The 551,586-nt window shown below is 41.8% G+C and overlaps 4 protein-coding genes, 1 long non-coding RNA gene and 1 pseudogene across 18 annotated transcripts; 4 read left to right on the plus strand and 2 right to left on the minus strand.

Annotated features, from left to right (window-relative positions):
- Window positions 1–20,328: 20,328 nt before the first annotated feature.
- On the minus strand, window positions 20,329–87,599 carry LOC142840394 (uncharacterized). The gene is made up of 10 exons (XM_075956935.1): window positions 87,368–87,599; window positions 87,047–87,258; window positions 51,478–51,887; window positions 24,893–25,050; window positions 24,423–24,481; window positions 24,249–24,273; window positions 23,977–24,154; window positions 22,610–22,670; window positions 22,250–22,427; window positions 20,329–21,303 (listed from the first exon to the last, which is right to left on the minus strand). The coding sequence occupies exons 1-10, from the start codon at window positions 87,597–87,599 to the stop codon at window positions 21,215–21,217; spliced, it is 1,602 nt and encodes a 533-aa protein (XP_075813050.1). The 3' UTR covers window positions 20,329–21,214.
- On the plus strand, window positions 87,467–220,755 carry Phka1 (phosphorylase kinase regulatory subunit alpha 1). Of its 6 annotated transcripts, XM_075956757.1 has the most exons (34): window positions 87,474–87,888; window positions 89,313–89,471; window positions 92,443–92,490; window positions 94,489–94,657; window positions 99,161–99,243; window positions 108,408–108,488; window positions 113,175–113,273; window positions 116,732–116,878; window positions 119,541–119,594; window positions 121,552–121,674; window positions 127,068–127,163; window positions 127,873–127,980; window positions 149,603–149,681; window positions 155,695–155,829; window positions 168,127–168,236; window positions 169,882–170,026; window positions 173,018–173,096; window positions 174,948–175,117; window positions 177,177–177,353; window positions 178,793–178,884; window positions 181,150–181,289; window positions 190,168–190,324; window positions 190,616–190,695; window positions 191,423–191,501; window positions 191,627–191,756; window positions 198,115–198,216; window positions 201,024–201,139; window positions 201,408–201,446; window positions 201,570–201,608; window positions 204,898–204,948; window positions 210,442–210,612; window positions 213,559–213,612; window positions 217,120–217,320; window positions 218,353–220,755. In XM_075956757.1, the coding sequence occupies exons 1-34, from the start codon at window positions 87,811–87,813 to the stop codon at window positions 218,524–218,526; spliced, it is 3,765 nt and encodes a 1,254-aa protein (XP_075812872.1). In that variant the 5' UTR covers window positions 87,474–87,810; the 3' UTR covers window positions 218,527–220,755. The 6 variants fall into 6 exon arrangements, with proteins under 6 accessions (XP_075812875.1, XP_075812872.1, XP_075812873.1 ...); XM_075956758.1 differs by lacking the exon at window positions 201,570–201,608; XM_075956759.1 differs by lacking the exon at window positions 201,408–201,446.
- On the plus strand, window positions 135,757–136,693 carry LOC142840600 (large ribosomal subunit protein eL6 pseudogene; annotated as a pseudogene).
- An 8,718-nt stretch (window positions 220,756–229,473) lies between the features above and the next one.
- On the minus strand, window positions 229,474–481,207 carry LOC142840195 (uncharacterized). Of its 2 annotated transcripts, none has more exons than XR_012908907.1 (9): window positions 480,970–481,207; window positions 255,906–256,008; window positions 254,587–254,690; window positions 252,096–252,151; window positions 251,108–251,240; window positions 239,659–239,764; window positions 234,436–234,594; window positions 231,754–231,802; window positions 229,474–230,028 (listed from the first exon to the last, which is right to left on the minus strand). It is a non-coding gene; the product is annotated as an uncharacterized LOC142840195 (long non-coding RNA). The 2 variants fall into 2 exon arrangements; XR_012908908.1 differs by having other exon boundaries at window positions 239,644–239,764.
- Hdac8 (histone deacetylase 8) lies at window positions 231,116–451,203 on the plus strand. 5 transcript variants are annotated; one of them, XM_075956770.1, is made up of 11 exons: window positions 231,116–231,578; window positions 232,110–232,162; window positions 236,388–236,518; window positions 238,312–238,453; window positions 300,894–301,006; window positions 304,768–304,845; window positions 305,394–305,502; window positions 328,159–328,331; window positions 331,392–331,486; window positions 428,241–428,346; window positions 450,690–451,203. In XM_075956770.1, the coding sequence occupies exons 1-11, from the start codon at window positions 231,354–231,356 to the stop codon at window positions 450,710–450,712; spliced, it is 1,248 nt and encodes a 415-aa protein (XP_075812885.1). In that variant the 5' UTR covers window positions 231,116–231,353; the 3' UTR covers window positions 450,713–451,203. The 5 variants fall into 5 exon arrangements, with proteins under 5 accessions (XP_075812885.1, XP_075812886.1, XP_075812887.1 ...); XM_075956771.1 differs by lacking the exons at window positions 328,159–328,331; window positions 331,392–331,486 and having other exon boundaries at window positions 231,117–231,578; XM_075956772.1 differs by lacking the exons at window positions 300,894–301,006; window positions 304,768–304,845; window positions 305,394–305,502; ... (2 more) ...; window positions 428,241–428,346; window positions 450,690–451,203 and adding an exon at window positions 376,426–376,962 and having other exon boundaries at window positions 231,119–231,578.
- A 1,178-nt stretch (window positions 481,208–482,385) lies between the features above and the next one.
- Cited1 (Cbp/p300 interacting transactivator with Glu/Asp rich carboxy-terminal domain 1) lies at window positions 482,386–487,228 on the plus strand. Of its 4 annotated transcripts, none has more exons than XM_075956778.1 (3): window positions 482,386–482,515; window positions 485,943–486,067; window positions 486,587–487,228. In XM_075956778.1, exons 2-3 carry the CDS (start codon window positions 486,008–486,010, stop codon window positions 487,160–487,162), a joined length of 636 nt encoding a protein of 211 aa, XP_075812893.1. In that variant the 5' UTR covers window positions 482,386–482,515; window positions 485,943–486,007; the 3' UTR covers window positions 487,163–487,228. The 4 variants fall into 4 exon arrangements, with proteins under 4 accessions (XP_075812893.1, XP_075812892.1, XP_075812890.1 ...); XM_075956777.1 differs by lacking the exon at window positions 482,386–482,515 and adding an exon at window positions 482,671–483,057; XM_075956775.1 differs by lacking the exon at window positions 482,386–482,515 and adding an exon at window positions 483,789–484,034.
- Window positions 487,229–551,586: the final 64,358 nt, after the last annotated feature.

Below are 551,586 nucleotides of genomic sequence, written 5' to 3' on the forward strand. Positions count from 1 at the left end.
GAAGTAGGGATTGAAAGAGTCAAGTTAGTCACACATACAGCAGGAGGCCTGACCTCACCCCTAGAGGTAGTACACGCCTGAGACAGTGTATGTACACAACTGGAAGAGGCACAAACCTGTTACACCCTCAGTTTCTTCTGATCCTATGGCAAGACACGGTCAGAGCAAACTACAGGTCCTCTGGGACCAAGTTTTACCCCCTCTTTGGTGATCTGGTCCAGCGTTAAGTTACTCGGGAGTCCAGTAGGAAACAGAACATTCGTCAAGTTCCATGTTCCATGGCTCTACAGTTAGGGCAGGTCACCAAAATGGCTGCCGGAATTCCTACCCTCCAGTGCACTTACACTGCTAACAGGTAACTCTGTCTCTGGTGCCTAGACTCTTCCTGTCCTCCATCCTGCTCATGACTGGGACCAATTTTCTCTCCCTTCTTTTTATCATGGTCTTTGTCTTACCCTTCATTTTACCTGGTCACTCAGACTCTCCATCATACAGGTCTCTCTCACACTTCACCTTCTGCTAACCACCTGTTCACTCAAGCACCATGGAAGCCTAATCATGACTTTCCCTGCTCATCACCACTCATGGCTCCTAACACAGTCACACACACACTGAGAAGCACACAAATACACACACATGCACACACGCAGAGACACATACACAGACACACGCATACACACAGAGAGAGAGACACAAATGAGCACGCACATGCACACACATATACAAACATGCACACACATGCATATATACAGACATGCATGCACACACGCAGAGACACATACACAGACACACGCTTACACACAGAGAGACAGACACAAATGAACATGTACATGCACACACATGTACAAACACGCACACACATGCATACACACAGGCACGCATGCACACAAAGACCCACACATCAACACACAGATACACACACATGCACACAGAGACACACATGAACACACAGAGACACTATACACACAACACACACACATGAACACACATAGACACACACATGCAGAGAAACACAGACACATATGCAGACACACACATTCACACAAAACAGACATATGCACCCATTCACACAAGTATACATACACATGGACACACACATGCACACACACATGCAAACACACAGACACACTCACAGACAGACACATATCACACACAGACACACACACATACACTTTGAGGCACAGGCAGGTGCTCCTACATCTTCATCAGCAATCACAACTCTCTGTTCTGTTACTTCGTCCTCTGCCCTGCCAAAGACAACTGGCATCCCTGGTTTAATTGTCTCCCTAAAGCCCTGATTTAACTTGACCTCTGACCACCAGCATGGAAGTGATTGGATGTAGTCATTAGCTCAAGGGATACCATATATTCCCTCATCCCTGGGTTATGGTTCACACTCAAACCAAACTTTAATTTTAATAATTCCTTTGATCCCCTTGGAAGTGACTGAACACTTGCTCCTCATGAAATCATGTTCTTCCCAAGCCAACGTGGCCGACTCCTGCCTGAAATCCCACTACACAGGAAGCTGAGGCAGGAGAATGGTGAGTCTGATGACAACTCATAACACCACAACAACTTGTCTCCAATAATAACCACAGTAAAGACAATAATAATAATAACAATAATAAATACCATTGTCCTCTAGAATCTTGGAAATCTTCCATTGAAACTCCTCCATCCTTTCCCCCTATATTCTTCTGCTACTGAAACAAATCTTTTGTAATTTTTTTGATGCAGGTCCAAATGTTATACCATGTTCAATCCAAGAGATAGTTCCATACCAGGCTGTTTATCTCAGGACGGCATGCTCCCTCTGCAGTCCAGAAAACCCATGCCTTCTGCCATAGCCTCTGGCCAGACTTCTAGATGCTTCTCCATATTTCACAGTGGTACATGGGCACACATTTCTTCTCCTCCTTGGCAAATGCTCCCTGTGTCTGTCTGGATCCTCCAGTAGTTCAAAGATACAGGTTCCCCTCAGGAAACCCAGCCATCCATTTCTGCCCCACCTGCATCAAAAGGAGCAGGAGCCTCCTTCAGGTTCCTGAAGCTGGGAACCCTTGCAACCTGTGCTCATGAGTGGGCAGGGTAAGTGATGTCTTCAGCGTTTCCCCTTTAGTTGTGTAAGGAGGCAAAGAGCTAAAGAGCCTGGGTTCCCAGAGATGGTGGAGGGAGGAGAACAGGCAAGGAATGGGCAGATCTTATTTTTGATGCCACCATGTGGGTACCTCAGTGTCCAGCGGATCAGAAGCAAGGAGCTCGGTTCTGAGGAAGATGCATGTCCTTCCTCAAGCAACTCAGTTTCCAACCAATGAGCTGCCATCCCTCCTTTTTCTCTCCTCAGGCCATGATGGTTCTGGACCAATGAGCTTTCATATGTACTCCCCTCATCCTGACTTTGTCCAGACCTTATGGTTGCTCTGTGACCCACATTGACTTCTAGTGATTCATGTTAGCACCCAGCATCTCTGGGGAGAGAAATGAGACTTGCCCTTCCTAGTGGTCTTTACCCAGGTTTCCTCTTTTTTCACAGGAAATGCGAGGTGTCAGCACTTTCAGCATACCTCCTTGCAAAGCTCTTGTTAACTTTTCAAAGTCAGGTACGTGGGGGCTAAACCTGGGTGTCTGTCTTGCCACGTGTCTTTAATCCCAGCAGTAGAGAGGCAGTGCTTGGCAGATCTCTCTGAGTTCATGGCCAAGGTGGCCTACAGAGTGAATTCTAGGACAGCCAAGGCTGCACAGAGAAACCCTGTCTTGAAAAACCAAACGAAATTAGTCATCATGTGTGGGCTGGAGAAATAGCTCAGTCTGTACATAGCAACCATGAGGACCCGAGTTTAAACCCCAGAACACATATAAAAATGCCAACTGTGGAGAAAGGATCTTACAGACCCTACATTGGAGAGGCAGAGACTAGAGGAACCCTGGAACTTGCTTACATGTTCAAGCAAATCGGTGAGATCCAGGTTCAGTGAAATACTGTGTCTCAAGAAAGAAGGTGAAGAGGGATTGAACAAGACACCCAAAGTCCACCTCTGGCGCCAGTATGCACACATCAAGAGGGGAGTGTGCAGCCACGCACACATAACCCACATTCAAACTGTGTTTTGGTTAATTTCAGGTAAATAGAAATAATTTGTACTCAGGCCCTATTTAGAACCGGAAGCTTCGTTACTTTAGAGTAGCTACCCTGAATATTACCAAACTTCATGATGCTTCTTGCTTCTTAGGCTTTTTTTATTTTACTCTGTTTTAAAATTTAAAGATTTGCTGTCTTATTCTATGTGTATGACTTGCATGCATTCATGTCTGTGCACCACATGGGTACAGTGCTCTCAGAAGCTGGAAGACCTTGTGGACCCTCGGGGACCAAATTTTGTTGTAGATGGTTGTGAGCTTCCAGTATGGGTACTGGGAATCAAACCTGGGTCTCTAGAACTGCCCACCCATCTCTCCAGCTCCTAAATTCCATTGAAAAATGATCTTGTTATGTAGCTCAGGATGGCCTTTTACTTCCTGTGTAGCCCAGGCTGTCCTCTCACACGACTCAGACTTGAGTGCTGGGATTATAGGCAGGAGCCCCATGGCGTGCTCACAATGGTTCTTGAACACACTGTGTAGAGCACCGTATTTGTAGGGTCAGAATAGAGCACGACGTGTGGAAAGCGGGATTTGAACTTGGGCAACTCCTGTTCTTCCTGTTGATGGTGGTGGTGTTTTGGGGTGGGGACAACCTTCGAGGATTTGCAGGAAGAAGACAGCAGTTCCCCTTCTTCACTGACACCCCTTGTATCTCAATGCAAATCTCCTTTTATGCATGCCTTCTGTTCTCCCTATTTCCCAGATGAACTCCAAGTGAATTTCATCAAAAATGTTCACGTGCACCTCTACAATTGGGGGAATGATCCATTTCCCTCACCTTCTTTAGCTTGAGAAGACCCAGCTGGAGACCAATACACTGAACACTGTTTTATCTAAACCATACACTCTGATAGCTTCTTCAACCAGGTTTTTGCAGAGATTGAGGCTTCACATTGCCATTTCAGGCTTTCAAACCTTCCAATAATCTACTTTGGCATGCTTCTTCAAAGAACTGTGCTGGGTTAACAGTTGTTTGTTCAGTATTAGCAATTGATAAGTACATCTTCCCATGATCTATTGCTTCATCTATCCACTGCCCAGTCAGATCCTTTGTAGCGTCTCAATAAACAATGCCACTGCTATACCAGATGTGTGACAACCACAGGTGAAAGAGAACCTGTAGAGTGTGTGTGCTTCTATGGGCACACACGAACACATTTATTAAGTGTGTTCAGGTGCCCATGGAGGCTAAAAGAAAGTATTAGTCCTGGAGCCAGAGTTAGAGGAACTTATATACCTCCTGATGTGAGTGGAATAACCAAACTTGCCTGCTTTGGAAGAACAGTAAACACTTGTACCTGCTAAGCCATCTCTCCAGCCCATGGTTTTATTTCTTACACAAGACACTGTGGAATGTATCTTCTATGAGTGCTTTATTATCACTTCCCTCCTCATTACCCAATGGATGGCACCTCAGAACATAGTTCTGCACAAGCTACATACAACATCTTGCTATTTGAACTCCCCATTCTATAAACACTCAAATATTCCAAACCTGGAATTCTCTGTCCATAAGTCATTAAACACATCTGAACATCATATTCTGGCCAGTAGATTTAACATGAGCTGTTCAAGCTTGAAATACACCAGAACTGAAATTCATCCAGAACACAGGAACGCACAGCTCTTCCCAGACAAAATTCTCAGAGATACCCTATGATAAAGGAGATTTATGAGCAGTGTGCTACTTGATGATTTTTAGCAGCATGGACTTAGAAACTTGCCAAAGTTGGGGAGGTAAGCATAACTCTTGCTGGTATCCTGCCACATTAGAAAGCCAAGTGGAGTGGAGTCAACAGCCAAAGCTGTGGTGGTGTTCCTACCCATGCCTGCTAAACATTTTAAAAAGCTCTCCTAGTCAAAAAATGATTACAGATATACAATAGAGAGATTTAGATAAAAAGGCCTCGAAATTGGTCACAATGGATTTGATAAATATATATAAGCTTGAGCGAAGGAGGATAAAGGGTGGTGTCATAGATTAAAATTTAACTTAAAATATTAAACAGATTCATTTCTTGAGTTTGGGTATAGAGTTTATTTATTGGGTTATGGAGGGGAAAGAGAAAAGCGGGAAAGAAGAAGAGGGAAGAAGAGAGAGTCAGAGAGAGAGAAAAGGAGAGACAGAAAAAGGGAGAAAAGAGAGAGATGGGTTAACAGAGAGAGGCAGGAGCCACCTCTTTAGAAGAGGTACAAGTAAGAGAGATTCATAAAAAGAAATAGAGTAATAAAAATTATAATAAGCCACATAAAAATGAAAAATATACAGAGTCTAGATTATGTGTCAATAGTACACATAATCTATTAACATTCCAGACTCTTTGGATATAGGGGTGACAGAAAATTGGAATGGTAATTATGACAAACACTTAGGCTCTCTTTGGGAAAAAAGGGCATAGACTCAAATCTGGCTACTTCCTGTGGACAAGGAGCTGTGTTGGGAAGGGGTGAGCCAGGTGTCCACGTTTAGGAGGAGATGTGGCTGGAAAGGCATCCCTTGAACTGGCATCCCGGAGGAGGCAGGCTACTGTTCCTTGGGGGAGATGAGAAGACAGGTGTCTAGGAAAAAAATTGTTATCACTAAAGATGAGTGTGCCAGAATGAGGAGCAGGTACGCCCTGCATTGTGGCATCCTGGAAAACTGAAGTGTGGGAGGTCCTGTCTTTTGGACAGACCAAGTATCCTGAGTAGGTGCCTGCTTGAGCCTGGAGAGATGGTACCAGCATGGGTCTCCCAAGAGCTTGGTAGTCGAGGGGTTGGTGAGCATTATGGTGTGAGGTCCTGTCCATCGAGGTTCAAGAGACCTAGGAGTTAAATGTTTGAGGAGTACTCTGTCCTCTGGGGAGAGTAGGGCAGGTGTAGGGGCATTAGGGTCCACTGGTGTGGTGGCAGGAAGACAACTGTCAGCGTGTAAATGGAGAAGGGAACTTAAAAGGGAGAGGTAAGATAGGTAAACTGCCAGTGGAGGGTTTGAACTGGGAGGTGATGGTTAAAAAGAAAGGGCCTGCCATAAAGCAACTCAAAAGTGCTGAGGCCCATAGGGGAACTTGGGGTGGCTGGCCCTTAGACGAGTCAGGGCAATGGGAAGAAGGGAGGAACAACATAACCTGAGTTCAATGGAGAGCTTGGTTAGTTATTGTTTGATGTGTCCCATTGACCAGGATATGTTGAGAGCTTCTGACATGAGCTCCATGACCCTGAGCCATCGTACCTGCTGTTTCCCTGGAGACCGAAATGCTTCTATCCATCCTGTAAAAGTGTCCACAAGTGTTAAGAGATAACAGCATTTTTTATGAGTAGGCATATGGGTAAAATTAATCTGTCAATCTTTGCCCGCCTTGTGTATGTGGAGAGCTCCTTGTGGGTTGGCCTGGGCAGACGTCTGGCATGAGAAGCTGCAAAATAGAATCTTTGACATAAGTGGGATTAAAAGGGGCTCCAAGAAGTGGAACAAAGCTTTGGGTAAGCAGTTATGAATATCTCCACCCAGTAAATGTGCTGGGCAAGCTGGCATCGCTAAGAACGAATGAGGAAAAAAAAATGTCCTGCAAGATGGTAGGCAGTGGCAAAGTTTTAAGGGAGGAGGAATGGGTCCCATCTACCCCCATAGCTGAAATTGGTGAGGGAAACTTAAGGCCTGAGTGAGAATAAAAGTAATGGACTTACCCGCCACTTGTAGCATGACCCTAGGCTCAGAGAGGGTTATAGGATATGTCCAGTCTGGGCAGCGTCAATCCTCTGTAAGGCTGAGACTTTTGAAGATTGGCAGTTTCACTTGCAGATGGTGATTAGGCTGGACCTCCGTGGCTTGGCATAGAGGACAAGCCCACACTGGGGCATTGTGATTTCCAGTGTCCAGGTTGCTAGCAGATAGGGTACAACCTCAGAGCAGGTGTTGTGCCATATCGTGCCACGTGACCATTTAGGCTACACTTGATAGAGCCCTGTGCTTGGCTTCCCTTGTTCCCCTTCCTGTGACCTTAGGGCAGCTGCTAGGGCCTGTAGATTGTTGTAGATTTGTCTTTTGTTATGACTCAGCTGATTCCTCTCGGGCATTAAAAACTTTAAAGGCCATTTTCATCAATTCCTATATAGGAGTTTGGGGACCATCATCAGCCTTTTTTTAAAACTCTTTCCCAATATCTGGTACTGACCCAGTAGAAAAGGAACCTAGCTGCTTTTCTACCTGAGAGAGATTGCATGGGAGGGGCTAGCCCAGTGCACAGAAGGGGTCCAGGAGTGGAGCAGTGAGGTAGGAGGGGGAGGGGAAGGTGGAAGTTGACCTTTGACCTCCAAATTGGGAAGAGAGGGGAAAGAATGTTGCTACACAGGAGGGGGTAGGGAAGTGTGGGCTTGAGGGAGTGGAGAAGGGGCCAGTGCCTCTGGTGCTGTGAGACACTGGCTACTAAGTGGGGGGCAAGAGCACAGAGCCCAAAAACCATGGACATATATATGTAAGCTCTGTTCATTTGTATCAGACAGGATCAATTTAAAAAGATTTTTTAAGAGGCTTACAGGGGCAAGAGAGGAACTGGCTTTAAACTGTAAGTGCCCACTTTAGAGTCTATGCCCAACTACATGGCCTAGGTCCATTTTAGCATGTCCAACAAGATGGCTCTTAGGTCCAAAAGGGGGTGCAGAGATTGGATGCCCGGAGTCCCAAACAAACAGATCTCAGCCTGGAGTCCCGATACAAACAGATCTCCTCAGGAAAACACAATCAAGCAGAATTGACCACAACCTGGGACTCGAATTCCTTGCATAAGCTCACAACTTCAGCAGGAATCCAAAACCGCCAAAAATAAGTACAAATGGGTCCCCCAAAGACCTTTAGCATAGACAAGAAAAGGGACTCACCAGGACGCAGCCACTGTAGCCCAGAAGCCGGTTTTAAGCATAGCATAGAGAGCTCAAAATGTAGACTAGGGGCCTTTCAACACGTGGCCTGCCACATGGAAAGGGCCAGCCCTAGTTCGGCAGAACTTCCAAAATATTAGGAATATTTCCTAATGCGAGCTCCCAAAAGATGCAAAATTCCCAATCAAGCCGAATCAAAAGAAGCCAAATTAAGAAACATCCAGGTTTAATGGGAGTTCTCCACTTTCAGGTGGCCCCAAGGGGAAACTGGGCAGCCATGGGAATGTGGCCCCCAGGAGGAAGAAAGGGAGACCACGTGTTCCTCTTTTGGGGATCACTTAGACACCCTGGGGAGTGGTCCTAACCCCTCCCTGGAATTTGGAGTCCAGACCAGGCCTTGGGGCTGGGATAGATGAGAAGGGCAGGGGCCTATGCTCCCAACTTGACACTTGGATCCCCCAAATCTGCCTGCTCCATGGCTGAGATGGTGGGAATCCAGTGGGAGTGTCCCTGCCATTGAGGCTTATTTGTAGCACCCCACCCTGCCCCCCAAGTCTGCCTTTTTGTCTGTGAGGTCCTGGGAGCCTGGGAAAAGGCCCTGCTCCTGTACAGAGAGGATCCAGAGAGGTGAGTGAGTGGCAGCTCAGTCACATGATCCAATGAAACTGCTTACAGGCCCCCTCCAACTCCCTAAGCTTTTCTGTCCATCCAGCAGGGTGTTTCCTAGCTGCTGGCTTTCTTTATCACATTCCAGCCTGCCCCAAGCACCCCTTTTCATCCGTGGCTTCCTTGGATCCCACAACTCAGCCTGCTTCAGGGCAGAGGGAATCTGAGAGCCAGCTCCAGTGCTGAGGAGACCTAAGAGAGGGCAGATCAGGAAATAAACCTCAAGTACACAGTCAGACACAGCAAAGATTGGACCAAGACTCTGCTGGCCTAATTTGAAGGAAGAGGTGGGCAGGCGCCAATGCAAGAAATCCTCCACCAACCTGAGAAGCAACATGATAACACCAGAATCCAATGAACACACAACAGGAACACTTGAACAGCCTAACCCAGAAGAAGTAGAAGAAATCAACTTTAAACCTTATGAAAATGATGGAGACCCTGAAACAGGAAGTGAAAAACTCCCTTAAAGAAATGAAAGAGAAGAAATAAAGTAAGAAGAAATTAATAAATACCTCAAAGATACCCAATAAAACCAAGAAAAAAAAATCAAACAGGTAAAGGAAACAGTTCAAGACTTGAAAACCAAAATGGAGGTAACGGAGAAAACACAAACTGAAAGATAGATATGGAAAATCTGGGTAAACGAATGGGAACTACAGAGACAAGTATAACCAACAGAAGATAGAAGAAAGAATATCAGGATACAATAGAGGAAATAGACTTATTGATCAAAGAATACAGCAAAAACAACAAAATCTTAACGCAAAACATCCAGAAAATCTGGGAAACCATGAAAAAACCAAGCCTAAGAATAATAGAGGTAGAAGAAGGAGAAGAATATCAGCTCAAAGGCCCTGAAAATATATTCAACAAAGTAAAGAAGAAAACTTTCCCAACCTAAAGAAGGATATTTCTATGAAGGTACAAGAAGCTTACAGAACACCAAAAAGACTGGATCAGAAAAATACCCTCGCCATACAATAATCAAAGCACAAAACCTGCAGAAGAAAGAAAGAATATTGAGAGCTGAAAAGGAAAAAGTTCAAGTAACTTATAAAGGGAAACCTATCAGAATTACACCTGACTTCTCAATGAAAACCATGAAAGCCAGAAGGTCTTGGCTAGATTGCTGCAGACACTAAGAGACTGTTATACACAGCAAAGCTTTATTTCACCATCAATGGAGAAAACAAGATATTCCAGGACAAAACAGATTTAAACAATACCACAAACCCGGCCTTACAGAACATACTAGAAGGAAAACCTCAACCCCAAGAAGCCAACAACACCCACAATAGCACAGACATCTGACAACTTTCCACCAACACAACTCTAAGAAGAGAAACACACAAACACTACCAACAAAAAAATAACCAGAGTTAACAACCACTGGTCATTAATATCGCTTAATATCAATGGACTCAATTCACCTATAAAAAGGCACAGGTTAAGAGAATGGATACAAAAACAGGATCCAACATTCTGCTGTTTACAAGAAGCACACCTCAACCTCAAAGACAGACACTACCCCAGAGTAAAAGATTGGGAAAACATTTTCCAAGCAAATGGACCTAAGAAACTAGTGGGTGTGGCTATCCTAATATCTAACAAAATGGATTTCAAACTAAAATCAGTCAGAAGAGATGGGGAAGGACACTTTAAAATCTTAACAGGAACACTTCATCAGGATGAAGTCTCAATCCTGAATATCTATGCCCCTGATATAAAAGCACCCCCATATGTAAAAGAAACTTTACTAGAACTCAAATCACACATCAAACCCTACACACTAATAGTAGGAGATTTCAACACTACTTTCTCACCAATGGACAGGTCAACCAGATAGAAACTTAACAGAGAAATAAGAGAACTAACAGATGTAATGAATCAAATGGACTTAAGAGACATCTATAGAACATTCCACTCAAAAAGGGAAAAATATACCTTCTTCTCAGCATCTCATGGAACCTACCCAAAAATTGATCACATACTCGTTAACAAAGCAAACATCCACAGATACAAAAGAATTGGAGTTACCATCTGTGTCTTATCAGATCACCATGGAGGAAAGCTAGAATTTAACAATTCCACCCCCAGAAAGCCTACAGACTCATGGAAACTGAACAGTCAACTCCTGAACCACCCCTGGGTCAAGGAAGAAAGAAAGAAAGAAATTAAAGCCTTCCTTGAATTCAACGAAAATGAAGACACAACATACCCAAACCTATGGGACACTCTGAAAGTGCTAAGAGGAAAGTTCGTAGCACTAAGTGCCCACATAAAGAAAGTGAAGAAAGCTCACATTAGAAACTTAACAGCACGCCTGAAAGTTCTTGAAAAAAAAAGGCGAAGGCTAACCGAGGAGGAATAGAAGATTGGAAATAATCAAACTGAGGGCTGAAACCAACAAAATAGAAACACAGAAAACAATCCAAAGAATCAATGAAACAAAGAGCTAGCTCTCTGAGAGAATCAACAAGATTGACAAACCCTTACGCAAACTAATCAAAAGGTGGAGAGAGAACACTGAAATGAACAAGATCACAAATGAAAAGCAGACATAACAAAAGACACTGAGGGGCTGGAGAGATAGATGGCTCAGAGGTTAAGAGCACTGGGCTGCTCTTCCAGAGGTCCTGAGATCAATTCCCAGCAACCACTTGGTGGCTCACAACCATCTGTAATGAGATCTGGCGCCCTCCTCTGGCATGCAGGGATACATCGAGGCAGAATTTTGTATACATAATAAATAAATAAATCTTTAAAAAAAAAGACATTGAGGAGATTCAGAAAATCATTAGGTCTTACTACAAAAGACTGTATTTCACAAAATTGGAAAATGTAAATAAAAGGACAATTTTAAGGTAAATACCATATACCAAAATTATATCAAGATCAGGAGAACAATTTAAAGAGACCTATAAGTCACGAGGAAATAGAAGCTGTCATCTAAACCCTTACTGATACAATTTTAAGATCAATTTTGGTATACCACATGCATAATTTTACTCTTGTTTAAGGTTTCATGTTTATGCAGCTCATTTAAAATGTAATGCATAGTGAAAATACAAATCAACTGCTATCTATAATAGTGAAACTCACTCAAAATAACCACACAGATACTGTATTCATTAAAACATTCCTTGGCCCTATAGCTCTAGTTTCTTAGTGGCTAATTCTTACATATTAATTTAACTCATTTCTATTAATCTGTGTATCGCCATGTGACAGTGGCTTACCAGGTAAAATTCCCAGTGGCTGTCTCCTGCAGATTCATGGCGTCTCTCCTCACACTGCTTTCTCCCTCCCAGAATTCAGTTCTGTCTTCTCTGCCTACCCAAGTTCTGCCCTATCAACAGGCCCAAAGCAGTTTCTCTATTAACCTATAAAAGCAACAGAAAGACAGAAGGACCTCCTACAAGAGTTGTTGTTAACTGAAGTATGTCAACCAAGAACATGGTTTTTGTGGCTTAAAAAAATCACCCTGAGAAAGGCTCAGTGCTACACTGCGAACCCACACACCCAATGTAGTCGATGGCCAGCTAAATAAACTTACTGTTGGCTTAAACTCAAGTCTGAGCAGTCTTCTCTGATGAACACCCCACAGCAAAGGAAATAACCAACAGTCATCTCATTATGATTCCTAATTATGGATGTGGTGTGGCCAACTGTCTTAAGCTCCTGCTGTTTTGACTTTCTGCTGTGATGGACTGTGTTTAGCTCTGGGCTGATATAAATCTTTTTTCTCCCTTGAATTCATTTGATCAGGTTATTTTATCACAGCAACAGGAGAAAAGAAACTAAGGCAACACTTCGATGGTCTATTGAGAGGTAGAGAAAGGGTTAAGGTCTAGTTGGGGGAAGTGGGCTATTAAAAGCTATCCTTGGCAGCTTTAGTTGTCTTTGTACCCACGCCCTTTCTACCTACATTAAAGGGTCCAGCTTGCTTCACTATGTGCTCTTCACCGTAACATTCAACTGTAGATTAGAAAACCTCTTTTGAAAATTACTTATAGATCAGTACCAGGGGCACAGAGCAGACTCCTGAGATCCCTGGGCACCTTTACCAACACTATTTGCTTATCTTACCAAAGCATAAGAAGCTCCAGTTACCGCAACCAGTTTCAAGAATCTTGATCTCATATATGAATAACAAGGTTTCGATAAGAAATGCCCAGGCTCCTCCATCCCTCTTTGCTGCCTATACTCTTTGTGCCATGGTCAGCATTACAGGAAGAGGTGTCCAGATGGCATTCCATAAGCAACACAGAAGAGGATCACGGGAGGCACTGGATAGATTGGTCAGAGATTTAGAGCACTTGCTGCTCTTGAAGAAGACCCAGTTTAGTTCCCAGCACCAACAGGGTACCTCTCAACCATCTGTGACTCAAATTTCAAGGGTTTTGTCTCCATCTTCTGGCTTTTACAGCTACCAGGCAAGCATGTGGTGCACGTACATGCGTGCGCATGCATACGCACACACACATATGCACACATGTGCACACAGGGACAAATAGTCATACATATAAAATAAAAATAAATCTGGACATATTCCCAGCTGAAGCTTCAGTAAGGAAGATTACCATTTTTACGCTCATCTAGTCCATATCACTTTCTGACATAATTCTTTCTTTAAAAGAAAACAGCAGAAAAAAAAAACTTTAAGAGAAATAAAATAGTTCCACCCACAAAATATGTTTTTCTATAATCTGAATGTAAAGGACCAGTTTTCCGTGTGGCCTTCCCATACACATTTAGTTATTTTTAATCTTTCCACACAACCACTTGTCTTGCCCCATCTCCTTGCCCCCCTCCCCACTTGTTCATTGCTAGCCCCAGTATTCCGCTTTAGACCTTCATATCACATGTGGCCTAGTTCTGTTACCTTCTTTTTTTTTTTTTTTTTTGGTTTTTCGAGACAGGGTTTCTCTGTGGCTTTGGAGCCTGTCCTGGAACTAGCTCTGTAGACCAGGCTGGTCTCGAACTCACAGAGATCCGCCTACCTCTGCCTCCCGAGTGCTGGGATTAAAGGCATGCGCCACCATCGCCCGGCTCTGTTACCTTCTTTATCCACCTCCTTGGTGCTTCTTTCCCCCTTTTGTGGGCCCCTTTACAGTTTCCTGTTCTCTACCTACACTTAAGCCAAAATATACACATATAAAAGTTAAAAATCAGGATCCACATGAATATGAGGTACTGTATTTCTGATCTGGATTTCCTCACCGAGTATAATATTTTCCAATTCGACCCACTTTCCTGTAAATTTTAATTATTTTTATAGATGAATAAAATCCAACTGCGTATATGTATCATATTTTCATTATCCATTTATCTGTTGGTGGCCATCTACACTGATTCTATTTCCTCAATAGCAGGGATGTGCAAATGTCTGCTAGGAGATGGTGGGTACACACCCAGAAGTGATACAGGTGGGGTATACGAACCTCTGTTTTAGCTTTTTGAGAAATCTCCACACTGATTCCCATAGTGACTGCACCAGTCTTATACTTCCACTAACAGAAGGATTTCCCTTTACCCACAACCTCACAGGAATTTGTCATTATATTTTCTTCATGATGGCCATTCTCACTGTCATGAAATGGAAATTCAAAGTAGTTTTAATTTGCCTTTCTCTGATGGCTATGTATGTTGAACACTCATAAGATACTTACTCACTACGTTTTTTTGAGAACTGTTTGTTCAGCTTATTGGCCCATTATATTGATTGTCAATGTTGAAAATTAGATGTTTTGAAGAATGGGAACAACATATTTGTACGCCACATCGCCCTAACCTAGATCAGGGCAGATGGCTCAGAGGATGGAGGTTGCTGGGAGTTCAGATTCTCAGTACAGATGAAAAATCCAAAAACCATGACATAAGTCTGTAACACCAGAGCTGCTGGGGGTACAGGTGAATACTGGGGGCTTACTGGCCAACTAACTTGACCTAGCTGGCAGGCTTCAGGTTTAGTGAGAGTCTGTCTCCAAAAAGTGGAAGAGCTGGAGAGATGGCTCAGCAGTGAAGAGCACTGCCTGCTTCTGCAGAAGCCTCAGGTTATGTTCCCAGCACTCTCACAACCGTCCAAAACTCCAGTTCCAGAGATCCTACCCCCTCTCCTGACTTCCATGGGAGCAGGCACCCATGTGGTGTATACATACATGTAGGCAAAACGATTATACATATAAAATGTTTGTTTCAAGACAGGGTTTCTCTATGTAGCCATGGCTGTCCTGGAACTCACTCTGTAGACCACGCTGGCCTCGAGCACAGAGATCTACCTGCCTCTGTCTCCCAGTGCTGGTAATAAAGGTGTGCACCACCACTGCCCAGCAGAATATTTTTTTAAAGCTGGAGAATGATAGAAGAAAACATTCAACATTGCTCTCTGGACTCCATATGCACATACGCGCACACTCACGCAAACATAGTAAGGTGAGAACACCCACACATATCCACACAACACATAAAGGGGCAAGAAACTCACACACATGCATGTACCACACAAACAGACCCACAAAAACACCAAATACACGAAACACACAAACACACACATATACACCAAATACATACACAACACACACACACATACACACACAAGCACAGAAGCAAACCAAAGCAGCACCTTCTTGGTGCAGAGTTGAAAAGAGTATGAAGTCTTACACCACGGAAAGAACAGGATTTGGAAACATCAGGTATTTAAGGCTTTTGTGGAAGTTCATTTTAAGGCATTCATGTGCATCAGACATTTAACATCTTGAATGTTCTCTGCATGATAGAGATACTCCACACCATCACCTGCAGAATTACTGGATAAGCAAGTGAAGAAAATAACCAAAAAAACAGGCCCAACGTCATCCCCACCTTAGACAAAGGCTCACATTTCCTGTGTGTGTTGACCTTATGAGTATCAACCATGAGATTCCGGCCCTTTGGTGAGTGAAAGATGCTGACCAAAAGGGTTCAAGACAATGAGAAAGATCAGTGGGACAGGTTATACATCGGGGTTCCAGACCAGGACTGGACAATCACAAAGAGTCTGGAAATGACAATAATGGAGAGGAAAAGGAAGCTGAAGAAATTCTGGGTTAGCCTCTCCACCTTGGTGTAGCTAGGTAATTCACCTAGACATGAGTATGAAAGGAAATGAACTACAGAACAGACCTGAAGAACTGATGGACTTGCTTTTTACCAATTTAGCAGATACTTTGAACTATGTGCATCATCTATTCATCATGAGCATCTCATGCTTTTGACCTAAAGGCATATCTTTTAGGTAATGAAAAACACAGCTGTTATTAAGTCTAGTTTTTCTCAACACATCTTTATGTTTGCAAGACTGTTTAAATCCTGGGTACGTTAAAATTTTAACAAATCGTATTTTTAATTTGCAGTGAGAATGTATTTTATAGATTTTTCAAAAGTGTCAAATGCATGAATGAGTAGTAGCAGAAGAAATTGGAACTCACTTGTAAAGGGTATTAAAGTTTTTGTTGGCTTTTTCAGTCCTCCAGAAGAGCTACTCAGCTGCTGCCTATTGCAGAATTAGGAAAGCTTTCCTCCCCACAATCATCTTAATGTCTCAGAGGGTAAATTTTTAAGATCCACTGAGAGCCCAGTGCTGCTCCAGTGACTGGGCCATGCCCCTCCCTGCTCCTGGCTGTACAGTACATCATAGGCCATCATTCTTGGCAGGCTTGGGAACATTGCTTTGTTTGGTTTCCTCAAAAGAGCACAAGAAACTCTACCAGACATTCAGCTTTATGTTTCCTACTAGGAAAACATCCAATACCTAATATGAGATTGGTATCTGACTTTGCCTCTGCAAGATCTTAGACTTGGGGTTCTCGTCATCTGTCTGGCAATTCAAGGAATGTCAGTGTCTTCTTGTATGGGTTACGTCACTGGGATAGATGATCTGAATTGCCTGATCTACCGATTCTGGATGAAGAAGTCCAATTCAGAATTTTACTGTTGCCTTTTTTCTTAGACCCTGTGGCTTGAGAATTGAACTGAAGCCAATACTTGATTTGCTGCAGTGGTTTCTGCATCTCCGCAAGGGTTCTCCCTCTAGCTACTCATTGATCTCCTTTGATTCACATTGTCATTCTCCACTCAGGGCTGTGCAAGTGTCTCAGGGATTTCATGTCTGTGATACCATTTATGTTTTGTGAACTGTGCACTGTTGTGTGTGATGTACTTTTAATCCACATAATTTGCTGCTACATATCTCGGTCTGTTTATGCTCCTCGCTTTCACTAAATACACACTTTCAAGTCTTTGTCTATTTAGAAACCATGTGAAATTGATCTTGTCAGTTGGAGGACAGGCAGGAATTATTAGCAGATTTACAGATACTACAAAATATAGCAATATCACCGTGTGACACAAGAACAGTAGCATCTCGTCTCACAAAGACAGTAGGAAGGTTTGGGGAGTTACTGTGCCCTTTATCCTTCAATCCTGATGTAGTTCTAAACCAGTCTAAAATAAGGACGTCTATTTTGATTGTAACTAATCACATAGCAACATTTGGCTCTGTACACTAATGTGCATTTCAACATACATGACTTTGACGTTGCACTCTGCTAAACATTTCCAAAACCCTTTTGTTAATAAAATACTACTTTTTAAAGGCTCAGATCTGTCCTTCACCTTTATGGCAATACAATGTTAACTGGCTCTACTTTGAATAGTCTTCTTGGAAAAGATGGAAAGAGGTGGGCTGCTGGGGTGGCTCTCTTGGATCATAACAGCTAACTGCTAAATTTTCAGGCACTTGAGACCCATTCCTAAATACTGGCAATTGCTAAAATAAAAACTGTATAAGCTCACCACATTCATTGTACTGTAAATGAAGAAATACTATGTGCATCCAAATTCTCTAATCTCTAATTATTGTTAATATCTCACTACTGACCATGTTCAAGCAGGAACTTAAAGTACTAGTGTGAAAAAAGTATCTCCAACTTGGGAGTTCACTGACATATTGGAACTGTGTAATCAGCAAATGAGACAACCTAGAGAATTCCCCTTAAACACCCCTCCCCCTAGAAAGCCTATGCTTGGCTTGCATAACAGCATATATTCTTTTACTTTAACACTTCTTGTTCAAATTGACCCACTCTAGAGATGCTCTGCAATGATGGGTATGTTCAGACCTAACCAATAACGTCATATAACATACGAGAGTCAAAATATAGCAGAGGTGAGGATTTTTAGACTCTGAACTGTGACAGTACATGACAAAGGGAGACATACCAAAAAGCTTAACACTGAACATTTGCACCGATATCCAAAGAGAACTAAAATATGCCAGATAGAGACCCTTTCATTATAAAACACTGGAGGGCAGAGTGTCAGGTCTGAAAACCCTGAAAGAAAGGCAATAGGCCTCACAAAAATGAAAGGGCCCAAATACTGAGTTTCTTTCCTTCCTCAAATGTGTATTGTATTTTTTTCTGTTGTCTTCCCTCTCCTTGTGCCACATCCTTCAACAAAAACATATCCTCCCCTTCCCCCAGCTCAACTGTGGAACCAAGGCAAGGCTTGGACCAAACCCTACTGCAGGACCATGGGAACACAGTCATCTGTCACTGGAGGATAATGAACTGGGGGATCATGGGAAGAAAGGGGGTACGAGATGGGCTTCAGTCCAGATTAATTCTCTGAATCCTCATTGATTTTACGTGTTTGTTCCTCTGCCATCAGATGGAGAATATAAGAATCCTGACTCTTCAGAGCCTCTGAAGACAAAGGAATTGTGGTGATTGGATAGCATCATCATCACACAGGTGTCATTGGAAACAGAAGCAGGAAGCCAGGCAAGGAGAAGTGTACTAGAATATTAACATGTGAGTGGCTGAGGCAGGAAAATCGCCACAAGGTCTTTATAGGCAAATCTCAGGTACGCAGTGAATTCAAGGCCAGTCTGCACTGCCTACTGAAACCCTGATTTTTTTAAATGAGGCAAGGAAGGAAGGAAGGAACAATAAAAAGTCCAGATCAAGTTATGTTCACTTATCTAGTTGTCTGCCTGGTAAGGCCTGCAGTGCATGTGTTTGGAACATCAATCGAAGATTCAGAATATTCAGGCTTTAAATGTGTTCCTAGAAAGTGAGAAGTACTCTACAACACATGGGCACAGGAGACCACTTCCTATGTATAACCCCAGCAGCACAGACATTAAGGGCATCATTGAATAAATGGGACCTCCTGAGACTTAGAAGCTTCTGTAAAGCAAAGGACACTGTCACTAAGACAAAAAGGAAACCCACTGACTGGGAGAAGATCTTCACCAACCCCGCAACTGACAAAGGTCTGATCTCCAAAATATATAAAGAACTCAAGAAACTAGACTGTAAAATGCTAATCAACCCAATTATAAAATGGGGCACTGAGCTGAACAGAGAATTCTCAAAGAAGAAGTTCAAATGGCCAAAGGACACTTAAGGTCATGCTCAACTTCCTTAGTGATCAGGGAAATGCAAATCAAGACAACTATAAGATACCATCTTACACCTGTCAGAATGGCTAAAATCAAAAACACCAATGATAGCCTTTGCTGGAGAAGTTGTGGAGAAAGGGGTACACTCATCCATTGCTAGTGGGAATGCAAACTTGTGCAACCACTTTGGAAAGCAGTGTGGTGGTTTCTCAGGAAATTCGGGATCAACCTACCCCTGGACCCAGGAATGCCACTCTTGGGAATATACCCAAGAAATGCCCTATCATACAACAAAAGTATATGCTCAACTATGTTCATAGCAGCATTGTTTGTAATAGCCAGAACCTGGAAACAACCTAGATGCCCTTCAATGGAAGAATGGATGAAGAAAGTATCGAATATATACATATTAGAGTACTACTCAGCAGTAAAAAACAATGACTTCTTAAATTTTGCATGCAAATGGACAGAAGTAGAAAACACTATTCTGAGTGAGGTAAGCCAGACCCAAAAAGAAAAACATGGGATGTACTCACTCATAATTGGTTTCTAGCCATAAATAAAGGACATAGAGCCTATAATTCATGATCCTAGAGAAGCTAAATCAGAAGGTGAACCCAAAGAAAGACATGTACTCATCCTCCTGGATATTAACCTTCATCAGGTGATGAAAGGAGACAGAGACAGAGACCCACAGTGGAGCACCGGACTGAAACGCCAAGGTCCAAATCAGGATCAGAAGGGGAGAGAGCACGAGCAAGGAACTCAGGACCGTGAGGGGTGCACCCACACACTGAGACAATGGGGGATGTTCTATCGGGACCTCACCAAGGCCAGCTGGCCTGGGTCTGAAAAAGCATGGGATAAAACCAGACTCGCTGAACATAGTGGACAATGAGGACTGCTGAGAAGTCCAGAACAATGGCAATGGGTTTTTGATCCTACTGCATGTACTGGCTTTGTGGGAGCCTAGGCTGTTTGGATGATCACCTTACTAGACCTGGAAGGAAGTGGGAGGTCCTTGGACTCCCCACAGGGCAGGGAACCCTGACTGCTCTCCAGGCTGACGAAAGAGGGGGAGTTGATTGGGGGAAGGGGAGGGAAATGGGAGGCGGTGGCGGGGAGGAGACAGAAATCTTTAATAAATAACAATAATAATAATAAGAAGAAGAAGAAGAAGAAGAAGAAGAAGAAGAAGAAGAAGAAGAAGAAGAAGAAAATAAAATAAACAAAATAAAATGGAAATGTTTTATAAATTAAAAGATTATTCGGCTTCTAAAAAAAGTGTTCCTATAATTCCTATCAATTACCTGATGTATTACTCTGGATAACAAATTATTATGGCCATTTTTGGGAAGGCCATGTGACTGATGTCTGCTGCATGAAGTTTTGAACTTTTCACCCAATAATTAATTTAAAAAACTAAAGTATTTGTTCACTTGGGGCTTGGTGAAGGTAAACAATCCTCTGTGGTATTTTCTGACACTGTTTAAAAAGAGCTCGTGTTGTTCAGTGCCTACATCATGTTTATTATTATTTTTTCACACACACATATGCCTAGACACAGAGACAAATCTTCAGGATTCCACATGGATGATTACAAACAGGCATGTGCCAGTACATATACAATCACAGGACAAATGAAAACACTGAGATGCAAACCCACTCAGAATCCCATTGATCGATCACATTGGATCACAAAATACTGGTTTTCTAAGAATCATAAAAAACAATTATTCCAAAGAAATAATGGATATAGTTCAACATCAATCTTCAGTCAAGTAGACTCCCTATATCATAAAAAGGCCTGAATGTTTATAAAATTCTTTAACACTTAAAATAATAATTTTTAAAAGGCAGGCATGGTGGTACATGCCTGTAGTCCCAGCACTTGGGAGGTGGAGGCAGAAGGATTGGGAGTTCAAAGTCATTGTCAACTATATACTGAATCCAAGGCCAGGCTGGCTACATGAGAACTTGTTTCAAAAATAAACAATTTACAAATGTTAGTCATTTTAGACATGAAACAGGATACCACACAGGCAGTGCTCTAGAGAGGCCTCCTACTCAGGGCTCTCAGGTCAAGTAGGACATGCACTACAGATGTCCAGAAAGTGAGACAGAGCTGGCAGGCTTTGGTGGCAGGCGGGAACTAGGAGTCTCTGGTCCTCTCTCTCCATCACTACCTGAAAAGCCAGAGTCAGGTTACATACATGTCTCCACGCAGTAAGCCTTCACACTTTGGTGCCCCAGCGAATCTATGATTTCTCACTGAAACCAGAAACAAACACCCCCCATATCTCTGATCCTGGCTCTACCGTTTCTCAGTCAGGGTCACCATTATGTTTGTCAATCCTGAGGTCTTCAGAGAGGATTCTCCCCTTATCAGAGATGTACTGTCTCTTCACACCCCTCCCCCATATTTTCTGACCCAGCCTGCATCACCCACTCTGCCAGACCTCTGTGAGAAGCTAGGTCTCCAGCTTCCTTCACTGTCCTTTGTTCTTTGATGTCCACCACCCAAAGTGGCTTCCCACTAACACACTTCATCAGGGTTTTTGTTTAGGCTTCTCATTGGGGCTCAGCCTTCCCATCCAGCCTCCCAACTATGCCATTTTCCTCTGAGCAGTGACCACATGGAGCAGTGAGCATGTCGGGAAACATTCCAACTGGAAAGCATCCAAGCTACAAGGGAAATGCCTTGAAGACGTCAGCATGATCTCGTTCCATTGCAGACCCTTATCCTCCATGCATGTCTTCCCAGTCTTCCTCGGTCTCTAGTGGACTGAAGATATTGCCATGGGCTGTGAGTTATTACACCTAGTTCTATTCCTTCCCTTGACACGCCCTTGGACTCCAATAAGACTTGGCCACCTTGGACAGGGGCTCAGTCTACAGGGACCTTTTGTTGTCGCCTTGGTGCTGGTGGTTTTGTTTTTACTTCAGGTCCTGGCCATTTGCTGTTGAGCGAAATACTACAGAACTGGGGATTCACCGAGAAGCCCCTGATTTCCATCTCTCACATTGGACTGAGCATCTGAAATGTCTGATCCAGAAGGTCTAAATTCCAGGTTTCCACATATTACCACAACCAGTTCACCACAACCCTTCCAATTTCCCAACAACCCTTACCCCATGCTCCATCTTGAAGAAGACAGCTACCTGGCATGCTGCCACGATGTTGCAGAGAGGCAGAATCACAAGGATCCTGAGAAGAGTTTTTCAGGGCCAACAGGGCCTCTGCAGCCTCCAGTTTCCTCTGCCACTCTAAGAGAGCAACAACAGAATCCTGCTTGGTGGCATTAGGGACCTGCAAAGGAAATGACATCAGATAATGGCATCTGGGAAACCACACCTCCTCCCACTAACACAGGTGCCCCTTTAAGTACCCAGTTCCCTCCAGCACCCACCTCCACCCTAGGCTTTTTTGCTCTTCCCATTCACTAAGCTCATTCCCTCCCAGGGACCTGGACCCCACTACTTTGCCAGGACCTGTGGCTGCAGAAGAAGAGGGCCAGGGGTAGCACTGGGTTGCAGGGTCACACTTGACAATCTAGAAACAAGGAGAGGAGAGGCCAGGGGATGAAACCCTTTGGTGGAAACGTACTACTGGAACACTTGGCAGACCAGGGGTTTTCAAACCAGGCTGGGGAAATCTGAACGACTCCAAGATGTTTGTCCTTTTCAACCAGCCACCTTCTTGGCCTGTTTCCTTTTAAAACTTCTATATTTTTCTTGACATGCTAACTTCTACCAAATCTTTCTTCCCTGTGCTGCAATGAAGATGACAAAGAACCCAAAGAGACTATGCTCTAATCTGCAAAGCAGCCAGAAAGATGGGAGCCCCTCCTTTTTCAGGTACTGGCTCTTGCTTCCTTTTTTTCCCAGTCCACAGTGGTTATGAATTGATGAGTCACTCTCTGTTCAAATGGTGTCACTAAAAGACAGAAACCGTGACAAATGCTAATGCCCCCCCCCTTAACTGTATGAACAGATCTGTGTCTCTGTAATGCTAGATGACTCATAATGGAGTCCCAGCTAACTGCAGACTCTCTAATTTGGCATCAAAGTCCAGGAAGATGCCTGGTTCCTGCTCTTTGTCTGCAGACACAATGCCAGGACATACTGCCCCTATATACCCACACATGACGTGGGGTGCATGGCATTTGAACTCATTGGACAGTAACTCAATGTGACCTTAGCTGATTGGGTAATGTATGCATATATGCCAGTGAACATACACATTGAACCAGATCTGCACCTCGATGCTGGTCTGTGGAGGAGGTCTGTTTCCCAGGAAGCTCTGTGACTCTGTCTTTCTCCCCTCTCCCATACTGAGATGCTAATGAGAGGGGGAACCCACAAAGAAGGACAAGCCAGGCCTTTCTCTAGGAAGTCTTCTCTATTGCTTTTAGCATTCCTTTAGGCCTCTATAGCATTCCCCATCATGACCCCAAATTCCAACCGAATCTTCTCTCACGTCCATCTGTTGTGATATGGAGCAACAGCCCAGGCTCATTCAGGGCTTCCTATGTGGTACACCTTCTTCTACTTCTCTTGCCAATGTCATAAACGTAGCCTGTTGTCCCGGAGTTGCTACCAGAAAACATAGACTTGGAAAGATGAAATCACTTATTGGATCCCTCAAGATTAGGAATTCTCAAGGCCAAGTGCCCTCTCTTCACTCCTCCTGCTGAGGTGATGCCTCCTCCTCCTCCACACCTCCTCTTCTCCTATTACATTTCTTCTTCCTTCTCCTCCTTCTCCTTTCTCATTTGCCAATCTCCCATGGCACCAACCACAGTGCTTGTCATGGAGTAATACAGATACAGCTGGCTTTAGTGCCATATTCAACTCACCTGTTGGGCCTGACAGATGGATCACGAGGTGCCCAGGAAAAAGAAATCGTTGGTTGCTGCTCCAATTTCACTGGAACATGGGGCAGAATTGCCCATTCTCTCTGCTGGCTAGGCATATGAGTTCCCTGAGAACTTCCCTGCCGGAGTAGAGACAATAGTAGGAATTTGGGTACCCGGCCTACCATGAAAGGAGGAGAGATGAACATGTTGTCGGATGACTACAGCAACCACAATGTCAGAACTTGAAGCCCTTGAAGATCATCGAGGCTTACCTTTAATTTTAATTTTCAGTTCACACTAAAATCCAGGAAGATGCAGTTAAACCTGAGCTCACATGGTAAATCACGGCCGATGTGGGGATGGAACCCAAGACTTTAGGACACAGTACAAGGGGTCAGGGGAGGAGCTTCTGGAATCACCTCCCATAAGCACCAGAGTCTCCTTACCTCCTGTGGAACTTTGTAGGACCTGGCCTCCCTCTTGTGCACAGTGCTCTCCGGCCCATCTGTAAAACACCAGGCACAGCTTACATAAACCTCACTGACACCATCCTCCCAAATATTCTGGCCCCATTTGGAGGGTTTGCCACACTATGCCTCTTTCCTAACTCTGGGGTTCCTTTCTTTTTCTAGTAATGGCCACTGTGGAGCTTGATGCAGGAGGGGCAGGAGAACACTTGGGGCTAAGTAGCAAGACAGTGATAAAAGTAACAAACTTACCACTCGGCAACAAATGTCTACCTACAGAAAATATAAGCAAGGGATGTGGACATTTCTCCAAAGCATTTAATTCCTAACATTGGTTTGATGAGTGATTACCAACTGTCCCACTGCAATCTCAAGACAGGGATGCTGACAGAATTATTCATGTTCCCTCCACCTAAATTCAGGTTCCGTCCCTAAGCAAAGACACTCACTGCGGCTTTCTGCTACACCAGCCAGCTTCTTGCCATGCTTGTAGAATTTAGGGGCAACAGCCATATTCTTTATCAGTCCCTGATCCAGGTGCCTCTTCAGCCTTGTCCTCTCCTCTTTCTTTGAGGCGATCACAGCAGGCAAGAGCCCATGCTGTTCCCTAAAGTGAAGGATGGGAGGACCAAGGTCAGCAATGTGAAATAGGCCCATAACTACTGAGCCATCACTCCAGTCCCTAGTTTGACACTTAAATACCACAAATAAAGCTAGCCTGGAGGTGCATTCCTATAATATTATTAGCACACAGGAAGCTCTAGCAAGTGGAACACCATAGGTTGGAGGCCAGACTGGGCTACACTGTGAATTCCAGCACTTTGTCTCCTACAGAGTAAGACTGTATATAAAAAGAAAGGGCAGGAAAAGAAATCCATGAATGAATTTTACTGTATTAGTGGGATAACACAAGAGTGGTCACTAAGATGCGTGCCAGAAAGGGGATGTGATAATCTGAAAACTCCAGTGATAAAAACATCAAAAAAGAAGGTATGCTAATTTAGGAACATAGGGGAATATTCTCAATCCCATAATATCTATCTGTAAAGAAACAAACAGCAAAAAACAAACCATACAGGAAATGTTTCATGGTGAAATGCTAAATACACTTATATTAATTTTTATGATTTCACACAAAATAATGGGCCTTATGACATTTTCACAATGGTGTATTATACTTTGCTCACATTGACCCCCATTACCCTCTGCTGTTCCCTGTCCATTGAGTCCCCTTCATCCACACAGAAAGGATCCCTTGTACTTCCAGGTCCTGCATACACACCCTTATCACATTTACAGTGGAAGGTTGATTCCTCACATCCAACAACATATGACACCTATCTTTTTTTCTCTATTACCTTCTTTTCACACCCTTGGCTTTCCCTTCTTCCCTCAAATGTTCTCACTTTTACCTTGATGTATGGTCTAGGTTGTATTGTGACAGAAAACACGTGATAAGGGAAAGACAGATATTTCCTGTCAATATCTAAGAAATGTGGCAGAATGTTGCTCCAGATGCTCACCACATGCACCCAGCATCATTCTTTAAGCCATAGCTGGTTCAGTCAGGCACGAAATGTAGACAGAGGCACGTAGATTCAAAATGAAAAGGGGGAATCTTAAGGGAGGGGCAATCTGGGAGAAGTGGAGGATGGGAATGAACGTGATAACTGTGTGAAATTTTCAACGAATATTTTTAAAAATATTTCCAAACCCCATGAAAAGTCATCACCTGGTTGTTAGAAACGGTTTTGGCAAAGCTAGAAGATAAATTAGTATGAAAACAACAATAAACTACAAACAAATACACCAAAAGAGAATTTTTTAAAATGGCAATAACATTAAAATAAACGAAATATCTGTGAAGAATATGGGCACAAGCACTGGAACATTTGTTTAGAGAAAACTATTAAAATCTTGCTAATAGATACTAAAATAAAGTATGCTATGCTCACTGTTTGAAGCACTCAAAAGGTTTCCACTCTCTGTAATCATGAAGAGAAGGAAAAGTTATCGCGCAAAGATCTATAGCAGTGCTTATGACATAAAAGGGCCAACGACATGTGGAAGAGGACAAAGATGGAGAATTATGAACCCCAGCATTTCACTATCATGCTCCAACACGGAGGTAAGCACCACAGCACGGAGTCACCTTAGGACAGGACACACACTCCAGTGAGATCAGAGGCAGGTCACAGACAGCACTACAAAGGCTCCACGATAATTCTATTAGGAAATGGGACAGAAAAGGTGGATGGCCTGAGGGGAAAAAGCAAACAAAGATCGATGGCTCCAACAGATTCCAAGATGTAACCCAAAGTGAATCTCGATTCTAAGAGTAAACTGCTAACCTTTAATACCTACGACCTGAGGACTGTCCTGCACATTGTACACGCTCTGCAGTCCCCAAATACTTTCCATCATTCACCAGAAGCAGATGCTCAGATAGGCGGGTAACCTGCACAGAGCAAACGCCTCAGAGAGAAGAAGTAGGGTCCAGGCCTTCCAGCCTCACAGCGCCATGACCAGACCTTGTTCTGGAATTTTATGAACGGTTTGGACCAAGCACCAAGAGAGCGCCATGAGAATCCTCACAGTCCTAACTTAACGGAGCAACCACAGACAGGCATCATGAGCACGTTTGTCAGTGGAGACCCCACACACAGGGAACTCACTGTGTACCCGAAGTCCTCGGCATTTTCAGTTCAGCCTGCAGAACTTCATTCAGGCTGCTGAGCTAGCCAGAGTGAAGGTGAAATGCAGAGGAAGAAACAGAAAGTTCTGGGGGCGGGAGTTAGGACGAAGGTCATGCTCCAGAAATGTATCTACTGGTTGAGCACAATGTACTGAACTGAAGCAGGGAGGATCCATGGGCAGGAACAATGGGGCTTAGGGCCATGGAGGAGTGGAGATTAGGGCTATGCAGGGGGCAGGTCTCGGTTCCACAGCCAGCACAGTGGGGACCTCAGCAGAACTGTGGATAAATGTCCTGAGTGGGGCGTCACACTCTAGGAAGATGATATCCTTTCCCTTCTTTCCACCCCCTGGGCAGGTGAGCTTCATGTTCATGTGCTCTGGAACACCCTCCAGGGGTACTGGGGTTCTTCAGGCCAGGGCTCCCAACTTCTCCATCCTCACTACCTCAACTTTAGTGGAGATACACATCACAGTACCCACATGAGGTAATGGACAGCAGTCATGAGGGACCACAAACATGAGGTCTCAACTCTCTTTTTCAGACTCTGAGAAACCCACAACAATACTTCCAGGAAGGTAATGTCTTTGCTCACAACATGGAGAACTCATCCAATGGTCCAAGAGGAACCGGGAAGGCTGCTCCTCCAAGAAGGCCCTGGAAGAGTCGGTTCCAGAGAGTCCTGGCACGTGTGTCCAAGTTCTTCAGGTGGGGCTCTGAGTCAGCCTGCCTCTTACCACTCACAGCAAGCTGCAATGAGTCTCTACCTCTCCCCTAGAGAACACCCCAGCCCTCCTCTCCATTCCCACAGGGCTTCTGAGGGTCCACTAGTCTCTCTGTTTCCTTCTCAGGAGAGGCCGCTGGACAGAAAAAGGCCGAGAACAGGGCCATGGCGTTCTGCTGCCCAGGCCCTTACCCTCCTGAGAATCTTGTTCAGTGTGGTTGAAATAAAGGCTGTCATGCTTTACAATGTTTTGGCTTCATTATATTTTATTTATATTTCCTACTTAAGATGTGCTGGGGATGATGTCTTGGTGATGGGGGTGGGATATCTCGGAGGGGAGAGCAAGTGTCTTTCTGAGTTCTCCTAGAACATCAGGTTCCCCCTCTGAGGCAAAGACACTTTCTCTTGTCTTTGTAGCAAAGCAGTCTCACTCAGAACTGTTTCTTTCCCACAGCTGGCACCTCTGACCCCCACTTCCATACATCCAGGAGGAGCAGCTTGCAGGCCTCTCCCCTTGTAGTCTATGCAGACTTCATAGCTGAGAAGTCTTGAGCAGAGATTATGGGAGAGGGACGCATACACAAGGAATACGTGGAGCCTTTAAAAGGGCTTTAGACTTTTTGCTCACAACACCACCCAAGCACCCAAGTTCCTCGGTACAAGACAGGTTCCAAAAAACAGCCTTGTTTGTCTCTACTACACAAGGTCACTCTCCACTTTATGAGGGTTTCTTGTCTTCCTAGGGCGACCCTGAAAGGTTGTGAAACATTTATCCCAGGGCAAGGCTGCACTGAGGATAAAACACAACTCATCTTTACCCTTAGGCAGTTTTACTGACCTATAAAATATATTTTCGCTACAGGAGGACATAAATAGGACACAGAACAACACAAATACCCCTCCACTTTCAAATGACAGTCTCCTGTATGCTTCAAAATAATGGAGTAAAAAAATGCTTGACCAGGACCAGCTGTAAGAAACCAATGTCCTTCCTTGCTGAGAGAAGGAGGGGCTTCTCAGAGGCCAGAAAGTGTACAGGGAAACAAAAGAATTTCAAGCCTCAAGACCTTCTCTACTTCTGTAAGACAGCCAGGGTGGGACCGACAGATAGAGAATAGTTGGAGTTTTTATTGGTTATGTTTTTCATTGCTTTCAAAAATAGCTCACAGAAAGAATATATTTTAGCTCACAGATTAAAAGGGTCTAATCCAGGCTGGAGGGGAAAGTGGCAGAATTCACAGTGGCAGGAGCAGGCAGCCGAGACTCCACAACTGGGAAAAAATAGAATGCATGGAGGAGGGGACACTGGCAATTGCTTTTTCATTTTTATTCAACCCTGGAACCCAGTCCATGTAACGATGCAGTCCACACTCCTGGGCAGTCATTCTCTCCACAGATAAATGTTTATGGGAACATCCTCCCAGACATCCTTGGAGATGTGTCTCCCAGCTGATTCCAAATCCAGTCTGATTGACATCACTGACTAACCATCACCAATTAGCTAATCCCAGTGTGATCAATGACTTAGAAGTGATCTTTCTGTGGCAGTTCTGATGTGCTGAGCATCATCTCCCCCCACAAGTCCTCTGTCTACTGACTTTGGTCCTGTGATTTTGGATTCTATTAACCCCATATGCTTAAAGCGAGCAGGGGAGAAGTGGCCTGTTTCAATCCATGTCTTAGGGTCCTAGAATTGATTGAAGACAGTCAGGAACTCAAGGCAGGAACTGAAGCAGAGGCCATAGAAAAGGCTGCTTGCTGCCGTGCTTTTGTGGTTTTCTCGGGCTACTTTCTTTACTTTGCTTACATAGCACAGGATCACTTGCCGATGGATGGCACAGCCCCAGCTGGCTGGTTCCTCTGCCAGCAAGTGTTCATCAAGGAGACCTGCACACCAGTCTGATGGAAGGATTTCCTCCACTGCTGTTCCCTCTTCTCAGTGACCCTCGTTTGTGTCGAGTAGATCCAAACTCAGCTGAGAATGTGAGCTCTGTGTCACAACTTCTCCAGTCCTAGCTGAACCTCAGATACATGGCTCGGCACTACCAACCCAAAAGAGAATTAGAAATTTCATCTCCTAAGAGAAAGGCCCAGAGGTTATGCCTTCTGAGTTTATCAAACCCCATGTCTATGTGTGTGAGAGAGGGGGTGGGGTAACAGAGTGGAGAAGAAAGGGAGAAGAGACAGAAATGAAACAACGAATGTCTACTGGAATAATTGGTGATATTTGGTTCCTCTCAGTAGCTGATCTAGAATGCAGAAGCAGAGGTGGGATAAAGGCAGCTGGACAGATGCATAAGAAGCCTTCTCATCTGTCCCTCTGACCAGACACATCCTGCCCAACACCTCCCAAACTGACTAATCGTGACCACAGAACTAGCTGTCCACTGCCCACACAGGGCTCACTGGGATATTCAGCACTACATTTTGTTTTCCAAATGACGTACCTCTGCTGCTGATCTCAGCTCTTGCCACAATCACCTAGCATGGTCCTTTTAGGTCAGCAGTCCTCAACCTGTGCGTCTCGATCCCTTGGAGGTTGCATAGCAAACATTCTACATACCACATGTTTACATTATGACTCATAACAGCAGCAAACTTGGAGTTATGAAGTAGAAAATAATTTTATGGTTGGGGTCACCACCAGGTGAGGAACTGTACTAAGGGATTCCAACATGAGGAAGGTTGAGACACACAGTTCTAGGCTTTGGTGGCCCTGTGTTCTGCCTCCCACTCTACAGAACTACAGAGTCCCGACTTCCTGGGAGAAGATACTTGCCACTGCCCACCCCAGTCACAAGTGACTCTCTGTACTCTCTCCAAGAGCACTCTCTTCTCCTAGCCTGTGAACTAGGGCATGACCAGTTTAAGTGTTGCCACTTCTAAGGGCTCAGCGCTTGTTGGTTTTGAGCCCTGGGTTCTCACAGCTGTGTCGATGTGTCTCCCCCAGCCCCAGCTTTCTCAAAAATAAAAAATCTCAAAATTAAAATTGTATGCTTTTGGGTTTCCAGGTGTGTAAACCATTGTGACACAACTACTACCATCAAGGTAAATCCCATCAGTCACCCTCCAGAGTCACCATTATTCTTCTGTGGAGAAAGCATTTACGATCTTCCACCATGCACATTTCCTGTACACAGTGACGTCGTAAACCCATAGATGTTGAACATACATGTTTGATATGTACCTAAATTTATAATTTGGTATCGTATAGGAACAAAAAGTAGAACGTGTTGAAATGGTTAAATAAATTTTAAAGAGCTAGCCCAGACTCTTTATTATGCACTCAGTGATCACATTTACAACCTGTACATACTTCAAAGCAGGATACCAAGGTATAGTACACATTATATACTTAAAATAAAAAATAAGTTTGTGCACTTAAGCTGTCATTTACACCTCTATGTTCACATTGTCATCTCTATGCCACCTTCAGGTCACTGGCAACCACTATTGTATGCTTTCCTTCTCTTGTGTCCTAATGAAATGGGCCCAACCCAATGCCATGCTTGAGCCAACAGCATTTGGAAACTATAGTAGTAAGTCATTGCTGCCCAAGGGCAGGCTGTCACAAGACTAAGCCTCCCCTAACAGGCAAACTTCCTCCCTCCAGTACTAACTGCACATGTCCCTGTGGAGATGAACAGCTTACAATGAGTTGGTGGCAATCATACATCTATCAGACAGAAACAGGCTAAGGCCCACATGCTGCAGCCCATTAGGATCTGGATCCTGTCAACACCTGGCTCACCTTCAGTCCACCTATGAGATCACAGTCCGTGGGCATCTGACACCTTGATTACAAGTAGGTGTCAGAAAGGGTGAAAAGTGGAGGACCTAGAGAAGTCATGCAGATTCCCCAACCAAAGAAAAGCTGGGAGAATAACTATTCTGTAATGCTGGTATATTTGGTTAGATGTACTACTACATGTCAGTCACTAATGCTGAAGATAACAGGACTACCAGAGGGCTGGGACTGTGGACAAGTGACAGAAGGCCTGCGTCAGACTTGGAGAGTTTCTTGAGGCTCAGTGGACACAGGATGTGCACACCTCTCAGTCAGACTCAGGGTCAAGTCCCAGGTTTGGTATGAGTCATCTCTGTGACTTTGAACAGGTCATGTGATGCTCTGGACTGGGTCAGTTCTTCCATGAACTTGACTAACACCACCTGGCAAGACCGGTTGAAATCCACACAACTGAACTATCTAAGGATGTATTTGGCATCTTCTTGACCTGAACCCAAAAGTCTGCGTCTTGTCGTGGTTTCCATATTAGCTGGGAACTCTGTCCTTTTCTGAGGCCAGGCTGGTGAATGGATTAAGTACTATCAATGTCATGACTATATGCACCAGGTCACAGAGGATATGATCTGTGCACTGCCACTTGGGCAGCCACTCAGGTGTGCATTGATTTAGCCTTTCTGTCATGACCCTTAGATGGTTCATTAAGAAAGCCCAACATCTACATGGCTGGATACATTTCTCACCAGCCTGTGGAGGCTTCTCTTCCATTAGGCATTTCCAAATGAAAAGATTCTATAAGAGACTTTAATTCTCACTCCACACACCAACAATCTACCCTTGGGAATCTACACAAGGGTCTCTAGTTTGCCTTCAGTGGACACAGAGATCTTCCAATTATCCTCCCCCTAGGGCCCTTGGACTTATAGTTCCCTCTAGACCCACCCATTCCCTACAAGGACTTTCATTTGCTTTCTGGGTCTGCAATGCTCACAAGTAGCTGCAGGCTAATCTTCCCAGCACATAGCACAAAAGCAATTGTTCTCTGGACAGGGTGCTGATTAGAGTGGATACATTTGCAAGCAGTTCTGGGTGGTTGGAAGTGTCTTATCAAAAGCAGAATGAGGCCATGATGCTGATGCAGAGAGCAAATGTTTCTCTATCTCCCCCTGGAAGCCTGTCTTCTGCCCTCCCTTTCCATTCCTGTCTGTTTTCCTAGTCCTTCCCAATTCCCCTCCCACCCCCTTCTTTCTTCCCACCTCACTCCAGATATGCGGACGTTTACTGCTTCTGCTCTGCTTGTGAGTGCATGCAGGAGTGCACATGCCCAATCACACATAACATACTCTTTGTATAGCCGTAGCTGTTGCCCACTGATGTGTGGCTTCTGTTAGGGACACTGCCATAATTGCCATAGTCAGACTCCACTCTAGGGAAGAGCTTTGTCTTGCTGATTTGGGAACAAGCAGTCCCTGTCTTAGGGCACCTTGTACTGACCAAATGAGATGGTAATTATGTATCCACTAAATTGTGCGGCTCCTAGATTCTGCTCTGGAACATTAACGCATACTCTCCCATTTGCTGCCCCCAACTCTAAGCCCAGACACCCACAGAGTAGATGTTGGACAGTGTGTGCATGTGAAGAGCCAATTTCTATGCGGATTTTGGGCATTCGAGAAATGAATCTTAGATAACCAAATTAACACAGACCCAAGAGTTGAGGTTCTGAAGCTTCCTGCTCCTTTCAGCCTTGAGGACACTGCAGGAAAGAGGACCTTTAAAGGAAGGGGACCACACCTTACCCATACATGGCTAAGGAGGAGGTGTCACTGGACTAAGCAAAATCCCAGTAGGCAGCTCCGGTCTTAATGGAGTAGAGCTTCATAATAAGCAGTCCTCATCACTTTATCCCTGCCCAGCTCACAGAAAGAGTTCCAGAATCCCCATTCCCCACTCCCCAGAGCCAGATGTCCCACCTATACCAGCGCAGTCCTGGCTGACTTGACAGAAAGCCACTGATTTTGGTGCCATAGCTAGCTATAAACACCCTCCTGCACTCTCCTTTTCATGAGGGACCTTTCACAGTCCCTTGGTTTCTGGACCCTGTGAGTTGCTAGGAGGCATGATTCATGTGTCACCACTATTCACACTCATGGTGTTCTCATTTGACTCTCTTGCCTGTGATACCACATCTCTCTGTGACCTTCAACAAGGTGGTACAGTTTCCAGAGCTGACATTCAGTATCACATCTACAGTGAAACCTTTCATTGAGAGCTCTCTGAAATCCTGAACACCTGCACATCCTCTGATCCCAAAGCCCAGGGGACTCGGACACTGCAGCCCAGCTGCAAGGTTCCTAAGGTTATTGCTCTCATGGAGGTCTGTCTCTGATGATCCCTCCTGCATGGGTCCATAGGCTAAGATGCTATTTATTTTCCGACCCGCTCCCCCATCATAACCATGATGGTCAATTTTCAAAGCTCAGAGCTACAGTGTGGGTGGACTGAGTAGTATCTGACAGACCAGGTCCTTAGAAATCATCACCCCTGAAGTAACAAGACAGACCCCACAGACTCCAAACCATTCCTGATATGCCCTGCAAGTATCTCAAGGGCTGAACAATGGGTCAGTCCAATTGTTGATCAAGCACTATCATTTTGAGCATCCATCATCCCAGAGTCTATATGAGACATGAAGATGTACCCTGCTGCCTCCTGGTAGCCCTGTTTTAATCCTGCAAACATACCATGGAGGAAAAGGCAGCTGCCTGTCTTCAGGGTCAAACTCACTGCAGCTGCCTGGTCTTGTCCCTCCAGAGCTGTTCTTCCTCCTCCCTCCCCACTGAAGCCAAGTCCTCACACATACCAGGGAGCTACTCCTCTAGAAAACATCCCAGACTCAATGACAAACACCAAGCCTGAGGAGTTTCCTGACAGCCAGCAACCCCATGGTCCCTGATCTTCCTCCGTTCCTGTCTGCTGTCCTTGTGACTTTCCTGATCTGACCCCGGCACAGGTCCTGGAGGCCACCTCTTAGTACTGCCTGCCTGGGATGACCCACCCACCCTGAGACCTCAATTTCTATCTAAAAGACATTTCTCAATACCTCTCAATATGTCACCCACCAAAGTAGCAAAGTTTAAGGCTGAAGACAGTGAACACCACCCTGGGCTTACAGATCCACAACTCCTTCTTGGAGATACACTCACCCGAGGTTCTTTAAATATATGTTTAGTGTGGCCTTCATTTTCTGTGTCCCTGTTCTCCTCCAGAGAAACAGACTCTGGAACAAGTGTACTTAAGAATCACTTGAAAAGCTGAAATCTGTAAAGAGCCAGGTCAAGATCCTTACATCTGGACATAAACAAGGCAGTACATTGCATATTATTAACACCATGTGATGGTGTTCCATGAGACGACAGGTAAATTTACCTAGTCCTGAAAAAAATGATAAAAACCAAATGTTTGACACTCTGAAGTATGAGCCTACTTTATGCCAAGAAAAACAGAACTGTGTGTATGCATGGGGACACATGCATGTGTGTAATGCATGCTTGCAGAATTCTTGAAGATACATACCTGCTCGTTGTAAGAGGGCTGGTGACAGTGGAAGGTACATGGCAGGACTATTCTTTGATCTGACACTGTTCCTAGTCCTGGTGTACGTAAGCAAGCAAGATTTAAAGCATTGCAATGTGTCCTAGGAACTGGATGTGCTACCCTGGAGATAAGCAAAGGGCTTCCAACCTTTAAGAGGCTCAGGGAATTTACTTGTGAGGCACAAGGCTGTAGTGGGATCCACCATTGCATGTAGTACTTTCCACAAATAATTACCTATAATTTATCCAGGTGTGATTTGGGGCTGACAGGATCCTACTGACCTCTCTTCTGTGTAACAGCACTCCAACTGAAAAGTTCAACATTCTCTCTCATCCCTATTCCTTCCCTTGGTTATCTCTGCACCTGATAAAGCTGAGGCTGCCATGAAAACCACTCTCTTCTCATATGTCATGTTTCACATAAGTAAAATTTCAGACAGACTGTAATCACTCATTGATGAGAATCAATCCCACAATGGGAGACTCCTTTTATCATGATCCACCACCTCCCACCCGCTCCCACTCTCTGAAGACCTACGGTACCCTTCAATGCAGGTACATGAAGACAGCTTTTGTTTTCCAAGCGGTGTCAAAGGGAAAACTTAATGCCTGTGCGGCACCAGTTTTTCAAGGAGTAAGCTGCCTTGTTATCCAAATGAACACCACACTCATTTTTCAGAGAAACCCAAAGATGGGCATACCATTCTGCTTCATAAACTGCCATAAGAAATTATCAGAGACAAGATGATTAGAGCAAGGGAAATTTATTTTCTCTTGGTCCTCCAGACTGTCCAGTCCAAGATCAAAGTGCTTCCCAGCTTGGTTTCTGTCGGGTTTCATGCTTAGCCTTCTTCTCAGCAAGTCACCCCATGGCATCTCCATGAGGGTTCCTACACACATAGAGCAAGTCCTCTGCTGTCTCCTCAGATGAGGACGTCAATCCCCTTAAGATAGCTTCCCACCGAGGGATAACTTCTTCCTTAATTCCACACTAAAGGATCCAAATCCAGTCAGCTCTGGGGCAGGACTTCAACAACAAAATTGTGAGGGGGCATAGTTCAGTCCAGACTGACACTGATCCATGCTGTCAAATGATGGACACATATATTATTGCCTTGAGACAGGGCCAGATGCTATGACCCTCGTCCTGCCTAAGCAGGTAACTGCCACATTCCAGTACTGGTAAGGAAGCAAACCCACAGCACTACCCACATGTGTCAGCCCCTCGAACATCACTGCAGATTTCAGAATCTCCCAACCAGACTCTCGGCATGTCCTAAAGTGGGACAAAATCTTGGCATGGGCCCTTAGCTTAGGACTGAGCCCTGAGTCCTGGGAAACCTCACTCAGAGGCTGCATCATAATGGGCTCAGGGGTTCTGCCTGAGACAGTTCTCATGTCTCGTTCTGCCCCAAGGTGGAGGCTGAGGATGGCACCCAGTGCAGGCAAGGAAACCAGGAGTTCTACTATGGATGCAGGACCAAAAGGTGGTTCTTCTCCTTATCAGCACAGGACTCTTTGCAGGAGTTTGGAAGAAGCCCCTGCTTGCCACTTCACTTTCCTTACATGAATATGGACGTTGGGAAAATGACGCATAGTTATGAGGCCTTCGTTTCTAGTCCTCACCATTGAGGTCAGAGAATTAAACGCAGATTCTTATTTACATCTAATCATGACATACGAACCCCATTTTGTATTCACACAGATGGGCATGAATAGAAATGACAAGCATCGCTTCAGTCCTTCATTGATTCACATGCCAGTAATTCCAAGTTCCCATGGAGCACTGTGAGAGAAAACCCATTTGAGTGCATGGACGGGGAAAGGAGAGAGGACCAAGAAACCTATTCGTTTCTTGGGGGAGGGGGATGATGATCTGAGATTTGGTCAAAAATGTACCTGGAAATTCCTAAGCTTCTATTGGGGTGCTTGGGAAAATTCTGAAAAGGCACAGATGAAAACTGTGGGCTCTTTACCTCCGATGTGCACAGTGACTCTACTCTTCAGGGCATAACAGAGGAGCGGCAGGCACACCTGCTTGCACATCTCCAGGGCTGCTAATCATCTCCTCAGGGACCAGAGGTGGCTTGTCTGGAAAAAGACTTGGTCTGGCAATTTCACCTACAGTGTCTGCTCCACGGCAACCCCACCCCCAGTTCCTTCTCATGATGTCTCTCCCACCTGGAGTCCACCTAGAACTCTGGAGTGATGCCCATAAAGACGGCAGAACAGAGGTGATGGCTGAAGGCCAGCAGCAGCTTTACACAGCGCATGTATTCAAAGGCCTAAGGGACCATTCTCCTCCTCTAGTTGGAACTGAAAGGCACTGGAGTAGCCATCCGTTCCTCACAAATGTCACATCTTCATCATAAGCATCAGTCATGATTTCCCCTACAAGCTTCACAACTCAATGTGGGAAAACCGGTCAAGAGGGGAGAAAGATGATACTGCCTGCTTGAAGCCGGGTACGAAACACCCGGATTGAGTGGCACTAAAGCATTTCCAAGGACTTAGGAAAGACAAGAAACCAGAGCAGTGCACACCATGACCCGGAGAGTCCACTAAATGATAAGGATCAAATGCTGTCATCCCAAATGAGGTATGGCTAAAATATCAGTGTGCTTTCTTCTCAGAGTGAGGCCCCTTAGTGCATCTCTGCTCAGGAAGCTGCATGTGGCTTGAGCCTGTTGCAGGGGAGGGGGGCAGAGAGAAAACAGAGAAAGACACAGAGAGGGCAAGAGCACCTGAGGAGGAAGAGAAGGGAGGGAGGAGTAAGGAGCAGAGAAGGAGACAATGGGAGCGGAAGGGAGGTAGGAACATTGGAGAGGTGGGAGTGGGAGAACAGGAACAGGACAGGTCACATGTCAGCAATGTATCCACTGGATGTGCTGGATGTCCAGAACCGAAACAGGGAGGAACCATGGGGAGGAGCAGAGTGGGCAGGCACTGTGAAGGGGCGTGCTTAGCATTTACACTCGGCCAAGCAGGCAGTTCAGCAGGTCTCTCCAAGTCAGTCCTGGAGAAGAGGATCACTGCTGCCATCACACACTCTCGTGCAAGGAAGTCCTAGGAGTCGCTGTGGCTGGAACACACACTCCTGGAAGATGATCTTCATTCCCTTCTTTCCATGGCCTGGGCAGGTCAGTTTCGTGTCCATGGGCTCTGGAACATCCTCCAGGGGGGCTGGTCTGGAACATCCTCTGGGGATACTGGGGTTTGGTCAGGCCATGGCTCCCACTTCTCCATCCCCAACCAGTAGCCGAATGGGGTAATGGACAGCAGTCATGAGGGACCGCAAACATGAGGTCTCAACTCTCTTTTTCAGACTGTGAGAAACCCACAGCAATACTTCCAGGAAGGTAATGTCTTTGCTCACAACATGGAGGACTCATCCAATGGTCCAAGAGGAACCGGGAAGACTGCTCCTCCGAGAAGGCCCTGGAAGGGTCGGTTCCAGAGAGCCCTGGCACGTGTGTCCAAGTTCTTCAGGTGAGGGCTCTGAGCCAGCCTGCCTCTTACCACTCACAGCAAGCTGCAATGACTCCCTTCCTTTCCCTCAGAGAACACCCCAGCCCTCCTCTCCATTCCCACAGGGCTTCTGAGGGTCCACTTGTCTCTCTGTTTCCTCCTCAGGAGAGGCCGCCGGACAATCTGAGGCTGAGTCCACTGAGGTCCGAGAACGGGGCCATGGCCTTCTACTGCCCAGGCCTTTGCCCTCCTGAGAATCTTGTTCAGTGCAGTTGAAATAAAGGCCGTCATGCTTTACAATGTTTTGCCTCCATGACATTTCCTTCACTTTCAAACTGACACCCACCTCAGATGAGATGGTTTGGGTATCAGACTGGGTGTCCCGGGAGTGTTGGTACGAATGGCAGGAACTAGTGTCTTTCTTACTCCGGCTGAGCCATCCACTCACCTTCTTGAGGCAATGATGCTTGCTGCTTGGAGGTGGTGGTGGAGTCCTTGTTCAATGTGCACTGAATTTCCCACAGCTCTCAGCTCTGACCCCAAGGGGTACTTGCATGCACTGAAAATCCTTGAGGAGTGATGGAGGTGGGTCTTGTATCTTATCTGTTGCTTTCATTTATTTTCAATAAAGAAAACTGCTTGGCCTGATAGGACAGAAAATTAGGTAGGCAGAGTAAACAGAACAGAAGGCTGGGAGGAAGAAGCCTAGTCAGGCAGTTGCCATGATTCTCCCACTCCAGACAGACGCAGGTTAAGTTCTTTCCTGGTAAGCCAGCTCGTGGTGCTACACAGAATATTAGAAATGGGTTAGATCAATATGTAAGAGCTAGCCAGTAAGAGGCTGGAACTAATGGGCCAGGCAGTGTTTAAAAGAATACAGTTTCCGTGTAATTATTTTGGGTATAAAGCTAGCCGTGCGGGCGGTCGGGTGCCAGGAACATAGCCTGCCGCTCCCCACTACAGAGTGGCACCCAACATGATGGACTAAATACACTTAAAAATCTGAGAGGACTTTAAAAAAGAGAGAGAGTTTAACACAGCTTTTGGCTGTTTGTGGGTGGCTTGCCACAAAGAAATTGCCCTGACTCAGCAGCAGGAAAAACTGGCTGTTTTAAAATGCCGGCTTTCTAGGCTGTGCCACCATTGCAATCTCTGTCTGGCTCCTAGGGGAGACAGAGTCTTTGAATGGAGCATTTGGAATTAAGTGCTATGGCTTGCTTGATGGCAATGTGGACTGCTGTGTGCCTGGAACTATATGTGGCTCAGGGGCACCAAATGGCTCTAAGGCAGGAGCAGCTCAGCTCTGCCATGCTGAACTGTGCTGGTCTCCGGCAGGAACTGCCGTAATTACCATAATAACAGCGCAGTTAAGGTTTAGACTGGGCAGGAAACAGGCTCTACCTATTACCGTATTACATCTACATGGCGCAACTTAAGTTTTTAAGAAGTACTTAACATTTTAAGAACTGTTCCTGGATAGTAAAAAAAAAAATACAGATTCACAATAGGACAGATTCAGACCACTAAATGGATCACAATGTTGGATGAGTGTACGTAGGCTTGAGAGAGAGAAAAAAAATAGAGAGAGAGAATAAAGTTAATGCCCTTAAAAAAAGGGGGTAAAGTCTTGAAAGAGACAGAGTACAGATAGTTATAGATTAAAAGAAATAAATAAAAATAAGCCACGTAAAAATGGAAAATTCACAGAGAGTCTGGATTATGTACATTGTGTTTTCTTTAAAATTTTTGACTGTGAAGGAGCTAAGTACAGAGAGACATTTCATTATATGGGCTGCCAAGTGGAACCAGAACGGATATCATGAGGGTATGACTTCAGAATTTGGGTCTAAGGATATGATGCTTTGAAAAGGGTCTTCTTTTGTTTTCACAGAGGATGAGGCCCTGTGGATTGCGTCTATCCCAATATGGTATGATAGACCACACCCTCCTGAAAGGTTGCTGTGAAGACCCTCAAAAAATTACTTTGCTCAACTGCAGACTGAGATGAACCTTAGCAGACAGGTTATACTGTGAAAGACCTAAATAACAGCGCCCCCATTCAGCAGGAATCAGTTTGGAGAGAAAATAACTACGTCCATATTCCCAAATATTGTTTATAAATGTTTTTTTACATTTAAAGGATGGTATGATATAGATATGAATAATTTGCGTTGGTATGGATTTTAAGGTCAATTTTGTTATATGTATATGTATTTCTGATCTTGATTAAGGTATTGTGATTGTATAGTTCATTTAAAATGTAATGTATAATTATGAAATATAGGTTTTTGATGGATAATCATCAATAATAGTCAAGCTTGTAGTCATGTTAGTTAGATTTTCTAGATATATAGAGATATATTTCAGTTAGATAGGCATTCTTCATATCTTTCAAAGACTGCAGAATATGGCATTTAAATGTTTTAATAACTTAGGGCTTTTCATGACAATGAGACATCTCTGCTTCTGGCAGCACAAATCTACTTCAAGAGGAAGATGGGCATTGAAGAGGCTCCTTATGGAGTTTGTTTAGGCATTTGGGCAAGAAACTGCTCTTGCCTGGACTGATGCATGAACTGGACACAAAGAACCTGCAGAGAGACGACTGCTGAACTTGCCTAAAGGTGAGATGATCCTTTGGGGTTCCTGACTCATGAAAGAGTCTGCAAGACATTCTGCAGGACACAGCAGATAGTGACTGAACTGCCTTTGAAATTTCCTGCTTCATGGAAATGTCTGCTGGATACTATGGGCCTGAAGGCTGAAGATGGATGCCCCAACAGTAGAGAGGAACTTTGGATGACTGTTCAGGTAGCGAGATGTCTCTGTCGTTTCTAGAGTTTGGATTTCTTGTTTGCTTAGGTAATATTATATTTTTCTGGAGTCTTTGATGGAGTTGAAGAATAAACAGATAGTTATAGTTTTCCTTAGTTATGATAAAAGATAAAGTAGATATAAATATTGTAACTGTAATTCTTACTTGATAACTGTTTTGTTATATGTAATTTTACTATGTTAAAGTTAAAGCCTTTCTTTTTTGTTTAAACAGAAAAGGGGGAAATGATGGAGGTGGGTCTTGTATCTTATCTGTTGCTTTCATTTATTTTCAATAAAGAAAACTGCTTGGCCTGATAGGACAGAAAATTAGGTAGGCAGAGTAAACAGAACAGAAGGCTGGGAGAAAGAAGCCTAGTCAGGCAGTTGCCATGATTCTCCCACTCCAGACAGACGCAGGTTAAGTTCTTTCCTGGTAAGCCAGCTCGTGGTGCTACACAGAATATTAGAAATGGGTTAGATCGATATGTAAGAGCTAGCCAATAAGAGGCTGGAACTAATGGGCCAGGCAGTGTTTAAAAGAATACAGTTTCCGTGTAATTATTTTGGGTATAAAGCTAGCCGTGCGGGCAGTCGGGTGCCAGGAACATAGCCCGCCGCTCCCCACTACAGAGTAGGGAATAGCATGTCTCTGCCCCCCTTTCACTGCAAAAAATCCTCATATGGAGAAATACTTTGCCTCATTTATGAATGAGTAGTGGAGGAGTCAGTTTGGGGAAAGCTACATGGCGGAGGTTGCATAATGGGGAGCAAGTAACTTGTAGAAACACTCCCTGGATCCTGCAAAAGGGCTTTAGACTTCCATGCTCACAAACAGTTCCCAGACAAACCCCTGCCTATCAAAACAGTCGCCCTTCAAGGAACAGCCTTTTCTCTAACTACACATGGTTTGTCCTATGTGGGCCTTTCTTGCATTTCCTTGGTGATCTTGAAAGATAACAAAACATAGTTTCCTCAGGACAAGACGTCAGTGGAAGATGGAGCATAGCTGAACCATTGATCCAACATGGAGGAGACCATGTTAGAAATGGCAACAGCTGAGCTGGAGATATGGCTCAGTAGTTGAGGCCCTGCTGCTGTTGTAGAGGACCTGGGTTCGATTCCCACCACCCACATCATGGCTCACACCTGAGTATAACTCTAGTTCCAAGAGATATAACTGACCCACTCTTTGACCTCTCTGGGCACCAGGCACCCACATGGTGCACAGATGTGTGAAAAACAACCCTGCACATGAAATAAAAATAATTAAAAACAAATTGCAACACCAGTTATCAGAGACTAGGGAAACAATGTTGTGGACTTCAGAAACAACAGGGAATTGGACATCATGGGGGATCCTCAAAATACTTTATTTTCTGTGTAAATGGAGACCAGGACTCACAGTTCCTCCTGGAGTGGGCTCAGCCTTGTAGAAATGGGGAAATTATTGTCTCCACTTGTTCAAGGGAGAGCAGCACACTGGGGTTGCTTGTTCTTCTGTAGGCTCACCCTTTTCCATTCTGCCACATCAGGCTTTCTCATGTTCTTTTGCATCTAGGTGGAAATAAGTCTTGATATATCTGTTGAGCTCTGTACCAATATTGTTCATACACCTCTTCCAAAAAAGAGAAAAGTTAATTTAGGTGGGATGACCTTGGTATTTGGAGATTAGGGGAGGGGAAGAGGTCATTTACAATGTAGGCATGGAAATGGACCACATCCTTGGGACTTTTCATGGGACAGCCGAGCTTGCTGAGGTGCCTATTAGGACTGTGGGCTATAGACAATGAATCCTCCATGGCTATATTTGAGAAAAACTGACTGTAAGAAGTACAAAATGTACACCATCCACTATGCCGCCTTCACCACTGACAACGAGCTGTGAGGCTGCAGATGCAAAGGAAACCTTTTGGCATCCCAAAGACAGGGTTTAGATTGACATCCTCATATCCACACCCAAAAGCCCTATTCTAGAGAAAAACAGACCATTCCCACAACACCCACCCCACTTCAACCTCAGATTCCCATAGCACCATCACCCCCAGTCCCCCAGGAAATACCTCTCCTTGTTTCCTTCACAGGAATGAACCAATGAGGGGCTTTAGATCCAGTGCTCTCTGGACCCCACATATCTCATTGGAGGCCCCAAGATTGCTGCTACTAGATTCCATGGGGTTTGTGTCTAGAGGACAAGACGTTTCTAAAGGGGCACCAGCACATAAATGAAATGTTACCAGCAGCCTGCAAGGGTCAAAGTACTCACAGGGCAGCTACTGGGCTCCTGATATCCACTAGAAGCTATCCTAAGAAAGCACAGGAAATGTGGGTCCTTCAAAAGCCATGTTGTATATACAGGCCATCAACTTTGGGTGATGTGGGATTCCTCTCTGTATAATGTGAATACCACTGGTGAATAAAAAAAACTGCCTTGGTCTGTTGATAGGGCAGAACTTAGGTAGGTGGGAAAAACTAAACTGAACTCTGGGAGAAAGGAGGCAGAGTCAGGGAGAAGTCATGGGACTGCTGCCAGAGAAAACATTCTGGAACCTTGCCAGTAGGCCACAAGCCTCATGGTAAAATAAAAAATAATGGAGATGGGTTATTTCTAGACGTAAGAGCTACCTAGCAATACACTTAAGTAACTGGTCAAGCAGTGATTTAATTAATACAGTTTTGTGTGATTATTTCGGGCTGAGCTACCAGGAAACAAACTAGCAACCTCCCAACAACAAATTGGCATGCCAATGTGGTGGACTAAATCCATGTAAAACCTAAAAAGCTTAAAAAGGAATCCTAGACACAAAACAGAGTTAACCATGGTTTAGTAGCAGCATTTTCTTGGGTGGGTTCTGTTTGCTAGAAGCAAGCAGAGGCATGGCTCCTTCAAGAGAGATTTCCTGATTCAGTGATAGCAGGAAAAAAAAGCCATGCTTTTGAATTGCTGGTTTTCTGGACTGTGCTGCCAACATGACCTCTGGTGTTTTCAGGAGGTCCGAGCATTTAAATGGTGTTTTGTGAGCAGATTGCTACAACTTGCTTAATGGCAATAGAGATAGGCTGTGTGCTTAAAAATGAGGCTGTGAGCATGACTCTCAAAGGTAGCCAACAGCTCCACCATGCTGGACTGGACAGAGCAAACAGAAAGTACCATATTTCCTCGAGCAATGGTGCCGCTTAAATTCATAACAAGTGCTTAGCATTTTAAGAAGCACTTTTGGTCAGAAAGTAATTATAAATACACAAGAAAGACAAATTCAGATGGAAAAGACCTCTAATTGGGTCAAAGTGTTGGATAAATGTACGTAGGCTTGGAAGAGATAGTAAAATGAATATAGACAGTTATAAAAACAAGTAAATGGTTTAAAAAAAACACAGTCTTTAGAGAGACAGAGTATAGATAGTCATAGATTAAAGGAGTAAAGATAATAAAATAAATATTAAAAAGTAATAGATTTAAAACAAATAAGCCACGTAAAGATGGAGAACACACACAGAGACTGGATTATGTATATTATTGTATTTCCTTTGAATTTTTTGACTGTGAAGGAGCTAAGTAACCAACATATACACTTTAAAGTATCTTGACTTCAGAATTTGAGTCTAAGGATATGTTGCTTTGGTTTCTTGTTTCCTCAAAGGATGAGAACCTGTGGATTGCTTCCAGACTGGTTTGATGGACCAAGACTTCCCGAAAGGTCACCTTAAACACCCCTCAAAAATTACTTTGCACGGTAAACAGAATGAAGCAGCTTGGAAAGAACTATGCCCATATTCCCAAATATTGTTTATAAATGTTTATTTACATTTAAAGGGGGATATGCTATAGAGATTTGCATTTGGTATGGATCTTGGTTTATTGATAAAAATTTAAGGATAATTTTGTTATTCTGTGTATATGCATTTTTGTTCTTGATTAAGATATTGTGTTTGTCCAGCTCATTTAAAAATTTAATATATAATTAAGAAATATAATAGAGAATCATCTATAATAGTCAAACTTGTAGTCATATTAGTTAGGTTTTCTAGATATACAGAGATATATTTCAGATAGATAAGCATTCTTCAAACATTTCAAAGACTACAGAATATGGCATTTAAAATGTTTTAAGAGCTTAGGACTTTTCATGACAATGAGACACATATGCTCCTGGTAGCACTAATATACTTCAAGAGGATGATGGGTATCAAAGAGGCTCCTTTTGGAGTTGGCTAGACATTTGGGAAAGAAACTGCTCTTGCCTGGACTGCTTGATGAACTGGACATGTACGTGCCGCAAAGATATATCTGCTGAACTTGCCCATAGGTGAGATGATCCTTCAGGGTTCCTGCGTCATGAAAGAGTCTGCCAAACATTCTGCAGAAATACAGAAGAAAGTAACTGAAAAACTGCTAATATAGGCAGAACTATCTTTGAAATTTCTTGCTGAATGGAAAAGTCTGCAGGATACTATGGACTTGTAGGCTGAAGATAGATGCCCCAACAGTACAGAAGAACTTTGGGTGACTGTCCAGGCAGTGAGATTTCTGTCAATTCTAGAGTTCTGGAAGTTTTTTTTACAATGTATTCCCTGTTTACTTAGGTAATATTACATCCTTCCTGAAGTCTTTGATGGAGTTGAAGAGTAGATAGTAATAAAATAGTTTTCCTTAGTTATGAAAAAAGATAAAGTAGATATAAATATTATAACTGTAATTCGTGCTTGATACCTGTTTTGTTATATGTAATTTTACTATGTTAAAATTAAAACCTTCCAAGGTCCAAATGAGGAGCAGAAGGAGGGAGAATATGAGCAAGGAAGTCAGGACCAAGAGGGGTGCACCCACCCACGGAGACAGTGGGGCTGATCTATTGGGAGCTCACCAAGGCCAGCTGGACTGAGACTGAAAAAGCATGGGATAAAACCAGACTCTCTGAACATGATGGACAATGAGGGCTAATGAGAAGCCAAAGACAATGGCACTGGGTTTTGATTCTACTGCATAAACTGGCTTTGTGGGAACCTATCCTGTTTGGATGCTCACCTTCCTAGACCTGGATGGAGGGGGGAGACCCTAGACTTCCCACAGGGCAGGGAACCCTGACTGCTCTTTGGACTGGAGAGGTAGGGGGAAAGGAATGGGGGGGAGGGGGAGAGGAGTGGGCGGAGGGGGGAGGAGGGGGCGAGGGGGAGGAAAATGGGAGGAGGGGAGGAGGCGGAAATTTTTTCAATAAAATAAAAAAAATTAAAACCTTCCTTTTACTTAAACAAAAAGGGGGAGGGGATGTGGGATTCCCCTCTGTATACTGTGAATACCATTGGTGAATAAAGAAACTGTCTTGACCTGTTGATAGGACAGAACTTAGATAGGCAGGGAAAACTAAACTGAATGCTAGGAGAAAGGAGGCAGAGTCAGAGAGAAGTCATGGAGCTGCCAGAGACAGATACACTGGAACCTTGCCAGTAGGTTACAAGCATCGTGGTAAAATATAAAATAATAGAGATGGGCTAATTCTAAGAGCTAGCTAGCAATATGCTTAAGTAATTGGCCAAGCAGTGATTTAATTAATACAGTTTCTATGTGATTATTTCAGGACTCAGCAGGCGGGAATGAAACAAGTGGCCTCCCCCAACATTTGGGTAGAGCTACACTTTCATCAGATCCCTCTCTATTCATGAAAACCTCTGTAGCCCAACCAGATTGGATTGGTGCTGTGGTCTGGCCACCAAGGCTTATGCTAACTCTGCTAAGACATAGTTCTCTCTCATTTCTGTCAACAGTGGTCCACAACACCAACAGAAAGCTTTACAGCTGCCCACACACAAGTCTTTTTCCTTTCCAACTTATGGAACCTCACTGTAATCCTATCACTGCCCTCATAACACACTGGCTCTCCCAGGCCTCAGGAGACAACCTCTGCTTTGTGCCCTTGCCTCAGGGGACACTCTCTGTTCTGGTGAAGGAGCACTTGCTCCTTGATGTAGGTGTTGCTTTCTATGTGTTGCATTCATTGGTTAATTAATAAAGAAACTGCCTTGGCCCTGGTAGGACAGAAATTAGGTAGGCGGAGTAGACAGAATAGAATGCTGGGAGAAAGAAGCTGAGTCAAGCAGTCGCCATGATTCTCCCACTCCAGATAGACGCAGGTTAAGATCTTTCCTGGTAAGCCAGCTTGTGGTGCTACACAGAATATTAGAAATGGGTTAGATCAATATGTAAGAGCTAGCCAATAAGAGGTTAAAACTAATGGGCCAAGCAGTGTTTAAAAGAATACAGTTTCTGTGTAATTATTTCGGGTAAAGCTAGCTGGGTGGTGGGAAGCAGCCCCGCAGCTCCCACTACTACAGGCTCCCACTACTACAGAGTGGCGCTCCAACGTGCTAAACTGGATCCATGTAAAACCTGAGAGAGCTTAATTTTAAACACACACACACACAAAAAAAAACAGAGTTCAACGCAGCTTTTTGCTGTGGCATTTAATATTTTAATAATTTAGGGATTTTCATGACAGTGAGACATGTCTGCTACTGACAGCACCAATCTACTTCAAGAGGAAGATGGGCATTGAAGAGGCTCCTTATGGAGTTGGTTAGACATTTGGGTAAGAAACTGCTCTTGCCTGGACTGTTGCCTGGACTGTTGCATAAACTGGACACAGAGAACCCTCAGAGAGAGGACTGCTGAACTTGCCTAAAGGTGAGATGGTCTTTCGGGGTTCCTGCTTCATAAAAGAATTCGTGAGACATTCTGCAAGACACAGCAGATAGTGACTGAACTGTCTTTGAAATTTCCTGCTTCATGGAAGAGTCTGCTGGATACTATGGGCCTATAGGCTGAAAATGGATGCCCCAACGGTACAAAAGAACTTTGGGTGACTGTCCAGGCAGCGAGATGTCTCTGTCATTTCTAGAGTTTGGAATTGCTTATTTCTTGTTTACTTAGATAATATTATATCCTTCTGGAGTCTTTGATGGAGTTAAAGAATGGATAGTCATAGTTATAGTTTTCCTTAGTTATAATAAAAGATAAAATAGATATATATATTATAACTGCAATTCTTGCTTTAAAACTGTTTTGTTATATGTAATTTTACTATGTTAAAGTTAAAGCCTTTCTTTTTTTGTTTAAACAGAAAAAGGGGAAATGATGTAGGTGTTGCTTTCTAAGTGTTGCTTTCATTGGTTAACTAATAAAGAAACTGCCTTGGCCCTAATAGGACAAAAAATTAGGTAGGCGGAGTAGACAGAACAGAATGCTGGGAGAAAGAAGCTGAGTCAAGCAGTCACCGTGATTCTCCCACTCCAGACAGACGCAGGTTAAGATCTTTCCTGGTAAGCCAGCTTGTGGTGCTACACAGAATATTAGAAATGGGTTAGATCAATATGTAAGAGTTAGCCAATTAGAGGTTAAAACTAATGGGCCAAGCAGTGTTTAAAAGAATACAGTTTCTGTGTAATTATTTCGGGTAAAGCTAGCCGGGTGGCGGGAAGCAGCCCCTCCGCTCCCACTACTACAGCTCCTTTCCTGCCACTCGTTAGAAAGGAGGGGTCAAGGACCCAGAGTGTGCAGGGAATGAGCTGCACATGAGCCAGAGTCCAGAGCACGGACCACAGCTGCTGCTGGTGGGCCTTCCCTCTGGCAAACCCCAAGTCAAGAGTGTCTAGTCCCAGTTGATCCTCATTTATCTCCTCTCTCGGCCACAACTCGAGAGTGTGTCTCCTGCACACGTGTTCTTGCCCTCTCACCACCCCTCCAGTATCCTCTAATTCTAGCCTTCCAGTTCCACGGAAGCAGGGAGTCCACCAGGTGTCCACAACATCCCGACAGGGGGTCACTGGCAGTTTTTACATCTCTAGTGCTGCCTCTCTTGGGGGCCGCTACCTAATGCCAATGAAGCCTGCTGCCTCCCAGATGCTCCCTTCCCACGGACCCATGCCTGTCCTCTGGGATCCCTGACCACCCCGGGTCAAGCCTGCCTGCCGCATCTACCTCAGTTATTTACACTGAGAGCCCCAACTAGACTCTCAGATGGGGGGCAGAGCCTGAGTCTGCTGCCTTGCTCTTCCAGTGCCCAACACAGTGCCTCACATAACCGTCACTAGACACGGGTTAAATAAATGAGTCCATGAGCAAGGTGTCTAATTCAATTTTATTTTCCCCTACATTCCAGAGCTCTAGGTGAATACAAGTAAACATTAGCTGGTTCTGCTGTGCCAGGTGTTGGCCACATTTGTGTTTTACCTCTGAATATCTGGAGGGGGAATCACCGCGCTACGACTTCCGTCAGCATCTCAAGGAGCTACTGACTTGACCCCAGGATGTTTCAGACATAAAATGACAGTGTCACAATTGTTTTGTATAAACAAAGAAATCTCCCGTAAATAAGGAACAAAGAAACCCTGGATGTATGCCAAGCATAACCGTGGACGCTCATACTTAATCATACGTCTAGAAAAGCAAGGCTTTGGGAAATGTTTTACTATGCCTTTGCTTCCACTCTGATCTGACATGTACATATCGAGGCACTTTTGACTTATCTTATGGCTGCGGGGATGGAACCCACAGCCTTGCCCATTTGAGGAAAGTCTTCTACCACTCAGCCACATCCTCAGCCTTCATCACTCAGTTCTCATGTCTTGAGGCCTCGCAACTGTTTCTCAATGAGAAAGAGGGTAGCTACAGAGAAAGCACAACCTTGCCATGTGCAGACTCGGCGCTAAGTCACCAGGAAGCACAGCCCTGGAGCAGAATGCTATGTGTCCTTCCTCACCCTGCTCTAGCCCTGCACTTCCTAATCAGAGCCACAGGGCCTACTGCTCCAGCACCCCTTTGACTACTCACAACAAAAGCAAGGAAGCCTCAGCCATCCCTGGTGGCGGCAGAATCCCAGACTCCGGCCTGAGATCGTGACTGGCCCCTGCACTGTCCATCACTCCGGCATGGCTCTAGCCCTGGCCCTGGCACTGGTGCTGATGCTTGCTTGCTTCAGCCACGGCAGGGGCCCTGGAACTGGAACTCGCACTAACTCTCGCACCTGTCACATCATCTCCAGCAGCTGCTTCTCGGGCACCGCACTGTGAACACTGGGCACTTCCTCCTCTTCTTTCAAGGCCTCATTTACTGCCACAGCCAAGGCTCTGGGCTGGGTGTCATTCACTTGGGCCACAAACTCCTGGCCTTCCATCTGTCTTGTTTCCTTGGAGGGACCCACAAGAATACTGAGAGACAGCACTGGACTGCTGGAGGGCACCTACTCGTGCACCACAAACTTGTGCTACACACAAGCTCTGGCCATTCCCTTTGGTGACGGCTCCCCAAGGACTGGATGCTTTTTAGGCGAGCATACCTCCAGCACCCTCCACACCTCCCCGAACGCCTCCTCTGGGACACAGCTGGCCTGCACGAAGATCAAGTCCGGGATACTCAGCAGAAAGCCCAGTCTTTGGCGTGCTTGCCCTGGTCTGGTCGCCTGTCAGGCCCCCAAGGCAGGGCAGGCTGGTTTTTTTTTCCTGTTAGGAACATAGGCGTGCTCTGGAGGGCCAAGTTCCTTCACCTAGACCCAAAGACTAACTCGGGGAGGTCAGAGGTTCTCTTGAAAATCTCAGGGAAGAAGCTCCTGCACCTTTAGGATGACACACTTCAGCATGTCTGCCCTTTTGATCCACACAGTCTTCCCGTTCTTAGCCAGCAGGTACTGCGCCAGCAGCTCAGCTACTTTCTAGCTCCCAGGGCTCTGGGCATGCGCGCCAGGGGTGGTGGGGCCCGCGGGGTGCTCGGCGGGGGATCCCCTAGGGGCTTGGGGGGTCCACAAAGGAGCTCGCAGAAGCACCTGGGCGGGGGAGGGGGGCTACGTGCCTCAGAAGAAATGCTCTTGGGGCTCCGGGCAGCACTTAGCGTCCCCGCTGCCGGCGCCCCCGCGGGGTTTCCTGGGCAAGGAGGAGAGAAGGAGGCCAGGGGCCCTCTGAGACCCGCAGGCCCTGGGTGCCACCTCTACCGCGGACGTTCTCACCTGCGGCTTTGGCTGGCCCGGGAAGCAGGAACTCGGGGAGGAGATGCGCGTCCACGGGCATTCGGCGGCCGGCCCGAGCGCTGGCTGCGAGGCCGCGAGGACCGTGACGTCGCCGCGGACGCTGCGGCGGCCGCCGAGGACACCCGCAGCCCCTGGGTCTGGAGTCCCAGGCTGCGGCCCTCACACCCCGAGGACCTGGAAGCGGGCAGGGGAGGGGGCGCAGCCTCCGCCGCGACCTGTGGGAACGCGCTGGCGCCGCCCCGCAGCGCCTCTGCCGGCCGGGGACGGTACTGCAGCCCCGGGCCGGAAGGGTGCGGGGGCGCTGCTCCCAGAGGTGGGGGCCGCTGAGGCCAGCCTTTCAAGAGACCAGAAGCCTCGGGACCACACTCAAAGCAAGCCTGCCTTCCTCCCTATTGGCTGTTACTGGGAAGAATCGGTCCTTTGGGATCACCTGTGTCTCCCTCCCCCTGCTCCTCGAGGAGCCAGCTCCCTAGGAGACAGATGGCTCTGCCCCTGAGTGGAGGGAGGCCTTTCTCCAGCAACAGGCCCTCCTGCTTCCTCTAGGCGTGCTCCACTTGGGAGGGCTGCAGTGGTCGCATGCCCTTTCGGTATGTGGCCTCTCCACTACACAGTCCAGAGAGACATTAAGTATAATCTAACTTTCCAGAGCCCGTGGCATCTTTGTTTACTTAGTCCTCTGCCTCCCACCTCACTGGACCTCTTTGTTCCCCCACACAGTACTTCCTTTCCTCAGGCCTGTCGTCATCTGACATTCAGGAACCTTCAATAAACCCTGAGCACAGAGGTCAGCTCCCAGGCAGCCCACAAGGAACCAGAAGATTTCTCCACCCCAGCAGTTACCTCTTTTTGTTGCAGCGTGTCCTACAGGTCAGAATTCCGTTTTCAGCCTGCCCTTTCTAGACAGTAAGCTATCAGCCTCTTTTTCTTAATGTCTGCGACTGGCTCTGTATCCCGATGAAATGGTCCCTGAATTTCCACATGATGCCGACGCTTCTGTTTTTCAAATTTCTCCCGCTGCTGGCATTTTATTGCTGCTCCTCCTGTTATGGAGACTTGAGCATGTTTTATCGTCTGAATAAAATAATTTCCCCTCATTATTCTGTTTTCAAATCTTTTGAAAAATCTTGTCCTCTATATGAATATCATGGTCAAAATTTGCTAATATCAAGATGTCCATGGCTTGATTTGCACTAGGATAGCCGGGTATGTAGAGCTCAGCACCAAGGACAGTTAGCATCTGGAAAATGTGGAGATTATCAACCACAAAAACGTACGTCCTGCCATTGATTCTGGCTTCTATTCAGGGTACTTCAGTTTTCTTTATAAGTTGCCTTGAGTACCTATTGCATTTTTCTGATGTTTGTCAATGCCCTCTTTTGTTTTACTGTTGCTCTGAGCTGGATATTTCCCCACTATGTGTTCTAATTATTTTTGACATGTCAGAAGCCCGGTTGTCTCCTATCTTTAACTGATCTGCTATAAAGCCATATGAACAACAACTGCCCTTAACTGGAATTCGCTCTCAGTGGGTGTTCATTGCATGCTGCAGTTCCTTTACCGCTTTCTTCTTTCTAGTCACTCTGACTAGGACTGTGATACTTTGTTGTCTAATGTTCCTCCTATGAAATTTCTGCTGTTGTCTTTAACCAGAGGGAGTCTAGTGCCTTTGAACTAAATGCAGTAGGTTGTGGGTTCCTGATGTCCCTAGAGTTCATTTCCTATCTATTGTTTGTCCTGGTCCAAATCAGTTTTCCTTTGTCCGGCCTGGTGGCAGAGGAGCTGGTAACGGTTACCCTTTCTCCTGTGCCAGCTAAGCAAGCGCTAGGTGCTGTAGGTGTCAAACACTGGAGTGGTCAGGCAAGTCCCAGCAGGGACGTGCTTCCCTTCCATTCCAGCATCCAGGTTAGGGTGTTCACTGTGGGGAGGTCAGAGGTCAGCACAGATAAACTCCAGCTGCCCCTCAGGGCTTGCTCGCCTTCCCATGGTTGCCTGTCTTAGGGTTTCTATTGCCGTGAAAGACACCATGACCAAGGCAACTCTTCTAAGGAAAACATTTGATTGGGGCTGGCTTACAGTTTCAGAGGTTTAGTTCATAATCATCATGGCAGGACATGGTGGGGCATGCAGGTGGACATGGTGCTCTGAGAAGGCGCTGAGAATTCTACATCTTGATCTACAGCAGCAGAAGGAGGCTGCATCACTGGGTGTAGCTTCAGCATATGAGACCTCAAAGCCCACCCCCACAGTGACACACTTCCTCCAACAAGGCCACTCCTGCTCCAACAAGGCAACACCTCCTAATAGTGCCATTTCCTATAGGCCAAACATTCAAACACACGAGTCTATGGGGGCCATGCCTAATCAAACCACCACACTGCCCCTGGGGGACTCACCCCTCCATGGACCACCATGCTCCCCAACTCTGCAATGGAGGTCTCTTCTATAGAGTCACACAGACCCTTATTCTCTGGCAAGTTTCTCCATCCCGGGACAAAAAGATCTTTTCACATCCATGCTGTCTCCAAGAGGTCTGATTGCAGCCAGGGAGGGAGGGAGTGCCTTCTCTTACTCCCTAGACCTCTGTCCTTTCTCATCCTACAGGTAGGAACTGCTCTTTTGTACCCATAACTTTTGAACTCTTAAAGGTGCTTTTTCACTCTCTTGACTGCTCAGGCAATCTTATACTCCACATAACAGCATTGTCTCTGCCTCCAGATTGGACCCTCACCCGCAAGATAATCATCAACAGAAAAATTTTCCACTAAACAAAACCCTGTGGAGTTTTATTTGGACATGCATTTTAAATCCCACTCAAAGGTGTTTCATTATCAATGATTCACATCGTTTCTCTTTGGGTGGCTTTTAACTGTTAAAAACAAGAAAGAAAAGAAGAAGAAAGCAAGCCAAGGGAACATGCTGGAACCTCTGACTGTGCACTCATTAAAATTCTGCCAGCAGTACACAGTCTTCTCTGCCTTGGTCACTAAGCACAGGCAGTTGGACACTTGACAGGTTTCACCTATGTTCTGGACTGGAGCCCAGGTACCTCCACTGAGAAACTGTGCCTTCTCGTTACTTCACCCCTGATAAAATCAACCATCAGCCCAGTGAGATGTCTGCCACTTACCTCTGTCTACAACCAGATGAGACTGTGTTCTGCAGTCCAAGAACAGGCAAAAAGCCAAGGCCAATGCACTTGCAATTGCAGAAGAGCCACCATACAACAACCCACACTGCCAGCAGCCTGCTGCTAGCCATGTTCATAGGGAAGGGATGGAGTCCCAGGTCTGTCTTGCTCTGTGCATCACTCTATATGCTGTTGCTGAGACTTAGGCACTCCAAACCACACCATTGCCACATACAGCTCATGTTAGCATGCTCTAGAAATTCAAGAGGCAAAAATAACAACAACCAAAACAAAAACATGTCACCAATCTGTCCTCAGTCAGGAATTGAAGTAGTGACAACTATTTTTTAAGTGGTTAAACCCAGGGAAACATTCAGGTGGAAACAGAGACAGGTGTGACCCAACATATTGGCCATCAAATGTGATAGAAGACTGGAAATGAGTTCATGACATTTACTGATGTTTTCAGGGAATAAGCACTCAACCAGAGGTGTTCACATGCAGATGCGCATCCTGGCTCTGGTTGCCAGAAAAAAATACAGGGTGTCCAGGCAGGTTTGAATCTCAGAGCAGATGCAAAGACTGTTTAGTGTGTGCTTTTTCTGTGTGGAGAGGAAGACTTGTAGGAGGCAATTTCAAAATCCAGAATAAGTATTATTTAGGTGAAAATCAGTGAGCTAGATGATCTGTACTGTGTTTGCCCAGTCTACAACAGTAATCCCAGAGAAACAGTCCCATAATTGGTGCTGTGAAGGAGAATTGCTATTGCCGTGTTATGTGGAATAACTGGGAAAGTGAAAATAACTAGTAAAATAAAATATTCATGAGAAGAATGTTTTAACCATATCCATTGTGCTTAAATACCACATGCCAATTAAAAGATCTAGGCATATATATTGAGAGAGATGAATATATATAAAAATACATTGACATGAAAAATATATTATTTGGTTACAAATGTGGAGTGTTGATCATGGTGGCAGACATCTGTACTCAACAAATGAGAGGGACTTGCAAGAGAATCAGAAGTAGTACAAAGCCAGAATCTTTACCATAGTGATTTCCAGGCTAGCCTGGGCTAGTTGTGATCCTGTCTCGAAGACAATTTCCTGGAGCAATTTTATATCGCTTAGTAACAAAAAAGAGCAAGCATTACATGACAAACTGTTGTACATTAGTTAGTGTAAGTGCATAAAGGTCAGGCTAAAGGGATTTCTTCGGTGAGCATTGAAGTATGCACTGATATTTTTGAGTCTTAGTATAAATATTATCTAAACTTACCAAATTACATGTCTACATTGCTTTAGGTCTGGGATCTGGGATTTGTGAAGATTGTTGATATATTTATCTTGATGCAACACAATCAATCCTAGTCTAGGTATTCTACCTTTGGGGAATGGGACTAGGTCTGGCATGGGGAACTCACTGTGTAGACCAGGCTGGCCTCTATTTACTGTGATTGTCTACCACTGCCTACCATGCTGGCGTTGCAGGCATGTACACAAACACCTCGCTTCAATTAGTGTATCTCTAGACAATTTGTATTCATGCATGTTTCCCTCGTTTCTTTTCTCTTCCACCATGACATAACAACAGGTTTACGCACATTGCTCTCCCATCTGCTAGAAAATCTTCCATTGATATGTTATCCTCCTTTTCTTCAGGGAAGCTTGAAATATTGAGGATTGTTAACCAATGCATTGCCCAGAGGTGATGGCATAGTACGGGTCTAATAAGCCCTAACATAAAATGATCATGATGAATAGAATTCTAAATCTCTTAAATTCAACAATTAAAAGGGAGTCTTTGCATTTTAGGAACACATGATTTCCAGGTGCAAAATCTTAAATTCAACTAACACCATCAAAACAGAAACAAAATCAAGAAAGAGGGAGAGATTGAGGATTTGAGTGGAAATATAAAGTCAGAAATAAAGCTTGCAGACAGACCTGTGTGAGGTTAGTTTTGGGCTGAGGTAATTCAAATTGAAGCATCAGTTACATACAGTAAAACAAACAATTACAGGTGGGAAGTCTACAGGTAGCTGATTATTGCAAAATGCACTGGACCTTGTAGCTAAAGCACAGATCAGAATAGAGATAACTTAAATCACTCCCAGAATTCCCCCATGTTCCTTTCTAATCAGTACCCACTGCCTTCCCCAGGCATAGCTACCTTTCTTCTTTGTATCAGCATAGATTAATTTTGCCCATTCTGTACCCGTTTACTTATTGAACCATTAGATGTTCTTTTACCTGACTTTCTTTTTCTCAGTATAATGATTTTAAGATTCGTCAGCATCATGCAGATCCATAATACTTCCCTGTTTCTAACGCTATCCAACTTGCAGATGAATATATCCCACCCCTACTGCAGAGGGGATATTCTGGCCAGCTGCCAGCTCTGTGATTCCCTGTCCTTAGAAGATGTGTATGAAAATCAAGATAATTCACACACTTCATCTAGCACTAGGTTACATGATGTGAATATTTACTGCTCACCCAGGCACACTCAACATGAGGTTAGCCCCTGAAGGAGACAAGAGTATGGCAAATGTTGGGAAACATTCGAGACAGGAAAAGCCCGGGAGGTTTTTGAATAGTGCTGAAGGAGCTATCTGTCTCTTGCAGCACATTACAGTCATGGAGAAAGGAGCAGGGAAATCTGGGTTGGCAGATTGTGGGTGAAGCTGCTAAGAGAGAGTTTAGCAAGGTGGGATATGGGACATGAGTTGTCAGAGGCAGGGCAAATGAGTCAGTTACTATTCAGATATTGTATTGCTCAGATTCCTTACACATGTGGGGAAGAGGAGTATGTTACAGCATGTAAGCATGAGAAACCAAACAGCCATGTGCAATTATGTGGTTCCTGATCCATATTCACGGCAAAGAAGGTGGCATGATCACCAGAGCAGATAAGAGGTCTGACATTAGGAGATGTAGCTACAGTGATGTGTATGTGTTGGTTAGCACAGGCTATCCCTAAGCAGTAGTTTCTCCACTGGAGGTCCAAGGGACAAGATAGAGCCCTAATGTTAATGGGGTTTGTATTCCTAAGGTGGGAGTATGCATGTAAACCATGTGAGGAGTGCTTTACTACTTGTGATGTGGAGAACAAGGGAGAAGACAACTGTGGCCCAGGAGCCTGGAATATGGGTGTTGTCTGAGCCATAGTCATCCTTTGGGATTTTAGGGTTGGCTGGCTGTGCCAATGGGCTTTGAAGATTAGTCCAGCTCTTGGGCCAGATCCAGGAGTCAGTCATGAAAACTAATATGAAGATGGGTCAGAGGAGGACTACAAACACAGGACCACATTATGACTTGTCCTGATAGTACAACGCGCCTTGCGTGTGATAGTGTAGAGGAATAGCTGTACACTGAAGATAAAGATACTGTGGTATTGTATAGGTGGGCTAGCAATTAGCCACAAAAACCAGACCCTAGATATTTATGTGCCCATAAGTCAGTGGGTAACACCAGGCCAGTGCTAGCTACAAGCCCCACAAGAATGTTTTCAAGATTTTAGAGAGTTCTCTGCGTGTTCAGTGTCTACCTGTAGTAATAGGTGCCTTCTATGTTCTTGGGCTCACAGGCAGCCCAGATTTAGGATTGAGGGTGGTAAATAAGTAGCATCAGTTATGCTATTATAAAATATTAACATCAGGGCCACCTTGGGGTCTTTCTACCTTTCTGCAAGGTGTGCATGATGCTAGACATTGGCCTATATACAATATACAGTATATATACAAACTATATACTTCCTGGCAGAAAGGATTTGACAGCAGATAACCTTTAAGCCCATCATAACTGGTGAAAGTTTTAGAATAGTAACACCTGCTTCTGGAAAAATACTGCCAGATGAGATGTTCTCTGTTCCAAGTAGGGTCAGGTAGTTCCAGTCCCCTATGTGTACTGGGTACAGGTGTTATTCCTTTGTGGATCAGGCTAGCTAGCACTGAAACAGAATACAAACTGGAGTAGTCAGATTCGAGGCTGGTGGGGCACCAGTGAGACTCCATGGCATGGAGCCCCTAAATGTCTCCACTGGAGGTTCAAATTTTGGGAATCTAAGGAATCCCACTGAGGTTTATTTGGCTTTCCCAGTATTTAGCAGGGTCTCCTTTATTTACCAAGACTTACTTTGTGGGTCAGGACATGGGTGCCAGATGTTATGAATGCCACTTTCAGGGGCCTCTGATCATCGCAAAGCTCCACAGAGTCATGGTGATGATGGTGTACACTAGAGTGATCTGTTACTTCTGTGTTTCAGTTTACAACTACCTTAGAGTAGCGTATTACCCAAGGAAGGATTTCCTCTGACTCACAGTTTCAAAAGGGTCAGTTGATCATGGACGGCTGTGTTTCCAGGTCCATGATAAAGCACAGGATTGTGACAGCAGGATTAGGAGGCAGAGGAAACAATACCTAGTGGCAGACAGGAAGTAGTGACAATATGAAAGAAAGGGGACCAAGGATCATGTGGTGTAGGAGGTTCTTCTGTTCATGTGTTGCTTTTATTGGCTAATGAATAAAGGAACTGCTTTGGCCTAGTTGATAGAGTGGAACTTAGGTTGGCAGAGAAAACACAACTGAATGCTAGGAGGAAGAAAAGCAGAGTCAGGAGAAGCCATGGATCCTCCATCTCAGACAGACACCGGTTAGAATCTTGCCAGTAAGCCACAGCCACGTGGCAATACATAGATTAATAGAAATGGGCTATATCAAGATGTAAGAGTTAGCCAATAAGAAGTTAGAGCTAATGGGCAAGGCAGTGTTTAAATGAATATAGTTTCTGTGTGGTTATTTCGGGTGTAAGTTAGCCAGGCAGAAGGAACAAACAAGGGGCTGTTGCGGGAGGTCCTTCTGCTCCTCCAGCCAATAGCCACTGAGATACCAGCCCATTGGGGCGTGGTCTCTCTCCCTTTAAAAAAGCGGCCACTTCCCTTCTCACTCTCTCTTACTTCCTGCTCCGCTTCCAGCGACTAGACTCCCTTCCTGATTGTGCAGAGGGCTGTTGTCTGGGAGGTGATCTGTAAGTTTTTTCCCCTTTAAATAAATAACCATTCTATTAATCATAATTCTAAACTGGTGTGGGATTGTTTGTGACTTACACCTTCGCCTTCAAGGGGCCCTCTCTATACAACAGTTGGTGCTTTAACATGGTCAACTAACTCCATGTAAAACCAGAGAGGGCTTAAAAAGGAATTTTAGAAGAAAAAATAGAGAAAGTTTGAAGGCATCATGCCTTAGCTCCTTTAAGAAAGATTTTCCTTACTCAGCAGCCATAGCAGGAAAAAAAGCCGCGCGGTTTTAAAACGCAGCTTCCTGGGCTGTGCCACCAGCATGAACTCCAGCTATGAAGCACTTCAATGGAATTTGTGGGCCTGGATGTTTCTGTGCCTACTAGTTTTGGGAGGAAAGTGGCTGAGACAATGCCTGTGGCTCAACACGCCCTGCCTAGGCAGGTAGTGGAATCAGGTCTACAAGGCATGCACAAGCAGGAGAACATGATGGATTTCTGCTGCCATACACAGAGATGTTTCCAGGCTGTGCAGTGCTCGGCATGGAAGATTTGGCTGTAACTCAGATAAAAAGGGTTGATGTGCTGCATGCTCATTCTCAGGGTTGGACTGCTGAGCCCGGCTCCTGCCTGGCAGCCCCAGAGCTAGCACTGGTGGGGCTCCCACTATTTTAAATTTGGAGAGAGACAGAGCCAACATCCAGAGCAGCTACAACCAAGCTGCTTAGCATTTTAAAAGCTCTTCAAGAAAGTAGAGAATTACAGACAATGCAATAAGGACAGATTCAGACATAAAAGACCTAAAAATGGGTCATGGTGTTATATAAATATATCTGGCTTGAGAGAGAAAAGAAAAAAGAGTATACAGAGTCATAAAATAAAGTTAATGCTTTTAAAAAAGGGTAAAGTCTTTAAAGAGACAGACTACAGATAGTGATAGATTAAAAGGAGTAAAGAAAAATAAGCCATGTAAAAAGGGACAATTTACAGAGAGTCTGGATTCTGTATATTATTGTGTTTCTGTATATTACTGAATTTTTTACTGTGAAGGAGCTAAGTACAGAGGAACATTTCATGGAATGGGCTGCTAAGCTAAACCAGCATGTATATTATAAAGGAATCATGACTTCCAAATTTGAGTCTAAGGATAAGTTGCTTTGGAAAAGAGGTTCTCCTTTTGTTTTCACAGAAGGTGAGTTAGCCAATAAGAAGTGAAAGCTAATGGGCCAGGCAGTGTTCAAATTAATACAGTTTCTGTGTGGTTATTTCAGGTATAAGCTTGCCGGACAGCAGGGACAAACAGGGGCCCTCTCCATACAACAATCATGTCTCTCCAATGACCCAGCCCAGTAACCTGGTTTCTTCAGCTAGGTCTCTCCCAAAACTTTTAAAACCTCTTCACATAGCAACACCACTGGGCATTAGCCTCAATACAAGAGCTTATGGGGAGGAAGGCGGGCATTGTGTCCAATCCGTAACAAGTATTGTTATATACTCTTACTGACATGGCTTTTAATCACATGGTACAAAAATCATCTCTTGTTTCAATTTGGATGGTTCCGTAGAAATACATGTAACTTGAGGCTCTTTAAAAATTGGGGTTAAAATTCATTTTGGGCATTATGAAGGAACCAATGGACTACCAAGGTAGCAAATTCCAAGTGACCCTGGGTAGCAACTGAATTGCCACAACCCTGTTCATTATGTAGAGATGGTATCCTTGAGAAAGTCTGGGGAGGCTAGATCATTGTGTGATTGGAAGACTATTTTGGTTGCAAGACTATTTTGGAATTAATGTCCCCATGTTAGTCCCAGAAATAGGACTTGTGGATTGTGGAATAGCTCAATTATGGATGTACTCCAGTTCTGAAACAGGTTTTCCTGGATTAAAGAGGCTGAAACAACCTAAAAGCAGAATATGCTAGTGTCAGAGGACTTGTTTGGATCTATTAATATCTGAGCTCCGAGAGTCTTTGTACTTAACCTTTTCAGAAACCCTTTTGGTTAAAAGGGTTTCTTTGTGTTTGAGATCAGCATGCAGTGGAGTCCAGGATGGCCTCGTGGCTGCCCAGCTAATACAGTCCGTCCAGGCATTTCCTCCTTTGTTGTAGTAGGCTGCTTGTTTGTTCCCAGGTGCCCAGAACCAAAATAATCACTCAGAAACTATATCATTTAAATCACTGCTTGACCTGTTACCTCCAGCTTCTTATGGGCTAGCTCATAAATCTTAATTTAACCCATTTCCATTATTTTATATTTTACCACGAGACTCATGGCCTACTGGCAAGGTTCCACCTGACAGCTCGCATCTTTCTTTGAGTCCTGCTCTTAAGAAATAGGTGCTGTATCTCTGTAGCTTATCAGGCTTGCCTAAGGTTAAAAGGACATTTACTCCAGATGTTGGCCAAAGTAGCAGATTTCTTGGAACTACTGGAGTTTAACACAACTGCAGTCTGTGTTCATCAAACCATGTTCAGGTGCCATGAACCCAAACATGGCATGGCAAAGTCATCTGCTCACAAGCCCATAAAACGTAAATGTAAGAAAGGAAATTGGGTACTTGTCTGGGGAATATAGTGTTCTAGAAGAACCATTGCAGGAGATCAGAAGGGACAGTCAAGAGGTCATTAACCAAGAGATCACATGAAATACAACCTGATCGAGTTTAGAATAGGACAACCGCCATGCAAAATTAGTGCTGAAAGGAATAGTAACCTATCAGACCCTTACAATTCACTGACTGAATGGGCTATTTCATCAGCATTCCAAGTTTGAATTGAAACAATCATCGATTCCATCTCTTTCCATTAAAAAAAAATAAACCGTTACTATAAAAATACTTCCAAATACAAAACAACACATACCAAAATAAACCAACCTCAAGGTCTATACAACTTAATGAGGGAAGCTGTGAAGCATGATATTAAATCTTACACTTTCAGTAGCAAATATATATTGTCCACTTACACACATACACACACACACACACACACACACACACACACACACACAAATGCATGTGCACTGGCTAGTTTTATGTTAACTTGACACAATCGAAAGTCATTTTTTAACAGGGAACCTCAATGGAGAATATCCCAATTGGTTTTGTCTGTGATGCAGTTCCTTGATTGGTGGTTAATGTGGGAGGGCCCAGCTTATTGTGGACAGTGCCATCCATTGGCTGATGGTCCTGGGCAGTATAAGAAGGCAGGCTGAGAAAACCATAGGAAGTAAGCCAGTAAACAGCACTCCTCAGTGAACTCTGTATCAGCTCCTGTCTCCAATTTCCTTCCCTGTTTATGTTCTTGCCCTAATTTTGACTGAAGATGGACTGAAGATGTAGAAATGGAAGTGAATAAACCATTTCCTCCCTGAGTTGCTTATCATGGTGCTTTATCACAGCAATATAAACCCTAGCTAAGACACTATGACAGAATTGGGACTAGAAAAATAATTATCTTTATATCCCCTTTCCTATCTTGTGTCCATTCCCTGAATCCACTCCTTCTTCATCCCTTTATATTAAGCTTTCTTGTTCTCGTTTCTTCACGGTTTGCAGTACCATACATGTACACTTTGCTATAACAGGCTTCATGGTCTTTCCAGTTTTTTATGCCTTTTGAAATGGATTTATAATAACAATGTGTTCTTATGCCATACAATGTAATAATTTGTCACATGTATGTACTTTATGATGATCAAATCACAGAAAAACTAAAATTTCTATGTTCTGTACACTTAACATTTTTTTAGTGGGACCCTATAAACTTTGCTCTTGCAGTTGTTTGTAAGGGATGAACTGCATTCACACTAGTGTGTGGTTGAGAAGCAAAGCCTTTCCTAAGCAACTGTATTTAAGTACCAGGTGTCTAGCCTCCTCCATCCCCCTCCTCTCTTGCTCTTGGATCATAGCTCTGTGGGTAAGCGTGGTATTAATCGGTCAGTGTCACACATCCAATGGACAAACCAAAACGGAAAATCAAATGGACAGTGTCAGATACCAGTATGTGCATCTGCCGAAGTTCACACACACAAGTAACACTGTATAGCCTGTGCAGGGTATATTTAGGAGTGTGTGTGTGTATGTGTGTGTAAAAATAATTAATAAAACAAATGTCATGGTTTTGAAAGTAGGCAAGGAGGGGTATATTGGTGGCAGGAAAGGAAAAGGGAAGAACTCAACATGTGTATACAAATCAAGCATTCAGTATCGCTAGAGTAGCAGCTCAGTAGTTAAGACTACTGGCTGCTGTTAACAGGACCCAGGTTCAATTTTCAGCACCCACACGGTTGCTTACAACCAGTCCCAGTGGATCTAGTTCCAGTGGATCAGCTCCTTCTTCTGGCCTCCACAGACACTGCATATAAGTGATACACAGACACACAATTGGGCACAAAACTCATGCACATAAAAAATGAATAAAAATCTCAAAACTACCCACTGTGCAACTGAAGCACTTCTCTCATCCTACTAAAGGGTGACTCCAAAAAAGCCAGAGGAAATATCTCACATAAAAAGGCAAAAATTAAAAAATGATAAACCAAAAACATTATATCATATTAGAATACCATATTTCTTATAATTTCTTATCACTCGGTAATAAAACGACTATAAGTTTAGTGGTTCAATATAGATGTTTAAATAAAAATTTCATAAAGGATTGAAAAAAAGTCAAAAATTATACCTTGTTAAAGTTAAAAATGCCTTTTAGAGATCTTGTTAAGGCAATGAAAAGTAAAGCACATAAACGATTTTTGGTTCATATATTTCATAAAGGAATTACAGTTAGAATATGTTCAGAATTCTCATGGCTCAATCATATGAAAGCTAGTAATCCATTAAAAAAAAAGAGAGGGCAATTTATTTGAAGAGACATGTCACTAAAGAAGATACATGGGCTTTTAGGTATGTGTATGGCAAAGTGCACCTTATGTAAGTGTCCATTAAAGCAGCAATAACATTCCAGGTTGAGCATGACTCAAAATTCCCTTACGAGGTTGGTGGGATGTCAAATGGTTCAACCACAGAAAATGTTTGGTAGTGTCTTTAAAATTAACCACACACCTACCACATGAACCAACCATTCTCCTCCTAGGTATTTACCTAAGAGAAATGAAGCCATGCATCTTTATTGTCACTTCAACACAATTGTTCATAGCTGTTCCACTTATGAAAGCTAAAAAAAAGCTAAACCAGTCTCCCACAGTTTCCTTTGTTTTGAAGTTATTCAAAACTACAATGGCCTTCTACTCACATTGTGTAAAAGCAATTCACACAAAGGGAGTTCCCCAAGAGCCAGCGGAAGCTCTCATCATGTTGGCCTCAATCACAGGGTGCACATCTGAGACCTCTTGGGTGTCTCTACATATTAGTGATGCATCTGACTCACGGCTTGTGCAAATACATGTAGAATTAAGCTGCAGTCTTGTTGAATCTCTTCAACATTGCTTTCACTTTGTTTTCCAAGGATTAAGGTTCCTTGGGATTTATTTGACTTAGAAACCAGAATTGCATTGTTCCTTGTCAAATCCTTATCTGACCTTCTAATAGCTACCTTTAGATACTAATATCTTGAGTGGCAGTTGTCCACAAGATGAAGTAGTTGGTCCATTGAAAGAAGCAAACACCAGGTCAGTTCTGTCCTCAAGGAGGCACTGGGGCTGAGGTTCTTGAAGGACTCCTGAGGCAGTGTCCCTTTGACTTTTGTTGCTCAACTAGCAACCAAAAAACCTGTCCAAAACTCCCACAGCCTTGCATTTTTGTTCCAAAAACTAACCTATTTTCTTTCCCTTATCCAGAATCCACTGGTTCTATGCCTCACACCAACTCCTCCACCAGTGACAATTGGCCTTCCACCAAACTTCATAGGTACCAAGTTACACAGGCACCATCCTGGTACTGGATTGGTCTCAAGGGGACATATAATCTAAAACTGCATTTCTTCCTGTTGACTGAGTTTTCTGTCCTGCCCAGTTCCCACAGTTGTTGAGTCCCAAAGAAATCACACAGAGATCTACATTAGTTATAAACTGATCGTTCCATTCGCTCAGGCTTCTTATTAACTCTTATAACCTATATTAGCCCATTATTCTCGCCTATGTTAGCCACATGGCTCGGTATCTTATTCAGCGAGGCAGTCACATCTTGCTTCTTCTGTGACTGAGTCAGAACTGCAGACTAGGACTTCCTTCTTCTGAGAATTCTCCTGACCTGCCTCTACTTTCTGTCTGGTTGTCCCGCCTATACTTCCTGCCTGGCTACTGGCCAATCAGCGTTTATTTAAAATATAATTGACAGAATACAGACCATTGTCCCACACCACCCCTGAAAGGTTGTCATAAACACCCTCAAAAAATTTCTTTGCCCAGCTGCAGACTGAGATGAACCTAGTCTACAGGATATACCAAGAAAGACCTGATTAACAGCGCCCCCAAACAGCAGGAAGAAGTATGGACAAAACTACAATCATATTCCCAAATATTCTTTATAAATGTTCTTTTACATTTAAAGGGGGACATAATATGAATATGAATAATTTATATTGGTATAGATCTTCTTTTATTAACACGAATTTAAGGTCAATTCTGTTATATGTATATGTATTTCTGATCTTGATTAAGGTATTGTGTTTGAGTAGCTTATTTAAAAATGCAATGTATAATTAAGAAATACAGGTTAATAGATGATCATCTATAATAGTCAAGCTTGTAGTCATGTTGGTTAGATTTTCTAGATGTATAGAAATATATTTCAGTTAGATAGGTATTCTTCAGATCTTTCAGAGACCTTCAGAATATGGCATTTAAAATGTTTTAAGAAATTAGGACTTTTCATGACAATGAGACACATCTGCTCCTGGCAGCACCAATCTACTTCAAGAGGAAGATGGGCATCAAAGAGGCTCCTTAGCCATTTGGTCAAGAACCTGCTTTTGCCTGGACTGCTTCCCTGGGCATTCTGTACCCACAGAGAGATGACTACTGAACTTGCCTAAAGGTGAGATAGTCCTTCGGGGTTCCTGCTTCATGAAAGAGTCTATGAGACATTCTGCAGGACACAGAAGAAAATGACTGAAAGCTGCCAACATACGTGGAACTGTCTTTGAAATTTCCTGCTTCATGGAAAAGTCTTATGGATACTATGGGCCTGAAGGCCAAAGATGGGTGACCCAACAGTATAGAAAAACTTTGGGTGACTGTCCAGGCAATGAGATGTCTCTGTCAATTCTAGAGTTTTGGAAGTTGCTTACAATGTACTTCCCGTTTAGTTAGGTAATATCATATCCTTCTGGAGTCATTGATGGAGGACAGGCTCCAAAGCTACAGAGAAACCCTGTCTTGAAAAACCAAAAAAAAAATATATATATATATAGTTATAGTTTTTCTTAGCTATGATAAAAGATAGTGTAGATATAAATATTATAACTCTAATTCTTGCTTGATAACTATTTTGTTATATGTAATTTTACTATGTTAAAGTTAAAGCCTGCCTTTTTGTTTAAACAGAAAAGGGGAAATGGTGTAGGAAGTCCTTCTGCTTGTGTGTTGCTTTCATTGGTTAATGAATAAATAAACTGTCTGACCTAGTTGATAGGGCAGAACTTAGGTAGGCAGGGAAGACATAACTGAATGCTGCAAGGAATACAGGCGGAGGAGGAGAGAGCCATTATGAAGCCACCAGAGACAGACCAGACATGCCAAATTTTCCCCAGTAAGCCACTGCCATGTGGCAATATACAGATTAATAGAAATTGGTTAAATCAATATGTAAGAGTTAGCCAATAAGAAGTTAGAGCTAATGGGCCAAGCAGTAATTTAATACAGTTTTTGTGTGGTTATTTCAGGGCTAAGCAAGCCAGGTGGCCGGGACAAACAAGCAGGCCTTCGTCTTACAGCTTCCAGGACAAATACTTCTTTAGCTCCTGTCTTCTCATTATAATGCGAACGTGCACTTATTCCTAATTTGTATGCTCTCACTAGAGAAGATTTTAAATGGCTTTGGTCTTTCTAAGTGTGCTTCAATATGACACAAAATTTTTATTTCAAAGACACCTTAAAACAAGAACTAAGTTTCCCTATGGAGGTATCTTTACTGTTTTTTATAAAGAGAGTTGATTTAATTCAATATAGGAAGCAGTACCTTCTTCATTTCAATTCTCTTGGATTTTACAAACATTGGCTATTCTTCTGTCATAATTGTCAGAGTCTACATTTCTGTTAAGGATCCATGCTTTCACTCTCTACTGTGTTTGTGTATCTGAATGTTTCTGTATTTAGAGATTTTTTTTTCTGGCTCTATGGGAACCTCTGTAAAATTGTTGTGCAACTGTAAACTTCTGTAATGCTTGGCTCTTATGCAAGGGCACAGCTATAATAAAATTAGTGTCCAGTGCCTAGTAGACAGCCCTGGAGACCTATATACAAGTAATAGGTTCCATTTAGCAGAATGTGTGTGTAAAGGTATACATATATGCATACAATAACAATTACTGGGGGAAACAAAAGAGGCCATAGATTTGTAGGAGAGAAGGGAGGGGTATATGAGAGGGTTTAGTGGAAGAAAAGGGAAGGGAGTAATGTTTGTGATTATATTATAATCTCAAAAATAATAGCTGAGTGGTGGTGGCACGTGCCTTTAATCCAAACACTCTGGAAGCAGAGGCAAGTGGATCTCTGTGAGTTTGAGGCCCCCTGGTCTACAGAGTGAGACCAGGGCATCTGGGGCTACACAGAGAAACCCTGTTTTGAGAAAACAAATTAAATTAAATTAAAAATTGAAGTGCAGTACCAAAATTCCTGGTGATATTACAGTGTAACCTAGTGTGGTGGTTTGACTAAGAATACCCCCATAGGCACATTTAATTGGATGTTGAGCCATCAGGGAGTGGCACTATTTGAGAAGGATTAGGTCGTGTGACGATGTTAGAGGCCACCAGTGTGGTCTTGTTGGAGGAAGTGTGTCACTGGGGATGGGCTTGCCGCCAAGTAAATACTTTCCTCTATAAAGGTTTCCTTGGCTATAAGAGTTTCCTTGCTCTTGGTGTTTCTTCACGGCAGTTGAACAGTGACTAAGACACTGAGCCAACACCGACTGACTGGTTTAGATGCTAGTTCCAAGAATATTTTCAATACACATCTTATGTACTACTGAAGGAAGGCATTGACAGTAAGGAAACCCTCAAGGTTTTGTGCAAGTCTTTCCACCAATGACCTATGAACATGTTCACAGTATTTTCCAGTTTTAGAACAAGTACACACTCTTTTTAAGCTAATTTTTATTTCTTTGTGTATGCTTCTGTGTGCGTATGTGTGTAAAAGATGAAAGTCAGAAGACAATATTTGAGATTCAGCTCCCTCCTTTTACCATATGGATTCCAGATCAAAGTCAGGTCCTCAGGTTCAGTTGCAGGTGCCTTTACCCACTGAACCATCTTTTTGCATCTGATTCTGTGTTCTTGATTAGAAAATTCTCAGCAATTATAAATATTTGGATGTCCTGGCTTACTGTCCTGTATCTTAATTTTATCTTTCCAACAGGGGCCAAAGAATGAGGAATGTAGCCTTTGCAACTGGCCTGGCTTAGGTCATTGCTTCTAGCTTAGGCCATGATGTTTTCCTGCTGAAACTAAGTAACCGCACAGAGTATTTACCTCAAAAACAAGGCCTCTATAAAACCACGAAAAACCACTCCCTTCTCTTAGCCAGCATTAGTAACTACTGCATTTTCTCACTGACAGCTCTAGCCTGTGGCTCTTCCTTCCTCATAGATTAAATTAACCATGAAGGGCAGGAGAGATGGTTCAGTGATTAAAAGCATCTGCTATTCTTGTAGAGGACCCAGATTTGGTTCCCAGCACTCGCATGACAGCTCACAACTGCCTGTATCACTAGTTCCAAAGAATCTGATACCCTCCCCTAGCCTCCATGAGTACCAGACTTTTAAGTGGTACTCATGTACATGCAGGCGGAGCACATATCACATACCTATGTTATAGAGTGTGTACCCGCCCAGAAAAAGACCATAGATGAAATTCAACTATAATTACAAGATTTAATGATTAGTTGCTAGCTGGAAGACAAAAACTCAGCCCAATTTTAGATTATCATGAAGGAACAGTATACAGAAGGTTTTTTGTTTTTCGTTTTTTTTTCTTTTGATGAAAACTACAAGACCTTCGATATCTACACGAGTAAGTATAAAACATGGTCTGTTCTTCAAAGTATAAGTGTTTGAGGACTCAAAACAATATTTGGCTGTTTGTGCAAGTTACAGAAGTCAAAAAACTAACTAGGCATGTCATAACAAGCAGATAGTCAAGGATGGACACTTTTGGGACGGGGGTCACTGAGTCAGGGTTACTGGGAACTTACCAAGATGGATACCTAGAATAAAATGGGGTTTCTTTAGAAATCACATCCCTCACTAGGCCTAAATAATATTAATCAAATCATTCATTCACATTTATGTAGGGCTATTGGTTAATAACTTAAATGTGTTGATATGCATATATATATATATAAATGTGTTGATATGCATATATATACACATAAAGGATATGGTGTGTGTGTATATATATGTGTGTGTGTGTGTGTGTGTGTGTGTGTGTGTGTGTGTGTGTGTGTGTGTATTATGATTCAAGGGCCATGGGTAACATCCAGAAGTAACAAAAAGAGAGGATTTTAATCAGTTGTTTTCACCATTGGCTCTGGGAGAATGAGTTGGGCGGTTTGAATTTAGGGCCCCTGATATCTATAGTGTTTGACATAGACATTTACAAATGAGCATTAGTATACATAAAGCTGTGAAGCAGAGAAAATAAGCACAGCTTTACCCATGTAAAATGCAGTAACCATTAAGTAAGCCATACAGATAACAGCCTCCAATTTTGAGTAACCCTTTTAGTGAATGTTTGTAACTATGATTTCAATGGGCATTTGTAATATTGAAGGAGCCTAGAGGCAAGCATAAGCTTTAGGATATTAAAGCATCACAGATAGCTGTTTGTCCATTCTGCCAGAGAGAAAGAAAGTGATTCCTTTTGGTAGAGAGGAACTTGTTTCCTTTGGCTTTAACATACTAACCTTTTGTTAATGGTAAGGGACAACATAGTCTCTTCTGTAACTGTTCTCAGCTAAAATTAGCATGTCATTGTCAGGGCCCAGGGATGCAGGAATGCTGGTCAAAGGCAGGGAGGGGGCAGGGGACATCTGGTTTGCTGTCTAGGTTCCCTTGGACCACCTGGGGCTAGCAAAGGGCAGGTAGATTTGGAGTAGTTTGGAATAGTAAGCTGAAGCAGAGGATCACACTGGTGGACATTCCAGCAGAAGCCTCTGGTTTCCCTCTTGCTTTTCAGCAAGGTCAGGGATCGCTGGTCCTGCAGGACACCTGAGGTTGGGGTTTGGAACAGTTTGCAGTCTTTAGTTGACTGGAAATCTGCTAGGACAGATATAGATGAAGGAAAGAAGGGAAAGTTAAGCAGTTTAGGGGAAACTCTTTATTTTGTGTGTATATTTGAAACTTCCAGGCCTATGGTCCTGGTAATTGGAGCCATGGAAGAAATCTCAAGACCATCAGAAGAAAAAACTTACCTTGAGGAATAGGCAGTAAGTGGGGAAGCTTAGGTTGTTGATGGACATGAAAACTTAGGCTGTTGATGGACATGATTTATTTGGAGTACACTTTACCTACATTTGGATTCACATTATGACTTCCTGAAGTTTACATGTTTTCTTTTTCAGTTTACAAAAAAGATGTCTTAATATGAAAATAGAAGCTAGGATTGTTACACAGGGAAACCCTGTCTCAAAAAAAATGACAATAGAATAGGAAGAGGGAAAGAATTTGTTACATGTTATACTTCTATACCTAAATTATTGTTTTAGACTTTTGTAACTTGCATTTATGTACATTAAATTACGTTTGTAGACTCATAATTTATTAAAGCTTTTATGTCCATAAACCTTTATAACTCACACCCTAAATAAGTTTCCTAGATTCTCATAATGTTTATAAATTTTTTAAATTTATTTATTAAAGATTTCTGTCTCTTCCCCACAACCACCTCCCATTTCCCTCCCCCTCCCCCAATCAAGTCCCCCTCCCTCGTCAGCCCAAAGAGCAATCAGGGTTCCCTGCCCTGTGGAAACTTTTTGTTTAATTAGTTTTGATGACACATAGGTGGTTGATTATTGAGAGCAGTCTTTGCAAAGCAAGTTTTTAAAAAACAATGAATATTAAAAGTTACATTGAAACTGTGTCATGAGTTTCTCTCTTTTAGTGTGAAGCAGGGTGAACTATGTGGCCCTGCGTTTTTCAGCAGGATACCTAGTAGCTCCCAAAAAAGTAAGGCCTGACTTTTACACAAGAAATGGACTGACAACTCAGCTGCAGCCATTGGGAGAGGACCCGGCTGCTTGCTGTTATTAAAACAATAAAGCTCCAGTAACCATCAAGAATATCATAGATGTGAGAAGGATGAATCTGAGAAGGAAGTATAATCCAAATGCTCTCTGAGTCAGGTGAAATGACAGAGATTTTCCTAGATGGCCACCCTAGGTTCCTACTTGGTGATGTTGGAGGTCAGTGGTCTTCAGCAGGCACATATGACAGAATTAAGCCTCCCATTGCCACACAAGCCGTGAGCCTTCAGCTGCCAGACCCAGATGATCCGGGAGACGTTTTTGTAGATGAGGGACTGCAGAGACTGGCATACCTTATCAAGGCAAAGAGGGGCAGTCAATTCTCTAGTACTCTGCTTGTCCACGGTTTGGGTAGGATCCTGGTGAGGAATGAGGCATTTCTTATCCAAGTGGTTAGTGTAACCACAATCCAAGTGGAGTTGTTTGTGTCTTGCCATTTTCTTGGGAGGGAACCTTAGGGCTGCCACTAGGGTCTAGCAGTTTTGTCTATCATAGGGAGTTTTCTGTTTGTTTTCAATACACCCTGACTGCAGATTCTCCTCCTTCCGTTCCTCCCATTACCCCACCACTTCAACACCCCTCTCCCCTAGATCCATTTCTCCTTCAGAAATGAAAAGACCTCCTAGGAATATCCACCAAATACATAGGAAGATTGGCTAAGACTAGGCACAAACTCTCATATCAAGGCTGGGTGAAGCAATCAATGCAGTAGGAAGGAAAGTGTCTCAAGCGTAAGAAAAACGGGCAGAGGCCCCATCACTCCCACTGTTAAGAGTGCTACAAAAACTCCAAGCTAAACAACCACACCAGATACTCAGAAGACCTAGCCCAGACTTATGCAGCCTCTACAGTTGCCAATGCATCTCTATGGACCCCTATGTGCCCTACTTAGTTGAAATCTGTGGACCATGTTCTCGATATCCTCGACTGCTCTGGCTCCTACATTTCTTCCTGTTCCTCTTCCGTGGGGTTCCTCAAGCTCCAAAGGGAGGGGCCCATGGAGATCTTCAATTTGGCTCTCTCTGGGCCTAATGTTTGTGTGTGGGTCTCTGTATCTGCTCCCATCTGCTGCTGAGAAAGCCCTTTGATGACTATTGGACAAGCCACTGATCATGTTTGTCTTTTCAGGTGTTGGTTACCTCTCTCAGGATAATTTTTTTTCCAGTCTCGTCTATTTACCCACAAATTTCACGTCATTTTAAACACCCGAGTAACACTCCATTGTCCAAATGTACTACATCTTCTTTGTCCATTCTTTCTTAAGAGTTTTTATTTACTAAGTATAGTGTTCTACCTACATGCCAGAAGAGGTCATCAGACACCATTATAGATGGCTGTGAGTCACCATGTGGTTTCTGAGAATTGAATTCAGGACCTCTGGAAGAGCAGCAGTGCTCTTAACCCTGAGCCATCTCCCAGCCCCCATTCTTTGTCCGCTCTTCTGTTGAGGGACATCTAGATTGTTTCCAGTTTCTAGATAGTTTGAATAAACCCACTATGAGCATAGTTGAGCAAATGTCTTTGTGGTAGGATGGAGCATCCTTTGGGTGTATGCCCAAGAGTGGTGTAGCTGACTCTTCAGGTAGATTGGTTCCTAGTTTTCTAAGGAACCTCCATATTGATTTCCATAGTGGGTTTAAGGAGTTTGCACTCCCACCAGCAATAGAGGAGTGTTCCCCTTGCTTCACATATGTAGGAAGCTTTTGTAATTAAACATTTAAATACCATAGTCAGTAGAACTCTGAGGAGTTTGAGGGACATCATTTAATGTATAAAGTATACCTGATTTTAAATAAATTTTGCTTTTAGTTACTTGCTTTAGGCTTAACCTTAAAAATATAGGGATAAGTCTTGTCCTGCTGCACTCATATCCAGATGTAGAACTCTCAGCTACCCCTCCAGCCCCATGTCTACCTGTGTGTTACCATGCTTCCCGCCATGATGACAACTGACTCAACCTCTGAACTGTACACCATCCCCAATTAAATGCTTTCCTTTATAAGAGCTGTCAAGGTCATGGTGTCTCTTCACAGCAATAGAAACACTAAGACAGCACCATTACAGAAAATTCCAGCTTTTGTATGACTCAGTTTATCCAAATAGCTAAAGCGTTAGCAAAGACAAAGAGGCCAGATCTACATTTTTAAGTCAGTTGTTAACCTGAGTAGAACTTAGGAATTTATAAACATTATTTATTACATATATTTTATTTATTAAACATATGTTTTTTTCCTAAAATTTTGTTTTAGGACAAAAATCAGCACATAAAAATTTATCTTAATTTAAACTATCTTGGAGAACTGTTGTAGCCTCCTTAGTCTAAACAGGAGATAACAAGAGTTGATTTCAAGTTGCATATAAGTATGCAATAGCAAATTAAGATTACCTATATAGAGGCTTCTTTAAACTATTATCCTTTTTTGTTACAAGTTTTAAGCTAACTTTTTGCTTGGAATTTTACATACACACAATGGTCTTACAGATCCTGAGAGAAAGAAAAGTTTACATTTCAGCAAGAGGTTCGAATATTCATGACCTTGATTGGGAGAACATATTTTGTAAGCAAGAACCAAGAAAGGAGGTAGAGGTCAAGTAGCTAGACATCCTAATTTTTATATAAATCATTTTTATTAAAATATTTAAACAACATGATACATAACAGCAACAAATTTACCATTTGTTAGAAGAGAGTTTTGCTAAGGAGGGTGTTAGACAGTATCTGGAACTTTACCCCGTATATATAATAGCTTTTTCATTTTTGTGTAGTTGAACCCTTCTCATTATTCTTAGTTTTTAACCTGTATGCCTTAGGTGTTTTTTAAGGGGTTTCATGCACTATCAGTTGGGAGACGTAACTGTATATTTCGGTGAAGTTTCACTGACTTTGCTTATCCCTTTTTTATGAAGGGATATTACCTTTTAACAAGTCTGAGTCTGATGGTTTTAAGCAGGCCTATCTGGAAGTGTTACTGAGAAATTTTAGACAGAAGGTTTTATTTTATTTTATAACCAGGTTGTGTTGTCTGCAGATTGGAGGCAGACAACCTGAAAAGATCAATAAGCATTTTTTTCCTGTAAAGTTGCAGAATAATATAAGTATCTATAACATAGAGGACATTATGCAGTAAACTGTAAAAAGCAGGTATTTATGGGAACTCAGAAAATGTTGGAGTCAGGTTATTTTTGTTTCATTAAGTAAGCTTAGTTCAGGAAGAGGGAAGCTATAACTCAACTCCAGAGCCAGCTTTCCAATAAAGTAGAACAACACAAATCAATACTTCAGTATTATCTTTGCATAGAAGAAACCTGAATCCAGCGGTCAGAGAGAAATCCTTGGCATAGGCCACCTCCAGCAGTGCAGCCAGCAGTGGAACAGGGAACTAACTGACGGTGCCTAGAAGGGCTGCCTGATGGGAGCACCCACATTGTCCCATCCCAGCAGCACAGGGATTGGTGGCAGCTAGTGTTGTTGGCCATGCCAGAGGAGCAGCGAATTGCAATTGAAGGCCCAGGTGTCAGCCCACCTGATGGGACAATCTCATTTAGGCAAAGCCACAGGACTGCAGATTCCAGAATGTCTTTTGTTTCTGCTGTGTCTTTACATGCTTGCTGCGGCTCCCTTTCTCTGATGTCTATCATGGTCTGAGTGGATGTGGGGAGATCTCCACTGCCTGTAATGTACTGTGTTTATCTCTTGGAAACATTACATCCTACTGGGCATTTTTACCTGTGGATTGTGAGGAAGATAACCCCTCCCTAAGCTGTACTGTCTAATTTGATAATAACAATGATAGCTTACATGGATTTTTGATGAATAAAGACGAGGACATTTTTCACAGCCAGAATCTGTGAGTCTCACCTAAGGAGCTGCATGGATTGTAGCTCAAGTTAATGACTAACAGTTGAGTCCCAGCTAGTTTAAATTCTTTTAATCTTAATGTCAGGAGATGTGCTCACAGGTCTTGGAGTGCATCACAGCTGAAACAAAGCTTTGAAAATAACAAACTTAGACTAAGATGTTTTGTTAAATAACTTTGAGGTGAAGAATCCAAGAAGACAATCTAAAGTTTTAAAAAGGCACACACTTGAATGCAGAACTCCTTAAGGTCAGGGAACGAGAACAAAGCAGCCCAATTATTACTGGCTGATGTGCTCTCCTTGCTAGGTTTGGTTGATGACCAATTGTGATTATTAATTCCTTAGACTCATTTCTGTCCTCAGTCTTCTGATATAAAAACTACTAATGAAAAGGTATGTACCCTAAGCATTTAAAATAGTGCTGACTGATTCTTTTTCATATATAAAAGTTTAGTTTTGTGATTCCTTTATGATTCTTTATAAGATTATATTACAAGATAAGTAAAAAAGGTTATTGGTCCTTTCTTTGTAACTGGAAAATGCAGCCTGCCAGTAAAATACCCCACAAGAAGACCTTTTTTGCACACACAGTTAATCTATAACAAGTTGCTTGGGTATAAATGTATGTGAGTTCTTGGGATAATTTGGTTTTCAAGTGTAATACATAATATGTGTAATTATGTGAGAGATGAAAACATGTTTATACCTATAATATTTCACTTGAGAAATGGAATGCAACCATTTTGACTCTTATACTGCCTAGAAGATTCTATTGGGGTATAAAAGCTGTGAGCAAACATGAGAGGACAGAGTGAGAAAATAAAGAGATAAAAATAAAGAAAGAGAAAGATAATAAAGAGGGAAACCATCAAGAGAGTTTATGCCTTTTTCCCTAACCCCCCTCAGATAGAAAATTTCAGCCTTGCCGACTCCATGGATTCCCATGAAAGCCCTGTGCTGCTTGCGGCTGCCCCCCCCCAGATAGTGGTAAACCAGAGATTCATGGCCAGAGACAGGAGTCAGCTGTGATATAGAGCAAACAGGACAAAAGCCATCCTTCAGAAGCAGAGTGAGGGAAAAGGACAGCTAACGTAAGTGCTAAGAGGAAAGTTCATAGCACTAAGTGTCCACATAAAGTATTTGGAAAAATCTCACACTACTGACTTAACAGCATGCCCAAAAGCTCTAGAACAAAAAGAAACAAACTCGCCCAGGAGAAACAGATGACAGGAAATAATCAAACTGAGGGCTGAAATCAATGATGTAGAAGCAACAAGAACAATACAAAGAATCAATGAAACAAAGTTGGTTCTTTGAGAAAATCAATAAGATAGACACACCTTTATCCAAACTAACCAAAAGGCAGAGAGAAAACACCCAAATTAACAAAATCAGAAATGAAAAGGGGGACATAACAGGCACTGAGGAAATCTAGAGAATCATCAGGTCATTCTTCAGAAAGCTGTACTCCACAAAATTAGAAAACTTACAGGAAATGGACAATTTTCTGGATAAGTACCACATGCCAAAATTAAATCAAGACCAGATAAGCAAATTAAATAAACATATAACGACTAATGGAACAGAAACAGTCATCAAAAGTCTGCTATCCAAAAAAAAAAAAAAATGCGCAGAGTCAGATGACTTAAGTGCAGAGTTCTATAAGAACTTCAAAGAAGAGCTAATACCAATATTCTTCAAATTGTTCCACAAAAGAGAAACAGAAAGAACATTGCCAAACTCTTTTCACGAGGCTACAGTCACACTGATACCCAAACCACAAAAATACACGACAAAGAAACAGAATTACAGAAGAATATCCCTAAGAACATTGATCCAAAAATACTCCATAAAATACTGGCGAACTAGCTGGACTGGGTCTGAGAAAGCATGGGATAAAACCAGACTCACTGAACATAGTGGACAATGAGGACTGCTGAGAAGTCAAGAAAATGGCACTGGGTTTTGATCCAACTGCACGTACTGGCTTTATGAGAGCCTAGGCAGTTTGGATGCTCACCTTATTAGACCTGGAAGGAGGTGGGAGATCCTTGGACTTCCCACAGGGCAGGGAACCCTGACTGCTCTTCAGGCTGATGAGGGAGGGGGAGCTCATTGGGGGGGAGGGAAATGGGAGGCGGTGGCAGGGAGGAGGCAGAAATCTTTAATAAATAAGTAATAAATAAATAAATAAATAAATAAATAAATAAATAAATAAATAAATAAATAAAAGATCGCTAACAGAAAGCTGTAGAGAAGTGACCGATATACCTTAAACAGCAGGCTCCAGGAAGCCAGTGAGAGGAACAGAGGTGGAGCAGGCTAGATGGAGCAAGCTACATGGGGAAGCTTGCATAGAGACAGCCAGGAGAGGTCTGTCTAGCAGAAATACTGAAAATGTTGGTGCGTGCTGCTCAAGGGCATTTTGGCTGCACACAATCTCACTCCCATCTCCCATCTCTTCAACAAACTGAAAAACACAAGTCTAATAGACAAAAGAAAGCAACATAAAAAGACAATAGTGTTATTAGGAAAAGACCAGAGGACTCAAACATGTAGTGGCCACCTTCATTCATACACTAAGACCAGAAGGACAATAGGGTGTCCCCTCTGCCCCCAAAGAATGGGTCTACAATCATGCCCTGTCTTACTTTTGTCTCTCCAAAGGTACAGATTCTATAACAGAACAGAGTAACTCACCGATCAGTCAGCACTTCAGAAGCACACTGGCCTGCAAGTCTTCCTTTCATTTTTGCTTCCACTTTGTAAATTTGGAAGATTGAAGTTTCGGATCCCATGGGCCTGTCAAGTCCACCTTGAACTTGCTCCTCTGGGGCATACCACAGACCCCTGGCCCTGAGTCTAGGCTCTCCCATGGATCACACCGGGACCTCCAAATGTATAGAGCTCATGACCCCTGGGAAAACATCATAGAATCAATCCAAGTATAATTAAAAAAATTTATTGATAAGTTGTTAGCAAGATGACCAAATTTGAGATTGCCTCGAAGGAGAGGTATAGGGAAGGGTTTTTTAAGACAAAATCCACAAGAAGATCTTCAATATGTACACAAGCAAGTGAAAACTGATGTTTTGCCTGGTTTAGTTGTTAAGGCAATTCAAAACAATTTTGAGGTATTTGCATAAACAAGTTACAGAAACCAAAAGAGTCATATCGTAACAAGTAGATGGTCACAGTTGTACATTTTTGGGTGGGGGGGGGGGGGTCACTGAGTCAGTATTACTAGGAATTTACCAAGATGGATGCCTGACATAAAAGGCAGTTTCTTTAGCCATCACACCTGAATTTTTTTTAAAAAAAAAATGAATAAATATTTAAAACACCATGAAACACAGCAACAGGATATCCCTACTCTTTAATAACATCCCATCCCAAGTGAAACCCAATTTGATGAAATATTTCAGTTTTTTCTGATCTCCTCTTACTCACTTGCTGCTCTGTTCCCCATAGGATGTGTTTGCCTTTGTTACAGATGCAGGCAGGCATGCCCCTGGTACCAGGGTGAGTGAGTGTCTGATGGAAAACTAAATGGATGGATGGATGGATGGTTGGATGGATGGATGGATGGATGGATGGATGGATGGATGGATGGGTGGATGGGTGGATGGATGGATGGATGGATGGATGGATGGATGGATGGATAGATGGATGGATGGGTGGATGGATGAAAAACTACAAATGAGGGAGAAATGAAGGGATAGGGAAAGGAAAAGGAAGAAGCAATTCAGGTCTTCCTGCTCTGTTCCTTGGCCCAAGTTATACTTGTCACTGTTGTACATTGTGTCATTTCCTAAGGGCCCTGCAGTGATCATATGCCTCTTAAGGTGGTGTTTTATTTTGAAGGCAGTCTTGAGTTCTATTATCCAATATTCTGACCTCACACTTTTCCTTTTTCCTCTTCCTCCCTTGTTGATCATCTCGGATTGTGGCTTACAGGCAAGGTTCCGGTGTCTGTCCCCAGCAGAAGCTACATGACTTCCTCTTGACTCTGCCTTCTTTCTCCCAGCATTCAATTTAGTCGTCCCCCTACCTCTATTCTGCTCTGTGCAGACCCACAATAGTCCTTTATTAACCAATGGTATTCACAGTATACAGAGGGGAATCCCACATCACCTCCCCTTTTCTAGATGTCAGCTGGAACCTTGCTGGTAAGCCACGAGAAGTATAAAATAATGGAGATAGGTTAATTCTAGATGTAAGAGCTAGCTAGTAATATGCTTAAGTAATTGGCCAAGCAGTGTTTTAAATAATATAGTTTCTGTGTGATTATTTCAGGGCTGAGCAACCGGGGACAAACCAATAGCCTCCTACAACATCAGATCCCACGGCTTTTCTGATCATAAGGACAGATACACTGAACCTGATAGAAGACAAAGTGGGGAATAGTCTTGAACTCATTGGCACAGGAAAAGAGTTTTTGAACAGAACATCCATAGCTTAAAGAACTAAAAAAAAAAAAAAACTCTGAACATCAAGAAAACCAAAAAGCCAATATTCTTTCCGCTTTTTTTTTTTTTTTGCTAAATGGCCTCCAAGCCTCTTTTCAAAGGTGCTTTCTTACATTCCTCTTTAAGCCACATGGTGGCACTCAAGCAGAGAGACTTTTTTCTAGCTCAGAATATCTGGTTCTGTCTTTTGCATCTCACTGGTTGTACTCTAATGAGGTTCGTGATATCTGTCATGAGTCATGTTCCTCAGGAAAGCAATGGTGGAGGACATAGCAGAGAGCACCCATGACCATAGCTATAACATGCTTGTGGAAGATTTCTAGCTGATAGCACCGGAAACTGATATGTTCTATGTTACCACGTTTAAGTTTGAGCCTCTAAACAGAGAGACAGGTTTATTATCCTTACTAATAATAAAGGCACAAGTTTACCAGGATTAATTTAATGGCCAATATCACACAAATAGTATGGAAACAACACATTTGAAACCAGATATATTACTGTAGCATTATCTCTAAGCTGTAGTATTATAACTGTATTAACTTGAAAAGTTAAAGTAATGTTTCTCTGCCCTCTCATGTCTACATAGGACAAAGGTAGGACCACAAGAAAATCATTTACCGGGAAATGCTGCAGAGCCGGTGTCTCTCTAGGTGAGCGTAACAAACACTAAAAAATGACATTTACCTATTTTCTATTGCTTCAATAAGACAAAGAGCTAGAGCAAATACTATAAAAGTAGCAGAGTACATAAAAAAGATCTTTTAATGCATGAAATGAAAAGGTAGATTTCATTCAAGAATGAGCAGGATATAGAGAAGCCTAGAGGAAAAATGACCAGATAGTTCTACATTTAGGCAATATCTGAGAGGAATGAATACATGAAGCTTGGTAGTATCTGCCGGTCTCAAGTTACCAGGCAGAAGAAACTCTGGTTAAAATTGGTCTGTGCTGGTGCAGCAATGTTCTAGAAGATATTGGCAGCCTAGTGATTGAAATTAGGTGACTATAACAGAGGCCACTGCCCAGGATCCAAAAGTAAGCTTCAGGGAAAAATTGTGATTCTGCCCTCTGTGAAAGAACAACAGGGTCATGGGGGCACAGATTTTGTACTATGTGCTTTGTCATACTGTTGCTATTATGTCTTAGGAGCACAGTACATACATAGATAATTCATATTTGGAGTGTCTTTAGAACAAAACCCACAGTATTTACTAGAGTGCTCCACTCAATGTTGTTAAGAGCCAAATTGTCATCCTATTTAAAAGGGGGGAAGATATTACCCTCCAGGAATTATAGAGGTTTACCATTTTGATGGGGAAAGGGCATAGAATACTTACGAGAAACTACAATACAACAGACAACAGACCTCTGAGGGGAAATTGATGCCTAGATGTAGGAAGGAGGAGTAAAATATGAGCATATTTTCTATGACATACTGTTGCTTAAAAGAGGAACTTTTAGAGATTCTAGTAAGATCAGTCATGATGGCTCCAGACAAAACTGTCCATAACTCCTAGAGGATTATTGTTGTTATTGTTGTTGTTGTTGGAGACAGAGCCCTTCTGTGTAGCACTTGATGTCCTGTAACCTACTTTGTAAACTAGATTGGCCTCAAACTCACAGAGATCTGCCTGCCTCTGCCTCCTACGGGCTGGGATTAAATGTCTATGCCATCATGCCCGGCTTAGGCAGGCTTTTTCTTCTCTGAGGAGAATATTCCTGGGAAGCAACAGGACTGACATGGCAGTGACATTGGCTCCAGGTTCTCATCTGTTAGGAAAAATTGGGAGCCACTTCAAAAATATGGAAGATAAAGAGATTGCAAAGGACCTGGCAAAGGTAGGCAGATCTCTGAAGGTCAGCCTGGTCTACATAGTGAGTCACAAGACAGCCAGACACTGTCTTTTAAAAAAAGGAAAGAAAAGAAAGAAAGAAAAAGGAAAGGATTACAAAGAACAGAGAAGAGAATGACCAGTTGTGAGAACAAGAGGGTTTTCTATTTATTTTCTTTGTATTACAATTAACGTCACAAAACAAAAAGGATTAAGGCTGGGGAGAAAGCTCAGTTTGTGTGTTCAAGCCTCAGAATCAACATAAAATCCAGACATGGTGATATGCTCTGTGATCTCAGCTTTGGAGTGATGGAGACAGATGGATCCCCTAGGGCTCACTGATCAGCCAACCTAGGCTAATCAGAGAGCTCCAGTCTTGTCTCAAAAATCAAGATGTGTGAGCAAGGAACTCAGGACCACGAGGGGTGCACCCACACACTGAGACAATGGGGATGTTCTATCGGGAACTCACCAAGGCCAGCTGGCCTGGGTCTAAAAAAGCATGGGATAAAACCAGACTCTCTGAACATAGCGGACAATGAGGACTGCTGAGAAGTCCAGAACAATGGCACTGGGTTTTGATCCTACTGCACGTACTGGCTTTGTGGGAGCCTAGGCTGTTTGGATGCTCACCCTCCTAAACCTGTAAGGAGGTGGGAGGTCCTTGGACTTCCCACAAGGCAGGGAACCCTGACTGCTCTTCGGGCTGATGAGGGAGGGGGACTTGATTGGGGGAGGGGGAGGGAAATGGGAGGCGGTGGCGGGGAGGAGGCAGAAATCTTAAATAAATAAATAAAAATAAATAAATAAATTAATAAATAAATAAATAAAATCAAGATGTGTAGCACCTGAAAGATGCCTGATGTTGACCTCTGGTCCTCATTCACATGTGCACACCTACTCCAACATACAAAGAAAAAAGTCATAAAAACTATTACATTAGCCAATTGAACTTATATTAGATCTTTTTAAAATTAGTACAACCAAAAATGTTTACTTTTTAATTAGTATACAAAGTAACCCATTTCATTATAGCATTTTCATACATAATTTGGTTTCTGTTGCTTGCCTTAACATGCTGAGCCACTCCTGCACTCTCTTGGACCTTTCCACCCCCAGGAATCCTCTTTTAGCTTTCATGGTATTATTACCCACCCTTTTCTATTTCTGCAATTTAGATTTGTTTTACGTGTTTGAGTATTTAGTCTGAATTTATGTATGTGTACCATGTATATGCCTGGTGCCCAAGGAGGTCAGAAGAAGGTATATGATTCCCTGGATATAGCATTACAGATGGCTATAAACCACAATGTGGGTGCTGGGAATCAAGCCTAGATATGTTGCAAGAACAATACATGCCTTTTGCGGAACTATCTCACCAGCAACACCAATCACCTTTATTTTCCTTTTTTACTGATTTCTTTTATGTTATTGATAATAAATGATACATACATTTATTTTTACGTCAATACTTTTATATTGATATGATTTATCATTTATTTTTATGTTTTTTTCCTTTTATTGAAAATAGACTTTTTTCTCACAATATATCCTGGTTACTGTTTCCCTTCCCCCTACTCACGCTAGTTCTTCCTCTTCTTCCATTCCATACAAATCTACTCCCTTTCTGTTTCTTATTTAAAAACATCAGTCTTCTGAGTCATAATGGTAAAATAAAATATAATAAGATAAAAACTAACACATCAGCATAAAAATAACACATAACAGAACAACAACAACAAAAAAAAACTAGCAGAAGAGCACATGAGAAGGCACAAGAAACAGAGACCAATTCATTTGCACACTCAGAAATCCCATAAAAACACTAAACTGGAAGCTGTGTGTGTGTGTGTGTGTGTGTGTGTGTGTGTGTGTGTGTTTACATACGAAGTTGAAGATTTTCCTTTCAAGATTTGTGAAGGATTGTGTTTGAATATTGATGAAGATTGCATTGAATCTGTAGATCACTTTTGGTATAGTAGTCATTTTTGCTATGTTAATCCTATCCATCAATGAGCATGTGAGATCCTTCCATATTCTGATATCTTCTTCAATGTCTCAAAGTTTTTATCACAGAAGTCTTTCACTCGCTGGGGTAGAGTAACTCCAATATATTTTATATTATTGAGGCTATTGTGAAGTGTGTTGTTTCCCTGATTTCTTTCTCAGTCCATTTTTCATTTGTATTTAGGAAGATGAGTTATGTGAGTTAATTTTATATCTAACTAATTTGCTGAAGGTGTTTATCAGATGCAGGAATTCCCTGGTGGAATTTTTAGGGTCACTTATGTATATCATCATATCATTTGCAAATTAAGATACTTTGACTTCTTCCATTCCAATTTGAATCCTTTTGATATCCCCCAATTGTCTTATTTGCTCTAGCTGAGAGGTCAAGTACTGACTGAGAAAGGAGAATCTCTGTGTAAGTTCGAATCTACCCTGTTATACTTGGTGAGTTCCAGACCAGCCTAGTCTAAATAGTGAGTATAGGCAATCCAAGGCTATAAAGTGAGGCCTTTCTCAAAAAAAGAAAAGAAAAAAAAGAAAAAAGGAAGTTTGGGGAGATGGCTCAGAGATTCAGATGCCCTTCACCCATGAACAAGCTTGAAGTGGTTGTGCTCGATTGTAGCCCTAGCACTTGGGGGAAGGAGACAGGTGAATACTTCTGGACAGCTAAAATAGTGAGCTCAAGCTTTAGTGAGACGTCTCCTCTCAAAAGACAAAGTGGCAAGTGATAAAAAGGACACCTAACTTCAACCTCTGCTGGTTAACACACACTCCCCCCCCACAGATGGATATACACATACATCACATACGTACATACAAAAAATAAATAAATGACAATTTTTAAGACACAGATAAAGTGATAGTACATTTTTTATATGCATATTTCCAAATATAAGTATAAATCCTTCAGAACCAATTTGGAAGGACACAAGTCAATCCAATCATGGCAGCTGCCTTCAGGAAGGGGATGAAGAAGACTCTGGTAGAAGATATTTAACCTTATTTGTAATAGTTCAACTCTATTTATAAAAAGTTTACTTACATACTAATTTAAATATTATACAACATGTGTATGCATCAAAACATCACATGGTACTCCATAAGTATGTACAACTTTTATGTGACAATAATTTTTAAAAGAAACAGTGATTTCAGACTGACAACTCTAATTTGATTTATAATTTTGATAGACTTTTAAAAATGTACCGGTAAGCCCTGGAAGATACATGAAACCAACATAGATCACACTGCCAACTAGGACTTAATTTTCATGTGCCGTCACTTCTCCACCTCTAAGGTTTAATTATGAATGCATTTTAAAGAAACTCACTATTTTGTACATCTAATGTATGCTAATCAGGAGTGCATCTACCTAATAGGACCATGATTTAAGTTATATAATAATGATTGCAACTTACTAAAGGGAGAAAATGTGGTGGTCAGTTAATGTAAGCTATGGTACAGTTCTCATTATCAAGCAGCGTCCAGGTCTTCATGCACCAAGCTCTTGTGAGGTAATCAGCATGAGTCAGCCTCCTGTGTCTTACCAGTTCTGGGACACTGAGCAGATCAGGTTTCTAAGACTACAAGACTGAAAATCTAAATTGGACTGACGATGAAAGCACCCAGGCAATGCCAGCCAACAGGGTCTATTGCTAGCCAGCTAGCTACCGTTCTTAGTGATAGCTCACGTCTGCCATTCCTGATCCACTTATGATATTAGGAGGTGAAGGGAGATCTATGCAGAAGGAATATAAACAGTAGAAAATGCATGTGTCAACAGGTGGTGGTGTGGGGCATGACGGATGGTTTCAAATTTTGATTTACTTTTTTGTATTTTGCAAGTTTTCTTCGGTGATCCTATATTATTTTAATGCTTTGAAAATGTGTTTAGATAATATTGAGATGAAAAAAGTCCAGAGGACAGACACTTGAAGGGGACAAGGGTAGAGAAAAAGGTGGCTGAGGCTACAGTCTGAGTGAAAGCAAGCTATCAGGGAGTTAGGGACCCGAGCAGGGGGATACTCTCCAAATTGAACTCCCCTTTCCTGTGCACTAAGGCCTTGAAGTGGCTTATTTGCCAGTCACTGCATTTGCGTAGGTAGTGACTGCAATGGAAACTATTTGCCTGCCTGCCCGAGAAGTCCGTGTCACTGTATTGAACTGCATCACTGGCTGGCTGTTTAACCAGAAAATCCCAGCTCAGCGTTCTTGAGCACTCAGCCTTCAATCTTCTTCATTAGCAAAGATTCATTAGTCACCTTCCAAGGTGCCTATTTGTTATACTTAGTGAGGACGAGGCCATGGCGGCGGTGGCGGTGGTTCAGAAGCAGCTTGTAAGGAGAGAAGAAACTTAAGAAGAAGAAAAAAAAAAGATGAATGAAAATGCAAAATCACTGTGGCCCGAGGGAGGTGGCCAGGGAAGGCTTAGATTTAGAACTCGAAAGGTCAAGCGACAGTCTCACGCTTACCCCGCAATTCAGAAAGCAGGTGGTACTCCAGCTGAGCCCTGACTGGGGTGCAGGGTTTCGAACAGTAGAGAAAAAAAGATGGGGGGTGGGGACTGTAGAGCAAGGAAGCAAAGGCCCTGGGGACTTCTTGCAGGAGGCAGATTCCCCAAGCCTGTCACAGTGTCCTCTGCAGCCTTCTTCCCTAACCCCTCTCCCGCTTTATTTTCAGCTGAATCTTTGTTGTGGTGGCAACACTAGGGGGAAGCCTGCCAAAGCAGGTACTCCACTGCCAGCTGTCCCACCAAGGCCACCCTCGGTTGCTGCTCGCTCTTTGCCCTGTTCCCTGCCTGCAACACTTACTTCCTCAAAGATCTCTAACTGCTTCTTCCTTCCCACGCCCTGGACTCGCGCGTCTCTAAGGAGCCAATAACCCCAGGGAGCTCTCTTTTGTTTGGTTTCAGAGTTTAATCCGACTTTTTTGTCAAAGATCCGGAAATCGAACCGCTCAGCCCTTGAGCGCAAATGCGCGTCGTCTCTCCTTTCACTTTCCAAGTTCCCGTGGGTTCCTAAAACTAGTCCCTCAGAAGTGAGAGCAACAGCCTGTGCACACAACAGGCGTGCAAAATTAAAATAGTCACTTGGAATGTTTCAAAAATAACCTCAGGAGAGCACATTGCCTACGGCGACACATTCTGGGCGGAGGGCCGCCCCGGGCCGCCCCCCCCCACGCGCCCCAGCGGCCAGCCCGTGGGCGCAGCGCGCAGCTGCAGGACCCACGCCCCGCCCTCGCGTGCTCGCCAGGGGAGGCGGGGCCGCGGCCGCTGACCCGCCGCAGTTGCCAGCCTGGAGGCTCCGGGCTGCTGAGATCTCCCTCAGTCCAACGGAGGATGCCGGTTCGGCTCCCGGGGGTCATGGGAGACTGAGTGGAGACCGGGGACGTTGCGAGTTGAAGCCTAGACCACGGGAAGCTGAGCCGCCACCTAAAGTGGACTCCGAGGCCGCTGGAGTGGGGCGCCGCGCGGGAACCATCGGCCAAGCGAGTGAGCGTGCACTCCGAAGGTTTCCGCAGGCCTGGTGTCCAAGCTTCCCCCGAGTGTGGACTGGGGGATTAGGTACTTGGTGCGATGAGGAGTCGGAGTAACTCAGGGGTCCGCCTGGACGGCTATGCTCGGCTGGTGCATCAGACCATCCTGTGCCATCAGGTAAGAGTAAGCAAGGGTGAAGTGTGAGCAGTTGGACACTGACCCTCGGTGAACCCTCGAAAGCGTTTGTCTGTGGGGAGGCCTTAAAAGATCCTGCAGGAAAGTTACACGTTGAACCTGAGGAAGAACCAAAGTGTGGCATGAATAACCACAACTCCCAGCCCTCTGCAGTAATTCCAGTAACCACCCACTTCCCCCCACCCCCGGCTACAGGTGGGTACCAGGAGCACTTGTTTACTGACACCCTCACCCCGGGTTTCAGCCATCTACTTCTACTCCCCGCAAAGATGTAGGAGAACATTTAGCCATCCTAAGAGACCTTAGACTATTGCCAAGGTCAAGGCACATTGTGTATACTTCTGTTTAAATAGTTTTGCTCCATGGCTTAGGCTGGCCTTGAACTTGGAAGCCACAGTCTCCTGAGTTTGGATAACAGATCATAAACCAGTGGGGTTTTTGTTGTTATTGATGTTGTTGTTTGTTTCCTAAGTTGTTTTTGTTTTGTTTGTTTGCTGGAGACAGGATTTCACCCTGTAACCCAGGCTGACCTCAAACTCTCCATCCTCCTGCTTCAGCCCCTCAGTGCTGGAATTACAGGTATACACCACTGCACCTGGCTAATGTATACTGTTTGGAGTTGTTTGGTTTGTTTTTGAAACCAAGTCTTACTCTGTAGCCCATGATGAACAGAAACCCAGTATGTAGCCAAGGCTGGCCTTGAAGTAGCATCAGTCTCCTGCTCAGTCTCTCCAGCCAAGAAATTATAGGCATAAGACACCACACCTGACTGTATTTATTTCTAAATATATTTTTTACTCCTTTACTTCATTCGTAGTTGAGTTTAACTGAAAAATTACATTTTTAAAAAATACTTTTAGCAATTCTTAGTAATACATTTGATAATAACTTTAATAGTGCCTTTATTTTAATAATACCCACATTTGGATTTGTAAGCCTCCAATCGGCTCTTTCTCAGTCTTAAGATAGCACACGGAAAGAGAACAAGCTTTCTGTTACAAAACAAGTATGTTCTGCAACACTGATTAACATCAGTAGCACACTGACTATTCCATAGTACTTGAATTGTATACCTGAAATTTGCTGAAAGAGTAAATCCCACCACATCAAAGTGAGGTGATGGCTACATTAGCATGATTGCGCTAATCATTTCTCCATAGATTCATGTATGTGTCAAATTAACCTGTTGCATACTGTAAATCTGTATAATTTTTATTGTCAGTTATAACTCAGTAAAGCTGGGGGATAATGTCTGCCTGAAATTGGTAAAAAAAAAAAAAAGTTCTAAAACTCAAGAATGGGGAAGTAGGAGAAAAACTAAGATTTCCAAATAAACTATTCCATAGATTATGTTTCCTTTTACACTCTGAGGTTAGCTGCCTGTCCTCTCTTGGTTGATCTTGCAGAATCCAGTGACAGGACTGCTTCCAGCCAGTTATGATCAGAAAGATGCCTGGGTCCGAGATAATGTGTACAGCATCCTGGCTGTGTGGGGTTTGGGCCTGGCATATCGGAAAAACGCAGACCGTGATGAGGACAAGGCGAAGGCCTATGAGCTGGAGCAGGTAATCCAAACAGAATCACGTAGAGATGTGGAGCTGTGTGCGGTTGTGGTAGGGTGAGTGGGAGCTAAAGGAAATGTCGCTCGTAGGCCATCCTGCTGAAATTGCATTCTATAAAGTTTCCCTGTACTCTGACTGAAGCAGTTTGATTTGGTTATTGCAGTGGAAACTTGAAACTTGTAGATTCAAGGAAAGGGGTGCAGTATATTCACTCCTTTTCAAAATCCTACCCTGATAGTCCTAAAGTTAATAATCCTCTAAGTGTATTTTCAAGTTCCACCATTTTGTTTTCACTGAGAAGACTATTTGGGAGCAGATAAGTACTATTTTACTTATTTTTGAAAAATAATTGTAGTATTTATATACACATAACTGGCACAAATCAACAGGCCTTCCTCATCAGACAGAAGTATGACTCTGTTGATTTTTATAGTTATGACCACTATTTTAGAGAGCTTGTTACCTGCCTCGGGACAAATTGAAGTCAGCATTAGGAGATGATTTTAAGCCAACTTTTAATGCATCTTCCCCTCAGTAAATTAGCATCCTTTAAGGAACTTCTGAGCACAAACGGAACTACATCCTCTCAAGTGTCTAAAAGAGCAATAAGTTGGCATTGTTTGGATTCCATAAACTCTGTAATGATAAAGTACTCTGCTCTTAGTTGTAAGTATACGTGGATCTCTTGCCATTAGAGAAGAGCCTTACCAGACCAGCCATTTTCTCCTGTCGTTTCCCTTGAACTCCATTTGTGATCTGTAAGTCAGGATATTGGGATTTGCTATTTTTAAGAGTAGCAATATAATCAGAAGCTGTAGTTGCCGGCAGTGGGACAAGTCTCACTATGTTGTCAATAGCAATAGCACAATAGCAATAGACACAAAACTTAATGGAGTTTTTGCTCTAGCCTAGGAAGTATACATCTTTTGTAGAAATAATGCCATAATAGAAATTTGGAAAATGTAGGAATGGTTTTTTTAAAACCCCTAGTCCTGTATCCTACTGAATGTTTTGGTATTGTGATACTTTAGTACTTTGGTAGCTTGTTCCTTGTATTGATTGCTATAGATTAATATCAGCAGAACTGTAAATACATGTCTTATATAATTTGATCAAAACATTTCAAGATCATTAGAATAAATCTGTTGTCGCATCATAATGCTGATTTGGTTTCTTTCCTTATTTGACCCAAGTGGAAAAATGAGGAAAAAGCTGAATTGCCAGTTCTAAAATTTTAGTGTTCTGTTATATGACCTTTCACATAGCTGAAAATATTTTTATATCACCTTATTAGTAACTTTATAATGTTTCAGTATATTATGAAAATGGGAAATAGCTTCAGAAAAGCTTTTGTGGGAATTACTAAATTTTATATGGATTTGTTTAAAGGATCAAAATAAATTTGATTATTAGGTCTGATGTTTTAAAAACTTATGTCAGCATTAATTTAGAAACCCACCCATCTTTGTAAAGGGTCAGATGGTCAATATGTTTGGCATATAGTTCACTTGTCTCTAATTACTCTGCTCTGTAGGTATAACAGAAAAGAACCAAAGATGATATGTAAAGAATTAGCATGGCAATATTTCAATAACTGTATAGACAGAAACAGTGATGGGTTGAATTTGTCCCTGGCCCAGATGAGTAATCTAAACTCTGGCCATACGTTGGAATTGCTTGGAAAACTTTTCAGAGATATCCTTACTGGACCTTACTTTAAAACAATTTGAGATTCTAATATAGACAGATCTAATAATGTGCCTAGATAATAACTGACCTGTAACTAGTAAATGAACATAGATTAAATCCAGTATATCCATGGGTTAAATTTCTACCTACTGCCAACTTAACATTAGTGTATAGATTTTCCCCAAAACCGTGTTAATCATTTATATTCTTTGTTTCAACTGTTATTTTAGCTTCTCTCTCATAAAAGTTGAGAATAGACGAGAATTGTGGATGAGAAGAAATAGGTTTAACTAACTTCTATATTCTATATTGGAATTATTCATAGGTATGCTTTTACAAATGTCCCCTTTCTTGGGCATATAGATATAATATCATAGCTATAAAAATAAATACTCAGGTAAATCAAGGTCTCTCTTTGGCTGCTTCCACTTCTGATTATTTTATTCTCTTGTTTCCTCTCTCATCTTTTTTTTCATGGCTTTTCTATTACCTCTATGCAAATCTGTTCCTTTAACTCTGATCTTACTTGTGATCCAAACTCCGGTTTTCATTTGTCTTAATAGTTTTCTCTGTGTATTCTGTGGCTCTTCAAACTCTGTGTGCTTGAAAACCCACCTTTCCAAGTAAAACCAAACCGGTACTAGACCAAACAGTAGTGAATTGTCACTCTTTCTCTTAAAGGTGTCCTCATTTTATGGGCACCCTCACAGTATTACTTTAAAAATTGCTCATAGTATGATCTGTGGGACACAAGGCCAATTTAAGGTCTTCTAGATTGTGAAACAGAAAGCTTTGTAGAGAATTGGAGAAGCTATTCTATGCTGATATGTTCTAAAACATATTCACTACTTATGCCAGGCGTGCATATGATCTGCATATATACAAATAATCAAAACACCCATACATATAAAATGAAAAAAATCTTTAAAAAATAAAATGAAAAAAATTCAAAGATGCTATGGAGACTGTAGGGTATATACCATGTAAGTTGACTTGTTCCTTTTCTCTAGCTGTTTCATCTCCCCTGTTAGATGGTTGCCTTATTTTTAGGTAAAACTTCCAAACTTATATTATTATTTAAATCCAAGGAATCATAGCCTATGGCTTTTGATTTAATTTTTTAGCTGCAATCTGTTCTGTGTACCTATAAAGTAAATGCCACGTAACTAGAACCCAGGATAGGGTTACTTGTTCTCCAAAGGTCATGTACCGACTGAAGTTGCTGAGTCAGTGTTCTTGTAGCTCAGTATGTTTATAACAGCCTTGTTTCCATTTATTTCTGCAGAGTGTAGTGAAGTTAATGAGGGGACTGCTGCACTGCATGATCAGACAGGTATGGCAATGGTAACAATGCATAACAAGACAGTATCCTAACAACTTCCCAAATAATGCCTATAGCCTTTTTTCAGATTCACAAATAGTACACTCTAATTTTAGAAAGTTTGGAACTCTCAGGTGGGTATGTCACAGAGACTTACACCACCCTATTACAATGGGAATATTCCCTTCCAGGATTTTTCCTCCTTTTACAAATAATTTTTTTAGAACTGTTTAAACTCTTAGGTCCAGATCAGTTTTAGTAATAAATTTTTAGATTTTTAAAAGATAGCAAAGTACATGTATCATATAATTTCTCATATATTCAGTGGAAAGAGAAGAATGCTCTACAATATGAAAACATTTCTTGATAGGGAGTCATTCCTTTTACTGTAAATGGAATAAAGCGTATACATAGCCCTATATTGATTTGAATTTAGTGTTTCCACCAGATGAGATTTGATGTAAAATGTAATTAGAAAAAAAATCAAAGTATTTTTAATTTTATGATTGGGGACAAAGGATCTTGAACTTGAAGTAATTGGCATTCCCTGACATTGAGTGTAGCTGAATATTCTTTTGTATGTAAATTGGAAATCTGCAGTCCCTTACTGGTGAATTGCTTGCTAGAGCTTTACCTCCTTTTGTTGACAGCTTATTTGTTTTTCTCCTACTGAGTTCTTGTACATTAAGGATATTAATCATTTGTCACATACATTGCAAATATTTTTACAGTTATGTTTTAAGTTTATGACATTTTCTCCACACAAACATTTTTTAGTAATAAACCTTTATTATAGGATCTTAAAACATGTACATATTTAATCTGACTTAACTTTGTGAAAGTAGAAAGAAATCAATGCTCAACTTCTAAACTTATCTACAAATGACTTTTCAATATATATATAATTAATTGTTGTATATATCTTTTTACTAGTTTGTTCACATATATCATTTTTCTCTCTGTCTTTTCTGCTTCATTTGTATTTCAGATATGTATATTTTCTATCTTATTGAGTATGTATAGTCACAAATTTAATGAACATATTTAAGATGTCCTGGTTATTATACATCAGAGGCATAAATAATAATAACTACATTTCAGGAATTAGGTCAAGAACTATTGCCTTATACCCAAGGTTTCCTGTCTGGACTTTTGCACTCCCCCACCCCACCCCTGCTTGCTCACTCACAAGGCTCCCCCTGCCCCGTGTGTGTGTGTGTGTGTGTGTGTGTGTGTGTGTGTGTGTGTGTGTGTTACAAATTGAACCCAGGGCCTTATGCATCCTCAGAACACATTATCACTAAACTTATACCCCAGCTCCCAATGGTATTCTTCTAATTTGTTATTTCAGCTTTCTATAATACTATTTCTCTGAGACTCTGTATGGTTCTCATTAACTCTTCTCATGGCATCTTCAAAACTCAGAGAGATGGCTCAGTGGTTAAGAGCACATATTGCTCTTGCAGAGGACCTGAACAAAGAGCACCTCTTGCAGAGAACCTGAGTTTGAGTTTGGTTCCCAACATCCATGTTGGGCGACTCACAACTGCCTGTATCTTCAGCTCCAAGGAATCTCATGCCCTCTTCTGGCTTTTGGGGGTATCCATACTTACAAACTACCATGTCATGTACACACATCAAATAAAAATATCCTCTTTCAATGTATCTGTAGATTTCTACTTTAATTTCAGGAACAAATGTATAACACTGGGTTATCTTACTAAAGTGTTAATACATTTGAACTTCCAGTTTCTCTACAATATGACAAAGCAACCATTTGAAAAGCATAGAAGAAAGGCAATGGACAGGAAATAGCTGTTTTGACCATTTGTTGTTTTTTATTAAAAGTAGCACATGGTGTAGCGGAAAACAGATAAGCATGTATCTTAAATATTCACTCAGGGTTATGCTTAGGGAAGGTGGAGTTCAGTGCTATATGCCATAGCACTACAGATACATAGCGTATGGGCTGACTTTCTAACTATCCTTCTTATGCTATTTTCTCTTCAGGTGGATAAAGTAGAGTCCTTCAAGTATAGTCAGAGTACTAAGGATAGCCTCCATGCCAAGTACAACACCAAAACTTGTGCCACAGTAGTGGGTGATGACCAGTGGGGACACCTGCAGTTGGATGCTACTTCTGTGTACCTGCTCTTTCTAGCACAAATGACTGCCTCAGGTCAGTACAAGGAGAGAATTACTGCGTGCCCCTGGGCTTGGAGCATCTGCTCTGGTTCTTTTGGCTTCTCTGTAGGTATTGGCCAGAAAATAAAATATCTCTTTATAGTATTCAAATAAGTACCTTATAAATAATGGAATTTTGTGAGTTTTATACAGCTAGAAAAGTTTTTTGAGGTCTAGGCAATATATTATTTTATTGAGAAACAAATTTGTATTGAGAATCTAATTAATACTCTATGAAAACAGGCACATGAAATTCTTGACTAGATCTTTAGACAGGCATTTTTATTATTTATTAATTCTCAGATGCCAGGATATAGGTGGGAAGGTTGAAGGTTTTTTTCTTATTTTCGTACTGTAGTAATATGCCTGTGATTAGTGTAACTATAGAAACATCTACTTTGTATACTCATTGTGAGTATGATTTGAATCTAAATATATATGTTTTGTTAAACAGTATTCTATGTAAATAATTTGTAATTATATTTTGATGCTTGATATGTAGAAGAAAATTATAAGTAATGTAGTAGCTCACATTTGTATATAATTCTAACACTTAGAAGGTAGATGCCGAAGGATTGTTGTAAGTTCCAGGCCAGCCCTGGTCTGTATAACAACTTCTAGGCCAGTCAAAGCTATATAGTGAGATCCTGTCTCAAAACAAACAAACAATATAGTTTCCTTTATAGATGTAAAACTAAAAGTGGAAGTAATCCTAGTAATCCAGTTCCTAAACTTAATAAGAACATTTCCAGACCATTCTGAATAAGTTAATGTATTCACAGTACTGTGTGTGTGTGTGTGTGTGTGTGTGTGTTTTTAGCTGTGGTGCTGGGGTTTCGACAGAGGGACTCACACATGCTAGGGAAGCACTCTGCCACTAAGCTAAAATCCTAGCTTTTAAAATTTTTTTTGAGAGAAAGAGTTTCACTCAGTTGCCCAGTCTAGACTCAAACTTATAATCTTCCTTTATCAGACTCTCAATTAGATGAGATTATAGGTGTGTTCCATCATATCGAGCTGGTGCCATGCTTGTGTGTGTGTCTGTAGTGTGTGTGTTCATATGTGGCTAGAAGTGCATGTTCATGGGTCTGCTTGTGTGTGTGGAGGTCAGAAGTTGATATCAAGGTGTCTTCTACCATTGCTTTTCATTTTATCTTTTGAAACAGGGTCTCTCACTGAACCCAAAGCTAGTGAATAACCAGTGAGCAGTGGGACTCTGCCTCCCTCTCACCTTCCCCAGAGCTAGAGTTACAGATGTACATGACATTCCCAGCTTTTATGTGGTTGCCGGAGATCACGACTCAAATCTTTATCATTGCAAAGTGGGTACTTTTACAGCTGAGCCTTTTGCTTAGTCCTGAACGCTGTATTTTTGATATTTCAATTTCTTTGTCTTCCTGTTTGGCCAGTTCCTCGGTACTAAAGGCACCCAAAGTGTGAATCCCCTCAGAATAGTCTTCTCTCTTTTCAAATAAGCGTTTGGTGATAAACTCTTTAATTTTTCTTCTAGAACATATGGCCTGGAGTCTGAATAACCTTTCTGTGAAACTATAAATTAACTATCCAATTAGTCTTCTTTTAGATGAAAACTTTCTTCCAGAATAAATATAATTTTGTTCTATTTCTTTAAATAGAATGGTAGTTATAATTTCATTTTGGATAATATTTTAATGCCAACTCTGGAAGCTGTTTATTTTGTTGTTTCAGTATTTTGGGGGTTTGTGGGGTTTTTTGAGACAGAGTTTCTCTGTGTAGCCCTGGCTATACTGGAATTTTCTCTGTAGACCCAGCTGACCTCAAACTCAGAGATCCACTTGCCTCTGCCTCCTGAGTGCTGGTATTAAAGGTGTTCTCTATCACTGCCTAGCTTTAAACAAAAAACAAAGCAGGCACTAAATATGGTTTTAAATGTGATTCCCCCAGATAGAAAGAGAGATACATTAAAAAGCTTCATGAGATATATTCATTAAACAAATGTTTATTGACTCCTAACTTAATTTTCAATTCAATTAGCTGACCTTGATAAGTGCTTGTAATAAAGTAGATATTATTTGATTAAGTCTTTGAGAAAAAAGTTTGAATAAATCAAAATTTACATTTCAGAAGGGGAAGGGACTAATAATAAGTATATAGTACAGAAGTTTGAAAGAAACTTGTCATCAAGGTAAGGGTAGATTTCTAGCTAGAAGGTTAGGGCTAGCTATTTGAGGACTTGTATAGCATGCTAAATAGTTTGAAATTATAGTCTGCAATCCATAGAGAACCATTCAATGTAGATAATCAGGGGACTTTGAGGTGGTTCATTCTACTACCAAGAAGATAGATTGGATGAGGTATATTGGATAAGGAACAAAATTAAGATGGAGGACTAGTAAAAAGGTTAGTGAAATACTTTGACAAGAAATGATACCAATTTTGAGTAATGCATGGAGGGTGTAGGTGGTAGAGCACAGCTGTAATCCCCACACTTGCGAGATGGAGACAAGAGGATTGGGAGTTCAAGGCTAGGCTCAACTGTACAGTGAGTTCAATATGATTATTAGGATATATGAGGATCTTTTCTCAAAAAAAAAAGAGAAGAGAAGGAAGGAAGAAAATAAAATAGGAGGGAAAGTTCTCTTGGATATAATACCAAAAGCATAAACAGCTAAAGAAAAAGTATTAATTGGTATTTACCAAAATTAACATTTATGTTTCCAAGGACCCATTCAAGAAAGTAAAAGATAATCTATGTACAATATGATGTCCATTTGTGATCCTAGCACTTGGGAAGTATATGTAGGAGGATCCAGAGTTGAGGGTCATCCTCAAATATTAGCAAATTCGCTGCTAACCCATGAGACCCCATTAAAATGCTGCTTGCTCTCTCTCTCATATGTATGTATGTATGTATATATGTATTACGCATGTATGTATTTCTGTCGTGTGTGTGTAAAAGCAACCTATAGATATAAAATAAAGTATTTGCTAATCATATATAAACAATTTGTATCTAGTATAAAGAATTACCACAACTCGTTATTTAGAAAAATAACAACATAATAAAGTCAGATGTGGTGGGGTAGTACATGCTTCTAAACCTAGTAGTTGGAAGGTAAAAATATGGGGGCCTCATGTTTGAGGCTATATGAAGACCCTATCTCAAAACAAATGAGAAAGAGAAAAGAAAAAACTAATAGCCTCCTTTAAAATGGCTGGAGTTGACTGGAAAGATGAATCAGTATTTAATAGCTCTTCCTGAGGACCTGAATTCAATTCTTAGCACCCATATGGTAGCTAACAACCATCTCTAACTTTAGTTTCAGCCAATCTGACACCTTCCTCTGGACCCTATGGACACAGCATACATATAGTACACAGACATACATGCAGGCAAAGACGCTCAACACATAAATAAAAGCTCAAAAAAATTTTAAAGTGGCTAGAGGATTTGAATTGATTTTTTTAAATAATATGTATAAATAAACACTAAGTATGTGAACAGATGCTGTGCATCATCAATCAGTAGAGAAATGTGGACCTAAATAACTATAAGAACCACTTCAACCATTCCAGAATAACAGTAATCAAAACAGATAAAAAGTGTTGCTGGAGATACGGAGAAATTGGAACCCTCATCCACTGCTCTGAGAAGTGTAAAATAGGGGCAAAGGAGATGTCTCCGCAGATAAAAGTGCTTGGTACTAAGCCTGACAACCTGAATGCAATCCCTAGACCCATATGGTAGATTTTGAGAAGAAACTTCCCTCAAATTGTCCTCTGACCTCCCTGTGTACTATGGCATGCACACACACAAATGTAATTGAAAATTTTTAATAAAAATTATACAACCACTTTGGAGATGAGTCTAGTAATGCTGCAGAAACTTAAATATAGAGTTGCCATATACTCTAGCAGTTTCTCTCCTAAGTGGGTAGATCTTCAAGAAAAATGGCAACGGGTTCACACATAAAAGGTGTATACATGAATATTTATAGCAGCAGTATTTATGATAGCTAAAATGTAAAAACAACCCAATGTCTATCACCTGATAATTACACAAGTAAGAGGTGGTACATCAACACAATTGAATATTTTTTGCAATAAAGAAAGTACTGATGCATCTTACAACACAAAGGGACCTTCAAAATACTGTTGTCAACAAACACTGACATAAAGCCTGCAGATGATACACTTGCATTTATATGAATGTCTAGTGAGTAAAGAATTACTTTTCTGGTGATGAACATATCCTAAAATTGATTGTAGTGATAGATATATACTGTACACACAATAAAAGACTATTATACTATATACTTGGTATCAATGAGCTGTACGATAGACTATCTCAGTAAAAATGTTTGTAAACATATGGGGAAGAACAATATAAGCCAGTTATGCTGGACAGGTAGGAACAAGTCAATTGAAGTGAAGTTGATTTAAGCTGAGTCCACTAATTCACCTCCACTTCTGAAGCCCTGAAGTGATAACTGACCAACTCTTTATCTTTTTTCCTTAGGATTGCATATCATCCACAGCCTAGATGAAGTCAATTTTATACAGAACCTTGTGTTTTACATTGAAGCTGCATATAAAACTGCTGTAAGTATTTATTTTAGAATGAACTTAAAGAATGGTTTTTATTTTTAATATACTGAATAACCCATTTCTTCTTATAATGGACTCCTTACAAAAGCACTTTCAGTTTCTTTACTAAGATCCACATTCCCCTGATTGCCCTCTTACCAATGTGTTAGAGATGAAGAGGGTCCAGATGCGGTGCTTTCATTTTTTTTCAAATTCCATATTCCATGGTGTGTACTTGGCAATCTAAGACTAAATTGTAGTCATTTTATTATATATTTTATATATAAATATATTATATATTTTAATTTAATATATTTAATCAGAGCATCTCTAGTCCAGGCTGGTCCTGAACTCACTACATGAAGGTGATCTTAAACTTATGATTCTTCTGCCTCTGCTGCCTGAGTGTGTTTGAGCTACTATGACCAGTTTTATGTGGTGCTAGGATTTGAGCCTTAGGTAAGGATTCTTCCAACTGATCTATCTATATCCCCAGACACTTATGGACTTATTTTAATTGAAATATTAAGAAGAAAGCATGATTACTGAGTGATGTTATAGGCACTTGGCTGTATATAAAATTTATTTATGTGTTTATTGTTGGTATATTGATTTAGAATCTATTATACAAAAGTGTTTTCCTTTTAAAATACCATATGAAGTAGGTTCATATTAAGTCATCATCTATAATATTTTCCTGCATAAAATGTTGTGTTAGACACTTCAGAAATATGTTTTTCCTTTAGGCTAATATGAAATTTTTATTCTGTTCATAATCTCCTAAACCTCAAATAATCTGAATGTCCGTAAATAGGTAAATGAGTAAACAAATTATAGTATGTCCATGAAAGGTAATATTGTTCAACAATAGAAAAGAATGAACCCATACAAAAGCATAAATATACCTAAAAAGCATTATACTTAGTAGAAGTTTAATAGATATCAACTGAACTCAGCATAACAAGATGAAATAAGGCATAAGTCATATCAAGACTTGATGAGGCAACCCAGTAGGAGGAAGTAGGTCCCAGAGCAGGCAAAAGAGTCATAGACACCCCCAACTGTAGTAATAGGAGTGGCGGGGCTGCGTCCCCAGCACCCAGCTGCCTGGCTAGCTTATGCCCCGAAATAACAACACACAAATTGTATTCATTTAAACACTGCTTGGCCCTTTAGCTCTAGCCCTTACTGGCTAATTCTGATATCCCGATCAACCCATCTCTAATAATCTGTGAGCACCGGTCTTACCGGGAAGATTCTAGCCTACGTCCATCCTGGGTCGGAGCTTCATCGATCGCGTCTGCCTGGGAGAGAGGAGCATGGCGTCTCTCTGAGACATCTGCTCCCGAGAGGAGAGCTGTCGAGTCTGAGCTCACTTCCTTTTCCTCCCAGCATTCTGTTCTGTTTACTCCTCCCACCTATGTTTTAACCTATGAGGGCCAAGGAGTTTCTTTATTGCTTAACCAATGAAATCAACAGATTGATATATGACACTCCCACATCACCCAACTGCCATTTTTAGGAGTCCAAGATAAACCCCAAGCTAAAGAACCACAGTATATATGCAGATGGCCTGATGCAGATGATTTATTCAGGCTCCACGATGGCTGGTTCAGTCTCTGTGTGTACCTATGATCCCCTGGTTAGTTAACTGATTATGTGGGCTGTGTTCTTGTGGTATCCTTGATTCCTATGGCATAGTTGAACTTTTCTGTCCCATCAACCTGCTCTTCAGTAACCACAAAGAGGCTTAATATTAATTATAAATGCTCAGCCAATAGCTCAAGCTTGTTTCTAGCTAACTCATACATTTTAAATTAACCCATTTATATTAATCTACATACTTCCATGTGACCTTCTCTTTTATCTTACACCTCCTTGTTGTTAGGCAAAACCTGCTCATTAATTTTCTAGACACCTAGACTCCCAAAATAATCACACAGAAATCTGTATTAATTAAAACACTGTTTGGCCCATCACTTAGGTGTATTGCTAGCTAGCTCTTATACCCTAAACTAACCCATCTCCATTAATCTGTGTATCACCATATGGCTATAGCTTATTGGGTAAAGTTCTGTCTGGCTTCTGTCTCCGGTGGGGCTACATGGCTTCTCTTCAACTCTGCCTTATTTCTCCCAGAATTCAGGTTAGTTTTCCCACCTAGCTCTATTCTGTTAAGCCACTGGCCAAAACAACTTTATCCATTAACCAATAAAAGCATCACAGATACAGAAGGACTTTCCACACCATTCCCCCTTTTCTGCCACAGCTACGTGGCAATAAATAGATGAATAGAATGGGTTAATTTCAGATATAAGAGTTGTCCAGAAATACACTTAAGCTATTGGGCAAACAGTATTGCACATAATATAATTTCTGTGTGATTGTTTTGGGAGTCTGGGCAGCTGGAAAACAAACAAGTGGCCTCCCCCAACAATAAATTGGCACCAACGTGGCCAGCTAAATCCACTTAAAAACCTAGCAGAGCTTGAAAAGGAATTCTAGACACAAAAAAACCCCCCAAGAGTTTAATGCAGCTTCTTGCGCAGTTTGCTGGTAGAAAGCAGAGACGTGGCTCCTTTAAGAGGTTTTTTGATTCAGTTTTAGCAGTAAAACCTGCAAGATTTCTTTAAAAAAATGGTGGCTTCCTGGTTCGCCAGTACAAACAGCTCTGACTCTGTTATTTAGACAGAAAAGGGGCAGTGATGTGGGAGGTGATGTATGCTGTCTGTGAATATGTCCCAGTCCCACCGCTGGAAGCCTTTCCTGGTTACAGGCAATGGCTGGTTCAGGCCGAATACCCACCATTACTAGAAGCCTTTGCTAGGGTCACCCTCATAGGTTCCAGGGAGTTTCAAGGGGATACAAATTGGAATTGAAGAAGTTAAAGAATCAGTATTTGCAAATGATATTAGAGTATACATAAGCAATCCCAAAAATTCTACCAGGGAACTCATATAGCTTACAAAGACCTTCAGCAAAATGGCTGGATATAAGATTAACTCAGAAAAAATCAGTAGCCCTCCTACATACAAATGACAAAGAGGCAATGCTTATCTTTTTTAAATAAAATGTCTGTTCTCTTGGTTATTTGTAATGTTTTGTTTCCATTTTATTTCTTCTCCCATCTTTATTATTTTCTTCCATGATTTTTTATTATTCACGTCTATTGAATTTTGATTTTTTTTCTTGTACAAGACTTTGAGATTTCATCATTAACTTATTTATTTGGAATCTCTGATTATTTACTGAAAAGATTCATATAGCCATAAGCCATTGAGACTGTTACATAAAGATTTATTGAAAGATGTAAACAGAGACTTCTCATTTGTTTCAAGCCACCCAGACCTGAATAATCACACAGAAACTATATTAATTACAATACTGCTTAGCCTGTTAGCTCAAGCTCTTTATTAATCAATATATCACACGAGGCTGTGGTCTACTAGTAAGGTTCTGGCATCTGTCTCCTTCAGCAGCTACATGGTGTCTCCTTGACTCCGCCTATCCCCCCCCCTCTCTCTATATATATATAATTATGTTTGGATTTCCTGACGAGCTTTATTCTGCTCTGCCATAGGCCAAAGCAAATTCTTTATTAACCAATGGTAATAAAATATATCCCCCCCAAATAAAAATAAATAAAACATATTCCCAGCATACAGAGGGGAATCCCACATAATCTCCCCTTTTCTGTGTAAATAAAAAGGAAGGTTTTAACTTTAACATAGTAAAATTACATATAACAAAACAGTTATCAAGCAATAATTATAGTTACAATATTTCTTTGTGAGTCTAAAGTTTCATGTCTAATTTTTCTTTTATTATAACTAAGGAAAACTCTATCTTCAACTCCATCAAAGACCCCAGAACAATATAATATCTAAGTAAACAGGAAGTGTACTGTAGCAATTTCCAAAGTTCTAGAAATGACAGAGACATCTTGCTGCCTGGACAGTCACCCAAAGTTCTTTTTTTACAGGCTCATAGTATCTGGCAGATTTTTCCATGAAGCAAGAAATTTGAAAGATTGTTTACCTATATTGGCAGTTTGTCAGACACTTTCTTCTGTGTTCTGCAGAATGTCTGGCAGATTCTTTCATGAAGCAGGAGCCCTGAAGGACTGTCTAACCTTTTTTAGGCCAGTTCAGCAATCATTTTTCTGTGGGTCCTACATGTCCAGTTTATACAGCATACTCTCAAGCAGTTCAGGCAAGAGCAGTTTCTTGCCAGCGTTGTCACATTGAAGGCAAATTCCATGAGTTTCTTCAATGCCCATCAACCTCTCTGAAGAAAATGGTACTGCCAGAAGCAGATATGTCTCACTGTTGAGAAAAGTCTTAAGTTCTTTTTTTTTTTTTGGATTTTTCGAGACAGGGTTTCTCTGTAGCTTTTGGTTCCTGTCCTGGAACTAGCTCTTGTAGACCAGGCTGGCCTCGAACTCACAGAGATCCGCCTGCCTCTGCCTCCTGAGTGCTGGGATTAAAGGCGTGCGCCACCACCGCCCGGCTAAGTCTTAAGTTCTTAAAACATTTTGAATGCCGTATTCTGTAGGTCTTTGAAGTATTGAAGATTATCTAACTGAAATATATCTCTGTATATCTAGAAAATCTAACTAACATGACTAAAAGTTTGATTATTATAGATGACTATTAATCTTTATTTCTTATTTATACATTGCAATTTAAAAAGAGCTGTACAAACACAATACCTTAAACAAGAACAGATATACATATACATAGTATGATAAATTGACCTTAAATTTGTACTAATGCAAAGTATTCATCTTTATATCATATCTCCCCCGCCTTGTTAGAAAGAGATTAACTGTGACCATTTAACCACTTATAGTCAACCCCCTTTAAATGACAACACACATTTATAAACAATCATTTTGAGAATTTGGGCATTGTTTTCTCCAAACTGCTTCCTGCTGTTTGTTGGGTGAAGTATTTTTAGGGTTCATGAAGACTTTTGGGGGCTCTTGTTCCATCAAACCACGATAGCCCAGAAGGAATCCACAGGTTCTCATCTTCTGTGGAAACAAAAGAGAACCTCTTTTCTAAATCAAAGAATCCTTAAACCCAAATTTTGAAGTAAAGATACTTGTAAAATATATATGGTGGTTTAGCTTAGCAGCCCATACAATGAACTTAGCTCCTTCACAGTCAGAAAATTCAAAGAAAGCACAATAATATACATAACCCAGACTCTTTGTGTATTTTCCATCTTTACATGCCTTTTTTTACTCTATTACTTTTAATTGTTAATTTATTAATCTCTGGCTGTCTATACTCATACTACGTTTACTGTTTTATAACTGTCTATACTCTTTTTCCTCCCTCTCAAGTCTGTGTACATTTTTAAACACACTGTGTCTCATTTAGAGGTCTGTCCAATTGTGTATCTGAAATCCTTTTCTGACAAAAAGCACCTTTTTTTAAAATGCTAAGCAGGCATGGCTAAGACCAACTCCATGGCTCTGTCTGTTGGCTCCACCCCATCCATCATGGTGGAGGTATGTTCACTGCCTGCTCTGCTAACCATGCTCACTGCCCCAACTCCAGGAAGACAGCAGGTATTTAAGCAATTTGTAACACACTGCTCACAAACCCCATTTAAGTTCTCCATAGCAGGAACTCTCAAAAGAGCCAGAGCCATGTGCTCCATGTGCTGTCAGCAAAAACCATGCAGTTTTTGCTGCTAATGTATCAGGAAGCCTTTTCTTAAAGGAGCCACACCTCTGCTTGTAGCCAGCCTATCTAAAAAAATGCAGCTACCACGAAGCTCCAATTGACTCCTGTTTTTTGGGGTCTAAAAGCCTTTCTTAAACTTTCTTAGGTTTTATGTGGAACTTTTTGCCCCACATTGGTACCATTTGTAAGTGGAGACTACTTGTTTATTCCAGCTGCCCAGACCCAAATAATCACACAGAAACTATATTAATTACAGTCCTGTTTAGCCTATTAGCTCAGGCTTCTTATTAACTAACTCTTACATCTTAAATTAACCCATTTCTATTAATCAATATATCACCACGAGGCTTTGGCCTACCGGTAAGTTTCCAGTGTCTGTCTCCTTCAGCAGCTACATGGCATCTCCTTGACTCCACCTAGTTTCTCTATATATCTCTGTTCGGATTTCCTTTCTAGCTTTATTCTGCTCTGCCATAGGCCGAAGCAGCTTCTTTTTTAACTAATGTTGAAGGAGCTGCGGGCTGTGTTCCTGCTGCCCGGCTCCTGGCTGCCTGGCTAGCTTATGCCCTGAAATAACAACACACAAATTGTATTCATTTAAACACTGCTTGGCCCATTAGTTCTAGCCTCAACAGATTGATATATGACACTCCCACATCAAACTAATGGTAATAAAACATATTCCCAGCATACAGAGGGGAATCCCACATCAGAAAGATGTGTATTAATTCATGTCTTTTTTGTACTTTCCTAATGCTTATTTGCTTATTCACTCTTCTAGTATATAATCTTTCCTGAGGCCTCATGGTTGTAATCTTTTTCTTCAGTGTATGGGATTCCTTAAGACTTCTGTAATGCTGTTTTAGCAGTTGTAAATTACTTTGTGTTTATCGTGGAAAGTTTTTCTTTATCCTGTAAGTTTAACTTGTGCTAGATATAATACAGATTAGTGATTATTGTCTTTTAGAACTTGAAATGTGTCATTCCATGTCATTGTGACTTTTGCAATTTCTGTGGTAAAATCTATTACTCTAATGGGTTTGTCTTTATATGTGCTTTGGTACTTTACTCTTAGAGCTTTCAGTATTCTTTCTTTGTTCTGTATACTTAATATTTTAACTATAATATAATATAGAAAGTTTTCTTTTCTGGTCTTGTCTGTTTGGCATTCTAAATGCCTCCTGTATCTACATGATCATCTCTTTCTCTAAACTTGTCACATTTTTTGGCTTGATGTATTTAATACATTTTTGGTTCTTTTTTGAAACAGGGTATCACAATGTAGCCCTGACTGTCCTGTAACTCATTTTATAGATTAGGCTGACATCAGGCTCAGAGGTCTGCTTGCCTTTGCCTCCTGAGTGCTGGGATTAAGAGTGTGTACATTTTTGACGATGAGATTGAAGCCAAACACTATAGAAGTGCTCAGTGAGGAATAGGAAATGTCAAAAGTGCACAAGACACATATAAATAAAAGGCCTAGGAACCTACCTGAACAATTTAAAATGTAAGCAACAAAATAGTGATAGTAGTCCGTTATAAACCAGCAAAAGCCTAAATATCCATAAAGATATACTAATATTAATAACTGAATAAAGGGCTGGAAAGATGACAAAGTGCTTGCTATACAAGCCTGATAACTTGTGTTCAATCCCTGTAACACATCTAAAGGTAGAAGAAGAAAACCAATTCCAGAGAGCTGTTCTCTGACTGCCACACATGTGCTGTAAAATGAATGCACACACATGTGCACACACACCAATAAATAAACAAATGAAAAAAAAACAAGGAATAATGAACTGTTTTCTTTGGAGAAGGATTACAATTGATGACCATAAAAGTAATAAGGAAAATAAATCAAAGTTATCATCAAAACAGCACAGCATCATTTCTGGAAGCATTTGGGGGATGCTGAAGAAGTCAGTGGTCATTTAAGGAGAAGCAGGCTATTTGCATGATCTTTAACTTGTTTTTTTTCTGAGACAGGGTCTCATCTTAGGATTGCAACCATTAACAATCCCACCTGGTGATAGTTGTATAGTCTTGAACTGTTTCTCAAAGTATTTATTAATTAAAAAGGGAAAAATAAAATGGAAAGAGCCAGCACTAACCTAACTATATGCTTTACATGACTTTTACTAGTTTTTACAGTGTCAAGGTCACAAGGGACAGATTTAAGAAACCACTATTGATTGGAAGTCATTAAGGAGGCATGGCAGGAATGACAGAATATTGGAAAGTATAAAAGGCTGTTACTAGTAGTCAGACATGGTTGTATGTGCTTGTAATCCCGACTCCTGAGAGATATAGGCATGTGAAGTCCATAGTTAGCTCAATTAGTTGATTGAGTTCTTAACTTTAACAATTGTACTGTGGTTATGTTCAAATGGTAACATTAGGCAAGACTAAATGAAAGGTATTAGGGGACTCTGTGCTATTTTTTGTAATTTCTGTCTAATTCTGAAGTTATTTCAAAATAAAATATTTTAAAATTAATTTTAAATATTTTTAAATTACCAATGGGATGTGTACAGTTATGTCTAGGAGTAGATTTTGGAGTGAAATTCTTTGGAATCATCTCTTGGTTTTGTCACTTATCAACTGTAGGATTTTGGGTGAGTTACTTATCGTCTTTTTGTAATTCAGTTTTATCAATTCTGTAAAATATAAGAATTAAGGAAGATATGCATTTATTGCATATTCTTTTAGTACCAAGAGAGTAAGATTAGAATGTGTGTTTGACATAAAATACCAGCTACTGTTTAGCTTCCATGTGCTAGATTTTATGGTACTCTCCTTTGGGGAAAACTTGAGAAATGTTTCTAGATTATTTGAGTTCTGTTTCTCAGACTTTCTGATTAAGTGTTGAAGAGACCCCCCCCCAACTGCTGTGGGACAATGTTCTGTACCCTGTCACTTTTTATATTTTAAATAAACGCTGATTGAACAGTAGCCAAGCAGGAAGTATTGGCAGGGCGACCAGACAGGAAGTAGAGGCAGGGCAATGAGAATTATGGGAAGAGGGAAGTTTCAATCTGCAGTTGTCACCAAGACACAGAGGAAGCCAGACACAGTAAACAAGATATGACTGCCTCACCGAAAAAGGTATTAAGCCATGTGGCTAACACAGACAAGAATAATGGGCTAATATAAGTTATAATAGTTAATAAGAAGCCTGAGCTACTAGGCCAACCAGTTTATAATTAATGTAGACCTCTGTGTATTTATTTGGGCCTAAACGAATGTTGGATCTGGTGGGACAGAAAACCCAGTCAACACCCAACTTCTCAGAGACCCCAATTTAAGTCACCGTGAATTCCTTAATAGCCAATGTTGAGGTGTGTGTGTGTGTGTGTGTGTGTGTGTGTGTGTGTGTGTGTGTAAAATTTGCTCCTATTGATGGTTTTTTATTTAAGGATTATATATCTAGTAAATGTTTAGTGGTTATGATTTTCAAGTTATATCTTGATTATTTTATGCCAGGACTTTGGGATATGGGAACGTGGAGACAAGACCAACCAAGGCATCTCAGAATTGAATGCGAGTTCAGTTGGAATGGCCAAGGTACATTATATTTCTTATTTTTACCAAGTTTAGTCAGTGGAGTCTGGTTTACCTTTGTCACAGATAAAACTTTAGTGTACATGCAGACCTATCACACTGTTCTTTAAACCGCAGACAAAATTCAAATTCCTCCATGAAACTATGAATAAATAGTATCAAAAGCTTTTTGTGAGTTCCAGATTTGATACCATATGGCTTTTGTGGCACATCTCTGTTTATATATCCTACAAGGACAACAAATTTAAAACGATATTCACTATCTTTGCCATTGAATAAACTAAGAGAAGCTCTTTGTCCCTGCATAGTCCAGTCCACCAAGCTTGGTATCAGATAGCAAACTCTGAATCCTCCATCCCCTTTTACTCTCCTCTGTCTCCCATATCACTATCACCTTTCCACTTGGCTATGTCTTTTCATTCTACTAGCTCTTATTTTCTCTAGAAACAGGAAGAATTTATAAAATAGGATAACAGGAGTAAGTTCAGACATTATTATGATAAATGTGCATTGCTCAATCACTCCTACTAAATGTTTAGGAAAGATGTGGATTGATTTTTAAAAAGAAGTAAATACAATATATGCTGTGTTATTTCATAATGATACTGAAAGTTTAAAACTAAGTTAGGCAAAATAAAGTCTAAAAACCAAAAGAAATGGAAATATAATTCAAAGCAAAAACTATTACATGGAATAAAGAGAACAAATGGGTCATAAGAGACTTTTGACACAAATATAATGAATAAAATGTGGTCTGGAATATATTTCAATTTAAAAAGAACAAATATATTAGAAATACAAGACAAACAGAAACAATTATATAAATAATTTAACAGCAAACAATTGTGAGACAGCAAACCCAAAATAAGGTCCTAGTAAGTTCTAGGCAAGTGTTCTGCTGAGTTCCATCTGTTGCTCCTTCCTTTTTATTTTGAAATCATTTTAAAGTAAAGTTTCAAGAATATCATGGAAAAAATCTATGTATCATTCATGCAAGGTTTACTAATATTCGTTTATCGTTCCCTCTTCCTGGTTATACACACATACATATGTACACTTAAATGCCCACACAGGTACACACACTTTTCTGAGCTAATTGAAAATGCACAAACTACAGGCACAGTGAACTACTGCTACTCAACACTTCATTGTGAACTTTCTCATACTCTTGTAACCATGGTTTGACCAAATCAAGAACTAAGTGATTATACATAACACAGAACACATTCAGGTTTTAAAATTATCCCAGTGTCATTTATAATTTAAAAATCCTTGCAACACAGTATCCAGACCAGGCTAACAAGTTACATTTTGTTGTAACAGTTTTTAGCTCCACCAGTCTAGCACAATACTTAATAGTCTTGACTTTGCTGACCCTGCATTTTTGAAAAATACAGACTAGTTTTTGTTTGGTTGATTGGCTTAGTTTGGTCTTAGGGTTGGAGTCTTTTGCCTATACACTCTACCACCTCTAATACTTCACTTTTTGTTTGTTTGCGGTAATATCTCATAGACCAAGATGGCCATAAAGTCAGTATACTGCTAGAGGTAATCTCGAACTGATCCTCCTGCCTTTGCCTTCCAAGAATTACATGTGTGCAACCCCACTCCATGCTTCCCACACAGCTCCATGCCCCTTGACTCTTTGCTACCCAGCTCTAAACTGGTTATTCTATGTATTCCAAACCAATACTTTTATTTTGTGTGGTACTTCTTCATGATTCAGGTTATGTGTTTTTAGGAAGACCATCACAAAGGCACTGCTATCCATCATCTGTCATCAGAAAATGCATGATATAAATTTGTCCCATTACCATCGATTCTGTCTTTGATCACTAAGGTGTTGCCTAGTAGCTTAATCTACTGTAGTTTTGCTATTCTTTCCTATTCTGTTAATGAGTTTTTGGTGCTTGCTCAACTTCTACTTATCCTTAGGTCTCTCAGTTTAGGTGTTATTTTTCCAGGGAAATCACCCAGAAATACTTCGTGCTCCCAAGACAAGGTCGGGCTGGCCTCATAATTGAAGAAATACAGATAACCAATAAATACTTGAGATAATATCTAACCTTATTGGAAGTTTAAAGCAAGTGAATGCAGAAACATACCTTTAAAATCAAAGTAGAAAATTAAGATATTTTGTATTAAGAAGAGTACTGTCATGTACTGCTAGTATAATTTATATTGGTAAATTATATATACATATATATGTATATATATTTAACATTGCATCTCAAAACTTTCCATACCCTTTGGCATAGTGATTCTACTTCAAGAAATTAATGCTTAAATATTTCAAAATGAAAACAAATAATTATTTGTTAGCTGAACAATAAGCCTGATATTCTGTGTGCTAGATATTGTTCGAAATACCAACCATGACCTCGAAATGTTTGCAATTTGCCAAGAGATATTTATCGAAGTGCTATTTCTACAATAACAAAATGGAAGATAGCCTAGGTTTACAGCAATTAGTAAATAACCAAATTTATTTTATTACAATCATATGAGACAATATTATACCAAAATAGTTTCTATAACAAAGAAAAACTTATATTCTATATTAATTATAAAAAGATACAGCTAAGATCAGTGGTACATGCTAATAATCCTATTACTTCAAATGCAGAGGCAGGAGAATCAGAGTTCATGGTCAGCCTGGACTTTGTGTGTATCTGATACAAGCCTTGGCTACATGAGACTATGTCTCAAAAATATCAAAAAAGTTAAAAATTTTTTCAAGCAAGAAAAAAAACGTTTTAAAAGCAAGATACCAAAGGAGAAAACTAATAGAAAACATCAATAACATTAACAGTAGGCTAATGGATAGCTCCATGGGTAAAGTGCTTGCCATGCAAGCTTAGCCACCTGAGTTTAATATCAGAACCCATGTAAAAATAAAGACAACTCATTCTCCAAGTCATTTTCTGTCCTTCACACATGCACCATGGCACACACAAACCTGAACTCACACATACACATCATACACACATATATGCCCATATAGTATTATTAAAAGAAATATTAATAGGCTGATGGGTTGGCTTAGCAGGTAGAGGTGCTTGCCACCAGTCCTGATGACCTAAGTTCAATTCCCAGAACCCACATGGTAGAATAAGGAATTCTATGAGCATGCCTCACCAGTGTACACAAAATAAATGTTCTTTCAAAAATTAAAGTATGTTTTACTTTTGTCGTCAGAAACACATGTAGAAAAGCAAGAAATTAATAATTTCTAAAAATTCTCTTGAGACTGTAATCAGAGACAGCTTTTGTTTTCCAGCCACCCAGACCCAAATAATCACACAGAAACTATATTAATTACAACAAAGTTTGGTCAATGGTTCAGGCATATTCCTAGCTAGCTTTTACATCTTAAATTGACCCATTTCTGTTAATCTATGTGTTGCCTTTAGGCTGTGGCTTACCAGTAAGGTTCCAACATCTTTCTCCTTCAGCAGCTACATGGCGTCTGCCTGACTCTGCCTTCTTTCTCCCTGCATTCAGTTTAGTTTTCCTGCCTAGCTCTATTCTGCCCTGCCATAGGCCAAAGCAGCTTCTTTATTAACCAGTGGCAATAAGACATATTCATAGCATACAGAGGGGAATCCCACATCATGAGACAGAATCTCACAATATAATTCAGGACAGCCTCAGATTTCCAGCCCTTCTGTCTCAGATATGCACATGCCCCCACACTTGGCAATTTTCTTAAAGCATGATTTTACTTATATTTAAAACTAAAAAATCAACCTCTCAAAGTAGAGCCTAGTGATGATGACTAGGATAAAGGGAAGGGGAAGAATTTAAATGATCAAGGGGTTCAAAGATTTAGGTAGACATGAGGAATAACTTTGCAGATCTGTTACTATGGAGAATCACTACAATCTATGAAACACAGTGTATATTTTTAAAAAAAACATGAAAACTTTTCCTTTGCATTACCAACTAATAGCATTTGTTTAAAAGTTAAATATAGTATCTTTTTAGGACATTTGCCTCTCTATGGAAACTCAGCTATGAGTCAGTGCCTAATAATTCATATATTATCTTGTAGCCATACAACTTTTAACATGTACTCATTTGTTTCTCAATTTTTTGACAGGGTCTGACTATGTCAGTGTTTAGCATTTTTGTTGTTTTTTGTTTTTATTTTTGAGACAGTTTCTCTGTGTAACAGTCCTGACTTTCTGAAACTCACTCTGTAGACCAGACTGGCCTCGAACTCACAGAGATCTTCCTGCCTCTGCTTCTCAAGTACTGGAACTAAAGGCATGCGCCACCACTGCTTGGCTGTTTAGCATTTCTTATGTGCTAGTATCTTAGTTGGAGCTTCCCTGCTGAAATAATGATTCCCTATAAATCCATAGACTATGTTCAAATTACTCTTTTAAAGCACACTACTTGACTGGATAGTGATGCGAACTCAATTTTAATTTTCCCTTGGGCAGTATGTGAGACAAAGTAAAATTCATAAGCTCCTAGGAATAAATAATGTTATTTTATTTTCTGTTCCATTAAATATAATCAAAGGCAACATCATGTAACATTGATAAGATACTAAGAAGAAAATATATGTATCATTCTTGATTTTTCTTTTCTTTTGTTTCTGGGGTTTGAACCCTGGGCATTATACATACTAAATATGTGTTCTGCCACTGACGTTGCCCTTTCTTCCATTGCTTCTTACAGGCAGCCCTGGAAGCACTAGATGAATTAGACTTGTTTGGTGTGAAAGGTGGGCCACAATCAGTTATCCATGTCCTGGCTGATGAAGTACAACACTGCCAGGTAAGGAAATAATGGACCATGGAATCGCAAATTTTATTCTTGCCCAGATTCAGACTTAGCACAGGCTTTATCTTAAAGAGAGCAGTTCATCACGTTATTATTACCATGTGATCAGAAACATCTTTATCAACCATTCTATACTAAGATAAACCTGATACTAGCATGAGCTATAAGATACATAATGTTTGTCTTAGTCAATGTGCTGTTCCTGTGAAGAAACACCATGACTGCAACAGCTCATAAAAAAGTATTTAATTGGGGCTTGCTTAAAGTTTCAAAAGCTTTAGTCTATTATTAACATGGTGGGAAGCATGGCATCATGCAGGCAGTCATGGTGCTGGAAAAGTAGCTGAGAGTTCTTTATCTGGATCTGTAGGCAAGAGAGAGAGAGAGATACAGGGACTGATTTGGGCTTCTGAAACCCCAAAAAATCTACCTCTAATGACACACTTCCTTCAATGGGGCCATACCTCTTAATTCTTTGTAGTAGTACTACTCCCTGCTGACCAAACATTCAAATATATAAGCCTGTGGGAGCCATTCCTATTCAAACCACCACATTCCACTCCCTGACTGCCATAGGCTTGTAGCCATAAGATAATTCAACATTGTGTTCAGTCCATCTTTGAACATTTCCATAGTCTATAATAGTCACAACACTGTTTAAAAGGCATAAGTCCAAAACCCCTTCTGAGACTCCTGGCAATCTCTTAATTGTAAAAGCAAAATAAAAAAAAAAACAGATTGCATGCTTCCAACATACAGTGGCACAGAATATACATTATATTCCAAAAGGGAGAAAGGGAATGCAGTGAGGAAATACTGGATTAAAGCAAGACCAAAAACAAGCTGGGCAAACTCCAAACTACATCTCCATGTCTGATGTCAAAATGTTCTTCTGATCTCCAACTCCTTCCAGCTTTGTTGACTGTAACACACTTCTCTCTCTTGGACTGGCTCCACTCACTGTTAGCAATTCTCTTTGGCAGGTTTCCCATAGCTCTGGCATCTCCAACATTTTGGGATCTCCAACACAATCAAGGCTTCACCTTCACCACTTCATGCAATGGTCTCTCTGGGCCTCCATTCAGGGACACCCCTAAACATGTCTGGCCTCCGTGGCTTTCCTTAGCAGTGAAGAGAAATTCCACAACCCCTTTCTTGTATCCCTGGCTCTTAAGCCAGAACCATATAACTGAAGCTGCCAAGTTCTGCTGCTTGCTGGGGCTGGGACATCTCGTTCAATTATATCTGCATGAGCTTTCTGTTTTCTGTGGTTTTCTTCACTGCTTAAGAATTTTCTTTAATTCCTTTTCACAAGTTGGAAACTTAGCTGGGTGGGATCTTGCCATGAGGTCACCACTCTCTTTATTCTATTTAGCATCGGGCTTTTCTTTTAGTTTTTTATCTCCCTTAACACTGAACTTAGTGCCATTACACTTCCTGGTGCCCCCCTTTTCCCCAAACTGTACATTATGTATTTTTCTTTGCTCAGCTTGCTGATTTTCATTATAGACATGCATAAGAGTGAACACTAATAACCATGAAACAGAATCTATACTAGGCTGTTTTGAAATCTCCTCTGCCAATGCCATTAAACCAGAATTCTTCAATTTATCATCAGGCAAACTTTTGACAAGGGCATAAAGCAGTCACATTCTTTGCCAAAAATATCACAAGAACAGTCTCTAGGCCACTTGCTAATATTTCTCTCTCCTCTGAAACCTCTTGAGCCAGGCTGTCATAATCTACATTGCTCTCAGCACCAATATCTTCCACATTCCTAATGGTATTGTCCATTAAACCCATTTTAAAGCATTCAGCTGCTTTACTAATCTGAAGTCCCAAAGCCCACACATTCCACCAACAATATGATCAGGCCTGTCACAGTAATACTTCAGTCCCTGGTACCAACTTCTGTCTTAATCTGTGTTCTATTGCTGTGAAGAGACAGCATGACCACAGCAACTCTTATAAATGAAAGCATTTAATTGGGGTGGCTGACTTACAGTTTCAGAGGTTTGGTCCATTATCAGCATTGCAGGAAGCATGGGAACACACAGGCAGACATGGTGCTGGAGGAGCTGAGTGTTCTACATCTGGATCCACATGCAGCAGGAAGAAAAAGACACTGCGACTGGCTTGGACATCTGAAACTTCAAACCACCACAGCGGTCTTCTTGTCTCAGTTATAATTATAAAATGAACCCACCATAGTATAACCAGCTATCTATTGCTATTATATCAATGGCCTGTGGTTTCATTTTCCAAGAATCATTTTTTGTAAGCATAAAAAGGAAACAAGATATGACCTAAGTGTTCAGAAGGGTGGATCCGAAACATTGTCCCTTGTTTTCTGCTTAGATTTTTGGACATTAGACTATTAGTCTGGTAAAAGTTCACCCTTAGTTTTGTTTATGATTGTCACCTGTATCAAAAGTTTCTTTTCTCTGGTATGTGAAATTTCTCCTTTTCTTCAGCCCTGATTGTATCCTATAAGGTATGCTAGTGAACATAATTTCAGCTTCTAATTTCGAAAACATTTTCTGTGGATAAAATATGTCATGGAAGAAGAAAAGGATCATTTGTAGATAGGAAAAAGATTAGCAGGAGTAAAATGGGGGTATGGAAATATGGGTGAAAAAATAGCTAAGTGCAATGATATATGTGCCTAAAATATAAAGAAACCCATTATTTTTCACACTTGCTGAAAATTAATTTGAAAATATCTTAGAGGCATAATTGATCCTTCCCCTACTCTTCCCAGAAGCTGTAGTTTGTCTTAGTTTTATTATTTAAAATTTATTTATTATTTTGTGTATATGGGGGTTTGGTCTGAGTATATATTTCCACCATATTCATGCCTTGTGCCCATGTAGGGTCGAAAAGGGTGTTGGAGTTATGGATGGTTGTGAGCTGCCCAGTCCTCTGGAAGAACAACCAGTGTTCTTAACCACTGATTCATCTTTCTAACCTCAGCTTTATTTTTTTTCCTTTTTTTTATTGAGAAAATGAGAAAAAAAAACAAGTTTCCACCTCCTCCCAGCCTCCCATTTCCCTCCCCCTCCTCCCACCCTTCTCCCCCTTCCCCCACTCCTTTCCCCCTCCCTCTCCAGTCCAAAGAGCTGTCAGGGTTCCCTGCCCTGTGGTAAGTCCTAGGTCCTCCCCCCTCCGTCCATATCTAGGAAGGTGAACATCCAAACTGGACCTAAGGAACCAACAGGGTTGTGTGTGTCCCACAGATGCTTTCCAATCACAATGGGGAAGCATTGAGAGCAGGACAAAGAAAAGGGATTCTATACCAAGCAAGCTACTTTTAGGATCTCACTTTTTAATAAAATTTGGGTTTTATTCTGAAAGCTTTTGTTCCACATAAATCTTTTTGAACCAAAGCTCCTGGTCTCACCTCTTAACAAAAGTATCTAATAATAAACTATATTTTGCTACCTTTCTCTTAGTCAATCCTAAATTCACTGCTGCCCCGGGCTTCAACATCCAAAGAAGTTGATGCCAGTCTGCTGTCAGTGATCTCTTTCCCAGCCTTTGCTGTAGAGGACAGCCATTTGGTAGAGCTCACCAAACAGGAGATCATCACCAAGCTTCAGGTATGTACACATGTGCCTTTCTTCTCTTTAGAGCTGGGAGTTTAAAGGAAGATTAGTGCTTTTAGGCCTTTGAGTATAACATATGCCAGGAATTTCAAGAAACCTTTAAGTTACGCTCTTGTCAGTAGTTTCTCTACAAAGCTTCCAAAAGCAGTCATTACTGTTGGGAATAGGACATACACTTTGGAGAACAGTTGGCATACTCTTATATATAACTTTAATATATATACACATATGTAATGTGTGATCCCACAAACATCCTTACTGGTGTGGGAGAATTGTCTGTATTCTGTCAATCATGTTTTAAATAAACGCTTATTGGCCAGGCAGGAAATATAGGCGGGAAAACCAGACAGGAAGTAGAAATAATGTAATGAGAACAGGAGAATTCTGGGAAGGAGGAAGTTGATTCCTCCTACTCCTGCCCAGACCACCGAAGCAGCAGGATGTGATCTGCCCCACTGAAAAAAGGTACTGAGCCACATGGCTAACATAGATCAGAAAAATGGGTTAATCAAGATGTGAGAGTTAGCCAGTGAGAGGCTAGAGCTAATGGGCTAATCAGCTTATAATTTATGGAGACCTATGTGTGATTTTCTTTGGGGATAAACAGTTGTGGGGTACTGGGCGGGACAGAAAACACAAACCACAAGCCAGGCCCCCTTCATGTTACACCTTACTCCTCAGTATCTCCCCTAAAATTGATAGTGTACACTCACACGAAAACTCACCAATGTCTGTAGCAGCTTCAGCCATAATTGCAAGAACCTGGAAACCACCTTCAACTGAGAAACAAATTATACTCTATCCCTATTGAATACTACTCAGTAGTAAAAAGAACAAGTTAATAATCTCTGAGATAGTATGATTCTTTTTTTCACACTAAATCCTGACCACAGCCTCCCCTATCTACCTACTCTACCTCCCCTCTCCCCAGACTCATTATCCCCCAAAGTGGATCAGGAATCCTTGATAAGTGGTTGATTTGAGGATCACATTAGGGAAGATATAAAAGATCTGAAGCATCTTAAGGCTTCAGAAAGTAAAGAACTCAAAAAGGGTTGGGAATGGCTGGTCATGGTGGTATGCACCTTTAATCCAGTTCCTGGGAGGCAGAAGCTGGTAATCCTCTGTGAGTTCACCAGCCTGGTCTACAGAGTGAGTTCCTGGACAGCCAAGGTTTACGTAGAGAGACTCTTCTCAGACCCCCCAAAAGAAGATTGTTAATGTCAAATTTCTTCTTGCAGTAGATGGTAATTAACAGAGAAACCCACAAGTGGACAATGTGCAAAGAGTAAGAAACTTTGGAACACTCAGCCCTAAATGGGTTGTCTTCATCCAAAACCCTGGCCTCAAGGCTCAGGAATCTATGTGGAAGAGGAGTCATAAAGAGTTTAGGAGACAGAGCTGGTGAATGACTCAAAGGAAACAAACAGTGCCATCCAGACATGATAGGACTGATACCATGTTAACTCAGAGACTGTGACAGTACTCACAAGATCTACTCGGGTTCAAACCAGACAAAATCTTAGTATAGAGAAGGGGAAACAAACACAAAATCCCATCCTTAACCAAGAAGTTATTTGCAATTGATGTCTGCCAGGAAGAGAAAATCAGTTTTCTCTAATGGAGTGTCAGTGAGTGTTACCAATCACACTCCAGGGTAGGTTCCATGTCCAAGACAACACAGATTGGATGCTATGTTCTTTATTTTGGTACTTTTGTTTGTTTGGTTTTTGGTTTTTTGAGACAGGGTTTCACTGTAGTTTTAGAGCCTGGCCTGGAACCAGCTCTTGTAGACCAGGCTGGCCTTGAACTCCCAGAGATCCTCCTGCCTCTGCCTCCTGAGAGCTAGAATTAAAGGCGTGCGCCACCACCACCTAGCCTATTTTGGTACTTTTAATCTTCCTGCTTTTCTTTAGTTTAATTTTCTTTTTGTTTGTTTTTCTTTCTTAGAGAAACAGAGAACATGAAAGTTGGGTGGGTAGTGAGGAGATGGGAAGGATCTGGGAGGAGTTGGGGGACAGGAAAGAAAATGATCCAAATACTGAGTCCTTATGATTACACAGGAAATACTTTACCCACTGAGCCATCACCTGAGTCCTGTGGTGTGGGATTTTGAACTGGATCCTGGAATAGAATAAAAAAGGACAGTGATTGAAAACTCAGTGAAATCTAAATAGGTTTTATAATTCAATTAATATTAGCATATCAAAGTTAATTTTTAGTTCTAATGCATGTTCCTGTTACATTAGTTAATATAAGGAGATGAGATTTGATGGGCATAGTGAGAGTATGTAGTGTTCGTAACTTTTATAAGTCTAAGATAATTTCAAAAAATTGAAAATATATTTAAAAAATAAACTATGGTCTCTTGGGAGCTGTGTGTACTGTGGGAAGAACTGCACAGATTGGTAATTAGCTTGTTGTAGGCTTGGCCTAAGGTGGACAGTTGTGGAGAAGATACTGCTAGGCATGCTGTTTGGGGGAAGAACCTGTAACATACTTTTTGCTTGAAAGGACATTGCTGCTGCTGAGCTGATTTTGAGTTCTGTGTCTGTGGTGGTGAGAGATTGGTACATGTAGATGTTTGAGGATGTGCTTCTGCTTGTGGAGTCATACAGATATACAAACTTCAGGGCCTTTTTCTCTGTGTCCTCAGGGTCGTTATGGTTGCTGTCGTTTTCTACGAGATGGATATAAAACTCCTAAAGAGGTAGGTTTCTGGGGCTGGAGAGGTGGCTCGGCTTTTAAGAGCACTAGCTGCCCTTACAGAGGTCAAAAGTTCAATTCCTAGTATCTACATGGTGGTTCACAACCATCTACAATGAGATCTGGTGCCCTCTTCTGGTGGCAAGTGTACATGCAGGAAGAACTCTATACATAATAAATAAGCCTTAAAAAAGAGGTAGGTTTCCTTTCACCACAGGGAAATTGGGCAGAATTGTCCCTTTTCTTTGTAGCCTCATTCAGAGATAAGTTACCTTGCTGATGGAATTTTTGCAGATCATTAAAGGGAATAATAAGTGATGTTTGTTGTATTTATTGGACTTTGCTGCCAAGTTTTGACATTGGTAGTAAATAAATTAATAATAATATGTTCAAAAGTAAATAAAATAAAGGCTGTTTTTCCTTTCTTTTAGTTGATTAGTTTAAGGAAAGAACTACCGATAGATGCTAAAATCTATGGACAGTTTTAAATACAAATAGCATTTACATAATATCCAAATATGCCCCCCAAAATATTTAATCAATCCAAAGGAAAGGCACTTTCCATCAGTACATCTTTTTGTCTGCCTGTCGTAGTCCCTTTTCTGTTGTCTGGGACACAGTACCGCAGACTGAGTTGTAAAATGGGTGCACTTGGGCTCACAGTTCCGTAGGCTCAGAATCAAGAGGTCCACATCTGCTGACAAGAGTCCCAAGGTGTGATCCAGGGAGTACTGGTGTGCCCCAATCCCTTCTGGTCTCTTTCCTTTTGACAAAACCAGAGGTTCAGTCTCCACCCTAATGGCCTTATTGAATCCTGATCTGTCCTGCAGGCTCCACCTCTAAGTTCTGTAGTTTATTTCATTTCTCCCCACTAGAACTTCACAATATGGATGAAATTTCAGCCCATCAAGCCTTAAGGACACCAAACCTAAACTGTTCCAAGATTAGTAGTTTGTATTCGGTTAGTTATAAACAGAACTTGCTTGTGAAAATATAAGTTCCTTTAGTTTTACTAGTCAAAAGTTCTCCTTGAAAAATAAGTATGGCTTGGGCCAGCTTTTCAAGAACTATTATGAGTGCTTGTGTAGCATGCTCAATGCCCTGCGTTCCAGTCCCAGCACCACACAGAAGAAAGGAACTATGTTCTTTTTAAATTAAGTGTAAAATATTGTCTACTTCCTCACTTCTACTTTCTTCTTCAGCCCGGAGTTTGACTTTTGCTCTTTTCTTGAAGTTTTCCCCATTTGGATTTCCACAGTACTGCACTCTCATGGTTCTTGGCTCTCTGTCTTTGGATCCCCTCATTCTGAAGACTTGCCAGGATTCCCTTCCTGTACAGGCCATTCATTCTTTCCCACAAAGGCCATCTGTGCCTAGTGTTGCCTCTCTCAGGTTGCTTACAAAGCAGTCCTACACTGATGGTTAGTTAATATTGTCAGCTTGACGGGATCAAGGAGACGAGCCTTTGCTTATACCTGTGAGGGTATTAGTAGGTTAATTAAAGTAGGAAGATCTACCCTAAAAGCGAGTGGCAGTATTTCCTGGGTTTAAGGCCTGGGCTGCATGGAAAGGAAAAGCTAGCTGCATTCCAGCATTTATTGTACTCTTCCTGACTGTAGAAGCAGTTGTGATCAGCTGCTGAAGCTTCTGCCACCTTCTCTGTCCTTCTTGATGAATTGTACCCTTGAACTGTGAGCCAAAGTAAACTCTTGCTTCACTTGAGTTGATTTTGTCAGATTAGTTTATCATGGAACAAGAAAAGTAACACACGTTTTCGTATATCTCTTGTGATTCCTTATTATTTCAAGACTAGTCATTGGACGTTTTCATAGAGCACTTGCTTCCCTGATGCCATCTTTGAAACAGATGGTCTAGTAAAACTCCTACTACAATACCTCTAAACTAAGGATATAAATCCAATCTCTGAGCGACAGGACAGACTTTATTCTATTTTTGTCTAGGATCCAAATCGTCTATACTATGAACCAGCTGAGCTGAAGTTATTTGAAAACATTGAGTGCGAATGGCCATTGTTCTGGACATACTTTATCCTTGATGGGGTCTTCAGTGGGAACGCAGAACAGGTAATGAGCTGGGAGAAGAGCTCTGAGCAAGCTGCTCTTGTAGTTGATAATAGTGAATTAGGAATTGCGGAACACTGTGGTTGGAATGTAAAACGAAATTTTAAAAAGTAAATTTAAAAAATTAAAAAAGAAAAGTTACTATATAAAAAAAGAATTGAGAAATTCTAACTGGGCAGTGGTGAGACACACCTTTAATCCCAGCACTCAGGAGGCAGAAGCAGGTGGATCTCTGTTGATTCTGAAGCCAGCCTGATCTACAAAATGAGTTCCAGGACAGCCATTGCTGTTACACAGAGAAACCCTGTCTGGAAAAACCAAAAGGAAAACAAAACAACTACAAAAAAAATTGGGGAAACTCAGATTGTTTTTTTTTCTTCAATCCTGACCATCCAAGTGTTGTCAGTGACTTCTTCGATTTCATTGCCTCTGTAGGTGAGATTTTTTTCTTTCATTAAAGAAGATTGTCAAGTTAAGGATGGTAAAATATTAATTACTTCAATTTCATCATTATACACCATATACGTGAGTTGAAGTATAACACTGTAGCCCACAAATTTCTATATTTCTAAAAAGGATTTTTTGCTGCAGTGACACATGTTTGTAATCCCAGGACTCAGGCTAGGACAGGCAGATCAAGAGTTTGAGACCAGTCTACGCTAAATAGCAGGACCATCTCAAATAATATTTTTAGAAAAGGTATTCTTGGGTGATAGAGAGATGGTTCCTTGGTTAACAGCACCTTTTGCTCGTCCACAGGATGCGGGCTCAATTCCCAGCATGCACATGACAGCTCACAAACATCTGTAATTCCAGTTCCAGGGGCTCCAAAGCTACCTTCTAAGCCTTATGGGTAACAGGTACCCATGTTGTTCACATACATATATGCAGGTGAAATACTCAGTATATAAAATAAAAAATAATCTTTTCAAAAAATATTCCAAAATTTCTTTGAAAGTTCACAATAAAGATATGCTGTAAATTCAAAAGCCAGTTAGTTCCATTATAATGAGATAGCATCCCTTTGAAAATATCACCATGAAATGTATAGTCAAGAAATTTAAAATCTATAGAACAGAAAAATGGGGTGAGGAGCACAGTACTAAAACTGTATTATGGCTTAGTATAGTGCTGCACACCTTTAATCCCAGAACTGTGGAGAAAGAAGCAGGAGGATTTCTGTGAGTTGATGTAGCACGACTAATAAAAACCCAGAGACACATGTTGGGGTTCAAGCTGAAGATCAGAAAAGCAAAGTGGCCAGCCATGACTCTTACCTCTACCTCAGACAGAAATGGGTAATCCTGCCTCCACAAATCCTCAGACTATGTCTGAGAGCTGTCTCCTCCCATCTTATATTCCTCTCTAGGGATGGGATTAAAGGTGTGCACCACCACTGCCCGGCCTCTATGGCTAACTAGTGTGGCTTCTGTGATTAAAGGTGTGTGCCATAACCGTCTGGCCTCTGTGGCTAACTAGTGTGACTGCTGAGATTGAAGGTGTGTGCCACCACTCCCTGGCCTGTATGGCAGACTCCTATGGCTGCTTTGCACTCTGATCTTCAGGCAAGCTTTATTTACTAAAACACAAATAATACACCAATAGTTTGAGTAGCCTGCACTACACAGTGAGTTCTAGGCCAGCCAAGACTATATAGTAAGACCATATCTCAATAATAAGTAAATGTATGTTTGTACATAACAAAATGATAGAAAGCTAGTCGGAAAAAAAAACAGTGGCACAGTTTCCAACATGTTAAATGGTCAAATATATAAGTGCTACAATAGGTCTGATAGTTAAACCTTGAAAAGAGCCTGAATTTTGCTTGTAGAAGTGTTTGACCTTCTTCGTGCCAGTTCACCTGGTTGGTACTTCTGCCCACTAGCCTGTATGTAAGAGGAAGAAAATAAAAGAAAAATAAATGATAGAAATCAGAGGAGAAAAACAACAAAATACAGAGGAAACGTTGGAATGGGCTGAGAGGAATGGGGGCAGTTAAAGAAAGAGGAAGGCACCCATTTTGCAACCAGAGCAGCTGTTAGGTGCTCATAGCTTAGAAGTTAGGATGTGCTTAAAGAAAGGTCATATAGGAGAGAGAGCACGAGCAAGGAACTCAGGACCGCGAGGGGTGCACCCACACACTGAGACAATGGGGATGTTCTATCGGGAACTCACCAAGGCCAGCTGGCCTGGGTCTGAAAAAGCCTGGGAGAAAACCGGACTCACTGAACATAGCAGACAATGAGGAATACTGAGAACTCAAGAACAATCGCAGTGGGTTTTTGATCCTACTGCACGTACTGGCTTTGTGGGAGCCTAGCCAGTTTGGATGCTCACCTTACTAGACCTGGATGGAGGTGGGTGGTCCTTGGACTTCCCACAGGGCAGGGAACCCTGATTGCTCTTTGGGCTGATGAGGGAGGGGGACTTGATGGGGGGAGGGGGAGGGAAATGGGAGGCGGTGGCGGGGAAGAGACAGAAATCTTTAATAAATAAATAATAAAGTAAAAAAAAGAAAGGTCATATACACTGTGGAACACTACAACAACAGATGTAGACTCATGTGGTTCCTTGGCCTTGTTCGGTAAGTACATGTCTATGTAGTTTTAAATAGTTTAGTTCAGCACAGTTGTGTTCTCAGGAAGAAATTGCACATAAGCAAACATCAAATTCATGTTATACTCTGTAAACTGCAAAAACAGTCCTGCACACAGATAAGCACTGGAGAAGCCAAGAAAAGTTAAGCACACATCTCATCTCTCCAAAGAGGGAAGATATTTGACTGTTCTCCCAGAATGCTGGGGGAAAATATAGTTTGCAGCCTGGTAATCATTCGCTATCTGTTGAGCCAGCCTCCACCCATATCACCCAGAATATTATGTTTATCCCGGATTCTTTCCCCTGACACCTTGAGCATTACTTCTAAACCATAAAACTCATCATTTGTACCTTATAATAGCCTAAATAACTTCTATGTTTTCTTAGGGCCAGGCATTGTATTTACCTCAGTCATCCTTCTTACGCCCTTATCTTGACCATTGTTTTCTAAGTCAACAAGAACCTATCTTACACGTGAAGCTGTATGTACTTTGTAAAAAGTTTCAATGCAGAGATGTCTTAAACTTTGTTGTGCTCATGGGGCTGAGTTAATTGTTATTGGAATACTTTTTTCCCTAAATTGTGTTATGCTTAAATATAGCAAAAAATAAATGAGCTGATGTCAGACTCTAGAAGTTCTGGCCCAGCATCGGTTACCAAAATCCATCTGATCCAAGTTTCAGTCTTATCTCACCCTGATCATTTTCCCCGACCTGCTGTAAGCCTGCAGGAACCCCTCCACAATACTTAAATTGTACCCTAATTTATTAAACACATTTTAAAACTTTGTGAATTTTAACAATATCCTAATTATACCACAAAGCAGCTGAGATGAAGCTATTATGTTAAAGAACTATGTATTCCCCCATAAATTATGGTTTTGTTGTGTGTGTGTGTGTGTGTGTTTTTTTTTTTTACTTCTTATGATCCCAAGGCCTTGTACACGCTAGGCCCACTGAGCTGCATCCCGACTCTTTCCCTTTTTATAGTTTATGAATTACTGTGTTTCAGCAAATCGTTAAGTAAATAACATAAACCTAACCATAATAGCAGCCAAACCTAGAGAGGAGTGATGACAAGGGTAATTAATGGGAAAGTGTATACGAGCAAAGTACAATGATAGACATGTATGAAAATGTCATAATAAAATCCATTATTTTATATACTAAATAAAAGCAATTAATAAAAACATAGATTTAAAAGCCTATTCAAAGAGCTGGAGAGATTTCTCAGTGGTTAAAAACATTTGCTACTTTTGCAGAAGACCAATGTTAGATCCCAGCATCCATATCAGACAGTTCACAACCACCTGTAACTCCAGTTCCAGGAGGTGCTAATCCCTCTTCTTCAGGCACATGCGTGCATGCGCACGTGCACGCACGCACGCGCACACACACACACACACACACACACCGATGTATACACACATAAATAAAAATAAACTTAAATAAAATAAAAGCCAAGTCAAGGACTAGAGAGATGGTTCAATGATTAAGAGCACATAATGTTCTTCCAGAAAATCCAAGTTTGATTCTTTACATTCTTGTCATGTGGCTCACAAATTCTTGTAGAGTTATAGCTCCAGCTTCAGGAGATCTGACACATCTGGCTTTCAAGGGTACCAGCACACATGACCGTATACCCCCATACTGACACATGTGCATACATATAATTTTGTCAGTCATAGCGGCACACACCTTTAATCCCAACACTTGGGAGGCAGAAGCAGATGGATCTCTGTGAGTTTAAGCCCAGCCTGGCTAACATAGTGAGTTCCAGGGCAGCAAGAGCTACATAGTGACACCCTGTTTTCAAAACAAACAAAACAACAAAAAAATTAATTTTTAAAATATATTTTAATTGAAATAGAATTTCATCATTTCCCTCTTCCTTTCCTTTGTCCAGATCTTCCCAGCTTCCTTCTCTCAAACTTCACCCCCACACACACACACACTCTTAAGTTGATAGCCTCTTAAAAAATAAATGTTAAACAAGAAAGAACTGGGTCAAGAAGGTACACTCAAGGTAATAGAGAGCAGATCACTTAGGCCCTTGAAGACAGACTGAGTCAGAGTAAACTACACTAAATCAGTTATTTGCTTAATAAACTACAAGTTCAGAACCTCTTAGAACTTAATCCCCATGTTAAAGGGCTTCAATTACACATACCTACTAGAATGAAACAAAAATTAAATGTGTTAAAGTATACAAAAATTCATGTGATATTTGATCTTTAAAAAACATGTAATAAACCTGCATTAGTTAGGGTTTCTACTGCTGTGACAAAACACCATGACCAAAAGGCAGTTTGGGGAGAAAAGGGCTTATTTAACTTATGTATCCTGAATCACAATCCATTAAGGGAAGCTAAGGTGGCAGACACTCAAACAGGACAGGAACCAGGAGGCAGGAGCAGAGGCCATGGAGAGGGGCTGCATACTGCCTTGCTCCCCATGGCTTGCTCAGCCTGCTTTCTTATACAACCTGGGACCACCAGCCCATGGTTGGCTTCACCCACAATGGGCTGGGCTTTTTCCTATCAATCACTAGTTAAGAAAACAGTCTCCAGGCTTGCCTGCAGTCAGTTCTTATGGAGGCATTTTCTCAGTCATGGCTCTGTCCTCTCAGAGGATTATAGTTTGTGTCAACTTGACACAGTACCATTGCCCCTTTCCTCTCCCTTATACTTGGTTAAATAAGCTCTTTCGTAGTAGTGCTTTCTTTGGCTTTGTCTTTCTGCTATGTTTCCTCAGAAAGTCTCTAAAAGTTTGGTTTTTTTTCTTTCTTTTATTCTGCAGGTCCAAGAATATAGAGAGGCTCTTGATGCAGTTCTCATCAAGGGCAAAAATGGAGTCCCACTTCTTCCAGAGCTGTACAGTGTTCCCCCTGACAAGGCGAGTTGGATAGCACTGGCCCATTGACAGGAGAGGAACCGTATTTCTGGGATGCTGAGTCAATAGTTGTTTGAGTCAGATAGTTTTGTGATTTTTGTATCCGGTGATCTTAATATTCTAACAATTTGGTTTTCAGATTATGACAACAAATAGGCGATTTAATTCCTTCAGAAATAAATTAAAGCAGTCTCAATTATTTGACTACTTTACAGTAAGATATGAATGAAAGCAAATCTCAGTTCTGAGAATAATGCACAGATCAGTAGATGGAACCAGACTGATGTCCTTTGCCAGCTCTCAGGACTTGGTTTCCTTTGAAGCCAGTAATCAGGGACTGTTGGAGTAGATGAGGCTTGGAAAAATTAAGCAAGTATTGTTTTTGTTTACCATTGTCAAGGAGAATTAGACATGGTAAAGATACAGTTTTTCCTTCTGGTGGGGGTTTGGAGAATAAATTCCTAGTGGCATCAGCAGTGTCACCTGAGAATTAAGAATATGTTTTAGCCACCCCCAACACACCGATACAGTCTGCATTTGCACAAGATCCTTGGGAGATTTGGTCACACATCACAGCTTGAGCACTGCCCTACTTAACTTTTCAATCCATTGCCTATAAACTATAAATCCTAATCCAAACTGTCTTTTATCATCTAGTATCTTAAGCTTTTTATTATTGCCTCTCATTTGACCTCTTTATCACTTCATTTAGGTTGATGAAGAATATCAAAATCCTCACACTGTGGATCGAGTCCCCATGGGAAAATTGCCTCACATGTGGGGTCAGTCTCTATACATTTTAGGAAGCTTGATGGCAGAGGTAAGACTTCAAAGCTATCCCACCTTTTATTTATTTATTTGCCCTAGTCACCATATGATCAGATTTGCAATGAACTCACTAAATTCAAACGCTATCTTCTTCCTTTTGTACTTTGATTTAATTATAACTTTTCTTCCAAGTCTTCAGCATGGGGGTTATGGCCAGCACCTAACAAAAATCTCTTGCTCCCTGGCAGCCATGTCCACCCTGCCGCCCACAATTCCCTATTCTGGCATTGTACTTGGTGTTGTTCAGGAATAAAGTTGTGCATCTTTCCCTTTCAAAACTCCCCTCAGTGCCTTGCCTGGTGACTAATGAATGCACTTATGCTTAATGGTTATTGGTAATGGATTAAATGTCAACCTTTGTAAGCAATGTGAGGCTTCGTTCCTCAACTGAATTAGCTGATTACTTTGGGCACTTTGGCTAGTGCTTGATAATAACAGTGTGCTCTTTCTGTTTTATTAATATTTCTGTTTTTACTTTTTGGTAAGGAGCTCTCTAAATGTTCTTTATACCACATTCTGTTAAGATGGCTCTTAACAGAGTTAATGAGGCACAATTTTGTATTCAGTTTCTTTGGGGGCATTTTGAACCTACATAGAAAAAAAAATTCTTCTAAAAAGTTTTCCAGTACTTCCTGAAAATCCTATTTCCTACATTATAGGTTATTTTTTTTAAAAAAAGGACACAGTCTTGCTATGTAACAGTAGCTGGCATTGAATTTTCCCCATAGATCAAGCTGGCCTTGAACTTGCAAGGAACCTTCTGTGTTTGTTTCCTGAGTTCTGGGATTACAGGTGTGTGTTATCACACCTAGCATGTTTGTTTTGATATTATAGGCCCAGGTTTCTGGAAAACCTTGTTTGGAACTTACCTGGAATTTCTAAGTAAGATTTTCCCCTGCTTATATGGCCGTTCATTTTCTGCAGCTGTATTCTTGGTTTTGTTTTCTGTGCCCGTGGCTGTTTGATAATCTGACCTGCCCAGCAGGTCCTAAATTATTCCAAGGTCTGAAGAGGCACTATCTGAAAGACATGGGGGGGGGGGACGGACGCCAAGCAGTATTCTTTGTCAAGGCATCCGTTTATTGAAGCGAGTTTCATGTCTTAAATACTCCTCAGAAAGGAGCTCGGGCAGGGGGAACTGAGGAAAGGGGGAAGGGAAGGAGGGGCTCCTTAGCTAGGCAACTAAGCGGGGCAGTTTGGCAACTAAGTGGGGCAGTTTGGAAGCTAAGCAGGGCAGTTGCAAGGTCAGTGGCTAGAACACCTGCTGTTAGTGATGAGCAGCAAGCCTTGAAGACACTCTGTGGTGCTTTCCAGAGCTTGAGTCTCCACAGTCAGCATGTAATGTTTTGGCTAACTTTAAGTTTTCTGTCTCAAGATTTTTACTTCAAGGCCCTGTGAGATGTGAGAAAGGAGAAGCCTGAAATGGCTCCTGACAATAATCTTTATTGACATGAGCTTGGAGCTAGCACTAATGAGCATAATGCTTTAAAGCAACCGTCCTAGCAGCATTCTCATCCAACAATAAATTAAATTGAGCAAAATCAGGAAGGATTCGGTATTATTAAAGAAAAATGGGTGAGTTCATCTTATTTCACAACATATGGGAACTAAGTAAAAAGATTTCTGCTAGCCAAAAAGCACAGCAAATACAGGGACAAATAAGCAAACAATGTATATTATAATTCTTAGTTTAATTTATTTTGAGAATTTCATGCATGAGTGTTCTATTTATATTATCTTCACCTATTGCTTCCTTCCACACACACAGCTGCCTGGTCCATTTAGTGTTGTTTGTACATGTATTTATTTAGGACTGACCACTTGGGCCAGTCAGGGTCTCATTCCTGGAGAAAACTGATTCTCCCTGTCTCAGCATCCATTAATTGTCTTTAGCTCTTTGTCTAGGTCTTCTGAGATTTTCCCCCACTTGTGTTAGTATGCCTACTGATAGTATCATTGTGCTGGTCTTGTTTAGGTGACCATGTTTAAAATTTCATGGGTAAAGCTTCCCTGGCTGTATCGGCATAAATAAATGCAATGCAGATATTAAAGAATATTTACCACTTTAATGATAAACTTACAGAACTGAAATTCCAGCGTAGTACAGGAGGTAGGAAGGAAAAAGGGCCGAGCTGCCTCCCCGAGCGCCCATTTATTGGCAGGCATTTGCCCGAGGCAAACCCCGCCCCCTAAAGGGGCTGTCTTAACCCTACATCTCCCCCTTTTGTCTAAATAAGACAGAACTAACCCAAATATAACTATAAACAATAATAACAAATGATAAATATAACAAACAATATTGAGAACAAAAGTTTTGCTAGAGAGTAACTACAATTAAATAATCTTCAACTCCGTAAAAGATCTGAGAAGGGAGTAAATATTACTTAACAAATGAGAGATATCCAAAATGTGCAACAAATGACAGAGACAACTGACTGCCTGGGCAATCACCCAAAGTCTCGTTTGCAATGTTGAGTCAACCAACTTTGGCAAAGGCCTAACATAACTGACATACCATTATCAAATGTAAGGAACTTTCTTAGAATTATCCTACCCTGTCTTGGCAAGATAAGACAATCCTGTTTTATATTTTAGTCAGTAGTTGAGGTATGGGCTTTTCTTAACCCAAAGGCCAGTTCTGCCAAGAAGACAAGCTTCCAGTGGAGTGTCTTTGGTGCTCAACGTACTCTCGGGAGTAGAGTGGTGTTGCCAGGAGTAATTGTGTCTTGTTGGCACAGAATTCTAGGTTAGATTAAAGGCCATTTTCTACAGCTCTTCGAAGAGGCTGAAGATTATACTATCTATACTAAAAAGAATCTCTATGTATCTAAAAGATGTGATTAACCTAAAAATAAATATGACAAACATATAATTCTCAATACCTATCTAATTTGAAACTAAGAGAATAAACAACTGTGCAATATATGAAGACAATGATCTTCACCTGTAAACAATGTCATTACTTATCAAATGTAAACAGTGTTATTACATAAATAGTACCAGAGGTAGAAATGTACATTGTGATAGGATAGATGTATCCATACAATATAAGCATACTCTTATACAAAAATAGAGGTAGGAACACTCACATTCAATATATCAATATACAAGAAACAGTACCAATATAATGTTCTAAAAACAGTAAGTCACAAATACCAATCATCCCATCAAACCAGTTAATTCCCCCCCCTTTTTTTTAATATACCCCTAATTCCATACAATATCTCCTCATCCCCTCAACCCTAAACCAACCACTAAAAGATGTCCCTAACCCTGTGGGCAAACTCTGTTGGGAGAGGGGACGTCGTCCTCTTAGATTGCTTCTAGCTGACATGGGGGCGACGTTCTTCTTAGGGGCCCCTGTGAAAGCAAATGATGGTAAAATTCCCAAATTAACCTTTGACTTAAGAAAATTATAACTAGTCTCTGAGTGTTTTGAGAAGGTCCGGCCAGAGCGTTGTCAAAAATGTGCATCATACGAAATTGTCTCTTGCAGTTGGTACCAAAAAACAGGTCTAAAATTAGCGCTTAAAAAAAAAATTCATGACGTCATAAAAACCAGATTGAGTTGATGTTGTGGGGCCCCATCTTCATCCTGGAAACTTTAAAGATTACTGTAGGAAAATATGTTGCTTGTTATGGGAAATTTAAACATTAACAACAAGGACATATACTGACATATAAAGAAAGACACAGATGTGAGGGAAGGCAAAGAAAGTTTATCAAGTATAAAATTATTTTTATTCTGTCCCATTTCATGGCTCCTGACCTGAGACAGAAACTCTGAAATATCTCTTATCAACAGGCTTGGAATTGAAGAGGGACTGAGCCATAGTCCAACTCCAAAACCAGCTCTACACATTTATAAGGAAGTGTTCAATAAAACATATAAATATATATAAAAAATCAATACTTACAGTATGTATAGATACTTAGTGGGTTGTAACTATTTTCCATCCATCAGTAATTGAATATTCAGGGTCTCTTAAATTCTTTGAAGATGAGTATTTTCCTGTGGAGATAAGAAAAGAACCCTGCCCCCAACCTATCAGTAATCCTTACCATCAGAATGCCGGTTATCCTTGTGAATGAATTGTTATTTATCTTTTTCAAGTGACTTCTCTTCTTCAAACCGAACCTTTATTAATTTTGACGGTATCCATAATTTTTCCACACCTGTGGAGATAAGAGCAAAACCCCTTCCCCAACGCAGTACATCTCCTGGCTTCCATTGTGAGGTCAGCACATCCTTGAAATAAACTGGTTGATTTAGTTCAGCAGACTTTTCCATTACCCAATGTCTTTCTGCAGCCGTCGTTCCCTTCTCATTAGCGTTGAGAAAATTCAATGTTAACAAAGCATTATGTAACCTATTTATAGGGGTGTTTTCCACCCCTTTCTGTTTGTTCAACATATCCTTTATAGTTCGATTTGATCTTTCTATGACTGCTTGACCTGTAGGGTTGTATGGTATACCTGTAACATGCTTGATATTGTAATAATCAAAAAAACGTATCATTTTCCTAGAGACATAAGCAGGACCATTATCTGTCTTTATTTGTGTAGGTATACCCATGATAGCCATGACTTCTAATAAATGAGTGATTACTAAATCAGCTTTTTCTGAACTTAAAGCAGTTGCCCACTGAAAGCCTGAATAAGTGTCGATGGTGTGATGAACATACTTCAATTTGCCAAATTCTGCAAAGTGGAACACATTCATCTGCCAGATTTCATTTCTATGGGTGCCCTTTGGATTAGCCCCTGCTGGCAGTGGCATTTGGTTATAGAAAGAGCAGGTAGGGCATTTTTTCACAATCTCCTTAGCTTGTTGTCATGTAATAGAAAACTCTTTCTTCAAACCTTTGCTATTAACATGATGTTTTTTATGAAATTCAGAGGCTTGTAGCACACTACCAATCAATAATTGATCAATTTCTGCATTACCTTGTGCTAGAGGACCTGGCAGACCCGTATGGGATCGGATGTGTGTTATGTACATAGGGCAAAGCCTGTTCCTGATCAAATCTTGAACCTGGATAAACAATGAGGTTAGTTCTGTATCATCAGGTATAAATTCAGCAGTTTCAATATGTAAAATAACTCTTTCTGCGTATTGTGAATCAGTAACTATATTAATAGGTTCTTTAAAATCCCTTAGTACCATAAGAATGGCATATAATTCTGCCTTCTGGACAGAATCATAAGGACTTTGTTCCACCTTACCCAAGTCTTCTGATTTGTAACCTGCCTTCCCTGATTTATTGGCATCAGTATAGAATGTACGGGCTCCAGTTATTGGAGCATCACGGACGATTCAAGGAAGGATCCAAGAAGTTCTCTTTATGAAGTTAAGCCGCTTGCTTTTTGGATAGTTGTTATTAATGTCTCCCAAAAAATTAGCACAAGCTCTTTGCCATGGTTCATTATCTTCCCATAATTTCTTTAGTTCATCAGCAGTGAAAGGCACTATAATTTCTGCTGGGTCTATGCCTGCTAGTTGACGAAGTCTCAGCTTGCCTTTTATAATTAACTCAGAGACTTTTTCCACATAAGTTTTCAGTTTCTTACTTGGTTTATGTGGTAAAAAGATCCATTCCAAAATAATATCATCTCTCTGCATTAAAATTCCTGTAGGAGAAAATTTTGATGGTAATATGACGAGAATACAATCGAGCTCTGGATTCACCCTGTCCACATGTGCCTGTTGTAATTTCTCCTCAATCATTGTTAGTTCCTTTACTGGTTCAGCTGTTAATTCTCTGGGACTGTTTAAATCTTTATTACCATCCAAGGTTTTGTTCAAATGAATTATTAGAGAAGATTGTTGTCATTCTCAATAGTTTTTAAACATTCAACCTCTGCCTTAAGAGATTTGATCATTTTCCTATTATCAAACCAAATAGTGCTAAGGAAAATTAAGAATCCCAGAAATATCCATAGATGTGGGGTTATAGACACCTCTTGTAAGAAATGGTGCACTCAAAAAAGCTGTTGAAATCTGAAATTGTCACGTTCTCAGTCATTATTTATAAAAGAAAAAATCCTTTTGCCTGTAATGTCCGGTTCCTGCCAGTGGTGGCGAAAGAGTCCAGTTGAGTCCACGTGGCCTAAATCTGAAATAAATGACTCAAAAACAAAATTGAAACAGACACCAGACTGATAAGTAGCAATTGGGCCAGAAAGGGAATAGAGAAAAGCCAGCAAAGTGAACAAATCAAAGGGATGCCAGCGTTTTTGTGCTGGGGCTCGCAGGGCCGCTGTTACGTGACCTGAGCACCGGCGGAGGTGGGAGGGGAACAGAGAGTGATCACGCTGTTACAGAGGCATTGCCAATTTCAAACCCGGGGAGTGCTAGCTCTCCTGTCCTGCTTGATTTCCCTGCAAGCAGCAGGGAAAATCGAGTCGCTCAGAATCTCAGTTGCTTCCGCGCGCCCAGGGAGACCGCCGCAGCGGCCCGGGGTGGGGGGGGCCTCAAGAGACTCCGATTTGGGCCGGGTCTTGGCAAAGCTCCACGTTGGGTGCCAAATGTATCGGCGTAAATAAATGCAATGCAGATATTAAAGAATATTTATCACTTTAATGATAAACTTACAGAACCGAAGTTCCAGCGTAGTACAGGAGGTAGGAAGGAAAAAGGGCCCCGCGCACCCATTTATTGGTAGGCATTCGCCTGAGGCAAACCCCGCCCCTTTCTTAACTCTACACCTGGCACATACAGAAAGTACAATGCATCACAGCAGATGTTCTGGTTCTCTGGCTCTTAAAAACCTTCCATTCGCTTTTCTGTTACATTCCTTGAACGTTAGATGTCGGGGCATTGTAGATGTATTGATAGGGGTTGGGTACCTCAAAGGCATTTGTTCTCTGCATTTTAACCACTTGTGGTATTTTTTATCAATCTCTGCTGCAAAAAGCTTCTTTGATGAGGGGTGATAGCTACACGTACCTGTGAATATAAGGATCGGCATTTAGAATTCAGTTAGGAATTACACTAGTTCAGAAAGTGGTAGTAATAAGTTCTCCTCTAAGTTTCCATACCTCAACAGCCAAGGGTTACCAGTATCAGGCATGAGTTTCTTTTTTTAAAATTTTTATTATTATTGTTATTATTACAAATTTTCACCTCCTCCTATTTCCCTCTCCCTCCCCCTCCCACTCTCCCATCCTCTCCAGTCCAAAGAGCAGTCAGGGTTCCCTGACCTGTGGGAAGTCCAAGGTCCTCCCCCCTCCATCCAGGTCTAGGAAGGTGAGCATGCAAACAGACTAGGTTCCCACAAAGCCAGTACATGCAGTAGAATCAAAACCCAGTGCCATTGTCCTTGGCTTCTCAGTCAGCCCTCCTTGTCAGCCATATTCAGAGAGTACGGTATGATCACATGCTCCATCAGTCCCAGTCCAACTGGCCTTGGTGAGCTCCCATTAGATCAGTCCCACCGTCTCTGTGGGTGGATGCACCCCTCACGGTCCTGACTTCCTTGCTCATGTTCTACTTCCTTCTGCTCCTTATATGGACTTTGGGAGCTCAGTCCAGTGCTCCAATGTGGGTCTCTGTCTCTATTTGTATCCATCGCCCAATGAAGGTTCTATGGTGATATGCAAAATATTCATCAGTGTGGCTATAGGATAGGGCCAGTTCGGGTGCCCTCTCCTCAGCTGCTCAAGGAACAACCTGGGGACATTTCGGACACCTAGGAACTGCTCTAGAGCCCAGTCTCTTGCCAACCCTAAAATGGTTCCCTTAATTAAGATATATACTGCCGTCTCTTTCCCACCTTGCAAGATGGCGGGTGAAAAAGGCGAGAAACCTGATACAAAAGAGAAGAAACCTGCAGCCAAGAAGGCTGGCGGTGATGCCCCTGCCACTGGTGCAGCCAAAAAGGGTAAACCTAAGGCTAAAAAGCTCAAGAAGGGGGAGCCCCATTGCAGCCGAAATCCAGTCCTTGTTAGAGGAATTGGCAGGTATTCCCGATCTGCTATGTATTCCAGAAAGGCCATGTACAAAAGGAAATACACAGCTGCGAAAACCAAGGTTGAAAAGAAGAAAAAGGAAAAGGTCCTTGCCACTGTCACAAAACCAGTTGGTGGTGACAAGAATGGTAGTACCCGGGTGGTTAAGCTTCGAAAAATGCCCAGGTATTATCCTACTGAAGATGTGCCTCGGAAGCAGTTGAGCCATGGCAAAAAGCCCTTCAGTCAGCATCTGAGACGCCTGCGTGCCAGCATCACTCCTGGGTCTGTCCTCATCATCCTTACCGGGCGCCACAGGGGCAAGAGAGTGGTTTTCCTGAAGCAACTGGGCAGTGGTTTACTGCTTGTGACAGGACCTCTTGCCCTCAACAGAGTTCCTTTGAGAAGAACACATCAGAAGTTTGTCATCGCCACCTCTACAAAAGTTGATATCAGCACAGTTAAAATCCCCAAACACCTGACTGATGCTTACTTCAAGAAAAAGCAGCTGTGTAAGCCCAGGCATCAGGAGGGCGAGATCTTTGACACAGAGAAGGAGAAATATGAGATTACAGAGCAGCGCAAGGCTGATCACAAAGTGGTGGACTCGCAGATTCTGCCAAAGATCAAAGCTGTTCCTCAGCTGCAGGGCTACCTGCACTCTCAGTTCTGTCTGACCAACGGGATGTATCCTCACAAACTTGTTTTCTAAATTGCTGACAACCTAATTAAACAACTTTATGTGTCAAAAAAAAGATATATACTGCCCTGTTCCCATATCCACTCTTCCTCCATCCCAACCGTCACATTCCCCCAAGCTCTCTCCATCCTCCCCTTCTCCCTTCTCTCTCCCCATCTCCCCTTACCCCCACACCACACCACCCCCAAGCTCTCAATTTTTGCCTGGCAATCTTGTCTACTTCTAATATCCAGGAGGATAACTACATGTTTTTCTTTGGGTTCAACTTCCTATTTAGCTTCTCTAGGATCATGAATTATAGGCTCAATGTGCTTTATTTATGGCTAGAATCCACTAATGAGTGAGTACATACCATGTTCATCTTTTTGGGTCTGGGTTACCTCACTCAGGATAGTGTTTTCTATTTCCATCCATTTGCATACAAATTCAAGATGTCACTGTTTTTTACCACTGAGTAGTACTATAATGCGTATATATTCCACACTTTCTTTATCCATTCTTCCATTGAGGGGCATCTAGGTTGTTTCCAGGTTCTGGCTATTACAAATAATGCTGCTGTGAACATAGTGAACAATGTTGATGCTTTTGTAGTATGCTAGGGCATCTCTTGGGTATATTCCCAGGAGTGGTATTGCTGGATCCTGGGGTAGGTTGATCCCAAATTTCCTGAGAAACCGCCACGCTGATTTCCAAAGTGGTTGCACAAGTTTGCATTCCCACCAGCAATGGATGAGTGTTCTCCTTACTCCACATCCTCTCCAGCAAAGGCTATCATTGGTGTTTTTGATTTTAGCCATTCTGACAGGTGTAAGATGATATCTCAAAGTTGTTTTGATTTGCATTTCCCTGATTGCTAAGGAGGTTGAGCATGACCTTAAGTGTCTTTTGGCCATTTGAATTTCTTCAGTGGAGAATTTTCTGTTCAGTTCAGTACCCCATTTTTAATTGGGTTAATTAGCATTTTAAAGTCTAGTTTCTTGAGTTCTTTATATATTTTGGAGATCAGACCTTTGTCAGTTGTGGGGTTGGTGAAGATCTTCTCTTAATCAGTAGATTGCCTTTTTGTCTTAGTGACAGTGTCCTTTGCTTTACAGAAGCTTCTCAGTTTTAGTAGGTCCCATTTATTCAATGTTGCCCTTATTGTCTGTGCTACTGGGGTTATACATAGGGAGTAGTCTCCTGTGCCCATATGTTGTAGACTACTTCCCATTTTCTCTTCTATCAGTTTCAGTGTGTTCAGATTGATATTGAGGTCTTTAATCCATTTGGACTTGAGTTTTATGCACGGTGATAGATATGGATCTATTTTCATTCTTCTACAGGTTGACATCCAGTTCTGCCAGCACAATTTGTTGAAGATGCTTTCTTTCTTTCTTTCATTGTATAATTTTAGCTCCATTGTCAAAAATCAGGTGTTCATAGGTTTGTGGGTTAAAATCCGGGTCTCCTACTCGATTCCATTGGTCGACGTCTCCGTTATTATGCCAATACCAAGCTGTTTTCATTACTGTAGCTCTGTAATAGAGTTTGAAGTCAGGGATGGAGGCAATGCCTCCAGAAGTTCCTTTATTGTATAAGATTGTTTTGGCTATCCTGGGTTTTTTTGTTTTTCCATATAAAGTTGATTACTGTTCTCTCAAGGTCTGTGAAGAATTTTGTTGGGATTTTAATGGGGATTGCGTTGAATTTATAGATTGCCTTTGGTAGAATTGCCATTTTTACTATGTTGACCCTACCCATCCAAGAGCATGGGAGGTCTTTCCATTTTCTGGTGTCCTCTTCAATTTCTTTCTTCAATGCCTTAAAGTTCTTGTCAAATTGATCTTTCACTTCCTTGGTTAGTGTTACCCCAAAATACTTTATGCTATTTGTGGCTATCGTAAAAGTTGAAGTTTCTCTGAATTCCCTCTCTGCTTCTCTATCTTTTGTGTATAGGCGGGCTACTGATTTTTTTTTTTAATTTTTTTATTGATAAAAGGAGGATAAAGAAAAGAAAAAAAACAAATTTCCACCTCCTCCCACCCGCCTCCCATTTCCCTCCCCCTCCTCCCACTCTTCTCCCCCTCCTCCCACTCTTCTCCCCCTCCTCCCACCCCTCTCCCCTTCCCCCCACTCCTCTCCCCCTCCCTTTCCAGTCCAAAGAGCTGTCAGGGTTCCCTGCCCTGTGGTACGTCCTAGGTCCTCCCCCCTCCATCCATATCTAGGAAGGTGAGCATCCAGACTGGCTAGGCTCCCACCAAGCCAGCACATTGCATAGGATCAAAACCGCGTGCCATTGTCCTTGGCGTCTCATCAGCCCTCATTGTTCGCCATGTTCCGAGAGTCCAGTTTTATCCCATGCTTTTTTGGTAACAGTCCAGCTGGCCTTGGTGAGCTCCCAGTAGATCATCTCCACTGTCTCAGTGGGTGGGTGCACTCCTCGTGGTCCCGACATCTTTGCTCATGTTCTCACTCCTTCTGCTCCTCATTGGGACCTTGGGAGCTCAGTCCAGTGCTCCAGTGTGGGTCTCTGTCTCTATCTCCATCCATCGCCAGATGCAAGTTCTAGGATGATATGCAATATATTCGTCAGTATTGCTCTAGGGTAGGGTCATTTCAGGTTCCCTATCCTCAGCTGCCCAGGGAACTAACTGGGGACCTCAGCTTGGGCACCTGGGAGCCCCTCTAGGGTCAAGTCTCCTGCCCACCCTAAAGTGGGTCCCTTAACTAAGAATTGTGGTTCCGTGCTCCCCTATCCAACCTTCCTTTATCCCGATCCTCCTGTTTCCCCAAGTCCACTCTCCTTCCCTTCTACCTTTTCTCTCCCCATCTCTCCTAACCCCCATCCCACCCCACCCCCAAGATCCCACTTTTCCCCCCGGCAATTTTGTCTACTTCCCTTATCCAAGAGGATAACTATATGTTTTTCCTTGGGTTCACCTTCTTACTTAGCTTCTTTAGATTCGCCTATTGTAGACTCCGTGAACCCTATTTATGGCTAGAAACCAATTATGAGTGAGTACATCCCATGTTCGTCTTTTTGGGCCTGGGATACCTCACTCAGGATAGTGTTTTCTATTTCCATCCATTTGCATGCAAAATTCGAGAAGTCATTGTTTTTTACCGCAGCGTAGTACTCTAGTGTGTATATATTCCATACTTTCTTCATCCATTCTTCCATTGAAGGGCATCTAGGTTGTTTCCAGGTTCTGGCTATTACAAATAATACTGCTATGAACATAGTTGAACAAATGCTTTTGACATGTGATAGAGCATCTCTTGGGTAAATTCCCAAGAGTGGTATTGCTGGGTCCAGGGGTAGGTTGATCCCGAATTTCCGGAGAAACCGAAACACTGACTTCCACAGTGGTTGCACAAGATTGCATTCCCACCAGCAATGGATGAGGGTACCCCTTCCTCCACAGCCTCTCCAGCAAAGGCTATCATTGGTGTTTTTTGACTTTAGCCAATCTTACAGGTGTAAGATGATATCTCAAAGTTGTTTTGATTTGCATTTCCCTGATCGCTAAGGAGGTTGAGCATGACCTTAAGTGTCTTTTGGTCATTTGAACTTCTTCTGTTGAGAATTCTCTGTTCAGTTCAGCGCCCCATTTTTTAATTGGGTTAATTAGCATTTTAAAGTCTAGTTTCTTGAGTTCTCTATATATTTTGGAGATCAGACCTTTGTCTGTTGCGGGGTTGGTGAAGATCTTCTCCCAGTCAGTAGGTTGCCTTTGTGTCTTAGTGACAGTGTCCTTTGCTTTACAGAAGCTTCTCAGTTTTAGTAGGTCCCATTTATTCAATGTTGCCCTTAATGTCTGTGCTTCTGGGGTTATACCTAAGAAGCGATCGCCTGTGCCCATCTGTTGTAGGGTATTGCCCACTTTCTCTTCTATCAGATTCAGTGTTTTCGGGCTGATATTGAGGTCTTTAATCCATTTGGACTTGAGTTTTGTGCACGGTGATAGATATGGGTCTATTTTAATTCTTCTACAAGTTGACATCCAGTTGTGCCAGCACCATTTGTTGAAGATGCTTTCTTTCTTCCAATGTAAACTTTTAGCTCCTTTATCGAAAATGAGGTGTTCATAGGTTTGTGGGATAAAGTCCGGGTCTTCTATACGATTCCATTGGTCGACTTCTCTGTTTTTATGCCAGTACCACCCTGTTTTCATTACTGTAGCTCTGTAATAGAGTTTGAAGTCAGGGATGGTAATGCCTCCAGAAGATCCTTTATTGTATAGGATTGTTTTGGCTATCCTGGGTTTTTTGTTTTTCCATATAAAGTTGATTATTGTCCTCTCCAGATCTGTGAAGAATTTTGATGGGATCTTGATGGGGATTGCATTGAATCTATAAATTGCCTTTGGTAGAATTGCCATTTTTACTATGTTGATCCTCCCAATCCAAGAGCAAGGGATGTCCATCCATTTTTTGGTATCCTCTTCAATTTCTTTCTTCAATGCCTTAAAGTTCTTGTCAAATAGATCTTTCACTTCCTTGGTTAGATTTACCCCAAGATATTTTATGCTGTTTGTGGCTATCGTGAATGGAGAAGCTTCTCTGATTTCCCTCTCTGCTTCCATATCCTTTGAGTATAGGAGGGCGACTGATTTTTTGGAGTTGATCTTGTATCCTGCCACATTACTAAAGCTGTTTATCAGCTGTAAAAGTTCTTTGGTGGAATTTTGGGGGTCGCTTATGTACACTATCATATCATCTGCGAATAACGAAAGTTTAACTTCTTCATTTCCAATTCGAATCCCCTTGATCCCATTATGCTGTCTTATTGCTATTGCTAGAACTTCCAGCACTATATTGAAGAGGTATGGCGAAAGTGGGCAGCCTTGTCGTGTTCCTGAGTTAAGCGGGACGGCTTTGAGTTTCTCTCCATTTAATTTGATGTTAGCTGTCGGCTTGCTGTATATAGCTTTTATTATATTTAGGTATGACCCTTGTATCCCTAATCTCTCCAAGACTTTTAACATAAATGGATGTTGAATTTTGTCAAATGCTTTTTCAGCATCTAATGAAATGATCATATGGTTTTTTTTCTTTCAGTTTATTTATATGATGGATTACATTGATAGATTTTCGTATGTTGAACCAGCCCTGCATCTCAGGAATGAAGCCTACTTGATCATAATGGATAATTTTTCGGATGTGTTCTTGGATTCGGTTTGCCAGTATTTTGTTGAGGATTTTTGCGTCGATATTCATGAGTGAGATCGGCCTGTAATTCTCTTTCCTGGTTGAGTCTTTGTGTGGTTTTGGTATCAGAGTAACTGTAACTTCATAAAAGGAATTTGGCAATGACTCTTCTGTTTCTATATTGTGAAATACATTAAGGAGTATAGGTATTAGGTCTTCTTGGAAGTTCTGGTAGAATTCCGCATTGAAACCATCTGGCGCTGGGCTTTTTTTGGTAGGGAGGTTTTTGATAACAGCTTCTAGTTCTTCGCGACTGACAGGTCTGTTTAGCTTGTTCACCTGGTCCTGATTTAATTTTGGTAAATCGTATTTATCTAAGAAAGTGTCCATTTCTTTTACATTTTCCAGTTTAGTGGCATACAAGCTTTTGTAGTAAGATCTAATGACTCTCCGAATTTCCTCTGTGTTTGTGGTTATGTCCCCCTTTTCATTTCTGATCTTATTAATTTGCAAATTTTCTCTCTGCCGTTTGATTAGTTTGGATAGGGGTTTGTCAATCTTGTTGATTTTTTCCAGGAACCAGCTTCTTGATTCATTGATTCTTTGGATTGTTTTTTGTGTTTCTATTTTGTTGATTTCAGCCCTCAGTTTGATTATTTCCAGTCTTCTACTCCTCCTAGGTGAGTCTGCTTCTTTTTTTTCTAGAGCTTTCAGGTGGGCTGTTAAGTCTCCAATATGTGCTTTCTCTGTTTTCTTTAAGTGGGCACTTAGTGCTATGAACTTTCCTCTCAGGACTGCTTTCATAGTGTCCCATAAGTTCGAGTATGTTGTTTCTTTATTTTCATTGAATTCAAGGAAGACTTTAATTTCTTTCTTTATTTCCTCCTTAATCCAGGTATGGTTCAGTAGTTGACTGTTCAGTTTCCATGAGTTTGTAGGCTTTCTGGGGGTAGCATTGTTGTTGAATTCTAACTTTAATCCATGGTGGTCTGATAAGACACAGGTGGTTAGTAATATTTTTTTGTAGCTGTGTAAGTTAGCTTTGTTACCAAGTATGTGGTCAATTTTCGAGAAGGTTCCATGAGCTGCAGAGAAAAAGGTATATTCTTTCCTATTTGGGTGGAATATTCTATAGATGTCTGTTAAGTCCATTTGCTTCATTACCTCCATTAATTCTCTAATTTCTCTGTTAGGTTTCTGTCTGATTGACCTGTCCATTGGTGAAAGAGGAGTGTTGAAGTCTCCTACTATTAGTGTGTGCGGTTTGATGGCTGCCTTGAATTTTAGCAATGTTTCTTTTACATACGTGGGTGCTTTTATATTAGGGGCATAGATATTCAGGATTGAGATTTCTTCCTGATGAATTTTTCCTGTTATGAGTATAAAATGTCCCTCTCCATCTCTTTTGATTGATTTACGTTTGAAGTCAACTTTGTTAGAAATTAGTATGGCCACACCTGCTTGTTTCTTAGGTCCATTTGCTTGATAAGCCTTTTCCCAGCCCTTTACTCTGAGTAGGTGCCTGTCTTTGTGGTTGAGGTGTGTTTCTTGTAGACAGCAGAATGTTGGATCCTGTTTTCGTATCCAGTCTCTTAGCCTGTGCCTTTTTATAGGTGAGTTGAGTCCATTGACATTAAGTGATATTAATGACCAGTGGTTGTTAACTCCGGTCACTTTTTAAGTAGTAGGGTTTGTGTGTTTCCCTTCTTTGAGTTGCGCTGGTGAAGGGTCTCTAGATGTCTGAGTTATTGAGGTCTTTGTTGGACTCCTTGGTTAGTGATTTTCCTTCTATTATTTTCTGTAAGGCTGGATTTGTGGCTACGTATTGCTTAAATTTGTTTTTATCCTGGAAAATTTTGTTTTCTCCATTTATGGTGAACGAAAGCTTGGCTGGATATAGTAGTCTGGGCTTGCATCCATGGTCTCTTAGTTTTTGCAGTACATCTATCCAGGACCTTCTGGCTTTCATGGTTTCCATAGAGAAGTCAGGTGTAAGTCTGATAGGTTTACCTTTATAAGTAAGTTGGCCTTTTTCCTTTGCGGCTCTTAATATTCTTTCTTTATTCTGTATATTTTGTGTTTTGATTATTATATGGCGAGGGGGTGTTTTTTTTTGATCCAGCCTATTTGGGGTTCTGTATGCCTCTTGAACCTTCATAGGTACATCCTTCTTCAGGTTGGGAAAGTTTTCTTCTATAATTTTGTTAAGTATATTTTCTGGACCGTTGAGCTGCACTTCTTCTCCTTCTTCTACTCCAATTATTCTTAGGTTTGGTCTTTTTATTGTGTCCCATATTTCCTGAATGTTTTGTGATGAGAGTTTGTTGGACTTGCTGTTTTCTTTGATCAGTGCGTTTATTTTCTCTATGTTATCCTCAGACTCTGAGATTCTTTCTTCTATCTCTTGTATTCTGCTGGTTATGCTTGTTTCTGTAGTCTCTATTCGTTTACCTAGATTTTCCATGTCCAGCCGGCCCTCTGTTTGTGTTTTCTTCTTTGCCTCCATTTCATTTTTCAAATCATGAACTGTTTCCATTATCTGCTTGATTGTTTTTCCTTGCTTTCCTAGGGTATCATTCACTGATTTACTCAATTCCTCGAACTTTCTGTTATACTTCTCATCCATTTCTATAAGGGCGTTTTTTATATGCTGTTTAAGGGTGTCAATCACTGTCATGAAGTCAGTTTTTTCTCCTTCTTCATGATTAAGGTGTTCATGTCCTCCTGTTGTGAGGTCGCTGGCTTCTGGTGGTTTCGTGTTGTTCTTCAGATTGTTGGGTGAATTCTTGCATTGGCGTCTCCCCATCTCTTCCTTCCAATATTCTCCTATGGATCTTCTTTTACAGGATCAGGTCTTCTTGCCAACTGATGTACCTTCCAAGTGATGTCACTCCCCCGTGATGTTTCTCCTGGAGTCCAGTTCCGATCTCCTTGCTGCTTGGTTAGCTTGCAAACAAAGGCCCACCTTGCTTGCTGCAGGCAGGTTATGGAGACAAAGGAGCTACCACCTTCCCCTTTGCACTCACCTTCGGGTTCAGTCCCAGCGCCCAGGCAGGCTGAACAGGGAGGCACTCTGCTCCAAGAAGGGAGGGATGGAGGGAGACAGGGGGTAGGGGGATCTGGATGTAAGCTGGATGGGATAGGAAGAGAGAGGAGGTACCGGGCAGTGTAGCCCTGTAGGTTGATCAGGAAGTGTAGGCGGGCTGTTCCCGGGTGCCGCAGCACTCACTCACCACAATGATGTCTCACTAGGTGCCCTGATCGAAACTCCGTGCTGCTTGGTTCGCTCGCAGACAAAGGGCCCACCCTGCTTGCTGCAGGCGGGCTATGGGGACAAAGAAGCCCCCGAGCTCCCCTTTACCCTACGCTTGGGGTTAGGACCCAGCGCCCAAGCAGGCAGAGCAGGGAGGCTCTCTGCCACCAGGGCAGGGAGGGGGGAGAGAAACAGAGGGTGGGGAGATCTGGATGTAAGCTGGATGGGATAGGTAGAGAGAGGAGGTACCTGGCAGTGTAGCCCTGTAGGTTGATCAGGAAGTGTAGGCGGGCTGTTCCCGGGTGCCGCAGCACTCACTCACCACAATGATGTCTCACTAGGTGCCCTGATCGAAACTCCGTGCTGCTTGGTTCGCTTGCAGACAAAGGGCCCACCCTGCTTGCTGCAGGCGGGCTATGGGGACAAAGAAGCCCCCGAGCTCCCCTTTACCCTACGCTTGGGGTTAGGACCCAGCGCCCAAGCAGGCAGAGCAGGGAGGCTCTCTGCCACCAGGGCAGGGAGGGGGAGAGAAACAGAGGGTGGGGGGATCTGATTTTTTTTTTTGAGTTGATCTTGTAACCTGCCGCTTCAGTGAAGTTATTTATCAGCTGTAAGAGTTCTTTGGTAGAGGTTTGGAGGTCACTAATGTACACTATCATATCATCTGCAAATCACAAAAGTTTGACTTCTTCCTTTCCAATTCGAATCCCCTTGATCTCCTTATTTGTCTTATTGCTATTGCTAGAACTTCAAGAACTATGTTGAAGAGATATGGTGAGAGTGGACAGCTTTGTCTCGTTCCTGATTTTAGTGGAATGGCTTTGAGTTTCTCTCCATTTAATTTTATATTAGCTGTTGGCTTGCTATATATTGCTTTTATTATATTTAGGTATGATCCTTGTATCCCTAACCTTTCCAAAACCTTTATCATAAAGGGGCGTTGAATTTTGTTAAATGCTTTTTCCGCATCTAATGAAATGATCATATGGTTTTTTCTTTCAATTTATTTATATGATGGATTATATTGATAGATTTTTGTATGTTGAACCAGCCCTGTATCTCAGGGATGAAGCCTACTTGATCATAATGGATAATTATTTTAATGTGTTCTTGGATTCTGTTTGCCAGAATTTTATTGGGAATTTTTGCATCGATGTTCATGAGTGAGATTGGTCTGTAATTCTCTTTCTTGGTTGGGTCTTTGTGTGGTTTTGGAATCAGGGTGACTGTAGCTTTGTAAAAAGAGTTTGGTAATGACTCCTCTGATTCTTATGTGAAACTCATTAAGGAGCATAGGTATCAGCTCTTCTTGGAAGTTCTGATAAAATTCTGCATTAAAACCATCAGGTCCTGGGCTTTTTTTTTTTTTTGGTTGGGATTTTTTTTATGACAGCTTCTATTTCCTCACAACTTATAGGTCTATTTAAATTGTTCACCTGGTCTTGATTTAATTTTGGTAAATGGTACTTATCTAAAAAGTCCATTTCTTTTACATTTTCCAATTTTGTGGCATACAGGCTTTTGTAGTAAGAACTAATGATTCTCTGAATTTCCACAGTATCCATTGTTATGTCCCCCTTTTTATTTCTGATCTTGTTAATTTGTATGTTCTCTCTCTGCCATTTGATTAGTTTGGATAAAGGTTTGTCAATCTTGTTGACTTTCTCAAAGAACCAGCTCTTTGATTCATTGATTCTTTGGATTGTTTTCTGTGTTTCTATTTTGTTGATTTCAGCCCTCAGTTTTATTATTTCCAGTCTTCTACTCCTCCTGGGTGAGTCTGCTTCTTTTTTTTCTAGAGCTTTCAGGTGTGCTCTTAATTCTCTAATATGAGCTTTCTCCGTTTTTTTAATGTGGGCACTTAGAGCTATGAACTTTCCTCTTAGCACTGCTTTTATAGTGTCCCATAGATTTGGGTATGTTGTGTCTTTATTTTCGTTGAATTCAAGGAAGACTTTAATTTCTTTCTTTATTTCTTCCCTGACCCAGGGGTGGTTCAGTAGTTGACTGTTCAGCTTCCAAGAATTTGTAGGCTTTCTGGGGGTAGAATTATTGTTAAATTCTACCTTTATTCCATGGTGATCTGATAAGACACAGGTGGTTACTAATATTTTTTTGTATCTGTGGAAGTTTGCTTTGTTACCGAGTATGTGGTCAATTTTCGAGAAGGTTCCATGAGATGTGAGAAGGTATATTCTTTCCTATTTGGGTGGAATGTTCTATAGAAGTCCATTTGATTCATTACCTCCATTAATTCTCTTATCTCTCTGTTAGGTTTCTGACTGATTGATCTGTCCATTGGTGAGAGAGGAGTGTTGAAGTCTCCTACTATTAGTGTGTGTGGATTGATGTCTGCCTTTGAGTTCTAGCAATGCTTCTTTTACATAAGTGGGTGCTTTTATATTAGGGGCATAGATATTCAGGATTGAGACTTCATCCTGATGAATTGTTCTTGTTATGAGTATAAAATGTCCATCTCCATCTCTTCTGATTGATTTTAGTTTGAAGTCAATTTTGTTAGAAATTAGTATGGCCACGCCCGCTTGTTTCTTAGGTCCATTTGCTTGAAAACCCCTTTCCCAACCCTTTACTCTGTGTAGATGTCTGTCTTTGTGGTTGAGGTGTGTTTCTTGTAAACAGCAGAATATTGGATCCTGTTTTCGTATCCAATCTCTTAGCCTGTGCCTTTTTATAGGTGAATTGAGTCCATTGATATTAAGTGATATTAATGACTAGTGGTTGTTAACTCCGGTTTATTAATGTTGTTTTTGGAAGTAGAGTTTGTGTGTCTCCCTTCTTTGAGTTGTGCTCGTGAAGAGTCGCTAGATGTCTGAGTTATTGTGGGCATTGTTAGATTCCTTGGTTTGTGATTTTCCTTCTATTCCTTTCTGTAAGGCTGGATTTGTGGCTATGTATTGTTTAAATTTGTTTTTATCCTGGAATATTTTGTTTTCTCCATTGATAGTGAACAAAAGCTTGGCTGGGTATAGTAGTCTGGGCTTGCATCCATGGTCTCTTAGTTACTGCAGTACATCTATCCAGGACCTTCCGGCTTTCATGGTTTCCATAGAGAAGTCAAGTGTAAGTCTGATAGGTTTACCTTTATAAGTTACTTGACCTTTTTCCTTTGCAGCTCTTAATATTCTTTCTTTATTCTGTATGTTTTGTGTTTCGATTATTTTATGGCGAGGGGATTTTTTTTTTGATCCATTCTATTTGGTGTTCTGTATGCTTCTTGAACCCTCATAGGAATATCTTTCTTTAGGTTGGGAAAGTTTTCTTCTATAATTTTGTTGAATGTATTTTCTGGACCTTTGAGCTGTAATTCTCCTTTTTCTACACCTATTATTCTTAGGTTTGGTCTTTTTATTGTGTCCTAGATTTCCTGAATGTTTTGTGATGAGAATTTGTTGGATTTGCTGTTTTCTTTGATTAATGCGTTTATTTTTTCTATGGTGTCTTCAGAATCTGAGATTCTTTCTTCTATCTCTTGTATTCTGTTGGTTATACTTGTCTATGTAGTCTCTGTTCTTTTACCTAGATTTTCCATATCCAGCCGGCCCTCGGTTTATGTTTTCTTCATTGCCTCCATTTCAGTTTTCAAGTCTTGAACTGTTTCCATTATCTGTTTGTTTTTTTTTCTTGCTTTCCTAGGGTATCTTTTATGGATTTACTCATTTCTTCAAACTTTTTGTTATTCTTCTCATCCATTTCTTTAAGGGAGTTTTTCACCTCCTGTTTAAGGGACTCTTTCACTTTCATAATGTCAATTTTTTCTACTCCTTCTGGATTAGGGTGTTCAAGTCCTCCTGTTGTCAGTTCGCTGGGTTCTGGTGTTTTCATGCTGTTTTTCAGATTGTTGGAGGAATTCTTGAATTGGTGCCTGCCCATCTCTTCCTTCAAATGATCTCCGATGGATCTTCTGATACAGGATCTGGGCCCCTTGCTGGCCAGGGACCTCACAGACAAAAGGAGTTTCTTCATACTGAGTTGGCCTTAAGTCCAGTTAGACATCTGTTGTTTGCTTCCATGAGATATGTACCACTACTGGACCTTGGGGTCATTGTGGTTCATAGGTTTCACAGCTGGTCAGGACTATTGATTGGTTTTCTCCCTTAGCAGCTTGCATGACACTTTTGGTCATTTAGAGATCTAATCATCAGGTAGGAAGCTTTCAGGTCAGTTCCAGCTCAGTTGATTCCTGATTGTATGGTGTCTTCAACTATTGGGTCTTACCTTCAAGTTCTAAGAGGCAACCAAGGGAGATTGCAGTAGTGTGTGTGCGTGTGTGTGTGTGACGTGCGCGCGCGTGTGTATACACACATACATGTGCACGCGCATGCATACACATACACACACATATATCCTTTCTCTAACACACACACACTATATGTATATTTAAGTAAGCATGAAATGTTCCTGTGGCCTTTTCAAACATCCTTAATATTATTTATCCCTTCATCTTTTGTCTCCCTTTGTACTGACCTCCTTTTCCCTTTCCATTTAACTTCTGAGCTATCTCTCCATTGCCTTAGCTTTATTTTTGAGGCTTATTAATTTTGTTTTGTGCATTTTCTTCAGGGATTTTTAGCTCCTGGAGAAATTGATCCCCTGAATCGTAGGTTTTCTACTGTGCCAAAGCCAGATGTGGTGGTTCAAGGTATGTATTACTCCCAGCAATAGAAATGTTATATTAAAGGTCTGATTAGGGGGAAAGATTTGGGGACTTTGTGTTAGGGTTCAAAAAGTATGTAATAAATGTGGTTCAATTTTGTTTCAAAATTATGGTTAATAATAAACAAATAAAAGATGATCTCAGAAGATTATAAAATATTTGATATGCCTTATTTCTGGAAACTTTAAAATTTCTTGATATGTTATTCCCCTGGTTACTGTTACTTTCTTTTTAACCACATTTTCTGTTTTTCATGCTAGTATTCCTTTATTTTCATAACCTCCTATGCATTTATATTTTCTCTGTTTTAGACTGTTAGACCTGCATCCCTCATAGTTCATTTGCTTCTGACCATTGCCTCACTGGGGAGTATATCTACAATTTTTTAAATGTGAAGGTATATACATTATGCAAAACACTGAGCTGAATACTCTAAACATTAAGAAATTCAAGTCTTTGGGTGTGTGTGGTAGTACATGTGTTTAATCATAGCACTTAGGAACCAAAGGCAGGCAAATCACTGTGAGTTCAATAGTAGCTTGTTCCATATCAAGAGTTCTAGGACAGCCAATGATACATTACCAGACTGTCTTAGGGTTTCTATTGCTGTGAAGAGACACCACAACCATAGCAATCCTTCTAAAGGAAAAACATTTAATTGGAACTGGCTTATACTTCAAAGGTTTCATCCATTATCCTGGTGAGAAGCATGGTAACACACAGGCAGACATAGTGCTGGAGAGGTAGCTAAGAGTTCTATATTGGAATCAGCAGGCAGCAAGAAAAGGGAGTGAGCCACTGACTCTGGCTTGGGCTTCTGAAATCTTAAAGCCTACCCCAAGTGACACACTTACTCCAACAGGCAGTCCAACAAAGTCCACACATCCTAATCCTTTCAAATAATGCCTGTGACCTTCTGCTCCTGATTTGGACCTTGAGATTTCTGTCCCGTGCTCCTCTGTCTCTGTCTCCTTTCATCGCCTGATGAAGGTTAATATTCATGAGGATGCCTATGTGTTTCGGAGCACGAGCAAGGAACTCAGGACCGCCAGGGGTGCACCCACACACTGAGACAATGGGGATGTTCTATCGGGAACTCACCAAGGCCAGCTGGCCTGGGTCTGAAAAAGCATGGGATAAATCCGGACTAGCTGAACATAGAGGACAATGAGGAATACTGAGAACTCAAGAACAATCGCAGTGGGTTTTTGATCCTACTGCACGTACTGGCTTTGGGGGAGCCTAGGCAGTTTGGATGCTCACCTTAGGAGACCTGGATAGAGGTGGACGGTCCTTGGGCTTCCCACAGGTCAGGGAACCCTGATTGCTCTTCGAGCAGATGAGGGAGGGTGACTTGATCGGGGGAGGGGGAGGGAAATGGGAGGCGGTTGCGGGGAGGAGGCAGAAATCCTTAATAAATAAATAAATTTAAAAAAATTAAAAAAAACAAATAATGCCTGTGAGCCTGTGGGGGGCATTTTGATTCAAAACCACAGGGACCCTTTCTCAAAGGACAACTATCCTAGTCTAATATCTGTGAATAATCTTTATATGATGGACACAAAGCTAGCCTCTTTTGTCATCCTCCCCTCCTTTTACCTCTCCCAGAAAAGGTCAATATCTTTACCTTCCTTGTTTCTTTTGAAAATATTAACCATCATCCTTGTTTGTGAGAGTAGACATCTTGATGTGAATTTTCACTCTCCAACATCACTCCTGAATATGGTGTGTCCTGCTGTAAAGCTTCTTAAGATATTCCTAGTCATTTGACTTTTCGGTTGATTCTGAATGGAAAATCCAACATGTTTTCTAAAGCATCTTATACTTGACACTCTGTGTGATCATATAGGTAGTCTTTGCTTCTCAGTGTCTCTAGCAAATGTTTTATAAAGTGTAGCATGAATAATAAAAACCCAGAGACAGAAATTGGACTTCAACCATTATTCTTCATCCCCCATGAGAAGGTATGTTTTCCTTTGAGGTTTAAACCTTCTAGCTGTGCTGATATTCTCTTTGTTCTAATTCATAGTTTATGACTTTGAGGTTCAATTCACAGCCTTCTTTCTCTTCCCCAAATTCTGTCATAAAACTAGATTTCAGCATTGGTATAGATTTAATCTACTATTTTTAACCTTAAAATTTTTGAATATCATGACTCTAGAACCCTTTCTCTGTACCTCTATGTTTGGTACCCCATTCTAGTTACTTTTCCTTTTGCTCTTATGACCAAACACCATGACAAAGGCAGCTTATAAAAGAAATCATTTAATTTGGGGCTTAGACTTCCAGAAGGTTAGAGTTCATGAGCATCACAGTAGAGAGCATGACAACAGGCAGTCAGGCATGATGCTGGAGCACTAGCTGAGAGCATACATTCTTATCAACAGATAGATGGCAGAAAGAGAGAGAACTAGCTGAGAATGACGTGGACTTTTGCTACTTCCTCTGACACACTTCCTTCAAAAAGGCCGTACCTCTTAATCCTTCCCAAATGTTTCCACTAATGGAGACTAAGCATTTAAATAAGGCCTCTGGGGCCCTTCTCATTCAAACCATCACACACACCACGGGTCAAATTTTGGACCTTATAGGTATTCTTGTGTTCTGCTAACAATGCATCTCAGCTTTCTTTTTCTTCCTTTTAACGTTGTCTCTAATTTCTGTAAGTCTGCTCTTTGTACCTAAAGATCATCTCAATATTTTGATCATCTAACTACTCCTATTACTGCTGCCTCATACTTCTGCTCTATCTCCCAAAGTGTTATAGTTCTAGAGCAATCATGTGGTCTACACTTTCTTATCCTATACCTACTAAAAGATATTATAAGGGAAAAGCACATGATGAGCAGAGTGGTGGCATTGAACAACCATGGTTCCCAACTCAACTTCTGGTTTGTTAGTCTTTGTTCTTATCTTTAGTCAGTATTTTCTTTATTCACAGCCACTATAACAAAGTACTCGATTTTGTTCAGCTGTGCTCTGTTTTCAACCTAATATTTGGACTGATACTTCATGCCTGATTATTCTAATATTCTGATTTTTTTTCAATTTCCCAACACTTCCCACCCCCAGCATTCTTACCCATCCTTGCTTTCTTTTTTCTAGTCTCAGAAAAAGGTGCTCTCCTATTCAATACAAATTTCCCTGTTGGTGCTTCATCCTATATTCTTTACAAACAATCTTTTTTGAAATATTAAGACTTCCCCCAATCCAGTTTCTTTATCTACTATGTTAATCTCCATTTGTGGCTTCTTTTCACATTGATATTTCTGTCTCTTCATAGTCTATTAATTCTCCAGTCCTTTAGAGCCTGATTTAATACTCTGAAAATATTCTTGCTTAGTTTCCAGAGACCTTGGTATTGTCAGTATTAATAGATATTTTATAATCAGTATATTAGCAGCAGATCTTTTAGATCAACTTGTTATTTATCTTTCTAGAAACTGAATTTCCAGAGTGTCCATGTTATGCTTTTGTATATCTCCTTCAACCTGTTTTAAGTACTTTTCTACCTTATTCTGGACTTTCTTTTCTTCCTTTTCCCTTGAACTATTGGTATTGCTGGGAATTCTGTCCATAGCCTACCACTTGTCTTGCTCCGAATAATTAGTCATATTCCCCACCTTCTTCAGTCTTCCTTCACTTTCACGTGATGACCCTACTTCCTGTGCTAGAAAGAAAATATAAACTATAAGACAATAACTTATCCTTCCCCCCCAGACTTTGCTATCTATCTAGTCCTGAATTTTCTCAAAGTTATATTCTGGGTCCTCTTCTCTTGATAATATATTTTTGTCCCATCTCATCTGTTTCTAATGTCTTCTGACAGTCCCACGTGTTTCCATGCACTGTAGACTAAACATAACTAAATTTGATCAGCTGGTTCCTCCTACTGCATCATCTATGCCTACGATTCCTTCTGCACCTCTATCATTAAATGGCACATGATACTCCCAGCTACACAAATGAACACTTTCAATTCATATTTATTCTTCTCTGATATTCTGTATTTATATAACAAGTTCTAGAATTTTACTTCTCCAGTCATTCTGAAATCCATCCTGTTTTTGACAATTCCAGTAGCTTACTATTAATGTAAGTTATCAACATCTCCTCCTTAAATTAATTTTGAACTGATGTTTGCCTTCCGTCGAGGCCCAGTAATGCCTGTCAGTTCATTCTTTTGATTCTTTTAAAAATTACTGTAGACCACACAAAGAAATGGCCATTCATTCTTTAATTATTGAGTGTATTCTTTTTAAGGTACAACTCTGCAGGGGCTTCCTATCTTAGCTCTCTCGGTATGGCTTACAAGGACTCTGTGTGATCTAACACTGGACCTTGTATTTTACTTCATTTCTCACCACTGTTCCTCCACACTCCATTCCTATTACAAAGGAATTTTCAGAGCTGTGGGTTTAGCTCAGTGGTCCAAGTGGCTGACTGTTCTGTGAAGGCTTGGATTCATTCCCTAGCACAATAGGAAGCAAAACAATAAAAGCTAACTTTTTGTAACTTTGTGCATGCTGTCTCTTTAATCTGAAACAGTTTCTCCCTTATTTTTACCATCACCTCTCTCAGATTAACTCCTTTCTGTTCTCCATCAGGACTCATTATGCCTATGTATATATCCCTAGCATCTGACATTTGACTCTAAATATTTTATAAATATAAACAAGAATTTAGTTGCTTGGGTTGAATGTACTCCTAGTGTCTCAAAAGGTTATTTGCTTGCTTCTCCTTTAACCCCTTCTGTTCCTGTAAACAACTCTATTGCTCCCTATAGAACTCTGTAGTTCTATAGAACGCAGCTTGGGAAACAGTTCCCAACAATAATATACAAAACCTTAAAATAACACCTATTCTTCCATGATTAGCCTAACCCCTATCTACTTTTCCATTTTCATGTCTTTTACTGCTTGGTAAGATCTTTCATACTATAACATTGAAGTCTGTGTAGGTTTGCTACTGTCCCCCCCAACATTCCTATCAACTTTAAAACAATTATGCGTATGGGCATTTTGCCTGGATGTATGTGAGTACCTGGTGCCTGTGGAGTCCCGAAGAGGGAATCAGATCCTTTGGAACTGGAGTTAAAGAAGTTTATGAGCTATCATGTGGGTACTGAGGACTGACCCTGGGCCCTCTGGATGAGATGCCAGTGCTCTTAATTGCTGGTCTGTCTCTTTAGCCCCTAATTCATTTTTTCCTCCTGACCATTTTACTCATTATTTCAAGTCCAGTTAGCCAGCAGCTCTTTCAGGCTACCTTCCTTTATTTATTTATATTTTAATGCATATGGGTGCCTTGTCTTCACGTATGTCTGTGCACCAGTATGTGTACCTGGTGCCCTCAGATGACATCAGATCTCCTGGAACTGAGTTACAGATAGTTGGTTCTAAGCCACCATGTGGGCATTGGGAACAGAACCTGGGTCCTCTGGAAAAGCCAGAGCTCTTAAATACTGAGCCATCTTGTGGTTAAAATTTTCCATTTCAACATGGAGTCTCATAAATACTGAAAATGCCATTCAGTAGGCACAAATAGGTACCTAGTCAAAAATCAAGTCTCTAGTCTTGTTATTACTTTCCCATTTATGTAATATTTTAATCTAGAATAATTACTGATTAGTCAGAATTCCTTAGCAATAATTTCCTCCTCTTTCCTCCTCTAAAAGAAATTATGCACTTGAAAATATTTTTAAGGGTCTGAAGAGATGGCTCAGCTTAACTATTGGAAGCACTTGTTCTTCCAGGGGACCTACCGGGACCAGGTTCACTTCCCAGAATCCACATGGTGGCTTATAACTGTTCATAACTCCAATTTTAGGGGATCCAATACCCTCTTCTGACCTCCATTGGCACCAGGGTAGCATACGATGCATGGACAGACATACATATAGGCAAAATACTCATACACATGAAATAAATCTAAGAAATATTTTTAAAGTTTCTACTGAACAAAAACCTTCTGTTAACTTCATCTTTCTTTCCGATAGTGTCCATTCTAGCTGAAACAGAAGAAATCAAGGCCATTTTGAAGGACAAAGGAATTGATGTGGAGACCATTGCCGAGGTGTACCCTATCAGAGTACAGCCAGCTCGTATTCTTAGCCACATTTATTCCAGTCTAGGTAAGGAGGTTGGCCAGCCTACTAGAATTAAAGTGTTATGTGATGCTGGCTGGTTTCTTTCTATTAACCTGCTACTTTAATTGGATCCAAAAGGGAATTTAGTCTTTGGAATTCAATTTTCTGAACCCATCATTATTGAGGTGATAATTTTAGATGTACTTTATGCATACTTTGTCATGCAGCACATACTTGTTTTCAGATAATATTATATCCTTATTCTAAATGTATATTTGACTACCATGTTCTCCCCTTTCTTAGGACCTATATTTCTATTTTGAATACACGCTAATTTTATGTAGAGTAGTGATCAAGGAACTTGTTTTAGGCCTTTTATACTTTTTCATGTAGTAAACAAATTATTATAATAATTCCTTAATTTACTATATTTTGTAAATAGTTATTATTTTATTAAATTTGATGATGGAATTTTTGCATTAGACAAATTGCAACACTGTTAACTGAAAGTGATTCAAGGGCTGGGAGTAAAAAAAATAAGACAATTCAACATTTCTGAACTTCAGGTACTGGTCTCTAGTACCTATGAACATTACCTTATATGGCAAAAAAAATTGCAGGTGTAGTTAAATTAAGAAACTTGAGTTGAAACTGTTACTCTAGATTATTGAAGTAAACTCCTAATGCAATCATAGGGACATATCGGGTTACAGAATTAGCTTTGATATAACAGAAATAAAGGACTGAGTATATTAGTCAGGGTTCTCTAGAATAACAGAACTTACAGAGTGAATTAATGAATATATATATGAATTAATGAATGAATAGATATGTGGGATTTATTAGACTGATTTACAGGCTGTGGTCCAGCTAGTCTAACAATGGGTGCCTATGAATGGAAGGTCAAGAATCCAGTAGTTTTTTTATTCATAAGGCTGGGCATTTCAACTTGTCTTCAGTATACAACAGAATCTCAAAGAAATAGGTTCTAATGCCAGTGGAGGAATGGACTTGCTAGTGAGGGTGAGAGTAAGCAGGCAAAGAGAGATACATGTATAGAAGCTTCCAGCAGAAGGTATAGTTCAAATTAAAGGTGAGTCTTCCCACCTCAAAAGATCTGGATTAAAGGTTTGTCTTCCCACCTCAAAGATGAAGATTAGAAGTGAATCTTCCTGCTTCAAATGTTTAAGCAAAAATTCCTCACAGGTGTGCCCAGCCATTTTGGGGGTTTTACTTAATTCCAGATGTAGTAGCCATCACAAGTCCACCCCTTGTCCACTTGACAAGCAATCATATCTCCTTATGTAATGATTAATTTCCAAATGAAAAACAGTAACCAGGTTGTAAGTATGATATAACCAGGCCTAGTATGATATAACTATCCTACATACATCCACAAACTTATTATATTTAACCAGGTCATAACAATGCTCAACATAATATGACTACCCTCGTACAACTCCAAATGCAGATTTAACATAGATGACAATGGCACTCAAGGGATATCCTTTTATCTCAAACTTAAATGTGATAATCATTGACATTCTCTTAATTGTTGTTAGACTACCTGATAAAGAAATTGAGGAAAGAAAACACAAATATCTTTACAAATGCATTCCTAATGAACTATGACAGAAATGCCTATTATAATCCTCATTTATGCAACTGTTTGTGTATTCTTAGCTGGTATTTATAGCTACCTTCCTCTCCTACACCTTCTGTATTTCCTCTACCCTCAGCAAGCACCTCAGCAGGTCTTGGCTGTTTTCCTAGAGGAGTGACCCATACCATTATTGCTGAGTGGTCCTGTACCCTTTGTCATCCTACCTAGATTAAGTGGTTGTAGTTTCCCAATAACATCACAGGACATAATAGCACCAAGAGACACCGTAAGGATCTCCTGGACTCCAGGCACAATCTTATTTTATTTTATTTTATTTTATTTATTTATTTGTTATTTCTGCCTCCTCCCCGGCACCGCCTCCCATTTCCCTCTGCCTCCTCCAATCAAGTCCCCCTCCCTCATCAGCCCAAAGAGCAATCAGGGTTCCCTGCCCTGTGGGAAGTCCAAGGACCACCCACCTCCATCCAGGTCTAGTAAGGTGAGCATCCAAACTGCCTAGGCTCCCACAAAGCCAGTACGTGCAGTAGGATCAAAAACCCATTGCCATTGTTCTTGAGTTCTCAGTAGTCCTCATTGTCCTCTATGTTCAGCAAGTCTGGTTTTGTCCCATGCTTTTTCAGACCCAGGCCAGCTGGCCTTGGTGAGTTCCCGATAGAACATCCCCATTGTCTCAGTGTGTGGGTGCACCCCTCGCGGTCCTGAGTTCCTTGCTCGTGCTCTCTCTCCTTCTGCTCCTGATTTGGACCTTGAGATTTCAGTCCGGTGCTCCAATGTGGATCTCTGTCTCTGTCTCCTTTTATCGCCTGATGAAGGTTAATATTCAGGAGGATGCCTATATGTTTTTCTTATTTAGCTTCTCTAGGATCACAAATTATAGGCTCAATGTCCTTTATTTATGGCTAGAAACCAAATATGAGTGAGTACATTCCATCTTACCTCCATTGTGGAGCAGCAATCTAATGTCCCCTTAGTAATCTGGATCAATCACCCCTCCTAACACTTAGCCTGTTGGTTTAAGGTCATCAGAAGTCCAAAGTGTCCAGAGGGGAGTCTGAACTTCCAGTTCAATAATTTTCACTCTTCCCTTTTGTAGAATAAAAACTTCTAGGCCAACAGAACTAAAGGTTATAGGAAATGGAGCAAAAACTTTCCTAGTGGATCAGTGGTGGTAATAGTGAGTAGAACTATTCTGTTTTCTATCCCTTGATTCCTGGACCTATGGATCCTTGTTATGGGAGAAACAATACCATAATTTGGATGCTAATTCAAAGCATATACCACCTTCTGGAAAATCCTGTTCCAACTCTTGATATTTCTGTGACTTAATTGGCACTGTAACTCTGTCTTCAAAAGGCCATTCCATCTTCCTATCAATCCAGCTGCTTCAGGATTGTGGGAACATGGTAAGACCAGTAGTATCTTCCATTATTGTGGGCCCACTTTCACACTTCTCTGGCTGTGAAGCGACTTCCTTGGTCAGAAGTGGCACTGTGTGGAATACCACGGATAAGGCATTCTGTAAATCCATGGATGGTGGTTTTAGCAGAAGCAATACATTCGAGAAAGGCAAATCTATAACCACAATAAGTATTTACTCTAGTAACAACAAAGTGTTGGCATTTCTATGAAAGACATAGTCCAGTGTAGTCAGCCCGCCATATCTGAGGCTCAGTGTTAGTCTCTGTTATTTCTGGATCTGGCATTCAATAACAACTATAGCCAGGGCAGCCTTGGTGAGTGGTAGTTCGTGGTGCCAAGTCCAGGCTGGCCTCAAACTTGTGATCCTTCTGCCTCCACCCGCTTCAGCAAATCCTATACCACAATTGACTATTAATATGGCCCATTAGGCCCTGACTAAAGTGTTCAACTGCTTTCCTAATCTAAAGTATGTTCCACCAGTGAGCAGCATGGTCAAGCCTGTCATGGCAGTATCACACTCCCAGGTACCAACTGCTGTCTCCATCACTGTTCTATTGCTGAAACGAAACAGCATGAGCACAACAAGTCTTATAAAAGAAAACATTTCATTGGGGCTGGTTTACAGTTTCGGAAGTTTAGTCCATTATCATCATTGTGAGAAGCATGGTGGCATGCTTGGCAGACATTGTGCTGGAGAAGGAGCTGAGAGTTCTGCATCAGGATCCACAGGCAGCAGGAAGGCAGAGTCACTGGACCTGGCTTGGGCTTTTTAAACCTCAAAGCCCACTCCCAGTAACGTACTTTCTCTAACAAGGCCACCTCTCTTACTCCTTTCAAAGAGTGCCACTCCCTGGTCACCAAACCTTCAAATCTTTGGGGGCCATTTTCATTCAAACCAACAAATTCGGGTTGTAGTGCTATGAGGATTACCAAGGAATTTCCACAGCCTTTTGAAGTCAGGATTGCCAAGGAATGAATTCTCTCCAGATGGAACCAACCACAGTTATACCTTATTCTGATGTTTGAATTCTAAATTTAGGACTTTGGATTACATTCAGAATTTAAGCCTTTAGGTAAATGATGGCTTGCTGAGCCAGGAAAGTATATATGAGTATTCCCATTTTAAAATGTAAAGCATCTCAGGTTCCAAGCATTTAGAATAAAGAATATTCTACCTGTACCAGCAGAAATACTCCAGCTTAGACTAAAAGAGACAGATGCCAAGCACAGGACAAGCTGAAAGAAGTTTTGGATTTCTAGAATTGTGCAGCGGGGAAGTAGACTGATGCGACTGCTCAGCCGCAAGCTCATGCTGCTTGCCGAGTGAAAAGGCGGTTAACGCAAAGGGAAGACTCTTGGCTTGTGAGGGTGGAGCTTCAGCTCAGACAGGGGACCATCGAGCTACAGAGGACTACTGCTAAACCTTGAAATCTAATGACATGCCTACTTGGATCTCAGAATTTTTTGGTACTGCTAACTCTTTTCTTCCTTCCATTTTCTCTTTTTTATGATGGGAATGCCCATCATTTGTAACCAATCCTGTCCTGCTACTGTATTTGAGGAGCAGAAATTGTATTTTCTAGCTAGAATTGAATGGAATGAAATTGAATAGAAATGGAATGGAAAGGAATCTTGTCCCAGGATGACATATACCCAGATTCATATCTCATTAAACTCTTATTTGGACTTTGGGGGTGATGATGTTGGGAAGAAATTAAATTTGGTCCAGTGATATATGTTAAAGAGTTTGGGAGATCCTGAGGTGAGATAAATGTATTTTCCATGTGGAAGAAATGTGTATACTCAGGGCCCAAGGGGTGGACTGTGGAGCTATGAGTAATGTCTCACCCCAGACATCCATTCATAATCCAGGAAACCTATGAGCATTATATTATGTGTCAATGAAGACTTAGCAAATATAATTAAGAATTTTAAGATATGGAAGAATATTCCTCCAATCTCAATTACTCAAGTGGGCTCTAAATGTAATCACACATATCTTTTAAAAAGGGAATCAAGAGGAAGATCAGAAAATAGAAGTAGGAATTTTGATGACATAAGCAGGAGATGGGAGTGATGAGGCTGTGAGGAAGGGAATATTAATATCTAGATCCTGAAATGTAGAAACTGAAAAAGCCAATAAATGGATTTCTCCCTGGATACTTAGGTTTTATTTTAGCTCTGTAATGCTAATTTTGCACAACTAGTCTCTAGTACTAATAAGGATTTGTGTTGTTTTTTTCTAAACTTTTAAATTACATTTATTTATTCATTTTAGTGTGTGTGTGTGTGTGTGTGTGTATGTGTGTGTGTTCTCGTGCCACGATGCATTTATGAAGGTCAGATGACAACCTGCAAGAACTGATTTTCTCCTTCCACCTAGGGATTCAACTCAGGTTATCAGACTTAGCACCAAATACCTTTACCCACAAAACCATCTCTCTAGCCTAAACTTGTACTGTTTTAAGCTATTATATGTGTGATAGTTCATTTCAGTACCAATAGGAAATTAATATAATCTTAAATCAAGCTACAAGAGGTCAGTTTTGTAAATATTAGATTTTTGATTAAGTATATATAGCTCAATAGTAGAGTGCTTATCTGCCATGTACAAAAAAAAAGCCTTCACTACCTAGTACCTCACTCCAAAATATGTAGATTGCCAGATAAGAATCTTAGCAGTCTCTTTAAAGCATCATGTGACCCAGCCCACAATTATATTAGCACTAAGGAGGCTAAGAAAGGAGGATTGTGTATCTCAGCCTGGACTCTGGTGCAAATTTCAGACCAGCTTATGCTACAAAGGGAGACCTTGTCTACAAACTATAATTGCAACAGTTTCACAATAACAAAATTGCTTTAAATACATATCAGACAGCAGCTGTACTCCTACCAAGGAAAAGGAGATGCTTCCTCACTAAGTATGACAGTTAAGTAATTATCTGCCTTGTTTTAGATACTTAGGAGTTAATGGGCAGCTCCTTTTTTGTTTTGTTTTTCCTCTGTCTATCTGCCTGCCTGCCTGCCTGCCTGCCTGCCTGCCTGCCTGCCTGCCTATCTATCTATCTATCTATCTATCTATCTATCTATCTATCTATCTATCTATAGACAAGGTCTCATTATGTTGCCCAGGCTAGCCTCAAATTCCTAGTCTCAAGTGACCCTCCTGCCACAGTTTCTCAATTGCTGAGTGTAGGTGTCCACCCACCACGTTCAGTTATTTTTAATTATGGGATGATCTGCTTTATGAATTTATTAAACTTACTATTAAACAGAAATATTAATAAAAATTCTTTCCTAATCTGTTAGTGCACCTAAGTACTTTTTATAGTGTACATAATGTGTTCTGTTGTGTTTATCTTACCTTTTCTATATGTATCATCTCATATTGAAATAGACATGTTATTACATAAAATTATAATAATTATTCCTTTATTTTTAATTGTCTGTGTTGTTTCCAAAGCTTTTATCCTTCTATAAATGCCAATGTGTAGATCATTGTTTCCTTGGAGTATATTTCCAGAACAGGGATTCTGGGTAAGGATAAGATTAGTTTCCTAGCATTTACAACATACTGGCAGACTATTCCTCAGAAAACCAACTAATTTTTGATTTTTATATTAATAAGATAAAATATTAAAAACCATTGATTTTTATATTAATAAGATAAAATATACCTTTCTGGTTTTGCTACCCAACCAACATTGGCTTTATCATTTATTTTGTTAGACTAATAATTTTTAAATACAAAATTATTTAAATTTCATTTAATTCCAAGCAATAGCACATTTTCCATTATCCTTTGTTTTTAAACTCCTTTCTACTAGTTCATGATTATATAGGAGGGACTACATACCTTTGTATATATTAGTTCCAAAAAATATATCCCCAGGCATGGTAGCTTGGCAGTAGGATTATTGTAAGTTATAAGCAAGCCTAGGCTACTTAGTGAGTTTCAAGCCAGCCTAAGCTAGAGTCTGAGACCCTGTCTCAAAAAGCCACATGTATACATGCGTACATACATACATAATACATGCATGTATGCATGCATGTATATATATGTAATGGGGAGAGAGAGAGAGCGAGAGAGCGAGAGAGGGCGCAAGCGCGAGCGCGAGCGAGCAAGCACACTCCTGGATGAACCTAAGGGCTAAAATGCCATACCTCTGAAACTCTGACACTGCTTTAAGTTTTGATTTGGTTTGTTTCAGTTTGGTTTGGTTATGAGTTAAGGTCATACTATATAATCCAAACTAGACTCAGACTTATGACCATCTTTTCCAAGCCTCCCAGGTGCCAATTCCAGGTGTGCACCACCAGAATCCTCTCCCCTTATTCTTTAAATTTAGATTAGGGCAAACTTTTATTACTCAGATGTGTAATATGTGTGTTTACATATATGTATTTCATTTGTATAACTTTTTAAATATGAAATTCATTGTATGAAATATTTTTTCACTTAGGAACTGGGAATTGTCTTTAGTTTTACGTGAATGCGTACACTGTTCTGGTTCTCATCAGTTTTTAGAAGTTGTAAGTTATCTGATTACCAACTGACATGTACATACTGACTTCTGGAGATTTAAAAAAAGACACAGAAAAAAAAAACCCAAAAAATACAGAAAAGAACCCAGAAAAAAAAGATTTTAAAACACTCATAATTTAACCACTGAAGAGGCCATTGTTTTTGTTTGCAGGTTTTTGTTTATATTAAGCTTTTATAAAATGACTTGTTTTTAGAAAAATGTTTTCATAGAGTAGACATTTCAGTCTGGCTCTTACAATCTTTCCACCCCCTAACACCATGTTTCTGCTATGATCCCGAGCCTTGTGTGCTGGAATTGTGTTACAGATGGATCAGTCGGGTCTGGGTACCACACAGTCACTTGTGTTCTGCATTTTGAACACTTATAGTTTTGTATAATGATCTTTCGCTATTGATTTTTTATTGATTTTATTAAGCTATACATTTTTCTCGACTTCCCTCCCTTCCTCTCCCCTGCCCTTCTACCCTCTGCAAGGAGATTTTTTTGTTGTTGTTGCTGAGGAATAAGAACTATACTTATATGTGGGTATAAGGATAAATATTTAAAGTATAGTTAGATGCCAGGATCCAGCCTCAGCTCAGGTTCAGGTCCTGACACAGGGAAGGGGTATCAGCACAAGGAAAAACTCTGACCACCAGGTGCATAGGACTCAAGTTGCACTGAATAGCTTGAGAAGGTCCCAGAAGTGAGAGACATGGTTAGTGTTTCAAGTATTGTTTTTTCACCTAACTGTCTCTATTTAGAGTCAGAAAAGTTCCCACGCTTAGGCATTGTAGTTAGTAATTCCAGATAAGAGATTTGAGAAGCATTAGTTTGCCTGCTGAATATTAGGGGAAAATATTTGAGAAAGAACAAAATTTCCAGGGAAAATTACAGCTGTTTCATGTGTGACTGACAAAGAAAAACTAAAAACTGCCTAACAAAGCAACAATATAATGAGAGAGAAAAGTCTACAAGCTGCATGAATTTTGCAAATTCTTGCACTGTCCCATTGTCTCCTGGTCCTTGCCAAGTAAGAATCCATTTCCACGGGTGCCTTGCCCCGAGGAAAGCCACTGAACAGGTAGTCATATGCTGATCTGAGACAAGGCTGCACAGCTCCAACAATAGGAATTATGAGGGTCACTAAAGTGCCATAGCTTCACTAGTCCCAGGTAGCTGGCCAGGTTTCCAGTACCAGGTACAGTTTCACTGTTGTTGAGTAGATCTTAGTTCAGTTAGAGAGCTGTTGGTTACTGCGGTGGTATGTGTGCTACTATTGCACCCTTAGAAATATTATGCCACGCTGGTCATTGCTTTAGTTCACAAACATTATACCTGAGTAGGACTACTGGTTGCTTCTCTCCATTGTGGACTTGCATATTGTCTCCTAGTACTATACTATGAAAGCTAAACCTCAGGAAGGAGGTATTCAGGTCAGACCTTGCTTGGATGTTGCATCCTTCATCTTTTGTTCAAAGTATATTGTGTCTTGCAATAGAGAGTTATCTTCAACTCTGGGAGGCAGCCAAGGGCAACAGCAATTGTTTATGTTGTAGGAGTCTGACCAACAATTCAAAAGGGAGCTTTTCCTGCATGGTATATACAAACTTATATGTATTATATGTAGTTTTAGATAGATCAATTATATTTCTTATGACTTTTCAGGACATTCTAGCTTACTTTACCCTCCTTCTATATTTATCATCTTCCCCCTCCCTAAATAGAGCTCCTCATTTTTAAATTTTTCTCATTCAGATGACTTAAACCCTACTTACACCTCTCTTCCCTTCTCTATTGCTCTCTGCCCCATGTAGTAGTCCCTTTTTACTTTCCTGGTTGCTGCAGTTACTTCAGGCTATATACGCACATTTAAAGACCTGGAGCTAGGAACCACAGATGAGAGAGAACCATGACATTTGTCTTCTGGGTCTGAATTACCTCATTCAATATAGTTCCAAAGACTGATGATAATAAAAGAAAATATTGAAGAAAAAGAATGTTAAACTTTTGATATATTGTACCACAATTAAAAGCATAATTTCAGGGCCAATGAGATGGCTCAGCAAATAAACTTACTAAGCAAGTCTTTAGACTTGAGTTCCATCCCAAGAACCCACATGAAGTTGGAAAGATCCAACACCGCAAAGTTGTACTCTGACCCATGCATGTGTGCCTTTGCACATACATTTACACACATCATGCACATACAATAACAAATAAAAATTTAAAAGCGCAATTTTAGCTTCAGGTATAATGGAATAGCTTGTGGGATTTTTTTTTTTTTAGTCCTTATACTAAGAATAGCCCAAAAAGGAGAAGAAAAATATTAGAAGATACATTAGGAAGCCTAGGAAATGAATAAATGAGCAGAAAGCCAAAGAACAAACAGCTGCTCCTCCTCCTTCTCTTCCTCCTTGTTTTCATGAAATTGCCTCACTGTATATACCAAGCTGGCCTCTAACTTGCAATCCTCCTGCCTACTACTCACAGTCATCTTGCCTCAGCCTTTCATGTGCAGGAATTATAGGTTTATAACATTATGCTTGGTTCAGATACACAAACTTCTGTTAATATAGTAAATAATAAAAAATATAAACAATTATAAATAAAGAATTGAAATAATGAACTGTGTTCTGATGTGGAAAAAATCTAAAGATTTCATATATATTTAAAAAGCCTGCTAGAAGCTGGGCAGTGGTGGTTTATACCTTTAATCCCAGCACTTGGAAGGCAGAGGCAGGTGGATCTCTATGAGTTTGAGGCCAGCCTTGTCTACAGAGTGAGTTTCAGGGTAGTCAGGACTGTTACACAGAAAAACAGAGAGAGAGAGAGAGAGAGAGAGAGAGAGAGAGAGAGAACTTAGAAATAATAAATCGGGCAAAGATATAGGACACAAAATTACATATTTTCATTTCTATAATAAAAATAAATGATCCAAAAAGGAAATCAACAAAAAATGCATTTATAGTTGCATCAAAAAGAAAAAAGACTATAAAAATGAATATAACCAAATAGGTAGAAGATTTGTTCGCTAAATATAACAAATGTTAATGAAAGAAATTAATGAAAATTGAAATTATTTTATTGTCTGAAAAACAGATATAACTGGAGATTATAATGTTAAATGAAATAAGCCAGACTTTGATAAATAATTATATTTTTTTTCTCAATTTTATAAAAAATTTTAAAAGATTTAAAATTAAACATAGACTAGGTATATGATTCAAGAATTCTAAGTACATACTCTGAAGGAAATGCAGTGAAGAGGTAGAATAGGTATTATCTTTGTTACTGTACAGTATTGTTCACAGTAGACAAAATGGGAACACTCCAAATTCCCATCAACAATTGAATAGAAAAACAAAGGTGGTATATACATAGGTAGAATATTTGGCCTTAAAAGAGGAAGGAAATTCTAACATGTGCTATGCCATATATGAACTTCAAAGATATTGTGCTGAGTTAAATAAAGCAGTTAGTTTTCAAAGGAAAGATATTTATGATTCTCGTTGAGTAGTCTAATTCATAGACACAAAGTAGAAATTTATTGTTAGATTGAGAGGAGAAGGGAACTAGCAAGTAGAGTTTCAGTTTGATAAGATGAAGTAGTGATGGCATTTACACGAAGATGTATTTAAAGTCACTAAACTGTACTCTTAAAATGATAAATTTTATGTTACACATATTTTTCTGTGATAAAAAAATACTAACAAAGACCAGCATAATGGCTAAACAGGTAAGAACACTTTCCACAAAAGCCTGATGACTTGAGTTTGATCCCGGAAACTCAAAGTGAAAAGAACCAGCTACAAAGGTTGCCCTCTGACCTCCATGTGTGTCATGTCATGAGAATGTGTCCCTGTACACACACACACACACACACCCTAAGCAATAATAGTTAAAACCTAGTTTTGATATTAATCCCAGAGCAAATGTGTGCTTAATTCAGTGAAACTTGTAATTGAGCATTCTCTGGTCTGCTCCCTTTCAAGTTGAAGCAGCTCTGAAAATGTAGCATGTTTAGGGATTGGGGGAATGGCTCAGTTGGTGAAACACTTGTCTCGCCATCATGAGGACCCAAGTTTGGTTCTATGAATAAACATAAGAATGTCAGGAATGGTATGCATGCTTGTAATCCCAGCACTGGGAAGGAAGAGACATGAGGATCCAGGGGCTCACTAGCCAGAAAATCTAGCCTAGTTGGTGGACTAGGTTGATGAGAGAATGGACCTCACAAGGAGATGAGTGACATTCCTGAGAATGACACCCAAGGCTTTCCACTGGTCTACACGTGTACTCATACACATATGCATGAAAAGGCAGCGTATCAAAGATAAAGATATCAAATCAAGTACTCATGAAAATATGTCATAGCCAAAAACATATAGTAGGGGTTCTATAAGTACTGACAAGAAAAAATATTCAATGTATTTGGGAGGAAAACATTTTTAGAACAATGTGTATTTTCCCCTTTGGTGATAGGAAAAATGCATGTCAGTGAATGAACAATATACTTATTGTATCTAAAAGTCTATTTAATTTACTTTTACATATATAGTAATATATATAATACATTTAACACAGGTATGGATTGCAAGATAGATTCTAATGTTAAGAAAGCTAGACTGTAAAAGGAAGACACCTTAAACAGAAAGAAATGAGGTAGATGTGTATATATGTATATACATACATTGTGAGTGTCTGTGGAGACCAATATTGCTTTAATCTGTACATTAAGAATATCCTGACCAGTTTTCAATTTTGTGTCAGGATGCAACAGTAGAATGAAACTCAGTGGACGACCCTACAGGTTCATGGGTGTGCTTGGAACATCAAAACTCTATGACATTCGCAAAACAGTCTTCACTTTCACTCCACAGGTGAGTGGCAAAAGCTGCACCATGCATTGAGATGAATCGAAATGAGAGGAGAGAGACTGCAGAAATAAAACATTGGCTGGAATTGGATTAGTCACAGTCTTACAGGGCCTTGCATGTATTAAGTGATTCAATAACTGTTCGCTGAATTGAACTTGCTGTGTAGAGCTTTGCCAAGTGACTGCCACTACCAATATTCCTGGGTGTTAAACTGTGATTGGGATTTTCCAAATGTTAAGGTATTTACAGAATTTTCCTTATTTTTCAGAAGTCAAATTAAGACTGTATTTGTCCTTTATGTGTGGAAATACAATCTATTTAACTGCTCAATTAAGTGTTCCCTATTATGAAGGAGCCTTTCATTTGCATAGAAATCTTCAATGTCCTCTTTTAAAGAAAAATAACAGGACTATTAGGCTGTAATCATATATATTGGTGGCCTGACATTTGTTAGCGACATACATAGATCTAAGATGGATGGTAGTAGCAATTATTTTCTGGGAAGGAAGCTAGGTACAGTGTCACATGCTTGTAATTCTAGCACTTAGGAGGATGAGGCAGTGCATTCAGCACCAACAAGGGCCACATGGTTAGCAAGGTTAGTATGAGGTACATAGGAATATTCTGTCTCAACCAAGGGCTGAAGATGAAGCTTAATGGTCAAGTGCTTTCTAAACATGCACAAGTCCTAAGGTTTGATCTCTAGTAGCAAAGTAATTATTTTCTTGAAGGAAAATTTTAATCTTCTATTTGTTATATCTAAAACAGTGCATCTAAGATAGACAAAAGATGAACTTAACCTAGACTCTATTTCTGACTTTTCCATTTGCTAATCAGATGTGTGTGTTAGTTCACATACTGCCCCTGAGTCTTACTCTTCATATTAAAAGAAAAACGGCAGCCGGGCGGTGGTGGCGCACGCCTTTAATCCCAGCACTCGGGAGGCAGAGGCAGGCGGATCTCTGTGAGTTCGAGGCCAGCCTGGTCTACAAGAGCTAGTTCCAGGACAGGAACCGAAAGCTACAGAGAAACCCTGTCCTGAAAAAATCCAAAAAAAAAAAAAAGAAAGAAAGAAAAACATCAAGTTGAGAATAGTGCTGCGTGCCTGTAATCTCATAACTCAGGAATTACAGAGCAAGGGCATTATGAGTTCAAAGTGAGCCTAGGCTACATAATAAGAAATTAGGAAGAAAGGGGAGAGGTAGAGGAGGAGCTACCTATACTAGGTGGTTATAGGATTAAATGAAATTATATACTTGAAAAAATTTGTAAACAGTCACACACTTTAAAAATATCAGAAACTAGCTAGGCAGTGATGGCTGCACACCTTTATCCCAAGCAGTCAGGAGGCAGAGGCAGGCAGATCTCTGAATTCAAGGTCATTCTGGTCTATAGAGTGAGTTCCAGTACAGCCAGGGCTACACAGAGAAATCTTAGCTCAAAAAAATCCAAAAAGAAAAAAAAATATCAGAAATTATTGTTATGCATACCGTTGACCACCACATACTTTGGGAATTATTAGTCATTAAATTTGAGAGTACTGTTTCCTGTGTGACATATATGCTTTATGAATAAGCAGACATTGAAAAATACTATTTGATATTTGTGAGAGAAAATTTTTCTGAATGATTGTTTTCCCTTTTCTCAGTTTATAGATCAGCAACAGTTCTACCTGGCTCTGGACAACCAGATGATAGTAGAAATGCTTAGAACAGATCTGTCCTACCTCTGTAGCCGCTGGAGGATGACAGGCCAGCCCACCATCACTTTCCCCATCTCACACACCATGCTTGGTAAGAGAATGAGTGAAGTCCTTCAGTGTCGCACTGCAGAGCAGTACTTACCAGCTTAGCTTTTGTGCCAGACAATTTTCTAAGCTCTGGACACACAGGGTGATAGACAAGTAAGGTTTCTGTTCTATTTAAGTTTATGTTTTAGGAGGTGAAGACAGATGATAAATATGAAATAAATGGATGCATAAGAATATTTCATATGGTTTGAGAGCCACAGTGTAAAAACAGAGCAAAGACTAGCTTGAGGTAATTGATTTCTGAGTTAATTTTCCAAAAGTTATATTCTACAATTGTTTTTAAAGAGAATGCTACTACATCCTGCATCTGTTTTATCCCACTGGAGCATCACAATTTATAGGAAAGTTTCCAAGCTTCTCCTTCCAAAGCCCATCTTACTGAAGGAGTCACATTTAGGCGGAGAAAGTGCAAAAGCTTTTGGGTTGTATTAGGACCAGGGAGAGCTGCTTCCTCACAAGGAAAGGCTTTGTTGTTCTGAGTTCTGCTGCTTTCTTTCTGTGTCTCTGCTGTTGCTTCCAAAGTTCTGTGTGTACTGCCAAAGTGCATAGAATTCCTTTTCATGAAAAAGAACCTTTTATCATTAGTCATTCAAAATCCAGACAGACTGGTAGGAATTTTGGTCACATCTGAAAAGGGCTACAAAATAACAGGAGCTGAGAAAGTAGGGTAGTCTTTGTTCTTTTTAAGAAGTGCGCATTTAAAACTAATGTATTCGCATAATTGTCTTGAGATAGTTACAGTTTAATTTAGAAGGCAAAGTTAATAGATAATAATAATAGAAAACAAATTCAAGATGGTACATTAAGTACTAAAGCACTGAAAGCTATCATGGTGCCTAAGAAAAAAGTTCAGCTGATGTAGAACTTAGGCTTTCAGATTTTCTTTTCTCGGTTTTTGTTTTTAACAAGATTTTTACACATTGAGCCATCTCACTTACCCTGTTTGGTTTCTGAGACTGGGTCTTATGTATGCAGGAGGAGTTTTTCATCTAAACAACTGATCAGCTCTGACCCACCAGCTGCTCCCCAAATAACCACACAGAGACTTATTATTAATTATAAATGCTTGGTTGATAGCTCAGTTTGTTACTAGCAAACTCTCACATCTTAAATTAACCCATATTTCTTATCAGTGCTCTGCCACATGCTCGGTACCTTTCCTTAGTACGGCAAGTTCACATGCTTCCTCTACCCTCCTTCTTCCCAGCATTCTCTCTGCCCCTAAAATCCTACCTAGCTATCAACCAGTCAGCTTTTTATTAACAATGAGAGCAATGCATCTTCACAGTACACAGAAGGATTATTGAACAGCTTGTATAGCCTAAGCTCTCTTCAAACTTGATATATAGCTAAGGTTGCCTTTGGACTCCTGATCTTCTTGCCTCTGTCTCCCAAGTACTGAGATTACATATGTTTACTACTATGTATGACTTTTATTTGTTTTTGTTATTACTTTGTTTTGTGTTTTTGAAGCAAAGTCTCACAGTATAGCCCAGGCTATTGTGGAATTCATTATGTACATGAGCCTGACTTTAAACTCATGGCTCTCCTGCCTCTGCCTCCAGAGTGTTATTAGAAAGAACAAATTAGAAAAGGCAAATCTCAAGACTATCATCAGTTTAATATAAAAACCAGATTATCATCATCCTTCTAGAGGATTTTACACACACACACACACACGACTCATTATGAGTAATACCATCTGTACTGACTGGTTTTGTGTGTCAAACTGACAAACTAGAATCATCAGAGGAAGGTGCCTCAGTTGAGGAAATGCTTCCATCCTTAAGGCATTTTCTCAATTAGTGATCAATGGGGGAGGGCCAAGCCCATTGTGGGTGGTACTATCCCTGGGATAGTGGTCTTGGGTTCTATAAGAAAGCAGGCTGAACAAGTCATGGAGAGCAAGACTAGTAAGTAGCTGTCCTCCATGGGCTCTGCGTCAGCTCCTGCTTCCAGGATCCTTCCCTGTTTTGAGTTCCTGTCCTGACTTCCTTCAGTGATGAACAGCAATGTTGAAATGTAAGCCAAATAAGCCCTTTCCTCCCCAACTTGCTTTTCACTTATGGTGTTTTGTTGCAGCGATAGAAACCCTAAGACATTGTCTGTGAGATGCTTATCATAATGCTAATCTCAAGGAGAAAAACCACTAACCATAATCATCAATGACCAAATTAATTAAAGCAAGCAATTAATTGAAGCAAGCTTTTTTAACTCATGTACATAGGCTGCCTCCCCCTATGGTAGCGTTCAAGAGGTCAGCCTTGGACATGGGTAAGATAAGAATTTTTATAGTTCAGGGGTTGGTGGTTTCCAGAAGGGGTATTTGGCAGGCTAATAGGTAGGGTTACAGGAGCAGCATTATAAAGCAGTCATAACAACATAGTCATAACAACCCTTTGAAACAAAGGTAAGGTTGCAGGATGGTCATAAAAACTTTTTGAAGCCAGACCGTAGTGAAATACACCTTTAATCCCAGCACTTGGGAGGCAAAGGCAGGCAAATCTCTTGAGTTCAAGGTTCCATGACAGCCAAGACTACACAGAGAAAACCTGTCTCAAAAAAGAAAACAAATAAACAAATAAAACTAACATTTTGAAACAAAGACATGTTAAGTGAGTCATAGCCCAATCCTTGAGAAACAGAGACTTAGTCATAAACAGGAATGAACCTAGTTTCAAGCCTAAGATGGAGGCAGACTGGTTCATCAACATTTGATAAATAGTTGATGTTCTTAAAAGTGCTGGTTATTTGTGATTAACAAGATAATGCCTTTGAAGAACTTAATCTTTACCATTTGCCCAGTCTCCAGTGATGTTGCTCTTCACATTAATCATCGAAGCACAGGACGGTCAGTGAGGAGTATCTCACTTGTGGTACTCCCAGTACAAAGTTGGTTTGAAATGTTTGAAACACTTCCCCTAGTTCTCAGTTAAAACAACAAAATATGTTTTTAAAATCTTTTACTTTTAAGAGGAAGATGGAACCAGCTTGAATCCAAGTATCCTGGCAGCACTCCGAAAAATGCAGGATGGCTATTTTGGTGGGGCAAGGTAAGTGAGCTAGGGGAGATGTAGCACAGGAAACTATAAATAATGCTTGAGCCCTGCTTAGCATATGAGAAAGTCAAATTTAGATTCAAACCAATGCTGAAATAGCACACACAATTATAAGAATTCACTGCACTTTCTCAAGATATCATCTCAGCAGGCACATGAGTGTCCGCTTCCATTGATTCTTGGAAGGAAGACTATTCCTGAGTTGTAAAATAGCCTTCTAGAAATTTGTTTGTCTGTATAAACACATAAACCAAGGCCCATTTTGACAGTGTTTCTATTATTCGGTGTACATCTGTAATTGGAATTCTTATATATAAAAATTAACTTATTGTCTCAGTGTGTGAGTGTACCCCTCGCGGTCCTGAGTTCCTTACTCGTGCTCCGTCTCCTTCTGCTCCTGATTTGGACCTTGAGATTTCTGTCCCGTGCTCCTCTGTCTCTGTCTCCTTTCATCGCCTGATGAAGGTTAATATTCATGAGGATGCCTATGTGTTTGTCTTTGGGTTCACCTTCTTACTTAGCTTCTCTAGGAACATGCATTATAAGCCCAATGTCCTTTATTTATGGCTAGAAACCAAATATGAGTGAGTACATCCCATGTTCCTCTTTTTGGGTCTGGCTTACCTCACTCAATGGGGATGTTCTATCGGGAACTCACCAAGGCCAGCTGGCCTGGGTCTGAAAAAGCATGGGACAAATCCGGACTAGCTGAACATAGAGGACAATGAGGAATACTGAGAACTCAAGAACAATCGCAGTGGGTTTTTGATCCTACTGCACGTACTGGCTTTGGGGGAGCCTAGGCAGTTTGGATGCTCACCTTAGGAGACCTGGATAGAGGTGGGCGGTCCTTGGGCTTCCCACAGGTCAGGGAACCCTGATTGCTCTTTGAGCAGATGAGGGAGGGTGACTTGATCGGGGGAGGGGGAGGGAAATGGGAGGCGTTTGCGGGGAGGAGGCAGAAATCCTTAATAAATAAATAAATTAAAATAAAAAAATATATAATAAAAAAATTAACTTATTTTGTGGTTTATTATTAATATATTCTTTGGGGTCTTATTTTATTCAATATATCATGACCCATTTCTGTCATTATTTCTTTCATTTTTCAAATTATCAAGATCTGGCCATTGGTAGCTCCTTTAAACTGGCTTCTTTAGAAAATTAATACTACTAATTTCATTTGAAGTTTTGTAATTGGCTTATTAAGTAGAGAATGATATAGTTCAACTTAATTTATTACAACATATAAAAATGTCAAATATTGTCTATGTCTAAAATTGTCTTTTGATGGTATTTTTAAATTTTTTGAGATTTCTTTTTATTTTTGTTCTATATATATATATATATGAGAATTTTGCCTGAATGTATTTCTGAATGTATAATGCATGCCTGATTCCCACAGAGGCCAGAAGAGAGTATCAGATCCCCTTGAAATTGAGTTATAGATGATTCTGAGCTGCCATCTGGGTGCTGGAAATTGAGCCCAGGTCCTCTGCAAGAGCAGCCAGAGCTCTAAACCACTTAGCAGTCTTTCTAGCCCCGATGGTATTTTTTAAAAATAATGTGATAGATTTGTGTGATTTATCTTCATTCTCTATCCACTTCTCTCATAGCTAATGCAGTTTTTTACCAGATATTCAACATAGTGTACAGCAATAAAAGAGAATACAACTACTCTGTTGGAGGATTGTGAACTCGAATTAGTGGTCTAAAAAAAAAATCTTGTCCCTAACATGTTGAAACATGTAAAGCATTCTTTTATTGACAATTGTGACTCATTTGTATATCCTTTAAAAAGATATTTCCTGATTTGCTGTTTCATATCTACCCTATAATTATAAGGATCCAGACAGGTAAATTGTCAGAGTTTTTGACAACATCTTGCTGCACACACTTAAGCTTCATGGACCCTGGACCTGAGGGTAAGCTGTACAATGAAGATTATGATGAAGACTATGATGAGCTGGAATCTGGCAACTGGATGATGGATAGCTATGATTCAACAAGTAATGGTAAGGAGGCCTTAAACACCACCGGCTGGCCAGACAAGAATGCGAGTGATTGTTTAGCTTCATCATTAATAACTGATGTTTCCAACAATCTCATGGTGTACCATCCTCAGTCCTCTTTAATACATTTAGATTTCTACTTTTGTTTTGCTTCACTTTTCTTTCCTCTACTGCTCTTTGGTTTCTGGTTTAATATCTCTGTGGTGACTGACTGTAGAGTATGAGGTTAGGCAATGCCTTACCAAGATTAGGGAAGATTTCCTTCTTGAGTTTTTGAGGTAGCTGGTAATTTGAAATAGGAAGAAACAATGATAAGTAAAATATTTAATCAATAGTGCAGTTGAAAACATCATACATATACAAATATATGTATATCTTATGTTTGGCATTAAAATATGAAATTTGGTTAGAGTTACGTTTAAAGTTTCACATAACTCAAGGACTTATATTTTACATAATATTAGAGACATGTCTTGATATCTCTGTACTTTGAAAAAGCCTGTTCAGAATGCCTGTCACTATTATGTGACAAATGCAATGAATAACGTACATAATTCATGCTAACGATACAAACATGGTGCCATGAGAATGCATTCTGATAGCATGGATTTAAAATGACTAGGAAACACTGACTGCAGTGCACAAGTACTGACCTTTGCAAGACAAAAATTACATTGTTTGAGTCTTCAAAAGAGAATGGTCAATAAGAGAATGGTTCTTCTAACTATCTAAATCTTGGTGGACTGTTTTTTGTTGTCTGGGTATTTGACTGTTGTCTACCATAAGATACTAACAAGCATAATCTCATAGAATAAGTACTGTTTTTTGTTAGGGCTCAACATTTGCTCTATATTCTTCTTTATTTGCATAGTATTTCTTTTTGTATAAAGTATTTTGATAATTAAATATAACCGATATCCCTCTATTCAAGTATCTGGATTATATTCATAGTTAAAATATCTGTCACTAGGATACCATTGAATTTGAGTTTGATTCTTAGAGCTCTACTAGTTCCCATTGGTCATACCAGATCACAGAGGGACTTCTAAAGAGGTCACTGAAGATTGTCCAGCACCAAATGATGCATGACAAACAGACAGCTTTGGTTCCAATCCCAGCACTTCCCTAACTGTAAACATAATAAATGTTCATTTTAAAGTGTGACATTTCCATTATCTGTATAACAATATGATTTAAGTGTGTTCAACCTTTGGATATCATGACATGATGTCATCATCTACCAAGTTCATGTTCAAGAACCATGCAATAATAGAGTTTTTTAAAACCTCATGTTTTGAGTAAGTTCATGATTTTGTTTGAGGCCTTATCATAGTTATCCTTGGCTACATGTGACCCACAAGCCATGGGGCTAAATGTACCTAGATGATACACGGGAGAGGGTGAGCCCAAGAGAAGGGAGACAATATGTACTTTCTGCAACAATTCTCAATGTCCAGGACACTGCCTGTTCCATAGTAACAACACATATTTGGTGGATAAATAAATAAACAAGATGTCTAAAAGGCAATTTGTGACCAATAGTCCTTAGCCAACGGCATGCAAATATGCTTTTCTTGTTAGTGATTAGTACTAGTGTTTGTAGACTCTTTTTAGAACTAACTCATTATTTGGTGGAAGATTTTTTTGCCCTTCCATGGCCTTTCTCCAGAAAAGTCTCTTTCTATTAGTTGAAAGGGCCTGTCCTTCCCCTTTTCCAATGTTGTCTCCCTTCTGCTACCCCTGCCATCACACACATAGAAATTATGAAATACTTGCTCTGCTTATTCTAGAACAAACTCATACATTTAGCTTTCAGTAACTTTACCTGTGTCTCAGCAAAATTGAAGAGCAGGTGGATCCTGGTAGATGGCTGTAGACTCTAAATCTTAATCTATGAGGTTATACAATTGTCTCAAGGTTTTTTTTTTCCCCATGAGTCAAGAACAGCCTTCCTCTGAGATGGTGTTTTAGGTATAAGAGCCACTCATTCTGACTACTAGAGTAGATTTTGAAGTAACTATGTTTGTTTTTGTTTCTTCCCTTTCCCCAACTAACCTTGCAGCTCGCTGTGGTGATGAAGTTGCTCGTTACTTAGACCACCTTTTGGCACACACTGTTCCCCATCCTAAACTAGCTCCTACCTCACAGAAGGGAGGGCTAGATCGGTTCCGAGCTGCTGTGCAAACAACTTGCGACTTAATGTCCTTGGTGACCAAGGCCAAGGAGCTGCATGTACAGAGTGAGTAATGCTATTACTCCCTAGTGCCAAACACAGATGCCATGAAGCCCATGATGGAGACAGGATCATGGTTTTGTTCACTGCTTTGTTCCCAGCCTCTTGGGAAGCACCTAGAATATAGTAGGCACTCAAATCCTTATGAAATCAATGAATACTATATAATTATGATATGGATACTGTCATATAGTCTGGTTTGACCAAGAAAACAGCAAGACACAGAACAAGAGAACATATTCAGTTTTAATATAGAAGTAAAATGTGGAAGAGCATTTCTCATTTGGAAAATTACTTCTTTGAGGGTAATTTAGAATTTCTATTATAAAACAGGGTAGACAGAAGCAGAGACTGATATAAACTACAACTGGATTCCCCTTTATGCCCACTCTAACTGTGCATCCAGTTGTTCTAGCCATGTAGATCTCAAATATAATACTCATTCTTCACAACATCGCCACAGTTCTCTCCATAACCAGTACCTTCCTTTAGTAATGTTTTCATTGGAAGGTATCTTTTGTATGTTACAAAAGTAGCCATGGTTCCTAAGACTTCAGTATCTCTGTGGTTGCTATATGTGGAGGGAGAGAAGGGCTCCTAAGCCACACCTAGATGACCTGAATGTTACATTCTCCAGAGGATGAGAATGGTTGTGATGCATGCTCCTGCTACCTAAATTTTTATTGACCATTACTAACCAGATACTAAATGTGAGCACTGTTTAACATTGAGATGAAGGAAAAGCTTAGGATACCCTTTGGTTGTGTTCCAGCTAGAAAGAGTTTATGCAACGACATGAACTTATGTTCATTAAATTGCATTTATCATTTGTAAATTAGGAAACCAGAATTCAATTCCTAGCATTGCTATTTACTTACTTAACCAGTTATTTGAGCTCTGTATTGTCTCTGTGTAAAATGCTGAAAATGAAGTGCAGGTCTCTCCTTAGAGGTTATGGTAAGTATTTCTACTATGTAAGTAAAACATCTTAGAAACATCTCAAAGTTGATCAACCACTACATGTTTTTTGAGTCTCTAGATAGAATCATCCAGTCACAGCCTCTGGAAATCAAATATTTGCCTAGAAAAATCCCAGAAAAAGTAAAATGTAACTGAGTTACTCCTTTTAGGTGTTTTTATGTATTTATATGAAAATACTAGTGATAGCATCATTGTGATAGTGATCCTATTAATAAATATAATATCTTATATGTCTAGTTGATGGTACAATTGCAGAAAATCCTTTCAAAAATATAAAAATATGCATTAATTGGATATTTAAAAAATTATCTAATAGCCACATTTCTTTTTATTTATATCATTGAAGGAAACTTTCGTCATTCTTGTTCTGTAAAGAACTGATCCACATGTTACCGTATTGCTAAGTCAACCATGTGTTTTATGTTTCCTACTTAACTTTTTCCATAAATGTCAACTTCCTGCAGATGTTCACATGTACCTTCCTACAAAGTTATTTCAGCCTTCTCGCCCTTCATTCAATTTACTTGACTCACCTCAGTCTCCACAAGATAACCAGGTAACTGTGCATTTCTGTCAGCCTTTCGTAAAAATCTGGCATTTTTTTCTTTTTTTATTGATTCTTTGGGAATTTTACATCATTCATTCCAATCCCACTCATTTCTCAGTTCTTCCATATCTGCCCTCCACCCTTGTAACCTCCCCCACAAAAGAAAAAGGAAAAAGCAGCGAAAAAATACAAAGCAAAACCTCTGGCCAAGCCCTCTGGGAAACCACCTGTTCCTCCGTCAGTTGCAGCCTTCTCTCATACCACTCACAGCTGTGGCATCTCCAGTTCTACAGCCCATGCACCACCTCGCTCCGCTGTGTCTTTCCTGCCTCTCCACATGTCTTCATCATAGTGGCATCGGAAGCTGTGGTGTGTCACGTAGTACACCCTTTTGCCCCAATAGCTTTACTTGTAAATGTGCATGCAGTGAGTCATTGGTCAAGTTCAAGGCCTCTGGCTTTTGGTATATCATCAATTCTGGACCCTCACCAAGACTTCTCTCAGATATCTGGCTGTTGTCCAGAGTTGTGGAGATCCTATGGCTTTGGGTCTACAGACCAGTCCCTTCACATACTCCAGCAGCTCATAGATGTGGCAGATGTTGGGGTAGGCCAACTCAAGGTCCTGGATCTGGGCCTGGGTGATAGCTCTCCTGTGCCCATGCATTTGGGGCCATCTCTCTTACACCACCCCAGTGAAGGGCAGGCCAGCTCAGCACAGTACTTGGACATCAACATGGCTTTAGGCAGAAGCCCAGACCAAAGATATCTGCATGGCCTTTGGTGGTAACCTATGCCTCAGACATTAAGCAGACACTGCCAAGGTAGGACCACAAACCCAGACATGGCCCCCAAGCAGCATCACAGCCCTTGATCCTCAAAATGGCTTCAGGCAGCAGTACAGGGCACAGTTATCCGCTTGGCCCTTGAAGGTAACACAGGTCACAGGCATCAACACAGACCCCAGCTGCAGTAGGACCATGGACCCAGAGGTCTGGATATCACCATGGCCTCAGGTAGAAGCACAGACCAATCAGATCAATTTGACACTCCACCACCACACACACCCAGAGACATGAGTATGGCCCCAGGCGCCAGCCCAAACTACAGACATCCCTCAGTGGTAATACAAGGCCACAGATAGACGCCAGCTACTGTAGGCCAATAGACTCAGACATGGCCCTTAGTGGCAACCAGGCCTGGGCATCACCATGGCCTTGGGTGGTTGTACAGGCTTCTCATATCAGCCTGTTCCTCACCACTGTCCTGTTTCCAGCTCCACCTCTCTCCACAGCACACAAGCCACTCAGCTTCTCTTCCATCTCTCCATCATTTACTCTCTGTCTCTCTCCTCTCCCCATTTCGTATTTGTTCATTGTAGCTGCAGGGCCCAGATGGACAGGCACTTGGGTGTTTTCTGGCCTGACCCAGGGCCTTGGGGCCAGGACAGGTGTTTCAAACTCTGCCATCTTTAAGGAAAGTAAGAAAACTAGTCACTATGGTTTCTGATGTGTCTTAGTTTGCTGCAACAAAACACCATGACCAAAAAGCAAGTTGGGGAGAAAAGGGTTTATTCAGCTTACACTTCCACCCTGCTGTTCATCACTGAAGGAAATCAGGACAGGAACTCAAACAGGACAGGACCCTGGAGGCAGAAGCTGATGCAGAGTCCATGGAGGAGGCTGCTTACTGCCTCGCTCAGCCTGTTTTCTTATAGAACCCAGGACCACCAGCCTGAGCATGACCCTACCCACATGGGATGGGCCCTCCCTCATCAGTCACCAATTGAGAAAAAGGCCTACAGCTGGATCTTGTGGAGGTATTACCTCAACTGAGGCTCCTTCCTCTCTGATGACTCTCATTTGTGTCAAGTTGACCCAAAACCAGCCAGTACATGGTATTAAACAAAACACTATCAAATACAGATATATGTCTTTTTAAGTTTATTCTTAATGTAAACTTAGAAAACTACTTTTCTGTATCTTAGGGCTTGGTGGTCTTGCTGTTTTGGCTTTGCTTTATATCAGCATTTTGGGAAAAACATTGTGAGGCAGAGTCTCAAGTAACTTACTGTGTAGAATGAGGATGGTCTTGAATCCTGATCCTGTTGCCTTAACCTCCCAAATGCTAGGGTTACAGGTGTACACTACCACATCTGACCAGCATTAGAAAATACTTGTGGAAAAGGTTTAGAGGTGGAAAGATAATTTATTCTAGGTCATCATCTAGTTAAGCACTGTTAACTTGGTCCCTTTTATCATTTCTTATTCCAAAGGTTCCTTCTGTTCGTGTAGAGGTACATCTTCCTAGAGACAAATCTGGGGAAGTGGACTTCCCGTCGCTGGTTTCACAGTTGAAGGAGACTTCAAGCTTACAAGAGCAAGCTGATATACTCTACATGCTGTACTCAATGAAGTAAGTGATGGCTATTATTGTATACATTAATGCACATATTGTGAGGAAGTATAGCATGTTAGTCAGCTTCCTCTCTTAGAACAAATGCCTGCGAAGTTTATTAAAAGAAAAGGTTCACTTTTGAGCTCAAAATGTTCCTTATTTTAATATGCTTTGTAATTATTTATTTTATGTGTATGAGTATTTTGCTTGCATTACTGCTGTGCACTCCAAAGCTTGAAGAGAGTGTTAGATCCCTTGGAACTGGTGTTACAGATGGTTGTGTGCCACCATGTTGGTGCTGGGAATTGAACCCTGGTCCTCTGGAAGAGTAGCCAAATGCTTGTTACTACTGAGCAAACTCTGTAGCCACTAATATTAGTATTTAATAGGAAAGTATATTGATATATAACAGTATTCATTTTGCTGTTTTTTTCTGCTTCAAACTCATTTTTAACATAGTTCAAAATTTTTTTTGTTGGTAAGAGAGAATACAATAAAGAATGTAAGTCTGTATTTTCCTCTAATGAAAGGTCATGTTTCTCCTCATGTTTAGTAGAGTTTGTACTATGTTAGACACCTAGTTATCCTTAATTATTATTTAAGGGTAAAAGGTATAAAAAGCCTTTAAATAATAACCTGAATTACCTTTAACTAATAACTTGAATTTGATTATTTTAACTATATAAAGTTGCTCTTTTTCATATGGAAAAAGAGAAAAAAACAAATTTTATTTTGGCTTATAGTTTTGGAGATTTCATTCTATTGTTGGTTGGCCATGTTGCTTTATGGTCTGATGAGAGAGAGAGAGAGAGAGAGAGAGAGAGAGAGAGAGAGAGAGAGAGAGAGAGAGAGAGAGAAATAGAACAGTGTCCTAGTATCTCCTACAAGGGCACACCTCAGTAACCTAATCTAGGCTCTGCTTTATAAAGGTTTCCACCATCTCCCTGCAATTACATAGGTAGAGGACCAAGAGTTTTTTTTTTTGAGGACTATCCAAGATCTAAATTATAGCACACAGTAAATGGAGCACAGCATTTGAGCTTCATGTACCTGTTTAGTACAGTTTACCAATATACTCATGGTGTGATTTCAAAGCCTACATTGTATACATTCACAAAATTAGTATTATTCCTGCCTCATAAAAATTATTATAAATAGCTGGAAATCTAGGGCTGAAGAAGTAGTTCATTGATTAAGAGGACTAGCTCCTCTTCCAGAGAACCTAGGTTGGATTCTCAGCACACACATAATGGTTCACAACCAACCATCTGTAAGCATGCTCCCATGGGATCTAGCCCTCTCTTCTGGTCTCTGTGGGCATCAGGCACACCTATGCCACACAGATACACACGCAGGCAAAATAACCATACATATAAAATAAGGAATAAAATTGTGTGTGTATAAAATCCATAATGCAATGCCAGGCCATAATAGGTAATCAATAACAGATAAATATGATTATCAGTATTGTGGTTCTTATGTGTTGGAGGCCGTGTGGGTCCAACACAGATTCCCTAACTGGACTGGAACGGAGTCGCCCCAAGGTGGGCAGCCTTTCAGACTGGGGAGACCCTCCCAAGGAACAGCGATACCACTCTTCGGATGCAAACAGCAAGAGGCTTTATTCAGTACACAGGTACCTGGGGCGACTTAGTCTCTCGAAGGACTAGCGCGCCTTCAGGCAGGGGTAGTGGGTTTTTATAGGGTAGGGGAGTGAGAAGCACGGCTACAGAAGCGAGACGCATAGTTACAGGGGTTTAATTGGTCAGTTCATATAAGGCCAGGTTCATCGAGGACAATTTGAGGTTTTACCTAGTAATCAGATAAACTGTCTACTCTGGCTCCATCTAGGGCGGGCATGAGCTGCTTCCCCTTGCTTAGTTCCTCATTGCTCAGGGCCCGGTGGCTGACCGCAGACGTCCTGCCTAGCCCCTCTGCCCTTGTCTTCTAAGTTGAACTTCCCTGCCCTGGCTTTTGTGTATGTTTGCTCAAAAGTTCAAGCCTTGCAAGAATGGCGTTACTGCTGCTAGCTGCTGTTTATATTGAGTGGGGGTCTTTCAATAGGTAATCAATAACAGATAAATATGATTATCAGTATTGTGGTTCTTATGTGTTGGAGGCCGTGTGGGTCCAACACAGATTCCCTAACTGGACTGGAACGGAGTCGCGAGGAATCATCAAACGCAGCTTACAGAGTCATCATGGAAGGGCCAGATCTCTCCTTTGTTATCCAAACACCTTATATATCATCACATCAATTGAGCGGGAAAACACATTAGGCTGTCTCCTAGGCAACCAGGTGCATGGGCTCAAGTCAAGTCTGCATCTACCTGTATTCTAGCAGTCAGGTAGGTCATGAATTAGCATCTCTATAAGACATCCTCCAAATTACAAAAGAAGGAAGCACCAAACCTCTTAACTCTTAAGTCATCAGCTTCAGCCAACATCTCTTCTCAGATGATCTACATTATAACAAAAGAAACTAGGAGCAGCACATCCTGGCTATTGTTAAACAGAGACAGCTTGTCTGCAGAGTTACGTGACCACCTCAGACCGGGCTTATGGCTCTTGTGCCATACAGAAATATGGGCCTACACTTATAGAAGCCTATTGGTATATTGCGTGTGCGTATGTGTGTGTATATGTTGTGTGTACATGTCTGTGTATACGTGCATGCTTGTGTGTGAAGGTATATTTGTAGAGATGCATATGCATATGTGTGTGTAGGTCAGAAGTCAGCCTTGCATGTCAGTCCTCAGGCACTATGCATCTTGTTTTTTGAGACAGGGTCTCTCATTGATGTGGGCCTTGCCAGTTAGCCTAGGCTGGCTATATCTGCTTCCCCTGTGCTGGGATTACAAGAGTGTGCCACCACACCTGGCTTTTTTAATGTTGGCTCTGAGAATCAAACACAGGGTCTCATGCTTGCATAGCAAGCACTTTACCAACTGTTCTGTCTCCCCAGTCCTGTATTCCTAACTCTCAAAAGAAAGTGGGCAAGATTGTCAAAGACCAGCCTCGACCGACGAAATTCATATGTTCCAGGGTAGGAGCGTAAGGATTAGAATTACTAAGCAAAAGGAACAGAGATATGAGAGAAATAAAAGTAAGAAACACAGAACAGCATCGGGAGGGAAATTCAGTAAATACTGAATCCTGAATGTGCCCATGCTTTTTTTCATACACTTTTATACCCCAATACAAAAGGGGGGGAAGGCAAAAAACCCACTTTAACATGACACGAAGGACAACCAGAATAGTTACTTGTTTCAATACTTGAGACATCAAGCCATTATTTCCTGAGTAAAGCATTTGATGTTTGGGCAGGATATGCAGCAAATAAACCCTAGACCAAGTATCCTGTAGGCAGCCACTCCCTATGTCAAACCTCCTATTTTAAATGAAGGAGCAGAAATTGAATTCTCTGACCTTTGCTCAGGGTGGAGTGGATCCACCTCTATGGGCCATCTTAATGTCCAAAACACCAAGTAACCACACCCTAGGTCAGGGTTTTTTGTTTGTAGCCACATGTGTTGTCAACAACTTTGAAAGAGTGAAAATAAGCTGGTAAATCTCTGACCTTTAGTTAAGGTGGAACAGGCTCACATCTGTGGGCCCTCATACATGGTAACTAATGCTTGTAAGTAAATGCAGCACTCAGGAGCCTGAGTCAGCGTGATGACTTCCATGGATTCAAAGCCAGCTGTAGTTTCATAGTGAGTTCTCATGCCACCAGAGTCTAAACTTGGTGAACTAATGGGTTTTATTGGAATTATTTATAGAAGCATGGGTGAGGAGTCCCTTACAGGAGCAGACATTACTCAAAGATAGCTGCATCACCAATACCCATCCCCACTTGGGTGGCAGTTCACAAAAGCTGGAAACCAGGAACATACTGCTTACTCTGCAGGCAGCTCAGCAGGTTGAGGTCTCCCCTCCAAGTAATCAGTCGAAACCTCTTCCAGGCAGCTCTGCTGGTGTTGTAGGAGACCGCTAGTTTGTTCCTGGCTGTTCAACCCTGAAATAATCACACAGAAACCATATTATTTGCAATACTGTTTGGTCAATAACTTAAGCGTATTTCTGACTAACTCATATCTTAAATTAACCCATCTCCATTAATCTGTGTATTTCTATAAGGCTGTGACTTACTGTGTCTGTCTCCAGTGGGATTACATGGCTTCTCTCAACTCTTCCTTTCTTCTCCCAGCATTCAGTATAGTTTTCCCCACCTACCCCTATTCTGTTTTATCACAGGTCCAAGACAGTCTCTTTATTAACCAATGGTATTCACAGCATACAGAGGGGAATCCCACATCATGCTGGTTTCTGCTTCTTCTAGGCAGTTGATGGGTCTTTCTTTGTAGCTTGGCTTGTATGAGATTCTTTGTAGTTTTGCTTGTCTGAGATTCTTTTTGTCAGTTTGATGGCCTGAGAGTGGCACAGCAATATTTATTGCTTATTCTGGGAGTGAGATGCCTAAAGAATCTGGTCAGTTTCAGGGACTTCCGGAAGCTTGGTTGAATTGTTTACCTTTGACTTAAGGTGTTGCCCTTTGGGTTGGAATGTTTCAATCTGGTGAGAAACTGCTACACAGCAGCTAACCCGGGATCCAGAGTGAGATGCCACAGAATCACTAAAAAAAACAGAGAGGCTTATCAGAAAAAGAAACAATATTTTTGAGTGTTTGCTTACATGTAAGTTACTCTGATAGGTATTTGCTGTCTTCTACTCAGCATGTGAAAATGAACTCATATAATTTCCTGCCCATCCAACCTGCATAAAATAAGCAGTAATTTTTATATTGTGGTGACCAGGGAGAATTAGGATGGAACTCAGGGAAGCAGGCTCACTGCTTCTGCTCCAAAACCATTGAAGGGGCCCCACTTTAGCAATCTTTTAGGGAATTTGGGCATTGTCAGCCTGTCTGACTACTTCCTGCTGAGCGGGGGGGGGGGGGGGGGTGCTGCATTCTTGGGAGTATTTTACATCAACATTTCAGGGTGTCTCGATGATTCAAACCACATAATTTTGCAATGAATCCACAGGTTCTCATCCTCTGTGGAGACAAAAGCAGAACCTCTTTTCCAAAGCATCAAATTCTTAGGCCCATATTTTAAAGTCAAAGTACCTTTCTTAGAAGTTCCCAGAATAAATTGTCTTTCTCCAGTCCAAAACAAAAAAGACAACATAATCAACAAAATAATATATATCTCTACACATTCTATCTTTTGAGATCCTCAATTCACCTTCCTGCCTCCTTTTTATTTCTTCTCTACTGGTCAATCTTCCAGAGGGCATCCCTCAGAGCATCTCTGGGGATGAAGACACACATACTCCTTTTAATCTGACTTGGCTTGTTCCCAGTCTGGAACATTTAAATCCCCTCCTCTACAAAATCGTTGGCTGTCTTCCTTGTTACTTCTATGCCTTGTTGCTTTAAGAGTTTCAGTTACTTTTTGAAGCCTTTCAATTCACCCTCTCGCCTTTTTATACTTGCTTATCTTTTGGAAGATGTCTCTCAGAGTTATCTCTGGGGATGAAAAATTAGAACACTACCTTCCCCAATACGCTCCTCGATTTAGCTGGTGGTTGGAGCTACCCCGTTCACGTATCCCCACTTTCCAGATCTCAGTGGGACCTCCACTTGCTGCAGCCAGCGCAGCCTGGATAGCCAAGACTGGCTGGGGTGCCAGGATTGACACATGGAGGCTTCTTTTCAGGTGGAAGAACAGCAACCTTTAGTTTGCCCAGCAACCTTTTATACCTCTACTCCTTCTGTGGAGCCCCACCAGCCAGAAAGAACACAAACATCCTTGTCAATTACAGACCACAAGGAAGTTCCGCTGTCAGTCAGGGGAAGTAAGGGCAACTGGATCACAAAAGTACCCATTGATGACACATTTTAGGTACATTTTTCATGTTAAAAAAAAATTGGTATTTGAATAGGCAATAAGTTCTTATAGTTCAACTTTTTCTAATTTTATTTTATGTGTATGAGTGTATGCGTATTTTGCCTGAATGTTTGTATGTACACCATGTATATACCTGATGCCTAGAGGTCAGAAGACAGCGTCAGATTCCCTGGAACTGAGTTATGGATGATTGTGAGCCAGCATGTGGGTGTGGAAAACCGAACCCCTGTCCTCCTCAACAGCAATACATGCTCTTAACTACTGAGCCTTGTCTCCAAACCCTTGTGGTTCAACATGTTAAAAGTATGCAACCAGGCAGTGTTGGCACACACCTTTAATCCCAGAACTTGGGAGGTAGAGGCAGGTGGATCTCTGTGAGTTCAAGTCAGTCTGGTCAACATAGCGAGTTCCAGGATAGCTGGGGCTATACAGAGAAACCCTTTCTTGAAAAAACAAAACAAAAATTATTCAAAAATATATAGCGAAAGGGTCAAATATTTTCCCCATTTCTAAATAATCAGCTTTTTCATGTTATTTTTGTCTGTGCATTCTCCTAGGTACATTCTATGCATACATATGTAAATATAGACATATATGCAGGTATTTATAGCCCTGTGTATCCAATGTTAGCATAGTTCATACATTGTTCTATATGCCTTTGTTTCACCAATACTGTGTATCTTAAAGATCACTACATACACATTCCAGTTACCTACCACTTCATTAAAAAAAAATCACCTCAATACCCAATAGCTTGAACAGGAGCTTACCATAATAAAAATGTGGAACTCTAAAGTGTCTTTAATAGTTCTTAGATTGTCTGATCTTGACTAGGCAGTTCTTCCTCAAGGTCTGACATTCAGCTTTTGTCAGACATTGAGCCATGAATGAAGTCAGCCAGGTTTTCTCACTCATATACTCAGGAGTAGATACTGGCTATCAGCTACAAATTCATCCTCGTTACCTACAGCTCTAATGCCTTCAGATGATGCCCAATATGTCCTTCCTCCAGCATGATGACAAGGTTCTTACAGAGTTACAAGAGAAGACAGGGTGGAAACTATATTTTCTTTGATAACTTAGCCTCAGAAATTATCCAGTCTCTCTGTTACCAAGCAGACCTGGTGGTGTCCTTTTGTTTTTCTTGGTTTGCTTTCTGTGTAGACCAGACTGGCTTTGAACTCACAGAGATCTCCCTACCTCTGCTTCCCAACTGCTGGGATTAAAGTTGTATGTACTATACCCAGCTCTTCCATTTCTTTTTATGTAGTGAGGAGCAGCAGGCATGCTTTTCGTCCTGCCTGGCTCCCACACAGCTAGCTTTATACCGGAAATAACAACACACAAATTGTATTCTTTTAAACACGGCTTGGCCCATAGCTCTAGTCGCTTATCAACTAATTCTCACATCTTGATTAACCCATTTCTAATAATCTGTGTAGCACCACAAAGTAGTGGCTTACTGGGAAAGATTCAGCATGTCTGACCTGTGTCCATCTTGGGCTGGAGCTTCATCGCATCTGACCAGAGAGGAGAGGCATGGCGTCTGGCTCATTTCCCTTCTTCCCAGTATTCTGTTATGTCTACTCCACCTACCTAATTTTCTGACCTATCAGACCAAGCAGTTTTCTTTATTGATTAACCAATGAAACAATAGATTGACAAATGACCTTCCCACATCATTTTTATTGATGACTAAATAAATTACATTAGGGTGGTTTGCAGGAGCATTGGTGCCTACCTTTTATGTTCTTAATAGATATAAAAAACTGTATTATTTAAATATATTATAATTTATTTAACAATACTCCTAATAATGATGAACATTTGGGTATTTTCTAGTCATTCACTATAGCAAACAGTACTTCTGGTGAATTACCTTTTAACTGAAATTGCTTCATATATATGGAAAGAATTTATTCTACAGTTAAACCACAAGAGCAGAAATGGTGGGCCGTATGGTAACATAATTTAAGTATTGTAAGAACTGCCAGGCTCTTTGCAGAATTTGCAAATAGCTGTCTAGAGGCATTGCTTCAATCTTCACTCCCACAAGGGACTGTTTAAGTGATAAGCCACATCAATTTGGGGGCTTTTTAAGAGCTAGATATAATAAAATGTTATCTTGATATAATATGCATTTTAATTTTTCTTACTACATGTGAAGTTGACTGCCTTCTTCTATATTTATGGGATACCAGTGTTTATTTTCCTTTGTTGTTGTTTACTTTATCTATTTCAATTTCTTTATTTGTTTTAGCTGAATTGGCCTATGAATTACAATTATTTTTCCTCTTTTGTAATTTGTCCTGCACTTTGCATACTGTCTTCAGTAAGAACTCTTTACTGTTTTGTATGTATAAAATTACTGAACTCCAGTTTTGTGGCTTCTGCTGATGTTTCATAGCTAGAAAATCCTTTTCCTTCCAGCATTATGAGCTAATTTCCCTTAAGTTTTTTTATCATTTTAATATTTATGTCTTCACACATTTAGAATTGTAAGATACACTTTCAGGCACTGATCCAACTTTTTCCAGAAAGTTACTTGATGCTTTTAACATCATTTAATAAGTAATCTACATTCATCATATACTAAATTCCCAATTTCAGATAACTTTCTATATCTCTAAATTGATTTGTGTAACAGTAATTGTATAATAATCACATATCTGTCTCCTTTCAACACAAACCAATTCTAATGTTCATAAAATACAGTGTGCTTTCAGAACTTAAACCTTTTTCAGTGATGTTGAAGCTTGAGATGTGGGTAAAAGAATGCATTGTGTCAAAGCATAGCTAAATTATAAAATTGGTGTCTTAGACATTTAATTTCAAGATTGGGAGATTGACTCTTATGGTTTTATAAGTGTTCTTAATAAATAGTTTTTTACTAAAAAAAGGCCAAAACAGGCATATCCATTATAACAGTAAAAGAAAATATTTTTCTCATTTTTAATGTACTCCCATCTTTAAAATTCCAGAGGACCTGACTGGGACACTGAATTGTATGAAGAAGGAGGTGCTACTGTCAGGGAGCTTCTTAGCGAACTATATAGCAAAGTTGGTGAAATTCGGCACTGGGGTCTGATCCGATACATCTCTGGGATCTTAAGGAAGAAGGTGGAAGCACTTGATGAGGTACTAATAAGTTCTTGAAATTACTCAAAATCTAAATGGGGAATACATTAAAACTCCGTGCTGGGAGCATAGCACAAAGGTAGGGTAGTGCTTACTTTTCCTGGAATCCTCGGTTCAAGCCTTTGCACTGCAGAGGGATACCTTGATTTTCCTAATTGTTTTTTAAACAACTGCAACTTCTAATTGTTTTCAATTGCACGTAAAGTTTCTGATACTCAGCTTTTTATTTGTGAATGTTTGGAAATCTGAAAATTTTGGAAAGGGTAAGTAAGCTCTGCTCCCTCTTCATAGGCCTGCACAGACCTTCTCTCATACCAGAAACACCTGACGGTAGGACTTCCTCCAGAACCTCGCGAGAAGACCATCTCTGCGTGAGTGGGGCATGTGGTTGGCTTTTTATAAGGTTTCGCTGAGCCTTTAAGAAATTGGGTGAACTTGCCACAATTCTCTTGTCCTAATTTGTATACACCTTATATATACAGAGCTGCAGAACAGGAAAATGATGAGATACAAGCAAGTGAAAAGAGAAAACTTATAGGAAGTAACACTTAATTTTTTTCTTATTGATTTTTCTAAATCCCTTAATTCTACTCATTCTAAAAACACACAAAGCACAGAACATCAGGAATTAACAACATAAAAGGCAACCACAATCTGAAAAAGAAATAGAAGAAAGTATATGGCTAGAGCATTGGGCTGTTATATGCAGCTCCATGCTGCTGAAGAAGGAATCAAAGGTGTGAAGGTTAAAGTTGAAAGGGGAAATGGGCACTCACAAAGCACCCCGAGTGCATGTCTGCAGGAACACCACCATCAGCTTCTTTCTTTGGAGCCATTATGCTTATTTGTCACATGGTAAAGATTAACAGTGAAACACTGGTCTGGAAAGACATCGAGGGGTGAGTTTTAAATGAAAGTTCTGTGAATATGGCAAGAGTGTGCCTCAGAGGCAGGGCGTGGGAGTTTTGCTGTGAAAGAACTACACTTGGTGAGCTGTTGTGGCAGGGGTTTGGACTTGCACTGAGGTTTTAATTTTTAAAATATATTTAGGCTAAATGATTGTAGACGTTGGACTTCATTCACTGTTTTCTTCCTTAGACCTCTACCATATGAGGCACTCACTAAGCTAATAGACGAAGCCAGTGAAGGAGACATGAGCATTTCAATCCTTACACAGGTGGGCAGCATTAAAAAGCCTAACCTGGCAATTGATGTTTCAGTATTTGTTTTTAATTGACCTGACAACTTGCAAAACAGACATTGTGACACTCTAACTTCTGTTTATATCCATTCTGTACACAGGAAATAATGGTATATCTTGCCATGTACATGAGAACTCAGCCTGGCCTCTTTGCTGAAATGTTCCGACTTCGAATTGGTCTGATCATCCAAGTCATGGCAACAGAACTGGCTCACTCTCTTCGATGCTCAGGTATTTATTTAATTCAGTAACTAATTGTAGGTGGAATTCACTTCTAGGGCAGATCTATGGAGGTTGAAATCAGGACGGGAAGGAAGAACATTTTATTGATCCATTGTTGTTGATTATTTACTCTTTTTATTACTATTATTTTTTGGCAGAGGGCCTGCCACTCAGCTACCAAATAAATCACACTGGCCTTAGCTTGGCTTGTTTCTAGCCAGCTTTTCTAAATTTAAATCATCCCCTCTATCTTTTGCCTCCAGACTTTTATCTTTCTCTGTTTCTGTGTGCCTTTCTTTACATCTTTCTCTATGACTTGCTGTGTAGTTAGGTGGCTGGCCCCTGATGTCCTCCTCTCCTTGTTCTATCTTGCTCCTTCTTCTCCCCTCCCAGATTTCTCCTCCTATCTATTCTCTCTGCCTGCCAGCCCTGCCTATCCTTTCTGCTGCCTTGCTATTGGCCGTTCAGCTCTTTATTAGCCCGTCAGGTGTTTTAGACAGGCAAAGAATCACAGCTTCACAGAGTTAAAACAAATACAACATAAAAGAATGCAACACAACTTTGCATCATTAAAACAAATTTCCACAGCATAAACAAATGTAACACATCTTAAAATAATATTTTATAACAATCCATAGCTCAAAAACTGTGTAAGACTGTCTTGTTCTTGTGTTTCTTAGTAACTAAGTGAGCAAAAAGATGGCAACTTCAAAGCCACTTCTTGTAGACTCTGCATTCCACATTCTTCTTAACCAAGTTCTTTTACCTGATTTCTTCCTGATGCCTCAAGGGCTTTAGAGACTGGTATTCTGTGCTGGGGTCTGATGGAAAGAAGGAAGCTTCTGGACATCAGTGTGAGTCACTGAGTAGTATATCCGAGTATTAATGGTCTGTCAGGATCATGATCAAGTAAGGAAGTATTTTATTAACACTTATCTAACAAATGTAGTAGTACTTTCTCATCAAGATTGCCAGTCTGCATGTAAAGACACAGAGACTTTTTATTATGAAAGTTTGGCCTTAGCTTAGACTTGTTCCTAACTACTCTTTATAACTTAAATTAACCCATATTTTTTTATTCTACATTCTTCCACGAGGTTCATTACCTCATTTCCTTACTGTCCATCCTGTTTCCTCTGTGTCTGGCTGGTAGCTCTGCCTTTCACTTTCCCAGAGTCCTCTCTGTCCCTAGAAGTCCTGCCTAACCTCTTCTTAACTAGCTATTGGCCATTCAGCTCTTTATTAAACCAATCAGAAGGCACATCTTCACAGTGTAAACAAATATTCTGAAACATTTCCGGTTTTTTCTAAATAAAAAGGAAAGTTATCTCTAACACAATAAAACTATATACAATAAAAACAGTTATCAGGTAAGAATTACATTCACAACATCGAGTTTATTTGTATCTGGCAAATCCAGAGAAGCTACTCTATTATCTATCTTATCTTGGTAAATTCAAAGTCTTGTACCTGATTTACTTCCTTTTATAACTATGGAAAACTGTAACTATAACTATCTAATCCTCAACCCCATCAGATACCTGAAAGGATATAATATTACCTGAAAAAACAGGAAGTACAGAGAAAGCAACTTCTAAACCTAAGAAACAACAGAAATACCTAGCTGCTTGGACAGTCAACCCAAGGTTCCTCTGTAACTTTGGGGCATCCATCTTTGGCCTATGGGCCTAGAATATCTGACAGACTTTTCTATGAAGCAGACTGTCCTACCTTATCTTGGCAAAGTTCAGCAGTCACCTTCTTTTGCGCCCTGCTTATCCAATTTGGACAGTATACATATCAGCAATCAAGGCAAGGGCAATTTCTTGCCCAGTGGCTATCTTTGCCACAGTAAAAGTAAACTCCACATGAAGGTTCTTCAGTGTCCATCATTCTTTAATGAAGTAGATTGGTGTTGCCAGGAGCAGATATGTCTCATTGTCATGAAAAGCCTTATGTTATCAAAACATTTTTAAATGTCATAATCTGTACATCTTTGAGGTGTTTGAAGACCATCTACCTATTTGAAATATTTCTCTGATTGACCTTGAAAACATACCTAACATGACCATAAATTTGATTGTATAGATGACTAACTACTAACCTGTATATCTTTTATTATCCTAAATAGTTTTTAAGGACTAGAACTTTATGTTACATTTTTTTTTGGTTTTTTGAGACAGAGTTTCTCTATGTAACATCCTTTGCTGTCCTGGAACTTGCTCTGTAGACCAGGCTGGCCTCAAACTCACAGAGATCTGCCTCTCAAGTCCTGGGATTAAAGGCATGTGTCACCACTGCCTGCTTTTTATGTTACATGTATAAATGAGCTACATAGGTTCAATACATTAAACAAGTGTAGAAACATGAATTTGTATCAACATACAAAACTTATACATAGCAATATTTGAGATTAATGTTCCTTCCCTACTTTTTCAAGAAAAAAAAATCTCTTAATCTAACCTACTTTGTTTAGTTTTTTCCCTGAGCATGACAAGTAACACCTTGCAGATAAGTCCCCTAAACAATGACACACATCCATAGCCCACCCAACAACCAAAAATCACCCACCCCACCTCTTGAGAATGGGAGTGTCATGTTCTCTAGACTGCTTCCTGTTGTCTGGGGGTGATGGCATCTTTAGGACACCCTGAGAAAATTTGGATAATGGTCAAGTCCTAAAAGAGCTAGCTGTATAATTTTTATTTTGTCTCTGTGTGATGGAAAAGTGTAGATAGAACTTATTTAAAGTCCCAGCTGGAGTAGTCTGTGATGCTGGACCATCTCAGCTAGCAGCTGAGATCTGGTTGTTCTAGATGCAGAACTTTGTAACAGAACTGTAACAGAAGCATTCAGAGAGCCTGAATCACCAGGGCTACTTGTCTTCATTGGTATCTGGTCTTTTTGTTCTGAAAACACACAAAATTTTAAAGGTAACATACATATCTACATTAATATAAGTATGGAATGTGCGGTGTGCACAAGTCAGCTAAAGATTATTTTTTATTTTATGTGTGAGCAGGTAAAAAAGCATTTGTCAACTTTATAAGTGCATTTGGACTATATAACCAAATTGCTATAGAAATATCTGTCTATATGAAAGTATGGCATATAATAATGAGTTTTGAGGACTCTGTAGCCAACAAGATATATCATGTCTCATCCAGTCTCAGAGCTGTTCCATGACAAGGGATCAGCATATATGTCATCTATCCTGTAGTCTTTCCTGGCTTCCTCTGGCATGTCTACAGCCAAGATCCTCAGGAGGTCTCCCCCATCAAACCTGATCTTTATAATTTTGAAGACGTTTAGGCTTTGCATTTCCTGTGGAAACAAAGCACAACCTCTCCCACAATGCAACACATTTCCTAGCTTTCATTATAAAGCCAAGACATCCCTAAAGTGTATAGGCTGGTTTAATTTAGCAGTCTCTTTCAGAATCCAGTGTCTCTCAGCAGCAGCCATTCTCTGTTAATTTTTTTTCTATTTTTTTTATTGAGAAAAGGAAGAAAAAAACACAAGTTTCCACCTCCTCCCAGCCTCCCATTTCCCTCCCCCTCCTCCCACCCTTCTCCCCCTCCTCCCACTCCTTTCCCCCTCCCTCTCCAGTCCAAAGAGCAGTCAGGGTTCCCTGCCCTGTGGTAAGTCCTAGGTCCTCCCCCTCCGTCCATATCTAGGAAGGTGAACATCCAAACTGGCTAGGCTCCCACAAAGCCAGCACATTGCGTAGGATCAAAACCCCGTGCCATTGTCCTTGGCTTCTCATCAGCCCTCATTGTCCACCATGTTCAGAGAGTCCAGTTTTATCCCATGCTTTTTCAGTCACAGTCCAGCTGGCCTTGGTGAGCTCCCAGTAGATCATTCTCTGTTAATTTTTTAAAAATTCAAAATTATCAAAGCACCATATAAGGTACAAACTCCCTTATTATAATGTTTCCTATTCTTAAGTGGCTAATTTTTAATATTATTGATTTTTATTGAGCTGTATATTTTTTTCTACTCTCCTACCTGCCTCTCTTCTCCGCTGCAACCCTTTCCAAGGTCCCCATGCTCCCAATTTACTCAGGAGATCTTGTCTTTTTCTACTTCCCATGTAGATTAGATCCATTTATGTCTCTTGGGGGTCCTCATTGTTGTCTAGGTTCTCTGGGATTGTGATTTGTAGGATGGTTTTCTTTGCTTTATGTCTAAAAGCCACTTATGAGTGAGTACATATTATATTTGTCTTTCTGGGTCTTGGTTACCTCACTCACAATGATGTTTTCTAGCTCCATCCATTTGCCTGTAAAATTCAAGCTGTTGTTATTTTTTTCTGCTATGTAGTACTCCATTATTTAAATGTACCGTATTTTCCTTATCTATTCTTCAGTCGAGGGGCATTTAGGTTTTTTCCTGGTTCTGGCTATGACAAACAAAGCTGCTATGAACATAGTTGAGCACATGTCCTTGTGACACAATTGAGCATCCTTTGGATATATACCCAAAAGTGGTATTACTGGGTCCTGAGGAAGGTTGTTTCCTAACTTTCTGAGAAATCACCACAATGACATCCAAAGGGGCTGTACCAGCTTGCACTCCTACCAGCAATGCAGGAGTGTTCCCTTTACTTATCTTAGGTTTGTTCCTAACTACTTCTTATAACTTAAATTAAATAATATTTTTAAATCTGTGTTCTTCTACAAGATTACCTCATCTTCTTACTGTTCATCCTGCTTCCTCCATTATCTGGCTGGCGACTCTGCCTTTATTCTTTCCAGAGTCCTCTCTGTCACTGGAAGTCCTGCCTAACCTCTTCCTGCCTAGCTATTAGCCATTCAGCTCTTTATTAAAATAATCATGAGGCACCTTGGCAAAGACATATCTTCACAGTGCAAACAAATACTCCACAACAAACAAGACTTGAAAATTATTTATAGATTTGCCAAGATAACAATTTTAGTTAGAAAAATAATTGGGAGCCAAGGGAGTTATACAACAGACTTGTCAAACAGGTTTATCTAACCTTGATAGTGCTACATAACCTTTGCCAATTATTAAGCTCATGCTTGAAGACCACGTAATTGAGTTTAAAAGAAGTGAGATAGTGTTGGTACACACCTTGAATCCCAGCACTTAGGAGGCAGAGGTAGATGGATATCTGAGTGTTCAAGGCTTACCTGGTCTACAGATCAAGTTCCAGGACTACAGAGAAACCTATCTCAAATAAACAAACAAAAAAAAAACATGAAGAAAGAAAAGAAAAAAAAACAGAGGAGGGTTGGGTGGTGGCGGCGTATGCCTTTATTCCCAACACTTGGGAAGTAGAGGCAGGCAGATCTCTTGAGTTTGAGACCAAAAATGTTATCAATTTCTATTCTTGCAGATTGGTGTCTCCTCTGAATTCCAAACAATCACTGGTTATATTTCTCAGTTAACCTGTATATACATTTTGCTGTTTTTATTGTTTCTCTAGTTTACATGTTGTTCTATCCCTCCAAAATTAATAGTCAGCCTCTCAAAGTTAGGTACTATGTATTATACCTGCTTGTACTTCCATTGCTTAAAATAATGACCCATATGTAGTATGCTCCTTGTAAATGAATAATGTTGAAGAACACATTCAAGTTATTTTCAGTATTCTTAGTAAAGTCACCAACTCACCTCTGTTCTCTTTTAACCATATACACTGAGAAATTTTCAGTTTAACTGTGTGTGCATATACATTCATTGCTTTTCTCTGAATGTCTTCCATTCCTCTTGATAGCCTTCATTCTTCTCACCCTCAAATAAAAACTGTATGGAGTTTCCCAGAAATGTTGTAATATGATGAAGAAGAAATTAGTGGGCAACCTAATCTAAAATCTAGGTAGTCAGTTCTTAAATAATTAAAATGTGGTGCTGTATGAATAGCCAATTGTATGTTGTTAGAAATTTATTCTGTAACTGCATCTTCTAAAGTGAGTGACTTAGAAATCCTATTAAAGGAAATAGAGGGTCTAATCCCCATCTAAGAGGAGAGAAAAGGGCACATCCAAGTGAGAGACCAAGTGTGGTCACATGTGCCTGCAATTCTATCACGTTATAGACTGAGGCAGGAGGATGACAAGTTTAATACTAGCCTCGGTTTGGCCAGGCAGTGGTGGTGCACACCTTTAATCCCAGCACTTAGGTGACAGAGGCGGGAAGATCTCTGTGAGTTCAAGGTCAGCCTGGTCTAGAAAATGAGTTCCAGGACAGCTAGGACTGTTATACAGAGAAACTATGTCTTGAGAAAAAAAAATATTACCCTAGGTTGCATATTGAGATCCTGTTTCAAGGAGAGAATGGGAAGTAAGGAGGATATGGTGGGCAAACTAGAATTCCTTCTGCATGCATTTCTGTTCATTAGCTGAAGAAGCCACAGAGGGCCTGATGAATCTGAGTCCTTCTGCCATGAAGAACCTCCTGCACCACATCCTCAGTGGCAAAGAGTTTGGAGTGGAACGAAGTGGTAAGACCCAAGCGCTGAATTTACACTTCAGGGTACTTCATTTTAATTTTCCATTTTAGGATGTTTTCCTTCTAACAGAGGGTATCTTGGCTCCCAAATAAATAAAACTTAAATGGATAAAACATTTAAAAGCAAAGCTATCTTTTGGAACAAGATTTGCAAACTAAAAGACAAATTCAATTTAAGAAAAGATTTTGGACTGGGGAAATGGCTCAATGGGTAAAGTGCTTGCCACACACACTTGATGACCTGAGTTTGGATCTATCACTTCTACAAAAGCTGGGCTCAGTAGCTTGTGTCTGTAATCCTAGCTCACCCTTATCCTAGTCTGCCTATATCAGTGTGGTAAACACCATGACCAAAAGCAACTTGCAGAAGAATACATTTATTTGGCTTCCATGCACTTCAGGAACTGAAGTGGAGGCCATGGAGAATGATACTCACTGACTTGCTCCTCATGGCTCACTTAGTCAGTACTTTATACCATCTTACCACAATATCCTGGGCCTTCTTACATCACTAATCAGGAAAATGCCCAATAGACAGTTGTTGAAAGCATTATTTCAATTGAGGGTCCCTCCTCTCAGATGACTCTAGTTTCTGTTAAATTAACAAAACAAAACTAACCAGGGGAGATGGGAGGCAGAGACAGGAGAATCTCAGAAGCTTGTGGCCAGCTAGCCTGGCATATGTATCATTGAATAGGAGAGGCTCTGTCTGAAACAAGGTTGAAGTCAGGGTCCAACACTTAAGGTTCTACTCTGCCCTCCACATGCACACCATGAGCAACATGTTTGCGCTCTCTCTCTCTCTCTCTCTCTCTCTCTCTCTCTCTCTCTCTCTCTCTCTCTCTCCTCCCTCCCTCCCTCCCTCCCTTCCTCCCTCACAGAAACATACCATACACACACTTTTTACAAAAGATTTGGAAATACAAGCCTATGTGTAACTTCTTTTTCCTTAAATGATATGACAACTAAGTAAATTAATAGCCGTCATGTTTCATTAAAATTTTTATTTGCGCTTGCTTATTTATTGTCTGTCTGTGTGTATTGGGGGAGGGGTGCCACAGCACATGTGTGGAGGCCAGAGGACAACTTGCAGGAGTCGGTTCTCTCCTTCCACCGTGTATGTCCCACGAATTGAACTCAGGTCATCAGACTTTGTAGCGAGTGCTTGCACCTGCTGGGCCATCCCTCGTGTTTCTTTTTAACTATGTAATAAATTACCTTTCATTATCGTAAGTCAGGAAGACAACTAAAAATCCATTCTTAATCTTTATTATATTCAAATTGGCAGTAATTCAGTAAAACTGATAATGTACGTGTGTTTGCAGTTGCAACATATTCACTATATCCTTTCAACCTTAAATTCTAATATCTCTAAGAGTCTTTTACAAGCTAATCTTCATATGCACTTTTTACATTTTTATTAACAGGTTTTAATTTTATATATCACTGAGGCTACAAGCTTTGTTTTAGTACATGCTGTAGGTACTAAATCAAAACCAGTGTGTACTTTGGGTTTTTGAAGCATTATTCTTTTAAAGAAGGATAACAAGAACCTAACAAAGTTTTTTTTAAAAAAAAAAAGGATTATCATTTTTGGTTGTGAGCCTAGCCTTTAACGGCTGAGCCATAAGCCGGGCAATGGTGGCGCACGCCTTTAATCCCAGCACTCGGGAGGCAGAGGCAGGCAGATCTCTGTGAGTCGAGACCAGCCTGGTCTATAGAGCTAGTTCCAGGACAGGCTCCAAAACCACAGAGAAACCCTGTCTCGAAAAACCAAAAAAAAAGGATTATCATCTCCTATATTTAATTATTGATGTTGAGTTATTTTTTCAAGACAGGATGGCCAGACTTCAGCATGTTTTGTTTTTGAAGTCTGTTGTGTCCTTGCATGGCTACCAGGGACATATCTGACTGGGGTGATGAGGTAGTGAAGAAAAGACAAATATGTACAGACACACAGACACAGAAAAGCTGAAAGCAGTGGATTGGACTCTGACGGAGAAACCACAGCATCCCCAAAGCTCATTATATTTACTATATACAGTTGAATCAAGAGGTGTGGTTATTGCATACAACTGAACAAGGAGGCAGGTCTAGCTAAATCTCCATAGGAACAGTCTTAAGGCTGTAAACATCTGGGAAAAAAAACTAAGGTGGACATTTTCTGCAAACACTATCGATAGTCACATTCAGATCACCAAGGAGGACTTTTCTGTCCCTCTAAACCTCACCTGGGGAGTGCTTTAACACTTCACACCCATGGGGCTCAGGTATTGAAATACTTGCCATGCCAGTGTCAACAGCACACGTGCACTTAGGAGTCCTCCACTCGCCACAAAAGTTAGAAAGTAGGAGCTGAAGAGACAGCACAGTGGCTCATCTAGAGGATCCAAGTTCAGTTCCCAACACTTGTGTACAGCAGCTCACAGCTGCCTTTAGCTCCAGCCACGGAATCCAACTCCCTCTTCTGCACATATGTGGCATACATTTATGTATATACATGCATGTGCATGCGTGCACACACACACAAATACAACACACAAATAAGAATAATGAAAATAAAATTTTTAAGTTAGAAAATAATATTCCTCAGGCAGGAAGTATTTCTAAAATGCAGATTCTGAATTAGTAAGCCGGATATGGGACCTGTGGTGCTAATGGTACTGGTCCAAGAACTACACTGAAACAGCAAGGTTGCACTAGGATTTTTTAAGTTAAAAACAAAAGAAAGATGCACATGTAAGTCTTTTTAACATGGCAGAGAAAATTAGGTTCTTTTTTATCTCTCATTCTGTACAGTTCGTCCCATTGATTCAAATGTGAGTCCTGCTATTTCCATCCATGAGATCGGTGCTGTTGGAGCAACAAAAACAGAACGAACTGGAATCATGCAGTTAAAAAGTGAGATAAAGCAGGTAATATATAACCTGAAAAAATATTGATGTAGTCATAATTAGTAATATTCTTAGCTGGGTGTGATGGTGCATGCCTATAACCCCACATGCAGGGCATAGAAGTTGGAGGCGCAAGAGGTCAAGGTGCGACAGCCTCAGCTAGAAACTATCCTGGAGATGCTGTCCAAAACCAAAATCAAAACCAAAACATTATTTTAGAATCAAACTTTGTTAGAATAATTTATTTAGTTTCATATCCTCGGTGTAACTTGAACCATTTATTTTTCAGGTGGAATTTCGTAGACTGTCTGTCTCTACTGAGAGTCAGGTGAAACGACAAGAGATCTTCTAACATTAACTGGCCTTTACTTACCTTTTTAGAATCAGACATTGTTGCACTAATTTATTTAGTTTCATATCCTCAGTATAACTTGAACCATTTATTTTTCAGGTGGAATTTCGTAAACTGTCTGTCTCTACTGAGAGTCAGGTGAAACAACAAAGACTTTTTAAACATATTTCAAGCAGCCTTCAATTCCATATAGCATGCATGATTATGAGCTTTCACGAGTAATAACAAGCCATGGAATCTCCCTCATAGCTACTATTTTCTAGATAGCTTTCCCCTTTTTTCTGGATCAAATGACTTAATTTTTGGAGGAATTGTCGCTGGCAACAGATAACAAGAAACTCTGGGTTCCCTTATTACAAGTAATGTGTAATTTATAATGTATTTTCTTTATAAAAGTGATAGACTTCCTGCTTTTAAGAATAGCTAGTTGGAGAAATAGATCAGCAATTAGGAGCACTGGTTGCTCTTGCAGAGAACCTGGTTTTCTTTCTTAGCACCCACATACTGGCTCGCAACAGTCTGTAACTCCAGTTCCAGGAGATTTGGTGCTGTCTTCCACTGCATGCACACGGTACACAAATGTATATACAGACAAAATACTCATATGCATAAAACAAAAATAAATCTTTTTAAAAATGGGGGCCAGAAAGATGTCTTAGTGGGTAAGAATACTTGCTGCCGGGTTCAGTTCTCAGGATATCCATGGTGGCTCACACCTGTCGTTAACTGTAGTTCAGAGTATCAGGTGTCCTCTTCTGGCTCTATAGGCATCAGGAACACATAATACTACAATATGTACATGCAGGTAAAACATGCATACACATAAATTTTAAAAATATATTAGTCTTTCAAAAATTAAAAAAAAATGGTATTACAGGTGGTGGTGGTGCACGCCTTTACCCCCAAGCAGTCAGGAGGCAGAGGCAGGTGAATCTCTGAGTTCAAGGCCAGCCTGGCCTACAAAGAGAGAGTTCCAGGACAGCCTGGGCTACACAGAGAAACAATGTCTCAATAAAAAGGCACTAGAGAGGATACCAGATTAGATGAAGGCTTTGTTTTTAATCTCTTTTGGCGGGGTTAACATGTGCAAAGCCCTGGGTTTCATCCCAAACACCATAAAAATAAATGACAGGATGGTTTTATGAGATTTTAACACAAAATAGGCTTTCTAACTACTATAGGAGAGAACCATTAAATGATACATATATATGAAGAGGAGGAAGAGCTGCACAGGACTAGGAATCAATAGGAGCCACCAAACGATATGGCCTTTCACTGTAGGAAACAATGAATGACTTAGAGCATTAGTCAAAGAAATACCTACTAGCTTTTAAAATTCTGGGAAATCATAGTATTTTAAGATGTCCACGTTGAGAAGGTGCTAATTTAATCCCTTCTAGTAGCGCTACTTTTTTACCATTTGAGAATTTTGCACGTGCATATAGTACATTTTGATCAAGTCTGATCCTCAGTCCTTCCCTTCCACCTTCTCCATGTGCCCCTCCGCTCTCCTCTCACAACTTCATGTACTATTTTTTTTCAAATCCATTGAGTCCACTGAGTACTGCTAGTGGGGCGGGGGGTTGTATGGCTGTCTACTGAAGCATGAGCAGCCTTTTAGGGGCCCCATCCATAAAGGAAACTGATGTTTCTTCCCCCAGCAGCCATCAACTCCCGATAGCTCATCTGAGAGTGGAGTTTCTGAGCCCCTCCCTTTCCACGCTTAGATTTTTGGCAGACTTGATTTTATGCATGGTATGAGTTCATGTGTGCAACAGCTGTGTCATTTCTGGAAAACACTGTTCCACGGTGTTCTTTAATCTTTCCACTCTCTCTTCTGCAGTGATCCCTGAGCCTTGAGAGTGTATATATAATATAGATGTCCCGTTCAGGGCTGAGCACTCCGCAGTCTCTTATTCTCTTCATGAGACCCAGATGTGGGTCTCTATATTAACCACCACCTACTGTAAAAAGAAGCTTTTTGCACTAATCTTGGAATGAACATGAGTACTTAGGGGGTAGTCTGATGCTATGTCCATTTAGACGGATGAGGGTAGTAAGTTCTCTCCTAGGGCCTATGACCTAAAGACTATACTTGCAGAGATCATTTCTGTACTTATTAATAGCACTTCTTAAGAAAGACTTAAAACCCCTTCTGCTTTCGAAGTGGAATTATAGTAACCTACACATTAAAAATATCCTGGATAGAAGAGGCAAAACAGATATTTTGTTTCTTTTAAAAGGAGGCCCTGAAGTCATTTAGGAGAATATGCCAGTGCTTGAAGCCTACTTTTGAAGAAAACTTGAGTACTTTTCTTAAATATCCTCTGGCGTTCATATTTTATACAAGGAAAGATTGTAATAAGAAGATGGTCTGGAGAGATGGCTCAGTGGTTAGGAGCACTGGCTGCTCATCCAGAGAACCTGGGTTCAATTCCCAACACCCATATAGTATCTTACAGTCTGTTACTCCAGCCTCCGAGAAGCTGGCACCTTTTTCTGGCCTCTATGGGCACTGTATGCATGTGGTACACAGACATACATGTATGTGAAACACATCCATACTCATAAAATAAAAATATCAAAAATAGCTTAAAAGAAAAAAGGAGCTACTCTGTTTTTAACAAGTGTTCATGTTACAGTTTTTGCCAGGAAATTTTAATTACCTGGATTTTTTCCTATTTGAGAGTGGAAAGGACAGCTTTAGCGCTGAAAAGTTCTTCATCGATGTGATTAGTTAGTGATCCTAGTTTGGGTCGACAGTGACAATAGTTTGGGGTTTGTTTTGTTTTCTTATGACAAGGTCTCTCCATGTAGCCTGGCTGTCCTGGAATAAACTCTGTAGACCAGGCTGGCTTCCTACCTCTGCCTCCAAAGTTCTAGAATTAAAGGCATGTAACATCACACCCAGCTCACATTATAGTTTTTATAGATGTCCAGTATTATTATAAATTCTTTATGTGATTGGAACTCAAAAGTCCGTGATGCCAGCTAGATGAAAATGATGGTAAACTTGACCTTTCCAGCTACTTGAGGGTTTTCTCCTACATATTTACTACCTATAGGTCTTCAAAGGGGCCCAAATTGTTAGGGTGATAATATAGAGGACAGAGAGCCTAGATTGTCATTACTTTCTTATTTTATAGCATTGTTTTTCATCCTTACCTGCCCATCTGGTATTTTGTATTTTTTTTTCTGCCAATTCCCAGTACTCTTAATTTATAGGTGAAGATATTTCAGGGTAGTTTTTACTTATTTTATTCTTTGCCATGGCATTTGGAGTAAACGTATTTTATTGGCTCTTTTATAACATGCTGGATAATTATTTAAATTGTCTGTAGTTTAATAATATTAATAATTTTTTAAACAAATAATTGTTGCCTTGCCTCTCCCTTTAAATTTTTTATTTTCTCAATTTCTTTTATAGACCAGTGGTGGTCATCCCTCTGGTGTAGATTTGATGTCACCGTCCTTTCTGGTAACTAATCTTGTGTTATCTCATGTTACATCCACAAGTGCTTTGATATGCTGTTATATGGATCATAAGAAAGTATTTGAGTATATACAAAAAAACAAATTAGGGGCTGAAGGAATGGCTCAGTGGTTAAGAACACATGTTGCTCTTGCAGAAGTCCTGGGTTCCATTCTCAGAACCCCATGGTGGTTCACAGCCATCTTTAACTTTCAGGTACTCCTGCGGTATGATTCATACACATAAAATAAATCTAAAACTAAAAAATCAATAATTGAAAGCAAATTGATCTTGAACTAACATGACTATAGATCAATTCCATATAAAAGGGAGCAGTCTATTTCTTTCCTGATAAGGTAGGAAAGGGAGTTCAACTCCAACCTCTTTTTTATTTCAGAAAAATAATCAATTAAAAATTTTTGTTATGTATATATTCATTCTTTGAACTGATGAAAATGTGCATCAGACAGTGGACTAGACAACATCAACATCAGTTTGTAATGTATTTGAAAAAACCCTGTCCCAAAACGATGTGCTAGACTTTGTTGACTCCCATGGGAAGCCTTACCCTCTCTGAGGAGTGGATGGGGGGGCATGGAGGGAAGGTGGAAGAGCTGGAGGAGAGGAGAGAGTGGGAACTGGGATTGGTATATAAAATGAGAAAAGATTGTTTTATTAAAAATAATTAATTTAAAAAAAGAAAGTAAAACCAAATTTTGGTCTGTATCCTAGTGATAGTGAACTAGAAAGGCTGGGCTAAGCCCCAGCAGTCTGTTCTAATCCGCTCTTTAGGGGGTTCTGATGCACTTTTAAATTTCAAAGTTTTACTCTAAGAAGTAATTTACTTAGTAAATGTGAACTAAATGCCAACTTTATGTCATGCACTGGAGATATAGCATTGAACAAAATGGAAATGACTCGACGAAGCACACAATTTAGGAAGATTCTTTTCTAAACAAATTCTTTGATTTTTGTTTTTTCTACTTTATTAGAACATAATAAACTATGAAATAATGAATTTGATTATGACATTTTCTTGTACATATAATGTACTTTTATCATCTACATTTGTCTGGTTTAAATTATAACAAGTTATGATTTAATTTCTCCCAAACTGAAGAAATTTAGAAGAGATCTATTGAAAATACTATTTTGAGTAACTTTAAGCAAATACCCAGCATTAAATAAGGAGGAGTTTGCCAGCTCTGTGATTTCCATGTTAATGATGAGAGCATTAATGGATTTGGAAATTTAAAAAGAGAAGTTATTTTCTTAGAAAATATTTCTATAATCCTTTATTTTGTGTTTATTTCTGAATCTAATCTGTCAAATAATCACTTTAACCAATGAATTTCCTCTTTTATTTAGCATAATTTTTCAGGGTTCTTTATATTGTTATAAGTATTGCTATTTCATTCATTTTTATTGCAGAATGATAATCATTGTATTGTTACACCACATTCTCTTTATCTGTTTGCTCATCAGTTGATGGGTATCTGAATGGTTTTATGCACAGTGTTGCTATTAACCTTTATGTACAGATTTTTAAGTAGGTATGTGTCTTAGGGTATTTATTGCTGTGATAAAACACCAAAAGCAATTTAGAGAGGATTATTTAAATTTGCATCACAATTCAATCACAGTTCGTCCTTGAGGGAAGTTAGGGCAAGATTTCAAACACAGCAGGCACCTGGAGGCAGAAGCTGCTGTAGAGGCCAGGGAAGAGCGCTGCTTACTGGTTTTCTTCCCGTGGAGTGTTCACCCTGCTTTCTTACATAGTTGAGGACCACCCACAATGGGCTGGGCCCGGAGAGGGAGGGGGAGAGGAGTGGGGGGAAGGGGAGAGGGGTGGGAGGAGGGGGAGAAGAGTGGGAGGAGGGGAAGAAGAGTGGGAGGAGGGGGAGGGAAATGGGAGGCTGGGAGGAGGTGGAAATTTGTGGGTTTTTTTATTCTCCTTTTATCAATAAAAAAAGCTAAAAAAAAATAAAAAGAAAATGCATTATAGGCTTTCCTATAGCATAATCTTCCTGAATGACTCTATCTTGTGTTGAGTTGACACAAAATTAACCAAAACTGTGTATTTTCATTTCTCTTAGAGTATAGTTACGTTTCCTGTCGCTGTGAAAAAAATACCTAACAAAAGTACTTACATTCACATATATACATATATAAACACTAATGGATAGATAGGATAGACGCATATAAGGGAGGACATGCAGCATTTGTATTTCTGAGTTTGGGTTACCTCAATAATTTCCAGTCATATATATTTCCTACAAATTTTCATAATTCATTTTTCTTTGCAGTAAAGTTCCATTGTGTGTATGTTCCATTTTTATTATTCACTAATCCCGTTATCCTGCTGTGGTGGCTAGACTAGCAATAAACATGACTACACAAGTTTATGGTGGGATGTAGAATCCTTTGGTTAGATGCTCAGAAATGGTATAGCTGTGTTAAATGGCAGTTGTCTTTTGTCATCTTTTGAGAAGCTGCCACAAGGATTTCCAAAGTACCTACAGTCAATAAAGGTTCCCCTTCCCCCACCAGATCCTTGCCAGAATTTATTTATTTATTCGTTCGTTTGAACATATTTTTTTTTGAGACAGGGTTTGTCTGTATATCCCTGGCTGCCCTCACTTTATAAACCAGACTAGCCTCGAACTCACAGAGATCCACCTACCTCTACATCTCCAGTGCTAGGATTAAAGGTGTGCGCCACCACCATCATCAGACTCTGTTTTCTTAATGGTAGTCAATTAGCCAGTGACTCAGAATGTCAAAGTAGTTTTAATTTGCATTTCCCTGATTCCTTAACCATTTTAAATTGGGCTTTTTACATTTTTGGGTTACAAGGATTCTTTTTATATTCTAAATACAGCATCCTTATAGAATATGTGATTTGCATATATTTTCTCTTTCTGTGGATTTCCTTTACATTTCTATTTATGTTCTTTGAAGAACTAAAGTCTTCTGTTTTAACTTCCATTTTCTATTTTTTCTTATGTCATTCACATCTAAGAAATTGTTATCTAAATCAATGCCACAAAAATTTAATGCTGTTTTGGACTATACGCTATATTTTAACAATTTTATTAAAATAGCTTTAGCCCTTACATTTGGGGCTATGATTATATTAGGAGGGGGAACTCCCTAAGACCATCTCCAGCCTCAGTAATTTACTAGGAGTCACAGGATTAATCACATAATCATAAAGGTATGATTAGTACATCAAAAGGATAAACAAAATCAGCAAAAGAAAAGGTACACTGGGTGAAGCCCATGGAAAACCACACAAGATTCTAGAGCGCTCCCACAGCAGAGCCATATAGGATGCATTACAATCCCTCCAGTGCTCTGTCACAGCGTAAGTGCAGTGCTGTGAGCAGAATAGCTAAAGACCCAGCGCAGAACCCAGGCTCTTTGTTTGGGACTGGTCGTGAAAACAGCCTCTGTCCGGCATATCCCCAAACTCCGGACTCCCAGGAGGAAAGCAGATGTTGGACATAAACTGCAGTGTTGACATAATCCCTCCCAAAGGCCACATTTCCATACTGCAGCCCAAGTGCCAGACCTGTAAAAATGACTTGTGTGTTCTGGTCTGCTTTGTTGACTCTATTTTTAACCACTCTCAAGGGCAGGCCCCATGGCAACATAAATGTACTCCATGAGTTTTTTGGTTTTGAGTTTTTGGTGTTTTATTTTTCTGTAGATGTAATGTTTTGTTTGGTGTGGGGTTTTTGTCTTACTCGCCTTTTGCTTGTTTTGATTTTCCTTTTTGTGGTTTTATTTGTCTCAGGGCTTTTTGTCTTTTCCCCCCAAACAATTCCTTTGGGCTCTCATATTTGCATACGGTGTGCAAAAGAGTGCAGCTTCATTCTTTAGCATGTGGATGGCCACTTATTCAGCACCATTTGTTTCAAACACAATTTCTCTCCCTTCTAATCCTCTCGGAACTTTTAGTGCCTTCACTGTCGTCCGTCGTGGACTCTTAACCCTCTGGAACCAGAGCCCAATTAAATGCTTACTTTTATGAGTTGCCATGGTCACAATGTTTTATCATAGCAATAGAAAAGTAGCATACAGAGACTTATGTTAAAAGTCATAGACAGATAGAAGTTAGATTAAAGCCGATAAACAGACAATGTCCTGTATTATTGGTATTTTTATCATTGCTACTCTGAATCACCAGAGTACTTTATAAAATGATTGTACATTTCCCCAGGGAAGAGCACAACAATTAATTATCCACTATCAAATGGTCAGCCCTAAAAACATACATTCGAATAACATTATACAGACTGAATAGGTTGTATTTTTTATTGATTTTATTGAACTATGCATTTTTCTCTGCTCCCTTTACCTCTCCCCTCCTCTGCAACCCTCTCCCAAGGTCCCCATGCTCCCAATTTACTCAGGAGATCTTGTCTTTTTCTACTTCCCATGTAGATTAGATCTATGTAAGTCTCTCTTAGGATCCTCATTGCTATCTAGGTTCTCTAAGGGATTGTGATTTTTTATTTATGTTTAAAAACCACTTAGGAGTGAGTACATGTGATAATTGTCTTTCTGTGTTTGAGTTACCTCACCCAAAATGATGTTTTCTAGCTCCATCCATTTGCCTGTAAAATTCAAGCTGTCGTTATTTTTTTCTTCTGCGTAGTACTCCATTGTGTAAATGTGGCACACTTTCCTTATCCATTCTTCAGTCGAGGGGCATTTAGGTTATTTCCTGGTTCTGGCTATGACAAACAAAGCTGCTATGAACATAGTTGAGCACATGTCCTTGTGGCATGGTTGAGCATCCTTTGTATATATACCCAAAAGTGGTATTACTGGGTCTTGAGGAAGTTTGTTTCCTAATTTTCTGAGAAATTGCCAGACTGACATCCAAAGGGGTTGTACCAGCTTGCATTTCCACCAGCAATGCAGAAGTGTTCCCTTTCCCCCTCAACCTCTCCAGCATAAGATGTCATCAGTGTTTTTGATCTTGGCCATTCTTACAGGTGTAAGATGGAATCTCAGAGTTGTTTTGATATACATTTCTCTGATGACTAAGGATGTTGAACATTTCCTTAAGGGTCTTTCAGCCATTTTAGGTTCCTCTGTTGAGAGTTCTAGAGCAGGTTGTATTTTATATTTAGTATACATATATGTATATGATGACAATTAAAAAGAGGCCACCAATTTGAAAAGGAAGCAAAGAGGGACATATGGGAGGCTTTGAAAGGAGAAAATGGAAGGGGGGAATGAAGTAATTATACTATAATCTCAACAAATAAATGAAACAATTTTAAATGTTTATACAGTTACAACACTGCAAGCTGTAGTCACGTCGTTACTTTGGCTCTTTCATGTGCTTTCTCGTTTTATAGAGTATTTACTATTCTCTTTGCTATATGTTAGAACGTGCAGGTTTTCAATTTAAAATATAACTGTTATGATACTTGATCATAGGGGCAGTGATCACTTTGGATTTACTTTTTTTCTTCTCCCAAGTCACCTGCAGCCTGTATTGCTGCAAGTAGTGGATCCTTTCCTACTGTGGATGGTCAACAGACATCTAAAGATAGTCGTCAAGGTCAATGGCAACGGCGGAGAAGACTAGATGGAGCACTAAATAGAGTACCAATCGGATTTTATCAAAAAGTATGGAAAATTTTGCAAAAAGTGAGTGTAACACAGTGTTGTTCTTTATTCCCCTCTTAAAATCGTGAATCTGTCTTGCTGGCATGTGGCATAACCATTACATGACAAAAACAGGAAAAATTGATTTATCACTGTGGCATTATTAATAATTTACTCTATTGTCCTTATTGTTGCAGTAGTATTTTTTCTTTTTCTTTTGTTTTCTTTCCCCTTTCTGGACAGGGCTTCTCTGTAGCTTTAGAACCTGTCCTGGAACTTACTCTGTAGACCAGGCTGGCCTCGAACTCACAGAGATTCACCTGTCTCTGCCTCCCGAGTGCTGGGATTAAAGGTATGAGTCACCATCCCCCGGGGGTATTGTTTCTGAATAAGGTTTTAAAACTCAGAACCTGTTTGGGGTCATAGTTGAGCATTTTGAGATTTTGCACTGTATTTGCTGCCAGTCAATAATGTGATGCGGTGGCTCGCTTTCTTTGTTGTTACTATGAGAGTGGAAATGTTATTTGCAGCTCTAAGCTGTTCATATCCATTGTCACTACCAAAAGTAGGTGGAAGCAAGAATGGTGGCACATGCCTTTAGTCCCAATACTCCGGAGGCAGAGGCAAGTTGATCTTAGAGAAATCCTGTCTCGACAAAGAAAACAACAAACAAACAAAACAGTGAAGTATATGGGGAGTTTGTAGAAGTTGCTCTTACTGATATTTTTTCTTAGATGAAAACCACTAAGGTAATAAAAAGCTGCAATGATACTAGCAGTTAAAGAACACTCTTGTTTTATTGTTAATTTTTTATATTTAATCATTTTATATATGTGTGTATGCACACACATACATGCATGCATTCATGTGTGTGTGCATATGTGGTACCAACAGAGGACAGAAGATGGCATTGGATCCTTTGGAACTAGAGTTAGAGGAAGTTGGTTGTGAGCCATCATGTGGGTACTGGAGACTGAACTTGAGTCTTCTGCAAAAGTAGTAAGTGCTCTTAACCTTTGAGCCAACTCTCCAGCTCTGATTTATTTATTTGGAGACAGGGCTTTGTTATTGTCCAGGCTGGCCTCCAATTCAAGATCCTCCACCTCAGCTTCCTGGAGTGCTAGGATTGCTGGCATGCACCACCACTCCAGGCCTAAATAAAACTCTCGGTGTGATTAATATTTGTTCCTGTTTCTAAAGCATACTTTACAAATGACTTGTAAGGGCATATCACACCATTATTGTAGTGAAAGGAGACGGCCAGGAAGACCATTAAGTTCATTGATTGGTCTCATTTATACAAATACAGATTGGTTTTTCTCGTCTGAGATGAGTCTCATAATCTCAGGCTGGTCTCATTGTAACCAAGGATGACCTTAAACAGATGCCCTGCCTTTACCTCCTGACTGCTAGGATTACAGTTGTGAACTACCACACTCAGTTATTTATTTATTTATTTATTTATTTATTTATTTATTTATTTATTTATTTATTTATTTATTTATTTATTTTACCAAAATCAAAACCCAGACTTAGGGTCTTTTTTTAAGTTTATTTATTTATTTAGTATACAGTGTTCTGTCTACATGTATGCCTGCAGGCCAGAAGAGGGCTCCAGATTTCATTATGGATGGTTGTGAGCCATCATGTGGTTGCTGGGAATTGAACTCAGGACCTCTGGAAGAGCAGTCAGTGCTCTTAACCACTGAGCCATCTCTCCAGCCCCCTAGACTTAGGGTCTTAAAGTAATAGATAGAACACATGCCTTTCCAGGCATGAATGTAACAATAATTCTAACATGTTTCAAAGCTACTAATTGTCTGTACAGAGATTACTTGAGTATGGAATATTGCATGTAATGTCCAAAAGAGTCAATAAACCTGTCACTCATATGTGGTTGCTTTATATAGTGTTTCAGCTTTTTTGGAATTTAAAGTATGTGATTAATAGAGTAAAGAATTTGAATGTATCTGTTGATTCAGGTATGGTGCTCCACACATGTACTTGAAGGCACTAGGGAAATGAAGGCAGGACTTCAGTGTTCAAGGTCAACCTCAGCCACTCAGCCACGTAGTGAATTGGAGACAGATTAGGTGACTTGTAACCTCGTCTCAAATAATGATAATGATGATAATAGTATTTATTGAGCACCTACTGAATTCCAGACTCTGATGTAGGTGTTCCTATGAGAAAAGTCTAAATAGCCAATAATTTCTGTTCTTGTGAAACTTATATTACTTGCAATAAGTAATAAACAGTAAATAATGTATTTAAAATGTTAAAAAGTGGCGGAAGAATAGGACAAGATAAGAGCATTGATAAGGGACTCAACTAGAACAAGTAGAAATGGCTCACGTACATTAATATCTACTGTGAGTCATGTCCGGCAGCCTCAGTCTCTTGAAGGCCTATCTGCTTTCTTAGAAATGTGTGTGTGTGTGTGTGTGCGCGCGCGCGCGCGTATGCACGCGCGCATGATCGTGCACGTGCGCACGCACACTATGGTAGGAAGCACATACCATAGCATACATGTGAAGGTCAGAGTACAACTTTGTGGAGTAGGTTCTCCCTTTCCTCCCTTGCTTGGGATTATGGGAGTAATCTCTTTTTTTTTTTTTTGGACTTGCTTGGCTGTTGGCAAGTACTTTTTATCTGTCAAGTCATCTTGCCAGGCCTTGAAGGCCTCCTGGTAATGACTCTGGGACCTGCATGATACTCTTCTAGGTGGTCTCTGAATCTGGTGTCTAGTCTATCCCAGAAAGATCGACCCTGCCCACTCCACTACCCTAAGAAGAGGATGAACTATGGTAGTAACATCCTAAGTCTTGGCACTTAGAAATCACGAACCCATTCTTGGGCACATGGACTACAGGACCTCCAGCTGGCCTGTGGTTGCTCAAATCATAACCTTATTAATATGAAGTCTCTCCTTCTTGCCTCCTAGCTCTTACTTCATCTCTGGTCATAACATGTTTTTCTACCTTGCAGTGTCATGGACTTTCTGTGGAAGGTTTTGTTCTTCCTTCTTCAACCACAAGGGAGGTAAGATTCTGTCCTTTACATATACATGATGGAAAACTCGCCTGTCTGAAATATTTCAGTTATCAATTATGAAATTGATATTTATTGAATTTATATTATTGAAACTAAATATATCAATTAGTTGTCAAAGAAACAGACTTATCCTTTTATGAATCAATTATAGTGGTATATTATTTGTGTTTTAATAAATAAAACTTGCCTGAAGATCAGAGGGCAAAGCAGTCATACTAGTGAGCCATACAGGCCAGGCAGTAGTGGTGCACACTTTTAATCCCAGGACTTAGGAGATAGACACAGGGATCTCTGTGTCAAGGCCACCCTGGGATATATGAGATTGAATCTGTCTAAAAGAGAAACAGAGCTCACACAGCATTTGGGATCGCACACCTTTAATCCCAGCACTAGGGAGGTGGAGAAAGGAGCCATATGGCTGGGCAGAGAGAGGAATATAAAGGGGAAGAGACAGGAACTCAGTGGAGTCTGAGCATTGTGGTCTAGAGCATTGCAGGATCACCCCTTTGTCTGAGCCTTGGTAGAGGTAAGATCTCTCTAGTGGCTGGCTACTTTGTTTTGCTGATCTTCAGCTTGAATCCCAGTATCTGCTTCTGGGTTTTTGCTACTCGTGCTACAGTCAATTGACTGTAAAATGCATGAAGGAGGTAAAAATGGAATGGGAATATTAGACAATAATAATATGGTTCTAGTTTTGCTGAGCGAGCATGAGGACTTGAGTTTGCATCCCCAGCACCCATGTAAAATAAAAATGGGCATGGCTGTGCAATCCTGTAATGCCAACTCAGATGTAGTGACAGGTGCATTGCAGGTGTTTGCTGGCCAGTTAGTCTAGCTGAAATGGAATACTCCAGGTTCAGTGAGAGACCCTGTCTCAAAAAAAAAGATGGAAAACAATTAAGAAAAGCATTTCATGTCAGCTTCTGGCTTCCACATTTACCCACCTACATACATGTATATAACAGACACATACACACCATAAACATGGATAATTATTTGTTTTATTAATAAGAGTAGCTTTTTGCAATGACTGAGTTTTTTCTACGTGAGACTGGAAGTTGGAGAAGGCAAAAAGGCTACAAATATAAGAATGAATGGCTTCCTATATTGTCTCATCTATTTCACCCCAACCTTTCTCCAATAGGATACTTGTAGACCTGTGCTGATATTGACATCTAATCATATTTTAGAGCAGTGGTTCTCAACCTTTCTAATGCTGCCACCCTTTAATACAGTTCCTCATGTTGTGGTGACCCCCAACCATAAAATCTTTTTTGTTGCTATTTCATAATTGTAATTTTGTTAGTTATGAATTATAATCTAAATATCTGTTATGTGACCCCTGTAGTAGACTTTCTTGGACTGCCAGACCCCAAGTCATGGCATGGAGACTTATTATTAAGTATGAATGCTAAAGCCTTAGTTTATGCTTGTCCCACTAGCTCTTGTAATAATCTGTTTCTCTTCATCTGTGTTTTGCCTCAGGGATTTTTACCTTTCTTTCATTCTGTATGCCCTACTTTCCATGCTTCTGCATCTGGCTGGCTAGTGATGTCTAACTGGGTGGCCCTGATGTCTCCCTCTCTTTCTCCATAATTCTCATTCTTTCCCTACTTTCCTCTCCCTCCTCCATCCTCCCTCTCCCTCTCCTTTCCTCCTCCATCTCTGCCCTCCCACTCCCTCCTCCCTCTCCCGTCTCCATCCTCCCTCTCCCTCTTTTTCTTTCCTCCTCCGTCTCCGTCCTCCCACTCCCTCCTCCCTCTCCCTTCTCCATCCTCCCTCTCCCTCTCCTTCTTCCCTCCTCCGTCTCCATCCTCCCACTCCCTCCTCCCTCTCTCTCTTTCCTCCTTTCTCTTCCTCCTCTCTCTCCCTCTCCAGCCTAGATCTTTCCTCCTACTTATTCTCTCTGCCTGCCAGTCCTGTCTGTCTCTCTTCTGCCTAGCTATTGGCTGTTCAGCTTTTTATTAGACCAATCAGATGCCTTGGGCAGGCAAAGCAATACATCTTTACACTGTTAAATGCAGCATAAACAAATATAACACACCTTCACATAGTTAAAGTAATATTCCACAACAGAGCCCTCCCCAAGGTCACTACCCACAGGTTGAGAACCTCTGTATTAGAGTAACTTTCTTTCCCAACTTAGTGAATTAGAGTTTCCAGAGAGGAAACTTGAGCATTTGTAATTTTTTAATCTATAGACTAACACTGATAAATAATCATGGTTAGAAGACATTGCCATGAAACACAGACACTGGTTATCAGATGTTTTGGTATTTTGTACTAACAAGCTAGGACTAGTAAGTTTAGAAAGTATAAAATTCTCAAAAACTGATGGTGGTGCCAGTATCAGCTGGATGTGCCAGGACTGAATGCTAGTGTAATGTCTTAGACCTCTACTGTTGCATACAAGCCTTTTGTGAAATAAAGAGCACCACACTGCCTGCGTAAACAGGTGTATTCTGTGCATTTAAACAGTGTTGAAATATTAATTGTAAAAATGTAAACCTAATACCTTTAAGAGTCTTCAAAGAACTTTCACATTATTTAATTTGATTTTTCAGTTCAATTTTGTAAGACACCTAAGAAGAGAATGTCTTTCTCAGAAAGTTTATAGATAAGGAAATAAGCTTAGAGATTTCCAAGATATGCAAAGTCGTTTGCTCCTGATACAAGTTTTTAACCTGTCTTTAGACTCCAAATATACTTGCTTCTATAGAATATAAACAATACAATTTTACCAAAAAGCATTTCTCCATCTACTTTACCCCAAAATAACTGCAGTTAAAATTTTTTAAATTTTTAAAATGTGCATGAGGGTTTTGCCTGCATGTAGGTATGTGCACCACATGCATGCCTGGTCCCTGTGGAAGTCAGATGGAGTTGTAAGCCACCTGAAATGGGTGATGGAATTGAACTCAGGCTCTCTGGAAGAGCAATCAGTGCTCTCTTAACCACTGAGTCATCTCTCCAGCCCCATAACTGCATTTCTTAAGGTCTGTTTTATTCTAACAGTCTGTAGCTACTTCACATAATTCTACTCAATATATACATATATATATATATATATATATATATATATATATATATGTAAACCTCAATATATATAATTTCAAGTTTGACTTCAGTGCTTTCTCTCTGGGTCATAGATTTAGTCTCATAAATAGCTTCATAAAGCCTCATGAAGTTACTATAGTATGTCATAATTTATGTATTTATTGCCATGTTTAGGTTATGTCAAGTTTCACATGTGTGACTGATGCTACCATAAACATTAGTACACATGGAGCTTTTTCTTCTCTGGATTATTTCCTTAGGACAAACTCCCATAAATATTCTGGGTTAGAGGGCATTGATACTTTTATGACTCTTGTTATACATTACCAGATTGTGCCAATTTACACCATTTCATTAAAGGGCTGCAGTTACCGGACTTTTTACTGCTTTTCAAAGAAAAGGTTTTCTAGAAATTGATTTTCACTTTTTCTATCACAGATGACCCCAGGCGAGATTAAATTCTCTGTCCATGTGGAGTCTGTCCTGAATCGTGTACCTCAACCAGAGTACCGCCAGCTTCTGGTTGAAGCCATCCTTGTCCTTACCATGCTGGCAGATATTGAAATTCATAGCATCGGAAGCATCATTGCTGTGGAAAAAATAGTACACATTGCCAATGACTTGTTCCTTCAAGAACAGGTAGGCTGCCTAATGTGGTGCACACTGCAGTCACAGCATCCGGGAGTTGCAGGCAGGAGGATTGGGAATTCAGGGCCAGCCTCAGCTACATAGTGAGTTCAAGACCAGATTGGGCTACATGATACCCAGAACATACAACAAATGTTTCCTTCTCTTACCCACTGTGAAAGAAGACAAAAGTATCCAAAATTTTCTAAACAGTCCTAGTTTTAAGTGTTCTGGGATGTTATCAGGCCACATATGAGAAAATATAAACCATTTAGACATAGACTTGAGATTTAGAATGTCTACAGTGTTTGTGAATTAAGGTGGTTTAGAAAGAAATAGAACCAAATACTATATGAAGGAATACAAGCCAAAATCAGCAGTACTAGAAAGTGAAAGTCCCTGTGTAGTTCTACTGGGTTATCTCCAAGTGTTAACATTATCTCTGTTATTAACAGACATAAATCATTTAATCAATTATTGATATTTAATTTTCAAAAGTGCTTTATAATAGAAAATTCTAAATAGTAATTAAAATAATTTAGAGTCTAGTGGCAAATGCCATGTGTAGAAATTCATATCCATCCTTCGTAACCCTAAGCCCCCTCTGCTTATACAGCCAAAGAATAGGCAATGGGAAGGAAGCTCTGAGGTGTATTCATCAGAGTTTGGCTTGGTAGGATTGGCAATCTTTTCTTCCCACTGTTTTCCCATCTTTTTTTTTTAGTTTTATTTATTTTTTTATTGAGAAAAGGAAAAAAAAGTTTCCCCCTCCTCCCAGCCTCCCATTTCCCTCCCCCTCCTTCCACCCTTCTCCCCCTCCCCCCACTCCTCTCCCCCTCCCTCTCCAGTCCAATGAGCAGTCAGGGTTCCCTGCCTTGTGGAAAGTCCAAGGTGCTCCCCGCTCCGTCCATGTCTAGGAAGGTGAGCATCCAAACTGGCTAGGCTCCCACAAAGCCCGAACATGAAGTAGGATCAAAACCCCGTGCCATTGTCCTTGGCTTCTCATCATCCCTCATTGTTTTCCCATCTTTTAAAACCAAATAGAAAACCCTTGGCGCAGATGACGTCATGTTGGCAAAGGATCCTGCATCTGGCATCTGTACTCTTCTGTATGACAGCGCACCCAGTGGCAGATTTGGCACAATGACCTACCTCTCCAAGGCAGCTGCTACCTACGTGCAGGAGTTTCTGCCACACAGCCTCTGTGCCATGCAGTGAGGGCTGTGGGTTCTGGCTGCTGGAATCCTTTCAGCATCTGGTCCCTGTGCTGGTTGATTGTGCATGGAACTGAAATGTTAACACCTGACCACTCCCCATCCCTCCCAAGAAGAGAGAACTTTGCTGATAATCTCACTGCTTTTGAAGAAAAGAACCCTCACTTGGAGACTCACTCCAGTGTAAAGGTTCAACTGGGTCTACAATCACTATCCCTGCTTCTTTTATGGTTCAGAAATGTCTGCATGTGTTTTTACTCTGTAGAACTGTTACCAGCTTAGTTTTCTAACTGCTTTTGAGGAACAGGTATTAATAAGTTATTCTGAAGCCCTTATTCTTATTTCTGGGCTTCCTTTCTTTTTTGTGTATATGAGTGGTGGGTCTTAATTGGGTCATTATTTCAAGAGAGTAGATGCTAAATTGTTGGATTTTATACTGCTGTAATTTTGAAATGTCTATTTTAAGTGCCTTAAGAAACGCCAACACCAGATCATGGCTTCCTTCTTCACTCGAAGGCTGATTCATTTTGAGTGGTGAAATAGTTTCTTTGTCGAATATTGCCTTTTGACGTTGACCTTTCTATATCTGCCCATGTTGCCTGCTCTGTGGTGAAATATTAAAAAGTGTAAGCTCACATGTAAGTTTAAGGATTTCTATGTTAATACTTGAAGTCACATTTTATGAGGACTGATGCTACCAGGCACATATTTGAGGACACATGGAATAACCCAGAAAAAATGGAGCCAGGAGCCCAATTCCAGAGAGGAAGGGAAAGGGGAGGTTATGCAGGTGGTGCTTTACACACAGGGAGTCAAGAGACCACCAGAGGCAGGTAGGTTAATCCTTGCTGGAGCACAGCCCACATACAACACAGAGAATAACTGAAGCCTTGAGCAAAGAGAAACCCAGCAGTCCAGTGGGAGCACCTCTTTCCTGTTCTTTTGTTCTCCACCTCACCTATTCAAATCTCTCCTTCTCATCTCCCTCCTCTCCCATGTCTGTTCTTCAATTCTTCACCTATGTTTGTTTTCACTTCTCAGTTATACTACTTATATCCTTTAATCTTGGTACCTGTGGCCAAATATCTATTCTTATACATATTTCTGTGTGTTTGTAATGGTTAAATAATTGTATTTTGAGTGTGTCTGTCCATCTCTACATTTAATGGATTGAATAACCATGTGGATAACATTGCAAACCAAACCTGGTCATACTCATTGCTAATCTGAGAACTTGAGAGGCTGAAGCAGGAGGATCGTGAGTTCAAAGCCAGCCTGGGCTACAAAGCAAGCTCCAGGCAAGCCTCAGTATGAGACCCTGTCTTGAAACATTTTAAAGCATGTTGTGTGTGAGAGGGAGCTATGCAGCTGGCCTCAGATTGACACACAAAGGATCGCAAAAATATACCTTCCATCCCATTCTCTGGTCCCATGTATAGGTAGCCTGGCTTAGCAGAGGTTTTCTTTGTTTTCCTTGTTTCTACTCGACTCCTCTTTCCCTCAGAGTTTTAAGGGTTTTCTCCCAGAACAGTAATGAGTATGATGGGGCTAGTGAACTCAAAACAGTCACAGAATCGGGAACAGTCTTCCAGGCACACTGTCCAAATGCAGTGAGCTAGCAAACGGGTGGTAGAAGCAAAGGCAGGGTGGCCCCCTTTCCCCTCTCACAGCCATGGGAACACACAGTGAGTAGCTTTCTGAGTGCATGGTTTTCCGGTCACTTTTGAGGAGAACATACAACCTGTTTGTCTTTTCACAGCCTATAAGTACCCTAGTCACGGGAAGCACACCCAGCACTGCTGGTGGGAACTGCCACTCCTTCCTGGACCTCTTTTCTTGAACTGACTCCAATGCCTGCAGTTCTCTGGAGTTTCTGACTTGTCTGTTGATGGAAAGCCCAGGCAGTGGCATTTAATTTCTAAAGTAACTTTCCAGAAAACATTACTGGTATTTTGTTCTTTTTTTTTCTTTTGTTCTTATTTTTTTGAGACAGGGTTTTTCTGTGTAGCCCTTCATGTCCTGGAACTAACTCTGTAGACCAGGCTGGCTTCCAATTCACAGAGATCCGCCTGCCTCTGCCTCCCGAGTGCTGGGATTAAAGGCGTGCGCCACCACTACCTGGAGAAGTATTTTGTTCATTTTAAGAGTGTTAATATGAAGAAAGAAACATGATGGAACTTTTTACAAGCACTTTATGTTTTGAAGTTAGAATAAAGAATAAGAATTTACTATGTCTGGTGTCACTGCACAAAACTTTATATGTTTTTGTGATTGAAGCTAATTAATTGCCATTTCACATAATGTTTGGATATATTATATACTCGAAGCTTATTAACTGGGTCAAATTAGAGGAGCATTTATAGACCATACATTATTATACCGCACATATGTAAAAAAAAAAAACAGGTTTAGTGCTTTACACAGTTTACTAAAAATATAGAGTGGATTTTTACTTCATTTCAACTCTATGAGTGGTATTTCTAAACTACTAGAAAGAACTTAAAATAGTTTGTTCTTCTAACTATTATCAGTATTTGACATAATATTGTTTAAAGTACTCATTGGTCATTTCTGTAACAAGAGAGTACTTAATCCAGCAATGGCAAACAGCGTCTCTACGTCCCCTGCCTAGATAGTTTACTTTTACCACATTCTGAGAATTTGATGCAACTAGCATGGCAAAAGTTGTCACCTTTCCTCATAGTTCACAGAACTGTGTGCATGTGTATGTATATGTGTCTGCATGTCAGGTGCATGTGTATTATCATGCTGGTGCATGTGTATCATGCCAGGTGCATGTGTATCATGCTGGTGCATGTGTATCATGTCAGGTGCATGTGTATCATGCTGGTGCATGTGTATCATGTCAGGTGCATGTGTATCATGCTGGTGCATGTGTATCATGTCAGGTGCATGTGTATCATGTCAGGTGCATGTGTATCATGTCAGGTGCATGTGTATCATGCTGGTACATGTGTATCACGTCAGGTGTATGTGTATCACGTCAGGTGCATGTGTATCATGTCAGGTGCATGTGTATCATGTCAGGTGCATGTGTATCATGTCAGGTGCATGTGTATCATGCTGGTGCATGTGTATCATGTCAGATGCATGTGTATCATGTCAGGTGCATGTGTATCATGTCAGGTGCATGTGTATCATGTCAGGTGCATGTGTATCATGTCAGGTGCATGTGTATCATGTCAGGTGCATGTGTATCATGTCAGGTGCATGTGTATCATGCTGGTGCATGTGTATCATGTCAGGTGCATGTGTATCATGTCAGGTGCATGTGTATCATGCTGGTGCATGTGTATCATGTCAGGTGCATGTGTATCATGTCAGGTGCATGTGTATCATGCTGGTGCATGTGTATCATGTCAGGTGCATGTTATCATGTCAGGTGCATGTGTATCATGCTGGTGCATGTGTATCATGTCAGGTGCATGTGTATCATGCTGGTGCATGTGTATCATGTCAGGTGCATGTGTATCATGTCAGGTACATGTGTATCATGCTGGTACATGTGTATCATGCTGGTGCATGTGTATCATTCTGGTGCGTATGCATGTGGAGGTTAAAGGTCAACCAGGGTGTTATTCCTCAGAAGCCCTCCACTTTCATCTGTTTGTAGCAGTCTCTCACTGGATCTCGGACTCACCAGATGAGGCTGACTGGTCAGTGAGCCTCAAAGATCATCCCGCCTGGGTGCCCTGCACTGAGGCAGATACCAGGCATGTACCAGCACCATGCCCTGCTCTGGCTATGGCTGCTGGGGTTCCAGTGCAGATATTCATGCTTACATGACAAGCCATCTCCCCAGCCCCTTAGTCTTTACTTATTGTCAAGTTGAAGTAACTGCAGATTTTGGTTTGCTCAGTAGAGCCCTTATTTATACTTCTTTTCCTGGCATAAATGTTCATATCACTTTATGTCATTCTCATAAGTGTTCTAGGGCCAATGATAAGACCACCTTGTATCTAGTAGAAGTCTGATTTCTTTTAAGGCTGTACCTCAAAGCCAAGAACTTGTCCTCAAATCACTAGAAGTACTTCACATCCATCAATTTAGGATAGCAGGTAAAATTTGGCATGCATATTAAAAAATGGTTGACATAATAGTCCTTAAAACAAGTAGTATGTGAGTGCTTGCCAAATACAATAGAGCAGCTTCCCTTCACAGTCAACACTAGAGGTGGGGGAACTCACTCTAATAGTTGAAGCAAATTGCACAAGGTAAATTAGCTAATAAGTCACTCTTCTGGAATTTGAACCCTTGTACTAACTTTAGAGTTCTCATTCATAACAATTGTGCTCTTCAAGGAAGACATGTTAGGAGATGATGGGAAATCAGGTCAGTATGTTGAAGCATCAAAGCCACTGGGGAAGTGCTCGCTCAATAGATTTACTTTTACTTTTCCTGCCTCTTCCAGAAAAGGTAGGCAAAGGAGGCCCACAAAAGAAACTGCCCCATCCATTCTGACCTTGCAGGTTCAAACAGTACCTTTGGCAATAGCAGGAGAAAGCCAGTCAAGTAATTGTATAGGGCCGTCACCCAGGCAAACCTCAGAGCCAGGCTTCACCCTCCTTTCTCTTCCCTTGAGTCCAGTGACCCCAAATTCAGTGTCTTGAGAAGGTCTCATTCCCAGTTCCAGGACAGTATAGGCACTAAACAATTAGACTTGTGGAATGCTTTTGATCTGAGTTAACCATGACCAAGCATCCAGTCACGCTGTGGGACCACTGCAGGAATTACCGTCAATTCCAGAGCATTAAGCAACACTTCACTGTGCTCCACAGCTGCGTCACCTGTGGCTTGTTTACGGCGCTTGGATGCCGTTTCTAGTTCAAAGGAGCTTGTGTGCTGGAGAGCTGGAAAGCATATAGAACAACCCATTTCCGTGCCATCCGATTAGAGCTTAAAATGTAGGGCTTCAGTCAGCCAGTTTTTCCTTCCCTTGCCTAGCCCTGAAGGCCCAGAGCAAGAGTCACTTCCTCCCTACACTACCAGACTGTCAGCTTCACCTTAGTCAGTCACGCTACAGCCTCGGGCTCCTTACATTCTGTGTGCGAACTGTGTGCTCTTCTCTCTCTTCCTAAAAGCAATTGTGGACTTGAAGAACCTCAGCCTGGTATGGGACAGGTCTTAATGGCATCCCCTTTCTCCCTCTCTTCTCCCCGCTCTGGTGGGGGAGGTGTTTGCACACATATGCATGGATGGAGGCCAGAGAGCAATGTCAGGTGTCTGTTTCAATCACTCTCCACCATTTTTAGAGACGAGCTCTCTCACCAACCCTGCCCTCAAGGAGATCAGCCTGCTTCTGCCTTCGGCATATAGATGGCAGGCAGCCAACTTTTCTGTGGGCGCTGGGGATCTGAGCTCAGGTCACCATGAATGTACAGCAGATACTTTACTGACGGACTTAATCGTCCAGTCCCAGTTTACTTTTTAATTTTTTTAAAAAGAAAATGTCTCTGTTGCTGATTCTAATAGGTCGCTGGGCAGTAAGACCGGAAGAGGACTGAGACACAGTTCAGTTGGTAAAGTGCTCGTTGTGCCTGAATTCAACCTCAGACTCACATTTTAAAAACTAGGCACAGTGACACACACAATTCACAGTTGCACTGCTGGGGATGGGGATGCGGATCTTGGGGAATTGCCACCAAACCAGCATAGACTACTCAGGTTCCAGGCCAGTAGAGACTATGTCTCCAAAAACAAGAAAACCCCTGAGAAGTCATACCTGAAGAATGCACCATGCACCATTTGATGGAGGAAGGTCATTGGTTAAGTAATAAAGAAACTGCTTGGCCTCATAGGTTAAAACATAGGTGGGAGGAGTAAACAGAACAGAATGCTGGGAAGAAGAGGAAGTGAGCTCAGACTCGACAGCTCTCCTCTTGGGGGCAGACACCTGACAGAGACGCCATGCTCCCTTCTCCCGGACAGAGGCGATAGCTCTGCTCTCTGAGGCAGATGCATGAAGCTCCGACCCAGGATGGACGTAGGCTAGAATCTCCCTGGTAAGCCACCTCGCGGGCTACAGCAGATTATTAGAAATGGGCTACTCCAGGTGAGAGTGTTAGCCGAGAAGAGGCTAGATATAATGGGCCAAGCAGTGCTTAAATGAATACAATTTGTGTGTTGTTATTTCGGGGCCTAAGCTAGCCAGGCGGCCGGCGTGCTGGGGACGCAGCCCCGCCACTCCTATTACTACAGAATGGCGCCCGACGTGGTAGCAACAATTTCTCGGGTCTACTCTGCTTGCCAGAGGCAAGCAAGCGCTCTCATCTAAGAGAGGCTTCCTGACTCAGCTTTAGCTGCAAAGCTTGCAGCTCTTTTAAGAGGTCCTGCCACGAAACACCTAAACGGTGTTGACGAAAAGCTGAACGCATGCTTTTCGGTTTTCAGCCGTAGCAGGAAAAAAGATGCGCCGTTTAAAAATGCCGGCTTTCTGGGCTGTCCTGCCAGGGCAAACTCTGACTCTTTTACGCAGGCTGTTTGTCCGGTTTGCAAGCACAGGCTGCTGAAGCTTGCTTGCTGGCAGGGACATTGAAACACTGTAGACTTGTGGCACTGAACGCGGCTCTGGCCGGTACCTCAGCCACAAGGTTGGAATGGCAGAAAGCTAAGGAATGGGCTACATCTAGCCGGCAAAGCCACGGCTTTAGTCCTACTGATATTGCTTGGTAAATTAAAGACTCATGTAGTCAGAAAAAGAAAGATATACAGTAAAGAGAGATTCAAAGACAAAGAAAATTTCTAAATAGTTTACAGTGTGTTAAAAATATATGCAGGCTAAAAGTTGAAATTCTTAAAGTGAAAAAAAAGAAAGAGAGTTGTTGGGTGTGGTAGTACACACCTTTAATCCCAACACTTGGGAGGCAGAGGGAGATTGACCTCTGTGACTTCAAGGTGTGGTAGCACATGCCTTTAATCCCAGTGCCTAGAAGGCAGAGACAAACAGATCTCAGTGAGTTCAAGGTGTAGTAGTATACACCTTTAATCCCAATGCCTGGGAGGCAGAGACAGGTGGATCTCTGAGAGTTCAAGGACAGCCTGGTCTACAGAGTTATTCTAGGTCAAAGATATACAGAGAATATAAAATAGAAGTAAAAAGAAATGAAATAGAGATTAAAATAAAGCCGCACGGAAATGGAAAATTCACAGAGAGTCTGGATTATGTACATTGTGTTTTCTTTAAAATTTTTGACTCTGAAGGAGCTAAGTACAGAGAGACATTTTATTACATGGGCTGCCAAGCTAAACCACAATGGATGTATTACGATTTCAAAATTTGGGTCTAAGGATATGATGCTTTGGAGAGGGTCTTCTTTTGTTTTCACAGAGGACCAGACCCTGTGGATTGCATCTATCCTGATATGGTATGATAGAGCACGACCTCCCGAAAAGTTCCTGTGAACATCCTCAAAAATTACTTCACTCAACTGCCAACTGAGATAAACCTGGCACACAGGTTACACCCTAAATGATCAGATTAACAGTGCCCCCATTCAGCAGGAAGCAGTTTGGAGAGAAAAACTGCGCCCATGTTCCCAAATATGGTTTATAAACGTTCTTTAACATTTAAAGGGGGATATGATATAGATATGAATAATTTGTATTAGTATAGATTTTGCTTTATTGATAGAGATTTAAGGTCAATTTTGTTATATGTATATGTATTTCTGATCTTGAATAAAGTGTTGTAATTGTGTAGTTCATTTTTAAAATGTAATGTATAATTAGGAAATATAGGTTGTTAATAGATAATCATCTATAATAGTCAAGTTTGTAGTCATGTTAATTAGATTTTCTAGATGTGCATGGATATATTTCAGATAGACATTCTTCATATCTTTCAAAGACTAGAAAATATGGCATTTTAAATGTTTTAATAACTTAGGGTTTTTTCATGACAATGAGACATGTCTGCTCCTGGCAGCACCAATCTACTTCAAGAAGAAGATGGGCATCGAAGAGGATCCTTATGGAGTTTGATAGCCATTTGGGAAAGAAACTGCTCTCGCCTAGACTATTGCATAAACTGGACACAGAGAACCCGCAGAGAGAGGACTGCTGAACTTGCCTAAAGGTGAGATGATCTTTTGGGGTTCCTGATTCACGAAAGAGTCTGCAAGACATTCTTCAGGACAAGCAGATAGTGACTGCCTTTGAAATTTCCTGCTTCATGGAAATGTCTGCTGGAAACTATGGACCTGTAGGCCAAAGAACGGTACAGAGGAACTTTGGGTGAGTGTACAGGCAGCGAGATGTCTCTGTCATTTCTAGAGTTTTTGAAAATTGCTTACTTTTTGTTTGCTTAGGTAATATTGTATTCTTCTGGAGTCTTTGATGGAGTTGAAGAATAGATAGATAGTTATAGTTATAGTTTTCCATTGTTATGATAAAAGATAAAATAGATATAAATATTATAACTGTAATTCTTGCTTGATAACTGTTTTGTTATATGTAATTTTGCTATGTTAAAGTTAAAGCCTTTCTTTTTTGTTTAAACAGAAAAAGGGGAAATGATGGAGGAAGGTCAGTGGTTAAGTAATAAAGAAACTGCTTGGCCTCATAGGTTAAAACATAGGTGGGAGGAGTAAACAGAACAGAATGCTGGGAAGAAGAGGAAGTGAGCTCAGACTCGACAGCTCTCCTCTTGGGGGCAGACACCTGACAGAGACGCCATGCTCCCCTCTCCCCTCTCCCAGACAGAGGCGATAGCTCTGCTCTCTGAGGCAGATGCATGAAGCTCTGACCCAGGATGGACGTAGGCTAAAATCTCCCTGGTAAGCCACCTCGTGGGCTACAGCAGATTATTAGAAACGGGCTAGTCCAGGTGCGAGAGTTAGCCTAGAAGAGGCTAGATAGAAATGGGCCAAGCAGTGTTTAAAAGAATACAGTGTCCTTGTAATTATTTCGGGGCATAAGCTAGCCAGGCGGCCGGCGTGCTGGGGACGCAGCCCTGCCGCTCCTATTACTACAACCCTTGTTGCGTGACATACTTTTCCTGGGAAGAGAACACACAGTCTACTCACCCCAGATAGGGAGCCTACAGCAGCCCAAAGTATGGATACCACCAAAGTCCAACTTTGGGAGCCATTGAGGTTTTTGAGGTTACTTCCAGGAGTAGAAATGACTCAAAGAAAGCTGCATCATCAGCAAAGTCTACCCCATCATGTGTGACAGCTCACAAAAGCTGCTGAAAATCTGGAGCACACAAGTTGGAGAGTGTCCTACCAGGAGCATCAGCAGGCCCAAGCTTCTTCCAGGCCGCTCTACTGGTCTTTGATTCATCTAGGCAATTGGGCTGGTCTCTGCTACTTTCAAGAAACTTGGCTTGTCAGAGACTCAGCAGTGTTTACTCTTGGGGAGTGGGCAGGAAATTGATCTGGTCAGTTTCAGGGAGTACCTGAATCATTTTGAGTTGCTTGCTTTTTGTCTTAAGGAACTTCCCTGCAGGATAGAATGTTTCCATCTCAGAGGAAACTTTTACACAAGAACCTTGCACACATACACACACGCACACGTAGAAGGAAAAAATCAGATATATAGTTATGTAAGTTCAGACCAGAGGTAATGGTTGCCAGTCTGGGGTAGGAACTGTGGTAGAGGCAGGTGCCTTTAAGGTTGTCTTGGAGATGGAGCTGATTGAAATTGCTGATGGATTGGATCTGCAGCTGAAGGAATGGAAAGGCACAGAAATAGCTCTTAGGTTTCTGGCTTGTGCAATAGGGACAGGTGTAAAAATGGGGAAAGGGTGTAAAAAGGGAATAGAAATTTAGTTTTGAAAACATTAAAGTTATATCCAGAAGTTATGTTATATCCAACTGTTTCATTCATATTACCCTGGCTACTTTAGCCACTCATAACTTCTTAATATTTTTTATTTTTTGACACAGGGTTTCTCTGTGTAACAGTCCTGGCTGTCCTGGAACTCACTCTGTAGACCAGACTGGGCTCGAACTCACAGAGATCTGCCTGCCTCTGCCTCCCAAGTGCTGAGATTAAAGGCGTGCACCACCACCGCCTGCCTCATCTTTATTTTTTATATGGAAGTGTGTGTGTGTGTGGTGTCTGAGACAGGGTCTTGACACATAAACCAGTAGACCAGGCCAGCCTTGCCCTCACATACATCTGCCTGCTTCTGCCCCTGGTGCTGGTATTAAAGTCGTGTGCCACCACAGCCAGGTGACACATTGCTTTATGAGATTTAACACTTTTTAGCATTTCTTCCGTATACTCCAAAGTCCATCCTGCCCCACCTTTTAATTTCTTCTTCCTTATGGCCCTTTTTCTTTTTGGTGCTGCACAGATTAAGCACACACTCTTCCACCGAACGAAGGCCCTGATTTCTTCTCCCCAGATCTTCCACTTTTCCAGGTTTCATCCCCCTCCCTTTCCCCCATGATCCAAGTAGCCAGAAAGTTCTGTTGAGCTCCCTCCCTATGCACTGCAGCTCCCTTTCTCTTCCCACTGCTGCCAGCCTAGCTTAAATCGGTGACTACTCCTTATCTGGACTTGCCAGTCTTTCAAATAAACAATTTTCATACACACTGCTGTTGTAGATTTTTTTCTGAAGATTCTAAGGGCTCGGGGTCTAGCACACTTTCCTGGCAGACACAGAGCCCTTTCATCCTCAGCATTACAAAAACGCTCCCCCACCTTTCCAAGAGAATGGAGTGTGTTTGTTACTCTAATACTTGAAGCCTTTTCTGATCTGGTCTGTTCTGCTAAAAATAGAGTTCTGCTTTATCCACTGAATCATCTTGCCTGTCACACTTTATTTGTATTTAAAAAAATTTGTTTTATGTGCATTGGTGTTTTGCCTGCATGCATGTCTGTGTGAGGGTGTTGCATCTCCTGGAACTGAATGTACAGACAGCTGTGAACTGCTGGGAGGGTGGGTGCTGGGAATTGAACCAGGGTCCCCTGGAAAGGCAGCCAGCGCTCTTAACTGCTGAGACATCTCTCCAGCCCCAGTTCTTTGTATTTTTATGTAAGCTGTTCCTTCCAGTCAGCATGGCGTCCCATCCTCACCAAGCACAATATTGTACATTCACTGAGATTGTCTCAAATGCTACTAAGAACCCTGCTTAACCATTTATTGAATACTCATTATTTAAGTACTTAATGCTTTTTTTTTTATTTTTCGAGACAGGGTTTCTCCGTAGCCTTTGGTTCCTGTCCTGGAATTAGCTCTTGTAGACCAGGCTGGCCTTGAACTCACAGAGATCCGCCTGCCTCTGCCTCCTTTAATCCCAGAGTGCTGGGATTAAAGGCGTGCGCCACCACCGCCTGGCTCTTAATGCTTATTTTGTTAGGTAAATTAAGCACCTTACATTCATTATCTGGACCTGTATTGACATGGTTTCTTTTATAGTTCCCTTATTTTCTGTATAATAATGCCAATTCCTTGAGAGTACATTGCATCTTTGAGTCCACAGAGTTGATGAAAATACTTGAGTAGCTGAGTGATGACCGCGCTTTGAACTAGTTCCTATGGAAGAATACAAAGGAAGCATGACTGGATCCATTTTAACTGGAGAACACATGTATACGCCCCAAGATTGCAAGAATATTATGTATCAAGGAGATAATAAATGGACTATTGACCACATGTTTAGCACAAAGTCAACCTGGAAGAATCAAGTTCATGTAGTAAAAGGAGTATTTCGATTTTCATTGTCAGGTAGATCTGATTTTGGGTTGTTTTCCTACTTCAGTGTGTGGCTAAGAATGACGTTTTCTCTTCAGAATACGCTGTAAAGTAAGCATATTACAGCTTTTTTCACGGAACTGTTGAAAGATTCACTAAGATAATAACCAAAGTGCCTATCACAAAACGAAGTTACACATGTGGGCTTGTTTCAGAGGCCTCAGTAGGTCAGTTCAGGATGGTGTGAGTGTTGGGGGTCTGGGAACTGACCAGCTAGGCTCAGATCATGGAGGCATCCAGAAACCCAAAACTACACTACCTGAAGGCACACTAACACCCTGCAAGCCAAACTGAAAACATTCACCCTAAGCACTGTTTAGCTGCAGAAGCGAATGAAAGGAAATGTGGGAGGGAGCTGCGTTTTCCAAATTTTGGGGCGACATCCCGCACTTTGCATCACGCGAAAGATCCAGGAAGATGCTGTTATTTTTCTTTGGTTAAATTCTACCTTACAATTTTCACAATCTCAGTCAGTTTCAGGAAGGGGATAGCTGATTTGTCAGAGTAGATTACTGGTGAAATTGTTAGCTCTTAACGGATCGTGAGGAAAAGTAGAAATAAAGTTGCAGCACGAAATTTGCTGTGTAAAATTTCCAAACCAGTCAGTGAGTTAATCCCACAGCCCCTCAAAGCCTGTTCTTAGTACAGTCAGCTGATGTAGCTGGATGGTGGTGGGTCTTATGTGGCTATTAAAAGTGTATTTAAACCTCTAAACATTTAAATGGCTGTATTTACAGACTGAAAACTTAAAAGAGTTGAGGCTCCTTTTTAGCGCCAAAACTTGAAATCGCAGCTTTTAGTGTTCAGCTGTGACTCTTCCGTTATCTTACTCTCTTAAAACTACATCTCCCAGCATGCTCTGAAGCTAATCTGACCTCATTTCAAATGGCCCCGTAGGGCAACAAGGCTGGTTAGTTTTGACCCTGCTGCTTGTGCCTTGAAAAAAATCTATGCCAATTGGCAGCCATTTGGGCTTTTATATCTGTTAAGCTCTTTTTTTGAACTGTAGTCATTAAATGAAGGGATTTGGTCTGGGAGGGCCCATTCATTCCCTCAGCTGGGCGAGGGACCAGGCAAACTGTCTCCGGCAATCTAAATAAGAGGGAATGTTGAACAGGGAACACCGCTGGGGCCGAACAGAGGAGCAGGAACCGGAGCCCAGGCTGTGTCCGCAAACTGTCGGGTCCGGACTTTGGCTCAGGGACGGTCGGAAGTGGGAGATGGAGATGCCAGAGGAACCGGCCGATAGTGGGCATTCGCTGCCCCCGGTTTATATTTATAGTCCCGAGTATGTCAGCATTTGCGACTCTCTCGTCAAGATCCCCAAACGGGTAAGAGGTCTGGATGAAAGACCACCGTTGGGGGGGGGGGGGGATGGGAGTGGGAGGGTGTGAAAGGGAGTATGTTAGGAAACCAGGGAAACTAGACTTGAGTGATACCTTAAACAAAAATTTAACTAACCGTTTCAGGTACACCAAGCTGAGGCAGAAGGAAGTGGTTTGTTACCTTTGGGGAGCACGACGGGACGTCCGAGCCGAGGGTGAGGGCGGGAGGGCTGAAGGCGGGGGAGAGAAAGAAACGGTGAAGTGGTGAGTGGAGTTTCTAATAGGATGGGTTCATTGATGTCCTTGACCACAAGCTGTTGGAGGACAGCATGCCATCACTTGTGTTGAGTATACTGGGTAGCCTGGCGATTCTGATGCTTTGTATTGTTTTGTCTTAAGTTTTTCCCAACTGACAACGTGACAAGAGAGAAGAGATAAAGTAGTTAGTTCTTCATGCAGGATGTTGTTAATGGGATTTCAGTAAATTGAGCCTTGAAGAGACTGTTTTGCCTTTCTTTTTTCATGCTGATATTTCAGGCCAGTATGGTCCACTCTCTGATCGAAGCATATGCCCTGCACAAACAAATGAGGTAAGTATGTTGACCTTTCTCAACATTGTCACCCATGAAGCCATAATAAATACCCGATCATGTAGTGGGACTAGCCAGGGAGAAATGGGCCTTTAAAAAAAAACTTTTGTGGGAGTGTTCATGATGTGTCTGTAACTCAGGAAAAGTGTTTGAAGAACTGAGAACACTTGGGAAAGGCACACAAAGCAGTCAGGATCCTCTAGAAGGGACTTTGCTGCTGGATAAGCACTTGCCAGATGCTAAGATCTTTTTGATGCGGGTGGGGAGGGGTTAAGCAGGGAAGTGTTCAGTGTGTTTTATATTTGCTTTGGGTTTGGTTTTATTTGTTTTCTAAAGCTGGATTTGAGGATGTGGGCTCAACTTGAGACTTTTAGATATACTACCCCACTATCATCGCCAAACTTTACACCAACCAATCTGTTGAAAACAAGCCAGAACTTAAAAGCTAGCAACATGCATCTCAAAAACAAACCAAAACCAACTTTCCATTGATTTCCTATTCTGTGTATAATATCATAAATGCAACTCTTACGGACGTGGCACATGCAAGTCAGGTTTTCTCATGACTGGGTGAGTGACTGTATTATCTAATGCTTCATTTCCCCCCCAGAAAGTAATGTAATACGTTTTTAGATTTTATCCTTAGTATTATTAGTCATTTTAATATGTACGTTCATTGTGTGGTTTTTCAAGACAGGGTTTCTCTATGTAACGGTCCTAGCTCCCTGGAAGTCAATTTGTAGACCAGTCTGGCCTCGAACTCACAGAGATCCACCTGCCTCTGCCTCCCGAGGGCTGGAGCTAAAGGCACGTGCCACCACCTCCCGACAGTGTGTACATTCTTTAGGAATGTTTTGCTGTTGCTTTGAGACAAGGTCTCTGGTGTAGCTCTGTCTGGCTAGGGACTGTTACGTTCACTAGGCTGGCCTTGAACTTATTAAGATCCACACTCCTCCGTCAAAAGGTGTGTGTCACCACATCTGGCTAGGAATGTTTTTCTACCATTGCTTAACTCCTGTGTTTGTCAAGATAATCATTTGCCTTTCCTTAAAGGATTTTAACACTTTCCTAAGCCAGGTGGTGCTGGAGGGGCATCACAAATTCTAAGTCAGGCTTTGTGACTTAGCCAGAATCTGTCTCAAAAATTTTAAAGAGGTTTGGGATATTATTCAGTGTGTAGAACACTTATCTAACATACCTGAGGCCTAGATTCCCCCCCACACACAATCAACACTTAAAAATATTTTATTGCAAATAAGATGTTAAAGCAAGACTCATTAGCTTGCTGGTCAGGAGAGGCTGACAGTATTCTTTAGTTTTAGGATTCAGGGAAATAAGTAATAAATGTAAGAGAAAACATTTGGAGAAGCCGGGAAACATAATCCAATATGATTGTGATTGTGAAAAAAATTGAAACTGGCCCTCTTACATATTCTGTCCCGAAACTAGCTCTGTTTGAACTCCCAGAGATCTGCCTGTCTCTGCTTCCTGAGTGCTAGGATTAAAGGCATGTGCCATTACACCAGGCTTCTTGATATTTTTATTTTAAACATTTTTATTAACATTGCATTTATTTATTTTGATGAGGAATTGAGTGTGTGAGGGAGTGGTCAGCCAAGTGCATATGCGGAGGTCAGAAAACAACTTGGCGGGAGTTGATTCTCTCTTCCACCATGTGGGTCCAGGGATTGAACTCAGGTCATCAGACTTGGTAGCAAGTTCTTGTACCTGCTGAGCCATCTTGCTGGCCCTGAGATTTTTATTTTAATGGACAACTTTTTCGCCTCTCATGATATAGATGAATACTTGAAGAAAAATCAAGAATCCTTGATTTTAACTCTTACTTTTAAAGTTGAACGACAGGATTTCAAACACCTTGGTTATACTAGTTACCTAAATATCCTACCTGTATTAGTTCACGATAACCTCATGGCTCTACTCTCATTTGAAGAATATACACGGCTAGAGTGGTGCTCCTTCAATTTAAATGGGCAATCATCATGTTAAGATTGATATGAAGCCAGAAGTAGTGGTGCACACCTTTAATCCTAACACTCTGTGAGTTCGAGGCCAGCCTGGTCTACAGAAGGAGTTCCAGGACAGCTTACACAGAGAAACCCGGTCTTGATAAACCTGTGTGTGTGTTCTTGTTAGAATACAAATTGTGGTTCATTGGGCCTAGATTCAGACTTGAGCTTTGCTTTTCTAAGAAAGAAACGCCATGCTGCTAGTGTGTTCACTACCTACCCATTCATTGGCAAGGGTTAGAGAACTTAACTGCCGCAGAATCCAGAAGTGAAGATGGAGACTCAGCAGGTTCGAGGCCAAAATCCCCATGTAACTTGCTTCCTTTATTCTCTCCTTTCTTCCTTTTCTCGCTCACTGTGGGGAGCAGGTTGAGAGGTTCTAGCCGTTTGCTCCTTCTGTCCTTCCTTGGGAGACAGAGGGAAGAGAACAAGTAATAGAAACTTTATGTTTGAGGACACTGGAAGGATGAAGCAGAAAGTAAGAGCACTTGCTATGCAAACACTAGGACCCAAGTTCAAGTCCTCAGAATCTAGAGGAAAAGCTGGGTTGTGTCACATCCATGTAGCCCCGGTGTCTTGGCAGGGATAAACAAGAGTCAGAAAAATTGCTGGGGCTTGCTGATCACCAGTCTAACTCCAGGTTCAGATTCAGTGAGAGAGCCTGTCTCAAGGTAAGAGGGTGAGAGTTACAGAGCAGGATTGTGGCCTCCTTTGCGGGCCTCTGTGCATGCACGGGCTTGCAAAACCCCCTGCATTTGTGCCCATACAGCCCCCCATAAATAAACACTTTTTACATTTGACTTCTCATTTTTTTTTTGAGACACTCTTATAGAGCCCAGTCTGGTGTAGAACTTGTTGTGTAGCCTAGACTAGCCTCACACTCATGATTCTCCTGCCTCTCAAGTGCTATGATTACAGACATTTGCCACCATATCTAACATACTACCTTTTTCTGCAGCGTTTGGCACCAACCGTAGGGCCTTGCCCATGTCAGGCAGATGTTGTATAACTGCTCTGCATCCCCCGTCCAGTTTCCCGCCTTTTTACTCTAATATTAATGCTAGTTGTCCATGAAGTTTTGTATATGTTATTTCATCTCCACATAAGTCCACTAAGCTGACCCATTTTACAGATGAGAAAGCTGAGGTATAGAACAGTCAACTCACCTGAAGTTAACAGAACTAGTAAGTACGGAGTTAGGAAAGGAATTCAGTTCTCTGGCTTCAAATTCTGCTTGATAACCCAGCTGCCTATTCAAATAAAGACACAGAGGGATGCGGGGTGGGGGAGAGGGGGATAAGGCTCAGCACCAAAACTAAAGCAAGTGACTACACTGAAAGAATTGCCTGGTCCAAGCAGAAACTGATTCAAACGTGACTAGCTTTCCTGCTTTGTCATGAGATGTAACTTACGGAGTAAAGCTTATATTTCAGCCTTCTAGACATATAGTTTTATGATTACTTATTTTATGTGTATGAGTGCTTGGCGTGTGTGTGTGTGTGTGTGTGTGTGTGTGTGTGTGTGTGTGTGTGTGCCTGGTACCTATGGAGGTCAGATCTCGAACTGGAGTTCCACGTGGTTGTAAGTCACCATGTGGGAGATGGAAACTGAACCCCAGTCCTCTGCCAAAGCAACAAATTCTTTTAACCCCTGAGCCATCTCTCCAGCTCCAGAGCTCTTTTAATTTTTTTAAAAATGATACGTATTTCTTTAGGGGGATGTGTGTACCACAGAGCACACATGGAGGTCAGAGGGCAACTTGCCAGGGCAGTTGGTTCTCTCCTCCACAATGTGGGTCCCAGGGATTAAACTCAGCTTGGCAGGCTTAATGGCAGATGCCTTTACCACCTGAGCCATCCTTCTGGCCCTGGGTTAATGCGTTCTATGTGGCTAAACCAGGGACCTTGATCCAAGATTATCTGTTTGAGTTAAATATGGTTTTTCAGTTATCGTCTCCCACCTAAAAACCCAAAAGAAAAAAATCTGTCCTCTTGTCTCTTATTAGTGGGGTCAGTATCATAGATGGAGGAAGTGAAGGCTGGGCAGTGCAGCGGAGCGACAGAGTGTGTTTATGACTTCGGCTCACTGGAACCAGAAGCTAGGAGTTGTCTTTTCTGTTCAGATATTGACTGCTATTTCCAGCTCCTTGCATGCTCTGAGACTCATGTACTTCTGTATGTCCACGCTGTTATTATTAGGATAGTGAAGCCCAAAGTGGCCTCCATGGAGGATTTGGCCACCTTCCACACTGATGCCTATCTGCAACATCTCCAGAAGGTCAGCCAAGAAGGTGATGACGACCATCCGGACTCTATAGAATACGGACTAGGTAAGAGTCCCTCGGGCAACAGTGGGACCCTAGCTTGTAGATTATGGTACTTAATTTGTCTCTCTGTGTTTATGTAGAAGGATGTGTATGTGCCGTAGTGTGCTTGTGTCTGCTGGTACACACATGGAACCAAAGGTCAGCACTGGGTGTCTTTTGTTTTGTTTTGTTTTGTTTGAGACAGGGCTTCTCTGTGTAGCCCTGACTGTCCTGGACCTCCCTCTGTAGACCAGGCTGGCCTCGAACTCACAGAGATCCGCCTGCCTCTGCCCCTGAGTGCTGGGATTAAAGGCGTGCGCCACCACCACCTGGCTCTGGGTGTCTTCTTTAATCACTCCCCACCTTACATTTTGAGTCTCTCACTGAACTTGAACTTCACCATTTTGACCAGGTTGGACGGCCAGTGGTCTCCAAGCATCTACTTGTCTCCACCCCTCCAGTGCTGGGGTTACACATTCATGCCTCGTGTGCCGGCTTTTACATGGATGCTAGGAATCTGAACTCAGGCCCTCATCCTTGTGTGCCAGGCATTTTACTGACTGAGCTACTTCCCTAACCCTTAATACTTGTTTCTTTGCTTTTTTATCTTTAAGTTTTATGTGTATGCCTGTGTGCCTGAGTATATGTGTGTACCACGTGCATGCAGTGCCAGTGGAGGTCAGAAGAGGCCGTAGAGCCCTTGGACCTGAAGTTAGAGATGTTTGGAAGCTGCCATGTGGATTCTGAGAATTGAACCCAGGTCCCCTGGAAGAGCAAAAAATGCTCTTAACTGCTAGCCACCTTTGTGGCCCAATACTTTTAAATTAAGAAATAATATAACTGATGCATGTGTGCGCATGTGTATGTGTGTGTGTGTGTCTGTCTGTCTGTGCCTGTGTGTGTTATTGAGGGTGGAACCCAGGTCCTGGAATATGCTAATGAGGCACTCTGCCTTAGCTACATCTCAAGCCCCAACTGTTCATTTTAATCCCTCAGTCTGGTCATATTGTGAACACTCTATGAGTCTAACACAAGAGAACCATGAGCCTGATGGAGAAGAATCGCTCAGTGCTGAGATTCTAACGGCAGCACTTGGGGCTGCTCTGGCTGTAGTGATCATATATTTTAAGTATTGACTTGTTTGGTTTGAGGTTTTTTTTTTTAATTTTTCTAAGACAGGGTCTCACTGTAAAGCCCAGGCTGGCATGGAACTCACCTGCCTCTGCCTTCCAAGTGCTGGGATTAAAGGTATGCATCACCATGCATGGCATTAGGTAAATGTTTAAATTCTGGCTAAGTTTCCTACCTTATCCTTCGTCAACAGATGCCTTAAAAAAATCACAGTGAATTGTCAACAGCATGGTCTAGTGCAGGTGTGTCCAGCTTGCAGCTCATGGGCCACTTGCCTCCCACGATAGCTATGAATAGGGCCCAGCACATTTGTAGGCGACAGCAGCATACTGCGATGTCAAAGGCACCACTCTTCTAGAGAAACTGTGTGGCTTAAAGAAAGATACTAGATTGGCTATCAAAAGACCCGGTCCCAGGCCTGGCTCTGTGTGACCACTGGCAAAATACATGACCTCTCGGGCCTTGATGGACTGCTGGTGGGATATGAGAAGTTCATCTTGAAGGCTTTACCCTTTCTATCTCTAACCTTTGAAAACCTTCCCTGTCTAACATTGGAGATGCCTATCTGTCCCCATTGGAGCTGGTTAAAACCCAGAACCTTCTTTAGGCTGTGCTGTTGTCACAGCTTAACCTATTCTTCCTTCCCCAGATCTTCTTTAACAGATTTTTCTGGGTTCTGCCCTCAGGTTATGACTGCCCAGCCACAGAAGGAATATTTGACTATGCGGCCGCTGTGGGAGGAGCTACAATCACTGCTGCCCAGTGCTTGATTGACGGGAAGTGTAAAATAGCGATTAACTGGTCTGGAGGGTGGCATCACGCAAAGAAGTAAGGAAATGCCTTTCTGCCTTCTTACTCTTTCCCTGGTCAATCTCGCAGTTAGATAAACCTGTACACTTGTTATACTGATACTCAAGGGAACCACGAATGTGTCTAGCGTTTTATAAGGTGTTCTGAAAAGATGCAAGTAAGATAAATGACCTAATGCAGTGGAAAACACTGAACTGAAAGTCAAGGCATCTGCGCTGTATGCCTAGTTTTCCTGAAAACTTGCCCAGACCTCCCTAGACCCCAGGTTCTTCATCAGGGACAGGGAAAAGGAAGTAGCTAGACAACCTACGCATTCCTTGGAAATTCCCTGTCTCAGGGACCTGGCTCTAGGAACAGGAACAGAATTCGAATAGTTAGAAGATAATATAAATTATGGTACTAAGGGAATATGTGTAGTATATAAGATAGATTGGCAGTCGGGAGAAGTTGATCATGGAGGTGTTGGGAGAGGAGCATGTCAGAGCCATTACTTGACAGAAGTAAGAAATGGGTGTTTGAATAAGTAGCTAATTGATGAGACTAGACATAGAACAAAAGGCTTCAAAAGAATCGAGGAAAGTGACAAGAACGACAAGGTCTTCTTCCACATCTGCCATCTCATTTGCTCTGTTACTAAATACTTGCGAGGGAAGGGGGATTTTGAACTTACCAGTGTGCCTGCCGTCTGAGTGAAAGAAAGCGGCTGTCTTTCCACAAATGGGGTGCAGCCAACCAAGACCTTGGTCTTCAGTAAAAAGGACCCAGCATTTGATTCCTTCAGACTGAAAGGCACCACAATTGTAGCGTGTGCAAATCTGCATAGTAGTATGCAATACTATTCTTTTCCAAATGGACAGATTTCTTGGCCAAAGAAGTCCTTGTAAAACTAAATAACTACAGTCTACTACCTAGACAATAGAAAACTGACGTCTTAGTAATGATTCCACATGGTCTTAAACAAAGAGAACAGCCCGCTTTTGTTAGCTTTTTTTTTTAAGTTCAAAATTAAAACAGGATCTTTTCTTATTAAAGCCAAAGAATAAAAAAGAAGAACAAGATTTTCTACATCCAGGACTTCTCTGTCCTTTGGGCACAGGGAGTAAGGGAGCCCTGTGGCTTCACGAGCGTGCTTGCTCTGGCAAGTGCGCTGTCATTTCCCGTTTCCCTTTGCTGCAGAAGACCTGCTAGGAGTTGGGGCACTTTCATACCTTGCCACTTCTTACCGCTGTGTTTCTGCCAGAGGCTGTACTTGTAGTGGAGTCAGTCTGGCTGCAGGTGTGAAGGTGCTCGCTTCATTAAGTGCTGAAGACAGCTTTCTGCTGATCCTGTCTGGAAACAGACTGTAGTGATCGTAAATTAGTTTCTGGGCATTGACTTAAGTCAGGTCCGAATTCCACCCCTAGAAGCTCTCTGAACTGGGGCTACAGGCTTATTAGTTTAGAAGCTAGGCGCTACCTATTGTTGTTACTAGGAAATTTTGGGGAGCCCAACCTGGAGTGTCACATGTTACTGGGCAAATTGGGGTTTCCTCTTGAGTTTTAGTCCCACTAATTAAAGAATTTAAGAAGAGACTCAGGCCCCTGTGCTCAGGAGACAGAACAGGCAGACCTCTTAGTTCTGGTCTTGCTAGAGTTGCTTAGTGAGACTCTGTCTTTAAAAAAAGACTCAGTAGGAAGCCCAAGGACAATGACAATTTAATTAGTCTTTAAAAGAAAGCCCTTAGGGCTGGAAAGCTGTAAATCCTGGTAGCTGCCAGGGAGCAGGAAAAAAAAAGAAGAGAGAAAAATCATGCCTTTTGTAAACCACCACATGGAAGAAATCAATGCTTAGGAGTCAGGGGTAGTAATAACTTCAGAGAAAAAGAGTGGGAAAGCCCAGAGTATCAGGAGAAGCATGTCTAGATTATGGCCAGCATCTGGGTGTATATGTGTATGTGTGTATACATATTCTCTCTCTCTTCTTCTCTCTCTCTCTCTCTCTCTCTCTCTCTCTCTCTCTCTCTCTCTCTCTGTGTGTGTGTAGGGGGAGGGGAGGGGAGAAAAAGGAACAGTTATACTTGTCTAAGTAATTCAGAAAAGCAAGCAGGCTTAACCCAGGGAAGGCTCCAGGAGCAACCATACCCAAGTGAGGTGGGAGGGTGGGATTTCTGGGATGGAAAGGAAAAGTACATCTTCTCATTAAGGGTGTGAATTGTTCCTCCCATTTGTTCAGTATGCCTAAGGTGGGCTCTAGGCCTTACTTTAATTACCTCTTTCGTTTTAGTAGCTTGGACTGTTAAGTCTCCTCCCAGAGCCAGAACTTCTGGTTTCTTATCTCCACCAGATATCCCAACAGTCTCTGCTCTGAAGATGAAACCCTGATGTCATTTAGGAGATAGGCTGAAATTAAGGACTGGGTAGACCCAATATTTCCATCCTGAAAATCCAGAGCTCCAGTTCCAGAGCTGTCTGCCAGAAGCCCTTTAGAGTTCTGGAGTTCTGCTCACACCCACAGGGAAGCAAGGACACTCACTAAGAGGAGATAAGAAAGCAGAGCTCCCTGCCAGCATCTGGGCATTCCTGGAACTGCTGCTCGAGGGTCCCTGCCCTAAGCTGCCCGTCAGGTTTCCATGTGCTCTTCTCTCCATTGCAGTCACACTGGTTAAACGTCCCAGATACATGCAGCACAGATTCCTAGATCCCATTCCTTAAACCAGCATTGACTAAACTGTATGTGGCAAGCACATGGTTTTTCTCTTTAGTAACGGGAGGTAGGGAAATTGAAGCAAAGTCTACCCCCCCCACCCCTGCACCCAACTGAAAAAAAAAATCTTTGATTTGAAACTATTCAGGTACTGACAGGGTTCTGTTGTAACTGGCTTCGTGAAAACTTTACTAGTGTTGAGAGTGGGAAATATGTTCATACAAAATTCTTAGAAGTCTGTTCTAAGGAAATAACCCAATCCTGCCGTCAAGAAATTGATATCTTGGGGATGATATAAGAAATCACTGCATTTGAAATTTAAATAAGGATTCTTTTAGAAAATCCTGCAAAAAGACTAGTGCTACCAAATATTCAGTGTACAAAGCCAGAATAATGGAAACGCTGGCATAAGATAGTGTGCCCCTTAAGAGACCAAGTCTGACTAAGTTTAATGGGTCGTAAAAGATGCCTTGGGAAAGTCCAGGTTAGCTGCCTGGTTAGGCTGAGCTGCTGCTAAACTCCTCTTTCCTGTTTCTCATTTTCTCTCATTGTCGACCTAGGGCAGCTGGCCAAGTCCGGTGAGTCAGTTGGTACACAAATCCAGGCCCTTCGGCCACAGGGTAGAGCACACAGCAACAGTATCTAGGAGGAAGAGAGGGGCTCGAGGCATTTTCGCTATTTGTCATGTGTTTTCTCCCCTCAGTCCCTGTCACATGTCTCCGCCATTCCCCCAGAAACTCCTTATTCAGTAGCTCTGGATAGTATGTCATCGTCCGTCATCTGGGCTTCTCAGTCTTGTTAATAATAAGGCTCCAATGTATATATGAAAATGAATAAAATGATTTTTCTCTGGTTAATTAATTATTATGCTAACTCGTAGCCCGACCACAACACTAGAAGGGATGGGAAAGGGGGCCTTATTCCTTGCCCAACACAGACAGCTGAACAGACTGTCGCTGTTACAGACTACTGCCCTCTTCCTTAAATATCTGCAGTCCCAGCTTTCTGTGTAAGACTCATCTACCCACAGTGTCCTGGGAACTTAGTAGCATTCTTTGATTTCAGAACTTGTTTTTCCTCCATACTTTGCTGTGGGTCAAGTGCCACCTGCTGGCAGTCAACTGTTATGGCACTTCCCCCCCTTTTTCTGAGTAGCCCTGGCTGTCCTGGAACTCATTCTGTAGACCAGGCAGACCTCGAAGTTGGAGATCCACCTGCCTCAACACCTCCCAAGTGCCGGGCTTAAAGGCACGTGCCGCCACTGCCCAGCTGCATATATTTTTGATTGATTGATTGATTGATTGATTGATTGCCTCAAGCTCTCTTTGTCGGCAAGAATGACCTTGAACTACTGATCCTCAGGCCTCTACGTCAAGTGCTGGTGTTACAGCAGGTCTGGTTTGTGCAGTACGGAGGGTTGAACCCAGGGCTTCCTTCATGCTATGCAAGCACTCTACCTACTGAGCTCTGAAAGTTTCCTTGCTGGGAACTGAACCTAGCACCTCAAGCATGTCAGGCAAGTGCTCTGCCACCGAGATACATCCCCGACCTGCTATTTCATCTTTATATGTCTGAAGTCTGTATGTCCATTTAAGGTGCTCAGTGTTGTCTAAACACAGTTTAGTATTTTATCTGTGCCTTTGATGATGTACTTTACTTTGTTTTCAAAGAGGCATTTCTACTGGAATCTCTTTACTAGTTAATAAATCTGTACTGATATTTTCCCTCACCTAATGACCACTGTCAAATTATAGTCTGTAAAGTATGCCTCCATACATTTTTTCAAAGGTCATTTTAAGGGCTATCCTTTACTTGTTCTGTCTCCTCGCAATCTAATGTGTGCATAGTTTCTCCAGGATCTGGAGGACAGGGGAGCTTTAAGAACTTTGAGATTGTGTTCTGTTTTGAGTAAAGCCTGAACAGGGTAGGAATGTATAGCTAAGAAGCAGTATGGAGATCACAGGTGGGAACCTAACGTTGCAAAGGGGTCTAAAGAGGTAGGGTCTGCGGATAAAGAGCTTGCTGTGCAAGCATGAGAACCGGAGTTCTGATCCACAGATTTCTGTCAAAAGCTGGGCAATTATGGTGGCTTCCAATAATCCCCGCACTAAAGAGGCCAAGACACGGGACTGCATTCCCAGGGCAAGCTGGCTAGCTTAGACTAGCCAGAATCGATGAGCTCTGGGTTTGAGAAACCTTGCCTCAAAAACTGAAGATAGAGAGTGATCGAAGCCTTGCAGGGTCCAGCTGTTTCCACTTTCACCTTGCGCTCATGAGCAACGCTTAATCATGTGTGGAAGAATGAAGAATGTTAAGACTAAAAATTCACTTGTCCTTGACGCAGGACCGGAGTTTTAATGGGGATCAATGTGTACTAATAAACATACTTATCTTGCTGGTGTGACACAAATGATTCTTTCCTTTTGTTTTTTGAGATGGAATCCCACTGCATAGCCAAAGCTGCCCTAAAACTTATGGTCCTCCTGCCTCAGCCTCCTGAGAGCCAAGATTAGAAATGAACATCATGATTGGAGCCCTAATTTCTTGATCTACTTTGCATTGGAGGATGCATAGTAAGGATAGAAGGGCTGTTCATCGGATCATGCTGAGACAGCTCGTGGCACTTCCATGCTCAGCTCCTGTCGTAAACTAAAATAGGTGGCAGTTGGACTGAAGAGTTAAATATAAAAAAGCAAGTTACAAAACTATGATGATGAATATCAAGCTTCTAACAAGAACTAAGTTTCTAAGTTTAGGAGGTAATAGGAAATATTTTAAAGGGAAAAGATCAAAATTTTAAAATTTAAAAACCAATATAACAGAAATGTTTTTTAAGCCACAGTAAAAATGAAAGATAAACACAAACGGACAAGGGCCATGTGGCCTAAAGATGACAAAGTGCAATGGGCTTGTGTCATTTAAGGCACACACGCCTCGCGATGTAGAAGCAGAGATACGGAAAAGAGCACCAACAGACAGTTTACACAAGAGTTTGAGTGCAATCAGAAGATAGGAGAAGATGTTTGTTACTAACCAAAAATGCAAATGTAAACAAGCTGATGCCGGGGTACAGGTCAGTGGCGAGCATGGAAGCGCAGAGCCTGCCTTCTGTCCCCAGGACTACAGACAAGCGACCCCAGTGCAGAAAGCCACTTTGAACCTGTATGTAAAAATGTAAAAAAAATCGAGCATCTAGCAAGACAGAATAAAGAAATGGTGAATTTACTCGGTGAAATATTATGTATGGTATGCTTTTTTGCTTTGTTTCTGTGTGTGTGTTCTTTTGTAAGGACTGGACCCGAGGCCTACGTGTGTCGCATGTGCTCTGCCGCTGAGTTACATATATCCCAGGCCCGCGTGCTATTATTTTTAATGGCGGTTATGAAAATGATAGGGTATTTCAAAACTGATTTTATATATATATATATTTAAAAGCAGTATTTAAAATTGTATGTATATTGTAATTAGCTTGCTCACTGCACACATGAGGAAAGCAGTGGGGATGAGTTCACTGGTCATCTTACAGTGGCAGAGGTACTCCTAAGATTTGTTGGTTTTGAGACATCATCTCCCTTTGTGGCTCTGGCTGGCACAGGACTAACTCTGAAACCTAGGCTAGCTTCAATTTGGCAGAATTCCTCCTGTGCTTGCTTTTCAAGCAGTACAACTACAGGCATGCACCGGGACGCCTAGCTCATGATTTAAATGTTTGTGTCTGTGCATGTGTGTGTGTGTGTGTGTGTGTGTGTGTGTGTGTGTATTTCTCTACTTTACAAAGTTTTGTAGCTATAACTGCTGTGAAAGCTGAGATTTACCAAAATAAAAAGAGGCAAAAGTACACTTTAAGCCTGTATTTAAAAATGTAAAAAAAAATCGAGCATATAATGAGGAGTTAAACTCATTATTCTAGTTAGTTTAACACTGGTGCTCTCATAGATAGACAAAAAAGACACAAATATACAAGTGGTAGAAAAAAGAATACTTAGCACCACATAGAGAGATTGAAATATGTATTTTTCCTTCCTGCCAAATTGCAGATGACTCTTGATAATCTATTCTAAAAATAGATATTCTAAAATAGATAATCCAAAATACGGTATTTTGTGTATGACTGTGTATGACAGTGATACTTTCTCACTTATTTAAACCACCCCAAAGCCGGGCGATGGTGGCGCATGCCTTTAATCCCAGCACTCGGGAGGCAGAGGCAGGCGGATCTCTGTGAGTTCGAGACCAGCCTGGTCTACAGAGCTAGTTAGTTCCAGGACAGGCTCCAAAGCCACAGAGAAACCCTGTCTCGAAAAACCAAAAAAAAAAAAAAAAAAACAACAACACCCCAAGTCAATAGTAAGGCTAGCTAAACATTCAACAATAGCAGAATGGTCAGGTAGCATTCTCTCTGGAATATTATATAGCCATTAAAAATGCTGGTTAGGGCTGGGTGTGGTGACAATTCCAGTACAGGGTAGGTGGAACTCTGTTAGTTTGAGGCTAGCCTAGTCTACATAATGAGTTCTAGAACAACCAGGACTACATAGTGAGACCCTGTCTCAAAAAAGCAGAAAAAAAAATGGTGGGTTGATGACTGCATAAGTAGGGAAAAAATGCCTTTCATATAATGTCAGTTTTGTTTTTAAAGGGCAAGTAGTTATAGCATACATTCATTTAGATTAGACTCATAAAAATTTTGTACGCCTGGAAAAATCTTAAATAACAAAATAGCTGACTTCGCAAATATAATATGGGTATATATTTTATATGTATATGTATGAGATCAATTTTATTTTTTTCCTTTTAATATTATTTTATTGATTTTTATTGAGCACTACATTTTTCTCTGCTCCCCTCCCTACCTCTCCCCTCCCCTTCAACCCTCTCCCAAGGTCTCCATGCTCCCAATTTACTCAGGAGATCTTGTCTTTTTCTACTTCCCATGTAGATTAGATCTATGTATGTCTCTCTTAGGGTCATCATTGTTGTCTAGGTTCTCTGGGATTGTGAATTGTGGGCTGATTTTCTTTGCTTTATGTTTAAAAGCCACTTATGAGTGAGTACATGTGATAATTGTCTTTCTGTGTCTCGGTGACCTCACTCAAAATAATGTTTTCTAGCTCAATCCATTTTCCTGCAAAATTCAAGCTGTTGTTATTTTTTTCTGCTGTACTCCCTTGTGTAAATGTATGAGATCAATTTTAAAACCAATACAAAATACAAGTTTTCAAGGCACTTTAAAGTTTGTGTGCATATACACTTATCCCCACCTCTGTTTTGGTCTCCTCTCTTTTCTCTGCTGTACGACGTTATTTTTATGAATGGGAGGCAGTGCTGATGTGGGGTAGTGAGTGTGTGTGCTTGTAATTAGGTATAAGGTGGTATGTAACGAGAAAGGAGTCAGTTTCTCTCTCATTTGGTAGGGAAGGAATTGCCAGGCAGAAGGATTGATGGCAGCCTAGCAGCAGTATGCTGCAGCTGGCGAGCCACAGTAGTGAGACGGCCAGAGGATGAGGACAAGTCAGGCCAGCATCACTAAGTTTTGTGATTTGTGCTAAGGAGTAGGGCTTTTTTCCTGGTGTTGGCGAGGACTTATTGAAGAATTTTGGTATATTTCAGTATGCTATTGAGTCAGGGGCAGAAGATACAATTGCAGTCATTCATTTAGCAAACAGTAAGCCCTTGCTGTATGTCATACGCTAAGGAAACAAGCATATGGGAGGTTCTTATTTTTCAAGTGAGACTAGACAAGTGGTCACCTAGTGAAGCCATTTTCAAGGGGTACTAACGTCACAATGCAGTGCATACCTGTACCCTCAGAATTTTGGAGACAGAGGCAAGAGGATTGCGAGTTTGAGACCAGCCTGAGCTACGGGGGAGGTGGGTGTGGAAAGATGGCTCAACGGAGCACCTGCTGTTCTTGCACAGGACCTGGGTTCAGTTCCTAGCACCCACGTGGTGGCTCAAAACTGTCCATAATTCCAGTTATAAGGGATATGGTGTCCTTTTCTGACCTTCACTGGCACCGGGCACACACGTATACACATGCGGGAAAAACACCCTCACACATAAAATGGACACAAACCTTTTAAAGGAGGGGTGTTTGGAGCCTGATTAGGATGCGAGGCCGAGTAAGGAGAAAGCCCCGTTAGTTTGGTTTCCTTGTTTCGTACAAATGAGCGTGTATAAAACTATGCACTTCCCCCAGTAAACAAACAACATGCCAAGGGTTGATGGATTTTGTTTAAGGTCTATTTTTTTTAAACAAAATTGCATGGTATTTCAAGGTGATGTGTTGGATCCTGTGAGATTCTTGCAGCATGGTTATTAAGGGCTGATTTGGGCCAGGATATTCAAGGATTTCACCTGTTTTCCTGCAAGCTTCTCCTTAATCTTCTTAGTATTCACAGCAGCCTCTTCCAAACTACATTTAACAATCATGATCCTTATTTATTTTCTTCTTTTTCAGTTATGAATTAGTTTACCATACTGATGTTTTCAATTTTGTGTGCTCAATCCCTGATATCCTGCATTTTATACAAGATTTATAGCTTTACTTGGTGATACATTAGTGTTGATTTGCTAGGTGATGGTTTTGATGACCTAGGAGACTGGAAATGAACAGCTGGAGGGGCTGGGTGTTCGTGCAGAGTTAAGAGGGTTGCTTGAGTCGAAGCTGATAGTAAGTGGTCAGTGCACTAGCAAACACATTCATAGCTTTTGCATTCCTAGGAAGTCCTGAAACCTTGCAAATGCTAGGACTAAAATAATAGCTGCGCAGAAATGAGAACTCCCTGTATCAGCAAAAGACTAGTGCGGCATTTTTTAATACCGATTGTGGTAACTCATTAATGGGGCATTATAATTTAGTGAACTGCAACACTGGTATACATTGTCGTACCTAGGATATCTATGATATATGAGATCTACACATGAGAATTGCAGGAAACTTGTTTTGGGTGGAAATCTGGTGTACTTGTGAGTATTAAGAGTGCGACATGTCATGGCACTGTAGAATTGACTGTGAGCTCTGAAGTAAGACCTGGATGCACATCTGGGCTCTACCACTTAGAAGGTATGTGCAACTACAGGGTTGTTTCAGAAAGGGAGTGCAGAAGCAGAGAGATGGAAAAGTCATAGGGACTGCTGTGTCTGTCCTTAAGCCTGGAAGCGTGGGCTCCTGCAGACAGGTGGAGAGAGAGGAGGGAGGGAGGGAGGGAGGGAGGGAGGGAGGGTCTTTATATGCCAAACTAAATAGTTTGGATTTTGTCAACTTGGTCCTTTCTTTAGTCGTTCTTAACTGACTTTGTCCTAGAACACCTCAGAAAATCTAATGAAAGCTGTTTCTTTGTCCCTTGAAAATGAAAACAACACTAATTTTCCTTACAGTTTCAAAAGATTTCCTAAACCCTGTTCTGGATGCCAGAACCCTCACTTCCACATTGAAGAGTCACTGAAAGGAATTTAGCCAAGAGTTCCATCTCTTTCAGGCTTGTAGCTTAGAAATACATCTCTAACTGTAATTGGCCGACAAATTCGGGGGAGAGAGGCTGTGACTCAGGAAATCTGCTAGGCCTTCAATGGTAATCTACCTCAGAGTAGATGAAAGCAATAGTGATTAGCATAGAAGAGGAAATAGAGTCAAGAGCCATCTACTAGTAGAACAGCTAGGAATGTGACCAGGTAGATAGAAATGACATAGACGAGGTGGGCAGCGTGGACTCTGTGTGTAGATGACTCTTCTGTTGAGGTACATGAGGATTAATGTGCTTATATCTTATTAACAGTATCCGTTAGAGAGCTGGTAATAGGACACAGCCCTGGGCCTTCTTTATCTTTAGTATGCATACAGAGTATCTTAGGAGCTTGTTAAAATGCAAACTCTGGTTCAAGAGGTCCGGGACAAAACCTGGGAATCTCCATTGACAGAAACCCTCAGTGAGGCTGCCCACCACTAGCCTATAGGCCATGCTAATAACAGCAAGAGACTGGAGCTAAGGGCAAGCACTTTAGTGAAATGATAGGCTCATATTTAATAGCATCATAGGTAGTTAATAAAACTATGGAAATAAACCACATCTCCTGGAAAGAATGCATAAAATAGAGGAGATAAAACAAATATTGAGCCTTGCGGAATGGCAGTTATTAAAGGAAACTAAGGTTTATCTCAGTGTAGAGTGCATAGTTACCATGTGTGAAGCTTTGGACTCCATCCCCAGAGGACACACACATGGGGTGGGTCATAAAAGACTATGGTGAGATTTTGAGAAGGGATGGTCAGCTGGGCATGGTGGCATACACCTTGAATCCCAGCCCTTGGGAGGCAGAGGCAGGTGGATCTCTGTGAATTTGAGGCCAGCTTGGTCTACAGAGGGAGTTCCAAGACAGACCGGACAACAAAAAGAAACCCTATCTGGGGGGGGGGGGGTCAAAGAATTAGGAAGTCTCAAGAATGACTTTCCCCGCAGAAAGCAACAGTGAAAATGAGCTGCAAAAAGACACATTCGAATAGCCGTGTTTGACCCTGTTTTGCATACATTCACCACATGGGTGATGGTGTCCCGGAGGAGCAAAAATTCATTACTGAAGGTGAACTAACTTTAGTGTTATAGTAATTTATAGTCGTCCAGAGGGACTCAGTACATAAACAGATGTACAGTGTATCTACCATATTAAAATTTCATGGCAGGAGGAGGTGATTAAGGAAAGCTGTCTTAAAGGGATCCTGGAGTGGGAGCCAGGCACAGTAATGAGAAAATCATTGAGAAGCAGTACTATAGAGAAGATCTGTACGGGGGTAGATGAAGCTTCAGAGGGTGAAAAGGACCGGGCTGGGCATCTAAAGAGGTAGAGGAAGGGTACATCAGGAAGCCTCAGCAGCATTTGCAGAGGCAGAGTAGCATAAAATAAGACGTGAAATCAACATCAATTGAATGTGAAGCAGCACCCCAAAAAGCAGGGAGGCCTCAGGTCCAGCTTAGAGCTCATATTGCCGGAGGTGGGGGCGGGCTATAGTGTAAACTGGACAGTGACAGAAGATGAAAACAGAATCGCACAGTTAAATGGTGCTAATTTCGCCTGGGAGATCGCCCCTGGTGACACAGACCAGTAATCTCAGCTATTTGGGAAGCCAAAGCAGGAAGTCTGCAAGTTCAAGGCCTGCTTGGGCTGTCGTCATAGATGACTGTGGCAGGAATGTGGGGGTTACCTATGAGCAAGGGGAGAAGCCTGTCAGGCTGCCTGCTTCCGTGTGAAATGACTCACTTTTCTATTTCATTTGCCCATGAACCTCTTTGAGTCATCGGATTCTTCTGAGGCCAGTCTATTAGGAACTCACTTTGTTCCATCCAGATTTTCTTAAAATGGAGCTCACCCTACCGTTGTAAACAGCGCTAGAGGATTATTAGAACCTGCCACAGGACAGTGACTCAACTTCCTCAATTTGTCTAGATGACATTGGGCTGTTCCCTTTAGCTAGTCCTCAGCCCTTCACCTGGTATGTCTGTCTCCATTTGGTTCTAAATCTCAGCTCCCAACACAGCACACATAAGACCTGCATCTTCAGCTCAGCTACACTTTTCTCCAGCCCTCAGTTCTGTCTTCTTCCCTCTCACTGCATGGCATTGCAGCCTTCCACCTGACCACATAGAGCATCTTTGCCTCTGCCCCTGTAGGAAAAAGAGATCATTGTCCTGGCGATTGTTCCAGATGTTGTTGTTTCCCGTGTGTTCCACCAGGGGGCAGTGAATGACAGACAGAAGGCTTTGTTGTGTGCGGCCTGGCAGAGCCGGGCTTCTAGCTTGTACTTACTGTCTAGTTAAGGTCAGTCTGCAAGAATTGGAGTCCCAGGAGCCCCCATCTTTTTATATATCAGATGGAGAAAATCAAAGTGACTGTACTAGAGGCCCAGTTCTCCGAAGAGCTCTGTACATAGCAGAACGTGTTACCGTGGCAGCCAAACGTTCTCCTCCACCCACCTGTCCTCAGCTCCAGCCTTACCAACATGTAGATAACTACATGAAAAGGAGATCTGGATCCCAAGACAGCCACGTCATCTCACCACCAAGGCAGACACCTCATTTCATCCGTGGGTCCTTGTCTCTTGCTGCTCAGACCTTTCCCACGCTGGCACCTACAAAACAAGCACAGTACCAGGGAAATCAGTGGGCAGCCCAAACTGTTCTCTTGATACATATTAACTGATCAGGGGCCAGTTTCTCCAGAACAAAACTGTCACCTGGCCACTAGAGCAGTAACCAACTAAGTCCCTATGGCACTCTCCCCTACCCTCCAGTGGATGAGGTATGTTCCTATGGTCCCTGTAGAGCTGGGACAGACACTATCATAGTGGATCCAAGTGCCATTAATTCTGAACACAGAACCTAAGAATTCTCAGCCATTCTGAGCCTCAGTAATTCTTAGATCCATCAGTTACTACCTCTCTGGGCCTCCACGTCCACATAAATTACAGGTAGTAATAATATCCACTTCATGGGATTATAAGGATTAAATGCGATAATCACATTAAAGATCATGGTATTTAATAAGTGTTGGTTAAAAAGTCATTTACCATACCCACACTGGATTCTACCCTGGCATCTCAGGCAACCTCTCAGACAAAGCCCTTGGTTCAGTAGCTCTAGCTGCTTGTGCAGCTGAGACCAGGCCTGGTACACTGGCATTTCCCTTTCTGATTATACCACTTTGGTCTGAAATTTGACTATTGTACTACCCCTATCAGAGTTTTATTTCAGGGTATGGCTACCAGCAAGCCTCCGCCCTCCTACGCCATGCCTACTCTTGCAGAGAGTCCCCTTTTAACCAGCCTCTCACTCTGCTACAGTCCAGCTCACACCATTGAAGCAAATAAAGAAACTGACAGCAGTGATGATTTAGAAACCTTGTTCAAGATTTACCAGCAAAGGCACTCGCTCGCTCTCTCAGCTTCATATCAAGGCGTTCTATAAAACCAAAGTCTGGTCAGTACCTTGGAACAGGTTTTATCAGATCCTCTATCTCCTCATCTTGGTCTTGAGCTGCTTTCTGAAAAAAAAAGGGGGGGGGGAATCTTTCTGTTGGTATAATCCTGTCAGTGTAATTACTATCCAGAAAATCCTTTCCATGATCTGAAACCTTCTAATCAGTTCCTAAGTTTATGGTCTTCACAGACCTTACCTAGATCAGGAACGGTAATGAACAGCAAGTTCCTGTACAGCACTCCCGCCTCCCTGCAGCAGATGAGATGTTGAGCCCCTCGTAGAGTAGGTGTGATTCTCTTGGCAGTGTTTTTATAAATTCACCTAATATGATGCTAGGCTCTCTGGGCGAGGTGCTAATGCAATGATTACAGCGGCACTTTTCCCAGGCTTATTCCGCAGAGATGAACATAGCGCCTCCCTCCAAACTACATTTTTGTGTGTGTGCCAGAGTTTGCATGAGCTGGATGTGAACCTTTGTGAAATGAAGTTTCCTAGGTGACTGAAAACGGCAGCAGCTCCATGGTCCCTCTGCATCTTTAGCACCCCAGTATCCATCCCCTTAAGATGACGTTATTTAGTTCTCAAGCACGCACACATACACACACACAAGACCTTCCAGTAACTTAAAGTCTCCATTTACTTCTGCTCAACTTTGGGCTGTGTGGTGGTTTGAATGAGAAAAACCCCCGTAGGCTCATATATTTGAATGCTTGGTAGAACTGTTTATTTTGAAAGATTAAAAGGTGTGGCCTTGTTGGAAGAGATGGGACACTGGGGGCAGGTTTTGAGATTTCAAAAGCCTGTGACATTCTTCGTTTTTGTCCAATGCTTGTATATCAGATATAAGCTCTCAGTCTCTGCTTCAATGCCATGCCTGATTACTGCCATGCTCCCTGACACGATGGTCATAGACTAACCTTCTAGAACTGTGTGCCCACATTAAATGCTTTATAAGTTGCCTTTTTAATGGTGTCTTACCATGGCAATTGAAAAGTAGCCAAGACAACCTGCAGTCTCCACTGTCATCAGCTTGCAGAGGTAGGGGTATTGTCCCCTCTTAGAAGGATCAGGATATTCTGATCCCTGTCCTTGTACCAATTCTTTAGGAAGCTGGACCCAACCAAGGTCTATTGCCCCAAGTAATAACCAGAGCTCTTAGTGATCAAGGCCACTTGGAAGATAGGGAGGTGCTTCCTTAAAGGGAAAGAGGCAAAACATTACCTTCTGGAGCGACCAGGGCAGACTTGGAGACTAGATTATCAGGAAGCAATGGAACTGGTTCCAGCCTAACATTGGAGTCATTCACCTCTAGCAATAGCATAGACAGCAGGCAGATGTTATAGTACACAAAGATTCGAGTTGATCATGGTACAGCCCAAAGGTTTATGTTCCTAGGTGCACCATGCCCAACCATGGTTCCTCTTCCAACAGGCCCGCACAGCCTATTCACACTTTGCATATAAACTGATGGAGAATCAGCAAACTACCTGTGCGTTCATCCTAAAGTGACTATTCTTAAATCAGACCTGCTAGGGCTGTAGCATAAACACATTCAGTTGGAACCAGTTTCTCTCTGGGTTCTTTTGAGGGTCAATACTATTTGAGAACTCTGGCTCCAAAGGATCTTTTATCTGCCTTGTACCTGGCCTACCTCTCGTGTGCCTCTGTTATCCTTCCAGTTGAAATAAAGCAGACTAAGGGTAGCCTCCAGGCACTTGGACCGCTGTTAGAATGAACTTCATTGAGGATTTTCCTCTCCCCACATCTATAACGTCTTTAAACTACTGGTAGACCCCTCTTTCTGTTCGCCCAGAACAAACTAGGTGCTGCTACCTTCTTCCCCTGAGAGTTCCTTCCCATTCAGCAGTACCAGAGCACTGCTCTGTAGTCGCAGCTGGATGAGTCAGCAGGCCCACCACGATCAGACTCCAGTGTTCATCCCTAACCACTCCCTCCAGCACACTTCCCCAGCAAACTTCCTTCATGCCCGCTCTATGCATCAGTAACCAGGGTTTGTTAAGTTCCTAGACAACTCATACATGCAGTCCGCAAGGACACGTTCAGTTGGTCTTTACCAACAAGGCATAAGGCTTAAACATAGGGGACTCTGAAGCCACACTGTCTAGGTTTAAATCCCAGCACTGTCGCCTCCTACATTGACCTTGAATAGCTTAGAAGTTCTTTCCTCAGTTTCTTCACATCTAAGCAGTGATGATAATAGTACCTATCTCGTGAAGCCATTGTATTATAAGGAATACTAACCATGGACTATAAAGAACAGCAGCTCCTGATACATACTAACCCCCAGAGAGTGCGTGCTGTTAAGTTCTATATGAATTCTGCCAACTGGAGTCTCTAGCTGGGTGACACCAGATACATTGCCTTTCAGCATAGATCCACTTCCCCAAGCCCAAACTTGAAGGACTCTTGCCCAGAAATCTTGGAAATGAATTTTAGTCGTCTACCCACTGCCCTCCTACAGCAGAACATCTCCTTTACCTTTGTGCCCTTCCTCCGCCATGGTCGCTCCTCTCAGCTCTCACTAGCCCATGGTGTAGTGCGGCTACATTGTACCCTGCAGTATGCTCCCATAGACCTGAAATCTGAGAGAGAGCAGTTCTTTTACTTTTCCTATTCATTTGTTTGTTTATTTTAATAGGATATTAAGGGAACAGTTGTATCATCACAGAGAGCCAGATTTCTAGCAGGTTCACAATTGGCCTACTGCCTGATTGACTGGCAGAGTGTTGACGAGGAAAGGTTGGTGGACCCAGGGGACACTGTTCTGATAATCCTGTTATAGCTATGCTCACCCCAATCGTTAGCACTCTCTCAAGTGTGAGTCTGGTAGTCCCTTTATTTAAGGCCCAAGTACCAGGACTGGGAGTGAATTATACTCTTGCTTGGGCCCTGCCCCTTCCTCCACCCCTACTTCCTGACCCTGGAAGAACTGAACTCCTCTATTCATTCCTCCTGACGAAGGCAAAAAGATCACAGTGTTCTGCTCAGTGGCCAGCTCAGGGGTCATGAAAGCAGGAACAAGGATAGCAACGACAGATGTGAAAAGGAGAGAGAGGGCTGGAGCGGTCTTGTCGGCGTCACCAGCAGAACTCAGTGACGGAGCCAGTCTCCTTGGCACATGCTTGTCCTCCCAGTATATGGGGAATGAGGCAGGAAGATTGCCATAAGGGTAACACGAGCCTGCAATATTTAGCAAATAAATAAACAACCCTTGGTGATTAATTGGCTGCTGAGCATAAAAAAAGGGGAATGGCAAAAATATCGAGTTCCTTGCCCAAGTAGGTGGAAAATGTTGTTTTCAGCTGAAACTGGAAACAGTGATCTAAAAGCACATTGAAGCTAATGGCTCAGTGGATAAAGCACTTGGTGTCAAAACATGAAGATACCATGTAAATACAATGTGGAGGTGGCAGCCCACTTGTAATTCTAGGGCTCAGAAGGTAGAGACAGGATCCACAGAGCAAGTTGGCTAGCCTGTATCAGTGAGCTCCTGGGTTCAATTTAGAAACATGCTTCAGTGAGTAAGGCGGAGAAGAACGAGGAAAACTTCAGATGTCAACCTTGGACCTCCATACGTGTTGTCCACACACATGCATGCATGCTTACACATCAAAATAGAGAGGTGCTGTAATGGTTAACGTTGTAACACCTTATCAGTTTGACAGGAAGTAGACTCGTCTGGGAGATAGATGGGCTTCTGACATGCCTGTGTGAGGTTATCTTGGTTACATTAATTGACATAGGAAGACCTCTCTTACCTGTGAACAGAACATTCCCAGAGGATCTTGGACTGTTACCTGGAGAACAGGAACTAGGAAGCAGCCATGCATTCATTCCTCTTCTGATAGGATGTAAGGAGACTAGATGCTTCAAGCTCCTGATGCCATGATGGTCTGTGACCTGGAATTAAGCTAAAATAACCACCTCCTTCCCTTTTTGTTGCTTTTGTCAGAGGATTTTATCACAGCATCGGGAAAAGGAACTAAGGCAGAAATTGGTACCAGGACATGCTTCGTGGCTGGGATAAACCTGACTGCTTGGTCCTTGGGCCTTTGCAACTGTTTGTGGCTGGAATGTGGACACGTCCCGTGCTTTGGGTTTAGAAAGGCTGTTCAATGCCGGAAGTAGAACTTAATGGGCTGTTCCGGTAACTTGGAACACAAGCATGCTAAGAGAAATGTGTTCTGTGAAGGGCTGGTTCATGAAGTTTCCGAGGGGAACAAAGACTATCTGTAACCCAGATAGAGTGCATTTGTGTGATACTCTGGCCAAGTATCTGCCTTCATTCTGCCCGAATCCCGAAAGCTGTAGAGAAGCTGAGTTGAAAGATAATGTCCTAGTTAGTTAGTTAGACAGGTTGGTGCTGCGAAGGCAGCAGGAGTGAGTAATATGACTAGATCAGCACTACTGAAGAGAAACCCCCTGTACTGTGCTGAGATAACCGGCAAAGTGCTCCAAGGGGAACCCTAAGCTAAGGGAGTCCCCTGCCCCTCAAAAGTGACTGCCTAGGATAGAGAATGGATGGTCAAGTGTAAATTGATTGTTGGGTATCGAGTTGACATCCTGAACTCAGTATGTTCAAAATAAAACTACGCCATCCTTGAGGCCATAGAAGCCAAATATGTTGGAGTCATTCCTGACTCTTTCTATTCATGATTCACATCCAATCTCTTAGATGATTTTTCAAAGGAAAGTAATTCTGTCTTCAGATGTCCAGAATCTGTCATGTCCTTCTACCTCCTGCCTGACATCTCTCATGCGAGCTACTAATGTTTCTCTTGGTTTATTGCAGCAGCTCCCCAGCTAGTGTTCTTGCTTCTAGCTTTGTCCCTTTTGTCTGTTCTCAGGACAGCCACAGTGATCCTTTTGCAAAATAAGTTAGATTCCATCATTCCTCTGCTGCATTGGCTGGCTGCCTCCCTGTCTGATGTAGAGCAAAAGCAAAAAAAAGCCCATCATGCTGTGGTCTGTTCATCCCTACCAAATACTCCTGTCTCCGTTCCTTGGTAAAACTATTAATCTCTTCCTTCCTTCAGGGTTGTCTAGCCACTGGACTCCTTGTGCTAGTCCCCAGGCCTTTCCCATTGCTGTCCCCTCTTCCTCCTCATTCAAAGAATGCCACCTCATTCCCTTAAGGTCCTCTCATAGCATTTTCTCTGTGTGGCCTTTCTATTCGTGCCTGTAGCTCCACTGCCTAGAACTGTACCTAGCGTATAGCAAATCCCCGGTGAAAATGTTTGCAGAGACAAATGAGCGTGAAAGTTGGAATAGACGGCAGAAAGAAAAGGAGGAAATACGAATTTCCAGCCATGGGTGCGAGTGCTACCAGTCAAGTTATTGATTGTCAATGTTTAGGAAATAGAAAATGAAGTAATTAAACTGGTAAGATTAGCAAATGCCTTATCATCGTAGGCTCTCAGTATATGTTGACTGAATCAATGGTAATCTCTTAACAGACTGAATGAAATTATCAGAACAGAAAGAGTGGGGAGGGGAGGAAAGGGAAGTTGAGGTTGGGGAGAGGGGCAGGGGTGAGAGAGAGATTAGAGAGATTATCCCAAAGTTAGATAAGCAGTCGGAGTGTAGTTGATTTCATGAAACATTAACCCGCTGAGCTGTTACATAAGTGTTGCATTTTAATGAAGGAACCACTAGAGGGAGTGCAAGGTTCAGCAAGAGTGTTCTCGATGAACTCATACTCCAGGCATTGGCTTTTCTATGTATCCATCCCGTCTTCATCTACGCTCTTTCATCAGTTTAGTCTTCTCCTGAACTGATTTTTTTCATGTGTCTTTAATAAATAGTTATAATTTTAATGGAAGTATGACTGTTTGGAATCAACACATTGTCACCTTGAAATCTGTTTTACTAATTACTAATTTACTAATTACTGTGGCCGGAATGTCCCTTGAGAATTCATGCATCAGTTCCTAAGCTACCGGTAGATATGCTATTCGTGGAACTTTGTTCTTAAAGAATCATTAGGCAAGAAGAGCAATGGTCATGGAGTTTGTTTACTTGCAAAAATGCTAGTGTCAGACCATTGGGTAAATTGGGTACTTGGGCCGAGAGTCTTTAAAGCTGGGCTGACCTGTGCACGCCCTCCCCCTGCAAGGGCAGACAGCTGATAAAGGCCCTGACTCCCTGAGCTTGTTTGAGTCCGTGGAAATTATTAGCTTTACTTCTGCACACAGAGATTGCATTGCTTGAGAAGCCTGCTGTCTACGATGCGCTTTAGGGCTAGAGAGTTGTTTGGGATGAGCAAAGTTTAACAGCCTGCTTTATTGTCTTTATAATCATTGATCCCATTGAAATTTGCGGAAAGGATTTCAGTTTCTGGATTTGTGGCCGAGCTGGATTCCTGAGGAATGTAGAGTCCTTGACCTGTTGGCAGCTCATGGTTGAAGTCTTTTACTGCCCTTAATCTAGGCCTATGAGTTAAGCCCTCAGTATTGTAGATTTTTTATTAATAGAATAATTTCAATTGGGCTAAGAAATAGAACTTTTTAATAAACTTGACTTACTAGAAAAAATATTATTTTAAAAATGAACAGCTACTACAGACTTCCTGAACACGCCACAGTTTCCTTTGCTTGTCACATGCTTGACACAAGCATGGCAGCACACTTGGTACAGCAAAGGAACCACACTAATGCATCTGTGTGACCTGCAATCAGGAGCTGATTCAGATCTCAGCTCCTTTTCCCTCGTGCCCTTTGCTTTCCTGCTAGGAGCGCACCCAGGCCCCCTGGGGCGTCATCAGGACTGCCCAGGCTCTACTTGGCTGCCAATGCATCGCATACTTTGTTTTCATGATTTTCAGTTTTCAGAAGTACAAATATTTTTATCTATGACATAGTCTATTTAATGGAATATTTTCAAGGAGAACAAGAAATACAACTATTCTTTTCTTTTTTTTTTCCTCTTAGCACCTCTTTTTATTTTAATTCGGAACAGTTCCTGAAACTGCTCCTTGCAAAAGGAGGGTGAATATCCTTAGTTTGTGATTTGTAAATCCAGTGTTCTCTCTAGAGAAAGCCTTTCTGTTATCCACAGTCTGCAGACTCATGCTACCGCCTTGTCTCAGGAAAGTTAAATGGAAACTGTAGATGCATATTCAAAATATATATTTCTAATTTGTTGATCGTTTACTTTCTATATTTTCTAATGTCAGAATAGTAAGAACCCTTGTTTTCTTTTCTATTTTTTTTTTTTGGTGGTGAGGGGGGTTTGAGATGGGGTTTCTCTGTATAACAGCCCTGACTGTCCTGGAACTCCCTCTGTAGACCAGGCTGGCCTCGAACTCAGAGATCCACTTGCCTTTGCTTCCTGAGCACTTAGATTAAAGACATACTTCTTTGCTATTTGGGCTTTTATTTTTATTTTATGTCTATGCATATTTTGCCTGCATATTTTTGTGCATCACATACATGCAGTACCTGAAAGGGCCAGAAGATGGCATCAGATTCCCCCTCCCGCCCCCCAGGACTGGCATTACAGATAATTGTGAGCTGTCATGTGGGTGCTGAGAATTGAACCAGAGTCTTCTGAAAGAGCAGCCAGTGCTCTTAAACTCTGAGCCATCTCCCCCGCTCTCCTCAAAGCTGAGTTTTATCTTACTGATAATATAGGGAATATTGAAGGCAAGTTAGAGCAGAATATTATGTTAAGGAAAGCTGTGGGACAACACGTGGCTCTGTCCAATATATTCTTCTTTGTAAGAGATATGACCGTTTAATGTAGGTCGGCAGTTCTCAACCTGGGGGTTGGGGACCCTTTCACAGGAGTCTCCTGTCAGATAGCCTACAGATCACATATCTACATTATGATTCATAACAGTAGCAAAATTACAGTTATGGGGTAGTAATGAAATAATTTTGTGGTTGGGGTCACCACAACGTGAGGAACTCTATTAAAGGGTTTCAACATTCAGAAAGTTGAGAACCACTGATCACAGCAATATCGTGGAGGTTGCTAAATGCTTATTTTAATGTCCTGACCAGAACTCTCTTGCAGTAAACTTACTAGAAGGTGTATTTATATCCATAAAGAAAGTGATGTCAATTAACTTCAAAGACTTCTGTTTGCCCTCAAAAGCAAAGAAATTTTATAATAAGCAATAGCAAAATTTAAGAAAACTTAAGAAATGCATGCTAATCACATGAATTATGGCATAAATCGTTGGGATTTAACTCCCAAGAAAAAAATTTTATGGACGTTTCTGAATGCTCAGATTAATAAAGGATCTTTGACTCTTATTAGGTGCAACTTGGAATAGGCTCAATATTGAACGCAGGTCTGAGATTAAATGATTTATCTGTGTTATGTCCTCAATTGCATTTTTTTATTTCTGATTAAAAATTGGTTTTCTTCCAGGCATTATCTGTAACTCGGGCAGTGACAATATATTACAGATAAAGGCCAAACCATGATTTTCATCCTTGTATAAACCCATTAGTTTTCATATGCTTGAATGACACTACTGGCCACACCATTTCCCTTGGCCAGCCATCTCTCTAAAACTAGATCCTCAGTCTCAAGGAAGGTCAAGCCGGTGGGTGTAGACTGATAAATGTAAGTCTGCTGTAAAATAGCTGGGGGAAAAGCCAAACAGCCGAAAATCCTCTTTGTGCAGGTGCTGGGCCAGTGGTGTGCCTTTCCACGCTGCTTTGCCTCACTGTGTTGTTGAGTACCCGGAAATGCAGAACTATGGCCATTGCCTACTCTGTTTTATATTCTAATAGCTCAGGGAAGATTTTCATTCCATTGAGCACCAGACTGTGGGGTATATTTTTGGAAGCAAGTGTAGGTGTACCAGAGCCAAAAAAGGTTGGGAACAACTGTAGACAGACTGATCTCACTGTTCCTAGAGCTGCCAATTCTAGGCTCGGAGCCCTTAAAGTGGACTATAAATGTCAAGTGGGTGGTTAAAAGAAAATCCACTATGTGGGACTAATTTCTGATTTCCCATGATCAGGTGCATGCGTTTTGTGTACATGCATATTTTGTGTGGTAAGAAGCAGGTGTGCACATAACTGATTATCTAGCTGTATTAAATCAGAATTGGGGTCTTATTGAAAGAAAAATATGAAGTATATAATTAGAATAGGTATTATTTTTATTTTTATAAATGCCTTTTAGATATATTGTGCTAACATTTGTGTTGAAGGCAGTAAGTTCGATTAGGAATTTTATGGTAGAAAAGCAAACGAAGCAGAGACCTAGGTTTCTTGGTTCCTATCCCGGTTTCTAGCTTACGTTTGTACAACATGTACACCTCTAAGGCTTGCTGAGCATAAATGGGAACTAAAGTAACAGAACGAGCTCTGGTTTTTCATTTGCCTTTGGTAGAGGAAACAATCAGTTGTAAATATTAAAACCTGATCTGTAAAAGCCATTGAGTCAGTTCCCACAGTGCTGTGCATTTGACAGCCATGTCAACTGCCCTGCAGGGGTAGTGAAGAGGGGTCAGGAAAGAGTCCTTAGAAAATAGCACAGCAAGGTTTGGACATTAGATATGGAAACACTGGAATTTTTAATATATTAACCATTCCTACCTTACAACGATACATTCCCTTATCTTTCCTTCCATAGATCTTGAGGGGGCAGGGCGGGTGTGTAAGACAGGGTCTCTGTATGTAGCCTTGACTGTCCTGGAACTCACTTTGTAGACCAGGCTGGCCTTGAACGCACAGAGATCCAGCAGCCTCTGCCTCCCAAGTGCTGGGTTTAGAGGTGTGACAGCGCACACAAGACCTGCACAGGTATAAAGCGAAGTCCCAGCACTGGAAAGGGGGAGTGGACACAAAGTCCCACCACTCACCAAGAAACTGTTTGCAGTTGGTATCTTCTGGGCAAGGGAAAGGCCGTTTTCTCCAATGCAGTGCCGTTGGACCCATCAGCCACACTCCAGGGCAGGCCCAGGAATGTTGGCCAACCCAAAATGGACTTCATGATTTTTGGGTATATTTTGGTGTATTTTTGTCTTACTGGGTTGTTTGTTTTGATTTTAATATTTTGTTTTGTTTTGTTTTTATGGCTGTTGTGCCTTACCATGGGGAAAATATTTATTATGCAGGAAACAATGATTACTCTCAGTTCATTGAACAAAAACAATAAAGCTTATTATGGCATAGCTGTTTCAAGAGACAAGGCTAATATAGTATCCACCAGTAAGATATAGTATCCATAGTAAGAATATGAAGATTGATGAGTAGACAGGGCAGGAAGAGCTAGGAGGAGTTGGGGGAAAGGAAATAATATGATCAAAATATATTGTATGAAAAAATTAATTAAAAATTTTAAGACATGCACTACCACACCCAGTCCCATTCTCTAAACCCTTATACCCGGTAGCTAGGAAAGCAAGCAATTATGCTCCGATGGTGGTTTGGCACTGTCTTTAAAGACCAAGTGCAGGTGTGCTTCAACTTAAGGAAATTCTGGAAATAAAGTGATGTGCTGCTTGCCAAAGGATAGATACAAAAATATAGTCGAAAACCTTCATTTTATAGAGGGACTCTTGGTTGTGACTGCACGCCCCTACTGACTACCTTAACTTAACATCCCTGACTAGTTCAAGATTGATTGACAACATCAGCTATCGCATGATTCTTCAGCAACACATCTACCGCGAAGCATATCTTGGTATTACTACTTGGAAAATGCAGACATCAAATAACTAGTCTATACACTCACATAAACTAAAGAAAGGGTTTCAGGGACTTTGGTTTCCGTGTTTTGTGTAATGCCACACGAGCTGTGTGGATGTGCGTGTAAGAGAAAGCATAAAAGCAGGATAGCAAGCGCTATCTAGAGAGAAGAGCCAGGCACTACATATTAGAATTAGATGGGCAAAGGATGTTTTTAAAAGAGCAAATAACAGAGAAAAATTGGCCGTTGCTAATTTCTGGGAAAGCCATCTTACTTTCCATCTCTGGTCCGCCTCACCCCTGACCAATCAGTTGAGTTTCCCCCCGCTGCTGATCTCTTGTAACCATTCCTGCTCTCAAGCAGAAATTACCCATAATGGCACAAATGGCATCATTTAATGAAGCAACAATAGAAGTACCAATACCATATTCCCAGAACAGCTTAAGAGGTTTGATCAGCTGCTACTGGAAGTAAACGGAATAAAATGTACCTTGTTTGAAAATGCGAGTGCACCTTATTAAGCACAACCTTGGATGGGGTGGGGGTTCTCTCCAATGCCACGGCTACAGCTAGGAAAGTGGCTTTGTCCTGACCTGGCAACAGCCATGGAAATTCACAGGAGGTTCAACAACTGCAGTTCTGTAGAAAATGGTAGACAGAAATATTAAAAGGGTTACAGGGCTTCTAGCTCATTAATTACAGCTAAGCACCCGAAACGTCTGATGTGCCTGCACTCCTAAAAGGGCATCCTCCGCATCAGAGAAAGCAGCGGCAATTCTCTTTATCTTTTCAGATCATAATCGACATCCACCAAGTTCTGGAACCACCATCGCTAACTGCAAGGGCAGGCCGTTTGAGAATGTGCATTCAGGAATTATAACTTTCCCCCATTTATTTGGATTATAGTTTCAACATTTGCAATTTTCATATTATATCCTTTCCCTTTTTAAGATGTAGACCCATGGATCTTATTCTTTTGGCACTATTGTAAATAGGATTTTCTGATTTTACTCTTGCTACTGTACAGAAATACTATGAGCTTTTGGGGTTTAAGTTTTTACATATATTCTTTCGGGGGGTATGCTGCCACATTCGTGTGGAGACTAGAGGACAACTTGTGGGAGTTGGTCTTCTACTTAGTGGGACCCAGGGGTTGAACTCAGGCCATCAGACCTGGCAACACATGTCTACACCTGCTGAGCCATCTTTCTGGCCCTGGTTTTCTTTTTCTTGTCTAATTACCTGGCTAGATCCAACAGGGGAGTCTTGAGCAGAAGTGGTGAGTGCGGGCATCCTTGGTCTGCCCTGTCCTGTGAAGAAAGTACCCAGTCTTCCGTTGTCTTAAGTACGATGCTAGATGCGAGTTTTGTAGGTTCCTCTTACCTAGCTAAGGATATATCCCACTCCTAATGAGTATTTGTAATGTGGATTGGATTGGATTTTGTCAAATGCTTTTTCTGGATCTACTGAAACGATGACTTGGTTTCAGTCCTTGATGCTATTGAAATGGTAAATTTTGTTGTTTTGCAGATGTTAAACCAAACACTTTCCTGGGATACATCCCACTTGCTTAAGGAATATAATCATCTCCCAATACTTGTTGAGTATTTTTATGTCTATAAGGGACGTCAGTCTGTGGTTTTGGGTTTTTTTTTTTTTGTGATGTCTTTGTGTTACCAAGATAATAATACTGACCTCATGAATGAGCTGGGATGTATTTCCTTTGTTGCTTCCACCTTCTGGAAGACATTTTAGATAATTGGTATATCTTTTCTTTAACTGGTTAGCAGTGAAACCTGGTCTTCCTTCCAAAAATTAGCATGATCTTAAAATGCATGTGGGCTTACAGAGGATGCAGAATATTTAAAATGGTCCTGAAAAGAACAAAGGTGAAAGACTGCACACTGCAGTAATAAGAGCAGCCTGCCGCTGGCATATGAATGGAGGGGAAAGAGTTGCACAAACCTCACCTAGGTGTGTTGGTACAGTCCTCTCACTCCAGTGCTCAGGAGGCTGCGGCAGGAAGATTAGACTTGAGAACTGCCTGGGCTACATAGTGAATTCCAGGCTAGCCTAGGCTAGATAAGAAACTGCAAACTAGCCTGACTACTTACCAAAGCCCCGTCTCAAAACAATAAAAGAAACCTATACATGGCCAGGTAAACAGCTCAGATGTAGAATACTTGAATAACATGTGGAAGATTCTGGGTTCAATCTCTACCAGAAAAGCCAAAAACTAAACAAACCTCCGCAAACAAACACATATCCATGGTCATTTGATATTTGTCATGGTATTGAGACCATTAAACGAAGAAAATCAATGTCTCTTGAACACATAATGCTAGAATAACTAGATATCACTTGAAAAAGAATGATGTTGAATCTTAATTTACACTTTATATTAAAGTTAACTTGAAATAAATCAAAGACCCAAACCTAAGACTCTCTGCAAACAACTTAGGAGTAAATCTGCATGACCTTGGGAGGGAAAGTGGTTTCTCAGAACACCAAAACAAACAAACAAACAATACCCTACAACTAGCAAAAGAAAAAGATTGCCATGTATAGTGGCGCAGACTTGTAATTCAAGCTGCAACTTAGCAAGACCCTACCTGAAAAAATAAAAGACAGGCTTATATATAGCTCAGTGGTAGAGCATTTGCCCAGCACATGCAAGGCCCTGGATTCAATCCTTAATATCATAAATGAATAACAAATTTTGATGGCCATGGTAATATGGGCCTGTAGTCCTAGCTCTGAGATGCTGAGTCAGGAGGATTTCCAGTTCAATACCTGCCTGGACCACAGAATGATACTCTATCTCAAGAGCAGAAGAAAAACTTTTGGGCTACAAATGATATCTTTAAATAAGTAGAAAGATAATCAATATAGTGGGGGTGGGAGAAAACATTTGCAAGTTCTTATAGCCAAGAAAATTATATATAACTGATACAATTTAACAATAAAAAGAATAGTTGAAACATCTACAAAGGATATGAATAGATGCTTTTCCAAAGATGACATGCAGATCACCAATAGTGGCATAAAAGATGTTTGACATAGTAATTCATTAGAGAAATGCACTTCTTCATACCCAGTAGGGTAGTTGCAATTGAAAAAAAGTATCGACAGGCATTCACGGGAGCATGGAGAAGTTGGAACCCTCATATATGAATGAGTGGCTCTAAAATAGTATAGGCACTTGGAAAACAGTTTGGTAGTCCTGCCAAAGTTAAGTACAGATTATTGGCCAAGCGGTGGTAGCACATGCCTTTAATTCCAGCATTCAGGCAGGTGGATCTCTGTGAGTTTGAGGTCAACCTCGTCTACAGAGCGAGTTCCAGAACTGTTACACAGTGAAACCCTGTCTGAAAAAAAAAGAGAACTATTAAATATAGATTTATCATATGACCCAGAAATGAGATTCTTAAAAGGGTCTCTTCTCCCACCCCACCTCTCACTGTAAAAACACAAAAGATAGATGTCCACACAGTTTATGTGCCAATGTTAAATGTGGCCAAAATGTGGAAACAGCTCAAATACATATTAACTGGCAAATGCATGAACATAATGAGCTATATTCACACAGTGGGGTATTTGTTTCGCAGTCAAGGAATGAGGGGCAAGAGCCATCGCTCAGTGGTAGAAAACACTGTGTTAAGAAGAAGCTAACCAGAAAGACTACAAATTATAGGCTCTGTTTGTATGAATTATCCACAAGAGATACATCTATCCTGGCACCCAGGGCAGTGTTGGGTACTGGAAGAGACAGAGAGTAGTGACTGCTGAGGAGTGGAGAGCTTTTCTGCATGATGGTAAGAATCTTTTAAAATTGGTTGTGTGGATAAGCAGTAGAGCTGTTTTCTAAAAAAGAGGATCAGAACTAGCTGCTCTCATAGTGGACCCACTGTGTATTTTTAGTCCAGGAAGGATAATGATTTGTTTCTTGAAGAATCAGCATTTGGGTTGCTTCTAATCAATGGAAGAAAAGAATAAGAAAACAGAGTTGGCACTGCAATTTGTCAAATTCACATTTTTATTCTTCTAGATTTATAATATGTATATGATTGTTGTCCCTGCATGCATGTATGTGTACAGTGTGCGTGCCTGGTGTCCTCAGAAGTTAGGAGGAGGCACTAAATCCCTTGGAACTGTAGCTACAGATGGTTGTGAGACACCATGTGGGTGCTGGAATTGAACTGAGGTCCTCTGCACAAGCAACAAGTGCTCTTAACCACAGAGTCATCTCTCCAACCCCCAGTTCACATGTTTCATAAAACTTGTTTTGTTTGTTATCATTATTGGCATTTCTGAGACAGGGTTTCACTCTGTGTCTCGGGTTGGCCTCAGATGCACAGGCCTCCTCCTGCCCTAGTCTCCTGAGTGCTAGGATATGTACTATCACACTGGGCTATACAACTGAGGGGTTTTCCCTGTTTTCTTTTATTTATTTAATTAAAATATAATTACATGCCAGGTGGCAGTGGCACATGCCTTTCATCCCAGCTCTCTGGAGGCAGAGGCAGGCAGATCTCTGTGAGTTCAAGGCCAGCCTGGTCTACAAAGTGAGTTCCAGGACAACCAAGGCTACATAGAGAAACCCTGTCTTGAAAAACCAAACTGAAACGTGTGTGTGTGTGTTTGTGTACACATATTTATTTTTACACACCATCCCTTCCAAACTAATATTGATCATTGTTTTTTAGTTCCTTATTGGTGTTTTGCCTGTATGTTGCCTGTAAGAGGGTGTTGGATCCTGGAGTTACCTACAGTTGTGAGCTGCCATGTGGGTGCTGGGAATGAACCCATTTCCCCTGGAGGAGCAGTCAGTGCTCTTAACCGCTGAGCCATCTTTCCAGACCCCCATTTTTAGTTCTTTGTGTAATAATTCCGTAACAAACACATCCTCTTTGCATTGCAGATTTTCAATGTGGAGGTGTACTTCGCATGTATTATATATATACTAGGCATATCAGTTGCCCTTTGCATATAACGTACAAGTCCAGACACTCCTGCGCTCAGCCTCACAGCCTAGACTTACTCCTCCCCACCAAGCCCCCAGCCCTTCCCTGCCCTCACTCATTCTTCCTTTTACAACTCCCGAGCTTTCCCACGCTTTTCTAGAATACCCACCACACCTCTTCTCCTGGAAAGCTGCTTCTCCTTTGAGGAACAGTTTAACTGTCACCTTCGTGGTGTTCTTGGTATTCCTCCTACTCTGTAGCAGAATTAATTATTTTTGCTTCCTTTTCCCCAGTGCTGAGGATGAAACCCACATTCCAGGCAAGTATACTACCACTGAGCTACTTTCTAAGACTTTGACACTGTTGTAATATATTTTTGCTTATATATGTGTATAGACACATATACATACATGTTTAATATATGTTGTCTACTATACAATTTCTTAAGTTTTTAGTAATCTTTGGCCATTGAAAGTAGAAGGTAGAAAGCACATAGTCTCATTGTTCTGTGTTCATTGACTGTATCAAATATGAGCATGGCCGTGGTAATATCCCAGTCAGTAATCAGTAGAGCTAGACAGACAGGTTCACCTAGCTGTTTATGGCCTGAAGAGGAAGCACAAGGAAACACTCCTTGCCTTCCCCTACCCAGATGGCTGATGTTTGGTTGGTTGGTTAGTCTGTTGGTTTTTCTAGACAGGGTTTCTCTGTATAGCCCTGGCTGTCCTGGAACTCACTCTGTAGACCAGGCTGGCCTCAAAGTCACAGACATCTGCCTGCTTCTGCCTCTGCCTCCTGAGTGCTAGGATTAAAGGTGTGTGCCACTACCACCTGGCTCTGAACTACTCTGGGAATGTCTAGTATCCTGAAAAATTCAGAGACATAATATCACTACCATTAAAGATTTTAAGAGATTGGTGCTAAGACTCCAATATATGCTATGATTATAAAAGAACACAAAACAATATACAGTAAAGGACTACAGTTTAAAGCGGCTTCTAATTGCTGTCAGAATTCCATGAGGAGGCCCTCTCTCCTCCTGTATGACATGCAGGAGGGCTGCAGGGGACTGCACTTCAGCAATTGACAGCCCTGGCTATGTCCCCCATATAGAGTTCCAGTGTGACAACAGGAGACTAACAGCTTTCAACACGCCTTGGACAAGCGGTAAATGGCATTGCCACTCCCCAAGGTGGCCCAAGTCAGGGAGAAAGCGAAGCAAGGGGAAAATGAGCCAAGGCTCCTTGGAGCGTTTTCAAGGCTTTTAGGCTTTTTCCACTTTGTAGGGAATTTCTGTGTCTTTATCTCTTTTATGGAACTGTAAAAGAATATCAACCATTCAAAAATGTTTCTTGAATATTAGTTTCCCATCACTGCTTTAACAAATCACGGCCAGGGTCCTGGCTGAAAGCCACCGTAACTTATCCTCACACAGGTTTGGAGCCCGGTGTCTGACTCCTCTCTGGGTCTGGGGGAAAGCCTGCTTCCCTGCCTGTGCTAGGTACTCGAGCTATTCTTTTCCCCAGCCTCTTTCCCCATCACCAGTGCCGCCAATGCAGCCTCTTTGCTTAGTTCTCTCACTCCGCTTCTGTCCCATGTTGAATCCCCCTCTGCCTTCCTCCTTAACGATGCTTTTGATTGAATTTAGGACCCACCTGGATAATGCAAAATAATCTCCCCATCTCAAGACCGTTAACATAATCACACCCAGAGTTCTTGCCACATGCGTCACACTAAAATAGAGTCCAGGGATGGAGATATGGACACCTGGGCTGGGGGATAGTGGAAGAGCGCTTGCTGACCACATGCTAACCCTAGCACCGTGCATAGCTGTTTAGCCTTCCGTGGGTATTTACAGGCCTGTGCTCAACCTGTGCTGTCCTTTCTGTATTCACGGCGTCACTGTCCTGCTACACTGTAAAGTCCTGGAACACAAGGCCCACAGCATCACTGTCCTGCTACACTGTAAAGTCCTGGAACACAAGGCCCATGTTGGTTTTCCTTTCTAAGTGCCTTGTTTGTGACCTTGCCTGCTGTGTATGAGGGCTACCATATGAATCATTAATGAATAGTATAAGCCAAACCTTGTCCGTGAACATGAGGAATGAGGTTTGGTATCTGACTAATCAGATCCAGGTAATCAGACAGCTACTCTGCTCCTGCTGTGTGCCACGCATCATCCCACTCAAGAGACGGTTGTGAGGCAGGAGCAACCAAGTGAGCCTAGGCTGGCCGAGAATGGTGGAAGATGGCAAAGCAGTAGTCCAGGGCACAGGTACCACTGCAGGGATTGATGACTGCTCCATTTAGAAGGAAGCCCACCTGTCCCCTACTATCACCATGACAACTTCCGACCATAACCCTATCTGCTGTTGAAACACCCTGCTTTATGTCACTGCCAAGTGCTCTCCCAACAACTTCTTGGTTACCACATCATCAGGAGCTTGCCCCTCTCCCACCCCCACCCCTACAACAACCCACTTGATGTTCAAGTTACTTTCAAAGTTAAGAAAACATTTCTTCTGCTGAACTAAAATATTGCCACTGGTCTTCCTAGTTGTGCTTTTAGCAAAAGCGTAATGCACCTGTTTCTAGAGACCCTGTAAGACTTTTCATCCATTTATTCATTCAGTGAATGCTTCCTGAACATCCTTTGCATAGTGGCCACCGTGTTCGTGATTTTAAAGAGAGTCGAGCAGACAAAATTCCATCATTAAGGGCATCCCAGTCTAGAAGAGGGATGGTCATGTAGATAGTCTATTGCACCAGTGTTCTGGGAGAGAGAGAGGATGCCTAGTGGTAGCCAGCAGTAATGCCAAACAGCTCTAACCAAGGCTAGGAGGTCATGAAGGAGCTGCCTCTGCTTGGCTTCAGTCAGTCATTCAGTACTTATTGCATACCTACAATGTCCTGGGCAATCTATTAGTGACCTGGGATTTTTACCAGGCATAGGCTGCTAGGCAGTGATCAACATTTGTCAAGTCAAAGAGGCATACACTTACGTTATTAAAAAAAATTAAGTTGCTGTGTTTATGTTCCAGACAGTGATGCCAGATACTAGAATACATATAGGGCATGTTGGTTAGGTTATCTTTCACTGCCAGAAGCTCCTGGTTGGCTGGCAAAGACTGAAACATAAATTAACATGCTATCATAATGTGACGGTCACCATGGGGAGATGGTCCAAGGGAAGCACAGACAGAAAGGCACTCGAGTCTCGGCTGCAGCTGTGGGATCTGTGTGAATTTTTGGAAGTTCTCCCAGTGACACGGTGCTTGGACTGAGTCTTAAGGGGCAAAGAGGCCTTTTTCAGGCAGATGCAAAAGGAAAGGGTTTTTTAAAGGGCAGTAGACATCCAAAGGCAGGGAGATACAAGAAAACAGGACCTGCATCAAGAGTTTAGTATGTCTGGGTCAGCGGCACGAGATACAGCTGGAAACTCAGGGGAGGGCTGGCTCCCCAAGGACTTTGTGTACTGCATTAAAGTGTTTGGACTTCTCCTGAAGGCAGTGGGAAGCCAGAGAAGATCATTAAGTGGGGGAAGTGACACAATCAGATGTTTCTCTGACAAAAATAACTCTGGCAGGAGTGTGGAGGATGAAATCCAGGGGTGGGGAGCCCAGGGGCAGGAAGACTGGTACAGTCTGCCAGGGGGCGGTAATGAGGAAACAGGGAGGAGAGGCTAGAGGGAACCCTGATGCAGCAGACTCAGGAAGGCAGGCAGTCTAAACTACACTCAGGTTGCTGGCTTGAAAAGTAATGGTAAGAATACAGGAGGAAAAGCATGTTATAAAGGTGACAATGAGGGCCTTGTTGTTTGTGGCGTCTGTTACCCATTTGATAGAACTGTTTGTTGCTCTGACAGAAGTGGTCAAACAACTAACTTAAAACGAAAGTTATTTTGGCTCACAGTTTCAGAGGGGTCAATCCACAGTCCTCGGCTTTATTAATCATGGACTTGTGGTGAGGCAAAGTGTCACGGCAATGGAAATGTGACAGAGGCTACGCACTTAATGGAAGACAGGAAGCAGAGAGGGGTCCGGGACAAGGTACAACACCAAGGAAATTCCCCTGGTGATTTACTTCTGCTAGCCAGACCTTAAAGTTTTCAAAACCTCTCCAAATAGCACACCACATGAGGGCCAAGCATTCATTGAGCCTCTGGAGGGGGAAACTTCTGAACTAAACCATAATGCAGCAGAGAGGTAGCGGAAGCAGAGTGCAGAGCAATAGAGCAGGAGGAGACATGACATGGAAACAGCAGCCCAATAGTGCTGAGTGCCTAGCATGCATTGGCCACTGGTGGGAGTTTCTGAGGCCCTCAGATACAGAGATGCAAGGGACTGTGTTTGCTCTTCAAGAGCATGGCCTGGGAGTAAACAGAGGCTGCAGAGGTAAGGCTGGAGTACTGTGAGGGCCGCATGCAGAGGTAAGGCTGGAGTACCGTGAGGGCTGTGTGCAGAGGTAAGGCCGGAGTACCGTGAGGGCTGCAGAGGTAAGGCTGGGGTACCATGAGGGCCGCATGCAGAGGTAAGGCTGGAGTACCGTGAGGGCTGCAGAGGAAAGGCTGGAGTACCGTGAGGGCTGCAGAGGTAAGGCTGGAGTACCATGAGGGCTGCGTGCAGACTGCTGAAGTGGCCTAACCCAGGTGCAAAGAGGGAGGTTTTCCAGAGCAAGAACAGTCTCAGTGGAGTCTTCAAGAAACACAAGCTCACTATGGAGTAGAGAGGGCAGGGCATTCTACACAAGGGGGACAGCAAAAGTCACAACAGAAAGGAAGGAAAAAATCACAGTGGGGGCCTTTTCAGTATTACTACTGCCCCAGAGACAGAAGATGAAACTTGACAGGTTGTCCCAGGGAGGCCTTTGGTGCCATATTGTGGTAGTTTAGATTGGTAGATTAGTAGATTGATAAATTCTAATAGATGTGGAGATAGCGTTTTCAAGGGTGACATTTGGCTACGTAGAAACAGTCCAGTCAGATGGACCCACTTCCCCCTCCTACAACATACACAGGATCCGGGAGAACAGGGACTTCGTTGCAGAGTTTAGAACACAGCCAAGCTTCTGAAGATATTTGTTGAGAGTGAAAACTAAGAGCAGGGCTAATGTGAGAGGCCAAGATCAGACTCAAGAAGCTTGTAACAGCAGTGCACAAGGCAAACTCTGGAGCCGGCCTGCAGTGGTAGGAGAAGGCACAGAGGTGTTCAAGTCCAGAATATACCAAGTATCTGTCTGGGCCAATCATGCTAACTGCGATAAATGTATCTGTGCTTTAAGTATCAGAATGGCAGCCAGTTGTCCTGGGCACTTCTGGACGCCAGGGATGCAAAGAGAAAAATAAGGCACGTAGCCTGTTCCTAAGAAGCTCTCACCTCATGGGGCAGACAGACAAACGTATGAGAAGATAAATATAGGAAGTGTGAGAGCGCAGAGCCGGCAGGGCCCATGGAGGAAACAGCTACTTCACATGGAGGTGTGGGGGAAGGCTTTATGGTAGTGACATCTGAGCTGTTGTCAGACACGGAAAGTGGAGCAGGTGGGCAGAAGAGGGTGCAGACTCGCATAAAGGAATGTGGGGTTTTGAAATGGCTCGGTGAAAAGCTCAGTGTGGCCCAGCTACAGGGACGAGACTGTGGATCAGTGCACATCTGCGTGCCCGGTAGTAGCTGGCTGCAGGTGAAATGAATGATGAAACCCGCTGAAATGTAGACGCACAGGCCTCCATTCTCTGCACATTCTGCTGCTTCTATCTCCTAAACAGCCTTGACGCCAGCTCCATAGTGTCTTCTCCGCCAGCGTCAGGCCAGGCCTTCAAAAAGGCTGTATTATGAAAGAATTCAAGGCCTCATCTGGGCTTAATGGGCAAAAGTAATGACAGCTGCCGTGGGTGGGAAAGCCACATCCCAAGGCTAGAACATAGGGTGCGAGATAAAGAATGACAGGGGCTGCTGCCTTCAAGTCCGCTTTTGAGTGTACAAACATGAAAGCAGTGGAGGCAGGAATACAGGTCAGTGACGGGACATTTGCCTGGCATGCTCAAGATCCCCACTCTAAACCAAACCAAACAGATCTGGCTGGAAATACTTAGTAAATGGAGGAGGTGGATCATAGGTCAGTGCTACAGATGCAGCTATTGGGAAAGGTCTCTATACACATCAGAGGTAGACAAAATCCTTTCCTAAAACTGTCCAGTTAGTGTTTTAGGCTTTGTAGTCCATAAGACATCGGTATTCCAATAAAACGTTATTTGCAGAGCTCGCCATGGTGGCACATGGCTTTAATCTTAGCACCTGGGAGGCAGAGGCAGGCAGATCTCTGGAATTCTAGGCAAGATTGATGTCCAGCAAGCTCCAGACCAGTCAGAGCCACATGGTGAGACCCTGTCTCAAAAACTTAAAAAATGGCATTTGCAGAAATATGTGATAGGCTGGATTTGGCCTGTGAGCCATGTTTTGCTGACTGTGGAAGAGATGGCATGCCGCGTGCAGTCATAGGATCTAGAACTTGAGTTTCAGCTCTTACACACTAACGTCATGACCTCGAGTGAGTTGTTCCAACCTTCCTGCCTCCTTTCGTCATGTAGAAGAAATTCATGATAGCACCTCCTTGTGGGCTAACTGAAGGAACAACTGGCCTATTTCCCATAATCCCGACATAGTGAATGCTCAGCAAATGGCGGTAGATTACTAATAGCACCATTATCATCGAGACTATTAATGTTGTTATAGGTTTAATTTTAATTAAGATCAGAAGAGTAGGCGAGCTCACTGGAAAGTGAGTCACGCAGCTAAGGGGCAAGTAGGTCACAAAGCTGTGGAAAGCTGGGCATGGGTTGCAGCGCTACAGAGTGTCCGGATGTAGCAGTGTAGGGCTTCTAAGGAAAGAAACTGATAAACAAAGAGACTAAGGTCTTCCATATTTACCAAGCAGGCTAAGGATGGGAAGAAAAGGCAGCTATTCAAAGGCCTGTGCATGGTCTATAACTACGAAAAGAGGGGCAGTTTCCCTAACAGTCAAAGACGTGAACATCAACCACATGTTCCTGGCCTGCCACAGTGTTATGTCATCGGTGCAGATGGGAACGTAAATTCTTTGGACTTCCCAAAGGACAGTTTAGCAATATGTATCAGAATGAAAACTAAGAGAGTCTATTAGATTTCAATCTTCTGAGAATTAGTAAACCTCGAGGATACAGAAGATGATACAAATGTGTTTTTAGAGGCATGCAATGACATTGTCTTCAGCATCATGATAGCAAGAGCAATCTGTGCTATTCAACAATAGAATTGCTTACAGCTGATAAATACAGCAGCGTGCTATACAGACATTAACGTGATGCCACTGCTCTGAACTTAGGGAGGGACTACCGTCTGGACATAGCATGGAAGGGTTATAAAATAGCTTCCTAGCAAACACTTTTTGCTTGTTTGTCATCCTGGTAGTGAGATTTCAGGTAACTGTGTTTCTTGTTAGAAGTCTGAATGGCTGAATATTTTCTCCTGAGCGTGTGTTGCTGTACAGGAACAGTAACAAGTACTATGATGACAACGTAGCTTTCAGAGAAAGATAAAGCTCCAATTTAGAATAGTTGCCAATTTGGGTGTTTTAAATACTCCCAAGGACTTTCAGAAATTCTTTAATATTTAGCAACCAGCCATCAGCCAGTCCTGGCACACCAATGGTATTAACTCTGTTTCGAACAAAAGAAAGAATTCATGTATGTTGGCTGGTGCCAAATGCTAATCAAGTGAGGGGAAGATAAAGCTGCCCAGCACTGGCGAGGTTAAGAACAGGGGAACCAGTGGAACAGTTGCAGGAGAGATCAGAAACCAGCAAGTGGAATGCGAGGTATTGGTATCTTGTAGCACACAGAAGGGAGGAAATGGGGAGTTGCTTGTGGGCAATCCCCAATCAAGAGTAGTTGAATTTGCATGGGGGGGATACCAAACAGAAACTGGTTGTGATGGTGCCTGCCTGTACCTGGAAGAAGAATCTGGGAAGCAGAGGCTGAAGGACCAGAACTGAAGGCCGTCCACTGCTATATGAACTCTGCTCCAAAACATATAAAATAAAAAAATACATACTAAATAGAGATATGAAATAAGCTTTTTTCTTTTAACTCTTGAATAAGCTTTTTAGTTCAGTGTATAAATACAGAATATTGTTTTTAATTTTCTTTAAATTTACATTTTTGTGTGCATGTATATGGTGTGTGCACATGCAAAAAAATCACTATTTTGCAAATCTCTACTTCTGTGTGCATTTTGGGATTGAACTCAGGCCATCAGTCTTATTATAAATCTGTCTGGATGTATCTGAAACCTGAGGCTCTAAGGAGTGTAATGGCTTTCTGTAAGTGCCAGAGAGCGTAAGCCACATCTATGTGTACCTACTGGTCTCCACCCACTGAACCTTAAGATCACCAAGATGGATAAAATGTGCCACACACACACACACACCAGCCATTCTCCAAACCAGATTCCCCTCTCCCATTAGCTTTTGGTTCCTTTCCTGCTTGTCCTGGCTTCACAGTGAAGTCAGATGTAGATTCATCCTGGGTCAGATGAGAAGACTGGAAGGGCAGTGGTTATGAGCGACAGTGAGGTTAGTGTGTTGAAGACTTGGGGGTGGTCTCTTGGATTTGGCTGTCACATTTCTAGTTCATTTTCAGGAGTATACAAGGAACAAACTGAGGGGCAAATAAATGATGAGGAAATAGAGAGGGGGGAAAAAGGATGGGGGAGGGAAAAACAGGAGAGGAAAGAAGAGGAACCTAAAGAAATCTGAGGCATATTCAAAGCACATTTTACCATTCGAAGTGTGGCAGATTTGGCCAAGGAGAGCCCCATCAAGCCAGCTCCTGTGTGTTTGATGCCAACCTTCTGCTTTTGGGGTTTTGTTTTTGCATCTTTTCTTGAGGTGAGTATGGTTGCCACAGCTCTCTAGCCCTGGACCTAGCCATTTCTCTCAAGAGCCCTGGTTCCCCTCTGTAGGGAATGGCATGTCATTACCACAGTCCAGACACTAATGATGCTCACTGCTGCTTTCACACGTTACTTTTAGGACTTTACTGTAGACCAACCTAGAAAGTGTATGCATGTATGTATATATGTGTGTGTATAAGAATCATGTAAATCAATAGATGGAAATGGATTGTATTGATAGAAAATCAATTACAGTAGTTTTTTTTATTTGTGTCGATAGTGATATTCTGAAGAAAGGGAAGGAGGGCTAATAAATGTGTAATGACGACAGGATAGAAAATCACTATTTTGCAGATCTCCCCCTGTATAATGATTGATTCTGGCAAAGATCGTTGAGTGGATGCTAAAGCCATTGAGCAAAAAGTTCTTTAGAAACAGGAGATTCACACAGTCTCAAACAATCACCCCATGGATTCCATACTAATTACAGAGGGGAAATGCACATTTACAATGAGGATAGCTTCCCTCGGTGGGCCATACAAATGATTCAACCCAGTGTTGTCAATAGCAGGCCAGCTGACATCATGCCTCCTGGTGTGATGTAACAGGAAGCACACAGCACCACGTAGAAAATTGGTGTGGAAAAAAAAAAGAAAATTGGTGTGGGAAAATTGTATTCTGTCAATCATGTTATAAATAAACGCTGATTGGCCAGGCAGGAAATATAGGTGGGAAAACCAGACAGGAAGCAATGATGTAATGAGAACAGGAGAATTCTGGGAAGGAGGAAGTTGATTCCTCCCACTCCTGCCCAGACCACGAAGCAGCAGGATGTGATCTGCTCCACTGAAAAAGGTACTGAGCCACAGGGCTAACATAGATCAGAGAAATAGGTTAATCAGGATGTGAGAGTTAGCCAGTGAGAGGCTAGAGCTAATGGGCCAATCAGCTTATAATTTATGGAGACCTATGTGTGATTTTATTTGGGGCTAAACAGTTGAGGAGTACCGGGCGGGGCAAAAAAACAACAACAAACAGGACCCTTCATGTTACAGAAAATATCCTTCTGCAAAATTTCTACCCTGAATCTAAGTATGAAGAAAGAAGTGGAGAAAGTGCAAGTTTGCAACATTTAGTATGCAGTTGGGATGCACTACCCAAAGCTACTGTCCTGAAAGGCAAAAGGGGGTTGAGAGAGGATCCTGGGTTTGATATTATTTTATGTGTATAGGTGTTTTGTCTGTGTGTGTGTGTGTGTGTGTGTGTGTGTGTGTGTGTGTACCATGTGCATGCCTGAATCCCTTAGAGGTTAGAAGAGAGTATCAGATCCACTGGAATTGGAGTTATAGATGTAGTGGCATGCCATATCAGTACTGGGAACGAAACCCACGCCCTCTGCAAGAGCAACTGGTACTCTTTTTTTTTTTTGGTTTTTTTTCGAGACAGGGTTTCTCTGTGGCTTTGGAGCCTGTCCTGGAACTAGCTCTGTAGACCAGGCTGGTCTCGAACTCACAGAGATCCACCTGCCTCTGCCTCCCGAGTGCTGGGATTAAAGGTGTGCGCCACCACCGCCCGGCCACAACTGGTACTCTTAACTGCCCAGAGGTTCTGGATTTTAGAAACAGTGAGCACTAATCAAATACAGTTGTCAACTTTGAAATGGTTCCAAATTGTGTGGAAAATCATAGACCACTAATATAGAAAATACTTTAGCACAACTGGAGGAGATATAGAAAATATAGTATTATTGAATGAATGTTTATTTTCTTAGGTGTGCTAATCCTTTTTCCAAAGAGGTGTATGATAAAGTACTAAAGTGTACTATATTTGTGGATTTCAAATAATTCTGTAAAACCAGGGAGCACGGATGGGAATTAGTAGCAATTAGTGAATGCAACAAGGTATACATGGCTGGTTGTGGTTCTTTCTCTTACCTTTTCTCTAGATTTGGTCATTTAAAAAATAAAACTATTTTTTCAGAGTTCTTGTTAAAGTCCAGGAAAATGTGTGCTAAGAGACTACAGATGTACTGAGAGAACTGCGAAATAGATGAAATTAGATGTTCGCCTCAAACTATGAAAAATGAACAAAACCTAAACACAAGAACTAAACCTATAAAACTTTTTTTTTATTTTTTGGAGAAAGGATCTTGCTATGTAGCCCTGGCTGGTCTGGAACTCTATGTAGACCGGGCTGGCATCAAACTCACAAAGATCCACCTGCCTCTGCCTCCTGGGTACTGGGATTAAAAGTCTGTGCTAAAACTTTTAAAAGAAAGTATAGGAAACAACCATTGAGACATTAGTTGGGCAAACTTCTAAGGGCTAGCAACAAAAGTATGATCTATAAAATCTGATGAATTGAACTTTATCAGAATTAAAATCTTGTACTTCAAAATGCATCATTCTGAAGATGAAAAGATGAGTCACCGACTATGAGAAAATATCTACAAACCATAGATCTCTCATGGCTAAAATATACAGAGAACTATCGCAACTCAGTTATTAAAAGATATCCTAATTTAAAAATGAGAGAAATATTTGAGCAGCTATTTCACTAAATAAAATACATGATTCGTTAATAAAATCCATGAGATGTTCCATGTCATTAGCATTTAGGAAAATACAGATCAAATCCACCATGGTATACCATTTCTTGTTCACTAGAATGGCTGTGATAAAAAAAAAGTTATACTATAGAAGTTGGTGAGGATGCTGGGCAACGTTTTCATATCATTCATTGCTGGTAGGATTCTACAATGGTATAGACGTTGGAAAATAGTTTGGTGGGTTTTTTTTTAAGAAGGTACATATAAATATGTCATCTGTCACAGCATTCCTCTCCTAGGAAATTCTCTCAGTCAGAATCCAAATGGACATGTTCACAAAGATTCACACACGCATGTCCATAGCAGTTCTCTTCACTGCAGTCAGAAAGCTGGAGGAGTCCTATGTCTGTTAACTAGCACAGAAACAAGGGGCAGTTTGTACGGCGCAGTGCTGCTCAGGGATTAAAACTGATGAAACACTGATATAAACACATGAATAAATGTCAACACCATTGAGGAAGATGAGCAGACACACTTTTAGGTATTTACAGATGAGTTGAAAACTTGCATATATATAAAACCTACCCCAAAATATTAGAGCAGCTTTAATTACAATCGCCTAAATCTAGGGGCTAGAGAGGTAGCTCAGTGGTTAAGAGCACTAACTGCTCTTGCAGAAGACCTGGCTTTGGTTTCCAGCACCAACATGGCAGTTCACAAACATCTGCCACTCCAGCTGCAGGAAATCTCACAACCTCTTCTGGCCTCTTTGGGTACCAGGTACACACTTGGTGCACATACAGACATGTAGACAAAATATTCATACTCATAACATAAAAATAAATGAATCTTAGCACACACCTGTAATCCTAGCACTTAGGAGGCAGAGGTAATCCAATCATTGTGAGTCTAAGGGCGGCCCATGAATAGCGGAGTAGGTAAACACACTGTGTTATGTCCATCCAATGGGAAATATTCAGCAATTTAAAATGAACTATTAAGCCATGAAAAAACACAGCAAAATCTTAAATGCACACTGTTAAGTAAATGAACACTACCTGAAACAGCTATATTTGGTATGATTCCCACTCTCTGACATTCTAGGAAAGGCAAAACTATAAAGACTGTTAAAAAGATTAGCGGTTGCCAAGGACTCAGAGGAGAAGGTGGGAGAGGAGAGGAGGGGTGAGCAGATGGTACACCAAGGCTTTCTAGAGCAGTGCAACTATTCTATATGACTCTGTGTCAGTAAACATATGGCGTCGTATATTTGTGAAAAATTAAGGAACGTGTGATACTAGGCGTGAACCCTAATGTAAACTATGGGCTTTAATTAGTAATAGTGTCAATATCGCAATAAATGCACCATGTTAATGAAAGATGTGAGGAATACCATAGTCTCCCAGGGGAAAGAGGTGTATATGGCAACCCTATTCTATCTACTTGGGACTTTTGTTTGTTTTCTTCTGTTTTGTAAGTCTAAAACTATTCTATAAAATACTCATAATTTAAAAAAAAAAATTGTGCCGGGCGGTGGTGGCACATGCCTTTAATCCCAGAACTTGGGAGGTATAGGGAGGTGGCCCTCTGTAAGTTTGAGGCCAGCCTGGTCTATGGAGCAAGTTTCAGGACAGTCAGGGCTGTTACACAGAAAAACCCTGTCTTGAAAAAAATTATGCTAGGAAAAAAAGATCAGTTAAGAAAAATCAGATAGTCTATAATGGTATTTATAGGAAATGTACAGAAAGACAAATCCTATAGAGAAAGAAAGTAGATTGGGGATTTTCCGAGACTGGAAATAGGACTAGAGATTAGCTGTTAATAGGCATGAGGGATCTTACTGGAGAGCTGGAGATGTTCTAAATCTAGTTTATAAAGAGGATTGCACAGCTTAGTAAATTTATTAAAAATCATTATGCAATTCATATTACTGAATTTTATGGTCCTCAATAGTATTTCTCCAATTCAGCATGAATCCTATTACAATTCTAGTTCTCTGTTTTGGACAAGCCCACATGTAGCCCAGTCTAGCCTTGAACTCAATATATAACTGAAGCTGACTTTAACTAATTCTCTGGCCTCCGAGTGCCGGGAGTACAGGTGTGTGCCACCATACCTCACCAGCTGGCTTTTTGAACAAATTGACAAAACTGGTTTTAAAATTCATTTGGAGTATCAACATCTACGACAGTAAGGCATTCTTGGAAAAGAACAAGTTTGAAGGATTGGTGCTGGCCTGAGAACAAAAATGCAAACTGATGATATGGAATTAAGAATTGTGTGCTTCTCTGCTTGTCTACTGGCTGGAATTTAGAATTAAGAATCCAGAAATAAGTTAGAGCATTTACCTAACATGAGGCCTTAGGTTCAAACCACAATACTGGAAAAGAAAAAAAATCCAGAAATGTACCTTCACATTTATAATTAATTTTCTACAATAAATGATAAAGTTTTGATTAAAAGACAACAAAACCCTACACAATTCAAATATGGGCACAAGCCAAGTGCAGTTTGTGGTGAACACTAGTAATTCCAGCACTTTGGAGGCCGGTAGGAGGATTTTGAATTCAAGGGCAATCTCCAAAAAATAAAAACAAAATATAGGTAAGGATTTGAATAAGCTTTTTTTCCTTTTTTTTTAAGATTGATTTATTTATCATATACACAGTCTGCATGTGTGTGCCTGCAGGCCAGAAGGGGGCACCAGATCTCATTACAGATGGTTATGAGCTGTCATGTCATTGCTGGGAATTGAACTGAGGACCTCTAGAAGAGCAGTCAGTGTTCTTAACTATTGAGCCATCTCTCCAGGCCTATAAACTTTTTTTTCAAGGAAAAGACATAAATGGCCAATAAACACTTGAAGAGATGTTCAACATCATTAGTCATTAAGCAAATGCAAATTAAAATGACAGTGAGATCCCTCTTCACACACATTGGGATGTTAGATTCAAAGACATAATAATGACAAGTGTAGGTGAAGACATAGAGAAGTTGGGACAACCGTGAACTGTGAGCAGCGGGACTGTGAAATGGTCCAGCCACTTCAGAGAGTGCTTGGGAGTTCCTCAGCAGCAAATGTAGAAGTTAGTTGCACAGCACCATCCCCTTGACATTTGTAAGACCAAAAAGAAGGCCAGTGTAGCTGGAGTAAGTATCAGGGACAGTGAGTGGTACAAGAGGATAGGGAAATTGCTAGGAGTCACCATGCAAGGACTTGTAGATCATGGCCGTGCTTTGGATTTTTTTCTAGATGTGACGAAATTTTGAGCGGGGGGCCTTGGGTCTTGGTAAGTTTATAATAGACCCTGTACAGGATGAGAAAAGCATTTTGAGAGAGGTCAAAGAATTCCTGAGCATCCTTGAAGGCATACCCATGAGGGAGCCCTAACAGTTTGACTGTGCGCCTCCAGTTAAGTATTTGTTTTCTTTCCAGTGTCACGTGGCCATTTTAGCTTTGGAGCCGGGGGAAATAGGCAGCTGCATTTAAGGCTGTGGTTTGAGAAAACTGACTGGGGTTGCTGAGTGTGGCCAAGTAGCCCATGAGTATACAGGTAGGCTCTGGCACAGAAATACAGAGGCACTCTGTAGAAAGGAAACGATAGTGCCTTTTGCTATCTCTTCCTGGGCGCAATTAGGAGCAATTAATTGAGTAAAAAGGACCTTCAGTCAGAAGGCTCAGTGTGAGCTCTCAATGACTGCAACAGCAGGGGTAAACCGGCAAAGCTGGCAACTCCAAGTAATCTGGAGAAAGCCTCCTTCTGGCAGTTTCTTTGGCTTTCTATCCTCAGGGAAACTCTTCACCCTTTCTCGGCAGTAGTTCCGTCTCCCGAATTCTCTGCCTCCCCTAGTTCTTTCCTGGCGCACTTGAGTTCATTCTGCCCTGTACTGAAAACGTAGACAGTAACCCTGTGTGCCATGGTCAGCTTCCTTCAGAGCTTCCCCTTGCTCCTCACAAAGCCTTCCAAGGCCTTTGCATCTATCTCCCTGGGGAGTCCAGACTCCTTGCTGCCTCCAAGCCCCATTGATTTGGTCCTGCACACCTCTTGTACTGCTCTGCTCACCTTCATTTCCCAAGCTGCACTGGCTGTCTTCAGCCACCTACGCAGACCAGGAAGGTTCAAGAGCCTCCGAGCTCCTGCAGGCCCACTCCCGCTGACTAAGAGCCTACTCCATCTCAGAGTGGCTAGTTTCTTTCACTTTTCTCATCTTAGTCCTGGTTTCACCTCCTCAGACAAGCTTTTCCTGACCAAGCTGCCTAAGCCCAGCGTCACCCTGTTATTCTTCCATGTTTCTGCATTATTTTTCTGATCAGTGTCCTGTTTCCTTGTTATTTTTGTAACCTATTTACCATCTGTTCCATATTTTGCCTATATGATGAGGTCCTTGAGAAGAGGGCATTGGTCTCGTTTGTCCATCATTATTCTCAGAGTGCACTCAATACAGATTTGTGTGTTGAGGAAGGAAGCAAGGGGAGTGGTTCATTTGTTCCCCAGGCCCCACTGTTAAGTAACCCCAGTTTGCCTTCAAAATTACCCCTCAAATTTGTATATCAGTGTAATACAAGTAAGCCATAAAAAGAGGGAAACTCAGCCATCTGCAGCAAACATGGGTGGATTTGTAAAATTAGCCAGACACAGAAAGACAAAAGACAAATGTCACATGATCTAACTTAAATCCAAGAATCTGGGCTAGTGAGGCTCACTGGCAGTGTGCATGCCTAGTACACATGAAGCTCTGAGCTCAATCCCCAGCGCCATCAAAAAAACCACTTAGAGTCTAAGTCAACCTGGCAGAAACAGAAAGTGGAATGTGTTTGCCAAGGGCTTAGGGAGTTGTTGGATAAGGGACAAGAAGCTGCAGTTTCTACAAGATGAGCAAGTTCTGAGATCTAATTCATAGCACATTGACTATAATTAATAATTTATTGTATATGTAACTTTCTTAGAGTACATCTTAATTGTTCTCATCACACAAAATAAGCGATAATTACTTCAAGTGATAGGCATGTTATTAAATTAACTATGATGATTGTGTCACAATGTATATGTATTTCAAGCCATCAAACTGTATAGAATTAAAAAAAGTACTTCCCAACCCTTCTATGGGTAGAATAAAACCCTGATTTTTCAAACTGGTTATAATGAAGGGGGATTGTCATATCAATTTCAGAGTCAAAAAATAGCTTCAAGTTACCTGTTCTACCCTGTCCCACGTATCAAAACCTTTCCCACAGCACCTGCTATAGGCATTCCTTGAAGGTGCCGCCATCAAGCAGTTGGAGAAAGTAAGGGACAGCTGAATAAATAGAGTTCTGGACCCCAAGTGTCCACGGACTTCTCACTAGTCCTGCCTTTAACTGCCGATGCGGTTTTCTGTTTCGTGTGTATGTGTGTTCGTTATGTATGCACAGATGTGCTACCATGTGTGTGGAGGCCAGAAGCCAGTGTCAGGTATTTTCTCTACTTGCTCTCGGAGACCTTAAAGGGGTCTCTCACTGAACCTGTAGCTCACTGATTGGCCAGACTGGCTAACCAGCACTGCCTTTCCAGTGCTAGGATTATGGTCACAGGCTGTGTTGACCAGCTATTTACATGGGCCCTGCGGATCCAAACTCAGGTCCTCCTGCTTACAGAGCAAATGCTTTAGTAACTGAGCCATGAGCCCGTTTGTTTCATTTTCTGTGTTGGAATTCCACATAAATTTTCTTCTGAAATAATTTTGTATTTATTTACGGGGTGTTTTTAAAGATTTGTTTTTATTTTTAATTATGTGTATGCATGTGTGTGCATTCACATGAGGGCGGGTGCCCCCTGAGGCCAGAGACAAGTTGGAATTACAGGTGATTGTGAGCCACCCAACATAGGTGCTAAGCATCGGAGCCATCTCTCCAGCCCTGGGGGATGGGGTTTTTATCTTTTTGTTTTGAAGCAGCAACTTGCTCTGTGGTTTAGGCTAGCCTTGAACTTGCTCCATAGCTTTGGTTGACCTGGAACTTAAGTTCCTCCTGCTTCTGCTTCCTTAGTGCTGGAAGTACAGCTGTGTGCCATCACACGTGACTCTGTGCTACTTTTTTGTGTCTTCATCATCAACACAGGAAGTTGATGTGACTAATAGCCATAGCCTCATCCACCTCCGCCTGTCACTGCAGACACTAATGTACCAGGAAGCGGTGCTTTCTGAGCTGCAAGCCTGACCATGGCATTCAGGCAGCAGTGCTTAGTTGAAGCAGCTGATGATTTCAGAGATCAGCAATAAGCTGTTGTGTTCAGGCATCCAAAAGTTCATGCTGCGCTGCGGGTCAAGGAAGTCTTTCCAATATGGCTTTTCAGCTTAGCGCCAGCCCGCCCACACTGCTTCACTGGAACCTTTTGGGTTCCGGCATTAAGTTTCACCAGAGTGACATCTACTTGTTGTTTCCCAGGTAACTTCAAATCATTTTCATTTTAAGTGTGTCTACCAAACAACACTGCTATAGCTAACTTATTTTTAGTGGTATTTAATTAAACATGTCCTTGTCTTTCACTTTTTTTTTCATTTTAAGGGTTTATGACATGGCCCTCCAGACCCAGACAGCAGCTCAGCATTCTCGGCCTGGACAAGCAGCTGGATCAGGGTCTGCTAGGCGAGCATGGCGGTTTCCCACTGCCATACACAGAGATACTTCCAGGCCGCGCAGTGTGCAGCATGGCAGGTTTAACTTTTACTCAGATAAAAAGGGTTTGTGTGGATGTAGTTCCCCCTTGCTGGCGCCATTTTGTAGTAGGAGACTGCTCTTTCATTTTCCCAGTGTCCAAAGCCAAATAATCACACAGAAACTATATTAATTACAACACTGTTTGGCCAATGACTCAGGCATATTCCTAGCTAGCTCTTATATCTTAAATTCACCCATTTCTATTATTTTGTGTATTGTCACAAGGCTGTGGCTTGACAGAAAGGTTCCAGGTCCTTCTCCTTCAGCAGCTACATGTTATCTTTCTGACTCCGCCTACTCTCTCTATATATCTCTCCCAGCCTGGCTATATTCTGCCCTGCTATAGGCTGAAGCAGCTTCTTTTTCTAACTCATGGTAATAAAACATATTCACAGTATACAGAGGGGAATTGCACATCATTGGCCAATTTCTACAAAAATCCATGCTTTGTTTCTCTGCTTATTTGTTGTAAGGGGTGGGCATTTGGGCAGTGAGTCACAGCCCTTAAAATTTTCTAATCTGTGTACTGACCAGTCTATTTCTTAATGACCTGTTCCAGCATTTTCCTGATGGTCACATTTATACAGTGGAGGCTTTTTTCCTCCTTTATTCAAAGAAAACAATAGAAATAATTTTTATTTCTAAAATTTTTGGTTCTGATAAATTCTTTGAAAGTAAGAGCCATTTGTTTCAGACTCTTCCAAGCGCCCAAGGACTGTTGTAGGTAATGAAGGTAGACACAGTCCTTCTTCCAAACAGTGTATGGTCCTAGTCGGGGAGATGGGGCAGGAAGTAATTCTCATAATCAGGTTTGAGAAGTGCTGTGGTAGATGGCCCAATAAATTCTTGGACCATGTACACAGAATCGGGGAGATCAGCTTCTTCTATCTGGGAAAAGAATGTGGAACTTCTGGGATGTGCTCACAGCTGGGTCTTCAAGGATGAGCAGGGGCTTCTCAGAAAACAGACTGTGTATGTACAGAGGTTCAGAGGCATGCTGTTATATTTAGGAAACAAAAAAATGGTGTGGCTAAAGTTTGGAACAGAGATCAGAGGCCTTCTTGAGAAATAATAAACCTAGGCAAAATTATGAAAGACCTTGTACTATAGGACCCACTGAGGGACTTTTCAGCAGGGCGGTCACATTGTCAGACTCATGCTTAAGAGGCTTTAACAGGCAGTGGGAAACGTGTGCGCAGAGAGCACAGGGAAAAGAGGATAGGCCTGCTTGAGACTTTGCAACCTTAAGCCTATTCTTTAAGCACCCAGGGGCATAAATCATCTTGTTTTTCAATTGTAGAAGAGGAATAGCCTTTTCCTCCCTTACTTCAGTTAGAGCTAATGAGAATACATGAGACCACAAGTCCACAGAGACGCTTAGAAGGGAGTTCCCAGGTTAGGGCCGGATGCTGGGAGGCTGGGAAAGCATGGTCTATTCCATATAGTCGAACACTCATTAACTATACATGTATGTATGTATATAGATAAATATTGTCTTTCAGCTCAATTCAACTTCATTGTCAACATTTTAAGAGCAAGATGCAGGACATGTTGTGTTGTCTACAACCCCAGAGCATGGAACAAGTCCTCAGCACCTACCTGCAGTTTGATTGCCCCCCTCTTGGGCCTGCTGCCTGAGACTGAGCTATCATGACAGAGCCATAGTACTGCTGGGGACTAGTGGTCTATTCTCTAGGAGTAGCCAAAAGGATTCCAAGCCTTGTTCCATCAGCCATTTGAGTACCAGGCAAAGCCCTTAACTTTCTGTCTAGAGCATGATGCCTCTCTTTAAATATGAGGCTACGCGGGAGAATTCCTTAACTGTTAGATTGAACTAATTACCATTTTTGCTAGGAAGTCACTATCTGTATATGAAAGATGGTAAGTAGGTAGCTACAATATTATGAATATTCTTCTGGAATTTGGCTACTTATTTTCAGAAAACTTATGGAAAGAGCATTCATAAATTTTAAATTGGGCTTGAAAAATATATATTCAGTGGTGGTATGTTTACCTAGCATGCACAAAAATCTGAGTCAAGACCCAGTATCATAAAAAGGAAAGTTGTGGGGTTCAGAGCATTTTTGGATTTGAGAGTTTAGGATCAGGGATACTTAACTAGTAGTCTTTAAAATATCCTCAAATGTGAAAAACTCTTAAATCTGAAGCACTTCTGGTCTAAGCATTTTGAATAAGGGATGTTCAACCTGTGTTCCATCTAGCTAGTATCATAGTCAGTGTAGCTATAACAAGACCCTACATATTTCTAATCCAAGTCTTAAACAACTTTATGATCCGTGGCCAAACTTTGAGGAAGAGAATAGTCCTATGAGCAAAAGGATATATGAGGAGCATCCATATGTTTTTCTTGTATGTCAGAAATTACCCTAAATTTGCATCAACCAAAGCCAGAAAGTCTGAAGGCCTTTTCTTCCTCCCTTGACTCAGCAGAAGTTGTGATAAGTTCAGGGAACACAATGGCGTTTCCTCCTATCCACACCTAATATAAACTCCAGTCAGTTTAATTGGGTCTCTTACGTAGGTTGGGGGTGCAAGCACATAAAGTCTTTGGCTCTTGAGACAGCCATCTTGTGTGCCAGGACCAGGTGCAGAAGTACAAATGCATATGCATCGCGTCTGGGACAGCTGCTTTGCCGGTGCTTTTGTGTTTTCTCTAACTAGAAAGGTTAGCAGGCACAATTTCCATAAATTACGCCAAAACGTTGTTTAAATCCTCTATCCAGTGCTCCTAGCTAAGCCCCTGAGTTGTTGAGTTCATTAAATGAGTTTAAAATAAAAGCTGGTGGCTAGTGAGATGGCTTAGTGAGTAAAGGCACTGGCTGTGAAGCCTGAACACCCACGTGGGAGAGCACTGACTCTCACAAGTTATCCCGTGACATCCACACGCATAGCCCCTCCCCAGCAAATAAGGGGATGTAATAAAATGTAAAAGCCATTAAAATAATAAGGTAAAATAAAAACTGAGAGCTGGAGCGAGAGCTGCAGTTTGTACTCGCTTCACAAATGCGAGGACCGGTACATTTGTGTTTTAGTAAGCGCAGCAGAGTGAATCTGGTATCATCTTGTTGCTTCTCTCACTGAGAGTTAGTTATATGGGCTTTCAGCCTCCTGGACTCCGCTGAACTAAGAGCATTAGAGGTAGGCATTGCTGAGTGAACAAGGATAAACTTGAGGTACATCCTAGGAAATGGCTTTAATGGATTTAGAAGCCGTGGGGGGTTCTTCTTTGCTTTTTTTTTCTTCTTTTTTTTTAAAGCGAAGTACATAAAAAAATTTCACCAGCCAAGTAAATACTTTGGATCTGCTAGTCTACATTTTATGAATAAAAACATGTTTTAGAGCAGGAAAATTCTATTTGCCATCTGAGGAAAATGTCCAAAAGAAGCTTAGAGCCAGAAAAATAAGACCTTCTGTGCCCAGTGAAAACAACTAGTGAGTTTCAGTTCACGATGACTCGTCTGCTCAATTCATTCCCTGGCCCAAGTTCATCTTAGAGCAGTGTCCATGGACCCACTCAGCACTGCAGCTCTTCTGTTTATGAACTATCTAAGCTCTCGGGTAGGAACTAGAACTGCTCACACTTTTGTATTGGATGGTATAATTATCCAAAGGGAAATATGGCCCAATTTTAAAAAGGACCTTCCGGCACTTCTCACTGTAATGGATTCAGAGTCAGTTTTCTTGATCCATTTCAGGCCAATATTACCTCCTTCCTACTCTTTCAAGCCTTCATTTGTCTTCAGTAGCGACCGCCTATCATTCCAAATGGTACAGAAGGAGGAAAGTGGAGAGAATTATGCTGCCGCCACATCTATTTGATTTTGTGGTCACATTTTCAGTAGTTTTCTCATATGTTTAATGAATTTGTTTGTATTCACAAGAAGGGCCTTCTTGACCTAATCATTTGTCACACATTCCTGTATAAATTCTAAATATGAAGATTCTAGATCAGTGGCTCAGTTTGGTTTATAGAGGCAAAGATCACATGGAAGTTTATGCAAATCTAGCCCTGGGTCATTTACCTGCCTTTGGGGAGAATTTCAACAACTCATTAATCTCAAATCCAAGTAGCTTACTGAAAGCTAAAGTGATTAAAACCTTGGTGTGAGGAATAGGCAAAACCTTGAGGTATAAGTTGCTGCTGAAAGATCAGTAGTTGGCCATTTCAGTAGTCAAAAAGGTCCAGGCATGCAGAAAATGGCCAAGGGGACAGAGACAAAAACCAAAAAAAAAAAAAAAAACAGCAAAAATGTTCATCAGAAGGACAGTCCAGATCTTTGGGAAATCATAAGAAATGAATGAACTTGACCTACATTCACCAGACCAAAATGGTCAAAGGGAGTAGACACAAAGGAAAAGGGTCAGAATCACATGAAAGGAAATGAGCAAGAGCCGAGATAGAATGATACCAAAACTATTTATCACGATGACTATACATGTAGGCTAAAGATCCAGACTACTGAAACGTGGATTCAAGCATTTCCGCATGGCCTTCTCCACCTGACTCCTGGCAGCCACCGTGCTACTCTGCTGCTAAGACTTGGGCCACAGAATTTTTCTGATATAAATGGTATCAAATAGTAGTTGTTCTTGAGCGTCTGGTTCATTTTACTAAGAATAATGTCCTGCAAGTTCATCTATATTATTGCAAATGGCAGGGTTTCCTTTATTAAAGCCTGAATTACACTCTTCTCCCATATGTATACTACATTATCTTTAAACATTTATCTACTGATGGACATTTGGAAATCTAGTGTCCCACAAAACACCTATAACAGCAGACTGTATACTTGGAAAATTTGCTATGAGGATAGATCTTAAGTGTTCTGATCATAAATAATAAAGATGAAGATAGGAAATTTTAGAGACTTATGGCACTCATTCTAATTATTTTTCAAATGTATGCTTATTTCCAAACTCAGCAAATGTATTCAATGAAACATATATAGTCCAGCTTTCTATATGTCAATCACATCTTCATCCAGTGTTTTCACAGTTTCAGTTTGAGCTCAGCCACTTCCTGGCCGTGTGATCTTGGGCAAGTTCCTTAATTTCTCTGTGCTTTACTTTCTTCATTTGTAAAGTAGAAATAATAATAGTCCCTACCTCACGTGACCGTTGTGAGAATTAATTGAGGCGACACCACTGAAAGCATTTAGTGCAGTTCTTGGCACAGGCTAACACTCAATAAATGTTGGCTGATATTTTTGTTGTATACCAACAGAGCCAAACTGTATTTTCAGCTGATTCCAAAATAGCTATAACGAAAGCAAAGAATGTTAGGCTGCATGCTAACACTAAAAGAGAAAACAGACATTTGACTAAGTCTTTTTAGAAAGGTTCAAATGGGAGAACATCACTAGAAGTCTATAATGCTAACGTTCCCATTTTCCCACTTATTATTTTATTATATACATAAAAGTTTGTTAAAATGGTATTCATAAGTATAGACTCCATGCAAGGTAGTTTTGCCAATTTTAATTAAATTACAAGTGAAATCTTTGGTCCAGGGATTATTCATCTATTAACAGTCTTTGATATATATTTGTACATATTCAAAATGGCATATTTGAGATTCTCTGTTTCAGAATACTTACAAAAGGGATATATAGTGAATACTCTAAATGACTATCAATAAATGACAGCCCCCCAAAATTTATAAAAGATTGTTGCAGAATCTTTGAAGTGATAGAACAGTGTTGGCATGGGCCTTTGCCACAGGGAGAGAGCCACCATCATGATGTCTTACCTCAGAGTCTTCATGTCATGACTCAGTGTCCCTGCCAATTTTTATTTTTCAGGTTGTTTTTTTTTTAAGATACAGTCTCTCTGTGTAGCCCTGACTGTGCTAGAATTCCCTATGTACATCAGGCTGGCCTTGAACTCAGAGATCCACCTTCATCTGCTTCCCGAGTACTAGGATTGAAAGCATGAGCCACGATACCTGACTGTCCCTGACCTTTAATGGACATTAGAAACTAGCAAATGCAGTTGCCTGAGCATTATGGTTCTGAGTCACAGCTCATCCAGGCATTTAAGGAGGTAGGTGGAGCTCTGTCTGTCAAGGCCTTGCATGTGTGTGCTTATGTTTGGAAGCAACTACCTGATCACTAAACTGCATACTCATTCCTCAAAGTGTTCAGAAATATATATGTTGAGCCTGGTCTCTTTCCTGAACATGTGTGCCAGTTGTGTGAAAGAGAAAACGCAGGGGATAGCTAGGGAAGTTATTTCTTCAACCATCTCAGAGACCAGGAAGGGGGCCTGGGTGGTCGCAGTGGCAGATTAACAGTGAGTGATCTGGAAGTCCTGTGGGTACTCTAAGGGAGAATGAAGATGAATTTTATCCCGGAATAATGTGCCAAGGGAGAGTGAACCCTCTGGTTAATCTTCCCTTGGAGAACAAAAGGTGGGAGAGATTTCATAGCCATCTCAGCTTTCTAGGGTAAACAGGGCTCAGAGAAACTTCAGTACTGTCATTTCGCCCCTTTGTTTAAGACAAATATCACTCATACCTAAGTACTTTAGGTAGTCATAATCCTGCTGAGTGGACCAAAGCAGATGTGTGAATGTCTGTCAGGTACTGTCATCCCTGTAAACTAAGTAGGTCATCTGTCAAGCAGTAATACCAAAGGTCATTTGTTTTCAAGCCAGTAATTGAGGTGTCTCAATGATGAAAAGAATAAGGTATGGTGAAAACATAATCCCAGGACTTTTGGTGGTGATGCTAAGAGTGGGTTCAATTTTTGGTTTTTGTTTTTGTTTGGTTGGTTTTGGTTTTGAGACTATGTAGCCTGGGCTGGCCTCCAACTCATGATATTGTTCAAGTCCAGTCTGGACTTGAACTCATGGAGATACACTTGCCTCTGTCTCTGCTTCCTGAGTTCTGGGGCTAAAGGTGTATGCCACCATGCTTTGCTATAATCCCAGGATTTTGGAGGCTGAGGCAGGAAGAGCACAAATTCAAATCCAAGCTGGAGTCAGGCATAGTGGTGAACACATTAAAAAAAGCAGAGGTAGCCAGAGCTCTGAGATTTGGAGGCCAGCCTGGTCTACACAGTGAGTTTCAGAACAGTTAAAGCTACATAGTGAGACTGTCTCAAAATTCCAAATTAATAATAATAGCAAATTTACGGTGGGTATCTAATGATACCCCATTTCAAACAAGCAAGCCAGATGTGGTACATAGTTGTAACCCTACACACTTAGGGACAAAATATTAAAAAAGAGAGATAAACTTAAATTGATCAAACATAAAACCCTTTTAATCTCTCTTTCTCTCTGTGTGTGTGTGTTTGTGTGTGTGTTTGTGTGTGTGTGTGTGTGTAATGTGTGTGTGTGTGTGTAATGTGTGTGTGTGTGTGTGTGTGTGTGTGTGTGTGTGTGTGTGTGTGTGTAATGTGTGTGGGTATGTGTGCTATGGTGCACATGTAGAAGGGTCAGAGGACAACATTGTGGAGTCAGATCTCTTCTTCTTTACTTACATAGGTTTTGTGGATCAAACCTGGGTCACCAGGCCTACATGGAAACTGTCTTTAGACAATGACCCATGTCTCTGACCTCGAATTAAAAACTTTTATGCATCAAAAGACATTAAGGAAAATGAAAAGAGAACCTACATGATGAGAAAATATTTGTCAGTCATTTGTCTCATAAGGACTTACTATGCAGAAAATGTGAATAATACTCACTACTCGACAGCAAAAAGACAAATTCCAGACTACACAGAGGACTTGAGTAGGCATCTTTCAAATACACACACATACACACAGAAAGAGAGAGAGAGCCAGCCACCAGAATCTCAAAAGATGTCTAGTATCAGTTATCAGGGAAACACAAATCAAATCCTCAATGAGATGCCACTGTCCATGTTCTAATATGGCTACTAGTTAACAAAATCAAGCCCTGGACAATACCAAGTGGTAACCAAGGTGTGGTGACTCGTACTTGTAAATCCCAGCACTCAAGAGGCAGAGGCAGAAGGACAGCCACAAATTCAAGGCCAGCCTGCCCTATAATAGTGTGTTGCAGGCCAGTCATAAGACCTTGTCTCAAAAACAAACAAACATTCCAAACAGAACGCCTTATCATCCTCATCAGCTCCTTGAGGGGTCTATATGATTAATAGTTATGCCCTTCAGGCTGGAGTTAGGCATATTATTAGCTCTCCTGATTTTCAATTAGTTTTCAACATTTCAACTTAGTTAATTTACCAGCATGGCTTCAAACATGTTTAAATTTGTTCAATCAGGTCTAGGGGTGTTTCTCAGTCCTAAAGTACTGGTCTCACGTATGTGAGGCTGTAGGGTCTGTCCCTGAGGCTGAGAAAGAAAAAGAAAGAGAAAGAAGAAAAGAAAAAGGAAGCCAGGGCTGGGGCTATAGATCAGTGGTAGAGCATCTACCTAGCATGCATAAGGCCCTAGGTCCAATCCTCAGTATCACATAATAAAAGAAAGCAAACTACCCAACAGAAGCTTGTGCACAAAAGCACCCAGCACAGTTCTTTCCCGTGAGGCTGTCAGAGCTCTCAGAGGGTATTTTGTTGAGATGGAAGCCCTCTAGCTTATAGCTGGCGGTAGGTACTTTCAGGGAAGCATTGAAAGAAAACATAAAAAGCAATCTGTAGATGACAAAAGACTTACAATAGCTGTGGTTACCTTATTACTGCTCATTTTCAAAAGGGAAAAATCTGATGAGAGTTCATTACAAGAATAATAATGCAGCTGACAAGGAGATGTAGTTGTTTCTATGGCATGCAAAACAAGATAAAAGCCAATCCAAAAATTGTCAACAAAATATCTGTAAACATAATGATTAACTCTTTTCAAAGAAGACAAGGTATTGTGTCTAATTTATAAAAATGTATGAACATTATCTTTATAGGGAAAAGACTCAGAAATAGCATATGAAAATCTGGATCTAGTGTAAAATGAATGTATCAAACATTTAGTTAGATTATACCCAGAATCTATCAGGGAAGACAAATAAAGAGATTCAGTAATCTAGACTACATCTTAAACATTTGTATTAGGTAAATGATATGAGTCCCCAGTTGAAGACCAGTGACTAGGAAGATCCAGGATTCAAAATCAAGAAGCACAGTTATGACCAAGTTAACATTAAACAAAAAATCTCCTTAAATTTTGAGTGAAAACATTGTGCAGTAAGCCCCTGTGCTGGCTAATGTTCATCAACGTGACACAACCAGAGGGCACCTCAGTTGAAAAAATACACCCACCAGGTTCAGGTTCGCTTGTGGAGGGCCTACCCCATTGCAAGTGGTGCCACCCCTGGGCAGGGAGTTCTCGGTGAGCAAGCAGAAAGCAGGCCGAACAAGCCATAATGAGCAAGTCAGTAAGCTAAGCAGCACTCCTCTATGACCTCTGCTTTGGTTCCTGCCTCTAGGTTCCTGCCCTGGCTTTCTTTGATGATGAACTACACGCTATAAAATACAGTAAACCTTTTCCTCCCCAAGTTGCCTTTGGTCATGGTGTTTTATCACATCAGTAGAAACCCTAACTAAGACAACCCCCATCCATGATTTCACATTCCTCTATTTCAGTTCCTCATAATGAACCATGATCAGTCCAGCACATTAATATATTTGGAGGGGGGCTGGAAAGATGGTTCAGTGATTAAGAGCACTGACTGCTCTTCCAAAGGACCCAGGTTCTAGTCCATTACCCACATGGTAGCTCATAACTTTCTGTAACTCCAGTTCCAGGGGATCTGATGCCCTCTTTTGGCCTCCACATGTGGTGACAGGTATGTGGTACACAGACATACATGCAAGCAAAATACCTGTGCACATAAAATAAAAATAAAGGAGAAAAATGTTTAAAAATATATCTGGAGAGACAGAGAACCAGACTGCATTCATATAACTTTTATACTGCACATTTATCATTGTTTTGTTTTGATATTATTGTTAATCTTTTATTGTGCCTCACTTGTAATTTGGATTTTATCATAAGCTATGTATCACACACACATATGGTGTGTGTTTACATACATACATACAGAAAAACATGATTATAAATTGTTTTGTACCTTCCAGGGTTTCAGGAACCCACTAGGGGTGTTGGCATGCAGTCCTCACAGATGGCTGAGGGCTGTGGTCCTCTACTTGTCTAACATTTGACAGAGCAGCAAGCTGAACTCTGACAAATAGAAACATATCATGGCCTGTGGAGACATGGATGATCTCATACAGCATACAGCTTATGAAATATTTATATTGATACCATTTTGCCATTTTAACCTAGGAGAGGCAAATCACCACTTCTGACCCGACAGCTCCACCTATGCCATGCTGCAGTAGTAACACCGCACAAAGCCAACAGACATAGGTGCCTCTTTCTTTATGAAGTCAGACAAAAATCCTTTGTGGGTTTTTCCTCCCGGCCCTCTGAGACTTGATTAAGATAGGGTGATGGGCTGTTAAAAATAATGCTTGGCTCTCTGTTCTAAGTAACAATAAAATATTTTCCATATAAGAAGTAAGCCTAAAGCCCTTAGTTCCTTCCTAAGTGAGAAGACTTTGCTTTCTTAAGTAATAGAGAAATATGGGAATATATCCCAAAAAAGAGGGCTTGTTTACCATATGCGAGGCCAGTGAAAGGGAAAAGTAGGAAACTAAGGAAAGTAATTCTGGGAAGACACAGAATCTTTGTTATCTAAGAAGATCTTCCAGCAGGTACAGCAAAGCATTCCCAGCTTGCTGTAAGAACAGACCAAGAATTCAAAATTCTTTGTCTTTTAAATACAGAAATAACAAAACTGGCTTTTTCATCAATATGCTTGAAATTAAAGTTCTTGTCAGAAATGTGATAAATTACACACCAAAATTTAGCCAGCTCTGATGTAAACAAATATAACTCTCTTTTGTGAAACCTCTACAACTTTCTGTATCCTTTCTAATTCAACGTCTCTCTTGGTGGCAAAAAGAACACATCTTTTAACATACTTATATATAGCTTCCTGTAACTTCCATAAATAAAAGCAGAGCTAAGGAGTGGATAAATGCTTACTGCCTAAGCATCAGGACCAGAATTTGGATCACCAGTCCGTATAAAAGCCAGGTAGACTCTGTGGGTCGCCTGTAATCCCAGTGCTCAGGAGGTGGTGACAGAGGAGCCCTAGGGCAAGCTGGCTGCATCTATGAGGGCCAAGTTAAGTAAAACACTTCTTCATTAAATAAGAGAAAAATTGAGACACCCAACATTAACCTCTGACCTCCACATGCAAGTGCAGACATGTGCAGCCACATACATGTATGTGATCTCACATAAACACATAAATGTACCATATATTCATACACGCGTGCACAAATAAGAAGCAAATGCACATAAGCCCAAGGTTCTGTGCTAATGTGTCAACATTTCCTTAGAAATAATTAAATTAGGCATCAGCCAGAGTTTTCAGTTACCTTAAGATCTTACAAATTATCTTAAACTGGTAGAATACAAAACACAATTACTGTTGAAATTAGTTTGCTATAATAATGGCTCGACTTGGTTAAACAAATGTACATTTTGCATACTATTAAACATTTGTTAGAAGTAATGCTAGCTCATTCAGTCAATGAACCTGTAAATATTTAGGAAGAACATATCTAAGCAGACTAAAAATACTCCTGTATATTATACGTGCAAATGATAAATAAGATATAACTGATTTTAGTACGTAAATTATTAAATTAGTCTTAATTATTAACACATTTGCATAAATTATATGACCTTGAATTCTTAAAATATTTTTCTTTTCTTTTTAAGAGAGAGTCTCACTGTCCCCGTTGCCCCTCGACCCTCTCTACCTGTGGCAGATGAAGGCGCTGACCCTCCTGTGAGAGTGGGATAGCTGGCTATGCCCCCTCCCCTGTCTGCCAGGTGGTGGTGAAAGATGCCCTGCCCCCTCATCCCTGCCATCTGCGGCAGGCGAGGGAGCTGAACTCCCCCCCTCCCGTTACCAGCTGCAGCACTCAGAAAAGCTGACCCTGCACCTCGCCCGGGCAGCACAGTAGAGCTGACCCTGTTGGCAGGGTGTGGGTGAACCAGCCCGAGAATATGAGTTTGGGAGATCTGACCTACCCCTCGACTTCCAAGGGAGAGATGCTCCCCCACCCCTTCGCTGCCTGTGGCAGCTAGGAGAGTTTGCCCTGAGGTCGGAAGAACAGGGGTGCTGTCCTTGCTCTTCATTAGCTGCAGCACTCAGGAGAGTGGCCCCTGCACCTCGCCTGGGTAGCGCAGTAGAGCTGGCCCTGGTGATGGAGGTGGAGGTGAGCTGACCCTGAGAGCAGGAGAACTGGCCCAGCCCCTTGCTCTTTGCCTCACAGGACAGCTGGGGCAGTGCTGGAGAGTTCAGCCTGGTGGTGAGGACTGGGTAGAACTGTCAGGATGACCAACCCTGCCCAGAACCAGGGTTATGAGTTGGCTCACCTCAACATCTACCCCGTCTATGAACTGCTAGAGCATGCGAAAGGGCTGGACCTGCAGGTCTAAAGCTACAGATCTCCACAACACAGGACAAGAGGATATGCAAGAGGAGTCCCAGTGAGGGCCCAATATCCACAGTGTAGCAGAAGCCAGAGGCCTCAAACCAGACCCATGACTCTTTGCAATGAACGTTTGCAAGTAAAGGTATATGGGCTAAAGGGTTTACTGTGTGACTCACTGTCATACACTGCAGCTTCCTTCCACAGTGAGATTTTTCTTTTCTTTTTTCTTGAATTGTATTTTATTTTATTTTGGGGGGAGATTGCAAGGGCAAAGGGCAGATGTGAAGTGATGGGGAGATGAATGGGATTGAAATGTATGATGTGAAAGACACAGAGGATAAACAAAAAGGAAGTTTTAAAAAAGACTATGTAGTCCTGAGTAGCCTGGAACTTGCTATGTAGACCAGGCTAGTCTTGAACTTACAAAGATCTGCCTGCTGGCATTAAAAACTTGCTCTACCATGCCTGGCATTTGGATGGGGTTTTTAAATATTATTTTTTAGCACTTTGAAAGTCTTGGAAGTTCAGTTTCCTCATTTTTGGGGAATTTTAGCAATCTTATCTAAATGTGTATTTATTTCTATAAGCCTATGAAAATAAACGTAAGCAGCAGCCCACTCCTCCTCCCACGCCTGCCCCATGGCCTCTGTCTGCATCAGCTCCTGCCTCCAGGTTCCTATCCTGTTTGAATTACTGTCCTGACTTTCTTCAGAGATGGACTGTGATGTGGAAGTGTAAACCAAATGACCAGCCCTCCACCCCCACAAAACTCCAAAACTCCCTTAATCTAAGAGCTTGCTTGCTTCTTGTTAGTTTAATACTAGGAATCAAACTCAGAGCTTTGCGATGCTAGTCATTGCTCTATGTCTGAGCTTCATTTCCAGCCCTTGGTTTTTATGAGACAGGGTTTTGCTGTGTAACCCATGCTGGCCTACAACTTATGATTCTGTGTCTGCCTACTGAGCGCTGGGATTACATGTGTATGGCATCACTTTATGAGATTTTGATAATCTAATATGATAATTCCATCCAGAGGAAGGAAACGATTACACATTGCTACAGAAAATAAAGAACTAGAATTGTCAGTGTTGTGGCCATTGTCATTCATGACCATCTTCTCTTTCCTCCTTTTACTAGCACTTACTGTTCCATCCCCAAACTGATGCTTATCAGGGTAACACACTAACTCTTCCACGTATTAAGACAGCAGATTTATAAAATATAAACTTTCCGAACTAGAAACTAGCATGCACATGCAAGAACACTCAGAGCTACACATTTAATTCTCACAGAATTCGTACTTGAACTCATCCTTGCTCTCCTTGGTTTCTTCCTTGTCGCATACCTAGTAACAAGCCATTTAGCTAGAATAATTGCTGTGTTCCCTCGGTGAAGCACAAGCAGTGTCCAGTGATTATTTTTTTTTTAACCAACTCACTGCTCATCATCTTCAGCATGTGAACCAGGGCATCATTTGGAGTGTGGAAGATTTCACAAAGCTTTCTACATTGCGTAAACACTAGAAAGGTTTCTCACAGTAGCAATGGTGCCATTTCAAATGTCTATGTGTAGAATTTTGTGTCAAATAAAATCTCATGGAAATCAGAAAGGGGGCAGGATCTGGATGTTTTAAGTATCTATGGAAACAAAAGAAACTAGCGCTTGGAATGATGCTTTAAAATAAGTTCTAAGTTCTAATACACTCTTGATAAATAGTGTTCTTTTATATCTAATCAGAAAGGCTCAAATAAAAGTGTAATAAAAGAGCAAGTGAATGTTGATAAGAGGCTAAAGTGATAGCACCAATACAGAAAAGTCACCGGGCGCCAGTGAGATCAGTGACAGTGGGTTTTGTGAAGCCAGATACCTTTAGTAGAGGCTTCTGCACTCCTCATTGTAAAATTGCGTTCTTAGAAAGGCAGCCACATCGCTGTGCTCAAAGCGTTGTGCATTTGTCTGTTTTACTTTGAGTTCTCATGACTAACAAGTGCCAAAGCATATTGCAATAAAAAATAACCAACCTGTGGGGTATACATAGAATCTGTTCAAAGAACCCAGTCTCCATCTTCTGTAAACTTGTCTTTAAGACCCCAGCGAGGTCTTAGTGAAATCAGTGTTTATTGGTATGACCTCAAGGGACCATGACCCCAGGGGACTACAAGATTGTTTTTTTAAACGATCCCCTAATTGTCATAGAAACATCATCTTATTCAGTATAACTACAATAGTCTGATCTTTGGAAACCACTGAAGTTGTGAGTAGGAAAACACTACCAATCATTCTGAATGTTTCCTTGTTGCAGCACTTCACTTTCTGATCATTCTGGGCCATTCACTGTATAATCCTTATAGGTGAAATTTGTTTTTCTTAAAACATGGGGGGTTTTATGGGACTAGATCTCAAAGGTTAGATGCTTGGCTGTAAAGACTCCCTTGGACTGCTTTTTGGTTGTTGGCTGTAGCAACATGTTTTCTTGCAGAGATGAAGCATCTGGTTTTTGTTATCTCAATGATGCTGTCCTGGGAATATTAAGATTGCGACGGAAATTTGACCGTATTCTCTATGTGGATTTGGATCTGCACCATGGAGATGGTAAGCCCTCAGTTTCAAAGATACTTTACTACTAGGACAGCAGGCTTTGATCAATAAAGCTACTTCTAGGCAACTAATAAAAGGAGAATTACCTAATGCTATTGAAATATCCCTAATTGTCATTTCTGGGCTGGCTAGGTGGTGCATAGATTTCCTTGGACTGAAACCATTCCTTTCTCCCGCCCAAGCCGGGCAGGCTCCTGTCATTTCCTCTCTCCTGTCTCCTGAAGCTAAACTTTATAATAGAAAATGGAAGGATAGGAAGATCTCACTTGTGTTTACTCCAATGTCCAGGAAGCACTTTGGGGCCTTTGAATGGGTTTTTAGGGGAGCTCTTGGGTTAGAGGTGAGGATCTTCTCTCTCAAGGTACAGTGGCTATAGGAAGGACCAACATTTGGTGGTTTTCATTGCAGGCTATCAGTTCACGGATTGATCACTTTCTTTGTGTTACCAACATATATAATCCTGGGATAGGAGTACATTGCTAGAAACAAAGAATTAAAGATAACAGAAAAGGATTAAAAACAAACACCACACACACTGAGAACCATTCTCCATGAATTTCTCACTACTTGCCAGGGTGAGACACAGCCTTGATTTAAAATGTTCAAAGCCTCTTCAGTACCCATTACAGGCGGCAACGTGTCACAGTGGCTTATTTTTATATGACCAGTGAGCCAAAAATGAGTTTCCATTTTTATTTTTGTTGTTGTTGTTTGGGTTTTTTGGGGGGGTTTTTTGAGACAGGTTTTCATTATGTAGTTCTGGAACTCACTCTGTAGACCAGGCTGGCCTTGAACTCACAGAGATCCGCCTGCCTCTGCCTCCTGAGTGCTGGGATTAAAGATGTGTGCCACCACCTCCTGGTGGTATGCATATGTCTATGTGTATATAAATGTGTGCAGGCGTCTAGGATGTTTACCGTCTAGCCACATGGACTTTGATGACTCCTAGCCTAGAGAAATGGTTCTCATGCATGATTGTGCATCTAGTGGCCCGGGGGAGTTTATGTGCTGACTGCTGTGCCCCAGGTATCACATACTCAGACTAAGTACGTCACTCACGTAGTCTGTTCTCTGAAAGTGCGTCAGTTGTATTACAGATCACACCTTGAAAACCACGTTCTTTATGGAAAAGTAGACTTTTTTTTTCTTTGTTTTGTTTTTTAAGATAGGGTTTCTCTGTGTAGCCCTGGCTGTTCTAGAACTCACTCTGTAGATCAGACTGGTCTCGAACTTGATCTTCCTGTCTCTCACTCCCAAGTGCTGGGAATAAAGGTGTGCGCCAACCACTGCCTGGCTTGAAAAAGTAGACTTTCTTTATCTCACCTTTCAAGGCCTCAAATCGGCCTCCCCTCGTCTTTCTAACCATTTCTTGCAACTTTTCTGTTCAGCAAGCATATCTCAGCATTCCAGACATGTTTCTCTAACTCTACCTCCTTGACTTCGCTTCCTTTTCCCCTAGTTTAGCAACCTCCTCCCTCACTGTACCCCTAAACTCTACCCTATTCATTCAGGTTCCAACAGCAGTGGGTTATCCTGACCACTCCAGCCCAAGAGCGTGCTGTGTGGCTGAAGCCCTGTATGTTCCTATCACTAGTCACTGTTTCGTGTTGTACTCTTCTTATTGTTCATTAAAAGTATCCTTTCTTCCTACAGAAAGCCTAAGTTCTCCCAGAGCAGAGATCAAATTGTCTACTTCTTTCTGTCAGTACTGTACATATAGTAGCAGCTCAATAAAATATTTGTTTTGTGAATGAATAAATGCTGATGGAATTCAGAGTATTAGTACCAGAGTTCAAAAATAGACCCCACTCTGCCAAACTGTGTAGAATGAAATAAGACTGTCACCTGAAACCGTTCTTTGCATTCGCAGTGTTATTCCTACACCATTTCGAGTTTCCTGTTTCAGCCAACTTTTACGGGGTGTTTCATTTCACTTTATTTCCCCTCTTCAGCACCTCCCTTCCAGTGACCTTTGCCCTACCCCAGAATTCTTACACATTTGCTTTATTTTAAATCTCCCATGATTCTGCCACTAGCATCCTGCGGGTGGCTTCACTGGCCCCTCCTACCCCCACCCTCACCTTTCCCTACCTAACCTCCCTCCTCTGGATACCAGCTCCACATCCCCTGCCTCTCTAGGTCCTTTTTAAAGTCCACTCTTTTTAAAACCCCACCTGGTAGCTTCTAGTGTGAGACAAGATACAAATGGCCACTGAACACATGAAATGATGTGCAGCGCCCTGACACTAAGAGAAATGCAGCTTAGAGCCATTCCTTTGCCTAAGTTAAAAGAAATAACAGCTGCCAGCGTTAGTCATCACAGGAGAAAACAGAAATTTGCATACAGGATTGGTGCAAATGTAAATTGCTCCATTTCTGGGTGTATAAATCATTAGCAGTTTCATAAAGTGCTCTTGTTTAGTACTTCTGCCTCTGTTGAAACGGTCTTTTCATTTATTTTATTTTGTTTACTTAATGCTTTCTGCCTGGAGTCTTTAACTGGTTTTAACTACCTCCCTAGGGCAAAACACAAGGCTTGGGAAATTCAAACATACCTGTTATATACAAATAGAGTTCATATTTTTTTAAGGTCTCTGTTGGCCTCTAAAAAAGACTTAAATACATTTAAGTCAACACAGAGACAATATCTTTGTTTGAAATATAAAGGAACACAGTACCTGAATTCGCCAATAGCCCTTCCATTTCAGAGTGTCTGAGTATGAATGTGCGACCCCGAGAGGAGAGGGTAGCACTGGGCAGCATGGCCAACACCTAACTAGTGGCTTTGGAGGGTTACTTTGAATCTCAGCTTTTATCTCCCAGGCATCTAGTCATCTTCTGACTGTTAAAGAAGAAGGAAGACATCTGTCTACAAAAGCTCCCCCCCACCACCACCACCACCATCTTCCTCCAGGCTTTAAAATGGTTTTAAAGCTGCTATTAACAACTGAAGGTGCCCCCTACTCTGGGCACACACCAAACCAGTTTGAAGTTGGCGAACAGCAAACTCCTTTAAAGTTTTATTACTACCCTGGGTTTCAAGAATTTAATTGTATTTCTCTCACTTCCTTTAAGCAGTTCCAAAATACAAACATTTGTTTTAGTAAATAAATAAACAGAAGGCAACATCCTCCTATACAGGAGCTGTTAAGGGACAGGACCGTGACTATTTTTCAGCAGGAAGATGGAATGTAAGTTACTTGGTGCTCATGGGACTTTGGGTTACCCACTTTTATAACCAAGTCTACATTATAGAGAGGCACCTCATCATTAAGTTTTAACTTAATAAAGTTGAATAACTGATTTATTAGTTATATTTGAAAGGATTACCATATTATAGGTCTTTGAAAAAGTCCCAGGAATTTAACTAGAAACACTTAAACAGAACAGACCATGAACCTGCCTGGCTGGTGCCACTTTTCTCTGCTCTGTTCTGTGGATAGAGCCTCAGTTCTGGACTCTTGGTTCTTTCATAGCCATTCGAATAGACGTCGGGGTGAACTTGGGCATCCTATTGCTTGGAAAGAGGAAGCTCAGTTCCAGTTTGTCATAGATTGGGGCTATATTCTACCTTGTCTGTAATTACTGAAATCAGAAACCAGCAGCTTGTGTTCTCTTATTTCTCTGTCATTCTGTATTACTATAGCTGCCTTCTCCTCTCACCTCCTTCCCATAGCTACTTGTTTAAATTTGCAGGTGTTGAAAACAGGAGTTGAAGATCTGATGTGATCCTTCTGACTTTTTTCTCTTGGTAGGTGTCGAAGATGCCTTCAGTTTTACATCCAAAGTTATGACTGTGTCCCTGCACAAATTCTCCCCGGGGTTCTTTCCAGGCAAGTCAACTGCATGCTCCCCGTACATCACATGTCTAGATTCTACCATTCCATTACATGCTTCTTTATCTTATTTTTATATGTGTCCATGCTGTTGGCACCTTATTTGTGCTAGTCTGTGCGAAATTTTAACTCATATCACTTCAAGTGACAGTGAGAAAGGGAATGACAATGGATAGATTTTTTTAATTCGGGTGATTTTTATGGTCTGTGAACAGACAGACCACTTATCATTTTATCACATACCACATGTAATTCTGATAACTGAAAATTACATGTGATATTAGCTCTTATTGTTTTATCTCATGTAAATTACTATTTCTCAGTTTCCTTCCCGTTTTCCTGCTTCCCCTAACATTGTTTATAATAAATGTTTCTCTGGATTGTTTTCATAGTTTCATCTCCTCAGGAACGGTTGGTAGAAGAAGTTAGATTGTTCTCCTAATTGACCATTTTGCTCTCCTAAATTGCTCTTGGGCAGTCAGTCCTTTGTGTTTTCTAGTGCTCGTGTTCCTGATGCCTGATCATAGTGTTCCTGTCTTTTACAGGAACAGGTGACATGTCTGATGTTGGCCTGGGAAAAGGTCGGTACTACAGTGTCAATGTGCCCATTCAGGATGGCATACAGGATGAGAAGTACTATCACATCTGTGAAAGGTATGGCAGTAACGCCGAGCTAGTTGCAGGTAGATTGGATCTCGGAAATGTGCAATGTTTTTCAGTCTTCACAATTCTTGTTTTCAAGGAATAATTGGAAACTAAAAATCATCGTATGCTCACACACCTTTTACTTGGTTTTTTGTTTTTTGTTTTTTGAGACAGGGTCTCTCTACATAGCCCTGGCTCTCCTGGAACCCTCTGTGCACACCAGGCTGGCCTCAAACTCAAACTCCCAAGTGCTGGGACTAAAAGCATGCGCCATCACCATGCCTGACTCACATAGCCTGTAGATACTACTCACTATGCTTATTTAACATGCTAACCGTCCTGTTGGAGAGCACTAAACAGTTGGGCCAGAGACCAGAGGTATGACATAACCTCCTTTACAGTATGATAAAGGCCATCCCAACATAAAAGCTTTTAGGCTGTTGCGTGGAATCCCTTCACTGGTCCTATCTTGCATGTGTGTCATCTCATCAGACCGACAGGGAATGTTTCAGTTTTCTCATGGAGACATGTGCTTTTCTCCACTGGTTTGAATATTAGAGTTGACGGTCGTTAGTTACCATTGATTATTGCCTTCTACCTCTACACGCCCTTCCAAGTGTAGTCAGAAAGCAGAGGAAGAGGAAGAGATGGGGGATTGGAGATGAGGGACTGTTTCTCTGCCAGAGATAGAACCCAGGGCCTTTTATACACTATGCTATATCCCTCCCCAGCCCAAATGTCTTTTTAACCTCGAGTTAAGGATCAATTAACCAGCATACACATATATAGGCAGACAGTTTGGTTTGAAGGCCATTGGGGTTCAGAGTCCTACAGAATGGAGAGAGGTTAAACTCATATTCATAAAAATTAAGACTGGTCAGGTATGCTTTTCCTGCTGCCAATGGGAGTGGAGAAGGTAAATCTGACTAGAAGTCCACTAGGCAAGCTCACTGAAAGTAAGCAGTATGGATGGGAACACGTTTGATCCCTACCCCCACCCAGCTCACATTTCGCCCAATTGCTGGTGGAAAACAGGGACTTCCCAGAGGAGCCTGCCTGCGCTGGCCACCATCCCTGGCAGTTGTGTAAACAGAGTAGAACCATGAGAAATAAAAACTTCAAAGGCGCCTCTTAGCTCAAGAGATAGAGCGAGGCAAGGCATCGTGCATTCGGCAGCACTAGCCTCTTCCGCATCTTCATCGTGTCCCTTGTCCCTCAGATAACTCTGGATTGTCAGGCCTGTCACCGGTGATTTAATTGCCCTTCTTTGTTCCCCTTAGGCTCTGTTCTGTCCTTGAGATGTGCAGATCAGAACTGCTTATGTAACATTACCAGTGAAGATGTCCTGTGGTTCTCTGTAAAAGGAAATTTATTTTGTTTGTCTTTTAACCTCCTTCTTGACAGCACCCAACATTTTGTTGGCCTTTTTTTAAAACCATAGCAGGACACTAAGTTGTTCTCTTCAGGGGACTGTCCACATGGTTTCTTAGAGCTCTTTCCTGGGTCTTAATTGAAAGATCATCATTTTACCAGCCTGCAAGTATACTCTGGAATATCTGGCCCTCTCTAAGTGGATCACCTTACATGTGCCCCTATTGAATCATCTGCCAATCATAAAACCTCCTGAGATTTTCCTTTGTCCCCCATCAGCTTGGCATTTCACTGCCTAGGGGGAAAAAATGGAATATTATGTGCAGACTTAAGGATTTCCCAGCATCCACTCTCCTGAAGGAAGGCTACTATTTATCCTTCAGTCATAAAAATGTCTTTTGCTCCTCTATATTTCTTTGTTTATGTACACCAATTCCCTCTAAATGATTTTTCAAAAAGTTAATGCCATGGCAATTCATGTTTAATATAGCCTTGGTATTAAATATAATTAGAAGCATTTTAAAAGTAAATATAGCCCCAAGGTTACATATGATTTCCCTTTACAGAGTCCATTCTGCCACAGGCATCGTGGTACACTGATGGCTTGCATTCATTAAAGAGTCTTCTGGCTTGTCAACTAAAGAACCAGACATGCACCAGTTTATAGAGGCAAGGATTGCCCTTTGAGCTTCATGAGTAGTCCAAACAGTGATCACCCAGAATAGCAGGCTCCAGGTTTTCATATGAACCATAATGATGATTTCCTCTGCCTTTCTTCAGAAGTCAAGTCTGTTGAGGGCACCATGTCAAGCCACCTTTCACTCCAGGAGTGCCAGGAAGACTGCCTATGCCAAATATCTGCCCTTCCATTGTTGGCTTATACCTGACATTCCTGTAACAGGAAGGAGACTTTCTATAATAAAAAAAAACAAGCCCCTAAATGAGATTTTGGCACAATCTCCTCCCCAAGCCCGCTTAGGATGAGGCGTTTCATTTGATGGACAACAGACTTGGCAAAGGTTGGAGTGTTGACCCCCTGGCTGTCAGGCGGTCAGATAATAGAGTACAAGAGGAAAAGTATAGAGAAGGTGAAACTGTTTGACATCTGAATGGCTTTGCATAGTGTTGTAAATTCTAGTAACCATGCTTATCAATCCCAGCAATTATCCTCTGAGTACTTCTACCTAGCGTGCTTTGGAACTAGAGTCCCTAACACGGGCTGTTGTTACAGCTGACCCATCTGCCTACCCCAGGAAGGAATAGCTCATCTTTGGGGAAAATCATGCCACCTGTCTGCTCTGTCCTTGTCACCTGTTTCGTTCCGAAAGCCCACTGGTTCTCTGGCTCACCACTCGCTACAGAGATAGAAAGAAGCTTATTAGCGGCACACATGGATGGCATAGGATTCCAAGTTGTCTCTCAATTGCTAGTTTGTTCCTGAGCTGGTTTTGTCTGTGGAATTCATTGAAACTCTTCCCCTTCCTTCTCTCCTCTCTCTCTTCTTTCCTCTTTTTCTCATTCCCTTTTGTCTGTTTCTTTCTTTCTTCCCTTCCTTTAAAATAAAACAAAAAACAAAAACAAGATAACCTTTTCTTGCTTCTAACCTTTCATGCTTTGCCAGCTGGTCAGGCAGGGACTTAATAGTTTCATCACAGCACTGAGCCCCACATTTAAAATTTCTTCTTATAATAGACTGGATATGGAAATAGTACATGAATATTTTCTAATACCATCAAAAGATCTGGAGGTTTTTTTATTTTGTTTTTGAAATGACAATTTCATATTAGATATCCCTGGGTCATTTCATAGTAACAACAGAGGTTTGTGATTTCCATAAACTTCCTGTAGGTTTTATGGGAGTTAGTAGAGCTGGCATTGTAAGTAAACCAGCATAAAGGAATAGTAGCATTACTTTTGCCAGCATGTCTCTTCCCTCAAATGGAAGCTTATGGCTCCAGTATAGAGATTTTATATGAAACAAGATAATAATAATCCCACCAAAATCACTCCTAACTCAGAAAATCCTCCATACTATACTCAAAAAGTTTGGAGGAAAGAAATATTAAATATTGTCATCTAGAAGTGCACATAGGGGTGTGGCTCTGTGGTAGGGCACTTATGAAGCATACATAAAACTCTAATATATATATATACATATTATATATAATATATATTATACACACACATATCCATGAAGCGTTGGATTTCATCCCCAGAAATGCGTCAAGTAAGCATGGCGGCACATGTTTATACTCCTAACACTCGGGAGGTAGGCATAGGAGAATAAGGAATTCAAGTTATCCTTCACTACATAGGGAATTTGAGGCCATTCTGGATACATGAGACATGTAGGCTACATGAGACTACATGTCTCAAAGAAAAAAATGTTTTATTAAGAATATTCAAGTGTGGGACTGGAGAGATGACTCAGAGGTTAAGAGCACTGACTGTTCTTCCAGAGGTCCTGAGTTCAATTCCCAGCACCCACATCGTGTCTCACAACCATCTATAGTTGATTCCGATACCCTCCTCTGGTGTGCAGGCAATACATGAGGACAGAAACACTATACACAAAATAAATAAATCTTAAAAACAAAATATTCTTCAACTGCACTACATAAATATATTATCCAAAGGAGACACTGATGAACAAATTCTTCACTAAGAGGACTTAGGAAAGATTCTGTTAAACTAGAGTTCTCACTCAGTGGCAGTGTCTATCTATATATGAGGATTTTTGCGAAGAAGAGATATCAACCTATCTTGAGAAATATTCTTATTCTAGTAAGCTATGGTTTTATGTTATTCATTGAAATAAAAATCTACCCAGAGTTGATCCTTGGGCTATTATTCTTTCCTATAGTGTATATTATGTAGTTCAAAACTGAAGTAAACCTTTGGTCACAGTCAAAGACCACCTACCTAAAGAAACTCAATCATTCAAAGACTGAATGAAATTCTAAACTCTTGATCTCTTTTAAATATGTATTTTTATTTCTAATTATGTGTATGCATTGTGTGGGTATGTGCATATGACTGCGGGTCCCTGTGGAGGTCAGATGTTGAATCCCCTGGAGCTGGAATTACAGGTAGTTATGATGTGTTTCACATGGGTGCCATCTTTCCAGCCCACCCCAACGTATTGTTTTTGCCTCTTTCCATTTATAAAAGAACATTAGATTTTTCTATTTTAATTTAAACTCTTTTTGCCGTGTGGGGGAATTAAATTATTTTTTAAAGCTTATCACTTGCTTTTCAAGAACATTTGTGGTCCTATTCTGGACTAGATGGAGTAGCCAACCCAGAAAGTACTTGTTGTTCTTTAGGACAACAGCAGGGTCATTAAAAGAATACCATATCTCACCATAAGCTTTTATTTCTCATGTCACTCACATCCAACAAAAAATGGGGAAAAACACATACATCATTGATTCTTAATCTAGTATCTTTACAGCATGTGCTTACAGGATAAGAACTGTCCTCTGACTTGAGCATCAACTCGGAACTAAAAGTCCTTGGCGTTTTAAGTGCAGCATTAGTTCTGGGAGTCCAGGACCAACATCTACCTCTCCAAAGCCTCTCTGACCTTTCTGCAAAAGGACTGAGCAGCTCCTCACTTTATATTGTTTATGAAACATTAGTTAACATGAAGGAGGAGGGTGGGGTGAGGGGAAGTTGCCTGTGCATACAGGTGCTGTGCTAAACATCTGACCTGTATTTCCCTTGTGGGCATGTGTGCATGTTTAAATATGAAGAAACTTTTATTCGTTCATTCTACAAAAATGTACCATGTACTGTATAACAGATACTACACTAGACACTGGGACAGGAAATAACGCAGAACCTTGCAACTTGTAGCTTGATCTCTAGAAATGCACTTAACTGGGGCAGGGGTAGCTCTGAAAGTATGCATTGTATCATTTGATCTTTGTGACATTCTACACTCTCTGAAAGCAGGTATGATTATTCTCATTTTTATAAGGAAGAAAACTAGAGAAAGTATTGACTTCTCCAAGGTCATACATTCAGTAAGTAATGAAGCCTAAGTAATGAAGCCAGACTTTGAACCTGTGTCTTTCTCCAGCCATTGACTAAGTTGTCTCTAAAGTATCTCATGAAGTGTGAAATTCAATTGTTACAATTGAATTCAAAAAGTAACATCCCTTTGGTTTCTTGGAAAACTGTATTGTAGGCGTTTGCAGAAAGCATTTTTAAAGATAAACCATTTAGCTTTATGCAAATTAGCCACATGACGTCTGCAATACACGTCTATTGTGTATATGAACATGCAGCTGTGACTTTTGCCAGAAAAGAATCCTCAAGATTCAATTTCTAATTTTATGGACAGAAAACAAGAGTAAATGTTCCCAAATTTGCATCTTTGATATAGAATTCTTGATTTAGGTCTGAACATGGAGGCTCTGAGTTCTCCTTTCCCTTCATTTGTCTGACTTCCTCCTGTAGAAGGTGAATGGTGTCATCTGTCATTTTATAGAGCTCTTCCTAGGGAAGTGTGTCCTTTTCATGTGCCTTTTTTAGACCAGTATTGTGAAAGATTGTTTACTTCTTTGCACTGAATGACAACACTTCTGACACCTCTCGGTCCTGGCATATAGGGTAGAGATTCTCCGTCCACACCCTGAACTACCCCATCAGGAAGTAACCTACTGAATAAAATGAGAGAATCAAATGAAAGCTCCAAGGGAGATTTGATGGAAGTGTTTCCTTTCAATGTTGACTTTGGATGTTAATGTTTAAAGAAGAGATGTTTCAGTGATGATAGGTTTTTCTAGAAATTACCTTCCGCTTGGACTTGCATCTGGTACTTGGTCCTCCGTATCATTGAAATTTAGAAACAGATAGATTCTCCGAGAAAAGAGGGCCCAGCAATTTTAATTTACTTCTTTGGGTTTCATGATGTGCTAACAGCAGTACATCACACAGATATTCACACATAAATATTTTAAGCAATCCGAATTTTTTAAATTCTCTTTAGTTTGATGAAAAGGGACGGACTCTCTAGAATTTGTATTTGAGTACAAATAATTACATAGACTTACTTCCATCTTCATCTCCATTTTCATTACAATTGGAGAACTGGCAGAAACTCACCACGCAATTACCTACCTCTCTCATCATTTGGGTCATAGCTATACTGCCTGGATAATCACTAGTCACTTTGGTCCGGTGATAAAGGTAACAAAAGCTGCCAATTCATTCTGTAAGCCTTGCATCTGGATCTTAGCCCTCCGTAAGTAAGGTATTTTTATTACATGCTTTTGTTCGATTTGATAAACTTCTATCCTGCCTCTCTGTAGTGTAGCAGATGTAAAATTGCCTATTGTTTCTGGAAAATAGATGAGTCAGACACTAATTAAATTCACTGATAATGTTAGCCACAGGTGGAAATGAGGCCAAAGTGGGCCGTTCATTTATTCTTCCTGGCTTGATTTGTCTTTTAAAATATTACATTCAGAAGGCTTTAAGAGCCTCACAATGTAGGATAATTTGGAGGGGGGAATCCTGTGCTTCATTAGCTGAGTTGTCCTGAGCCAGTGAGCTAACCATGCATGCCTGGAAGACTTGTATGAGAGCATAATGGGAACCGGCATCTGCCTTCACCTAGTCTTTAGGACCTGAAATGCATGCGGTTAGAGGGGCCATGCAATTTTTGCTTCCTTCGCCTCTCATCCAGACTTCACCAAGTAGCCTAGCACACTCTGTAAAGCAATGAAATCTTCAGAGGTAATTGTAATTGTTTTTTCCATTTAAGTCAAAGAGGACAATGTTCTGAATTCTGTTGAGGGGTCACTCTGCTACTCTGGTGCACATTGTCACTGTTCTTTCCTTAGTGATGACTGATCCCTGCCCCTGGAAAAAGTGATGTGATTCTTTGGCAAGAGTTTACTAGGTTCTGATGCTAGAACATATTCTGAAACTGCTCAGAGGCAGGAAGACCTTGTCCTAAATGGAATTTTGATAATCATACCCTTAAACACCGGACTTTTCTGAAAAGGATCCCAAAGGATCTGTGCTCAGTGGAATGTTCTAATGTCAAAATTCACTGCTCTCTCCACCATGTGACCCCTACTTCCATTGTAATTCTACCCTCCCCTTAGTCTATAGCCGATACCCTGCCCCTTCAGTCCTGCCTTGGAAAACTGTTTAAGCTGTACATTAATGGTACAACTTTGAATGACTGCATCTAACACTGCCTTATGCCTAATAGCTACTTTGATGCATGAGCTGTCTAACTGGCTTATGTTGACTTGGACCATACAGAGGTTGAGTTAGCGCTGGATTCCTCTACCTGATGAAGAAGCCCGGTGCTGAGCTTGGGCGGACCTTCATCTGAGTACACTGTTGCTATTATGCTGTCAAGAACGAGCCATATCCACTAGTACTTAATAAAAAGGTCTATCCATGAACCAGCTGAGTTAACAAGTGAACAGGGGTAGGGGCTTAGGGGAGGAGCAGAGAGAAAGGGCAGCGTTTGCCTGGAGATGCTCTGAGAGCAGTTGTGTGGGAGCTTGGGGTGAAAGAGTTTGTGTGCACCAGCTCCATGCAGGAGAATCCCGAGGAGATGGGGAAATGGGGAGGGGATGGGGGCATCTTAAATGTATGAGGGGTGAAGTAGAAAAATATCTATCCTATTTAAATATAGGCAAGCCTCACTAACTCAGCCTAATTAGAGGAACGCCAGTCTGAATCATGGAATATTTGAAATGCATTTTTATTACTTTCAAGCATTGGACATGCTAGTAATTCAAAATAGACTAACAGCATAGAACAGCACCTCAGGGAAGGGGTTTTAAGAATCATTTGTAATTAGCATATCAATTATTTGTATGTAAGTGGATGTGCACAAAGTGCATAAAAAGTTTATTCTCCTAAGTAGGACAAACATTCCCCAGCGCAATCCTGTTTACACTATTAATTTGCTTAGCCAGCCCTTTTTGTGCCAAGATAGATGTATGTAAGAAATGCTTATTTCCTCAGGGAAGAATGAATCGCTTCCCTGTGTTTAGTCCAGTAACTAAGAAGCTGAGCGCCACTTGATTGGTTTGGGATTTCCAGGATATGGAGTTTTCAATTTGCATACAGACTAGAGAGATTTCATATGGAGAAGATCTGGCAGCCATTGCCAGAGACCCAGTTTCCCCATCTGGATTTCATTGAAGTGATCTGGATTTCATCAAGCAACAGGACACTGATCCTAAATGATCCACCAGACACTCCAACATAGACATGTTTAAAATACATCCTGCCTGAGAAAAATAACTGCCAAAATATGATAAGTTGGAATTACTCTATGTGCAGTACTTAAAAGTAATAAAAATGCATTTCTTTTTAAGTCCCACAAAAACCATGCAATATCAAGTTAATGATGAAAATCAATCCCCAAACTTTTTCCTGCACACCTCATTGTGTGACAGCATTGCACAGATTTCCAATCATCTGGGAGAAGATATTCTGTTGTGAAGAGCTATACCAGGTGCTAACTATGTGGCGGGATTTCAGCTTTGAATCTTAGTGAGGCCCTCCTGAGTAAAAACGGGTGAGGGAAGGGCTAGGGGCACGTTTATTGTTAACAAGTCATTATTGTCCACATAAGTTTGAGAAGCTGGGCAATTGCATTGAAAAAGAGGTTTTATAGGGCAGGAAGAAATATGATTAGGAAATGAGAAGCAGAGATATCTGCCTGTATTTTACCCTACACAGATTAAACTGTGCTCTGGGTAAATGGTGAATTTTCCAAGGCTTAGCTAGAGAGTAGAAGCCAGTGTGGAGGACGGGAGCATGAGCAGTAAGTATACACAGCGATGTTGCAACTCCAGTTTGGAATGGCTCCAGCTCTCCCCTTTCCCCCAAGGGCATCCCTAGCCAGGGTCTGCAAAGGCCAAATAGCTCTTTGGCTTCCAATCTGATTTTTTACATAAGAAATCAGAGAAGTTGGTCTCAATTTTAATAATATATTCTTCGAACCTCTATATAACAGAAAGGCACTTGTGTTTCTGCCCCCTCTTAAAGCGAATTTTGTGTTTGGTGAAAGGTAATAGATTGGCAACACTGGAAAATGAATTACTGTATTCCCAGAACAGGTATAACCAGGCAGTGACACTATGAAATTTCTCTCTGCCTTTGGGGACCATTAGAGTACTACTCAGGAAGTCACTGCTATAGTGTGCTGTGCTGAACTCGACAGTATCCTAGTGGGCTTTAAGAATTAACATAGCACTCGAAGGGCCTGACTCAAGGCCATTCATTTATTCATTCAGCGTTATGCAGTGCTTACTATGTGCCTGGTGCTGGGAGAAGACAGTCACAAACGTTGTATCATTTAATCTCCACGATAACCTGCGAGAGGGAGAGTATTATTCTAGTTTTATGGCGGAGGAAAGCAAGGTTCAAAAAGCAAACTGGTCTGTCCATGTCGCCATGCACACACTAGGTCCAGGCTTCTGACCCTGTGCCAGTGTTCTCCCTGAACCGCATGATGTGGAGGTTACAGAGGGGGACTGAAGAGACATGCTCAAACAATGTGACACAAAGCTGAATGTCATTTGGTCCGTGAGCACTCCTGGTGGTTTCAGAGCAGTGAGCTAGCTCAGATCACATAAAGGGCTATTAGCACAGTGAGCCTTAGGATTCATAGCCTTTCAGTCTTCTTTAGACCCGCCTCTCTGCCCAGCCCACCACCTGCGAGATAATGTATACCTTGCTTGCTGGTGGGTCTGGCCTTTCAGGATGAAAAGAGCCTGAGAGTCCTGGGCCTTTGTGATGATTCCATCGAATTCAAATTGGGATTTTTATACTAATTCTACCTCTGACAATTCACTCCGGGCCACTAGTAGGTCCTTTAATTCTGTATGACTCACTTTCTCTTGTGTGAATGAGAGTGGTTACTTCCAAGAAGTAGAGCGAGAGATAAGTAATAATACCCTAAAAATAGTGCACTGCCCTTTCTGTTGCCGGGGTGAAATATATTTAATGAGTAGAATTGCTTACTACAAGGCCAGCTAGAAAAAGATGCCAATTAGAATCTACGTTTTTATGTAATGCTTCAGCGATAACAGCAAAGATAGCTCTTTAAAGTGCTACAAAATACGTCACGAAAGGGAAAAGAGCAGAAGTTCTGGGAGGTTGTGTGCTGCTTGGTGGGCTTGGGGAGTTTCAGGTTCAGCTTTTGTTTTATAGGTTTGGGTGTTTTAGAAGTCAGAGGAACCAGTGCAGCTTGTCTGATGCTAAAAGCAGAGAAAAAAATCATAGGAAATTGAATGCCTTCTGGATGTGTCCAAGAGGCCCCCATGGCCCCCAATGAAATGACACATCACCTTCACTGCAGGGAGCCCCCACTCTAATTCCTTCCTCCCACAACTATTTGTAATAGAGCTGAAGTCCCTGAGGCATTTGCCATATGCTGAGTCCCCTGACAGCCGAGGCTTTGCAGAATGAGTCAGCAGGACCTGAGCCGAGATAGGGTGGAAAGAATGGAGAAAACACATACACGGAAGAAAAGTTGACTGGCCTGCCATTCGGGGCCTTCACACAGCCCTCTTCTGAATCCCATTAAATCAGTGAGTTTAGTGTTTGTTTATATCTCAGAGAGGAGCTTGGCTGCTGGCATGAACTTCTCTCAGGCTGACTGGGGAGAGCTCAAAGCATTGGGAATACTCTCCTCTGGGGTCAACTTTTAAGTTTCTTGGTTTTTTTCATTTCTAGTGAGGGAGTCTCTACGGCAGTGGCTCTCCAAGTTTCTCATGTTGTGGTGACCCCAGCAGTACAGATATTTTCATTGCTACTTCATAAATGTAATTTTGCTACTGTTAGGAATTGTAAATATCTGATATGCAGGATATCTGATAGGTGACCCCTGTGAAAAGGTCCTCTGACCCCAAGGGGTCGTGAGGCACAGGTTGAGAACCGCTGCTCTAGAGGGTGTTGGTAGTACTGGTTAGAAAACATGGGAGATACTTGGCTGGCTGAGCTGAGGTATAAACTAGAAACTCAGGAGATGGAACCTGCTGACAGCCTGTCTCTATCACAGGCCTGGCTAGGCAGGCAAGTTAGGGTTACCATGTACTGCCACAAGCCATGATCATGACTGTGACAGTCAGTCTAGCATCCCAGAGCCTGGAGATGAGATTTTAGATTCAAACTTCCTTAACAAACTAATAATAAATACATATTCTCCACCCGCCCCGCCCCCTCGCAACACCGCCACAGCCTCTCATCCCATTTCCCCACCCCAGTGAATGATGTCAAGTGTTCAGAGCAGAAACTGTGGGTGAATATTTCCAAGCTTTTGGGGCTTTTCTTTTATCTCAAAGTATCACGCCTGTCATCAACCCTAGCTGTTTTCCTCCTCAGGCTCCAACACCCTCCCCCAGATTAAGGCCTGCTGAAGTCTCTGTGCCTGCTTCTCCTCATTTGCATAGCCCCCTCTGAAAACCAGACTGGAGACTGGGGGATCAGGTTTCTCATCAAGAAAACTGCATTCAAATGAATGTCTTGTGTGTTTATAAGGAAGTTACTAATGTAGTGTAATGAGATGCCTGTCTTCCCCCTCCTTTCTGGGGAAGAGATTTTATACTTTCATAAAAACTTAAAATGAATGATTTACAGTGTAAGAAGTAGCACTGTTACCGCCATTAGGAAAGGTTTTCCAAAAGCAGGCTGGGGTGGCGTTTCATCCAAGTATCGTTTAATGACTGTTTATTGAATGCCTACTATGTCTAAAGTATTGATTCTACGTTCAAGAAAGTTAGGAGAAATTTCAAAATATTAGATAGAGATTGATTTTCATATTCATACACATTTGAATAAAATAAAACATGGAAAGTTGCAAGAACCATAAAATTTAGGAAGCTGCAGGCATTCAGAGGAAATAAATAGTTTAGAAAAAGACTCAATTAAGGAGGTAACATTTGATGTGGGTTCTAAAGGGCACCTAATTACTCTGTCTTTACAAAGTGTGCAAATGCGTGAGCATATTTATAAAATCTGGGTCAAGTTTGAATATACAGAAATTGTAGGGAAGGATGTTCTGGAGAGAGGAAGCGGTAAGAAGCAGAGTTGGAAGAAGCCGCCTTGTGCGTGGAGGATAACAGTGGTTCAGTTTGGCTGCACTGCAAAGTGAAGAAGAAGCAGAAGTGACAAGGACTGGGAAAGAAGGCACGAACTGCAGCCTGCATGAGCTCGAATTCAAAGCTCTAAAAGCATCAGGCAAACCAGTGAACGTAGTAAAATGAGGAAATAATAAAATCAGAGTTTAGTACGCAAAAGTAATATTGTGTCTTGGCACTGCTGTTACGTGAAACAAGGTGGGTGACATTGCTGGCACAGGGCCTACTACACCATCTAGTTCCGGAAGTCATGGTAGCAGGTAGACTATAAGATTTTAGAGGTTCCACTCTGCTGCCAGGCTGGAGCTATCCCACTTAACAGATGTAGGACACTGTATAGACTTCTGAACTTCACTGTGCTGCAGTTTCCCCGCCTGCCTTATAATTGTTATGAGGGTTAAATGTGCTAATACATACCAAGTATATAGAACTTGATATGTCTGGAACTCTGCTCTGGATAAAAATCTTCAAAAGAATGTTAGCCGCTCATATTTTCTCCATACATGGAAGAGATGGAATCTGAGATATCCTTCAAAGAATGACTATGGCTATAGACGTGGAGAAAGATGACTTGTAGCCACAGGCAGCATGTGACAAAGGGCCTGCCTGGATGGAGACGCAAAGTCAGTGAGGTAAGCATTTTGCCTGTGGGATGACATACCATAGGCCAAGCGGCTATTGAGTAAGAGGTTCTTAAAAGTAAGCCAGAGGTAGATCAGGAGGGACCTTGAGTCATAAGCTAAAGTAGAGGGACACTGAAGGATTTGGGGAGAAAGCAAGTGACTTGATCAAAAATTTCCCCTAAGGAAAATTAACTTATTGGCAGTTTATGTGAAGGATTGGACAGAGAAGAGACCTGAGTGAGGTAGGGCAAGTTGTTAGGAAGGTATGGGCGGATCCCCTGTGGATTCAAGTGTTCAAGGCGAGTGAGAAGGATGCTAATGATGAATAATAGGAGAGGAACAGGGTGGGGGACCTCACAGAGGTTCTTAACTCATGTACAGTTTTGTACATGAGAGGCTGAAGGTGTGGCCATCATTAATAGACACAGGAATTGGAGGAAATAAGATGGTAGGTTCAACATGGTCCAAATAGAGCTGTAAATCACCATGCCTCTGCACAAGCTCACAGGCTGGTCCCAAAATTTATATGCAGATCCAACCAGGAACAGCCCAGACAGTCTTGAAAAGAAAGGAAAAAGTTGGGAAACTCATACTTTCTCATTTTCAAAACTGACTACAAAGTTGCAGTAATCAAGAAGTGTGGTGGTGACTTCAGGGCAGGCCCGTAGATGAACGGAACTGAGTTCAGAGAGGAGAAACCAGCCTCCACATTTACAGTTGTTTGAGTTTATATAGCGGGGCTGAGATCGCTGAGTGGGACAACTGGAAAGCAGCATATAAAGCAATGACGTTATAACTTTACACCATATAAAACAAACTTAGATCCAATGTAAGTGTAAATGCTAGATACGGTAAAACTCTTAGCATGAAACAGATTATGACCTTGGATTAAGAGACAGTTTCTTAGACATGACATCAAGAACATAAGCAACAACAGCAAAAATAGGTAGGTAAAACCAGACTGTCAAAAGTTAAAACTTTTTTCTTTTTTAGATTATAATTACAATACTCCCTTCCCTTTCCTCCCTCCAACTCCCAATATCCCTCCCTTGCTCTCTTTTATATTTATGGCCTCTTTTTTCACTAATTGTTATTACATGTATGTATGTCCAAGTATATATATACATAGATATTCCTAAATAGAAGCTGTTCAGTCGGTATAGGTTACTCGTATGTATGTTTTCAGGGCAAATTTGTACTTCAAGTGACACTATCACCAAAGTGCAAAGGTAATCCACAGAATGGGAGTGAATCCTTGTCGGTCATGAACCTGACCATGGACTGGTGCCTGGAATATACTACGAATTATTACATCTCAGTGGTAAAAAGCCAACCCAGTTTAAAAATGGACAAAGGACTGGACTAGACAGTGCTTTGATGATGTCCCCATGTCTGATAAACACAGAAATAGATACTCGACTTCATTAGTCATCAAGGAATTAATTACAAATGGGGCCACAGTGACAGGGCTGTAGCTCCATGGCAGAGTTTAGGCAGGAGGCCTAAGGTCTCTGGGGTTGGATAAAATGGGATAGTATACCTTACCCATCAAGGTTGTATTTCTATATTTAAGAATATATATTTATATGCATATATATATGCATATAACAACAGTTAATGAAAAAAGAAGCCATGAATTTGAAAGAGAGCAAAGAGGGTTTGGAGGCAGAAATGGGAAGAGAAAAATGACGTAATCATATTATAATCTCGATAAATAATACAAAAAACTAAAAGAAAAATGTAAGTTTTGACAGAGAATCTTATAGTAAATAAATTAAAACAAAGCACAGAACAGCATACATGAAAGGCAAATAAAGTAAATACTAAGTATTTGCCTCATTTCTTTAAAAAAATTTTAGTTCTTGAAAATGAAGAATAGCTATTTTAATTTAAAATAAACCAATACAGAAGATAAGTGTTGACAAGAATGTGAAGACAATTTGAGCACTCAAACAGTGCTAGTGGAAATGTAAAATGATGCAGCCACTGTGGAAAAAGTCTGGCATTTCTCAAATGCTTAAACATAGAGTTATCACATGACCCAGTAGATAAGCGCGTGCACACACACACACTCACACATGCCTAGGAGAATTAAAAATATGACTACCCAAAGAATTAGGCTTGAATGAGCAGAGTAGTGTTATTCATATTAACCAAAGAGTAGAAATTATCCAGATACCTATTAGTTTATGAATAGAGAAGCACACAGTGAAATAAATATTTGTAGATTAAAAAGGAATTAAGAGCCAGGTGTGATGTTGCATGCCTGTAATATAAGCACTTGGGAGGTAGAGGCAGGATCAGGAGGTGTTCAAGGCCACCCTTGGCTACGTGGTGAGTTTTAGTCCAGCCTGAACTAAACAAGACCCTGTGTCAATCCCCACCAAAGAAAATACGATACTAATATGATAACACAGATAAACCTTGAAAACACTATGCTAAGTGAAAGAATCTAGACACAAAAGACCACATATTTTATCATTCTACTTTTATAAGGACAAAATTAGATAAACCTCTAAAAATAGAAATTAGAGCAGTGCTTTCCAGGGTTTGTGGTTTGGAGCATGGAGAATGAGTAGTGACTATGCTCACAAGGTTTCCTCTGTGCCTGATGGAAAAGTCCTAAGATGCCTTGTAGTTATGGCCACACAGTTCTGTGGCTACATTAAAAAATATTGTACATTTTAAGTGCAAGAATTGTATGATATCAATTGTTTAAAATATACTGTGTGTACATATGTATATAGCTGTGTGTTTGTATGCACATGTGCGTGCGTGCCTGCTAGAAGTCAGCCCATGTGTCTGATGAGCCCTTGTGGTTTCAAGACAGGTTCTCAGTGAGCCTGTAGATTGAAAATGAGGCTAGGCTCCAGGGATCTTCCTGTTTCTGTTTCCCCAGCACTAGATGACAAGTACATGCCACCACTCCTGGCTTTTTCATGAGTTCTGGGGATCTAAGTCAGGTTCTCATCCTCGCCCACTAAGCTGTTTCCTTAGCTGCTGTCTTAAGTATACTTTCAAAATAGCTGTTACTGGAGCAGTCCACGCTTTAAGCGGCTGGAGATCTTGGTAGAACCAGCTGCTAGGTGCTTTTAAGACATTTCGGGGGCTGGAGAGATGGCTCAGAGGTTAAGAGCACTGACTGCTCTTCCAGAGGTCCTGAGTTCAATTCCCAGCAACCACATGGTGGCTCACAGCCATCTGTAATGAGATCTGGCGCCCTCTTCTGGCCTGCAGGCATACATGGAGGCTGAACACTGTGTACATAATAAATAAATCTTGAAAAAAAACATTTCGAAGGCTAACAGAGAAAAGGCTTTTGGACGGGTAACTCAGCCAGCTCTCTCCTGAGAACAGAAAGTAGACTGCAAGAATCATAGGGGCCCTGACATGGGTAAAATTTTGACAGTGCTGACAGGAAGGAAGAAACACAAACTATTTCTTATCCAAAGTAAGTGAATCCTTTGAGATGCAGGGATAGACCATGAGAGAAGGAGCAACAGGAAAGAGAATCTAGAGCCCAGAGAAGGTAGCCTCGTGGAGAAGGGATCAAATGGAGGTAATTTTCCGGTAGAGACAAGAACCATGGGAATGTCCTCACTACACAGAGCCTCAACCACTTACCTCCAGTATGAGTTTAAAAGATTCACCTCAAACTTTTTATCTCCATGGGGAGAAAGTGGAGGTGAAGGGGGAGGTTCTCGTTTATTTAATAAATTTCTGTTTGCTATTTGGGAGGTGGGATGGTTTCGTTTTGAGACAGGGCCTTCCTCTATGGCTCTGACTGACCTGGTGCTCCCTGCGCACCCAGGCTGGCCCCACCCTGGCATAGCGCTCTTCCTGCCTCTGCCTCCCACATGCTAGGATTACAAGTGTGCACTACTACACCATCTGGTGTTGGATTTTCTTTTTAATATATCAAGAATATCCTTTCACCCCAGTTTGTTTTTGTTTTGAGGCAGGCTCTTACCACGTAGCTCAGGCTACCCTACATTCACTACCCTGCTGAGAGTTTTATTTGAACAGACAGTGTAAGAAATGCAATTGTTTATCAATTGGAAATAAAGGATTGCCGAGTTATAATGACTGAGTGGTCTTTGGTAATCTATAAATGTTTATGGAATTTTATGATCTGGAGCTGTAAACAGAACTGTAGTGAAAGCAATTCTTTTGAATTCTCAGCTTACTATAATAGAGGAGGACAGATAATGTGGATAGCGTGGTTTTAATTCAAAGGCCTTACTTATGTTGGCAAGGCAAAAATGACCATTTGTGAGGCAGTTAAGGATGCTTGTCAGAGTTTCTGAAATCATTAGCCATATTCTCTGGAAGAAAACAGGTGGGCTGTTGGCTTGGAAACAGGAAGTGATCGGGCAATCAGTTGTTTTGTTTGTGGTTTTTGTTTTGTTTTGTTTTGTTTGTTTTTGTTTTTTTGAGATAAGTTTCTCTGTATAGCTTTGGAGCCTGTCCTGGATATTACTGTAGACAAGGCTGGCCTCGAACTGCCTCTTCCTCCCAAATGCTGGGATTAAAGGGTGTACCACCACCGCCAAGCCAGAAATCAGTTTTAACTGGAATAAAGAGCAAGCACAAGTCAAGCAGTGTGACTCTGTGAGTTACAGACCTGCCAGATCTACAGCATGAGTTCCAGGACAGAGAAGGCTGTTACACAGAGAAACCATGTCTTGAAAAACAGAGAGACAGAGACAGAGAGAAACAGAGAAAGAGAGGAAGAAGGAGGAGAAGGAGGAGGAGAGAGGAGGGAATGTAGGGAGGACGAGGGAAAGCAAGCACAATAAGGACATGGGAAGACAAAAAACTGTAGCAGCGAAAGTCGTTCAGCGTCTTAAATGTAAAATCGTTCCAAGTATTTGCTTTTCAAACCTCCAAAAGTGGCCATGCTTAGGAATAACTACAGTGCAGTGCAGACAGACACCGCTCTTGTTGAAACCAGAATGAAAGATAATGTCAGAGAATTAGGACAGTCCTTGGAGACAGTGAGGTAGGTTTTGTCTTTTTTTTTCAATTCTGTAAACCCATTGCCAACCTTGTACCTGCCTAGCATATAGTAAGCATTCAATTAGCATTCATTTGTTGGATGAACGGACGGACGGATGGACAAACATTATAGCACTTAGCAGTGTTTTGAACTTTCCTGTCTTCTACCCCTACTGAACCATCAACACCATCAGGTTTAGGTCTTTGCCTGTGTTCTTTTTACCCCCTTTGGTTTTGGGAGACAGGGTTCTCACTGTGAAGTTGCAGCTAACCTGCTAATTCACTGGTAGCCCAGGTTGGCCTAAAATATTGGGCAATCCTCTTGCTTCAGTCTCCTATGTATTAGGGTTAGAAGTATATGTTATCACTAGTATAGGAAATAATAGGTACTTGACTCTGGGTTTAGGTGAGTGAACAAATCCTGAACCCCAGAGAATAATGACAAGGAAAGAAAAAAGTAAAAAAAAAAAATGAAGCAGAAGCTAAAAGCCTCAAGGCAGGTGAAAGACTATTTCATAGATCTATAGACAAGAATTTTAGTAGTATTTGTTTAATATAAGCAAATGATGTTGACTTCAAAGTGGAGATATGAGGGCAGGCATACTGGCACAAGCCTATAATTTCAGTGCTCGGGAAGCTAAAGCAGGAAGTTCCCAGACCAGCCTGGGCTACATAGTGAGACCATATCTCAAAAAACCAAACCAAACAAACAGTGTGTGTGTGTGTGTGTGTGTGTGTGTGTGTGTGTGTGTGAGTGTGTGTGTGTGTGTGTGTGTGTGTGTGTGTGTGTGTGTGTCCCACACCAAAAGACAAGCAATGAGAGGAGGGGTATGAACTTGGAAATGGTAATTTGTCCACATAGCCCCATTCACAGTCCCCCTCACCCCTAGCCATCTGCCTACCCCTCTCAAGTTTTTCCAGACTGACCTGAGAGAGCTTCCATGTCCCTTGTGCCATTCCCTCTGCTGCTAGGCTTTGTGATTTTGTTCTTACATGCAACATCAAAAATCAGTACAGCTTTTAGCAAGATCAGTACATATAGATCTCCAGGGCTCCCATTTGACTGTCAGATCAGATGAAAAGCTGCCTAGTTTTCCATGTCCACCATCCAGCTTTCCGTAAACTGAGGTGTATTCAGTGTACGAAATGCCTTCCCTTTTTCAAAGCTTCTGATTACTGTTTTCTTTACCCATCCAGAGCCCGTTTCATCTGAACTCCCTGAAGACTCATTTTCCCTACAGCTCTAAGGAAGACAACTGTTCCAGAAACACCTCCCTTCTTTTCCTTCCTCTCTCCTAATTACCAGTCATGAACATTATAGGTATCTTCTTTTCTTGGGTATCGCTCCATGTTGCTCTATTAATTCTGGCATGGAAGTTCCTCTCAAGTCCCTGTCTTGTGGCCGTGGCCTGTGGATGGTTGTAAAATCAGCCTTCAGTGTATTCCACACTAGAGTTCACTTATCTCTAAGTTGAACTTCTAATTGTGTCACCAACACACACAGCATGCACATTGCCTGTGTACATGCACGCACATAATGTTTGCGACATTGCACACGCTTTACATAAAAAGCCAGGCTCACTTATTTCTGACTTTCTGTACCTCCACTCGCAGTTTGTAGCCTGTATGACACATAGATTCTCTTCTCCGAACTCCTCTCGTCTTCGTGCCCTCCAGAACCATTCTGCAGCCAACTCCCCTAACTTTATCCCACCAGCCTTCAACTTCCTTTTTCTGCTGTGCTTTTTGTTTGATCATTTCTGGGGATCAAATTCAGGTCTTATATCTGCTACCTTCCATGCCTTAAAAAGATTTTTAAATTTTTTAATTAAATTTATTTATGGTATTGGGGGAGCACACATGTGCCATAACTGCTTATAGAGGTCAGAGGACAACTTTCAGGAGTTGGTTCTCTTCTACTATGTGGGAACTGGGGATTGAACTCAGGTCCTCAGGCTTGGCTGGAAACGTCTTTATCCACTGGGATACCTCACTGGCTTTAACAAAACATTTATTTCAAAATAATCACACATTCACAGGAGATTGTGAAGGGAAGTCCTGGGCACTTTCCTCCAGCTTTCCCTGGTGTGACAACTTACACACAGTTACAGTACAACATCAAAATGAAGAAATTATTTTGGTATAGTTTATTGACTTCATTCACACTCCACCAATTATGCATACATTCATGTATGTGTGTCTATGAGATTTTATCGTATCTGAAGCCTCACATGACAACTATAATCAAAATACAGAACTATGCCATCACATGGTTATGTCATCCTACCCCTGTCCTATCATAACCATCTATAACTACTGGCAGTGACTAATCTCATCCCTCTGTAGTTAGGATTTTACAACATTTATGAATGGAATCACACAGTGTGTATATATATATATATTAGATTGGCCTTATGTACTCAGCGTACTTTCCTTGTAATCCTCCCAAACTCTTTGCATATAATAATGGTTTGTTTATCATATTGATGAACAGTATTCCACTGCTATGGATGCTGGTTTGTTTAACCATTTGCCTATTAAAAAAGTACGTTTGGATTTTTTCCAGTTAAAGCTATTTTGTGTAAAGATGCTACACACATCCATATACAAGTTCCTACATGAAAATCAGCCTTAACTTTCTGGAATAAATTGCCCAAGAGTGCAATTGCTAGCTCATATGGCAAGTCTATTTTTAGTTTTGACAGGAACTGCTAAATTATTTTCCAGAGTGGCTATACCATTTTACATTCCCACTAACAAGATATGTGTGATTTAGTCTCCACATCTTCACCAGGAATTATTATCACTGTTTCCTCCTAGCCATCTTGAGAGTTGGCTCATATGTGGTGCGTCTCATCTTTCAGGACCTAAAGAGCCATTATAGCCCCTGTAGAGCCTTTTCCAGCCTCACCTGGAGAAGCTCACTTCTCTCTCCCTTGTGCCAAAACTCTGATACTTCATTTATCATTGCATTTTAATTATTTATTGTCAGAGTTTATGTAATCCCCTCTTATGAGCTACATGATGATACAGACCATGCCAGATTCCTCTTGACTCCTGGAGCAGCTGGTCCAGTACCATTCTGGGCACCTAGTGGGTACTCAGTAAGTGTGTGCTAAGTGAAAGGAAGGAGTGGAAAGAATGGTAGCCCTCCCCTGCTAGAAACCTTTTTAAAACAGACATCACGCCTTCCGCTGTGTCTCCCAGCAACAGTTAATGGGGTGCTCTGTTTGTGTAGATGCTCAATAAATGTCGCCCAAACTCGTCAGGTGGCTTATCTTCCCTCTGCACCCATGAGATAAGCACATGAAAGAGAGAACAGACCAAAGAATCCTTGCATTAAGGATCATATGTCATAAATTTTGTAATATTCTTATAATCTTTACAATCACTCTACATTCATCTGTGTGATGAGAAATCAAAACAAAATAGTCCTTTAAGTCAAAGAATGCCTCTGTGACCATCATTTTACTCCCTGGTTACATATGGATTGGGGAGGGCAGTGTTTTATGTTCCTGAATTCCTTTTGCCATCTCAGGAGGATCTGGGATTTTTCTGTTTTTCTGCACTGGTATAATTTGACATGTTGATTATGAAAGGGTCATTAACTTCAACATTTTTGATCACTTTTTGACTCTGTATTTTCTCAACTCTGAAGTCTGTTAATTTGCACTTGTTTATATGTCTCTGTAAGAGTCACTCCGGCCCTTGAGGACTGGACTATGTTTTGTCTGGAAAGTAGATTGTAAGCCCCTTGAGAGCAAGGACCTTATAATTCCTCGGAATGCATTCTGGACATTGTCAGTGTTCAATTAATGATAATATTGGAAGCCTGACTAAGGTTACCTGTCACACTGACATTTCCCTTTTCATCTGTAAGGCTGCATGCCCTCGGCAAATAGCAGTTAGGCTGATGTGATAGCATTGATTCTACTCAAAATTACACTATTACCCACCACAACTTGTTCTTTGGGGTACTTTCAAATTGTAGTTTTTGATCAGTTGATACTGTTCTCCTTATAATACTGTGAATGCATATGCACTGGGGAGGGCCGTATTTCAGAAGCCTCAAGTCTTTTGCAGAATGAAAAGTAAGTTGATACCATCTATGCTCTCAAGGCTTCTTGCCCCCACTGATAATTAGGTGATAAACTCCAGGTGTGATTGCTGTCTGACATTATCAGAAGGAAACCTTCATAACTATTCAATGTATATGTTTTATTACTCTAACTATAAAATGGAATAAATGTGTATACTATGCCCCATGGCTATGAGAGTTAACTAGATATATATGAAGTGTTCAGTGAAGTCTAAGTTCTGAAATAAAAAGGGCAAATTTGGTCATTGGTGATGGTGGAAGTAGAGGAATTGTCATTCTAAGTCAGGTTTATTAAAGTATAACACACATACAGCCAGGCTCACCCTTTAAGGCCGACAGTTTGATGTGATGGATAATTCAACTACCCCTCCAACACACTTCACTACCACTGCATAGCCCTAACCAAAGCGGATCTTTTTCTGACAATTTGTGTCCTTCCTCTTCCCAGTGTACTAAAGGAAGTGTACCAGGCCTTCAATCCTAAAGCAGTGGTTTTACAGCTGGGTGCAGATACCATCGCTGGGGACCCAATGTGCTCCTTTAACATGACGCCAGTGGGGATCGGCAAGTGTCTGAAGTATGTGCTTGAGTGGCAGTTGGCAACTCTGATTTTAGGAGGAGGTGAGTACAATGGAAAGTCACAAGAGAGCTTGTCAGTCCTCCTCCACACTTATTAGCATAGACGATAAGTCGATTTTTTGGATTGGATAGTACTAACCTGCCTATGGCCCAGAAGCCTAAGTCTATGAAATCGATTACTTCCCCAGTTGAGCATAGACTCTGGCCCATCCCTAGTCAGCTTGCCATGTGCTTTGACACCTAGGCACTCTGAAGTTTGTTTTAATTTGGAAATAAAGGTTAAGATTAGAACATTTGCTTAGCATACACAAGACTGTGTTCAAACCTGAGTATGGAATAAGAAAGAAGAAGCCAGACAGTAATGGCGCACACCTTTAATCCCAGCACTTGGGAAGCAGAGACAGGCAGGCTGATTTCTGTGAGTTTGAGGCCAGCCTGGTCTAAAGAGTGAGCGTCAGTATAGCCAGTGCTACACAGAGAAACCCTGTCTTCGAAAAATAAAAAACCGAAACAACAAAACCAAAACCAAAAGAAAGAAGAAATTATCTCAAATTATAATAGAGGATGTCAGTCCCCGAAGACTGTGAACCCTCTTCTGTCAGAGAAGCCATTATTCTCTTCTTACCCATTCTGTTTCAGAAACATCAATGAAATTCTATCTCTACTCATTCATGAATAGTAAATACATGAATTAATTGAATATCTAAGATGAAGTCAAGAATTACTCGTTTTCCCTAAAGCATGATTTTGTTATAAGGAAGCAAACTTGAGAGAACCATAGTCTCTTGAGCATTCTTGCACCCCTCTTACTGATGTTAACATTCTTTAACTAACAGAATGCTAGGTCTGTTGGATAGAAGCATTGATGTGTTTGGAACCGTGCCCAACCCCAGTCACCTTTATAGATGCTTTAGGATGAGATCTGTCTCTTCACCAGCCACAATATTTATTTCATTGGATCAATAAATTGGTATATTAAAACATGGTCAAGTGGATTGAGATTAAAATGCACATATATGTCACCAGGTATAGTGGCACATGTGTATAATCACAGTACTTGGGAAATAGAATCAAGAGGATTGGGAGTTATGAGCTATCGTGGATTACACAAGACCTTATCTCAAAAATGTACCAAAAGAGTGCATATATGTAGGCTAGAGAGATTTCTCAGTGGTTACAGATGATTGCTGCTCTTGGCAAAGGGCCAAGGTTTGGTTCCTAGCCCCCAAATGGTAGCTCAACCCTTCGTAACTCCAGTTACAGGGTATCTAATACCCTCATCTGGCCCCTGTGGGCACCCAGCATATACATGGTATATGTACATACATGGAAGCAAAATACTCATGCACATAAAATTTTTGTAAAGAAATTAAATGCATAGATGATGACCAAGCTAATAGTTTTATCACCCTCTTGTAAACTCCAAATCCAGGTAAACTCTGGGCAGGCCTTAGGTCAACAAGTGAGCATACAGCACAAATAAAGCAGCCTAGTCCTTTGGAGTCTTCAAACCTCAGAGGGATCAAAATTAAAACTGATTACAAGAGACACTCTCTTATGAAAAGCTGGCAAGAAGCTTATTAACTTCACCTCCAGAAAAAGATAAAATTGATAAGCATTACATGGCATATTACTTTCCATAAACACTAAGGATAGAGATTATGATACAGGTCCAGCTGGGGGGAAAGACCTTTCTCCAACAGACACCTGGAAGAATTTAACTTTTGTCTGAGGCTACAGCCTTCTCTTGAAGAGTCTTACCATTAGCTCAAATCCTTTTGCTTTTTTAACTGAAAGCTTGGCTCTTGAATATGTAAGTATAACTCTTCTTATGCATATGTGTATTCCTGAAAATGCCTGCGCATGAGTGGTGTGTTTGCAGATAAGTCATATCATGTGTATACTAGAGATAACATACTCCTTAAATAAAACCTATAGTGATTCCTTTTTAAATTAATAACTATGCCAAATAGGTCTGCCTTGCAGACTAATTTCCCATGCCAGGAATGTTTAAAGTAATATCTAAACCGTACAGCTGAAATTCTCTGCTCTTAACACATAGACAATTAGCAGAGATGGCTGCATTCTTAAGCTTCCTCAGACCAGTCCCACTGAGGCCTGAAGGACACGCTCCAGAAACCCTAGCCTCCCTAACTTTTGAAATAGTAGGAAAGCTCAAGAAAAGGGTAACAGCAGGTCCCAGTTTATATATGTTAGCCCGTTGTGACAATGACTAGTGTCCTCTATTGCGCTTCAAAGTGCATCCTTTTGGATGATAATGTATATGGGCACCCTACCTAAAATAGAGCTGATTTTATTTCCTGTGGTCTGCTCCGAGGTTAGGAAATATTCCATTTTACCCGTAGACTCTTGGAATTCAGCTGAAGGCCAGCGTGCTAATGCTTGCATGGCAAAGCACATCCATTCAGCACAAAAATATGCTGATTATTAACCAGTGTGATATGGCTGCTGGGTGACTGTGACAGGACCTGACGCGGCGGGTCAGGGTGTCAATCATCAGTCCCTTCCTCGGCTCACTTTCTTTGATCTCTGCCACCAGGCTTGCGTTTTGTGGTGAAAAGGACCGCTGATATTTAAAGAAGGAAGTCTGTTTCTGTCAGCACTTTCCTTTCCTTTTTCCTGGATGCCTTTAGGACTAGATCTGCCAATAGCTTTAAAATACAAATCACAGCCAGCAGTCACTTTATAGAATTGTTGCAAAATTCATCTGAGAAATCATCACATTGGGTAGGTTACCTCCAGACATCTGGGTTCCAGGGTTCTCGGTCTCCCTGACGTCTCTTGGTGGAACTGAGGTGCTTGCCTTTCTCAGGTGCATTATTGCTGCGAGATAAGAGCCGCTTTAATCTGTGTTGCCCTTGAAATTATGAGTTCTACTCTGTGCATGATCTGGCTAGTCCGCTAAAGTCTACCCACTAGGTGGTTTACAAATACCATTAAGGGATGCTTAAGGAAGATTCTGCAAGTTGGAGTTGTCTTTTTAGACCTTTTATTAAAACAGTTTTCTCTCCTTCCTTACCCTCTTCCTTCTCCTGTTTTGTGGCTATTCTTTCCTAACTTCACAATTCTTGATGGAGACAGGAGGCTATAACCTTGCCAATACGGCTCGTTGCTGGACATACTTGACCGGGGTCATCCTAGGGAAAACACTATCCTCTGAGATCCCAGATCATGAGGTAAGTAAGGCTCTGACAAGTCCTCTCTTCTTTAAGGGGAAGAGCTGAGTCATTCCACCTAATCAAAATCACGTCCTCACGACTCAATACCGTTCTGTTGAGAGACACTTCAACAACAATAACACACTGTTTTGGCAGAATAGTGGACTCTTGTTCCAAAATAGCCAAGACCTTCTGCCTTTTTTTTTTAACAAAAGCTCTCAAAGGCCAACCAACTTTAATTTCTCAATTAATTACAGAGACTGTGGGAAGGGGTCACCTGTTCCACAAAGAACTCTTTGGAATATGTGCATATTTTCAGCCCCTAGCCTCAAGAGGGAAGGGGCTCATTTTTAAATATAAAAGCTAAGTTTTGGTCTGATTTTAGGGGTGCCATAGGTGGGATGTGACACATATTCTTTGGTGGCCATCCTGTTCTCTCAATTGTCTTTGACTAATATAGAGTTCAGGAACTATAGTCACCAAGAGAGTCAGGTCTGGTGGGTTTCCAGCAATTCGAGGTACAGAGATTGGAGCTGGACCGTCCGAACTGTGAAACATGTCAGCTGAACCGTTGCCATTTTCTCTAGTTATATGAGATGGCCTTTACAAAGAAGAGATGTCTGTTTGAGTTTTCTCAAAACAAGCAATAAAAGCTGTCTGGGACCTGTGGGTGTGCTAATAATCAGTAATTCAAAGGTGTATGCCATCTATGTACCCTATCGATTCCCACCTACTTCTCCCCCTGGCAGAGAGCACGTTATCACTGATGAGGATGTAGCCACAAACCTTAGACTGTGTAGCTTAAAATAACAGAGCAGTCTGTGAAGCCCTCCTTCTCCAGCTATTTCCCAAAGATGAGGGATAGTGCTTTGCTTGTAATGTTATGATTTCTGCCAAATGTATTGCTGTATACTTGAGAGCATTATGCTTTATGAAGTCACTATTATTTTTTTTTTAAATTAGAAGTAACTTAAACTAATTTGCTTCCAATTTTCTTCTAACCATAGGTGAGGTATAATATGTAACTCAGAGAAACCACTCAATATGTCTAGAATACAAATAGAAGGCATGCTGTAATTTGAGACAATTTGCTAGTGTCAGGGTTAATGGAAGTCTCTTTTCTTGACTTGACTTACCTTTATTCAGTATTTGGAAGCTTAATGAAATATAAAGGTAAGTACTGTGAACAAATGTAATTGCTGTTATTGCTGTGGGAATATCTCAGATTGCATTGTAATTTAGAGCACCGGGACTCTAAAAACTGATCAGGTTATGTCAGAAAGCAGCCATAAGCTGTAGAAGTCTGAATTGAGAGTGAGTGTTGTGTTCCTCAGAAACAAAAGCAAATCTAATGATTCATCTGTATTAAAAGAGTGATAAAATTTTAATAAACACGAATATTGCCTTTGGTACCTGGAGAAGCTATGCGCAAGAACAGATGCAGGTTTAGCCTTATGGATCGAGATGTTCTGTCTTTCTATGGATTCATCCTGCAAGATGAAATGAGATGCGATGTGTGTCAAGTGCCTGAGACACAGTCCGTGGCATGGAACAGACATTTCAGAAATGCCAGTTCTTACTTCCCTTTTGCGTGTTCCCCACTTCTTATACCCAGACATTTATGACTCTGTCATTCAGAAATCTGTCCAAACCCTTTGTGAATCCCTTCTGTCATATTCTTCTGGTATAAGAGATATGAGTCATCCAAGAAGGAACAAAGAAGAAAATTGAAATGACAGTATTCAGGTACAATGAGATATCATTTTAATGAAAATTGCCAAAAATAGACCACACAGTATGAAGGCATATATAAGTTTTGTGTCACAATACACAATTGCGCACAAATATCCTTGTGGTCTTCTGCAATCAGATCAACAAATGGTAGCTAAAAATACTCTCTGTGTATCCAGTATTTGCTAGGAACTGTACTACTCTGTGTCTTAAAAGATGCAAAGGTCAGGAAGACCTTATGCCCTATCTTATGTGCCTGGAGAAGGCAGCTGTGTGCATGGGGAGCTGCGCCAGTGCACAGATATAATAATGCAGAACAGAGTGGGAGCTAGAAGGCCAGACAGGCCTGTTCACACCCCCTATCATCTCAGCAGTCTGGCCACTAAGGCGGGAGGACTGTGAGTTTGAAGCCAGCTTGGGCCACATAGCAAGTTCCAGGCCAGGCTCAGCCATTTAGGAGACCTTGTCTCGGTTTTAACAAATAAGTAAATAAATAAAAGGTAGGGACTGAAGAGATGGCTCAGTGATCCCAGCCACTGAAGACCCAGGTTCAGTTCCCAAACACCCATGTGGTAGCTTAAAGCCAGCTATAACTTCAGGTCCAGGGAATCTGACACATTTTTCTGTCATCCACGGACACCGGATATGTCAATGGTGCAGAGACATACGTGCAAGCAAAACACCCTTACACGGAATTTTTTCCGAGTAACCAGAAGATAGTATGAACGGTGACTATGGAGATATGCATCAACTGTGAAGGGCATACAACGGAGAGCACAAAGTACCCTGCCCTCTGGGAGCCAAAAGAGGGACTTGAGAAATACAGTCAGCACAGTTACAAGGTCAACTATTGCAACAGTCAGCTACGGCCCAGCTGACCTCCTCACTATCTCTGCTCTCATTCTTGGACTTTATTCTTCCATCCTCTAGGACAATAATCATCCTCATCCTCTAAGTGCCCTTTCCCCACTTCTGTGCTGTCTTCCTAGGTCTAGCCGCAATCCCTGTGACTTTCAAAACCCTTTAGCCTAAATTAGCCAAGCCCTTTTGACCTATCCCTTTACTTCATCATTCATTTAGCAATTCATGGGGCCCCTACTACTTGCCAGGACGTTTTCAGATCAGGATTCATATACACAAACAAGGTAAACCCAGTGTCCTCAAAAATACTACCCTCTAATCAAGGCTGCAAAGTAGTGTATTCAAATCCAGGACAGGCAGGGGGCAAAAGGGAACCCTTAACAGACCATTGAACTAAGTTGGGAGTTCTGGGGCACTCAGCAGGCTGAGTCAGGAGGAGCACAAGTTCAAGGGTAACTTGAGCTACCTACATAGCAAATTCGAGGACCAACCAGTGAGACGCTGAAACTTTGAACTGAATGTTCAGAACTGATTGAGAGTTTGCTAAGTGACGAAGACAGAGGTCTGTACAGTACACAAAGGGGACAGAAATGGAAAAGAACAGTAAGAAATGTACTGTGTGTATAACAGAATATGCAAGAGAATGGGAACACTTGGGACTTGGGACCAGATATGAAGAGTCTTAAATGCTGCACAGGTGAACCTACATTTTTTTCCTCTGGAAAAAATGATGCACTTGGTTTTTAGAGAGATAATTTGGTGCCAGAGAGATGGTACAGTTCAGTGGTTTTAAAAGCACTTGCTGTTCTTAGAGAAGACGCAGGTTTGGTTCCCAGCATCCATATTGTAGCCCACAAATGCCTAGAACTCCAGTTCCAGAAAGTATGGCACCTTCTTCTGACCTCTACAGAACTCAGACATGCATGTGGTATACATACAGTGCATACATGAAAACAAAACACATATATGTAAGTTATTCTAAGTAATCTAATATTTTAATTGAGAAAGCTTATTTCTTAGAAAATAGGAGGTAGGCTGCTAAGGGGATAAACTTGAAAGTCATACAACTAAGTTAAGAGGCTCAAGTATACCCCTAGCACATTTAGTCAGAACGTTTGTGAGCAGAAGTATTACAGATTCGGGTTGTCTTGTTTTGGTTTTTTTGATAACTAACAACTGTATATAAATAATGAGATTTCCCAGGGTATGGAATAGGAATGTAAAGAATTCATTTGTTTCAAATATACCATCTACATAGAGTTTGAAGATAACTTTACTGAATATTTAATTGTTTTTGCATAAAACAATATAAGGTATGGTTATTACCGCATCTGATATCAGATTAACACTAAAAATGTTTTAGATTTTGGAACATTTTGGATTTCAGATTGAAGATTCTCAAACTATACTCTTTTTCTGGTCACCTGTGTCTGGTTGTCTATTTTAGATTTTTTGTGTTTAGCAAAGTATTAAGCACCCACCTAACTGATTTTCCATCATTAAATAATTAAAATAAATAAGCAAGAAGGTATTTTAATAATATTTATCAGCAGTCACATAAAAGATTTGTTTTCAAGATGAGAGGAATAGAAATATAATATAGTCTCTCTGGGAGTATAAGTCAACAACTTCCTGTCTTTTTCAAGAAGTGCCATGTATCTAAACCATGAGAAAGCCATCTATCCCAAAAAAATTCTGTATTGCCATGCAGGGAAGGGATCTGAGAAAGCAAGCCCAGCACAGATTCTCCAAGCTTTTCTGGGTGGCTCTTGGCGCACAATCCTATGAAATATAAAATGGGTGATGACGTAAATCCAGCAATCAGGGAGCTGACATCAGTCTAGGAATTGGGAAACGAGGTTGGACAGACAAGCTAGGAGTAAAAAGACATCAGAACTGGGAAAGCTTAAGAGAAATGGAGCATACAGGTATGATTGGGTCCTGAAACTCTACCATGGGAAGCCCAAACATGACCTGAACCCATAAAAAGGCCAGAACATGGATAAGTAGCACTATTACATGGAAAAATAGTCCATAATCTAGTTTTACTATTTAGATCCCATGGTCTATGTTTGAGTAAAGCAGTTTTTTTTTTTTTTTTGGTTTTTCGAGACAGGGTTTCTCTGTGGCTTTGGAGCCTGTCCTGGAACTAGCTCTGTAGACCAGGCTGGTCTCGAACTCACAGAGATCCGCCTGCCTCTGCCTCGAGTAAAGCAGTTTTATGTACAAGTTGAACATTTATAATCCAAAATTCTGAAATCTGAAGTAACTTTTTTGTTTGTTTGTTTTTATTATTGAGAAAAGGAAAAAAAAAGTATCCGCCTCCTCCCAGCCTCCTATTTCCCTCCCCCTCCTCCCACCCTTCTCCCCCTCCCCCAAATTCCTCTCCCCCTCCCTCTCCAGTCCATAGAGCAGTCAGGGTTCCCTGCCCTGTGGAAAGTAACTTTTTAAGCACAAACTTAATACACATAATCATCAAAATAATACACTATTTCACCAGACTGCTTTTCATAAAATGGTTAGGAAACTACCTTGTTCATATTAAGAAATACATGTAGCTACTAAAGTAAATTAAATTGATTTATATACAAACTGATGTTACTACTGTAAAAGTATTTTGATAAAGTCCACTGAATTTATATGTATTTATTTGGAAGTAATAATGTCTTCATAGTTAATCTAGTCTTTGAACCCATTTACTTATATAGTCTTAAATTTTGAATTTTAGTTTAAACTACAATAGACAGGCCTTCAACAAATTTTGTTAAATTTACTCTTAAGTCATTTCATGGTACTGATTTTTTGTACATAGCATATCCTAAATAATTTCTAAGTGTTGCCAGAATATAGATCTTAAGTAGAATGTTGATATTGAGCAATATAACCTTGATCTTTGTTTCTTTTTTTGTAATTAAATAGCATGTTCCTTGTACCTGAGCATGGCATCTATGAATTTAGAATTTTAAGTCCATTATACAATCTTTATACATTTTCTTTCTTTTTTCTTGTCTTACTGCACTGCTTGGAACTGTGGGTTAAGACCATCAGTACAGTGTTGAGTGGCAAAACTAAGTGAACATCCTCTTCTTTGCTTGTTCCTATTCAAAGAGAGGAAGCACTTAATTTTCTCCTGTAAAGTGTGATGTTAACGAAAGTGCTTTTTTTCCAAGCATGTACTTTATTAGGAAAAGGAAGTTCTTCTCCATTTCTAATTAAAGATGCTTTTCTCACTAATGAACATAGAATTTTGTTAAATGTTTTTTCTTCGTCTGCTAAAATGATCATCTAGCATCCATTATTCTGTTTTAGTGACTTGCACTGACTTTTCTCTTGTAAAATAACTGCATTCCTGGGATAAGACCTACATGGTCATGATGCATTTCTTATCTTGTCGTTTATTTAGCTTGCTGAAACTTGGTCAAGGGTTATCGTGTCTTTTTGTTTTTTGAGGTGGGAAGATACATGCCTTTAATCTAGATCTTGAAACAGAAAGACATGCCTAGGCCACACACTGTTGGAAGCCTATATACGAATATTGTTGCATAAATTCTTTTTTGTTATTTTTATTGATTTTATTGTATTTCCAATTTACTCAGGAGATCTTATCTTTTTCTACTTCCCATGTAGATTAGATCCATATATGTCTCTTAGGGTCCTCATTGTTGTCTAGGTTCTCTGGGATTGTGATTTGTAGCCTGGTTTTCTTTGCTTTATGCTTTAAAACCACTTATGAGTGAGTACATATGATAATTGTCTTTCTGGGTCTCGGTTACCTCACTCAATATGATGTTTTCTAGCTACATCCATTTACCTGCAAATTTCAAAATGTCATTATTTTTTCCCTGCTGTGTAGTACTCCATTGTGTAAATGTACCACATTTTCCTAATCCATTCCTTGGTTGAGGGGCATTTAGGTTGTTTCCAGGCTCTGGCTATGACAAATAATGTCATATGTCCTTGTGTTATGATTGAACATCCTTTGGGTATATATCCAAAAGTGGTATTGTTGGGTGTTGAGGAAGGTTGTTTCCTAATTTTCTGATAAATCTCCACACTGACATCCAAAGGGGTTATACCAGCTTGTATTCCCACCAGCAATGCAGAAGTGTTCCCTTTACCCCACATCCTCTCCAGCATAAGTTGTCATCAGTGTTTTTGATCTTGGTCATTCTTACAGATGGAAAATGGAATCTCAGAGCTGTTTTGATTTGCATTTCTCTGATGACTAAAGATGTTGAACATTTCCTTAAGTGTCTTTCAGCCATTTTAGATTCCTCTGTTGATAGTTCTGTTTTGGTCTGTACTCTATTCTTTTATTGGGTTATTTGTTCTTTTGATGACCAATTTCTTGAGTTCTTTGTATATTTTGGAGATCAGACCTCTATCTGATGTGGGGTTGGTGAAGATCTTTTCCCATTCTGTAGGCTGCCGTTTTGTCTCATTGGCCATGTCCTTTGCTTTACAGAGTCTTTTCAGTTTCAGGAGGTCCCATTTATTAATTGTTTCTGTCAGTGTCTATACTACTAGGGTTCTATTTAGGAAGTGGTCTCCTGTGTCAATGCATTCAAGTGTACTTCCTACTTTCTCTTCTGTGAGGTTCAGTGTGGCTGGCTTTATGTCTTTGATCCATTTGCACTTGAGTTTTGTGCATGGTGATAGATATGGATCTATTTTCATTCTTCCTACATGTTGATATCCAGTTATACCAGCACCATTTGTTAAATATGCTTTCTTTTTTCCATTTGATATTTATTGTTTCTTTGTCAAAAATTAGCTGTTCGAAGGTGTGTGGATTAATATCCGGGTCTTCGATTCAGTTCCATTGGTCCCCCTGTCTATTTTTATGCCAATACCAGGCTGTTTCCAGTACTGTAGCTCTGTAGTAGAGTTTGAAGTCAGGGATTGTGATGCCTCCAGAAGTTCTTTTATTGTACAGAATTGTTTTGGCTATCCTGGGTTTTTTGTTTTTCCATATGAAGCTGAATACTGTTCTTTCGAGGTCTGTTAAGAATTTTGATGGGCATTGCGATGAATCTGTGGATTGCTTTGGTAAGATTGCCATTTATGTTAATTCTACCTACCCATGGGAGCATGGGAGATCTTTCCACTTTCTGGTGTCTTCTTCAATTTCTTTCTTCACAGATTTAAAGTTCTTGTCATACAAGTCTTCCACTTGTTTGGTTAGAGTTACTCTGAGATACTTTATGCTATTTGTGGCTATTTTGAAGGATGCTGTTTCTTTGATTTCTTTCTCAGCCCATTTATCATCTATGTAAAGGAGGGCTACTTTTTTTAGTTAATCTTGTATCCTGCTACATTACTGGAAGTGTTTATGAGTTGTGAAGTTTCTTGATAGAATTTTTGGGGTCGCTTATGAAATTATCATATCATCAGCAAATAGTGAGAGTTTGACTTCTTCTTTTCCGATTTGTATCCCCTTGATCTCCTTTTGTAGTCTTATTGCTCTAGCTAGGACCTCCAGAACTATATTGAGTAGATATGGAGAGAGAGGACAACCTTGTCTTGTTCCTGATTTCAGTGGGATCTCTGTGAGTTTCTCTCCATTTAGATTGATGTTGGCTGTTGGCTTGCAGTATATTGCCTTTATTATGTTTAGGTATGTTCCTTGTATCCCTGCTCTCTCCAAGACCTTAATCATGAAGGGATGTTGTATTTTGTCAAAAGATTTTGCAGCATCTTATGAGATGATCATGTGGTTTTTGTTTTTCAGTTTGTTTATACGGTGGATTACTTTGACAGATTTTCGTATGATGAATTATCCCCACATCTCTGGGATGAAGCTGACTTGATCATGGTGGATGATGGTTCTGATGTGTTCTTGGAATCAGTTTGTCAGTATTTTATTTTGTATTTTTGCATCAATGTTCATGAGTGAGATTGGTCTGTAATTCTCTTTCTTAGTAATTTCTTTATGTGGTTTGGGTATCAGGATAATTGTAGCCTCATAAAAAGAGTTTGGCAATGTTCCTTCTGTTTCTATTGTGTGGAACAATTTGAGGAGTATTGGTATTAGTTTTTCTTTGAAAATTTTGTAGAATTCTGAGCTGAAACTATCTGGTCCAAAATGGCTGGGAGACTTTTGATGACTCTTTCTATTTCTTTGGCAGTTATAGGTCTATTTGATTTGCTTATCTGGTCTTGATTTAATTTTGGTAACTGAAAATTATCCAGAAAGCTTTTTTATTTCCTTTAAATTTTCCAATTTTGTGGAGTACAGGTTTTTTAAATATGAACTAATGACTGTCTGGATTTCCTTCGTGTTTGTTGTTATGTCCCCCTTTTCATTTCTGATTTTGTTAATTTGGATATTCTCTCTCTGCCTTTTGGTTAGTTTGAATAAAGGTTTGTCTATTTTGTTGATTTTCTTGAAGAACCAACTCTTTGTCTCATTGATTCTTTGTTTTGTTTTCTTTCTTTCTATTTTGTTGATTTCAGCTCTCAATTTGACTATTTCCTGCCGTCTAGTTCTCTTGGGTAAGTTTGCTCCTTTTTGTTCTAAAATTTTCAAACGTTCTGTTAATTCACTAGTGTGGGATTTTTTTCAGCTTCCTTATGTAGCCATTTAGTGCTATGAACTTTCCTCTTAACACTGCTTTCATTGTGTCCCATAAATTTGGGTATGTTTTGTGGTCATTTTCATTGAATTTTAGGAAGTCTTTAATTTCTCCCTTTATTTCTTCCTTGACCCATTGATGCTTCAAGTGAACATTGTTTAATTTTTATGTGTTTGTGGGCTTTCTGGAATTAGCGTTGCTGTTGAATTCTAGTTTTAAGCCAATAAGATACATGGGGTTATTCCAGTTTTGGGGTTTTTTTTTATCTGTTGAGGTTTGTTTTGTTAGCGAGTATGTGGTCAATTTCTCAGAAAGTTCTATAAGGTTCTGAGAAGAAGGTATATTCTTTTATATTTGGGTGGAATATTCTATAGATGTCTGTTAAGTCCATTTGAGTTTTAACATCTGTTAATTCCCTTGTTTCTCTGTTCATTTTTTGTCTGACTGACTTGTCCAGGGGTGAGAGTAGAGCGTTGAAGTCTCCCACTATTAGTTTGTGGGGTTTAATGTATGATTAAAGCTTTAGAAGTGTTTCTTTTACATATGAGGGTGCCCTTGTATTGGGGGCATAGATGTTCAGTATTGAGATTTCCTCTTGATGGATTTTTCTTATGACTAATATGAAATGTCCTTATTTGTCTCTTTTGATTGATATTAGTTTGAAGCCTATTTTGTTAGATATTAGGATAGCTACACCAGCTTGTTTCTTAGGACCATTAGATTGGAAAACTTTTTCCCAACCCTTTACTCTGAAGCAATGTCTGTCTTTGAGGTTGAGGTGTGTTTCTTGTATGCAGCAGAAGGATGAATTCTGTTTTCATATCCAATCTGTTATCCTATGTCTTTTTATAGGTGAGTTGAGTCTATTTATATTAAGGGATATTAATGACCATTGATTGCTATCTCCTGTTAATTTAGTTTTTGTTGTTGGTGATGTTAATTTGTATGCTTTTGCCTTCTTTGGGATTTACTGCTATGAGATCAATTGTTTATGTTTTGGTTGATCTAGCCAACTTTCTTGGGTTGAAGTTTTCCTTCTAGTACTTTGTGTAGGGCTGGGTTTGTAGCTAGGTATTGGTTAAATCTGGTTTTGTCATGGAATATCTTCTTTTGTCCTTCTATGGTAATTGAAAGCTTTTCTGGATATAGTAATCTGGGTTGGCATTCATGGTCTCTTAATGTCTGCATAACGCTTGACCAGGACCTTCTGGCTTTCATTGTTTCCATTGAGAAGTCAGGTGTAATTCTCATAGGTCTGCCTTTATATGTTACTTGGCCTTTTTTTTGCAGCTCTTAATATTCTTTCTTTATTCTGTATGTTTAGTATTTTGATTATTATCTGGCGAGGAGACTTTTTTTTTTTTGATCCAGTCTGTTTGGTGTTCTGTAAGTGTCTTGTATCTTCATAGGCATATCTTTCTTTAGGTTGGGAAAGTTTTCTTCTATAATTTTGTTAAATATATTTTCTGTGTTTTTGAGTTGAACTTCTTCTCCTTCTTCTATACCTATTATTCTTAGGTTTGGTCTTTTCATGGTGTCCCATATTTCCTGGATAGTTTATGTTAAGTTTTTTTAGATTCAATGTTTTCTTTGACTGCTGAGTCTATTTTCTCTAGTGTATCTTTAGCACTTGAGATTCTCCCTTCCATTTCTTGTATTATGCTGTTAATGCTTGTGTTTGTGGTTCCTGATCATTTTCTCATGATTTGTGTTTCTATAATTCCCCTAGCTTGTGTTTTTTTTTCTTGTCTCTATTTTGGCTTTCAAGTCTTAAATAGTTTCTTTCATATGTTTCATTGCTTTATTTGTTTGTTTGTTTTCTTTAAGGGATTTGTTGATGCCTTCCAATTTTTTGTTTGTTTTTTCCTCAATTTCTTTGAGGGAATTTTTTATTTCCTCTTTAAGGGCCTCAAACATTCTCCTAAAGTTATTTTAGATCATTTTCTTCTGCTTCATCTATATTTGGTTGTTCAAGTGTTGCTTTTGAAGGGCCATTAGTTTTTCCTGGTGTCGTGTTGCTCTTTGTGGTGTTGCATGTGTTCTGACCTTGTCTACCCATCTTTTCCTATGATTGGTGTGGTTGGGGCTGACTGTGACTCTGGTGATCAATCTTCCAGGTGCCAGTGGATGGATCCAAGGCTCAGATGGTTGCTCCTCGTGGTGCAGTCAGTGCCACAGTTCCAGTCACCTCATTGGTCACTCCGTGTCCTGGAGGTCGCTTCGTGCTCCTGAGGTTTGCCTGCTCCGGCCTAGGTTGCCGGCTCAATCCTGTTTCTGTAAATGTCCCTGGTCTAGATCTGCTCCTGCGGAGGTCCCTGTCTTGAGGTTGGTTCCACAAAGATCTCTGGCTCTGATCTACTCCCTGGAGGTCCCAGATTTGAGTGCGCCTGAACCTGCAGAGGTCCTGGCTCAGGGACCTCAGAGGTCCCAGACTCATACCTGGACCTTCAGTGGTTTCTGGTTCCTGCCTACTCCCTTGGAGATCCCAGACCAACGCCCAGACCCGCAGAGGTCCTGACTCAGGCCTACTCCCTCAGAAGTCTCAGACTCATGCCTGGACCCACAGAGGTCTCTGGCCCTGGCTGCCCCTCTGTACCTGCTCTGGCAAAGGTCGCTGTCTCAGTCCTGCCTCTGCAAATGTCCCAGATCTGGATCTGCTCCCCTGGAACTCGCAGTCTCAGGTCTGCTCTGACCTGGGTCACCAGCTCAGTCCCATTCCCATGGAGCTTACCGCCTCAGGCCCACTCAGAACTAGGTTGCTGGCCCAGTCCTGCTTCCGCAAATGTCCCTGGTCTGGATCCGCCCCTGTTCCTGTGGAGTTCACCTTCCCAGGCCAGCCCCAGTCACTGACTCAGTCCAGCTCCTGTGGAGTTTGCTGCCTCAGGCCTCATTATTGTGTCTTGATGAGGAATGTTGGCCTATTGTTTTCTTGCAATATATATATTTGGTTTTGATATCAGAATAATGGTTATCTTAAAAACATTACTTAAAAAACTTTCACCTCATCTTTTTATTTCTGAAAGAGTTTTGTAGGATGGATATTATGGCCTTCTAAACTGTTTAATAGAATTCACTGGTTTTGAAAACCTTTGAACCTAGACTTTTCTTTATGAGAAAGTTTTGGTTTGTAATGTTTTATAAGATTGATGATGATTTCTTGATTCCACATTGGTGATTTGTCTTTCAAGAAATTTATTCCTGTACTCATTATTTTTAACTTCTACGGAGCTGTACAGATGCCTCTTCTCTCATTTGATGTATTGGTTACTTCCATTTTTTATTATTATCTTAACTCATGATCTATCAAGAACCCTGAAGTGTAGTTTTCCCTTTTTCTTTTGTGTATGTGTACAGTGTGTATGTGCACACATGTGAGTGTAGATACACATGTGTGAAAGTGGGAGTTTGGTGTTGGCTGTCTTTCCCATTCACTTTCCACCATATTTTTTTTGAGACAGGGTCTCTCTGTGAAGCTGGGACTAACTGATTGGCTAGGACATCTGGCCAGCAAGCCCCAGAGATACTATTGTCTCACCCTCCCCAACACTGGCTTTTCAGTGACTTTTACACTGAACTTTTACAACACTTTTTTTTAATTTTATTTTTTTTGAAATTTGATATATATTTATATTATATGTATTGAATGTTTAAGATTTTAAAGGCACAAATATTTGTATGATAAATCATCTGTATTAAATCAACTATGGGGAACTATAGCTTCCTATTACATAAATATTTTTAAAAATTCATTTTATGTACTGGAGAGATGGCTCAGCAGTTAAGAACTCTTGTTGTTCTAAAAGCCCCTCAACTGAGGAATGGATAAGGAAAATGTGGTACATTTACACAATGGAGTACTACACAGCAGAAAAAAATAACAACAGCTTGAAATTTGCAAGCAAATGCACAGAGCTAGAAACCATTATTTTGAGTGAGGTAACCCAAACCCGGAAAGAATTATCATATGTACTCACTCATACATTTTTTAAAACATAAAGCAAAGAAAACCAGCCTACAAATCACAATCCCAGAGAACCTAGACAATAGTGAGGAACCTAAGAGAGACTTACATAGATCTAATCTACATGGGAAAAAACCCAAAAACAACAACAAAGGAAGTATACTTTTAATATATTCTTGTACTCTGTTTATTGTAAATGTCTTTACCTTCCACTGATAACAGCTGTAAAAAAACAAGTGACTGTCTTCAGTGGTAAATTTCTCTGGATCTCTAACAATATCACAATCTGGCAAGCTATATTAAAATCATTATAAGTAAACAAAATGTTTGCTAAGTTTCCTTACAACACTGACTTTTACATAGGTGCTGGAAATCAAACTTAAGTCGTCATGCTTGCCTGACAAGCAGTTTGCCAACTGAATTATCCACCAGCTTTTGCTTTTGTGTTTGTGAGTAACAAGGCTACACATAGCCCAGGATATCATATAACCTGCTATGTAGCTGAGGAAGACTGAATTCTTGACCTTCCTACCACCCCCTCCTGAGTGGTGAAATTACAGGTGTGTGTCAAAATGTCAGGGTTGTAATGCTTGTTGCTTTTTCAGAGAACTAGCTTTTCATTTCATAGACTTCATTTTTCTTTTCAATTTTCTTAATTCTGTTATTTTCTCCCTTGTCTTTTTGTATTGTTCTTAGTACTTTTTCTAGTTTCTTATGATAGAAACGTAGCTCATTGGGCCAGGTGGGATGGTGCCCGCCTTTAATTCCAGCACTTGGGAGGCAGGGCAAATGGATCTCTTTGAGTTTGAGGTCAGCCTGGTCTATACAGCAAGCTTCAGAGCAGGTTAGATAGTGAGACCCTGTCTCAAAAACAAAATTTAGCTCGTTGATTTTTAATGCTTTTGACTAATATGAGCATTTTGAGCTACAGATTTCTGTGTAAGCACCAATTTAGCTGCTTCTCACAAATTGTGATGCAAAATATTTTCTCTTTAACATATGACTTAGTTTAAAATGTAGAGGCTTTATTTTTAGTTAACTCTCAAATATTTAAAAGCTTTTCTATATAGTTATTTTTGGAATTGTAATATAATTACATTTCCCCCTCCCCTTTTTCCCCCTCAAATCCTTCCATATACCACCCTTGTTTTCTTTCAAATACGTTGCCTATATTTTTCATTAATTCTTGTTACATGTATATGTGTATATATACATATATTCCTAAATATAACCTGCTCAGTCTGTACAATGTCACTTGTATGTATATTTTCAGGACTGACCACTTGGGATTGGATAAACAATTGGTGTGCACTTCCCTGGGGAAGACTATTTCTCCCGCTCTCAGCTTTCCGTAGTTGCCTGTATGTAGTTCTTTGCGTGGGGCTGAGGCCTTGTGGTCTTTCCACCTCCATTTTAGCATGTCTATTGTTGTTCAGCTCATGTTTGGACAGTCATGTTGGTGACACTTTTTGGGTACAGCTTCTTATGTTACGAGGAGTCACGTTCTCCCAACAAACACCCAGATCGTCCTGTGCTAAGATCTGAAACCAGGTCCTCCACAAGAGCAACAAGCGTTGATAGCCACTCAGCCGTCTCTCTAGCCCCTATTTTTATTTTTATTTAATTCAGTTTTTACCAGAGAACATACTCTCTGCATCATTTCAATCCTTTTATGTTTATGGGAAAATTTTATAGGCTGCAAATGATTTATCTTAGAAAATGTTTACTATAAAATCTGTAAAGAATATTTGGTCTGCTGTAATTGAATGAAATTTCCATCTTTATTAACTAAGTCAGATTGACTGAGAGTATGGCTTGCATGTTCTATTAACACTACTAATTGTTATTGTTTCTTCTGTCAATTGCTGAGAGAGCTGAAATTTCCAACCATGATTTTAGAGTTCACGATTTATTCTTCTTCTCCTTCTTCTTTTTTTTTGGTTTTTTTTGTTTGTTTGTTTGTTTGTTTTTTCAAGACAGGGTTTCTCTGTAGCTTTGGAGCCTGTCCTGGAACTCACTCTGTAGACTAGGCTGGCCTCGAACTCACCTACCTCTGCCTCCTTTGATCCTTATGCCTTTAATCCCAGCATAACATTAAAGGCATGCACCAACACACCTGGCTCTGTCCCTTTCTTTTGAATCAAATGATCTGGGAGTTTTTGTTTGTTTTGTTTTGCTGTGTGGTGCTAGACATGGAACCTAGGACCTTTGTGCCTACTAAGCTTAATTCAAAAGAAAGGGACAAAGAACAGATGAGACAAATAGAAAACAAGCAGAAAGATGGATATAAAGCTAAATACTTTTTTAGGATTTTTTCCCTCGTTACTTGCTTACTAGCTAGAATTTGGCTTGACTTTTTATAGTTGACTTGGCTTTTCTATCATAATTTTCTTTTTTATTTAGGTGTGTGCGGAGGTGGGGGTGTTTGTGGGGGGTGCATATGTCAGGGTGCAGGCACATGTGGAAGTCAGGGGACAAGTTAGGGAAGTCTGTTCTCTTCCTCCCACCATGTGTATCCCAGGGCTTGACCTGAAGTCATCAGATTTGAGTCATCTTACTGGTCCCAGCATGAAATTTACTTTAGAGTTTGCTTCCAAATATTGTTACTTTATTTCACATAAAGCAAGGTTCTCCCATTTCTCCCTTTCCTTTCTATAATTATAGTCAGGTGCTTCTTTTTAATGTTGTAAATGCTTAGATGCATTGTTATCCATTTTGCTTTAAATAGTCAGTTATATTTTTATCTTAAAGTGTTTGCTAATTTACTTAAAATAAGAATAATAAATTAATTTGTCCTACTATAAATAACATGTTTTGATGAAAAAGAACTATTTTCTAAGACTTCAGTTCCATGAGAAGAAAGGCTATCGCCATAGACTTCCGCCCATCTCTTTGCTCTCTGGCTTAGTAGGCGGCAGTCCATTCCCCACGTGCGCTTCCTCTTTCAGTCTGCGCTGACATTTTCCTAGTTAAAGTATTTGACAAAAATGCAGCTTTGCGGGTGAAAGTGAGGGATGTTTAGCTGGAAAAGGAAGGAATGTTGTAATAATCTTTTCTGATAATTATGTGGATTCCTTGAATGTACCAAAACTCTACAGATGGTAGTTTCTTTAAGGTTAATGCAGTATGGAATCTGAAAGCATCTCAATGACTTTTTACATGCTGTTTGGTTAAATCTATACTTTGGATAGATTTGACCCCTCTTATAATACAGTATTTGGAAAATATCAGTTCACTGAGTTATAAAAACATTCAAAATGTTCTCACGTTTTATGCAGCATAAAAAAACATTGATATCATCCCTGAATTCACTGGGGGAAGCTTAAGTTTTGAATGCTGTCATGCTCACAGTGGCAGAATCAAGTTTTTAGAAATCAGTTTCACTAAAAGCCAGGAATTTGTTATCACTGGCAACAAACACGTCAGTTGTTTATCATAAAATTAGAGGCTCACCTCATTTTTTAGAAAACATTAATCACAATATTGAATCATAATAATCCATCAGTTGTTCTTTTGGGCAAAAATAGTATTCCATGAAGATTTGATCACAGATGAACTTTACCTCAAGGCAACCATTGTACCACAGTGTACAGCCAAAGCGCCTCCTCGTGCCGCCTATTCTGTCACATAGAATACCACATCCAGCAGCAAGATTTAAGACACTAACAATTTTAGTGCTTCAACAAAGACATTCTCACGTAAAGTTGGATTGTTTTAGTGTGAGTTTATGACAGTAAAGAATACAGTCCCCAGTGGTGTGCCTGGTGCTACTGCCTTCAGCCGTACGTGGTGCCAACAGTTTTCCTCACCATTGCTTTTGAACTGCCATGTAAGTATAAACAACATTGTTCCAACATAAACCATGAGCTTCAAACAAGCTATTGAGCTCTTTGAATACTGTAGCACCACTTCTGTTTGTTTCCAATCATCCACATAAAAGAAAGCCTTCTGCTAAGATGGCTTAGTACTGATACCATGTGACAGAGGCAAAACAGCAGATGAAGGCACACTGACAAGGGTCTGTTGGTCAGAATACAGTTTAGAACATGGGTTGCTATCTAAGTTTCCATGTTGGTAGTTATATGTTTCAGTCAACAAGCTGCTGAGCCACTGAGAAAAGACAGGGCCTCGAGTATTTTTCACCAACTTTTCATCTAGTAGGCAGTGAGCAGTGTCAACTGTTCAAGGATTTATTGACCTCTGAGCTTGAGGCCTGAAGTTCTCCAATCAATAAATGACTTATTCATAAGATGCTTCAGTGGCTTTTCTTTAGTTCTGGTTCAAAAAGTGATAACCAACAATGTTTAGTGTTTATTTATTTAATTAGTTATTGGGTTTTTTTTTTTCTGTTAAGTTCGGGTTGCACTACGTAGACCTGACTGGTCTGGAACTTGTATGTAGATCGGGATAGCCTCAAATCTGCAACAGTCCCTCCTGTCTTTGTCTCATGAGCTACCATGCCTAGCAATGTGTAGCTTTAAATGAGCTTATAATATCCACACTTAAAATACTCAGCTCTTAACCAGGTACGGTAGCTCACACCTAGAATCCAAGCAAACAAGAGGCTGAGACAGGAAGATTGCTTCAACTTCAGGTTCAACCTGGGCTACACAGCCAGCTCTAGGCTATCCAACAACTTAGACTCTGTTTCAAATATGTATGTACACACACACATTCACATATATGTTCATTTTACTTTATGAATCATCTGAAAATTCTATAACTTAAATGATGAATTATATTTAGAAAATCTGTTTCATATGAAACTATATCGTAAATTAGTAACAAAATAACTTTCATCATATTTCCATTTCTTATTTATAATTTCACCCAGGTCCTTTGAAGTAAATCCCTTCCTTCCATGAGTCAGACCCCTCACTGATGCTTCAGCTTCATCATTTTCGGCTTCTATAAAAATAGATGTTGCAGCATTGGTTTGAAAAAGCAATGCTTTTCATCTTCCTTTGTTCAGCCAACAACAGCACAGTAGGGTGACTTCAGTTCACAACAATTTATTATATATTTCTAAAGAACTAGAAAAGAGGAATTGGGATGCTCTCACTGCAAGGAAATGACTGTTGGAGGAGATGAAAATGCTAATTACCCTTATTTTATCATTACACATTGTATACATGTATCAGATTATAACAGCACTATGCCTATAAATATATAGTACTATTATCTGTCAATTAAAATTTTTAAATTAACATTTTAAAAATATGATATGTAAACAGTAATCAAGGGATATATTAATATCTGTCCCTTCTTTTAAAGCAACTATCTTTCTCCATTTAATCTAGCAATTACATTCCTGGGCATTGTTCCCAGAGAAATGAAAACGTACATCCACATAAAGTATAAATAAATAGCACAAATTGGAAGCAATCCAAATGTCTTGTAATGTATAAGTGGTTAAATAGATTATGATCCATCTATGCTATGGAATACTATTTAGCAATAAAAACCAATGAACTATTGATGTATGGAATAATTCAGACAGGACTAAAGGGAGTTACACTGATCAAAACTAGCCACCCTGACCTAAAATTGTACTACAGCATCATAGCAACAAGTAGAGCGTGGCATTAGCACAAAAGCAAAAATATAGACTAACAGACTAAAATTAAGTACCTAGAAATAAATTCACACAACTAAAGCCACCTAATCTTTGGCAAACTGTCAAAAAACACATTGTAAAAAAGACAACAGCCTATTTAATTAGTGGTATTTGGTATGCTGGATATCCACATTTAAAAGTAGGAAATTAGATCGATATTGTTCATCCTGTACAAAATATCAATTAGAAATGGATCAAAAACCTTAATGATAAACCTTAGACTCTTAAACTACCTGAGGAAAACATTAAGTGAAACATTTCAAAATATAGGCATAGGTGAGAACTTTCTCAAAAGAATTCCAGTAGCACAAGTAGTAGCCCCAAGAATTGAAAAATTGGATTATATGAAATTTTGAATCCTCTCCACAACAAAGTAATAATTGTCAGAGTGAAGAGACAGCCTATGAGATGAGAGAAAGATCTTTCCCAACTACATACCAGACAGGGGCTTAATATCTACAATCTAGGGAGAGTGCTAAAATTTAACCATAGTAAAAAAAAGAAATAATCCAATCAATAAATGAGCTGTCTCAAAAGGAGCACAGAACTAGGATATGGCTCAGTTGATAAAGTACTTGCCATACACACATGAGGACCTGAGTTTTATCGCCACATCCACATAAAAATCCAAGTATTATAACACATGTGTAGTTCCAGCAATGCAGATACCTGGGCCTCTCTCACTGGCCAGCCATTCTAGCCACATCAATGCATCCCTATTCCCAATGAGACTGTCTCAAAAATACAGCTACAAAGGAATGAAACCCAAAGTTGACCTCTGACCTACACACACACACACACGCACACACACAAATCTATACATACACACCAAAAGAAATGAAAAAGTCCATTATATATAATATTTTGAAATTGTTTGATATCTTTAGGGAGCAGGAAAATGCAAATTTAAACTGTTTCTGCAATCCTATCTCACTCCACTCAGAATGGCTCTCATTAAGAAAATAACAGTTTACCTGAGCTAATGGAAGCTCACCAACTTCAGTCAGAACAGAAAGAACCAACATAGCACTAAACTAGACCCTCTGAATGTGGGTGACAGTTGTATGGCTGGGGCAGACTGCGGGGTCACTGGCAGTGGCACCAGGATTTATCCCTACTGCATGTACTGGCTTTTTGGAAACCATTCTCTTTTGATGGATACCTTGCTCAGCCTAGATATAGTAGGGAGGGCCTTGGACCTTCCTCAAAGCAATGTGCCTTACCCTCTCTGAGGAGTGGATGGGGGTGGGATAGGGGGTAGGTGGAGGGAATGGGAGGAGGGGAGGGAGTGGGAACTGGAATTGGTATGTAAAGTGAAAAAAGATAGTTTGTTTTCTTTTTAAAAAATAAATTAATTAGCCGGGCGATGGTGGTGCACGCCTTTAATCCCAGCACTCGGGAGGCAGAGGCAGGCAGATCTCTGTGAGTTCGAGACCAGCCTGGTCTACAGAGCTAGTTCCAGGACAGGTTCCAAAGCCATAGAGAAACCCTGTCTCGAAAAACCAAAAAAAAAAAAACCAAAAAAACAAAAAATAAATTAATTAATTTAAAAAGAAAACAAATAAGAACCAGTACTGGTGAGGATATGGGTGATGGGAATAGAAACTGGTGCAGTCAATGCAGAAGTCAGTATAGAAGTTCCTTTTAAAACTTGAAAATACAACTGCCACTCTTTCGTGTACAGCCAAAGGACCCTGAATCAGAGTACCATAGCTATACTTGCACACCCATGTTTGTAGGTGTTCTATTCACAAGAGCCAAGATACTCATTGATACATGAATGGATAAAGAAAATGTGACCTGTATATACAAAGAATTGTGTTCTGCTGTAAAAGAGAATGAAATTATAATACTTAGCAGAAAGAGGATGGAACTGGTGATCTTTATATGAAATTAAACAAACCATACCCAAGTAAATAACGTTTTCTCTCATGCATAATCTAAATTTAAATTTAAACATGCATGTACATACGCATGCATATATATACATATATGTAGGACATGGGAGCAGAGATCTGTAAAGGAGAGAGATCTAAAGGGGAGTGAGGCAAAGAAAAGTTAATGGAATATATCTGACATGCAAACTAAAGGAGGGACTACTTGAGAGAGGAAGAAACCAGTGGAAGAGGACATGCCAGGGAGAACAAATAAGAACAAAATATAGCTGTGCACGCCTTTAATCTCAGCACTTGGGAGGCAGGGGCAGGCAGATCTCTGTGAGTTCAAGGCCAGCCTGGTCTACAGAGCAAGTTCAGGACTATTGCACAGAGAAAGCCTGTCTCGAAAAACCAATACCAAAACAAAAAGAACAAAGAATAATGATGTGTGTGTGTGTGTATGTAAAAATGTCACACTGAAATCCACTAGTTTATATATTAATTAAAGATAATAAAATAAAGTTTGAAGTGCCATATACTGCATGATTCTATTTATATCATGTGTAAATGGTAAAAAAAAAAAAGTCATAGAAATAAAAATCATGCTAATAATTTCCATGGATGAGAGATGGAGTGGGGCAGAGAATGTGGCTTCTATGATAAGCAGTGTAACATAAAGGGGATTTCTGTGGGGGCTGACGGATGCAGTATCGGACTGTGTGATGTTGCACCAGTCTGGACACATGGTAAAATTACATAGGAGTGAATGTGCTGTTTTTCCTCCATCTTCCTACGCCATTATATTTCAAGGGGGATTTGGCCAGGAATGGAACCCAGTGCCTCAGAATACCACTGAGTTGTCATTATAGTTGAACTAAGTTTTTTTCTTAATTTCTGAATATAATTTTATTTTTAGTGTATTCTGCCAATCTCTAGTCTTTAGTTTAAACATTTGGATCATTTTTTAGAGTTGCAAGAATGCGGGGTTTTATTTTTATTAGTGTGTATGTGTGTGTGCTTGTGCATGTGAAGGTCAAAGGACAACTTTGTGGAGTTGGTTCTCTCCTTTCACCTTTATGTGGGTTCCAGGGATTGAATTTCGGTCACCAGGCTTACATGGTAAGCGTGTTATCCACTGAGCCAGGTTTCTATCATTCAGATTTGTTTTATGGGTACAGAACTCACTGACCCATTAGTTACCATTCGTTGCCTGCTGTTCTCCGTACCTCCCCACCCCCAACACACACTTTGTTTTGAGACAGTGTTTCTGTGTGTAACCCTGGCTGACCTGGAACTCACCCTGAAGACCAGGCTGGCCTCAAACTCAGACACCTGCCTCTGCTGGGATTAAAGGCTTGTGCCACCACCTGGCATGCCTTCTGCTTTCTGGGCCATTTTTAGGTGTATTTTTATTTAAAAAGCTACTGTTTCAAGAAATAAATACAAATGAGAAAGCAGTACAATTGGGAATTGTTTTTAATTGTAGTTGTTGACATGTCAGGTCTTAACGCTGCCATTTTAGTGTGTTCTATCTCTTCCTCCTGTCTTCATGTTGTTTTTGCTTGCGAGTCAGGGTTTCTCTGTGTAGTTCTGGCTGTCCTGGAACTCCCTCTATAGACTCTACCCACCCAACCTCATGTATGCTGTTTTTAAAGGATGTCATTTTACCTATTTATTTGTTAGTTTGTATAGATTTTGTAGCATTTGGTTACTAGCTTATATACACCTCCCAGCATGGTCTCCCCATATTGCCATTTACCCACTTTGAATGAAGAAAACTTATATCCTCCATGTCCTTTTACCCACTTCCCTTTATAAAGTAGTTTCCCTAAATCTATTGAGAGCAATATCAGATAGTAGTATAATTTTTATTTCAACCATTCAGCATAAATTTCATTCTTTCTGTTTTCCTTTCTTCCTTCCATATGCTCAACTATTTCTTGTTTTGCATTTTTCTTCCTATTTAAAGAGCATTTCCAACAAATTCTATTTATTTTTCTTTATCTGAGAGTGTCTTGATTTCCCTTTTGCTCTTGAAGGATATTTTCTCTGGGTATAGAATTGTATGTTGGCAATCCTTTTATTTTAGCAAATGTGCCTCCTGTATCCGTAGCTTTGGATGAAAACTCCCCTGTCATTCACGCTCTTATTCCCATTTGAGCAGTACATGCTTTCCCTCTAACTTATTTCAAGACCTTCTTCATGTTTTATGGTGCTACCTTCCTTCTTTCTCCTCTGGAACTCTGATGTTTTTGTCCACTAAGCTGAGACATTTTTCCCAGTTTATTTTCTCTGTTGTTCAGACTGCACACTACCTTGCTTTCAAGTTCACTAATTATTTTTCTGTCATCTCAGTTCCTCTGTTTGGCTCATCTTGTGTGTTTACTTGGGTTATTGCGTTTTTAATTCTAAAATTTCCATTTGTTTATTATTTTCTTTAATCACTAATTGGTTTTTTCTTTTTGTTTCTAGTGTGTTTATAGATGCTAACTAAAACATTTTTGTGATGGCTACCTTAAGTTCTTATTAAAGAATTCTGCCATGTTCATATCTTGGTATTGACATGCTCATTGAAATTGAAAATTTTCTGATTATCTTTATAACTAATGGGGTTTTCTTGAGAGCTTTAGGTTTTGAATCTCATTTTATACAACTATATCAACACTGAATTCTACTGTGATGGATGGCAATTTTGTTCTTGAGTGCAGTCACCAAACACACAAAATGCCTAAAATATGATTCTTCAGTGTGAGTCAATAGTAGAATTATTTCTATTTCTTCCTGGTTTTGAATGGTTTCTTAAACTCTCAAAAAATTTTATCATAAGGATTAGTCTTCTAGAAGCTAATTTCATCATTAACAGAAACCAATAGTCCAGTCTTGTTGTTCAGTATATACTTTTTGATACCTGTCGAAGTATCCACACACGTATAGGACATTTTAAAAAGTTAACTGTTTATAATCACACGACCCACCAAAAACTATGTTTATCCGATAGGTATACTTTTGTTGGTCAACTCCAGGAAAGAATCATAGTGCCAATGTGTACTAGACAATTGACAAATTATTGAAAAACATTTGCCTAAATTTCTTCATCCATAAAATGGAGGTTGATATGCAAATTAAACATATAAAGTAACGTGCTTTGGAAAAGTAGCTGAAGTAAACATTCAACAAATTGTATGCCTGGGAAGACAGATTAGTCAGGAAATGTATTTGCCATGTAAACATGAGGTCCTGAGTTCAAGCCCATGCAAAAAGTCATGGAGATGGACAAATGGTGGAGACAGACAAATCCCTGGGAATTGCTGGCCTGCCACCTACTAAGTCAGTCTCAGGGCCCAGTGAGAGATTCTGTTTCAAAGAACACATTGACAGCTCCTGAGGAGTGACACTCCAGATTGATTTCTGACCTGCACACACAAACATCTGTACATTTATGCACCTAAATAAATTTTAGATATTAATATTGCTAATAAAACTGGTGGCACTTGCCTATACTCTGAGCATTTAGGGAGCTGAGTGAGGCAGATGGATTGTGACTTCATGGCCAACCTGAGCTTATAAAGATAGTTCCAGGCCTTACACTACATAGTGAGGCCCTGTCTGAAAACAAAGAAAAAATACATTAATAAGATTCCTCTCAACCAAGGGCTTGTTTCATCTTGTGCCCCAGTGCTGATTCTCTGGTACCCAGTGGATGCCTAATTGAGAAACTGGACATGGTGCTATACTGGATGGGTTATGAATTTAGGCAAATTCCCTTAGTAAAACTGGAAGTTCATGAACTAAAACGTTAAATACATATTTAAGGTGAAGTATTATCACCTTAGCCAGGCAGTGGTGACACATGCCTTTAATCCCAGCACTCGGGAGGCAAAGACAGGCGGATCTCCATGAGTTCGAAGTCAGCCTGGTCTACAGATTGAGTGCCAGGATAGACTCCAAAGCTACAGAGAAACCCTGTCTTGAAAAAAAGGAAAGAAATCACTATATATAAATAAAGATAGCTTTAAGGAAAGACAAATGCTAGAATGTGAATATTTGAATTTTATGCTTTATCAAGTATTCAGGGAGCTATCCTATTACCGAAAGAGTTTATATAGGTAGGATTTATGGATTTTTAATGAGAAAAGAGCCTAACATTAATTTTTAAATTTGTGTGTGTGTGTGTGTATGCCATGGCATACACGTAGAGAAAGGACGACTTTGTGGGGCTGATTCTTTCCTTCCACCTTCATTTAAGTTCCGGGGACCAAACTAGCATCATCAGACTTGCACTGCAAGGGCTTTTGCTGACAAAGCCACCTTGCTGGCCCCTTTAACATTCATTAAACATCAAATATATATAACATATATATATTAGGTCCTTCACATATATTCATGCCTGTCTTTTTATGCATGCGTCCTGGCCACCAGGGCCGGTGACATTATCCATTTTTTACCAACAGGAAAAGTAACTTGCCAAGGATCAGCCAGTAAATTAGCAGTGCCACAACTGAAACCCAAACCTGTCACATTTCGAGGCTTATCTTCTTTTCTCTTCTTTCAGTGGTGGGACCCAGGATTTGGGTACAAAAAAATACATGGCAGAAAAACAAACATTTGCTGAACATGTACTAGTGGCCAGACAGTGTACATTACTTCCCAGTTCTAGTCTAGCCTCACAGTAATCCTAGAAGAAACATAATGTTCATTTTGTGTCTAGTGTGTGCCCAATGCTATATTGGAGCTTATATAAATTCCCACTCACAGGCTCTTCACAGCCAAGTGAAATGTGTTACCCAGACAACTATGAGGAAGCTGATACTAGCCTTCGCTACACTTGCCTGCTACTTCAGGAAGCTCTACAGGACACCTTTCTTATCAGCATGTTATAGAACACACATTCCATAAAACATGATTTTTTTTTAGTACAGACTAAAAACACAAAGGTCTTTCCATGTCAGTGTTTTTGGCCTTTTGGGTGGTCCTGGGCCCCTTCGAGAATCTCATGGCTCCTCTTCCCAGATAAGCACTTAAATACATATGGCTCTGATATGATTTCACAGCAAGTAATTTCCTAAGTCACATCAATAGAATCTTTGTTTAAAATGAACAGAAACCTGCTTGGAAGAACAGACTAAGTCTTAGTAAACAAGAATGTATGTTGGTATTTCAACCCCTGTTTATACTTCCAGGATGAGGAAACAGAAGCCTGCAGCCTTCAAGGAACTTGCCTTGAATCTCATAACTAGTTGCTATCAGAACTCAAATTCAGACCTGCCTGACTTCAAAAGGCCCTTCCCTCATGCTGTCTCTATTACCTTTTGCTCTGAGTTCAAGCTCTGTTCTCCCAGAGCTCTGGGGCCTCCCCACAGCACATCCTTCTGACTCTTCTGCCTCCATTTAAAAAAAAAAAACTACATCCACTGTGGATCCTCATTCTCCAGGCTTCATCTGACTCTCTTGCTTGGCTCTGCTCAACTTCCTCTCCCATTCTCATTGCTTACCTAATATTATTTATCAGGTACTATCTGCAGCGATTTATATGCATTAGATTTCTATTTAAATCTCAAGCAATTGATGTTTAGAGAGGTATAGGAAGTAACTTGCCAGTTGTCATTTAGCAGGGAAGTGGCAGAGCCCACAACACAGAAATTTATACAGATTGGGACCAGTTATGATTTCATCCCTGTGATATAATCTTTATCTTTGTGATTCTATTTTTCAAAATTTCCCTTGTGAGTTTTTTTAATGGTTCCTTAATGAAGTTCTTCACAATTCTCTCATTAGCCTATGGCCACCCTTTCCCACAGCACCCCGGATAATCATGTCCACTCTCGTGATTGTAATTACCTCCCGCACGCTCTCACTGTCCAGCTCTACACCCAGTCATGACCTATCTTGAATGGATTCCTTCGGGCGTCTTACTGGCACTAGTTCTTGGCATGAAAAAATGCTTTGCTTTTAAGTGCTCTTCCTTACATTCATTATATAGTCACATCATCCAGTTACCCAAACCAGAAACCATGGTGACAGTCTAGATTTCTCCCTCTCCTTTGCCCCCAGAATTCAATTAATCACCAAGTTGTGCGAATACAACCTCCTAAGCATTTCTTAAATCTTTTCCTCATCTTCATCCCTACTTCAAGTTCTTTCCCCTACTTCCCTGATATATTGCAACTGTCTCCAGCCAGCGGGACCTCTCTAAATCATCCTGAGTCATCTCACTGAAACACAGATCTGACCACGTCACTGCCCTTCCATGACTCAGCCTTGCTAACAGGTACAGTCACAGTTCTTTAACATGACATTTCAGATTTACTGTGGTTAAGAGCTAAACTGCTTGAATTGAATCTCCACTTTGATACTGTAAAACTCTGGGCAAGGTATCCAGTACCCCTGTCTCCACTCCCTAGCTGTGCTACAACTGTGAGGATTAAGACATCCATCTAAGACACCTAGCATGGTGCCTGACATTTACATGCTCGGTAATTGCCAGCTGCTGCCAATTTTACGTATCTAGTCTTATTTCCTATTCTTTTCTGTCTTCCAATCTGTGCTCGAGGGATAGTGTGCTGTTTGGAGTTTCCTAAGTGCATCAGCATGTCTCAGTGCTCTGAGCCTTTTGAGCTCCGTTCCCTTCATTTCCTTTGTTTTCGCACATTTTCCTGGCTAATACTCATTTCAGTCTTCAGCTCAGACATCATGTTTACAACATCTTTCCTGACCTCTAACCCACTCTCCAGCCCAAGTCAGACTAATTGGCTCTCTTCTGTGACTTTATAGTCTTTGTGCATGCTTCTGAGCATTTAACACAGCCAATTGAAGCTGTCGGCTTATATGTTTGTCTTTCCTGCTGGGCTGCAGGCTCTTTGAGCAAATGGTGGGTCTTTTAATCCTTTATATCCTCAATAGGTGCCACAGTTCCTGTATACAGTAGGTGCTCCATCAATCTGTTGAACTGAATGGCTTCCCATTTCACTGGGTAACGAGTTAGGTAGTCATTGGGTAACTAGTTATGCAGTCACAATTGAGGTTCACTGGACCAAGGAAGGAATACCTCTCTCCTGTTTAGTAACCCAAATCCTTCTTGCCCACTTCAATACATCACTCCACTATCCTTTGAACTGCTTAAGTTAAAAACTCTTCCGTCAACATCTGCAAAAGTCATCAACACATATGTCAATTCTGGAACTAAATTATACAATTTTCCCAGCCTCACTGCCATCAACATTATTTGTCAATTGGCACCACCCTCCCACCTGGTCCCCACACTTCTATTCGTTTGCCTTGGTAGCCCCATCCAACTCCATACAACAAGCAGTTTTAATATGTAGATTAAATCAAGGAGAATTGGAAAGAGAGCATGGGAGAGTTTGGAGGGGGGAAAGGGAAGGAAAAATGACATAATTATAACCTCAAAAAGGTCAACTATGAATCCTGTTAAAAGCCTTCAGTGGCTTCCCAGTCTATTATGAATGAGATTCAACTCTTTGCCATGGCCTACAGTCCCCCAGCATCTAGGGGAACCTCATATCTCCAGTCCCTCACCTGCCTGCCTGCCTGCCCCAGCCACTATGGTCTTTCTTGTATATCCAGAATAACCAAACTCTTTTCAGCATCAGATTCTGTGGCCATGACTGCGGTACTAGCTCCTAAATCTCATTCCTGTGATGAAATGCCTGACAAAAGCCAAAGGAAGGAAGGAGGGAGGGAGGGAGGGAGGGAGGGAGGGAGGGAGGGAGGGAGGGAAGGAAGGAAGGAAGGAAGGAAGGAAGGAAGGAAGGAAGGAAGGAAGGAAGGAAGGAAGGAAGGGCATATATGTTTAATACATCTTGGTATTTAATACATCTTGGATACAGCCCATCTTGGTGAAGGCATGGCAGCAGAAGCATGAGGTAGATGCTCATACTGCCTCCACAGTCAGGCAGCAGAGAGAGGAATGCTGGTGCTGAAATCTTTTCCTTTCACTCGGTCTGAGATGGCGCTGCCACATTCAGAATGGATCTTTACTGTCAATTGAATCTTTTTAGGTTTATGTCCTAAAGGTATGTCCATGGTGATTCTAAATCTGGTCAATTTGACAATTAAGATAACCCACCACAATTGGCTAATCTACTTAAATTATGTGCCTTATAGGTTTTTTGGTGGTGGTGGCGGTGGGAGTTTTGTTGTTGTTTGTTGTTTTTTGTGTGTGTGCATGTTTAAACCCGGTTAACTTGTTCTCAGCCTTTAAGTTCTATCCTTAAATGTCACATTTTCAGTCCTACCCTAGTCTCCCAATCGAAATCTCTGTTAGTGTGTACTCATTATGTCTTCATGACATTTACTGCAGTCCAGAATTTTTTAAAATTACACGTTTTTATTAATTTTATCTTATTTACATGTGGGTGTGTGTGCGCGCGAATGTGCATGCGCGCATGTGTTGAAGGGTTGATTTCAGATGTGGACTGGACCTGCCCTTCTACCGTGTATGTCTCTGGGATTGAATTTAGCTAGTCAGGCATGACAGCAAGCACTTTTACCTGCGTAGGCATCTTGCTGGCACCCAAAATTTCTTCAGATTCTTTTCCCCTTGTTATTTAGTATGCTTTTCTTACTGCATTTCAACTTCCTCAATGTGGGTACCACATCCACATGTCTATCAGTATAGCCCTGGGACCTGTCACAGTGTTCAGCATTCTATAGTCATTGAGTGACTGAATGGATTTTGAAGTCAGTTGAGTAGGGCAATCTACATCCAATTTCCTTTGTTGTTTTAGGTAATAAAACTTTACATATTTATCTAGCAATTTAATTGAGATTTTTCCTACCACGCTCAGTGTAGCTAAACTTTATGGGAGATTTTAGTCAAGAAAAAGACAGTTTAAGAAAGTCTGGTATTTAGGCTTCTGAATGGTCAACAGAGGGCAGCTGCTCTGTCCCTCAACAACTGGCAGTGTCTGGACATATTCTCAGTTGTCAAATCAGAAAGGAAAACGAAGAGAATGTGCTACTGGTCTTTAGTGTGTAGATGTTCAGCATCCTCACCACCAGAAATGCCAATAGTACTGGACGGAAAAAAACAAAAAAGAAATATGACTACCAGCTACTGCTACATGATCATGCTTCAAGAGCCATTGTCCCCTTCTCTCCCACTCAGCACTTACTGAACACCTAATATGAAAATTTCTCTTCTAGGAACACTGAAATCAAGGCCATTTGACCTCTTTTCATGACCTCATGAAACAAAAGAACACAAAAATCTAAGTTCTGCTGTAAAGTCCATAGATGAGCTCCCTTCACAGTGCCAAGTACAATACTAGTGGTGCTGCGAGAGCCTGGCGGTGATGGCTGAGAGGAGTGAGGGAAGGCTTCGCCGTTATGCTATTCACACCCCAGTTTTTAGTTTCTAGTGTTGCGAGAAAGTAGCAGGAAATAGGGAGATGCCATTTTAAGGGAAAACGGCAGACACTCCAGCTTTTATTTTCCTAGTCAGTATCCCAGGGGTGTGATGTTCAAGAGAAGGTGTTTGTCGTAGGGAAAATGACTTCTACAGGTTTGTTAACTGAATGAAGTAAGAGGTATTTTAGGTGGGTGAGAGGAATGGAAAGAGTCAAGAGTTCAAGGTCAGAGAGGGAGGTGAGATCCAGAGCCCAGGTTAATTGTCTACAATAACCTTTTCTCTAAAATCAGGAGAAAGGAAGGATAGAAAGCTAAAATGGATTATTTCTATCAGAAGGAAAGTAATCGACTTCTCAAATTGTAATCTGTATGCATTTTCTTGGCTTTTATAGAATGTTTCCTTAGTGTTTCCCAGAAATGAGTGTCATCTGTCCGGGCGGTGGTGGTACACACCATTATTTTCAGCACTTGGAAGGCAGAGACAGGTGATTCTCTTTGTGTTCAAGGTCAGCCTAGTCTACAGAGCTAGTTCCAGGACAGCCAGAACTGTTACACAGAAAAGTCCTGTTTTGAAAAAAATCAGCAATAAGAAAATGAGTGCAGTCTGGAGAGCCGATTCCTCCAGTTGATGATGCTGACAACTTAGCAAGATGGAAGCAGCAGTGATAACAACCTCCAAGCCCTCAGCTGGGTACCTGGACAAAGGGACTGACTGCTGTAGCCGGTGACTGATGGAGAAGCAACTGCCCTGCGCTTGCTTTCATCGTCAGAGCTAACCTCGTTCCTAGATAAGTCTCCTTTCCCATTCCAGTCTTCCCATTCATGCCCCCAGAAAGTGATTTTCCAACCCAAATTTTACCCACGCAGAATAGGAGAATTGGCAGTCCATGCTTCAAAAGACCCAAAAGTGTTTGGCAGTATCATGCTCTATTCTGACCTTTAGGGCAGGCAAGCATCCCCCCTTTTTAGGACAATATCCCGCGGTTACTTCTCAGGAGTATGCACTTCCATGAAAGACAACTTCTAAAATGAAGCTTCCTGCCTTGGTCTAGAGAACCAGCTTCCTCGCAATTAGTACCATAGCAGGGGACAAATTCAAACCCTGGAAGCTTACCAGAGGCTCACTTCTTTACATTACACCATTTAGTAAAATCCCAAGAATTGGTTGAAAAACATGTTAGAGAATTTCTCTTGTCTGCCAGTTAACTTCTTCTGCTCTAAGTAGATGCCAGGGAACAAAATTTCAATATCAATTGAAAGCAGACTCCTCCATATAACTATTAATTAAAAAATAGCCAGGTAGGCATGGTATCACATGCCTATATCCCAGCAAGCACTGGGGAAACTGAGGCAGGATTGTGAGTTTGAAGCCATCTGTGACTGTGTCATGAGACCCTAAATCAAACGTCAGTCCTGTAAACTTTGCATCTCCAGGAAAGAGATTCCCAGAGAGGAAGAATATCCCTTTAAGAAGATGGGATTCTTCTAAGGTGAAAAGAAGTATGTCTCCTTAGAGAAGTCCAGCAGAATAAGGACATGCGAAAATGAGGAAACCCTGTCTCTTTAAAGGGAATTAGCAGACCTCACTGGAGAAAGGAGAAAGAGCATTTATTGAGCACCTACTGTGTATATGTTACTTTGCCAGATGCCTTCATGGGCCTTCATTCATTTAACCCTCCTTATAACAACCTGAGTTCCCCATCTGTAAAAGAAAGAATCCCTAGTTCCCTCGTGGTCCAGCAGCTACTGAGCGAGTGCTAGATGGGAATGAGAGAAACTCAGCAAAGCTATGTGAAAAGAACAGAAGGCTTCTGCTGCACTCATTTTGCAACTAGCATGTTGACTGCACTTGCGGCTCATTGTATCCGTGGGCAGCCCTTTTTTTATGCTACCAGTGACTGCAGAACCCACGTTTCCCTCTTGCTCTGGCTTCCCCCCTCAGTCACTCAACTCCTGAGAGGCACTCTCCCAGAGCACCCACTTCCTCAGCTCCTAGGCACCAACCTTATAGTTTTTTCTCCTCATTTCCTGGTTCATTAGTTCAACCAACAATCATTCATTAAATGATTGCAATGTGTCAGGTTTCTTCCAGGCACTATAAAACACCGGGAATATTCAGAATGGGGGAAGGGAGACATAGAACTATAGTTTCAATCTTAACACAGAGGCAGTGACAGACCTGAGTTTTGGCAGCCTGAATTTATGAAGTTGTACAGCCAGAGACAGGGGAATATATTAAAAATTTTTTAAATGTGAACATAAAATTAAATACAAGTGGGTATTTAGGATGATAATATGAAAGCTCTAAAAAAAGCTCTTAAAAAGCTGAAAGTTACTATAAATACCACAAAATCCAAAACAATTCTAACATTTTATTAACGACATGTATGGTTCATCTATGCTACTTTTTCCTCCTGTTTTGTCTGTATATGCTCTAATCACCTCTACAACTGACAATAATTTTGTGATCTTGTATATATAAAGAATAGCATCCCAGCACTTGGAAGGTAGGGCAGGGGGATTAGGAGTTCAAGGCTAGCCTTGGCTACATAGTGAGTTTGAGAGCGGCCTGGACCACATGGGAATGATCACAAAACAAATCATGAATGGCTAGTTGAATGAAGCCCTACATCAGATGGCTTTTCTGCTGCCGTAACAGAATATCATAAATGAGGTCACTTATAAATAATATAATTTGGCTTACAGTTTGAAGGCTGAAGAGTCCAGCACCATGATCCCATCATCTGGCAAGACTCTTTGCTTTGTGATTCATGATAACGTGGCAGAAGGACAAGTGGACATAAGAAGACAAAAATTAGGCTAAATTCATCCTTTTTTATCATGAACCCCCTCCAATTCTAACTAGCACACTGACACAGTAATGTTACAATCCTTTAACAATGAACCCCCTCTCAATACTGTTAAAATTAAAGTACAGGATATTTAAACCATAGCAACTCCCCACCATGTGTGTGCTAGTCAGTTTTGTATTGTTTTGACAAAACACCTGGGTGGGGTAAGCAACTTAAAGGGGGAAAGATACATTTGGCTCATCATTTTAAAGGGTTCAATTAAAGAGCTAAAGAATAATTATAATTCTATATCTAACAAAGACATAAAAACAATTATAAATCTGTTATTGTGCATACAGTGTATAGACTGTGAACAGCATTATCTTGCATAAGTGGATGGAAGTAAGCAAGAACAAAGTTGGTCTCAAAGCTAGACTATAACACATTGGGGATATTAAGTGTAATACTCATGGTACATACTAAAATGTACAAAATTTACCAAAATGATTTTCTGTGAATAATCAACTATTAAAACTGTAATGGAAAAGATGAGAGCTAAAACTAGGTAGAAGATACAGAAAAAACAAGTCCTTCCTAATCAGCAAACAAAATTAATATAAGTAGAATAAAGTGTCCAATCAAAAGACAGAAATTTGAAGAATAAATTTTTGTTTAAAAGTTAAATAATAATGGGTGTGATGGTATACACATTTAATCACAGCAGACAGGAGGCACAGGCAGTTGGAGCTCTGTGAGTTCAAGGCCAGCCTGATCTTATAGCAACTTCAAGGCCAGCCAGGCATTTATAGTGAGACCCACTCTCAAAAAGAAAAAAGAAGTCTAAATATATGTTGCTTATGAAACAACCACTTCTAAATTCAATGATGAATTTAGTTTAAAGTGACAAAGAAGAGAAAGGTATTTCATACAAATGGTAACCTAGAAGAGGTAATGTCAGACAAATAGACTTCTACATCAAAAATTGTTAGGAAAAAGACATTACATACTAATAAAGAGGTCAATTCATTGAGAAGATGTAACAGTTATATATACCAAACAAGAGCGCCCTAATATATATAAAGTAAACGGTGGTACAATTGGAGAGTAGTAGTTCTATAATGCTTGAAAACTTCAATCCATGAGTTCAATAATGGAGAAATCATAAAGATAGCAGAGAACTGTAACATTCTCCACAATAGACCATGTGTTAGGTCAAACCAAGTACTGATACATTTTAAAAGATTTCAGCTCAGGAACAGAGGGTGTGGCTTAGTGACAGAGTGCCTGTCAAGCATGTATGAAGCCTTGGCTGTGGGAAGGAAGGATCAGGAGTTGCCACCACGTACAGAATACCATGGAATTAAACTGTTAAAGGCCTTTTAAAATCAACAACTGAAGGAAAAGAGAAAAATCTTACAAATTTCTTTAAATTACACACTACATTTTTTAAACAACCAATGGGTGCATCTTATTGATTTGAGCATTGTTCTTGCAGAATTTCAAAACTGATGGTACATTATGCTTGTGTTTTTATTTGTCCCAGGATATTTTCCAATTTCCAAATAGGAATGTACCAGCAGTTTTGAAATTCTGCAAGAACAATGTTCAAATCAATAATCTGCCTGATTTTGCACTAGAAAAACTAGAAAAGGAAAACTAAATCCAAAGTTAACCAAAGGGAAAAAAGATTAGAATGGAGGTAAATGCAATAGAGACTAAAGAAAAAAATAGTAAAACAAAAATTTATGTCTTTGAAAAAAAGATCTTCTGGCTAGTATGACATAATAAATATGCAAATAGCTATAATCAGAAGTTGTTGCTCTGGGGTGGAAGAGCTGACTCATTGGTAAAGAACCTTTGCAGCTCTTAGGGGATCGGAGTTCAGGTCTTAGCACCCACATCAGGAGCCCCACAGCCACCTGGAAATGCAGTTTCAGGGGATATGGTGTCCTCCTTCAGCCTCCATTCATGTGTACATACCCATATTCAGACACACAGATACATCCAAACAAATAAATAACTAAAGCTATCTTTTTGATAGTTATTGATCTCACCCAAATGGACAGTATTAAGATAAAATACTGTTAACAGTTGTAAGCTAACAAATTGGATACCTCGAATGAAATGGACAAATATCTAGACAAACAAATTACCTCATGAGATATATAAATTTTATTTTACGCAAGAATAAAATGCACTCCTAGTGTATGTTTATTACCTTTCTCATAACTGTGAGCGGAAATCTGACAGAGACCAGCTTACAGACGGGAGGATTTATTGTGCTTCACAGTCTGTAACAGGGAAGTTGTGCCAGGTTGGAGCAGATCATGACTGGCAGCAAGAGGGTGGGGTGACTGTTTAAATGTGAGCAGTCAGGAAACAGTGCTCTGACAGGCACCAAGCCATAACACACACCCTCTGGTGACCCATTTTTTTCTAACTAGGGACTACCTCCTAAATGTTCCAGGCAGGTGGATCTCTATGAGTTCAAGGCCAGCCTGATTAAATAGTGATTTTCAGGAAACCAGGGCTACATAGTGAGACCATATCTGGAATAAATCATAACACAAATGCTTAAACACCAATTTTATAGATCATTATTCACAATCGTCAAAACCTAGAAACAACTATCAAGAGATGAGCAGATAAAGGAAATGTGATAGTAGCATGGAATTAAATATTATCTCAACACTAAAAGGAAATAAGTTTGATGTACTATAACACAGATAAACCTTAAATACATAACATTAAATAAAGCAAAGGCAGCAAGCACAAAACTCCAAATAATGTGTGGCTCCACCTGTATGTCTTATCTGCAGCAGACAAATTCATGAAAATAAAATGGAGATTGGAGATTGGCAGCAGCCAGGGAACGGGTGCATTATACAGGATAGTTCTTAATGGATACAACACTTCTTTGGGAAGTGGTGGGCGAACCCAATAAATAAATAGGAATGATGTTTGCACAGCATTAGAAATGTGAGACATACACTTCTGATGGTTACAGTGACATACTTTATGCTTTATGTATTTTAGCAAAATAATAGAAAAATGACCAAATCTTTTCAAATGAAGTATATCATGATTCATCAAACAAAACCCGCCAATTATAAAGAACAAAATCAAATAGGGTGTATTCTCTAGGCAAAATGAAATCAATCAGAAAATCAATGAGGAAAAGGAATGGTCTTTAAATACTAACAAACCAAAGAATATACTGCTAAATAGTCCGTGGGGCAAAGAGATTTTTGAAGTAGATTAAACTGAATTAAAATAAAAATACCCTATGTCAAAATTCGTAAAATACAGCTGAAGCGATGCTGAGCAATTTATAAAATTAGATCTTTTATTGAAAAGAGGATAGTCTGGTCAATAATTTTAAGCAGCATCCTTAACAAACTGGAAAAGAAGATCAAATAAACCTGACACAAATAGGAGGAATTAAATCATATGGAGAAGAAATAAATGAAACTGAAAACAATAAGAATAATAAGGAGTATAAACTTGGTGAAATCAAAATGCTTCCCTGGAAAAAAAATCCATTAAATTGATAAATCTGGAGTGAGGCTGATGAAGAAAAAGCAGAAGACACAAATTAGCCACATCAGGAATGAAAAAGGTTACCACCCTGCAGACACCAAAACACTGTCAACATGGCCAGCTACTCTGCATGCACGCACCTGGCAACTTAGATGAAATGGACTACATCTTCACAAAACATAAACTACCATAATTCACCGAATTGGAAACAATTTCAACATCTCTATTGCTTAAAGACAGAACTTATAACTTTCTCATCCCCCAAGGAAGCAAGCCTTCAAGCCTAGATGTTCTCACTGGAGAATGTTACCAAACATTTAAAGAAGAATTCACACCAATTCTACCCAGTCTTCCAGGAAATAGAGGAAACACCTTCCAACTTTATTAAGACGCTATTATCCTGACACCTAGACCAGACAAAGATAGCATAGAGAAAGGAAAAGAGACTCCATCCCTGCTCTCAGCCCTGCAGATCTGAAAGACACAGCAGGCTGCATCTCGGGAGCACACCAAACAGAAAGGAAAATAACTCTCTGTTTGTAACTGACAGGATTGTGTACATAGAACATTTCAAGTAATCTACGAAAACCTCCTGGAACTAATAAATGAGTTCATCAACGTTGCGGCTTACTTCAGTATACAAAAATCAATTCTGACTCTGCACGATAGCGCTCGCCTGTAGACCCAGCACCTGTGAAACGGGAACAAGAGAATTGCTTGAGCCCACCGAGTTTATAGGCAGTGTGGATAACGCAGTAGGGCCTGTCTAGAGAAATGCTCTTAATTAGCTCTACGTATGAAGATGGGTTTATGTCCTATCCGAAATTTTAAAGAGTTTTCATTTTACAGTCAGTTTGGGGAGGGTTTTTTTTTATTTTGTATTTAGGGTTCTATGTTTATTTGTTTTGAGACAGGGTATCACAAGGTGGGCCACACTAGCTTAGAACTCACTATATAGCCCCAAGCTGGTCATGAACTCCCAATTCTCCTGCCTCCTCCTCAGTGCTGGGATTGCAGCCCTGTGCTACTGGATCTGTTAGCAGTAGGCATGACCCTCAGCGAACAGGTACTAGATTTGTCTGCTGAAAGCCCAACTGGGATGATTTAGAAGAATCAATGACTCTAGCTCCATGGAGAGATGTGGTGTTCATAAATTGGAACTCAGTGTACGAAAGAAGCCCAGTCTCCAATTTTCTGTATGGATTTAGCACAGCTGCTGACAAAATTCTCACATGACTGTTTGAAGATATAGACAAAATTATAGTAAAACTCATTTGGAAAAACAAAGGAGCTGGAGTAGCTGAAACATTTTCTTAAATAAGGATAAAGTGGGAGAAATCACTTTACCAATTTTGAGACAATAGGTAACTACAGTAATGAAGGATGTATGGTATTCAAGGAAATAGACACATTAAAGGAACCGAATAAAGATCCCAGAAATAGACCCACAATAAATATAACTAAACTGGATTTTGACAAAGGTCCAAAAGCAGTTCAGTGAAGGAAACCTTTTTAGTTGAGAGCACTGGAGGAGTTAGCTATCTATCCACAAATTCGTAAAAGAAACAAACAGATGTTTGTAATGCTGCTGCTTCTGCTTTTCTATAGATTTGAAGGTCTTCCAAATTAAAAAAAAAATGAGGGAAAGAAACATAAATATATTTTAATTGCATTAATTTGCAGGACAGGATATACTTGGCAAGTAATCAATCAAATAATAGTCTTATCTCTTCTTGGGGCATTTCTTTCCCAGGCTCAAGAAAGCCAGGCAACTTAAGTTATTGGATGGTCATGGACTTAGAATTGAAGGAAACAGAATGACAAATGCACGCACAAAAGCAGACTTCCGCTTCTTACCTGAGTCTGCTTGCTTAGGGAGCACCATATGCATGGTTACCTGGTCCGCCTGGCTCTGTTTACTGTCGAGCCACTGCTATGATGGAGAGAGAGAGAGAAGTGGACTTCCCTCCCTCATCCTTGCCTGCCCTTCTGTCCAGTTGTGGATAGGAGGGCCTGAACAAACAGTGACATATGTTAGCTATCTGTTTTTCAAATAATTTGTCCCCCATCCCCTCCCCGTGACATGCTTTCCTTTAGCAGTTTCCAGTGAGCCAATTGGATTACAGCTTCTCCAAGTCTAGGCTGGTCCTGCAGGCCCACCTTGATCGCTGGGATTACCTATGGGCATTTCCTAAGGTCTGTCAGCAACATATTTACAGCCAAAGCTTGGTGGGTTTTTTCACACCCACAGTCATTCTAGGGCTAGCTCCAGATTCTGAAGTCCCTCTGCAGCACCATCCACTCTGACTACCTTTGTTTTCTTAGTTTGTTCTATTTTGCCATGACCCTGTCATAGACGGTCGTTTTGTTCCTAACATCCTCAGAATATCATTGCTTCTTTGTGTCATTGGCACTGCTCTGCAAATGTATTTTGCAAGCAGTGTGAGCTAAAGACGGTATAATAGATAAAATGATAAAATTAGATAATTTATATAAATGTACTTTGAAAGTTAAAAGCACCGAACAAATGTAAGGGACTAGTTTTGCCGTGATGTAGTAGGTAAAGCCAGCAACTGCTTCCGGCCGGTCTTCGTAGGAGACCAGCACCAGAAGATCCTCAGGCTCATCGTTTTTATTAGGTTTAGGGTTTTCTGTTTCGTTTTGTGTGTGTTTGTAGTGTGTGTATATGTATGTGTACGAGTGTGTGTGTTCATGTGCACTCATGTGCATGAGTGCAAGTATCCACAGAGACTAGAACCTCCATTTCCTCTGGAGCTGGAGTTACAGGTAGTTGTGAGCCACGCTATGTGGCTTCTGGGAACCAAACTCAGGTCTTCCATAAGACCGGAATGAGCTCCATAGCACTAAGCTATCTGTCTCTAGAGCTCCCTGCTCTGTGGTTTTGCTGCCACGCATTTCTCTCCCATTCTCTGTCTTAATATGAGATGAGGAGTCTCTGGGGAGCAAATACTCCCACATACTGCCACAACCTATTTAAAGCAGACCTCAAAGTGGCTATTTATAGTTGGCGATATATGCAAGACCAGACCCTTATCACTTGCATAAGGCCTTTCTAGATGATAGGAGGTCTTCCCATTCAAGAAACCAGTTACAGACTCAGAAGCTGTTTGGTGAACACGTAATTCAAGCAAAGAAATTGGATAGTCACAATAGATTTTTTAAAAAAAAATCAAATGTAGGTACCTGATACATCGTCCTCCTTAGTGTTTGGAACAGTCCTACCTAGAGATGTGCAGAGTCATCATCTGGAAATACACATGGCTTTCCATGGTCATCCTAGAAACATGCTGACATGTATCCTCTCCTGCGCCTAGCTCACTTTACTGCTCGTCTTAAGCATCACGTCATGTTGTCCTTTCCTACGCTGTAGTATGTCTTCTGCTCAGTAACAATTTCCTGGTGTCATTTCTGGACACCTTCACATCTCCACTTCCCAGTAGACATGCAGGATGCTGTTCCCTGCTTCCAAGTCCACCCACACCTCAGTCGGTCAGCATTTTCACTCACCTTCCCCATCACATGAGTAGTTCAGGGATCTCCATCACCAAAGGCTGCTCTGTTGTTCTCACGCAGAAGTGTGGCTGCTGCCCAGAGGCAGAAAGAAATAGCTGCAAATCTGAACCCAGGCAGCACCAGTTGTTTTTGTGAACAAGAAATCTAAGCCAGTAATTTTCAAAGACGGAACACTAAAGCTTAGGAAAATAAATGATTCAATAGGATCGCATTTGTAAAGTACTTGGCACATAGTAGGCCTGCAGCAACCATTTGTAAAAAGAAGAAACCAACTGTCCAAGGTCTCCCAAATGGTAAATGGCAAAGCCAAAACCCCCAAGCCCACTTGTCTCCCCTTAAACACAGTGCCTCAAAGGTCATCTCAGATATTTTGCTTTCGTCCTTTGCTTTATGAAGTATTTTGTGAGGAAGAACAGCAGGGACTGTCTGTGCTCTTCTTTCATTGTGGACTGGAACTTGTTGACTTCAAGGTCAGAGTAAATTTCCTTGAAGCTTTTCCTAAACCCCTGCCTGGGAGGCCTTTGTTTGATTAAATTCTGCCTTTTATTTTCATCTGTGCATCCTTATCTCCTTTTTCTGACTTCTTGAATGCAAACTGTTGAAGTGTGAACTTGTTCATCTTTCTGTCGGCCACAGTCAGCGCCAGCATAGAGCCTAGCACACAGTAATGCTTGGCGAATTTCTGGGGACCGAAGCTGAATTCCTCAGTCCCTAACTACTGCAGTGTTTGCACTTCGTCTGGCAACTGGCTGCAATCCTATATGAATTTCTTATACCACAAGCCAAGGGAAACTAGGCTTGCTAGTCTCAAAATGCAATGGAACTAACTCTTCCAACAACTCCATCTTCCTCTTCCTTCACTACTCTCTACTTCCATTACTGCTTTCATTTATTTATTCATCCAGACTCATTTGGTGACATATGGATACTAAAAATGCCACAGTCAAAACGCTGTCACTGCCTTACAGAATTCGTTAATCTCTGGTTGGAGATGGCCCCCCAAAACAGCCTTAAAATCAGTGTGGCACACATACCTGTAACCCCAGCACTCAGGGAGATCAGAAGTTCAAGGCCATCTCAGCTACAAAGTAAGTTATAGCCCAACACGTACTAGATGAGACCCTGTTTAAAACAACAAAAAGGAACTAGTGCCGGGTGGTGTTGGCACATGCCTTTAATCCCAGCAGATTAAAGTCAGAGGCGGGCAGATCTCTGAGTTCGAGGCCAGCCTGGTCTACAAGAGCTAGTTCCAGAATAGGCTCCAAAGCTACAGAGAAACCCTGTCTCGGGAAAAAAAAAAGAAACTTGTAAATCTACTAGAAATTTTACAGTCAACACACAATTAACTAGTTCCACATTGCGATACGTGCTAATAAGGAAATTGACAGATGATACAGAGGTTAAGAAGGATCTCTGGGACAGTCAAGGAGAGGCCTGAAGTATGAAAGATGGGAAGGATCCCAGCAAAGCTAAATTCCAGTCAGTGTGTGAAAAGAGCTGGCACACTCCCGGAAAGGGAAAGATGCTCATGCGCATCTTTAAGGAGAATGGGTGGGATGAGCTCAAGAAGACAGGAGCCTCAACAAGTGCAGGCCACTTTGGATGGACGGATGAGCAGCAATCTGACTTCAACTACACTGGAAACCAAGGACTTTTTTAGCAGAGTAGTCAGATGGCAACAATGTGGATACATTCTGAACAGTGTGCCATTAGGTGAGTTGATGGCTGAAAACACTTCATAGAAGGTGCTTATACAAATACATGGTTAGTTTAAGTCAAACACTCCATATGGCCTCCTAATGCAATTGACAGGTTCAATAGATATGAGACAGATGAAGCTTCTGCTGCCTCTGCTTTTGTTGTCCTTTTGTTTTGCTTTGATTTTGCTCATGTGGTTTTGAAACAAGGACTTGCTGTATAACCATAGCTTGTCTGGTACTCACGATGTAGCCCAGCCTGGCCTCAAACTTCCAATTATCATCCTATCTGAGCCACTGAATGCCACCACACCCTGCTAGCATACTGTTTTACAGGGCTTTTAAAAACTAATTAAGTCAATTTTATTCCAAAATATAGTCACAGTGAGGGTGCTTGCTGTCAAGCCTGATGATGCCTTGAGTTCAGTCTCCGGGACCCACATAGTGGAAAGAGAGATCTGACTCCCAAAGGTTGTCCTCTGACTGCTAGGTGCACCCCGTTGCACATTATGCACACACAGAAATGAATAAATGTAAAAAAAAAACAAATACATTATTATCATTTAAATATTGGTAGCATTTGTAATTGTGTGTGCTATGCTTTTATATGACTGGTAGCTCAGGGCGATGTGTTTTCCACAACGTGACAGCTACAGGGTCACTGGTCAATAGGAAGTTTCCAGTTCCGTTTTTTGTCTGTGTTCATGTGTGTGTTTGTGTGTGCAGGTATGTGCACATGCGTACTCATGCATGTGGAGGGCAGAGGTCATTGTTAGGCATCTTCATCCATCATTATCTACCTTATTTTTTGAGACCAGGTCTCTGATTTGAACCTGGAGATCAATGATTCTGCCAGGCCAGCTGTCTAGTGAGCTGCAGGGATCTGCCTCTCCTCATTTCCCCACGGCTGGAACTCCAGGCCTGTGCTAGCCACCACATCCTGCCTTAACATGGATGTGGAGATGCAAATTCACATTGTTGTGCTTATGCAAGCTCTTTAACAATTGAGTCAGCCCCAGTTCCCCTTAATTTTCTTTCTTTTTTATTCTGGAGTTGAACCCAGGACCGTGTGCATGCCTAGCAAATGACTTACACTTGACTATATATCTCCAGCCCAGTTCCACTGTAACCTTACAGTACAATGACTGTTATTCAGAGAGAGAGAGAGAAAGAGAGAGAGAGAGAGAGAGAGAGAGAGAGAGAAGAGGGTAGAGGAGAGGGGAAGGGAAGGGAGGGGAGGGGAGAGGAGAGGAGAGGAGAGGAGAGGAGAGGAGAGGAGAGGAGAGGAGAGGAGAGGAGAGGAGAGGAGAGGAGAGGAGAGGAGAGACAGGGGAGACAGGGAGGCAGAGAAACTATAACAGACCAAAGAAGCATTATGCAGCACAGGGGTATACTCATATTGACATTTTTAAGATGATACCAATTGTCATTCAGATTGCATGGAATAAAAGTGATGCAAAATTCAGTACAGTGACCCAGGTGACAAGCCATGAGGGGCTAGGCTAGGGTGATAGAAATAGAGGCAGGGAAAGCAGCTCAGGAGGCATTGGGAAAATGGACAGATTTCTTGATCATTTGCATGGGTGGCCTCTTTGTATTCTTGCTTAGGAAATTTGACCCTGTGCAGCAAGAATGACAAAAAAAATCATTTTGGTTTGGTTTACTTGGTTTTTTTATTTATGTTTTTGAGATTAGGCTCTCACTATGAACCTCTGGTAAGCCTTGAACACACTATGTAGACTAGGGCTAGTTTGTAGCAGTTCCGACCCTGCCTCCCAAGAGATGGGATTGCAGGTGTGCACCAGCATTCCCGCTGACAAAAGATAACGTGTGTGCCACAACTGACCCTTGATTTCCCAGCCAGTGGTCTCCTTCTTCTCCACATCTACTCTACTTTTGGCAACTTTGTTGCCTCTGTGGCTTCTTCCATACAGAATCACTCACCAGGTCCAACCCCTTCATTTCTCTCCTGTACTGCTTTGTTCTGCCATGTCCAGCATGGCTTTAGGTTATTGCAGCTCTCTGCTAGCCTGCCTGGTCTCTCCTTGTAGCCTCGCAGCATAGGCCGTCTGTAATGGCATTTCCACTGTGCCTCCACTAACTCCAGCAAGTCCCTGCCCATTTGAATGGGACCCCGAACTTGCTGCAGCGGCTTCACGGTGCTTCCTCTGCTCAGTTTGCCTAGCCCTTCTTGTCCGCTCTTGTCTCCCACTTTAGTAGAGTTCACACCTTTAGTTCCAAGCTTCTCCGCAGCTCTCGACCCACTAGACTAGCCATCCCGAGCACGAAATTCTGTCTTTTGCTTCGCAAAACTTGTTAAATAACGAAAAACTTAACAAATCCCAGAAATATTGATCAAGAAAAATAGAAAACATAGATACTGGCACAACCACCAAAATTCAATCAGAAACAGCACATGGTGCCATGCACCCAGAGTCCCAGTGCTTAGGAGATGGAGACTGGAGGATCAAGGTGTGCAAGGTCAGCTTTAGCTATTAGCAATTTTGAGACCTGGGCTTTTTTCCCCCTCAAAAATAGAAAGTTCTGTCAGTAATTTAAACTATTTTACAAGGAAAGAAGAGTATGTGTAGATAGTTTAACCAAACAGTCAAAGATGAATTAATTCCAGTCTTAGAAAAGTTCTTGCAAATAGAAAGAAATGGAGCCCCACCCAGCTCACTCGATGGAATTACTATACTCCTCAGACCCAAACCACACAAAGGCATCATTGGAGTGTGCCCTCCTTGAGGGACAGAGAAGGAGGCGAGTGTCTGAGCAGAATGAATAACAGAAAGAATAGCAGGTGATGAGGTTTTACCAAGTCAGAACTATAGGGCTGTTAAGGAACCTGTGAATGAATTTGACGGGACTGAAGAGAAAACCATGCTCTCTCTGGCTACTGCTGAAGAATAGTCATTGGAAGGACAAAAGCAAAAGCAGAGAGACTGGTGAAGAGGCTCTTTCAAGCTCTGTTCACCACATCTACTGTGAAAATGAAGCCGTTCTCAGCAGTCAGACTGCCGACGTTCCAGGAAATGTTGAGAGAGCTCGAACGGGAGGTGCAATTATTATGAAGGGCCCCAAAGGAACCCTCTAGAGGGACTAGAGTCACAGCAATGCGAATCTGCATTTCCTTGTAAAGAAAAAAAGAGACTGTTGGTTGACAAATGGTGAGGAAACAAAGAGACTGGCTTCTACATGGATTATCTGTAGTCATATTTAGAACGTGATCAAGGGTGTTACCCTGGGCTTCTGTTACAAGATGAAGCCTCTATATGCTTACTTCCCCCATCAGTGGCATTATTTAGGAGAAGGTTTTTCTCATTGCAATTGAAAATCTCTTGGCTGACCAAATTCAATGGAAGACTGGAGAAATGACTCAGAGCACTTATTTCTCTTCCAGAGGACCCAGGTTCAGCTCCCAGCACCCATGTGGTGGCTTACAATCATCCATAACTCCAGTTCCAGGAGATCTGGCATTCGAGGGCACCAGGAACACATGTAGTGTACATACATACACGTAGGCAAAATATTTATGGGCATTAAATAGAATAAATATAAAAATTAATTTTAAGAAATGAATAAAACTGCTAAGCTATAGGGAAAAATGCATCTGCAGTATTCAGACAAGGACGGGTGTTGCTTGTTCTGTCTCTCAAGGACGGAAGGACAAGGTAATCTTCGAAGGAAATGATAGTGAATGTGTTTCAAATTCAACAAGCCAAAATCGTTAAGAAGAAACAATCAGAAAGTTTTGGGGTGGTATCTATGTGTCTGAAAATTAACAGTGCAGATAAATGAGACCTAAGTCACCCACCTCCAGAATCAGGATCCTGAACTATAACTATGATTTGGGATTTCTTTAGAGACAATGAAAGACTATTAGTGAAAAACGGGAAGCTGTCTCCAAGTCCATATTAAAAAAAAAAAAACAAAAAAACTTAAGTCCAGGTTAGAGACTTTCAGAGTGGAAGAGTTAGAAAGAATCTCTGAAGAACCACTCCAAACCAGCAATAAAAATTAGTGATGACTGCCAAAACAACAAAGACCAAACAAATAAATAAATAGATAGATAGATAGATAGATAAATAAAATAAAGCCCAGTCATTCAAAGTCTCCACAAATTGTTCCTAGGGCATATAGCGATCGGCAAGAAAAATCTACTGACTCTCAAAAAGGACAATGATAGCCTGTGCTATCTGATCTAGGACCCATTCCCCCAGCACAGCTTCCCGGTTCCACTTTACACAAGTGCTCTACACTCCTCTGAGCAGTAACAGCCAAGAAACTGAAGCTCTTTCTTTCCCTAGTTTCCAGGCTACATATGATTTCGCTCAAAGAAGAGCGGGTAGCTGTATTTCTTAGCTTTCCCAATCCTTTTGAAGAAGTTCTAAGGCAAGAAATCATCTGGTCAAGAGGACCAGGTCTCTCTCCCTCTACCCACTTTCCCCTTGAAGGACGCAGCTCTGCTCTAGGCATGGCAGACTGAGAATGTAAAGGCCCTGACATTTCTCTCACACGCAGAGATTGCACACAAAGAAGGGTGTTCCGAGAAGGCAAGGCGCTGATAGCCTTCAGAGCCCCGTGGATGTAGGATGTCACTGGTAGAACAATGAGCTGCCATCCCTAGCTCTGGGGCAGTAACATAGGTGCTCTGCCCATGGGAGATAGGATAGCCATCAAGACAATGAACTGCTAGACCTGTTTGAAGGGCTAGACATTTGGACTGGGAAACCCCATGCCTAAGGACAGTATTTTTAAAATCACAAAGTATAGTGGAGAAAATTTAAGAGAAGACAGACTGGTAGCTCTATGATGCAAATAAAATAGCCCAACAGCCATTTTAGTGGAGAGAACCAGGAAAAAGACAACAAAGAGGCCTCCTGGTATCACAGTCCTCTCTAGGAGTTGAGAATTGTGCTTGCGTCTTAGGCTACACCCACTCAGCAGCAATCAGCTCAGGCCTTAGGGCAGTCTTGAGCAGTCCCTGAACGGCACACTGACCCATCAACACAGGGGAAATGTATCATGGGCACAAGAGGCTTGATGATGCACTTCTGGCTAAACATTGACTGAATAATAACCTGCTCTAGCCCAAGGGCACTCTTGGGAAACCAAGCTTAAAATAAAAACCAAGCCCAACCCCGGACAGTCTGGAGGACTGCACTCGAGCCCCAAGGCTTTTCGTCCTCCAAACCTATCAAAGAGGAAACTGCCAAACTGCTAATCTCTGGATGAATAGGGAGAAAGAATATAAACTCCTGAACCGTGTTAGTAAACACCAAACCAAAACCATCAGTGGGAAAACTTTTAAAACTTAAAACTGGCTTCTGTGGCTTAAAGACAGCCTCTGTCAGTGGCTTGTACAACCCAAAAGTTAAAAGAAGACTAAACAAAGGGGCGGACCTCAGCAATGACATCAGTAGCTTCACAGTGCAGGGGAGGAAGACTTCACAGAACAAATTCATTCAAATCAGTAAGCAAATAAATGTCCAAGAAGTTAACAGCACAATGATCTCTGGTGGAAGGCGGGTAAAATCACTAACCAAAGATCCAATACCATCTTTTATTTATTTATTTTTTGTTTGAGCTCTTTTTTATTAATTTTTTTCATGTATTTTACCTCCTGACCAGTTTCCCTTCCCTCCTCTCCTCCGGTTCCCTCCTTCCACCTCCCTTCCACTCCTCTCCATCCAATCCTCCGTCTCCATTCAGAAAGGGGCATGGGAGTCAACACAGCATGGCACATCAAGTTGAAGCAGGACCAAGCTCTGCTTCCTGCATCAAAGTCGAGTAAAGCAACCCAACATGGGGATTGGGATCCCAAAAGCCATCTCAAACGCCAGGGACAGGTCATGATTCCATTCCTGGAAACCCCACAAACAGACCAAGCTACACAACTGTTATACACATGCAGAGGGCCTAGGTCCCAATATCATATTTTAAATAATATGTTTCAACAAAAAAATTATGGCATATCGAAAAAATAGTGAAGTATTCCTCATAGAAAAAAAGGGCATTCAGTGGAATCTTGGAAGGGGCTCAGACGGTGAGTTAACGTTTCATCGCAATTACTATAACTACACTCAAAGAACAAAAGGTAGAAATACTTAAGGAAATGAGGCAAGAGACAGGCTTTTCTCACAGATGTGATGTTACATGCTAATAATCCCTGCATTCTGTAGGCCGAGGCAGGAGGGATGACGAGTTCAAGGTTAACCTTCATTACGTGGCAAGACCTTTTATGGAAAAAATAGAAATCCCGGAAGATAGGATGCCAGTAGAAACTGTAAAGGAAAAAGGAATCACATACATTATGTTTTGGTTTTTTGGGGGGGGGGTTGTTTGTTTGTTTGTTTGTTTTCCTTCCTTTCTTTTTTGGGGGGAGGGAACAGGATCTGTCTATGTAGCCTCGGGTAGCCTGGAAAGCCTGTGTGGCAGTCTTCTTTGCTCGGCTTCCCAAGTACTGTGATGGCAGGTGTGTGTTACCTAGCTCCAAACAAATACTCTGGAATTGAAAGTTCAATAATTAAAATGCAAAATTTGCTAGATAGGGGTTGACAATAGACTAGAGTTGGCAAAGGAATAAATCAAACGATGTGAAGATACTTGAATAGCGATTATGCAATCTGCAGACAGTGAAAAGAATGAAGCTAAGCAGGCTCCAAGAAACGTAGGATGTAATTAAGTACATCAGTGTACACGAGTGGAGGACTGGAAAGAACGCAGGAAGGACAAAGAAAGATAGTCAGAGAGATAATTGCTGAAGCCCTTTCGCATTTGCTGAAGATATTATCTACATGCCCAGGTTCGGTTAATTCCAAGTAAGGTAAACAAAGGTCATAACAGGTAGTGAAATGCTGGAAAGCAAAAGACGCTCGAACACAAGAAGAGACAAAAGACTCATCACATATGGGTACCCAAAAAAGATTAGCAATTGACTTCTCATGAGGCATAATGCAAGCTTTTTTTCTTAAGGCACCAGAGGTTGGAGAGTTGGCCCAGCAGTTAAGATCACGCACTGCTGATGGAGAAGATCCAGGTTCTGTTCCCAGCACCTACAACCTATTATAACTCCAGTACCATGGGTGGATCTGACACACTTTTCTGACTTTTGGTGGCTCCTGCATGCATGTGGCACACACACACTTAGGTATATACACACATACACATAAAATAAATATTTTAAAATTTTAAAGGCACTAAGAATTATCTAGTAAAAATATCTTTACAAAATAAAAGTAAGCATTAGCCATACCAGTTATGCAAGGAAAAAGACATGCAAATAAAAAATCTTCAAAGCCAGATGTGGAACTGCACACCTTTAATGCCAGCACTGGGGAGGCAGAGGCAGCTGGATGGATCTCTGAGATGAAAGCTAGCCTGGTCTTCCAGGATGGCAGGGCTACACAGAGAAACCCTGTCTTGAAAAAATAATCTGTTTTCAAATGGCATGATTCCATATAAATGAAAACCTGAAGATTCCACAAAAAAAAGACATTTAGAACTGATCAACAAATTGGTAATCTTAAAAACTATTTGAAAAAAGGTTTTTTTAAGAAAAAAGCAGTAGCACTTTAGTGTGCCAGTAACAAACTTGCTAAGAAAGAAATCATAAGGGCAATCCCATTAATAATAGTTACAAAAAATAAAATACCTAAGGAATAAATTTCACCAAGGAAGTAAAAGACTTGTAAATTGACATTAGAAATATTGATTAAAAAGACAAAGTGAGCAGTGGTGGCAGCACATGCCTTTAATCCCAGCACTCAGGAGGCAGAGGCAGACAGATCTCTGTGAGCTTGAGGCCAGCTTGGTCTACAGAGCCAGTTCTAGGACAGAGAAAGCTACAGAGAAACCCTGTCTCGAAAGAAAAATAAAAAGACAAAGTGATAGAAGAAGATATGAAAAATGAAAAACTTCACTGCTCATGGATTAAAAGAATCAGTATTATTAAAATTGCCCTTAAGCAGGTGAGATGGCACTTGCTACCAAGTCTGACAACTTGAGTTCAGTGCTTGGAACCCAAAAGGCAGAGCAAACTGACTCCTGCATGTTGTTCCCTGACCGCCACACATGCGCCACTGCATACCTGTGCCCACACATATAAAATACAATTAAAATGGAACACAGTTTAATACCGGAACAATTTTCAGAGTCTGTGCATTCCCCATCAAATACTGACACCATGCTTTATAGAAGTAGCCTCCCAAGACCATGGGAGAAGGTAGAAGGGGAGGGGAGAGGGAGGGAAGGGAACAGAGAAAAATAATATATCTCAATAAAAACAAAAAACTGAAAAAAAAAGTAGCCCCCCAAAAAAACCCTTCTGCCTCTGCCTTGTCAACATTTGCCTGCCGTCATTCAACAAGTAGAAGGACAAGTACTGGGGGCAAAAGTATAAGAGGGGTTCGGGGAGGACGGGGTAGGCAGAGCGAGAGGAGGGGAATCAATCGAAATGAAGTATGAATGAAAATCCCATATCAAACCTGGATGTTGTAACATAATTTTAAAAAATTAAAATATTAAAAAATTCTAAAAATAGAATGGTAATTACTAGAGGCTAGGAAATACAAGAGATAGGAAGGTAGAGGGAGGTTAGGTAATGGGTACCTTCAGAACATAGATGAGAATAAGTTTCCGTGTTCTACAGTACTGTGAGGTGATCACAGTTAACAATAACTTATTGTATATTTTATTAAGAACTAACAGACAGCTAGGTGACGGTGTCAAACGTAAAAAAATAAACAGATGGAGATGCTAGTTACTTCAATCTTATCAGTGCAGGTTGTGTATGTGTTTTGAAATATTGCACTGTATCCCCCATAAACAAGTGTAATTTTTACATTAATTAAAAGGAAAAGAAAAATGTAGATAAGAAAATATAAAAGTGATAAAGACAGTCCCAGTTTAAACGAGAACAGAGTTCAATGCCAGGATACCTTCTTTTAAAAATTGCTAAACAAGGTTCTTCAGAATGCAAGCAAGTAACTCCAGGCAGTAATCTGAATCCATATGAAAAATATAGAATACTAGTAAAGGTAATTATGTGGTTAATATGAAAAGATAATAAAATTGCATATTTCGTCCCCTTTTCTCTCTTGACTTATTTAAAAATTAATTGCATAAAACAATTATATTGTTAGGATTATAAACAGAAAAATATAATATAATTAATAATAATATAACACAAAGGAAAAGAATAAGAACAAAGCTCTGTTGCAATAAGGAAATGACACCAGATGGTAACTCAAATCCAGAGGAAGAAATGAAAACAACCTAAAGAGTAAATAAGAATATTAGTATAATGAACACTAAAAATACATATTCAATCTCCTTTCTTCTCCCAACCTTTTAAAAAAGCATAAAATTATATAAAGTAATAAAGAAGCAATGTTTTGTTAGGCTCATAATTTACATAAGTATGTGCATATGCATATGTAGTAATAATACCAAAAAGAGGAGGGTGCAATGAAGTTATATACACTGCCTATATTTCACTGAAACTAAGGCAGCATAAATCTAAAGTTCTTTCTAGTAAATTAAAATGTTAATTGTGAGCCCTAAAGAAGTCACTAAGAAGGGAACTCAAATTTAACCTTTAAATGATGAAAATAAATTTTAAATCATATAGTAGCTACCTAATGTAAAAAGAAAATAATCAAAACTCAGAACGGGCAAATATGACATATACAAAACAAAAATCAAAATGCAGTGGATAGTATGTAGGGCTGGAGAAATAGTTCAGTCTGTAAAGTACTTGCCATGTAAGCGTGAGGACCTAAGTTTGATCCCCAGGACACATGGAAAAAAGAAAAGCCCAGTATGGCTGTTATCAGGGAGGTAGAGACAGGAGGATCCTAAGGCTCACTAGACAGCCACCCTAGCCTACTCAGGAAACTCCAGGACAGTGAGTGAGCATGTCTCAAGAGACAAGATTGATGGTGCCTAACAAATAATACCTGAGTGTGACCTCCAGCTTCTACATGTGTGGGCACCCGTATGCACCCACACACTCATATACACACAAATAAACAAAATGGCAGAGAATGAATAACAATGGGTGAACGGTCTAATCTAAAGGCAAATATTGTCAGACTGCTATTTTATAAAATGAAATCCAACACTTCCCCATACCTGCATGGTGTTAGATTTGTAGAAATACAAATATATTGAAAGTAAAAGGAAGAGGAAAATGATGAGCTATGTAAGCAACAACTCTAAAAAACCACATTGAATACACAAAGTAAAAAATAGACTTTATAAGAGAAGTGTTGCTAGGAATATAAATAAACATTTCATGATGATAAAAAGGGTAAAGCCAGCCAAACCTGGTGGTGCAAGTCTTGTTATCCCAACTATTTCAGAAACTGAGGCAGGAGGATTGCAAATTCTGGGCTCCACAGTGAGTTTAAGGCCAGCCTGTCTTACATTTGAAGATGAGAAAAGAGTGCTAGGGATGTAACTATGGTAGAGAGCTTGTCTAGCATGTATGAGGACCTAGGCGCAATCCTTGGTACCGCAAAGAGAAAAGGTCAGCTCATCGTGAACACACAGTCAGTACACACCTGGAATCCAAGCACTGTGGAAGCTGAGCCAGAAGCACCATAATTCAAGGCTGACCTGGGCTACATAGCAAGACTATCTCAAAAAAAAAAAAACCAAGCATACAAAAACCAGCAGCAGCAACAACAACAACAACAACAACAAAATGTATGTACCTGACAGTGAACCATCAAAACAACCTAATAAAATAACTGATAGAATGGATAAGGAAGAAAGATACAAACAATAATGTGAGGATTCAGTACCCTATTAATGGTTATCAAGTAAATATATGTATATTTATATATGTAGATAGAGGAAATAAAAAACTGAGCAACACTGCCAACTAATGAGACCTGGAACGTCTGTGGACACTCTACTAGAAAACAAAATAGACAGTCTTAAGTGTACGTGGAACATTAGAGGAACTTCTAGACCTCTAATACAAAGTGCTAAAGACTGAACCCAGGTCCTCTGGAGGAGCAACAGATTGCTCTTAGCCTCTGAGCCATCTCTCTAGCCTTACTTGATGCCAAGTTTAATTTCCCATACCTACATGGTGTTAGATTACAGCAAGTTGTTCCCTGACCTCCACATGTGATCCATAGTATGGAAGTGCACAAATACACATAAATAAATAGATAAATATTGACAACTTTTAAAATTAAACCAATGAAATTATACAAACTATGTTCTCTGCTCCAACTGAATGAAGGTTGGAATCAGTAGCAGAAGAAAATATGAGGAATTTGCAAATATTTGAAAATTAAACTACAAATTTCTACATAATGTGTCAAAGAACAAATCATAAAAAAATTAAACTATTTTCAGGGAAATGGAAATGAAAACATATCATATTTATGGGATGCAGCTAAAGCAGAGTCAGATATTTGTATCTACAAATACGCATGTTAAATGGGGAAATGGAGTGTTGGCTCAGCAGTTAAGAGCACTGATTGCTCTTGCAAAGGACCTGGGTTTGATCTCCAGCATTCAAATAGTGGCTCACAACCATCGTAACTATAGTCCCGGAGAATCCAGTGCCCTCTTCTGGATTCCACAAGCACTGAATATACATGATACACAGAAATACATAGCACCCCTCCAAAATATTATAAAATAATTTTTAAAGTTTGGTATGTATATATTTAAAGAAGACAGGGCTGGAGAGATAGCTTAAAAGTAAGTGTGATTATAGCTCTTTCAAAGAAGCCAGAATCTGTTCGGAGGATCCATATGGTGGTGTACAACTATCCATAACTCCAGTTCCAAGGGATCTGATGCCCTCTTCTTTCTTCTTCTATGTAGTATACACACATACATGCAGGCAAAGCAATACATATAAATAAATGTTTTTTAAATTATAAAAATATAGAAAATAAATAAACCTAAGAAAAATTTTAGAGCCAGACATCAGATTAATACTTTACTTCCACCTCCAAAGTCTCTAAAAGAAGAATGAACTAAACACAAAGCAAGCAGAAGGAAGGAAGTAGATATTATAGGAGAAGACTGGTAGTAGAACATTTGCCTAATAGCCACAAGGCCCTGGGTTTGATCCCCAGCACCACAAAAATAAATAAGAGTAGAAATAAATTTTAAAAATAGAAAACACTATAAAGAAATTCAACAAAACCAGAAGTTCATTATTTTATAAAACTAACAGATTGACTAATGGAAAGAAGACCAAAATCAGGATCAAAAACAAAGACATTATTATGAGTTTACAGAAATAACCAGAGCTAAAAGAATGCTATAGACAATTATAAGTTTACACCTCCTATTGCCTAGATTAAATGGACAGATTTCTCAAAGGACACAAGCTAACAAAGCTCAGGACCCAAGAAAAATAGAAAATCAGGCCCAGCGGTGGTGGCGTATGCCTTTAATCCCAGCACTCGGGAGGCAGAGGCAGACGGATCTCTGTGAGTTCGAGACCAGCCTGGTCTACAGAGCTAGTTCCAGGACAGGCTCTAAAGCTTCAGAGAAACCCTGTCTCCAAAAACCAAAAAGAAAAAAATAGAAAATCAGAATAGGTGTATTAAGAACTGACTATTAAAGAAAAGCCTCCCTCCAAAGAAAGGTCCATCCTCTCTTTCCAAGGACAGGCCATCCCTGGTATATCCTAACACATTTACAGAAGAATCAAAAACAGTCCTTATGTTAAGGAAGGAAAATTGTTTCCTAATGACTTTCATGATGCCATCATTACATATAGATTTCAAAACCTATGGTGCTACTGTTATGTCATGAGGGGGTCCTAAAGAGCAATACAAAGAACTGACAATCCATAGAAATAAAGTCGTAGTTAGAGTCAGTTGGATCTGAAAATAGATATTAAGATTATTCAGCAAAGAGAAAATAATATATTAATAAATGGTACTCATGTAAAAAAAGTGAGTTGGACCATGACTTCACATCATATTTTCCAAATAACAGAAAACATATCAAAACTCTAAATGTAAAAGCTGAAACTGTAAAACTCAGAAGAAGCTATGAATATGAATCTTCATTGCTGTATGTAGTTTTAGGCACAATACCAAAAACATAAGCTCTAATAAAAGATACAATAAATGGAAGTGTACCAGGATTCAAAACGTTCTGGTTACAGGGGGAAAGTAGGGAGGAGAGCAGAGAAAAATGTAGAGCTCAATAAAGATAATTTTAAAAAAGGAAAAAAAAACAAGTAGTATCTTTAGATAAATAGAGATTCAACCTATAAACTAGGTGCGAATATTTAGAAATCATGTATCTGTTGTGGGATCTGTGTCTTTGATATGTAAAGAACTATTAAAACTCATTACGAAAAGAAAAATAATTCAAAATGGACGAATAATCTGAAAGAGATCTTTCTCAAAAGGATCTATACAAAGGGTTGACAGGATGGCTCAGCAGGTGGAGGCACTTGCCACCAAGCCTTACAACCTGAGTTGACTTTCAGGACCCACATGGCAAGGACCACCTCCCATAACTTTTCTTTGATCTCCATACATGCACCAGGGCACATTTGCACATGCGTACACACATACACATGAATGAATGAATGAATGAATGAATGAATGAATGAATGAATGAATGAATGAATGAATGAGTAAACAAATCTAATAAAACTTTAACCAGTCTATTCAAATGGCCAAGAAGAACATGAAAAGGTGTTAGTGGTGCCAAACACCATGTGAGATATTGTTTCACATCCACTAGGATGATACAATCAAAATGAGAAACAGTAACTAGTAAGAGCCAACGTAGGGGAAAACAGAATCCTCAGGTGCTGCCAGTGGTAACATCCTATCACAGCTGCTTCCGAGCAGTCTGGCTGTTCTTCCAAAGGTTAAACCTGTGAGTCAGCAGTTCCACCCCTAGCTGTTTACCCAGTGTAAACATGAGGACACCAAGAAAACAAGACCCTCTAAGTCAACACGAGCAAAGCTCACATGAGCCCACATACTGACTCAGCAGGCACGGGACCTTCATGGGTCTGCACCGGGTCCTCTCTGTATTTATAATAGCGTCCAATTTTTGGCTTTTCAAGACAAGATTTCTTTGTGTATCATTGGCTGTCCTGGAACCAACCCTGCAGACCAGGCTGGCCTGGGACTCACAGAGATCCCCCTGCCTCGGCCTCTGGGGTGCTGGGATTAAAGGCCACCACCACCAGGCTCTTTCCTTCTGTGAGCTTCTTGTCCAACTCTGAAGTGATAGTTTTTGTCTTATCTCACTATATATTATTTTGCTATATATTAAAAAATGAATAAATGACACTTGGGTAAAGGTTAACTGCACTGTCGCTTATACTTGCTGGAAGAGAAAATTAGTTTTCTCCGATAGAGTGACACTGTGATTATCAGCCACTTCAGACAGGCCTCACGTTCAGGAGTAGTTGACCAACATAAAATGGACCCTACATTTTTCTTTGCTTGTTTGTTTTGGTTTGGTTTTGGTGGATGTGAGTGGGTGCACGGGTCTGCCCTTATTTGGTTACAATTTGGTAGGTTGTGATTTTTCCACTGTTGTTTTTCTTTTTGGATGTGGTTTTACTTTGTTTTCTTGGGTTTTGTTATTGTGTTGTTTTTTTTTTTGAGAAAGAACTTAGGTGAGTAGGGAAAGGGTGAGGATCTGGAAGGACTTAAGGGAGAGAAAGAATATGGTCAAAATATATTTAAACTTAAGAATTGTTTTAAAGTATAATAGAAAAAGAAAGCATTCGTACACAAATGTTCACAGAAGTACTATTCATGTTACTTAAAAAATGGAGATAATCCAAATATCACAGATGATGAGCATATCAATAAAATGTGGTAGTGCATAGTCATACAATGGAGTATTGTGGAATGGTAATAAGGAGTAACAGAGCGCTGCATGGAAAGACCACATACTTTAGCAACGGTAGATTAGGATTTGCTTAAAGCCGCTCGGGGCAGAGAGAGGCGCAGTGAAGAGCGACTGCTAATAGATACTGCTTTCCTTTACAGGAAAGCAACATAGTCTCTAATTAGGTTGTGGTGAGGGTTATACAGTGCTGTAAATACATTAAAAGGCTAAATGAATGAGTTTTATGCTGTAGAGATTATATCTTAATAAACTCACTTTTAAAAAATTATGATGTCTTGAACTGGGATAACCTAAGTACATCGTGAGAAGTGATGGGAATTCATACATATTTTCAAAGGTAGAATGAGTAGGATTTTCTAACACATCGTATGTGGGCTGAGGGAATGAAAGGTCTCAAAGATTTCTCTGAGCAGCTCGAATTATGGAGTAAGCAACTGAGCTAGAGAAGACTGTGGGAGGCACAGTTTCAAATGAAAAGTTAAAGAGTTCAGTCTGGACATACTGAGTTGGAGATGTCAAGTTGGTAGCAGGGAGAAATACAGCTATCTAGCTATTTCCTGACAGTGAGCTGGACTAACATTATAAAATTGGGAGTTAACATACGGATAACTTTAAAATGATGAGATGAGCGAGATCACCAAGGACTATGTAGAACCAAAGAGGAGGTGACGTCTAGCGACTGAGCTCTGAGATAGTCCCAAGTCGAAATGTTGGAGAAGAAATGAGAACTAGCAAATCAGACAGAAAGCAGCAGAAGAAAAACAGAGAGGGAGAAGGAAAATCAGGAGTGTAAAGTTCTGGAAGCCAGGTGACAGAGGTGTTTCAAAGAGGAGGTTGTGGCCAGCTGTGTCACATGCTGCTGAGAAATCCAGCAAGATAAGAACTGAAAATTGACTATTGCACTAAGCAACAGAGTAGTCACGGGGGAGCTAGATGGAAGTCTGATTGATATACATTTCCGAGAGAATGTAAAGAGATCAGTGTCATGTCTCTACAGCAGCCACGAGAATCAAAAGTGAAATTAGAACTATGACAGCAGTAAAAATAGGAGGGTGTCAAGAATAAATCAGACAAACTATGTGCAAAAGATCCTTTGTGGAGGAAATTATAAAATGTTATCAAGATAAAGAGCTGTGTCTTGTTCAGAGGTAGAGAGACTCAATATTGTAAAGCTATCCTTTACAATCAATAGATAGTCTAAAGCAATCAATATAACTATTGTAATGCCTATCAAAAATCTTAGAGAGCCTTTCATGAAATTTGATGAGCTGGTTCTAAATTTTGTATAGGTATGCAAAGAAAAGCCAAGGCATTCTTCCAGAGCAGTACGAAAGGACTTCCTGTATCAGATATTACGTTACCATACAGTGTGATGGGGTGAGGGTAGGATGTGGGGGAGCGGCTACTTCAGTGTAGTTGGTCATAGTCATTTGACTGTCAAGGGTAATGGGAGGTTTACAGCTACATATTCTACTATTAGGCTCCATGATTTACATATATACTAAGTGTTTAATGTAGAAATTACATACAAATATGATTTATATATAAATATTGAGCATTTGTACATATCAATTATATCTTATTTTAAAATGAGAACTGGAAAGGAATTCTTTTCTTCTAAGATTTTCAGGTTGAATCCTGCAGAAAAATTATGATAAAAAGATTTCAGATTTGCTCTTCTGGCAATTTCCAAGTACACAGCAAGTTAGTGTTAAGTTAGAAATGGTGTTTTTTCCTCCTACCTGGCATGTACATCCTTTGGCCAGTGTCTCCCTGCTCTCTCCCAGCCCAGAGGATATGTTCTTTAGCTTGATTCTACAGTGCGTTCATATGAAAACAACACCTCATCTACTAAAAATATATCCAGTCTCACAGGGCAGTGGGGGGTGGTTGCTGGAGATAGAACCTAGGCTTCCATGAATGCTGGCCAGTTTACTACCACTGAGCCGTACCTGCAGCCATTACACAGCTTTTGGTGAAAGAGGTTTTTATAAAGAAAGTGAAAAAATAAAGCGCGACTTGTGAGCAGCTGTTCGCCTTCACAGCAGCCTTGCTGGCCTGGATGCATGGTTCTCCCTGTTTCCCTTCCATTTCCTGCAGAGCCAAGGACAAATTACAGACACTGTGGTCGTTCCCAGGAAGCTCAGTAGTACAAGAATAATCGTGGCCTCTCTAGTGGTCAAGGGTGTGCTCCGGCACTGAGCTTCCCAACGTTGTCCTAGGATAGCAATTGAAATGGACAGACTATGACATGGTAGATACCTTTGGAGCTCTCTAAAGGTGCAGGGCTGGAGGATGGACAGAAACCATTTGGCTAAAGCACCAGAGACCTGTTGTTTTTTTCAAATGTAATTTTCTACCAGCTCATGTGACTCAAGACAACATCCAATTCTTCCAGAGTCCTCTTCAAGGTCTTCAGGGTTTAACTAGAATACACTTTGTAGTCTCCTCCAGTCTAAACAGACAAGAATTCTAAGTCCACCTGAGGGGAAACAGTTTGCACATTTCCCCTCCTGTCTCCAGGCTGGTGAGTAATTAACCTCCCTCTATTGATTAGGGCTCCTCAAAGTATCGCTGAGTCGACTGTCCGGAAGTGTAGAAAACAAACCCACGTGCATCTACAAATGGCCATTCTTTAATCAGGGACTCCCACTTACATATTTCATTTTGAGACTATAAATAGAAGGTGTAAGTGAAACTCTCCATGCTGCCTGTAACCAAGTGGCTTCTGGGTGCTGGGCAGAGCCATCCTGTGTGTTATTCCTCATATGGACACTTCCAGAAAGGAACACCTGCAAGCCTCTTTACAGATGTGTGCCCCCACCGGACTTCCCTTATCTTTACATTTTTCCTGTGCTTCATGGCAACCAGAGCAGTGACCAGAAGAAACCTCTATGTGTGCAAAATGAGCCTGCTCACTGAGGGATGGACTAGTGGGCTAGGCATCATCTGAGCCAGCTGCTTCTCCCTTCTCTCCCTCCCCATTTGGAGACTGCCTTCCCTCTGCCAGGGATGCTGAGCCCTTAGATTGCCAGCCAGTGAGCAAGGCTGAGCTGAGTGGACTTCCTCATGTCAAACCTCCCCTTGGACATAAGAGGCCCGGGCCTCCAATTCGGAACTGGAGAGGAAATCTTTAAAGTACAGAGCACTTGCGTGCCCTGCAGTCACATCTTCATCCTCTCCTTGGAAATGGGCTGGCCTTGTTTCAGGCGGCCTTTGCAGTTCTCGCTTGCTTTGTTTCCTCAGCAGCACTTTTGAGGAACTAATTTGTGAAGGCAACAGGGACTGTGTGTTACTCTGGGTGAGTCACTGGCCTAGAGTCAATGGTGGGGAGAGTCTCGGAGATGAACAAACACTGCCAAGGGTGGCTTCAGTCCAGTACCCAAATGTTCACATCATTCTCCCACCCTTTCCATTTTAGGGTGAAAGTAATCAGGGACAAGAGGGGGAAGGGATTTATGGGAATAAATAAGATACTGTCTCCCAGCCAAAGCAACATTCAGATTCTCAGCTGGCAGAGGAATTCCTGAGCCTGATCTGTAGTGAAAGCATGAGCAAACTGCTAAATGGAATGCAAAGAGAACCCAACTTAATCTCCGATCCAGACCATCTACAAGGAGTCTCTCCCGGGCGCCCAGTACTATTCCTGGAAGGCACAGCGCTCGCCTCGGTGGCCCCGCCCTGGTGTGAGAAATTCAGGCCTCTGTCAGTGCCAACTCGGGCTCTTATTTCTGCCGTCCAGTTGCTTTGGTGAAATAGGAGTGAACCCTGCCTATCCATGAAAGGGCAACTCTGAAAGCGATTTATAAACTGTAAAGTACTAGGGAACGTCAGGTGGCCCTGTCACTCATCCATTTCTGTTATATACTGCACTCCTTCAGTTGTCTTTTCTCATTATAGGACAAAAAGCAAAGAATTTTGTGGTAGGAGGTCAGGCCCTGCATATAATCAATCATGTACAAGTCCCACCGCATAGAAGCATAAATCGGCCTTAATTCTGGATTTCCCCGTCGACACATGGAGAGCATTTGCCAGTCAGCAACCTCACAAAGACGTCACAGAATGGTCAAGAAATGACCCCAGAAAAGCTCTCGTTGGGGGAAAGCCGTAAAGCCTTTTGAAGGCAAAACTTTCCATTCCAAAGGGCGATTATTATTTCTGCATTGAAGTAAAAGCCCGTGTGTTTATACAGCCTTTGATTCTGATGTCAAATGTCCGATGGCTCCTCAAACTCTGCTCCCAAAGAAAGAGAAGGCAGTCATGCTGGGGTCCCTGTAGCTAGTGGTGGGCTCTGCCCAGAGTGCCTGGCCGGTGAGATCAAAGAGCTGAGCCTCAGCACTTTGTAGGGTGGGTCACCCTGGGGCTGTATGAAAGAGCTTCCATCTCTGGCAAGCACCTCACCCAGGCTTTACATTTAGTAAATAAAGGAACTTGAAGTTTATGATAAATAAAAAATTAAGATCATCATTTTATTCATCCCTCTCCCCATTGTTTATTTTGAATGTATACTTAATAGCACTTTCCAGAAGCGAGCAAGCTCTTGTAGAGACAAAGAGGGCTCTAATACCAAGCTGGCAGGGAGGGAGTAGGCATTGCATTCCTTCCCTCCCCATCCTCCTTTTCCCAGAGCCCATCCAGCTGACAGGTGCCAGAAGGGAAGAAATGTTAGTAAATGTTAGTTTCCAGCCCCAAAGAAGCTGTCACAAAAGGGAGACAGAACAAGAGAGCTCATAAAATCCTTCAACTGAGGGATGTAGCGAGACCTATCTAATTACACAAGATTAGAAACGGTTTAACTTGTTGAGAATGTGCTACATGTGGAATGAAAGAAAATGACACCTCCAGCGCCCTGTAATGATACTGTATTGGGAGGAGAGCACAAAGGGTTTGTTCACGCTATCGGTAACACCAGTTTTTCTCATCCAGCAGTTTAGCCACATCTGGTTTTAATATGGTGGTCTAAGCGAAGTCAGTTAACTTTTCACCCACTGTTCTGGCCCTCCTTTTGCTTCCTTCGCGTATAGTTCCATTTGTATTGGCGTTGTCCTTCTCCCGCCCATGCCTCTGCAAGCTGACCCAGGCCGGAGGGGATTCCACTGAGAAACTGTGCTTATCTCGGGACTCTAGAGGCTTTTACTGTTCAAATAGCATGTTGTTTTGAAAGCAAGGCTTAGTCTTTGTTTTAGCTAAACTCAACAGAATTTTCAAGTGTCCTTCTACCTAATTCGTTCAACCACCAACACTAAACAAGAACTCACTCAGTTGTCCGGGAATTGTGAAACATCCTGGGTTCTTAACAAGAAAGTCAAAGGTCGCTCTAATTACTTTTTTTTGGTGCCAGGGTTCAAACCTGGGGCCTTGTACTTGCTGGGTAAGCACACTACCACTGAGCTGTGTCCCTAGCCCCTCATCCCAGTTACTCCTAACCAGAATGCTTTGGGGAGTCTGGCACCCATCTAATGGGTTTCTAGCAAATATAGGATCGATTGGCCATTTTTTGTGCCTATGTTGAGGGGAAAGGATCTTTGGTGACTATATACTAAAGGGACTATAAGATAGGCATATTTCTTATAAAAGCAGAACTTTCAAACTATAAAACAAGGTATTGTATACATCAGTTTTTAGAAGAAAAAAGAGGTTTGCTCCCCACATTCAGAAAACAGGAGATTTTTCCAAGTGGCTATGACTAAAGGCCATGTTTCAAAATTATTTAGTTCTTTGATGTTAATTAATATTTGCTAATCTTTGCCTTATTTACATTTGTACCACATAGTGCCTTCGTGAATAACAAAATAATAACCCTGAGATGTTAGGAATTGTCCTGCTGTGATTATAAGGTACAATTTAAATTGTATTCTTTTGGTTCTTTTCGGGACCTTTTGTTATGTTCTGAGTCTCATTGGAGTCCAGATCATGATTGTTAGGGAAGTGTAAGAATTATCACCGAGTCCTCTGAAGGGTGTCGAGTTTCAGGTGGCCTCTAGTATATTTTTTTCTCATCCAAAAGCACTAGACAAGGCACTTCCATAGCAAATTCCTTAGCCCAAAGAAGAGACTGCCAGTGAACTATTTTATGCCCTCGGGTAGGGCAGCAGAGGCAACAACTTTCAGATACACGTAATGTTCTGTGCCTGAAACATTACAAAGACATTTATGTAGGACTGGTGCCCGCTGTCATGGCACTATAGAAGGTCAGCCAGAATCTTGTGTGTAGCCTTGACCTAAGAGAAATGCCATATTTACTGCATTCAAAATCAACAAGACTTTTGTGAGCATATACTATGTGCAGGGCCTTGTTACGTTCCTCTGGCATGCTCTGTAACATATTGGTAGATGTCTTTTTTTATGTTGACTAGACAGCGTCAGCAATCATTTCCAGACTGGTGCCACGTACAGGCATTGTGCTGGGGATACCAAGAAGAATAAGGGGTTGGTCATTACTTATAGAGCTCAGAGTAAAGGGTAAGAAATCACAAATAAAGCATGTGAGTAGCGAATCCTTGCAAAGAGATCTGTGCACGTTTAAAGGAGAATGATTCATTTGCTCAGGGGGTGTTCACAAAGGAGATGTTATTTGAACTGTATATGACAGGGTAGGTAGTATTTCAGGAGGCAGCCGGGAGAAAGGGAAGGGAATTCCAAGCCAATGGAACAGGCTGTGCAAAGCTCATTAAAGTTTGCGGTTCTTTTTATCATCAGCGGGAGAAGGCAAATACAAGTTGCAGTGGTGTTGCGTTTGGATTTGCTTGTCATGATTACATTGTCATTTTCAAATGCACAACATGATATTTTAAGGCAATGACAAGCAAAGGCCTGGTGGATTTGAAAGTTCTCCTTATTAAGCTGTGATGCTTATCTAGTGTCCTGCACATAGCAGGCCCTCAATACATGCTTGCCGAATGATGAGACCCATATCTCTTTCCATTTATAAATTACTGCCCTGTCAAGGATCAGCTTACAAAGCCAAACTTCAGCCTGGGAGTTAGGAACGGGTGTTCACAGTTCTGTTCTCTGTCACCCCAGCCTTCCCTGCTCTCGAGAAGAGTGACTGCCACTGGACCTTGACCGTGCTTGTGCGCAGCAGGGGGAAACTGCCTTGGCTTTCGGTCCTCACTGACGCTTCCTATTTGGAGGGCCTGTCGTTGGTTGGATTCCAAAGACGAAATGCCATTTGAATGGGCCAGCCCTAGTGTGAATGACATAAAGCTTGGTGTTCTAAGAATGTCAGTCATTTTAGCTAATATGGATAGGTAGAGCTCGCATTTTAAGTTTTATAGTAGAACCTAAACATGATTGATCAAACATTTTACATGGCAATAATAAAGATAGGAGTTGTCTGCACTGAACAGCCTTGACAGTGAAATGCAGTAATGCTTAGCCTCTTTTTAAGAAGAAGATAAATTTTTATTATTTTTATAAATTATGCAATAACCTTTAGAGAAGTAATAAATTTTTTGCCTTGAAAATCACCAGGGAATAGATAACAGAGAATGTCGCTCAATGTAAACCATTTGCAAATTATATGCAGGTCCACTTGTAGCCCTTTTATTGGGTGTCTGAATCAAGTCTTTGGGAAAATTCCTCTCAGGGAATCTTATTTCATTGTAGACTAGGAAATGTAACAAAATTTACATCTTCAGTTCTAAACCTTAGCAGCTATGCAACGGGTGCTTTCAGGCCTAATCCTCCATAGCCACTCCTTTCTGGTGACCACAATACCAGGCCACAGACTAGAAGCTCGTTCAGCCCCTGAGCTACCTTGGGTAAGCTCAACTCACAAAGCTATTGAGTGCCTCCTGGAGCTGGTCACAGTGTGGGGTGCTACAAATGCAACAGTAAATAATGCTCCTCTATCCTTGCCCTCGCCCTTAGCCCAGTGAAATAGTGTGTTATCTCTTGGGTCAAGGTCCATTCTAAATAGCTGATTCTAACCAGCCTTGACTTACTTAAGCACTAAGACATTAGCTTCCTGTTTTCCCAAAGAAAAGCAAGGACTTTTTTGTCCTGGTGCATTAGAGTCCTGTTAAGTCTCATATAGGAAGTTAATCTTTCTAGAGCAATAGTTCTCAACCTTCCTAATGATATGACCCTTTAATACAGTTCTTCCTGTTGTGCTGGCCCCCATAAAAGTATTTTTGTTTCTACTTCATAACTGTAATTTTGCTACTGTTATGAATCATATTTTTGAAGATAGAGGTTTATTAAAGGTGTCGTGACTCACAGGTTGAGAGCCACTCTTCTAAATGCTAAGCTTTATCCTTTTGGGAAGCCTTGTAGTATGGCACAAAGAACATGGACTTTTGCAAAGCTAAATTATCTGGGCTTCTTGAACAAGCAGGATGACTCAGCTCTCTCTCTTCACTCTCAAACCATCAGTGCCCCTCAGAAGCACTTTGCAGGGAGGTTATGATGGAGTGTACTGTGGGTAGAAAATGCCTCGTGCCAACTTAGTGATGGCAACCAGGGTTAGGAAGTATAATGTCTAGACTTTGAGCCCAGGAACTCCTGCATCAAAAAGTTCAGGTAGGTTCTGTGCTTCATCACAAAGGTTCTGAAATGACGGGATTCCATTTTCTCTTAACTAAAACTCCATAAGGGAGGAAGAAGCAACACAGTAAAGAAACAAATGGATAGAAAAGAAGAAACATGCTAATTTGTTTGGAGACACAGGGCATCTGTGACAGCTGACACCAATTCCAGGCCTTTTCGCTATGAATACTGAGCATATTTCCTGTGAGGTTGCGTCTGGTTTTTCTGGAAGCATTCACTGATTACCACTATGGCCCCAACTTGGGTGTAGGTGCTTCCTGTTAGTTAAAATGCATGATCCAAGCCAGGCAGTGGTAGTGCATGCCTTTAAGCTCAACATTTTGGAGGCAGAGGCAGGTGGATCTCTGAGTTAGAGGCCAGCCAAGGCTACACCAAGAAAGCCTGTCTCAAAAAGGCAGGGACATGATCCATGACTTGAAGGAGCTTATGGCCTAGTAGAAAGGCAGAAGCTGCACCAGACAACCAATTAGGGAAAATGACACAACATAGTATATAAACCACTGACAGTGATGGAGCTAAAACCAAGTGTATCACCATCTCTGGCTGCCATAACAAAATGCCATAAGATGCAATAGCATAAACAACAGGAATTTGTTTACTTACAGTTCTGGGGGCTGGGAGTCTAAGATCAAGGTGCCAGCATAGTCAGCTTGCCCTCTAGCTTACAGATAGCTGCCTTCCCAGTGCATGTTCCCATGGCCTTTACTCGGTGCTATGTGGCAGAGTCCTCTCTGCTCTCTCTTCTTATAAGGACATGCATTTGTTTCTGAAGACAGAGTCTTACTATGCAGACCATGCTGGCATGATCTCAGAAATCTACCTGCCTTTGCCTCCTGAATGCTGGGATTAAAGGTGTATGGCATTCTCAGATCACATACCCTTTATTAACCTCCTTCGCCATCCTTACTTCCATACTCTAAAAATGGATACACAAAGAATTAGGACATATGAATTCAGCAGCCAGGTACATGGGGATATAAATCAAGTCCACAGCAGTGTGTGTGTGTGTGTGTGTGTGTGTGTGTGTGTGTGTGTGTGTGCTCACTTTGGGGTTTTATAAAGAAAAGATCAGAGAGGGCAGTACCACTGAAACCAGAAAGAACAGGAGAGGGGCTTTTATGATCATCTAGATTGCTGATGAATTTTGGAGTTAGAAACAACAAAGCTTGGTAGTAAATACCAGAATGAAAGAGTAGGAAGTGTCACCAAGGATCCCAGTCATCCAATTGGGCAAGTGGGTGAACAAATGATTAATGGGGGTTGTGAGGTGAGGATGGGGAGGAATCAGGGCAACTTGATTGGCTTCCTTTCCATTTCTAATATAGAACCCATCCTTTTTGTCATTTACTTCTGAGCAACACAACTTGAAACATGTTCCCCCTGCCTCAAATACCAGTGTTTACACATGTACACATACAGACATTCCCAAAGCTCACAGGTTCATAAATATTTGCAAAGTACACAGGCTCCTCTGTATACTTGGACCCTCATCTGTTCTTACCACTTTACTAATCAAGTGTCTTCCCTGAACCATAGTTCCAGCCATACATACCTTTGACCAAGACGATCCTTTCTGAGAACAGTCTTTCTTCTATTTGGTTGTTCAGTGAAACTCCACTCTTCATTCCCTTCAGGCTCCAACTCCCATGTCCTCTGTAAAACTCATCCCACACATCCAACCCCTCAACAGTTTATCATTCTTTTCTCTGAGTTCTTATAGTTCCCGACACACAAAAAAAGACCTTGATATATGGCAGTGCAATCCACACACTTACCTTTCTCCACAGCTGGCCTAGACTGAAGGACAAAAATTGTCAGATGCTTCCGTCCACCCCCACCTCCACCCCCACACCATCCATACAACAATGCATGAAAACAAGGAGGTGCTCCAGAAGCGTGGTGACTCACAAGCAGTCACGGAGGGATTGCTGTGTGCCTATCACTCTTCAAGGCTTCTTTAATATATTTACTCATCTGATCCTCCCAGCACCTCTATTATTGTCCCCATTTCACAGATGGCTTGCCCAAGAATGAATAAGTGGCAGAGCCAGTGTTCTTAACTCCTGAGCCATCTCTCTTGCCTCTGATGTTGCTTTTGAGATCTATCCATATAGATCTAGTTCTGTTTGCTCAACAGCTTGGTAGTATCTCATTATAAGATTATTCTGTGTTCTCTTTTTCTCTCCACATCTTTGTGGACCTATGGACTGGTCCTGATTTTTTGCCACCTCAGTCCATCACAGTGAATATTGGGTTTTGTGCTTCCTTTTGCATGTGCATCTCTGAAGACCACAGATTTGCCAATGAATTGCAGAGGATCTGTGCCTTGTCTGTTTGGCTAGAGTAAGGAAGTTGACAGAGGCAAGGGAGTACAGTGCCTAAGAGCAGGATTTGATATACCGAATTCAAATCACTAGAGTCTAGGTCTCTGAGAAATTGTTTTACCTTGTTTTCCCCACCTGTAAAATGAGGAAGAAATACCTGATAGAGTCAATTGTGAATTAAATGGGACCAAATATTTCACACAGGTTAGTAGCCCAAATGTGTTAAGCTATATTTTTTGAGGGGGGGGGTCTCATTGTGTAGCCCTGGTTAACCTACAACTCACTATGTAGACGAGGCTGGCCTCAAACTCACAGAGATCCACCTGCCTCTGCCTCCTGGGTGCTGGGATTAAAAGCATGTGCTACCATGCCCAGCCTATTTCATTTTACTGTTTTATTGCACAGTTCTCCAGGAAATTTGAAACTAGGCCTTTGGCAATATATATATATGAAAAGTACTATGAATAAATTTGCCAAACTGCTCACCATTGTTTGAAATGTGAATGATCGTTTTTCTTTGTGTTTTAAGAATACTTGCCCAGTTCTCTACAAATGGAATGTATTACTTTTATAATTAGAAAACAAGAGTAATAAGTATAATTTTTAATAAGGAGAAAATAAAGAATCAGATTTTTTTTAAATAAAATAATGAATTTTCCTTTTGGTGATCAGGAACACTGCGATAGTGAAAGGTTTATTAAAGCAACATTATAGATGTTTAAAAACAGCCTGCATGCTTGTTCACCAGTAGAGGATTGATTAAGTCTAATACATTGTGAAAGGATCTCCAAGATAATATTTGAAATGAAAAAGGCAAATGCAGGCATAGAGTATGTTACAATATTGTATTAAAATGTTATCTTTCTGCTTACGTATCCAGGCTCTCTCTCCAAATGAGGTGGGGAGAGAATTGTTTAAAAAAAATTAGATATCTAGGACATAATAGAATCATATTCCCTTACTAAATATCTTTTTCTTCTGGTGGAACTTTTTACTTACATAACTATTTTAAAGAATCTTATGCTAAAAAATAATGGCTTTTTATAATGGCTGTCAATACCTTAGCAGGAATTAATCTGGCTTCTGAAGCCAGGGAAGGCAGGCTAACTCAGGAGCCTGACTCCCCCCAGCATCTAGCCCTTGAGCCTGTACTTGTGTCAGTTCTGCTGACCCCATTCCCAATGCAAGAATGACTCACATGGACCAAGCCCAGAAGGATGGCAAGTGTTTCTCGGAGAGTATAATAACCCAAGTGAGGAAGTGCATGTGGGTGTATTTCTATGCAACTGAAAAGAATCGATCATCTGAAGGCAGGTAGGTGGAGGGCGAGGAGGTACAGCCAGAGAGCGTATAGAAGCCAGTCTCTGAAGCCAGCCTAGTGAGTCATGCTAAGGAGCTTAGACCCTCCTGTCAAAGATATGCTGTCACTAAGCGGTTTACTGTAGGAGAATGACACGCTTTTATTTGTACTTTGGAGAGTTTACCCGGCTGCTGCATAAAGGATAAATTGGAGAGGGAGGTAACTGAAGACAGGAAGAGGGGCTCCAACACTGTTAGGAGATGATGGCCTGAATCAAAAATGTGAGCTGGGATTTGAGGCCAGGCCTGCCTAGCTCCAAAGATCAAATGTTATTTCTCTGTCCAACACACTGTCTAAAGAAATGAACAATGAATCTCCTGTGTACAGCTTTTCCCACAGTAAAAACCAGAAGTATTACCAGCAGATATGTGTCTTCATCTGCACTGAGACAAAAACGCTACCGCCTAATAAAGCCTACGGATTCATAGAGGCGATGCCATTTTAAGGATGAAACCCCAACATATAGGCTGTTTACCTTTCTGCTTTGGTTATTTTTGTCCAGAATTCTTGCTTCCAACATCTTTGGGAAACAGGAAATTTGCATCTTTCCTTGTTCTTTAAATATTTATTAGTAGTATAAATTACCCAGTAGACTTCTCACTTTGAATATTCGAACATTTACAAAACTATATCATCTATGAATTTCCATTTTCTAAAAAAGGACTGAAATAGGAGTAATACAAACATTGTAATTCCTACCTTTCATCCCGGGAGGATCCAGCCGGCAATTCAATTGTCAAGAATGTCTCAGAGTCAGTGTGAAGAGCCTGACTATCACAGGCTTCTAGTACAAAAAGCGTAGTCTCTTCATGCTGTTTCTCCAGTAGCTGCCCACAAAGAGATGAACAGATAGAGGGCAGAGGACTATTGTAGTATTCCAGCTAGATTCTTCTGGTCCTGTGACATTCCTGGTACCAGGCTGCATGCCTGTCTTTCCCCTCTTTCTTCTATAAGAAACATACAGAATAGCAAAGCTGAGAAATTTGCTCAATGGGAATATTTTTAGGGAAAAGATTAAAAATAAACTATGTAGTGACCCTTTAATTGTTTGGCCATATTGGAAGGCATGCAGTGCTTGAATTGGAGCCTTGTGCTTGCTAGGAAAGCACTCTATCACTGACCTACGCCCCTCCTTTAGTTTTTTAAAACAGTGTTATTAATATACAATTCGTGTACCCTACCAGCAACCCACTGAAAATGTGAAGTCAGCCAGCGATGGTGGTGCATACCCCTAGTTCCAGCATTCAGGAGGCTAAGATAAGAGAATTGTGAAGCTAGCTTGGGTTTCATAGCAAGTTCAAGGCTAGCCTAGGCTATGTAATGAAATCCTATATTGGGTTTGAGAAGAGAGAGAAACAAAGAATTTTATACACAAAGTTTTACAACCATTACCACTACCTAATTTCAGTACTTTATCCCGTGAAAGAAATTCCAACTCCTCTAGCGGTTAAGCTCCTGCCATCCAACTTGTCTACTTTCTGCCTCTCCAAACTTGTCTATTCTGGACATTTCCTATAAATGGAGCCTCACAGTGTTCTTTTACTGCTGGTCACTTTCACTTAACATGTTTTGGGGGGTGGTTATCCATGTCCCTTCTATTTCCTATTGTATAGGAGCTCTCTGAGCCAGTAGTTTGTGGTTTGGGTTATCACAATGTTTCGTATATTTTGGACAACTGAAGGAATTTGTCTGAAACGGAAGAGAAGCCAACATGAACACAACCCAGAGTGAATGAGATTGTAGCCATCCTCGTCGTTGGCACGCACATACTTATGCTGAGCCAAAGATCTGTCTTAATAGGATGCAGGCCCAAGTTGTGTTTTGTGACCTCCTGTTGGCACTAGTCTCATCAAGAAGAGCCTGTGGGTGCTGGTATAGCCGAGTGAGGCAAGTGCCTCCTAGCTTTGTCTCTGGCTTAGGCAGAGTTTGGGTGCAATTCCTCATCTTCAGACGTCTGAGAGAAGTATGTCGGGGATCTCCTGGTTCCATTTGTTCTGTTTGCCAGTGGGCCGAGCACACCACACTGTGCAGACAGGTTAGACAGTTTATTGTAGGCTGGTGAAAGCAGATTAAAAAACCATCAGCTTGGTGGGAACCTTGCTAAGAATCCAATCCAAATGTCAGATGAAATATTTACACAGCCAGGAGATAAACCAAGGGAAACAGTGTGCCCTTTGTGTGTGCCTCTGAGTGTTGCAGGCACACACAGAGCCACCGACCATTTGTCAACTTCCAAGATTTATTCTGCTGCTCCTGGCAAGGGACAGCCTAATGATTTAATAGCTTGTCAACACCTACACAGAGAAACAAGGACTGGCACTTCCTCATTTCTTATTTTCTTTGCTTTAAATAGGAATTCCTATTCGAAGTCATTGGAACCTGGAAATCAGACTGTCAGGTTTCCCTTGACTTGAGTGCACAGTTCCTGAATCTGAGCATGATAAATGTTATAACTTTCCCATTATACAAACACACGGTTGGCACCCTTTTAGAAGAGCCATTGGGTTCATGTCCTAAAAGCTCGAGTGTTTGCTCCAGACCGTTGCCATGTGCCAGATCCAAATGGAGGGCAACTGTTTTGTTTCTGTCCCATGAACCTCTTGAGTTGAATGCTGCTTGATCAATCTCGTGCCTGGTTGTCACATTTCCATCTGAAATGGACCACTCTGTAAAGGACTTTAGTAGGGAAGGAGACTAGATTTCTTGTGCAGAGTAGTATTTTTCAAGAACCCTTGAATAAATGAACGTTCCCTGACATTAGAGACCTTGTATCTCTTTAGCTCAGCAGATCCCACAGTGTCTAGTTCAGTATCTGAGCCACTGTCAACTTTAGCTCATGTTCAGACAACTCAACCATGATCTATGAAGAGAATGACAAATTAACCAGAGTTATATTTTATATTCAAACAGCACCTTAGGTGTCCTTGGCCTTTATCCCAAAAAGATAGCACGGCGGTGGAATTCACAACTGTATATATGTGTTTTAATATGCACCTCATTAACTTGTTGATGCGAATTCTGATTCATTAAGTTTAAGATGGAGCCTGAGATGATATTCTCCTGGGTGATATATTGTCACTGCTCTAGGGACCATATTTTGAATAACGAGGGAGTAGAGATATATTATTCAATAGTCTCACTAGTAGGCACTTGTTGATAGTAAGCATTTGATATATGCCTAATGCACTTCAGATTTCAAAGCCTTAGTAAAAACATCAAATACTCTATTCATCATTTTGGATTCATTGTATGCTAAATTGAAAAAATTTTGAGTGTACTAAATAAGATATATTCTTGATCAGGGGTGGGAGTATATCCTTTAATCCTAGTGCTCAGAAAGTGGAAGCAGGAGGATAAGAAGTTTGAAGGCATCCTCAACTACATATCAAGATGCAGACCAGCCTGGGTTATATGAGACCTTGTCACAAAAAACTAATCCTACCAAATAGCACTGGTTTAAAGCAGGGATTAGCAAACATTTTCAATTAAGGGATGTATCACAAAAATTACGGTTTTTCAACCATATGGTCTCTGTTCCAACTACCCATTTCCATCGCTGCCACACAAAAGCAGCTGTAAACAGTATGTATGTGAATGGGTATGTTTGTTCCAATCAAATTCTACTTACAATAACAGGTTGAAGCTGGGTGTCTTTGCAAGTTCTATAATCCCAGCACTTGGGAGGCTGAAGCAGGGGATCCCTTATGTCCATGAGTTCTAGACTAGCTTGAGGAACATAGTGAAATACTATCTTAAAAAAAAAAAAAGTTGAAGCAGTGCCTTAAAAGCAAACAGCCTACAATCATGGTGAAAACCAATAGCTTTATATTTACCAGAAAGGAAAAAAGATAGCATTAGAACCCCTTTAGGGCCTCATTCTCAAATAATTACTTGGCATTTTTAGTGGTTCCTTCAAAGGCCCCAATTACAAGAATTTCTTTATAGATCTAATTCAGGAGCACAAACAATATGAAAAATATTTGCTTGTAACATTTGTTGAAACCAATGAGAGGAATCCTACGGGTTGGCTCATCAGATAAAGGCACTTGTTGCCAGGCTTCATGACCCAAGTTCAAAACCCAGGACTGACATGACAGAAGAAGAGAATTAACTCCCCAAAATCCTCTGGCCTCCATACATGTACAGTGGAGTGCATGCACACACAAAAAAATATTAAAAACTGAGATACTTACTAATCCTAAGAATATATATATACTCTTTAGCTAGCCACTAAACTAACCAAGCAAAGACTTCAGTGAACACATAAGAATGTATAGTCAATACACAGGAGAAGGCGAATAAATCCACATACTTTCCTGCAAACATACACTTAACTTAGTAGATCAAAACTTTAAATTGGGTATTTAAAGATTTAATCTTATTATTTTGTACTTATACACATATGTGTATGGGCCTGCATATCTGTATGTCCAGCACATGCATGCAGATGCCTTTGGAGTCCCGGAAGAGGGTGTCAGATTCCATGGAACTGGAGTTACAGGGAGTTGTGGGCACTGTAAACTGAACCCAGATCCTCTGCAAGAGCAGCAAGTGCACTTAACTTCTGAGCCATCTCTTCAGCCCATAAATTAGACATTTAAATATGTGCAAAAAATTAAAAGTATAAGAAACATATCTTACTAAATAAAGGACTGACTGGGACAAAAATTGTTTATTTAAGTAACACATAATAGAAATTCTACAGTCAACAAGTACACCACTTGTAATCAAAATTCGCTAACATGACTCCCAGCAAATCTGAGCAGATAGAAGACAGAATCAGCAAACTTGGACAGGTCAATTCATATTATTCAGTCTAAGTTACATAAAGAAAAAATTAAAAATAAACGAAGTTTTAGGGATCCATAGGACAATATCAAGCACTCTAACAAACACACAATGAGAATCTCAGGAGAAAGGGAGAGATGGGGTGGGGGGATATTTGAATACATAATGGCCCAGAGCTATTTAGTAAAAGATGTATATGCCTAAGAAGCCCAACAAACTCCAAGTGCAGTCATCTCAAAAATATCCGCATTGAGACGTATCATAAAGTACCAAAGCCAGAGAACTTGACAGAAGACAAAAGCTTAGCGCATGCAAGCAGCTTTCCATAAGATGCTGACTTCCTATAAACTGTGCATTCCAGAAGGCCATGAGATGACTTATTTTGAGGGCCAAAAGGGAACCAAAGATGTTAGGTAAAAACTCTGTGTCTGGCAAAACTACTCATCACAAATGAAAGAGAAATTAAAGTTTTAACAGAGCCACACTGGAGATTGTGTTGGTATTAGAAATACTCAACCTGCTCAATAAGAAAATCCTGGGAGGTGGGGCTGTAGTTTAGTGGTAGAGTGGATGTGGCATGTGTTAGACCCTCTGTTCCGTCCCTACTACCAAAGGGAAGGGAAGTACTAAAGAGATTTCTTAGGGCTGAAGTAAACAAATACTAAGCAATCATTTGAAACCACATAAGGAAATAAAGATCACCAGGAAGAATGACTACAGAAGTGAATATAAATGTCAAAAAATGTAAGCTAGGCATGGTAGAATTATGAATTCAAAGACTGGGCTACATAGTGAAATCCTGACTCAAAGAAAGAAAAAAGAAAAATGTATTTTCCTTTGCAATATTTTTGCTATATAATTTAAGAGACAGATGCCCCAAATAAGAATTAAAATCTGAGCCGGGCGGTGGTGGCGCACGCCTTTAATCCCAGCACTCGGGAGGCAGAGGCAGGCAGATCTCAGTGAGTTCGAGACCAGCCTGGTCTACAAGAGCTAGTGCCAGGACAGGCTCCAAAGCTACAGAGAAACCCTGTCTCAAAAAACTAAAAAAAAAAAAAAAAAAAAAGAATTAAAATCTGCTTTGATATGTTTACAAGAAATAAAGACATGGTTTGTATGTCAATAGCAACACAAAGGATGGGTGAGGAAATTGAGCCATATAGGAACAAAATGTGTGTATGCTATTGAAGTTAAACAACTGTTATGAATCCGAATTACATTGTTAAAGGTTACAGTAAGCCAGAGATACACAGTGAGACCTGTTTCAAAAAAACCAAAGGGGGAAAAAGGTAAGGTACTAATTGTAATCCCTAGGCAATCACTAGAAAAATTAAGTGTGTGTGTGTGCACATACAAATACACATTTACATTTGTTTAAAACATATATTTAATAAGAAGACTTAAATTTTATACTTGAAGATACCTATTTAAAATTGGGCAGAGATGGGAGAATAGAGGAATAAAACTCTAAAAGTTATAGAAAATGGATTATAATGTGACATACATAGACTATGTTTTACCAATAGTTAATATTAAGTGCAAATGAGTAAACATTGCTATTCAAGTTAGAGATTGATGAGGCTAAGGATGTAGCTTAGTTGGTAGGGTGCTTTTCTAGCACCCATTAAATCCTGGGCCCAATGCCCAGCACCTTATAAACTGGGTATGATAATCCATGACTTTAATTCCAAGCCCTTAACAGGTACAGAAAGGAGAATCAGAAGTTAAAGGTCATCATCAACTACATACATAGTGAGTTTAAGGCTATCCTTAGATTCATATGACCCTATCTCAAAAGAAGTCAGAGATTGGCAAAATACATTTTAAATAATCCAGCTATATACTGTTCATAAGAAAGATGCTTTAAACTCAAAAATATACATAGGTTGAAAGTAAAGAGATAGTGACAGAGACATCATATGTAAGTAACCAAAAGTATTAAAGCTAGCTATACTAATAAAATCATAAATATTTGCAATATAATAACAAGACAACAAAACAGATCAAATTAAAACTAGAACTGAAGAAAGAAATAAACAATGCAATAATAATAGTTGGAAATACCTATAGCCTACTTTCAATAATGTATTGAATAACAAGACAGAAGATCAGCAAGAATAGAGATTTATGAGAAAAAAATGAAAAGACAACCAGGGCATTGTCTTCAAGAATGTGTAGAATATTTTCCAGGATATTTCATTGTCGGGCCACAAAACTTGATTGAAAAGGATTGCAATCATACAAACATACCTTGGAATTATCTGGAAAAGAGCCAGTTGTGGTGGCACACACCTTTAATCTCAGCATTTGAAGGCAGAGGTAGGTGGATCTTTGAGTCAGTTCTAGGCCATCCCGGTCTACAGAGTGAGTTCCTTCTAGGTAGCCAGGGATACAAAGAGAGACCCTGTCAAAAACCAAACAAAAAATGAAATAAAATGGAAAAGAATGAAATTAGAAAGGACACCAAATGAATTCATTTACAAATATGTAAAAATTAAACAACACACTTCTAAATAATATAAAGAGTTAATTTGGGAAACTGTATTTGTTAGGGTACCTCAGAGAAAGAAGACATGTGTATATGTATGGATGGATATATATCCAATCTGAGGGCAGAAGAGGACTAATTTCACAGTTCAGCAGTCAGGCTATAGAGGAATGGTCAGAAGTGGTTAAAAAAGAAATTTCATGAAAAGTTGTAGAGTAATTTGGAATCGAAGATAATATGTTAAAACTTACGTAATAAGCACACACATACATACATACAGTTATGCATAAAGAATTTATGTAACACAATGAAAGCAATTATGTGAGGGAAAATTGTAGCTGCAAATGCCTATTTAACAACAAAAAAGATGTATAGCAATTTGAAACCTAGCCTTTCATTTTCAGAAAATAGAGTGCTGGGTTGCATCAGAAAGTAGACAAAGAGTTTCTAACTAAACCCAAAGCAAGCGGGGTAAAAGAAATAATAAAATTTTGATAAAAAAAACAAAATAAGGGGCTAGAGAGTTGGCTCAGTGGTTAAGAGCACTGACTGCTTCTCCAGAGGACCCAGTTTCAATTGCAAGCTCTGGCATGGCAGCTCACAACTGTCTGTAACTCCATTCCCATGAGATCTGAAATGGTTGGTTAGTTTGTCCTCCAAGGGCACCAGGTACACATATGGTACACAGACACACATGCAGGCAAAGCATTCATACGTAAAAATAAAGAAATACAAACCAGAAAAGATGGCAGGAGTTTGAGACAAGGTCTTATTTTGTAACCCTGGCTGTTCTGGAACTCACTAGACTGGCCTCAAACTCACAGAGATCTGTCTGCCTCTGCCCCCTGAGTGCTGGGATTAAAAGTATGTGTCACCATGCACAGCTCCATAAAAATATTTTTAATATTTTATTTTTATTTTATGTGCATTGGTGTTTTGCCTGCATGTATGTCTGTGTGAGGGTGTCAGATCCCTGGAACTGAAGTTATAGCAGTTGTGAGCTGCCATGAGGGTGCTGGGAATTGAACCCGGGTCCTCTGATCAGTGCTCTTAACCGCTGAGCCATCTGTTCAGCCCCCAGAAAAAATAGTTCTTAATTAATGAAGTTAGTTCTTTGAAAATTTCATCAAAATTGACTGAAGTTTAAATAAATTCACAAAGGAAAAAAGAAAAAGTAAGTCAAATTATGTGAGTAGGCCATCAAGATGCCCAGGAATTTGGTTAAACATTTCTGGTTATGTCTGAAAGCATTTTTCTGTACGAGATTAGCTCTTGGGTCAGTAGACCAAGTAAAGAGATTGCCCTGTTCAGAGTAAGTAGACATTATCCAGTCCATTGAGACACTGAGTAGAAGAAAATGCAAAGGAAGAATTCTCTCTCTTCCGACACCTCTGCCTCTCCCTCCCTAGTCTGACTGCGGAGCTATGATATTAGTCTTCCTCTGTCCTCAGACTGCATATGCATGCATGCTTTTTCCTTTCTTTGGAGAAACCTAACAAATACAACTGCCCAACTCATTCTGAGTCCAGCATTACCCTGATACCAGACCCAGCTGTGAATAACAGCAACAGCACCAAGAACCATATAGTATGAATGTAGCTTAGTTTTAGAACATCTGCTTAGCATGCATATGTCCCTGCATTTGATCCCTGGCACCACAAAAGAAGAGAAAGAAAGATTCAGAGCTGACTGTGGGGTACACAACTGTAATCCCAGCACTCTGGAGGTGCACCTACATATACTCACGAACACATGCGTGTGTGTGCACAGACATGATACACAGTAGCAAACGTTCACTGTAAACATGTAGAAAAAAGTAAAGCCTTCATGTATTGTTAGCAGGAACCTAAAACATTGCTACCACTTTAGAAAACAGTCTGGCAGCCTCTTAAAAGTTAAAGTTACCAAGTAACCTAGGAATTCTCCTCTAAGGTGAATAACCACAAGTGCTCCCATGAAAACTATATACAGATTCTCGTAGCAGCACTGTTCACAAGAGCTTAAAGCAAAGTAACCCCAAGTGCCCACCAACTAATGTATGGATAAACAAAAAGTATATCTAAACATACATGCACATACACAGACACATTCCTTGGTATCCTTGGTACATTGATTCCAAGACCCTCAGAATACCCAATCTCAAGATGTTGAAGTCACTTATATAAAATGGCTCGGTATTTCAATATAGCCTTATGTACATCCTTCTGTATAATTTAAATAGTATCTATTTTACAGCACCTAACAAAATGTAGGCACTAGGCAAATAGCTGTTATACTGTGTTTTCTAGACAATAGTAATGAAAGATTTGTTTTTTCTGAATATTTTTAATCCATTTTGTTGAAACTGTGGGTGTGAAATAGGATGGATGGAAGGAACGAAGAAAAATAGATCTGGAGGATATCAAGAGGCAACTCAGTGTGTGTGTGTGTGTGTGTGTGTGTGTGTGTGTGTGTGTGTGTGTGTTTAGATTTTATCTATTATTTGACTGTTTCTTCTTTGGGCTCTGTGAGCATAAACACAGTCGTAAACATAATAAAGTACTGATACAACATAGGTAAACCTTAAAAAGCTACACCAAGTGAGGAAAAGACACAAAAGGCATTTATATAAATTGTCCAGAATCTGCACATCCATAGAAACGAAAAGCAGATTTATGGTTGCCAGGAGATGGAGGAAGGGGAAGTGAATGCCTAATGGACATGGGGCTTTCTTCTGGAGTCATGAAAATGATCTAGGATTAGATACTGGTTGCACAGTCATGTAAATATACTTCTTGTAAACGTACTAAATTGTGTATGTAAAAGAGTGAATTATGTTTCGAAGGACAGATTCGACTCATGGGTTGTTATTTGCTGACTCTGGGTCTAAAACAATGGCTTTTGAATCACACACACCAGATTGGAGTCGAATTTTCAACCTACAAGCTCTGTGGCCTTGGACAAGTTACTTAATAGCTTTAAGCTTCACTTCTTTATATAATGAGACTATGTCCAGTACCCCCCTCTTATTGTGTGAGGATAAAGCTGAGTCAGATATAACTCTATGAAGTTAGTCTTCTCTTCAAGGCCTTGAGCTGGCCAGCTTTCAAAGCACATGAATGAATAAAAGACTTAGCTCTACCACTGATTCAGGATAACAAATAACAACAGCAGGCCTTTTTATACACACTTATTGTATATCAGATACTAGTCTAATTCCTTTTCAGAAATGTATCATATTCAACACATATAAAGTGTTATCAGCCTCATTTTCCATATGAAAAACTGAAGCATAGAAAATATAAGTAGCGCCGGGCGGTGGTGGCGCACGCCTTTAATCCCAGCACTTGGGAGGCAGAGGCAGGCGAATCTCTGTGGGTTCGAGACCAGCCTGGTCTACAGAGCTAGTTCCAGGACAGGTTCCAAAGCCACAGAGAAACCCTGTCTCGAGAAACCAAAAGAAAAAAGAAAAGAAAATATAAGTAGCTTATTCCAAATCACAGAAATAGCAAAAGGTAGACCCAAAATTAAAACCCAGGCAGTCAGGATCCAAGTTGACTGTGAACCATCATCATCAAGTTTAAAATAAATTCAGGGATATTAGTCCCATTTTTCCCTTTGATGTTTAAGTACACACTGACGACTCTGTTTCCCAGTACTTCATTGAGGGTGCATCCTAAGTCTCTAGTGATGCTCTGCTAGAAAGCATATCCATCCATCCACTCCCGTATTCATCAACATGTACAAGCCCCCCACCATGATCTCGGCCCTGTGCAGAGATAAAAGACACGTTATATCCTCCAAGAGCTTCATCTATCAGTAAGTGAATTATAACCCCCAATGTTCTACACTTTAGTAGAGACTGTATGCAAGGGCGCAATGGAACATGAGAAGACCCCCCCCCAGATGGCATGGAGTTAGGAAGGGAGAGGGCCTGTCATCACTCCCTGGAGGAAGCAGCAGCTGGAGATTTCAAAAGAGCCATGTGACTTACTGAGGTGGAAGAGGTCAGAATGAAATCAAGAATGAGGTTAAAGTATATAAACAGGCTAAAAGGCTCGGGGTCCCTTGGTAAAATGTGGGGAACATAGCTAAAAGCCTGGTTGCAGTAGGCAGGGGACATACCTGAAACAGCCCATAAAGGCCCAAGTGTCAGGCAAGTTTGGTCCTGAACTCTGCAGCACTCCCTATCCCCCTTACCCTACTTTATTTTCCACTGCAATACTTTTCAGCATCTGCAGTGTTCTACAGCTGCTTGTAATTTACTGCATGTCTCCTCCCACTAGAGCAGTAATTCTCCACCTGTGGATCAAGACCCCCTTTAGGGGTCACATCAGGTAGCCTGCATAGCAGATCTTTACATTACAATTCATAACAGTAGCAAAATTCCAGTTATGGAGTAGCAACGAAATAATTTTGTGCTTGGGGGTCAGCACAACATGAGGAACTGTACTAAAGGATCGCAGCATTAGGCAGGTTAAGAACCACCGATTTTAAATGTGAGTTCCCTTGAGGACTTTACTTAGTGCTGTATCCCTTATGCTTACTACTGGTATTCTTTGGCCTTGCCAAGCTAAGGATACTCAGTATATATTCTTTAGTAAATGAATGAGTGGAATAAATGCACAAATTCATGTCCCAGGAACTCCCGGAAAGACAAAGACAATTAACAAACATTGCCCAACCTCTGGGGGCACAGGCTAGCAAGAGACCTAGTACACAGACGTGAACACCCATTCCTTGCTCTCTCTCTCCTTATTGACTTTCTGACTTCTCTTTCAGAACTTTCGCACTGTCTTGTAACCATCCAAAATTCTCTATCACTTCCACACATTTCTCTATGCCAGGCAGGACTTCTGCTTTCCAAAAGTGTCTCATGTCTCAGCATACACCTCCCACCTAAGTCTCCCCAAGCAAAATCCCATTCTCAGAGGCTCCTGCATGTGCTAGGTAGTGGTAACATGACCAAATTAATTTTTACCATGTGTGAACCCATGCCAGAGCAGTCTGTGATACATAATTTTTAGTTTTTATTATGGTAACTTTTAAGCATATATGAAGGAGAGGAAAAATAAGGACAGTGGACCACCATGTACCTGCCACCTCCTGGTTTCACCAATTATCAACATCCACCATTTTTATTCTGTCCTCCATTTTTTTTCTGCAAAGGACCAGTAAATGTGTGTTTCTAGTAGATAAGGGTCTAGGGTATGCTAGGAATTGAATCCATGACCTTAAAAGCACTAAACATGCACTCTACCACCAAGATACATTCCCATCCCAATAATGACCTTTACTTAATATAATCACAATACAATTATCAAATAGCATAATTAATAATATCATCACCTAATATTAGTGTCTGTCACATTTTGCCCAATAATCTAGGGGAAAATAACATTTTAATATAGATTTGTCCAAGCTGGAATCTAAACAAGACCAAAAAATTTTAGGTTCAAGGCTGGTTGGTAGAATTTCCAACCTCATGGAAAATGAGACTATTCATCTTGAAGCCTTGTGAACATTCCAGATTCTCTAACCCCAGGGGACAGCCACCCCTTGGCCAGAGAAAACAGCCATTCAAGATCCACACTCCTGTTCAAATATATCTTCTGTTCCCTACCAAGGGGTAAAGGAACGGGGTGAGGAAAAAAGGGGGAGCCAGAAGAACACCATGTCTCCTGCCCACCCAACCCCAGTCCTGACCCCCAACTGGCTGACCTCAGACATCTCTGGTTTAGCTGTATAAAAATAAATCATAATCACACTCATTCCTGGGGGGTGCTTGCCATTATTATGTCTAATTACACTACAGTACAATAATCACTATGAATATCATTAAATATGTGTCAGATTGACTTTGTCATGAGTGTTAGTTGATTTCAATATTAAACTGCACAGTTTTCAGAACTCGCAGTTCCTGGTCCCTCTTGGGAAGCAGGAGACCAGCTGTCGGCCAGCCCACAGCCAAGCATCCCTTTCTGTAGTTTTCAGTCCAGTTGCCTACCATGTGTGTCCACTTTGGATAACCTGGTTCAGAGGTGCTGGCCTGCCCTTTCTCCCCAGGGACTGTAACACAGGAAGCTTCACCTGGCCTGGCTAACTCAGTCAGTAGAGCATGATACTCTTAATCTCAGGGTCATGGGTTCAAGCTCCATGTTGGGTACCATTTGTTGGTAGCAGTTTCTTTCCTGCCCAATCCCCCAGCCATTCAGTCTCAAAGAAACACAGAGACTTATATTAATTATAAACTGTTTGGCCTATTAGCTCTGGCTTATTAACTAGCTCTTACAATTTAAATTAATCCATAATTCTTGTCTATGTTTAGCCATGTGACTTGGTACCTTTTCTCAATGAGGCATTCTCATCTTGCTTCCTCTGCATCTGGCTTGTGACTGACTCTGTCCTACCTCTTCCCAGAATTCTCTCAGTAGGGTCACCCCACCTATACTTCCTGCCTGGCTACTGGCCAATCTGTGTTTTATTAAACTAATATGAGTGACAAAATTTACAGTGTACAAGAGCATTCTCCCACAGCAACTGTATGTCTAGGCTTGAGGCAGAGTAAGTTACACAGAAAGAAATGCCCAGAATAGCAAGAGCTTACAGATTTCAGCAATACTACTTTTCCCCCCATCCACAGGGATATAAGTCAAGCTTATTGACTCATCTCATACCATATTTTCATTATTCTTTCCATTTTGGAATGTGAAATTAGCTGATATGTCCAAAGCCATTGAGTTCATTGTTAGCAGAGTCAGACGAAGAATCCAAAGTTGCAGGTGATGAGCCAGAGCTGTAGAAACCACAGCCCCAGCAGACTCCACCCACAAGGCATTCCTCTATGGTAATGAGTGCATTGTAAATTTTCAAATCTACTCACTTGTGCTACTGGGCAACTCACAAGAAGTAAGCCCGGGGAAGTTGAGTTGAGAGCCGGAGTGGGGAACAGCACTCTCCAGCTCACATTTGTTAGCTTGGAAAACTAAGTCGAGGCCTGCGCCAGGAAGCTGTCTAACGCTGTACCTCCTTGCATATTTTCTGGCCACTCCAGCAGAAAATTTGTCATTGCTTGCTGGCACCAAGGTAGTCACTAATCAGGTACACCCAGTGTTGAAGCAGGGATAATATAGCCGGAGGCCTAATGGGACTTCCCCCTGGCTCCTGTACAAACCCAGTGAGTGAGTTCAGGCCATCTCTGTGTCCTGCTGTGTGCTAAGAGAGCATCTTTGTTCCAGGTGGTTCTGGCTCCTAACAGCTGCACTCCTGGCCTAATGGGGAAGAAATGCCAGTAAACAGTAAGACAGAGTGAACCAGAGGGCTGCAAAAGGCCTTGTGGGGTCCCAAAGGAATAAACAGGGAAAAATGCCTTTGGAGACTCAGTGAAGACTTCAAAGAGGTTACGTTTGAGCTGAGTCTTGAAAAATGAGTTGTAATGGTTTAGGTGGAGAAGGGAGGTATGGGCATTCTTTGGAAAGGAGATAGCCAAAAAGCAGGGCGGTATGACAAAGCATGAAGGAGCCCAAGATCCTTTTATAGCTGGAGAATAAAAAAGTGGCCATTAATGTACCTAGTAGCGTTAATAGTTTAAAGTCAGACTTCAAGGTGGACCATAACTCCTGCTTACTGGTTCTCTGTGAACTTCGCTTCCCTGCCTTGCTTTTGTAACTGTCTGTTGTCCTTTTCTCAGGAAACTTAACTCAAAAGCTGATCTAAAAGATGCCATTTCATTTTGATCATTCTAAATTGTGTGACATCACACTGGCCCCGATTGGCTTAACTCTGTGCTATTCCAGTTTTTTGTTTTTTTTTTTTTTTTTTTGGAATTGCAAAAGAACTTTTCCCCCTTAGAGTCAAACCCAAGAAAGCTAAGCCTACTCTGGAAAAAAAAGGCACAGAATCTCTGTAGCCTCTGGACTCTGTGCTCGACTTTGGCTGCTTGCGTCTGTTGACCAAATGCTGTATTTGTTTAGCTGCTAACTGTCATCTTCATTTGAGGGACATTAAAACTCTGTTGGTTGAGTGTGGCAAGGTGCTGAATCATCCTTGTGTGGACTCTTAAATAAACCTAGGGGACAAGACTAAGTGTACCTTCGCTAATCGGTTGATGAGCAATGCTATAGAACCTTGAAGAGACACGACAGCCAGACCTGCCTGCGTTAGAGGCTTTTGTCAGGGAAGCCAAAGTCCTTCACTTGGCTCACCCCCTAGAGATTTTTCTCCGGGTTTCTTCCTTTGATCCTTAGAAACAATTCTTGAAGGATGATGAGGTAGAGATTCATGTCCCCTTTTTATCAGTGAGGAGACTGAACCTTGAAGGATTAACTGATAGCAAGTGGCTCCCATGTTGGAAACCGAGCTCTGGCAGCAGTTCTGAGGAGCCTTCCTGCAGTGAGTGGACCAGGGCACTACTAACACCTTTATAGGACAGTCAGCCACACTAAGGCCACCTCTGTGGACCGGACTCTGTGTGCTCTTCACAGGGAGCTCTCCTTCAATGGTACCTCCGGATGTTGGCCATGTTTGTCCCCAACCCATGCAGCAAGGAGATAAATAGTGATAAAGAGCAGCCTTGGCAAGCAAATCCCCCTCTAAGACATAAGCCACTCACTCCCTTCTCACCAGCATGATCAAGTTCACCCTGTATAAATCTATTTTAGTGTATTTTAATTGCTTGTAAACTGAGTGTTTCCTGGATATGCCACTGACCATGAATAATGAGAGTCATTTCAGTGACTGGGTTTTCGAAAGTGAATGGGCAAGCAGACAAGAAGGGCTGCTGCTCAGAAGCGAGAGTCGTTTGTTAAAACCCGAGCAGGAGCGTTGCTCTCAGCCTTCCCCAGGCTTGTTTTAGTTTTGACACGATGGCACCAGAGCCGCCTGTTTTTCAGCTACTCTGGCTGCCCTTCATTTTTTATGCATCTCTCATGTTAAGTAATGCCAGCTGTTGTCAACAACCAGGCACAACTGGCCACATGTCAGAGTCATTCATTCACCCAGCAAAACTGGACAGTCTAGTACAGATGTCAAGAATGCACCAAAAGCTAGGGCCCAGTCCCTCTGTGGGGCGGGCAATGCCTAGTAAAGGAAAGAGATACATAAACAAACTGGCGCGCTGAAATGTGATAAGTGTAGAACACTGGCCAGCGAGCTGGGAGGCGATGGGAGGAACTTAGTCTATCATGGGACCTGGAACCATGTAGCAAAGAGCTAACCTTCAGCAGGGGATCAGGGGAGACAGTGGAGTTGAGCAGATAAAAGAGTGGGAGAGACACTACAGTTCAATGGGTCCACAGAGAAAGGGCCTCAGACCAGCCTTGGTATAAGATAAGGCTTGAAAAGCCCATTGGCTGGAACAGACTGAAGGCCTTTGTGTGTCTTGTTTTTGCATTGGACTTGGCCTTGAAGTCAGTGGTGGAGCCTAGGACAGTTCTTAAGCAAGAGGAATGACATGATCAGTTCTGAATTTGTGACAGAAAACTCAAAGCCTATGGGAATATAAGTTACAGGCTGATTCCAAGTGCATGACTTTATTTGGCTTCGTCTTCCCTATGGCCTACAGGAGCCCTTTGCCTGCACTTCTGCGGTAGCACTTCTTAGATCACAGCAACTGATCGTTCCATTCACCCTTGAGGGCAGGACCTGAGTCTCATTCCTAAGCATATATGGGCATGCTTAGGAATCATACCTTACTCATCCTTTTGAAGATAGCTCTACTGCTTCCCATCTCCTCATGAACCTTACCTATTGTCCAGTCCTCACGCTCACAGTCTCCACTTCTCACTTCAGAATTTCCATCATCCTAGACAGGCAAGTGCCCTCTGCCATTCCCTTCATGTAGGTATTCTTGCCAGTGCCTGCATTCCCTACTGCACGATACGCCTTCAAGGCCATAGGCCTTCACCACCATTGTATCCTAGCACCTAGCACAGTGCATCTGCCAGGAGATAAGTATCCAGTGTTGTCAGAGTCTACAAAGTACATCAGGAGAGAATGGCAATCCTGGGCGTACCCCAGGCTCGTTCTATCTCTTCGCACACAGTTAGACAGAAGGGATTTCTTTCATTTGTTTTTTTGGGGGAAAAAATCATTGTTCATCAAACAATGAAAAGATCACAGTGAGGGATATCTTGTAAGCCAGAGTATTGAAAGTATTTTGAAAGCAGAAAACCTACTGCCTCCAAACAAAACATACGGACACTAACCTGGTCAGGGTCATAAATTCAAATCCCTGCTAAGGGGCCTGTTGCGTGGTGGGACTCACCCATGGTGCTAAGTGAACAAAGAAAGGTGGGCATTCTCCATGAAGGGAGTTAAACTGGATTAGGTCTACTTGGAACACATTAAGCTTTGTAGACCAAGAATTCACATTTTCCAGGTGGAAATATTGCATGGATAATTTTAAATGCAAGTCAGAGAAGGGGACAAATTTCACTGGGGCCCAGAGGTGCAAGGTCCCTGCCGAGATTTAATCAAAATGGCAACAGAAAATATGTGCTCTTGCAGAAAGCAAAAGAGGCTGAAGATATAACCGAGAATTGAGCTGGAACTACAGATGAAGGGAGAAGGATGAGGAAGCAATGATGAACAGGGGTGAAGAGGATAGAAAGCAGAGGGTAGCTTGGCATGTGATGATAGGAGATCAAACATGATGAATGACAACTGAAAAGAAAACCTTACATTGGACAGTTAGGTCACTATTGGTCCTTGATGCCTTCCCTCACCCTGCCCCACCCCTGGCACAAGAATTAGAGACCGTGCTCAGGAAAGCACTCTACCCCGGAGTTCTATTTCCAGGCCTTTTCAGCATGATTTTGAGATAGGATATCACTAAGTTGCCCAGGCTGGCCTGGAACTCAGGAAAATCCTGAGCTTGCAATCCTCTTGCCTCAGAATCCTGAGATTATAAGCTTACCATACCAGGCCTGGCTAACCACCAGTCTCCTAATATAATAATAGCAGATATAGATAGTACCAACTGACTTAAGCTCCGCCCTCCCCACCTCAACCCCCGCCCCCCTTTGTATACAAAAATTGAGTATGGTACATTTTCCTGATGAACCTAGACCCAGTCTCAGAATCCTCCTTAACACAGTGACTCCAGCAGCTCCTACCAATTAATGAGACCTGCCACTAAACTGTAATTTACCAGGGTATGGCGAAGAAGCAAAACTGCAATGTGATGAGGTGTCTAAGAAATGAAGGGACCAAGGCATTGAGGAAAACATATCAGGTAGCTTAGGAATATAGAAAGGGCAGTTACTTGGCATAGTGTAAGGATTCAGCCAAGGTAATGGTTACTTATCCTCCAGCAGAATACGTTTCCAAAGTCATCTCAGTATTTGTCCAGCAAACAAGCCAGATAAAACAATACCCCTATGTATTCCCATTTTTTATCCCCATCCTCAGCCAAAGGAAAGCTGAATGTAAAAAAAAAAAAAAGCTTCATGTGTAGGCTTGTTTCCAAACTATTCATTTGATCAGCAGAGACATATGCTATAACCAGAGTTGGCCCGGCATGTATTTATGAAGGAGGAATTCTTTCTAATAGTGGAAACTTGAGGATCCACGGTGATGCAGGAAAGATATTAGTCTTGGCCAGGGTTCTTCCCCTAAAACCACACCCTGAAGAAAATTTTGGCTTTCAGGGAAAACCCTAGAGAGGTAGAAACCCCTACCTTTGTCTCTTCTGCCTGTTCCTCTCAGGTGTTGAGCATTTCCTATAAGCCAGGCACTGTTCATACTTTATATGAATTAACTCATTTTCTGTCATCTTGTCCTCCTTTCTTCCTACCAGTTCCAATTTCTCATTCCCCCTGCCCATTTTTCATAGTTACTTTCACTTGATCCTTCTCTTGATCTCCCTGTCCCTCTTTCTGACTTCAGAGTTCCTGGAGACAGGCCGAGCTCTTCTGAACTCACCCACTTTGGTCGGAATAGACACTTGTACAGAAATTGATTTGACTCACTATCCATTCCGTTCAGAGTTCTATTTCTTTATGTGGTCGAAAGGCCTAAGAAGAAGGAAGAATATCTAGCACTAAATAATGCTGTTTGTTGAGAATTTTCTGGAAGACAGGTACTGTTCCCAGTTCTTTCTGTAAATCACCTCATTTATATTGTTGCAACAACCCTATAAACTGGCTTCTGTTATTTTCCCCACTTTACAATCGAGAAAGCCAAGAGATGGAATAGGTGAAGAACTTCCCTAAGGTCACACAGTTAGTAAGGTGTACAACTGAGGTTAAAGGTTAATCACACATGACTCCAAAAGTTTCTGTCTTTAGCTAATTCATGATTTGTGAACAACAGGCTGAAAGTCTGAAGCTATGGGTTCAAGCTTACAGCTGTGATGGCGTGAATAGTATTATCATTAGGATCTTGGACAAGCCACCTAACTGGTCCAGTGCTCCACACACTGAACATTTATTACCATTTTTTACATTGACATTTATTCCTGTTTCTCCTGTTATTATATCATTCTCTAGATTCCCATCTTAAGAACTGTCACTGCATCTTACATTTACTCCGGCTTCTCTCGGGGCCAGGAACAATGCTCAGCATCTAACAATGCATGCTTATATGTGTATACACAGTGCTGTGCATTGGCTAGCTCAGGAACTCACTAGATAGTTCATTACACAAGCAGGTTATAGATACGAGCACGAGTCGCTTCTAAGTTCATTAGCTAATGAAAGAGGACTTGTTACTATTGGGCATATTCTCTGATTAAATATAAATAGTGCTCTAGTAAGATAACATTTCTGAGTTTACCTGATTATCTTGCTTAATAAACTTTTTTCAATAGCAAAAGTTTTAAAAATTAATTTAAAATTAATAAAAAAAAGAAAAAAATGACTTAAACCATCAAAGTAAGGGCTGGGATACAGGTCAGTGGTAGAGGCTTATTTTGCTTGTGCATGGTCCTGAATTCTATCCTCGGTACCATAAGAAAAAATATTGGAATAATAAAACTCTTTCCATAACCTATTCACTCACCCCATCGTTCATTCATTTAAACACACAGTTTTGGGGTATAAGTCTCACTATTAAGCGGCTCATACATACTGGCTCTGGCCACCAACTAAGGTGAGGAGTGCAAGTGGGATGTACCTGATGTTGAGGTGCAAAACAGGTTTTCATTCTAGCACTAACAATCTGCCTTGTCTTCCGTCCTCATGTCCACCTAACATCTTCTCTACAATAGCACATTTCACCCTAACCTCTGGGTCATGCTCTGGGTAGTCCTACCTTCCATCCTCTGCCTGCTACCAATTGCCTTTGATGTTCTGCTTCCTGCTGGTTCAATCTAGCAACTAATGGAGTTATTATTTTTGTTTGTTTGTGTTGAAAAGCCATGGCAATAAAATTTACTCCCAATAATACCACTGCAATTTTATGTCCTTAAAATGTACCATCAATGACATATGTAATAACCGAATTTCCTGTAAACAGAAATGTTTTTCTGGGAAAAAGTGGGCTTTTTTTGTTTCCATCCATGGTTGGATCTAGGTTCTTTGATGGAGTAATTGGAGATACAGGAAAGTTTGAGATGCATTTTATGAGACTGTGTTAGAGTTCAAAGTGCTCATATTGTGTTATTCTGGTTCAGATGAGTTCTGTGAACAAGGTGATGCAGGACAAGAAGTGCTCTTTCTGGCCAAGGCCCAGGTTACAGTCAGAGGCACAGTGTTCCCCAATGGAGAGAGACAGAGAAAAGCCTCCGGTCTGTAAGAAAGATTGGCACTAACCCTAATTTGTCGTGATAGAATTAAAGATAATTTTTAGAAAACGGTGGAATTTGAGTTAACAATTAGAAGTTTGAGAGTCACTCAGGATATTCCAGGAAGAGGGCTAGACAGAAGCAGTACCATTATTTCTCTGACTGGCTGGGAGATGAGGAGGCTGCTCTAGCCCCAGGGGTGAGTTGCCAGTATAAGAAGTTGTAGCATCTTCTTTACTGCTTCTGATCTGAGATTGCAAGAGGCTTCTGTTCACTGCGCCCTTTCTCTCTGCTGGCTTTTTTGTCCTACTGTTCATGACTCTTCTCATCCCCCAAATATCCTTCTAAATATCACCCTTCTTCCAACCTTGTGCCTTGGTCCTGTGTCAAGACTTCACTCTCACACACTGCTGTCATGTCTTTAAGCCACCTGCCAGACGTCATGACCCAGATGATGCCCCCATTGTCATATCAACCCCAACTGACACCAAGCCCATCTTCCCTTGGCCAGTCTTTTCACTGCCTACTAATTTACCCCAGTAACTCAGCTTCTGTCGGTGTCACTGAGATTCACCCACTCATCCTGACTCAAAATCCAGGAGTCAGCTCCACTCCTTGCCAAAGTCCCTTCCTCCACAGCCAACAAACTGCCAAATCCTATTGAGTTTCCCTTTGGGGTATCTATCCTGTCTACCCCACCCCACAGCAACTATATGGTTCAAGTCCCCATTGCCTCTCCCAGAATACCACTGTGCTCACCTCTACACTAGTCACCAGCCTTTCTGTGCTTGAACCTGCCCAGTGCTTATCACAGAAAGTTCTCTCTCCTCAACCTGAAGTCCAGGCTCTCTTTTTCCAACACTGGTGAGCTCATGGGCACTTGGTGGTCCCCACATACATCTTGATTCCATTTAACTAACCTCCACAATATATACCTCTCCGCTGCCTATCTGCCGTCACCCCCAGCCTTCAAGACTCTGATTCTCCCACGGGATGTGAACCACTGGGAAATCTCAGGCACACTAGTCTATTCATGCAACAAATACAAATTGAGCACCTGTTTTCTGGCCTTTGTGCCAAGAGGCGTGGGTAATATAAAGATGCATGAGACAGTACTTTCCGCCTGTGATTCTTTGGTCTAGTGAACCACAAAACAGATAGAACTAAATCCAAATCTCCCTCAGGCTGCTCATGCCTCCATGTTGTAGGATCTTTCCTCAATGTCTGAAAATATACTCAAGATGTTCCCATCCTAAGTTTCGCTTCCCTAGCACCAGATCAAACTAACTCTCTCTCTCTCTCTCTCTCTCTCTCTCTCTCTCTCTCTCTCTCTCTCTCTCTCTCTTTCTGGTTTTTCAAGACAGGGTTTCTCTGTAGCTTTGGAGCCTGTCCTGGCACTAGCTCTTGTAGAGGAGGCTGGCCTCGAACTCACAGAGATCCGCCTGCCTCTGCCTCCCAACTGCTGGGATTAAAGGCGTGCACCACTACTGCCTGGCCCCAAGCTCCTTAAAATACACAAAGTCATCTTAATTCTCCTCTCCACTTCCTCCTGTCCAATCCTTACCCTTCTCTGAGCAAGCCTCTGTCCACACCCTCCTTCCTGTGGACACATGAGGAAAATAATTTCAGCCTTCATCTCATTTAAACTCTCTGGGAGTAGCTAGAGAGATGATTCGTTAGTTAAGAGCACTGGCTGCTCTTGCAGAAGGACCCAGGTTCAATTTCCAGTACCCACGAGGTAACTCACACTCCAGTTCCAGAGGATTCAAAGCCCTCATGTGGCCTCCAAGGGCACTAGGCACACATATGGTATACATACACGCACGCAGGCAAAACACTCGAAATAAAAATAAAATCTTTAGCCGGGCAGTGGTGGCGCACGCCTTTAATCCCAGCACTCGGGAGGCAGAGGCAGGAGGATCTCTGTGAGTTTGAGGCCAGCCTGGTCTACAAGAGCTAGTTCCAGGACAGGAACCAAAAAGCTACAGAGAAACCCTGTCTCGAAAATCAAATCAAATCAACAAATCAATAAATCAATAAATAAATATAAAAAATAAAATCTTTAAACCCTCTTAGAGATTTGAACTTGTTACCAGATCTGTCTCCACTCCCTGTGCCCACCCCAGACGTGTTCTGGCATGTCATGATTTTTACCCTGGACGCTCTTCTCTCTTGTTGCAGGGCCCCCACCCTGCTGGCCAAAGCAATCTTCTCTGCTTCCTTAGCTTTGCTGTCACTGTTCGTCCCCAAATCTGTAATACATGTGGCGTCAGAGGTCTAGCCTCCCCTTACACTGAGCTTACTATCTTACTTAGACCGCTGTGGCTGGGATCCTGACCCGGCATGTGCTCCCTGCTAGAATCACCCCTCACACCCCCAAACCTTCCGCTGGGTCCACTGGCTGGATCTTCTTACTGCTCCTCCCTGGAGGCCAGAAATCTTTCACTCCTCTTTTCCTTAGTCCCTGCATGCAAGTTACTGTTTCATCCTGGTGATACTATCTTTGAAGTTTTTTTTTCCCTTTTCATTCCTCCCACAGTGTCCCTGTCCCAGTTCTATGAGCAGCCCTCAGGGCTGTAGCACCAGCTTGCTAACTGGTGACCCTCCTCACATTCATTCCTCAAATTCCAACAGTCTCCACATGGGAGCCAGTGAGCCCTCTCATGCGCACCGATATCCCATTCACTTCCTGTGTCTCCTCCAAGCTTCAACTCAGTATCCCACAAGTATTTATTTACCGCCCCTGAACTGCAAGTATTGTTTTAAGAACTGGCAATATGGCAGGGAACAAAACAATGTTCTGCCTTCATGAAGCTACTAGTCTGAGGTAAAGGCATGACTTGGCAGGGCCTACCGCGCAGTTCTTGCTCGCCTCCTAGCCTGCTGGCCTACAGATAATTATACCTAATTTGGTGTTCTTCTGCTTCAGGCTCCTTGCCATTGCTGGACTCTGCTGGGGACTATCTCCTCCCCACCTGTATCCTCTTTGGCCAGACCCTCCACATGCAGTCCCTCTGGTGCACTTTACAGAGGTGATCTCCAGGAAAACATAGTCTCAAATCTTAGCTTTGGGCACAATATCTGTGCTCTGATCTCATCTTAAAATGGAAGCAATGATACATACCATGTAGGTTGGCTGTGAAAATGAAGTTCCGTCCGTAAGAATGCTTAGGTACTTTAGGTGCATGACAGATAGTAAGCCTGTCATAAACACTGCCTGCCATTACTTTTATTTCAGCATTGTTATTGTCATGTTATTATTGTAGCACCCAGCAGTGCTCTCCCCGATTAAGCCTTCCTTATTGTCTTTGTACCCTAGTGACTAACCTACTCCAGCATATTACCGCGTCAGAGTTACTAAGTGTTAAGGGGAAGATAGAAAGGTCAGCTGATTTGGGTCTGTGGCTTGGGTTTCCTGTGACCAAGCAGGATTATGGTGGAATAACAACCTCAAAGGCTCCCACTGCTATCTTTTTGACCAAGAATCTAATTGTGTGCTGTTTTCATTGTGTGCACAAGAGCTGCAAAGGATTGAGCAAGAATGGAGAATTAAATTGGGTTGAACTGAACTGGAGACAAACTATTTACATTCCTTTATTCATTGACTCGTGGGGTCAAGACTCAGACCCTTAAAGCAGCCATTACCTTCAACCCCCCCAGCCCTTTGCCCCGCTGCATACCTTCCATTTGCCCTGACTCCACACTACCATGTTCCCCTCAAAACTGTTTCCACTGAAGCCCAGGAAGCAAAAGGAGTGCTGCAGGAAGAGGGGAAGGGGTGGAGAGGGGTTAGCACCTCCCTTCTTCCTTTGCTGAGATCAAAGCCAGTATGTTCCCTTGAAGGTCGGCTAGCCCCTTTCATCTCCTGCCCCACCTGCCTGGATGGGACTGCAGTGTGCCCATTTCCTTTTCTCCTGGAGCTGGAGGGCAGTTCCAGGGTGGGGTCATAAGCTATTTCCAGTGCTAGCCAAAGCCCTCTACCTCAACTTTTCTGTGTACCATGATTATGTTTCCTCTCCACCTCAACAATCAGTAAGAAGCTGCAAGTAACTATGAGGGAAGTCAGTTCCTCGGCTGGTCCTAGGCTAACCCAATGGCTGAAGCAAGTGAGGGGGCCAGAAGACTTGGTCTGGAAGAAGGAACAGGTTTTTCTTTCTATGCCTCACCCCTGAGCACTTCGCCCCGCATTCCTCAGAATCTAGAGGGTACAGAGTTAAGCAAAGGCCTCTTGCCCCCAGGAGAGAAGAATTCACATTTATCAGAGTCCTACCATATCCCAAGCTCCAGGTTGGGTCCTTTGATAGATATTATCTCCTAACAGCCCAAACAGGTCAACATTTATCATCCCTGGGGTGGAAATGACGAAACAGAGATTAACAAGCTTACCCCAGGCACACAGCTAAATCCAGGCGCCAAATTCCAGCTGTCCCTGACCCCAACGCCAGTGCTCACCCTGTCACGTCGTCTCCAAAGCCCAGGAAAGCTATGCTGAGGTGACTCTGAATTATTCCGCACAATTAACCAGACACCTAGGTAAACCCTTGGCACATTAGCTTGACTCAACATACATCTAAGGGAAAACATTGGCAACTTGAGTTTGACTCTCTGGGCTGTGCAAAGAGAACATGACAGAGTTGGTAGTCTAGCAGAGAGGATCTAACAAGTGCAAACTTAGAACACAGGAACAGGGGCTTTAAATACAGCCTACAGTTTCAGTTGGCCTCACCCAAGCAAAACCTCCAAGACTGGAAGCAGCCAGCTGCTGTGCATAACTGGCTTCCAACACAGGGACTTTCTTAAACCATCTGAGTTGCCCCGAGGCCAAGAATAGTGCAATTTAGCAGGACCTGAGAATGAGTATTTGATTGGCAAAGGTAGAGAGAAGTTTAGGAACCCAGTCTTGGCTGTTACCTGCAGTCAGTCAGTCTGCTTCAGCAAAGACTGGGTTTTTTTTTTTAATGACTCTGTCCCATGTGTGGCTCAATCAGTTAAAGCCAGGTGCAAATGAAGCCAGGATAAGAGGCTTAATCCTAGTAGAGCTGTTTTGTCACAGGCCAGGTAGGTCTGGCCCCAGCTGACCAAGTGGTTAGCAGCCCTGTGCTCTTTGCCAAAGGTGACTAAAGTGTGGGCAATCACAGTAGGCGTTCAAGTGAGAACGAGCTGTTCCAAACCGGTGTCTGCAGACAAGCAGCTTACAGCCTGCCTTGCTGACTAAGGAGCCGCCGTGTCAGCCTTGCACATGGAGACAGCAATGGCTCCTTTTATATCTCGCCTAGGCACCCTGCCTCATATTTTTCTAGTGCTGTGATGCCAACGGTGTGTGTCTCCCCGAAGAGCTGCTTTGATGCAGCTGCCTGTATTCTGCGGCTCTAAGCCTGTCTTTCCATTCCCATGAGATGAGCACATCACTTGACACTCCTCAGGAGAAGAGGCCGCCACACCTGTTTAAAGCCTTCTCTTCTACAACTTGAAGCAAGGGGCCCTCCTTGGCTAAAAATAAATGCTTCTCGAGTTTCTTCAGCCATGATGGGAGGGGGTAGTTTCTGCATGTGTCCCCTACCGTACCCCAGGTAACCCTGTTTTTCTCTTTCATGTAGGGATTTGATAAAGACAGTCTCTACTCAGGGTAGTTTCCCTCTCCATAATTTGTCGGGAATCACGGAGTAAATCTCTGTGGCAAGGGCTGAATGCCTGTCCCTTTCTGGGCCAATTCACATACATGGCATGAGAAGCATTGGTACAGTCTTGGGCCTTTTTCTTTCAATTAAACGTGTAGAGTATTCATTCTTCCATGGTATGCAAAAGCTATCTTCCCCATGAAATTAATCTCATGGATTCCACAAAGACACTGTTAGAATCTCCAGATTGTTCCCCAACATCTCCCACGGTGCCAGATGTATGTACAGCCAGACTTCTAACAAGGATAATGTAAATGACAGTAGCAATAACTGTGGGTTCTTTGAGTGGCATCAAAGTCACAGCATAGCAAGATCCCCGTTTCTATGCCTGCTATATATACTGCTTGAGGTTTTGTTTTATTTTGTTTTCAGGGAATTTGGATTCCCTGGTTTACTTACAACCTAACAATGTCACTATTGAAACACATCGTGTTAAGGACCATATGCTCTCTCTCCAGAGAGTGCACACAAATACTATTTCTGTTAAAAAAAAACACACACAAAACAGAAATCGTAGCTTTGCATATTTCCCATTCAAAGACGGATCCCGTTTGAATGGTTCCCTTTGTCACAGAGTTTTTCCCCAAGTGGGCCCTAACAGAAGCTAAATCAGATATCGCGACTTACCAAAGGTCACAAGGGGTCATCTAGTGAGCTAGAAATAGAATCCACAAGCCTTTATTTTGATTCCTTAACTTTAAAAACATAACTTTCACTATAAAGAAAGAAAAACTTAGTAGACTTACTTGCCATTCCTGGAGCAAGGAATCCAAGGCTAATGAATGGGCTGTGAGGGCAAGAGATTACTAAAACTCTGCCTGCCTTCAGAGAGTTCTTGACAGTGGAGAGAGGGGAGGGTAGTCACTGTTGAAAAGTCTCTATCCAGTGTATATGAATACCTAGAGGACCCTTCATGCAGCTGCCACCATGACCTGCATATGACATGCAAGCCAGCACTGTCTATCTGAAGGGGGTGGTAAGAGAGGCACCGGCAGAATACTCTGGCGGTTGGCAGAGAACGAAGGACAGCTTTATGAAGGAGGTGACATTTGAGCTGTGCCTGGAAGATGGGGAGGTTTTTCCACAGGCAGCATGGATTGGGGGTGCAAAAAAGCCATGAGTTCTAAGTAAGAACAAGGCCTGGAGAGAGCTCAGTGGGCTAGCGTGCTAGAGCGTGAAGGGCTATGGCTGGAGCAAAGCAGCTGAAGCGTAAGCAGAGGGGCCCTTGACAACAAGTGCCCAAATTTCATTGTGGCTGTCACTGAAGGGCTGAATGAGTGAACACCGTGATGGACAGAACTTCCTGCCACATCATGCCACTCTGCCCTTAGAGGCTGTCCTGGCCTTGTCGGGCATGGTGAGCTTCGTTCGATTGTCCTGTTTGTGTGTGGTTTGGTTTGGACATTTTATGTGGTTTTGTTTGGTTTTTAGCCTTTCTCTTTTCCTTACAGTTTTTCACAGCATATGGTCCTGATTATGTGCTGGAAATCACGCCAAGCTGCCGGCCAGACCGCAATGAGCCCCAGCGAATCCAGCAAATCCTCAACTACATCAAAGGTGAGCGCCACCCTCCAGTCCTGCCCTCCTTATTCCACCCAGTGTGGGGTGGCCTGCCGCTGGGGGCTTCCTCAAATACCATTTGTCTTTTGGCAACTAATCATTCCACTTCTTGGAAAGGAATCCTCTTTTTGGCCTGACATCTTGTAGCCTGAATTCTACACAAGCCACTCTGGTTGAGATTGTCACTTGGCTGGCTAATGTCACCTTCAGAAGAACAAAAGGTTCAGTTTTAAGACACTTCCAAGGAAAAATCAGTTCTAAAATATTCTGAGAGCCTTTTTCTTTGAAAAGGCCAACAGTAAAACCATCTTTAAGGGCTAGGGTTATGTGGCTCAGGGGCAGAGCATTTGCCTGCCATACTATCTCCGACACTGTGAAAAAGCAAAGCAAAACAGAAAAACCCTTTAAGTTTAGGGAAGTTCAAGTGAATTTAAACTTGAGGGGTTGAGATAGCAAAGGAATTTCTCCCCCAGACATTCTCTTGCAGCATGGTCTAGGAGAGCAATGAGAGGCTATGAAAGTCCGGTGATTAATCAGGAGTAGAGCTGCTGCCCTCTACCCCTCCCCCCAGTTATTCTGCCCCCAGGATAGAGAGGATGGTAGTCAGGCTCTACAGTCCACCAGCTCTTTGGGGTTCCTTCCCTCAGCTTTGCTTTGGAGCGCCCCTCACTGCTTCTCAGTTGCTTCTTTAAGACTTGCTTCTCATCTGTCGTTTGTTTTACGTATTTAGAACAATCATTTTTCTGTTAACTGAGAGAAAGTGTTTGTGTGCGTGTGTGTGTGTGTGTGTGTGTGTGTGTGTGTGTGTGTGTGTGTGTTTGAATCTTATTTGCAGAGTTAAGAGGTCATGGATATCATATTGCCTGTCCCAAAGAGTGAAATTCTCTTGTTTATTCATAAAATGACAACGACAGTGCCAGATCTCCCACTTCTGACTCCTCCTGGGAGTGTAATCGTGTCTGAAGAGGCCAGCTAAAAGCTTGGGTTCGTCTAAGGGAGTGTGCCATAGTCTGAGGGTCTTCGCTAAAGGCTGTGCTCACTAGCAGAGTGTACTTGGTGACAACAGCAAAGCCTGTGGTAAGGACTATATTTCCTAGGCTCTTTTGACCTGAGAAAATTTTCTGTGCTAATGACCCTCAGTTATGCTCATAGCTCTTTGCCTCTTGTAAGGTCCTGTAACCCAACCTTCTTCTGCCTCTAATGTTTGAAATCACCTTCCTCTGATCTCCCAATGGCGGCTACCAATTCTATACGTCCTTACTGTCTATCAATCTTCCTCCCTTCTCCAGTCTTTTTTGTTTTTTGGTTTTTTGGTTTTTGCTTTTTTTTGTTTTCTTTATTTTTTTCAAGACAGGGTTTCTTTGTAGCTTTGGAGCCTGTCCTGGAACTAGCTCTTGTAGACCAGGCTGGCCTCGAACTCACAGAGTGCTGGGATTAAAGATGTGTGCCACCACCGCCTGGCCCTTCTCTAGTCATTAAGGCTTCTAAATTCCTTCTGTTGCTGATTCTCATCACTGTGCTACAATCTGGATGGAGACTGGAGATCTGCGCCCTTCCCCCTTGTTTCCCTCTGCTCCTCTGATCCAGAAAACAGTCCCCATTTCCCTTAAGATTGAATGTGGACTAGTTTCTCTTGTTACTCTTTCTCCTGCCTTACCATTTTCCTATCCAGGCTCTAAATTCTGGGAGCACCCAGACAAAGCACTAAAAACAGAAAGCACACACACATACACACACTACCAGAGTTCCCTGCTCCTACCTCAGCTGTGTGCGTGCATGTATGCCCTGGCCTCCCTGCACACACTCCCAGGCACGTCACTCTAGACAGTGGTGACGTTTGCTGCTGTGGAAACGAAATGACAAACAAGAGAAGACGTGAGAAAGGTAATGTAGATGAGCTAGAAAAGGAACCTGAGTGAGGAGTAGGTGAGGGTGGATCGAGATAAAAAGTGATGCTAAGGTTTAGTTAAAACAAGAATAATACAGTCCAGAGGACACGGAAGTCGCGTTTTTGAACTGTATTAGCCAATGAAGGCAGTATTGGGATAATAACACAATGAACTTCAGCAGGGAGAAAGCATCTGATCCAGGAACTGGGTTCTCAAAAGGGGCTGTGTGCAAGCAAAACAAGATGTGGCTTTAACAGCATTCTGTCTAAAAGAGAATTAGAGACAGTCATTGACACAGAGTTCAGTATGAGTCACCCGGTCAAGGTGGCCTCCAGAGATGCTAATGCAGTAGCGACCTCACTTTACAAGGGCTCTAGACAAATAGGAACAATGTTGCCGGAGGTCAGCCAGTCTGGGGGAAGCACTGGAGCCCAAGCTCCAAGAGGTCTGCTTAGAGGAGCTGGGGCTTTCTGGAGAAGAGAAAACTCTAGGGGGGAGGGGACATCAACCCTGCCTCATGTCTCTTGACAGCGAGGCTGTCACAGAACAGGACAGAGTCTAACTGGTGGGAGGGCACAGGGGTGGACGCACGGATGGATGTCATAAAAGGACTGATTTTCATTCAGAAGCAGGAGGAGTTTGCAACGATTAGAGCTATCTAAAATGGAACAGGGTGTCCAGAAGAGAATGAGGGCTGTTATTAGAGATGGAGGGGGTGGAGGATGACTTGGCTAGGAGGGCCCCTACCTTGGGAGAGGGCTCCTTCGGATGCTAAGATCCAGGACATTCTACATTGCAACCAGCGTAGAGAGAATGAAAAGGATCTAGCGAGAGCTTAGCTTGGCTGATGATGAGTCACTGTGTTGGGTTGGGAGGGGACGCTGAGTGGAGGAAAGAACTGACATGGAGAGGCGAAGTCAATAAGAACAGGTGACAAGGAACCAGGAAGGTGGGCGGCAAGGACAGTGAATATAGAATACCAGAAGTGCTCAGATTTTCTTCTCGGTTCTGTCCCTGTTACAGAGTCTTTGTGTCCCTAGCCGTGCAAATTAACAAAGCACAGGAATCCAGAACTGAAAAGAAAATGCATCTCAGCCTAGAAGAATTGAGCCTAGAAAGAAATCTAAATGCTGTTCAAAATGGCCAAGCTAACCTGCTCTACTGATACTGTGCCCCTCAGCCTAGTGACGCAGGCTGCCATCAGATAGTGTGTTGCCATGACAATGGTCAGTGTGGAAAGGCTTTTGAGTTTTCTGTATTCTGAAAGATTTCCTTAACCTGTCTTCAAGACTGTCATTTGTTCTTGCATATAAAAAACCTCCGTGACGCTGGCTGATCCTCACTGTGCCTCCCCCATCCCATTAAAAACCAAGAGCAGGGTACAGGTCCCGGACTGTTTAGGGAAGGTGAGAAACCATGGAGGGGGTAGACAGATTCAGCCGCTTTGCAAGGGAATTGATCCCCAGCATGTCTGTCTAGTTGAACTTGTTCAGCCTTGGGTGGTTTTTTTGTTTGTTTGTTTGGTTGGTTTGGTTTTTCTGTTTTCTCACTACAGCACTTAGAAACATGGATAATGAGATTTTAGCCTATTGGAACTCAAAGCCCAGAAGATTCCTCTTTACTGAGTTACATGCATTCTACATACCACAGGGGAACTGAAGGCAGAAGCAAATGTAGATTGCACCTAGCCCATCTTTTCTGCCCCTCAGTTCTAATGAAAGAAAAAAGACAAAAATTAAAAAAAAAAAAGAGAGTCAACTTAAGTTACTCACTTTAGACCCAGCATAGAAAAGGTCTGTTTGCTTGACCTTCTTGTACCAGTGAACATCCTAAAGGCCTAATTCACTGGTCCCAAGAAAGTTCACATTAGAGAGTGCATGACTGCACATAGCTCATGACTGCTAGTGTGAAATCGTCCTTGCCCCATCTCCACATGCTTGGAGTTGTTTGCCTTTCCTCTGGTTAACATACTCCAAAGGAATTAGCTCATAGTGAACCTTCCAGAGTTGGAACAGTGCTGATGTGATCAGTCCCTAGAGGGGCCCAGCTAGCTCTGCACAGGGAAATGGGCTAGAGGTAGGAGCTTTGCTGCACAGTAGTACCAATGGCATTTGAAGCAAGTAGGGGCCACCTGGGGCCCTGAGCTTCATGTTTCAGCCAGATTCAACTGGCTGCAAAGAGGGGAGGGAGCACTATGCTCTTGTATGTGGGGGAATTAACACTGGAGGTTTCAACGCATGCTTAGGGTTCCCAGAACTTGTCTTGAGATATAGGAAAAATGAGTGGGATCAAGAGAAAAGGAGGAAGAAGGGGAGAGGAGGAATGTACGAGAGAGAAAAACAAGGACTCCGTACTCCTGCCCTTTCCAGTCCTTGCTGAAGAGAACAGCCGCCTCTACAGGGCAGGCTGGGGCGGGACCAACAGACTGGTCTAAGTGTGCACAGAGAAGGCACAGGTGAAATAATAAGAATAATGGCCACTATGTCTCTTCTAGATGAAGAGACCAAGGCTCAGGGAGAATAAGTGACTTAATCAAGCTCCCTTTGTTCAGCAAGTTCTTACTAAGCACTTCAGTGTGAGTCACATGCTATGAGGGCTAGCACAGTCATTTGAACCCAGGGCTGTCTTAGCGGGAACGTAGGAGTCAGTCTCTGGCCTCTTTGGTTCCCCTCCTCCACTCAGCGGCATTGCCCTGTCAACTCTACTGGCCATCCCTGTGTGCTTTATCCAGTGGCCCCACCCTCAGTAAACCCGGCTCAGTGCACACTGCTTACCCTGCTTCTTCCGTGCAGCTGATCCACAGCACCCGAAATCGCGTGTCTCCCTAGAAACAAGAGGAAAATGCCAATGAGCATCCCCGAAAGTTCTGACCCCGGAGCCATGCCTTTTTGTGCTCCCCGAACCTCCACCCACACCATGCCTCCATCAGCTTCACCAAGCTGAACTCTGGAGCTTTGAACTCCATTCTGAGCTAAGTAGAGAAGGACAGGGGACAGAAGGAGCTAGCGCCACAGCTGCTGCCCCTCCAGTGTGCTGTGGTGGCCGGCTCTAGTCCGCTGTTCACAGCTCCACAGCCCCATATTGAGACCCTTTACACATCTGCTGCTAATGTCCTTCGGAGAGCTAGTGTATAGGGGATCAAGGAAAACGCACCCCCTGTTCAGCCTGAAGTCTGGAGGTAGCATCCATCTACGAGTTGGCAAAGAGGCTCAGACTTCAAGGACTGCTGGAGCCCTCAGCTCAAAGCAGCTCAGCTCTGCCTGAAGAGACACTACCCCAAAGAAATAAGGCTTCCCCACACACCCATTCTTGCTGCCTGGAGCAGGAAGGGGGTAGGAGGCAGAGTTGATTCCAAGGATAGATTGAGCATTTGCATTCCAGTTTCTTGGAAGGACTTTGGAGCAGGATTGGTGGAAATCCTGAGCCAGTTTGTCTGGTTTTAAGTAAAGATCTCTAACATCTAGGCCTTATCTCCCCTTCTCACTCCCTCCCCGCCCCCCACTGTTTTTCTTCTCCAGGAGCTGGCCACCTGCTTGCACTTTCCCAGTGAGCAGACTCCTCTCCTTACCTCACTAAAGAAAATAAGAAAGGGACGCTTTATTGTGGATTTTGTTGCGAAATAAGTTACAAAAATGGCATGCAAAAATTTTCAAATTCTAAAAAAAAAAGGGAGGCTAATCCCCAAAGTTACAATAAATTAGCAGCTTAAATTCAATATGCAATGAAATGAAGGCCATTGGCAGATTACTTATGAAAACTGGAGATTTCTACCTAAAACCATGAAGGAACTAACTGCAAGTGTATCACACACTCATTGTGCTGGGTATTTCACATATACTAACGCATGGTATGTCCTTATGGGGCAGGAGACTGATAACCACGGGCACAGTATACCATGCTTGTGATCACATAACACCAAGTGGTGAACACTCTATATTTGAATCCAGGCCTTGCTGTCCCTACCAATCATCTCCCACCTGCTTTTTTCCATCGTTCTTTATAATCCCTTCCTATCCTTCATGGGCTCCCAAAATGCATCCTGAACCCATTAAATTTTAAGAGGTACAATTCTGCCTTCACTTTAAAGCTCAACCCAATCAAGTTATTTTTGAACCTCCCACGGTGTCATGAGCTGTAGGGATGGCTGAAGACATGATCTCTGCTTCTGGTGAGTAACTGAGAAATCTGGAGGACGACACAAAACCGAAGCCCCTTGGGTGGATGCAGATATCCTGCGGCTGACACTGCATAGAAGCCACTGAGAGTAACACTTGAGGGAGATGACTTCCTGGAGGCTGGAGGATTGGAGTAGAGCAGAGTACAGAGGTGATGTTCTGCAAGGGACTCTCAGAAGCGTGAGGACAGAGCTGGCTGCCCTGGATTTCAGGCTGAATAGTCTAGATCACATACAAAAGAAGTGGAAGCCATCGCAGTTCTGGAATTGAGGGTATAACATGATATAGTCATGCTTGAGATGGATCATGATGGTGTGGTCTAAAGGTGGACCTGAGGGAACCTGCACGAGTGCTGAGACGTGCCGTGGGAAGAGTGTCACTAGTCCTTGAGGTAGATCATTTATAGGGAGAGGATAGAGAATAAGGGGAAAGGACAATGGCTCTGGGGTTTCCTAGATAAGCACAAACTAGGACTTGGTAGCTGCCAGTACAGGAGGCCTAGTTTTACACACACACATGCTTAAAATACCTTATTCTGTTCATAACATATTCTGTTTCGATATACTGAATGTAAGGTATAATGTTAATTCCATCTAGTGTTTTTATGTGGGAAAATTTGTTGCAGCCAACTACAAAGAAAAATTTTAGAAATAATTTGGTAAGACAAGTATTATATGTTAAGTAAAGAAAACTCAAAATGGTTTAATGCCATCGAGTCTCAATTATATATGTGTGTGTGTGTGTGTATGCATGTATACATGTGTATAATGAATGTATGAGTATGTGGCTATGCACAGAAAAACATCCAAAAGAAATGATAGCAGTAGTTATCTTCAGTAATAACTTTTTGAGACAGTGTTTCACTGCTTAGCCCAGGCTGGCCTCAAACTCATGATCCTCCTGCCTCAGCCTCCCTGGTGCAGCAAGTGCTACAATACCCAGCTACCATCATCTTCAATGATACTTTGCCAGAGTACTTTAACAGTAGTTGTCAAGGGTTAAAATTATGGATAATTTTTCTTTCTTTTTTATTCTTTTTCTATATTTTTAAGTTTCTAACATAAATATATATATTGCCTCCCAGTCAGAAAAGAAGTAACATGTTTTTTGTTTAAAGAAAAAGACAGTAAGAACTGGGGAGGCAGCTCAGGAGCAGAGCAGCTATGTAGCCTTCCAAAAAGTCAATAAAACTTTAATCCTTAATTTAGATCCTATTTTCCAATTCCAGATTATAAAATATGACTACCACACCTACCTACAGACCATTCCAAGGACTTGTCAGGGGGAGTGTTTTAAATACTCCGTTTTCTCTAGGTACCTCTAGGAATTCTAGGGCATTCTATTTACCTCAAAAAACAGATCATCCTCTGTCTGATGATGTAAATCCTCTTAGGTCCTGGGTAGGAAATCCAAATGTTTCCTTTTCCAAAATGCCTGTACCCCCTAAAGCAGCTATTCCAGTCTCTCTGGGTTTTGCCTTCTAATCACCTGATCCTCTGCGGTCGTGAATGCAATAGCTACATAATATGTCCTACACTCAAGTAGAATGACTTCTCATAGTTTCTTCTTCTCAAAATCATTTCAGATAAAGGCCAGGTGTTGTGGCGTACAGCTGCAGTCCTAGCGCTCATGAGGCCGAGGCAGAAGTGTTGATGGTACATTGCCAGCATTTGCTTTATAGTGAGACCATGTCTCAGAAAAGTAATTACGGCTGGTCAAATGGCTCCATAGGTTAAGATTCTTGCCACTGAGCCTGATGACCTGAATTCAGTCCTCATGACCCACGTGTCTACCAAATGGGAGGACTGATTCCTGCAAGTAATCCTGACCTCCACCCACACATATATATGCCTACACACACTAGATAAATAAATGTAAACAAAAATTAAGCAGAATTAGTTCTTTTGTGCTTTTCCATGTGAACTTTGGAATAACCTTGTCTAATTCTATAAAGTGATTTTGATAAGATTTAGAAAGAACTTGTGTTAAAGCCTATACTTCTTTTGGATATAACTGACATCTTTACTATGTTGTTTTCCAACCTATAAATATAGCGTGTCTCAACTTTGAGATTTCGGCCTTCTTCCTTTTTGTTAATTTTGAAGTGCTGAAGATTGAACTTTATGCATCTTTTGTGTATGCTAGAGCAACCACTATACCGCCGAGCTACATCTCCAGCCATTTTCACTTTTTTTTTTAAATTTTGAGACAGAAATTACTAGGTCACCCAAGGAAGCCTTGAGCTTCAATCCTCCTGCCTCAGTCTCACACATCCCTGGGATTACAGGTGTAAGCCACCATACATAGCTATATTTTTATTTCCTTCATTAACATTTTGTAACATATAGTAAAAATACCAATCTACCAAGATCCAGCAATCCAAACTGTGTATGCGTCACACATCAGTGTATTAAAAAAACATGAAGAAAAACTGATACGGTTGTACGGGGAAATAGAGGATTCATCACTGAGGCTGAGAAGATAACCCAGCAGGAGAGTGCTTGCCTCGCATGTGCAAGGTCTTAGCTCAACCCTCATTTCAGCAAAGAAAAAAAAAGTCCACAATTAGAGACTTCAGCATCCCATTCTCATCAATAGAAAAGAGCTAGGATATAGAAGATTCAACAGTGCTACCAATCAATAGGCTTTAACTGACATTTATAGGCTACTCCAAACAACAGAACACACATATTTCTTAAGTTTTAAAGGAACATATAACAAGATAGGACCATATGCTCAGCCATAAAACTAATCTCAACCAATTGAGAATAATTGAAATTACGTAGAATATATTTTCTAACCGTAATAGTATCAGCATAGAAATTATAAGCCTCTTGCAAAAAAAAAAAAAACTCCAGACCTACATAGCTTCACTAGATAATACTGATTCTACTGAAATGAAGAATGAACACCAATTCTATATTATCTCTCTCAAAAAAAATAGAAAAGTCTGGTTGTTGCTGTTGTTGTTGTTTGTGCTTTTTGAGAAAGTTCCTCTCTGTCTCTGTCTGTGTGAGCATGTGTCTGTGTACACGGCCATGTGTGTGAGTGCAGGCAGGTGTGCCAGAACACACATATGTAGGTCAGAGGACACCTTGTTTGAGACAGTGTCTCTGTTCATTGCTGCATATGCCAGGCTAGCTGGCCTTTGAGTTTCCAGTCCTTCAGCCTCTGCTCCCCCCCCCACACGTCACAGTAGGAGCCTTGGGATTACAGATGTATGCTACCACAGATTCCAGGGATTTGAACTGGAGTTCTCGTGACTGGGGTAAGTGCCTTACACACTGAGCCTTCCTCTCTCCGGCCCGACAGGTTTTGCTATGCAGTCCTGGCTGTTCTAGAACTCCCTATGTAGACTAAACTAACCTGAAATTTGTGGTAATCTTCTTGCCTCTGCCTCTTCAGTGTTTACTTCAAAGGCATATGTCACTACACCTCCCTGCCTCAACAGGGGAAAATCTTAAAAAAAATTAATCCCCAAAGTATGCACTGCTATATGATACTGAATGATGAAATGGAATGTTTTCCCTCTAAGCTCCAGACCAAGGCAATTTTGCCACTCTTATTCAAGATAGTACTGGAATTCCTAGCCAAACAATAAGGTAAGAAAAGGAAATTTATAAAAAATATCTATCAGAAAGAGAGAAAATAACATTATTTCTATTTTATTATGAATGATGACTTATGTCAAAAATCTAAAGGAATTTATCAAGAAAATACCTAGAACTTTAAAAAAATATAACTTCATTAAGTCTTTAAAAAAGAAAAAGTATTGAGCCAACCATGGTGGCTCACCCTTGTAATCCCAGCTACTGAGGCAGAAGGAATCCCAGTTTGAGGTTTGCCTGGGTAGCTTAGTGGGATTCTCTCAGTATTTAAAAAAAATGGGGCTTAAGGGATGATTCAGCAGTTATGAGTACTGGCTGCTCTTTCAGAGGTCTTGAGTTCAAATCCCAGCACCCACATGGTGGCTCACTGTGCCCATAATTATAGTACCGTGAGATCCAATTCCCTCTTCTGGTATGCCAATGTACTGCAGACAAAATATCCACATACATAAAATACATACATACATACATGCATACATACATCTTTAAAAAATAAAAGCAAAGAAGGCAATCAAGACTTGGCCAGTAAAGACACTTGCCACCAACCCTGATGATTTTAGTTAGCCCCCTGGTCCCACAGTGTGGAAGGGGAGAACTGACTCTCAAAAGTTGTCCACACATTGCACACATGCACTGTGACACACCCACACATTATACACACACACAATCATCCTATAAATTATGTTCCTTTAGAGAACTCTAACACAGACCCTATCTCAAAATAGTCAAAAGAAAATGTCCATATGCATGTATGTATGTATGTATGTATGTATATAGAAAGGGGATTTATTAGGCTGTGGTCCAACTGGTCCCACAGTGACCGTCTACCAATGGAACATCCAAGAATCCAGTAGTTGTTAAGTCCTTGAGGCTGATTACCTCGGCTGGTCTTCTGTGTAGGTTGGAATCCTGAAGAAGTAGGCTCTAATGCCAGTGAAGGAATGAACTTGCAAGGGAGAGTGAGGGCAAGCAGGCAGAGAGAGAGAGCAAGCTTCCTTCCTCCATGTCCTTTATATAGACCACCAGCAGAAGGTGTGGTCCAGAGTGAAGGGGGATCTTCCCACCCAAAAAGATCTGGATTAAAGGTGAATCTTCTCACCTTAAAAGACAGACTAGAAATGGATCTTCCCCCTTCAAATTATTTAATTAAGAAAAAAATCCCTCACAAGTGTGTCCATCCACTTGGGTTTTAGTTATTTCCAGACATAGTTAAATTGACAACCAAAAATAGCCATCACAGGGTCATATTAAATTTCCCAAGCTAAACTTTAACTTCCTATGTAGCCCAAGCAGACCTTGAATTTACAATCCTTCTGCCTCAGTATACACCAGTGCTGAGATTACAGACCGGTGCCACCAAAGCCTAGCTTCTACTGAAATAGTTTTAAGTTTAGTTTCATATATATATTCAAAGTCTGGATTCCATAGTGGGACACCATTGATAATTTAAGGACAAAAAAAGCCCCTCATTGCTGCTTAGCAGTACAAATTGATGCTCCCATTAGACCTCCAATGATATACCACCCCTTGGCAGGAATGGAAGTATCATATATTTTTAGACAGGGCCTTCCTGTTATAGCCCAGGCTGGCCTCAAACTCAAAACCTTCCTGCCTCGGCCTCCTCAGTGCTGGAGTTACAGGTATGCACTGCCACATTTGGTCCTTTTTCACTGTCCCCATGTGACCTCTACTAATAGGTGAGTCTCCTTGGTATTCAACTGAAGTGGGAGAGGAGGCCAGATATTGCTAGGCTAATTTTCGATTTCAAGTTTCCTATAAATACATATTAGGTGTTAATCTGTGCCAAAAGCTGCCCTGGGCACAGTGATAGACATTGCCATCATAGAGCTCCTATTCTCTGGAACAGGATACACTATGAGCAAATAAACATTTAGTGATGAGTAGCAATTAATTCAGAGGAGCGCCATTTAGACCCTGGTCAATAAAGTCTCTCTGAGGAAATGGTGTTTGAGAATCTCGGTTTAATGAAGTGAGTAAAGTTGAAAAAGTGAGGTGAAGGGAAATGCAGGGTTAAAGCTCCACGGAAGGGATGGTCTCAGTGTGTTTACTGTAAATGTTTTCCTGTATATTAGAAATACAGATATCACATGAAACTCTTTTAAGTTAAAAACATTTAATGGCCGTGCGGTGGTGGTGTGCACTCGGGAGATAGAGACAGGAGGATTTCTGTGAGTTTGAGGCCAGTCTGGTCTACAGAGTTAGTTTTAGTTAATGTGTGTGCTCAGAGGACAGCTTTTGAGGATAAGTTCTCCCTTTCAATCATATGGGTCCTGGGGATCAAAACGTGGTTGTCAGTCGTGGAGGCCGGTACCTTCACTTGCTGAGCCATGTCACCAGCTTGAAACTTTTGAATTTCATAGGTATTATTCTTTATGATGAAGCTGTTTAAAATAAGTTTATATAAGAAAGGTTTCTGTTGTGGCATGTAAATATGATAAAGCTCCTGGCAGTGTTGAGCTGAGAAGTACAGCTGTCTCTGGAGTATTTACGATTTCCATTCAATAGGTGAAAAACCCGAGGCTTTCTGAGGTTAATCTAGGCCACACAAGAGGAAAGTGGGGGGTGAGGGGGAGATGGGATTCCACCTGGAAAGGTGAGGATTATGCTCAAACTTAAAAGAGGAAATAGACATTTTATTCTTCTGCCTGGTGAAGCTGATTATCACACAAAACAAATCAAAATTTTTTCAAGAGCAGCCGGCAGTGCCAATATGTTGAAACATTTTTGCGTTTGTTTTCCCAAAGCATATGCCTAAAGCATAATACTGCACTCAGCGTCTTCCAGCTCCTAGTGCTCAAATGAGCGAGGAGCGAAAGGAAGCTAGGCATTTATTAGAGAAAATAAGGTAAGGCTCTCAGAGTTCTGGAATGTCTAGCTGTTGACAATTTTTGGTCTACACAGAGACCCTTTAACCATCTGAGGTTGGGAGCTGTCTAGAGCTCGGCACCAAGCACTGAGAGTCATTTGATTGCAGAAGTAGCAGGCCCTGCACCAGAGCCTGGCTGCCTGGGGGCAACTGATAAAGGAGTCTCTCTAAAAAGTTGCTACAGACTCCACAGACTTGCAGTCCCCTGCACTCCTCTGCTTTACCTGAATGGGGACATTCCAACACCACCAGCACCAAAATGTCACAACCTTTTGAGAAAGAGAAGCATCTTTATGGGTCCTGGTTTGCCCACATCCTTCTGCCTCCTTGCAGCTCCAAGCATGTTTTGGAAGGGGATTTCATAAAGATTTCTAAATTGAGTTAGAATTTCAAGTCTATTGTGACATGCAAATTAGTCCTGCTTGCCCGTTGGCAGCAAAGCAGCTGAAGTGCCTAGAGACGGGCCATAAAATGAAAACATCAAAGTGATTAAATGTGCCCGAAGAGCATAATTGAGTGCATGAATAAGAGAAAATAAAACAAATTGATTTTCTCCAGTGCCAGAAAAACAGAATAATTGAGAACAAAATAATAGACTTTGAAGTAATCAAAGTGAGGAATGCACCATAGTGACACGGAAACAGCCAGTTGTGGGGGAGATTTATTGTGTTTCTGTTATCATTTTTACAACTTTAATTTCATTAGCTAATAAATACAAATCAATTGAAAAATCAGTCAACCAGAGAGGAAGGAGTCCCAAGCTGAAGAGGTGATCCTTAATCCACTATATTACACGTGTGCCAAGGCATACACACACACACACACACACGTTGCAAGCAGAACAAGTTCTGGAAAGCCTCATTTGGCTTTGGAGGTGGTGACTGGCTGCCTCTTATGCCTGTCACTTGCCAGATATGGTTTACAGATTGAGCCATAAAAAGGGTAACTCTTACATGCCACCAAGATTGCCATCGGAAAGAATGGCCTGAGTATAAGCATCTTGGTTTACAAAAAAATGACATTTTCATGATACTAACCACACCTGTAATTTTGCCTTGCATCATATGACTTCATTTAGTGGTGATGGTGGTGGTGGCAGCTATGAACTACAATAGCAGGAGCACCTGCCACTCTTGGATGGTGGCTTGCTGCCTCAATCCCCCCCCCTAAAAAAATAGTGGCATTGAAATCTAATGTCAAATTGAGAGGACCAACCCTTTGGCATCCAGGTTGGTAGCTATGATGCTGGACAAGATCAAGGGCAGAAAGCTAGATGGAGGTAGACTTGTTGTGTTGAGCCTGACAGTAGAGCATCAGGGACAGCAAGCCATGCTGGGACCAGGTGCTGGAAGATCACAGAGTAAACATGAAACTGCTTAGAAACTATTTTTATGGCTCCTCCAAGAAAAGAATCCCTCCACCCCACTCCTCAGCTGTTCATAGCTCATTGGCCCTTCCCTTCAAGATTCACAGCATGGATGTTGTGACCTGAATTGTGGGTTTTCCTTCATAGGCCTTTGAGCTACTCCGGTCGGGACTTCCAGATGTTCATGACACACCCTGTCTTCAAGGCTCCATAGTTAGTGGCCATGCCTTTGTCTCTAGTAAAGGTCTTGGGGCCAATGGGACTGTAAACCAGGGTGTGCAAAAGGAGCTGGCATTGCTGAGACTGGCACTACTTACTGGCTACCACAGGACGGCATGGATAAGAGACTGGCCTGCCAGACCATTTTTGTCCCCTTGAATCCATCTTCTAGGAAGCACCAAGATGCTGAAAGGGGTCTCAGACCTTCTAGTAGCATGCAAGGCCTAGCTAGAATATGCCTTGAAGTGAGTAGTAGATATTAATATTTTGTATAAGACCGCAAAAGTTTGTCTCCAGTTGAAGCTGAAAATCTCAGCTTCATTTCCCACTGGTGTTTGGGTGGAGCAAATCATTTTGAAACTCTAAAGCATTATACAGATGTAAAGCTGAATTATCCTTCCTACTTCTGTTATTCCTATTATCCTTAATTTCCCAGCACAGAATTTTTGTCTGGAGAAAAATGTGGAGAAGGAACATGGACAAGAGAAGCTGGGAGTTGTGACTCCCAAATGCCTGGGAGGCAATCACCCAGCTCAATAGATGGACAACTGCTGAGGCCAGCTCCACTTGCTGCCTGGCAGGCACACAGCCCACTCCTGTGATGTCACCCCTACAGTTACTTGTGCCCATCCCTCCACATAGAGCCAGCAGATTTAGGCACAGGAGGGGAGAAAAAATGAATCATAGGCTATTTTAGAAATTGCTTCGATTCCATTTGAGCCTGCCGTGGTGCCTCGCAAGCTGAGCAGAGCACCCTAAGTCACAGGGTAATGGGCTTTAAGTGCTGATAGCTGGGAAGTGCCGGAAGCCTGGTGGGATTAATCCACAACCCCAGGTTCTAATTCAGGTGAGAGAATGACAAGTGGCAAATGGTGATTCTACAGAATTGACATTGAAAGGCTTTCTGATGACAGGAAAGATTGACATCCCAAGGCAAGCAATACAGTTGACAATCGCCAGCTGAAAAATTAAATGAGCCCTTCGTGTCAGCAACATGCCCAAGGCTGGATAGAATTCCTTCGGACTGAGCCAGGTGTGCTGTCCCTCATCCTAGCACTCTGGAGGCTGAGACAAGAAGATTGCTCCAAGTTCAAGGCCAGTCTCAGCTAATTCAGTGTACTCCAGGGCATCTTGGCCTATAAAGTGATGCCATCGCAAAAGAGGGCTGGAGGATGACTCAGCAGTAATAATTCATTTTCTTTTAAGAAAAGTAAGAACTGTTGGGCTGCCATTGCCCCCAGTTAAGAGAAAGACCCTCACAACTGTCATCAACTAGAAAACCCACTCTAGATCATACAAGTCGCCCCTCTCCTCCCTAAAATCCCAGCCACTTCACTCTCCTTGCCTACCATCCTGAGCTCTGGCCACAAAACCTTGTGCTTGTCTATATACTTACTACTATATTCCTGCAGCCTGCAACCTCTTTCCCTTTTGCCCTCCACAATGCCATCTGCTGTGAGACCCTCTGTTCCTCTGAGGGGCAATTCTGCCTCCAGCGCTCCAAGGGTCACTTTGGCGTTCCTCCAGCCTGCTATAGTACTGTCTTCGCAATTATTTGTTGGGAAAGGGAACAGAAGAGGTAACGAGAGTGAGTATAATAAAAGTACATTATGCTCATATATGAAAGTGTCACCATGACGCTGGCAAGTAACCCATTCTTTTTGGTTTTTCGAGATAGGGCTTTCTCTGTATAACAGCCCTAGTGGTCCTGGAACTTGCTCTGTAGACCAAGCTGGCCTCAAACTCACAGAGATCTGCCTGCCTCTGCTTCCTAAATTCTGGGATTAAAGGCGTGTACCACTGTACCCAGCTGAACCCCATTTTTTGTACAATTAATTTGTACTAACTTAAAAGAGGGCTAAAATCTCATTTGTCACCCAGCCCAAAATGTTGAGTCTCCACTTATTGCCATGTATTTGCTTGCCTCAACCGTGTTTATAATAAGGTCCTTAAGAGGAATGAGCCAAGTTTCAGCCTCTGAGTTGAGGATGGAATTACTCAGTCAGCTGCCGCATGGCTCTACAGTGACTGGGACTTGTGCCCCTGCTGGGTGCCAGGCTCTGTAAAGGATGCTGGCGACAGAGAAGTGAGCACGGTGGACACTGCTGCCACCTGCAAAGAGCCTTTAGGGAGAGACAGGCTGACAACAAGTAAAGAAACACGGATGCTTCTAGTGTGCTGGGCGCGTCGATGAAAATAAAACAGGACCACGTGGCAGAGAAGTAAGTGACTGGGGTGGCTATTTAACTTGGGTGTTCCTAAGGCCCCTCAGACGTGACTTTTCAGTTCAAACCGGTAGACTCAAGGTGACGGAAGTGATGAGATGGGTCAAATATTAGACTATCCAAGGACAGCATCCAGAGAGAATGAATGGCAAGTTTGAAGGAAGGGCATGCCCTGTAAGGGGAGACTTGTGTTCAAGCCATACAAGAAGCCCATGTGGCTAGAACTCATGAGATCTGACCTGAGCACTAATAAAAATACCTGTCTAATACATAGTTGAGTATAGGGGACGGGGAGAGAATCAGGGAGCCAGCTTCAAAGCTACCAGAGCTCTCCATGCAAAGGGTAGTCGTGGTTCAGAGATGTAACAGTAGTGAAGGGGGAGAAGTGCATGGATTCGCCGTCTGTTTTGGAATTGAATCGCAGGACTTAATAATGGATTGAAGAGGAAGGTTAGAAACAGAGGAAGAAACAAAATCTCGATTCAGTCAGTGCCATGACAGAAGGGACAAAAACACCAGTGGTCTGTGTTTATATTCTAAGTGCTCACTACTATGAGCTACCTCGTTTGGTGGCAGGACATTTCCACCTTCCCAGAAAGCTTTTTTGGACAACACTGGTCTATATTTAAAAAGACTAAATAATCATAGAAGACAAGTCTCAGGCTGGAGAATATATTCACTATATGAAGAACCAGCTCAACAATAGGAAAACAAAGAACCCAAATTGGAGATGGCGACAGATCTGAAAAGAAGCTCATGCAAGATATACAGATGGCAAGAACGTGTATGGGTAGATGGTCAACGTTGTGTGCCACAAAGGAACTGCAAATTAAAGCAACAGGATAGCACGGCACACCTATTCGAACAGATACTGCCAAAACCAAGTGCTGGAGGAGACAAGGAGCCATGGGAACTCTCAGTCTTTGTTGGTGAGGACATAAAATAGTGCAGCCCGTTGGGAGAACAGTTTACCACTTTGTGCCAAAGCTAAGCAGTCTTGCTGTGTGATCCAGCAATGGCTTCCTTGGTATCTGCCCAAGTAAGTTAAAACTCATGTCCATAAAAAAAGCTGTACATGAATGTTTAGAGCATATTGATCATTATTCATAATCATCCAAACATGGAAGTAACCAAGAGGACTTTCAGTAGGTGAGTGGATCAACTGGGATCAGGAAGTTCAGGAAGCACTTACATGTCCCTTTTCTCCCATTAACGTTTTGCATTAGTTGGGTGCACCCTGCTCAGTCTTTCTACAAACCTGAAACTGCTCTATTAATTAAAAAGGAAAGACTAAGAAAAAAGCTTACTAGCACCTAGCAAGGGACATAGCACAAGGGAACCACTACATATATGTTCACTGAAAAGCTGGATAAGCAAATGAGTCTGTCAGCAGACTTGGGAGGCTAAGGCAGGAGAAGCTTCAGTTTGAGGCCAGTCTGGGCTACATAGCAAGACATTGTCTCAGAAAAGCAGAAAGAATGAACCAATGAATCAAAAGAACCCAGGCCTCCTGAGTCTCGGTTCTGAAGGTCTTCTTGTATATCAGAGGTGACGACTTAGTATAACTAATTATCCAGACCAGAATATTGAGAAGGAAATGGGTGAGTGTAAACTAGAAGTTATGAACAGCTCACAGGCTACATTTTGCTTCCAAAAGTAATTTGACTATTCATATCTTCAAAATTTTCAGTAACCCACACTTAACACTGTGGATACTTTGCATTAAAATAGGTATTTCTGTCTTCACTTGGGAAATGAACAAATCTAGACTCCTGGGGCCTCTATGCCTGCCTAGTAAAGGATGGCTGGATCCACTTGGCTTGTGCATCTTGTTTGCCACAAACCCTATCCCTCCCATTTGTATGTCTCACTCTAGGCCAAGCATGGGTTTCTGCTCACACTCTGTTAGTTTTCTTTATTTTTATAGTAGCTGACCAAAAAGGAAAGCATTTTTGAGATACAGTCTTACTATGTATTGGTGCGGGAGAATTGTCTGTATTCTGTCAATCATGTTTTAAATAAATGCTGATTGGCCAGGCAGGAAATATAGGCGGGAAAACCAGACAGGAAGTAGAAATGATGTAATGAGAGCAGGCGAATTCTGGGAAGGGGGAAGCTGATTCCTCCCACTCCTGCCTAGACCACCAAAGCAGCAGTATGTGATCTGCCCCACTGAAAAAAGGTAGTGAGCCACATGGCTAACATAGATCAGAGAAATGGGTTAATCAAGATGTGAGAGTTAGCCAGTGAAAGGCTATAGCTAATGGACCAATCAGCTTATAATTTATAGAGACCTATGTGTGATTTTCCTTGGGGCTAAACAGCTGGGGGTACCGGGAGGGGCAAAACCCCAACAACAAGCAGGCCCCGTTCATGTTACAATGTATCACTAGTTGCCCTGTGATACTGTTTAGACCAGCTGGCCTCGAATGGGGAGGTCTGCCTGCTTCTGACCCCAAGTGTTAGGAAGAAAAGTGTGTATCACCACACCCAGCATGAAAGTATTTATTATACTGGTCATGATTCAAGGTGGGAAAATGATAAAAGCATCATAACAGCTCCATGTCTTGCCCTAGTTGGATTTTGCTCACATGCACTAGATTCTCTGGCTCTCTTGGCATCTAGGTTTGCTCCCTCTAATCTGAAACCTAACCTCAAGATGTCTCTGAGTTAGTTCTATTTGGAACTTTCCCTTGCACTGTCTCCCAGGCCTCAAACTGTGTTGGCCTTAGAATTTTGTCAGGCTACCACCTACTTCTAGAAAAGCTGGAAATCGGGAGAAAAACAATGGGCATTATTTAAGCTTACATATTTTTGGTTACCCAAATTCAACGTTGCTCATCATCCACTTTTGGTGGAAATAATTTCTGCTGTTTTACATAATTGCGTCCAAATGTAATGACAGAGGAAGTCAGGTGTAATAGAATACAGCACCAGCCTTTCCTCTCTGTGGTCATCTGTGGCTAAATCACAATGACCCAGAGTCTTATCCTTTCATGGATTCATTTATTCCCCAAGCACTGGCTACGCTTACAAATGGAGGGATCCTTGCTTCCGTAGTGGGGTTCCCCGTGGGGTGTCCTCAGCAGAGGCTCTCATGTATGGACAGGGCGTACGTATGAAGTCCTGTCTAGATAAAGCTTTAGGCTTTACTCCCGGATAGTCAGGGGTGGGGCCACATTTGGCAGTGAGCAAGAAGCAGCCCTACAATCAAGAGAAGCATCAGTGAAGAGGCTGAGGCAGTGACCTGAAGAAAGAGATGTGGCAGAGGTTAAGGTAGTGCAAGAGAAAGGAGAGAGAACTCAGGCAAATCTTGAAGTTAGGTTTGGCAGCCCATAAGACATAAAGGGGCATGAACAAAGACATAAAGAATCAGGCATGGTCCAAGGATTTTGAGTTAGTTTCCAACACCAAAAACATGATCCAAAATATAAGAAAAAAACTGCTGAATTTGGCCTCATCAAAATTAACTTTAGCTTTACAAAAGACTTGCTAGCAGAATGCAGAGATAACAAATGTACTGAGATAAAATGTTTGCAAATCATATACCCAACAACAGATTTGTATCTAAAACATACAAAGAGCTCTCCAAACTCAACAGTAGAAAAACTGCAAATTAAAAAATGGGCATAAGACATAAAAAGGGAGATACAAATAGCAAATTAACACACAAAAGATGTTTAACATCATTAACTATTAGGAGACATCAAAATGAGATCACAACAAGATAGCACCATATACCCATCAGAATAGGCAAAACAAACAATTCTGCATGCTGGCAAGGGTGTGGAGGAACCAGATCCCTGGCAAGAGTATAAATGACACAGTGACTCTGAAAAACACTTCGACAGTTTCTTATAAAACTAAATGTACTTGGGAGGTAGAGGCAGGTAGGTCTCTCTGAGTTTGAGGCCAGTCTGGTCTACAGAGCGAGTTCTAAGACAGTCAGGGTTACACAGAGGAACCCTGGCTCAAACAAAACAAAACAAAAAAAACAATTAAATGTACACTGTGTTTACTCAAAACCCTGTATGTGAAATAGAAACTTTATTCATAATAGCAAGAAAGCTCAGTTCTCCTTCAGTGGGTGGGGGTTAAACAGACTGTGCCACAGGCACAGGTATTTCGTGCACACAGCAACTTGGATGGGCTTTTTACATTTATTAATTATACAAAATAATGTGTTTCACTGGCGTTTTCATGCATATGTACCATATGCATTGATCATATTCAGCCTTATAACCTTCTCTATCCCCCCTTTGGATAGATCTTAAGGGCAGTGGAAATGGCAGTCACAAAATTTTATGTACTATAATAGTCCATTTATGTAACATTCTAGAAATGAAACTGTTTTAGAGATGAAGAACATTAATGGTCACCAGGGCTTAGAGAAGGTGAAGGGGGAAAATGGGAATGACTGGGTTTTTAAAGGGTAGGAAGAGCAGGGATGAGATACCACAGTTCTGAGTCACGTTTGGAATAAAGATTATATGAATCTACACTTGTGAGAAAATTGGATAGAACTATATACTTATTAGCATATAATACAAGTTAGATTCATGAAATACGAATAATATCTATGAATTACGCGAATGTCAACTTCCTAGTTTTGATGTGAACAACAATCATGTAAGATGCTAATTGGATAAAAGCTGGTGAAGGCTCCATGGGTCCTCCCCTTACTATGGTGTTTGTTGTTGCTGTTATTTGCAACTTCCTATGGATCTGTAGTGCTTGCTTCCATTTTTATGGCATTCTTTGGGTGGGGGGGTCGAGACAGGGTTTCTCTGTGTAGCCGTGGCTGTCCGGGAACTCACTCTGTAGACCAGGCTGGCCTTGAACTCACAAAGATCCACCTGCCTCTGCCTCCTGAGTGCTGGGATTAAAGGTGTGTGCTACCACCATCCGGCTCTTATATGGCACTCTTGAAAAGACAACATTATAATGACAGAGAAGACATCAGTAGCTGCCAGGTAGGCAGAAGGATGTGACTTCTAAAAGATGGCGCTGAAGGCTTTAAGGGTTAGGAATCTTCTGTATCATGAACAAATATGTATGTTCAGAATCAGGTCTGTGCATTGAGAAAGTCAATTTTACTGTAATTTTAAAGTTACAAAAGTAGAACTCAATTGTAGACCGCTTTCCTAGCACTCACAGGGATCAGGATTTGATCCCCAGCACCAAAACCTAAGTACGATTTTTAGAAAAGCTACTGGGTTTTTTTTTCTGATTACCTCCTTCTCCCTCTCCACTCATCCGTCATTCTCCATCCACTGTATGCCTGCTGGCGTGAGGCACCCTGTAGCTTCTGATGCTTAAAGGAGAACAGTATCCTTCCTGTTTAAAGGACAAGCAGGAAGTAGAACTTGAACTCTGGTGTTCTGCTCAAGGAAATGGAGCAAAGAGAAGACTGAGCAAGGAGCAAGTGAACAAACTGAGCACTTTTAGAGCCGGGTTCTGTGTAATGCTTTTCCAGCAGCACTCTTGACCCAACCTTTCTTGACTCCATACTGCATAGGTCCCACAAGAGAAAATGCCAGAAGGGTTGTGCTGCTAAGGGGGACAGAAAGGTTGGGGTAGAGGAAGATTTGATGCAGTTAACTGTGAACTCTAAAAAGTATTATCTGGACGTGTGTGTGTGTGTGTGTGTGTGTGTGTGTCTAAAAACATTTGGACTAGGATCGGCTGCACGATTGATCTGGATTGGCCTGAACCCACCAGGTCTCAGCAGTCAGCTGGTGATCAAAAATCCTGATTTGTATACTGCTTTCTAGGATAACAAGAGTATCTAGGCCCTTTGTCCCTCATCATTTAAGGCTTATTCACATAAAAAGGGTCACCACATACTCATTCTCAGCAGGAGAACTGGCCCCAAAATATAACCACTTCTTTTCTTCTCCGCAGCTCCATTGAGGTATGTCATTCATATATGTTACCTGAATCTGAGTTCTGTTTTCTCTCCTGTTTGCAGGGAATCTGAAGCATGTGGTCTAGTTGACAAAAAGAGATCAGATTTCCAGAGCTGGGAAGCAGTGCCTATAATGAAGACAGTGTGTTGATGCAAGCAGTTTGTGGAATTTGTGACTGCAGGGGAAATTTGGAAGAAATTACTTCCTGAAAATTTCCAAGGGGCACCAAGTGGCAGCTGGCCTCCTGGGGTGAGGAGGCAGGCACCCCAGAGCCAGGAAGATATCCAATGTTTAAAGTGTTTATTTTAAAACACACACACAAATGCCGTTTTTAATGTTTCAAAAATATTTTTAAGCAAATTTGGGGGGGGGTATTTTTATCTTCTTAAAGGGGACAAGTCACAAACTGCAGAAAAGTGGGATGAGGTGCAGCAGACAGGCAGGTTTAGACCCCAGGGCCATTTGGTAGAGCCCTGTGGGGGGTGCTGTCAGCAGACTGGAGGAAGAGGAGTCTTGCCACTTTTGTTTTACTATTGTGCACTCATGTTGTTTCTAATAAAAATCTTTCATAACCTAGCTCTGCCTCGCTCTTCTCACTGTAAACTGCCACTGACGGCACACACCTCTGCCCTTTTCCTGTCACCAAAGGTCAGACATGACCCTCTTACTTCCATATTCTGCCCTGGCCAGCCTAGGACTCCCACCCTAAAACTTGGACCCTCGTGGGGAACTAGCGTATCCCCTGCCCAGATGACACACTCTGTCACGTGCTAGGGCCTGTCCATGAAAAACAAGGTGCAAGGTTACAGGCTCTGTGTCCATGAAAAGGAGACTGTTGCACTCTGAGGAGGCGCCTGCCCTGCCAAAGATTCAGGGGTAGGAACACAAGGTCTCAGGGGGCGTTTCCATGCGTTAGACGGGCCACTTCCGACTCAGGTGTAGATAGTTGAGACGCATGACCGCTGACTGGTGTAACCCGGGGAGATGGTGCAATGGTGATGAAAAGACAGCCATTCAGTATGATTTTAGAAGCCAATTGACCAAATATTTATTAAGTTCTCCCAACCACTGTGACAAGTCTAAGAGACACAAGCACAGCCCAGACCTGGCCTTGGGCAAAGGGAAGAAAAAGCAAATACATGTGCAAAGCCAAATTGAGAGCAACTGGCGCAGCCCACAGGCCCCCAGCAGCATGTCTGAAGGGATATTTAACTTGAATTTCCCCAAGCAAGCAAACAAGTAAGCAAGCAAGAGCATTCCACAGAAGGGAGTGAGAAAGCCCTGAGTGTGTCCTGAGCTGGGAATAGCCGTGCTTTTATTAAACAGTGAGGGTGTCTGGTGGACAAGAAGTACCAGTCACTTCAAATGTCCACTATTCTAATTATACACTCTGGCCTTAAGGCAGTTTGGCTTACACTGCAAAGAATGGGGATTTCAAAGAATTGAAGAGTTGGGAGGTGCTGAATGCGCTGGTGCCAAGGTTGGCCCTCTCAAAGATTTGTTTATCCCACTTTTAGGTTCCCATTGCAGTCCTTTCAAGGGGGCCTACCTCCAAAGTCCCTGTGAAGGCAACCGCCTGGTAAAAAAACAACGGCTAGCTAGTGCCCTATGGCCTTCTCAGTGAGAATGGACCTGGTCAAAGATATGCCTCCAATATGGAGAGAATGGGGGAAGATTCTGGGGGTGCCAAGGCAGCCTAGCTAGGCTGGCACTACCTGAGAACCAGCTTGGCCTCAGTTTTGGCCCAACAGGATGAGCTTCTGCCAGGCCAGAATGCACACTAGTGCAGGGGCCTCCCGGCTGACACTGATCGCATTCCTATAGGATATGCTAGCCTGGAGTGCAGTTCCATGCCAGGCCAGAATGCACACTAGTGCAGGGGCCTCCCGGCTGACACTGATCGCATTCCTATAGGATATGCTAGCCTGGAGTGCAGTTCCATGCCAGGGCAGGTGCCCAGCACACACAAGGTCCTGGGTTCTGTCCCCTAACACATCAAAAACAGGAGAAGAGAGGACAAAAGAGAGGTAAGAGGAGAAGGAAAAGAGGAAAACATTAGATTAAAAAGAACGACAGGTAAAACCAGGAATCACTTAAACTTTACAAAAGAAAATTGAAATACCCAAAGGTAGACCCATCATCCACCAAAGCAACACAGCAGGCTAAGACCTGCTCTGTCCGGAATTATGAAGGCATGAGGAAAAGCACCAGAGCATCAGCTGGGACTAGGAAATTACAAGATGCTTTGTTTTGCCTTTGAGTTTTTTTCCCTCTATTTTTTTCAGATTTCCTCTAGTGAATTACATTTTAGTTTGACAATAGAATAATAATAGGTTTGGGTAGAATGCCTGCCTATTATCCAAAAGGCCCTGGGTTTCACCCCTAGTCCCACAAATCAAGTAATAAGCTAAAAATGAATTGCTTGTTTAAGCAACACTAATTAAACTCAGTCGCCAAGGAAAAAAAAAAGACATGAGGGTAGGAAGAGACTTGTTTTTTAGAAGGGGTTCAGTTGGAAGAGATGGGGGAATAAGAGAAGGTGATGGGGTGAATGTGATCCAGATACATTTATGTACATGTATGAAATTGTCAGGATAAATTTTAAATTTTTGCAAATGGTCTTTCAAGCCGGTGAGATAAAGATCAAAGTCAGTTGGAACCTCCCACAGTGCAGACTTGTGCTCAGCCTCGGGGCTGTTCTTACTGCCCAGGAGACTCTGAGCACAGACCCAGAAGAAATGGGCTCCAGGGCAAGTGTATCCTGGTGTGAGCCTGTCCACCTGGCTACTGTAAAACTAAGTTCAGACCTAGTGACTCTAATGACAAACAAGAGGCAAGCATTAGAACGCACCCCTTCTTATAGGCCATTTCTACTGGAAGTATGGCATTCTCTTTCCTGCTGGCTAGGTATTATCGCACCCATTTTAAGAGATGAGAAAACTGAGGCTCCAAACTGATGAGACTTGCCCAGTAGTGAGTGGGAGAGAACAACTCCAGCCAGAACTGCAAGCTCCCTTACTTCTTTCCACAGCCCCACACTAGTGTCACTAGAATATTTTTTAAACTGACTTTGGAGTAAACATCTTTCTTGCCGCTACAAAGTCCATGCTGGATGAAGCCACACACTACTCCCAGCCCTCACCCTACCACAAATACATGAACTGTTCCTGTGCTTTTCAGCAAGGTGCTTGGCCTTGCCGAGTCTCTTTCTGCACATGGAAAGTAGAGCAAAGTATTTCTGTGCTTCATGGGCTCTTGTGAGGGGCTACCGACTTTTCAAAGATGGGAGCATCTGAAAAGAGCCCCCAAAATTGTGGGTGGTAGCACATGCCTTTAACCGCGGTGCCTGAGAGGTAGAAGCAGTGGTTCAAGACCAGCCTGGGCTGTATGGGAGCCTGTCTCAACCAAAGCCCAAATATTGTGCATATGAGGGCTTCCACTAGCCCCCAGGCACACACCAGGGCCAAAGAGACTATAAGAAAACTTTAGGCTATGTCTACAACTCGAGGGTTAAGAAACACAGCCATCTTAAAAAGAATATATGTGTGTGAAGCCCTGGAGTCAATTCCCACCACTGAAGAAAAAGAACATATATATATATATATATTGGATATGCATGTATTTGCATAAAACATCTTTGAAAAAATACACAAGAAACTGGGACACTTCAGTTGCCTCCAGGCAGGGAAACCAGGTGGCAAGTGGCTGGGGAAGTGAGGTAGACTTGCACTGTTTCTTTTTGTACCTTCTGATTTTTTAACCATGTGAATGTATTACCTGGTCCCTGAGAAAGTAAATAAATAAAATTTAAAAATAAGAAAAAAGCCAAGGGAAAATTCCCAAGCCAGCTTACCTTTGGGGAGAGTGGCTGTACCTCCACTACATTCATTGTGAGCTGTCGCAGAGAGAGCAGTATATTTCCAATTCTATATTTAAAAGACTTTCTCAGGCAGAAATATTTCTTCATTAGAAAATCAAATATTGTCAATCAACAGAAAAGGGAAGATATAAAAAGAGGAAGATGAGGAGAATGAAGGAAAGGAAAGGAAGCAGCCAGCAGACTGAAGCCCTTGGCAGACAGTTTCTGCAGCCATTCCCTTGATGTATTTGCCATGGGCAGGTCCTACACCACATGCTCAGTGCTAGGCCCACAGCTGCCCAGTAAAGCCTCGGCAAGCAGCACATCTCATACTGCCTACATTTGAGCCTCTCTCTGACACCCATTAGCTCTGGAACCTTATCCAAGTAACCCACTCTCTCGGAAGCTTAGTTTGATATCTATCAAATATACTCCCTGGCCCTCCCTCCAGGGAGGGAACTGCCTGTGAGGGGCACAGACGTTAACAATAAATAACAATAACACTCAGGTACAGTGGTACATGCCTACAGCCCCAGTCACTCAAGAGGCTGAGGCAGGAGAATCACTTGAGCCTGTGAGTTCCAGCTAGTCTAGGCAATACCACAAGACTGTGTCTCCTTAAAGAAAAAGAAAGAAAGCAAAAGGGGGAAAGGGGACTGACGAGGAAACTGAGATGACAGAGTCTTGCCTAGATGTATGCAACCCTGGGTTCAAGCCCCAGCACTACATAAACCTTAGACAGCGGGACACTACGGTAATCCCAGGAATTCACATCATCCTTGCGGATATAGTGAGTATGAGACCAGTCTGAGCTACAGACTCTATCTCAAAAAGAAAAAAAAGGCAAGAAACAAGAAGAATGAGGAAGAAAGAAAAGAAATAGACAGGAGGAAGGAGAGAGGAAAGGAAAAAGGAAGGAAGGAACAAACTGTCAACGATCTGCAAAGCACAATAACAACATGTTGGTTTAGGGTTTTTTTTTTTTAAGTCTCATCTGCTACAGATACAAAGAAAACTGTTGACACTTGAAATAATATATCTTGGGCTCAGTTTTAAGGACTCTGGAGGAGAAAATGTGTGTTGAGGGGGATAGACGAAACATGTGAAGACTGATCTCTTCTTTTTTAATTTGGTTGAGATGCTGGGCGTGGTGGTACATGTCTGTCTGTAATCCCCACACGGGAAGGCAAAGACAGGAGGATCCTGAAGACTCACGCAGTGGCCAGCAAGCATAATCAAAATACCAAGCTTCTGACTCAGTAGAAGACCCTGTCTTGGCGGGTAGTGGTAGCACACGCCTTTAATCCCAGCAGCACTGAGGAGGTAGAAGCAGGCAGATCTCTGTGAGTTCGAGGCCAGTCTGGTCGGTCTACGGAGCTAGTTTCAAGGACAATAGGAATGTTACACAGAGAAACCCTGACCTGAAAAAAACAAACAAACAACAACAAAAAAAAAGACCCTCTCTCTCTTTTTTTGTTTTTTGTTTTGTTTTTCAAGACAGGGTTTCTCTGTGGGACAGTCCTGATTGTCCTGGAACCCACTCTATAAACCAGGCAGGCCTCAAATTCACAGAAATTCGCCCACTTCTGCCTCCAGGGTGCTGCAATTAAAGGCATTTGCCACCACCACACAGCAAGAGCATTCTTTTGTTGTTGTTAAAAAAGGAAGAAAAAAAAAACAAGGAGAACCCTAACAGAGATATGCATGGATACCCTAGGGAAAGGTAAGTAGAAAAGATCTCCTTAGTAAATTGGCAGTGTCAGGGTGGGGTGAAAGGGAACAGGGAGGAGAACATGAGGGATCTGGAAGATCCAGTTGGATAAGAGACAGAGAGGGAGATCAAGGAAAGAGATACCTTGATAGAAGGAGCCATTGTGGGGTTAATGAGAAACCAGGCAGTAGGGAAACTCCCAGGAATCCACAAAGATGACCCCAGCTAAGACCCTAAGCAATTATGGAGAGGGGGCCTGAACTAACTTTCCCCTACAGTCAGCTTGATGACTACCTTAATTGCCATCCTAGAACCTTCATCCAGCAACTGATGGAAGCAGATGCAGAGATCCACAGTTAAGCACTGGGCCAAACTCCTAGAGGCCACTCATTGAGAAGGAGAAGTGATAATATGAGCAAGGGGACCAAAACCATGATGGGGATAAGTGATAGCTCACTGACTCTGGACTGACAGCTGGGGAACCAGCCTAAGACCATACTAGGCCCTCTGAACGTGGGTGACAATTGTGTGCCCTGGGCAGTTGGTGTGGCCACTAGCAGTGGAAGCACGATTTATCCCTGGTGCATGAACTCACTTTTTAGAGCCCATTCCCTATGGAGGGATACCTTGCTCAGCCTAGATACAGGGCAAAGGGCCTTGAAACTGCTTCAAGTGATATACTAGACTTTGTTGATTCCCCGTGGGAGGCCTCACCCTCTCTGAGGAGTGGATGGGAGGTGGGGTGGGGAGAAGGTGGGAGGAGTGGGAGGATGGGAGGGGGAAGAAACTGGGATTGGTATGGAAAATAAGAGGTTTTTTTTAAAAAAACAAAAAAACCCTGTCTCAAAAAAGTTAGAGAAGTGGTAAAGACATCCCAACAGCAGGCTCTAGCCTGCATGTGTGTACATGTGATGAGTGCCCCGCCCACAAATATGCATATGCACAGAGAGACACATACACCACAAAAATAAGTATGTAACACCACACCTGTTGCTGTACTTAGCAGATTATTGATAGTTTTTCCTACACACCCTGCTTCGATGAGGTTTATGGCAAAGTCAGTTGTATTTCCAGTGAGCCAATGCAATCGTAAGCAAAAAGAATAATGCTAGAGGTACCACCATACCTGATTTCAAGTTGTACCTACACAAACAGCATGGTACTAGCACACAAAAAAAATACTCAGACATGTAGACCAATGGAATAGAAGACTTATATAGCTATAGTCACCTGATTTTTTTATAAATATATACATTTTTATTTTGCCAAAAAATATACATTGGTTGGAAACCAGCCTTATCTTAGTCACTTTGCTGTTGATGTGGTCAGACAGCCTGATCACAGCAACATAAGAAAGGAAGGGTTCATTTAGCTCACAGCTCAAGATTATAGTCCATCATTTCGGGGAAATGACAGTAGCAGGAGTTTGGGACAGCTGGTCCCATTACATGCCCAAAGACCTGTCTCCCAAGTGGCTCTGAATCTCATCAGGTTTACAATTGACATTAACCATCATGATCCTTTTCAACAAACTGTGCTAGCAAAACTGGATATCTCCGTGTAAAAGGTTGAACACAGATCTCCACCTCTCATTCTGTAGAAAAACCAACCCAAAATGGACTAATGACCTTAATATAAGACCTAAAACTTTAAAACCAATAAAGAAAGGGATCGAGAAAAGCCTTCAAGATATCATCATAAGCAAGGACTTTCTGAAGAGGATTCCAGTCACTCAGGAAATAAGAGCAATAAAGGACAAAGAGGACCTCACGAAATTAAAAAGCTTTAGCACAGCAAAGGAAATAACTGAAAGAAGACATAACCTACAGAACAGGACAGAAAGCTTTGCATTCATAACTACACTCTATAAAGAATATACAGAATTCAACAACAAGGAATTAGACAGCCAGGCGGTGATGGCACACACCTTTAATCCCAGCACTTGGGAGGCAGAGGCAGGCGGATCTCTGTGAGTTTGAGGCCAGCCTGAGCTGTAAGAGCTAGTTCCAGGACAGGTTCCAAAGCTACAGAGAAATCCTGTCTCAAAAAACCACCAACAACAACAAAACAATGCAAACAATCAATAGGCTAATGAAATGAGCAAACAGTTCTGAAGAGATCAATACAGGGCTGGAGAAATGGCTCAGGGAGTAAAGCATACGCCATTCAAGCATGAGAATCCCTAGAACCCTCATAAAACCAAGCATACTAGCACAAATCCGTAATCTCAGTTTTCCTACTGAAAGATTAGAGGCGGAGACAGGAGGCTCCTGAAGCTTCCAGCTGGCTAATCTGGTGTATACACACACACACACACACACACACACACACGTACACACACACACTCGCCCGCGCACATATACTCATACACATCCACATAGGCAACGTGTATTTTTAAAGTAAGTACAAATGGCCAATAAACATGAAGAGCATTCACCACCACTAGACATCAGAGAAATGCAAATTAAAACTCTTTATCAAGAAAGCAAGGAACAACAAAGTGCAGGCAAAGAGGCAGACAAAAGTTCCTTTTCTACACTGCTAGCGGAAATGTGATTAGTGCAGCCCCTGTGGAAGTCAGTATGGTAACAGTATATGACCCAGCTACACCACTCCTGGCTCTGTACCTCGAGGACTCCAAGTCAGCATACCACAGAGATCATTGTACAAAAATGCTTATCACACCACTAATCACAATAGCTAAGCTCCAGAGCCCAGCACAGTATCCATCAAGAGAGAAACAGATAAAGAAAATTTAGTTTATATACACAATGGAAGTTTTCCAGCCTTAAAGAAAAATGACACTGTGTCACTTGCCAGAAAATGGTTATGACTGAAAACTATTATTAAGCAAAGAAATTCAGTCTCAGAGAGACAAATATTACGTTTTCTCTCATTTGTAGTTCTTAGATTTCATACAGATACATAATATGTATGTACAGATGAAATGAAAGTGAAAGAAAAGGGGACTACCAGGAATGCGAGGGGTGAGAAATAGAAGGACAACAGGGTATTAGGGAGAATATGCCCGAAGTGCATCTATATACATACATGAAAATGACCTTATGTAACCCAGAATATGAAAAACAAAGGCCAGACAGTGAAAGAATCACATACAAAAATCCCTTTAATAAAAAACTTATTGACTTTAGAAAATAATAATAATAAATTAAGGCTAAAAAAGAAAACTGACTTCCTGGGTGTGGTGGCTCATATCTATAATGTTGGAACATTATGGCAGAAAGACTGCCATGAGTTTGAAGTCAATCTAAAAGTATAAAGTAAGACTCTGTCTAAAAAATAAAGAAAAATAAAAGAAGTGGTTTGATCAGATTCGAATCATGAAAAGCTTGCTTTGACTGCCATGTGAACAGAAATAAGGAGCCTTCTGAGACCCAGTGCCAAAATGAACAAGTCACATATGCACAATGCTGTCACTCGCAGGAAAATGGATGTGACTGAAACAATCAAGCTGCAATGCCAGCCCCGTAAGGACAGGGAAGAGTTTTTGTTGTTGTTGTTCAGGGTTTTGTTTTTAAAATAGTGTGTGTGTGTGTGTGTGTGTGTGTGTGTGTGTGTGTGTGTGTGTCTGTCTGTCTGTCTGTCTGTCTGTCTGTCTGTCTGTGTAGGAGCATGTGCACATGAGTATAGGTGTCCATAGAAACAAAAGGTTTTGTTTCCCTCTGAGGCTAGAGTTAAGGTATAAGCCACCAACTTGGATTCTGACAACCAATTTTGGGTCCTCTGCAAGAGTAGTACATATTCTTAACTGCTGAACCACGTCTCCAGCTACCCCACCCCCTTTTGGAGTTTTGAGAAGGGGGTCTCATTCTGCAATCTACACTGTCCTAAAACTCATATAAATCCCCTTGCTTCAATCTCTCAAGTGCTGGGATTAAAAGTATGAACCACAACACCTGACTGGGAAAATTATTTTTATCTGTTTTTGTACACAAATGTAGCCCCAGTTCCTGGCATATTGCACGGCATATAGTTTGGTGCCCAATAATACTTATGAAGTAAATTGTACATAGCTGAATTTATACTGTTCTGTGATCTGATTTTGTTTTCTGAGACAGAGTCTCAAGTGTAATTTTAGCTGTCCTGGAATTCACTCTGTAGACCAGCCTAGCCTTGAATCTACAGAGGTCTGCCTGCCTCTGCCTCCTGAGTGCTGGGATTAAAAGTAAGTGTCACCTTACCCCCTGTGACCTGATTTTTTGCTTAAATTACACACTATAGTAAAAGGCAAAAGATTTATGCGATCTGAAGAGAAACCAGAGTATAGCCCCTTTGGATGTCAGTGTGGCGATTTCTCCGAAAATTAAGAAACAACCTTCCTCAAGACATAGTAATACCCCTTTTGGGTATTTATCCAAAGATTGCTCAATCATGTCACAAGGACATGTGCTCAACTATGTTCATAGCAGCTTTGTTTGTCATAGCCAGAACCTGGAAACAACCTAAATGCACCTCTACTGAAGAATGGATAAAGATAATGTGGTACACTTACACAATGGAGTACTACACAGCAGAAAAAAATAATGACAGCTTGAATTTTGCAGGAAAATGGATGGAGCTAGAAAAAATTATTTTGAGTGAAGAAACTCAGACCCAGAAAGACAATTATCACATGTACTCACTCATAGGTGGTTTTTAAACATAAAGCAAAGAAAGCCAGCCTACAAACCACAACCCCAGAGAACTTAGACAACAATGAGGATCCTAAGAGAGACTTGCATAGATCTAATCTACATGGGAAGTAGAAAAAGACAAGATCTCCTGAGTAAATTGGGAGCATGGGGACCTTGGGTGAGGGTTGAAGGTGGAGGGGAGAAGTAGGAAGGGGAATAGAGAAAAATGTAGAGCTCAACAAAAATCAATTTTAAAAAATTACACACTATATGTGGCTTTTCCACACCAATGCACAAAGAGCTACCTTGATATTCCAATAGCATAGGAAACAATTCCAGGAACTAACAAGTGAAATCATATAAAGTTTTCAAACTTCTACAAAGCAAAAGAAATAATCACCAGACTGGAGAAACAGCCAACAGAATAAGAGAAAATTATTGTTAACTTTACATCACATGCTTATGCCTATATTATACACGTGAGAAGTAAAGGCAAGAGAGATAAAGTGAGGCCCTGCCTCAAAAAAATAAATAATAACAGATATCGTACAGTTAATAAATGGGCTAATGAACTGTACAGACAGTTCTCAAAAGAAGAAACACAAATGAACAATAAACGTTTTGAAAAGCGTTCAGCACTCTGATCCATTAAGGAAATGCAAATTAAAATTATTTTGTGATTCCATCTTACCCCAATCAGAATGTGTCATCAAGAAAACAAATGAGAACAAATTCTGGTGAGGGTAAAGGGAAAGATGAACACTTGTTTTCTGTTGGTGCTTATGTAAACTGGTACCTCCACTACGGAAGCAGGGTGGAGGTTCTCTCCAAAACACAAAAATAGAACTGCCGTATCTCTAAGTTACACCATTCCTGGATACAGAGCCACAGAACTCTCAGTCAACACACCACAGAGAGACTTGCGCGTCCAGGTTTACTGATGCCCTTTTTACCATTGTCAAGAAATCAATCCAGCTTAGGTGTCTATCAACAGATGAAGAGATAATGACCATGTGGGACATGTACACAATGAACAGATACACAAAAGTATGTAGCCAAAAAGAAAAATGAAATCATTACACTTTTCAGGAAAATGGAAAGAACCAGAGATCATTATGTCACACAAAATAAATGAGATTCAGAGAACTACTCACAGCATGTTTCCTCTTATATCTGGAACCTAAGTGTGTGTGTGTGTGTGTGTGTGTGTGTGTGTGTGTGTGTGTGTGTGTGTGTTGGAACTAGAAAGGAAAGGAATCATGGGAAGGGAAGGAGAGATCTTAAGGATGGAGCAGGAGGGTGATGGGACACATGTGACAGGGAATCAGACGAGGGAGCTAACTGGAGGAAGAAAAGCAGCCAGCTGGAGAGAAGTAAGAAGCATGGAGGACGGCAGTGCAGGAGGGAAACAGATTAGAACTAACTAGAATGAGACATGTATGAAAACACTGTAATAAAGCCCAGAACTTTGTATATTTACCTAAAATACTAATAAAAATGAAGTAAGTACTTAATTTAAAAGAAAACAGGAGCTACCTTACTCAGCTTTAATTATGACAACGCTGACATCCCCAAAATGTAAGGCCTAACTGCTGTCTTAGTCACATTCATAGATGCTCCCAAGTTTATCTAACCTGTCCCCAGCTGCCGGACATTCAAGGTTTTTCTCAACTTCCCTTACAAGTAAAATCACTGCCCCGCAACAAAACTGCTAGAGCCAGCAAGTGAATCCAGCGAAGTTACAGGGTACAAGGTTAACAACCAAACATCAGTTGTGCTTCTATACACCAGCGATGAACAATGCAAAGAGAACACTTTGACTGGCAAGATGGTTCAGCTGGCCAAGGCGCTTGCTGCCAAACCTGAAGACCTGGGTTCAGTTCTCAGAATCCACATAATGTAAGGAGTGAACCAACAACTTCAAACTGACCTCTAGCCTAGATATGCGCATGTGCATGCATATAAATAAATGATAGATAGATAGATAGATAGATAGATAGATAGATAGATAGATAGATAGATAGATAGATAGACAGACAGATAATTTGACGGGATCTCACTGTGTAGACCAGACTGACCTTGCCTGTCTCGCCTCCCTAGTGCTGTGATTAAAAGCGTGCGCCACCACTCCCAGGAAATAAGAAACAGTTTTTAAAAGAAAGGAAAAGAAAAGAATGCTAGAGACTAGCAATATGGTTCATTTGATAGAGTGCTTGCTTATGCATGAGACCCTGGGTTGGATTCCCCACATCGTAACAGTCAGGCATGCTGATGCCCAACTGTAAGTCCTGCCTGGCGAAATAGAGACAGGGGGTCCAAAGTTCAAGGTCATCCTTGGCTACATAGTATTTCACTTTGTCTCAAAAGAAAAGAAGGGAATTTACTCACAAAAACACTCACAAAATGAAACACTCAAGCAAAAGGACCTGTGTACCAAAACTATAAAATGATGCTGTCTTTCAAGAAATTCAAGTGGAGAGACATCCGGTGTGTAAACTCAACCTCATAGAAAAAACAATTGGAAAGGTGCCAATCTCTATTTTAAAAATCTCTGTTATATGTTAAATGACTGTTTTGCATAATTCCATCCTTGAGTTCATATGTAATCTCAATGGACCTTGAATAGTCAAAATTATCTTGAAAAGAAAAAATAAAATTGGAGGACTCACACTCGCCAGTAAAAAACAAACAAAAAAACTTGGTACAGTTAGGCGTGGTGGTGCACGCCTTTAATTCCAGCGCTCAGGAGGCAAAAACAGGCAGATCACTGTAAACTGGAGGCCAGCCTGATCCACATGGACAGCTCTAAGCTAGACAAGACTACATAATGAGAACTTATTTTTTTAATGCTTTAATTATTAAGAAACTGTAGCAACCAGAATACTATGTTACTAGCATAAGCCCAAGTATAGAGGTACAATGAGACAAAACAGATAACATAGAAATAATGTAACACAATATAACCAACTGATTCTGAATAGATTTTCTAAGTCCATCCAAACAATCTCTTCAACAAATGGTACTGAGACGACTATGTTTCCACATGCAAAACAATGAAGTTGAACCCCTATCTCACAGGAGAAGAACAAATAAATTTGAAAGAGATCACAGTTTTGTAAGAATCCAAGCTATAAAACTCAGAAGAAAACATGGGAGTAAAATCTTCAGGACCTTGGATGTGGCAATGGACTCTTAGATATGACACTAAAAGCATAAGCAACAAAGGAAAAATAAATTGGACCTCATCAAAACTCACAGTTTTTTCCTTGCAAAGGACATTACCAGGAAACCAACACTAGAGAAAACACTTGAAGATCTAAGCACAGGCAATGACTTTCTGAACAGGACTCTGATAGCTCAGGAAATAATAGCAGAGCTGACAAATGGAATCACATCAAATTAAAAAGCTTCTGCATAGCAAAGGGAACAATTATCAGAGAGGAGAGACAGCCTACAAAGTGGGAGGAAATCTTTCCCAGCTATTCATCTGACAGGGGATTAATAGCCAGAATGTATAAACAACTCACAAAATTTAACATAAAAAACAAGCGATCCAATCAATAAATGGACAAATGAACTAAACCGACATTTTTGCAAAAGATGAAGTATAAATGGCCAGTAAGTATTTTTTTTGTGTTCCACATCCTTAGCCATCATAGAATGCAGATCAAAACTACCCTGAGAGGCCATCTCACTCCAGTCAGAAAGGCTATCATCAAGAAAACACGGAAGCCTGGCATGGTAGCAAGCAGCTTTAAGCCCAGAACTTGAGAGGCAGGATCACGTGTAGCCTCTGTGAGTTCCAGGACAGCCAGAGCTACCTAGTGAGACCCTGTCTCCAAAAACAAAAATAAACAAAAAGCACAAACCAACAAAGGCTGGTGAAGATACCGGGTAAAGAACCCCTTAGACACTGATGGTAAGAATGTAAATTATTTCAACCATTGTGAAATCAGTACAAAGGTCTCTCCAAAAACCTAAAACTAGAACTGCTCTATGGGCAAAGAACTGCTCTATGGGCAAGCCTGCTGACCACAGTTTCATGCCCCAAGGCCACATAAAGGTAGAAGGAGAGAATTAACTTCCCAAAGTTGTCCTCTGACCTCCAGACACACTTCATGGCATTGACGCCTATGAATACATGTTATGCACACACAAATACTTAATATTTTTAAAATATCTACCATATGATCCATGAATACCACTCCTGAGTATTCACTCGAAGGAATTTAAAGGCAGCATGCCATAGAGATACCTGGACCTCCCTGTTTTTTGCAGCATATTCATAATAGCCAGCATCAGCCTAAGTATGCATCAACAGATGAATAAAGAAAATATGCCCAGAGAGTATTAGTTAAACATAAGGAAAAATAAAATCCTGTGATTTGAAGAAAAATGAATGAAACTGAGGATTATGATGATGAGTAACAGATGCCAAACTCAGAAAGAAATATCTAATTTGAGAATCTGGATTGAAGGTCTAAAGATAGAAGGGGACTATTAGGGAAGAGTGGGGGGATGAGCGGGGAGGGAAAGTAAGCCAGGGTAATGGAGCAGCGAATGTGATCGAAGCACAGTAGATATGCATGTACACAAAATTCCAAATGACCCAGATATGGTGGCACGTGTCTGTAATTTCAGCACTTGGGAGAAAAGGGTAGATGAAACAGGAGTCGAAACCAGCTCAGACTGCATAGACCCTGTCTCAAAAGAAGTCCCCAGGAATATTGTTATTCTGAATAATTTCTATATGCTAATGAAAATTGTGAGAAGAAAAATAAAATGAGGGCCTGGGGTGTAGTGCAATGGCAGAGTGCTTACCTACTATGTAGGTCCCCTCGGGGTCAACTCCCACAGCAGGGGGAGAAGGAGTAGGGAAGGAGGAGAAAATGTAAAAACACAGCACATAAAAGACAACTCCATTTTAAACATGGGCAAAGAACTTAGAGATTTCTCCAAGGAGGACATACAAATGACCAACAAATGTATGAAAAGATGCTGAACATCATTAGTCATTTGGGAATGCAAATCAAAGCCATAATGAGATGTCATTTCACACACACAAGGATGGCTATAATTAAAAAGTGAAAAAAATTGCAAGAGTTGAGTATGTGGAGAAGTAGAATCCCTCGTGCATTGCTCGGGGAAATGTAAAAATCCCACGACTGCTGTGGGAACAGTTCGGTGATTCCTCAACAAGCTAAACATAGAATTACCTTCGCTCCCAGCAACTCCACTTCTAACTACATGCCCTAAAGAACTAAAAAGAGGCGCCCAAACAAATGGCAATAGTTAAAAGGTAGCCAAATAAATATTGTAACAGCCAAATAAACACTCATAAACTAGTGAATGGAAAAACTGTGGTATCTGCACACAACAGAATACTATTGAGCCATAAAAAGCACTAAGTTCTGAGACGTGCTACGGTATTAAAACCATGCTCAGTGAGAGAAACCAAATAGAAAAGCCCACACATATTGTATGGTTCCACTTACATAAACTATTCAGAATGAACTGGACCCAGTGGAGCAAACCTGTAATATACGCACTTAGGAGACAGAAGAAGAGAGTTACATGGGTGACAGAGGAAGACCCTGGCTCAAAAAATAAGCCTCAAGTGATGGCAATAATAAGTAAAATAATATATTTTAAATAATAAATAAGCAAATGCAGAGACACCAGTTTGACTCTTCCCAGAGCCCAACAGGAGTGTGAGCAACTATTGAATGGGAAGTGGCTTTAGTTTGGAGTAATGACAATGTTTAGGAACTAGATAGCACAACTTTGTGAACATGCCAAATGTCACTGGATTGTCCACTATAAAAATGGCCGACTGTCCTGTGAATGTCACCTCACAAAACCCACTGCAGTGGAGATGCCCCCTGTTGATCCCCTTGCTCATTTGTAGTGTCACTTCCTCAAGACAAATCTGGGGCTAGGCACCAGCTGGATCAAAGAGCATGTGCATTAAAAACAAACACAACAACAATGGGCTGGCATTCTCTGAACCTTTGTCGTGGTTCCCACTGAAGTCTGTGTATGAAGGTAGCTTGCTAAAGGCACCTTCCCCTCAACTTGGTCTTCACCCATCTAAGAGGTTAAGGTAGCCATTGTTTGAATGTTCACTTTTCTTTAATGATATTGAGCATGTTCGACGTGTTTGTTGCTAAATCCTTTTTTAAAGGAGGCTTATTTATTGTCACTGTTCCAAATAAACAAAATAATTAGATAACCCCCAACTCAATTTTCCTCACGCCCACATTCTTCTCAACATAAATAGCTCTCCCCAAACCACAAGCATAAGCTGGTTCTGGTATTTCCATAAACAGTGTGGCTAGAAAACAGTTCCGAGAAAATTTAACAGGATTCTGTCATCTCTCGGCCTCTGGTATAGAAATCCTTTTTACAGAATGGCACATTTAGCTATTGCTTTAGAGATCCTCTTGGGCCACGTTCCTCTGGGTTTTCTTTTCTTGAATATAGGGGAGTTTGTAGCTCACTGACGATAGCTAATAAAATCACTTAATTTGAGACTGTCTCCGCACTTCTTTGGTTATTTAACTATCAGTGTCTCCCACTGTGATGCAGATCGTTCCCACCTTCTCAGGCTCAGGACGGCCACATGACTTAGGGACCTAAGTCACTGCTGGGAGGACTCAAGGGGAAGAACAGTTACTCTAAGCTTCTGCTGGTTCTCTCTAGCTTCCCCTAAAAGGCACCCAAATACCTTTGGCAGCCCTGTTGGGATTTGCTGTGGGTGCCAAGAGACGTTGGCTAGCATTTTTGGTAGTGATGATGAACACCTCGTGAGGACCGTTGTGCTGGGTTGTGAGGATTATATGCATGTTTGTAAGCAAAATCAGGCAGAAAACAAATTGTCAAAATTGGAAATCAGTTGGGTATTGGCAAAGGTGGGAAGTGCCATTGTCACAGTCAGCTAAGTACCATGCACTTTTTCTTTGTCTGCCCCTGTCCTGCCCTGGCCAATCACCTCCAGCCCTCTCCTCTGCCTGGATGATGGGAACTAGCATTGCCTTGCAGTTTTCTTTTTAGAAAGTCCAGGCTATCTTCTCCTGAAGGTGCCTGTCCCCTGTTTATTGGTCCCGGGATAGGATCCTGGTATTACTAGTAGCATGGGAAGCTGGAAGCAAGGAAAGCTGTCATCCCTCCATCCCTGTTCCTTCTACATGAAGTACGAGCCTTCTCTGTCAGTCACCATGCAACTCGCCTCCTCTTTGCATCTTTGTCTCCTCCTCAGAAAGCCCTTCATCTTCTCCAGAGCACGTTTGGCCTGGTTGATCTCTGCACCCTCCCCTCTGATTCTCCTACAGCTTCTCTTAGGGTGCTGAGGATGGAACCCAATGAACAGACAACTGACACCCAGACAATGTACTAATCAGTGGAGGAAATAAACACGAATCAAGCACAAAATCCCTGCTCTCCTAAAGGTCTCTTTTTCTTTCTTTTTTCACAGCCTTGTCTCTTGAGACAGACACACACACCCTTTTCGAGACAGGGTCTCATTGTGTAGCCTGGACCTTGCTCTGTAGACCAGGCTGGCCTCAAGCACTGAGATCCACCTGCCTCAAGCTCAGACTGCTGGGATTAAAGGTGTGTGCCATCCTGCCCAGCTGGGGGTTTCTCTCTCATTGGAGGTAAAGATATGACCTGGTGGAGCTATGCTCGGGGGGGGGGGGGGAATGAAGCAAGGGAATAGAGCTGCTCTTTTAAAAATATCTTATTTTTTAAAAAAAGATTTCAGAACACTCAGGCCTTCATGAGAGACAATGTCTCAAAAAACAAAAAGAAAACATACCTGAAGAAGGGCTGTTGGAGAGATCCATGCTGACCAGAGACCTGACTCCAGATGTGTGAGCAGAGGGACAATAGATGTAAAGAATCTAAGATAAAGGGGCTGGGAAGATAGCTGTAACTCCAGCTCCAAGACCTCTGGCCTCAGTGGGCACCCGCATCCGTGTACACATACCCGCATGCATACACACACATACACATACTTTAAAAATAATAAAAAGAAATCTTAAAAGAAAAGAGCCTACACACAGCTTTGAGCCTAACCTATGTATCTTTCTAAATATTTACTACACATTTTTGGAGATGTAAATAGATCATTCATTAATTTTTAAATATTTACCTTCACAGTGATTTCTTCTGGAATGTCATACTTTTTTTCCCCCCTTAACTTGATTTTGTTGAAATTTAGGCTTAAACGCCTGGAATGCACTAGATTTGTTAAGGCCTTTCATTATTGAGCCAGGTATTTTCGATAAACCTGTTTGTCTTAGAAAGAAAAAAACAGCCTTGAGGCCAGGCTTGATAGGGCATGCCTTTAATTCCAGCACTCAGAAAGCAGAAGCAGGTGGGTCTCTGATTTTCAGGCCAGACTGATCTACAAAGAGAGTTCCAGGGCAGCCAGGAATGCCTAATGAGAGCCTGTCTCAAAAAGAGAAAGATGGATAGATAGATAGCGAAGAAAGAAACGCCTTAAGCTGGTCAGAGGGCTGCAAACCTATAATTCCAGTACCAGAGGGGTTGAGGCAGGCCTGGGCTTCATAAAGAGACCATGTTCGGCTGAGGTGGGGGGGAGGGGGACGAAGATAAGCAGTAAAAGGCAAGTGCCATACCATATCCAAGACACAGCCAGACCAGTGTGCCCAGAGCTAACAAAAACAAAGGGGAGAGCAGGAGCGGGAAGTATGGAGAAGCACGAGGAAGAAGCTCTGTGCAGACTTTGCCTTTCCCTCTGGGGAGGATGAGGAGCTATTATTGCAGGTGCCTGAACTAAGGAGAGGATTCTTTGGTCCACGGTTTGGAGAACACACTGAAAGGGGGCAGGAGCTGGAGAGCTGAGATGAATCAGCAGGCTACCGCAGTGAAACAGGTAATAGACAGGAGGATGGGGGAGGGGTGAATGTGGCGCCAACACCTGTGAGCTAATCAATGACAGAAGCAGAAAGAGAAGGGGAAACACACAGCTCAGGCAGGGAGAGAGAGAGAGAGAGAGAGAGGGAGGGAGGGAGGAAGGGAGGGTGGGAGGAAAGAAAGAGAGAGAGAAAGAAAGAACGCAAGAAAGAAAGAAAGAAAGAAAGAAAGAAAGAAAGAAAGAAAGAAAGAAAGTGCAAACTCCAAAGCACCTGCCATGCAAATTTGATGACCTGAGTTCAAGCCCTAGAACCCACAGAGTGAACCAATTCCTCTGACCTTCACATATACCCCCATGGCATGTGCATCCCACATTTACACACATGCAAGCACGCACATGCACACACACAAATAAAAATTAAAGCCGGGCCTGGTGGCACACGCCTTTAATCCCAGCACTTGGGAGGCAGAGACAGGTGGATCTCTAAGTTTGAGGACAGACTGATCTACAGAGCAAGTTTCAGGAGTACACAGGAGTACACAGAAAAACCCTGTATTGAGAAACAAATTAAAATAGCAATAATTAATAATAAATTAAAAGAAGAGGGGCGGCAACAAGGGCTGGGCTAGTGGAAATGGAAGTGGTAAGAAGAGCCCCGGCACCAGGCTGCTCTGGAAGGGCTCTTATATGGAGAGCATGTGCTCATCAGGCAAATACTGGCCAAGAGCATGGTGGGATTTAGGACTGAAAAGTAGGATGAACAGAAGTGCTTGTTTGCTGAACTTGGGGGGATCAGAGAGGCAACAAGCCTTACATGCTCACATTCAGGGCAGAAGCCTGGAAGAATTGCAGGAAGCCTGGAGCTCACCCACTAGGGGTATAAGGCGGAGGAAGAAGGTCATGGCAATGAACGCTTTTCTGAGTAACCAACCGTCCCCATCTCCATGGTTATCTGCCCACATTACCTTCAATGACCACAACATCAAGGCTGGATTTCTTAATGTGGTGTCCAAGTCTGGTTCCTAGTTCCCATCAAGGCCTCTGACTGTGCTGTCCCTGGTGCCTTGGCTCAGATGTCGCCTGCCTATCTTCTACTCCATTCCATCAACATCTGCTCTCCTATCTCCTCAGTATAGTTATCAGGAATTCTTTGAGAACCAAGGTGATGCCTTGGTCCCCTCGAGGTCTTAGTGAGGGAAGCAGGGGTTCACTTCACATTAGTAGCCTGAATAAAAACTGCACAACGAATCGTGGCTGACCCTAAGTCCATTGCAGTGGGTCAGTAGGCCTGACTTCCCATACAGTCCTATGTGACAAGAGGAAAACAGGGCCAAAGAGGTGAAGTCAGGCTTGGAACTGGACTCAGATTGGAAGGCTGACTCCATCCCCCAAGCAGCAGGGAACAGAGGTCAGGGGAGAATAATTACTCACATGTGTACAGCACTGGAGTTTCTAGCCACAGACATTATCTCATCCAACCCTGGCACAGCCTCACGATGCAGATATTCTTACTTTTCCTCACCTTCCACCTAAGGAAACTGAGGCCCAAAGGGCCAGTTGCTTGCCGAAAGTCAACCAGCCAGGAGTGGAAGCCTAGAGACTCGAACCAGGGTCAGACTGTCACTACGAGACTAAGCCACACACGCGGAGCTAAATGGGAGGTTATCCAATGACTCTGGCAACCATTCCACTCTCTACCTAGCCCGTTATCCCTTTGAGCTTTCCAGCTAATGGTAGCATGAAATGGCATTTCCTAATCCTTCAGGCCATTCCAGGACTCATCCATATTCCAGAGAACAAAGAATCATCCATATTCCAGGCCCCAAAGCCAACAGTTGGAAAAGGCTTGAAGACAATGCAAATCCAAAGAGTGGTCAAGGTCCCTTCTCTCTAGGAGCTGGGCAGAGGCAAGCCCCACCAGGCTGTGAGAGAGGGCGGCTTCCTCCCATGGTCCCCTAGCCAAAATACCCCTGGAGAAGTCTCTCTCAGTTATGCTCCTTTCCGGCTGGGCACTGGGCCCGGACAGTTCTTGGCTGGCAGCAGCTGGGCCCTTGCACCTGTCGATCTAGCTCCCATGCTTCACAAACACCCCCCCCCCCAGCTCTGTGCTGGTTCCAGATGGCCGGTCACTTATGCTTTCACCTCACTTTAAGCCTTTTCCTTAAGAATTTGATTTCTTTTCCTTACCCTGTTTTCTCCCCCAAATGCCTATTCTCCACTGCTCCCCCTGTCCCCATCATTATCTTTCTCTTCCTCTCACTGAATTTTGGATTTCTCCACTGAATATATACTTCTTGTTCAGGCTGTCCTTTTGGCCTTAACTCTAACCAGGTGGAGTGCTAGCTTCCTCCTCTGTCACACAGCGAGGTTTAGACACAGTCATCCCTCCAGTCCCCATCTGCAGTATTGGGGTTTTCGTTATTTTGTATGCCTGTGTGTTTGTGCGTAGATGTATGTATATGTGCACCCGTGTGGAGATCAGGGGTCAACACCGGGCATCTTCCTCAATTTCTCTGCATCTTACTTTTGGAGACAGGGTCTCTCACTGAACCTGGAGCTCACTGATTTAGTTAGACTGATGGTCGACAAGTCCCAGGGATCCTCCTGTCTCCACCTCCCCAGCAATAGGATTATATGAGGGCTGGGCTTAAAGGCCTCAAACGCACAGAGTCGCCTGCCTCTGCTTCCTGAGTGCTGGGATTAAAGGTGTGCACCACTACAACGGTGCTCCTGGCTTTTTTTTACACAAGTGCTGGGGAATTGAACTCAGGTTCTCGTGTCTACACTGCAAGCACTTTACTGACTGAGCCATCTCCCCATAGTATTATTATTATTAGTTGTTTATTAGCTTGCATTCATTGTGTAAATGATGGGTTTCATTATGGCATTTGCATATAACCCATCATATACTTTGCTCATGTCCTCCATTATTTTCTCTGGCTCCCTTCCCACTAGTTCCTTTCCTCACCCAAATACTCTCCCTTCTAGCATCATCTCACATGCCCTTTGCAGAAAGGTGAGAACTGCCGTGGGGGAGGGGAGAAAAGAGAAGGTGAGGCAGGCAGAAGTGGCTTCCAGCACCAGTGTTCTCACTTGCTAGCTGGGCCGTCCAGTCACTTCCCTTCTCTGAGCTTTCCTCCTTCGATTATAAGATAGGATGGATGATAATGATGATGATCACTGAACATGGAGTAAAGAAAACGTATGACAATTGACCTTGTACAAGGTGAGAAAGGTCTTTATGAACTAAGGGGCAGGAGGCAATGGGTGTTCTTAAGGAGGCAGAAAGGTCCCGGGGTCAGTAGCAGAGACACTGTGGCTGGTCAGCCTGGCTTGACTCCTCAACCTCAAACACACAGGCTGTACAGCCTCAGTAAGATGTTCCATGCCTATTCTTCTCTTCTCTGTCAGGAGCACAGGGACAACATAATAACAATGCTCCACTAACACCTTAGACTGTTGTAGGACTCGGTGAACAGTAAGGGCCTGTCACCTAGTAAGTGTTCAGTGAACATGACCCCGATGTTAAATTCAGACCCAGTAGGAATAATGCTTCCCTGAGCTCATGTACTTGGTGGTACTAGAAACCTAATCCGTGTAGGATCTACAGTTAAGGCTGCTGGACCTCAAAGTCAGCTTCATGGAGGTTGTACACTGCAATTCAGTTTGGGTTCTTCTCTCCAAGCCATTGGTCCTAGGATGAGACATGAACAAAGCCCGGAAGAACCAGCATACAATTCCAGCTACTCTTGCCAAAGGGGACACCGTAATACATAAGGGACCTTGAGCAACCAGGCCTGTGATCCTGTATGCTTAGGTGACGACAGAGCCTGCACCCTGACCTTCTGAAATACGTGCCCTAAGATCCTGTTCACCTCTAGCTTCAATAGCTGATCCCCAGAGGGATAAATCTCTGAGGCAGCAGGAACCAGTGGAAATATTTCTAATTCCCCAGGTTATGGACGTGAACTGAATCACACATCCATGTTAACCTCCAAAGTCAAAGGCCAAGAGTAACAACAGGGCCTAGTATCTCAACCTGGGACACTTAGCCATGGCAACAAAGGTTCTGGCAGAGGAGGATGAATATGAAACCTCAACTAGGATAGAACTGGGAGGTTGAGCAGGAAAAGGCACAGACCCGAAAAGGGGCCATGCAGGTAAATGCCCCAGGCACAAAGATGAAAAAGAGAGGAAGGGCCATTATATCTCAGGTCTTAAGCACAAGGAAGTTTCATCGGCCTGATGTTGCAGGGAGCCAGATGAAAATGGCTTCAGCTAGGGCTCAGATGTACTTCATGGTCGAGCATTTCCACAACATGGGGTTCAGAGTTCGAACTCTAGCACTATGAGAGAGAGAAAAAAAATCCCTGCCTTTTTAAACCAGTAAAGTAAGCTGCTGGGTGATTATGGCACACACCTTTAACCCCAGCACTTGGGAGGCAGGCGGATCTCTGCGAGTTCAAGGCCAGCCTGGTCTACAGAGTGAGTTCCAGGACAGCCAGCTACACAGAGAAATCCTGTCTCCAAAAACAAACAAAAAAAAGGAAAGAAAAAAAAAACAAGTGGGCCGGGCAGTGGTGGCACACGCCTTTAATCCCAGCACTCTGATCTACAAGAGCTAGTTCCGGGACAGGCACCAAAGCTACAGAGAAACCCTGTCTCGAAAAACAAAACAAAAAACAAACAAAAAAAACCAAAAACAAACAAACAAAAAAAAACAAGTGGACTGAGAGATACTGTGTTGTGCTGAGAATGGCAGGTGGCAAAAAGAAGAGAACACACAAGACCCCAAAGGCTTGTGTTCCAGAAGCTGAAGAGAAACCAGGGAGGATCCGGCACCCTGAAGGCCTAGCCTACATGTATTCAGAAAAGCGTGATGAGGCCCCTGTCAATCCTTGACGTGGAAAAATTTACAGACTGAGATCCCCTCACTCTACCCTTCAGGGATTTGAAGCATATGTCTATGATTGTGCTAGGCTAGAGGAGCCAGAGATGGAGGGGGGGGTGCAGTAAAGACAGTGTCTCTAGGGTCCTCAGGAGAAAGCTCCTCTCTGTGTCAATAGATGGAGGCAGGGGAAAGTTCTCCACAGTTTGGCCCAAAGTCATCCCGAGGATTGCTCTTTTTGACACAACCTCACACTTTCTTTCCAGTCCTATATTCCTGGCTGTGTGCAAGCTATTTCCACTTGGATGTTCTGCCAACAGCTTAAACTAAACATGCTTAAAGCAGAGTTTTGCTTCCCCCACAAAGCCTCACACCTTCCCGAGGCCTCCAGCTTCACTGCTGAAACCCAACAGCTCAAGGGCCAGGCTGCCTAGCTGCTACTCTTTTCCCTTCTCTGGCACCTCACACTCTCTTCCTTTGAACCCTATGCCTTTCCCTGGATGATATTTCTTCCAGAATCCTCTTTGCCATCCACCAGGCTGCAGCCCTCTCCCACCCTGTACATGGTCTCAAGACATGGCTATGACTGTCCCTGACTGGGACTGCCTTTAACTGGGCTCTTGCCTCAACCGGAACCACTTAGACTTTCGGGCCACATGTGTTCACCATTTACCATGAATGGATGAGGTGAAGCAACCATTCTAGAAGAAGGAAGGAAGGTACAGATGCAGACGACAGACCAGTCGGTAGCCTAGGGGAGTTTGACCTCAATGGTGAGTCAGTCAGAGTTTGCTGTGAATTCCAGCTCTGCTCCTTACTAGCTGTGGGATCTAGGGCTTGATTCACCTCTCCGAGCCTTGATCCTTCCTTCCAAACTGCGGCTGGGGGTGAGGGACGGGGTCCTTGTAGCTGTAGCATGTGGAAGGCTCTGGTTTCATCTCTAGCATAGTAAAACATAATAATAAGTCAACAACATGGAGATGATGGTTGGTTTCCTAGGGTTCTTGGGAGGTTGAATGCTAGAAGGGACACAGAGGAGGGGCCTACACTGGTTGAGCATTCTCAAAGAACAGAGTGGGCAGAACCATCCAGAAAGATGAAAGAACCCCAATGGCTGGAATTGTTTGTGTATCTTTATTTTTTCTGTTATGTATAAATGTCAGGAATTCAAGCAGGGAATCTGCTTAACTGGGTCCAGTTGCTGGCCCTCTCCAAACATTCCCCCGCCCCTTTGTCAATAAGAAAGCACCACTAGAATCTACAGCCTGACTAGGGCACCAAGGGGTATTCAGTTATCTGTAGATTTCTATTTTTCTGGGCCCTTTCCTCCTAGTAACTGATATTATTCCATTTCTTCTTCTCCATCTTTTTTTTTTAAAACTCAGCAGCAAAAGCAGGCCTGTCCAAGCCTGCTGGGCTGGCCGGGGTCAGAGGAATGCAGCCGCTCCCTCCATTGAATGGCCAGGCCAGGCCAGGCACTCGATCAGGCTGGCAGCAGCAGGCGCAGGCCAGACCTGGGAAGCTCCAGCACCTTGCTCAGAGGGGCTGGAAAGCGCTACAGACGTTAGCTCATCACTCCCTGGCAGGGGCCTACTGGTCTGCTATTCTCACTAGTATCTTCCAGATGGGGAAATGGAGGCACAGGCCCACTTGGAGCATTGCAAATGCCCAGGTTCTAAGATGGCTTCTGGGCAGAGTCCCCAGGTTGGTGAGGGAAGAAGGATCACCTGAACTTCCACTAATGGGCTTCATTTGTTTGGATTGTTGGGGTGGAGGTGATTGTTAAAAGGGGACCCAGACTACAGCCTCTGAAGGGGACAAGGAGAGAGCTGGGATGGGTAAACCTTAAACAGCTGCAGATGCACTCAGAGATGGCTAACTACTCTCCCTAAGAGGTTTACCGCTAGCAGTACCTCTGCAAGAAGAGGCATGGAGACAGTCCACAGAACCAACAGCCAAGGGTTAACGACACTGCTTGGGGGTGGATTAGTATGTCTTCCTCTAGTACATTCCTGTTCACTCAAAAGTCGGTTCCGTGAACAATTACATTTATAATCAGATAAAATGTTATTTTTAATTACTAAAAGAAGAGAGAGAGAAAACAGAGCTGAGGATTCAGTTCACTGGTACAGTACGCATGAAGCCCTAGATTTGATCCCCAGCAGTGCAAAAACAAAACAGAAACAAACAAAAAAAGAAAGGCTGGAGAGATAGCCCAGGGGTTAAGAGCACATACTGCTCTTCCAGAGGACCCAGGTTGAGTTTCCAGCATCTACAAGGCAGCTTACAACCATCCAAAGCTCCAATCCGAGGGAATCCAGCACCCTCTTCTGGCTCTGTGGCCACCAGGCACCATAGACAAGGTACACATACATAAATGCAGGCAAAACATCCATACTCATAAAATACAAATAAATAAACCTTTTTAAAAACTTTTAAAACAATAAAGAAAAAGAAGATGCGCAGCAACAGCACCTGGGATGTGGACAGAGCCCTGGACTTGGAGTGAGAAGACCCGGGACAAATAACTCCGACTCTGAGTCACAGCTGTCCGGGAAATGGAGGGAATCACATACAGTTGGCAAAAATGAAAAGAAATGGTCTTTGTGAAAGAGGCTTTTTAAGAAAAATATTCATTATAAAAATTTCAAGCATTCCCAAAAGAAAACAAAAGCCTCATACACCCATCCTCAACAATTTTCTCATTTAATCTATAGCCCCATCTGGTCTCCTCTGGCCCACACTGAACTATTTTAAAGCAAATCCCAGATAGGCACCCTTTTCCCATAAGTACTCCACTATTAACTGCTTTATGAATGTTTACATTTTTCATAATTAAAAATAATAGATGATAGCTGTAGAAAATTTGGAAAATGAAGAAACAATTTATTTATAAAGAAAAGAATAAAAAAATCACTCATACCCCACCACACAGAGACAAGCACATTTCAGAATAATCAATTATTTTTCTATGCATATATTAATTTTTAGCAAAAATTGGATCATATTGTATACGCTATTTTTAGGTATCATTTTATTTTAATTATAAAAATAATAAGACCATATTACAGAAAAATGAGAAGAAATTACCCACAATCCCTTAGCAGCTAATATAAAAACTGTTAATAGTTCAATATACTTCCTTCCCATTTTTTTCAATTTGCATTCATAATTTTACCACTAGTAGAATACTACTGATTATGCACTTTTCAAGTTATGAATCTATTCTAATTGTGAAAAAACAATGTAATCATACTGCAAAAAAATTTCGAAAAGGAAAAAGAAAAATATTACTCATAATTCCACTACTCAATTATAATCACTGTTAACATTTTAGTATATTTGCACCCAATATTTTTTCTATGTATACTTATAATTTCAACAAAAATAGGTCCAAGTACTTAAGAGGCTGAGGCCAAATGATTCAAGGCCTTCCTAGGCTACAGAATAACATCCTGCCTCAAAAAAAGAAACAAAATATACTTTCAAGGAGCTTAATAACTATAAATGTACATTTAATTAAAAGAAAAATAAGCTAGATGAGGTGGCACACACCTTTCATCCCAGCATCTGGGAGATAGGGGCAAGGGGATCTCTGTGAGTCTGGGGCCAGCCTGGTCTACACATTGAGTTCCTGGACAGCCAAGTCTACATAGAGAGACCCTATCTCAAAAAAAGGAGACATTGGGTTGCTGAGATGATTGCGCAGGTAATGAGCCTGATGGCCTGAATTACATCTCCAGGACACACATTTGAAGCTACCCTCTGACCTCCACACATACACGGCGGCAGGTGCACACAGGGCACGCGTGCACACCTCCCACACACACCAAATACGTAAATACAATTACATACTAGAGAAAACAGAAAAGGATAATTCAGAATCGTGTCCCTTACTGGCACTGCCTCTCAGGTGTTTCTCCGGCCAATGCTTTATTCCCATAGTCCTATGGGGTTGGAAGCAAAGAAGCCTTCATTTTGGAGCCTTTGTACCCTCCGCACCTCGGCCTCATATTTATGCAACTTTGTACCCAGGGCTTTTATTCAATATTTTGTCATGAATAAAAGTTCTTAAAATCTTAAAGAATTTGGGAGGTAGTGGTTAAGGTACCAAGGGAAACTCCCTGGCCATAGACCTTTATGATTGGTTTCTATTATAAACAATTCTCCTTCATATATGTATATGTATGGAATGTGTGTATATGTATATGACAGAGAATTGTTTATATATGTGTGTATGTATGTATGCTTATTTATATGTAGCCCAGGCTGCTCTAGAACTTGCTGTGTAGCCCAGGTTGGCCTGGGATTTGCTGTGTAACCCAGGCTGTCCTGGAACTAATGATCCTCCTGAGTACTGGAGTAACAGGTGTGTGCTACCACATTGGCTTTTCTAAATATACTCAAATAAATGTGTGTTGGGGAGTGAAGAGATGGTTCAGGAGTCAAGAGCGTTTACTGCTCTTGCAGAGGTCCTGGGTTCAGTTCCAAGCACTCACATAGCAGCTCACAAACCACCTGTAACTCCAATTCCAGGGAATCTAATTCCCTCTTCTGACCTCCTGCATGCATATGGTGCAAATGAAATCACGAAAGCACACACACACAATTTTTTAATTTAAATTTGTACCTTTTAACTTTTCTGTGCACATATTGACTATATTTTTGGGGTCCATTTCTACATTTACAGACTGACCTATAAGCATAATTATCTTTTACCAACCCCATTTTTATCCCAGTCACATGGTCCAGGCAGCTTTGGCAGTGGCGAGTGGAGTTTTGAAAACAAACCTGCATTCTCATCTTTTCCTTCCTGAGTTTAGAGAGCTCTTTCATCCTCCTCCCAGTCTGATATTTCAATTACTCAGTCAGCAAGTGTTATTGAACCTGAAGGGTGTGAGCTGTGGCAGGGATGGGGTCAAAGGAAAAGAATCAGAAGGCACATTACAGCACCAACACCAATCCCAGCATGTACTAACCATTTTACCACCCAGCATCATCACTCGAGCTGAAGATTCCTTCCTAACCTTACAATTTCTGTTAATTTCTTACAATATACACTTAATAGGAAAACTGAGCACACATACACCACCAGCACAGCCTCTTACCCTAAGACCACACAGCTAGCAAATGGCAGAGAAGGGATTTAGTCCAGGCGACTGACCCCTGAACTTGCACTCTGGACCTCTTCTTTGCCCTCCAGGCAGCAGGGTGTAGGGCTGTAGGGTAGAGACTGCAGCCAGCCTCGCCAGAATAAAAACTCCCTTCCTCTTGACTGTGCCAACTTGGGCACTTCTCTGAGGCTAATTCACCTTTGTTAATCCAACCTCACAGGGGTGTCCTAGGAGTTGGATGAGATGATGCGAGAGAGAGGATGCTCGTTGTCCGGCTCATGATGGACATTTAGAAGATTATTGCTGGGTGAGCATCACTTCTCTCTTGGCTTCACAAGCTTGTGGTCTACTTGCTAAGTTGGAGAAAAGAGTTTAGCGGAGCTCCGAGCTAACCCTGGAGTCGGCTGGGAAGTCAGTGATCTAAGGCATATTTGCCTAGAAATGCAAATGTCTTCTTCGCCCCCACTCAGTCTCTGCCACTAACCTCAACTCCCATTCCCCCAAAAGGAAATGGGTGACTTTTCTGCTTCAAAGCTGAGTGCTTATAGCCCCTCTCATTCCTACTCCCTGGGAGGTGGGCAGTGGAGATGACAGGAAGTCACCCGTGGGGTGGGGATCTTTCTGGAACTTGGGCATGTAGAAGTGTGGTGGAGGGCGCTCCTTTTTCTGGCCTTCAATGGTCCGGATGGGGGAGGGGGCTAGCTGTTGAGCAACTGCTCCGGAGACACTCCAGAAGCTGAGATGAACATATGCCTCTTTCTAACAATTGGCCTGGGAGCCATCCAATAGATGGAGGGCGGATCCACGGGTCTGGGAACGGGAGCCTGCAGCCCAGCTGTGTCCTGTAGTTTACAACCAGCCCGAGTCCAAACAGAGGTGGAGGGGGCAGGTCAGGGGTCCAAATTAACAACCGTGATTCAAACGCCAAGCCTAAATCCGCTCCTTCTCCACCCTTGCTTTCACAGAAACTTTTCTCACCCCAGGCAAATACCGAGAGACTTTGGAGGTGTACCTCTCCTGCTACCCCAGTAGAACTTTAGGGTCCCACAGACCGCGCCTCTTCTCTGCAGGAAAGAATCAGAGTCTTGGAGCCAAATGAGAAAGTGTAGCAATGGCGTGTGGAGTGTGCTTGTTACCCGGGTTGGACTTGCAGCAGAGTGACTGGGGGGGCAGCAATGAGCAGCGCAAGAAAGGCTGCTTTCTAGCCCAACGGGGGTAAAATGGGTTTCCCTAGTTATCCATCCAGGGTACTCACCCTAGCTTCTTCGAAATGCCAAAGAAGGGCCTAGATCTGTCTCTCCATTGATGCCCCTCTTTGTCAGCAAGCCAGTCATTTCATCAACAAACAGGTCTGACTCTGTTAGAAGAGCAAATTCAGGGCACTTGCGATCCTAAAAGAAGAAGAAGAAAAAAGATCTTCAGGTCTTTAAAGCCAGTTATGACACAAGGCACACACAGTGAAAAGGCCTTTGTAACATTCTTCCCTCGTTTCCTAAACATCGTACTTTTGCAAAAGGCCATGTTTTACAAACAGCGTAAAAACTGAGTTGTTGAAAGGAGAGGGTGGGAGGGGGTGGGGGGCTTGATTACAGAGGGTAATCTTGGTGGCCTTCCTGCAAGGGGTGCGGGGGGGGGGGAGTTTCCAGCCGCAGGGAACATGCCTTGAAATGGGAAGCCCCAGATCTCTTTTAGTAAGGATTTGTAAGAAAACGTACCAACACAAGAGAGATGTGCTCCAAGTGCAAAATGTTGTTCTTGCTAGATGTGAATAATTATATAATCAAAATAAAATAACCTGGCATCGTGGGAAGGCAAGAGGAATCTCTGCGAACTCTGTGGCAAGCTTTTCGAACCCGCTGCCTGTTCTTGGCTTTTCCGTGAACCATGTGAACTGCATGCGTGCACCTAGCCCCATGGTCCCGTCCCGTAGAACAGCATTTCTCAGCGTCGTCGCATCCTGCCTCTTTCTGCCCTGGATGACCACAAGACAGAAAGCCTTGACATCAACCCTGGGCCTTGAAGGAAGCCACGGAGGCTGCCATATGATCCCTCTAAGTAGCTCTGAACAAAATGTAGGGAGTGTTGGGGGAAAAGCCCCCTCCAACCTCAGCCCTTCCACAACTACGAGGCGAGGCGATGTAGCCCGAAGAGGGCAAACCGACTCACAGAAAGCCCTGCAGGAAACTAAGACCGTGCCTTGCCTACCCCGTCCCGTGTGCAAGTCCCTCCTGTGGGTCTTTCTCTAAGCCAACAGCTCTCCTCTCTATCCATTGAAGCCCGTACTGGCCACACGCTTGATTTAGGTCAGAAAACAGACACTAACAGCTCTCCCTCGCCTCGGTGAAATTACTAAGTGGAATTTATTGGGCAAGTCCATGCAGGGTGGTGGGGAGAGCCCACGTCCTGGGTTCGGGCTGCCACCAGTTTTAGAAACACAGATACGGGCCAGAGCACTGGGAGAGAAGTGACCATAATCTGGAACCAGCAGCCCCACCCAGGTGACTGTGTCTTGCCCCCAGGGCTGAGGGGCCGGAGGGGACGCACGGACTCTGTTCCCTAGCCCGCCCTCTGCTTTCACAAGATCCACGGTGACTGCACCAGCTCGAGCGCCTTTAAAGGGCCACACACGCCAGCCGCCGCTATAAAATGTTCCCAGCGGCACAGCTGCAGAAGTGCGCTGCTGAGCTGCGGTGAGGAGGCTCGCTCCGCCCGGCTGCTCCGCCCACAGCCTATCGGCGCGGGGCTGCTCCCAGCAAGGAGGACCAGACTAGAGGAAGGCGCAGCACCCTCTCGGGCCCTCCGTGAGTATCCAGTTCAGATTTTGCCACCAACTCGTCCACGAGCCAGGACATGTGCTAATAATGCCCTAAGCCGGTTATAAAGACGTGAAAATTGGGGGGAGAGGGAAAAAAAGGGGGGAAAAGGGTCTGTCCTTCCTGGGATTCCTAGCCGAAGCCAGCCTGCTACCGTGTGCCTTTACGCAAGGGCTCTCCGGGCGGCAATGGGGGCTTGAGAGCCCGGGTCCCCTTGCCAAGAACCAAGCGCGGTGGCTTGCTAACGCCACCGCCCTGGAGTCCGGTGCCGAAGCTGCGGGCGGGCACGATCGCGGCCGGGGCTGCTAGGCGCTGCACGGTGCGGTGCAGCGGCGCGGCGCGGCTGTTGCAGCCTTTTCCCAGGCGCCTTGGGGTCGGGTGGCCGCCCGTACGCCTGGCCGGGGGAATCCGAAGGCAGCGAGCGGCTCGCGGCGGCGGCGTAAGTGCCAAGGGGCTGGGGGCTCGGCCGCTTCGTCCACGTCCCAGCCCCTGCGAGCTTCCCTCTCTCCCGGGCAGGCGGCTTCGCGGAGGTAAGCCGGGCCGCCGGGCAGGGCGCTGGGCTGGGACAGCGGGAGATGAGGACACGGCCGGAGGCGGAGCGGCCAGCCCGAGGGGCTGGGGGACTTGTTTGCTGCAGGAGGTGCCCGGACGGGGGGGGGGACGGCAGGCGGCGGGACTGGGCGCCCACTTGTCCAGAGGAAACCGCAGCAGCTCCCCTCCCGCACCCGCGCTTTCTCTGGCTCTGCTTCCCCGACTTCGCCAATAGCCGGGACTGCATCAGGCCGCTCGGGAGCCGCACAAAGCTCTTGTTTCCTTGGGGGGCTGAAGATAGAGGGGCTGCGGGCCGAGTGTCGCCGAGCTGACGGCTGCAAGTTGGATCTTTGGGGCAACTTGCTATTTTTTTGCTCCCCCCCCCACACACACGCAGCCCACCCCGCTCCCTGCTCCCGCGCACACACCCCTCTCGAGGGGAAGCGGCGGCGCCCAGCCCCTACCTCCGCGGGACGCCTGAGCTGGGGTAGGACAGCTTGTAGGGGCCGTGCCACTTTTTGGCCCTGTGACCTTGGGTAAGTTCTCGCACCTCTGGGCACCTCGAACGTTCGCTAAGCAGCCGGGAGCACAGGCAGCTTCGGACACTCCGAGGACGCTCAGAAGTGTTGGTGAGGCGCGCGAGCCGCTGCCACTGGCGCCAAAGTGCGCCCCCGCGCGCGGAGACGCAGCGGGTCCCCAAACTCGCGCTGACGCGGAGACCCCGTGTCTCATCGCCTGTCTGCTTCAGAGCACCTGAGGTAACGGAAGCTTGGAGCCCTCAGGCATTGCTGCTTGCTCCTGGCGGACAGAGCTGCGTCCGGCCAAGCCCCGCGCTGGTGGCCCTCACCGGGGCGCATCGAGGAGGCCTGGGGAGCTGTCGGTAAACAACGGGCTGCTTGGAGGCGTGCAAGCCAAGCCGCAGTGCTGTTTGGATTTTTTTTAGATTTCTCAGTAGCAATGGAGATGGAGATTACCGGTTGGTGCCATTTTTTAACTTTTGCTCCCTGGACAGGTTCATGACCCCCCCCACCTGCCTCTCCCTTTTCTCCATCCCCGCTTCTCCTACCCCCCTTTGGGCGCGGGGGAGGATCGATGCGGGGGGCGGCCAGGCGGGGCTGGGTAGCGGGAGGCGCAAGCCGCGGAGCCGGCACTTGTTGCGCGGCTTTTTCGCGGCGGCTCCCGGCGGCTTCGCAGTGGTCACTTCGTGGCTCGTCCAGACATTCGTGAAGCAAGTTGTTCCCCTCCAATGGCCGACGGATCGGGTAGGGGATAGAAAATGGGATCGCGGGGGGCAGGAAATAAGATCACCCCAGAGATGGGCTCCGCGCTTTCCGAGCGGGCTGGCGCGCCTCGAGGGGAATGTTACAAGGGCCTGCCCTGAGAGAGGACACCAGAACACACGCACTTTCCTCATATTTTCTAACCCCTGTTAGTGTTGCTTTTGGGGAGGGGGGGCTTTTTTTCCTTTGGACATTTGGGTACGGGTGCCATACGGGAGGGATAAGATGGAGACGAAGGTGAAGCGATGAGGAACTTGCTATAGTGGCGGTGCTGGCTCTCCTGACGACGAGACGCTTAGCGCCCTTGGCTTGAGATAGATGGCTGAAATATAGATGGCTTGCATCAGCTCTGTTTGTACTTCAGTCAAGCAGTGGTGCGGGACCCAGCAAGTGCCCCCTCCATGTTTTCTCCTTTTTTTCCCCTGCCTTCCTTTCTCCCAGTAGGCGGTTGCTGAAGGGGAAAAAGGATAGTGGTACCTTTAGAAGCCAACGCATTCTTAACAACCGCTGGGGGTAACAAGGAGGGTAGAGTCCCAGCAAAATTCTAGTCTCTTTGGGGAAATGACTCTTGGGTTCCTTAAGATGACAATGCTAGAATATATGAGGGTTTTAAACATATGCTTCCAGAAAAATAAGAAATTTTAATTTTCTGAGTTCGAAGTGGTTTTTTGTTTGTTTGTTTGGTTGGTTGGTTTTGATATTTTTTCCCCTTTATTCTCTTATATCTTTGGCACATGGGCAAGAGAATCATTTCTTTAGAAGCCATCTGAGTATTTCGGGTATGAGAACTTGACCTGTGGTCAGGAGAGCTATGTGGCAAAGGACTGCAAGATGCTGCTTTACAAACTGCTGCCGCTGCTTCCAGGCTGAAAACCATCGGATTCATCGGGTTTTCCCTCCAGGAAGAATCCTTTCTTCTCTCGTGCCCACATGGGTGTGGCCTGGCTATGGGCTCTGGGACAGTTGTCCTAGGAAAGCCCAATCTAGGGACTGTCTCGTAGGTGCTTGAGACATGGAGGAACTGAGCTACTTCCAGCTGTTCTGTGGCTCCTGCTGCCTCGGAGCCTCCAAAACACCCTGGTCTGCTGTCTTCTTGTAGGCATACCCCAAGACAGGGCTTTGGAGACTCTAGGGCATCCTTCTCCCGAATTCTCACTTTCCCCCAGTCCCATCGGAGACCTAGACCTGGCGGCTAGTGGTCCATTGATGTGGTGCGCTGCTTTCTCAGGGACATGCCTGCTCTGGGAATCAGGAACAGCGCCACCCCTAGCTTTGGACTCTGTAATAACCTGTATGAGTAAATGTTCATGTGTTCTCTCTCGGCATTGGGGGTCGTTGTTAGAGCCTGGCTGAATAGAGCATATTCCTGGCCTCGGGTCAGAGTTCACCTCAGTCTCTGCTCCCTGCCCAGATCCTCTCTGTTTTTTTGTTTGTTTGGTTGGTTTTTTGGTTTTTTGTTTTGTTTTGGTTTGGTTTTGGTTTTGTTTAGTTTAACCTGATCAGCGTCCTTGTGTAGCTGAATGGATCGTGACTTGGAATTTTCTAGTGCTTCCTTTGTCAAGAAAGCCTTTCACCTTTATTCATTTTTTCTCTTTTACTTACAGACGAACAGCTCCAGCTGGAGGCCTCAACTCCCACCGATTTATCTGACTTCTGCCCAGACTCTGAAATGCCAACTATGTCAAGGCCTGCACTTGATGTCAAGGGTGGTGCCAACTCTGTGAAGGAGGTAAGTTTTGCCACTTTACCGATGGAGATACTGCGGCATGGAAAGATGGACTTTAGGGGACATGCTCCTAGCCTTCCTAGGTGTGCATGTAGCCAGTGTGATTGACCAGAGAAGATACAGCAGGGCTTTGTCGGGAAAAATGAGAGTAGCTTTTGTCTAAAAGCAATTGAATTGAACTCACTAGGGGTATTGAAAGACAGACAGCAGGAAGGGAGCAAAGAAGCAGAATTGAAACAAGACCACTGTAGCAAAGAGATTATAGTGGGGCTGAGGAGAGGGACAAAGGGGTGCCCTTTTTAGATGGGGGCCACATTGAGTAGCAGGGGAGGGAGGCCCACTTTGGATAACTTAGGAATCAGAACCATAGTAGCCAAAGAAAACTCACTGTCCAGGGGCTCTTCCTCTCGCCTGCCCACTATTAGCAGTAAATGCAGGGCATGCAGGAGCAGTCCAGATCCAGTGAATGCCAAAAAGAAAACCAGGAGGAGGGCTACTATGGTGTACCTTTCTGTCTTCTAGGATGGCGACCAGGAGATGACCTCTCTGGACTACTCCAACCTCGGGGTGAAGGAACACAAAGCAGTGGCCATCCTGCACTACCCTGCGGTCAACTCAAATGGAGCCAAAGCCAATGGAGCTCCTGCGAGCTCCTCTGGATCAGCATCTCCAGGAGGCTCTCCTACTGCCAGCCCTTCTACCAAGCCCCCACCCTTCAACCTGCTCCCTGCCCCTCATCTGCTGGCCAGTATGCAGCTGCAGAAGCTTAATAGCCAATATCATGGGGCCGCCGCCGCTGCAGCAGCAGCTGCTGCTGCCACTCCAGACCAACCAGGGGAGGCAGGGCCCCTGCAAAACTGGGGCTTCGGGGTGGAAGAGGTGGAAGGGGTGGAAGGGGTGGAAGGGGCAGAAGGGGGAGAATCAGCCACTCCTTCTGGTTCCCAGAGCCCTACTATCATTGATTCTGACCCAGTGGATGAGGAAGTGCTGATGTCTCTGGTGGTAGAGCTGGGGCTAGACCGAGCCAATGAGCTTCCTGAGCTATGGCTGGGGCAGAATGAGTTTGATTTCACTGCAGATTTTCCCTCTGGCTGCTGATTCCAAGTGTCCCTAAAAATTGAGGAACAAAGCCACCAATTCAGTTGTAAATAAAAGTTACTTGCAAAGAGATAACTGACTCTGTTCTTTATCAATGTCTAAAGTTGTGGTGTGCACTCTCATAGTCTTGTTAATTCTGGGTTGCAAGAGTCTGAGGATTTTGGGGAGGGTTAGCAAAGGTGGCCTCGGAACTCTTGCTGCTGCTACCACTGCCCTGATCTCCTCAAGAGTCCAGGTACTTAGCTTCAATTCCCTAACACCCCACAAACACTGTCCTCTTGAAGGTTGAGCACAGGAGCTGGTGGTCAAGGCATTCTTGGAAGACAAGCTGCTTCAAATTTGTCTGCAGCTTCCTTGCCATTGGCACACCCTTGGCTACATGGCATATGTTCCCAACACTAGAAGCCGCCAATCCAGGTTTGAAATGATGGCTCAAGAATTAAAAGCATGTATTGCTTTTGCATAGGACTGGGATTCAGTTCCCAGCACCCACAGGGGCAACTCACAGCCAGCCATAATTCCCATTCCAGGGTATCTGACATCCTTTTCTGACCTCCAGCATCAAGCATATATGCGGTACACATATATACAGGCAAAATGCATACACATAAACTTTTTTGTCATTAAAGCAAGATTCCAGGTGCCTTCTTCAAGCCCCTCTGACACCTCCTTGCTCCTCCCCTCCAAGCCTAGATGACTCTAAGCTAGCCTGTGTGTCCCCTCATTCCTACCTCCTTGGCCTACCCTGTGTGAGGATGTCCTATTTGGACTGGCCCTCTCCAACCTAAAAAGTACAAACAAGGTCCAGGCTTGACAACTTCAATGTTTAGAGACCTCTTGAGGCAGTGAGTTCAAAAGAAAGCCAAGCGACAAGATAATGACTGCCTCAGATCCCAGGTCTTAATGCAGCCCTGGCCTCATGTAAGGGCTGGAAACTGCTGCCCACATTTCGGACTCCTGAGGATGTTCTTCTTTGACCACTGAACATTATTAATTAGCCTTTGGAGAACAACATGAGACTTGTCCCATGGTGAGCACATTCAAGACGCCTACTACTAAAAGGCCTTCCCTGAGGACCTGTTCAGAGTCAGGCACTTTGCTGAACACTGGGATCAAGAATTAGACGAAGTTTGTACCTTTGAGGGTGTTTCCCATCTCAGAGAAAGAAGGGCACAAACATTGCAATAAACTGTATTCTCCAGAGCACAAAGAACAGTGTTATTTGATCCCAGAAAAAGAAATAACTCCATCTACCTGTGATGTTTGGGGAAGGCATTCTAGGATTGAACCGGTCCCTTTATTTATTTTCACATCTTACAAGTAATAAATACATGGTATAATCTAGGGTATGTCGCTTGGTGGTAGAGCACTTGCTTAGCATGCATGAGTTCTGGGTTCTATCCCCAGCACTGCAAAGCTCAAAGCACCAATTAAGAAGTAAAAACTTAGGTTGGACAGAAGCAATCGAATCTCTGTGAATTTGAGGCCAGCCTGGTAGACATAGCAAGTTCCAGGCCACCCAGAGCTACAAAATAAGACCAAAAAGAAAGAAAATAAGAAAGAGAAAAAGGGAGGGAGGGAGGGAGGAAGAGAGAGAGAGAGAGAGAGAGAGAGAGAGAGAGAGAGAGAGAGAGAGAGAGAGACCAGATACAGTTGAAGAAGCCCTTGTCCAGCTTTCTCCCTTAATCCTGACCACCTCTGGTCCTCCAGAGAAATAGCTCTTTACCTGTTCAGAGTGTATCCTTGCCAACCCTGCTTTGGGTCTTGGTATGAAGATGTATCTATCCCTAGGGGAAAAAACTCTGTGTGTGTGTGTGTGTGTGTGTGTGTGTGGAGAGAGAGAGAGAGAGAGAGAGAGAGAGAGAGAAGAGAAATTATGTATATACATGTAATTTCTAGTATATATGATACATATAATAACTTAGTGCACACAAATATGAGGTTGTAGAGACCAAGGAGTCCCTCAATCTGCTGTCCGCAATCAAAGATACAGGAAAGTCAGTGGTGTGACTCAGTGTGGATGTGAAGGCCTACGAGGGTCAGAGGGCAGTCATAGCACCAAGATCTGAAGACCAAAGTTTCAGGAGTGCTGAGTAACATCCAAGGGCAGATGAGCAAGATGAGTGTTCCAGCTCTAATTCACCTTTCCTCTTCCTGTTAGTTCTAGTCAAGCTCTCAACAGATTAGATGATGCTTAGTCACACATCCATTACTCCATCTACTGATTATTTAAATGCCAGTCTCTCATCGCCACATCCGGAGATGGAAATTTTGCTGGTTGTATGGGCATATGGGCATCCTTAGCTCCCCCTGAAGTTACCATCGCACCTAGAGAAGGTGTTTCTGTGAGGAAGAGAGCAACCCTGCCTCCTGGTGTCCGGAGCCAAGAAGTGTGGTCACCTAAGCCGGCTCTCCGTGAAGCTAAAGGGGGAAGGGAGGCAGGACGTATCTTCCAGAGAGGGCCAGGTCTACGAGGGAAGGATAGGGACAGCGCAGACAGGAACAGACACAGTGGAGGACGGTTGTGCAAATCTCCATTACTGCCGCCACTGTTTCATACTCAGCCCTCTTCACAGCTGGATACCTTCATTAGTTCCAGAAGGCAAATCCTGGGGTCTCCTTGCTTAGGCCCTAGATCACACAGGTAAGGAGCAAGGCGTGCTGGCAAGGACCCCACAGCCTGGAGCAAATGAGGACAGGTAGCAATGTCTCTAAGAGCCAAGTGTCCATCTTGTTCCCTAGGGATAAGCTAGAGAGACCCTGTCCCTGATTAAAAGGAACTCACAGTTCCAAGGCAGTCATGGCCTTGAAGGATGAATTGGACTTGCACAGGGCAGCAAAACTAGTGAGGGTGGGAGCACAGCCTCCAATCAGAGGAACAAATGGAACATTACCAAGAAGATAGAACAAGGCCTGCTGGAAACCAGAACAAAGCATCAGAAAAAACCAATCTCGAAACGAGAAGGCTTTCTCAAGGACACAAAGCCCAGAAGCTAGGAAAACATTGATATATTTAACTACATTATTTAGCTGCATTTTTGTTGGAGGTTGGTTTTGGTTTGCTGAGGCAGGGTCTCACTCTACAGCCCCATCTGGCCTTGAGCTCACTAGGCAGCCCAGTCTGGCCTTGGATTCCTAGCAAACCTCCTGCCTCACCCTCCCAAGGGCTGGAATTGCAGGTGTGCACCACCACTCCAAAGCTGAACTGCACTCCAAAGACCACGCAGCCTCTGCACCCTTGTCTTGAATCCTGGCACTGCAGAGGTAGAAACAGGAGGATCACAAGTTCAAGTCCACCTTGAGCTACATAAAAAAGCAAAGTATTGAAAAAATATTTACAATAAGCCACACACACACACCAAAAAGTCAGGCATGGTGGTGCACACCTTTAAATTTTAGTACTCCTGACGCAGAGGTAGGCAGATCCCTGTGGCTTCAAGGTCAGCCTGGTATACAAACTGAGATCCAGGCCTGACAGAGCTACACGGGAGACCCTGTTTAAAAAACAACAAAATAAAAATAATATCACACAGGTAGGGTGGTGTACACCTTTAATCCCATTGGGATTGATAGAGGCAGGCAGATCTCTGTGGTCTACAGGCCAGGCTGGTCTACAGAGCAGGTTCTAGGCCAGCCAGGGTTACACACTGAGACCCTGTATCAAAAAATACATATCATAAACAAAGCCAAAACCAAAAAGTAACCAACATGGAGCTGGGGAAATGGCTCATTGGTTAAGAGCAGTTACTGTTCTTGCAGATTACCAGGCTTCATTTCCTAGTACCCACATCAGGCAGCTCACAACCACCTGGAATTCTAATTTTAGGGGCTCTAGCACCCTCTGGCTTCCAAAGGCACCTGCACACAAGTGGTGCACGTAAAATCATGCAAGCACACACACATAAATACAAATAGTAAACATTTTTAAAAGATAATCAATACACTAGACAGTATCTACAGTTTACAGACACTCTGATAATGAGGGATGAGCACTGCATTGCTCTGCGCTCCCAGAAAATATGGTGGTTGTGGAGTTCCTGGAAGGGAATGGGAAGTCACAAAGGAATCTATGTTTGAGACAGAGGCGCTAGCTCTCCCAGAACTTGCAATGTAGACCAGGCTGGCCTCAAACTCACAGAGGTCCTCCTGTCTCTGCCTCCCAAGTGCTGGGATTAAAGGCGTGTGCCACCACCATACCCAGCTCTAAAACATTTTTTGTTTGCTTGGTTGGTTGAGACAGGGTCTCACTATGTAGCCCTGGCTGACCTGGAACTAAGTAGAAGAGGAAAGCCTTAAACTCAATGATCCTCCTGCATCTGCCTCTCAAGTGCTGAGATTAAAGGTGTGCACCACCACCACCACACCTGAATAGAATAGTTTTTTTTATATTTTTTTTAATAAACCAGGCTGGCCTTGAACTCAGAGATCTGCCTGGATCTGCCTCCTGAATGCTGGGTAAATTAAAGGTGTGCACCACCACCACCTGGCTAGGATTCTTTTTATTTTATTATATATAAATATTGGCGTTTTGCTTTCATGTCTGTATGTGCACCATGTGCTTACCCAGTACCTCTGGGGATCAGAAAAGGAACCCTTTGAACTGGAGTTAGTGTTGAGAACTAAATGTAGGTCCTCTGCAAGAGCAGCTAGTGCTTCTAGCCAATAAGCCATCTCTCCGGCCCCTCTAAAAGTTTTAATACTTGACAAGAGTTGCTCACTCATGTTAAGTGCAAATTTAAACTATGCCAGAACTTCTGGCTCTAGAAAAAGATTATATAGACTCACTTTACATCGCTTCTCTCCATGAAGTGCAATTACATGCCTTAGAAAGAAAACAAGACAGAAAAAAATAGACTGGCTAGGAACCCCAAGACTTGGGAAGCAACAATATTTATCTCCCACATACTGGCAGATAACCCGAGACTGAGTGACAAGGAAGAGAGAAAGACTGCGGGATGCTGGGAAGTGGGTATGTTTTCTCTAAGCAAGAGACTGGGGAAAAGAGCAGCCCACTGGGTGACTAGTAGGAAGACCTAAGCCTTACTCCACAGCTGAAGCTCCAGACAGCCATCTTGGGCTTTGCTGCATCTAAATTCTGAGCTGGGGCTCCATTGGGGAGCTGCATTTTCCTGTAGCAGTCAGAGGCCTTGTGTTTCCCAACCTTGTGCTCAGCAGCATAAGAAGACCCTAGTTCAGCTGCTTGCTCACCCCAGAGTATCTATGGCCCAGCAGAATCAGGCATCACAGAACTTAGAAGGCCTTCCGTTCCTGTCAATAGGACCACCAACGTCTAGAAGAGGAACCCCAGGAAGAGCAGAAGAATGAAGCCAAATAAAATAACATTGCAAGGCTCAGAAAATGAAACCGTTTGGGGGACCACAACCGAAACTGCTGAACTGTCTCTCTAGCCCTGAAATAAAAGATTTAAATGGGATCAAGAGTCACCAAACATAGGCTGGAGAGATGGCTCAGTGGTTAAGAGCACTGACTGCTTTTCCAGAGGACCCAGGTTCATTTCCCAGCAGTCACAAACTATGACTCACAAACATCTGTTACTCCAGCTCCAAGGAGATCTGCTACCTCTGGCCCCTGAGGACACCTGCACTCACATGAGCATACCTCCCCGCTGCCACGTGCATACACATAATTAAAAGCAATGTTTTAAAAGTTTGCGAAAGAGTCACCTAACATACCTGAAATGTCCAGGATGCTAACTGAAAAAAAATCCGTCACCTTAATGAGCCAGGCAAACCACACCTGGGACGAGATAAACCAGTCACCTGACTCCAACATGAAGACATGTTAAAAAATGCAGCTATATGACAAAGACTTCTCAATTAATTGCAAAGTCACTAACACATGAATGTGCCTAGAACGTGGCTCAGTGGTACAGTGCTTGCCTTGCATGCAGGAGGCCCAGGGTTCAATCTCCAAGACTGACATTTAAAAAAGAAATAAATCTCCCTGGTAATATGGAGTGTTATTGCAGCTCCTGGAGTTGGTGGAGGTTAGATGGGAAGTCTGGAAGTTCAAGGTCTGCTAAGCTATGGAGTAACTTCAAGCCTGGATGTTTCGGCGAGACATTATTTAAAAATAAAAAGGGTTGCTTTAAAGGTCAAGGCTGCAGCTTGGTGGTAAAGCACTTGCCTCCAATTCCCAATACTGCAAACACAGGCTAATAAATAAATAGACGGAAAAGGCTCAGCAAAGAAATATGTTATAAAAAATAACTAAACTGAAATCATCGTATTTTTAAAAGCTGAAACTTCAAAGATCTTTGGACAGACTCAGTAGTAGCTGTGTGATGGCCTGCCTCTTTAATTAAGTACTCAGGAGGTAGAGTCAGGCAGATCTCTGCAAGTTCAAGGCCAGTTAGGTCTACACAGTGACTTCTAGACCAGCCAGAGCTACAACAGTGAAGTTCTGTTTCAAAAAAAGAGATGACAGAGAATAAAATCAGTGAACTTGGAGACATACAAATAAAACTGATTCAATATGAACCCAGTTGAAAAGTGGTAAGGTGTGAGAAATTATATGATAATAGTTATGACAACCACTAAGAACACTACACATAATAATATAGTCAAAATCATTATCAATAAATATGTGTGGATAAAAAACTCTTCAGCACAGCAAAGGAAGGAGTCAACAGAATAAAGTGACAGCCTATAGAAAGGAGAAAGCCACTGCCACATGCTCAGCCAACATGGGATTAACATTCAGAATAGAAAGAGTTAAAAAAATAAACACCAAGCTAGGTGTGCTGGTATACACTGTAATCCTAGCACTTGGGAGGCATAGGCAGTAGGATCGGGAGTTGAAGGCTTAATGACTTAGTTCTAGGCCAGCCTGGGCTACCCTGTCTCAAAACAAACATACAAACAAAGAATACACAGGGGTTGGAGAGATGGCTCAGTTGCTCTGGCTGGTCTTTCAGAGGATCCTGGTTTGATTCCCAGAACCCTTAGGGCACCTCACAACCACCTGTAACTCCAGTGGATCTAATATCCTCTTCCAAGCTCCTTCTACACAAGGCACACACATGATGCACAGACCTACAGGCAGACAAAATACCCGAATGCATAAAATTGAAAAACATATAAAGTACATAAAATTTTAAAAATGCGTTAAAAATAAATAAAATAAAGAACACCTAGAGCAACAAATGTTTGTAAATATAAATTAGTGCAGCTACTGTGGAACTCAGTATTGGAATTCTTCAGAAAACTGAAACTCCAGCTCACAGTGTAGTTCAGGCGGTAGACTGATCGCCTAGCATCCCCAAGACCCTGGCTCAGTCTCCACTGCTGCAGAAAACTGCATGTGGTCACATGCTCCGGTCTTCCCAGAACTCAGTACAGGCAAATCAGAAGTTCAAGGTCATTCTTGCCTGCACCTCAACTTCAAGGCCAGCCTGGGCTACAAAAGTCTCTTCCACAAAAGAAACAGACAAAAGAACCAAAAAGAGCTGGGAGTGTATGTTACTTACTAGTAGTGTGTTTGCCTAGCATGCACAAAGTCCTGGAAGTGGAGCCCTAACACCGCACACACACACATACACACACGCGTGCGCCAAGCAAAAAGAAGGAACTACAAGCAAATACAGAAATCAATAACATTGAAAGCAAGAAAACAATAGAGAAAAATCAATGACACAAAAGTTACTTCTTAAAAAAAGGATCAATAAGATTGACTAAACTCTAGCAAGAGTGATAGCCGTAAAAGAGAAAAGAAATAAGTTAACGGCATCAGGCATGACCAAGAGAATCATTACCGATCCTACAGCCACCAACGGAAAAAGGAAAAAATAGTGTGACATTGTGCTCACGTGGGCCACCACTTAAGAGAAATGCGGCACCGCCTCAAAAGCCACAAGCCACAAGCCACTGCAATTCTCTGCCAAGAAGAAAAGAAGATCTGAGTAATCCCATAACCATTAGAGAAATAGGATTAAAGAATTTCTGGAAAAGATTCCTCTCCAGAGAATTCTAGAAAAGTTCATTAAGTATTCAAAGAAGGATTAATGGCATTAACGTTGGCTTTACTCCAAAAACTGGGATTACCATCACGGGCCACCAAGCTTGATATTTTTTCTATGTGTGTATGTATGTGTGTTTTTGGTTTGGTTTTTAGAGGACTTTTTAAATTTTTTGATTTATTATTTTATGTGTATGCCTGTATATAAGTTTGTGTGTTACTTGCATGCCTGGTACCCAAAGAGTCCTGAAGAGATTGCCAGAGCCCCTGGGACTGGAATTACACAAGATTTTGAGTCTCCATATGGGTGCTAGGAATAGAACCAAGGTCCTCTGGAAGAGGGGCCAGTGCATTTAACTGCTGAGCCATCTCTTTAACACCACCCCCTTACTTGATGCTTGAGGTAGAAATTTAGATCACTGATTTGATCCTCCCTCCCTCCCTCCCTCCCTCCCTCCCTCTTCCTCCCTCCCTTTTGTGGTATTCAGGATTGAAAAACCAAGGGGATAAAGTTACTTTCCAAGCATTACCCTGATCCTGATATCCAGTTTAGACAAAGAAAACACACAAAACAAAACATCAGATCAAAACATTTTCAGAACCAGGTGTGGTGACACACAACTTCAATTCACGCACTTAAGAGATAGGGGCAAGCAGATCCCGATAAGTTTGAAGCCAGTTGGTCCATGTATTAATTGAGTTCCAGGCCACTCAGAGCTATTCTGTCAGACCCTGTCTCAAGAATGTTTCTTGAACTTAAATGCAAACATTCTAAACAAAAAATTAAGAAGACCGGGCTGGAGAGATGGCTCAGCGGTTAAGGGCATTGCCTGCTATTCCAAAGGTCCTGAGTTCGGTTCCCAACAGCCACATGGTGGCTCACAACCACCTGTAATGAGGTCTGGCGCCCTCTTCTGACATGCAGGCATACACGCAGACAGAATATTGTATACATAATAAATAAATAAATATTTTTGTTTCTTTTTTTTTTTTTGATTTTTCGAGACAGGGTTTCTCCGTAGCTTTTGGTTCCTGTCCTGGAACTAGCTCTTGTAGACCACGCTGTCTCAGGATGAATCACTATCTTAAAATAAATATATAAGCCAGGTGGGTGGTGGTGCATGCCTTTAATCTCAGCACTTGGGAGATAGAGGCAGGCAGATTTCAGTGAGTTCGAGGCCACACTAGTCTACAAAGCAAGTTTCAGGACAGCCAGGGATATTATACAGAAAAACCCTATTTCAAAACACACATACACACACATTTTATATATAGTATATATAAAATAAAAGTATATATATATATATATATATAATTTAAAAAACGGACCAGGCATGAAGGTACAGGTCTTTAATCCCACACTAAGTAGGCAGAGGCAGGTGGATCTCTGTGAGTTCAAGGCCAGCCTACTCTACAATAAAGAGTTTTAAACCGGTTAGGACTACATGGTGAGACCCTGTCTCAGAAGCAAAAAGGAAAGGAAAGCAAGGGGCTGGAGAGTTGGCTCTGTGGTTAAGAGCACTTAATGTTCTTGCAGAAGGTTTGGTTCCCAGCACCCACATGTTGGTTAATAGCCATTTGTAACTTTAGTTCCAGGGGATCTGACACCTTCTGGCCTCCAAGGCACCAGGCACATACATAGCATAGGGGGAAAGAGCCAGCCAAAGAAACCCACCCTGGCCCTGAAACTAGAGCCAGTGAAAGAAACACTTTATTTATTTATATATTTATTTATTTATTTATTTATTGTTTTGTTTTGTTTTTGTTTTGTTTTTCGAGACAGGGTTTCTCTGTGGGTTTGGAGCCTGTCCTGGAACTAGCTCTTGTAGACCAGGCTGGTCTCGAACTCACAAAGATCCGCCTGCCTCTGCCTCCCAAGTGCTGGGATTAAAGGCGTGGGCCACCACCGCCCGGCGGAAAGAAACACTTTAGCCCTGAACCCAGAACCAAAGAAACACATCCTGGCTCTGAAACCAGAGCCAAAGAAACACACTTTGGTCCTAGAATCAGCGTCAGTGAAAGAAACATGCCCTGGCTCTGAAATTAGAGCCAAAAGGCTACAAAGGGCCAGTGAAAGAAACACACGTTGGCCCTGAAACCAGACCCAAATCTGCCCTGACCAACTAAGCAGAAAACAAAAACCAATCTCTGTGCAGGGAAATAAACCAAACCCTAAGCAGAAGCCAATCAATCCCTGAGCACAAGATCTAGCCAATCCGAGTTCAAGGGCTTGAAATTTGACCAATTCCCACCCTGAAAATCTTCCTGGAAAAACTCCGCTCCTAAGAAGCCCTGTACCTGTTCAGTTTGCGGCTGCCCTTTTGCCACCCTAGCAGAGACAGTCACTCTCCTGGATTCCTTCCTCCCAATAAATCTCTCGAATGAGGTTTGGGTGAGACCTTCTTTCACCAGAGCTGGAGCAGAGCAGGGCTACAACACTTTTAGTGGGGAAATGAAAGAAATACTTTAGCCCCAAACCCAGAACCAAAGAAATACACCCTGACTCTGAAACCGGTACCAAAGAAATACATTTTGGTCCTAGTATCAGAGCCAGTGAAAGAAATATGTCCTGGCCCCAAAACTAGAACAACAACAACAAAAGGCCAGCAGTTTGGCCCTGAAACCAGACATCTTTGCCTCTGACCAACTAAACTAACTTGAGCAGGGAAAACCAACCAGTCCCTCTTCTCCCTGGGAAAACTCCACCCCTGAGAAGCCCTGCACGCACCTGTTCAGATAACGGTTGCTCTTCTTCCACCCTGGTAGCGGCAGCCAATCATAGATTCTTCCCTCCCACTAAATCTCTTGAATGAGATTTGGGTGAAGACCTTCTTCCACCCCACCCCCAGCAGAGACAGAGCAGAGCTAGACTGTAACACTTTCGCCGGGGGAGCCTTCGCCTAGCAGAGCAGAGTTGTTACACTCGGAGCACAGGAGTCACACTGTAACAACCTCGCTGCGGAAGCCGTTTCCTGGAGCAGTTACATTGTGGAAGCCTTTCCTTAGAGCAGGGCTGTAAACTGCTAGGCTTACTGTGACCTGTGCTATTTTCTGGCTCCCAACTGCCAGAATAGTCCTCCATCCAAGCTGTAACACTCAGTATTCCCTGGCTCCCGACTGCCAGAACACTCTCCCATCTGAGCTGCAGCACTTAGTATTCCTTGGCTTCTGACTGCTGGGATCCCTGTCCATACCAGCTGCAATGCTTACACACACTGCACATACATATGTCCAGGCAAACACCTATGTGCATAAAATAAGAATAAATAAGTACAAGCCGGGTGGTGGTGGCGCACGCCTTTAATCCCAGCACTCGGGAGGCAGAGGCAGGCGGATCTCTGTGAGTTCGAGACCAGCCTGGTCTACAAGAGCTAGTTCCAGGACAGGCTCCAAAACCACAGAGAAACCCTGTCTCGAAAAACCAAAAAAAAAAAAAGAATAAATAAGTACATTTCTTAAAAGAAAGGAAGGAAGGTCTAGAGAGATGGCTCAGTGGTTAAGAGCACTGACTATTTTTCCAAAGGACCAGGGTTCAGTTCCCAGCAACCATATGGTGATTCACAACCATCTGTAATGAGACCCTTTCTGGCCTGCAGGCATACATGCAGACAGAACACTGTATACATAATAAACTAAACAAATAAATAGAAGAAAGGAGACGGGTGATAGTGGTGCACACCTTTAATCACAGCACTTGGGAGGCAGAGGCAGGTGGGTCGTTGTGAGTTCAAAACCAGCCTGGTCTACAGAGTGAGTTCCAGTATAACCAGAGCTACACAGAAAAACCCTGTTTCAAAAAAACAAAAAAAAGGAAGGAAGGAAGGAAGAAAGAAAAAAAGGAGGAAGAAGAGAAGAGGAGAGAAATCAAGACAGGAAGGAAGGGAAAATAGTAGGGCTGGACATGTAGCCTCAGCAGTAGAGCACTTGTCTAGGATTGGCATAGCCCAGATAAACAAACAAACCCTAAGAGCATCATCCTTAATGGACACAAACTAAATGCTTTCCCTCAAGGCCGAAAAAAAGACAAGGAAGTAAGTTCTTGCTGTGCTTGTTTATGTGTCTGTCAGTTTGAGGCATGTTGTAGGAGGCTGCTTATTCATTTCCTGGCTGCCCAGACTCCCAAAATAATCACACAGAAACTATATTATTCAAATCACTGCTTAGCCTATTAGCTCTAACTTTTTATTGGCTAGCTCTTACATCTTAATTTAACCCATTTCTATTAATCTGTGTATTGTCACATAGCTGTGGCTTACTGGGTGGCATCTGTCTCTGGTGGGCTACATGGCTTCTCCTGGATCCACCTTCTTTCTCCCAGCATTCAGTTTAGTTTTCTCCACCTAGTTCTGTTCTGCCCTGTTATAGGCTCAAAGCAGTTTTTTTTTCTTTTCATTTTGGTTTGTTGAGACAGGGTTTCTCTGTAGCTTTGGAGCCTGTCCTGGAACTAGCTCTTGTAGACCAGGCTGGCCTCGAACTCACAAAGATCCACCTGTCTCTGCCTCCCGAGTGCTAAAATTAAAGGCGTGCACCACCACCGCACGGCTCAAAGCAGTTTCTTTATTCATTAATGGTAATCGCAGCATACAGAGGGGAATCCCCATCATCTCCCCTTTTCTATCTAAATGAGAAGAAAGGTTTTAATTTTAAAATAGTAAAATTACATACAACAAGGCAGGTATCAAGCAAGAATTATAGCTACAATATTTATATCTATTTTATCTTTTATAATAACTAAAGAAAAGTATAACTATAATTATCTATTCTTCAACTCCATCAAAGACTCCAGAAGAATATAATATTACCTAAGTAAACAGAAAGTGCATTGTAAGCAACTTCCAAAACTCTAGAATTGACAGACATCTCACTGCCTGGATGGTCACCCAAAGTTCTTCTGTATTATTGGAGCATCCATCTTCAGCCCATAGTATTCAGCTGACTTTTCCAAGAAGCAGGAAATTTGAAGATCTGTTCTGCTTTGTAATGGCAAAGTCCATCAGTTGCTTTCTTCTATGTCCTGCAGAATGTCTGGCAATCTATTTCATGAAGCAGGATCCTTGAAGGACTGTCTCACCTTCTTTAGGCAACTTCAGCAGTCATTTTTCTGTGGGTCCTGTACATCCAGTTCATCAAGCAGTACAGGCAAGAGCAGTTTCTTGCCCAAATGGCTAACAAACTCCATGAGGAGCCTCTTTGATGTCCACCTTCCTCAAGTAGATTGGTACTGCCAGGAGCAGACATGTCTCATTGTCATGAAAAGTCCTAAGTTCTTAAAACATTTTAAATGCCATATTCTATAGTCTTTTAAAGGTTTGAAGATCATCTATCTAACTGAAATATATCTCTCTCTATATATATAGAAAACCTAACTAACATGACTACAAGCTTGACTATTATAGATGACTATCTATTAACCTGTATTTCTTAATTATACATTATATTTTTAAATGAGCTACACAAACACAATACCCCAATCAAAAGCAGAAACACATATACACAGTATAATAAAATTGACCTTAAATTTGTATCAATAAACCAAGATCCATACCAATGCAAATCTCTATAGCAGAGGCAGAGGTTTGCTTTGTAGCACTGGCTGGCCTGGAACACACTTTGTAAACCAGGCTGTTGCCAACTTGTAGCAACCCGGCCTCAATAACCCAAGTGCTGGGATTATAGGTATGCATCAACACACTCAGCTTTTTGTTGTTTGTGTGTGTTTGTTTGAGACAGGGTCTTGCTATGTAACTTAGGCTAACCTGGAATTCATAGCAATCCTCCTGCCTCAGCATCTCAAGTATAGGTTTACAGGAATGAGCCACTCACTTTTATTTTTTTAAAAAAAAATATTTATAATCTGCTGAAGTAGCTTCAAAAATTTTACATATCTCTAACTGGTATAGGATGTTGATAATAGAGGCAGCTATATATGCTAGGCAACAGTGGTAAAAAGAGAAAAAAGTCTTTTTGTGCATTGTGCTTTCTATATAGCAAATTTTGTTTCTTTTGTCTCTTCTGATTACTGCTATTCATTTCTTTCCTCCTTCATTTTAATATGGTAAAAAAAACTTCTGGATATTTCTAATTTAAAAACTGTGTTAACCACAAGAACACAGCCCACAGAATCAACTGCCAAGGACCCGTGGGAGCTCGTGGAGATCTGGAAGCCTGTAGGGGTCTGACCTAGGTAGGTCCTCTGCATATATGTTATTTGTGGCTGAGCCGCTTGGCATTCTTGTGTGGTTATTTTTTTAAAAAAAACAGATAAGCTTCTTTTTTTCTTAAGATTTATTTTTACTTTATGTGCATTGGTGTTGTGCCTGTATGTATGTCTGAAGGTGCCAGATCCCTTGGAACTGGAGTTACAGATAGTTGTGAGCTGCCATGTGGGTGCTGGGAATTGAACCCAGGTCCCCTAGAAGAGCAGTCAGTGCTCTTAATCACTGAGCCACCTCTCTGGCTCCTCTTGTGGGATTTTTAACACTGGAAGTGGGGGCAATTGTTGACTCTTTTGCCTACTTATGGGACCCTTTTCCTCCTACTGGGTTGCCTTATCCAGTCTTGATTTGATAGCTTGTACCTGGTCTTACAGGAGCATATTTTGCTGTGTTTGGTTGATGTCCCTGGGAGGTTTTACTCTTTTTTGAGGGAAGACTGGGGCAGAGGAGGGAGGGGAAACTGTGGTTGGGAGCTAATATATGAGAGAAGAATAGCAAATACTGAACATCGAAAAAATATTATTTACTTATAGGTATGCATGTGTGTACACGTGTGTAAGCACCTGCACAGACTAGGAGAAGGCTTATGATCCCCAGAAGTGGAAATTCCAGGTGGGCATGAGGCACTTGACTTGGGGGATGGGGATCAAACTCCAGCTCTCTGCAAGAGCAGTACAGGCTTTTAACAGCTGAGCCTGTCTCCCACTCCATCACTCGCCGTTCTTACGCAAGGCAGCAGTGTAAGTCACAGGCTCTGGAGTATAGCAAGAAAGAAAAAAAAGCATGCCAGTCTGGAAAAGAATGCTCTCTAAAAGTTCTCAGTGTGTGGTCTATGTAGAAAACCCCAAGGAACCTACAAAAACACCCACAAAACCAACACCCCAAAGCAATCACATTTCCATATATGATCAAGGAACGCACAGGCACCAAAATTGAAAACATGATACCATTCATCACTACTACATTCATTTATTTATAAAACCTGATCAGAGGAGTGTGGAGGTATAGCTCAGTTAGTAGAGTGGTCACATAACATTCATGAAGCCTCCCTTGGGAAGTCAACTAAGTCTGTCCCATCACGTCACTGAGACAGGGTCAAGGCCGCCTCCCACCCCATGCCTAGGCTAAACAAGGTCTCTCTCCATAGAGAACTGGCTCCACACAGCCAGTTCATGCATTAGAGCTAGATCCTGAGTAAGGCCCCTATCTTAAAACAATATTACATGGACCTGGCATTGGTGCCACAGGCCTGTAATCCCCGCAGTTGGGGGGGCAGAGGTAGAGGGATCTCTGTGAGTTCCAGAATAGCCTGCCCTACAGAGTCAGTTCCAGGACAGCCAGAGCTACACAGAGAAACCCTGTCTTTAAAAAAAAAGAAAAAGAAAAAATATTATATGGGTAAAGAAAAAAATAAAAATTGTGTAGCTAGATAAAGGAATCACAGAGGCTCAAAGAATGTTGTTAAGGAAGAATGAAATGGCAGGAATCGCTGTGACGGAGAGCAAAGCTCCTACAGTAATTAAAGCAACGAGATGCTGGAGGAAAGAGGCACAGGGATCAACAGACAAAATGAAGAAACCAGAAATAGACTCACACAGTACAACCAAATGATTTTGACAAAGGTGCAGAAGCGACTTAAAGGAAGAAGAACGGCCTTTTCAAATACTGGAGGAGAGCAGTAACACAGGCCTGAAAAAGCTGGGTGTGGCAATGTTTCCCGGTAACCCCAGACCTCAGGAATGTGAGGCAGGAGGATCTCTAGGTTGAGGCTAGCCTAAGCTAAAAACAAAAACAAAAACAAAATATCTAACGCTAAGAAAAGAATTCTTAGACTTCACACCAAAATACAATTCCTAAAGAAAAATTAATAAAAAATGATCTTGCCAATATTGAGACCTTTTGCTTTGTGAAAGCCCATATGAAGAGGCGAAGAAAAACAACACACCAGAAAAAGATATCTGCATTCTCCCCTCTCTCTGTCCCCCACCCCTCCCTCTCTCACCCTCCTCTCCTTTCTCTCTTCCTCTCTCTCTCTCCCCACTTCTCCCTCTCTTCTCCCTCTCTTTCTCTCTTCTCTCCCCCCCCTCCTCATGTCCCTCTTCCCCCACTATCTCTCTCCTTCCCCTTCCTTCCATTCCCTCATCTAAAATAAGAACAAGTTCTCCAGGACCAACGGAAGGGTCTGTGGTGGGCAGATGACGCACATGCTCAAGGTCTGTGCATGCGCACCCACAGTGCTATGGTGTAGCGCTCCCATGCTAGTCAGGGGATGAATAACTTGCAAGGAGCCAGGGTCCTTTATCGCTCTCGTCTATTATTAATATCCCGGGACTCAAACTCGGGTTCTAAGACCTGGTGACAGCTGTCTTTATCCACCATCTTAAAGGCCTATTGATACATGTTGTGAGTCAATCTGTCTTCCTTCAAACCCCCCAGACTGCTCTGGAAATCCCAGGGGAGGCCAGACTACACTGGAATGGCATAGCAGAACTTCAGGCAGCCTGAGGCCCCGCCCCTAAACTCAGATTAGTATTAGACTTTACATTCCTGGTGGACTGCGCTAATGTCCTGGGATTGTTCACCAGCCAATCTGGGCTGCCCTCCTTCCCATGGAATGAATTACATATAGGAGCTCCACAAAGAGGAACTCATCATCCATCATCCAAACATGAGAAGACATCTTGCCACTTTTCCTCATGTGGCCCCTTGACTACACCTACAGTCCAGCCCATTTGGTCTCTTCCAGTAGATGCAATTTTTACAAGTTTCCATTTTAAAAACATTGCAAACCATCTCTTTGACAAAAGACTGGAGTCTAAGCTTAACAATAAAAGCCAAACCGTCCAATTAGAAAATGGGCAAAATGCATGCACAGAAGTATCAGTGAAGAGGATATACAGATGGCATGTCAGTACCTGAGGTCATCAGTGCCACTAGCACCGACATTAGGGAAATGTCAACCAAAACTACAACTTGCTATACATGTATCACAATCGCGCGCGCGCGCACACACACACATATACACTTACACAGCAAAGGCATACAGGAAGCAGAGGCAGAAGAATTGCAGCAAGTTTAAAGCCAGCCTAGCTTACATAGTAAGAAAATGTCTTAACTAAACAAAATAAAGTAGTGAGAACATCGGGTGCTGACAAGGATGCAAAGAAACCGAACGACCATCTTGAACAGCTAGTTCTGAAAAGAATGGAGAGGCAAGAAGGGTCATGAATGCAATTCCAGCACCTGGGAGGTGAAGGCAGCAAGGTCAGGAATTCAAAGTCATCCGTGGCTTGTCTTAGTCACCACTCTATTACTGTGAAGGGACACCATGACCAAGGCAACTCTTTTGTTTTGTTTTGTTGTTTTTTGAGACAGAGTCTTTCTACATATCCCTGGCTGTTCTGGAACTCATTACAGGAGACCAGGATGACCTCAAACTCACAGAGATCTCCCTGCCTCTCTTGAGTGCTCAGATTAAAGGTATGCGCCACGACACTAGGCTGACGGAGGCAATTATTATAAAAAGAAATTAATAGGAGGCTGGCTTATAGTCTCATGACGGCAGGGAGCAATGTAGCATGCAGGCAGGTGCTAGAGCAGTAACTGAGAGCTCCATCTTGATCTGGAGGCACAGAGAGACAGACAGACTGACTGACTGACTCTGGGACTGACACTTTTTTGAAACTTCACCTGCAGTCAAACACTTCCTCCAAAAAGGAAACACCTCTTAATCTTTCTAATCCTTCCAAATGGTGCTGCTTCCTGGTGACCAAGCATTCAAAAATCTGAGCCGACAAGGGCCATTCTTTTTTTTTTCTTTTTTTTTTATTGAGAAAAGGAGAAAAAAAACCGAAGTTTCCACCTCCTCCCAGCCTCCCATTTCCCTCCCCATCCTCCCACCCTTCTTCCCCTCCTCCCACCCTTCTCCCCCTCCCTCTCCAGTCCAAAGAGCAGTCAGGGTTCCCTGCCCTGTGGTAAGTCCTAGGTCCTCCCCCCTCCGTCCATATCTAGGAAGGTGAACATCCAAACTGGCTAGGCTCCCACAAAGCCAGCACATTGCGTAGGATCAAAACCCAGTGCCATTGTCCTTGGCTTCTCATCAGCCCTCATTGTTCGCCATGTTCAGAGAGTCCAGTTTTATCCCATGCTTTTTCAGTCACAGTCCAGCTGGCCTTAGTGAGCTCCCAATAGATCAGCTCCACTATCTCAGTGGGTGGGTGCACCCCTCGTGGTCCCGAATTCTTTGTTCATGTTCTCCCTCCTTCTGCTCCTCATTGGGACCTTGGGAGCTCAGTCCAGTTCTCCAGTGTGGGTCTCTGTCTCTATCTCCATCCATCACCAGATGAAGGTTCTTCTTACTTAGCTTCTTTAGGATCACCAATTGTAGACTCCGTGTCCCTTATTTATGGCTAGAAACCAATTATGAGTGAGTACATCCCATATTCATCTTTTTGGGTCTGGGTTACCTCACTCAGGATAGTGTTTTCTATTTCCATCCATTTGCATGCAAAATTCAAGAAGTCATTGTTTTTTTACCGCAGCGTAGTACTCTAATGTGTAGATATTCACCAACCCCGCAACAGACAAAGGTCTGATCTCCAAAATATATAGAGAACTCAGGAAACTAGACTTTAAAATGCTAATTAACCCAATTAAAAAATGGGGCACTGAACTGAACAGAGAATTCTCAGCAGAGGAAGTTCAAATGGCCAAAAGACACTTAAGGTCATGCTCAACCTCCTTAGCGATCAGGGAAATGCAAATCAAAACAACTTTGAGATATCATCTTACACCTGTCAGAATGGCTAAAATAAAAAACTCCAATGATAGCCTTTGCTGGAGAGGCTGTGGAGGAAGGGGTACACTCATCCATTGCTGGTGGGAATGCAATCTTGTGCAACCATTTTGGAAATCAGTGTTTCGGTTTCTCAGGAAATTCGGGATCAACCTACCCCTGGACCCAGCAATACCACTCCTGGGAATATACCCAAGAGATGCCCTATCATATGACAAGAGCATTTGTTCAACTATGTTCATAGCAGTATTATTTGTAATAGCCAGAACCTGGAAACAACCTAGATGCCCTTCAATGGAAGAATGGATGAAGAAAGTGTGGGACAAGGGCCATTCTTATTCAGACCACCACATCCAACTCCCTGTCCCCCATAGGCTTATAGCTATACCATAATGCAAAAATGCATTTAGGGCAACTTTAAAATTCCCCCATACCTAAAACAGTCTAAAGCCTGTTTAGAAGTCCAAAGACTCTTAGGAGATTTATGGCGATCTCTTAATTGTAACCCTTGTAAAATCAAGTTAAAGAGCAGATCACATACTTCCAATGTACGATTGCATAGAATATACATTACATTCCAAAAGGGAGGAAAGGGCACATAGTGAGAAAATACTGGATTAAAGCAAGATCAAAAACCAGCTGGGCAAACTCCCAACTCTGCATCTCCATACCATCAGACAAAGAAACCCTCTTCAGATCCCCAACTCCTTTCAGCTTCGGTGGCTACAACGCACTTCTCTCTTGGACTGGTTCCACCCCCTGTTAGCAGCTCTCCTCGGCAGGTTTCCCACGGCTCTGGCATCTCTAACATCTTGGGGTCTCCAAGGCAATCCAGGCTTCGCCTTCGCAGCTTCACACAATGGCCTCTCTGGGGATCCAAGCAGGGACACTCCTGACACACACTTGACCTAAATGGCTTTTCTTAGTAGTAGAGAGAGATCCCATAACCCTGTTCTTCTATTCTTGACTCTAAAGCCGAAGCGGCCAAGAAGCTGTTACTTGCTGGGGCTAGAACATGACCCCATCGTTCAATTGGGTCTGAATCAGCTTTCTGGTGCTGATGGTTTCCTTCACTGTTTGAATTTTCTTTAATTCCTTTTCACAAGTTGGAAGGTTAGCTAGGTGGGGGTCTTGCCCTGAGGTCACCACTCCCTGAGGTCACCACTCCCTTTGTTCCATTTAGCAACGGCCTTTTTTTTTTTTTAGCTTTTCATCTCCTTGAGCTCTGGACTTGGCTCCTTTTCTCTTCCAACTGTACATACTGTATTTTTACTTGCCTAACTTGTTCCCATTCATTAAAAATCTCCATAACTTTGACCACTAATAACCATACCACAGTCACTACTAGGCTGTCGTGACATCTCCTTTGCCAAGGCCGTTAATCCCCAAACTCTTCAATTTAGCCTCAGGCAGATATTTAGGACAAGGGCAAAACAGCAACACATCATTTACCAAAATAACACAAACAACAGTCTCTGGACCACTTTCCTAAAACTTCTTGAGGTGAGCCCCCATTCAAACTGCCCTCAGCACTGTTTTTTATGTTTCTACTAGGATGACCCGTTAAGCCCCATTTAAAGAATCCAACCACTTTTCCAATCCAAAGCCCCCGAATCTTCCATATTCTCCTAACAAATGGCATGGTGGGACCTGTCATAGCAATACCCCGGTCTCTGGTATGTATGACCTCCGGTCTTAGTCACTGTTCTCTTGCTATACGGTAAGCTTTGAGGCAACCTAGGCCACACAAAATCTTGTCTCAAAAAGAGAAACTTTTTAAACATAAAACAAAGAAAATCAGCCCACAAACCACAATCCCAGAGAACCTAGACAACAATGAGGACCCTAAGAGAGACATACATAGATCTAATCTACATGGGAAGTAGAAAAAGACAAGATCTCTTGAGTAAATTGGGAGCATGGGGACCTTAGGGGAGGGTTGAAGAAGAGGGGAGAGGTAGGGAGGGGAGCAGAGAAAAATGTAGAGCTCAATAAAATCAATTTTAAAAAGTTAAAAAAAAAACAGAGAGATAGAGGAAAGGGGCAATACATATATGAGCTGGGCGATGGTGGCGCACGCCTTTAATCCCAGCACTCGGGAGGCAGAGGCAGGCAGATCTCTGTGAGTTCGAGACCAGCCTGGTCTACAGAGCTAGTTCCAGGACAGGCTCCAAAACCACAAAGAAACCCTGTCTCGAAAAACCAAAAAAAAAAAAATACATATATGAAAAAAAATGTTTCAAATCAATTAGCCATCGTCAGGGAAATGCAAGCCAGCGATCTTAGCCATGGGCTCAGCCTTGGAAAGATGGTGAGCAGGTGACGTGTGTATACAGTGGAGATCCATTCAGCCTTAAATAAAAAAGAAATCATATTGTTTTCAGAGAAACGGATAGATGGAAAGCATCACATTCAGCAAAATAAACCAAACTAATAAACCAGACTCAAGAAAGACAATGTTCAATGTTTTCTCCCATATGTGGATTCTAGAGTTTTAAGAAAGACATGGTTTAGGGCTACTGCTCAGTACTGAAGAGCTTGTCTAGCATATGCAACACCATAACACCCTGTGTTTGTTCGCTAGTGCCCCCCCCCACAACACAGCGAGCACACTTAGAAGCACCTGGAAAGAGAGCCCCAATGAGTGACTGGGGTGACTATTCTTGAGTACATCTGGAATCAACTAAAACACAACCGACTGGGCACTTCTGTGAAGGTTTTTTTTTTTTCTTACTTAAACCATTTGAAGTGGAAAGACCCATTTATATTTTTTTTCGGTTTTTTGAGACAGGGTTTCTCTTTGTAGCTTTGGAGCCTATCCTGAAACCAGCTCTTGTAGCTGGCCTCGAACTCACGGAGATTCTCCTGTCTCTGCCTCCCAAGTGCTGAGATTAAAGGCACGCACCACCACCACCCAGCGGTAGACCCATTTTTAATCAGGATCTTTTGAGGTGGAGAGATACATCTTTCATCCAGATCTTCTGAGGTGGGAAGATCCCCCATTCACTCTAGACCACACCTTCTGCTGGCGGTCTATATAAAGGACATGGAAGAAGAAAGCCTTCTCTCTCTTCGCCTGTTTTGTCTTGCTCTCGCTTGCAAGTCTGTTCCTTCACTGGCACGCATTAGAACCTACTTCTTCTGGATTCGCTTTCTGGGCTAAGTAGGTGTGTGTGTGTGTGTGTGTGTGTGTGTGTGTGTGTGTGTGTGTGTGTGTGTGTGTATGTGTCTGTGTGTCTGTGTGTGTGTGTCTGTGTCTGTGTGTGTGTGTGGTGTGTGTGTGTGTCTGTGTGTGTGTGTGTCTGTGTGTGTGTGTGTGGTGTGTCTGTGTGTCTGTGTGTGTGTGTCTGTGTGTGTGTGTGGTGTGTGTGTGTGTGTCTGTGTGTGTGTGTCTGTGTGTGTGTGTGTCTGTGTGTGTGTGTCTGTGTGTGTGTGTGTGTCTGTGTGTGTGTGTGTCTGTGTGTGTGTGTGTGTGGTGTGTGTGTGTGTGTCTGTGTGTGTGTGTCTGTGTGTGTGTGTGTGGTGTGTGTGTGTGTGGTGTGTGTGTGTGTGTCTGTGTGTGTGTGTCTGTGTGTGTGTGTCTGTGTGTGTGTGTGTCTGTGTGTGTGTGTGTCTGTGTGTGTGTCTGTGTGTGTGTGTGTGTGTATGTGTGTGTGTGTCTGTGTGTGTGTCTGTGTGTGTGTGTGTGTTGCATCTCCCCAGGAAGTTTGTTACATAACACCAGGTGACACTGCTTCCACTCCTTTAACGGCAAGTTTTTCTACACACACACAGAGAGAGAGAGAGAGAGAGAGACAGACAGACAGACAGAGAGACAGAGAGACAGAGAGAGAGAGAATGCTACTCTACTAGAGATGCCCTTAAAAGCACCCCCAGAACCCTGATTGCTCTTTGGGCTGATGAGGGAGGGGGACTTGATCGGGGGAGGGGGAGGGAAATGGGAGGCGGTGGCGGGGAGGAGGCAGAAATCTTTAATAAATAAATAAATAAATAACTGTGCCCAAATTCCCCCCAAAAAAAGCACCCCCAGAAGTATGTCTTCTAGGTGATTCTAAATGCCATGAGGTTGACAAGGTCAGTGACGAATGTGGTGCTGGCAGGTGGCTCAGCTATTCATCCTCAACTACACAGGTTCAAGTTCAGCCTGGACTGCACAAGATTTGTCTAGAGAAAACAAAGAAAGCTGTCATTTGCAGCAAAAGTGGCTGAACTAGAGATCATCATTTTAAGTAAAAAACAGACTAGGAAAGGGATAGGAAGGGAGGGAGGAGTGGGGAGGGAAGCTGGCCTAGAAGAAAAGAGATTAGTAGATCTGGAAAATGAGTATGAGACGGAGAGCAGACATGGCCAACGTAGAGTGTGTGTGTCTGGAAATACCACAGTGAATGCCATTCATCTGTACACTGAAAAACTAACTAGAGGCAGCAAGATGACTCAGCGGGGAGAGGTACTTGCCCAGCCTGACAGCCCGAGTTGGAGCTCTAGGACTATATAAAAGAAGGCGAGAGCCAGCTCTTGTACGTGGTTCTAACTGCCACATGCCTGTCCTGGCATTTGCATGCTCTCACACACAAATAAATGTTATAAAATTTGTAACTACATCAGGCGGTGATGGCTCACGCCTTTAGTCTCAACACTCAGGAGGCAGAGGCAGGCGGATCTCTATGAGTTCAAGGCCAGCCTGGTCTACAAAGCAAGTTCCAGGGCAGCCTGGACTGTTACACAGAAAAACCCTGTCTCAAAAAAAGGAAAAACAAAACAAAACAAAAGGGAAAAACAGCCGGGCGGTGGTGGTGCACGCCTTTAATCCCAGCACTCGGGAGGCAGAGGCAGGCGGATCTCTGTGAGTTCGAGACCAGCCTGGTCTACAAGAGCTAGTTCCAGGACAGGCTCCAAAAACCACAGAGAAACCCTGTCTCGAAAAACCAAAAAAAAAAAAAAAGGAAAAACAATTAACTAGATGCATAAGTTACTAAAAGTGTACATTTTCATGATATAATTAAATTCACATAAAAGTAAGCCAGGAAACTTTTCTGATTTATCTAAGATACGGTATTGGGGAAGTGTTATAATTGTGCTATGTTATACAAAGGATGACACCAATAATACTACTAGTAATGTCTAAATGCTAATTTTTCCTCATGTACCTTTATCTTTTGTATGTTTTATTAATAATAATTTTAAATCCTTTATTATTTCTTAAATTATGTATATATGGGGGTATGTATGTGGTGTGTGCTGCCAAAGAGGCCAAAAGAGGCTGTCGAATTCCATGAAGCTGGAGTCACAGTGGTTGGGAGCTCCCCAACGTGGGTGCTAAGAACTGAACTTTTATCTGCTGGAAGGAAAAGGAAGGAACATTACATGCCCTTAACTGCCAAGCCATTTCCTCAGCCACGGTGATAAAATATTTTAAAATCTTATCTTGTTATTTGTGTGTATGGCTTGTGTGGGTATATGCGCCTGAGTATGGGGCCAGAGGAGAGCTTCAAATCTCCTGGAGCCAAACTTGTGAGCCCATCAACACGGGTGCTGGGAACCAAACCCTGGTTCTCCGGAAGAGTGCGGGAGGACTAAGCCTTATGGGCCTCAGAGCCAGCCAGCCTAGACCGATATTAAGAGCATGCATAGTAGAGGCCAGCCTGGATCTGCCAGAGGGCTTGACAGCAGCAACCGAGTCTGCAGAGATGACATGGACCTATGGACAGCCACCTCATCACCTCAGCAGATGCCAGCTCAGCGGAACTCCCACCTCGCACCCCCCCGCGGCTCCACCCACCCCCAACCCCGCTCCGGCAAGGTGGCGAATATATAAGGCTTACCTCTCCCTGAAATAAACTGAGCTTATTGTTTTAACCTGTCCCTTGAGCCAGCATCAATGGTTCCTGCCTACCTTTTTCCTCTCCCACAAGGGACACCCGCCAGGAGCCCGCTACACAAGAGAACCTTAAACAGCAAGTCATCCGGACAGCCCCAATAACAAAATATTTTAAAATTAAAATTAAAAAAAAAGACTAGGTCATTCATACATGACTGGTGGCAATATACGATGGGAGGGGCCAGGCAGTGACCACACAGCCCAGGGCTTGCACTTAGACATTGGCCAGAGACAAATGAGAACGCAATGGCCACTTGAATCTATACTAACATGTTCTAGCGTCTCTGTTCCTAGGAGTCACAAACAAGAAAGCGCCCACAAGTGCTTCAGCGGGTCCAGCACACAGTGGCACATTCCGAATGTGGAAAGCGGATGAATGAAGGCTAAATTGTTCGCGCAGACAGGTCCCGAAATTCAATGGTTCCTAAATGGAGCCCTATCACACACCAGTGTGAATTTACTAAACTTCTCAGCACCTTGACTGACTCACGGATAAAGTGCCTTTTATCCGTTTTTCAAGCAGTCAATCAACAAACTCTTCATTCCGAGTATGGAGGATGACACTGAAGAAGAATCTTACATTCAAAGAACTGAAATTTTACTGGGAGGCTGAGGCAAGGGAATTACCATAAGTTCCCAGTCAGACTGAGACACTTAGCGAGACCCCATTTCAAAAAGCCAAATAAAATAATAAGATAAAGTAGATCTGAAATCCTAGTGGGTGAGACAGGCAACCTCAACCCAGAAATGAGTAGATGCCGGCAGAGGCCGCTCGGAGTGAAGCAGGCAAGGACAGGAAGAGAGCAGCCTGGTGTGTTCCGTGGTGCCCTGTGCTCGGCGCAGTGCGCCAGGGCAACAATGTCGCAGACGCATTAGTGTTGTTACACATTCATTGTCACCAAAATGGTACTTGTTAATGTGCAAGTGTTGGTGAGGGTGAAAGGAAATGGCTACCCCCACACACGCTGGTGGAAGTGCAATATACAATCTCTTTAGAGGCCGAATTGGCACACTTTCTCTCTTTCCCGCAGAGTAGTACTGGGTCTCCCATCGCGTGCCGCTACGAGCAGAGCGGCAAGTCTTTTAGAACTGTGTCGGCATCCTAAATGACCCAGTGCACTGAACTCTGGAGCCTCTCTAGGATCAGAAGCTGCCCCCTCCCCCTTTGACTAGTTCTGCTACCTTTCTGGAGTTGCTTAACCTTTGTGCCTTGGCTCCCTTGAGTGTAAATTATAAAAACTATGAAGTTTGCTGGGTGGTTGCAGCGCACATCTTTAATCATATCACCCAGGAGGATGAGGCAGGCAGATCTTTGGGAGTTCAAGACCAGCCTGGTCTACAGAGTGAGTTCCAGGACAACCAGGGCTGTTACACAGAGAAACTCTTTCTCAAAAAAAAAATAAATAAATAAAATAAAACAAACAAACAAACCTAAGAGGTTCAAAAATAAAATGAGGGGCGATAAAGATGGCTCCGTGGTGAAGCGCACGTGTTGCTCTTCTAGAGAACCCTAGTTCAGTTCCCAGCACCCACATTAGGTAGCTCAAAACCACCTGCAGCTCCAGCTCCAGAGGTATCCACAGCTCAGGCAAAATGAACTCGTGTGCACATGCCTGCCCTTCCCCCATAACTAAAATAAATTCAAGCAAGTAAATAAAAACGAATGATCTCCATGGTAGAATACTTGCCTAGCATGTTCAACGTGTTGGGTTTGGGTTCCCAGAACCACAGAAAGATGGGGTGTGGTGACATATAGCTGTGACTCCAGAATTTAGGACAGTGAGGCAGGAGGAGCTGGTTTGAATCTAGCATGAACTACACAGCAACAGACCCTGTCTTTAAAAATAAGCTGGGGTGAGGGGGCTGGAGAGATGGCTCAGTGGTTAAGAGCATTGCCTGCTCTTCCAAAGGTCCTGAGTTCAATTCCCGGCAACCACATGGTGGCTCACAACCATCTGTAAAGAGGTCTGGTGCCCTCTTCCGGCCTGCAGGCATACACACAGACAGAATGTTGTGTACATAATAAATAAATAAAATAAATATTTTTAAAAAAAGCTGGGGGGGGCTGGAGAGATGGCTCAGTGGTTAAGAGCACTGGCTGCTCTTCCAGAGGTCCTGAGTTCAATTCCCAGCAACCGTATGGTGGCTCACAACCATCTGTAATGAGATCTGGTGCCCTCTTCTGGAGTGTGGGCATACATACCGGCAGGATGTTGTATACATAATAAATTAATAATAATAATAATAAATAAGCTGTGGGCTAGAGAGATTGCTGAATGGTTATCCCCAACCCGTACATGGGGGCTCACAACCGTCTGTAACTCCTGCCCCAGAAGATCTGATGCCTCCTTCTGACCTCTGTGGGATGGGACCAGGCACACTCGAGGTGTGATGCAGGCTAAACACCGATATACATAAAATAAAAATAAATAAAAATGTTAAAACATAGGCTGTTATAAGGGTTCTTTTTTCTTGATTTTTTTTCCTTGGGGGGATGGAGTAGGAGATAAGACAGGGCTTTACGTAGCCTAGGTTGCTTTGAAATCACTATCTGAGATCAGCCTTGAACTCCTCAACCTCCTGCTTCAATTTCCCAAATCTGGGGTTACCAGCGTGTGCTCACACCTCACACCTGGCTGCCCTTTGGTTTTGTTTTGTTTTGTTTTGTTTTTTTGGAAAGAGAGTCTCACTATGCAGTCCAATCCAGCCTTGAATTGCTAATTCTCAGGGCTCAGTTTTCTGAGGACCGTAATACCAGGATCACAATCACAGGCGCCTCCGTGCTTGGCTTTGTGATGACGATCGAATTCATCACCATATGGAAAACCCTAGTACGCATTTATCCCATAACTTCCACTTCTCCTTCGGCGCCTCTGCCCAGCTCTCCTTTAACAGTAGGAAAAAATAGAGCCAATCTCGATATCCATTATGAAGATGGCTGGGCAGAAAAATCCCTGTAAGTTCAAGGCCTGAGCTGTGTGTCAACTTCCAGGCTACCTTGGAAGATTGTCAAAAAAAAAAAAAAAAGACGGAGAGCAGAGAAGAGCTCAGAACACTATGACACAGCTACACAGAATGAAGCAGATCTCTGTGTTCTAGTGTGGAAAAGTCTCCGAGAAGTGTCCCTAATATAATAAAAAAAGCTAGTCTCAGCACACTGCCTACAGAGTAAGCCTGCCTATGCAATACAATATTATACCTATGTCTATCCCTCACAGACATGGGACATGGGGGAAGTCTAAAAGGAATCCCCCCAAATTAGTGTTGTTCTTAGCCTGCTAGCAAGTGTGAGGGAAATAGATATGAAAGCAGTGAACACTGGCTTTATTCTTTCTAGCAGTGTATTCGGTTGTGACTACATGATTTTCACTGTGTTTCAATCTCACTATGTAACCCAGGCTGGCCTGGAATCTGTGTTCCTCCTAACTCCGCCCCTCAGGTGCCACCGCTCAACAACAACAACAAAAGATGCTGTTTGAAAAACTATTTCAGATTTTATGTTATTTTTATTTTCTGTAGATGGATGTTTTCCCACGTGACTGTCACCGTACCCACTGTGTGTGGGTGCTGGGAATGGCATCTGGGTCCTCTGGAAGAGCAGCCAAAACTCTGAACTCCAGCGCCATCTCTTGTGGCCCCCAAAAGGATGTTTTATGGACAGGGTTCTGAGGATGTTGCTCAGCTTGTTCTAGAGCTCCTGAGCTCAAGCAAACTCTGCCTCAGGCTTCTGTAGCTGGGACTACAGGCACAGGTAACTGTCCGGCAGATTGTTTTTGTGTTTGTTTATTTAGTAGGAGGATTGGACAAATGGCTAATCAGCTAAGACCACTCGCTGCTCTGGCAGAAGACCTAGGTTTCATTCCCAACACCCACTTGGCAAAGGTTACAACTGCCTGTAAGATCAGTTCCAAGGGATCAGACGCCCTCTTCTGGCTACATAAACGCACTGGGGTGCACACACAGACACATAAAATACATCCTTTACAGATACAAGATCATAAGTTTAGAGGTGTGGCTCAGTAACAGAGAGCTTCGGAATGTACAAGGGCTTCTTCTCTGTTGCCGGCGCCATGGAAACAGGACAGAAAAAAGGGAGTGATGCGAGAGGAAAGGAAGGACTAGAGAACAGTGTGTTATTCATAAGTGAAACAGTCAACCCCTAGCTGTAGCTTGCAGTGTATATAAAAGTTAACACAAAGAGGAATCAGAGACCTATAGGTAAAAATATAAAAGTATTATATTTTTAGGAGAAATTATGAAAATTCTGTGTGTCCTTAAATTAGACAAAGTTGGTTTTTTTTCCCCAGAAACCAGACTTACCAAGACCAATTGGAGGACTGGAGATCTAGTTCAGTAGCTAAGAGCACTGGCTGCTCTTCCAGAGGACCAGCACCCGCAGGGGGGCTCACCGCAGTCTGTAACTTCCGTTCCAGGAGATCCAGTGCCCCCCTCCTGGACTCCACGGGCACTGCATGCCTGTGAAGTACAGCCAGACTTGTAGGGAAAACAACTTTAACATAGAACCTAATTTTTAAAAAAAATCTTCAAAGAAAGAAAATAGGAGGCAGGCCTTGGTAGCACCCTCTTGCAATCCCATCACTGAGGAGGCTGGAGCAGGAGGATATCCACAAATTCAAAGCATCCTGGGCTACAGAACAAAACCCTGTCTTTAAAAAAGGATAAAGTTGACTGTCATTATTAAGTACTTCTGCTCACTGGCAGAGGATAGTCATTAGAGCTGAGCACTCAGGAAGCAAAGGCAGGTGGATTTCTGTGTGAGGTCAGCCTGATCTACAGAGAGAGTTCCAGGACAGTCCGGGCTGTTACACAGAGAAACCTTGTCTTGAAAAGCAAACAAAAAATGAACAGAAAGATCGTGAGAGCTAGAAGACGAGGGGGGGGGGTTGCTGTGAGGTTGTTTCTCCTATTAATGTCAGAAGCTCCAGTCACAAAGCCTCACCAACGTGACTGCCTATGCACAAGCTGAACAAGGGCAACCAAAGCAATAGATAGGCAGAAGTGGATGGGACAAAGACCACCAAGCCTCAGCCCCACACCAGGAACTACAGGCAACTACGGAAAGCTGAGAGCGGGAGAAATCGTCTTCCCCAGGGAAGAGCACACCAATTGTTTATCCAATCCCAAGTGGTCAGCCCTGAAAATATACATACAAGTGACATTGTACGGACTGAGCAGGTTGTATCTATGTACTTAGCAATACATATAAATACATGTGTGTAACAGTGATTAAAGATAAAAGAGCCATGGATTTGAAAGAAAACAGGGAGGGGCATGTGTGAGGATTTGGAGGGAGGAAAGGGAAGGGGGAAATGATGTAACTACAATATACTCTCAGAAAATAAAAAATAATAAATGGAGAGAGAGCCAGAAACGTCTTTAATCTCAGCATTTCAGAAGGCAGAGGCAGGTGGACCTCTGCGACTTTGAAACTAACCTGGTCTGCAAAGAAAGTTCTAGACCAACCACTGTCACATAGTCAAATCCTGTCTCCAAAAAGAAAGAAAGGAAGGAAGGAAGGAAGGAAGGAAGGAAGGAAGGGAGGGAGGGAGGGAGGGAGGGAGGGAGGGAGGGAGGAAGGAAGGAAGGAAGGAAGGATGGAAAGACAAACCACCATCTAGGGAAAATACTTGAAAATGACATCTAATAAAGGATTTATATCTATAATATATAAAGAACTCTCAAATATAGCATTTCTAGGAAATCAACCAATCCAGCATGGTGGCACACGCCTGTCATACCAGCGCACAGGAGATAGAGGCTAGAGGACCAAAAGTCCAGGGTCTCCCTAGGCCACATAGTGAGCTCAAGGCAAGCCTGCTTCATGAGACCCCACCTTGAAAACAAAAGAAAGAGGAGCTGGAAAGGTGACATGCACTGCTCTTACAGATGATTCAGGCTGGGTTCCCAGCAGCCATGTCAGGCAATGCACAGCCTGTAACCCCAGCTCGGAGAGATCCAACACCCTCTGCTTGTTCCCAGGAGGCACTGTGAGTGCATGCGCAAGCCCACACTCACGTATACATAGACACAGACTTGGGAAATTTGAAAGTAATAAATCTTGGTGGCTGAAGAAATGGCCTAATGGTTAACAGCACTTACTGTTCTTGCAGAGGATCCCACTTCGGGTCCCAGTAACGTCATGGAGGCTCTCAACAGTCTGGAACATAAGTGCCCAGAGGATCCAATGTCCTTTCCGGCCTACAAGAACCAGGTAGAAAAGCAGTTCATTCGCATACATGTAGAAAAAGACACTCATACAGGTACACACACATATATATACATATGTATGTATATGTGTGTGTATGTATACATATATAAACACATATACACACACACACACACACACACACACACATATATTAGGACTGAAGAGATGACTCGGTGGTTAAGAACACTGGCTGCTCTCCCAAAAAAATTCAGCTTCGATTTCCAGCACCCACATAGCAGCTCACAGCCACTTGTGACTCCAATCCAGGGAATCTGTCGCCCTCTTGTGGCGTCTTTAAGTATTGCAAGAATGTGGTACACAAACAACTAGACAAAATACCCATTCATATAAGAACATAATAACATGAAAAAAATAGCTAATTTAATTTTTAAAAGAAAAAGTCAGATGTGGAGGTGAATGCCTTTAATCCCAGAACTCTGGAGGCAGAGGCAGGCGAATCTCTATGAGTTTGAAGCCATCTGAATTCTGGTCTAAATAGTGAGTTCTGGGTTGGCCAAAGCTATGTAGTAAGATCCTCTCAAGAAGAGGATGAAAAGAAGAGGAAAAGGAGGAGGAGAAGGAAAAGAAGGAGCAGAAGAAAGGAGAGAGAGAGAGAAGAAGGAGGAGGAGAAGGAGAAAGGAAGGAAGAAGAGGAGGAGGAGCAGAAGAAGAATACAAGAAACAGATCAGTCAGTTTTTAAAAATAGGGCAAAAATGTTTGATCAGGATTTTTTTAAAGATTTATTTATTTATTATGTATACAACATTCCTTCCATGTATGCTTGCGTGACAGAAGAGGGCACCAGATCTCATTACAGATGGTTGTGAGCCACCATGTGGTTGCTGAGAATTGAACTTAGGACCTCTGGAAGAGCAGCCAGTTCTCTTAACCACTGAGCCATCTCTCCAGCCCTGATCAGGATTTTTTATTTTTTTTTCAAAACAGGGTTTCTCTGTGTAACAGTTCTAGCTGTCTAGCTGTCCTGGAACTCACTTTGTAGATCAGGCTGGCCTTGAACTCACAGAGATCTGCCTATACCTCCTGAGTGCTGGGATTAAAGGCTTGTACCAATTATATATTTTTAAATTATATATATATATATATATTGCACAACTAATACATGGGTATTTTCCTTAAAAAAAATTACTATGTGGTGATTTGAAGGAAAATGCCCCCCAAAGGGAGTGGCATTATTGGGAAGTATGCCTTTGTTGGAGTAGGTGTAGCCTTGTTGGAGTAGGTGTGGCTTCTGTTGGAGTAGGTGTGGCCTCTTTTGAAGTGGGTGTGGCCTCTGTTGGAGTGGGTGTGGCTTGTTGGAGAAACAGTGTCGTTGTGGAGGGGGCTTTGAGGTCTCTTTTTGCTTAAGCTTTGCTCAGTGTCACCATCAACTTCCTGTTGCCTGCAAGACATAGGACGCTTACCTCCTTCCTCAGCACCATGTCTGCCTGCACGCCACTACCTCCCACCATGATGATGATGAATGACCCTCTGAACAGCAAGCGAGCAACCCCAACGAAATGTTTTCCTTTCTAAGAGCTGCTGTGATCATTGGGGTCTCTTCAGATAAACCCATGAGACTCCTTAGCAGTCAGGACAGAGTGACTGCTAAACTGCACATGTAATATACAGCATCAAGCTTCCTCCTCGCATACACGTTACTGTGCAGGGGGCTTTGAGGTCTGCTTTGCTGAAGCTTTGCTCAATGTCTCAACTGACTTCCTGTTGTCTGCAAGATGGGTTTCTCGGCACCACATCTGCCTGCATGCTACCATGCTCCCTGCCACGACAATAATGAACTGAACCTCTGAAACCATAAGCCAGCCCAAATTAAATGCTTTCCTTCATAAAAGTTGCCATGGTCACAGTGTCTCTACACAGCAGTAGAAGAAACCCTGACTCTGATAGGGAGCTAGCTAGACGGCCCAGCAGTTAAGAGCATTTGTTGCTGTTGCAGAAGACCTAGATTTGATTCCCAACACTCGCATGGTGGCTCACAATCATTTGCAACTTCAGTTCCAGGGGATCTGACACCCTCTTCTGACCGAGGACACCAGGCACACACAAGGTGCACATGCAGGCAAAACATTCATATGCATAAAAACAAAAGTAAAAAAATCTTAGAAAAAATAGAACATAAAAATATCAAGCATCGTTAGCTATACGACACGAGGAGTTCAGAACGTGGTGACTGGCCTAGCTTGGTTTCTACTGCTGTGAAAAACACCGTGACCAAAAGCGACTTGGGAAGCAAAGGGTTTATGTCACCGTACAGCTTACAGTTCATCGTGAAGAGAAGCCAGGACAGGACCTCAAGGCAGGAATCCAGAAGCCAGGACTAAAGCGGAGAGCCTGGAGAAACGCTGCTTACTGGCTTGCTCTCCAGGCTCGCATTCAGCTCAGCTACCTTTCCTAGAATTCCCTGGCCAGCAGTGGTACCACCCACAGAGGCCTGGGCCCTCCTCCCACATCAGTCATTAACTAAGAAAATGCCCCACAGATTTTTCTACCAGCCTGTCTGATGGAGGCATTTTCTCAACTGAGGTTCCCTCTTCCCAGATGACTCCAAGCTTGCATCAGGGTGACAAAAAACTAATTTGCTGTGGCATACACCTGTGATCCCAGCACTTGGAAGACAGAGACAGAAAGATCGTGAGTTCAAAGCCAGCATGGACTACAAAGCAAGACCGAGATTCTCTCTTCCCCTCTTCACACACACACACACACAGAGGGGGGGGAGAATACCACCATGCATCTTATTAGAAAAACTCAATTGTGTCATTAAAATCTACCTCTAGTGTAATAAAGGGGTCAATAAGGTGGAGAGAGATACCACAGAATGGGAGGCGTATTCGCAAATCATTCATCATATTGGATAAGAGATAAATATCCACAATCTATGAATCCCTAAAACCCAAGAATAACGACAAAGAACCCAGTTGGCCATGGCTAGAGCATCTCAGGGCAGAAGCAGGAGAGTGGCTAGCCTCAGCTACATAGTGCGTTCCAGGCTATCCAGGGCTACATTGCCATGCTATGTCTCAAACAACAGCAAAAACAGAAAACAAAGCAAGTGAATTGGTATTTCTCCAAAGAAGATCTAATACAAAGGGCCAGCGAACACAGGAAAAGATGATCAAAATCACTCATTGGAGAAATGCAAATCAAAACTACAAATAGGAACCAGAAAAGATAAGATAAAAATACCACAGATCCACTTTGCACCCTTTTGTATGACACTGATTAAAAACAGGAGCCCGGACTGGGATCCAGTGACACAGGGCTCCCATAGCATGGGGAAGGCCCGGGGCTTGATTCCCAGCCCTGGGGGGCAGTTGGAGTGTAGCTCGGTGGTAGAGCACTTCCCTGGAATGTGTGAGGCTCTGGGTTTCACTCCTAGCACCACTGAATACTAGAACACTGAGTGCTAGTGAGGCTGGGAGGAAATATGGACCCTGGGGGGGGGGGATGGCAGTTCCTCAAGAGTTAAGCATAAAATTAACCTAAGTCAAAAGTTCTACTTTTAGCAAATACACCCGAGAGCGTTGGAAGCGAGATCTCAACCAAATAATCGTGCATGGACATCCACAGCACCATTCTCCACCAAACCCAAACACGGAAAGAACTTAAGCGCTCACCAGCAGAAAACGTGGCCTCTAAACGATGGACTAGTATTCAGACCTAACAAGGAATGAAATCCTGGCCTGCCAGGAGGTGGTGGCACACGCCTTTAATCCCAGCACTCGGGAGGCAGAGGCAGGCGGATCTCTTGTGAGTTCGAGACCAGCCTGGTCTACAAGAGCGAGTTCCAGGACAGGCTCCAAAGCCACAGAGAAACCCTGTCTCGAAAAACAAAACAAACCAAACAAAAAAAAAAATCCTGGCCTATACTACAACATGAATGAACCTGGAAGCATTGCTGGAAAGGAAATGAACTCGAAAGAACAGGACAGGCATTGTCTAATTCTACCTATTTGAGATATTTAGAACAGGAAGAAGTGACAGAGACAGAAAGTAGAATCCAGGCATGGTGGCACACATCTGTAACCTCAGCACCCAGGAGGTTGAGGCAGGTGGACAGCACTTGGGAAGCAAAGGCAGGTGGATCTCTGGGAGTTCAAGGCCAGCCTGGTCTACATATCCAGTTCCAGGACAGCCAGGGTTACACAGAGAGACCTTGTCTCAAAAATAAATAAATAGATGAATAAACAAAGACAAAAATACAATTAGGGGCTGAAGCGGCTATGGCTCAGGAGTTCGTAGTGCTTACTGGCATTACAGAGGATGCAAGTTCAGTTCCCAGCAACGGACGCTCACACCTGCCTGTGACTCCAGTTCTGGGGAATCAGACACCTCTTCTGACTTCCATACGCGCGCGCGCGCACACACACACACACACACACACACACACACACACACACACAAACACATACACATCTACACGTAGATACAAGTTTTCATTAAAAAAAATATACGTGTGCCCCAGTGGCTACGCCACTGAAACTCAAGTAGGCGGCTTTCACACTCGTTTCTGTCCTCCATCACTATCTCTCCCATCTCACCCCCAGCCCTGCTGGGCCTGTGGCTAGAAGCCTTCCACCCGAGACACTGTTCTGTTGCTGGGTGTACACGCCAAAGCTTTCCGTCTGCAGGTTACAACCAGGATTCTTGGGAAAGTGGGAGGAGCCAGCCTGTCTGCGTCTACTCATTGACTAAGAGCTTTGTAACCGGTGTAGGGGCCATCGCCTGAGAGCTGGTCAACAGTTGGAAAAACATAGCAAGAAACAGGCAGGCAAGAGGACTGGCCTGCAAGCAGAAACCTCTTGGTGACTTACATATAATTGGGTAGGTAAAGACTTTTGGGAAGTGAAAAATAAAAACAAAAATATACAAATACAGCACAATGGCCACACCAGGTTGGAACTCAGGTAGGTGACTTTCACTCTCTCTCTTCTGTCCCCTCTCACTGCCAAACCTTGGCGCGGGACCAGCCTTCCTCCTTCCTGTAGACCCTCTCAGCACCCCCTTCTAGCCCACTCCTCCTTCCTGTAGACCCTCTCAGCACCCCCTTCTAGCCCACTCCTCCTTCCTGTAGACCCTCTCAGCACCCCCTTCTAGCCCACTCCTCCTTCCTGTAGACCCTCTCAGCACCCCCTTCTAGCCCACTCCCATTCTTTTGTCAGCCATGCATATCTAGAAACACACTCAACCTGGGACCCCAGTGGCCACACCAGGATGCAATCGGGTAGGCGATTTTTGCTGTCCTTCCTGTCCTCCATCACCACGGCTCCTGTCTCACTCCCAGCCTTGGAGCAGTCTGCTTGTAGCTTCCTCTCCTCCCACTCTACCTCCATTCCTGGAGGACTCCATCAAACCTTGGTGCTGTGGCAGCTTTCCTCCTTCCTGGGGACCCTCCCATCACCCTTATTCTAGCCGAATCCCATTTCGTAGCTTCAGCCCCCATGCCCAGAAACACTTTCTACCCAGGAACCCCACTGGCTATATCTGGCAGGGGCTCAAGCAGGTGATTCAAGCTACCCTTCCTGTCTTCCATCATGATCTCTCAGTCCTGGAACAACCTGCTTACAGGTGCCCCTCCTCCCAACTCAACTTCATCCACTGGAGACTAGACCCTAGGTCTAGACCTAGGGTCTCCCTAGCCCATCCATTGCTGTCTCTCCAAATTATCCTTTGCCTTATCGCAAATTACTTGCAGGAACCCCCTTTTCTCATCACACCTCCAGCTACCTGGGGACCCCACCTCTTAATGTGGACAGGATCCTCTTAGCTCTTTCCTTCAGGCCCTTCAGCTTGTTCTCCTAGCCCACCTCCACTCCTATCTGTCTCCCGTCCATTTGCAGAAGCACCGTCTACCATGGAACCCACAGCCACCACAATTCCCTAAGATCCAGAGAGGGTAACAGAAACCAAGGAATGGAGCACCCACCCAACAAGGACACGACCAGCTAGCAACACCTAGAATCACCTCAATCATCCCAACCCCAGATGCCCAGACACCAGCACAAAACCGCAAACCCTAACAGCTAAGACATTATGTCTCCACCAGAACACAATAACTCTACTCTAAGCCTTGAGAAGTGCAATATAGCTGAATCACATGACAAGGTCTTCAAAATAGCAATTGAGAATATATTCAAGGACCTTAACTAAGATGTGAAGAAAACCCTTCATGAAGTCTGTGAAAACACAAACAGTGGAGCAGAATAATGAAAATAGTTCAAGACATGAAAATAAAAATAGAAACACTAAAGAAAACCCAAACTGAGATAAAACTGGCAATAAAAAGTTTAGGAGGTCAAACAAAAACCTTAAAGGTGAGCCTCACCAACAGAGTGTAAGACATGAAAGAGAATGCCAGGCATCGAAGACAAGGTAGAAGAAACGGATAACTCAGTCACAGAAAATGTCAAATTTAAAAATATGCAGGCACAAAACATCCAAAAATCTGGGACACTATGAAAAGGCCACTTCTAGGAATAGAGGAAGGATATTGACCAGCCAGGTCAAAGGCACATAAAATATTTTCAACATCATAGAAGAAAATGTCCCCAACCTAAAAAAGACATGCCTTCCAAGGTGCTAGAAGCAGACAGAACACCAAATAGATAGGACTAGCCCTCACCACATATAATCAAAACACTAATGTGCAGAACTAAGAAAGCATATTAAAAGTTGTAAGGGAAAAAAACAACTGATATATAAAGGCAGACCTATTTGAATTACACCCAACTTCTCAGTGGAGAGTCAAAAGCCAAAAGAACTTGTATGGAAGTTATACAAAGTCTAAGATATCACAAATGTCATCCCAGACTACTGTACCCAGAAAAACTTTCAATCACAATTATACAGAGAAAGAAAACCATTCCACAGTAAAATCAAATTTAAGCAGAACCGACTAATTCCGCTCTACAGAAGGCACTAGAAGGAAAACTTCAGTCTGAAGAGGTTACCCACACCTAAGAAAATGCAAGGAATAAATAATCCCAGAACAGTACATCAAAAGGGGGGGGAGCCCCAACACAATAACAACAAAATAGCAGGAAACAACAGACAGTGCTCCTTGACAACTCTGAATATTAATTACCTAGCTGATTGGACTAGAAAACAGGATCCATCTTTCTGCTGCATCCAATAAAAACACCTTACCATCAAGGACAGACATTAAAGGATGGAAAAAGTCTTTTCAAGCAAATGAGCCTAAGAAACAAGTTGGTATAGCCATTTTAATATATGATAAAAAAGACTTCAAACCAAAACTAATCAGAAGAGATAGGGAAGGACACCACATACTCATCAAAGGAAAAAAATCCCCCCACGTAAGCACCAAAACCAAGGGCACCCAAGTTCATAAAAGAAACGCTACTAAAAGTGGCACGTGCCTCCCAGCACTTGGGAGGCAGAGGCAGGCAGTTCAAGGCCACCCTGTGATTTCAAGGCCACCCTGGTCTACAGTGTGAGTTCCAGGACAGGTCCCAAAGCTGCAGAAAAAAACCTGTCTTTAAAAAATGTACTTTTGGATTTGGAGAGGTGGCTTAGTGGTTAAAAGCACTGACTGTTCTTCCAGAGGACCTGGGTTCAATTCCCAGCACGCACTTGGCAGCTCACAATTGTCTGTAATTACAGTCCCATAGGACCTGACACCCATGAAAAAACAACTATACACATGAAATTAAAAATAAAAATTAAGAACAAAAAGATTGTCTAGGTTCTGTGTGATGAGAAAACTGTACAAAGTAACTTGAAATAACTCTCATTTAAAAAAAAGAAACACATCACTGCTAAAATCACATACTGATCTGTGTAGAACATTTCACCCAAACACAATAGAATACACCTTCTTCTCACCAACTAATGGAACTTTCTCCAAAGCTGACCCACATACTCGGACACAAGATAAATCTCAACACATATAAGAAAATTGAAGGCGCATGACTTTAATCCCAGCACTCAGGAAGCAGAGACTTGGGATCTCTATGAGTTCAAGGTCAGCCTGGTCTACAAGAGCTAGTTCAGGACAGCTAGGAAGAAGTTACACAGAAGAAACCCTGTCTCGGAAAAAAAGAAAGAAAGAAGGAAGGGAGGGAGGGAGGGAGGGAGGGAGGGAGGGAGGGAGGGAGGGAGGGAGGGAGGGAGGAAAGGGAAGGAGGAGGGAGGGAGAAAGAAAAAGAAACACCAAAAAGAAAAAAAGGGAAAAAAGAAAATTGAAATAACATCCTGCAGCCTGTCTGACCACCACAAATTGAAGCTGGATATCGACAACAACAGAAAGCACAGACAGCTTACAAAGTACGGAAGTGAAATAACTCACTACTGAATGAAAAATGGGTCAAGAGAAAAATTAAGAAGGAAATTTAAAACTTTTTAGAATTCATGAAAACACAACATACCCAAATCTATAGGAGATAATAAAGGTAGTTCTAAGAGGCAAGCTCACGCAAAGTGCCTATATACAAAAAGATGGAGACATTCATATTAAAAACTCGATGACAAGCTTTAAACAACGTGAAGAAATAATACCAACAAGAAGTAATCAAACACAGGGCTAAAATCGATGAAGTAGAAACAACAACAAAATCAATAAAAGAATCAATGAAGCCTGGCATAGTGGCACATGTCTTTAATCCCAGCACTCCAGAGAGGCAGAGGGAGGTGGATCTCTGACATTGAGGACAGTCTGGTCTACAAAGAGAGTTCCATGACAGCCATAGCTACACAGAGAAACCCTGTCTTGAAAAGATAAAAAAGAGTCAATAAAATGAAGACTTGGTTCATTGAGAAAATTAATAAATTGATAAACCCTTGTGCAAATTAACTAAAATACTGAGAAAGGAGATCCAAATTAATAAAATTAGAGATGGAAATAGGAACATCATAACAGACACTAAGGAAATACAGATAATCATAAGGACATGTTTAAAAAAATCTGTACTCCACCAAACGGGAAAAACCTAAAGGATTTTAACCCTTTTAAAGTAATAAATTTCTTAATATGTACTACCTACCAAAGTTAAATCAAGATCAACAGATAAACAATTTCAACAGACCCATCACACCTAGTGAAATAGAAGCAATAATTAATAGTCTCCCAACACGAAGAAGCTCCAAGCCAGACAGATTTGGCACAGAATTCTACCAAATCTTCAAAAACAAAATCTCCACAAAATAGAAACTGAGCCAACATTGCCCAGTTTTTTTTACAAAGCCACAATTACCCTGATACTTAAACCACATAAAGACCCAACCAAGAGAGAACATTACAGATAAATATTCCTTATGAACATAGATGCAAAATTCTTAATAAAATACTTGCAAACCAAATTCAAGAATACATTTCTTTTTTTAAAAAAATAGCCACCATAATCAAGTAACCTTCATTTCAGAGATGCAGAAATGGTTCAACATAAGAAAATCAGCAAACGTAATCCACAATATAAACAATGAAAAACAAAACCCACATGATCATCATATTAGATGCAGAAAGGCCTTTGAAAAAATCCAACACCCCTTCATGATAAAAGCCATGGAAGAGACTAGGGATACAGGAGAGAAACTTCAACATAATAAAAATTATTTACAGCAAGCCCACAGACAGCATCAACCCAAACCAGTAGTTCTCACCTTTCCTAATGCTATGACCCTTTATTACGGTTCCTCATGTTGTGCTGACCCCAACCAGAAAATTATTTTCATTGCTACTTCATAACTATAAGTGTGTTACTGTTATGAATCATAATGTAAATATCTGTGTTTTCAGATGATCATAGGCAACGCCTGCGAAGGGGTTATTCAATCTGCAAAGAGGTCATGACCCACAGGTTGAGAACCACAGACCTAAACAAAGACACTCAGAGCATTCCCACTAAAATCAGGACCAAGACAAGGTTGTCCACTCTTCATACCTATTCAATATAAAAATCAAAGCTTAGCGAGAGGAATAAGACAACTGAAGGAGGTTAAAGGGATACAAACAAGAAAGGAAGAAATTAAAGTATGTGATTGCAGATGATATTATTTTCTACATAAAAGACCCTAAAAACCACACCAGTAAACTTCTACAGCTGATAAATATTTTCAACAAAGTAACAAGGTACAAAAGTAATACAGAAAAATCAGTAGCCCTCCTATATACAATGACAAATAGATTGAGAAAGAAGCCAGGGGGCTGGAGAGATGGCTCGGAGGTTAAGAGCACTGCTTGCTCTTCCAAAAGTTCAATTACCAGCAACCACATAGTGGCTCAAAACCATCTATAATGAGATCTGGTTCCCTCTTCTGACCCACAGCCAGGCAAACCACTGTATAGTTAATAACTAAATAAATCTTTTTTAAAAAGAAAGAAAGAAAGAAAGAAAGAAAGAAAGAAAGAAAGAAAGAAAGAAAGAAAGAAAGAAAGAAAGAAAGAAACCAGGGAAGTCAACACCTTTCACAATAGCTACAAACAATATAAAATATCTTGGGGTAACTTTAACCAAGCAAGTGAAAGACCTGTATTCAAGTCTTTGAAGAAAAACTAAAGAAGATACCAGAAGATGGAAAGATCTCCCATGCTTGCGAATAGATAGGATTAACAGTAAAAATGGCCACCATACTAAAAGGAATGCAGATTCAATGCAACCCCTATCAAATTTCCAACACAATTCTTCACAGACCGAGAATGGAAAAACTTTGAGCTTCATATGGAAACACACACACACACACAAAGAGAATAGCTAAAACAATCCTGAGTAATAAAAGAACTTCTAGAGGAAGCACCATCTCTGGTTTCCAGTTGTTCTATAGGGCTGAAGTAATAAAAACAGCATGGTATTGGCATAAAAATAGACAGGTTGATCAATAGAATAAAACTGAAGACCCAGACATATGTCTACACATATATGAACACCTGATATTTTTATAAGGAAGCAAAAAGTACACACTGGATAAAAAGACAGCAACTGCAGGCCGATCAGTGGTGGCGCACGCCTTTAACCTCAGCACTTGGGAGGCAGAGGCAGGCGGATCCCTATAAGTTTAGGCCAGCCTGGTCTACAAGAGCTAGTTCCAGGACAGCCAGGGCTGTTACACAGAGAAATCCTGTCTCGAAAAAAGGGGGAAAGGGGCAGCAACTTCAACAAATGCTGGTGGTCAAACTGGATGTCTACATGTAAATGAATGCAAATAAATCCATACTTATCATTCTGCCCAAAACTCAACTCCACATGGACTAAAGATCTCAACATAAAACCAGATCCACTGAACTCAGTAAAAGAGAAAGTGGGAAACAGCTGTGAATGTTTTGGCACAAGAGAAGACTTTCTGAGCAGAACACTCATAGCACAGGCACTAAGATCAACAATTAATAAATGGGACTGCATGAAACTGAGAAGCTTCTGTGTGGCAAAGGATACCATCATTCAGGCAAAGCATAACCCTGCAGAATGGAAAAAAAAATCTTACCAATTATAGATCTGATAGAGAGTTAATGTCTTAAAGAAAGAAAGAACTTAAAAAATTGGACATCAAGAAAACAAACAGCCAGGCTGTGGTGGTGCATGCCTTTAATCCCAGCACTCAAGAGGCGGAGGCAAGTGGATCTCTGTGAGTTTGAAGCCATCCTGGTACATGGAGTGACTTCCAGCACAGCCAGGGCTACACAGAGAAACCCTATCTCAAAAACCAAATAAATGAAAGGAAGGAAGGAAGGAAGGAAGGAAGGAAGGAAGGAAGGAAGGAAGGAAGGAAGGAAGGAAGGAGAGAGAAAGAAAGACAGAAAGACAGAAAGACAGAAAGACAGAAAGGAAGAAAGGAAGAAAGAAAGAAAGAAAGAAAGAAAGAAAGAAAGAAAGAAAGAAAGAAAGAAAGAAAGAAAGAAAGAAAGAAAGAAATCTGTTGCAAAGAGAAGTTTCGTTGATGGGGAATGAGGATTACACTTACATGTACAATTTTTAAAGCTAGAAATACATATATAAATACTCTGAATAACACTGAAAAATAAGTTGTGAATGTGTGTCAATGTAAGAGCAATTCAATAGATATAACAGACATATTTGAGATAATTGGGTAAATTTAATATTGTATAAAATATTGTAGCATGAATAATAAAAAACCCAGAGACAGATATTGAAATTCAATCTGAAGATCAGAAAAGCAAAGCAACCAGTCACTGGTTCTTACCTCTACCTCAGACCAAAAATGGGCAAGATCCTATCTCCATTAATCCTGAAGACTCTACACCCCACACTCCACACTCCACTGAGTTCCTGTGTCTTCCCCCTCATATTCCTCTCTCTGCGCAGCCATACTGCTCCTGTCTCCACCTCCCTAGTGCTGGAATTAAAGGTATGTGATCCCAAATGCTAGGATCACCTTTGTGTGAGCTCTGTTTCTCTTTTAGACAGATTCAATTTCACATAGCCCAGGGTGGCCTTGAACTCACAGAGATCTGTCTGCCTCTGTGTTCTGAGTCCTGGGATTAAAGGTGTATGCCACCACTTCTTGGCCTGTATGGTCGACTGTTATGGCTACTTTGCCTTCTGATCTTCAGGCAAGCTTTATTTATTAAAACACCAATAATAGGGGCTGGAAAGATGGCTCAGTGGTTAAGAGCACTGTCTGCTCTTCCAGAGATCCTGAGTTCAATTCCCAGCAACCACATGGTGGCTCCAAACCATCTGTAAAGAGATCTGGTGCCCTCCTCTGGTGTGTGGAGGCAGAAAGTTGTATACATAATAAATAAATCTTTTTAAAAAAAGAAATAAAACACCAATAATATACCACTGTATTATCTCTTTTGTCTAAATTTAAAAAGGCTAATATAAGAAAAACTATATACAAAAAGTACAGTAACAATATACAATATATACAAGCAGTGAATACATCAACATTTGCATTTGACAAATTCAGAGAAAATGCTCCATATCTATTCTAACTTGGTGAGTCCAAAGTCTTGTATGTAATTTACTTTCTATCATAACTGGGTTTCTGCTTCAAGTAAACCAGGAAAACTGTAACTATCTAGTCTTCAACCTCCCTAAGAGACCCAAGACAGAAATGATATTAGCTGATTAAACAAGAAGAGTAAGCAAGCGACTTCCAAAAATTGTGAAAAATGGCAGAAACAGTTGGCTGCCTGGACAGTCACCCAAAGTTCCTCTGCAATGTTGGGGCATCCATCTTCAGTCTACTGGCCTAGGATATCTGACAGACCTATCTTTTTATCTTATCATATCTCTATCCTCCCTTTTTTCTTTTCAGAGTAGATTCAATAATTTACCCTTTTATCCTATCATATCTCTAGCCCCCTTTTTTCTTTTCAAAACAAAAACCTTGAATCTAATTTCCTTTGTTTAGCTTTTTTCCTGGCCATTATCAATAACAACTTGTACCCAATCCCCCTAAACAATGACAAATATCCATAATGTGGTGAAAGATCAAAAACTACCCACCCTAACTCTTGGGAATGTGGGCCTCATGTTCTTAAATTTACTTCCTGCTGTCTAGGGGCTATGGCATCTTTAGGGGATCCTGAAAAGAAAATTTTGGGTTAATTGTCAAGTCCTGGGAGAGGTAGCTGTATCATTTGTTTCCAGTCTCTGCCTAATGGGGAAGTGCAGGGCTTGTCTCAAGTCCTGGCTAGAGTAGTCTGTTAGGCTGGATCATTTCAGCTAGCCACCTCAAAACTGTTCAGAGAAGTTTGTAGTCCAAAGTCAGTCTTCAGGTGGTATTTTTAAGTTTAGTGGCTTTATCATAGTCCTGAATGAAACATCATTGTGGGGCCCCATCCTCCTTATGGAGACTTCAAAGGTCACTGTTTGGCATGCTCATGGTTCACTACAGTGGTGTAGGAGGTCATTCTGTCTATGTGTTGCTTTCATTGGTTGAATAAGAAATTGCCTTGGCCTTTTGATAGGACAGAACTTAGGTAGGCGGGAAAAACAGAACTGAATGCTGGGAAGAAGGGCAGAGGGAGAGCCGCCATGGGGCTGCCAGGTCAGACATGCTGAATCTTTCCTGGTAAGCCATGACTTTGTGGTGATATACAGATTATTAGAAATGGGTTAGATCAAGATGTGAGAGTTAGCTAATAAGAGGCTAGAGATAATGGGCCAGGCAGTGATTTAATTAATACAGTTTCTGTGTGATTATTTTGGGTATAAGCTAGCTGGGCAGCCAGGACAAACAAATAGCTCTCTCCATCAACACTACAGAAAATTTATAGAAATAAAAACCCAAATCACGTACAGGATGATAGATGAAATCTTTTTATATAATTAGTTAGTGCTCTATATTACCATTTTATATATATATATATATACACACACACACACATATCTTATAAACCTTATAAAACCTTATACCTTAAGAAAAGCTATTAAAGAGGCAATAATATAAAACCAAAGGATTAACTATCACACACACACACACACACACACACAACTGTGTAGAATTCAAAAATAGGAGCCATACAAGAAATCTAGCACACTTGGATCTTTCCAAATGAATACATACCTCAGTATAATATGGGTAAGATATGGTTAAGCAAATGATGAAACAAATTTCATTTTCATTGTTTTAAATCCCATTTCTGCTGCCCTAAAAAGAAGAAAAGGAAATATATTCAAATTATGACCTTTGAATAAAAACCAAAGAATTATGAGATAAGTGGCAATATAATAGTTCTCAAATATTTGTTTTTCTTCTGTCCCATATCAGGTGACTCTTCTGACATGAGACAGAGATTTGGATTTCACTTTAATAAGCTTGCTTGTGTTTAGATAAGGAGAGAAACACACTCCAACTCCAAAGCCAACTTTGATTTTTAATTAGACAGGGACTAGAAAAAAGACCATTTAAATTATATGTCTGTAGAGAACAGCAGAAACAAACATTTGGGAAGATTTATGAAATTTTATCCTGTTGGAAATGTGACATACCAATAGGGCAATTTACTCTTTTCCTTGGGACATTTTTTTCTGGATGATTTGTCCTTTCTCTTCAGATGTCTCATTTGTGTGATGGTCTTCAGATTCCTTAGCTGGATAACTCTATTCTCCTGAAAAAACAGAAACAAAATGCTTCCCAAACCCTAATTTTGGGAAGATTCTCTTTTGACAAGTTATATTTAATTAAATGAAAAAAGCATTTGTTAGTTTTATAGGTTTGTTTAGATTAAACAGTCATGGTGCTTAATGAACTATTATCTCGTCTAATTGAGATGTTTCTTGTTCAAATCGAATCTTTATCAATTTTGATAGTATCCATAGCTTTTCTTCTTCTGTGGAAACAAAAGCTGCTGTGGGACACAGTCTTGTACCCTATAAAGATTTGTCTCTTGTACTTGTTTAATAAAATGCTGATTGGCCAGTAGCCAGACAGGAAGTATAGATGGGGCGACCAGAATAGTAGAATCCTGGGAAGAGGAGAGGTTCAGTCTATATTGTCACCTAGACATGGAGGAAGCAAGATGAAAATGCCTCTCTGATAAAAGGTACCAAGCCACGTGGCTAACACAGACAAGAACTATGGGTTAAGATGTAAGATATAAGAGTTAATAAGAAGAGTTAATAATAAGGCCAACCAGTTTATAATTGATGTTGACCTCTGTGTGTTTCTTTGGGACTGAATGGCTATGGGACCAGGTGGGACAAAAATCTCTGTCAACAAATGATGCCAATGTGGACAACTAAATCCACTTAAAGCCTGAGAAAGTTTGGGAAGGATTCTAGACATAAAATGAAAGAGTTAGGCATAGCTTCTTGGTAGCAGCTGGGGGACCTGGCAGGACAGAAATCTCTGTCAACAAAAAAAAGACCCCTTCTCCAACATAATACATGTCCTGATTTCCATTCTGAGGTCAGTACATCTTTAAAGTATATTGGCTGATTTAATTTTGTAGGTTTTTTCTACTATCCAATGTCTCTCAGCTACTGTTGTTTCTTTCTAATTAGCATTTAGAAAATTCAAAATTAATAAACCATTATGCAATCTATTTTGGGGGGGCCTTTATAATTCCTTTCTGTTATTTAACATATCCTTTAAAGTTTGATTTGATCCTTCTATAACTGTCTGCTCTGTAGGATTGTGTAGTATACCTATAATATGCTTTATATTAAAATAAGCAAATGTTTCATTTTCTTAGAAACATATGCTGAACTGACCTTATTTGTATAGGTATACCCTTGATGGCCGTAACTTCTAGCAAAGGTGTGATTGCCAAATCAGCCTTTTCCAAACTCAAAGAAGTTGTCCGTTAAAAACCTTAATAAGTATTAATGGTGTGATGTACATATTTTAGTTTTCCAAATTCTACAAAATGAAACACATTCATCCACCAGATTTCATTCATCTGAGTACCCTTCAGGTTCCTTCCTGCAGGCAGTAGTGTTTGGTTGTATCAAGAACAAGAAAGACACTTCCTTATAATTTCCCTGGCTTGTTGTCATGTGATAGAAAAGTCTTTTTTTTAACCTTTTGCTATTGAGATATTTTTTTTATGAAATTCTGAGACCTTCAGCACATTTCCAATCAAAAAGATGTATATGAGATGATTTCTATTCCTAATTGTATCTTGTACCTGAATAAATAATAAAGTCAATTCCATAACATCTGGTATAAATTCAGTGGTTTCAATATGCAAAACAACTCTTTCAGCATATTGAGAATCAGTAACTATGTTGAGAGGTTCTTTAAAATTCCTTAACACCATGATATATATAACAGCATATAATTCTGACTTTTAGACATAATCATAAGGGCTTTGATCCACTTAAATTTTCTTATTTATAATCTGCCTTTCTTAATTTATTTGCATCAGTATAGAATGTATGGGCTCCAGTTATTGGTGTGTCATGTACAATGCTAGAAAGGATCCAGTTAGCTCTCTTTATAAGTCAAATTCTCTTGATTTTTGGATAGTTGTTGTTAATCTCTCCCCCAAAAAAATTACTACAAACTCTTTACCAGGGTTCACTTTTTTCCCATAATTTGTCAATTTCATCATTATCAAAAAGGTACTGTAATTTATGCTGGGTCTATTCCTGATAACTGACAAAGTCTCAATTTTCCTTTTAGAATTAACTCAGAGACCTTTTTCACCTAAGTTTTAAATTTTTACTCAGTTTATGTGGTAAAAAGATCCCTTCTAAGATAATTTCTTCCTTCTGCATTAAAATTCCTGTAGAAGAATGTTTGGAGGGTAATATAACCAGAATGCAGTTAACTAACATTCAGATCTACATGATCCACATGTGCCTTCTGGAATTTCTCTTCAACCAAAACCAATTCTCTCTGAGCTTCAGCTGATAAGTCTCTGGAACTATTTAAGACCTTGTCACCATCTTAGGTTTTGTTTAAATTAATCAGGTGATCAGGGCCTATCCCATTAGCCATAGCTAGGAAATGTCTTCTAGCAATCTTTAGAAGTCATTAAGGGTCTGCAATTGATCTCTCCTAATTTGCACCTTTTGTGGTCTAATTTTTTGTAAATCTATTTTATAACCTAAATAATTAATAGACTTTCCTCTTTGTATTTTTCAGGAAAAATTTGTAATCCCCAACAAGGCAAAATTTTATTTACTTCTTCAAACATTCATTCTAAAGTATCTGCATTTGAATCAGATAGTAGAATGTCATCCACGTAATAGTAAACTATAGATTGAGGAAACTGCTTAGGTATTATTTCTAATGGCTGACTTACAAAATATTGGCACAGATTGTGGCTATTTAATATTCCCTGTGGGAGAGTCTTCCGTTGATATCTCTTAGCAAGCTGAGAATTATTATAAGTAGGCACGGTGAAGAAAAGTTTTTCTCTGTCTTTTTCTTGTAAAGGTACAGTGAAGAAACAATCTTTTAAATCAATAACTATAACAGGCCATTGTTTAGGCAATAGAGAAGCAAAAAATTGCCAGACTGTAGAGAGCCCATTGGCTGAATCACCTTATTAACAGCTCTTAGATGTGCTATAATTCTCCATTTTCCAGATTTCTTTTTAATAACAAATACAGAGCCTGGCGGTGGAGGCACACGCTTTTAATCCCAGCACTCGGGAGGCAGAGGCAGGTGAATCTCTGTGAGTTCGAGGTCAGCCTGGTCTACAAGAGCTAGTTCCAGGACAGGAACCAAAAGCTACGGAGAAACCCTGTCTCGAAAACCAAATAAAATAATAATAATAATAATAACAAATACAGGAGAGTCCCAAGGGCTGGTTGATTCTTCATATGCTGAGCATTTAGTTGCTCCTGTACCAATTGTTTAAAGCCTGCAGTTTCTCTGTCATTAAAGGCCATTGTTTAACCCATACAGGTTTGAATGTCAACCATTTTAAAGGTAGGGCTGCTGGTGCCTTTAAAATATCAGCAGCTGTTGTAGTCTGTTCTTGAACAACCTGAATGGTTGGTGACTGTTCTTTAAAATATCTTGCAATATTTTCACAGAAACACACATTAATTTATGGTTTGTTTCTAAGATTGGGGGAATGTTAATCTGAGTATTCCATTGCTGTAACAAATAACATCCCCACAAATTCATTGCCATGCTAGCCACATATGGTTTTAATATTTCTCTCTGTCCTTCTGGCCCTATATATTTGATCAATCTCATGTTCTGCTTTACCTGAGACTAAAGTTCTAATTTCTATAAACTGAACATTTATATCCTGAAGAGACAAATTTGGATGCCAAGATTCTTATGAAATTATTGTCACATCTGCATCTGTGTCTACCAGATCATCAACTACATCATTTATTTATATTTTTTAATTTTGCTTTTACAAAGCACATTCCAGGACAGCCAGGGCTACACAAAAAAGTCCTGTCTCAAAAAAAATGGGGGGGGTGTCAGGCAGTGACGGTACATGCCTTTAATCCCAGCACTTAGGAAGCAGAGACTGGCAGATCTCTTTTAGTTTGAGACCAGGCTAGTCTACAAAGTGAGTTTCAGGATAGTCTCCAAAGCTATACAGAGAAACACTATCTTGAAAAACTAAAAAAAAAAGCGGGGGGGGGGGGTGATATAGAGCTAAACAAAAAGTTCTCAAAAGACGAGAAATGAAACAAAAAGCCATTTCACAAATGGCTGAAAAATATTTAAAGAGATGTTCAACATCCTTAGTCATCCTTAGTCATCAAGGAAATGCAAATCAGAACTACTTAAACGAGACAGAATGGCCAAAATCAATAAAGCAAATGACAGCTCATGCTGGTGAAGATGTAGAACAAGGGGAACATGCCTTTATTGCTGGTGGGAGTACAAATTTGTACAGTCACCATGGAAATCATTGTGGTGATTCCTCAGGCAGCTGGGAATATATCTAGCTTGAGATCCTCCCATACTGCTCTTGGCTATATACCCAAAGGACTACTTTGTACTACAGAGACACTAATCCATATTCATTGCTATTACTCATAATAGCCAGAAACTGGAAACAGTCTAGATGTCCATCAACAGATCAGTGGATAATAGAAATTTGGTACATTTACACAATCAAATATTATTCAGCTGTTAAAAAATAAAATTCAGGCAGTGGTGGCACATGCCTTTAATTTCAGCACTCAAGAGGCAGAGACAGACAGATCTCTGTGAGTTCCAGAGCAGCTTGGTCTACATAGTGAGTTCCAGGACAGCCAGCTATGTAGAGAGGTAGATGGATGGAGCTAGAAAAAATTAGCCTGAGTAAGGTATACCAGACCCAAAAGGACAAATATACTATATTCTCTTACATGTGATGTTAGCCTTTAAGCCTCTGATAGGCAGGAATAGTGGAGAAGGGGAGCAAAGAGGTGGAAGTGGGTAAGCGAGAGAATATGGGGAGGGACATCTAATACTAAGGGCTATTTGAGGGGTCATATTGAAACGTACTGTTGTAGGAGGAGGCTGCTTGCTTGTTCCCCGCTGCTCAGACAACAAAATAATCACTCAGAAACTATATTATTTGCAATACTGTTTGGCCAATAGCTTAAGCATATTTCTGGCTTACTCATATCTCAAATGAACCCATTTCTATTCATCTGTGTATCGTCACATGGCTGTGACATACTGGTAAAGTTTCATCCAGCGTCTGTCTCCGACAGGGCTCCATGGCTTCTCCCTAACTCTGCCTTCTTTCTCCCAGCATTGAGTTTTGTCCACCCTTCCCCCAGCTCTGTTCTACCCTGCTATAGGCTCAAAGCAGTTTCTTTATTCATTAACCAATAAAAGCAACACATGTACAGAAGGACTTCCCACACCAACCTACTATTTCAGAAGCTTCTTGAAATACGTACATATATGAACTAAATTTAAATGGAGTCACTAAATAATAGAGGAAACATCTTTCACAACCAAGTGAAACTCCAGTGCCTGGAATGGTACAAAATGGGAGCAACCCGTCACTCTGCTTGGATTTAAGGCCTTCTCCATGAGATGGAACACCTAACACTGGGTGGCCAAGAACTTGAGACTAGATAGGCCATGTGTCAAGGGGAACAGCAAATACTATTGTTCTGCTAAAGGAACATAGCAATAAAGTGACTCCTAATGACAGTCTGCTGTACTCATAGAGCAATGTCTCATTCAGCCATCATCAGAGAAGCTTCCTCTTGCAGTAAATGGGAACAAATACAGAGACCCACAGCTGGACAACACGTGAGACTACTTTGGAGCACTCCGTTCTAAATGGAATGTCTTCACCAGCACTCCCCTCAAGATTCAGAGAGCTATGTGGAAGAGGGGGTGGAAAGATAATAAGAGCCAGAGGGATTCGATGACTCCAAGGAAACCATGTCTTCCAGAAGCAACTGGAAGCCGGGCGGTGGTGGCACACGCCTTTAATCCCAGCACTCGGGAGGCAGAGGCAGGCGGATCTCTGTGAGTTCGAGGCCAGCCTGGTCTACAAAGGGAGTTCCAGGACAGGCTCCAAAGCTACAGAGAAACCCTGTCTCAAAAAAACCAAAAAAAAAAGTATTTTCATAGACGTCTTGTCTCATATTGCTTTCTTTGGACATTTTTATCTTACTGGCCTTTTGCTTGTATATTATAGTTTTTTATTTTATATTTTTATAGATTTGGTGTGTGTGTGCATTTCTTGTGCTTTCTTTTTGTTTTGTTTTTTTTAATTCTTGGGGTTTTTTTTTTGTTTGTTTGTTTGCCTGTTTGTTTTCCAAAGAGAGAGAGAGAGAAAGACGTCATGGAGCTGGGAGGGTAAAGGTGGGGAGAATCTGGGGGGATGGGGAAGGGAAAACCATGATTAAAATAGATTGTATGAAAAAAATATTTTCAATAAAAATAACATTTTAAATATGCACATATATATTTTTTTTTAAAGAAGGAGTTTGCATCTAAGTACTCTGTATGGCTGGACAATGCATCCCCAGAAGACAAGGGCTATTAAGTGAAAATCTTAGTGACAGTTGTAGGACACCTTCTGCTGAGTTAGTGGTCATGGGGGGCCCCCGAAACATCATAGGCTGTTGCCATTTGTTGTGTGACACTATTCCTGGGGAGGTCTGTCTATTCACCTCTGAGAGAGAACTGTCATAGTTCGGGTGTCTGTTACTGTGAGCAAACACCGCGACCAAAACAGCTTGGAGAGAAAAGGGTTTATTCAGCTTACATTTTGACATCAGAGTTCCCCATCCGAGGAAGTCAGGACAGGAGCTAAAGCAGGGCAGAAATCTAGAAGCAGGAGCTGATGCAGAGTTCTCAGAGGGGAGTTGCTTACTGGCTTGCTCTCCCTTGGCTTGCTCAGTCTGTTTTCTTACAGAACCCAGGACCACCAGCCCTCGGATGATACCATGTTCTGGGGCCTCCCCGATCAATCACTAAGAAAATGCCCTAGAGGCTTGCCTATAGTCTGAGCTTTTGGAGGCATTTACTCAATGGAGGCTCCCTCCTTTCTGATGACTCTAGCTTGTGTCAGGTAGACATAAAACTAGCCAGGACAGGAACAAATGATAGGCCAAATTAAGGATACCACCAAAGTCCCACTTGGGGGCGGGAGAGATGGCTCAGTGGTTAAGAGCATTGCCTGCTCTTCTAAAGGTCCTGAGTTCAATTCCCAGCAACCACATGGTGGCTCACAACCATCTGTAATGAGGCCTGTAGGCATACACGCAGACAGAATATTGTATACATAGTAAATAAATATTTATTAAAAAAAAAAAACAAAGTCCCACTTGGTGAACCAATGAGTTTATTGGGATTCCAGGGGCATGGGCGAGGGGTTACTTCCAGGAGCAAAGATGACTCTAAGGCAGTTGCCCTACCCGAAGGTCACCCCAGCATGGGTAACAGTTCAGGAAGGTGGGAACTTGGAACACACTGCAGGACTTAGAGGCAGCTCAGCAGGTCACAGTGTCTTCTATGCAGCTCAGCTGCTCTACCTCTTTCAGTCAGTTTGACTGATCTGCCCACCTCAACAGTCCTTATCGCTCACACAGCCTTGGGGAGGAAGGAAGCTGAGAGTATCTGCTCAGTTTCCGGGACTTGAGGACCCTGAGCTGTTTACTCCCTTAGTCTTAAGGGATATTCCTTTAGAATTTCAATCAGCATGTAAAATAAATGAAAAAAATAATTGAAAAAAAAAAAGAAATCAAGCTGGAATTAACCTGAAAACTTGCTCCCTGTTGGCTAGATTTCACAGCGCCAGAAACTGCAGCCATCAACGGTCTTACCCACTGATGAATCCTGAATACTGCCGTACAAACCTGCCAGGCAAACTGGGCGGTGGTGGCGCACGCCTTTAATCCCAGCACTCGGGAGGCAGAGGCAGGCAGATCTCTGTGAGTTCGAGACCAACCTGGTCCACAAGAGCTAGTTCCAGGACAGGAACCAAAAGCTACGGAGAAACCCTGTCTCGAAAAATCAAAAAAACAAAACAAAACAAAAAAAACCTGCCAGGCAAGATGCTACCATTGATGCGACAAAGGCATAAGGGTTAAGGTTTCTGATTGGATCTGAGACCTGCATCCCAGGAAAGAATGTATTTCTGGTACTGTAATCTTGGCCAAAAGTCAATGGCAATGGATGTGGCAGTGTGCGTCATTAATCCCAGTCCCGAGGAAGCAGCAGGCGGATCTTTGCGAATTTGAGGCCAGCCTGGTCCATATAGTGAGTTCCAGACCAATCAGGGATACACAGTGTGTTCTCAAACTGCCTTCTTATGTCCATGCATACATTAGTGCTGCTTTCAACCCCTAGCCAGAGACTCTTCTTCTGCAGTGGGCTGCAGTTATTTAGGAACTCCTAACTGGCCAGAGTGCTTCGAATAAGTGAATGCTGAGTGCTCAGCTCGACATGGAGCATCTTTGTCAATCCCCATCCGAGGTTAAAGGAACAACACCGGAAGAGGAGTCAAAGAATGGAAGAACCAGAGGATGGGGGGAAGTGCTGGGAGTGCATGGCTTCTGGATACGACACAGCTGTGGGCCTCATTAACTCACAGTACTCTGGTTTGCCCGCACAAGAGCAAGGCGAGGAGATCAACCACCGCTCCAGTAGGCAGTACTGACGGCACTCAGTCAATCAGGGCTTTAAACACGAGAATCAAAGAAAAGGACTTGAAGGTGGAAGGGTGTGGAAAGTAATGGGAGGGAGGAGTTGGAGGGGGGGGGGGATGTGATCAAGATACATTGTGCATACACGCCAAGTTGTCGGAGGATAAAAGATACAAAAAAGAAAGGAAGGAAGTAGGCAGAGTTTCTCTTTGTCTGGGAAGAAGAGGTAACAGGAACTTAATGGATACATTTTCTGTTTATGAAGATGAAAGAATTCCGGAAATAGACAGTGGTGATGATTGTACAAAACTGTGAATGGGTTTAATGCCACTGAATGCTACAATTAAGAATGGACAAATGGGGGGGGGCTGGGGAGATGGCTCAGTAAGAGAGCGCTGGCTGCATAGGCCTGAGGGCCTGTGTAAAAGCTGAGTGTGGCGGCTGTACATCCGTAATCCCCGCAGCAGGAGACAGAGACCTGACAGGCGGCCCCAGGGCCTGCTTGCCAGCTAGCTAGCCCACCGCAAACAGCTAGCTACAGGTTCAGTGGCGTTTGTTTGCTTGTTTGTTTGTTTGTTTTAAAAAGAGGGGCTGGTGAGGAGAAAAGATTACTCAGTTAAACAAAACTCACTGCTTTCCCAGGAGACTTGGGTTTGATGCCTAGCACCTACATGACAGTTCACAACTATTTGTAACTCAAGTTCCATGGAGTCTGACACCCTCTTCTGGCCTACTTGGCCATCAGGTAAGCTATGGTGCACAGACATTTATGCAGCAAAACACTCATACACATAAAAACAAATAAATAATAAAATTATTTTTTAAAAAAATAGACAAACTATTAACTTTGTTATACATACTTTACAACACAAAATACAATACAAAAATACTCTTTGTCAACCTTAAATTGATAAAGATGTTAAGTATGTGTTTAAGATAGAACTGCAGGTGGTGTTTAACCCAGAACCCAGGAGGCAGAAGCAGGCAGTTGTCTGTGAGTTCAAGGACAGCCAGCATTACATAGTAAGACTGTTTCAAAAAAAAAAAAACTAACAAAGATAGATTCCTCTATCTAGTAGATATTCAAACTAAGCTTGTAAGCTGACATACAACAAAAGATTTACTTCTGTGTTTCATAAAGAACTCATGAAAATAGAGCAAGCTCCTCCCATGTTTCCCAAAGGGAAGTGATCAGAGACACTCCACACAGGAGAAAACAGAATGAGTAAACAAGGATCTAGCAGAACATTCAACATCACTAGCGTGATTTTTAGTGCAAATTAAAACAAATTACATTAGCGAAAGTTTAAAGTAAGCAATTACAGAGCTGGCACCAGTGTGGTAGAACTGCCAAGATCCCCTGGGAACCGTTCTTAGCAATGCAGATGCTACTAGAGGAAATTCCAGAAGTTTTAGCATAGTACTCCTGGTTTGGATTCTGGCTTGTTTTGTGGTGCTGAAGATAGAACCCGGGGCCTTGCACATGCTAGCCAAGAACCCCTAGCAGAACCACACCCCTAGATTCACTGTTCCCTTTTTTCTTTTTTATTTTATTCCGTTTATTTATTTATTAAAGATTTCTGTCTCTTCCCCGCCACCGCCTCCCATTTCCCTTCTCCTCCCCCAGTCAAGTCCCCCTCCCTCGTCAGCCCAAAGAACAATCAGGGTTCCCTGCCCAGTGGGAAGTCCAAGGACCACCCACCTCCATCTAGTAAGGTGAGCATCCAAACTGCCTAGGCTCCCACAAAGCCAGTATGTGCAGTAGGATCAAAAACCCATTGCCATTGTTCTTGAGTTCTCAGTAGTCCTCATTGTTCGCTATGTTCAGCGAGTCCGGTTTTATCCCAGGCTTTTTCAGACCCAGGCCAGCTGGCCTTGGTGAGTTCCCGATAGAACATCCCCATTGTCTCAGTGTGTGGGTGTACCCCTCGCGGTCCTGAGTTCCTTGCTCGTGCTCCCTCTCCTTCTGCTCCTGATTTGGACCTTGAGATTTCTGTCCGGTGCTCCAATGTGGGTCTCTTTTTCTTTTTTAATTAAGAATTATTTTAGTACAATCTTTTCTCATTTTACATAGCTGTCCCCATTCCCACTCCCTCCCCTCCCCCCCCCTTTCCCTCACCCCCCATTCACACCTCAGAAAGGGTAAGGCTTCCCATGGGGAGTCAACAAAGTCTGACACTTCACTTCAAGGCAAGACCAAGGCCCTCCCCCCTATATCTAGGCTGAGCAAAGAGAATGTGCTCCAAGAGACCAGTTCAAACACCCTTTTAATAGTTGGCTATTGACAGTCACTCTCTTGGACACATACGGATGTACCAGTTCTGAGTCGAGCTTCTGGCCAGCATCACACACCTAAGTCCAGGCTTGTGTGTATAAGATACCTCGCAGCTAGGGGTTCTTTCTTCCACCCTCAGTCCTCATGCACACAGCACAGACCTCCTGCCCTTCTCCCCAGTCATGCTGCTCTTCCGCCTCCTGGTTCAGGTAAATACAACAAACCAGAAACATGGCAATCACCCTAATTACTTCCTTGCCTCTCACTGTTCTCCGCCTCCTCCATCACTTCCCAGTCAGAGCCTATCATTATTCTATCTGCAGTGCCTTTTTAATCTGCCCTGCCTCTCTAGTCCCATAGTCACAGACCGAGGTCTCATAGACCCCTTCCTTGACCAGCTACGACAACCCTGACTGTGCTTTCTCTGTGCTGCTATGGTTCAAGGAGCCGTGGGATCTACCTTTGTGTACCTCCAGGCTGAAGCCCAATCTAAGAGCCAACCCGCTGCTCCACCGCCTTTGTGCCAGCTTGCCAGCAGGTTCTCCTCTTCCCCTGCTTCTACCATTCTAATGTGAGCTCTTTGCAAGCAAGAGCTAGGTCTTAGCCATCTCGCCATTCCTAGTTCATAATATAGAGCTTGACACAGCGTAGCCATTCAATGAACAGCAGCTGAAAGAATTTTTTCTTTTTGCTTATTTATCAGTTTCTTGATTTTTTTAATTTATTATTTTTAATTATATGTATGTATATGTAAACCCTTGAGCGTGTGTGACTGTAGAGACATTGGACTGTCCCCCTGGAGCTGGAGCTACAGGGGGTTGTCAGCCACTCAATAGGGGTGCTAGGACCCGAACTCTGGTATGCAGCAGTACCTACTGAGCTGGAGAGATGGCTCAGTGGTTAAGGTCCTGGTTACTATTACAAGAGGACCCAGGCTAGATTTCCAGAATCTACAAACTGTATCTTCCAATCCCAGGGGGCCCAATACCCTCTTCTGGTGTCTGAGGACACGAGGCAATCAAATAGTACACAGGCATACATGCAGACAAAACACAAAAACGTGGAGCCGGGTGGTGGTGGCGCACACCTTTAATCCCAGCACTTGGGAGGCAGACAAAGGCGGACCTCTGTGAGTTCGAGGCCAGCCTGGTCTACAAGAGCTAGTTCCAGGACAGGCTCCAAAGCTACAGAGAAACCCTGTCTCAAAAAATAAATAAATAAAAACCCACGCAAATACATATAAAATAAACAAATTTTCAAAGACTAGTACATTTTTCTTAACCTCTGAGCAATTCCTTCAGCCCTGGATTTATTCTAAGGCAATAACTCAAACTGAAGGAAACAGCTATTGAAAGGCGTTGTCGACCATAACAATATTCCTAATAAAGGAAAAGTAAGGAAGTAAAGAAAAGGAAACCAAATGTTCAACGGTAGAGAACTTTTGTTAATTATGGGGTAACCACTTAGTGGACTATGATGCAGCTGTTAAAATGATAATTATGGAAATTATGTAGTGATTCAGAACGTGTTCCTAATATAATAAAAGCAGAATACAAAATGGCCTGAGTGCTAGGACTAAAATTATGTAAAAGTATGCATGTACACAAACTGATCAGAAAAAAGAACAGGAGAGGGAACAAATGAAGACAGATGATGTGTTTAGGGTGTTTGGGGAGGTGCTATTTGCAATTTACTTACCATATTCCAAATTCCCTCTATTACTGTTCTAATGTCATTTGTGTATAAATATAAACTGAGAGAGAAGAGAAAATATTGAAAAGGTTGTTTGGCTTCCCTCAAGTCCTTTGACAAGCTGTGGTATAAAAACAAATAAACCAACAACCTTGGGAGGCAAGAGACCAGGCCCTTCACCTCGCTGACACCTCCTCTAATGGACTGTGCCATCTTGAGTCAGGTCTCAGAGAATCCATGCGGACCTTGAAGCAGACAAGGGTAACTTTATGCTCTTGATCCTCCTATTTCCACCCCCCAAGTGCTGAGACTTCAGGAACTCTCTACAGTGTCCTCCCTGAATCCTGTGAGCTACACCACTCTCTTCGCAGGGAGTCCAAGAATGAAAGCATGCACGCAACCTTCATTATCTTGTCCCCTCCATTTTCTTTCTAGCCTCCCATCTTCAGTCAATTGCCCCTGGTTGTTTTGTTTGTTTGGTTTTTTGTTTTTTTTTTGTTTTGTTTTGTTTTTTTATTTTCTTTTTTTTTTTTTTTTTTTTTTTTTTTGGTTTTTCGAGACAGGGTTTCTCTGTGGCTTTGGAGCCTGTCCTGGAACTCGCTCTGTAGACCAGGCTGGTCTCGAACTCACAGAGATCCGCCTGCCTCTGCCTCCCGAGTGCTGGGATTAAAGGCGTGCGCCACCATCGCCCGGCTGTTTTTTTATTTTCAAGACAGGGTTTCTCCGTAGCTTTTTTGGTGCCTGTCCTGGAACTAGCTCTTCTAGACCAGGCAGGCCTCGAACTCACAGAGAGCCGCCTGCCTCTGCCTCCCGAGTGCTGGGATTAAAGGCGTGCACCACCACCGCCCGGCCCTGTTTGTTTGTTTCTTGCCACAGGCTTTCACCAAAGAGCCCAGGCTGGCCTCAAATTCACAATCCTGCCTGCGGAGTGCTGAGATCACAAGGGTGTGGCGCCACGCCCATTTCATTGCTTCTTTCCAGTAGTCAGAACAGATTTTCCTATAAAAGTTGCCTTGGTTTTAAATAAGGACTCCTTTCCCTCCTTCTTGACACTGTCTCGTGGGGAAGCGCTAAGAAAATAGTGTTCTTTTGTTCCTTTGCAGATTACTAATGGATAAAGAGAACACAGAGACAGAACTCTGTAAACTGGAACCTCTTGAGTCAGGAGCTCAGGCCCACAGTGAGGGGAAGAGGATGGCGAGATGAGCAGGCTGTTGACTCAGTTTCTTCGTTCAGCATCTTTTTACCAAGTGCTGGGTGAAGTGCCAAGTTCTCTACCAGTAGTAAAGGGTCTGCCTGACTGAGCTAGGACAACGCTGTCCTGGGGATGTTCAGCTTAGCAGAGAGCAGGCAAGCCCTTCGCTCCTTCCTGCCTGTGGAACTAAGTGCTGTAGTTAGGCTCCAGGAGCAGGGAGAATTAGATATTTACCCCGTCTGAGGAGGACCCAAGGGGCCAGGCAACTCAGACAAAGAGTGGAGCTGTAGGCATCGCTAAAGCTGAGGAGTGGGACTAGGCAGTATCATGAAGAGGACTGGGCTGCTTGTGGCAGTTTTCAAGTTGAGGAATCATGGGGTCCGCGGGCAGTCTTGAAAGACCCAGCCCCTCTCCACTCCCCCACCCCCCAAAGTGGCTCTTTCAGGGGATTTGAGAGCCAGAGGATGGGAGGAGTGCTGTATTCTGGACACGACGTGGCCAATGTGCTCATGAGTTCAGCAGCTGTGCTTTCCTGTGCGAGACCTGTGAAAGATCCCGTCATTAACATTCCACCACGGAATGGGGGAGGGGCTCAGGAGGCCCCATCCTTAGCTGGAGAGCTATCGGCTGTTAATGGCTACTGAAGAGTCCTTTTTCTTCGAGGATGTAGTCACTGTTGCGTTGCCCACGATCTAGTAAACAACTCCATGCCCATACAAGTAAAATTTAAATTCAACGGGTGTTTTGTTTGTTTGGGTTTTGAGGAGTTGTTTTGTTTTTGAGATTCAGTCTCACCATGGAAGACTGTAGTCTCACTAAGGAAGGAAGCCAAAGTGGTGGTGCATGGCCTTTAATTCTGGCAGAGGCAGACAGATTCTGTGAGTTCCGGGCCAGCCAGGTCTGGAGACCCTGTCTCAAACAAATAAACAAACAGACAAAATACATTAAAGTACAAAGGGGCATGATGGAAGAAGGAAGGTTCCAGAGGGAGGAGTGGGCTAAGACAGGGGAATGGGACCAGGCAGTGGTGGCGAAGGCCTTTAAGCCCGGTGCTGGGGAGGCAGAGGGAGGTAGACTCTGAGGCCAATCTGCTCTACAGAGTGAGTTCCAGGACAGCCAGGGCTGTTACACAGAGACCCTGTCTAAGGGGATGGGGTGGGGGGATGGGGTGTATGACTATGACCAAAATACATTATGTACACATATGAAATTGTCAGAGAATCACTACAGTATTCTTTCTTTTTAAATAAAAGAAAGGGGCTGGATAGATGTCTCAGCTGTTAAGAGCACTTGTTCCTGTAGAGGACCTGAGTTCAACTCCCAGAAACATGGCAGTTCACAGTTATCTATAACTCTACTTCCAGGGAATCCAAAGTCCTCTTCTGACCTCTGGGGACACCAGGCATACAAGTTGTGCACAGACTAAATGCCAGCAAACACTCATACACATAAAAAATAAAATAAATAAACTTTAAAAAATTAATTACATTAAAGTTCATCACAAAGAAGTAGAGAATAGAGGTCAGCAGAGCCTGGAAAGCATGCAAAGAGGATGATGGTTAGGGGATGGACAATGAGGCAGTGATGGCTAAAAATATTTGGTAGAATGCTTCAAAATAGGTAGGAGAGAAGATTCTGCATGCTTCCAATACAAAGAAGTTACAAAGGTCTGAGGTGAAAGATGTAGCAATTACTCTGAACTGATCATTATACATTATATGCATGCATAGGTGGGTCATTTTCTACCCCATAATTTTTTTTTTTGAGACAGGGTTTCTCTGTGGTTTTGGAGCCTGTCCTGGAACTAGCTCTTGTAGACCAGGCTGGTCTCGAACTCACAGAGATCCGCCTGCCTCTGCCTCCCGAGTGCTGGGATTAAAGGCGTGCGCCACCACCGCCCGGCTCCCATAAATTTTTTAAATTGCTATATATCAACTAAAAATAAAGATAAAGCCCAATGGTGGTGGCACTCACCTTTAACCCCAGCACTCAGGAGGCAGAGGCAAGCGGATCTCTGAGTTTGAGGCCACCCTGGTCTACAGAGTGAGTTCTATGACAGCCAGAGCTACACATAGAAACCCTGTCTCAAAAAAGCAAATTATTATTATTATTATTATTATTATTATTATTATTATTATTATTTAGACTGGCCATAGTGGTACATGCCTATAATCCCAGCACTTGGGAAGATGAGGCAAGAGGATCTTGAGTTGGAGGCCAGCCTAGCCTATCTAGAAGAACCTGTCTCAAAAATTAAAAATAAATATATAATCTGCTTGCTTGTAGTCTCAGGCACTTGGTAGGCTGAGGCAGGAGGATTGCTTGAGTCTAAAAGTTAAAAGTCATTCTTAGAGAGATCTGTCTCCAAAACAAAACAGAACAACAGCAACAAAAAACAAAAGCCCACCAACTACATAGACTCGGGTGGGGTGCATGGCTGTACAGCCAACTCTCAGAAGGCTGAAGCAGAAGAATCATGAATCTGAGGCTAGCCTGGGTTATATAATGAAGCTCTGTCTTTTTTTGGTTTTATTTTTTCTGTTTCGAGACGGGGTTTCTCCGTAGCTTTTGGTGCCTGTCCTGGAACTAGCTCTTATAGACCAGGCTGGCCTCGAACTCCCAGAGATCCACCCGCCCCTGCCTCCCGAGTGCTGGGATTAAAGGCGTGCGCCACCACCGCGTGGCTGAAGCTCTGTCTCAAAAGAAATACGTGCGTGCCGGGCGGTGGTGGCACACGCCTTTAATCCCAGCACTCGGGAGGCAGGGGCGGGCGGATCTCTGGGAGTTCGAGGCCAGCCTGGTCTACAAGAGCTAGTTCCAGGACAGGCACCAAAAGCTACGGAGAAACCCTGTCTCAAAAAAAAAAAAAAGCAGGAGATCACTTCCTACGTATAACCCCAGCAGCACAGACATTAAGGGAAACATTGAATAAATGGGACCTCCTGAGATTGAGAAGCTTCTGTAAAGCAAAAGACACTGTCACTAAGACAAAAAGGCAACCCACTGACTGGGAGAAGATCTTCACCAACCCCGCAACTGACAAAGGTCTGATCTCCAAAATATATAAAGAACTCAAGAAACTAGACCGTAAAAGGCTAATCAACCCAATTATAAAATGGGGCACTGAGCTGAACAGAGAATTCTCAGCAGAGGAAGTTCAAATGGCCAAAAGACACTTAAGGTCATGCTCAACTTCTTTAACGATCAGGGAAATGCAAATCAAGACAACTTTAAGATACCATCTTACACCCGTCAAAATGGCTAAAATAAAAAACACCAATGATAGCCTTTGCTGGAGAGGTTGTGGAGAAAGGGGTACACTCATCCATTGCTGGTGGGAATGCAAACTTGTGCAACCACTTTGGAAAGCGGTGTGGTGGTTTCTCAGGAAATTCGGGATCAACCTACCCCTGGACCCAGCAATACCACTCTTAGGAATATACCCAAGAGAGGCCTTATCATACAACAAAAGTATACTATGTTCATAGCAGCATTGTTTGTAATAGCCAGAAACTGGAAACAACCTAGATGCCCTTCAATGGAAGAATGGATGAAGAAAGTATGGAATATATACATATTAGAGTACTATTCAGCAGTAAAAAACAAGGACTTCTTGAATTTTGCATACAAATGGATGAAAATAGAAAACACTATCCTGAGTGAGGTAAGCTAGACCCAAAAAGAGGAACATGGGATGTACTCACTCATATTTGGTTTCTAGCCATAAATAAAGGACATTGAGCCTATAATTAGAGATCCTAGAGAAGCTAAATAAGAAGGAGAACCCAAAGAAAAACATATAGGCATCCTCCTAAATATTAACCTTCATCAGGCGATGAAAGGAGACAGAGACAGAGACCCACATTGGAGCACCAGACAGAAATCTCAAGGTCCAAATCAGGAGCAGAAGGAGAGAGAGCACGAGCAAGGAACTCAGGACCGCGAGGGGTGCACCCACACACTGAGACAATGGGGATGTTCTATCGGGAACCCACTAAGGCCAGCTGGCCTGGGTCTGAAAAAGCCTGGGATAAAACCGGACTCGCTGAACATAGCTGACAATGAGGACTACTGAGAACCCAAGAACAATGGCAATGGGTTTTTGATCCTACTGCACATACTGGCTTTGTGGGAGCCTAGGCAGTTTGGATGCTCACCTTACTAGACCTGGATGGAGGTGGGGGGTCCTTGGACTTCCCACAGGGCAGGGAACCCTGATTGTTCTTTGGGCTGACGAGGGAGGGGGACTTGACTGGGGGAGGGGGAGGGAAATGGAAGGCGGTGGCGGGGAAGAGACAGAAATCTTTAATAAATAAATAAAACAATAAAAAATAAAGTATAAAAAAAGAAAAAAAGAAAAGAAATATACATGTATAATATATGCATATTTTATCCATATATGTATATATGAAAACACGAATCCTCCCCAGCAGCCATTAGTGCCAATCAATCATATATATATACATATATGATTATATAATTATACACACATATATGAGAAACAGGAGGACGAGAGGAGAGGAGGGAGGAAAACCCCTTCATAATAGTTTGAAGGGATTGGATCTTTGGGGTTTAGGATGGACAGAATTCACCCACCTAGGGAGGCCACAGACAATTGAGAGGGAGGGATCTATTCCTTCAGAGCAGGAAATGGAGAATGAAGAACAGCTTCAAAGTAGGAAAGTAGAATAACCAGACA

The sequence above is a fragment of the Microtus pennsylvanicus genome, chromosome X (assembly GCF_037038515.1).
Source record: "Microtus pennsylvanicus isolate mMicPen1 chromosome X, mMicPen1.hap1, whole genome shotgun sequence".
NCBI lineage: Eukaryota > Metazoa > Chordata > Mammalia > Rodentia > Cricetidae > Microtus > Microtus pennsylvanicus.

What these genes read in the sequence shown, in the direction of transcription:
- LOC142840394 (XM_075956935.1), bottom strand. Translation starts at nt 87,599, where the DNA reads ATGACCCCCGGGAGCCGAACCGGCATCCTCCGTTGGACTGAGGGAGAT. An exon ending in CGGGCCAGCCAAAGCCGCAG is followed by an intron (nt 25,051 to 51,477) that starts GTGAGAACGTCC and finishes CCTTCACTTTAG; the next exon opens with GGAACAGCATGGGCTCTTGC. An exon ending in TCTTCAAGATGGAGCATGGG is followed by an intron (nt 21,304 to 22,249) that starts GTAAGGGTTGTT and finishes CTGGCTTTTCAG; the next exon opens with GTAGTGATGGAGAGAGAGGA.
- Phka1 (XM_075956757.1), top strand. Translation starts at nt 87,811, where the DNA reads ATGAGGAGTCGGAGTAACTCAGGGGTCCGCCTGGACGGCTATGCTCGG. An exon ending in TGCACTGCATGATCAGACAG is followed by an intron (nt 92,491 to 94,488) that starts GTATGGCAATGG and finishes TTTTCTCTTCAG; the next exon opens with GTGGATAAAGTAGAGTCCTT. An exon ending in GTTCAGTTGGAATGGCCAAG is followed by an intron (nt 108,489 to 113,174) that starts GTACATTATATT and finishes TGCTTCTTACAG; the next exon opens with GCAGCCCTGGAAGCACTAGA.
- Hdac8 (XM_075956770.1), top strand. Translation starts at nt 231,354, where the DNA reads ATGTTGAACAGGGAACACCGCTGGGGCCGAACAGAGGAGCAGGAACCG. An exon ending in TCGTCAAGATCCCCAAACGG is followed by an intron (nt 231,579 to 232,109) that starts GTAAGAGGTCTG and finishes CTGATATTTCAG; the next exon opens with GCCAGTATGGTCCACTCTCT. An exon ending in GGATCTGCACCATGGAGATG is followed by an intron (nt 301,007 to 304,767) that starts GTAAGCCCTCAG and finishes TTCTCTTGGTAG; the next exon opens with GTGTCGAAGATGCCTTCAGT.
- Cited1 (XM_075956775.1), top strand. An exon ending in GTGCCAACTCTGTGAAGGAG is followed by an intron (nt 486,068 to 486,586) that starts GTAAGTTTTGCC and finishes TCTGTCTTCTAG; the next exon opens with GATGGCGACCAGGAGATGAC.